This window comes from Cavia porcellus, unplaced genomic scaffold (genome assembly GCF_034190915.1).
Source record: "Cavia porcellus strain 051 isolate PalLab524CR breed Dunkin Hartley unplaced genomic scaffold, mCavPor4.1 scaffold_16, whole genome shotgun sequence".
Lineage (NCBI taxonomy): Eukaryota > Metazoa > Chordata > Mammalia > Rodentia > Caviidae > Cavia > Cavia porcellus.
The window spans coordinates 40,953,082-41,521,472 of record NW_026947499.1 but is presented as its reverse complement, the minus strand read 5'-3'; the positions used below and the strand labels follow the sequence as shown (position 1 = coordinate 41,521,472).

The 568,391-nt window shown below is 46.9% G+C and overlaps 11 protein-coding genes and 3 long non-coding RNA genes across 52 annotated transcripts; 8 read left to right on the top strand and 6 right to left on the bottom strand.

Moving 5' to 3' along the window:
- Positions 1-21,781: 21,781 nt before the first annotated feature.
- Positions 21,782-27,398, bottom strand: Rmi2 (RecQ mediated genome instability 2). The gene is made up of 2 exons (XM_003477756.4): positions 27,057-27,398; positions 21,782-23,072 (listed from the first exon to the last, which is right to left on the bottom strand). Exons 1-2 carry the CDS (start codon positions 27,349-27,351, stop codon positions 22,924-22,926), a joined length of 444 nt encoding a protein of 147 aa, XP_003477804.1. The 5' UTR covers positions 27,352-27,398; the 3' UTR covers positions 21,782-22,923.
- A 35,241-nt stretch (positions 27,399-62,639) lies between these two features.
- On the top strand, positions 62,640-63,039 carry Prm1 (protamine 1). The gene is made up of 2 exons (NM_001173006.1): positions 62,640-62,802; positions 62,880-63,039. The coding sequence occupies exons 1-2, from the start codon at positions 62,700-62,702 to the stop codon at positions 62,921-62,923; spliced, it is 147 nt and encodes a 48-aa protein (NP_001166477.1). The 5' UTR covers positions 62,640-62,699; the 3' UTR covers positions 62,924-63,039.
- Positions 63,040-66,691: 3,652 nt separating this feature from the next.
- Positions 66,692-67,136, top strand: Prm3 (protamine 3). The gene has a single exon (XM_003477755.2). It carries the CDS (start codon positions 66,754-66,756, stop codon positions 67,054-67,056), a length of 303 nt encoding a protein of 100 aa, XP_003477803.1. The 5' UTR covers positions 66,692-66,753; the 3' UTR covers positions 67,057-67,136.
- A 3,178-nt stretch (positions 67,137-70,314) lies between these two features.
- Tnp2 (transition protein 2) lies at positions 70,315-71,764 on the top strand. Its single transcript, XM_063226541.1, has 2 exons — positions 70,315-70,825; positions 71,587-71,764. Exons 1-2 carry the CDS (start codon positions 70,330-70,332, stop codon positions 71,601-71,603), a joined length of 513 nt encoding a protein of 170 aa, XP_063082611.1. The 5' UTR covers positions 70,315-70,329; the 3' UTR covers positions 71,604-71,764.
- A 6,661-nt stretch (positions 71,765-78,425) lies between these two features.
- Socs1 (suppressor of cytokine signaling 1) lies at positions 78,426-80,148 on the top strand. Of its 2 annotated transcripts, none has more exons than XM_063226540.1 (2): positions 78,426-78,565; positions 79,390-80,148. In XM_063226540.1, the coding sequence occupies exon 2, from the start codon at positions 79,440-79,442 to the stop codon at positions 80,091-80,093; it is 654 nt and encodes a 217-aa protein (XP_063082610.1). In that variant the 5' UTR covers positions 78,426-78,565; positions 79,390-79,439; the 3' UTR covers positions 80,094-80,148. The 2 variants fall into 2 exon arrangements, with proteins under 2 accessions (XP_063082610.1, XP_003477802.1); XM_003477754.5 differs by lacking the exon at positions 78,426-78,565 and adding an exon at positions 78,733-78,861.
- Positions 80,149-126,301: 46,153 nt separating this feature from the next.
- On the bottom strand, positions 126,302-342,971 carry Clec16a (C-type lectin domain containing 16A). 3 transcript variants are annotated; one of them, XM_063226539.1, is made up of 24 exons: positions 342,708-342,971; positions 331,319-331,447; positions 327,454-327,587; positions 321,774-321,922; positions 318,696-318,801; positions 316,897-317,020; positions 313,668-313,842; positions 311,929-311,982; positions 307,632-307,745; positions 286,494-286,725; positions 270,444-270,576; positions 266,382-266,482; positions 251,210-251,332; positions 249,092-249,201; positions 248,351-248,395; positions 244,751-244,801; positions 242,568-242,696; positions 231,211-231,331; positions 181,726-181,877; positions 177,487-177,691; positions 174,723-174,890; positions 138,313-138,471; positions 132,089-132,212; positions 129,065-129,250 (listed from the first exon to the last, which is right to left on the bottom strand). In XM_063226539.1, the coding sequence occupies exons 1-23, from the start codon at positions 342,785-342,787 to the stop codon at positions 132,136-132,138; spliced, it is 2,871 nt and encodes a 956-aa protein (XP_063082609.1). In that variant the 5' UTR covers positions 342,788-342,971; the 3' UTR covers positions 129,065-129,250; positions 132,089-132,135. The 3 variants fall into 3 exon arrangements, with proteins under 3 accessions (XP_005007553.1, XP_005007551.1, XP_063082609.1); XM_005007496.4 differs by lacking the exon at positions 132,089-132,212 and having other exon boundaries at positions 126,302-129,250; positions 286,542-286,725; XM_005007494.4 differs by lacking the exon at positions 132,089-132,212 and having other exon boundaries at positions 126,302-129,250; positions 342,708-342,970.
- On the top strand, positions 148,152-152,712 carry LOC134470718 (uncharacterized). The gene is made up of 3 exons (XR_010039840.1): positions 148,152-148,383; positions 150,888-151,013; positions 152,073-152,712. It is a non-coding gene; the product is annotated as an uncharacterized LOC134470718 (long non-coding RNA).
- Positions 342,972-344,896: 1,925 nt separating the features above from the next.
- Positions 344,897-358,112, top strand: Dexi (Dexi homolog). Its single transcript, XM_005007493.3, has 2 exons — positions 344,897-345,806; positions 357,466-358,112. The coding sequence occupies exon 1, from the start codon at positions 345,370-345,372 to the stop codon at positions 345,655-345,657; it is 288 nt and encodes a 95-aa protein (XP_005007550.1). The 5' UTR covers positions 344,897-345,369; the 3' UTR covers positions 345,658-345,806; positions 357,466-358,112.
- Positions 350,824-405,443, bottom strand: Ciita (class II major histocompatibility complex transactivator). Of its 23 annotated transcripts, XR_010039839.1 has the most exons (21): positions 405,083-405,439; positions 383,085-383,231; positions 382,756-382,899; positions 380,365-380,427; positions 380,134-380,214; positions 378,637-378,681; positions 377,583-377,735; positions 377,006-377,149; positions 375,760-375,978; positions 375,168-375,236; positions 372,326-373,970; positions 371,375-371,533; positions 370,633-370,704; positions 367,435-367,515; positions 366,772-366,864; positions 365,430-365,516; positions 362,962-363,045; positions 362,739-362,822; positions 361,729-361,825; positions 361,057-361,238; positions 350,824-353,772 (listed from the first exon to the last, which is right to left on the bottom strand). XR_010039839.1 is itself a non-coding variant. In XM_063226517.1 (20 exons), exons 1-19 carry the CDS (start codon positions 405,363-405,365, stop codon positions 361,750-361,752), a joined length of 3,729 nt encoding a protein of 1,242 aa, XP_063082587.1. In that variant the 5' UTR covers positions 405,366-405,440; the 3' UTR covers positions 357,250-361,238; positions 361,721-361,749. The 23 variants fall into 23 exon arrangements, 22 of the variants coding, with proteins under 22 accessions (XP_063082587.1, XP_063082593.1, XP_063082588.1 ...); XM_063226517.1 differs by lacking the exon at positions 350,824-353,772 and having other exon boundaries at positions 357,250-361,238; positions 361,721-361,825; positions 405,083-405,440; XM_063226523.1 differs by lacking the exon at positions 350,824-353,772 and having other exon boundaries at positions 357,250-361,238; positions 375,814-375,978; positions 405,083-405,440.
- Positions 405,444-434,557: 29,114 nt separating this feature from the next.
- On the bottom strand, positions 434,558-439,358 carry LOC106025312 (uncharacterized). 3 transcript variants are annotated; one of them, XR_010039838.1, is made up of 5 exons: positions 439,210-439,358; positions 438,286-438,447; positions 438,042-438,182; positions 437,602-437,679; positions 434,558-437,113 (listed from the first exon to the last, which is right to left on the bottom strand). It is a non-coding gene; the product is annotated as an uncharacterized LOC106025312 (long non-coding RNA). The 3 variants fall into 3 exon arrangements; XR_010039836.1 differs by having other exon boundaries at positions 439,198-439,349; XR_010039837.1 differs by lacking the exon at positions 437,602-437,679 and having other exon boundaries at positions 439,198-439,349.
- Positions 439,359-439,482: 124 nt separating this feature from the next.
- Positions 439,483-466,127, top strand: Tvp23a (trans-golgi network vesicle protein 23 homolog A). 4 transcript variants are annotated; one of them, XM_063226513.1, is made up of 6 exons: positions 439,483-439,512; positions 442,947-443,026; positions 463,423-463,567; positions 464,048-464,137; positions 464,356-464,484; positions 465,849-466,127. In XM_063226513.1, exons 1-6 carry the CDS (start codon positions 439,498-439,500, stop codon positions 465,987-465,989), a joined length of 600 nt encoding a protein of 199 aa, XP_063082583.1. In that variant the 5' UTR covers positions 439,483-439,497; the 3' UTR covers positions 465,990-466,127. The 4 variants fall into 4 exon arrangements, with proteins under 4 accessions (XP_063082583.1, XP_063082584.1, XP_063082585.1 ...); XM_023560892.2 differs by lacking the exon at positions 439,483-439,512 and adding an exon at positions 442,343-442,678; XM_063226514.1 differs by lacking the exon at positions 463,423-463,567 and having other exon boundaries at positions 463,993-464,137.
- On the bottom strand, positions 448,267-482,103 carry Nubp1 (NUBP iron-sulfur cluster assembly factor 1, cytosolic). 7 transcript variants are annotated; one of them, XR_010039834.1, is made up of 13 exons: positions 481,960-482,103; positions 481,777-481,881; positions 480,305-480,438; positions 477,018-477,086; positions 474,929-474,961; positions 474,266-474,356; positions 473,389-473,543; positions 471,615-471,725; positions 471,049-471,151; positions 468,718-468,801; positions 467,487-467,623; positions 453,235-453,398; positions 448,267-453,119 (listed from the first exon to the last, which is right to left on the bottom strand). XR_010039834.1 is itself a non-coding variant. In XM_003478160.5 (11 exons), the coding sequence occupies exons 1-11, from the start codon at positions 481,976-481,978 to the stop codon at positions 467,556-467,558; spliced, it is 972 nt and encodes a 323-aa protein (XP_003478208.1). In that variant the 5' UTR covers positions 481,979-482,103; the 3' UTR covers positions 467,332-467,555. The 7 variants fall into 7 exon arrangements, 3 of the variants coding, with proteins under 3 accessions (XP_003478208.1, XP_063082582.1, XP_063082581.1); XR_010039832.1 differs by having other exon boundaries at positions 448,267-453,398; XR_010039835.1 differs by lacking the exons at positions 448,267-453,119; positions 453,235-453,398 and adding an exon at positions 454,504-459,734.
- Positions 482,104-492,745: 10,642 nt separating this feature from the next.
- On the top strand, positions 492,746-530,587 carry Tekt5 (tektin 5). 2 transcript variants are annotated; one of them, XM_063226509.1, is made up of 8 exons: positions 492,746-493,332; positions 493,441-494,198; positions 497,440-497,523; positions 498,082-498,152; positions 504,080-504,223; positions 507,983-508,205; positions 527,378-527,532; positions 530,254-530,587. In XM_063226509.1, the coding sequence occupies exons 2-8, from the start codon at positions 493,632-493,634 to the stop codon at positions 530,519-530,521; spliced, it is 1,512 nt and encodes a 503-aa protein (XP_063082579.1). In that variant the 5' UTR covers positions 492,746-493,332; positions 493,441-493,631; the 3' UTR covers positions 530,522-530,587. The 2 variants fall into 2 exon arrangements, with proteins under 2 accessions (XP_063082579.1, XP_003478207.3); XM_003478159.5 differs by having other exon boundaries at positions 492,746-494,198.
- A 1,239-nt stretch (positions 530,588-531,826) lies between these two features.
- Positions 531,827-544,009, bottom strand: LOC106025242 (uncharacterized). Of its 2 annotated transcripts, XR_001198840.3 has the most exons (5): positions 543,780-544,009; positions 539,572-539,854; positions 539,332-539,462; positions 538,330-539,090; positions 531,827-533,258 (listed from the first exon to the last, which is right to left on the bottom strand). It is a non-coding gene; the product is annotated as an uncharacterized LOC106025242 (long non-coding RNA). The 2 variants fall into 2 exon arrangements; XR_010039831.1 differs by lacking the exon at positions 539,332-539,462 and having other exon boundaries at positions 543,780-544,006.
- Between the last annotated feature and the right edge of the window lie 24,382 nt (positions 544,010-568,391).

Genomic DNA, 568,391 nt, shown 5'->3' with positions numbered 1-568,391 from the left:
CCACAGCACAGATGAACCGCAAAAACATGCTAAGTGAAAGAAGCCAGATCAAAGACCACATGTTGTATGATTCTGTGAGCAAGCAGGTTCATGGTGGCCGGGGCGGGGGCAGGAACAGGGCAGACTACACACAGACAGGAGAAGCACCTTGGAGCCGAGGACTGTACCTCCCCATGAATTCATGAAAAACCATTAAAATATAATGTTTCACTTACAATCTGTGTGCTTGTGGTATGCAAATAAAGCCATTAAAATACTAACTTCTCCCTAAAGTTAGTCTAAAAGCAGCATGATCTGAATTAAAATACTCCATAGTGGAAAATATGCAATTTTTAAGTAGTTTATTACACTAAAAGAAAGAATACACAAAAATCAGGAAATTTTAGAAAATAATGAAGCCTTAGCCCCATACCTATATCAGGTTTGAAATCCCAGTAATTAAAACATTTTGGTGCCAAACAATGTATGTTTGTCTGTGTACATTACAGCAGATCCAAAATTGAGAAGCACCCATAGTAAGTACATTTAAGAGTTTAGCAGACAGCCGGATACTCTGTTTCAAACAACCTGCAGGAAGAAGTACCCACCAGTGACTGATACTGAATAATTGGGTGGCATCTGGGGGAAGAAAAGGTCAGAGTTTTCTACTTTATTTTTTTCTAACAAAACGAATTCTGATTCAAAGATTTAAACATCCACAATGAAACCGTGAAACACTCCAAGAAAACCCAAGAAACTTTGAACTGAGAAAGTCATCTCAAAAGTGACTCAAAACTCAGAAAGCCAGTTTTAGAAATATATAAATTTTAAATATGAAACATTTATGTATAAGTAAAATATATGACCCCTTCCTCTAAAAAAAGAAAAAAGTAAGAATCTGGGTCTTCTTGCATCAGACAATTCTAAAACTAGGTAGGGGCTGGGGATTTAGCTCAGCGGTATAAGTGCCTGCTTGGCAAACTTGAGGTCGTGAGTTCAATCCCTGGTACCAAAAAAAAAAAAAATCTAAAACTAGGTGAGAAGTACCGAGCAGTTGTTGGTAGGCACTGCAGAGCTCAGCACCTGAGTGGTCCCCCTTGGAACACAGCAAGCCCCGGGACACGCTTGGCCCACGCTTGCCCCGCTGAGTTCTGCTTAGCAGGAACCTCAGCCTGGAGGGTGAAGGGTGCCAAGCAGAGAAGGGCGTGTCCCCAGGCTCAGATGGGAGCCAAAGGATGCGGGGGTGCCGGGGTTCGCAGGAAAGCGTAGGGTGAAGCTGCATGAGAATAGCTGCTAGGGCAGGAGTGGTTGGAAACTGAACAGAGCTGATAAAGGTCACACAGTTCCAGCCCACCGTGGGAGGTGAGAGAGACCCTGGTGAGGAGCTTTGCCAGTCAGCTGATGATACAGAAGGGCTCAGCCCAGAAGCTGAGAGGAGTAGCTATTGCACAGAACTACAGGGGACGTCTGAAAGACTCATCTTAACACGGCTGAAAAACAGGCCCGTGCATGTTCAAGGGTGCTCAGTCAGTGGTTGGGTTGTGTTTTTGTTTTGGTACCAAGGATCAAACTCATGACCTTGCACTTGCCAGGCAGGCACTTATGCCACTGACCTAAATCCCCAGCCCCTAAAATTAGTTATTCTTTCTTTCTTTTTTTTAAATCGGTACCGGGGATCGAACCAGGAACGCCTGCTTGCAAGGCAGGTGCTTATGCCGCTGAGCTAAATCCCCAGCTCCCTTTCTTTCTTTTTTAATGTATTCCAATTGTTTTGTTGTTGCTGCTGTTTTGGTACTGGGGATTACTTGCACCACTGAGCTTAATCCCTGGTCCTAGTCAGTAGTTGATCTACAAAAAGAAACCTCAGAATGCCTTAGAGAAAGTAATATAATCCAGAATCTCAGCAATGTCCAGCATACAAACCAAATAGTATAAATAATTTAGAGGCAAAAAAGAACAAGTGGACAAAGAGATGGAAAATGCAAAATGAACAGACTTCCGGGAAGATGGCGGAGCAGTGAGCCGCAGAGAAAACAGCCTGAGAGTCGCCTGCACACGCTGGACCATGGATAGCATCATGAGGAAGAGCAGAAGGAAGGAAGCGGGCCACGGGGATGGTGGTGGCTGGGCACCCCAGAGGCCTCCACAGAGAGACGCCACAGTGGAGGGGAGCGGCAGACGTGGAGGGCAGCACCGGCTGCTGGTGAGTGCTGAGGACTCGGTCCTCCCGCGGAAGAGAGTGATTGGCCGCGAGCAAGTTTGGATAGCCCAGAACCAGAACTGCTGCCGGCTGCATCCAGCAGCTCCCGGTGGGCGCAGCCGGTGGAAGGGGTCTGGACTGCAGCGAGCCCAGTGAGCCTGGTCTGGGGCGGGCCTGCTGGGATACAGTAGCACAATTTAGGACTCTGGCTCTGCAGGCTGGTTTTTTTTAAAAATTCAGTTTGCTTTTTATTTCTCTTTCTCTTTCATTGTTTTTTTATGCGTGTGAGAGTGGTGCCTAACCTCTTTGAGGGTGTGGTTCTGTTCTGTTCTGCCTTTTATCTCTTGCACCTGGCTTTTTTTTCAGTCCTCTCCACCAGTTTCCCCCGAGGTGGTGGGATCCATCTTTGCCTTCCAACCTTACTTGTTATCTCTTTCTCTTTTTCCATGTCTCTATTTCCTCATTAATCCATTTAAAAATTTAACCCCGGCAAAATTGACACATTAGAGATTTACATACTGCATATAGTTATCTGCTTTATTTTACATTTTGTTATATAATCACAAATCTAGTTCATATGGTTAAAAGTTGCAATGTAAGGGTTAACTCAGTTTGTTGTTTTATAGGCTGTGTTGATGCTATTGGTACCACTACAGCCAAGATTGACATAATTGTTACAAACAGCTGTTGGCTCTGATAATCTGTGACTGAGACTAAGGGTCACAGAAAATACTGTGGCACAGTGCCAAAGAACCAGGGACCAGGCCAAATGAGCAACAGCTTCCCATCTCCAACAAATTGAAGAGTTCAGACCTTCCAACATACTCAAAACCCAAAAACCAGCCACACCCGAAAGATGCTTCAGAGAAGTAGTCATCACCTAACTGTCCTAAATATCACCAATAAAGTAACACAACATAGGCAATTTACAAGCATCACCTCAGGAATTAACCTAAAAAAAGAGAAGAAATGAAAAGACACTTAAATAGGATGCAACACCAGACATCCATTTCAACAAAGGCAAATCCAGGGGGGCAATGAGGTGGGACCGTTTGAAAGCCCCCCACCAGGTCTCTCTGAAGTGGTAACAACAAAGCAATTGAATGAGGCTCTGGAAAAAATGAAATCAGAAATAACCTCTCAAATAACTACAGAGATCACCAGAATACACACCATGCTTAGTGATGTGAGAGCAGACACAGACGAAAACATAGATGCGCTTAAGCAAATTATGAAAGTGCAGCATGGGAAACAAATGGAACCCATAAAGCAGATTCAAGCAGATATCCAGGAGAATAAAAACCCCACTGAGAGTGTGCAAAGCAGATTAGGTCAAGCTGAGGACAGGATCTCAGATATTGAAGACAGGCTTGCAGTTAATGACCAGGAAAACAAGGATTTCTCAAACTAGCAAGGGACCATGAGAAACTAATCCAGCAGCTGCTAGATGAGACAAAGAAGAATACATTTAAGATTAATTGGAGTCAATGAATAAGCAGGAGATACCACAAACGACATTAAAAAACATTCACAGACATTGTGATAGAAAACTCTTCTGGTAGAGAAAAAGAATTTGACATACAAATAAGTAAAGGATAGAGAAAGAACTCCAAGTAGCAAGGTCAAAAAAAAAAAAAAAAAAAATCTACAGCCAGGCATATCATAGTCAAGATTCCAGAAATTCAATACAAGGATAGAATCTTAAAAGCTAGGGGTTTAGCTCAGTGGCTTACGTGCCTGCTTGGCAAGCACGAGGTCGTGAGTTCAATCCTGAATATGTACAAAAAAAAAGCTGTTAGGGAAAGGAAACAAATCACCTATAAAGGAAAGCCCATCAGAATCACAGCAAACTTCTCAGCACACACTCTCAAGTCAAGGAGAACTTGCAGTGAAGTACTCCAAGTTCTAAAGGAAAACTACTGTCAATCCTGACTGTTGTATTCTGCAAAACCACCTTTCAAAACTGAGGGAGAAATAAGATATTTTCATGGCAAAGAACACCTGAGGAAATTTATAGCCACAAAACCAGCACTCCAAAATGTTCTGAAGGACATTCTAGAAAGAGAAAATAAGAACTATAGATCCGTGAACCCCAACAGAAGGCAGGCACCAGGAAAGGCAAACAATTAGAGGGAACGAAAAAAGAAAAGGAACAGGAAATAACATGACATGGAAAAGCAGTACATATCAGTTTTAACCATCAATGTAAATGGTCTCAATTTATAGCCAAAAGGCACAGACTGGCAGAATGGATCAAGAAGCAAGATGCAACAATATGCTGCATACAAGAAACACATTTAACTCAAGAAGAAATTCATAGACTGAAAGTCAAAGGATGGAAAACAGTCCAGGCAACAGGAATAAAAAAAAAAGTAGGGGTAGCTATTCTATTTGCAGATAAAGTGAATTTTAAGCCAAGACTGATTAAGAGAGATAAAAAAGATTACTACATCCTGGTAAAGAGAACAATCCAAGAGGAAGAGATAACAATCATAAATATATATGTAACAAATACTAGTGTAGCCAGCTATATAAAACGATTACTAATAGACATGAAAAATCAAATAAACCCTAATATAATTGTATTGGCAGACCTCAATGTCCCATTGTCACAAAAATACAGATCAACTAGACAAAAAAACAATAATGAAACATTAGAACTAGATCAAACTTTTGAGCAAATGGACTTAGTAGATGTCTATAGACTGATCCACTGCACAACATCAGAATACACATTCTTCTCAGATGCACACAGGATGTTCCCCAAAATAGACAGTTATTGGACCATATACTAAGCTAAAATCAGAATGGATCAAGGATCTTAGTATTAAAACAGAAACATTAAATTTGATGGAAGATAGAGTAGGTAAAGCTCTTGAAGACTCTTGTGTAGGCAAAGACATTATGAACAAAACCCAGATTGTAAACTGGGCATGATAGTGCACTCCTGTTATCCCCACACTTAGGAATTTGAGGTAGGCAGATTGTTGCAAATTCGAGACCGACCTGCGGTATAAAGTCCAGCCAGAACTGCATAGTGTGACCCTGTCTCAAACAAACAAACAAACAAACAAACACCCAGATTTGCACAGAAACTATCACGAAGAATCAACAAATGGGATCTCACCATACTGAAAAGCTTTTGCATAGCAAGAGAAACCACCAACAGAGAGGAGACAACAAAATGTTTGCTAGCTGTTATGGTTGATACATTGTGTCAACCTGAGAAGCTTAGAAGTTTAACTAAGAGACTCAGCAGGGAGCCAGGGTTCTCACTTTGTAAACACCCTCATACTATGCAAAGGAGGGCAAGGAGATTTTGTGAGTGCTACCTCCCACCCTGCAGGGGGGTGGTGGTAGTGATGGCCTGTGTACAATATAAGGGGAAGAAGAGGCTTGCTCTTGCTCTTTTTGCTGTGGCTGCTGCCTTGATGTGTTGCACCAGTGCCACACCACCCTGCCTTGGAACTGCTGATTAGGGACTGAAACTTCCACAAACTGTAAGACAAATAAACTTCTCCTGGGCAACCTGCTTGGGACACTTTCTGTCTCTCTCTCAGACAGAAGCTTTCTTTCTCTCAATAAATATAGTCTGAGCTGGAGGTTTAGCTCAGTAGAATAAGTGCCTGCCTGGTAAGCACAAGGTCTGTTTGATCCCTGGTACCAAATAAATAAATAAATTCTGCCAGGGCTGAGGATTTAGTTGGGGCTGAGGATTTAGCTCAGCGGCATAAGCGCCTTGCCTTGAAAGTGGGTGGTCGTGAGTTCGATCCTCGGTACCGATAAAGAAGAAAAAGAAAAAAATAAAAATAAATAAAAATAAATAAATAAATAAATTCTGCTCTTTAAAAATAAATAAATAAGTGAACTTTTCCTTCCTTTATTTGGGGTGTAAAGTATGTTGTCCCAGCAACGAGAGAAAAATAAAAGTAACCAAGACACCAGCTGTTCCTCAAAGGATTCTACAAAGAGAATATATAAAAAACTCAAAAAAATTAGTCCTCCCAGATTTAAAGACTCAATCCAAAAATGGGCATCTGAGGTGAATACCCATTTCTCACATGAAGAAATACAAACAGCAAATAAATATATGAAAACATGTTCAACATCACTGCTCATTTGAGAGATGGAAATTAAAACAACCCTGAGATGCTATCTCACCCCAGAAAGAATGGTTATTATCAAGAAATCAAGCAATAACAAATGCTGGAGGGACTGTGGGAAAAAAGGAACCCTTCTCCGCTGTTGGTGGGAGTGTAGACTGGTGCAGCCACTGTGGAAATCAGTGTGGAGATTCCTCCAAAAGTTAGGATTGGAGGTCCCATTCAACCCAGCTATTCCCTTTCTGGGTATCTTCCCAAAAGAATTACAAGTATCATACCACAGTGATATATGTGCACCCATGTTTATAGCTGCACAATTTGTAATAGCCAGATCTTGGAAACAACCTAAATGCCCATCAACTGAGGAATGGATAAAAAAGATGTGGTATTTTTATACAACGGAGTACTACTCAGCCATAAAGAATGATAAACTGGACATTTTTATAGGTAAATAGATGCAACATGAAAACATAGTGAAATTAATAAGACACACATGTAGACATCATATTGTTTCATTAGTATGAGAAGTTGAAATAAAAAAATTTATGTGTATGTATATAAAAATAGTTAAGATAGTTATACTAGTGATTTCTCTGAGTTTGCTGAAGAGTAAGATCTGGGGGCTGGGGATTTAGCTCAGCGGCATAAGCGCCTGCGTTGCATGCAGGCAGTTGTGAGTTCAATCCCTGGTACCGATAAAAAGGAAAAAGACAAAAAAAAAAAAAAAAAAAAAAAAAAAAAAAGAGTAAGATCTGTGCTGGTATTGTTTGGACAATTGAATGCAGGTGTCTTGTGCTATGAGTGAATGATTTGGGGATGACAATGTGCAATGTATGTAACATTATTACCCCCTGATTTACAGGCCTTGATATTTTGTTATAGTTTTTTTCTTCTTCTTTTTCTACTTATTTTTGAATAAAATAGATTTTTAAAAATGGAAAATAAGACAAGACCAAAAAATGTTTAGAATTAAAAACTACAGATACCTAAAATGAAAAACTTGATCAGGTGTGGTGATGCATGCCTGTAACCCCAGCACGCAGGAGGCTGAGGCAGGAGGATTGCTGTGAGTGCGAGGCCAGCCTGGGCTAGAAAATCAGTTCAAGGCCAGCCTTGAGTGAGACCCTGTCTCTAAAAAAAAAGGAAATAAGGACCAAAATGTACAGTACATATTGTGAAACAGGAAGTAAGTGTTCAAACAGAAAGGGAACGAGGGGGGGGGGTAAGGGAAGAAGAAGAGAAAAGAAAAGAAATGAGAAAAGAAGGGAAAAATGGAAACGAAACTTTTTGTAAATAAGGAGGGGAAGACGGATGAAGGGAGCGGAGGGGAATAGAAAAAAAAAAGAATTAAGGTACGTCACGCACAGGTACAATTTCCTTATAATGAATGTAATCTTCATGTGTGTCTAAAATGTCCCAATAAACTTAATTTTAAACAAACAGCCAGAGGATAGAAGAGGCGTCCCACCCATGGGTACAGTGATAACAATGGCTGTTACATTTTCATCAGGAACAGTGGAAGTCAGCAGACAAGGAGCCAACAAAACACCTATCAAGGGGCTGGGGATTTAGCTCAGCTGCATAAGCGCCTGCCTTGCAAATGTGTGGTTGTGAGTTTGATCCCTGGTACCGGTAAAAATACAAAAAAAAAAAAAAAAAAAAAAAAAACTATCAAAAAGGTGGACAAAAAAAGGAAAAAAAAGTGCAGGCAAAGATGAAAAAAAATGTATTTTAGCACCAGGAACCCAATAAAAAAAGGGCTAAAGGCGTCAGGCATGGTAGTGCACACCTGCAATCCCAGCACCCAGGAAAGAGGCCGAGGCAGGAGGACTGCTGTGAGTTCAAGGCCAGCCTGGGCTACATAGTAAATTCAAGGCCAACCTGAACTACATAGTGAGACCCTGTCTCACCATATCAAAACAACAACAAAAACAAACAAACAAACAAGCAACCAAAAAGAGAGACACTGAAGAAGGTTTTCAGGCTGAAGACCAGTAACCCTAAGTAGAAGCCCAAAGCTGCAAGAAGAAATGAGGAATTTCCAAACCAGAAATATGTGGGTAAATAGAAAAGATTTTTAGATATTTTAGACTATTGACTATTTAAAGCAAAAGGAGCAATTCCTGGTTTGTAATGCACAGAAACAGACAATATGGTAACAGCAGTCAGTAAGTACAAGCTAAATGGATTCTACTCACTGTATCTTACTCAGTACAGTATTTGTTAACAGCTTATGGTCCCTGTACCACGCAATCCACCTACTGAAAGGTGTAAAAACCGTGGCTCTTAGTACAGCGTACTCACAGAACCCCGCATCATCCAGCACCATGACGGCAGGACCCGTCCATCACCTTAGAGCCCCTCACCAGCACCACGCCCATCCTAGCTTCCCCCTCGGCTGCACGACTGTCCCGTAACCTCCTCTGGCTTCCATCTGCCTGTTCCGGATGCTGCTCAGCAACGGCCTTGTGCAGGGGTGGCTTGCGGGGACTTCTCTGGCTGCCCACCACGTGTCTGAGGCCCACCTGAGCCCGGAGTCATTCCCCTCCTTCCCTTATCACCAAAGTAGGACCCGAGGAACCCTAAGGGTCCTGTCATGAGTCACAGGCACGCTTTGACACCTAGGATAACCACTTAGAGTACACACTGCCCGCATATCCAAATAGCTGAAAGACAGAGCCCAAAACCCAGCAAGGAGATGGGAGAAAGTGTTCAGAATCACCCCACCGAAAGTGGAAATGAAGAGCCAGGAACAGAGATCTGACAGCCGCCAACGATGTCAGGAATCCTGCAGAATTCAGACGAACTGAGTCTTCCCACAGAGACAGAGAGAGAATATGACTTTGGGAACAAATTGGAAAAAACACAAACACGACCCACCTAGATGCTGTGTGGAGAAACATATTCCCAATATAAAAAGAATAAAAAGAAATCAGCAGGAAGGAGAAAGCTCTCTATGCAAATAGGAATTTTTTTAAAGGGAGTTCCATTAATGTTAGGGCAGAGAGGTAACATGTGGGCTTCATACTTTTGGTATCATGATCAAAAACCAAGAAATGTCTTTTTTCATGGGAAATGCCAGGTATCATGCTTTTTCTTCACTTCTGTCTAAGTCTTTTCTAAAATCCAGACCCAGCTCTTGGTTTCCTCCAGTCTCATTAGAAATAAAAAAAATTCCTTTTGCCAAAAATGGAAACAACAGAGCACCCATCAATTGAAGAACAAATACATAAAATGTAGCGTATCTACAGAGTGGAATATTCAGCCATAAAAAGGAACAAAACACTGATTAATACATGCTATAGCTGGGGTGGACCTTGACAATTTTACATCAAGCTGAAAGAAGGAAGCTAGACAGAAACCACCACATATTCTGTCATTAGGTACTGCAAATGTGTAGTAGTAATAAACATTTTATTTCTTTTTATTATTTATTTATTTTTAGTGGTGCTGGGGATTGAATTTATAACCTTGTGCTTGCCAGGCAGGTGCTTATGCCACTGAGCTAAATCCCCAGCCCTATTAATAACCACATTTTAAAACTAAACCAAACAGAACAAAACAAAAACAGTTACTGACAAATCAGGCAGGAAGCAGCAGCAATCAAGGGAGGAGGGTTACACATACACCCCCTCCAGGCCACACCCACAGCAACCCAGCTCTGCCCACCAGGCTTCACTTCCCCGATTCACCCCCAGCTAGACAATCAGCAGACTGACCCACTGCCACACACCCAGGACCCAGTGCCACACACCCAAGATCCTTCACTTCTCAAAAGCCCCAGCTGTGAGCACATGAGGATTTGGGGGTATTTTAGATATAAACCATAATACCAGTCATCTAGAGAATCAGTTATCTGCCCCCACCCAATCAGATTAGAACATCTGTCTGCTGTTCAATTTGGTGCCCAGCGGGTAAATTAGATAGGAGTCTGTGGTAAAGAAAGGGGGTGGCTTTGAGCCGTCTTCACCCCCTGCCCTCCATGACTCACTGTACCCAGGTAGAGATGCCCCTCCTGCTTACCTTGCCATCGGGGAGAAAGAATAAAATGGCACTCGGACTTCCTTTTCACCAGTAATTGGTGTAAGCTGAGCTTTGCAAGCAGTGGTTTCCTTAGCAACCCCTAACCCATTCTCTTCAGTTACAAATTACTCTCTAGGAACCGGGAGTGTCCTTCCCAGACAACATGAATTCATCGGGAAATCTCAGTGAAGTCTTGGAAACAACCCAAAAGCCCATAAACTGCAGAATGGATAAAAAAAAAGATGTGATATTTTTATACAATGGAGTATTATTCAGCTATAATGAAGGATAAACTCGAAGCTTTTATAAGAAAATGGATGCAACTTGAGACCATACTCATTAGTGAAATGAAACAGACTCACATGTGTGAACATCATATTGCCTCCCTAGTGTCAAAAACAAAGAGTAAGGAGACCCAAAAAATCTACAATTGATATTGTGAGAGCGAGGGGGGAGGAAACTGCTCAGAAAAAAGGGATAAGTGATAGGGGAAAGAAGGGAAAAGATTTTATATATATATATATGTATATATATACACACATATATATATACACACACACGATAGATAATTATATCACTAATCTGTGTTGGTTCATCAAAAAGAACAGTTTGTGTTTTCATTGATCATTTTTTCATCCTATATTTTATAATCTGAGCAGGTACTTTGAAAATAACAATACGGAATATATTAACTATTGTTAATCTCTTTTTATTTTGTTTTTGAAATTCTGTATGATTGTTTTTTATTCTTTTTTCATTTTAAAATGAAAAAAGAAAAAAAATCTAAAACTTGGGGTCCCCCAAAGGTTTGTGTGGGAAGTTTGCAGAATCCTTGCAGGAATCTAGGGGGCCCAAGGTGAAAAGCAAGGAAAGCAAAAAGAACACCCAGAATCCTAGCACGCAGGAGGCTGAGGCAGGAGGATTGGTTATGAGTTCAAGGACAGCCTGAGCTACACAGTGAGACCTTGTCTCAAAGAAAGAACAGAACAATTATTTTATCCTGTTTATACCATGGTAAGCAATCTGCTTTGAAGTTCACCAGGTTGGTCAATTTTCTCTGACTGAAGTACTAAGGATAAGTAATCCAAAGTCACAGATATAATAAAAATATTTAAATGATGTTAGAAGCTGTTGACTTGAATGGGGACAATATTAATGCATAAGCACTTTGTCTTCTGGGTTTTACTTTCAGCCTGTGACAGCCATCAAGTCAGGTGTCCAAGATCACAACTGCAAGTCCTACAGATGTGGCTCTACAGAGCCTCCTCCAGTCTGGTCACGTTACGTTACACCCAGTCTGTGTCTCACGCCCTGCTCTGAGCCTCGCCCAGTCAGAGCGCAGTAACCAAATCCACTGCACCTGCAGGCCAGCTGTCTTCCTTGTCTGCTCTCCCACGCAGGGCCAGCTCCGAAAAGGGCCACAGCTGAAAACTGCACAGCCCTGGCCTGTGCTCAGGAGGGCCCACGCGTGCATCGCTGTCCAGCTGTCGCCACTGTGAACCTTCATATTTGGACAGCAACTTTCTTCTGTGCTGGGCCCTGTAAATGAAGCAGCCACCCCTATAAACATCAAGGCTCATCCTAGGTCCAGAAGAGCAGCCTGGCCACTTGCCCCTCACCCATTTTACCTCACCCATGGGGCACCTTGTATGGATGGGGCTGTCCCACATGACTGCAGAATTCACAGTGACAGAGGCCAGCACCAAAAGACAGGGACTATGTCACACACACTCTGTGCTAAAGATCCCTTCTAGATGCGTCCTTACATGTGCCAAAAGGCCAGTGATGGTGAACCCTTTAGTGCTTTCAGTGATAACAGCCGGCCGTGGCACGCGGGCTGCGGGTTCTCCACCTCTGGTGTAGAGCACTAGAAAGTAGCCTGTGATGAGCAGCACAAGACCCGACAGAGCTTTCAGTCGTCACCGAAGCACCTCCCAGGGACAAAAGTGGCCTCTGCAAAATGGCGGGCAGTACCCACTGCAGGACAATTGTGCCTCAGTGATTCCAATGGTTCAAACTCATAAAGCTGGCAGTTGCCCTGGGTGCCACCCAGCCTGGCCAATAAGGCCAGCTATGCTGGGGGATCTGAAAGGCCCTTCCTTTCCTGTAAAGCCTCTTCTGGGTTTCAGGAAGGAAGTGGAGAGATGAGAGGAAACCACAAACCAATAGAACTGTAATAGCAGGTCACCCCTTGGTTCATGCAGAGGGAGAAGGAGGGTCTGTGAGCTGCATTTCATCCTAAAATGGGAAGGAGGTCATTCTCCACACTTCCAACAGGCCAGAGCTGAAGCCCGAGGACTGAGACCAGCCCGCAAGGCCGGGAGGTGGGCTCAGGTCATTCAGTCTGCTTCTGGCTGGAGGAGGAGGATGCTGGTGGCCCAGCCAGGGCTGAGTTTCCCTCTGCTGCCCACACTGGTGGGCCAGGGCCCAGCCAGATCATCTGGTCCTGGAAACAGTCTCTTGCGGCGAACTCCAAAGAGGAAGACAGAATAGGACTATCAACTTCCACACCTCTGCAAGTCCCTATAAAAAGGTGGAAGTTTCCTGGCACTGTGCTTACCACGTAACCAAAGGGCCAGAGAGTCCTCAGCTTGGGCATTTCAACACTGGTGCTTCCTTTTCCTGTCTGTGCCCTAAACTGTCTCTAGAAACTTTAGTTTCAAAGGCTAAATTTCAAGCCAAGATGAGTCTCCACTCTGCTGGTCTTGCCACCTTCCCCAGCACCCTCACCAGGAAGGTGGTGATGCTGTCTCCTCAAAGCTGGCCACACCTGAAAGACCTGTAGGCCGTGGGTGAACTCTTTGGCCCTTTTGTCCCTGTAGCGGCCACCCTAGGAGATGATTATGCCCTTCAGCCTTCTGGGAACACTTAAGGCTCCAGGCGCTTCGAAAAGGATTAAGTCAACTGAGCAGAGACATGTTTTTCCAATTAGTTAGAAACCTCCCATGTTGGAACTTTTGCAAAACTGGCTGGTTACTTTCCTATTCCCCAAGATCCCTCATTCCTTCTTTCTTCATAAATAATTTCACAAGGTTTTCAGATATATTTGGTACGAAGGCCCATAACCATGGAATAAACAGGATGCTCGTGGTGAAATGCAGGCTAAAGCCAAAAGTCTCATCTCTTGTGAGCTGCACAGGAGGGGAAAACTAACTTCCACCAGCCTCATTAAGGCCCACGTAGATACGTGCAATTATGTGTGTGTTTGACTTGGATATACATTTTACCTCATGCATATGTTTATAAAAAGGCCTTTCCCACTGATATTTCTGTCCCGTGCCAAGTCTGAGCCAGCCTGCCAAAGTTGGGGAGACCAAGATCTCGAGCCAGCAAACTCACTCTCCTTAAAGGGCCATGCCAAAGCGGGGAATGAGAACACAGGGAAAGTGCCTTCCTCATACTTTCAAAAACAAAGCAGATCTGGAAACAACAGGGCAGATTTGGAAATGGAGGGCAGCTGTGCAAGCAGGTAACCAGTAACAGTAGGAGTAAATGTCCCAGCCAGTGCACTGATATGCAGATGAATCTGACAAGCCTGTATTCATTCCCACTGTCTGGATGAGAAAGCAGAGGCTGAGACATGTGCCCAGAATCATATGCTGAGTGGCAGTGGAGCCTGCACGATGCTCACATATGCATAGGCCTCCTCCCAGGTATTCAGTCAAACACTTGGTGCTATTAGCTGGGCGTGGTGGCACACACCTGTGATTCCAGCACTTGGAAGACAGGAAGATGACTATAATTCAAAGCCAGCCTCAACTGGCCAGACCTGGTAGCATGACCACACTGAGTAAATAGAAATACAGGCTAGCCTTGAATTTTACTATGTCACCTAGCTGGCCTCAAATTCACAGCAATACACCTGCTTCAGCCTCCTGAGTGCTAGGATCAGCAGCCAGACTTTGTCTCAAAAAACCTAAACCAAACCAAAACAACAACAAAAACCCCTCTGAATGGATTTTTGCAAATGTAATTTAAGTCTCAAATCACTTGACTTTGAGAGGAGGGCCTTGATTTAATCACCTAAATGCTTTAAATTTTGGCCTAGAGTAGATAGGAAGATTGGAAGCTTAGAAAACATTCAACTCAAATTCCTGGCAGAAAGACTGAAGGGGTTTCTAGGAGGCAAGGGGAGCCCTCTGCTCACCACCAGCAGGAAATGAGACCTCAGTCCTCTAATCATGAGAACTGGAAATCCACTGATGAGCCAGATGGGCAGGAAGCTGGCTCTGCAGGAGCCTCCTGTGAGCTGGCCAGCTGTCACTGAACTCAGCAGAGAATCGCTCAGGCCATCAGACCCCAAAGCCCGGAAGCAAAGATAAGAAACCTGTATTATTTTTATACATCTGTGGCAGTTCCTCACACACCATTCACATCTCTGACCACGAGTCAGAGTGCTAATCCCAGCTGTCACACCTACTGACAGCTCTCCAGGCCTCCAGGAGGCCTAGCACAGCCACTTGGGCCTCCTGAGGGCCCCATAGACCTCACAGGAACTGGCCTTCGAAGTCCTTAGATACTGTTACTGTGGCTCAGCACATTGACGTTAACTTTGGTCATCTGGTATGAACTATCTCTATGACTGATGTAGTACATTTGGGGGTTGTTTCCCTCACCCTGCTTTTTTTGAGACAGGGTCTCACTATATAGTTCAGGCTACTTACTACATAGCTCAGTCTGGCCTCAAATTCACAGCAATACTCCTGTTTCAGCCTCCCAAGTGCTGGGATCAGAAGTGTGCGCCACCACACTGACAACTGATGTTCATCTTGGTCACCTGGCTGAGGCAGTGTGTCAGGTTACCCTCTCTTATCCTTCCCTTCCATCTGGAAAGAAGCCACTCTGCAGTCCACCCTGAAGGAGTAGAAGGGATCTGTATTTCTGTTTACTCAATGTCAGGTCTATCATCTACGGTTCAAGTACTCCATATGTGGCCAGCAGCTACAGTGTTAGACAGCACAGCTCCATCCCATGTGAGGCCAAGCAAATGTTCTACTCGGCCTTGTGTTCTTACCTTAGTATCTCTTTGAATGAACTCACTTTGAACACTTTGAACAAGAGAACGTGGTATGGCCTAGTGACACCCTTGACATAAGCCCAGCACAGAAGGTTTCGGCTACCTGGGTCACAGATGAGCCCAGTTTCTCTGTATCAGCCTCTCCATCCTCTGCTTCTCCTCCTGCAAGGCCTTGGGGGTGAGTGGCCCCATACTCCTAGTCTTCTAAGCCTCCGGGGTCCCCACACAGGAGGCCTCTACCAGCGCTGAAGGCAGCAGTTCTGAACTGTCCTTCCAGGAGTCTGCAGCCTAGGGAGCTGCAGATATTAGCTGCAAACCTGTTCGATTAGAAGAATCATCCGGGAGTTTTTTGTTTGATTTTGTTTTTTGAGAGCTGGGGGTATTGCTGAGTGGCACAGTACCTGCCTCCCAAGCATAAGGTCATGAATTTGATCCCTTGTATCAAAAAAAGAAAAGAAAAAAATTTTCTTTGCAAGGTCTCACTATGTAATTCAGGCTGCCCTTGAATTCACTGTGTAGCCAAGGATAACCTGGAATCTGTGGTAGTCCTCCTGCCCCAGCCTCCCAAGTGCTGGGATTATGGCGCACACCTCTGTGCCTGGCTAAACTTTCTAAATGCTTAGATCTCTCTGAACTCAGCTCACGTGGAGTCTAAAATGTGGCCTGGAGGGGCGGGCTGATAATCACCACTCCCAACAACTGTATTGAGTCCTGCCTGTGGGAAGGCCAGGCTCAGCCACCACTGGAGGGCATCTTCATGTGTGCTGGGAAATCCTAGGGCAGGGCCTCATTCCGACACAGCTCCAAATAGGTGTTAGCAACTGCTGGATGGAAGCTCTGGTTCTGCCTTTTCTTCATTTCACAGGATGGGATTAGGTGCAGACAGAACATTAAAGAAACTTCTCCATCCTCTTTGGCCACCAGGGTGGAAAGCTTAGAAGTTTAGTATTTTCAAAAATACTAAACTGTTGCTACTTCTTTACTTCTTTTCCATGCTGGGTGGGGATTAAATCCAGGCCCTTATGCATGCTTGGCAAGTTCAGGCTGGCCTTGAGCTCACTTTGTAGCCCAGGCTGGTCTTGAACTCACAAGGATCCTCCCACCTCATCCTCCCCAAGTGCTGGGATTACAGGCATAAGCCACCACGCCCGGCAACCAGATGAGTTCTTTTGGGCCTGATTTTGAATCTCACTTCCATAGTGAGACCCGTCTCATAAGACAAAAAAAAAAAAAAAAAAAAAAAAAAAAACAAGAACTCATCTGGTTACCAAATCCAGCACCTCCCCACCCCCTACACTGGTCTGGCCACAACTGACTATCATTGAGCTCCACCTTCAACCCTTTCAAAAGTTTTGAGGTGAGGGGCCAGGGACTTAGCTCAGCAGTGTAAGTGCCTGCCTGGCAAGAGTGAGGCTGTTTGATCCCTGGTACCAAAAAAAGAAAGAAACTTTTGAGGCAGTCTTGCTAAATTGCCCAGGGTGGCCTTGAACTCACACTCTCCTGGGTCAGCTTCACGACTAACGGAGATTACAGGCACGCTTGTGTTTTCTTAGCTTTCTTGCCCATGTCTTGCCTTGCCCCCTCAGATCTAAAGAGAACTAGACTCACTGCCCATTGTTTTGGGAGAAGTAACTTGCTTCATGAGTTCTCCAGGTCCACGGATGAATGGGAACTGTGCTTAGGATGGATGCACCTGGAGCTCCCGATGCTGGACAGAGGTGATGAAAGCTAGCTTTGAGCTGAAGCTGTGTTGCAGTGAAGCACTTGGGTGAGATGAATGTGCTCTGCACAGAGGACAGTTTGGGGCTGACAGGGAGGGCAGAAATCCTTGTCCTGGAATGATGTTCACACTCTAGTCCTTGGAATCTGTGAATGTTATTTTGGTAGTAAAAGTGACTTTGCAGATGTGATTAAAGGGCTTCCAGATGAGGAAATTAGCCAGGGTATACACAGGGAGATAAGGCTTAATGAGGGGTCAGGGAAGATAAGGCGCAGTACAGGAAGCAATCACATCTTGCTCACTGTGGCCCCTAGAGCACACAGGTACTCAGCACGTGCTTGGTGACAGAAAGGCCAATGAAACAAACATATTTAAACACCTGCCCAGACTTCCTGGATCCCAGTTATCAGCCTCGTGAACAAATTATTGAACCTCTCTGACCACAATCATCCTTCTCTCCAAATTAAGAAAGAAGGCTCAGTGAAATGAAGTAACTCATCTAAGATCGGCCAAGTAATAAGGGTTGGAATTCAAAATCAGGCCCAAAAGAACTCATCTGGTTGCCGGGCGTGGTGGTTCACACCTGTAATCCCAGCACTCAGGAGGATAAGGTGGGAGGATTGTTGCGAGCTCAAGACCAGCCTGGGCTACAAAGTGAGCTCAAGGCCAGCCTGAACCGCATAGCGAGACCCTGTCTCAAAAAAGACAAAAAAAAAAAGAACTCATCTGGTTACCAAATCCAGCACCTCCCCACCCCCTACACTGGTCTGGCCACAACTGGCAAATCTCCCAGGGTGGAAGGCTGTAAAATTTCCCATGGCCTCATTTAGTTTCTTTACTTCACTGGTGGCTTTTCATTCTGGTCACTGGCTGCCATCCCATTTCCGAGGGCTCAGGCCAGTCAAATTGCCCAGCGATTGACCAGCAGGGGGTGCTAGCACCTATGTGTAAAGACATCTGCCCCCAGTAAGGCCCTGAAGAAATGCTACTCCTCAAAAAAGAAGGTCCTGCCACCAACAGAGGGTCCCCAACAGCAGGAGGGGGAAGACACAACCTTCTTGCTTCTCAGCCTGTCCCTGTGACCTGCTGGCTAGATCCTCCGGGCCAAAGGACTTCATCTCCATGGCTGAGGTTTTCATGGCTATCTCCCAGATAAAGGAAATAAATGTAGCAATGTGGTAGAAGTTTCCAGCACAGCCCCTGGCAAAAACAAAAACAGAAACCCTCTCATTTGCATCCTTTATCAACATGACATGCAGTAATTCTCATGGGACTATCATTTCAGATTCTTCCTCTTGCAGACTCAAAGTTGTTTCACTCCTTTCCTCCATCCTTGTAGGTCTTTCCAAGTATTCTTTTGGTACGTCAGGGCATTCGCAGGCCCCATATAAACTACGCTTGATTCCAAAGGCCTATGAAGGGCTCCTTTCATTTGAAAATTGCTGTGAGCCAAGTGTAAATCCGAGAGCATCGTGCCTTCCTAATTCCTCTGTCTCCCAGCCCAAGAGCCAGTCCTAACACATACGGCCTGCCTCTGCTCCAGGCAAAACCCCAGGCTGGACAGAGATACAGAGAGCAGACAGTCATGTCACAGGGAGAAATGGGCAATTTCAGAATAACTTATGTACCAGTCTACAGAGATTCCCATTCAGAAAGGACCACTAATCCAGGTCCCAAGAACCAATCAGTAAAGGGAAATTCTTCCCACTCCCCGACTGACCGCCACACCCAAGGTCAGACAGGAAAGGGTGGACTGGAACCGCCCTGCCTGTGTGACACCACTGCTGTCTCCCCTACCCTGAGCAAGCTGGGACAGCTCGATGATGTTCTTTTGCACAGGCTCCAAAATATCTGCTAGAGATAAGTCACCATGGTTAAAGATGCACCTCCTGCCTTGTCCTTATAATGGGCTGCTTCTCAATGTTTCTAAATGTCTTACATTATTAGTACACGTGTGCCGTGTAATGATTGCATTCATCATGGGGAGTTGGGACATGTACAGAGCTTAGTTTTGTTTTCATTCCTTTTCCCTCCACGTCCTCCTCCCTTCCATCCATATCTTGGCCCCTTTCATTTGCAAAATGCTTCTCAGTAACTTTAAACCATAACAATAACAACAATGACTGGGGTACAGTAATACCAGCCTTTACCTCTTCCAATGGCCCACACATCAGGGCTGTGGCCCTTGAAATCTAAAGATAATACTACAACAGAACATCTCTTCCGAGTTCTTTTTTTTTTCCTTACTCCTCAAATCATATACAAATGTCATGAGATCAAACAATTATTTCACATAGTCATCGCCTCCCCTGCTCCACCTCATGCTGAAGAATTTTGCAGTAAATCTTTTGCTTTACAAGAACATGCAACAGGAACAGTTAGGGAACTCAGACAATCAAAACCAGCTAAATGAGGGTTTTGGGTTTTTTTTTTGTAATGTAAAGCAGTTCCAAGAAAAGTGAAGTCATGGCCTAGGTTGCTTATTTTCAGTTCTTAGAAAAGAGCTAATTTCAAAAGGGAAGCTATGTTGCCCCAGCCTCTGAGCTGGTCACTCAGTCATTCGCTGTCTAGCAGCAGCTTGATGACTTTGATTTGGCACCAGCAACCTTGAGTGTTCGGATGTGTTTTCATTTGATGTCAAGGAGGAAACATGAGATGAAAGAGTGAGAGTTCTTAATGTTCAGAGAAACAAACCACAGGCTGAGGTGATGTACTTCCAGCGCACAGGCAGGGGCCGTTTTGGGGGCGCTCAGACAAGACACACAGCACCCTCTTTTGCCCACCCCTCATACTCCTGATGTACTTACTGCCTGCCAACAGTGGTGACCCAGCCAGCCTTTTTCGATTAGGTGTTATTTTCCAGAAGCTGGAGGATAGTATGTGAGGCAGGATACGGCCAGCATGTCTTGGTAGCCGGGTTCACCTGGCCAGCACAAAGAATAGTGAGCTGCAGATGAGCAGGAGCCCAGTAGGGGTCAGGTCCTCAGGAGTATAACACACCCAGCTCCAGGGCTGGGTGAACAAAGTATCACAATAAACTTTTGTCCTAAGAATTCTTTAACAGAGATCCAGTGATTTGCATCAGATTTCCTTTTGAGGCTTTAGGTACGACTCAGTGTCTGAGACTTGTCTAGTTTGTGTGAGGCCCTGGTGTCCATCCTCAGCACCACAGAAGCAATACATTTCAATGCAATCAAAAGCAGCTCAGCCGCTGCCCCCATCAGGGACAGCTGGAGGAGACAGGACAACAAAGCAGAACAGTGTCCTGCATGGGACCCTGGAATGGAAAAGGACATTAGGAAAAAACTGAAGACTGAATAAACTATCAATTTGAGGTAATAAGGTCTCCATGTTCACTCATTAAATGTAACAAATGCTCCACGCTAATGTAGGATGTGAATGGCCAGGCGAGGTAGGTGCAAGAGTATGGGAACTCTGCACTATCTCTGCAATGCTTCTGTGAACCTAAATATTACACGCACACCCACGCACACACACCCACACACACATTCCCTCGCTCTTAAAGGCAATGGGGGATGTAAGCAAGAACTTACTGCTTTCCAGCAGCAATAATTTTGTGCCTACCATCTACCAAGCACTGTGTAAAACTAATTTATACAGATCCTTTTTCCTCACACCAGTGCTATGAAGTGGGCATGACATTTTATAGATAGGGAAGTGAAGAACAGAGAGGTTGGATAACTTACCCATGGCTATACAGCGAATTTAGCAACAGGTGAAGGGTTCAAATTCAGATCTATAGGGCTCTAACTCTCCATTAAAGTGCAGCAATATTGCTTGAAAAACTTCACACTGTGACATAAACCAGCTCAAAACAAGCTTCCAGCAGTCAATAAGCCCAGATCAGTAATAAAAACAATGCAATTTCCACTTTTCCCTATCTTTAAAAGAAAACATTGGTAGTTTTAAAAACATAGAAAATTTAAAATATCAGCAAATGCAGCCGACAACTCACACACTGCAATGCACAATACACTCACTTTGGAAGACTGGTGCTTTCTTAGAACACTAACTGCAGACTTGCCCCATGAACCAGCAGGGGTGCTCCCAGGCACGTATCTTGATGAGAAAACTTCTGTCCACCCAAAACTGTACAACAACTCCTTTCATGATGCTCAAATACTGGGATCAATCGAGATGCCCCCATCATGTGGTCTGGATGAACAAATGGTGTACATGCATACAATGGAGCATCATCTTTGGTGACAAAAAGAAATGAGCTACCAAGCTGCAAAAAGACATGGAGGAACTTTAAATGCATAAGTGAAAAACAGCCAGGGCTGTAAAAGCCATATACAATATGAACGTCTGCAAAAGGCAAAACAGGAAATAGATCAGTGGTTGGGGGGTGATAACAGAGGGAACATGGACGATTTTATGAGATTGATTATTATACATTTGTAAAACCCACCCAACTGGGGCTGGGGATTTAGCTCAGGGGCATAAGCACCTGTCTTACAAGCAGGCAGTCGTGAGTTCGATCCCTGGTACTGATAAAAAGAAAAAAGAAAAAAAAAGTGTATAAAAAAACCCACCCTACTGGCAAAAAACCCTGTGTGAACTCTAGCTGATAAGAATGTATCAATGTAACAGTGTAATCAAATGACCATCAGTGGTAACAAATGTATCACAATAACAGATGTTAGTAATAGAAACCAGGAGTACCAGGCATGTGGGAGGTATATATACTTTCGCTCAGTGTTCCCACAAACCCAAAACTATTTTTAAAAGTAAAATTTATTTTTTAAAAGAAGCATATAAAAATTTATTAGTGATAAAAAATTTACTAGTGGTACCATATCAATCATTCAGACAAAACTCTACTGTATTGGAATATGACATGACTTCCTTGGTATTCATAATCTAAAGACAAATCCAGCATGTGTAAATCCTTGGTTTTCTAAAGACAAATCCAGCATGTGTAACAAAGAAGGAGCAGAAATCCAACATTCAAAACAATCATTATACAATTCATTCCACATACAAAGCTGTAAGAATTCTAAACCAGGAGACCTAACCCTTGCTGTGTTTTAATGAAGGTATCAAACAGAAGTCTAGGTAAAATAATAATTGTTCTCAGTTTCGGTTTTTCAATTTCAAAGAGAAATTCTGAAAACATCTCAAACTGCCTCTCCCTTCCCATAAAGGAGGATATCGAAATAAAATGGTTGCTAAATATTTGGTGGTGTCTGAAGCAGAAAGAGAGCTGGATGTGCCAGGCATGGTGGTGCCAGGCGCTCTGGGAGGCTGATGCAGGAGGATAAGTGCAAGCCCAGCTTGGGTAACATGGTGACTTAGAGAGACCGTGTCTCAAAATAAAACATAAAAAAGGCTGGGGATAGAGCTTAGTGTAAAGACCCTAGGGCTGGAAGTTGTCATTGGACAGACAAGAGCCATGACATCATTCCTTTTCCACTCAGGCCATTGCCCTGGCCCTAACGACACTTTAATCACCATGGACACTGACTGAGATTCAAGTTTTACATTGTAAGACAGAGATGAAGCCATAATGGAAAAAGAATCATCACTCGTAAAATTTGGAAAATGCAACATGACACTTCTGTGTACTTTAGACAGAAATTAACACACATAAATGGAAGGAAAAAGCCACACAGCATCTGCTTTTCATCAGCTAACACAGTCAAAGCAAGGGGCAGTGGAGGCTGAGTTAACTGAAGCCTCCTAACACTTAAAAATCCCTGCATCCAGATGCCTGCGTCAAACAAGCAATTCCCTCCGAGAAGTTTTTGAGAAATATACAATACCAATAAAATACACGAGTGATGTCTGTGAAATCCACACCATCAGAATGAGATCATTTCAGAGTGAAGGTTGTTTTTAATGAGAGTCCCAGTGTCATCTAAGGAATGTTCCTGTGTAAATCTTCCACTTCCAGTTCCCACATGCTTTCGTGGATGGGATTATCAGAAAGATCTGTGATCTTCACAGCCTGAAGGCATGGCTCCGGGCTACAGGCCTGCACCACTCCCATCACCATCACGTACTTTCCTAGGAAAAGGAGAAAAGCCCATGGTAATGTTGAACGGAACCTGGGGTCCCAGGGACAGCCCTCAGCCATCGTTTATCAGAGCTGAACTTGATCAAGAAGGAGATCAGAGACAGAAAAAAACCTTCCAGAGCTGGAAGTATAGCTCAGTGGTGTACACAGCACTTGTCTGATATAGGAGGGGCCCTGGTTTCCACCCCTAATGCCACACAAAATAAATTAACTAATTCAATTAAAACTTGGATAGTAGATACCAAAACAAAGGCAGATAGTGATAGAATATTCATATGTATGAATGAGTTCATTATTTAACCTCGGAAATGACATCTTCCATATCTTCTTTGATTTCTGGTTTTAATATGTTAAACAGAACTATCATGCACAATGTTATTATTATCATGCCCAAGGAATGGAGACAAATCTACAACAGAGTGGGTTATAATTAGACAGACTGCCCCAAGCAGGGGTCCAAACTCTAAGCAGTTCTCTAGGTCCTTTCTTTGCTCAACACCACAGAGTGTCTGACTGGTTGCTGTGCACAGGACGGGTTCTTTTTCTGCCAAGCCACTCCTAGTCAGCTGTAAAGCAAATCCAATTTTCCCTCAATGTAGCCAAAAAAAGTTGGGCAGTCATCAGCACACACAGCCACACAGGGCTACACTGTTCCAATCCGCCAGGACCAATCCCTGCCACCTCCATCTATATCCGACCACCTCTGAGCACACACAAGCAAATCAATAAAGACCAAGCTTCCACAAGGGTGACCTAATGCCATATTAACCACCATCCTCTTCCCACTCCATTGGGGAAGTGACTCTCCTTGAAAGCAAAACTTGGCCAGTCTCAAACCACACAAAATGTAATTGTATATAAAAAAAAAATTCCCCAAACACTGCAAGAGGGACAGGCAGGCTGCCAGCTTCTGCATGCCCCACTTCCAACGTCAGGGCTGAGAGAGCCCAGGCTTTGGCTGAGAGATGCTAGGCAAGCTGTCCCTGACACCCTCTGGTGTTCTACCCCGGGCAGGAGGCATTTAGGGCTTTGTGAGACCATCTCCAGATTTCTCTCCAGTGCCTCAGTGACAGAGACACAGTAGTTCTAAAAACACACTTGCCATATTCTGTCAATGGCCCTAAAGTTTGTCTAATAGAGACAGAACCCTCAGGAAGTGAAGGACTGGGAGGCTGAGGCAGGAGGACTGCAGGTTAGAGCCCAGCCTGACCAATTTAGTAACTGAGCAAGGCCCTGTTTTAAAGTAAAAAATAAAAAATGGACCTCAGTGTGAAGGCCCAGGGTACCACACACATACACACAAAGACCCCGGAAAGGGCAGCTTCTGCCTCTGAGCTTTGCCACCTAGTGCAGTCTAAGTGGACTGTCCCTTTGCTCCTTCCATAGACAAGGGTAGCTGGAGGGTGGGGGAACTTCTGACTAGACTGCATCTTCAGCACTCCACCGCTCTAAAGAGAAACTGCTAGGTGCTCCAGAGACAGAGCAGCACCAATAGGGTGAGCATCAAGGTCACCATCCAGCAGGCAGGGCCTTCCACTAACAGCTACAAGGGCTCACCGTGGTGGGACCTCCCATGCACCTTTCACCGCTGCCCCACCAGTGGCGTGCCAGATGCCATGGGACCTTGCTGTTCCGCGGAACTGGCTGGTCTTCTGTCACTGGACACAGACACAGGGTGACCAACTGTCCCAGTTCTAACAGTGAAATTTCTGCATCCCAGGGCACTCTCAGTCCTGTGCAATCCACAAGAGGTGGTCCCTACAGACAATGCCAGTATGTACTTCAAGGGAAGGAAGCCGTCCCCAGGAAGCCATTCCTAACTGCTGAGCTGGGCCAGTTGTCCCCTTGTTGTGCCACTTTCTGCCAAATAAACACCAGAAGAGGAGAAGAGGTAGATGAGAACATAAGCAACCCTGAGAGGTTAGCAGTGGCCAAGTCACCATGCACTTCTGTGGTGTGGGACTTTCCTAAGCACTGCACAAACACTGAAACTGCCACTCTCCTGACTCTATGAGGAGACAACGTGAGTACTCCCTGAAAATGAGAAGAGTTGTCCTTCCACGGTGCCCTGGGCTCATGCCTACAACAGTCTTCGCGTCACTGTGACCTGTTCACTCCCCTGGCTCCATGCCTGAAGAAATGACTCAGATTGATAAAACCAGATTTGGCATTAATTAGCAGGAGATATGACATGGCCTCTATCGGTGAGCATGAGGGCCCATTTGGCCAAACACTAAGGTATCTGTTAGTCACCAGGTTTATGCGAGCAGGGAGATGACTTGGGGAATGGCCCAAGCTCACCTTCAAGGGTCTCTGCCTGGGTGCCAAGACATCAAGCAGTACGGATTATGTTTGAGGGCAAAGCTAAATCCAACTTTTTCTTTAAAGTCAGTATTCTAAGCTTTGTAGGGGGTAGGGTCTCTGCTGAACTACTGACTGTTGTTATAATGGGACACAACCCTGTATGTTATGAATGGTCCCAGTAAAACTTCACTTATGGGCATTAACATTTGAATTCTATTGAGTTTTCATAAGCCATGATTTTTCCCCCCAGCTATTTAAAGATGTGAAAACCATTTCAGTTTGCAGGCCACGTGAAAAGAGGCATCAGCCTGTCATTTGTCAATTCTGGGCTGGAGCCAAGGGCAAAGGTGGCAATGTGGAGGGAGCCATAAACAGCCACATGTCTGAACCCTGGTGTGAGCAATGTCAGGACCATTGTTTACCTATGGAATCCACGCAACAGGCAGGAATTACTCCTTCGTGGGAGTGCACACCCACAAAGGTTAAAAGCGTTCCAGCCAGCATCAGCAGGGAAGATGTGGGGCCAGGAACTCCACCTAAGCCATCCCGCCCAGATCATTGGCCTATCCTGACTCTACAACATTCTAAATAGAAAGGGCCCGGGGGAGATAAAGTGACCTGGCCTGAGTTCACAGGAAAGGGAGTCACAAAGAAGAAAAACCTATGGATTCTTTAGACTTCCTAACCTTAGCCCTCATTTCCTGGAGCAGCCTCCCAGACTGCGTTGTGCTTCCACAAGCGTCAGTCATCCTCCCAGGATGTCTTCCTGACAGGCCTTATCTCTCCGGGTGTTGGCTGCAGCCCAGATGTCTCATACTGGACAGGGAATGAGGGAGATGAGATCCTGGTGCTCGATCCCTGGGTTCTTGAAAGCCTGAGTCAGGTTCTGGTCCAGATGCCAAATCAGTGCTGTTAGAATCATAGCCAAGAGCCCTGCAGCTCAAAGGGTGAACCCAAGGGCAGCACCACATCCCCAGGAGCGGACTGGAAACACACCCTCTCATCCTCTCCTAGACCCTGGACACAGAAACCCTGAGGAGGGCCCAGCAGCCTGGGCTTTTTTATGTACCCTGAGTGAGCCTGATGTGCTCAGGTCTCAACACCAGCTGTTTAGCAGGAGAGGCACAAGTGAACTAAGTTTGTGGAAGGAGAGGAGCAAGAGGGTTCCCTTTTCTCAGGGCTCCCAGTATCCTTTCCCGAGGAAGATGCGCTTAAATTGGGATATTAAAGATACACAGGCGTCTCCTCTGACAGTATGTCCCAAAATGTAATGGGGAAAAATGAAAACCGTAGGGAGGGAGCTTGTGACAAATACAGAAAACAAGGAATAAGAACTAGGGGACCGGGGCAGGGGATTTAGCTCAGCGGCATAAGCGCCTGCCTTGCAAGAGGGCAGTCGTGAGTTCAATCCCTGGTACCGATAAAAAGGTAAAAGACACACACACACACACACACACACACACACACACACAAAAGAACTAGGGGACCCTCGGAGTCCCAGGAACCCATGTTTCTTTTTGCAGGTTGCAGGTGACGCCCACGCCCATCATCGGAGAGCTTGGGGTCACGGGTCTTGAAAAGACCAAAGGTGACAGGCAGGCCCCGCCCCCCGGGTGTGACAGCCCCCAGGCAGGGTCCGGACCCTCCTCCGAGGGCCGGCGGTAAGTTACCTGGGACCAGGCAGGGCCGTCCACGCGGCACCCGCTCCAGACCGCACACCGAGAAGGAACCGCTCGGGTCCCGCAGCCGTGCCTCGCCGCTGCCCGCCGCCACCAAGGTACCCTGCATCCATACGGCAGCCAGCTCCAGCGGCCTGAGGCCAGCCGCTGCCCGCGACAGCCGCCACGCGCCTGGGGCGCCCTCCACGTCGCATCGCAGCTGCTTCGCCAGTACCTTGAGCGGCGGAGACCGCGGCAGTCTCACAGCAGCCGCGCCTCTGCGGGTTGAGTCAGTAGTTGCTGCCATTCTACTCCACTGCCGTTTTCCCGCCAACTTTGATAGGCTGCGGGGTTTGGCGGACAGTCACCAATCAAGAACTCGCTGATGTATCTGACCAATGCCTTGCGTTGGAAGGCGGGACTGCTAGGCCGCCATGTTTTTTAACCTCTAGAACTGCGCATGCGTATATAAAAGTAAATAAACGCCCCCAAACTATGAGTAACTGGAATTAAAATAAGTGAAAACAAAAAGATGAAGAATTTCCTCTTTCAACAGATCTTTTAATTTGCCATGCGCGCACGTCACCTGGAGAATGTGATTAGTCTTGCAGTTCACTACTCTGAAATTAGTAAATACTGAGATGAATGAAGAATCTATGCATATTGTGAGTGAAGAATTTGAATGAGGAAAAGATAATTGTATGAGCTGCTGGATATGGTGATTGCCGTGATTTGATCATAACACAAAGTACCCACGTATCAAAACGTCATATCGTTTCCCAAAAATATATACAATTGTTATGTGCTAATTTAAAAATCTAGAATAAAATATTAGTATTAAAAAGTACTCAAAGATAGCTATAACAGGCATGGTTGCAAGAGGCTGTGGCAGGAGGGGCACCACCAGTTCAAGGCCAACCTGGGCTAGTTAGTGAGTTCAAGGCCAGCCTGAACTGCATAATGAGTCTGTCTCCAAAAAAGTTACATACACGTACAGACACACGCGCGCGCGCGCGCGCACACACACACACACACACACACACACACACAAACACACACTCATTTATTGTGATTTGAACTCAAGGCTTTCACACTGAGCTACATTTCTAGCCCTGTTTTGTTTTTTGAGAGACGATCTGGCTAAATTGCTACACCTCAATTCTGCCTTGCAATCCTCCTGTCTTAGCCTTCCAAAATCCTGGGATTCCAGGCATGCACAGCCATCTCTGGTTATCTATATATTTTGTTTTCTTCCTTTGTTTTGTTTCCTTTTTATTTTTTCAAACTGGCCCTGAACTCACTATGTAGTCCAGACTGGTCTCAAATTTACACCAGTGCTCCTACTTCAGCCTCCCAAATGCTGGGATTATAGGGATGCACCACCACACCCGGTGTATATTTGTTTTGTTTTGTGGCCTCAGCCTCCCAAGTGTTGGTATTCCAAGCATATACCACCATGCCCAGCTATATGCTTTTTTGTTTTGCTTTTTGGACAGGACCTCAATATGCAATTCGGGCTGACCTTGAATTCACAGCAACCCTCCTGCCTTTGCCATCTTTATTGTTTTTTTATTTTTGTACTGAGAATTGAAGTCAGGACCTTGTGCTTGCTAGGTGGACACTTATGCCACTGAACTATATCCCCAGGTCTATATTCTTTTGATATACATTGTCTTATATATGTTTCCAATTAATTATGAACATCTTTACACACCAATAATATTCACCTGCTTCTTCTTGAATGACTGATAATATTCTATTTGTCTTATCACATGTTTAACCAATATCCAATGATGGACATTATAGCTATTTCCAATTTTTCATTTTACAAATAATGACTGGGCTGGGGATGTAGCTCAGCGCCATAAGCACCTGCCTCGCAAATAATGACTACAGCTAAATGTTGGTGCACATCTTTTTTTTTTTTTTTTTTTTTTTACCGGTACCAGGGATTGAACTCACGACCGCCTGCTCACAAGGCAGGTGCTTATGCTGCTGAGCTAAATTCCCAGCCCCTTGGTGCACATCTTTATTTTATTTTTGTACTGGGGATTGAACTCACAACCTTGTGCTTGCCAGGCAGGCACTTATGCCGCTGAGCTAAATCCCCGGGCCTTGTACACATCTTTAAATTAAATTCTTGGAAATTTCTCCCCCAAAATTGGATGTCTTTAATCAGCCAAACCCATAAATCCCAAACCAGCAATCCTTAAAGCCAAGAACAGTTCTGAAGGGAGACTGTCCTCACAGGGGCTCTATAGTATCAGGCATCAGTGGAGAATGCAGCAAGAGTAACTAAAACCTATGGAGCCAGGTGTTGTCTAAGAACTTATTGGGCATATCCTCTACACCACAGACACTATGAGAACTGTTTTACCAAGCCAGGCATGGCAGCACAAATCTGTAATCCCAGCCCTTAGGAGGCTGAGGCAGGAGGATAGCCATGAGTTGGAGGCCAACCTAGGCTATGAATTCAAGGCCAGCCTGAACTACATAATGAGACCCTATCTCAAACAAACAAACAAACAGATAAATAAATAGACTGTTCCACACAGTTGAGGAAATTGAGTCTCATGGCCTGTGGCCTCTCTGGCTATAGCCTCTCTGGGGTCTTGGCCTTTACACTTTGACCCTGTGCTATAGAGTAACGAGGGTCCTGGGCTGAGAAGGGAGCAGGACATTGCCAAGAAGAAGCCGTCCCTGTCATGCTTGGGGGTCACTGTCAGCACCTAAGGCCAGCAGAGTGGAAGGAAAGGAGATGGAATGCAGCAGAGGCTCCCAGGGAGTCCCCACTCTTCTCTGGTCCTCCAAACATGCTTCTCCTAATTGCATGGTACCACACGCACCATGCCACACCACCATGCGGCAGAGTGGGCTCTCCAAATCTCAAGTGGGAGCCTATGGCACTGGGTTTAGAACCTTTTATGTGATCCATACCACAGAGTGAATATTCCAGGTTGAAGGAACTTTTTGCAGAGGGCTCCCAGAGAGAGCTGGCAGCGTTTAATAAATGGCTCGTATTTCAGAATGGCTAGGACACAGACTAGAAAGGGGGGAGTGGGGATTGATCAGGTGGTGCCTATATAATCTCATTTTTATCCCCATTTTACAGACAGTGAAACTGAGGGTTAGACCCATGGGAAGTGTGCCACCACATGGCTGGTAAGTGGTAGAACCAGAATTCAAACCCTCCTCCACCTGGCCCCAAGCTTCACTTCACCTTCTAGGCTCCATCTTCCTGCCCATCCTATTGCCCCTTTCCCTGACCATCAGGTGCCTTTGGGTCTTCACTCATGCTTTTCCCCTAAGCCCGGCACTTTGCAGATCTCTCAAGTTGAAAGCTGACTCAGCCATCAAGTATCTGCCCACCAACCTGACGCCTTCTCTCCAGGGAGCTGGTCTTGAGCTCCATAGCTGGAATTAATTCCTGCCTTGCCTTCTAGACCAGTCTGGTGATGATCTAACCCACGATTTCTCATCCCTAGTCCTATTCAGTTGGGGCTGGATGATGTCTGTGGGAGGGGAATGCTTCCTGTGCATTGTAGGATGTTGAGCAGTATCCCTGACCTCCACCCACTAGAGGCCAGTAGCATGCTCTTCAAGGTATGACAACTAAAAAGTGTCTTCCACCGAGGCCAGAGTCCCCTGTGGCGATCACACGCTGCTGTTGATAACCACTGTCCACAGCTATTCACTGCACTCCATCATAGCTCCTGGGGTGTGTGTCCATGTTACCAACCAGGCCAGGGAGGTCAGGCTCAGATGCCAATAGTGGCCAGGCAGGAAACCCTGGAATAACGGTGACAAATTGGCCTTCAGGTAGCTGCTTGGCTCAATCACTGTCAGCCAATGCTTTGTCACACGGGACGTGAGCCCAGTGTTGCCAGATCTGATCTTTCAAGATAATTTAAAGTATGTTCTCTACATTTTAAAAAATATTGGCAATGAATTCAATTCTAAAACAAGTAAACAAAAGAGACCTAAAAGTCCTCTGTGGGCCAGTGATGGCTGTGCTGCAGCATTTCATCTCTAGCTAGGGCCTCCCCACAGGCCCACAGCCTCTTCTGTGCTAACCAGTGTGCAGCTCTGGGAAGCCACCTGCAAAGCATTCAGCGGCCACAGTGGTCCAGCAGCTCCAGGAGTTGCAAACTTGGCATTTTAAGTCACAGATCCAAGCAGACAGCGGGGGTCATGCTGGGCAGGCTTCCCTCCTGGAAGGTCACCCCCCTTTATATGGTGCTCACCCGCCTCTGGGCTGGAGCAAACCTTTGTTCAGGCTTTGGGTCCCAGCTTCTGAGCTGGGTTGAAGCCCTTGGAGGGGACTTTCCTGCTACCTGCTCCAAAGAAGACCTGGCCCACAACAGGAGTTATGGGCCTGGCTTCATCCTCAATCTGCCTGTTCCCCACTCCGCCAGGCGGAAGTATGTTCCTGGCTCCAGAGAGGAACCATGCCACACAGTCAAGGGGTTCTGTGAAAGAACTACACACTGCCACACACGTAACAGCATAGCCATCACTGCTGAGCCCTTACGGTGCACCAGGCTGTTCCCACCACAGCACTAAGGAGCCATGCTTTTCTTAAGCCCATTTTAGAGATGACGAAATTGAGGCTGGGATATGACAGCCCAACATCACACAGCCATCAACCTACCCTCATTTGGAACATAAGGATCCTCCCAGGGGTCTTTCAATTATCAGGCATTCCCTTGAGAGATGAGGGTCTTAACCTAAAATTATCAACAGATTCTGGCTCTTACCTACTATCCTGGATTGTTATTAGCAAAGAATCCCCTGTTTAGTTTTTTGAGCTAGGGTTGCTACAGAGCCCAGGCTGGCCTCAAACTCTCAATCCTGCTTCAGTCTCCTGAGTTCTGGGATTACAGGCGTGCCCTTGGCAGAATTTTATTTTATTTTTTATTTCTTCTTTTTTTTCTTTTCATCCTTGGAATAAAATTGGTTTGCAGAAAAAAGGGGGAAAAAAAGAATTTTATTTTAACTTTACCATTTAATTTTATATCTTGTTTTATGAGTACTGGGAATCAAACCCATGACCTTCACACTGTGCAACATCTTTAACTCTTTTTTATTTTTTATTTTGAGACAGGGTCTCACTAAATTGCTAAATTGCCCAGGTTGAATTTGAACTTTTTATCCTCCTACCTCAGCCTTCTAGGGTGCTGGGATTATAGGCATGTGCCACCTAGCAAATAGGAAAAAAAATGTTTTTAATACATTTTTTATGAATAAAGCAAATCTTGACCTTGAGTTAATAAAATGCCCACAAAGTATGTGTGGGAAGATATTTGCAGCTTGCTCTAAAATGTAGCACCGACTCATGTGGAGTGGTGGGTGGCCAGACGTGGAATGTGCAAGGTGGATTCTTGTCCCTCACTGCATAATTCTTTCACTAATGCAATGTCCAGGGGTAGCTCTTAGCTCTAGGGTGCACTGCAGCCTTCCTGCCTGTGACCTCCAGGGATGGGACCCTGGGGTTGATTCTGAGGCCGGGCCCACCTGTTCCTCTGCCCCGCGGACTAGCAGGCAGGCTTCCGTTCCCTCATTCACAGAATCTCCTTAGAAGGTCCTTGTGTTAATTGCGGTTCTTGACCTTTGGTGTCTCTCTTTCTCCAGAAGATGGGGTCTTCCTCTCCATAGGGCTGGGTTCAGGGGCTCCTGGCTGCACAAGGTGAGCTGTAAGCCCTCAAGCAGTGACCAGCCCTCCCGTACACTAGTGTGAGCAGGCACCAAGGTCAAATCTGCTTAGTGCCACATATAGTCCGGGTGTTGGTGTCCCCTTCAGCAGTTCATATGTTGAAATCTAATTCCCATTTTACGGAAGGGAGAGACTGAGGCCCAGAGGTTTAACTCCCCAGAGCGAAGCAGAGTACAATCAAATTACCTCCCATACAACTCAGCATCGAAGCACCTAGATGTCCACTCTGGAAAAAAGAAAATCCAGATTCACATGGAGACCTGAGCACGGTCTCTTCATGATTGCCCCAAACTGGAAGCCTCCCAAAAGTCCTTTGAGAGGTGACTGGAAAGCCAAGCACGATGGTGCACGCCTGTAATCCTAGCACTCAGGAGGCTGAGGCACATGGATTGCCACAAATTTGAGGCCAACTGGGCTATATAGTGAGACCTTGTCCGAAAAAGAAAAAAAAAAAAAAAAAAAAAAAAAAACAGGTGATCAGAGAAACAAACGAACGATAGCACAGCTGCACTGTGAACTACTCCTCAGCAATCAGAACGGTCACACACAGCAACTCAGATGAATCTCAGACACATGATGCTGGGCCAAAGAAGCCGGATGAAAAGTTCACATCATACAGGGCTCTGGGCAAGAAGGAATCTGGGGTGAGATGGAGTTATTTTAGGAACTGGTTTGTGTGGTGGTAACACGAACCCCTTCTGTGTTAAACACCAGAGAACTGTACCCACACTCAGCAGCAGAATCCCAGCCCATGTCGGGGACTCCACGCAAATGGAAGCAGGCTATGTGATGTCACAAGCCATGGTCAGCTGGAAAACATCATTTCTTCTTGGTGTCCCAGATCCAAGAAAGTCCAACAGCGAGTCCTCATGAGCTCTGCGGGGAGTGTGGATGGGTAATAGCCTCTGAACCGATCCAGGGTTCCTTGGGGCTGATGAGAGTGTCTTGGAACTAGACAGATGGTGGCACAGCATTGCAAATGTGTTACCTGCCACGGAGTTGCTCACTTCAGATGGGTTAACCTTATTTATATGAACTTCAGTTTACTATGTCTTCACACTGGACTGTCCTCCAAAGGCTAATATATCCCAGGAATGGTCCCCAGCTTGGCACTACTGGGAGGGGGCAGAAACTCTAAGAGGTGGGGGCTAGTGTGAGGTGGAGGGCATAGGGGTGCTTCCCTGAAAGAGGATGATGGGACCCAGATCTCCTCTTCTCCCTTTCACTTCCGGGCCATGAGGTGAAACCGTTTTCTCACCATGCACTGCCATCATGCTGTGCCTCTACAGGCCCAGAACATGGGCCAGCTGACCGAAACCTCCAGACTCTGACCCCAAATAAGTCTTTTCTCTTTGTGAATTTATTATCTTAAGTATTTGTTATAGTAATAGAAAGCTAGCAACTTGAAATTTTTTAAAAAAGAAAGCTTCAAACCGGAAAAAAAGAAATATCCAAGACTGTTATCTCCTAAATCAAACTCAAGGCATCCAGGCCTCAGGTTAAGTAACTAGCCCAAAGCCACACAGCCAGAAATCAACCTGTTTCCACCACTTGTGTTCCTTCCACCAGAACATAGGAGGGGATGGGTTAAATAATCCCACTCAAAGTGACCAGTTGTGACGCGGAAGCACTGGCCAGCTGCATCTCTGCCAGGATCACCCAGATCAGTGTAGTCAGGGCTTCCAAGAATACATTTTCCAAACAAAAACGGAGTCCAGTGTAAGACCCCTCACACTTCCCCCACCCCACCCCGAGTGATGTGACCAGGTTACACTAAAATTCTCTCGGGGCCCAAACCAGAAACTTGAGCCAATATGTGGAATCTGCCGCAGACCCTTTTCTTGTAATGACCCCAATTCTGTGAAAGTGAAACTTCCAGAAAATCGAGACTGAGCATGGCTTGGCCTGTTTGCACAGAAAGAGAAACACTTCTGAGAAAGGTATTGAATAAGAAAGCCTGTTTGCATGGGGAAGGAAGAAAATTGGGGGACAGATGTTGAATCGACCCCATCCTGTAGCATGGGCAATTTTTTAAGTGGCTTTAAAAAGGTCTGGTACCAAATACCCAGAACCAGAGCATCTCACCCTCTGCTGAAGGGCAGTTTTCCAACTGCTCTGCCCTGAGGGTTTTGGAATTAGAGACACAAACCTCATTTCTGAGGGCTCAGCAAGGGATGCAGCACCTTTGGCTGGGCTGTGAAGGGACTCAGAGCTCAGTTTTGCAGAAGAGCGGAAGACACTCTTGAGTGGACCCAGCTGGGGTAAAGCAAGGGTGAGTTGGCCAAGAATTTCTCTTGCAAAGGCTGTATTGAGGGGCTGTGGCTGCACAGCAGGAGACAGAATTTGCATGGGCTGGGGCTGGCTCCAGCTGGAGCCACAAGACTGGGGTGAGGGGAGTAGAGTTCCTAGGGTTCAGGTATGGGGATCCAGGGGATTCATGGGGAGGAAGCCCAACTCTGTGTAAGCCTTAGCTTTGAGCCACAACACCCTCCTGCTAGGACACTTGGTGTGGCCCCATTTTACAGAGAGGAAGACTGAATCTGATGTCTTTATTTATTTCTCCTTTCAACAAACAGGTGTGAATGCCTGCTCTGTGCCAGACAACAGGGTACCAAAGTTGGGTACTAAACCCCAACAGGGTACTAAACCCACAAGGCCCTTGAAGTTTCCAGGGTGACGAAGGGCGAGGGGATGGGTAGCTAGGGATTGTGTGAGTCAGAAGCAAATCAGCCAGGCAGAGTGAGGAGAGGATCTTCATCAGGAAAGGCTTCCTCGGGGGAGATCTGCAAGAGAAGGGCTGGCAGTCTAAGGAAGCGCACAAGGGTGCTCTGGATGTAGGAAAGTGTGTGCAAAGGCCCTGAGGTGGGAGGCCAGCCTCATCTGAATGAGGAGGCAGGTACGGGTGTGGCAACGTCAAATGGCCTTGGTTCTGAAAGTGACAGGAGCAGGTATTCCCTGGAGGTTTGGGGGTGTGATCCGACTGATGGTCCTTCTCAGATGATGACAGGGTCACTTCAAGGGGAGTGGAAACAGCACCAGGGAAGCAGCCACCCCCAGCAGTTCACACAGCTTGGGAAGCGGGCAGGGCAGGGAGAGGAGGCCAAGTGTCATCCATCGGCAGTGCTGTCCCCGTCACGTCCCACCGTGCCAACTAAAAGGCAGAGGAGTTGCCATGTGCCCACGGTCACCCTTGCTGTCTGCCAGGCCTTCCTACTCTGCACCCCAAGAAGGGACCTGAACCCCAGGACCACATAGCTGGATGCACTGCGGCTCTGACCGCTGGGAAACCAATATGAAGCTCGATTTTATTTTGGATGCAACAAGAACTCTTGGAATCCTCTAGGTTCTTGTTTTTACTGGAGTAAACGCGTGTGTCCCCATTTCCCAGCGTGGCCCTGCCCTCCCCAGCCCTGGCAGGTGTGGCTGCCCTTGGCTCACATGACTGACTTTGCATCACAGAGGTGGAAGGCGGCAGCGGCCCTGTCTCACATGCAGCCTCTCCACACCTGGGGCCCAGCCCAACAAGGGAAGCCACAGAACAAAATGGCTCGGTCATGGTGTCCCACACCACTGTACCACAGTCCCTGCCAGGGGCAGACATGAGACTTACAGGAATCAGGGCCTGTGAGCAACACTGAATGTGAAAGCAAAACTCATGCTTGGGCACACATGCACTTGTGGCCATGCACTGCAGATACAGGTGTGCACGCACACGTCTTCAGATGCACACACGGTCTTCAAGGCTGTTTGCACATGTGGCTCAGGCCTGCAGCCATGATCTGGTTCTCCCTGGACTTTGGACCCACATCGCCTGCCAGCTCCAGCCTTGCAAGCTGCACACACACACTTACTTGCAACCATGGGACACACGCATTCACAAACATACTGAGGATTCCAGACCCATGGCCTCCAGACAGCCTGTGCATGTATGAGCGCTGGGTGTAAGGAGACACCGCATCACAACGCTCCTAGCCCTCACATGGTACACACCCATGATACGCCACAGACACACAGTCAGCCTCAGACATATGGAGGACGCTTGCTTACCGATCTTGACTCACACCAGGGAGACTGTCCTGGCCACTTGCTGACCCTGCCTGAACTGGCACCAGAGGTCACCACCTGAACTCCAGTCACATGTGCCCCCCAGCCTATCCCAAACCATCTGCATCCCAAACAGCTACTCTAACTCCGCCCTGTGTGCCAGAAAATTCTCTACCAATGCTGCTGCTGTGACCTTAGGCAACCTTGGTGCCCATTCACAAAGCTCTTTAGCCCCTGGACCTCAGCCTCTATTGAAGCCCTTTTCCCATCCTCGTCAAGGTTCAGGGAGTTTATATTTGTAGTCCCATAGAACTGTTACTGGAATCCCAATGAGTTAGTCCCAATCAATCACCTCCAGTGCAACCCATAGCGAGTATAAAGACACCAAGACGTATTTACAGCTATGAGCAGCCAAGGGGTCCTGAGTCTGGTTCAGATGAGGGTTCACAGAACCAGGGCCTCGACCCACAGCCTAACCCAGGTTTTATTAATTTGTGAAGAAGGGAGTGATGGTGAGAATGGCGGGAATCATGTGAGTATTCAGAGCTGAGCTAGCTGATGGCCAGAAAGCACTTCTGAAATATGTAGAGAGAAGGATATGCAGAAAGGCCAATCTGCATAACTCAGTTGGGGTAGCATTTAACGTTTAGGGCACTGATACTTCAATTTCGATGCACAAACTTTTTCTGCCCTGGGAAGTCATAGCCTCTTTTATTATACTTTTTTTTTTCTGGTACCAGGGATCAAACTCATGACCTCACAGTTGCAAGGCAAGTGCTTATGCCACTGAGCTAAATCCCCAGCTCAGTTATAGCCTCTTGAGGCTCGAACCCAACTGACATTCTGGAGCATTCGTTCTGCCATCTTTCTGTGCTCAGCCTTTTAGAGGGAGACGCAGACAAGGAAACAGGGCTGTTGGCTGGCTTCAAAGATTACACATCGGTACCTCAGCTACGTCTATTTACATTGCTTAGAGCCAAGTGAAGGGAAAAAGAAATAGCTTAGCCTGTTCCGGATATACTAGTACATGGAGATAAGACCAGGTTTAGCTAAGGTGGAGGTAATTGCTCTTTATTCAAGGCGAGCCGTTCTGGTGACTCTCTACAAGCCTTCATTACTAAAATCAGGGTCATCATATCATCATCATAACCCTGCTTCCTGGACAGGCCAGCATGTCAGCATGGCCAGCTCTGCAGGTTGGCAGGTGCTCCATAAAAAACTCATTAAAGGAAAGGAAGGTGACATTCAGGACAGATCAAGGCTCTGCCATATCCACAGGCAAACCCTGTGACTCCTCAGGGGAGCCGCAGGAGTCCAGAGCCCCTCATATTACAGGTCACTGAGGCCCGAGGTCCCTGCCCTCTTAAGTTAGTGATATCTGCAGTGACCTTTTTCAAACAGGTCCCGATCCCATGTTCCGGGTTAGAACTGTGCACACCTTTGGGAACAACTTGTGGCCTGCTACAACTGGGGAACCAGGTAGTACCCGGGGAGCACAGCCCTCACCCAGCCCTGATATCACTTGGGCTGCCACTGGCAACACAGGGCAAGAGGGACAGAAGCACTGGAGGCTCCAGCATGGCTGGGACCTGGCATGGAGATGGAGTGAGCAGGTACAGAGCAGCCAGCAGTGCCTGGCTGGAACCCGGAATGCTAGCTTGGTACACAGTGGGTGTGTATGTGAAACCAGAAGTGGCACGCCTTGAACTCAAAATGCTAACACACTCTGAGGGGACCAGTAACTTCCCCAGGGAGTCTCACCATCATCCCTGGACTCTCCTTCCCAGCCTAAGAGGTCAGGCAGCCCGGGGGAATGCTGAGCCCCAGGGTGGGGTAACCCCAAGCCTGCAGCCCTGGTCCTCACTGAATGTCTCACGCGCTAGCTCCCACACACCCAACAACATCTTCAAAGCAAACAGGAAAGACCAGGACAAGCCATTAACTTCCCCACAGTGAAAGCCAGCAATACGAGCACAAAGAGCCTCACCTGGTCATTGGAGGTACGTGCATTCCCAGCCCCTCCCCTGTCCCAGAACTCCAGGTGGATCTTTCCAGGTGAGGCTAATGCAGGCTGCAGTTTGAGGACCACTTTAGACTTGGGGTGCAAGGTACAGGTGGAGGCACAGTTCCTAGGCTTCAATCCTGGTTCTGCCACCTTCAGCTTTGTGATCTTGGGTATGTCTCTTCATGTCCCAGGTGCCCACTTCCCCATGGGATAGTACATGATACGGTGCAAATTCGAACCATTTTAGAGACTGGTTTTCATCTGTTATGGCCATGTACCTGTACATAAGTAAGCAAGCATGCACATGCACGTGTGCACGCACATACACACACACACACACACACACACACATGCATGCAAAAGACCCATCATTTTAGGGATGGATGTCTACTACCTCTTTTTACTTCTCCAGGCCTGTCCCTCCCATTCCCATCAATCCCACAGCTCCAGCACAGAGGCCTTTCTGTTCTTCCGGGATGCCAGACTCTGTCCCACCTCAGGACCTTTGTACATGCTGCCACCATGCCTAGGACACTCTTTCTTCTCCTGGCTCCTCCTTCTCCCTGTTCCCATTTTAATTCCAACATATAGTTTTCCCTAAGAAACCCTTGTAGGAAAACAGAAGAGAAAGAAACAGAGGTCCGAGCTCAACTGGACAGGTTTATTTCAGAACAAATCTGACAGACTACTCTGACAGTAGAGACCAGACCAGGAGCCCTTAGACAGGGCAGGAGGTCTTTCAAAGGGTCATGGGGAGGAGGAGTTCAGTGAGAGGGATTGTGGTTATCTGCCAAGAATGAGGCTGAGGGACGAGGCTTGGGAAAGGCAGGAAGCAGGGGGTGCTATCAGCATCAGGACTGGTAGCCGTGAGTCCCCAGGTACAGCTGTGCTGGGAAGGGCGGGCTGGCGGGGGGCTCCATCAGGATGGTGGGGAGTCAGAGTCCTTCATTCCAGACTCCATGGTTAGATAAGGAAAGGGGGCAGCTCTGCTAACCCTAACTCATTCCTGCTGTTTGGGGGCAGTGATTGTGGGGGTTGGATTGAAGGAGAGCCTTAAATTCTGTCACTATAAAACAAACAAACAAACGCTAATCATACAAAATCCTCTTACATCAAAATATATCTTTATTCTTTTTTTTTTTTTTTATCAGTACCAGGGATTGAGCTCATGACTCCCTGCTTGCAAGCCAGGCGCTTATGCTGCTGAGCTAAATCTCCAGCCCTATATCTTTATTCTTAAAGCTTTCTCCATTTTCTACTATTTCCTACTTGCTATAACTTTTTTCCTAATAAATTTAGCTCTTCCTGATCGGATTTCTTTAAAGGTGAAATTTGACTGGTTACCAACTATCTTTCAGGTAGTAAAATAGTAAAAACTATCTTAGCACAGGCAGAAACAGAAAGAAAAGCAGGTTCCCCTGTAACTGTAGTATGATAATTTACAATGCACAAGAACTGTTTTAAGCACATGGATTAAACAAATATACTCACTCAGACTGGAAGCCAAAAGTACAGTTACCAATTTTTGTTGTCCGAGGCCTAAAATTTTTATTTCCCTTTTTAAGGCTCTCTCTTCTTCCTGAGTTTCCGCTTGTTAGAAATGAATTTATCTGTTTAGACTCAAGGGATTCCAGATGAATCTTATTAAAGTGAAACTTTAAAAAGTTCGGCTATCCTTGTGGACCTATGTAAACAGCTTCCCATGGAAATCTCAAGAAGAGTCAACAAATGAAAACAAATTGTTGAGCTCAAACAAACCAGCTCTAGGTGTAATTTTCTATTAGCACAGATTTAGCAGACAGACAGACAAACATGCATGCAGAAGGCACTGCATTAAATCAGAGTACACTTTCAGAGAGATCAGTAATCAGTGCTCTTGAACCCTTGTGAAAATACTGATAGAGGTTTTTTTCCCTTTCTTTCTTGTTTTCCTCATTAGTTTTTCCCAGTTTGGCATAATTTACTGGCTTGATTTTGCTGCCTTTAGCCCTTCCTTCCTTTTTACAAAATAGGCCCAATTGTCACAGTATCATAATTTAGAGCCCTTTTGTAGGGCCCTTTCTATGGCTGGACCGGGTAACTTTTGAGAGAGAAAGGGGGAGAGAATGAAGAAAGCTTGGGCATTAGGGACCCTCTGCCACCTGCTGTTTCCCCACAGGTAGTTATAAAGAATTTGGGAATCTAACTTGCCGGTGCATCCATTGGCTAAATAAAATATGAGATGCAGGGAGGTCTGCTGGAGGTTTTGTTTTGTTTGTTTCTGGTACCGGGGATTGAACTCCTAACCAGACAGGCACTTATGCCACTGAGCCAAATCCCCAGCACATGTCAGAGAAAGTTCTTCCAAGAGATTGGGCAGGCATCCTCAAGCTCCAGTTTCTGTAGAAGTCCTGGGGAGCCCTCACCCCACCCCACCACCCCAGGCTCTGGGACAGTGGACCTACACTTCCCAGGTATGTGGGGAAGGCAGGGGCGGATCTTACCAGTCCTGGCCTGGATAATGTGTTCAGTGCTCAGCTGGAGAGTTAGCAGGAACCAGCAAATGACCTCCTGGAAGTTATAAGGAAGAGAGAGAGAGAGAGAGAGAGAGAGAGAGAGAGAGAGAAAGGTCACAAAAGGAAGAGGTGAGATACACTGGAATAGTTCCTTGACCTTTACTTTTTCCAATACAGGCTGCCATAATGCTAGGAAAAGAGAGAGGAAAAAAAAAAGCGCTTCGAGCTCAACAGTGCATGTTTATTTCAGAACAAACCTGGGAGGGACTGCTCTGGCATTAGTGACCAGATCAGCAACTCTTTGTTCAGGATAAGGGGTCTTTTACAGGGTCATGAGGAGAGGGAGTTCAGTGAGAGGGGCTGTGGCTACCTGCCAGAAAGAGGCTTAAGAGAGCACAAGGGCTTGAGAGAGGTACTGTGTAAGGTAAGGTTCCGCTTGACCTGACCCCCAGCCCCCAGCCTGCTTGCCAGCTGAAGCAGTACTGTTTGCAGAGAACTCAGCTCAGTACTGAAATTGTCATAGAGAAGCACAGGAAAGGAGATAAGACACAACAAGGAATTTTGCAGGTCCTGGTGACATCTGGAAACACCTGAAAATTTACATCTGACACTTCAAGGGCTCTGTCCACTGAGATGCTAGACTGCCGCAGAATTTGAGCACAGATGTTCACTGGGATCCTCCCGCCTCATGTCCCCTGCCTTCTCCCTATCCCTGTAAAAAAGAGACACACTTCTGCAGATGGTCTTATAGTGCTCTCTGCCTGCACCCAGGCACAATGAATTCCAGGCCATGCTGCCTTTACACAAACCCGGTGGTCTCTGCTGATTTTTCCTCTCTGTCCTTATGTTACGTAACAGTTGCCTGGAGCTGGGGATTTAGCTTATGGCATAAACGCCTGGCTGGCAAACGCAAGGTCATGAGTTTGGTCATGAGTTGGTCACTGACACCAAACAAACAAAAAACCCAGTTGCTCAAGGCTGAGACTTGGGAAAGTGCAGGAGTGTGGCTGCTCTCAACAGCAGGGCTGATGGTGTTGAGTCCCCCTAGGGGGCAGCTGTGCTGGGAGGGGCGGCTTCATCCAGGAGGGCGGTAGTCAGATTCCTTCAGCCTCCTGGACCATCCATTTTACCTGATTCTGGCTGGGGATTTAGCTACTGGACCCCACCCCTTGCTGTTATCCGGTTACAGCAGCCTCTTTCTGCCTCACTCCGCATTTAGCTACTGCTCACAGCCTGTCTCCCCCACTGCCTGCCTCTGCATCCTGGTGCCCCTCAAGCGGTGTCACATGGAAACCCTTCTGCACTGGGAGCCCATGAGGCTGCAGAGCACACAGTAGGTGCTTGATCACACTTGCTGGCTCTAGCCACTTATGCACACGTTTCAATTTCTTGATCTTTCTGTGTCTCACCTCCTTGCTCGGTCCTGCACCATTTGCCAAAGTTTCATTTCTTTTTTGTTCCGGGAATCAAACTCACGACCTTGCGCTTGTCAGGCAGGTGCTTTGCCACTGAGCCCCTTAAAGGTTTCATTTCTGATAGAGGAAATGGGACGGGGTGCAAAGCCACAGCAGGCTCCCCTGGATTCTCATCTGAGGCAGGCTGGGGGCACAGCAGTGCTGGACACAGTGCCAGCTGCCAAGCTGTTACACAGCCCCGTGGGCCTCATCTTCCTCATCCCTGCAGGGGTTTCACATTGCAGACTGAGGAGTTCTAGGAAGCCAAAGAAGCAGCACTCCTCACAACTGCCTCTGTGCCAGCTCTGCCCAGCTCTCTGGGGCACCAGCGGTGGGTGAGGAGGCTTCTCAGCAACCAGACATCTCCTGGGACAGGAACCCTATCCTGTCTACTGCAGCAGAGACCCAGAGAAAGGGTGCTGTGTGCGAGTCACCAGTATTGACAGATGGTGGAACAAAGACAAGAGGCTCACTAAGCACTTGCTGTGGATGGAGAGTCTAAGGCTGCCCTGGAATTCTGCATAGCACACGGCAAGTCAGGGGCGGGAAGCCAGCTCAACACTAATTCTGGAGCCGTGCACTGGCACTGATTTGATCTGCTCTGTGGACTTTGGGGGCCAGGAACTAAGTGATAAAAGTAATGAAGAGAGAGAAGCATCCCTGTGGGTGACTTAGGAGGGAAAGAGTCACGCTGTCTGAGCACCCCACAGAGGACACAGTGAGGAGGGAAGCACAGTGGAGGAGAGAAGGGCAGAGGCCACCCAGGAGGGTGTGAGGGACAGCCATCAAGTGGGCCCTGCTGCAAGGAGAGGCTCCCAGCCCTGCGGGTGGCACACAGCTCTCAGACAAGCACCACACCCTCACTTTGAAGTTATAATCCCCTTCTGAGAACTGAGAACCTTTCCTGAGAAAATCGCCCCTGCCTCCTGGGGGGCCAGGCAACAAAGCCAGCGGCTTTGTCTCCTGGAGGCTGGGACCACACACATTTCCTGAGCAAGGCAGGGCTGCTCCCCACACCTGGAGGGGAGAGGGTGGGGTAGGGGCGGCAGGGGGAGGGATGGGCCCCCTGGGCGGCCAGGCCCTGAGACATGTCTTAACCATTTTTAGTTCACCTCCAAACCGTGGTCGGGCAGGGTTTTTTTCTTCTCAGTGTTACTTCACATTCAGTTCCCTGTCCCCACAGCACCTGAAACCATCTGTGTGCAGGTGTGTGTGTACGCATTGGTGTATGCATGTGCACATGCATGCATGTCTGCATGGGAGGAGCCTTTTCCATCAACACACCACCTCCACACAGAATGGGTACTGATGGGGGTTACTGCTTGGTACCTGCTACTCATTGGGTATACCTGGTCCCCAGCCCAGAAACCAGCCCAAGACAGTACTCCCTCACCTGTCACCCACATCCATCCCTTCCTCCATATACTGACCCAAAGTCACATAACAGATGACTGGCAGGTCTAAGGCATACCACATCCTAACTTGGCCATTTATCTTGAACTTTGCTGCTTTGTGCCTCAACTTACCCATTTGCAAAGAGCCATAAAGACCTCTGCCTGAGTGCCCACTCCATGCAGCAATGAGAGCACACTGTAGAGGACTGAGTACTATACCCTTGTAGCATAAGGGGGGTCTCTGGATATGCATGTTCCCCTTTACTCAGGCATGTCCCTGCACTGCTACATTGAAGCCACATAACAAGACTACAAAGCAGGAACTATTACTATCATGTTAATATCAGTATATTAATATTGTTGCCGATCTTTCTGTGTCTCACCTCCTTGGTCTGTCCTGCTCCATCTGCCAAGGTTTCATTTCTGACAGACCACTAATAATATCAATTGCATATCAAGAATACTGTGCCATTTTACAGATGAGAAGAACAAGGGTAAGCAACTTGCCTGAGAAAACTATAAAGTGAGGAGCAGCTCAGCTGGGATTTGAACCTAGATGCTCTGACTCCAAAGCCATAATTAATGCTAACCCGAATCTCTCAGAAATGAGCACAGAGACTGTCTGTCCAGCAAACAAGTTGAAGAGAGAAAGCTGCTTTCTTTCCTCCCTTTCTGGGGACAAAACATGCAATAATAATTCATGAAATTCCAGGCTGGGTCCTCCCACTCCATTCCAGGCCCAGCCTCCTCCCTAGGGACAATGCTATGCTCATTCTCTTCTGTCCCCTTGTGAAAGACATCTGCTGGCTCAGGGACACATACTGTCCCGTCCACTAATGAATGGCAGGAACATGTTCTGTGTCCAGACTGCCCATCAAAATCGGCACAGATTAAAGGTCCTGTGGGTGACGGCGTGGGTGCACTGTAGCTTACCTCACCCCTGCCTCACAGACAGGTACCAGGTTGTCTCCAGCTGCTTACAACTACAGGCTTGTGTCCATTAAATGACCAAGTTGCTGGGCACTCTGATGCCTCCCAGAAGTGAGGTCCCCTAGCCCAGTTCTGTGACTTTGATTTTGGCTGACACAAGAGGCATTTCTAATTTGCCAACATAGGATATGGAAAAAAACATCTGCGGCCACACTGGCCAGATCCTGTTTGGAGGAAGAAAAGAAAGGCTTGGTGTAGGGAAAGCCAGGCCTTTCCAAGAAACCGAAAGTGAAACCTGAGATGGCTTGATAGGGTTTTGGAGAGGGGCCTGGCTCTCAGGCCACTCTTCCAGGAGCAGGGCCCATGAGCCTCCTGTCCTGAGAGCCTGGGGTATCAGGTCTACACCCCCATCCTGCCAGGCACCGGCCCAAGGTCTGAAAGGCAAGGAGAGAGACGGGAGAAGTAGGGAGGGACAGGTGGGGCAGGGCCAGCTGGTGTGCTCTCCAGCCCGGCGCTCACCGGTGTGTCCACGTGTAAAACCCCGTGGAAAGCTTGTGCACTCTTTACGTTATACCACAAGCATGTTAGTGAACCAGTTTTAATTTAATTTTTAATTGTAGTGAAAAACACATAAACATGAATGTTACAATCTTTTTTTTCACTACTAGAGATTGAACCCACAGCCTTTGCACTGAGCTACAAGCCCCATCCTTTTTTTCTATGTTATTTCGAGACAGGCTCTTACTAAGGCTCTAGGTTGGCGTACACCATCAGACCTGCCTGAAATTTACCATCCTAACCATGTTTAAGTCTCTGGTGCGGTGGTGCAAGTACACTCAGTGTTGTGCAAACAGCCCTCAGGACTCTTATCTTATGAAAGTGAAACTCTGCATCCACTGGACACCGCCCCCACTTCCCCTGCCTGCAGTCCTTGATGAGCGCGTGTGTTATGGAACCATAGAGCACTTCCCCCTTTGTGACTGACTTATTTCATGGCTCCAAGGTCCATCTGTACCATAGCTTTCCTCAGGGTCCTCTCCTGAGGTTGGAACACATTTCTCTCTATGTTGTTTTAGACTGTTTGGGCTGCTATCACAAAATGCCATGAACTGGGTTGTGTATAAACAACAGAAATTCATCTCTCACAGTTCTGAGAACTGAGGATGCCAAGCTCAAGTGGCTGCCGGCTGGGGTCTGGCGGGGTCTCACTTTCTTGTTCACAGACAGCATCTGCAGGCTGCATCCTCACATCCTCACGTGGAGGAAGAGGGCAATGAGCTCCCTCGGGCCTCCTTTCTAAGGGCACTGGTCAGGTCTCAGAGGCCTCACTCCTGATGGTACCACCCGGTGCACATCACAGCTGAGGTTTAGCAGCTCCCCCGCTGATGGGCGTTTGGCCTGCTCCCAGCTTCTGGCCAGCTTCTGGCTATGGTCACTGGTGCTGCAGTGGGCTCTACCACTCCTTTTCACTATTTCACCCACAAAAATGAGAAGGCGGGGGGGGGGCAGGCATGCTAGATATTCTGAGGCTGAGTGCTGAGCAGCTGCAGGACCTTGGGCTCAGTATTCCTCTCTGAGTGTTACCGGCTTGTGTCTAGGTACACCCTCAAAGCTTCGTGCGGTCATAGGGCTTTGTTAGAGATGCTGAATCTAGAATGTGTGATGCTGGGATTAATGGTGTGTGATTAGTAAATCACTCCACTGACTGGTTTGGAGTAGTTCTGGATCGGGTTAAGGGTGAGAGTGCTACACCCACCATAGAGGGCAGAGGTAGCCTGCATACAATATAAGACACAAAGAGTCTTATTTCTGTCCCTAGTTTTTTTTCTGATACAGGACATATGTAGTCCAGGATGGCCTAGAACTCATTATGTAGCTGAGGATGGCTTCAAACTAGTGGCAATCCTCCTGCCTCAGCCTCCTGAGTGCTAGGATTATAGGCATGTTACCATACCCAGCCTTTGGTGGTTTTTGCTGTCTTTCAGCGCCATGTATTGTTGCCCCTCTGCCACGTGCCACCCCGCCTTGCAGCCAGTTGATTGTGAACTGAAACCTCCACAAACTGTGAGCTACATAAATTTTTCTTTTTTAACTTTTGGTATTTTGTCTCAGCAATGAGAGGAAAAAGTAAGACACGGAGCTTCCATGTTCTTATGTATAAGGTATGAATGATCTCAGTGTCCTCTTAGGGGGCTGATGACAGGAGCAGAGATGATGGTACTCAGCAGGGGTCTCGCCCCCAGGAGGCGTTTGGTCAGTGTTCGCTCTTGCTATTACTAATGTCTCCTTCACTGCCCCTTACCATGCAGTCAGTGTTCCCAGCCCAGAGCAGTGTCACCTTCCCAGGGCAGTCATGGTCAGGGAGTCAGGCAGCAGCCGCCTGGCTCCTAAGGAGCTAAGATGCAAAGACAGGCACCACCATCAGGACCTTGCTGTTCCATGCAGGGCCTCTTACCAGGAGCCCCATGAGTTTCTGAGGGTCATTTCATATGGGGTATTTTAACTTTAGTTTACTCCTTTCCAATTCTTTGCTTACGCCAAGCTAGTTTCTCATGGGTTACATCTGGTTACAAGCTGCTAGCTTGCTGTATGCATCTGGTGTTCCCTGGGCCGGGCAGCAGCAGCTCCCTGAGCTCTCAGCAGAATGCAGTGCACAGCTGCTGACTGCACTGAGGGTTTGGGCTGCTCAGCAGCTTAGCTCATCCCACCCCACGGCACCGGCGCCTCCCTGTAGCTGCTTTAGTCCAGGCGTGGTCCTGCAGTTTGGAAGTTTGCTGGGGATCTGCAATCCCTGAGGCCACTATTTCCACATCAGGCTGGGGGCGGCCCTGGCATCTGCCTCTTACCAAGTCCACAGCCCACTGTGGAGCACCCTGGCACTGGCTACCCACTTTTCCAGCTCTGCCGCCTGAGCCGTTGGATGGGTCTTCTGCACATGTCACACAGCTCTGTGGTTCTCAGCAAGGCTAAGAATTCCTTCTCATGTAGGAATTCTTTTATATAACAGATTCCTTAAGATATAGTCTACATATCATGTAATTTCCCCATTCAGACGGGAGTATTTTTATTTTTTGTTTATTTTTGGTGGTACTAGGGATTGAACCAAGGGACACTGTACTGCTGAGGTACACTCCCAGCCCTCAGTAAGATGGCTTTGAACTCAGCCTTCTGAGTAGTTGAATTTCATAACAGGTGTGTGCCCCATGCCCAGTTTGGAGTGCGTTTTAGCACACGCACAGAGTGAGGCAACCATTCCCCACTGGCACCTTTAGAACATTTCCATCACCCCAAAAACTCTCTGTACCCATTCACACTCAATCCTCACTTCCCTAGTCTAGGTACCAACTCAACCCTTTTCGGTTCCCTGGGTTTGCTTGGTGTCTTAGTTACTTTTCTCTAGTTGCCACGTCAAAATATCCAACACCCAAAGTTAAAGGGGAAAAGATTTATTTAGATCGGTTTGTAGAGGTTTCAGTCCATAATCAGCTGGCTCCAAGGCAGAGCGACACATGGCAGAAAGGCATCGCAGAGGAGAAACAGTTCATGGCAGTGACAAAACAAGCAAAGGGAGGACCGCAGCTCTTCCTCTCTCTTCTGTTTTATCAAGCATACTCAGGGTGGGTCACACGCACACCCTTAATCCTAGTGTGTTTGAGCCTCACGTTGCACCATGAACCAATTCCAGCTACCTCTGAAAAAAGCCCCATCGTTGACCACATGAAGCTTAGGGGGAACATCGAGACACAGCCGTAACACTTCATTTGGATAGTTCCTATAAATGGAAGCATACACTAGGAAGTTCATTGTGTCTGCTTGTTCCTCTTGGCATGATGTTTCACAGTTCATCCACATTACCATATGCATCAGAACTTTACTCTTTGCTACAGAGGCTGAGGCAGAAAGATTGTGGGATCAGGGTTAGCCTGAGCAACACAGCAAGGCCTTACTGAGAGAAGGAGAGGGAGAGAGAGGGGTTGAGAGGACGAGGGGAAAAGAAGGTAGGGAGAGAACTTCATTGCTCTTTACTGTTGACTAGGAATCTACTGTACACTTGGGGAGCTCTTCAGACACACCGGTGCTAACATCCAGCCAGGCACACACATCCAATCTGCCTCGAGGCTGGCTGGGAATCACTGCTCTCACTCCCTCGCTCCTTCAAGGTTCCTGGCAGGTGTCACAAGCACCTGGAAGTTGGGGCCCAGAGAGAGGACTTCACCAGCTGAAGTGGGATCTGACTTCCCCATACCATTAAGAGGTGCTGACCAAATACCTAGCAGGGTGAGAATAAAACAATCTGTACTAGGCCTTCCCTGAGTATTTTAGTCCAGTGGCCTTAATCAGCACAGAGGCTTAGGCGCTTTGATAACAAGAAGGACATAAGAATGCAGAGGCAGAGAGGAGGCAGAGGTAGGGGGATGTTGTTACTTGAAATAAGAGAGTGAGTTCTATCTTTAGACAACACTGACCTCCCTAGGAATGTGCTAGGCACCAGGGGACCCTGGTTCCCAGGAAAGCACTCTCCTAGAAACCACAGTTTGACTTCAACTTTGAGGAATCTCTGCCTTTGAAATATGCATCAGCCCACCTTCTCTTCCTTGCCTGAGAGAGACAGAAATATGATCCTTAGGACCAACACATGGTTTCTTGAGCCCTGTGATGTGCACAGCGCTGGGGCTGAGCTGTGGGCAAGGCAGCGTCCTTGCTTTAAGGACACAGCAGTCGGAACAGAGGTGGTACGGAGAAGGAAGACCAGCCCACCGGTGCAGCAGACACTAAGCAGTTGCCAGGGAGTGGGGTTGGGAGGGGAGGGCAAGCTGTCACCCTTTGCAGAGACCTGAGCAGATAGATAAGGAGTCCGCCACTGCCTGATGTACAGAAAGAACATTCCAGGCAGAAGAGCAGCCCCACCAAAGGCCTGGAGGCAAGGGAAGGATAAAGATTTCAACTCCAGGAATTGAAAGGGGTCAGGACTACCAGAAGGAATGAAGGGGAGGGACAGATGGAATTAGGAGATGGAGGGGCGAGGTGAGAGGACACAGCCCTTGGAGCTGTGTGTGTGGCAGAGAGGTGACTCCTTTTCCGGGCAGAAGACACACACAGAGCATGCTTGGCCCCTGTCCCTTAGGGGTGAGTGGAGACCAAGCATGATGGCAGGATACATCTCACCAGAGAGGCCCCGAGCTAAGGGAAGCAGGAAGAAGGCTGGACACTGGGCAAACAAAAGGCCCTGCGTGCAGATGGACAGAAGGAGTGGGGCTTGCCTGGGCCTGAAGGTGCCTGTGGCCTGTCTGGTTCTGGTGTTTGCCAAACACAGAGCCAGGCTAAGGGAGTTTCAGGCAAACCAGAGGTAGGATCCTGCTATGTCAGACCTGCAGCTGAGCCAAACAGGAACACCAAACATTTTCCCGGAGCCTGAAGGCTGACCACACGTAAATGGCGCGAATATTCTCTGAGGGTCCACTGTATGTGGGGGCCAGCTGCGTCCCATGGCAGTGCTACCACTCATACCCCTGTGGCCACTTCTCTGACACCTCCCTCTGGTTCTTTTCGCCATTTATCTGCATCCAACGCATAGGGGCCATGTCCATGTCCTGACCTCCTAAACCCATGATGGTGACCTTTGTGGATGTGATACAGAATCTCAGCATGAGATTGTTCTGGGTTAGTGAGAGCCCAACCCTAAACATACTGTCCTGCTGAGAGAGGGCAGGACACAGAGGGGTGCAGTCCACAGGGGCCTGAGCAGAGATGGAGGTGACACATCTACAAACCAAGGGATCCCAGCTTGCCATCAGCTCCCAGAAGCTGAGAGAGGCAGGGGACAGATTCTGCCTTTGAACTCTGGGAAGAACCAGTTCTGCCTGCTGAGCCCCTGAGCCCTGATTTTGGACTCCTGAACTGCAGAACTCCTGAACTGTGAGAATAAACTGCTTCTCCTTCGTTTTGTTTTTTGGGGTATTAAGGGACATTGCTACTAGCTATGTCTCCAACTATTTTAAAGTTTGAGACAGGATCTTACTAAATTGCTGAGGCTGAGCTCAAATGTGCATTCCTCCTGCCTCAGCTTCCTAAGCACCAGGAATTATAGATATGTAGAACCAGCCCAACCAATTTCTATCCTTTTTTTTGGTACAAGGGATCGAACTCACAACCGCATGCTTGCAAGGCAGGCTCTTATGCCACTGAGCTAAATCCCTGGCTCCATTTCTATTTTCTTATTTTTTATTTTTAAAGCCAGTCAAATTTAGCTCTGTGTGTGTGTGGGGGGGTGGTATACCAACTTTAGTGACACTAATGTTAGTAAGTTCTGATAACCCACTGCCATCGGACCAGCCTCCATTCTATTTTTCAAAAAACCTAGTTTGGCATAATTTGTTTCCACAGACCCAGGAAGCAAATACAATAGTTAGAGATTATCAAGGATAGGCTCACATACACTGGGGTTCTTGGTGATGCCCTATATTGATTGGGGGATGATCAAAAACTGCTGGGGACTGTAGGTGAGCTTGCTTGACTCTGAACCCATATTTTTCCCCCCCTTTTTTTTTTTTTTGGTCTTTTTCGTTTTTATCGGTACCAGGGATCGAACTCACGACTGCCTGCTTGCAAAGCAGGCGCTTATGCTGCTGAGCTAAATCCCCAGCCCCTTCTGAACCCACATTTTACAGTGTGACCTGGACAACTGTCTGTTTCCATCATGTATGGAGGAAATGGTAAGGAAGGTTTTTTTATTTGTATTTTTTATTTTTGTATTGGGGATCGAATTTATGACCTTGCACTTGCCAGGCAGGCACTTGTGCCACTGAGCTAAATCATTGGCAAGTATGGAGGAAATGCATGGTTTATTTATTTATTTATTTATTTATATTTTTGTCTTTTTGAGACAGGGTTTCACTATGCAATTCAGGCTGGGCTTGAGTTCACGTTGTAACCCAGGCTGATCTCAAAACTCTCAACAATCTTCCTATCTCAGCCTCCCAGATGCTGGGATTACAGATGTGTACCACCGAACCTGGGGAAATGGATGGTTGAAAGCATTCCCAGCTGCCCCTGTGGGGCTGCTGTCACAGCCTGTTGGGGGACGGCAGCAGACCCTGCCAGGCCCTCTGGTCCTCAGGTTATGGGAACTGGGCAGAAGGAGCAGATTCAGTAGCAGTAGGAAAGGGGCATCCACAGAAGGGACACAGTTCCCGGGGAAGTGCCGAGCTTTCAGGACAGCAGTGGGGACCTTCCAAGAATAGGGAGTGGCAGTTTACAGCTTGGATTGTCTGGCCACTGCTGACCTTTCTCCTGGACTCTGGCACCATGCCTGCATCAGGCCCTGCTAGGGGATAGGGATGTTTGTATCATAAAATGAGCAGGCAAGAATGAATGTGTGATAGTGAAACCAACCTGGGTTGTATTCATCTTTATACCCATGCAGTTATAAATGTAATCTTACCCTTCTGGGTTTTTTTTTTTTTTTTTTTTTTTGTATAGGAAATCAAAACTCATGACCTCATGCTTGCCAGGCAGGCACTGTGACACCAAGCTGTATCTCTAGCCTGTTCACCTGTTTCTTATAGAAGAAAGTGTCCACGGAAGTCCCAGTGTGCACCTGGACACTCTGCCAGCTGAGGGACAGAAGCAGAGGCCCAGGTGGGCTTCACTGGTCTGAGTAAGTAGTTTCAAAGCCTGGACCAGGGAAAGTACAGACCAGCCAGTTCCTGGCCATACCCATGCTCCCTGCCTCACTTGTCACCAAGCCACCATCGGGAGGGCCAGGGCTCCTGAGACAGCAAGACCAAGTGCTTGCTGTGGCCAGCACCACTACATTTTTTTATTAGTAGTGACCATTATAGTTCTCAATTAGACAGTGGAGGAAGCTGAGAGAGCCCCCACACAGAGCTGGCACACCACAGGTGTGACACGGTAAGTATCTGCTGAGTGTGAACTGGATGACCAGAGGGAGGCGAAGGCCTGTGCACCGGCCAGTGCAACTGGAACAGCCAAACTGGCCTGCTGGCCTAAGTGGCCAAACTGGCCTAAGTGACCTGCTCAGACCCTGGGGCTCTGCCACCACCACCCTCTTTCATGCAGCACATGAGCCAGGTCCTAATCCTTACCTGCAACCTGGAAGGTCAATCTTGCCAGCCCTGCTTCTGGATGGGGAAACTGAGGCTCAGACAGCACACCTGTCCATTCCACCCCTCTGCAGAGTTCCTTTGGGTCAAAATCAGGATTCATGGTAGGGGAGCCCAGAGTGTAGGAAGCCTGTTTGTGTTTACTTGGATGCAGCCCAAGAAGAGTAGGTCACCCCAGGGTGAGCACTGGGACTGCCATCCCAGACAGAAAACAAGGGATGAACTCACTTTGGGCCCTGGGTGGCGTGGCCTCCCTGGGCTGTGGTCTCAGAGAAACAAGCTGCTCCAGGGACATCAGAAGACGCTCGGGCCTGCTTTCCCTGCTGTCCCTGCTTTCCCTCATCTCTGCTGGTCACGTCTCACGAGGGCTTTGGGATAAGAATGGCAGCTCCCGTGCTCCCCGGCAGGCCCCATCTGGGCTTGGAGCCACGCTGACCTCAGTCTCCTCCTATCTGTTCTGGGGATGGTTACCCAATCCTGAGCTTTCTCCACGACACAGACATGTGAGAAGTGTTCCTGTCATCACTTTTGTCACACAGCACACTGGACATTCCTTAAGCCCACAGATTCCACGGCTGGGTCTGGAAAAGGCCTTTTAACAGGCGCCCCTAACAGTCTTACCATGAGGGGGACAGGCCAGCTATCACCAGCTCTCAGAGCACTTTGTCTCCTGGCAGTTTTGGTAACTACAAAGCTGCACACCCTAGACGGGCACTGTGACGCAGGGAGGGACCCCACGCTCATCTTCCCTTCCTCTCTCCCGAGCTGCAGAGGGAGATTTAACCTCATGGAGTGTGCTTTTCCACCTCATCCCTTCCCAGACCAATGCATTGTGTGGCTTTGGGTTTCTGTATTCCTTTTTAACAAGCTCCTGGGTTTGTCCAATCAATGCACAAACACAAACTTCTCTCCTGCTATAATGAAGGAAGGAAGTGGCTTTTAATCCCCTTTTACAGATGGAGAAACTGAAGCCCCGCCCCCGAGCAAGCAAGTCTGGGCTGTGAGGCTGCAGCTGAGAAAAGAGGTCTTGGCACCTGGGCCAGGGTCTGTTTGTGGTCAGGGCTGCGCAGTGCATGGCAGTCCCAGCTCCACTGCGTCTCCCGGGAGGCCACACGCCAAAGGCTGGCCACAAGCCTGTCCCAGCCTCACACGCCCCTGTCCTGTCCAGACGGCAGCGCTTTGGCTGCAGGCCCGCCCCCTTTGAGCAGCGTGGCAGTGCAGGTTTGCAAACCTCAGCCCCAGACAGGGAAAGTGCAAATGAGCCCCAGCTGGGGTTGAGTTTCTCTTTCCTGCACTGAGCACTGAGTGCCTTTACCGTCTCTGGTGTGTATGCCACTAGAGGACTGAACAAACATAATAAAGTGTATAAGCCAGTTGACATCACTTACATAATAAACGTCATCAACTCCCAAGTGTCCATTTGGATCCTTTTTGTCAGTACTGAGGATTGAACCCAAGGTCTTCACACTGAGCGCTGCACTGCCAACCCTTTTTATTTTGAGACAGAAACTCAATTGCTCAGCCTGGACTTGAGCTTGTGATTCTTCTGCATTGGACTCCCACAGTGCTGGGACTACAGCTATAAGCCACCAGCCTGGTTTCTATTGCTATCTTTTTTTTTTTTTTTTTTTTTTTTTTTGAGGCAGCGTCTGGCTATGCAGTTCAGGTTGGCCTTCAGCTCAGTTTGCTGCACTCAAAGCAATCATCCTGCCTCAGCCTCCTGAGTGCTGGAATCACGGGCATAAACTAACATGCCCAGTTTATGCCTGTTTTTTAAATACAAGCACAAAATCTGCTACTCAAATCAACATCCTGGCACACAGCCTCTAGAAGTTTTCCTGGCAGTTATTCCCAGTTCCCAGCATCCTGCCACTCTGCTCCACCATCTGCAGAGGTAAACACACTCTCCCATCTCAAATACCAGTCAGATTTCCTGTCCTTAAGCTACACACACTCATCACTTAGAAGAAAGGCTTTGGGATGTTTTCAGCATATAGAAATGATGAGTGCTGGAGGAAACACGTTTAAACATTGTACAATCGCACGTTTCAAAACATTACATGTACCTTATTAATATGCACAATTTTTAAGTTTAATGTGTCAGCTAAAAATAAATTTCATACATCATTTAAAATATGTTCTCAGAGAGCTGCACACAAAGCGCTGGGTTGCATGCCTGTGTCCTTGCCTGACACGGGCGGCAGGAATCTCAGTTGGTTCGATGGTCACCCACTCACCATTCAGCAGCGGGTGCCTCTCTTCTTTTCTCCTCCTGAGGATCGGTGTTAGGGCATTGGACAGAGCTGCTATGAACATGGCTGTGAAGGCCGAGGGGCACCTGCTGCCCTTCTCATGGGTAAAGCCCAGGAGAAGGATTGTCAGGTCAGAGGGGAGGAGCGTTTTTCCCCTTTGGTACTGGGGATCAAACCCAGGGGATCTCTGCTACTGAGTGCTCCATTCTAGGCCCTATTATTGTAGTAGTTGTTATTATTATTATTTTATTCTAAAATAGGGTATCTCCAAATTGCCCAGGCTGGCTTCCAACTTGTAATCCTCCTGCCTCAGCCTCCCCAGTAGCTGGGGTTACAGGAGTGTGGCACCTCACCTGGCCATCCTCAGGACCTGCCGTTCCACTGCCACAGTGCTCTTTCCTATGCTGTTCTTGTTAGGCCCCTGACCTCCCTTGGAGTCTCAATTGAAATGACACGGATTACAGAGGTCCCTCAGAACCTCCCCCATGGACTTTCTCCTTGGTGGCATTTTATGTGACTAGATTCCTCCTCTCTCTTTCCCTGGTGGGTCTTTGTTTCCTGGGGGCATCCTGTTAGGTTAAAGCCCCTGGCAGGAAGCCACACAAGGATCCCCCTGTGCCCCTGGGCCTGTAGTGTATACTCATCCCCTGTTTCTTCAGGGCTCAGGAAGAAGTTACTTTGGGGTGGGGGCATCTCACAAGGCTAAGACCCTCATCCGAGCACATCAGTGCTGCTTGCTTGTCATGTACAAAGGATCCATTTCATGCAGTGTGAGATCCTGGATATGGTCTATGTACTTTCAAAAGTCTCCAGAAGGAGTTTGAGGACTTCTGGTCTGCCAAGTCCTGCTGGAGAGATCCTTGCATAAGGGGATAAAGATGCTCACTACAAAAAAAAATTTACTATATGTTGCTGGAGATTTAGCTCAGTGGCATAAGCACCAGCAAGGGCATGAGTTTGATCTCTGGCACGCACACACACACACACACACACACACACACACACACACACACACACACAAAATCTCCCTGTAGTCCTAGTCACAGTCCTAGGGGTCAAAGTTTCCACCAAGAGCAAAATAATATTTTCTCTTATGAGATGTTTACATGATGAATACTACATAGCAGGGCAAAGGGAAGCTCAGCCCCTATTTCCTGTGGGTGCCTAGGGTGAGCCCTTCCTAGCAGACAAAGTAACAACACGACACACAGGGTGTGATGTCAGAGATCTCTGCATCTCAACACTGTCTTCATTGTTTGGGGACAAGATGCATTCAACATGTCAAAATGTCTGTGTCTGGGGGCACAGATGTGTGTCTAGGAAGATGCAAATGTTAACACCAACATTCAGGGAGGGAAAGGGAAGAGTAAGACAAGCCAGAACACACAGGGCTTCTGGGACACCCGCAGTGTTCTTGATTGCCAGCCAGGAACTGGAAAAAGACACTTGGCATCCTGAGGAGTGTCATTTAAATATTCTTAAAGACACTTGCACTTTAAGAAATGATTGACAGAAACACAACAAATGTGACCAGTGAGAGCCCTCATCCCAGCCCCATATCACCTCTGAAAATGTGAAAATTTACTTTCAAACGTTGGCCCATACATTCTTTAAAAAATACTGAATGTAGGCCAGGTATGGTGGTTCACACCTGTAAACCCAGCACTCAGGAGGCTGAGGCAGGAGGATTGCTGTGAGTTCAAGGCCACCCTGGGCTACGGAATGAGATTAAGGCTGGCCTGAACTGCAAAGTGAAATCCTGTCTCAAATAGACCAAAAGAAATAAAAAGAACGTGACATCTGGAAAGGCAACGTATCAGAGACAGTAAGTAGAAAAGCGTTTGCAAGAGGTTGGGAGAGGAAGGCAGGGACCGGGGATACGTAGGACACTGTAACTAGTCTGTGAGACCCCGTAACAGTGGACACACAGCATAAGACTTGTCAAAACCCTGAGTGTCCAACGCGAGGCAGAAACTGTGAGAGGAACCACAGAGTTCAGTTATTAAAAGTGTGTCGAGAGTCTGTCAGTTGTAGCCAAAGAACCACACTCACGCAAGGTCCTATCCCCTCACTCAGCAGAGACGTCCCCTCCTCACAGGTCCCCAAAGTCCCCTGCAACACATCTGCGACCTCACTGCCTTTCTCTGCTCCGGCCTCACTGGCCTCCTGTTCCTTCATGCCTGCCCAGCCCAGGGCCTTAGCACTCCCTGACAGCCGTGTAGCCAACTCCCTCGTGGCCTCAGGCTGTGAGAAAATGCCGCTTTCTCAACAAAGCCTGCCCTGAGCTCCTGCTGCCACTCACCCCAGGCAGCTCCCCCTTGTCTGTGTATCCTCACCGGACTCCACTTTTTCTCTCAACATTCTGTGTCATGCGCACCAGTGTTTTTGCCCATCACCTGCACAGGAAGGTAACCCAGTGAGGGCAGGTGGCTTTGATAACTGGCTTGGAGCGCGACCTAGCCCCCCCATTCCTGCTAATCCAGGAATTAGCAGTGAAACACTGAATGAAATGGAGCAGGGCAAAGGGTAACGGCCTGGAAGCCACTGGCTGCGCCCACTGGAAGGGATAGTGAAGTAAATGGGGGACAGGCGGCGGAAACCTGTGCTCTGCTGCTGCAGGTAGAGATCCTGTCGGTGCCAGAGTGGAGTTGGGGTGCTGGCGTGAACAGTCGGGGAACGGCCTGCCAGGTGGCTGCATACAGAAACACAGACATGTGCATTGCAGTCAGGGATTTGTAATGGTGCAGCGCACACCTAGGTGTCTTCCCTCGGTCAGCTAAGAGGACTTGGGAGCAGTCACAGCCCAGACTGTGGTTTCTAATCCGTTCTTCAATAAGAGGAACCGCAGCTCCCTGGGGAAGTGGGGATTCCGGGACCAGGACAGGAAACACGCAGGTGAGCCCGTGACCACCAGTGAGTATGGCACACTGCAATGGTGGGGTGTGCCCGAGGGACACAGCAGGAGCGGGAAGAGCCCCATGGCCAGAGCTAGGGCAATGTGAGCACGAAAACAGGGTCATCCTGGGTGAGAGTCCGAAATGTACAACACCGTGAGTCCATAAGATATAAATGAATGAACAGAGGGAAGGAGGGAACTTCCCAGGGGAGGAGATTCTAACAACCACTGCAGATGCTGTGCCCTTGAGGAGAGGAGGCCTAATGCCCACCCTGCAAGCAGGGGTTGTGTCCAGCAACACCTGCCAGAGCAGGCTGGCTAGGGAGACAGCCGCCTCGCACGGCAACCCAGCTCAGGCCTCCGGAGAGCCTGCACCTTGGAGAGGAAGTGGGAGGACTCACTTCCCCTCTGTGATCCTCCTCAAAACACAGCCTGCTGTTCTTGAGAAATATGTCAACCAAATCCTGAGGGGCGGACAAGCAGCGGCCAATACTCCTAAAGCCTCCCGACTGCCGGAGACGGGAGGAACGTGTTCCCATTTCTACCATTATGCACCGTGCCACCTCACACTTGGATTACAGCCCACAGTACTTTGTTTTGTGCTGAAGTTGGGGGCTGGGAGAAGCCTGGGAATCATGGGATCTGAGGACAGAGAGAGGGCATTGGGAAAACAGAGGTGAAGCATGGGCACTGGAGCACACTGGACATAGTGTGCGCTGGAATGACACATCAGTGTTGCTTTGTTATTCATGACAAATGTTAACACAGCAGTAGGAAAACTGGGTATGGTGCCCTGACCTGGGTCCTGGAACAAAAAATGGCATCATGGAAAAATTGGTAAAAGCCAAATAAAGTCTAGCGGTTGGCAAACAGTAATATCCTGATGTTGATCTCTTAAGTTATGACAGATGTGCCATGGAAAGTAAGATGTTAGCTATGGTGAAACCCATGAGAAGCCCAGAGGAATTTCTGGATGAACTGCATCTTTTCCCAGAAGAAAAAGTTTATGAGAGAAAAAATAAGCCAGGCATGGTGGCAAAGGCTGATGATCTCAGCACCCAGGAGGCTGAGGCAGGAGGACTGCTGTGAATTCAAGGCCAGCCTAAACTACACAGTGAGACCCTATCTCTAAATAAAGTGGAGAAAGAAAAATAACTCCACAAATGGAACCACGGCACATAGAAAGTGGCAAATCTTAGGCTAACTACATCTTTTCCATAAAGAAAAGTTTACTGAAGGAAAAATATATATACCTGTAATATATATACCTGTCTTAGAACTCTGGAAGCTGAGCCAGGCTGGGCAACTTAACAACTCAGTGAGACCCTGCCCATTGTTAGACAATGTTTTACATTCTAGACTTTCCCCTGGTCTGGACGTGTGACCCACGGGGAGAGCTCCCTACACATCAGCAACCCTCGGTGCCAGCACACTGGGGCACTTCCCTTGCAGTCCTGTCACCCTGCAGGTCCCCTGAAGACCCCAAACTGACTGAAAATGGCTGGTACACCATTTCCATAAGGTGAGGGTCTGATTATGGAGGAGGGGGCACCTGTGGGACAAATACAGGCTGTGAGTGCAAGGGCACAGTGAAAACATTGTCACCTTGCTGGAAAATGTCCTCTTGTCATCTGAGCCCTCACTAGCACCTTCAAGCTCCCTCAGGCCCTAGGAGCACATATTCCTACCCCTGTCTTTGCCTGTTTGGTAATGTCACTCTGGACCACAGTGGCCAGTCGGTGCCTCCTGTGACATCACAGGGGTGGGTTGGGGTGCATCGTGTGATGGCCTAGCCAGACCTCAGGGGACAGTGTGGACACCTGCATGGCACTCAGCGTGTGGGAGGTGGCAGGAGCCCTGTGCTGGGCATGGTGTTTTTCAGTGGGGACAGCTACAGGGAGAGGCTATGTGTCGCTTTAAAAATCATGCTACTGGGGTTTTAGATGGAAAATGACAGAAAGAGCACTCTGTCACCCAAAGCATCCCGTTTACTTATCTATGCACCATACACTGGGTTCCTCTATGCACTGGTCGGTGTTCTGGTGCAGAACACACAGGGAGCAATGCGATCCCCGAACCATGGGCTTTTCTATGGCAGAGGAGGGAGGTGGTGGTAAATAAAAATACCAGTTAGAGGCCAGCACAGTGTTAATCAGGGCAAGAGCCAGCTGCCGTAGCAAACCCTACCATTCGTTCCAGAGATGGCCAAGGCGAGCTGAGCAGCCCTCCATGCACCCCGCATGGCCTGAGGGCTTCCTCTGTGGTCATCTGATCAACGCCTGCTTCCTCTGCCAGGACTCAGTCCTCCTCTGTGGCCATGCAGCCCTTCCTTCTGTCCTAAGCTTGCCTGCACCTGCTCTTCTCGCTGAAGGAGCTCGGGACCTCATGGTTGCTGAGGATGGCTGTGGAACTTTTCGGGAGAGCCCTGGTCCTTATTTTGAGTATCTCTTCTTGGCTCCACTGCAGAACCCTCAACCTGCTGGCACAGATCCTTCATCCCGCTGGCACAGAATTTCTAGCTTTCACCGCCAACGTTTGGGCATTCCCAGTGTAGCTCTGTGACTTGCATGGGTCATTGTTGTGGGCTGTAGATTTTCAGCTGACCTCATGCAGGTTGTTGCCATGGGATCCAGGCCTTCGGCTGGATTTTCTGGGTCTTTAATGTTGTGGACAGATTTCCTGCACTTTGTATTTGACTCCTTGGGTGACCATTATAAATCATACTCTAAATGATGCATTCTGTATGTAACTGTTCTCCTTGCAACTCCTGAGTATAACACATGTCATGCTGCAAGAGTTATGTCCCCAGCACTTTTTATTTTTGGAGACATGGTCTCACTAAGTTCCCCAGGCTGGCCTCAAAAGTGTGATCATCCTTCCTCAGCTTCTGGAGTAGCTGAAATTACAGATGTGCACCATTTTGCCTAGCACATGACTCGGTTCTATGTGTATTTTTTTTTTTTTTTTTTAGATCTTGTGCTTATTTCTAAATATCCTTATGAGTTGCCCACCCCACTATAATGTGAACTCTTTGTGGGCAGGGGCTAATTCTAGGTTGATCTAGACAGGAGGTGAGGCTTCCCCCACTGTATAGGCTGACAGCTGGCCTGCTGCCTCTTCAGGGTGTCCTGACCAGGGTCCACCCTTCTCCTTCCTCAGGACCCTGCTCAACCTCAGGGGCCAGTGAACTCTGGTATGAGGCAGAGGATCCTCAGGGAAGCTGCAGGGACGCATTTTACCAGGCAGTGCCTCCTGCACTTCACTCTTCCCCTTTCTCCTGCTGTGTGGCTGAGCTTCCAGCAGGCCTGGGCCAGCCCTGGTGGGGCTCTGATCCTCTGCTGTGAACAGCTGAATCAGAAAAAAACAGCTCTGGAAGGTAGAAGCACCCGTAAGGGTGTGGGACCCAGCTTCCCAAGCTGATCATGGGCTGAATTTCAGTCTCTAATCTCCTGGCTGGAAATGCTGAGCAGAGCACAGCTGCACAACTGTTCAAAGCAGCCCTGACCTTGGTCTACAAAGCGACTTTGAGGATGAAAAGCACTTGCAGGCAGAGCTGAAAGACCCAACCTGGGTCACTGATAAAGACTCCCCCACATAATTCCTGGCTGGCCTTTCTCCTCTTTTTTTGCTTTTAAAAAATATATTTTGAAAGGACTTCAAAGTTTCAGAAGTTTCAAAAGCCACACAAACAACCCATTTCACCCAGAATGGCTGTTGGGTGCCATCCCCTGCCACCCGCTCTGCTGTCCTCCCCTCCCCCCCCATTGCCTCTTTACGGGTATCTTCAGAATCACTGCAAGGCAGCTGGCAAATATCATCTGCCACCTTCTGTCGTCCAGTTCCTATAACCATCTCTGTCTTCTGAAAGAAAATGTGAAACCATTCTTCGCATTATTTTGCTATTCGGTTATACTGTAAATTGCTAATTTAATTTGAACTCCACCAAATTTTAACACCCTCCAAAATGCTCTAGCTGGTGACGTTCAGACCACCACCTGAGCTTGGAAGGACACCTGACATGGTGACCATGGCCTCCTTAGGGACCCTCTACCTGTGTCACACTGTGGCTGTGACACGGACGCTCCCATGCACCAAGGCCACACTCACCCCTGATATGCCCATATATGGACATGAAGTGGCTCCTGCCATCACCTGTGAGGTCCGGGTCACCTCACAATGTCCTGGGACATTGGTCCTGGTCACCTCACAATGTCCTGGGTTCTATAAGAGGCCAAGAGCTCGGCCCTGGCTCACAGCCAACAAAGTTCCACCTCCTCACAGGTTGGCTGGCTCAGCTGAAGTGGTGCTCTCTGTTCTGAGCCAAGTCTAGGCCAAGTTCATCTAGTGCCATGGCCAGATACAGATGCTGCCGCAGCCCAAGCCGGAGCAGGTGCCGCCGCCGCAGACGGAGATTCTATAGACGAAGGAGGCGGTGCCATCGGAGACGGAGACGTGAGAGGATGCTGCCTGGGCTGGGGTTGGGGCCCTGTGGGGCTGGGATGTCCTCTCAACACTTCTTCTGTACCTAGGGTGCTGCCGCCGCAGGTACACCCGGAGGTGCAAAAGATACTAACTGCAGAAGAGCAAGTCCACTGAACTCCTGCTGAAGACTTTACCAGACCTCAAGATCGTCCTACCACCTCTTGACAATGCCACCTTGCACTGAAACAGGAGCCTGCTAAGGAACAATGCCGCCTGTCAATAAATGTTAAAATCATCCCACTCACGCCTCTTTGTCCTTGTTGGTTCAGGGGAGAGGGCTGACCTGGTGGCAGAAGGGCTGGGGAAGGCACGGAAAAGACGCTGGGAAGGGGGCCGTGACTGTTGCCATAAGGGGTTCTGTCCAAAATAGTGATGTGACGTGAGGGAAATCTGCTACCCAGCCTGCCTACCCTTCCACCTCCTGGTGCTGAGTCTTGCGCGTTTTAAGGTCACTATTGTCCTTCCCCTCTGTTCTGTGATTGGTGTCTAGCAATGAGCCACGCGGGATTTATAGGAGGGCCATCAGGGCCTGTTACTGCCACTGGGACTCCTTGGGACTCCCTACCATCTGTCCCAAGAGCCACACAGGCTTAAATAAGCTAAAATTTCAATGTTTTGGTTACACAGAACAAGTCATCAGAATCAGGAAGCTCAGATTTTCCTTCATAAAGCAGCCTTCAGTTTTAAGTCTGTGTCCCCATTTGAGAACAGTAGCAACTTGGCCAGGTCTTCAAGTACCTAAAGTCAAGCATTGTGTTCATGAAATGAACTCGCCCATCAGAACTGTCCGACCCCCAGGACACTGTCTGCAGCCATGCTCTTGGGGTGAGTGTCAGAGGACCCTGGTGACACTGGGTATACAGCACAAGATGGCTGGGACCAGATGCAAGAAATCCTACTAGGACTCCAGGTGAATGAGCCCAGTCAAGGGCTAGGAAAGACCACAGACCTGGCACAGACTATGTCACAATCACAATTTTATCAGTGATCACCCAGGACTCCAGGACAAGCTAAAAGGGATCAGGTGTCCTGGCACCCGGAAGTCTCCACTCCTGCTCATGGAGTCCCACTGTGCACTGGGCTTTTGGTCCTCAGCAGCCCTTGAGGCAGGGGTCAGCAGGCTGCTTCCTGAGCACACTGGCCCCCTTGGAGGCTAGAGCTCAGCCTAGCCCCACCAGGACTCTTGGGGCCACTCCAGCAAGGCCTTCCTGAGCCAAGGAGGACGACAGCAACAGACCTTCAGGTGGGCAGTGTTTTGGGAGACTTTTTTTGTACAAGCAAATTAAACTTACAACCTCATGTTTGCCAGGTCGATGCTGCGCCACTGTGCTATATACATATATATTTATATGTTTTTCTTCTATTTTGATCACATCTCTAGCCATGGAAAGGTGAACCTAGCTGAACATTCATATCTTTTACTCATTGTCTGAGGGAGACCAGGCACCCTTATAAAGTTCCTTGACCCTGAAAGGGTAAAACATGTAAACTCGAATAGCTTAAACCAATACAAGTTTATTATCTCACAGTTCTGCAGAAGTCAAAATGAGTATTAAGGGGCTAAAATCAAGCTATCGTGGGGTGAACCTGTTTTCTGGCCTCTCTAGCATCTACAGTGCGGTTCTCCAGGCCAACAGCACAGCCTCCATCAGTCTCTTCCCAGGTTCCTCTGTGATTGCACAGGACCAACCCAAGTGATAAGGGTCAACTCCCTATGGAGAGAGCCTTGGTGACACCTACAAAGCCCTTTTCGCATGTGGAAGGTAACAAGCCCACAGGTTCATGGATTATGATGGAAGCACCTTGAGAGGAGGCACCGGCATCCTTTGCCCTCCACAAGAGAGAAGCCAGGGCCACACCCATTCTGCCCTCCATGAGGAACTGGGGTTTCAGTTGCCATGACCCTACTTCCGGTTCTCAGCAGATCATCAGAGCACAAAGGCACGAATGCTACCTAGTGCGCACGCTTTGAAGGCATTCCTCACACACTGGGATCATGGAAAACGTGTTGACTGTGGCACAACACCAAGGGGAATCTTCTAGAATGATTACCTAAGAATCCCCACCACTGGGCAGGACGAGGACTACATGGGGACGGTAAGAAGCTTCTTTCTCATGACTGAGGGTCCCACCTGCTCCCAGGGCTGGGGACACACTGTCTGGGCAAGGCCAGGGCCTCTGGCCAGGACTGCAGCCTCTGCCCTGTGCCGCCATCACAGAGGCTCTCGGCAGAGCAAGGACAATCATGGGATGGGCTGCCAAGCCAGGTCATAGTGGGGGCCCCCTTTATATATAAGTCTCAAGCACCCCACTAACCAGACCAACCAACAGCAAGAGCAGGTGGGCAGCCTCAGCCCTCCTCCCCCCGGTCAGCTGCAGCCTCAGCCCGGAGCCACCCATCTCCCCATCTCCGGGCACAATGGTCCGCTGCCGAGTGCAAAGCTCCAGTCAGCACCAGAACCAGGAGTCTGGTGAGGGCCAGGAGCAGGAGCAGCGGCTGAGCCCAGAGCGCGTTGAGGCCTGCGCAAGGACACACAGAGGCCACCACAGGCGCAGGTGCTGTTCTCGGAGGAGGCTGTGCCGGGTCCACAGGCGGCGGCGCCGGTCCTGCCGAAGGCGCAGGAGACGCATCTACAGGAGGCGGCATCGACGAGGTCTGCCCAAACATCCCCCACTAACCCCAGGCCCTTTTACCTCTGTCTTGAATCTAAACCCCATCCCCACCTAGATGCCCCAAATGACCCCAAATCAACTTTTTTTTCCAAAAGGCTGCAGAAGCAGGAGGAGGAGAAGATGCAGGAGGTACCACTAAACACTCCTAGGCCCTGCTGAAAGCTACAAGTCACCTGCCCCAGGATCAGCAGGCGAGACCATAACATCCCGCTGTTGACGCCTAAACCCTGAGTTTCCAAAAGACCCCACAAGATCTGAGTAATGAGCACAGTCACCTGCTAAATAAAGCTTGACAAAGAACTCACTGACTACTGGGTCTCTTTTGTGCAGGCAGCCTTTCAGGTCTGGGAGGACGGGTTTCTGGGCAGTGCATTGTGGTGCTGTCCTCTGACTGGGCTTGTGTCCCTTCACCGTACCAAAGGCCACATTGTTCAACCTGAAGCTGTAGGTTTACCTCCCCAGGTGAGAAGTAGGTCTGAAGTGCTCAAGCAAGAATGAACACAAAGCCAGGGTAGGAGGGGCCCGGTTGGGTAAGCCTGTGTCAGGTGCAGGAGGATCCACTCTAGCTTGTGGGGCTGAACTCCCACTGTGTGACACCTGCCAGGGACACAATCTCCTATCCCAGTTGCTATTCCTAAAGGATTTCTAGCGCTCAGAAATGACCAACTGTTTTTAAGACAGGGATTCTCAACTCTTCCCATGCCATTCTGTGCAAAATCATGTGGTACTTTAAAAGCATCACCCAGAGCTTAGGAGCCACTGCCTTTCAACATGTTGGACCATGGACTTTCAGGAGCTTCGGGGATAGGCCAGGGTATGCATGCTAAGCACACACACTACCCCTGAGCTGCACCCCAGCCCTGCCAGGGTTTTGTTATACACAGCTCAAGAGAAAGTGTGGGTAGGTCAAGAAACCCATCACTCCTGCCCCGCCAGAAGGCTCCCTGTGTCCCTGCCTTAAGGCAATCCATACTCTAAACCCATTTTTACAAAGTATCAATGGCTCTTTGCTGGCTATTTCTGGAACACGCCCCCTGCTTCCAGGTACTCTACCCTCCAGTCTCATTCCAGCTAAAGGAGGACTCTCTCTGGACCCCCCCTCAGGCTGATGGGGGAGGGGGTTGGGGTGACTGAAGGGAGTGGGTTTCAGGAGCCCTTTGTGATGTCAGCGCCCCATGCCCCGCCCTCACAGCCTTGTGTTCCACCCAGCTACCTCCCCGCCTAGTCTGGAGAGAGCCAAGGAGGGCAATGGGTTCCCGCTGCACCAAGCTCAGCACGGGCCACCATACTGGCCACAGCACGGGCCACGGCAGGAGCCATGAATCCACCATGAAGAAGCTCCTGGCCTGCGTGAGTCAGGATAACTTCTCCTTGTCATCAGAGGAGGAGGAGGAGGAAGAGGAAGAGGAGGAAGAAGAAGAAGAGGAAGAGGACGAGGAGCAGCTCCCAGTGAAGGGCAAGCTGTTGCTGATGGCACCTGGGCAGGAGGAGAACGCTGAGGACAAGCCTATGGCCCAGCAGAACCCTGAACCCAAGCAGACGCACTCCTGACCAACGACAGCTTCCCAGTGGGGGGTGCTGCTGCTGTTCCAGCGAGAACTTTCAGAGAAGAGTCAATAAAAAGTCTCCAAGGAACCCTCTTTTCTGTGTCCCTTTCTGTACCAGGTGTGCATGCATGTGGCTGGGAGGCTGAGGACGTGGAGACAGTGGCCTTGTTTCTGAGCCTGTCTGCTGCAGAGGTGGAAGGGAGGGCAGCCAGCACTCAGGCTGGGAAGGGACAGGCAAAAGAAGGGATGGAAGATAAACCACGGAAAGGAGGATTCAGAGCTGGCTTTCCATAGCACAGCAGGGTAACTGCTTGCTAAAAGAGCTTATGTTCGCCTGCCTTGCAAGCAGGCAGTCGTGAGTTCGATCCCTGGTACCGATAAAAAGGAAAAAGACCAAAAAAAAAAAAAAAAAAAAAAGAGCTTATGTTATGCTCCAAGGTGACTAGAAAATGAGAATACAAAACTCCCAACACATAAAAATGATTTAATCTGAAGAAAGGGAAATGTTTATTTGGACTTATACATCATATCCATGTATCAAATTACCATGCTGTACCCCATAAAGATGTATGAATGTTATCTCAATGAAAAGTAATTACTAAATTATACACAGAGTCATCCCAGCTATCCTTTCTCTGGAGGGGACCTCTCTGCATATTCAGATGAGAGCATCCGAGCACAGACACACAGATGCTGGTTTCTTGAACAGCACTGGCTTGGGGAGTGCAGCACACCTGGGCTCCAATTTCTTTTCTGCTGGCCCAGGACCTCCATCTGTCCCTCCTGCACTAACCAAGATGCCAGTAGGACCATGCCTGGCATGGGCAGTGTCTTAACTACGGCAGGCACTGTCACGGGGCTCCTGCAGTCTGGCTCCTCCCCAGCTGCTCTTTCCACCACTTCGCACACTGGGGGCCTCTGTGCCCACACAAAGGCTCGCTCCTGCCTGCCTTCATGTCCCTGGCATTGGATAGCCGGGCCCTGGTCCTCTCGCTACGGTTCATCAAGAAGCTGCCAACGTCTGCTGCATACTTTCCCTGGCTCCTGTATTCCTCCTGCCCAAAGGAAATGACCAGTGGGGTCCACCTGTTTCCTTACCTTCGCCAAGCACCAGCCATGCGGCCCCAGAAGGACCTGGCTCAGCAGTGGGGTGGGGAGTAGAGGCACGCTGAGAGCTGGGGTACATGGTGGTGGCAGGTAGGGTGGAGGGACTGTTGTCCTACCTCCCCCATCTCACCACTGCGCCAAGGGACCCTGGCTGGATAGCTTCCTTCTCTGGTCCAAATCCCTTAAACCCACCTGCCCACTCATTTGTCCAGCCATGCCAGTCCCCAGGGGCCCTGATAATAAGACTCAGGTCCCATTCTGCTGGGTAGCCCACAGTGGGGCGCAGGGGTTGCAGAGGTGCTGTGGAGGAGGAGCTGGCCCTGACAGCTAGCAGCAACCTCCTTGAGGGTATACAAGTGGGGAGTCTGCGGAGAGGGGTGAGGGCCCTGGAGAGGGCCAGAGGCCCAGAAAGCCTTCAGTGTGGCCCAGCACACTTCTTATGAGAGCCCTGCGGAGCTCCACACCAGGCAGGGCCAGCAGAGCAGAAATCTACATGCCCTCTGCATGTGACTGCAAGAAACAGCCAGACCCAGATCTGAATGCTGCTCTGCTACTGATGTTTCCTGAGCCTCTGGGCTGGTTACTCAACCTCTATGACTCTGTTCCTTTGGTAAGACAATCACTGTACCTGCCTCACAGGGCTGCTCTGTCACGCCTGAAACCACCAGAAACATCTTTCCAGTTTGAGAGGTTAAAAGTCTGGAATTGGCCAAGTATAATGGCACATGCCTATAATGCCAGCACTCAGGAGGCTGAGGCAGGAGAATGCCATGAGTTCAAGGCCAGCTTTAACTATACAGTAAGACCTTGTCTCAAAAAACTAAAAAAAATAATAATTTTCCACATCCCAAGGAGGAATGTTCTTGTCCCTGTCAGTTCCCAGGGCTGTAGGAGGGACTTGGCTAATGGCTACAGAACACCCTCTGCCCCTCTGTGTGTGGCCTTCTTGTATCAGCTCTTCCATCCTCTATAAGGACGTTGTTGGTGGATGCAGGCTACACTCAATGATCCAGCATTGGCTCATCTCAAGACCCTTCAGCTAAACTACATCTGCAAAAACCCTTAGTCCATACAAGGTCACGCTGGCTGATTCCAGGTGTTATACAGGCACAGATTTGGGGCCATCATTCCTCTCACATCACAGTCACTGAGGCTCCTGGACAAGGTTGCCTACAAAGTGTGACCAGCCCAGTGAGCAGGAAAGGCTCAGTAAACCAGGTGATTTCCACTGTAAACTAAAAGCCGACATGGTAAATGCACAAGGTGAGAGGCCAAAGTTATACTCGGGCAGCAGAACGATAAGTGGGCTCCGACTTTCAGGGCGGGGAGCGGGGGCCATGGAGACAGGGATCCCAGGAGCAAAAAAGGGGTCAAGGATGTGGGCGGTTCTGGCGGGACTGCCTGAAAGACCAAGTTGGGCAAATTGGCCTCAGTTTCCAGCAAACAACCAGGCTTTCTCAAAGTGTGGGGATGTCTGAGCAGGGTCAGCAGGAACTGAACTACACAGGGAGGCTCCTGAGAAACAACAAGGCAGTGAGGAGGCAGAGGGGACTTGGGGCCTCCTGAGAACTGGCTGGCATCATAGGTTCACCCCAATGCCAGGGGAGGAGGAAAGATGTCCGTCATACCATGACCCCCACCCCATCAGATATGAGTGCAAATGGGGACTTGAGCCTGCCTCTGAGCCTCTAGGCTTGAAATCTCCCAGGACCGCTCATCAGCCACGCGCTTACACTTGTCATCCATGTGATAAGCCTTCTGGCCAGTTCCCTGCCTGCTCATCACCTATCTGAGCGAGCACTAAGGGTCCAACTCTCACCCACCACCCCCCTAGATCCTTGATGGAAAAAGGACAAATAATGCTGTAGCTGGCATCTACCAGGCTCTCACTCTGAGATGGGGCTGAGTGAACTGCTTGACTAGATTCTTTTCTTTAATTCTACCAATGTCCCATGAGGTGGGTGCAACTTTTGTTGACATTCTGCAAAGAAGAGGGGACTGGACTTAACTCCATAAGACCTAGGGACTTCAGTGCTTAACTGGCAGATGAGGAAACCCCAGAGTGCTGCTGCCCCGCCCTGAAGCCCTGAAGCTTTGTCCCTACCAGTCACATCTGTTACCCTCTGTGGCTTGTGCCATCACAATCAGCCTGACTATATAACTAGGGGGTATGGGGGCCCTAGTGAAGCTGGGCCAGCTGGCAAAGGAGGCCTCTCCAGGTGTGGCCTCCAGAGATACCAAGATGCCAAGCCTTCCCACCACCCACCCCCAGCCACACAGCACCTCTCAGCCTCAGAGTCACACCTGCAACCAGTGCAACTGCAGCCACCAGTGCCGGGGCTGCAACCTGAGCCTGGCCAGCCATCAGAGCCCACCTGGTGCCTTGAGCCGGAGCCCCACTCCCAAGCCCAGTCCCACTACCAAACCCAGCTCCAGTCCTAGCCCCAGGCCCAGCCCCAGCCCCAGGCCCAGCCCCAGGCCCAGCCCCAGATCCAGCTCCAGTCCCAGCCCACCACCTCGGCGCATGCACTCCCGCAATGCTCCTGCTGGGTCCAGCCGCCACCGCAAGGGCACCAGCAACAGAAAGACCTTGAGAAGGAAGATACACAAGAGAAAGGTGGCCAGGAGGAGCAAGGCGAGATACAGATACAAGAGGCGGAGCTCAGGTACTGTTTTAGCAGGTGGGGAGGTTCTGGGCCCAGAGAAAGGGGGAACAGCCCAGCTGGAGCTTGAAGGCAACGAGGTGGACGCTGGGTAACAGGAAACATGGAGGGTGGAGAGAAAACCAGGGTACATGGCAGGTTGAATGTCCAACACACTGATGCCCTGGGTCTTTGCATACATGGGATGGGCCGATTGAGAGACAGAGGCTGAGTGGATGGTAATAAAAAGCCTGGCTATGCACTGGTGGAATGAGGAAAGTGTGTGGTTCACTGGGTGACACGCTTGGGTAAGTGGATTAAACTGATAGCCAGTTGGTTCAAGTTGGGAGGATACTGGTGGATGGATGAACTGGTTGTGTACGGCTAGTTGGTTGGAGCAACTGAACTAAATGGAAGGCCTACTAGAAGATGGGAGAGAACAGAATGTTGGATGATAGAATGGGTGGATCCAAGTATCAAAAAGACCTTGATGGAGCCGGGCGTGGTGGCTCACGCCTGTAATCCCAGCACTCCGTAGGCTGAGGCAGAAGGATTGTTGCAAGCTCGAGACCAGCCTGAGCTACAAAGTGAGCTCATGGCTAGCCTGAACTGCACAGCGAGACCGTCTCAAAAAGACAAAACAAAAAACAAAAACCTTGATAGTCTAAGCCCTACCTCTTTATGTCCATGTTCAATTACAAAGGAGCAGTTTTAAAGGATGGAGTTGAGTAATATCAGCAGTGCTTAGCTATTAAAGGCCCCTTTCCTATTCCTTTGTCCTCTAGGGCGAAAATACAACTGATGAGACAGCACTCTCTTGACGTGTTCCTGTGTCAGTTTTACTCTTAAGGAGAAATGCCATCACATGTGGTATGCCAAGATAACGTCCATCTTTTTGCAGGAACATTATTACCATGGTGATTTCTATGCAACAAGAATTAAAGCTTGTACCCTGGAAGACTATTACTGAGTTAGCATTTCAATTTCCCTAATAAAGGTATCACATTTTTTTTTTTCTTTTTTATTGTTTGGTTTGGCTTTGTTTTTTCAGACAGGTCTCTCTCTGTAATCCAGGTTGACCTTGAACTCACTATGTAAGCCCAGGTGGGCCTGACACTCCACAATCATCCTACCTCAGCCTCCTGGGTGTTGGGATTACAAGAGTGTACTCTTTACATGGCAGGTGTCACACAGAACAGGGAAGAACTGATGAGCAGAGACAATCCCTGTTGTGGAACTTCATGGAAGTGTTAACTCATGAAAATGCCCCCTCTGGGTTCCATCCTGTTGCGATAAATTCACTGAAGGTAGACCTCTTAGAGAGACATGGCCTCAGAAGAAGCAGATGGTTATGTGTAGTTTATGGGTTCATCTTTAGCTCATTCCCCAGAAGCCAATACTCAGACAAAAGTGGTGTAAACACACTCAGTCACATATAGTCATTCAAGTCCCTTCAGACACCTACATTCATGTGGACTGATGCTCACACAGGCATGCACATGTACATACACAGACCAGCACTCACAGCATTGGCCCTCTCGAACATGACAGGGAAAAAGTCAAACCTGTGATTCATGTGCTCAGTTAAGGATGAGGTGACCATGCGGCAGGGGCGGGCCTACTGGGAACCAAATTTATAAAATGTAAAAATGTAAAAGTTCAGCCACGAGAGGATTATGAAAAGGGACCTATCTTTTCAATTGGTCTATGTTTGTAATATGATTACACACATCACGGGAGTTGGTACATGTGTGTAACACCTTTTTAAAAATCTCCTTCCCTCTGCATCTCTTAATCCCTCCACAGATATTTTTAAACATGTTTGTAGTACATAATCACATTCCTTGCAGGCACCTGGGCATGAACAGTACTTCACAGTTCTGAAGGGTACCTGTCTTAAAGTTGAAGGCTCTAACTTGAAGTTAGGCGGGGTGGTAGTATGGTCTGGAAAATAATGAAACTCAGCTTGGTCCATGGTCACAAAGGGTCATGAGAGGGATGTCATAGTCTGGGATGGGTGGGGCTGGGAAGCAGGGAAGAAGGCACAGACCCTGGTTGAGGTATTCAAAGAAAAAGCACTTCAACTCTCCAGTCACACAGATCCAAACCCCAGCTCGCCCCCCGTTTTCCCTCGCTGCGTGAGCCCTGGTGGCGCTCTCAACCTCTGGTCCTCATTTTGTGAAGAACACCAGAGCCCCCTGTGTTTATTACCTCTCTACTACTGATTGCGGTATCTGGTTCCCCTGAGGATCTCAGTAAGTGGAGTTGAGACTTTAAAGCCAGATACTATTTGTATAATCATCAAAGAGGCAAAAATGCAAAATGATCAAAAAGTACTAGCAAGGCACTGGGACACACTGCCGAGTGTCACCTCCAGGGTGGAGAGGTGCCCAGGTGACTATCAGGTGTCGGAGCAGTGCTAACATTTAAGTCGGGCCAACTTTTTCCCACATGTGCCCCATGAGCTTGTAAGGGAGGTTCAGGACCACATTTGTTTCTAAGAGCACAAAACTAACGTGTCCATCTGCAGGGGATGGTTATGTAAAGCCAGGAACCCCACAGACCACTGACCAATCTCACACAGCTGTCAGGTAAGTGCAGGATCTCTACAGGATGTCCCTGGATGGCCAGCATATGTGGGATAAAAAGGTAGGAGGAAGCACCGTGGGGGAGAAATCCTATACAAGCTATTCAGGGATAAAAATACTTGTGTGTATGAACAGAAGAAAAGTTGTCGAAGGCCACACAACAAGCCCATGCCTGGGGTTACTTCTGGCCAGGGAAAATGTCTTAATTATTTTACATGAGGAAGTGAAAAATTAGAGGTAAAAAGATAATGAGACTATCAAGGGAAGCTTCTAACTTATCTCAGCAAAGCTCTGGAATCTGAAGAGGGAGCACAGGAATGTGGAACCCAAGGTAGTCCCTGGAGGGGGAGGTTGGGCAAGGTGGTCAGTAGGCTGTCCCCAGAGGGCTACACTGGCCCCAGAGGGCTGCTCTGCCACAGGGCAGGGAGAGGCCAAGCCCAGCCTCTTGCCACGCGCCCAACCTTCAGGCCTCTCCTGTACCCCAGCCCCAGGGCTGCTGCTTTTGTCCTTACTTTCCTGCCTCTGACAGGCTGAGGCAGGAGGATCACAAGTTTAAACCCAGCCTAGATGACTTTGCGACTTAGTGAGACTCCTATCTCAACCATTAAACACATTTAAAGATTAATAAAATAAAAACTTGTAAAAAGAGCTGGAGATGATGTAGTTCAGCCATGAATTAAACCCTCAGCACCAAAAACAAAACAAAAAGGGCATTCTGCCCTTTTGAGAGCACTTGACCACCCCTGCCAGCTGCCAGGTCCCACCTACTACTTAGGACCGAACCCTGGCTCGTCACCTCCAGCTGAGCCAGGCGCCACTTCCAGCATGTGTAGAGGATGCTGCTGGCCCGTGCACCCCAAATGAGGTGTTCCCAGGCAGGGGATCTGGGCTCAGTTTCTGATTCCCGAGATGCCAGCCTTCTGACAGCCTCAATACCAGGCTGCTGCCCTGGGAGCTGTCCCCACCTGGCCTGCTCACATGGGTGGGGGACAGGAATGAGGGTCGAGCTCTCTGAAGACTCCTCCTGCCTCCCCGCTGTTTTGGAGTCATGAACAGCAGTAGTGCTTTCTGGAGGTTGTAACACCAGCAACTGTCATTTGTGACTCAGTTTCTCCCTCCTTCCCTGGTCACGTGGGCTAAGACTGTCCGCACATGCCCCAGGAATATGCCACTTTGGAGCCAGCCACAGGCTAGTATCAGTATTCACTGGCCCTTCAGACTTCCTCTGTGGATGTGGGTGCCAATAGTCTATACCACACTCCTACTCTCCTTCCCACTGTGGGGATAGGAGGGACAAAAGTCCACCTGACTCAACAAGGCACCTGACAGAGACCCTGTGGATCCCAGGGCCCCCCTAAACCCCCTCCACCCACCAGCTCCCTGCCTGGTAAGTAGAAACATATAATTTCTACCGGACACCACCAGGAAAAGATTAATAAGATCGTAGAGTAAAACAATGTTATTTGGCCTACAGCAGGGGCTGGATAAACAAGTGTTCTTGCTCTGAGTCCTAGGGGGTGAAGTCCAGCCCCAGGACTCAGGCCAGGTCTCCCATGCAGCTTCTCCCAAACCCAGCACCCCAGCGTTCCACTTCAGGACCTGGTGTGGGAACACCCCAGGGGACAGGCACAGTTGTAAGGTATGCTCACCATCAATGGCTGTCCCACACACTCAGCATCAAATCTGACCCTTTTCCACCACTTCACGAGGTTCTCCTTCATGGGCCAGACCCTGCCACCCCTATACCTCATGCACCCCAAACTTACCCTTGCTCTCTATACCCACCGCATCCATCTCCTCTCTGACCCCCCAAGCCCACCAATTATCCCCAACACAGCACCTTTCCACTTGGGTCTTTTCTCTTTTAGAAAGGCAACACCACCAGCTCACTGTCTCCAACACCCTTTCTCCTTGCCTGCTTTATTTTACCACATAAACATCTAGCCGCCCCCATTCTGCCTGTTAATTCCCGGAGGCCTGAATAATCCTGCACATTCATTATCTCCTCCAGGTCTACTGGAATTCTGGGTCTCCAGTGCCTGAAGACAGCAGGCACTCAATGAGTAAGCCCGGTCTTGCAGATGAGGACATTGAGGCAGAGGAGCTAAGAAACTTGCCTCAGGCCATACATTTTTGGCCCGAGGCAAAAAAACCAGAACTCCCATCCTGGGCTGGAGGCTCAGGCTTCCAGGGGCAAGGGCAAGGTTGCACAGCAACCTGGCAAGCCTAGGGGTTACCGGAAAAGAAGGGCCCAAGAGTCCCTGGGCACAGAGGACTTTCAGAATGATGTTCCTGAGCAGGGGCTGCTTTCCCAGCAGGAGGTCACTAGGCTGGAAAGAGAAACTGAAAACCTGAGCTCCCAAAACAGGGGAGGATCTCTGCTCCTTCAGTTGCTACCCTGGCCCCTCACTTGCTGGTGACCAGGGCTAGACCATCTCACATGGGAGGCTATGTTGAGTACACTGTACACATGTAGTTCATCTCCTTGTGACCCTCACTTGTGTCAATCACTTTACACCTGGCATTCTGCTCTGGCCTCTGTACACAATGCTGCTCTGTAAGATCCAAAACTTCCAGAGTCCAATGTCCAAGATCAGTGGGATCCCAGGAGGGCAAGTCACTTGAGCAACCTCCCACAGCTGGGCTGCAACAGGCCTGGAGCCAGAACCCAGGTCAGTCTTGCCATGGAGTCTGAGTACCTATGGGCTTCCCATTGCCAGTTGGTCAGGGTTGACAGGCCGTGGATGCACATTTCTTTTTCCATTCTGGCACCTGGACTCAGTTTCATTTTGAACTCAGGACACCAGAAAATGAAACTGAAGCCACATAACTGTCAGCGGGGCTTATGAGGAGAACTAGGGCCTAGAAACTTGAGCCTGACTCCAAATGGATTTTGCAACCTAGCTGGGGAGAAGAATGGTCCAGGCCCACTGAACAGCCAGGAAACTGAGACTAAGAGAGCCCAGGGTCATGAAGATGGTTTGAGACCCTGATGCAAAATCTAGAGCCTCCGTAAGTTTATTAACAAGAGGGAAGCAGAGGCCTGTCTCCCAGGCCAGCCCACGACATAGCTTTTTTGACCTAGGTCAGACCAGGTTGGAGACCACCAGCAGTAGAGTCTATAGCAGCATGCAGGAAGATATGAACCCCAGTTTTGCCCCTTCTAAACGGTGTGTCCTTGAGCAAGTAACTCTGCCTCTGGGTTTTAGTTTCCACATATTTAAAATGAGTAGCTTGGATTGTTTGGCCAAATCAGTGGTGTGGACTGTGAAGCACTTGGCATGCTGTCAGCCTGGGATAACGGTAAATGAAATGAAGGTGGGGGTCCTTGGGAAATGACGGTAAGGGGGGTGGTGGTGAAAGAAGGAGGCCCCAGCCTGCTGGACAGATGGCAGCTCTCCTGAGAGGCCACCGAGGCTCTCACCATGGGGGTGGAAGGAATATCAGAACCATCAGGTATGTATATGGCAGCGCTGGGTGGGAGAAAACCCTACTGGAGCCAGCCCAATCTGATCACCCTCTCCAGGCTGGGACCACTCAGTACCAGCAGGCTCCCCCACCCCCTCACTGTGCCCTCTCTGGCCCCTGCTTCTTGGGCTGAACCAAAGAGACAAAGCCATGTGTCTGGATCCAACATGCTGTCACACCAACAGGCACCTTGGATGCTTACATATTACACATCAAGGCAGCTGTATGAACCATCCTGTCCTCACTGAGTCCCCACACAAACCGTGCAGGAGACTCTATCACCCTGGCTCACAAATGCAGAAATCAAGGCAGACAGGCTAATTCCACGCTCAAGGTCACAGGCTGGAAAGTGGCAAGGCTGGAAGGGGATCTGGGTTCAGAGTCTACCTACTTTATGTTTTACTGCCCGCCCCCCCAAGTCCCACCACACCTGCCCCAGCGAGGGCTCAGTCCTCTCAGAATGACCACAGACTCTGACACCCGGTGCATGCAAGACTCTGCACCTTTTCGCTCACCCTTTGTCAGAGGTTAGACCAAGATGGCCACATCAATTTAAGGAGCTGGTGCAGTCCCAAGCCAGGCTCGTTCTAGGTCCCTGCCTGTGCTCAGGAGGAAACTGAGGCAATCGAGGGATAGGGAGACCTAGAGCAGAGCAGCTTTGAGGAGCCGTTGGGCTTCAGCCTGAGAGCTGTCTGTAGAGGGCAGTGTGTGCCAGTGTGAGGCCAGTTACCAAGCCTTCGGCCCACAGAGTATCTTTCACTTGGCCCCTCTTGACTGGGGCTCCCTTTCAGACTTCATTCAAAAACATTGGTACCAGCCAGGCACCTACTCTGTGGCTTTTGACCACGGAAGAATCACTAAGTCACACCTTCGTAAATGGTAGTCCTGACCATCACAAACCCAAATTATGTGGGGGTGGGGAGCAAGAGAGGACTTAGGAAGGGCAGATGCTAGATACAGCAGCTGAAGGGGTCATCTGTAAGGTGGAGGGTGAGGGTAGGGTTTCAGGATCACCACATCTGAGAATGGCTCATATTTCACTGGTCTCATTGAAAGGTATTCAGCTCTGCCCATCCCAAAATAAAAACAGGGAGGGCGGCAGCCAGGTCCCAAACTACCGGCCACTATAAACTGCAGCCTGTTTCTCCAAGCTGTCTCCAAGTAGGAGCACCGAGAAGGGTGAGTCCAGTCACTGGGGCCCCTGTGTGGCCGCGCCCGGTTTCCGAGGAACTGGGCTAGGTAGGAGTCGGGCGCCCCTCCCGCGCTGCCGAAGGGTTCCTTTGAAGCCTGTGGTCTGGCCGCCGCTTCCTAGGAAATCCAAGCCAAGACCAGGCGCAGCAGCCAGCCGGGAGGGACGCGGGGACCACGGGGGCGTCCGGGGCTCAGACCTGCGGGGCTCGGCGTAGGGGCCTGCAGGCCTTCGGATCTGCTGCGGGGAATGGCCGGCGGGGCTTACGGGAAGACCTTCGGAAGCTTCCTAGCAGGATCGGCTCGAGGGAAGTGGAGGACCCGAGGCAGGCGGGCAGACACCTGGAGGGAAGGAGGCGTGTCAGCGCCGGTGCATTTCACAAGGGCCCGGCTGCAGGAACCGGGGACCGAAGGAACCAGGGGCAAAAGTGACGGTACCGGGTCCCAAGGAGGAGTCGGAAAAGAGGACAGGAAACCCTGGGACGGAACAGAACCCCTGGGCGGAGGGACGCTACGACAGGTACGCGGCGAGGCGGGGACAGAGGGCTTCCCCCGGGAGGGTCCCAGGCCGGGCGCGCCGAGGTGGGAGTTCAGAGCTCCAGGCGCCACCGCAGAAAAAGAAAACGAAAGCGAGCAGGGGCGGGGCTGCGCAGGGCCACGCCCCCAGGCCTGTTTAAAAGGCTGGCGCAGGGGCGGGCACCAGCAGACAGAGCTGCGGCCGTGGCAGCGGCACGGCTCTCGGTCCCGGAGCATGCGCGAGAGCCGCCAGGGAGTCCCTTGCTGCCCCTCCCGCGGCGCCCCGCGCCCCGCCGCCAGGTGAGCAGGTAGCGGGCACGGAGCGGGAGGGAGGGAGAAGGGAAGGATCGCAGAGTCCGGCCAGGCCTGGGAGCTGGTGGTAGGGTCGCAGCCGTCGAGCCCCTGGCCACCGCCAGCCGCACCCGGGGCGCGCTCCCCGCGCGCGGGGCCCCCGCAGCGCGGCCTTTTGCTGCCTTTGCCCAAACCGTCCGGATCAGGCGCCAAACCCCGGCGTGGCCAGCAGGCGGCGGCCACGGGGCGGCGAGCTGGCGGACGGCTGAGTCCGGCCGGCTCCTGGAGTCGGACACCTCTCCACGCCCCCCTCTCCGAGCCACTGAGAGGCTGGACTCCGCCCCCGCCCGCCTGGAAGGGCTCTGCGGGTCTAGAAGCCCGTTTTCCCGAGGAGCCCACTGAGGCTCTGGGTCCGGGTGGACTTGGTGCTCCGCCTGCGTCCCGCAAGGCTGGGTCGCCCCCCTCCTGCCGCGGCGTGACCCCTCACCTGCAGCCCCACCCAGACGCGCCGGCTCACTGCCTCTGTCTCCTCATCAGCGCACCCCCGGACGCTATGGCCCACCCTTCTGGCTGGCCCCTCGTGTAGGATGGTAGCACACAACCAGGTGGCAGCCGACAATGCAATCTCCACGGCAGCAGAACCCCGACGGCGGCCAGAGCCTTCCTCCTCTCCCTCCTCTTCGCCCGTGGTCCCTGCACGCCCGCGGCCCTGCCTGGCCGCCCCGGCCCCGGCCCCGACCCCGGCTCCGACCCCCGGCGACACACACTTCCGCACGTTCCGCTCTCACGCGGATTACCGGCGCATCACGCGCACCAGCGCGCTCCTCGACGCCTGTGGCTTCTACTGGGGACCCTTGAGCGTGCACGGGGCGCACGAGCGACTGCGCGCCGAGCCCGTGGGTACCTTCCTAGTGCGCGACAGTCGCCAGCGGAACTGTTTCTTCGCCCTTAGCGTGAAGATGGCCTCGGGCCCCACAAGCATCCGTGTGCACTTCCAGGCCGGCCGCTTCCACCTGGACGGTAGCCGCGAGAGCTTCGACTGCCTCTTTGAGCTGCTGGAGCACTACGTGGCGGCGCCGCGCCGCATGCTGGGCGCCCCTCTGCGCCAGCGCCGCGTGCGGCCGCTGCAGGAGCTGTGCCGCCAGCGCATCGTTGCCACCGTGGGCCGCGAGAACCTGGCGCGCATCCCGCTCAACCCCGTCCTCCGAGATTACCTGAGCTCCTTCCCCTTCCAGATTTGACTGGCCGCGCCCGTGTGCACGCAGCATTAACTGGGCGCCTTATTATGTTCTATTATTAATTATTATTATTTGTGTGAAATAAGATGGGTGCCCTTCCCACCTGAGTTGGAGGGAGTGAGTGTGGAGGACGAGGGGCCTTCCGCTCTCAGCTGGAGACCAAGCCACAGACCCCTCCCCACCTCTTGGGGGGCACTCCCCTCCTGGTGCTCCCTCTGGGTCCCCCTGGTTGTAGCAGCTTACCTGTCTGGGGCCAGGACCTAACTTGCACCTCCTACCTCTTCATGTTTACATACACCCAGTATCTTTGCACAAACCAGGGGTTGGGGGAGGGTCTCTGGCTTTATTTTTCTGCTGTGCAGAATCCTATTTTATATTTTTTACAACCATTTTAGGTAATAAACTTTATTATGAAAGTTTTTTTTTTAAAAGAAAAAAAGGTTTCTAGAGCGTTTACTTTGACCAAAAGTTGTCCTGGGTTCTGATCTAGACCAGGAAAGTGAGGTCCTCAGACTGACCTCTGGGCTGATGGTGATATGAGGACTGTGCTCTGTGGCTGGGCATCGGCAGATGAGCCAGTGCTCTTATTTTGCTTGAGTTACTGTGTGTACTGTATGTGTGTCCCGCAACATGGAGCTCACGGTGGAGCTCTTCTCTGTGCTAGGCCTTCGTCTGTGCTTCCTCTGCTCAAGTTTCTTTAATCTTGGCGATACAGCCCTGTGAATTCCACACAGGCTCCTGCCCTACTTTACAGAAAGGAAACCTGAAGTAGGAGTAGATTTCTGGTGACCATTTCTTTTTTTTTTTTTTTTTTTTTCTGGTGACCATTTCTGTGTCAGAGATAACGGTCAGGCCCTTTTGACTGTCCGGGCAGAATCAGCTTGAAGTGAATGGCAGAAAGGAAACTTCTTTCCTTCGATGACCACAGCTTCTTCCAGGAAGAGAGAGGGGGTGGGGAGAGGTGCAGTGCGTTTTGGAAGGAGTGGTGGTGGCCTGCTCTGAAACGTAGCCATCAAGGGAGACCTGCTTCAGTGGGATGAAGAGGATGCAGGGCTGGTTCTGACTTATTTCCTGCCCAGTTCTGTCTTGTGTACTTTTTGGTGAGCACACAAATTGGAGCCAGAAAGAGGCTTTGTGGTCTGAGGTGGCAGGAGGGCCCCGCCAGTGGCTTTGGGCAATTCCCATTGCCTCCCTGAGACGCTGCTTCTGCCTCTAAAATGGGCAGCTTTCTGTGCAGCAGGGAGGAAGGGTACTCCAGGACGTTTGTGGGGCTGGCCCACATCACCAGAAAGTACCCAGAATCCAGGGTTTATGGCTGCCGAATCTGCTGCTGCGAGCCTGACAGTGTTGTGGGAACTCGGGCTACATTCAGGGAACTGAGTTACTGCCAGGTTTATTTAGGCTTTAACTGCCTCCGGGGCACAGCACACCTCATCTTTAAAAGCTGGATGGGCCGCTTTAGTCTGGGACATGTTTATAATGGAACGTCCCAGTGTTTAATAATACTTTTCAGGTTTGAAAGGAAACTGGAGTAGCCAGCACCAGTCTTGGGGTTCAAGGGGCTGCAGCCTTCATGGATGAGCATGGCTAGAAGAGATGCAGGACCTCGATGGGTTGGAGGGAAGGAGGTGGTATTTTATCTCCACATCCAAACATCTGTGCCTGTCCTTTTTCACTATGCTTTCCTTCTCTGCTGTGTGAGTTAGTGATGGCCTGTCCGTGTCCTCCCCGACCCTGGGCAGGCCTGGAGAGAGGGAGAGTTCTAAGAAGGCAGTGCTTGGGTACCAGGCAGGAATAGTCACAACTGCAGGCCCCCATCCTGTTTCATCTTCACCACCAGCCCGTGAGCCCCACATTTTCCCCTTTTTTACAGATGGAGACCCAGGCACAGATCAGCAAAGAAGGCTCCCAGCGAGTGGCAGAGCCAGGCTGTGCGGCTTGCTGCTTCAGAATCTGGGTACCACCAGGCACCGTTCACACCTAACGGTCACTGTAATAATAATAATAATAATCATACCAGCAGCTGCTGCTGGTTTTATATATAGCGCCTACCGTTCTGAGCCCCCTTATCCTCTATTTAAAGCATTCAGTCTTCACCTCAGCCTGACTTCAGTGCTAGTCACATCCCCACTTTAGAGAGGAGGAAATGGGTCCTCAGCTAAACAGGGAGGGACTGGCAGGTGGTTTACAAACTGCTAAGGGTTTTCCCCACTGTGAAAAAGTTCAGAACTCCTATTTTCATCACCCAAGTACTTGCTATACAGACTCAGTCGCCTCACAAGGCCCGAGACAGAACAGCTAAGGGAAAAGATCCCTCTGCTCACATTTTCCAGCGCTGGCCCCTTCCCTTTATGAGTCATTTTTAAAACTCCATACTAGCGTATGTAAAGTGACCTAAAAGCCCCGAGGAGCTGTACTCTAGGCCCTGTAGGACTGAAATGCAGTAGACACCACTGCAGGGGAGAAAGCTCTGTGTGTGTGTGTGTGTGTGTGTGTGTGTGTGTGTGTCGCGCACGCCACGCCGTGTGGCTTCCCGGTGGTGCAGTCTCTATCTTGCTCTCAAACCTCAACTTCATGATTCAGCAGCGCTTACGTCAATGAACGAAAATGAAAAGTGAGAGGAGAGTTGGGGTGTCTGAGGGACCGATCAGGGGCGAGGAGGAGGAGGAGGAGGAGTGGCTCCTGGAATGAGGAGTACAGGAAGCATCCATCTCTGGCCAGCCTCAGCCCCCAGTTGGTGACTCTGACCCCATTTCACTGAGGAGCAAGCGGGACCTGCTTGGTGTGTCATATAGCTCCAAAGCAATGGCTGACTTGGATCAGGTCTGTCGACTGGGTTTCTGAAAGAGTTGGACAGGGCAGAAGGCATTCTGGGAAAAGGAATATTCCTGGCCTGCCTCTGCCTGTTTGATTTCCCCGACCTTAAGAGCAGGTCCCGCTTCTATCCCAGGAAGTGACCCATCAAGCCTCTTCCATGAGGTACTAGACATAAAGTGCTCAGCATAGAGTCTGGCATGCGGCAGGCACTAAATGCCTCTCTGCATGATAAGATGCTCAGCATATGAGGGTGGAGTTTCCTACAACGAACGTGTTCCAGGCATTTTCCTAAGCTCAAAGGACACAGGAATTAATAAACCAGCAGGAATCTGGTCTGTGCCCTCATGGAGTCACATGCGGGGCTGGGAAAGAAGGGAACAAGGACAATCAAAGTAGAGAGTGCTCAGATGAGAAGAGGGTGATTGGACCTGGCTGGGGCTGTTGTAGAGAAAAGTCAGGAAGGTCGGGGATGACACAGAAATCATGACGGGAATGACAGAATGGAGCCAGCCCGTAAAGATGGAAGAAGGTCAAGCGGCAGAGGATGGCAAGTGCTGAGGGAGGCCTTGTGTGGGAAAGGGTTCTAGACATGAAGACAGGGTTGGGGCAGATGCTGTAGCAAAGCTGGGTAGGGGCCAGGGTACCTGGGCCCCGGTCAGCATTGGTCAGGAGTGTGCTAGAAGCCTGGGTGGGACCCCATCTAACTTGTGACCAGATCCCCTGGCTTCAGGGTGTGTCTGTCTGTGGGGGGAAGATGATTTCTCCTTGAGAGACCCCTCTGTCTGCTGCAGCCTATCAGACCCCGCCTTGTGGGATGCTGGGACCAAGCATGGGCCAGGCTCAGAGTGCCCAGGACTGGCCAGGCTTCAGCCAGGAGCCTCAGGTGTGAGTCCCCCCACTGGGTCTGAGAGTCATAGGATATGTTCTCAGACTCCAAAGAGGGACTTCTAAGGCAGCTGGCCTCAACTCTGGGGAAGGGCACAGGGCACCTGAAGGGAAGCTGATGGGGCACACAGGCAGTGCCACCTGGATGCCTGCTTGCATCCATTTTGCTCAGTTGGCCCCGCATCAGGCCCCCCATAACATCACCTGAAGTTGCCCCAGTAGGAGCCTCAATGTCCGGTTCTCACCAAAACAGATCACACAGGGACAAAGGTGTGTGCTCAGGTACTCAAACGGTGCCTCTCAGCCCCAGCCCTGGACTGGACTCACAACCCTGATGCAAAGCATGGCTTCCAGACTCCATGGTGAATGGGTAACTCCCAAAACAACCACCTCTTGCACCCAGGGTGGTGTCAGGTACCACCCTCCTCCCCTCTAGAGGCTCACAAGTCTACCACCCAGGAAGACCCAGAGGTCTACAGGTGACCACTGAACTTGCCACCTCTGTCCTGTCTCTAGGTCTTTTCACATGCTGTTCCTGAGCCTGGTGCAGTGTAGTGGCATTTGACAGCACAGTAATAGCTGTGAGCGTAGCTATTCTTGGCTACTGTGTGCATGTGCTAACGACATCACCGCACTACCCTCTCCACGGGAAGCTGCCGAGCCCACTGGACCGGAGTTTGGCTGTTCGGTGCCACTCAGTACTGCTCAGTTCCACTTGGCAGTACTCTGCTCTCCCAGCTTCCATGTGGTCTCCAAGCTGTCCACCACCTGCTGCCTATCGTGTCCTACCCATGGGATTCTCAGACCTTTCCAAAGATCTCAAGACCCCGAGAGGACATGTCCCAAGTCATGCAAGGCTGAAGCCGTGGTGACAGGACTTTTTTGGCCTCAAGGCCACACTGACCCTTCCCTGACTCAAGTTAACATTCGGATTCTGTCTTTTCCTTCCCTGGAAGATATTAACTATCTTATCCTGAGTGACGTTAAATAACAAAATCTTAATGTGAGGTGGCTGTCTTCTAGGTGAAGTGGACCCTCTCTCTGCTTCATGGTTCTTGATCTGCCCTTGTTTCAAAAGAATGTTTTTTTTTTTTTTTTTTCTTTTATTTTTGAGACAGTTTTGCTAAGTTGCCCAGACTGGGCTCAAATTCTCCTGGGTTTCCAATCTTCCTACCTCAGCCTCTGGAGTGCTGGTATTACAGGTGTGCACCATCACACTCAGCAAAAATGCCATTTACTGAGCACCTAATGGGTGCTGGCAGTTGGCCCATGTGGGTGGTGAGAGGACTGAAGCTCAGGAAGGCAAAGGGACATCCCCACTGCAGTGTCCAGTGCCAGGGTTAGAGTATGGATCCATTGGAACTGAGCTCTTGATCTTACTATACACAAGTGTGACCAAGGATTCACAGATTGATGCTTTGTTCCCTTTGTTTCCTAAATTGCTCTGGAGGACATTCAGAACCAGACTGTGCCCGGGCTCAGCTCCTCTACCTCAGCTTGCCTTCCCGACAGGCAGTGGGCTGGTAACTTACTTGCAAGGCTGCATTAAAGCCCAGTCTGGGAGAGTGACCAGGGCTTCTTGTTCAGAAAGGATCCTGGCAAGGAGCCTTAGGCAGCCAGAGGGGCCATGGATGCAAAAGAGGATGAACCAGAATGGGATGCATGAGCCAGACAGCTGATCCTAAGCAAGCACAGCGACTTTCAAGGTCTGGCCCTGCCTGGGAACCTGCAGGGACCTGTACTGTGAGGCAGAGATTCCTTCCCACACCTGTGTGCACCAGGAAGGGAAGACAGAGGCATAGCAAGCAGAGGCCCCTTCCCTCTGACTGTTCACTCCAGTATGAAGGAACAGAAGGAGCCTGGACCCAGCATCTGTCCTTGAGCTCTGGCTCCGTCAGCTGTGTGACAGGAGTGGCCTCATTTATGAAACAGAATTAGACCCACTTAGTACCTGTGGTGGCCTGCGGCAGCAAGGTCACAGGGATTGAACAAGTGCAAATAAATAATAAAAAATCACCATAAAATAAAAAATTCCAAATAAAAAATTTAGGAACAATAGTAATAATTATTATTTTGCAACATGGTGAATGCCCAGCTCTATTCAAATCAGTATGGCCATGGAGTCAGACAGACACGGTCACATTCTGAGCTTGCCACTTGTCAATAATAGCAGTGGCTACCAGCCTTTGTCATGACAGATGCATTACTCTAAGTCATTCATGCATAGTATCCCATTTGATCTCCTCACATAATTGTTATATCCTCATTTAACAGAGTGAGGTAAGTCTCTCATGTCACGCTGTAGGCAGGTAGCAGACCTGGGGGAGGACGTTTCCTGATACTGGCAGCCTCGTTCTTAGGTGATTCTTCAGGCTAAACCTAAGCTGAGCTACTTACACACTGGAATTCCACTTTTATCATTTCTTATCAGATCTTCCAAGTTGCAGCTGTTCTGTTATTAAATTAGTGTTTTCCTTCTAATCAGGGGAAAGGGATCACGATCACAGGTTGCATGCCGGAGTCACTTGCCACACTTGTAGCCCTAATGCCACTGAAGCCAGACAGCAGCAGTGAGTTGTGGCTGGGTCTTAGAGAATCCAGTGCTCTGAGCAGAAGACACTGTTCATGTTTGCTGGGGAAAGAGAGGGAGAGAGGGAGGGAGAGAGGGAGATTAGGAAGTGTCAGAAAGGACACCATGGCATCCATGTGACACCACACAGTGATGAGAATGAGAAGTCAAGGTTTCGTGGAGGAGAGAAAGGGTCTTGATGCTTATAAAAATATCGCCTCCCTCCACCTTGAGCTGTAAGCGAGACCTTCCAGGATAGCCATCCCATGCCGGAGAAAAACAGCCCTGCACGGCATCCCCTCCCTGTCTCAGCCTCAGTTTCCCTGCCTGTGAGCCACACCCGGTGCTCTCAGGGCAGAGGATTAAGGGAAGTGGCTGTAAACTGCTTGGCAAAGAGTCAATGCTCAGCAAAAGCAATGTTCTCAGCGCAAGCTTGCCCTCTGTCCCCATCCCCAGCTTGGGGCACTAAAAGTGAAACTCAGCCCCTGTGCCATTTGTCTCACTTTGCCAAGTCCTCTCCACCAAGCCTGGTGACAGGGAGGGCCACAGTTCCCAGAAAGTGGGTCAAAACAAAACTGGCTCTGCCTCCGGCGCAGGCGGAAGGGGCTGGCAGGGGGCTGGGACAAGGCAGGGCAGCCTTCTTCGCTGCATTTGAGGTGGGGAACCCAAGGACCCTTTGCAGACGTTAGGAGGGACTCTAGAGTGATTGCCAGGTTGTGGATCTGGCTGCCTCATTCCCTGTGGTCACACAGGCCCCTCTGCTGCTACTGCAGATGAGGGTGGCCCCGCACTGTGCAGCATGTGGGCATCACAATTGTCTGCCTACAGCCAAGGAGGCAAAGACAGGCTAAGGTGGCAAAGACAGCCAAGCCAGGTGACTTCAGAGCACTCCAGCCATGCTCAGCTATAGATCCCCAAAAGGATCATTTACCCAACGGATTCAAGGACCTTTACCATCTGGCCTTTCCGGGCCCGTGTCGTTCCTGTCACAGTCCCCATTGCTCTCAGTATCTGCAACTTCTAATGATTTTTCTCCCGGGAGAAAAGTCTTTGATGTTTCCCTTGCTTCCTCCTTACTTGGCAAACTCCTATTCAACCTTCAAACTTCAGCTCACCCATTGTGGTTTCTCTAGGAAGTTCTCCCGATTTTCTGTCTCTGCTAGACCCTGTTGCCTCTGTTCAGATCACTGTCAAAGTTCACATGAAATTGCCAAGGTTTGCTCTGTCTTCTAGACTGGAAGCACCAAGAGGACAGGGGAACTTCTCAGTAGCCTGACTTGTGCAATACAGGCACATTTACTTAACCACTCTGTGCCTCAGTTTCCCCATTTAAGTATGGGACATTAAAGGAAATAAATACATTACTATTTGTAAAGTGCTTAGAAGTAAGCCAGTTATCAAGAAAGCCTCTAGAGACCAGATAACAATCCCACACCGAGGGCAGCTGATGAGCCACGTGGAGGAACAGCGGAGAGCATGCCAGGACACATGGATGAGAGAATCACCCTTCCCGAGGCCAGGTGTGCCACACACCACACCCATCCATTTATGCATTAGGTATGAGACTCACACCCATTAGCTAAACCGTTACGTGTTTGTTAATATGCGTGTCAGGAGGCCTCCCCTCATTGACAGCGGTAATGCTAACAGAGTGATTTAGCATTCTTAAAAGTTGCAAGGGGGCATTTGATTAAAAAAATGCTAAAAAAATTGTCTTAGGAGATGATGAAATTTGAGGGGTTCTGGATGAGGGGGGTGAGGGAGGATGGGGCTGGGAGGAGGAAGAGAGCTAGATGGGGAGGGCAGGAGAAAGGAAGAGGCAGAACAGGGAGGGCAGGAGAGAGATGGAGGGACCGAGAGACGAGAGCAGGGAAGGGAGAGGAAAGGTGAGGAGGAGAGAAGGGAGAGAGAGAACAGAACCCGAGTGTGGGCACACTGAGGGGCAGGTGACGGCCTGAGGGGGTGGGAGTGAGCGGGTGAGTGGGGACGTGAATCACCCAAGGCACAGCTAAAATAAAGGGCACGGGAGTGAGGGAAGGTCGGTGGCCGAGCCAGGCGACGGCCCTGAGGTCCAGCTTCCTGCAGCCCGGGATTCTGCAGCCCCCTGTCCTCTCTTGTCACTGTGTGGCCTCTCAGCTCCAGCCTGGCCTGCCTCCCACACCTCTGACCCTGGGAAGCCATGCCTGCCGTCCTACCCGATCGAGGAGCTGGCATCTGCTCGCTCCAGCCCTATGAAACCGAAAGCAAAAGCCACCCAAGCACCCTTGCCCCAGCCTTCCTGCCCCTCTGCTGGTTTCTTAGAAATCAGGTGCTGTGCTTCCAGCAGCAGCCTGGACTTCCTTCCCCGCTCCGGGCCCCTCGTCCTGGGTGCTAGTGACACTGGGCCAGAGACCAGGGCTGCGCCTGGGTGGCCCCCCGAGAGCCTGGAAGTTGTCCTGATAGCGTCTGTTTCTTTAGTGCCTCCTGCGTGCCAGATGCTGGGAATCTGACCTGTGTGCAGAGCTGGAAGAAAGACCTCGGCATGAGTTCAGGATCACCCATCCAGGCCTCAGTGGGGTGCGCTAATACGGCCTGGGCACTACCAACACCCCAAGACGGTGTGCATTATTAACATCATTAAATTATTATCTACAATACTGGGGACTGAACCCAGGGAGCTCTGAGTTACACTCCTAGTCCTTTGATTTTTCTTTTGAGACAGCACCTTGCTGAGTTCCCGAGGCTGATCTTGAGTCTGTGATCCTCCTGCCTCAGTCTCCTGAGTACCTGGAATTATAGGAGTGTGGTACCATGCCTAGCTTACATTATTTTTTATATTGCACACCTGTTTCAAAAACTCTTTAACGACTACCAACAGTGTCAGTATTAAATATATAATATGTGTTTCTAACCTGTCTTCTATGGATACATACATGTATTTCTTTGGAGCAAGGGGGCTCATTCCTTATGAGCCACACTGTAACTCAGTTGTTTCTAAGTGTCTTTTGGGTCATGGATTGGCCAGGAAGGAATTCACACACCCATTTTGTCAGGAAGGAAGAAAAACCTAGGGGGACCAGGGAAGCAGCCCTATATTGTGACGACTTTGTGACGACTTTCATTTCATCAAATGCTCTCACTAGGGTCATATTCTTCTTCCCTGGATGGGAAAACTGAGACTCAGAGAGAGGAAGTCACAGTGACTAGGAACTCCAAGTCCTTGGGCTGGGGGGTAAGGGAAGGTTGGCCATATCTGGGGCACTGGGGGCTTTGCTGTAGCTTGCAAGGAACCTGTGTGGTGACAGATCCAGTGTCTGCAGAACAGGTTTGCCTCACTACTTCCTTAGCTAAACTGCTGCTGCTGGGGACACATGGCTGCTGAATTTCCCAGGATACACTGGTGAAGAATCACTTTGTACCTCATCTTGAGCCGTCCCTGTGGGCCAAGTGCTGCCAGGAGCTCCACACACTCAGTCTTAGTTAAAGCTTTCAGCCACCCCAGAGGGGTAGGATTGTTCATAACCCCCTTTCTCAGATGAGGAAGCAGAGGCCCAGACAGGTGAAGCAACTGGCTCACCAAGCAAGTCACAGCAAAACCAAAATCAGCCTTCAGTAAAGTCTGAAAGCCAGTCAGAAGCATCGATGACCAAGTTTGGCTTCTGAATTTATAAATTGTCAAATATACATAGACACAAGCCTTTTGGTTGAGCAGTCTTAGGTGATATGCTTCAATACCCTGGCTTTAAACAAGTTCTCTCTTCCTCCTGGATACCTTCAAAAGAAGCCACAAAACCTGCTTGTTGCAAGAATAGGGAGCCCAAGTGAGGATCCCAGATGAGCCGTGGTCAGGACATTGAGCATGTGCAAAGGTGAAACTTGGTGTTCATGTGGAATCCTGTCTTGGCATGAAGAAAATTCATCTCCCAGTTCAGCACGACTCCTGACCCTAATACTACATCAGGAAGAAGCTCAGGGTTAACTGTGGCTCGTACGGGTAACCCCTTCACGGTGCCTCCCCAGCGAGGATGCTTGCGGGGACCCAGAGGAGCACAGCACTGGCTGATGTCTCTGTGTATGCAAAGGATAAATCCTGGCAGCAGACAGCGCATGACTCATACCCAGGGGTCTTGGGGGACATCGAGGCTTACAACTGCTGTCCTGGAAACTCAATTTCTGCTTCATGATGGGGCTGTTGCGGGTTTGTCCTGGGAGAATGAGTGAAAGAACTGGTTATGTTCAGCGTCATAGTTAGCACCAGCATCATAGTATTATGATAGGAGTGAAAAATACGTACCAAGAGGGCTACCCCTATTAAACACTTTTCTATGTATGTAGGCGTCATCTCAAGCGCATCACAGTAACTTATTTAATTTCTTCTATGAATATGAATATGATATGAATTTTGAGACAGGGTCTTGTTTGGTGATTCAGGCTGGACTTGAACTCGCTGTGTAAACCTGGTTGGCCTCAAATTCACAGCAATTCTCCTGCTTCAGCCTCCCAAGTGCTGGGATTACAGAGGTGCTCCCACCATACCTGGCAATTATCTTATTCAACTCTTAAAACAATTTTACAGTTAGATGGTTATAGACTAATCTATAAGAAATTGCTGGTTTCATAAGTCAAGAATCTAAGAGTAACTGCATATGATTTTACCAAATATCATTTTCATTTCATAGAGGAAAAAATTGAGGCCCAGAGATGGCTGAAGGTCTTTTCTTCCTGAGAGCAGGTTAAGGGCACCCGCAGCAGAACCTGGTGCCTTCTGTTTTCTCAGGGATCCGCTTTTGCCCCTAGCTCCTCCTCCTTACTCCCCCTTTCACATTAGCTCCCCACACCCAGGGCCCTGCCCCCGGGGTCTGCACTGACAGTCCAGAGTTCTGTGAGCTGGAGAAGGGAGGAAGAGACTTATCCCAGAGTCATCGTGGCCATTCAGAGATGATGGCATGCAAGATCCTGGGCTTCTGGGCTGCCCCTCTCTGGGTTTTTGGGTTCGACCAGGCAGAAACAACTGTCTGGGTCCTGTCTGCAAGGTGGCCCAGACACGATAGGGTAGAAGGTCGGGGTCCACTTATCTCTGAGAATAACAATGGGACAACACCAGCCCGTGCTGCCTGGGGATCACTGTGGGCAGCCTGTTGAGGGACACAGGCATGAGGGGTGGGCTTCTGGGCACCCAGGGGGCCTGTCCTGGTCCAGCCACACCTGAGCACCTGAGCATCCCAGAGGTGGCACAAGATGCTCTTCCCTCTGGGAGATGTCACTGATGTTCTCGCAGGGGCCGAGGCTGGGGGACAGAGCGTTTCCAGGCAATCAGACTGAGACAGCTGGTGGCAGCTGCGGGGGCAGTAGAGGAGGAAGGGGGCAGCCTGGGCTCCGCAGAGAGCAGCTTACTCGCCAGGCACAGCCGGTCTTCGGGGAAGTCGCCGAGTCGGAGTTCCAGGAAGCGATAACGCTGTTGAAACCTCTTTCTTGTGGCCTGGTCTTGTCACATGGCTTGGTGGGGACCAACGTCAGGCAGGGCCGCAGGTCTGGGCCAACTCACCCCTACACCCCCTTGCTGCTACCTCTCCCTGCTTCCCAGGGAGACTTCACCAGGGAGAATGGCCTGTCAGGAAGATGCACGATGTCCCCTGCCCTGGCCCAGAGCAGTGCCTGTGTAGCTGGCCTGGCCACAAGTCTCCATCAGCAGAGGAGTCAGGGATCCCTCGGCCAGAGGGCAGCTGTGAGTGCAAAGCATTTCCTGCTGCCTGGTGCATAGCAGGTGTGAAGGACCAGAAATTCTTTGCACTTTCTGTGCAGGCAGGGAATATGGCTTTCAGCATTTCTAGAGCAGGTTGTTTCTCTCTCTCTCTCTCTCTCTCTCTCTCTCTCTCTCTCTAGCACTGGGATTGAAGTTAGAGTCTTTCCACTGAGTACATCCTTGGTCAAACAAAAAATTTTGTTTTTTTCTGAGACAAGGTCTCATGTAGTTGTTAAGTTGCCCAGGCTGGGCTTGAATTTGCAATCCTCCTGCCTCAGCCTTCTGAGCACTGCAATTACAGGCATGTATGACTGTGCCCAGAGAGAGGTTCTTCAACCTTGATGACAAAACAATTCTGGATCATTTTTGTGTTCCTGGCACCATGAAAGCACAAAGAGTTAAGTCAGGAGGCCACCAGCTCTCCAATCTCTTATCAGCACCCTTAATAAATATGCCATATAAATGAAAACCATGCTGGTTCTTGGAACTTGAGGACAGTTGGCTGAATAGAGGGATGATCATTTCTGAAATGAGGAAGGAAGGAAGAGAAAGGCCACACATTCATCAGGAAGATGTACCTGTCCCCATCTCTTGCTTGGACCCAGAAGTGGGCAAACTGCTGTCCACCCAGACAGGTGACTGGAGAGACCCTTAGGAGAAGACACTGCAGATATTGATTGTCCCACAACAACAGACAGATCCTGCTCAGTCACTTGGATGGGCTTCACCTGTCCACATGTCCTGTCTGCAGTCCTGGAATGCTTGAGGAAAACTTGTAAAATGAAAGTCAGAGACCAAAATTAACAGAGGGGAAGGATGTCAAGAAACCAGGAGCAGCACAGGAGGCAGGGGAAACCCGCACCTACAAAATCCTCAGAGAAATAGGAGATGCTGCATCCATAAAACAAGAATAGGATGCTAGGCAAAGGAACATTCAGAGAAGGGGGAAGAACTAACTAGCAAAATGATAGCAGAAATAAATACTGCCATAGGAGCACAGCAAGATAAGGCTGAAGAGCACTCCCAGAGGGACACACAGAGGGAAAATAGGAAAGAAGGGATAAGCAAATGAGGCGCAAGCCGACAACATGTAACTTTATTATATTTTATTTGTACCAGGGATCGAACTCACGACCACCTGCTTGCAAGGAAGGTGCTTATGCCGCTGAGCTAAATCCCCAGCCCCTTACAACATGTAACTTTAGCTCAAAGGAAGTAAAGAGAGCATGGAGAAAATGGAGGGGCAATGACGGAGTCATTTCTTACAGCGGGTGGGCAGAGGTTTCACTCTGGAAAAGTGCAAACTGGTGCATTAGTTGGTTAGTTCTGCATAACAAATGACCCCAATACTGACAGGCTGTGGGAGGCTGGATTTTAAAAGTGTACTTATCAAACCAGGTGTGGTGCATACACTGTAATCCCGGTACATGGAAGGCGGAGGCAAGAGGATCTCGACAAGTTTGGGGCCACTCTGGGTTACAGAGAGACTCTGTCTCAAAAACAAGTTTTTAAAAAAGTGCTCTTTTTATTTCTCTCACACTGTAGCATTCCCAGGATATAGATGGGATCCACTTGGTTCCTGTGAGTAGCTTACATTTTATGGCCTTTAGTTCTCGGAGAGCCCACAGAAGAGGAAGCTGGGGATCCGAGGCACAGGAAGGTTCACTGCACCTTTGCCGTGTGGAGTGTGGGAGGCACGTGGCAGGAGATGCCTTGTCCTCTAGACGGGAGAGCAGCCCTCAGCTGACATCTGACATGGGAAGGTGAATCTTGGGCCTACAGCCACAGGAATGTCTTGCCAAATCAAGAATGAACTGGAAAGAGCCCCCTCAAGGGACCCAGCATGCAGCTATCCACACACTAGGGTGTCTGCAGGTCGCAGTGCACTTTGCTCCTGACCTTGCACTCCCTGGAGCAGGGCCTCCCCTCAGGCTCTTGGTAAACACCTGCTTCCTCCTCAGCACCTCCTCCTCCTGTCACAGTCCTCCTCCAAGCCTCCAGGGAGCTCCCTGTCACGCTTTGCCAGTTGAGGATACAAGAGCCTCTGCAGAGGAGCCAGCAGAAGCATCCTCTGGAGTGTGGCAGAGGCCGGAAAGAAGACAGGGCCTCTCTCTGGCAGGCGCTGGGAGAGTCCTGGCCACAGCTCCAGGCCCACCCAGTGTCCGCCAACTTTGAGCCAGAGTCCTGTTCTGGCATCTTCCAGCCTAGCGGGTGGGAGGGGGTGTGGAGTTCCCCTCCCTGAGCCCATGCATCCCTGCTGCAAGACGGGATCCACACTGCTGGGCACCACAGGAGCCCAGGCTTCGCCATTCACTCAGCAGACGTAGACTGAACATGATTGTGTGCCAGGCATTCTTCCTGGTCCTGTGACTTTGGCAGTGAACAAAACAGAGCAAATCTCCTGCCCTCAAGAGCCCTGCAATCTGTTGTGTGTGTGTGGGGGGGGGGCAAGAAATGATCGATAGAAACATCAAATATTGCGTCTGGTAGAAACAAAAGCTGTGTAGTAAAATCAAACAGACAGGGGTGAAGGAAGTACCAATGTGGGTTATTGTCTTGTGAGAAGCACAAAGCTACAGAAGGTGAGTGAATCATCCATTTGGACACTGAAAGAGCACTCAGGTGGAGAAAGGACAGGTGCAAAGGTCCTGAGGCAGCACTGCACTCAGCAGGTTGGTAGAAAGAGCTCAGATGGTTGATGCAGCATAAGTGAGGGGGTGAGGAGCAGGAGATGAGGTCAGCAAGTTGGGCAGCAGCATCAGATGGTCTAGCCTGTGTGTCCCTGAAGGGTCTTTCCTCAGGGTGAGGTCGGGGGCACAGGAGAGTCCAGAGCAGAGAGCTGCTGGGAGGCTTGAATGAGCCCTGCCTGGCACACAGTAGGCGCTCTGTAACTGTTGGCTCTTATTATTCCCATTGCTATTATTATTATTCAGTTGCTACAGAAGCATAGTAAGAGTTATAAAAAAATAAATGGAGGGATACAAATTTTCATGACTTGATAGAATTTTAAAATTAGTTTCAAGTTTATCTCTTCATTTTACAGAAGAGCCTCCTGCGATTCAGAGAGGCTAGGAGACTTACGCGACATCGCCTTACAGTGAAAGAGGGCACATTCTGCCTTGCTAGGGCCCCGGTGCCTTGGGTCCAGGAGGTGATGGCTGCTGGGCTGGGGTGGGGCTGAGTCCCTGGATGAGGTGGAGGGCAGAAGTGTGGGCTGTGCTCGAGGACTCCAGCATCACAGAAGACAAAGGCCTGCAGTCCGCGGCCATTGCTGCAAAGGCCTTTGGGGTCAACAGAGCAGGCCTGGGGCAAACCGGCCTCCAGGCCCAGGAAGTGTGGTATCCTGCTGGGCAGAAGTCGGCCCCAGTGTGAAAATCTCCAGATCACCGATCCAGCAGCTCCCCAAGGCCGCTCTCCTTCTGTCTCTGTGCCTGATATCTCTGTGTTGGCTTCGCCTAAGCTGTCTGTAGGGTTCCCAACACCACCCCAAGGCGTCCCATCAGGGCAAAAGCCTCTCTCCCTTAGGATGGATGAGGTCTTCCTCACACGTGTGAGCCTAACGCTTTCCTCATGTCTCATCGGCCTGCACGTGGGATACCCTGCACGTTGCTGAAATAGTGACTGATGGGGGGGGGGGGCGGCGGGGAGGTGTTGGATCTTAACAGATGCGAAATAGTGTGTTTGGGAGGGTAGATATCTGATTGATTGGAAAAAGCAGCCCCAACTGCCATTGTCCCTGGATCTGCTCCCTAGGCAAGGTGACTTTGCTATTTTCCTCATTAAGAAGTTGAATCTAGGGGTTAGGGTGTGGCTCAGTGGTAGAACCTGGCCTAACATGCACAATGCCCTGGATTCCATACTCAGCACCGGAAAAAAAAAAAAAAATCAAAATTTTAAAAAAGAAGAAGAGGAGAAAAGAACCTAAAATTGGGTGTGGTGGCACATGACAGTAATCTCAACTTCTGGGTAACTGAGACCAGAGGATCACAAATTCCAAGCTAGTCTGGGCAACTTAGCGAGACCTTGTCACCAAGAGTAACCCAGTGCTTGCCTAGCACGCATGAGGCCCTGACTTCACTGTCTGACACTGCAAAGAAAGAAGAAGTAGAATCTCTGTCTTATGCCAAGAATCTGCCTGCTGTAGCAGGGGATAGGAAGGTGGGCAGGGCAGTGAGGAACCCTCCCGTGCCAGGTCCTGGCATGGTCTTAGGGTGTCTTGTGGCTCCCAAGTGCTCCCCTGCAAGCACAGGCTGTGCTAGCTTGCTGGTGACACGAAGCCACGAAGACCCTTTTCAAGGGCACCCAAGGCCAGCAGGTTCCCGAGGGTGCAGGAGCAGGCCTTACCCTGGCAGAAGAACCACCAGACAGCCTCGGGCTCAGCTGTGACACCAAGTCACTCACCGTTACCTACTGCTAGCCCATCCCGGGGGGCCACAATCACCACTCCTCGTGCAGTCAGCCACCCCACCCACCCTCTCCGTAGCCCTTCACGGTAGGCTGACAGCATCTCCACTTCCGCCAGGATGCAAGACTCAAGGGACAGAGGCAGGCCGAGGTCACAGGCCAGCAAGGGATTGAGAATTAGAACCCAGACCCAAGCTTACCCTGCATCCAGCCCCACTGCAGCTCTTGGGAGGAGCCGGAGCAGGCTATAGGGACTGAGAGACAGGGAAGGAGGCCAGGGCAGTCAGGTAGAGGTCTCATTCTGGGGGAGCAAGGGACAGCGGGGAAGCACCATGGCAGGAAGAGGCAGAGCAGAAAGTGAAAGGAGCTGGAGGCCCAGAATAGCTGCGGGTGACAGGGTGGGAGACTACTAGACGCTGCCAGAAAGAGAAACCTGGTCGCTCAGGAGAGGCAGGTGCCCGCTCCCAGGAAGTGACTCTGGGCGGGGGACAGTGGGGTCTGTGGCCAGGTCCTGTGAGGGAGAAGTTGGTTCTAGGGCTGTGTGGAGGCAGAGGGGTCCTCACTCCACCCTCAGCCACACGTAGTCCATGACAAGGGCCCCGCCCGGCCACGCCTGTGAGGATGCAGCCTCCCCCCGCCCACATCCCTGTCCCCACCGTCACTGGCCCCTGACAGTGGCTGTGCACGCTGGCTCTGGAGCCTCTCAGCTGGGCTTCCATCCAAGCTCAGTCACATCCCCTCTCCGGGCCACCATCTGTGAACATCACCGAATTGTGGGGGTGTCCTGAGGGTTAGCAGAGCGAGGGCGGGTGAAATGCATGGAACAACTCAGAGAAAGTGTTCAAAGTACATCTCAGCTTTCATCACCCTGCGTCTGCACATGCGCGCGCACGCACGGAAAGTCCCTCCGGGAGGGACGGACATACAGCAGCTACTCAATAAATGTATGTGGAATGGAAGGAGGGGAAGGAGGGGAGGCCCGATCCACACAGCTATTCCCAGATGTGGCACCCCTTCTGCCTCTGGGTTTTTATCACACCATGCATAAATCTGATTAATTGAAAAAAACTGTTTCCAGGGACAGGGAGGCAGGGGTCTAGCTCAGATGGCCCCGAGACACCTCCACCCTGACCTCAGGAAGCCCCAGAGCCAGCCTCTGCTGGCCTGGGCTAAGGTTGGCAGCTCTATGGACTGGAGACGGAGGGGGGCGGCGGTGACAGGAAACTCAGCGGGACAGGCTGTTCTCTACCAAGAACAGAGAACTTGATGTTCAGCGTGCAGACCTGTGTGTCCCGTCTTCCCCCAGGGGAAGTGTCACCAGTGTCCAGGCCGGGGGATCTTGCGGTGGCCCTTCTGATCTCTACGAGGAACTTCACCGCCTGCTTTCCAGGAACGCTTCCTGCCCTGGGTGGCAGATGGCTCACAGCTCAGGCCAGGCAGGGCAAGGGGCCTGGTGCGCTTTACCCCGTGTACAGGCTGTGCAGCTTCTGAGGCGTCCCTTGCCTCTCTGGCCTTGGCTTTCACACCCACAAAGTACAGAAAATAGGGCACCACACACCAATGTATTGTGCAGATTCATAGGAAAGTGTGACTCTGCGTTTACCATCAATCTTTTTTTTTTTTTTTTTTTGTAGTGCTGGGGATGGAATTAGGGCCTCATACATGCTAGGTAAATACTGTTCCACTGAGCTGCACTTTTAGCCCCTCAATTACTTAATTACTTAATTAATTAATTGAGACAGGGTCTCGCTATGCAGGCTGGCCTTGAGATCACTTTGTAACCCAGGTTGGTCTTGAACTCAGTGATCCCTCTTGCCTCAGCCTCCCAAGTGCTGGGATTACAGGCCTGCACCACCACCAGCTCCTTCAATTAATTTTTTTTTTTTTGTCTTTTTCCTTTTTATCGGTACCAGGGATCGAACTCACGACTGTCTGCTTGCAAGGCAGGCGCTTATGCCGCTGAGCTAAATCCCCAGCCCCCTCTCAATTAATTTTTAAAAAATGTAGTAAAATGCACTTAAAATTTGCTTTAAAGTGCTTAATTCATTGGCACTTAATATGTTGACAATATTATACAGCCATCACCATCACTTGGTCCCAAAACATTTTCATCACCCCAAGAGGCCCATCAGCAGTCACTGCCACACTCCTCCCCAGGCCCAGGAAATCCTCACCTCCTTTCTGTTGATATGGAGCCCCCTACTCTGGACGCTTCCCATACTCGGACACGCCCAGTGTGCGGCCTCCTGTGTCGGACCCCTCTCACCAGCACGCTGGCTGGAAGCCACATGCATGTGCTTCATTCCACCAGTCCCACAATCCTGGTTCTGCCAACGCATCTGCCTTCTCACCCCACTGTGTCTCCTGGCCAGAGGCGGCCACTGTTCAGATTTGGTCCCGGCTGTGGAGCTGGACCTACACCTCAGGAGGGGAGTCAGACAGTGGAGATGTTTCCGTCTGACCTTTTCTGCTCCAGACCACATCCGGGAACCTTGCCCACGGTAGGCACAACCAGAGCTTATTCTTGTCGTTGCCATGTCCCAGCGTCATTCCGTCACGTGGCACTTTGCTCATCCATTGTCCCGGTAGTAAAGATCCAGGCTGAGCCCCTCCAGGTCCCTCTGGACCATGGATAACTCTGCGAGCTTCCGGGGCAGAGCGCGCAACAGTGGGCCCGCTGGGTCCTAGGTAGTTGTTGAGCCAGCTGCGGTAAGTTCAGTCCATTTTCCAAGGGGCCTCACTGACTTCAGCCTGCCAGTGCAGCCTGCATGGCCCTGGGGTTCCACATCTTGGGCCACATTCGGGTTGCTCAGCCTGGCAGATTCAAGTCCCTGGGTTGAAAGTTACCATCACTTATTTTTCCCCCAGTGCTGAAGCTGAACCCAGGGCCTTTACACTGCCAGCTGTTCTTTTATTTTGAAACAGTTGTCTCTTAAATCCCTAAATTGCCCAGGTGGGGCTCAAATTTGCAGTTCTCCAACCTCAACCTCTAAGTGCTGGGATTACGGGTGTGCACCACCACGCCCAGCTGTCACCATTTCTCTGTTTGAAGGAAATATAAGGATGAGAGAAAATTGTGGGATAAGTTTCTGCCCACACACTGAAGCAAACAGACAGCATTTTCAAAGTAAATTTATAGAGCTGATAGTGATGGCAGCCAATACGCTCCTGCAGTTTCCGCAGCCCAGGCTCGGACTCCCTGAGTCCGTACAGCCATTACGCACTATCTCAGGGGCCGTGCGGGCACACAGCCAGCCAAACATTTCAGTTCCAGGCTGGCCCCCTCTGACCTCTGGCCCCGAATGCCCTGAGAGTAGGATTGCTACATCTCTGAGGATTCTCTGGAGTGCCTGTCTCTCAACCCAAGGCAAGCAGCTGTGCTGGGTTGTTTCTCTTGACCTTCACCAAGATCCCACAAAACAGATATTACCCCCATTTTTCAGAGCAAGAAACTGAGGTCCAGAGCAGAAAATCACTTGGCTTAAGTCTCTTGTTCAAGGTTGCATTTAGTGAGAGGCCATACCCAGTTGTGCAACTCTCATTTGTGAGGAATGGCACGTCTCAGGTGGCCCTGCCAGCCCGGCCGTGGCTGGGTTAGCCAATGGATGCTCCCGTGGGAGGCTGCAAGGCTGAGGAGGAAGGAGCAGGGTATTTTCCTCTCTCTTTTTCATCTTCACTCGAGCAGGGACTTCTATGTGGCTCTAGCTCCTGTGGCAGAGCCATCTGCTACCTTTCCTGTTCCTGCCCTGAGACCCTACTCCCGGGCCCCGGTAACACTGGCCCTCCTGTTTTCCTAAGGGGAACCCCCTGCTTGACACACGGTGGGGTTCAAACTCAGCTCCTCTGAGGTTGGAGTCTGTATGGCTAACCATTAGGCAACAGTGCCCCTTAGCTGAGCATCTTTCAGCGTGTGTCTCCTGCTCCAACAATCACAGTTGGGTGTGTGTATACCTTTGCATGCGAGACGGCTTACCTTTGGTTGTCCTCTAGAGCTGAGGGGCAATACTGCCCATAACAAACAAGGGAGAAGCCACCCCTAGGAAGTGCTCTGTCCAAATGCCAGGTTGAAAAAGCTTTCCTCAGTTGAGAATGGTGGGGTATATCTGTGATCCCAGTACTGCGGGGAGGCCGAGACAGGAGGATTATAAATTCCTGTGCTTGGGGGCTGGAGGTTTAGCTCAGCGGCATAAGCACCTGCCTTGGAAGCAGGCAGTCGTGAGTTCGATCCCCGGTACCGATAAAAACGAAAAAGCCAAAAAAAAAAAAAAAAAAAAAAAAATTCCTGTGCTCAAGGTTTGAGCAATTTAGCCAGAAATAGACACGCAGACATTTCCCTCCCTTTTGCACTTAGGATCATCTTTTTAAAAAGAAAGAGACATACAAATAAATAAAAACTAGGTGGCTGACACAATCTAAGCAGACCTCAGTAAGCCATGGCTGGGATTATTCATTCTGTAAATATTTCTCCAGCTGCCAGAAGATCATGTGTGGTAGGATCTACAGTGCGTTATAAAGCACAGGAGAGGTGGGGTGGGGGTTGAGGGTCACACGCAAGCCCAGCATGTACCAGCTGCAAGCTGGGCGTAGGTCAGTGTCCTGAGAGAACCATGGCGGTCATCTGTACAGTGACGTGGGCCATGTGCGGGGTGCAGGCCAGGTGTGAGCACACATTCCATAGAGGCGGCTGTGGTTATTACCAAGGACGAAAGATCCTGTCCTGGGCGAGGAGAAAGGAGAGACCCTGGGCCCTTTGGAAGGGCCCAGCCAGGGAGGTGGCCCTCAGGGGAGCAAGGAAGAGCTTTCCAGGTTAGAAATGGATGAGGCATGGTGAAGACTGGAGAAAGTGACCAAAAAAGAGAATCGATCCCCAGACCTCCTGCCGCTCGGCCCCACTTGACCTTCCTGGCCACTCGTCCAGCAAGTGCCTTGAGGGAAGGGGCTCCCTCCCTGGGGAAGGGCCCTGCGGTCCTATTCCAGTGCTCCCAGCTGGGAAGGGCAGGCAGGAAGCCCCCTGGCACCAAGACATCGCCTGGAGGCGGATGGGAGGGTGGAGGGCCACGCTGTTTGGGTCCCTCCCTTCACCAAGCTAGAAAGGCATTTGGATGACAGGCACCCACATACCAACGTGATGCTGCTGTGCTCTGAGGGTGAGATTCGGGGAACTGCTCCCTGGTGAGCCTGGATATCTGCCTGCTAGGGCAGAAATTGTATCTGGATGCCACGTGTCCTCCTGGGCCTGGTCCATCTGTCCAGTGAGCTGTGTCCTTGAGGCCTGACAGGACAGGGGTTGTCAGTGAGGCAGTGGCATGGAAGAGGGGTTGCTGTACCATCAGGATGAACCCCTGGGGAGGCAGCTCTGGCCCCTGCCAGGAGGGGGTGCTTTACTCATGACTCACACTATGTGGGACCAGCCTTGTCCCCTGGGAGGCCCTTGCGAGGAAAGCCCTGGTCTGGGCCCAGCTGTACCCCACCCAGGTCAGAAGAGGGCTGGTGAGCCCCAGCCCGAGCTTGGGAGGGGACTCATTGAAATGGGAACCTTATTTCCTGGACCTCAAACTAAATTCATGCTCAACACAGTCACTACCTGGGGCATTTTGGTCACATGAAACCAATACAGCTATTTGTCCCCAAGAAAATTGTACCCCAAGTCCCCATTCCAGGCTCCCTGCCCAGGGTGCCCCAACATGGGACCAGCAGAGCTCCACAGGGGTTGGCTTGTGTAGTTGGCTTCTTCCCTCTCAGCTCCAGGCCTGACCACAGTCACCATCTAGATGGTTTTCCCCAGAAGCTGGCCTTAGACAAAAGCTGGTTGGCCATGACCTGGGTGGAGCACTCCATTGGCAAGTGAGTTGGAGATTTCATGTCCCCAGGCCCTGTGGATTGGTTAAAAGGTGCCCTGCCCACCAGCAGGAAAATAAATTCCTAGGAACTTCTGGCCCTTTGGGCCTTCAGGCACAGCTTGTTCCAGCTGCAGATGGATGCTATTCTGACAAAGAAGTGCAGGTGACAGCTGCTGGCTCAGAAAGTTCCCAGGGAGGGGTCTGGGTAGGACATAGCACCTGCTGCGGCTCCCAGGGCTCTGCACTTGACCTCTAAGTATTTCTGGAAAACATCTATCTTTCTCCACTCCCAAGGCCACATTGTCTCTTACCAGAACACTGGCCACCTCGTCCCTGGGTTCTCCCAGCCCTACAAACCACTCTCCACCCTACCACAGGGAGCTTCTGTCACAGCACACTGAAGTCAGCCTCACCCTCAGCGGGGGTGCCCAGAGCCTGGGGAGTTGGTCTCCAGGGCAAGGAGCGGACATAGATGAGTTCACCAGAGAACCCTGACCCTGACACTGACCCTTAAGTTATAGGGCTGAGAAACATGCCACGTGTCTAAGTGAGTGACACAGAAATGTGACGGGCTGGAAGAGGTGGCAGAGCTTTGAAGGGGTTGAGAGCAGAGCCCCAAGAGAAGCAGCAGGAGGCTTCCTTCAGCTGAGAGTTCCTGAGGGACAGTGTATGGGCAAAAGTCCTGGGGTAGGAGAGGAGCATGACAACTGGGAGCTACAGAAAGGGAAGATGGATGGCTTAGAACACTGCAGAGGGGTGGGGGAGCAGGAGGGACCAAGGGCCTGGTGATGGCAAGAAGAGTGGGATGGGGAGTGGGACGAGGCCATCCCATGGCTGCTTTGGGGGAGAACCAGGGGCTGCTGGGGAGAAGAGCAGGAGGCCAGGTTTGAGGCAGCTGCACTGGGTGCAGGCACCCACATTCCAAGTCCTGGTGAGAGATGCAGCAGTGTGAGCCTTGGTGATGGCCACTGGGCAGGAGGTTCACAAGTTGGGATGTGGCAGGAAGCCTCTAAGAACCAACTGGGGACAGGGAACAGACAGTGTCGAGCCTCCCGGGGACACACAGGCTGCAGGCTCAGCAATGGGACCGCCATCCAGGGAACCTCTTACTGATGCTCCCCGGAGGCCCTGGGCACCTGGCAAAGACTCCTGGGTGGGGGGCGAGAAGGCCTGATTCAAGGGCAGAGTCCTGGGGTGAGCAGGGGTCCGGAGGTCGAGGTAAGACCTGGAGCCCTGCAACCTCTCCAGACTCTAAGCCAGGTGCTGGATTTGCTCTCTGGCCTGGGAGAGGTGTGGGGGAGTGGAGTCCCCCAGGGTGGGATGAGGATGTGAGGTTCAGGAGAGGAGGCAGAGGGTGAGATGCCCTCCCCCAGCTGCCCTCAGCTAAGCCTGCTCAGGGTGAGCCCCACCAGGGTCTCCCTGACCCTGCGCTGCCGGGCTTGGTTCCCATGGTCAAAGTGAATTGCTTCCCTGAGGCTGAAGAGCAGCCCAGGATTGGGTTCCAGGCAGCCACGGGACGGCACAGGGGGCGTCCCAAGGATGTCCTTCCGGGTTTCCAGGCACTTGACCGGATCTGCTCGCAGTTGTGCAGGAAAGGAAATGAAGGAAACAGAGCACAGGGAGGCTGATAGTGATACATGGTCCCACTGGACCTCTGAGGCCTCCACTTGGCTTTTAAACCTTGTGATCTGAGGGAAGCAAAAACAAAACAAAAATCAGCTCCATTATGCAACTCCATGCTTCGAGGTTTCATTCCTAAGTGGCCTCTAGGACAGCCCTGATGAAGGAGGCTCTGGGGGCTCTCAGGGACCAGCTAGCGCTGTGTGACTGTGAAGCTTGGACTTAGCGTCCACTGCCGCCTCTGCCCTGTGGCCAGGGGCACCCCGCCTCACTCAGCTCCCCGTTCCGGTTCTGGTGCCTGACTGGTGGACCCTGTGGTTGGCAGGGCAGCCAGGTGCCCCGTGTCCCTTCCATTTCCTGGCTCTTTTTTCTTCTGCTTACATGCTCTGACCCCGCCTGGCACATCTGAATTCTCTCTGGACAGAAGGGGTCCCTGCCTATTGCTGTCAGGTGGTTGCTGTGGCCAAGGGCCACACCTTGGCAGGGCTATGGAGTCTCCAAGTTTGCCATTTCTGAGCCATAGCTGAAAGCTGGCACCCAGCGCAAGGAGAGGCAGGAGCAGAGCCCTGGGCTAGGCTTCCCAGGACAAAGATGTCATCATTCCGAGAAGCCTGACCTCCCCAAAGGCCCAATTTTCCCCTATTTGCATAGGGACAGCAACAGGAAGCAGGACACACATTGCCTCATCGGCACAGGCTAGGCTGGTCAGGCCAGCACAGGGCTCAGCTCTGGTGACCCAGCCTGGGCTGCCCCCCAGAGGTGAGCAGAACCCCAGCTGCACATCCCACCTGGCAGCAGCAGGTCAGGTTGCAGGACAGATGACCAGATAGCCCCGAGGCTGTCACCAGGTATACCTAGATGTCAGACACCCACAGAGACTCCAAGCAGCCCAGCTGTCCACAGGGAAGGAAGGGGACCATCACCAGTGACGGCTGTGTGCTCCACTAGGGTCAAAGTGCACTACACTGCTGCTGAGCTCTCCTGCTTCCCAGAAGTGACGGGGTGACTTTGCTTGTGCAGGAAGTGTGCCTATCTGCTACCTGGCCCCTCTCTGTCCCCTCCCAGTTTCCTCCTGGTCCTTTCCAGTAAGCTGGGGTTCAAGCAGGAAGCCTGTTTCTCGGATGCCCCTCACCAGGTGTTAGGAAGGGACTGAGCAGGGCACAGAAGCCCGACTGGGGGGCTGGGCCTCTCAGTCAGGTGCCTTTGGGGCCTTGGACCTCCTCATTCCCCAGCTCTGAAATGGGGGAACATGGGCTCCCTCCCAGCAGAAGAGAAAGGAGGGAAGGCATCAGAGAGAGGCCTGGGAGTGTCCTCTAGTGCTCACATGTGCCTTGGGTGGAAAAGTTCACCCTCTTCATGGTGGCCGTTGAAAGAGAAGCCAGTTAGCTGGGTGTAAAAGTCCACACCTGTAATCCCAGCACTCTGGGTGGCTGAGGCAGTCAGGTTGCAACTTAGGAACTTAGAAAGAACTTGTCTCAAAATAAAACAAAATAAAAACCTGGGCTGTGGATGTAGTTCAGTACAAAGGCCCTGGGTTCAATCTCTGCTACTTTGGGTGTGGGGTGGGGTCTGGCTTCATATTCTGTGAAGATACAGCACTGTGGTGGTTAGGGCTCAAGCCTCCCAGGGACCCCTGAATACACAGCCAGAGCAGGCTCTGGATCCTGGCTTGCTGGCCTTGTACCCTAAAGAGGCCCCTTTGCCTCCCTGAGCTAGGGTAGGACTCAGCCATTGTACCTGCTCCTTGTGGTCATGGAAGGGGCCATGCACAGGCCTGGTAAGAGGACAGGTGCACCGAGGTGGCACTGAGCCCCCAAGGGACGTCAAGTTAGTCTTTCAGTGACTTCTGTGGAAGGGACTGGAGTGCTGATCAGCCTCCCGTGCTATGTTCAAGGAAGCCCTCCTAGGGGTCAGGCAGAGCGAGGCCGGAAGCAACTCATCCTCTAGAGGATCCAGAGGCTTCCTGGAGGAAGGGCTCTGGCAGCGGGAGTGGAAGGGAACCGTCTCTGGCAGTGCGGCTCAAGGGATGGTGAGGTACACAGGCCTCACCCCACCTCTCAGACCCCAACCAAGAAGGGCTGCCCTCTGTCCAGGACAGGGGAGACAGCAATGCAGAACAGGCGGGACAGCATGGTGGCCTGGACTTTGTCCTTCCCCACTGGGCTGCTCTCCCTCCTCAGGGTCCCTTTCCAGCTCTGTAACATGCAAGGGTTTGCTCTCATTTTTCTATGCAAATAATGCTTAAATGAACAAAAATGGGGTTGTGGTTATCTGATTCTGTGACTATTTCCTCAGAGGAACTAACAGCCAAATCACCATTTTCATGGCCCAAAGATGGGATGGGCCATGGTATGGACAGTGGTAACGAATTTAACCAAGTCTGTGATTTTAGAAAATTTTTCTTTTTTGGAATCGAGAATCAAACTCAGGGCTTTGCACATGCCGGGCAGGTGCTGTGCCACTGAGCTACATCCCTGGCCCCTCAGCAAACTTTTCTTGAAGCAGCTTCTGGGTGTACAGGTGATAGAGCAAGGGCCCAGAGTCTTTGGTTCTGAGTTCTAATCCTGACTCCATTTTCTAGATGAGAATGTAACTATGTGACCGGACAAGTTAGTTGACATCTCTGTTTTTTCTTAGTTTTCTGAACAGTCTTTACCCATATCTTTTGCTGGGCACAGTGGTGCCAAGCAGACGGCTGCATGGAGCTGAGCTGTGCCTGTGCCAGAGGCCTTCCCTTAATCACACGTGAAACCCTGATTAAACACAGTGCCCTGCAGACACACAGGAGCTGCCACACTATGAGGTCTGTCGTGGTGTAGTTTTTAATAGCTCCTTGAGCCAGGCCCTGAATTTTCAGTCTGGGGAGTGACCAGTTCATGGAAGGCGGCCACGAGTGACCTCATGGAGGAGGTAGTAGAGGAACCAGGGAGAAGGAGCGCTCATGGATGACTGAGTGAGTAGAGGGAGAGGCAGGTTGGGACTCCTCCTCAGCCCTTTCTGCAGAAAGCATCCCTTCCAGTGGGTTGATCTCTGAATTCCCAGAATTTTCCATTACCTGGATGCCTCAGCCTAGGGAGTCACAATGTTCTGGGGAGACACCCTGAGGGTGAAATCATACTCAAGTCTGTTGAAACACCGCAGTCACCCCTCCACATCACCCTGGACTCCCCTTTCCATGGGCTCTGCAGATTGCTCCTGGGAGGGTCACACTGGGCACAGACTTCCAGAAAGGGTGGACAGATAGCTGGAGGCTCAATGCCCCCATCCCCAAAAGAACCCCAGTGAGAGGGCAAGAAAGCCCCTGCCTTGCCTCCAACTGCCCAAAATCCCCAACACCAATTTCCCCAGGACGGGGGATGGCCAGGAGTGGCAACATTCCTGCGGCGTGGCCCTGTGCTTGGGGCTGCCACACAGCCTCTGGGACAGGCTCAGCTCAGCTCTATGCAGCCGTCTGCTTGACACCACTGTGCCCATGCCAGGTGCCTCAACCCTCTGTGGGAACCCCGGGGTCTCCTCTCCAAGACGCTTGGCCACTCTGAGCCTCTTTCTCTGAGATTGGGGATAATGCCCTTGCATGGACTGTCACATGAGATTGTCACTTTGGTAAGTCAAAGATCAAATATGGGCAGTCTCACTTGGACAACCAGAGAAGCTCTCTGTCCCTACACAGAAGGCACCAGATGACGGAATGAAGGTATGGCCGTGCACTGGGCCAGATCTAGAAAGACCACCTCAGAGGCGCTCTGCCTCACCCCACCTGGGGCTCCTCCATCGATCGGCCTTGCTGCTCTATGGCTGAAGTTTCCTCTGGGACCTTCGCCTCCCACCTGCAGGGCCTCACAATGCTAAGTCCTTGGCTCTTCTCTGAAAAGCCCTGAGTCACTGTGGGCCAGCCAGCAGGAAAGGTGACTCAGGGGATCTTCTCAGGCTCTTTGGCATAAGTGATTAAGTGGGGCGTCACAAGAGTGATGTCGCCTGATCTCCGACCTCCTTTTACACTGGGGCTGCTGACTCGGGGCTTCCAGGCCTAGCCCCAACCCCCACCCAGTGCTGCAGGTGGCAGGCACTGACATTTCCTACATTGATTCACTTCTCTCTTTGTCCATTCATGGCAGCCCTGGATCGATCATTGGTGGCTCATCCTGGGTCCAGTCCTTCATTCATTAGTAATAAGTTTGGAGGCCATTTGCTGCCCTGCCAAGTGCCTTCTCTCATTCAGTCCTCTCAGTACCCGGTCAACCCATTATGCAGAGGGGAAAACTGAGATAAAACTCAGCATTCCTGAATCCTAGGATTTGAATCCCAAGCTGACTTTTCTTCCAGAAAAAAAAAAAAATGTCATTGTCCCCAAGAGCTGTGCTTACCCTGCTAGGGTGGTGACCCATCCTCTGCCGTTCCCCAGCAGCTCTCACCACATGCAAGGTCAGCCACTGACCCATGAGGACAGAGACCTGAGCTAACCATCTATGTCCCTCTGCCCAATGCAGGTTTCCTCACGAGAGGCAGTGGACCCTGAGGTTGTGTAGGATCCTAACCACGAATCTCAGAGAATGTTCAGCAATTTATGGACGTGGTTAAATTGGCCTCTGTATTTGGGATCTATCTGCTCCTTCTCCAGGAACTGGCAGAAGACTTAACCTTCCAACTCATGCCTGAAAACAAAACCCACACTCAGAGAGGCACCAGGAGAGGCAGGGCACCAGGATTTAGGAGGCAGAGGGCAAAGCCTGCTGCTTCAGAAGTCCTGAGGGCTGTGAGTGCAGACGCCCTGCGGTGGATTTTCTCCCTTGCTTTTGAAGCTGGGCTGTGAGCACAGCTTCAGATCTGTGACGTGTGCCTGTTTGGTGCGTGGGCTCCTGCAGGCCTCGGTGCTTGAGGTTCTCTACGCAGGTTGAGGCTGCTTTGGGGGACGCTTCTGGGCTGTTACCCACTGGGGATGGCTCCACACTGAATTGTTGGCTTGAGATTCTAGCAGTTTGCGGTAGAATCAATCCAGAGCTCAAGCTCTTCCACACCTCAGACCCAGGTCCCTGGTTTAGACGTTCAGTTTCTCCCCAGAGACTTCCCCTTCCCTGTCTGTGGTGTCCCTTGGGCCTGGAGCAGCTAAGTGCCCTTTCACAGACTAGAGGTCCTTTACAGCCCTGTGGTCCTAGGCATGCCTCCAAGCCAGGTGAGCAGAAGTCATGAGGTCACCACCTGTCTGAGTCTCCCCTTCTATCCTTCTGCCTCTGGTTGCAGTTTTGTTATGATTACTTTCTACTAATCGAACTCAGGACCTTGCATTTGTCAGGCAGGTGCTTATGCCACTGAGTTATATCTCCAGCCCTCAGTTTTATTATGGACCCTTGGGAGTTTTCTTTTTTTTCGTTGGTACCGGGAATGGAACCCAGGGCCTCACATGTGCTTGGCAAGTGCAGTACCACTGAGCCATATCCCCAGTCCTGTTAATTTTTTATTTTGAGATAGGTCTCACTAAGTTGTCCAGACTGACCTCATACTTGAAATCCTGCCTTAGCCTCCCCGCAGTAGCTGGGATGACAGGTATGTGCCCCCACACCTGGCTCTGTCAGTAAGTCATTTATCAGTGGAGAGCTGTCTCTTGTTATATGTGAAGGATAGCTTCCAGGACCCTCCTCCAGGAAACCCAAATCCCAGGATGCTATGCACGTTGAGTGCAGCTCAAAGGTAGAGGGCTCGGCTGGCAAGTGTGGGGCGCTGTGTTTTGTCCCCCGCATGGCAACGAACAAACAAAATGCTCAAGTCTCTTACATAAACTGGAATGCTATTTGCATATGAGCCTGCATACATCTGTATGCTTGAAATCATCACTGGATTACTTATACTACCCAACACAATGTAAATGTCATGTAAATAGTCGTTACACAGTATTTTGGGGGGTGAATAACAGGAACAAGTCTGGACACATTCAGTACAGATGCAAATTTTTTTCTATTTTTCATCTACAGTTATTTGAATCTCTGATGTAGACTGGGAGTACCCAAATGTACCTATTTTAATTAGTTTTGTTTATTCTGTGGCATCCCTAATGCCTCACCTGGCACAGCCAGGCCCTCCTTCCCCCGTTTGTGATTTCTCTTAATTTGCATATTGCCCGGAAAGGTATTTCACTGACATGTGATATGGATGAGGAAACTAAGGAGCAGAGACGGCAGTGCTGCCCAAGAGGGACAGGGGACGCCTGCTTGGGTGGGGGACCTCAGAGTCCAGGTCTCCTGCTGGGTCCCGGAGGTTGGAGCTCAGCCAAGGGGCCCAGCACTCACAGGAGCGGCTGCCAGCACTTCACCCTCCCTTTCCTCGAAGTGGATACCTGGTCCTGGGGACCCACCTTGCTGGGCAGCTGACACTGGGTGTGGCCCTTCCTTCTAGGAACAAACTGCCTGCGATTTCCTTCACGGAAGTGAGCAAGACCCTGTTGAATTGCCCCACCTCCCTGGGCAGGGCCAAGGACTCTGTGCTCTGGGCACTGCCTGGGCCCAATGCAATCCCCAGATGGTGTATGTAGGTGGCCATGCTGAGTGTGCAGGTTTGTTGGAGCACACGTGCAGTCAGGGCCAAGAGCCCAGCCCCTGAGTAGCTCTGGGACTTTAAGCTCCCCTCTGGGCCTCACTTCCCCCAGGTGTACAGCAGTGCCAATAACAGTGCCTCTGGGCACGGTGGGGGAGGCGCCCTGTAGGAAAGCACTCGGTGTATATATGGCAACTTCTCCTCAGCTTTCTCTCCTGTGAAATGGGAGATGCCCAAGCTCGAAATGTGCTGGGCTCCTTCCCTCTACCTGCCCCCTTGACCTTGCATTGGCATTAGATGGCCCTATTCTTTCTGGGGCTTCTGTGGCTCCTGGATTTGCCTCATGACTCTAATATCATTAGGCCTCAGTCCTGTACATCACATCCCCGGGAGCATAGGGGCAGGGGAAAGCTTTTTCTCCTCCGGGGTCTCTATTTTATCAGCAAAGGAAACCTTTCCAGAAGTTGTCTCTTCTCTCCTGAAAATTCTCCTTCCCTTATGTCTCAATGGCCCAAACAGGGTCATAGCTCACTCCCTGGACCACTGTCTGGCAAGAAAGCAGGATGACTGACTTCTCCCTGGGTGTTGGGCTCAGTGGCTGGCATTTAAAAGGTGGGTGGTGGTCTGTGGACAGAGAAGAGCATGTGACTCCCAAAATGGGCACCCAAAGGTCCCACCCAACAAGGAGAAACGGATACAGAGGGCTACATGGGCACAGCTGAGGAGCTGGATCTATTTTCCCAAGCTGCTGATGTCTAAGCAAGGCTTCAAGGATACACAGGAGCTCACCAGGCATAAGCAACAACATGTGCAAAGGCCCTGGAGAGTGCAGCAGCCAATGCTCAGGTGGAGATGAAAGTCTGGAGGCCAGGACAGGCTGATATGGCTGGAAAAGGAAACGAGTGGGAGGTGATCAGCTGCCAGGCTTGGAGGTTTGGGTCCCACTGTGACTCCTCAAACCCAAGTCTTTCCCACTAGTGCCACCTGCGCTCAACCATGCCCAAGCACTATTACTACTTAACTAATATATTTAAAACCCATCACTGTAAAAAAACTAATTTCAATTTAAAGGGCTATCTCATAATCCTGCCACCAGGAGGGCCCTGGTCCGCCTTGACTTGTCCTAAACAGCAGAAAACTAAAGGAATATAGTGGAAAATAAACAAAAGAGTTCATTTTCTTTCTCATTTCAGAGGCTGGCCTGAAAAAGATTTGAGACTCTTTTTTTTTTTTTTTTGAGACATCAGAGAGTGGCAGCGTTTGAATGGCCATGAACGGAGCTGTGGGCTTTCCCTTTCACTCCTGGGATTGGAGGCATTTCATGTTGAGTGCACTTTTCTCACTGGGGAACCCAGCTAGGGTGGAGGTCCCGGAGGGCGCTTTGCAGGCAGTGGAGTATGGCTTGGGAAGGTCTGAGGATGGCAGCACCCTCGCAGTTTCCATGGCTGTGTGTGGGATGAAGGCCTCGGTTCGAATCCTAACCCCTGCTACTGGAGCAAGTCTCTGCCTCATTAGGGAAACAGGCAGCCTACTCGGGGTCAGGGAAGGGAGCACTCTAGAACCACAGAACAGTCAGAGGACAGGAGAGAGGAGCCTGACACTTCTTAAAGCTGGGTACTTGTATTCTACAGCTGCCCCACACACCTGGCAGCCAGCCTGCGTACACTGCCCTTCCAGGAAGCGGGCATTTACCTTGGCTGTCCCAGAGTTTAGTCGCTCATCTATCCCAGATGACACTGTCTGCAGCCTCTCTGAAAGGTGCGCCCTCTGCAGCCTGCTGAGTTTGGTCTGTGAGGGCCCCACCCTCCCAGGACCATACAGGTCTGACACTGCACGCGCGCAAGCCCACCTTGTCCCTTAATGGATTCTGCACATGCGCTGTCTCCCCTTGGCTGCAGCCTAGGTCCTGAAAGCCTCTTCCGATGGCTGTTCCTCCTATTCGTGATTTCTAGCTGATGTAGAACATGCTGAGCTGGTGCACTAGGAGCTGGTAACACAAAAGGCCTCCGGCACCAAAAGCCACCAGCATCCGGGACTGGTCACGCTGAAGGGGGCAGCCGCAGAGAAAATGGAGAGCAACGAGGAATTGCCAGGAGCCGCCATCTGTGCAGTGGGAAGAGTCCCCGAGGCCTGCTGGTCACTGCTGGCTCCACATGGCAAGGAGGGCGGCTTTCACCAAAAGTGCTGGAAGCTGCTGGCATTCAAAGCCCAGGGCTGTTTCTGTACTTTTTCCCCTTTGGTTACTTGTTTTTGGTGTGTGGGGTGGGGACAGGGCTGTCTTGCTATGTAGTGCAGGCTGACCTTGAACTCATGGTGATATTCCTCCCTCTGCCTCCCAAGTGCTAAGTTACAGTAGGCACCAGCACACCGGCCCAGCTGCTAAGACTAAAAGAGCTACACTTGGCCAACTCATGATTTGTATATGAACTGAGTAAGAGCTCTCAACTTACTGGTAACATTTGGCAGGGTGGTACAGGTACCTCTCCTTCAGAGGGCCCTGAAGAAGAGGGTGGACAACGGTGATGGTGGTCAGCAGGCTCGAGAAGCATGTCCGATTTCCATCTTATGTGGCAGGACTCCCCAGAGGCATGAGGGACGGGGCGTGTGCACAGAGTCATCTCTGGGGGGGGGCACCCAGTCACAGGCTGCCTGTATGGCTCCTGCGCAGCCCTGCCTGCCCACCACCCAGGTCCGTGACCAGGGCAGTCTTGTCCTTGTGTGCCTTGGCTTCCTCTCACGGTGGGTGGGGAAGAAGGTCAGGGAGGGTGCGGTGGTGGTGCTCAACAAAGGCCCCTGATAAAGTCAGTGGGAGCATTGAGGGGGAGACGACATGATGTGATCAGGGTAATGGTGAAGATGAGGACAAAGATGACAGGGGTGACTGAGTGGTGAAGAAGACGAAGGAGAAAAGGACAAGGAGGAGGATGACACTGAAGACAGGGAGGAGGAGGATGGTCCAGAAGGTGATGAGGAGGAGGACGCCGACGATGGCGCTGAGGAAAGTTAAGTGGTGATGAGGGTGATGCGGGTGAAGACGCAGGACAGCGGCGACAGTGGTGATGGTGAAGTGGGCAGTGCTGGCCTTACGATCCCTGTGCTGGATCCGGGCCCAGGGAGTACATCAGAGACCAGGGCACCAGCTCGGCCAGCAATCCCACAGTGCCTCAAGGAGACAAGGTTCACTGGGGACTTGTACCTCCCTTGCTCCGGGAGAACCTAGGTGCCAACTTCACACACAGGTGCCTTGAGAAGAGAGTTTGAACTTCTGATTTCTAGGAGAGGAAACTGAGGCTCAGATGCGTGGAGTCACTTGCTCTTGGTCATGTGGAAAGTTGGCTGCAGAGCCAGGTGGTGAACTGTCTGTCCCAAGTTATCTGTGTCATATGGGTTGTTAAGGTTTGTGTCTAGATGTCCCCCCAAAACCTCATGTAGTCATAGTGAGGTTTATTCAGAGGTGGCTGTGATCTATTCATGGTGCCGTGCCAGGTTCAAGGGCACCAGAAGTAAGGGTGTGAGTGCTACGTGCCCCAAGTAGCCTGAACAAGATATGTGGAACAGAAAGAGCTGTGCTTTTCCCTTGTTGCTTGGCTACATTTCTGCCACCATGAACTGCTTCTCCTCTACAGTGCCTGTCTGCCATGTGCCATCCTGCCTTGGAGCCAGCTGAATATGACCTAAAGCTGTGAGCCAAATAAACTTTTCTTCTTTAGCTTTGGGTCCTGGATATCTTGTCTCAGCAACTAGAAAAGTAACTGAGACATGGGTATACACGTGTGTGTGCACATATCTGTACGTATTTCCATGCCTGATCGCAGCTCATCTTCCCAACAATCCTACCAAACTCTCCCCATTTTACAGACAAGACATCCATGACCTCAGGTCACCCTGCTCCGAAGTGACAGAGCTGGGCCTGGACTCTGAATCTGGGGCCTGTAGAGCCACAGGAGCAGAGTCTGAGAGGTCAGTCTGTGCCCAGGGTCTGTATGCTTTGTCTCTTAGGGCCAGATGGATGCCACGCCTACCTCACAGCTCCCCCCCCCCGCCCCCACTGAGTGCCCAGCAGATTCCCAGGAACTGCTTGGAGCTCATCCAGCCCCTGTGTCTTCCCGAGAAGCGTTTATCTCCCATACTTACTTGGCTCCAGCCTCTTCCTGTCAATCTGCCCAGGCAACTGCCAGCTATCTGGGGGCATCACAATGCTGCCCTGATCTTTGTGGCTTCTGTCACCAAGAGGACATGACTTCCACCACCACTCCCTCGAGACCTCCACAGGCCAGGGAGCAAAGGTTTGGCTGCCCTGATGGAGCACATCCTGGGTCCCAGGCACTCTACCAAGGCAGCAGCACGATCGACTAGACAACATCCACGCCCCACAGCAGACCTCCCTGGCCATGGAGAAAAGAGAAGCACATCAGTGCCACAGTGAGCCATAAAGTGCCAAGTGTCCCACAGGATAAAAATAAAGCAAGGAGGGAAAACTGGGCTGGCCAGCAAAGGGGAGAAAACGGGTGCAATTGTAGCCGAGGAGGTGAGGAAACGTCACACTGAGAAAAGATATTTGAGCAAAGATTGAGGCGGGGGTAGAAGGGGAGAGCTGAGAATATGTGGCTTAACTGTACCCTGGGCAGAGGAAAAGACTAGTGCAAAGGCCCTGAGGTACTCTGGAGAGGTGCAAGAAAGGGGAGAAGGTTGTGTCAGCAAGGTGATGGGTCAGACTGGGGGAGGAAGTTTGGGTTTTTCTTTGTGGGGGACAGGGAATCCTGGGGATGTGAGGAATGGAGGGCTGTGCCAGACAGGGCCATTTTACTGCTTCCTAGATGCCTGCGCAGGAAAAGGGGGCTCACTTCGAGGCACTGCCCAGAGTCTACTCGCCAGTCTTGCAGGGCCTACTGCTTGGGCTCCATCTCCACTTAGTAGCTATGTGGCCTTCAATAAATTATTCAACATCTCCAGTCCGGAACATAGTTGTTTTGCTGGTGTGGTGATACAAATCTGTAATCTCAGCACTCAGGAGGCTGAGGCAGGAGCATCACCATGGGTTTGAGGCTAGTCTGGGTTACATAGTGTTATGGTTGATACACTGTGTCAATTTGAGAAGTTTAGAAGTTAACAGACTCAGGAGGGAGCGAGGATTCTTAATTTATAAACATCCCCATCCTGTGCAAGAGGAGGGCAAGGAGATTTTGTGAGTGCTACACTGGGCCTGGAGAAGAGGTGGCCTGAATACAATATAAAGGAGGAACAGAGGCTTATTTTTCCCCCTTTTGTTCTGGTAGCTTTTGCCAGCTGCTGCCTTGAAGTGTGGCCCTGTGCCGTGCCACCCTGCCTTGGAGCTAACTGATTATGGACTGAAACTTCCACAAACATTGAGCTAAATAAACCTTCCCTTCCTTCATTTTGGGTGTCAAGTATTTTGTCCCAGCAATGAGAGAAAAGTAATCAAGACACAGAGTGAGTTCAGGGTCAGCCTGCACTCCATAGTGGGACCCCCTCTCAAAAAAAAAAAAAAAAGGATCAGGGGCTGGGGATTTAGCTCAGCAGCATAAGTGCCTGCCTTGTAAGTGCACAGTCATGAGTTTGATCCCCGGTACCCATAAAAAAAAAAAAAAAGGATCAACAACAACAACAAAAGAGCATAATATTTTCCTCATAGGTTGTTGAATAAACTTCCCAGCATCTAGGAGAGACTTAAAATGTGCTGGGTGATGGAGGCCAGGAAGCAGGCTAGGTGGGCTGCCTCTGGCTCAGACATCAGACCTGCAGCTGGGGTGGACAGGGCAGGTGGAGGGAAGAGGGGCGACTGGCTATTCCAATGTGGAGCACGGAGGGGGAAATGGCAAGGAGGCTTCACAGAGGAGGTGCGCTTTGGGCTGGAAACTAGGAAAAGTTTGCTAGGGAGGCTGGGGCAAGATGGAACTTGCCACATTGCTGCCTAGAGTGTCAGGAGTCCAGCAATTTTGGAAGGCAATTTGCCAATTGGTAGCTAGAGTCTTAAAATGGTTTGTGCTTCTGCAACTTGGAAATTCTCATGCTAAGAACCTCTTCTAGAGAGCAAATACAAGATGTGGACAGAGGTTTATGTAATGATTGTCATGGTCTCGTCTCCGAGGCTGTGTGATAGTCTCAGCCCCCAGCATGGTGCCCCTGGGAAGTGGTGAGACCTTTAGGTGGGGGGTTGTGGGAGGTCTTCAGACCCTGGAGGGTGGTGTACTCATGTTGGGGGCCTCTTCTTGGTGGGGACTGTTGGCCCAAGCATTTTCTCTCTTTTGCTTCCCAGTCACTAGGACTGGGGCTAGTGCTGTGCTGTGGGCTCCCACCAGGATATGTGGGCTTGCTGCAGACTCAAAGCAATAGGACCAACCAATTATGGATTGTAATCTCCAAAACCATGAGTCAAAATAAACCTTTCCTCTGTGTAAGTTGATTACCTCACGTATTTGTTACAGCGGCCGGAAGCTGACAAACACAGTGAGTGAGGTTCACTGCTGATTGATTTAAAACAAAAGTGGAAGCAATTTTAACAGCCATCCTCGGGCTACAGACAACCTAAGGACGCATCCCTGACTCAGAACCTGTCAGCCTCTTCAGAAATGGAGCTTCCAGTAATTCAGGGCAGCCGAGACCAGGAGGCTATGCATCAAAGCAGAACCTGCTGTGACAGCCACTATATCATTTCAGTTGCCAACGGGCCCAGAGAAAAAACTGCAAGGGATCTGCCAGCAGTCAACAAGGGTTGTCCCTTAATGACAAGATTATGGGAAATGCTATTCTTTTATACTCTGTCACGCTGCCACCAGAGTTATACAATCCTTTGGCAGTCAGTGGGAACGAGAGAGCAAAAGAAGCCAGGGGGTGGCACACCTGAAAACCTGGCACTTGGGAGGCTGAGGCAGGAGGATCACAATTTGAGTCCAGCCTGGGGTATATGGTGAGACTCTGTCTTTGAAAACAAAATAAAATAAAACATCCAAACAGACAAAAACTCGAGACAGCAAAGGTAAAAAAACAAAGGAAAAATTAAAAACTGCCAGACTGCTCAGGTAGACATGGGGACACAGGGCCAGGTCACCCGAACCTTAGACAAACCTCAAGGCTGTCAGAGACCAAGAACTGTGCCCAACCCCACCCCCAGGCCAGTCCAAGCAAAGCTGCGGTTTACCTTCTCGACGTGTCACAGGCCTCCCACTGGACTGTGAGCTGCCCTCATGCGTGGCGGCGGCCGTCCGGCATCCTTTTCACCTCAGCTCCAGCATCTTCTTGTCAGCAAGCCCACCACATCACTCCTTGGCTTAGAACCTTTCAGTGGCTCCTGTGCTCTCAGCCCGGAGGCAGAGCTTGCGGCAGCTTGCTGGCCTGGAGCAGCTGCCCAGGCAGGTTCTGGCACCAAGTCACATTTCACAAGCGCTTGCCTCTTTGTTCACCATCCTTCCGTGCGGAGCCCACCCAGACGGGAGCTGGTATTGCAGGTGGGAGCCTTGCTGCAGGTTTGCGCAGTGACTAAACTTCTCTTCCCTGCACAGTGCGAGCGAGGAGTGGGGATGAGGGGGAGCCTGTGACCCTGGTCAGACTCTTTTCCAGATGGGGACCGGGAGAAGAGTTACTGTGTTTTTGTACAGTGGCCAGTCTTGGAAGTAGTTGTTAATCTGTTTGTCTGTCTGTTTGTGGGTGGACCATGTCCTTCATGAGGGCAGCGATGGCACCTGGGTCACATCCATGACCCCCAGGATGCAACCAAGCTTGGCACAAGGTGGCTGTCTGTCAGGGGCTTGCTCAATGGAGCTGGATTTGGAAGCTGCAGGATGGTGGACACACATCACCATTGTTCGCAGAGCCAGAAGGTGGACATGACCTAGCTTTTATTTTGAGCAGGTTCAAGCCTACTGTGGGGAGTTGTTATGGATTAAAAACTAGTGGTCAATTTAACACCAGCTGAATTAAGTCAGCATGGTATGGAGTGTAGATGGCCCACCTGAAGAAAGTTGTCAGCATAAATAGAGACATGGAGAAGATGTAGGTGTTGTGGGTTCTCCTACGTGTTGTTTGGAGCCGTTGATTCTCCTGGAGGAGCGAGTCATGCTGGATTCCTTGATACGAATTTGGCCATTATCATCAGAGGAGCTCGGGGCTTTGCCCGTAAGAGTGGCTGCGGTTCACTTTGGGGGAGCTCTGCTCCTTACACCGAGCACCACTTCCTGGCTCCAGAGGGGAAGATATGTGGTCTTTAATCTCTAGGAGAAGCTTGTCACACTGGCTTCCTGGCACATATTCAACTATTCTCATCATGGGAGGAGCTTGGGATCTCCGTGTCGCTCAGAATGGCTGTGGTGCTTTTCAGAGCAGCCCTGGTCCTTATTATGAGCGTGACTTCTCAGCTCCAGTGTAGAACCCTCAACCTACCAGCACAGCTCCTTCACATGCTGGCATAGACTTTCTGGCTTCCACCGCTGTCCTTTGGGCCTTCCCAGCAGATCCGTAAAACAGACTGGTTATGGGTGCTAGACCTCTAGTTGGACTTGTGGGAGGCACTGTCATGGGCTCTAGGCCTTCAGCTGGACTCATGTAGGGCATTGCTGTAGGATCCAGGCCCTGGTCGAATATTCTGCATCTTTAGTGTCATGAACAGATTTCCTGCACTTTTTGTGTTTAACTCTGGGTGACCACCTTAAAATAATATTATAAACTGTGTGTCCTGATTGTAACTGTTGTCCTCACAACCTCTGACTACAATAGGAGTGGACCAACAAAATGTGGCCTATCAACAGGATGGAATATGATTCAGCCATGAAAAAGAACCAAGTAGCAATGCATACTACAGCTAGGATGGACCTCAAACACCTGATGCTGGCAAAGAAGCAGACACCAGAGGCCAAGCAGTGTAGGAGTCCACTGACAGCCATGGGAACAGAGAAGACGTGATTGCTCTTGACCCCCAGGCCTGGGTGTGGGAGGTGTTGGGAGGCTGACAAGCTCACATCTGCCCATTCACTGGTCAGTGTTTACTTCCCAGGCCTAGTTGCCAGGAGGGGATGGGGGCTCCACCATCTCCAGATTTGAGTGTGTGGTGCTGGGTAATTGAATCCAGGGCCTCATGCATGCTAGGCAAGCACTCTACTACTAAGCTACATCAGTCTTTTTAAATTTTTATTATAAGACACCACTTACTTATTCTGATTTTTGTGAGACAAAAATCAGCCTGAAAGTGTTTTGTGGGTCTCAGTGTGTAGTTCACCCTGGCCTTGAACTTACTATGTAGCCCATTCTGGCTTTAAACTCCAGGTGATCCTCCTATCTGAGCCTCTTGAGTGCTGGGATTACAGGCCTGCGCCACCACATCCAGCTGAAACATCAGTTACTGATCATTCACTTAAAAAAAAATACTTGCAAGAACAGAACACTTCTGAGGCTCACTGTCCCTCACAGGACAGGCAGATGGCCTGGCTTCCTCCCTGTTCTATGGCTGCATGGTTTGTCACCTCTGACAAGAGAAAGAAAACTGGCCAGAAGATTCGTGTCCAAGAAGGTCACAACAACTTTACGGCTATCTGATGCTGGTAAGGCTCGTACATTCCAGGTTGTGAGGCTTAGTATCAAGAAACCCTGTCAAACACCTACAGCCAGCTGACTGAGCTGTTCTTACTCTTTGACGTTACCTTCAGGATTGATTGTGTTCTTTCATCAGAGCTCTGCTTACCCGCAGCACAAACCCATGTGCAGTCTCTGTGCTCCTCTATGAGTGTGATTCCTGAATTCCTGTCCTCCTGAGGACACCAGTCGCTGTCATGTTTATACCACTGCACGCCACACCCTTGGACAGCTGGTCAGCTAGTGGCACAAAGTAAGGGCACATGAACAACTTTCTCACTGCCAGATGTGGTCCCTGTTCAATCTGGACACAGCAATATGGTCACATCAGCGGTGGCCCTGCCCCCCTGGAGAGGTACTCTTAAGAAACAGGAACCCATTTCTTCACCATTAATGAAGTGGAGCTTTCAAAAGGTGTTGGCCCATTTTTAGTAAGTGTCCGGGGACAGAGCTGGAGGGTCCTGGCTTTCAGGCTGTGGAGAGAGTGCTGCACTGCTACTTTTCTCCTGGGCTGCCAGGAACTCATGCATTGCTAGTCCTGTGTGTGGCCTGAAGATGTGCTTTAGTCTGGGATCCACCACCTGAGATATAGTGCTGCCAACTCCTGCTTCCAGCATCCCTGACTGAACCACACTCTGTCTCAGACCATTTCACGTTGGTTTTGTTCTCTGAAGGATTCTATTCCTGCTCATCCTGCTGGTTGACACTTTCTGCCTCTGGTTTTGGTAATTGGCTTGATGTCCATGCTGGCCAGGCAGTCCTGGTAGTTTTTATTCTGAGCAGGTTCTAAGTTGCTCAGGCTGGTCTGAACTTGTGATCTTCCTACCTCAGTCTCCCCAGTAGCCAGATTATAGGCGTACAACACTCTGCCTGGCTCCCAGACTGATTTTTTAAAGAGAAGCCAGACATCCAGACATTTGCACGAGATCCCCCACTTTTCAAATCTTGGCTGTGTGAATGGGCTGCATTCGGCCCAAGGGGTATCAGTTTGCAAGCCATGGTCTGGCAGTTGTGGCCAACAAGTTTGGAGCCTGGAGCATCTCTCTGCATCCATTCTTGTTCCAGGCCTTGCAGCCCCTACCTGCTGAGACTCCAGGTTTCTATCTGCTGGTGCCATCTAGGTCCCAGGCAGTGCAGCTGAACCGAACCAGGATACCCATCCCCTGTACAACCATTAGCAGCAGGGCCCGGATGCCTGAGCCAGTCTTCTAGGGTCCAGAACTGAAGCTCAACCCCAGTGATCCCAAGGAGGGTTCCCAGTAGTGCTGCAGTGCAAGTGCCCACAGAAGTGCCTGGCAGTGACACAGCCTGAGCTGTCTCAGGGCCCCATTCTTCTCTCCTGGCTCCCACTCCTGTTTTCTGGGGCCACCTCCCCGATAAACCCCTTGTATGCTGTCCTCTCCTTCCCTGGTGTCAGAACTCCCCCAAAGAAAATAGTGGGACTTAGAATGTGGCAAACAATCAAAGAAACAAGAGCCCTTTGAGGCATGACAAATGTCAGGAAGGAAATGGGTGACTTCTGTGACACAGCAAAGCAGGGAGCCCTACTTCAGAGCACCCTCTGGAATGTGGCGCCAACGCTGTGGCCAGAGGAGGAAGTGGGAAGAGGCTTGAGGGGAAGAAAGGCAGGTGCTGAGGTGTTGGGGGGTCTGGCTAGGGGTCTTCCAGGCCAGGGCCAAGGGCTCGTGGAGTGGGCTGCAGAGGTGAGCCTCTCTCTGCTGTTGCATCAGTGAGAATTCTCCTGAGAAACAGAACCAATAGCTGCACAACCAGACAGTTTAATGGGAATTGGTTTATAGGATTATGGAGGCCAAGCAGCCCCAAGATTTGCTGTCTGCAAGCCCAAGGCCCAGGAGAGATGGTAGTGTTATTCTAGTCCAAGTTCAGAGGTCTGAGAACCAAAGTGCCCCTGACCCAGCTCAAGCAGACAGCAAATCTGCCCTCCCTCAGCACTGTTTGGGTCTGCCGGCCTCAATGAACTGGACAGGGCCCACTACAGTTATTTAGTCTGCTGACTCTGATCTCTTCCAGAGGTGCCCTCACAGGCACACCAGGAAGTAGTATTTTACCAGTTCTCTGGGCATCCCTGGCCTTGCCAAGATGACATCTAAAATGAACCACCATAGCTTCCCTGTGGAATAAGCTGGGGACCTTATAAAATTCCAGCCCCTGCCCCATGCAGGTGCCATGAATCTGAGGTACCAGCAGTAGCTGTGTCAGCCAAGGCATCTGGAGGTTTCTGGGGGACACAGAAGTTTTGATGGTGGCAAAGGAAAACTCTCCAACCCTTGTGCCCTTGTCAGTCAGGTCCTAGTCTGCTCTTTCAGAGGTTGGTGGCTGGTCTTGGTAAGACCTGGAAGATACCAGCAGGAACAGAGATGGGCAGGCCAAAGGCCAGGGTCAGAGGAGGAGGCACGGATGGAATTCGTTCACTCAGCCACATGTCAGACCCTGTGCCAGGAGACCCAGTCAAATAAGATACAGTCGCTGCCTGGGGTAAATCTGCTGAGAAGGAAGTTCAAAGAGAAACAGCCTGGTTCCAAACACACCATGACCTGTAATCTACCTGCCATTGCAACACCACCCACCTTAGGGCCTCAGGATGATTTCTAGGGGCATAAGAGTGCAGACTTAGTCCAGTCCTGACAGTGGTCTGTTTTATTCCTGCCAGCCCTTCTGATCCCATCAAACAGAAAGTCTCAAGGTCTAGCAGGATACTGAACTGCTAATTTCCCCTTTTGACAGGGAAGGCAAGCCCAGGCCAGCCTGTGGCAAGGCAGGAGTGGAGCTTGGTACAACTTAATTATATGGGTTTGCCTGGCTGTGTTTGTTTTTATGGTATCTTTGATTTCTGGCAAGTGTCATGAGTTGAATGGGGACCCTCCTGAAAAGACACAGTCATGTGCTGGGTTCAGGCACCTGTGAATGTGGCTTTATTTGGAAATAGAGTCTTTGTGGTTATCATGAAGGATTTGAAATGAGATTCTCCAAGATCAAGGGAGACCCCGAGCCCAAGAGCTGGTGTCTTAGGAGAGAGGAGAGGTAGACTGGACATAAGAGATAGAGGCAAGAGGCCATGTGAGATGGAGATAGACATGAGTGACTCACCCGAGGGATGCAAAGAAGGAAATGGGTAGCTGCTGTGACACAGTGAAGCCGGGAGCCCCATCCCAGAGCACCCTCTGGAATGCCAGGGATCACCGCAGCAGCAGAAGCTGGAGAGAGGCATGCGGGAATTCTCTCCCAGCCGCTAGCAGTCTGTGCCTCTGACTGCACTGCTGGCCTCTGGAGCAGCGTCAGAAGTTACTGGCTTGTGAAGTCCCTGTTGGTAAAGATTATTGCTTGGGAAATAATGCAGCCTTGGAAAGGAATGCAGCGAGTGCTCCTGGCTTTGTTCCCCGAAGCCTCCCTCTTAGATAACTTAAATGTAAAATGTGAGTCAAAAGTGACTGTCATCAGGGGGTGGTGGTACACATCTGTAATCCCAGTCCCTAGGAGACTAAGGCAGGAGGATCACCATGAGTTTGAGGCCAGCCTGGGCTATGTAGTAAATTTAAGACTAGACTGAACTACATATTGAGATCCTGTCTTGAAACAAAAACAACAAACAAAAAAGTGACCGCTCAGGTGTTGGGCAGATGTGCATATGGGTGAGCACAGGTGCTCTTGCAAAGGCAATCAGGTGATCTGGCAACAGGTGGCATGGGGTGGGGCTAAGGGGCAGCACCTTGTGCCAGGGGGCCCTACTTACCCAGCTGGAGCTGGCCAAGGGTAGAGGAACACCCTTAAGTGAATTCTTGGGAAGCCCCACACGTGTCCAGGGATTCAGAACCATCTGCCTTTGGAGAAAAACACTTTAGACTGTGAGGGTTTTTTCCCACCATCCTGAAATGCCAGGAAGAAGGAGGGTAGGAGGGGAAGGGGGTTTCCAGCAGTTGCTGGCAGGGAGTCAGTCTTCCCTTCTTGTGCGGAACTTGAGGTTACTGGCACTGGGGATGCCACCATCTGCCCTCACCTTCCCCTCATGCTTGGTGCTCTCAGGATACAGCAGGGCAGAGCTTGCCTCCTGGTTTCCAGATGGGATCCTGCCAGCCCCTGGGAAACAGCACCATCCACTGACCCATAGTCAGTTGCTTGTAGAGCGAGTGCAGTGGGCATAAAACATGCTCCAAAGAACCAGAGACTTAGGTAAAGTGACTCTCAGTCACTAAATGCTCCATGGGCAAGTTCTGGGTTTGAACCAGGGCTGGTGTGTTCATCAGTTTTCTGTTATTGCAGCAAACACTCCAATCAGATTAAAAAGAAAAAAGGTTTCTTTTGGCTCAGTCTCGGTGGCTGTGGTCCATGGCCTATCAGCTTCACTGCTTTGGGCCTGTGGTGACACATCATGGCAGGAGGACGTGGTAAACAAAGCCATTCACTTCATGTCCAAGAAAGGGAGAGAGAGAGGAACAGGAAGGGGGTGGGTCCACTTTAATGGCACAGCCTAGTGACCTAAGGCTTCCTGCTTGGTCCAGCTTCCTAAGATTCTGCCACCTCCCGACAGCACCAGGCTGACCAACCGGCCTTGAATACATGGTCTGTTGAGGACACTCAGACCCCAAACCATAGTGGTTGGAGGAAACTGTCCCTGAGCAGGTCTTATGTCAAACCCCAGGCCACCCGTTCTGAGTTAAGGACTCTCCTATACACATCCCCGAGTTCCAACAACCTCCAGGCTGGCACCGGCTGCTCCTGTCCTCTCCTCACAGTCAGCAAACCCAGGCACACGGGGGAAGCTGGCCTAGACTGTGTAACAGCAAGGGGCCCCACAGGAATTTAAACCAGGCACCCCTGCCTCCCAAAGACAGCTTTTCTCTAAGACCTGGAAGGGCAGAGGAGGGGAAAAAAAAAGCCATCATTACTAAGCATCTACTGTGTGTCCAAGGCTGTGCCAAGGTACAGAGGGTCTTCTCTGTGGCTCTGGATTTTGAGTGAGAGTTTCAGGTGATTTCAACGAAAGCCACTCATGCTGGCTGCTTTATTTTCTTGTCACAGCCCAGCGGCAGATGTAACAGCAGTCCAGGGGTCAGGTCAGTGTGGGGCAGCATAGGGAGTGTGGGGGTCTAAGCTTGCACACGCGGTCCTGTGCAAGGCTGGGCTGTTCCTGCCTGTGTTAGGGGAGGCTGACTGAGGGTGCCCTTGCAGACACCTGCTGCCCTCCACCCCTTCCTTGGTCTCCCCAGGCCCAGGGCTGGCCCTTGTCTGGAGACCTGGAGTAGGTAGGGAGGTGAATGAGCTCCCAATAACTCTGCCCACTGGTTTTGTCCACCCCAAGACCTTCTTTCACTTTCTCCCCAGAATCTTAGCTAGCTTTTTTCTACATTGAGTGAATGTCCGCATGCCCAAGGCAGGGTTGCTATGAGGGTGGAGGAGGCTATAGGTGGGCTTCTGGCCCCAATGTCAGGCACCCTGCAGATACAGCCTGTGGCAGTCATGTCCCAGGGCAGAGTGAGCTCCAACCCCAAGCCAAGGGTCCCCGGGCCTGCTGGCACTCACGGCGAGACTGCCAGGAAACTGACTGGAAACGGTCCTGGGCCAGGTGGGGAAGGATCCCTGTTGGCTGCCAGTGTGAAGCTGGGAAGTCTGGTCATCGCCTGTACCATCGGCCTGAGGGGGGTACCCTGCATGCTCTTTTAAATTCTCTTGCAAGGTATACAAGTTCCCAGCCATTTCTGGTCCAGCTTTAAGCTACAGTATCAGAGGTTTTAGAGAACCTGTGACACTGTTTCCTGGGGTTGCCAGCATTCATGCTGGTACGTGTGGGCATGTCCTAGATTTGTGCCTACTGCAACACATCACCTGATGCTGTGACAGAGGGAAGCCATCTGCACTCTCCTTACCTGAGCAGCAGGCTGCACCAACAATCACTCACTATGCCTGTTTCTGAGGTTGCACTGGTGTCCCATTCCACAGATGCAGACCTGGAAGCTCGGAGTGGGTGCTACCTGTTCAGTAGGGGAGAGATGCAGAACAGGAGGACAGGACCATGCTGCTCCCTGCACCCGGCAGAGGTGGGGCTCTCCCTGAATGACTGGGCTGGACCTGACCTGTCCCACCAACCTCCTGGGAACCTGGGTGGTGTGGGGAGGAGCTCCAGCTACATCCTGCCCCAGGCAACTGCACCAGGACATGGATTAATGGCTGAGCACCTTCACTTTGCCAAGTCACAGCCTCCTGCTATAGCACTGAGGAGCAATGTGTCACATTCTTGGTAAGGTTTTTCCTCTTTTATTGTCAAATTAAATTTACAAGGAAGTTTCCAGTTTTATTTCCGCCCTCGTGCTCAGCACCCACGAAGCATGAGTCACGAGGACAAAAGCAGGTACTTCCCTAGAATGGCCAGAAGCGCCGAGATTTCCCAACCCCCGCTCCTCGCTGGGACAAGAACTATTTACATATTTTCAGCTCACAGGAACAGAAGACAACCTTACAGGTTATGCCCGAAAGTAACATCACTACATTATATGTTTCATATTTATTGCATCTAGAAAAGATCAGAATTGGTTCACCAGTGCCTTTTTAAAAACAGTGCATCTTGGAAGCCACACAGAAACTCAATGCCTGTCTTTAGGAGGTGTTTCTGTCACCCATGCCTGGAATGCAGTCATCTGGATGGTGGTGGTGACACAGAGAGCAGACAGACAGGACAGCATGGCACAGGGGCCTGCTCCTAGTCCTTCTCTGGCACTGTGGCTGCCCTCACTTGTCTGAAGGAGCTCACTTTTTCCTGTTTACCTTCCTGGGGTGCTCTTGGTGCCCAAACCTCCAACCAGAAAGGGATGTGCAACTTTCAAAGCAGAGGGTTTTGAGGATTTGGTGGCCAATGCTGCTAAGCAAGCCCAAAGGGCCTAAGGGTGGACTTGGGGAAAGTGACCTGGAAGGCTGCAGTGTTCTCTGTAGGACTTGAAGATGGTGGATGGGTAGGTGTTTGAGGGCTGACCCCAGATACCTGTCCAGTACCTGGGTAGGAGCTGTGGCTCCAGCAATAGGCTTTCCCAGAGTGCTGGTCCTGCCTAGGTCTGTCTGGATTGGCAGGTGTGGGAGGGCCCCAGTTGTTAGGTTTGGGGGGATGGCTCCTGAACACATGCCTGTGTGCGTTATCGCCAAGATGGTCAAGACCTGGGTAAGAGGGGTCCTTTATCAGAGCCCAAAGGGCCAGCTCCCACCTCTACCACACGGGCTAGCTGGAGCCACTGATTCCAGGCAGCAGTTGGTAGACCCGAGAAGGCTGGCTCACCTGCACAGGTCTTGATTCTCCCAGTCACACAGCTGGGCAGGACAGTCACTGCCTTGTCTCATCTCTGCTGTGCCAAAGGTCATTCCAAAACCAGGGCAGGGCTCTGGGGCTTCTGCTCCATGTGCACCTGCTTCCCTCTAACAGGCGGGTCAGAACACATGGTCTCCGCCTGGCTGACACAGGTTTCTCCCCAGGGAGCATGTCTCTCTTCCCGCCTGACTGGACAGACCTGTTCCCACAGTACCACGCAGCTCCTGGTGGGAAGCTGGCTGAGCAGGGCTGGTGAGGAGCAAGTTCCTCTAACAGGTGGATGGCCAGATCACGGCATGTCTCCTGAGGCCAAATAGCCAGGTTTGCTGGCCACTGGCACTGTGTGGGTATTTGTGGTAGGCACATCTGCAAGGATGCTGTACAGGGTCTCCTGTATCTCAGAGGGGAGGGGTCACTCAGTGGGTTTGGCCAGAGGTAAAACGAACATCTTGGAGCTGGGTGGGATCTGTCTGAGTCACCTGCAGAGTATGGCAAAGAGTGAAGACCAAGGGAAGAGAGGAAAGAGGGCCATGCTCTGTGCTCTGGTGCCTTCCTTAAAGCCAGGATGCTCTTGGGGTGTACAGGCCTGCAGGGGAGATACCGAGGATGCCTTCTGGCACCTTCTCTCCTTGTCTCTGGGTCTGGAGTCCGCATGGTCCCCAGTGGCTTCTCAGATAAACAGAGATGGTATTGTGCAGGTAAGCCGGATGCATCTGTGTGGTGTGAGCACTGAGCAGGGCACGGCACACTGTAACATTCAGACCTCGTTAAGTAAAGCAAGAGTGGAGCAGCTTCCGGTGCTTGCACTCCACGTGACCTGAGAGCATGTGTATCTCCTCCGCTGTTTCAAAGGAATCTAAACTTGTCAGGAAGGTGAGTTATCATTCCACAGGTTTGCAGAGTTAGTAACAGAGAAATAAGAGTCATTTAAGAAAACAGAGAAAGCGACACCAAGAACTCTAAGACAAACATTGACAAATTCAAGGGAAAACGAAAATGAAACCAACAGTATCATTACACATGACGTCAAACCTTGGGGTTGAGGGTTTTTTTTTCCTCCAAATAGATGCTTTTTAAATAAATGCTTTTTATCAGCTGCCCAAATCAGAAATAAATAGCCAAAAGAGATACTGATCTAAGTTTGCTTTTCTACAATTTGCTACCCAAAGTGACCTTGTCCAATTCTGTGCACACAGTGACAGGAACTGCCTGAAGGAAAGGAGGCGGGTGCTGGTGGGTCCTGCCACCTGGGCTGCTGGACTCCTTCAGCTCCTCCCTGAGGCAGCCATGGATGTCATCTGCATGCACTGGGCTGTTCCTATGGGCCCCAGACTGTTCTTAAAGAGGTAAAAGTGAAAGAGGATTCAAATGGAACACAGTCGTCTTTCTGATGCTCAGGAGCATGGGGACAGGTATCCACGATGGTTTCTGGGGCCACAGAGAAGTGTAGGTGCTCCTGGTTTGTCTTGCCATCAACTGCACTGGGTCCCTACCAGCGGGCCGCATGCACAAGGGGAGGCCCGGTGCCCACTCAGTGCTCGGTGGGGCCTGCAGGCTCCGCACAGGCAGCCTCCTCGTCCAGGGTCTCTGGGCATGCTGTGGCTGGTGTGGGAGGCTGGGGGTGGCCAGTGAGGGTGCGGAGGCTGTGGGGATCGACCGGAGGGACCAGGGTCAGTGACTCGACGCTCAGCGTATCAGCAGTGTCCTCATAGAGCAAGGAGATGGTGGGCTGCTGCGCGGGGAGGAGGCTGGGGGACAAGTGTGCTGTCTCCACCTCTGCGCCTCTGGCTGAGTTCTTGCTGGGCCTGGCTTCTGCTTCCATTTCATTGACAATCTCTAACTGGTCAGGAATGTGAGGCCGAGGCTGTTCTGCAGTTGTGGGGGCATCTAGGTGGTAGAGAAAAAGGCAGGGACAGACTCAGTCCTTGCAATCCCATGCTCAGGCTGCCAAACTCTGCTCCCATCCTGAACCAGGGCCAGGGAAACGTGGGTGGGAGATGGCTGGCTCCACTCACTCCTGGGGTCACAGAAGCGCTACCTCCAGTCCTACCGGTCTGGGGAAGATGTGTCAGGGCCCAGGGTTCTGGGACTTGTGGAACCATGGAAAATCCGGGGGCTCATGCCAAGTCACTGTGTGCATTAAGAGAGCTCAGCTCCTGGGAGCAGAGACTGGCCCAGGCAGGCTGTGTGCACGGGTGAGTCTGGCACCACCTGCATTATGACAAAGACATGAATAGGGAGTAAATGAGCTCAGGTGTGCCTATAACTCCAGACTCTACAGTGGTGACTTTCCCCCAAAAGGGAGTCCACTGCCACAAAACCACACTCTCAAAAAGAATGTCACTAGAACTTTCCAAGTTTTTACAAATCTTGGACTGTGGTTTGTCTCCTCTGGTCCAAGTGCTGAGTTAACAGTCATCAAGGGGCTGGGTCTGCCCAGGCCACTACCACCACCCTGAGCTGCCCCACAGGGGCCATGGAAGCCACCAGGCTCTACCCAAGGTAGGTATTTTCAAAGTGGCCATTTCTTTTCTGGGAGGAGCTCTTCAAAATCCACGATTAGATTGCAGACAGATAATGAGTTGCCCAGCCAGACACCAGAGCAAGCAGAGGTCATGGTGGAGACCCTCCTGCAGGACTGCAGAGGCTCTAAGAGCAAGGCATTGGGAGGCAAATTCTTATTTGTATAGATCTTGGGATAAAGAGGCCCTAGGGCCTCTTGAGGGATGTGCTTTGCTCAATGTGATTCCAGTTGAGTTAGTTTTTCTTCTCTTTTAAGCCAAAATAAAACATAAAGGCAAACTGAATGCGCAGCAAAAGAATGGTAAAAGCAAATAATGAAAATAAAACCATGCAGCATAGAGTATGATGAGAGGAAGAGAGTCCCCAAGAGAAAGCATAAGCACACACCCGGTCTCCCAACACACACATTACATTTCTTCCCACAAGACTCAGCCAGATGAGGTCTGGAAGATCCCCTTAATTTCTTCCTAAGGCTCGCCTGCTGGTCTGTCTGCCTGTCTGTGCCCCCGTCCCCCACAGTGGTAGGATTGAACCGGGCCTTGAGCATGCTAGGCAAGTGCTCCAGATCCAGCTGGGCCTCTCTTAGACAGGGAGGGAGGAGCGAGAGAAGGTCCCGAGCAAAGCACCGCTTGAGCTTTGGGTCTGCCCTCACTTGGAGGTGGCCGTAGGCACCAGTGAGCATGGATGGAAAAAGTGACCGAGGTGCGGTCTGAACCCACAAAGGGAAGTTCATGCTCCTTGAGAATTCTGGTTCCTCTGAATTTCAGTGGCTTTGCTCCGTGTGTAAGGATGCCTGTGGCACAGGGCTGCTTCAGCTCTGGCTTGTGTTTGACCTTCAGCAGGGCTTGCCTGCTCCCACGCACGGCCTTCATACTCGCTATAAAATGGGCTTGGGCTTCCTCACTACAAAGGCACTTTGGGACCTACAGGTGAGCAGCGCTGATGAGGTGGTTTGGAAATGACTAATTCTCCAAGTGGCACTGTCCTGCCATCTGGAGATGGAGGGGCAAAACCATTTCCTTCATGGTTTCTAAAGCTTCCATGGGAGAGTTCCCTCTTTACTCAAGCCTACACCTGCAGGCAACATCTGGGAGCTGGCAAACCTTTCCCTGACCCCTGCTAGGGTTTCTGATGAAAAGAATAATTGAGGGTACAGGAAGGCTGCAGTCAAACCTCTTTTAAAAAGCAAACCCACTAATAAATACTACCACACACACAAAACTGGTTTCTTCCTTGGGAAAGAACCAGTAGTGGGAAACCTGGCACGTCCGCATGCCCACCAGGGTGGTCTTGCCTCCCGGGACTCCAGCCTATGAGGCTCCGAGGCAGGGGACCCCCTCCTCCCTGGCTGGTACCCTCAGAAACAGACCTGCAGCTTTGGGGCAGGGCCTCAACTGGTCTGTGTCAAGTGGGGAGGGGGAGGTTTCCAAGGACAGCCCGACATGCTGTGCTTGGCCTGGGAGAGGCAGGGTGGGAGACAGGAGGGGAAGGAGAGCCACGCACACCACGCTGTGGTGAAGCTCAAAAGCAGGGAAACAAAACAGCAGGAGAGAGGCCGTCTACTGACAAGCAGGACTGCCCACGAGGGACACTCAGACACCACAAAAGAAAGGTCACAGGAGAAGGTGGCAGTGGTAGGCCCTGGCAGAGTGAGCCAGGCCACTGGGCAGCCTCACCAGTGACATGCAGTGGGAGCACTCAACATGAAAGGGAGCGATGGGGCTGCTTGTTGGTATGTGATGGGGCATGACTTTGGCCTCTGGCTGGAATGTAAATGAATCTGCCACTTATCTTTGGGCTAGGCAAGAGGCTGAAGAAAGGAATACCTTCTTGGCTGTGTTTTGTAAGTTCTCAATTCTCCAGCCAACAACTGCCCACTCCTATGGTCTAAACCATAGAAACCGATGGGGACACATTGGGAAACACCATCTCCAGCGCAGGGCTGGGTATGGCAAAGCTGGGATGCACAGGGCGGTGATGTGGCTGAGGGTAGAGGGCTGAGGGATGCAGGGTGCAGGTGGATGGGGGTCAGGAAACGAGGAGGGCCGGCTTTGGGGAAAGCAGAGGGAATCACCAACTTCAGGGCTTCGCTCTCCCGCAGCCTGGAGTCCTCACAGGCCCAGCCTGCCCCCGATTCTCCTGCAGACCCTGCCGAGGTGACAGGAGTGTGGTGGGCCCGCGGGGCTCTGTGAGGAGACCTGCCTGAATTGATTGTACGTGAGTTGCCGTGGCAGCTGCCGTTCGAAGCACTAAACCCAGTGGCCACCATGACTGTCGGCCTCCGACAGGCTGAATACTCGCCGGCGTCCTTTCCTGCCACTCCTGACTAGAGGGAAAACACAATGACAGATCATAGAAAGCCTTTAACAATGGAACAGCAAAGGTGATGTAGAGACAGGGACACAGCAGAGACGGACGCTAAGCATCAGCATCGACGAGAGCAAAGGGCAGGGCTGTGCCCCGGGGCGGGCTCTGGGCTGCGGTACAGGGAGCACCCCCCTGCAGACAGGACACTCCCACGCCACCCTCCTCATGAGGAGGTAGGGTTGGAGGGCCTGAGAACCAGATCAGTCACTCATACGATTTCACTGGGTTAAAGACGAGAAAATTGTAGTGAGGAAGGAAAGGTTTGGAGTCATTGGCAGCACACGGCCTTGGTGGACAGAAGAACGGACTTGCCGATAGGTATCAGCTAGGACCTACAGGTGAGAAACAAAATCCCTGCCTCCCCAAGGCAGTGTGAGGAGGGACAGTTGTGTGATTGGAGGCTCAGAGCCAAACCAGCTAAGCAAACCCAGCAGATTTCTGACCTCAGCTGAGGTCAGATGGTGATGCTGGTGATGCCTTGCTTGGTGATTTCTGGGAAAGCACAGGATTCTTGAGGTGCCCTGGACCCCTTGGCGTGACCCGGTGATCTGCACCTTGGAAACTCAAGAAGGAACCACAGCAGGAAGGGCTGTGGACGGGGAGCTGAGGGCGGGTGCTGATCAGGTGTTGGTGTCAGTAGCATCTCACTGCAAAGGAGCAGCTGTCATCTCAGAGATGAACTTGAGATACAAGCAAAGCTTAAGTAGTGTCCCAAGAACAGCAATATGCATGTGTTCCAACTTCACAGGACCACACGCTGGAAACTGGCTACAGTGGCAACTTCCTGTGGTGTCTATATTACCCCCATAAAGAAAGGAATGCTGCAGAACAAATGAGAAAAGACAAACACCTTTCTCTGGGTTTCTATCCTTAGAAGGACCGAGGTGATGGAGTTCAGTGACATGGAGGCCACTCTCAGGCGGTCTGGCCCTCACAATGGAGGGGTGTGCGGTGAAAGTGATCCATGTAGACAGAGAGCACAGGGGGGAGGGGGGAGGTGTCACCAGCAGGAACCAACTCCTTGTTTCTTTCTGGAAGACTCTGGAGGCTCTGAGGCTGGTGAGCTGTGAAATGCATCTTTAAAAGGGTAAGCTGACCTTTACTCTGATGTCATTTTCTAACAAATGACTTCTCTTTAGAGAGACTCTCCCAGTGTGAAATCTAGCTTATCTGGAGATTAGAGCTCTTATCTGAGGGGACAGTATGCTTATCAGATTCCCACACACAGACTGTATGTGAATGTGTATGTTTGTGTGTGCATTTGCACCGTGTTTGAGTGTATGTAATGTGGCACTTTGAGAGTGTGCAGACCTGCCCAGAAGACAATGGGGCCCATTTTCCCTTTCCAGTCATGTGCTCTCTGCAATTTCAGCTTCTCAAAACCAGAAAATGTAAGAGGGAAATGCTGATTCCAACCCTGCAGTCTTCTCACTAGGGATCAGGCTGAGGCCACCAGGGTAGTTATGCAGATGCGTGGATGACAAGACAACTGGCTCCCAGACACTTAGTGGTGGCCATTTCTCCCCACAAGACACAGAGCACCACAAAGTACCTCCTTTAGAGGTCAGTGGAACTGGACATGGTGGCGTATGCCATGGTGGTGGTGGGGACTCAGGCAGGAGGTTCACTTGAACCAAGGGGTTTAAAGCCAGCTTGAACCACATGTCAAGACTGTCTGAAAAAGGAAAAAATAAAGGCATACATGGGAGGTGGGGAGCCAACCAGTAGTGATGACAGACAAAAAACTGGTTCTTGGCATTGTTAAGGAATTTAGCTTGGGCTTTCTCTGCAGTTTGGGGTATGTCTTGGTTCCCAACTGGATCACCTACTCAAGAGCCACTTGTGGGAGTATCTGAAGCACAGTGTGCAGAGAGTACTCAGAGGCAGGTGCTGCCCACACAATCAGGGTGGCAAAAGGTGTCCCTGTAGAGCAGCCCATTCCCTTCTGGCTAAGGAGCCAGTGCCTGTTCTGGGCCAGAGACTATGGCCTCTACAGGCTGGGAGCTTTTACAAGACAGACGCCCCAATCTTTACTCAGAAGAGCAAGATTTACATACAGGGAGCCCGTAGAGAAAGGGAAAAGGATGTCCCCAGCAAGATCTCTGGCCTGGTGGACTTAAGAGAGACCCAAAGTTGCTTTCCTCATGGACCCCTGGCCTATTTAGCCCTTACTCGTTGGCTCTTCTCTCTAGTGAGGCCTCATCTGGGAGAACCAGAGCCTCCCGGAGGTGTTCTTTGCTGGTTGCTGACCCCTCCTGCATCGTCCTTTCCTCATAATTTGAAACTATACACATCCGTGTAGCTATTTAATGGGCCATGGCCAGCCTGACGAAATGTGAGATCCAGCCTCTGCCACATGGTACTCCTAATGCCTGTGCACAACAGGAACTCCATGCAAGCCTCTTTGCTTAGAAAAAAGATAACTTAATTAGAATGAGTGTAGGGCACCTAAAGCTAAGGTAGAGAAGATGCAGAGAGACGGTCACTAAGAGGACTGGGAGACCAGCAAGGACCAGGCAGATGGAGGGACCTTGTGAATCAGATCTCCGGTTTTTAAACATAAGAGGAACAGCCTGAGCCTCTAAGTCCAGGAAGCCTAGGGCGAATGTCCTACAGGAAGATGAGACATCGTATCTGGGATAAACACAGACCTCTGTCAAACCCAGCAGGAGGTATGAGGTCCGTGACCTGGCCAGAGCAGAGGCAGGTAATGTACCTGAACATCATCAGTTTCATCCTCTGGTGCAGGGCTGACCCCACATAGGCCAGCAAGGGAGACGTGGCCTTTTGGGGTGTACTTTGCTGCTAATTTGGGGTGGGGCCCACACAGCCCAGCTTTCTACTGCCTGGGGCTGTGTCAGTCCCCCAGGGCTTTATGAACGTGGCTTTTCAGCTGGGCTCCTGAACCATGGTGCAAAACTGCAGAGCTGTGCTCCACGGACTGTCTCCCACCAGGATCCTAGCCAAGGCCCAGACAGGTCTCTTGGGACAGCTCTTGGAGCTACCTGAGAAAGACCTGGGACTTGCATCAGAAATTCTACTAGGTTGGTTTAGATAGTGAATTATGGGCTTTGATGTTGCCAATGAGATGCTTTAAATTCAGACTCTTGTTTTTGCTGGTTGCATTGTCTTGGACAAGTGGGACGACCTTTGTGAGTTCCTGTGCTTTCAGCTGTACAGATGGAGGAGGGAGATAAGGCATGACAGGACCCAGTGAGAGGGTCTTCAAGGTGCTCATAGGCACAGCACCAGGCACTAGGTGGGCCTGGATTTGGGAGTGCATCTCCTGGGAGGCTGCGCAGTGTGCATACAGTAGGAAGGTGGTGCAGTGGCGGTGGCAGGAGCCCCTGCAGACTGCAGAGTGCCTGGGTGATGTGAACTGCTGGAGTTGAGGGTAACCTGCAGCTCTTGAGGAACATTTTACACTTTAAAATGGACACAGACAATTATGCATGTTTCAGTAGCATGTGATATCCTAATATATATGCTGGAAATGATCAAATGAAGGTAATGTACATTTCTAGCCTCTGGTACATTCCTTGTTTCTTTGCGTAAGGAATAGTCAAAATCCGATGTTCTGCATTTGAAATACACTGTAAGTGATTGTGAAATGTGCCATAGTTGCCATACTGTGCTATAGACTTTCACCCTCCCATTTAACAGTACTTTTGTAACATCTCTAATTTTTCAAGCTATCCTTGTACAATTCATGTTTTCAAAACCATGGTGCAGACCCTGGAACACTGGGCCTGTCTCGTTCCTAGGTGGCTGGCATCTTTGGGGTCCTCTCTCAACCAAGCACCTGACCATGAAAAGTGTGGCCTCAATGGCAGAGTGGCCCCTGGCGTGTGTTAGTTCCTGGCAGCTGAAGAGCTTCCTGGACTCTGGAGGCTCTGTGAACACACAGTCATGGATGCTTCTGATTTTGGGCTATACCCTCAGAAACTGGCCTGAGGACAACTGTCCCAATGGTGGGGCTGCAGCTGTCCAGACTAAGCAGCACAGTTAGGGAGAATGGACTACGATGGTGAGAGGCCTCCTTGTTCCCTCCAAGAATGTCACCTCTGTCAGGTTGTAGCAGGCCTCTGAAGGGTGCAAAATCTTACCAATAGGGTGTGCGTGGGCAGCTAAGCACTAGGCCACTGTTCAGAGCCAATGACAAAGCACTGGGAGAAGGCAGCCCATCTCAACAAAGGCTCCTGCCCTTCCTTCCTTTCTTGGCTGCCCTCTAGCAGTCTAGTAGGATACCAAGCAGTTGCTGGAACCATCTGGTCAGAACCACTCCTCTACGGAACATGGACACAGAATAAAGGCTTTGTTCTGGACGGACTGGGTGGCTGACAGCTGGTCTGGAAATATAGCTCGAGACTGAAGGAGCACCCAGGCTCTGACTCTCTCTCCTTGCAGGATCCATAGAGTGTCCAAAGGCATCCATTTCCCTGTGTGAGGCTAAAGCATGCACTGCCTGCTAGGCTGTGTTTCATCAGGAGGAGAGTAGTTTTAGTTTGGTGTCTGCAGAATTAGACAGGCAGCTGTACTTCAGACTCCTTCTGTCATGGGGCATAAAGAGTAAGGAGCTGCATGCTCACCTGCTGGGATTGCACTAAACACCAGCAGACATCTTGGAAGTCCTGACTCTGCTTGTGAACTGGACTATCTGGCTACCTGACAGCGGGGCTGCCAGCCCCTGGATCTGTGAGATGAGAGGACACGTGTTGGCACAGTGCAGGAATAGTGGAGGCAGGGATGAAGGCGCTAAGGAAGGCCAAGAAAAATCACTGCGCACACCACAGACATGAGGCCCTGGAGGCGGTGCAGCTGTGAAGTCTAGCTATCAGGTTCTGGTGCTTCGAGGTCAGATTTGGTAATTGCAGTTCGTGGCAAAGAAGTGTATGGCTCATTTGTTCACTGGCTGTTGGCTGTGCCTCTTTAAAAATGGAAAAGTATCCAGAATAACATAGGAGAGAGCTTTTATCCCAGAGCATTTGTAAATGTGTTTGGGTGCACACACAGAGAAATGTGCACATGCAAGCAGAAGGTGTGTGCACACGAGCACATGGGCCCAGGAAAGCTGTGCCTGGAGTGAACTTCCCAGTTACAAGCCTGGGAACAGTGCTGACAACTGCTCGGATGTACAGCCCCCCTAAATTGGGTTCAGAAGTCCCTCAAGAGAGTGTAATCCCATTGTCATTTACCCCAACCCTGCACAGAGAAAGGGTCCCAGTGAGGGGCTTGAGGGTGCCCTTCCTGCCTGGGCCTCATGATGGCAACAGTAGATGGCAGTCATGTGTGTCTCCTGGGGGACAAACAGGAGGTCTCTGAACCCCACTGTGGACACCAGGCTGGCTTAACTCTTTGCTGGGAGCCTAAAGGCTGCAATCATTGGAGAGAAAAGTACAGGTGTCCAGGGAGACTTGGCTTGCCACACCATCATTCACTGTGTCTCTTGTCATTATCCCTCAGTCCACATCTTAACGACAATCAGGTCAGATGCTCTTGAAGTATAGTGGGTGAGGGCTCTAGATAGGACATTGCAGGGACAGTGAACACCACCCAGGGTCCTCAGCTGGGGGTACAGCCTAGAATGACAAGGACTCTCAGACCTACGCTGGGGTTTGGGGCTGGGATGCACCTGAGTATGATGACTGTACCATACTGAACATTTAAAGATGACACTGGCTAGGTGTGTTGTTGTGCTCACCTGAAATCCCAGCACTCAGGAGGCTGAGTGAGGAGGATCACTACAACTTTGAGGCCAGCCTGGCCTACACAGGGAGAACACATCTATGGCTCTGGTGGTAACGACAGGTGGACTTAGACCAGGCCCCCTGTCACCTGTCCTTTCAGTACTGCAGGCAGGGGAGGTCTTGCAGTGGAACAGCCTGTGCAAGGAGCTAAACCAGACTGTGGGCAATACCTTTGTGAAGGGCACATGGAACAGTCCATGGGGTGGCAGTGTCCATCACACACCATGACAAGGAGCTGGGAGTCAGTGGTCACAGCAGAGGAAAAGGGGTGAAGGGCAGGGGCCCCCTGCCTCTGAGTCACTTGGCCAATACCTGCTGGGCTCTGGGCTGCAGAGGGCGTGGAAGATGAGCCCCCTGAGTCGCAGTGGCTAGTGGTCCCGCTGCCGCTGGGGCTCCCGCTGGCAGAAGGTGGTGATGGTGACGGCAGGCAGGGTGAACTATGCTGGTTTATACACTGGGCCACGGCAAAGCCTGCAACACAACAAAATGTGATTAAGCAGAGAGAACTGGCAGGCTGAGACACTGCTGAGGCTGGATGGGGGTTTCAGTGTCACGGTGACACGGAGCAACCCGCTCTAGCTTCTGGAGAGCCTTGGCCCATTCCCTGCAGTGAGCCTAGCTGGCACAGGACTGACCTGGACACAGATGAAACTGGCAGCACGCTGAGGGCAGGGCCATAGACCATGACTCTGGAGTGCCTGGTGCTGCCTCAGCAGGGCCGACTACTTTGGAGGGGACACACAGCCTTGGGACTTCTGGGATGCTGCCAGTTCATACAGAGGGGTTGGGAACCCTACAGACACAATCTTGGGGCCTCTGTTGATGTGCCTACATCCTGCCACAGGACAATCCCTGGACTGTCCTTGCCAGACACCTGCCCTGCCTTTGTTGTTTGAAGGAGGTAAGGTGCAGGAGCAACAAAAGCTCTGCACAAGAGCTGCGCATGACAAAGCCAGGTGTGGTAGTCCAGGCCTGCAATCCCGGCACTTGGGAGGCTGAGGTGGGAGGATTTCTACGAGCTCAAGAGGTTAACCTGAGCTACATGGTGAGTTCGAGGCTGAATTGCATAGTGGGACCTTGTCTCAAAAATCAAAACCAACCAAACAAAAAAGAACTGTTCTTGAAGTGTTGAATGATATTCAGAGCCACTCTGTGATTTGAGGATCTGTGGTCTGTGGCCATATGGGGAGAGGACAAGTTCCATGTTCTTGGGGACATTCTTTGGGAAGAATGGATGGTGGAAGTAACTGGCATGTGGATGTGTTTCTTAGTCTGCTTCCCAGCTGTAAGCTGAGCGCACTGTCACCTGCTCTCACGATGACCCTCTGTACACAGCACACCTGGCACAGGCATGGCATATGCTAAGTGCTCAGCAAATGTGTTCTTTGTATCGAATCTCAGTCTTTTTTCCAGGACCCAGGGTTTCCCACAGAGCATTCACGACCTCTGCCCTTTACATTCTGCTTTTCCAGAGGACAGACTTCTGATTTTATTCACCAAGTCCCTAAAAATGTTCATAGAGCAAACACTTCATCAATAATTTCAAGAGCCCAGGCAAACCATGGGCTTCCTGCTGCGGCCCCAGGAGCTGGACAGGTCCCATGGTGATGGTACTCTGTGGACCACTACCTCTGACCCCTGATTCATAAGAGATAGGGACATAAGAGAGGGGGAGCAAAGTGCCCTTGTAACAGAGAGGGGAACTGACCTCTCGGTATTCTGTCAAGTCTTGCTACTTCCTGAGTGACTCCCTGAGCCACAGCCAGTCCCAGACCTTAGCCTGTGTCCCTGTGCCACCTGGACCTTGTGCAGTCACCTTCTAGGAGACCTCCCAGGTTCCACACTCCTCTTTCTCAGAACTCAGGAAGCGGGGCAGAATGTTAAGTAGAGATGAATAGTTGCCTCAGAGACTGCATGCTCTCTACTCCTAAAATGGTCTGCAAAGTCTAAAATATTTGCCTTGTTGGCCCCAGGTAGAGGCAGTACTGAGTCCAGTACAAGCGATTTCTTTTTATTTCATTTCATTTTATTTTTTTGGTACTGGGAGTGAATCTTCACGCTGGGCTACATACCTAGCCCTTTTTATTTTCAGACAGGCTCTTCTAAGTCACTAAGTTGTCCAGGCTGGGCTCAAACTTGCAATCCTTCTGCCTCAGCTTTCAAGAGTATTGCAACCACAGATGTGTGGCACCATGCCCAGCTGGAGGCTAGGGTTTTAGCTCTCATCTGTTAACCTACCAGCCAAGAGGCCCAGAGAAATCCTTGCATTTCTCTTAGCTTCCTGTGCCTTCTTAGAAGATGGGACTTACTGCCTCTCACTTCACCTTTTAGAACTCAGTGGGTCATCAAGGAGGGGCTATTTGTGCTACTGATCAGCTCCTTAAATGTCAGGGGCCCTACTGATACCCCTAGCCAGGCTCCAGAGGCTACATAGCCTGTGTTGACACAGATGAGGCCTGTGTCTCCTAGCACGGTGTGTAATTTCAAACCTGGGCTCTTGTATAGCAGAAGATGCTTCCTACCCTTGTCTACCATTGAGGTCTCCTTACGGAGGGAGTGGCAGGGTCACTGTCCCAAGAGTCCTCAGGAAGCAGCATTATGTGATAGGCTGTGTGTGGTGGGAGAGAGAGCTCATCTGAGGAACTGTGGCAAGCATCTGGCAAATCCAAACACTGCTCAGGAAAATTCCTTGGGGGCAATCAGCCACAGCCTTACAGAACAAGTTTTATAGCTGCTTACTTCTTAATCACTTAAAGCGGTAAACCCCCGAGTTTACAAGCTGTTTACTTGCCTTGAAAATGAATTACCCCTTAACAAATCAACATGTCAGGAGGCTTTTCCCAAGCTGCTCATTTATCAGAGGCTCAAACACAGGGCCTACAAGTGCCATAAGAGTCGGGATTGTTCCCTGCGTGCCTCAGTGCAAAAATGACACAGCTGTGACCCAGATGGTCACATACCTCTTCTCTCAGGACACAGGTCTGTAAAGCAGTAGTTCATGACCACAGTGTCACACACCTGTTTGTGACTGTAACACATCAGGAATGAGGTATGTGGGGAGCAGCTGAAATGGTAAAATTACAGTCAAGAGACTAATGTTAGATTCCAAGGGTGAAGGGGGAGGGGCAGGGGGAAGTGGAGAGAGAGTGGGGGCGGAGGAGAAAGAAAAGAAAAAGAAAAATCGAGAAAGAAAAGTCTTGCACCTAGGGATTGGGCTGGGGTCAAGCTCGCAGACTACAATAACGTCTATATGTAATGGGAGCTGAGTAGAAAAAAATATGCTGACCTCTGGTCTCACGCCTTTACAGGGTCTAACTGAGCAGAGGCAATGAATGCAGCTGTCCTTCCCTGCTGCTGCTAAAGCCCCCAACTTCCTCCTTTCCATTCTCCTTGTTAGGTGGTGCTGGGACCCTGAAAGGAGCGGCACGTTTTCCTTTTAGCTGAGTGCCCAGACACCACCCTATAGTTTCAAGGGGCTCTTTCCCAAATCGAGACAGCAACCACTCTGGGAGTCTGTTTGCCATAGCAGAGGGACACCAGAGATCTTCCCCAGTGGAGTGCTCTGGCCTCTAGTTCTTGATCTATCCCAGTGAAGCAGTTCTGGACAAATCAGCTGCAGCAGAGGTGCCAGAGGCTTTCTGGGCTTGTGTCAAACCCACACTGATTGCCAACCCCTTGCAAACACACAGACAAGTCAGAGATCACGGTATGGCGACAGGCCTCCCTGAGATCTTCTCATGAGATAATATTCTTGGCTTTCCCTGGGTCTGTCTCAAGAGCAGCCTGTGAAATGTGTACCAAAGGCCGTGTGGACTTGCACACCTTCTTCTTGTTCCACATCTGGGAGTCTGTGGTGGAACCATGGTAGGCAGACCCACATGTGGAGGTAGAGGTGTGTCTAAGACAGCAGATATGTGCTGTAACGGGGTAAGACAGATGCACCCTGATACTGCCAGACTAAAAGACTCTTTGCTGCTGACGAGAATGCTAGCACAGCCTAGCATGGTGGTGCATGCCTGTACTCCCCGTACTTGTGAGGCTGAGGCAGGAGGACCATCAGTAGTTCAAGGCCAGCCTGAACTGCATGGCAAGACCTTGTCTTGAAAAAAAACAAACAGCAAAAAACAAACAAACCAAAGAATGCCAGCACAGAGGAAGAGTAATTGTGGAAGGAAATGCTCACAAAGAAATAAGTGAGAAGAGGTTGGAAAAGCATGTCCCATGTGTTCCTGTTGAGAAAAACTCAGGCTATTCCTTGGCCCTTGCGCATGGCAGTACTGTCCTACTGGAGAAGTGGAGGCTGTAGCAATGACAGAACAAGGTCGCTTTACTGAAATGGGCTTTATTTTTCTGTTTGAATTTTCTAAGATTTCTACTATGAATGTTATTATTTTTTTTTTTTTGAGGTGCTGAATATTGAACCCAGAATCTGTGCATGCTGAACAAGAGCTGTGCCCCTGAGCCCAGCCCCAGCCCTGGGAAACAAGGTAGGGTGCAGAAGGAAATGCAAATTGGCCAGGGGCTGGACAGACTCAAGCCTGGACCTACCTGCCCCAGCATCTTTCTTGGCTGCTAAGGTTTCTTTCCCTGGGTTCCTGAGGACCTCCCTCCAGCCCACCTCCCCAGAGGTGGGCCAGGCATGATGCTGCAGGGGCAGGCAGGCCCAAACTGGCGGTAAAACTCATGGCTGATTTTCCGGGGGCCCAGAGGTGTGCACAGGCAGGTGGGGGGTCTTCCTGTTACACTCTGGCCTAGTTCTGCCAGTTTTTCTGGGAAGATGAACTCATGAACAACTCCCTAGGATTTGTCAAACACAAAAAATACCCTAGAAAGGTTAGTCCTGTATTTTAGGCTCACTGATAGAGGGTGTGGAGTTGCAACCCAGATTCAGGCCCAAATTCTACCTGGACTGGGCTTTGAGACCTTGGATAAGCCTCCTTCTCCTCCATCCATTTCCTAGTCTTCTGCTTTCACTGCTAAGAACCAACCAGGTGATCACATGACTCAGGATTCAGAGCTGGCATGGGGGTCGGGGAACTGCATATATGTTTGCTCTGGGCACATGGAATCTTTACAGTAGGTAGTAGCATTTGTACAGGGAGATTTTTTTGCTTTTTTTTTTAGACAGGGTTCTCACTCTGTAGTTCAGGCTGGTCTTGGACTTACTATGTAGCACAAGCTGGCCTTAAACTCACGGCCCCTTCTGCCTTAGTCTTCTAACTGCTGGGATTACAGGCGTGCACCACCATACCCGGCTATACATGGAGATTTTACATACAAATCTGCAGTTCTGGTTCTTTAAAAAGTGAAAAGATCAAGATCTAAACTGGGGGTGGTGGTACATACCTGTTATTCCAGTGCTCTGGCAGGCTGAGGCAGGAGGATGAAAAGTTTGAGTCCAGCCCAGGCAATGTAGTGACTTATGGAGATTCCATCTCAAAATAAAATGTAAAACAGGGCTGAGGCTGTAGCTCAATGCAAAAGCCCTGGGCTTAATCTCTAGTATTGGAAAAAAGCAGAGCAAAGCCAAGACCTAACGGGGTGGGGGCTCCCCATAAGCTGGACTTGGAGGGGGCTGGGCAGAGCCAGTCTATTCCCCTCCTGCCCTGCCCTGATCACGCCACAGACATTCCTATTTCATCACTGTCTTAAGCCTTACATTCTTGGTCAAATCCAGGGCCTCGGGAAGGTTCTAACCCCCAGAGACTTCCCCAGCAAGGTCACCCCGAAGGCTGGAACTATCTGGTGGAAAGGAAGCCACCTGCCTCTTGCAGCCTAAGCTGGTCTTCAGACCTTGTGACAAGAATCACTGGCTTCCTGCCTCTGCTGGCCTGTTGCTCGGTCTGGAATTCCCTTTTGCCTCCTTTCTATCTTCACAAACCCTTCTCCATCCCTCGGGCTCCTCCCATGCTCACGGCCAGCTAGGGCAGGTGTTCCCACAGGAGGCAGCTGAGAGGTTTTTCTTCCTTCTTGCCCTAGCAGCTTGCCTTGTTCAGTCAGGAAGCCTTGTCAGCTGCTTGGGAGCCACCTTGCCCAAATAGGGCATAGAAGCCAAACCGTAAAGATACCGAGGTAGTTGGGGCAACAAATATAGTACTTTTAGCAGCTGGAACCTGGGATCCTCTGGGGTCAGAGGGTTTTGGATATGCTTTGGATAGTGTCAACTGCCTCCTGGTACTCATTCTCCCATTCATCTGTAGTTACAGAACCTGACTAGGTTATAGCAAACTGGACAGATACAGACTGGCATTTTGGATTTTCCAAGAAAGTTCTTTAACAGGAAAGAGGCTGTATCCTTCTCCATTTTGCTTCCTGGAATATGATGGCTGGGACTTCAACAGCCATCCTGCACTAGAAATATAAATCACACATCACAGATGACAGAGCAGAGGAGGAAGGAGCTTGGTCCCTGAAGTCTTTGTGCAGCCCTTGACTATCTACATCTAGGCTTCTTTTACCTAAGAGGGGAATGAAGTTCTGTTTTGGGTTTCCATGTAGTTGAATCTAATCTTAACTGATAAAATTTGTGGAACAGTTTTGCTAATGCAAGGAAGTGAGCTGAGTCCCCCAGGTGCCAGGGAGAGACTGATGGGGAGAAAGTTGCCCTGCACCTGCTGGGAGAGTCTTGGCATGGTGGGACGAAGAGAAGGAGGGAAGGCCAGGCATGGGGAGGTACCCTCCTCCTGAGCCTCGAAATCTTGAGGAAATGCTCTCTTAGCTCTTTCTTGTGTGGTAAATGGGCACTTTTGGTGAAATCCAGGAAGGGACCAAGTTTCTGCTTGGATTTGCACAGATTACCGAGCTTATATACAAGCCCAAGACCTGTAGCAGAGGGGACCACACGACACTCAGGAGGAAAGGGCTTGGATGTGTGCAGGATGGAGAACGGGGTGTGAGTGTGCTAGCCAAAGTTCCGGATATCTTCATGAGAGTGGGCAGGCCCTCCTGGCCTCTACAGCACGACCTGTTCTACCCAGGTTTGCACCCTCTGGCCCACTGTCATCACTGTGAGGCTACTGGGCCCATGACCAAAGTACAACTATTTCAGGTTAAGAAGCCCCTTGCCCTTTGGAAGAGGTAAAAGCAACTTGAGCCTGTGGGATTTCCAGAGCTCTGAGAATGCTGATGTGGCAAGGCCTGGTGGCCCAAGAGTCACCAAGGACTCCCTGATGAACATAGCCCTATTCCACCCTGCAGGCACCCCCACACTCACCTAGGGAGGAGTTAGGCTGCCTACATCTTAAAACCACAGCCACCCCCACAGAGACCAAACATCAAGCCCCTAAAACAATATTCAACAATGAAAGATGGGTGCCAAGTGAAGTGACAGCCAGAGGATTTCCAGCTGGGGGATATTTGTGTATCTATGCAGTCCTGAGCTGAGCTCACAGAACCTCCCCATTCACTGGAAGGTTTGTGTCCCTTAACCCTTGTGAAGTGCGTCCCTGAGAGCAGAAGGCAAGTCTGCCTGGTGGGAGGAGACTCCTCCTGGGAATATCACACCCATGGCAGCCTTTCCCTCTAAATGGTGAAGCTTCGATTATTGATTATTGGGAATACAAAAGAAGTGCTCTGGTTGACAGGCAGCCTGGTCAGCAAAGGGCTTCCCTTCTTCCCAGGCATTCTGTGGATCCCACTTCTGAGAGTCACAGACCTGCTCGGGAGTGCAAGTGAACTGAGGAATGGCAAAGGGTGACAAGCTGACTGGCCTGCCACTATACTGCTTTTCCTCATTTGACAGAGACCTCAACACTGAGAAACAGTTCTCTTCTGCTAGCAAAACAGCCAGTGTGTAGGACCCGGGATCTTCTTTCTCTGGGATGTGGAGACAGCAGGGGCTAATGGAGACTCTCTCTTGACTGTGGGTATGAGAACAAAGCCTCAGGGCCGCCAAGATTTCTTAAGAGAAGCGAGGTATCTGGATTTCTATGGAAAACCTCCTAAATGCTTAATATGTGTATCTTCTAACTCAAAGTTTCTTTTTTTCTGCCCCCTTCTTATAACATTGGGGATAGAATCCGTTCTTTTGCATGTGAGGTATGTGTGCCACCACTGAGTTACAGCCCCAGTCCATACATTTTTTTGTTTTTTAAAAGAAGAAGCAGGCAACCCCAGGCCAGCCTGTGTGACATGTCAGCATCATCCTCTGTCCTAGATCCAGATGGGGTCTCCAGTCTCTGTGAGCCCTGGGGTCTCCTTACTAGACTGGTACCCAAGCCTGAGGTGCAAGTCTAAGACCTTTCAGGTGGATATACCTCAGAGAAGCCCACTTTCTCACTGACTTAGGGAAAAGCTCGAAGCTCTGGAAGGAGATCTGCCTGTCCTGACAAAAGCCGACACTGCTCCATGTTTGCTCCAGGCCGGAAAGCACACAGAGCCGACTCGGAAGCAGCCCAGACATGTAGACATGAGTGAGGACCACGGGGCATGGGCTCCCTCAGCTTGCTGGTCATTAGCAAATTCATTCTGCGGCTGCAGCTCAGGTTTCTGGCGACGCATTGTTCATATTTTCTCAACACCCCTCGAGATGCTGGGAAACAGTAAAAAAAATCAATTGGCCCTGTGACCCTGCACACAAACCGAAGACAGTGAGTGTGGTCATGGCCTCGTTCCTCCCTTGCTGGCTCCTTCCTCAGCTCTGTCCTTTCACCTCCTACTGCCATCTGCTGGGTCCCCTGGGCAAGAGAGGACTGGGATTGTGACAGAGTCACAAGGGCTTTGGCCTGCTGGTGGCTCTGCACAGATACCCCTTGTAAGATGTAGGGTGATGCAGCTTCTCACCTGCATCTGACTCAAGAAGTGGTCTTGGAGTCCAACCCCTGGCAGGATGAGAGTGATGGCCAGGCGGGGGTTAGGCTGATGGGAGTCATTGTGTAGGGGTCACCCAGGAAAAGTCACCTTAGGAAGACACTACCAATTCTTGTTTAGAGATCATCAGGGTCTAGAGTTTAGATTTAAGTCCAATAGTGGCACTTCTATTCCTCTTAGAAATTAACACTAAAATGAAGGAATCTACTAACATGTGGGCTGGGTCCCCAAAACAGCAATCCTGTGGGGTGGTGGGACTTTTGGGGTCTCCTTGTAGTCTCTTTACTCTCTGCCATGATGCTGAGGTTTGAGTGGAAGGCAAAGGTTCGGTATTTGCAGAGAACCTCTGTACAGTCCCACTTTAGTGAGTTCAAAATGTTTACTGTTGTGTACAAAACTGGGCTCAGGAGTCATCTAAGGTCTTCCCCCAAGTGATGAGTTCTGATTTTCTTTCCGTGTCCTAGAACTAAAGAAGCTACTTCCTGTCTAAGGAGCAAATCTGTAAATCAAGCCCCTAGGGAAGAGGCTAAGTCTTGGATCTGATGGCTAATCCAAGCCGCCATCACTATGGGCTGCTGCCTGAGCCTCACCACAGGTGATCCCTGGACCACTCACTGGCTGTGCCTCAAAATGCATACAGACTTTTGTTTTGTTTATTTATGATTGGTTTTAAAGGAATAACATGTCAAAATAGCCGGGAACTTGCGGAATCTTTTAGCCTATAACTCCTTTTCCATGGAAAAGTCCTCTTGGGTTCTAAAGACTATACTTGAAAACCTGCAGAAAAGAAGAAATGGTCTTTCAGTATCCTGCTTTTTCTCTGTACCATCTCATCCTAACTGTGCCCTTAGAAAGGTTTCTGTTCTTGGGTGAGGGTTTGCCAGTGTGGGCTGCTGCCCATGGGAAAGACCCATGGTCTAAGTATTCCTTTTGCTGCTAGAGGTTGGGGTGTTGCCTGTGCTTGTAGGTATGGGTGCTGCCTTGGACATGAGCACCTTCCCAAGCCTCAGAGTTCTGGCTAGCATGTAGGGGGACAATGTTACAACCTGGCTTTGACTTTTAAAATGTAAGGTGGCCAGGTCTTGAGCTTTACTTCCGAGGTCCTCAGGCCCTGGCTCGCCCAGCCCTGCCCTCTTCCAGTGGCATACCGCCTGTACATTAGTGAGCAAAGAGCTCCACAGCAGTTTCTCAACTTCAGCACTGTAAACCTCAGCAGTGGCCGCCGTGGCTGCCCATGTGCTGCAGTGGCAAATGGGGCTGAAAGAGTAGTGAGAAGGAGGTGGTTAGACAGTGCTCCAGGAGCTCCTGGCATAGGGGATCAATGATCTGGACCCAAGGAATGGGGCAGGACAGTGTTCAGCTATGACCCTGCAAGGTCAGCCCTGGATCTTCTGCTGGGCCAGGTATTGCCAGCTCTCTGAGAGAATTTCTCATTTTGGTGGCCCTGTTCTCTGCCCTCAGGCCAGAGGCCATACAGGATGTACGTGATACTGACACATGTGCTCACCCTGTGCATTCTACAAGATGGCAGTGTACCAGGGTGCCAGGGAATTTAGCTCTGGTTATCTACAAAAGGTAAGTATAACTGACACATACTTCATACCCTCCCAAGGAAGACAGTTATGTACCCAGTTCCTGATCCATTTGTTTGAGTTTTTCAGGACTTGGGTTTATACAGTGGGTGCTTAACCTCTGCATGTGAGCCATGTCCCTAAAGCCTGGGTTAGGCCAAAGTGGCAGATGATGACGTTCTATTACATATTAGCTACAAAAAGTATCAAAGATACGATCTGCAACTACGTGGGTCAGATAGAATTAGGGAGTAGGTGCTGAGCCACACAAAGGTCGAGATGGATATCAGCCCGAACAAGCTTCAAGGCTCATAGCTGAGGCTGTTAAAGTGGACAGGATTCAGTCAGTTTTTGTCTCCCAGCCCTGTGGGATTCAGTCAATCAGACTATTGCACCTTTACCTTCTCATCTTTAAGGGAGAAAATCAGAGAAGTGCAAATACTTGGCTTTGAGCCTTAGCTTCTTCTCTGGGTACAGGTTTTTAGTAGGAGAGTACCCAGAGGTCAGCTCACTCCTGTGGGCATGTCACCATGAGGGACCTGCTTCCCCTGAGCCTGTGTCTCTTGGGTGTGAAGTGGTATGACTATACCTCTTGGGCTAGTGAGAAGTAAAAGGTAATACCGTCTGTGTGTTCTAGTGACATTCACCATTTTGATATTTGGAATTTAGGGGAACTGGAACTTGGGCCCAATGAGTAAAAACAGGGGTTTTTCATTTTTATAAATCATTTTGGACATGGGGATACATGACAGAGGAAATGGATCAGCTCTTGAGAAAATGATGTCACACAAAACAAAAATCTGCCCTGTATCACCTGCTATGACAGAACGTTTTAGTGAAGTGAGACATGACAGCACTTTCCTAAATAACTTTAATAACTGAGTTTAAATGAACTATATAAAAAACAGGTTATGAGAAAAATGAGTTATTATTTTTCACTTAGATTCTTAAAATTTTAGATTATGGTGCATTCAAGATACCCATGACTATCCTATTTGTTAATATTTCCTTCATAGAGGCCTGGATATATTATGTTGAACTATGAAACTGCTTGCATTCAATCAACTTGACCTATGAAAAGAGCCACTTCACTTGGCTCAGCCTGCCAAAAGTAGAGAACAATCATAGCCCAAGGGGAGGGAAGAACAGTCATCTATGTATTCCAACAACTGGCTTTCCCAGAGTCTCCACTTCCCTTTGTCCCCACTGTCAGAGTGTGTGTGTGTGTGTGTGTGTGTGTGTGTGTGTGTGTACATACTTGTGCAGGTTCCTCTCTTGCACTTAGATTCATCTTTTAATTCCAAAAATCCACAGCTTCAGCAAATGCTTGGATGTAGCTGTGGCCCTTAAAAAGAGGTACGGACTTTTGGACAGAAAAACCACAAAAGAAAGCAGCATGCACGGGGCTTCACAGTCTGGCTATGCTTTGAGCTGTGTTCTCTTTGTGCTTTCTTGCAAATGTAAGCTAATGCCTGCAACATTAAAATCACCCTGGCTATTGTGTGCATTTGTAGTTTTGACTTATTTTTTTAGTATGATTAATATTTCATCATAAAAGTATTGATTTCCTTTAACTAAGAGACTTAAAGTTTGCTGCATCCTTAAGCATGATTTTATTATGTCTTGGGCCAAATGTTCTTTCCTCCCCCCTCAAAAAACAATGCCTTTTCCTTTTATATAATATGTGTCAAGAAGAAAAAAGGAATTGATTCTCAGAATTCTGCATTATAGGCAACTTTCAAGGAACATCTCTACTATGTACATTTCAATAGACATTTCTTAAATGTGTCTGTATATTTAATTGTTAAACCTTTATAGTCTGTTAGAGATAAGCACCAAAGTACAGTATTTATATTAAGATATGAGCGAGACAGCTTCAAGAAAAACAAGCTTTAAGAAAATCTGGGGGAAATTAAGACAATTCTGAACATGAACTCAGAGGTTATAAAGTTCTGGGATTCATAAAAATCTTATTTTCTATGTTGTCATCTTTCTCTTATGAAAAACAACAGAAAAGAAGAAGGAATCCGGTTGAGATGGGACTGCCCAAAACGCTATGGTTCTTTCTCTACCTAAAGTAGTGGCATCTGATGCCAGTGGCAGACTTAGAGACAGTGCTATTGTACAGAATACATCTAGGAAGCAGGTGGAGGGAGTAACTGGCAAAACAAACCGAGTGCTCTGAAATGTTTAAATATTGAACATCCGTTCTTCTTCCTCCCCATTTATTATTAACTTGGTCCCATATCACTGTGTATGTGGACTTTATTTCTTCCTAAGAATTCAAGACTCAGTGGCGAATGCTCATAGGCTGATGAGCATTGGAGGTGAAGTGGGGATTTGGGTTTCTTTCATACCCTCACTGGAAATCCTTTACGGTCAGACTCATGTTTTTAGAGTCATGAATTCCTGGAAACGTCTCAGCCTTTCAATGACCTCTGGCGCCCGAATGCAGATGATTAGTGCCCCAAATATTGACAGACTGGACTTTCTTCCCCTTCCCAACAGGGGAGCAGTGTCAGAGGAAGGCTATGTGAAAGATGCTGTCATCAACGGGACCAGCAAGGTGGTGGAAACGTCACAGGACAGGCGCTTTGTTGTTTGGGAGTGTGGTGGTTCTCCAGCGTGGCCCAGGTAAGACAATGCTCAGGATGCCATGTAAGGGCAGAGGTGCTCTGCTTTTTTTTTTTAATCCTCAGCCACCAGATGTCCTCTTCTCAGTTACTAGACGGTAGAGGGGGCTGGCAGTGGCCCTGTTCTGACATGTGAAACCCATCAGCTGTCAGTGATCCAGGCCAGCAGCCAAGGAAACTCAGAGCTTTGCCTGCATTATTTCTCTGGAAGAGGAATATGTGGGATCAGAAACACATACCTAAGATCTTTCCAGAGGTCAAAACAGCACCTCTTTTGGGGGACAGTGAGAGTGGAGGTGACTATGCCTCAGAATGTGGAAACCTGCTGCCTTCCTGCCAACAGGGTGAACTGGTAACCAGCGCTCATTTTTTCCTGGGCTTTTATCTATTCAAGTGAAATTGTCCCAAATGACCAGCCGAAGGTTTCCACTTTCCTTTAAAAGGCAGCACTACATTTGAGATCGATGTTTTCCCCTGAAATGCGGGCTAAATTTATCTTTCCTTGCATCCTGCTCTCTGGTATCTGTGCGCTGAGCTCTCGCCTGCTGAGTTAGGCTTCTGCTGACCAGTGCTGTTCCCAGCTGGAGGATTCAGCACCCAGCCCTGTCCTTTGTTCTCAAGCACGCCAAACAAGCCCTCTGGCTTTCAGAGGGATCCTTCTGTCCCTCATTCTCTGGTATCTAACCTGGCAATTAAGCTCTGGCTTCTTAAGTTCTTTTCTCTGAGATCCTAAAAAATCAGAAACCCTTCCCTGGTTAACCCTTCCCCCAAAGTGGCTGAGTGCACATTATCTGACTGCCTTTCACAGCAGTAGGATGATGCAAGCTGCAGTGGGCTTCAGACTGAACTAAATCAGAGAACTTCTCTCCAATAGTCTTGCTTGGCAAGGTGCCCCGGGAGTGAAATTTTACCCATTGATTTAATGCCTGATGCCTAGAGGAACCAGTATTTCTGAAATCTCTATTTGTCCATGTGGTTGCAAGAGAACATGCCCTAAACAGACACTTTGAGCTATGGTTTCTATTTTGCTATTAACCTGTGGACTCTTTCTTTTTGGCAGGAATGAGAAATGGAACAAAAACGTGGCTTGATGGAAAGAACGCCTGTGCCCAGGGTGGTGGGAGTGTGCGCTCATATGCAGGGCCCTTCACCTTGGAGCTGCGAGCGAGGCAGCACTGCCACAGAGCCAGGCGAGTGGAGTCACAGTGCCCAGGTGGGCCAGGTGGGCATTCCCTCACTGGTTTCTGGAAAGTGGCCTGGTAAGGTGCTATTTTAGCCTTAAATATGGGCATTCTCTTTGACCCTAAGAAATGGTTTCTAGAAATGATTCATGAAAACATGATCTAGGATTTCGGTACAGGAACGATCATTTCAAGACGATGCATAATGTAGTAAAAACAACTTATGCAGCCAACATAAATAGACTAAGAAAATTTTGACTAACCCAGATTGTTACGGGTTGTGTCCTCTCCCCAAATTCTTGCCCCTAGTATCTCAGAATGTGGGCTGAGCTGCAAACAGCGTTGTTGTAATGATGTAATCTGTTAAGATGAGGCCATCAGGGTGGGCCCAAATCCAGTACAACTCAATTGGGCTGCAGCAACTACCGGGAGCAGGAGGCCTGTAGCAGACCTTGCCTCACAGCCCCCAGAAGAAAGCAATCCTGCGCACACCTCAACCCCATACTTGTGGTCTTCAGAAACGTGAGACTGTAAATGTCTATTGTTGTGGTACGTTCTCATGGCTGCCTTGGGACATGCAAGGCATATGCATGACATATTCTGACAAAGGACTATGGTGCAGCCAGTAAAAATGAAGTTTAAGAAGAGGCAGTTTATAGCACAGGAAAATGCTTCTGATTTAATAGTGATACTGCTAGAAATGAGAGCCCATGTCCCAGTTTTCCATCTTGGGTTGCACATGTGTGCACAACAGCATGCCTGAGAATGGCCAGTGCGGTACTGTCTGGGGCACTGAGAGTCTGGGACCACCAAAATACTGTGCCAAAGAGACACACGTGGTTGTATTTTAAAATACGACACAGCCATGGAAAAGAATGCACACAATCTGTAGGCAGTAACAGATTTCTAATTCACAGTGGTGTCTGGAAAAAGCAAACTCTGGGGTGGGTACAGAGTTACAAATTCTGTTATGGTTTTTAAACAAGGAAGTTGAAACCATACGACAATTACAGATTCCTAACTCCTTATCTTAAACCCCTATGGTCAGATGTATTCAGGCCACAAAAAAAAAAAAAAAAAAAAAAAGGAGAAAAAAATTTGGTTTTTAGAGCTGTTTGAAATTTTAGAGCTGCAGAGCTGGGGCTGGGCCTTGTCTTGCCCACTGGTTACAGGTACATGGATGCAGGGGTGCAGGGGAGGGTATGAAAAGGTGTCTGGAGGGTGACTGCTGAGGGGAACAGTCGAAAAGTACCTACGTTTTATCATGTCTTAACTTTCTTTTGTTCTCAAAGCATAAGTTTTTTAAAGTTAGTGCACAGTAATTATGCAGACCAGGAGGTTGCATATTCAAATATGCATGTAACATGCTTTGATCATCAGTGACTCATGTGTTTTTTGGATAACTGAAAATAATTTTTAAAAATGAGTAAAAGGAAAAACAAGACATAGGTGGAAAGTAAGCTGAAATGCTAATGATGTGATCTCCTGTGTTTGGGGCTTGTGGGGAATTTCTTCTGTCTGTAGCCATGCCTTTTTCATTTATAATATCATTTATAATTTCCTACATTCATACATTAATACACAAAAATTACTAAGTCTTACTGCGGTCATAGAAAAACAGCTGACTGGTCTATTCCTGTCATCGTCAGCTTGCCCCAGGCTCTGGGACCTTGAGGGGCTGTGCCCTGTGCCCCGCCACCACCATGTGCTCACATCTGATGGCTCAGCAGCACCAGCCGTGCAGCCCCTCGCCGTGAAATACGGTCCCTTCAGCGGCCTCTGCTAACGCCCTTGCCGCTGTGATTCATCGTTACTCCTGCTCTCTCTGTTCTTTATTTTTCTGCCCTCTTTGGCCTTTGATTGCTTTTCGGGAGTTTATCATATTGAACTTTTATCCCTTTCCTGGAAACCCTATTATATTTTTCTTCCCTTTCACAATTAATAAATAATCGTGAGAGTACAACTTTGGGCAGAAATGCATCCTGCCTTCTCACAGAGCTGCTGGAGCACCCCCTCGGTGGCCCCAGGCCTGGGAGCAGGCATGGCACTTGTCACACTGCTGTGCCTCCTCATGGGGCTGCTCCTGACTCTGTGAGATGGCTACTTTCACAACCACCTTCCAGGAAGGAAGGAGCACTCGTTTGGAAGCTAATGCTGGGGTACAAATGAAACTGAGGTATAACAGAAGAGAGCAGGCTGTGGTGACAAAGAGAAATGGGTTCAAATCTTGGCTCTGATGCCAACAGTCTGTGTGACAAAACTACAGTCTGCTCTGGGGGCTGTGAGGCTTGAGCCTCAGTTTTCCTGGGTATATATGGGGAGAATAATCCCTACCTTATGCACTGTTATGAGGATAAAGCGAAAGGAGTATGTATAACTGTGCTTAGCACTGCAGTTAACAGTGGGTGACTGCTCAGTACACGGCAGCTGGCATTAAGTTGTAGTGTTGGCTCTGGCTGTGAGCATCAACCCACAGACATCCTTTACCTTTACCAGCTTGTACCACACGAAAAGCATGTTGCCACCAAAATATAATGGAGTCGTCTTTTCTAGCGTCACTGGTGTGAGGTGGACAAAATTGCTGGTTTACTGGCAGCACCAGAATGTCACCTTGTGAGTTACCTTTCACCTGCTCTGCCTTAGTTCTACAGCACGAGCAGCTCAGCATGCTTCAGGATTTCAACAAAAGCTCACAGCAGTAGTTCTAATATCTACTTTCTTTCCCAGAAGCCATGATTCTGAGGTCAGACCACAATCAACAGAGATTTCTGGAAAGGTATAAAATGCAAACTTATCTCATGATTTACAGGAAAGAAAAGAGAACATGAGGCTCTTTTACCAGTAAGAACAGAGGTTTTTTTCTTCAAAGTCAAAAAGAAATGAAAAAAAAAAAAAAAGGCAAATTTTAGGGAAGAGGAAGGGTGCCAGGTGAGTCTGGATTGCATCAAGGTTTCCAAATTATTCTGGAATGCATTGTGTGTTCCAATTTTTTTTTTTTTTTCGTATTTGGACTTCTTTAAGGAAAATGTGGCACAAATCAGATTATTTCATGATCAAAAGGGGACACAAATAAGATGATCTGCTCTTTATATCCTGCTGGATGACAGCTTTGTGATGGTATGACTAGTTGAGAATGGTATTTTTTTAATATAAGTCTTACTGAGACATCATTCATACACTGTCCAATCTACTCATTGAAGTGGACCACTCACTGGTTAATTTTAGTGTATTCATGGAGTTGTGCAATTGTTACCACAGACAATTTTAGAACATTTTCATCATCTCCATAAGTTTTAATTATAACTCATAATAGAGGACTGCGAATACATTACCCTCCCCAGCTCTGCTGAGTAAGCCTTCTATACTACCTTCCACCCCAGATTCTGCTGTCCATTCTGCATGTGGCACAAAACATTTCTTCCTTCTAATCAGGGCCAAGTCCAAGAACTTTCCCTTCTGACAGAATTTATGTCCTAAGTCTAATTCCTCCTTGTGCTGTTTGCTAATGGGTGGAGGAAGCTCTGGGCTGATCATCTGTCTGGGAAACAGGACCAGGGTTTCTGGGCCCCACTTCTCTGGCTAGCGTGGAAATTGATGACAAAGGGAATTCTGTACCCAGCCAAACTGGAAGCAGGTATCCAATGGACAGCAATATTTTCAGTTGTTGGGGATCTGGGAAGTCTGCAGGTCAAAGTATCACCAGCTGCCTGGTCCATGAGGTCCCTGTCTGGGACACAATGCTGCCCAGTGCTTCCTCCTTTCCCTTTTCCCAGGCCAACATCCCTTACTCAGAGTCCTTTACTGCACACAGTCCCAGGTCTCTGGATAGTGTCTTCAGGGCACCAATCATGTTAGGTGGTTATGGTCTCTCTGTGGCATCCACATTGAGCTCCAGAAAAACTGACCTGTTTGACTCACCCATGTCCCCAGGGAACAGTGGCTGGCATATAGAAAGGAATATTAAAGCTCTGTTGGCTCCCTCTGTCCCTCTCTCTCTCCCTCCCCAATTTACCATCCACCAATACTGACCAATCACCACCTACAGGCCTGGTACAGTTCAGGAGCAAGGGATCCAACAGTAAACAGGACACAGTGCTTGCCTTTCTGAGTTTGCAATTCACTCACAGCACAGGGTCGGACAGGGTCGGACAGGGTAGGACAGGGTGAGCGAGCAGGCAAGGAAGAAACTGGAACTCTCCAGAGGGGATGAGTGTTTGGAAGAAATTAAGCAGCTAGGGCACCTGGAGTGTTGGGAGTGAGGGCAAGGTTGCAGTTGCATAGGATGATCGGGGAGACCTCTAGAGGGAAACTGAGGACAGGGTGGGGGGAAATGTCCCAAGCAGAGGTCACCTGGTGCAGGCCCACAGGGCAGGGGCACACAGGGCACGGTGAGACAGAGCTGGAGGTCCCTGGGACTGCCCTGGAGTGAACCACAGGCACAGTGGGAAAAGTGAGGTCAGTCTTAGGAGGACAGGGACCTGACTGCAGGAACTGGGCCACTGTGAGTGAGGGGAGCCAGTGATGAATTTAAGTACACGGCTTTATACCTTACAGGCTCTGGTGCTGAGAACAGACTGCAGGGTGTCAGGGAAGAAGCAGCAGCTTGATCTGTGAAGCCTCTGAAAGAGCCTAGGCTTGGCCAGTGTCAGGATGCATTTGTCACCAATTTATTAGGCCCAGACACTCATTTATGTATTGTCCATAGCCACTTTTGGTTGCAGTGGCAGAATCTGACTGTGACAGAGATCATTTGACCTGAAACGTCTAAAATACTACACGGTCCCTCAAGAAAAAGCTAGCTGGTCTGCGGCTGGGGGGGGGGGTGTGGGAGTGAGTGGCCTGGGTTCAGGCTGCTTGTCCAGGTGGGCTGACAGGGATGGGCAGGCCAGGCGTGGGAGTGAGGGAGGTCAAGGATGACACGTAGTTTTGGCTTTGGCCCCAGTGAGTGAATCTGGGCTCCAGCTGTTCCACACAAGGAAACGGTCTCACCTGCCTCATCTTTCTAGCTAAGTGCAGGTCATTAGGTCACTAGTTTCCCTGCTCAAGGCCTGAGTATGGCTGTTTAGAGCACAGCCTTCAGTGTTTTCTTGGAGCCCATATGGCTCTGATGAATCTAGCATGCATCACTGGTGCAGAAGTCATTCCTGAGTGACTTCCTTTCTTGCTGTTTCCCCTTCTCTTTGGGCTCCCTGGAGGGCCCACATACACATGTGGTGTCCCACTGCAGTTCTGGCACCTATAAAACATACCACATTCAACCTGGTCTGTCCTTCAAAACCTTGTTTCAGAGTCTTTTTGCCCATGGCTTCTAATCACTGTGCAGCTTCTGTAATAGTGGGGTAGATACCACCTTCTCAGGGTGAACTACTTGAGGGCAGGGTTTTCTAGTACCTTCCAGCCTCCAAATCTTAGAATAGAGCATGGCTTGGAACTGTACCCAGAATGGGTTTGTTGACAGCATGACCAGCTTTGAGGCAATGGCCTCTTTATAAGCTAGGCCAGGGCACCCAACACATCACACTCTTATCCCCACACTCCCTCTTTCCCACCTACACTTGGGAGCAGCTGCTTCTAAGATGAGGGAGCCTGGCTAAGTGCTGCCAGCTGTTGAGTCATCTCTGGGCACCACACAATGAAGCTGGCCATGGGGATGTGTCACTCTAAAGGAAGAAAGTCATCAGTCATGCAGTGCCCCATACCAGGCAAGCCCACAGCAGAGGCTCAGAAAGGACTGATAACCAGGCCACAGCATTAATCCTGTTATGGGAAACCCTCTGTAAAGCCATCTGTGAGAGATTCCAGATCATCTAGCTCTTGAGACTGGATAGACTTGTGAAGGGCCTTGTAGCTCAAAAGGCTGTGGAGCCCTTTTCCTCATTCTGATTTAACTGGATGTGGCCTGAGCAGCTTTTTAAAAAGCTCTCAAGGTAACTCTGGACATGAACAGCCAGGGCTGTCCTTAAGGCTCCATGCAGGCCTCAAGTTGGGGAGAATGCTGCAGGTATCTCTATGTTTCTCAGGGAGTCATGTCTCTGGGCATTTGGGCCCCTACAGGGCAGCCTGTGGCCTTGGGCTAAGATTAAGTTGGCTTTCTTTGCTGCTTTCGGGTACTAGCTGGCTTTGTGACCACCTGGTATGTATCCTATAGAAACTCAGGAGGGTTAGGGTGGAGAAAGGGCAAATCTGGCTACCAGGAGGAGTGAAGGGCTGATCTGAAGGCCATGCGAGGCTGAGCAGGCCTCGTCACCTGCAAGGTGGCTCTCTTTCCAGCCCCAGGAATAGGGACTTGGCACTAGACAGAGTACTCGGCCCCTCTGCTGCTGTGGATAGTCTGGCTGGGCTCATATGGTTACAGTTTCTGAACAAGAGGCAGAGGTGCTGAGGAAGTGCTGAGGGCTGGGACAAGAGATGCTCTCTGTCTCCAGCTGTTTGCCAGTTTGATTTCAATAATTGAGAGGAAATTACCCTCCTGTGGCAGTGGTGGGCTCTGTCCTTTGGCCAGGCCTCTGAGCTATATCAGTAGCAAGAATAAGAGTAAAAATAAGAACAGGGAAGCTGGGCTTGTGGGAGGAGCTCACACCAGGGTCAGGGTCAGGATAGGATGCTGCACTGGCTTTGCAACACTCCAGAAGCCTCAACAGCAAAATGAGCATAAATCCATCTGTCCCAGGAAAGCTCTGAAGATGATACACAGAGTGTGTAGAATATGTCCTGGAAGGAGCTGGAAGCATAAGATGCCTCATCTGCAGGGAGCCTCGGTGCCCAGGCCCTCCTGATGCCGGACCTGCATGTGCTGCCCCTCCCATCCCATCTGTTCAATGAATCCTTCTGCACTCCACCCCCACCTACTCAGAGAAACCTTCCTCACTCTCCACTAGAGAGAGGAGGTCCCCTTCATAAGGTAATTAGTTACTGGTATGATTATTTGAATGATACTTTTTGCAAGCTCCATGTAGTGATGTCACTAATCCAAGCACAGTGTCAGGTACCCAGTGGGTGGCTCAGTAATTACCGCAGAAGACAGGAAAGCATGAAAAGACAAACATCACTGCTGTCCACAGAAGCCCACCTTGGTGGATTCACAAAGTCAATGATTTAAAGTAGTTCCTAGAGGCTGAGTGTGGTGGCATATGCCTGTTATAATCTCAGCACTCCAGAGGCCTAGGCAGGAGGATCACCATGAGTTCGAGACCACCCTGAGCGGCATAGTGAGTTCAAGGCCAGCCTGCACTACACAGTAAGACTGCGTTCTCTACAAAAAAAAAAAAAAAAAAAAAAAAAAAAAGTTTCCAGACTCCTCACATCACTGAAGGTCTCAATGGTATGCTGGGCTAAGCCTAGAGCTTACAAAGTTTCTGAATTTGCTCATGACAGGCAGGCCTTAACTGTCCTGTGCATGGCTGATGCTCTAGTGCTTACCACTCTAGGTTAGTACCTTATTATTATTATTTTTTATTTTAAAGAGGGTAAAATTAAACACAACAAAATAGAACATAAGAAAGCAATGTAAGAGACATAAATTTCAAAGCAAGACAGTCAAAGAGATCTTCACTGTCTATTGTATTGTCTCTTATTTTCTTCCAAATAGTTGTTCATATGTTCACATACAGAAAATTCACATGAAACAACACAGTATAGAACTGATCTGAACAGGGTGAAGAAGGTGTTTAGGTCTTCAAGATCAGACGATAGGGAAGTCAACAACGGCTGTCATAGTGTCTCTCATTCTCTTCAAAATAGCTGTCCATACCTTCACGTATGTTGAAATTAAACAAAACAAAACAGGCTAAAATTGCTCTGAACAAAGAATAACAGTATTGCTGGATTTCACATCATGACACTACATAATCAGCACTGGGTACTGTAGTGTCTCTTTTTCTTTAAAGTAGTTGTTCATTTCATCATGTGTTATATGATGAGTCCTCATAAATTATTTATAGGTTCTACATATGCATGAGTCTCTACATGTATTTCTATCCTTTCTGTATTAGAGGGAAAAACAAAACAAAGCAAGACAAAACAAAAGAAATTCCTATAAAAACATGAAATGAAAAAGTCATATAAAACCACAGTACAAGGTGATCTAAAATGGTTACTGTGTTGTCTCTTGTTATCTTCAACTGAACTGTCTATATCATCAGGCATCATATAATTGAATATAGCAGTACATAACAATATTAATAAAAGCAAAACATTGTAGACAGTGTAAAACTTAAAAAGCAGGTAATAATCAAACCAGAGCAGGTATTCTAGTAAATTTTGTCATCTTCAGTGTATTTGCCTATACTCAGATTTGACACTTTCAGTCATAACAGATTTGAAAAAAATCTGTCAATACAAAACAGCAATCTAACAAACCAGACTCAACTAAGATCAGCCATGATAAAACAGTGTAAATTATGTAGGGCTTCAGATTGTTAACAGGAAATTAAGGATGATTACTGTACTATATCCTGCTATTTTCGGGATAGCTGTCTGTGCCCTCAAATAGGACAAGTAGTAAAATGGACCAGAATATAATCCATCTAAACAGAGCAGTGTGAGTAATGTGGGTTTTAAGTCCCGATACACATTAACAATACCCTCTGCCTCCTTTTTTAGATTATTCCTCCCCTTTCACTCCCACAGGGTGCACTGAGCATTTTGGGTCCCACTAACTCTCTCAGTTTTTAGATTGGGAGGGGGGCAACCTGCTATTTACCTTAAGTGGTTCTGAACCTTCTCACCTGTGGACTTGATCTCAAGTTGTATTCCTTTACTTACAAAAGCCTCAAAGTTTTCCTTCGTTATAGCTAAGTAGTTCTCTATTGCACATAAGTATCTTGTCTTTCCAACTTATAGCAGGTGTTGGTTGAGTTGCCCCTATTTCTCTCTGGTTCCCTGTCACATAGAGCATTGTTTTTCTCATATTTGACTTTCATCCATAAACCTTTTTTCAGGTTAATTATATTTCCTATATAGAGCATCTTGGTGGACCCTACCTCCTGATTTACTCTGCTTGTGTTTCTTTCTTTTTTTAAAAGTGTATCAAGGCCATCTATGTTAGACATTATAGCCCACCTTCTCTGCCTCATTTCTGCTGTGCTATTTTTCTGCCATTGGTTGTCTACTTTTCTCCTTCATTCCACTGTCTGCTCCATTCATTGAGGCCTCTCTGCCATTGTTCCTGATGTTCTGGGTTCTCTCTCTCTCTCTCTCCCTCTCTCTCTCTCTCTCTCTCTCTCTCTCTCTCACACACACACACACACACACACACACACACACACACGTCCTTCACGTATTCTCTGTAGGGTTGGATTGGTGGTTGCGAATTCCTCTAGTTCCTCTTTGTCATGGAAGCATCTTGTTTCTCCATTAATTTCTAGAGACAGTTTTAGTTTTGCAGGGTACATAAATCTGGACTGGAGGTTCTTTTCTTTTCTTATCTTTTTTTTTTTTTTTTTTTTTTGTGGCTTTTTCCTTTTTATCGGTACCAGGAATCGAACTCATGACTGCCTGCTTGCAAGGCAGGCGCTTATGCCACTGAGCTAAATCCCCAGCCCCCTGGAGGTTACTTTCTTTCATGGCTTGGAATACTTTGCTCCAAGCTCTTCTTGATTTGAAGGTCTGTGTCTACTCTTTCCAGCGGTACCCAGCCCCTCAGACATTTCTATCTCAGAATGGCTCAGGGTGCAGAGTGCAAAGGATGCTGCTTGATGGCAATGTAACCAGCCAGTCACCTTGCTTCCTGAGCACCAGCTTCCCTTGGGGCTCCCCTTATGAGATCCCTGAGATCACAGATGGGAAATATTCTGCCAGCCTCAAGGTGCTGCATGGGGGCTCAGGGAGTAGGACAGTACCATTCATGGGCTACAACCAGGCAAGCTGTAACCAAAGCCACCTGTGCCATGGCTGGCAGAATGGAGGGCACCACCTATGGACTTGTGAGTACCCTGAGGAGCTGAGTGGTGCAGCCAGGGACATAAGGCTGGGCATGCTGGAGTCACTGATAAGCTCAGGACCCTGGGCACTGCCCTACCTCCTCTGAGCCCTGCTCCCCCATCTATCATGATCCTGAGATGGTGTGAAGCACGTGTGCTGCCCCTGTGAGACTCCCTGCCACTGCACGCCACCTGAGAGTGGGTGGGGATTTGAACCTTGGGGTGGGGATCTGTTTCCAGAGTGTAGTCCTGAATGTTCTTACTGCAATAGCTCCTTATTAGGGACATGGTACTATGTGAAGAGCACAGTAACATGTACTGGCACATAGTATGTACTCAAGTCCAGCAGCTTCCTATGGGTGTTTTGTGCTGGCACAAAGGCCCCCGCTCTGCTGGGTATGGTAGGGACAGGAAATTAAGGAGGATTCTGTATCTGTTCAGTTTTGGGGTAGGATAGAGGTCACAGAGAGGGGCCAAGCAGCAGCCCACGGTCTGCACCAGACCGGGCACGACTTCAGGATACTGAGATGTACTTCTAAACTGATAGAGACTTTCTCTGGGCTTTAGGCTGGAAATCTTGGCAAAAAACTGTGTTTTTTCCAAAACATTCAGGATTTTGTAAATGTCAGCTATTTCAGAACATTTTCCAGGCCACCAAGGGTGGTGGGGACGTTTGTGGAATGCTTGTTCCATACACACCCACTCTTCCTACCACCTAGCTATACCTAAGGTTTATGTAGGCAGCTGCCATCTAAGAGGCTGGAGTGTGTATGGAACCCAATAGCTGAGGCCTAACTGCTGCCCTGGACCATGCTCAGGAAGCTGCACAAAAAGTGTGCTGTACCTCCGAAGCTCCGCAGAGCCTTCAAGTCAATTTGACGAGAAGGGAACAGAGTCCTCAGGAAGCTGGTAGAAGCCCGGCAGCAGGTCCCCAGCTGTGAGATTCCGGTAAGGGACACTGCTTTCAGAGCCCTGCTTGCTTGCTGCACAGTGGGATTAATGGAACTACAGGTTTTACATACTTTTCTCTTTATTTTATGTAACATGCAACTGTCATGCATAAAGGGGATTTTCATCGTATGATTTGAAAGGTATACCTTGCACGCCATGCACCTGAATTTCTGCCTACTAGTAAATATTTTGGAAAGAATCCCAGAAAATCACAGTCCAAACCTAGTACTTCAGACAGCTGAAGAATCTATTTTCCAAATCAGACTCTGACTACCTCATATTCAACATGGCACACGGGGAGGTGGCTTTTGTGAACTCACAGCAGAGGACTATAAAGACAGTAAGGTACTTTATAAGACCTGGTTGATGCCATTGGGATGTTTTCTTGAAACTCTGAAGCCGAGGAAAGAGGCTGATTAAGTGTGAAGCGATGCTAACAAAGCAGCCATTCCCATCCTGCTGGAGTAATGCTGAATTCCCTTTGGGAATTTGAGATTTAAAAAAAAACCACCACTGTATTTGTGATGAAAAGCACATTGCTACAAAATGATATGGCTGGAAACTGCAAAGGAAGGCCTGTGCATTTCAGCCATGGATGCTGGCTCTAGAGGAGGGAAGAATGGCAGAGGGCTATCACCTCAGGAGAGCAGCTAGGAACAGGACAGAACCCATTGGGGGCTCCACCATACCAAGCTCCAAGGCCCTCTCCAGATGACAAAGCCAAGCCTTGTGTGGCCAGTCTCCAGAGAGTCCCACAAGTTCTGGGGAACCTCTCCAATCACTATAGCCCGTGAAGGCCTAGACAGAACAGTAACAGCAAGTAACAAGCATTGCTGGGTCATATGTTGGGAGTATCACATCATCCTTGCTATCTATATGCACACAGAACATACAGAGGCTCTCTGGTATTCTGTGTTACCTAGCCTTTGTGATGTCCCACTCCCTGCACTCACAGATGTCACTGGACACTAGATCCTGTTAATTCCACAGCCTTACTACTTCTGGATTCACTTCATGGTCACTTACCTAGGGAAACCTTTGTGCAAAAGCATTTAGGGGAACTTACTATATATTTGTTAAAGAAGAAAAGATTTGCTACGGTCTAAATATCCATCAGTAGGGGACTGGCTAAATAAACGGTGATTTTCCTGGATGATTGATGGCAGCAATCAGAAATGAATGAAAGTAATCTTATGACTAACAGAAAGAAAATTTCTAAGACATACTGTTGAATGAGAACATAGATCAGTTAGGCTTTTAAAAAATAGCAATATAATCCTCGAATACAAGTAAAGTGTATAAACACCTACAACAGGGTACAGAAGAGACACTCCCAACTGAGGAAGGGGACTCTCAATAGAGAGATGGTTTCTCATCCACAGAGTGGGCGCAGTGCCACCCACTGCACAGGGAGTGAGCACAGAAGGCTAAGGGCCCATCTCCTTCCTGCCCATCCTCCTTCACCGCCTTTCCCAGTTCTAGTCATCAAAACAAAGTCAGCTGCTGCAGTATCCTGGCTTGTCACTCCTTATTGCTCCCTCAGGACTCTCAGTGACTTCCAGCTGAGTCTGGGATAAAACCGACCCTGCACTAGCCCAAAGCCTTTTGCCATCTGGCCCTGCTGGGGTTTCAGCAGCCATGCCAGTCCCCTGTGCCAGGCAGCCCCACCATTCTTGTCCTGCAGCCTTCTCTCTATGTCCAGCAGAGGAAGTAGAGGGTTTACAAAAGTCCTCAGAAAACACCTGCTCAATAAATCTTCCTTTTCTTGACATCAATAGGAAAAGGGTAAAAAAATTTCTTCAAATAATTTGATGTAATTTTTCTTTCAATCCACTGACTTGTGTCCATGCAAGTCTTATTCTCTGCTGGTTTCTGTGCTCACCTCCTAACCCAGAGATAGTTCTGGGTATCCCAAAGCACTCCTGATTCTCAGGTGTTCTGCTGCTGAAACTCTTTAGAACTAAATATACAGTGGATCAAGGAGTGGAAAGTAGATAGCCTTGGCTCCAGTCTCAGGACACAGTGTTCTTCCTCCCTGGCACAGACTTTCTGATCTGCAGACTGAAGAATGATGCTGGTTTCCCAGAGCAGCTGTGAGCGATACAGGGGATCTAGAACCTGGCTAGTGATGGCAGATGGTATCAAGAGGGACAGGATGTGCAATGGGTCGGTGGCCTCAGGAGATGAGTCTCTGCTCATCTCTGGTCTTAGCTCTTACTTTCCGAGCTATGGAACTGCTGGAAGGCCTGTTCTGGGTCAGGATCTCTTCGCTGAAAGGGAGAAATTTCTACCTGATCTGTCACACACCACCTTCTTTTTTGATGCTGGGTACGGAACCCAATATCCACTGTTTTATTGCCATCTAATGAAAATGTTTTAGAAAAGGGCACATCGGTACTACCATACGCAGGGTGTCTTTGTTATTTCCTGGAGAAGAGACTCAGTTCATAGATGTTAAGGGAACCTGCTATCTGGAGTCTCAGGGGTCAATCCTTAACTAACAATGATAAATGCTGAGAACAGCCAACCCTTACTGTACATTTTACGTGTGCTAGGCACTATTTTGGGGATGCAGGGCCGCTGCCACATTTGTTGTTGTTACTGTTATTTTTGAGACAGGGTCTCCCTATGCAGTTCAGCTTGAACTTACTTTGTAGCCTGGGCTGGTCTCAAACTCACAGTGATCCTCCTGCCTTAGCCTCCTGAGCATTAGGCCTCATTATGATAGATGACATTTTAATTTCTGTGTTTTGTTTTTCAGTTGTTTATGTTTTAAATTTTGCTTTTCACACATAAAACTCACCATCTTAACCATTTTTAAGCGCACAGTTTGGTAGTGTTAAACATACTCACACTGTTGTACCTTATCTTTTTTTTTTACTGGAGGTCCAACGAGGTAAACTAATAGGGCTATGACATACAACAAATGTTGGATGGCAGCAGGAAGCTGGGCCTTGGATTTAGTCTGTCTGGTTTGGGCTCTAGACAGCACACAGGGATGCAGCTGAGCCACCTGCTCTAATACTGCACTGTCCCAAGGCTATCCACTCTGTGCTGCTTGCTGGTAGTGCTGCCCCAAAGCAGGCCCAGAAAACACCACAGAATATTCTAAGGCACATCCAAGGTCAAACACAGACTGTATACGGGGTTCTGGTTGCTTCTCTCACCACCTGCACGTCTCCCCACACATCTCTACCAGTAGCCAGGGAGTACTCGTTGCTATGGGACACACTGTCCTCACCAGAAGGTACACAGTCACTCCAGGTAGGCAATGACTTTGAGGTGTGTAGCAACATTCACTTCTTGGGAACTCTTCTCCTACCTTCTACCTCCTCTGAAAACTGCCAGGGGCATGGTGACTGTGTGATCACAAGTCCAGGGGAGTGCTCTGCAGACAGTAGGTGCTATTGTGTCTACTGGGAAAGTGTCTTCGGAGGCAACCTAAGACACCAAGTGCAGAAACTCTGCAGGCCCTGATTGGAGAATGGTCCTTTCCAGGCTGTGTGCCCCCTGCTCTGAAGTTATTGAGGTTTTCTCTTCATGGCTGCCCTGGGAGCCCTGAAAAGAGGCCTGGCAAGCAGGGGATCCCTTGGCTTAGCTCAAGCCTAACTCCTGAGTAGGATTTGGTCTTCACGTCTCTGACCTGACCTGGAAGGCTGATTGCTTAAGAGACAGTTCCAGTAAGCTCTGAAAGGAGCTGAGTACTGGCTGCGTTTGCTGAGGCAGGGTTCTAATGTCTCGTTTCTGCTTTCTGTTCATGACAGGCTGAGGGTGGACTTGTGCAAGGTGAGGCCTTCACAGTGCCCATGGTCTACCAGCCTTGTCTGGAAGCAGGGATGTTGGGAGCGGGTATCTTCCTGAATTGCTGCTTTGCTACTGCTGCCTTGACCCAGGCGAGGGAGGTCTGGAAACGTGAGAATGTGTGCTAGTGTGGGTACAGAAGATGGGGGTGGGCAGCACTCTGTCTAGGCCAGGGTCACGTCATGAGGCTATTCCCTAACATGAGTCTATCTTCCACTTGGGACCCCTCTTGGAAATCCAGGAGCTATTCTTATTTTCAATAAAACTTTCCTAACCTCCAAGATGGCCGGGGGAAAGAATCTGTTGTCTGTGACAAGTGGCAGAGCTACCACATGAAGGAGGTCAGTCACTATCGATGGCAGCTTTGAAGCAAATGGGATTTAGAAGCAAGAATTGGAGGTACAGAATTTGGTCTGCCTTGTATGACCTCTTAAATCTTGGACCAAGCTTTTATTTCTTACCTGTTGGGCAGGCAAGAGGTCCCAGATTTCAGAGTTGTCAGGAAGATACGATTAAAAATGTCCAGAATAGTTAATTCTTTCAAATTATACTCTGTACTTCTAGAAATCTATACTTCTAGAAATACACATGACTTTTTCTTGCCCCAAACATGCTTTCCAGGTACAGTTGACAATGTGGTTCTCCTGACATTGGTGAGGTCTCAGGGAGCTGTGGTTAGGCCTTTATTTCTAAAATCAGAACATACCAATTCACAGGGAGTAAGAGAGGTCGGTTCAGCAAGTATGGTCGGGTCAGGTCTGACCTGGGAAGACTTGAGCTCCAGCCTTATTTGGGCAGGGAGGGGGCTATCTGAAGTGACTATGGACAAGTCACTTCCTCACATGCAGAAAGGATAAAATGTGAGGGTTGTTGGGAAGATCAAATGAGAACTATGCATAAAGTGCTTAGCAGCTCAATAAATTTTGCTTAAAAAAAAGGCCTCAGGGTGGGAATGGAATTTCTGTCTCTGAATAGGGAGCTGAAGGCTGGGAAGGGTTAGCTGGGGGTGGGGAAGCAGGAGAGCAGCAGACTGCCTTCCTGTGTGACTCCAGAAAGGGTATTTTTGCCTTGGGGAGCTGGAAGGAGAGAATTGGCTCCAGTTTTATAATCGGAAACAAGAAAAATAACAGGCCTAAAAAATTCATTTCTGGGAAACACCACCACGAGATGACATTAGCACCTAGTACATTATTCCCGAGGGAGGGGAAGTCAGAGCTGATGTCCATGAATTAAACATTCAATTGTTTTTCTTTCTTTTCTTTTTTTTTCCTGGATACTAGTATGAGGCCTGAGGTCAGCTCAGCTAGCTGGCTCTCTGTATCCAAGGTCCTCCTCAGTTACTGGTTGCCAAATGGCCTATGTTGCAGTCAGGCAACTAATACGGCTGGTTTGCTAGCCTTTGATAAAGATAACACCTGTGACAAACAGCATTCCCAAACATCCATGTAAGAGATCTAAATCTTTGCATCACACAGACAGATCCTCAACCCAACAGGAAGCCGGGAAGGAGCCAGTAGAGCAAAATGTGGCCCCATGGCATGAGGTCCAATCTCCAGCTGGAGCTCTGCACCACTACCAACCGTGCTAGGAACCAGACCTAAGCAAGACAGAAACAGCCGGGACACAGGTATTTCTAGTCCCCTAAGAATTCTGGGAAACTAGACACATCAATTCAGCCAGTCCCATCCTGCTTCCCCAACCTTCCATCCACTTGGCACATGCTACTCCATGTCAGTGCTTTTGGGGATGAATCAGATGAGGATACTTCCCAAGTGCCTTCCATTAGAGTGCAGGACAGTGGTGGCAAACAGGAAAACTAATGAGTATCTTTGGCTAAAAGTAAGGACTATGCAGGTCCTGGCAGTCCCTCAAAACGTTAAACTATCATTTGGTCTAGCTTTCACTCCTAAGTATATACCAAAAAGAATTGCAAACAGGTGCTCAAACAAGTTCATGTACATGAATATTCATAGCAGCACTCTTTGCAACAGCCCAAAAGTGGAAAAACCCAGATGTCCATCAAAGCAGGAATAAATGAACAAAATATGCTCTATCCATAAAATAAATATTATTCAGCTATAAAAAGAGAGGAAATTCTAACACATGCTGTAGCATGGATGGACCTTGAAAACATTCTGCAGAGTAAAGGAAGTCAGGCACAAAAGGCCACATAACTGTATGATTTGTATGTAATATCCAGGGGAGAAAGCAGATTGATGATTGCCAGGGGCAGGGGACGGGAGTGAGTGAGGAATGACTGCTTAATGGCAATGGGATTTTATGTTGGTTGGAATTAGCAGAGGTGATGGTGCTATACCATGACTGTACAAAATGCCACTAACTGGGGGTCGGGGGTTTAGCTCAGCAGCACAAGCACCTGCCTGGCAAGCTCGAGGTTGTGAGTTTGATATCTGGTACAAAAACAAGCAAACACAAACAAAACAAAATGCCACTAATAGTTCAAATGGCTAACTTTATGTTCTGTAAACTTTACTTCAATTTAAAAAGCTAAAACAAAACAAAACAAACAAACAAAAAAACATAGCTTCCTCACAGAGAGGGGATGGGGTAGGTTGGGCATTTGGGGAAGGCCCCAGGAGGGATCAGAGCAGATTCAGGCTGAGGGAAATGGGCCCTCAAACGAGATGTGCTTTGCTCTGGTGAGGACTGAACAGAAAGCCAGAGCAGATGGCATTCTGGGCTGTGTTACATGTGGAGTACTGCGTGAGCAGAGGAGCTAGAAATTCATCCTCCTGGAAAAGTGGCAGGTAGATGACATGAAATATGGGCATAAGAGGCGCTGGGAAGGAAGCACTAGAGGGGTGTTTGTTTTTGTGATGGTAAAGATGTAACCGAATGCCTCATACTTTACCACTGAATTACAGCCCCAGAATGGAAGGGGTTTAAGCAGGTCAGAGAGCAGTGAGAAAGTCCAAGTGAGTAGGCTAGGAGGGTGGGTCAGTAAGACCCATCAATGAGGGCTAGCAGATGTTATCTGCCTGGTCATTTTATTCTGGGAGCCTTAGGCTATGATCTGTCAGCTCTCCCCACACCATGGAGCCATCAGGTGCGAGCACCTGCAAGCAGTTACTGCTCTGGAAAGTCAGAGCCCTGTGGGAGAGCTACCTAGAATTGTGGGGAAAACAGCTTGAGGGTTGGTTTTGGACAGCCTGCCCACTATGGCAGATTCTGGAAAGTAGCTTTGGCCGCGGGGACCTACGGGCACTAACCACAGCAGTGCAGGCCAGAGTCTAGACTGGCAAGTGCCTTACTCATCTGCACGTTATAATCAGCCACCACTGAGCCCTCCCTGCTAGACAGCGTACACACATCAGCTTCTCCCCAAACGCATGGGGACAAGAGCCATAAACATAAAACTGGCTAATAAATAGAATTTGTGATTTCTTGTTTTGTTTTCTTTTTTTGGTCTTTTTCGTTTTTATCGGTACCAGGGATCGAACTCACGACTGCCTGCTTGTAAGGCAGGCGCTTATGCCGCTGAGCTAAATCCCCAGCCCGAATTTGTGATTTCTTACTAAGCCAAATGGAAGAAGAAAAATATACCATAGTGGATAGTCTTCTGTTAGCTCTGATTTATAATCTCTCCTCCAAGGAAATGAAAAGTATATTTTCATCAAATATAGTCATATATATCTTCTAAGGGAGAGACAAACTACCATATGACAATTACCTGGGCAGGCAGATAAAACTGGAAGATGTGTCCTAATAAAGCAAAAACTCTGCTAGCAGCCACCCTGAGGCATGTCCTCAGATGTTTTCTTCCTTATGAATTATTCTTCAGGCAGAAGCAAGAATTCCATATAGCCTGGGTTTTTATAATGGTGTGGTCTGTGGCCAAGGACATCATTCCAGAAGATAGGAAGGGGCCGCGCCAGTGCCCACAGGCCCCTGACAGCAGCCGTGAAGGCTGCAGCATCAAGGCCCACGTGGGCAGGTTTCTGATGACCACCAACTACTACCTTGCCTCCCCGCTGGCTCCGCTTGACTGAGTTTCACTTTACTCAAGATGAGGGCGGCAAAATTCATTAGATACGTGGCCAGCTCATACTGCCTGGTGCACCTGCCCCAGACAAACAGCTTAGTCACTCTGGCGACAGAAAGTAAATGAGAGAATATACTTAAGATTTTCTGGGGTCTCAGAGCTCTTGTCTCATCCTGTCAAAGAGTCACCGAGTAAACCACCACATATATATGGTCCCAGATGAAACTTTCTTGTCTTTCTGGTATTTGGACAAAGGAGAAGGGCTTTGCTGGGATCAACTACAGGCTTATTCTTCATTCAACAAACATTGAAGGAAGCCACAGTGCTAGGTGCTAGGTGACAGCAGTGAGCAGGACAGACTATGGTCCCATACAGGTGACTTTCTGCATGGGGGAAAATGGTTATGGGCAGCAGGTACATGAATATGTCAGCTGGGCAATGCAGTGCCGTGGAAAAATAAAACAGGCAAATATGGTGGAGGGGAAGCATGACATTAGCCAGTGGGGTCATAAGAAAAGATATCTTGGGGCTGAGGATTTAGCTCAGCGGCATAAGCGCCTGCCTTGAAAGCAGGCAGTCGTGAGTTCGATCCCCGGTACCGATAAAAATGAAAAAAAAAAAAAAAAAGAAAAGATCTCTTGGGGAGGAAGCACACGGGCTGGGCTTGAGCAATGAGTGGGATCTGACAAGAGTATCTAATGCCAAGGCCCTGGGGGCAGGAGAGAGCTCAGTGACCCAGGGCAGTGGTTCTCAAATGGAGCTTTGGGAATCCTGGTTTTCCTAAAAATAGTAAGACATAATTCTTTTATATTCATTTTCCCAGGAGTGCACTACAGAGTTTTCCAGAGGCCACATAATGTATGCTATCACAACAGACAGAAAGCAGAGGTGGAAGAGAATCCAGCTGCTTTCTATTAAGGCAGACATTAAAGAGATCTTCAAAAATGTAAAATCATTATTTTTGTTTTGGAAAAGTTATTATAGAAAACCATGCTATTTATGTTTATTTACAATAGATTTATTAGATAGTTATTGAAAATATTTCTTGGCTTTAATTTCTAGTACTATGAATACTGGTGGCTATAATCCACACAATGAAGTATTATGCTTCAGAGCGGGAAGGGGCTGTGAACTCACAATCACGATCAGGGCCGATGTGGAGCAGCAGGGCTGCCGGCCAGGGCGGGGATGCATAAATGTGGGAGAACCATGTTGGGGGAACTGTGGAGGCTGGCTGGGGCCACATCTCACAGTGATCATATAAGACAGAGGGGGAGATGTGAATTTTGTACTAAGTGCAATGGGAAGTCACTGCAAGGCTGGAGGGAGGGTTATGACACAATCTAATTTATGGCTTAGAAAGGGTCAGTTGGCTGAATGGAAGGGGGAGGACAAGACTGGGATCCAGGAACACTGAAGATGCTGCTGTCATCATCTTGGGGAGATCTGGACTGCAGAAAGAGGGGGTAAGTTCTGGAGGAGGGCAGGCAGGGAAGTGGGGGTGAGGAGAATTCAGGGTGGTTCCAGATGCCGAATGGCAGCTGCCATGGGGCTCTGACTACCATGTGAAGAGGGTCACTGCCCTCCTCCTGAACCTACACTGTACCCACCCTGACCTACACTGGCACTTCCATATGTTCTTCAAGCCATGCAGTAATGCCAACCCATGCCAGGAGGGCAGAGAGACCTCACAAATGAGAATGTCCCCACCCAATTTCCCACACCTCAATGGTACTTCTACTGAGAGTCCAGGAGAAACCCAGTCAAGGGTTTGGACAGCTACCTTAGCAACTATAAGTAACTTGCTGGAGTCCCAACTGGCCCAGCCTCATATTCCCTAGTCCTGGAGCCAGCTACAGGGTGCTGGGTGTCCCTGTTGTGCCAACCCCTTGGCCTGAAGATCTCACATTTCCAGGCAGGTGGAAGAGGTAAGTAATAGATCATCATCACTGTAATGCATTCTGCCAACACAAAAATGCCCATGTAAACACTGAAAAATGTGACACTTAGTTGTCTGTTTATATGCATTCCAACTTGTTCCAAAAAGGATTAGAGTGGAAATAAGGTCTGGGCTTTTCTCCTTCATCATTAAGTTCTGCAACTGAAAGAGGCTCCATGACCCAAAAAGAATTTCTTACCAGGTCTTTCTGTGTTTAGTTTAACTGAACTTATAGTCATAATTTATATTTATTGAGTAGGTATCACTAGAGAACACAAAACAACCTGCAGAACTTTTAAGCAAAAAGCTCTCTAGCCCTGGACATCATCTGGAGACAGAGATGGGGCTGCCATCAATCGTGTGGCCTGGGGTTCATTTTCAGAATGACAGCACCGAGAGGCAGTGGATGGCACAGTAAATGGGAACCCTTAATTTTTTTTTCAGAGTTCATGCTGGGACTACATCTCTCAGGATTAAAAATCTTCCCTTTGACTTGGTAGATCTACTGCTGGGAATTTATCTTACAAAATATGTAAGATTGATACAATTACACAAAAACACCTAAATAAAGGATGCTGATTTTGACACCATAAGAATAAAACCCTAGAAATGACCCAAATGTTTACCACTATAAAACATGTTTTAGTTTGTCTATAGAGTCAAACACTGTGCAACAGTTCATGAGAATGAAGTGGGTTGTATGTGCCAGCATGTAACGCTAACTTGGAAATGCAGAGCCATGGTACAAAACCACATACATGGTATTGTATACCTCCATGTGTGAAACAGGTGTGCAAAAACACATATATGACATACAAATGCTTCTGGAAGGCTATGCAAGGAACAGTTAGTTGATAGTGGTTACTTTTGGAGCCAAGTAAATATTTTCTTTTTTTTTTCTACAAAAGACCAATCTTCAAAATATTTTCATTTTAGCATGTCTTATTTGGATTTTTAAAAAAACCACATGCTTACAGTATATACAAGATAAATTAATCAAATCAAAGGATGAGAGTAAAATAAATCATGGAAGAAAATAGATCTGGATTCAGGGTAGGTTCTTACAGCTGCACCTTGTTTTTAAATCAACAATGGCTTTTGAGAGTGTTTTACAACATCTGCAGTTCAAGTCTGAACCCTGAACGTGAGGGATTAAGTGGTGGGAAAGAGCTTGGCCGGTTTTCGACATTTTGCAATGGAAGGAAGGACTCTCTTTTGAGGGGCCAAGGGATCAGCAGTATATGGATGTCCTTAAGGTCCACAAGGTGGAATAGGAAGGAGGGATGCTCTTATGGAGATGCAGTGTTTTTTGCTTTGCCAAAGTGACATTACACTTTCCATTCGAGTTTCCCCTTTGTGAGGAGTGCAGGACAGCTCTAGAGAAAGTGGTATGGAAGGAAGGGAGAGAAACTGGGATGGAAGACAAGGACAGCTGGTGGGCACAGCTCATTTCTCTAGTGATTGTAGGAGGAATCACACACAGTATGTCATTTTTTATTTATTTATTTTTTGGTACCAGGGATTGAACTCATGACCTTACACTTGCCAGGCAGGCGCTTATGCCACTGAGCTAAATCCCCGACCCCTCCTTCTAGTCATTTTGCATAGAGGAGGAAATTAGTCTCCTACAACCTCATTACAAATAATACAATTATTTCCAAGAAACTTCTTGGTCTTAATTTTGAGAGGTTTCTCATATACCACGCCCCACCCCCAATTCTCTGGAAAAATCAAACTGAAGGGGGTAAAACACTAAAGGGAAAGCCAAGATTTATTTTTAGAGCTTATGTTTGTGTTATGCTTTCATTCTAAGAAGCAGATGCTTCGAGCTGCTAGCATTTCTCAGAGAGAAAGGGCAATGTACACAGGCCCCACAGAGAGAAGGTCCCCAAATCCCCATCGTGAGGGGGCTTACCTGGCACCTTGTCCACAGATGCGAACACAGAGCGCTGCACTGTGGGGTCACTGCTGCCTCGGCGGCCCTGATCATAGAAGCGGAAAGGCAGGTGCTGGGTGGAAGCGGAAGTGCCGAGTCCAAATCCCAGGACTTCAGTTGTTGGCTGGATTGGGAGGTCCAGAAGTGCTGTAATCAAACAATAGTCCAGCTCATCAGCTCATGGATTGCGGATGGCAGGGAATAACACTTAGGGGTGGGCTGCCGTGGCTATAGTTCAACCATTTGTGGTACCTGGGAGATGCCAAGCAGATAGCCTTGATCTGGGGCAGTAGGACGCTGAAGATCCCACTGAGGCTCAGAACATGAAACAGACCGCTGTCTAATGAGGGATTCAGGCCAAGGTTGAGACCAAGGGGAGAGGTTTCTAGGCCTGGCACTTCAAGCAGAATGGATGATAGGCCAATTTATATCTTGAAATCTTGGGTTCCATGTATAGAGGACTCTTGCCAATGGCTTAGCTTTTAGTGGGGTTTAGTGCTTTGGGGTGTCAGACTCCAAAGCATGTAGAGGTAATTCTGCCCTGAAAAATTATATACATATATATAAATGACCCTCATATCTGCAGGGGATTGATTGCAGAACCTCTGAAGGACACCAAAATCTGTAAGTGCCCAAATTCTGTATGTAAGATGGTCTGGTATTTGCATGTAACCTATAAACATCCTCCCACACACTTCACATCATCTCTAGATGACTTATACTCAATATGATGTAAATGCTATGTAAGTAATTGTTATATTGGCTTATTTAGGGAATAATGACACACAAAATCTGTGCATGTGCAGTACAGACACATTTCCCCCCAATATTTCACCCCTGGTTGGCTGAATCCAAAGAGATTAGAACCCACAGAAATGGACAGCCAACTATATATGTACATGGGAAACGTGTGAGAAAAAAAATATACACAATGTATATTTGTGAATGTGTATCTATCACAGCTGCTATCCTCCTTTCCATAAACAAATCTCATGATATATTAGTTCAGAGGGGCTTTTTAAAATCAATTTAAGAAATACCCAAGGCGTTAGTTCTAACAGCCACTTTACAGCATAATTCTCAATTTCCAAGTGAAATATTTTGCCTTCACGCCAGCTATGAGAAACTGCTTTACATTAAAAAAAAAACCTGAAAATAAATCTTAAAAGAAAGGACTGAATGATTTAAGTCACTTTGCACATTACAAAATGCTTCTGTAATGATTTTGCAGGCCAAGTTTCAGCTAAATGAGAAATAAGATGGGGGAACTACATGGGATATAGCCTGGTGCAAATCAGCGTGGCATGCACACTAAATCACCGAATCAGAACTGTCCACACTGCCCTGCAGGTGGTTATTTTTAGGTTATCCATGAGAGAGCGCCCCTCCTTGCCTTGCGGGGAAATCCTCTGAGCAGCCACAGCAGAATAACCATTGCTGCCTGAACTAAAGGTGCAGGGAATCTTGAAAAAGGCCATTTAGCTGGGTGTGGTGGCTCATGCCTGTAATCCCAGCACTCGGGAGGCTGAGGCAGAAGCATCCTTGCACGTTCGAAACCAGCCTAGGCTACAAAGTGAGCTCAAGGCCAGCCTGAACTGCATAGAAAGACTCTGTGTCAAAAAGACAAAAAAAAAGAAAAGGTCATTTATAATTTTCTGATTGACAAAATGTACACATATACACACTGCCTCAGCTTTAACTCTGTCCTGGTAAGATAAGCTGAGGGCCCTTATTTCTGAGCCTTTACTATGAAAGCTTCTTCAAAAATCCATCTCAGCTGTGGGTACAGGCATATGCCTATAATGGAGGAGGCTGAGGCAGGAAGACTGCTGCAAGTTCAAGACCAGTCTGGGCTGCAAAGTGAGTTCAAGGCCAGCCAGAATTGCAGATTGAGACCCTGTCTCAAAAACAAAACAAAACAAAATAAAACAAAACAAAACACCATGACAACTCTATGAAATACTAAATGAAGGGATGGGAAGGGGTTACATATAGATTTAAGATGTGTTATATACATGTACTGACTCTTCATGAGGAATGTAATCAGTATGTACTGCAATTATGTACCAATGAAAGTAAAAATTCAATAAAAACAAACAAGAAGATTAAAAACAAGAAAATGACTTTTGGATTCACTATTGAGTCATTGCCCCTTACCCAGCAGAGCTGCCTTTCCAAATAGCTGGGAAAGGGAGAAGGGAGGGTTGAGCTTCAGGGCAACAAGTTGTATACCTGGGTTCTGCTCTCTGTGTGATTCTAGCAAGTCACATAGCCTCAGTTTTCGCCTCCAAAAAATGGGCAGAAGAGGCCCTAAAAGCCTTAATGTTGTTTCAGAATCAAAGGTAGTACAGAATTGTCAAGGCATTCTATAGCCATAACTGTTACCCGCACTCTGTAAGGTGTATGTAAATGCATGTGACATTCTCAGGCTGGCTTGGAGTTTGAGAATTTCAGTGTGGAGGGAGAACAGCTGTCTCACTTTGCCAGGTGCTTCCTATCCTCTTGCCTGCTATGGAGGGCTTTCCTCCTCTTCCACACAGCCCTAAAAACTCTCCAGAAACACAACACTTAGAAAGCAGGAAGTTCCCAGTCAATTCTCCATTCCTGCACAAATCACAGTGAATCCTAAGGCACCCACGTAGAGGAGCCCAGGGCTCTCTGGTTAGTGAGACGCATGCTGCCAGCCCTGTGGCTGGTCCTGCGCTGAGCGCCTAGGGGACACCTGCCCGCGCCAGCCACTCACCAGCTATCCTCTGCATCTTCATGCGCCTGGCCTGGATGCGGCCCTTGGCCAGGCGCTGCTTGGCGATGATGCAGCGGATGTGGTCTGAGAAGACGAAGGTGGCCTGGAGAATGGGGAAGGGCTTGGAATGGGGGCTGGACGCAGGTTTGTGGATGGTGATGTTCAGGGCACGGCTGTCGTCCTCCACACCAGTCACCTGCATGTCCTGCACAGAGATGAGGCAAAGGCAAGGTACTTGTTAGGCTTGGCAGGGGGCAGATGCTCAGGAGCTGTAACATCTGTGTCTCATCTAGAACAACTGGCAGAAAAGCCCAGGTTCAGTGGGAGAAGATTGGGTGGGAAGCAGAAACACTCAAAAGGTGTCAGTGTGAGTTATGGCAGCTGGGTCCTTTCCATGAGGACTTGGTAAATAAAAGGCAACATCAGCTTCTTCAAGTGGCTGCTGATAACTCAATAGGCAAACTCCAATTCTCACTACTGAGAAGCCAGATATGATGAACCAAAAATTCCTATCACCATCTGGGATGATCTTAGATACAATCACTTGTTTCTCTTAAGAATATGGTATTGCTGGCAGCTTTTTGGATGTCTCTAAGGAACTTCTAGGAAAACACTAAAGGAAAGGGACAAGGAGAGAAGAGATTTTAAGAAAGCTGCTGGGAAGATACTAAGTACAAGAATAGCTGGGTCAAATCAGTCCTCTAGCCCTAGACTTTGAGGAATCTCCATATTAATTTCCACAGTGGTTGCACTAGTATACATTCTCACCAACAGTGGAGAAAGATTCCTTCATCTCCACAGCCCTGTCAGCATTTGTGATTGGTTGATTTCTTGACAATAGACATTCTTTCTGAAGCAAGATGGAATCTTAGCACTGTTTTAATTTGCATTCCTCAAATGATCAGCGATGAGGTCCCATTTGACCCAGCTATTCCCCTGCTTGGTATCTTCCCAAGAGAATTAAAAGCATTATACCACAGTGATATATCCACACCCATGTTTATAGCAGCACAGTTATTTAATAGCTGAATCTTGGAAACAGCCCAAATTCCCGTCAACGAATAAATGGATTAAAAAAGATGTAGTTTTTATAAAATGGAATACTACTCAGTTAAAAAATAAGTGACACATTCATATGTAAGTGGACAGACCTTACCATACTATTAAGTGAAATAAATCGGACAGACACACACACACATATGTGTGTGTGTGTGCGTGTATATATATATATATATATATATATATATATAGTACTGTCTCTCTGGTATGAGAAACTGAAAGTGTAGCTAAGAACAAATATGTGTAATAGATATTATGAAATAGGAAGAAACTGTCCAAAAGGAAAGGGGACTTGAGGGGATGGAGGAAGAAAGGAAAAAGAAAATGAGAAAAGAAGAATAAAACCGAAACAAAGCTTTGTAAATAAAGAGGGGAGGAGGGCTTGAAGGAAGGGGAGGGGAATGGGAAAAAAAGAGTCAAGATAGACATGTATAGGTGCAAATGAATGGAATGATGAATACGATCATTATATATATCTAAACTGTACCAAAAAACTTAATAAAAAAAAACTTCATGTGAAAAATACAGATGACACTGACATGAGCAAGTCTAATAAAAAAAAATCTCAGAATGGATTCTGTAGAGAGAATCCAGCTCCCACAAAGGTTCAAGGTGATGTGAGATAAAAGCAATAGACAAGAGATAGACAGAAAGTTCAAAAAGACTACAAGAAGTGGGGAAAATGTTGAAGAAGGCTTAGAAAGCAAGATGGTTGTGGTCCTTAGACATGGCAAATGGCACTGGTTCTCTGGAAACAACGCCTACATCGGAACATGGCTGTGAGAGCTAAACGAGGTTATTAGGCATTTACAGCAGGAATGTGGTGCACAGTAACAACTGAAAAAAGTAGCTATTGGAATATGACCAAACAAGAGAGAAAGGTTTATGTGGCTTTTATTGTCTGACAGACGACATCTATTAATCCTCTGAGGGACACTAAACACTTTCCTGACACTAAATTCTAAAGAAAATTAATCATAAGCCTAGACAAATAAGAAATGTAGGTCTCCTAATGGACAATGTCATGCATGGGAGTCTTTCTTTAAATGAAAGATCCTAAAGTTGCTTCTCTTTGCCCTCTGAAAAGATACCATTAAACAGGAAGATCCTGACAAAGAAGAGAGCAGGGAAGAGGCTGCTTTAGAATCTTCAAATCATGTGGGTGGTTTTCACAGATAGCAAGACCTGGACAGCCGGGCATGCTGCAGAAAGGCAGAGGAGGATCAGAATCCAGAACTACACAGCGAGGAAACAGATGACTTCAAAGTATGCCAAGCCCCAGGCTAGGACAAGCTTGAAAAGAATTCAGGGACCACGGGTATGGCAGAGATACGGAGTGGACGGGACTTCTCTACCCTTCTGGTTCTTTGTTTCATTCACCACCTGGTTGGAATTTGTCAAGCATCATTTAATAAACATTAAAAAGTCCCAAGCTCCAATCTGGTGTTTAGCAATTCAAAGCTTTTCTTTATTGGTGAGGGGGTAAGAAGAAGGGAATTCTTATAAATCATTATAGAGAGTAAATTGGCAGTATTTGTTAACACTTAAAATAGGCACATCCCAGTTGCTTGATTAACTGCCTAGGGAAATCCTGCCCAAGCACATAAGGAAGTAAGAACAATTTCATTTGCTGCAGGACTGTATGGAAAAATAAAAGGTTGGGAACAGTCAATGGGGCTCTGGTCAAACAGGCTTTGGTACAGTCATTCCAGCAGTGGGCATGTACTGATGTGGTTAGCTTTCCAAGGCATTCTAGTGAGTGAAGGAAAGCAAGGCTTAGAAAGTGTGATACCATAAAAGGTGCACACACATTCTCAACTATATGTATAGTCATCCTTGGTATCCAAAGAAGAGTATTTCACCACCCCCCAAGATACCAGAATCTGCATATGTCCAAGTCTTTTATATAAAATGGCACAGTATTTGCATATAACCTATGCACTTACTATCTTAAACTTTAAATCACCTCTAGATTATTTATAATACCTTTTATTTTATTTTATTGAAGTACTGGGGACTGAACCCAGGGAGCGCTGAGCTACATCTCCAGTCACTTTTTATTTTCAAATATGGTACGTATCACTATGCTACCCAGGCAGGCCTTGGACTCATGATCCTCCTGCATCAGTGCCTTCAGTAACTGGGATTATAGGTATGCACCACCTTGTGCAGCACTTAAAATGTCTAATACACCAAAAATGCGATATAAATATTATTTAGAAAATAATAATGTTAAGGAAAAAAAGTCTGCATATTCAGTACAGGTTCAATTTTATTTCAAAGATTTTGATCTATAGTTAGCTGACTCTGCAGATGTGGAATCTGTAGATATAGGGGGATGACTGTATACAACTTAAAACTACAGTATATGTAATTATAATTCTATACATATTTGGCAGAGAAGCAGATCTAAAAGATCAGCCTGGTAATGGAGTCTCTCTCTGTCTTTCTCTCTCCTTCCCTTTTGCTCTCCCCTCCTCTCCTCTCTCTTTCGTTTTCTCTACTTTTCAGTACTGGGGATCAAACTCACAACCTTATGCTTGACAGGCAGGCACTCATGCCGCTGAGCTATATCCCAGCCAGTTTCCCTTTTGAGACAGGGCCCTGCTATGTAGTTCAGACTGGCCTTAAACTTGCAGGGGTCCTCCTGCCTCAGCACTGGAAGTTACGTTTTATAGAGGAAAGGAGGTGTAAGGATTGAGGATTTTGGTGAAAGCTGACCTTTTTTTCAGGGTTGGGGGCTGAATCCAGGGCCTTGTATATCCTAGACAAACTCTCAAATACTGAGGTTTATATCCAGTCTACATTCCTTTTTTGAGACAGGGTCTAAATTGTCCACACTGGCCTCACACTTGCAATCCTCCTGCTTCAACTTTCTGAATAGCTGAGATTACAGCATGTGTCAGCATGCCTAGCTATGGTTTAGGCTTTTTTTCAGTGGCAATTTATTCATATATTTCTTATTATTAGAAATGGAGGGGGATGGAAAAGAGGGAAAGAAAAAAGAATTAAGATGTGTTATATATATGCACCAACTCCTCATGATGAATGTAATGCATTTCAAACATGTACTAATAAAAATAAAATTAAAAAATAGAACTAGATTTAAATGATAATAAGTAGGTATATATGTTTGCATAACTGACTGAAAAGAGATTTAAGAGATCTTGGCTATCTTACCTGGAGAAGGCCTGCAAACTTGACTACTCCCCAGCCAAGCCGGGACACATCAGGTTCTACCAGACTCATCTGGTAAATATCAACAGCCAGGAATCGCTGGACCATGCCACCATCCTTGGTGATCACTGTGCATGCAATCAGGTCACTGTTATCTGGGAAAAGGGAACAAAAGTCAGATGAAGCCCAGTCTGGCCAGCCAGCTTCATGAGGACTCTACAGCTGCCCCTTGTTCTGCTGGGAAACAGAGCTCAGAGGTTGGTGCCTGGACTTAGAGTTACATGGAAATCATCTGTGTCCCTTTTCAGCCAGTTTTGCTGGACAGTATCTTTAGTTCTCTGGCCCTCAGAATCCTATGCTGAAGAATGGAAGTAATGCACATTCCCTCAGAGCACTATTTGTTATGACGGATCTAAAGAATAGAGCTTATTAGGCAAATGTTTACTAGATACAAGGTCCTAAATTGTACCTTAAAGATGACTATTAGTTGGGGCTGGCAGTATAGTTTAGTGTGATAGAGTATTTGCCTTGCACGCACCAAGTTCTGGGTTTGATCTCCAGCAGATAAATGACAACAACGACAACAAACCAATAGCCAGGAATCCCAGGAATATTCCAGGGCTCACATTGACCAATGGCAGTTTACAGGTATGGTGTTCAAGTCAATTAAGGAATTAAGTGATGTCAGGAAAGTCTCTGTAACAGCATCACCAATTCCCCACTTCAGTGTCTGACAACTCAGAGCCAATGTCTGTACTACATGGTATATGATCCTGGGCCAGGCATTTGGCCTCTCTCAATCCTGGTTTTCCTTCTGTGAAATGTCTCTTGTCTTGCAACATTTGGTACAATAAATGAAAACATACAGGACAAACATTTACCATTGAATCTTGGGTGTAGAAGGTCCTTGGGTATATGCTAGGTGCCTCCCTTACTTGAAAGTTACCCCCAAATTTGATGTCTTGTTCCGTACCTGCTCTTGATGATTTTGAAGTAACAAAGGATCATCACAACTACAGTCTACTTTGAGCTGTCTCTAATGGAAGTGTACTTTAAACATGCAAAAATGTTTAAACACTCAAAATGTCCCCAAATAGGGGACAAATTACATATGATATTTCTCATCAGATGAAAAAGTATATATCTATGTAAAATTTCTGTTTAATGAACTGTTAATAGGGTTATCTGGGGGGAGGAAAGTGAGAAGTGAGGGTGTGAGCATGTGTGTGAGAAATTTTAATGGGAAAATTTTCATTTTTGTTTCATGTACCATTTTGTTGATTTCAACTGTTTTATGTTTTATTTTTTTTAATCGGTACCAGGGATCGAACTCACGACTGCCTGCTTGCAAGGCAGGCGCTTATGCCACTGAGCTAAATCCCCAGCCCCGATTTCAAATATTTTACAGTAAGAAAATATTCAAGATATAGTTTTGAAATACACATTAAAAAGCCTCAACTTAAAAACCAGACTTACATGGGGGCTGGAGGTATAGCTCCATGAGTACTAGCTTAGTATTCATAAGGCCCTAGGTTTGAGCCCCAATACCGCAAAACAAAAGAAAGCATATTTACAGAAAAGTATGATAATAGAAGACATTATAAGTTCAACTGGAAAAACATGAAAAATTTAATACTGAGTTTGACACGTTTTTAAAAAAGTATTTGCTTACTATCTGTGAGGCTCTGGGTTCAAAGCCCAGAAATACCTCTCACCTCAGCACAAAAAGCCCTGTAAAAAAATATAGGTACAGAGCAATATGCCAAAATATTAACAAAAGTCTTTGTTGAGAAGAATGGGAAGGTGGTGTCTTTTTCTCCCTAATAGCTCTATCAAAATTTATAGACCACAAAATTCACTCACTTTAAGTGTATTGTGTGAGTTTTAGTAAATTTACACTCATGCATTAGGGTATTAGGTTGTGGAACACATCCATCACCCGAGTGTAAGACCTGTGCTGTGAGAGCACTTCAAACAAACATGTGGCTCAGATTTACTGAACGGAGGAGGATGGTAACACAGACGGCAACGCACATGGTGAGCTGAGGCTAGGTGTTTTTGAAGCCCCAGCCTCTTCACACTTCACTTGACTCAAAGGTGAGAGGAGAATATCTCCCTTTGCACTGTCCTGTAACTCAGTTCAGTTCACTGAGCGGTCATCTGCCTGGGATTCTGGCTTTGTGTGGGTGCTTCCAGTTCACCCTTCTGGATTCCACAGGCCTCATGTTTCCATTTCCTCTCCCAGCATGTGACACCTGGCCAGTTACCCAGCAGTAAATGCCAGTGGCAAACAGGCCTGTGTGGAATCTTCTTTCCATTCCCAACAGTCCAGTTTAGGATGCTAAAAACTTTAAAAGTATTTTATCTTGAAATTTTAGTCCTCGCTGGATGGCTTTCGCTGGATATCTAATCATCTGTATTACAAAAAATGAAAGCCTTCTTATTCATTCTAAGAAACATTTTCTTTGTGGTAGGTATGATTTATTGTCTTTATTTACTAAAAATTTTCTCAATAAGAATCTTGTCTTTTTTAAAAAATAGAACAAAAACAGTAGCCGCTTTTCCTTCCTTATTCTCCCTTTCTTCTTCCTTTTCCTCTCCTCTTTCCCTTCTCTAGCAATAGGGCAGCCTGGCTATCCCCTGGACTGGTACCTGCAGAACTCATCTGAGGGTCAGACTGGGAAAGCATAACACACGTGTTGGCAACAGTGGGGTTTACTGGATGCAGTGAGGTTTGCTGGGGACAGGCGGTTAGCTGGTAAAAATGGGTTTTTGTCAGATAACCTGACTCCCTCACAAAGCCGAGTTGGCTTAAGGGGCTTTAGGGGAAAAAAGCCCTACCACTTCCACCACAAAGAACAAAAAAGGAAGGACAAAACCCCAAAGCGGAACAGCTCTCAGAAATGTCACTGGGACATCAAAGCCCTGTGAGAACTCGGTGAGATTTCATAAGAAAACTAAGACACAGCATACCCATGAGCAGAAAGGTGCCCAGGAAGGGACCTCTGTTCTCTGTGAGCTGTGGGGGCAGTTCAGGAGAAATACAGCGACATTAACTGACTACACAAGAAAGCTGTCCTTCAGGGAAACTGAGGAAATGATGGTTTTGGATGACTGGCTTGTGGATGTCTCAGATGTCACTTTAGGGAACTTCTGAACCCTTTTGACCCTCAGTTGCCCCACATATGGGCTGGGGCATTCCTGCCTGGAGCCATGGGGACAGGCTGATCATGTTTGGGTGGCCACGGTATCCTGGGTATGTGGGGGCACACCCAGAACAGAGTTGCTGAGTGGAACCCAATAGGCACATACTTTAAAACCTCCATCTGCAGCCATTACATATGCTTGTGTGGATTTTGCTTAGAGTCAGACAGAGCCATGCAGTACACTGAGGTCCCAGAGGGACGTGGGTACGTATGGGAGGGACTTAGTGGCAGACAGTTCTGCCAGGTGCATGGCAGCCTAAGGAGCCTCCCTACTTGATTTAGAGGAGTGTTTCACTGCCAGGAGTAGGCGGTGTGAGTGACAGGTGGCACAAGGCTTCTTGGTCATCTATCTGTGCTATTTTCTAGATCTCAGTACCCTGAATCTTCTAATTCTCTTCTCCTCTTCTTAGAGGAGTGGGGCCTAGGACTCTACTAAAAATATTGCAGAAAATTATCAGAAGACAATCAGGAGAATAACTTTATGATCCAAGTAGCAAAAGATGAATAAAGAAGTGAATGTAAGGGCTGGGGATTTAGCTCAGCGGCATAAGTGCCTGCCTTGCAAGCAGGCAGTCGTGAGTTCAATCCCCAGTACCAGTAAAAACGAAAAAGACAAAAAAAAAAAAAAAAAAAAAAAAGAAGTGAATGTAAAGGATTCGTGGAGGAGGGGATGAGAACAGCCAATAAGCACACAAAGAAAGGTGTCCAGACTCATGAGAAATCAGGAACCAAATCAAAACAAGATACCATCTTCCACCCACGGGGCTGGTAGAAGTAAAAATGTTTGATAACATCAGGTGTTGCTGAGGATGCAGAGAAACTGGCATTCTCAAAAGCTGCTGGTAAAGAATACATTAACACAGCCATTCTGAAGGGCAAATTAGCATTATTTATTAAAACTGAAAGTTTCACATCCTATGACCTGGCAATTGTTATGTTCCCAAGAAAAATGTCCAGAGGTGTGGGCTAAGAGATGTGCACAGGGGTGTTGGGAGCAGCAGCATTTGCACATGTAAGGCTCAAATGTTCAGCAAACAGAGAGATCCTGAAAAAAATGTGTTCATCCTTAGATGCCAAAGTGCATAGGCATGACGAGGAATGAACTGGCTCTCCAGGTAGTTTAACAGGGCTGTCTCAAGAATACACTGCTGAGAGGAAAAGCAACGTACAAGGGAAATTTTAATTTATATGCAGTGCTCTGAATTTCCAAAGGGAAAGCAGGTATGTTATTTGCATACTTAAAAAAAATAAAGAAAAAAGTGAGTCTTTTTACATCTGGCATTCTAGGTCTTTCTGGGGCTCAGCTGAGAAGGGGACAGGCTAGGGCCAAGCTGCCAGCCATGTGGGCCCTGCCTGATCATGAAGGCAGTGAATGATCACAGAACCAGGTCAACAACAACAATAGCCTGAAAGCCTCCGACAGGATTCTAGGCGTGCAGCTGTGTATGTTTCTAACACAGCAGAGAGCTGTGCTGTCCATTTCAATCCCCACCCCACCTTCTGCTCCTGGCCCGGTGCTCACCAGGCATGAGGTACCCACACTAAGAATAAGGCTGAGAGGCTCAGGGTCCAGAAGGGAGGCTCAGGCTCCCTTTGACAGGGCTGGACTGGTCTCTGCTTTGGGGAGGAACCAACTTGGATGGAGCAAGCAGGATGACCCTTCCCCTCACATCTCCCAACACAACTCTGATCCAGGGAAGCCTTGCACGGCCCTCTCCTCCTAGGTGCTGTCTTTTGTTTTATTCTTTGGCAATCAGAGAGGATTTGCCATTTTAGTTCATTTGAAAATAATAAGGGCATCAATCTTTTTGACTAGAAATGCACATGTCCCCATTTTAAAAAGTATGATTTTTTTTTACAGTAGACAATAAATCTCTTCCATGGCACTCTCCCCAGAGACAACCACCTTGCAGAGTTCTTGTTACCCATTTCCAAGTGCTCACATAGCTACCCTCTACTCTCTCTTTTCTTTCACAAATGTCACGCATGTTCTGTACAGGGTTTATCTACTAAACCATGTATCCTAGTGCCAAAGCACAAGGACCTTCTTGGAACTTTTCATAGCCCATCATCTCCCACCTCTACATGATTTCACAGCTCTCCAGCTGATGGATAATCAGGTTGTTTATAACCTTGTGCTCTATTGGCTGAAAGAATGCTCTTGTTGACATCCATACATGAGAATAAATCTCAAGGAGCAAAGAGGAACTTATGTTGAATTTTTCTCTTTAAGCCTTTGTGTTTCACCAAAATAAACTCATTTAAGAAGGAAACGTCCATCTGAATTACAGGCAAACACTTATAATACTAGCGCTCCGGGAAGCTGAGGCAGGAGGACAGCAAGTTAAACACAACCTGGGGAACTTAATGATTCAGTGAGATCCTGTCTCAAAACAAAACAAGCAAGACAAACCAACAAAAAAACAAACAAGCCAGGAAGAGAGTGGAGCTTAGTGCAAAAGGAAACTTTCTATCATTATGAATGGAAAACCAGATTTACATACAATCAATAAGGTGACTATGTGTTATAGTTTAAATATGAAGTATCCCACAAAGACTAATGTTTTGAAGGCTTGGGTTCCAAGCCAGCAATGTTCAGAGGTGGGCTTTTGAAAGATGAATGGATCACAGGGGCTCTAACGCCATCAGTGGAGTGATCCACAGATAGATTCAAAGTTTGATGACACTACTGGGAGGTGATAAAAACAAGGTAAGACCTAGAAACTTAAGAGGTCAGTTATAGTGTGTGTTCTTGGGGACTATATCTTTTGTCTCTAGTTCTCTCTCCTTCTGCTTTCTGGCTGCCTGATGCGAATGGCTTTTCTCTGCCATGACTTCCACCATGACGTTTCTGCTTCACTACAGACCAAAAAGTAATGGAGATGGTCAACCATGGACTGAAACCTCTGAAACTGTGAATGGAAATATACCTCTCCGCATTTAAGTTGTTTTGCTCAGGTATTTTCACAGCAATGGAAAACTAACTAATATATTGTGAAGACATATAAAAGAGAAAATAGTAAGTTATAACCTAAAGCTTACTCTTGATCAAAAGGGAAAGCCTAAAGCTAAAGACAAACTGAGACAAACTATTGCCTATCTTAAACTTTCTCCGTGGTGACCAGAATGTAGTAGTGGGCAGTGAAGTGGGTTTTCTCATGGATTATATTTTTTAAAGATGACACTGGCAGTATTTCCCACTCTACAGGCTATTCTTACATGACTTTTGACACTCTTCACACCACTGATGAACCTGGGAGGCCTCTGTTATTGCCTAGACCAACAGCACCAGAGGCAATTTCCTAGGCAAGGACGTAATGCTCTTAGAATGTATCCACCATGCCGTGGGGAAGCCCAATAACCAAAGACATCTGAGGAGACAAACCAAGGCCTCAAGCCCTTAATCAGCCCCCAGGTGACTCTATGCAGGTCACAGAGTCTCATTGAGTCCTGGGCAAATTATACATTCTTTTTTTTTAGTACTGGGATCAAACTCACGACCTTGCACTGACCAGGCAGGCACTTGTGCCCCTGAACTAAATCCCCAGCCCCTAAATTATATATTTGTGAATAAACATTTGAAGGAAGTTTATTATTCAGCAAGAGGACACTGCAAAGGTGATTTATTTTAGTTTAGTACTGCCTCCAGTCCCACTTAAAATCCTTTCAGCACCACAGAGGCTACATAGCACCTCTCAGAAGGCTGGACAGGGCTGGGTATTCTTGATGCTCAAAAGACTGCAGGATTAAGTGGGAGGAAGGGAAACCACTACAGCTATTTCCCAGTAGAAGTTTAAGATGGTGAGAGTGAGAAGGAGCAAATAAAAAGCATGAGAGAACTACTGTATCACCAAGTGCAGAAGCAGGGCAACTTAGCCTGCTGAAACCATCTTAGACTTTAGAGATGTGTAAGTAGATTTAATCCCAAGTTTGCCATTAATAACACAGGGTACTTCACTGTCTTTGCTGAGCCTCAGATTCCTCACTGATAGTAAATGAAGCCAGTGAAGGCTTGCCCAGAGAGCTCAGAAGAGTGCCCAGGGGTTTCAAGAGGAGTGTGGAGTCAGTAGTGCCCAGCACATGTCGCAGACACAGGCTGTGGTGGCCCTGTCAGAAGCAACCACAGTGTTTTCTCAGCACAAGTCAAATGTTTGGTGCAACTCTGACCTCCTGGAGTCATGGCTCCAGTCCCAACCCTGAACTCAAGGGACAGTCATGCTTTCTGAATGCAGGCTCCTGACCAAGCGAGTCTGCAAAGGGAGATAGTGAATCATGGCTTTTCACTGTTTCTCAGAACTCCTCTGAGGTCATGCAGAACGCAAGGTACATAGTTTCTTGGTTTATCCAGAGACGTAGCCCCTGAGCCTTCATCTGTCACTGACTCTCAGTCCGAGTCTTCTCTCCCACCCTCAAGCCCGGTGCCCACCATTCTAGAATTCTTCACTCACTCTTTACTGGTTAAGCCGGCCTCCCATTCAGACAGTAAGCCCCTAGGAGGCAGGACCCTGCCTTTCTCTTTTACTGCAGAAGGGAGCCAGAGCATGGCTGGAGCTGAAGTATTCAGGGATGGGATGGAGAGAAGCGCATGTCATAGGATGCTTCATTCTGAGGCCACAGACTTCTCAATTGGCTGCTCTTTCCAGCCCCTGGGCTGCAGCAACCTTCTTCACAGCTCCCTCCCTCTGCCAGGCTGCACTCATTACTGAGCAATAAACAAGGCTGATTGACTTTCCCTGTATTTAAACGATCCCTTCATAATAAAATATGAATGCCAATATCATAATTTAATTCTCCAGGTTGGTGGCTCCAACTACATTTAGAATCAAGGAAGTCTTTATACTTAACAGCAGGATCTCGAGGCCAGCAGAGTGCCAGGGCTTTGAAATCTGATACTCTGAATTTTAGGCCACAGTGGTAGTCTAGATCAGCAACATAGTACACATGCACCAGCCTTTCAGGCAGGTATTGCTCATCAGAAGTCAGGAGGGGCTGAGAGCAAGGTAAGTAAGTGAGGGTTCCCAGATAGCAGGGGCAGCATTTAAACTTCCCAGCTGACAGCAGAGCAGCAAGGCCTGTAACTGTTTTCTAGGCAAGTGAGTGAGAGTCCTGGCCTCTGTGTATCCATCCAGCAGACTCAGTTTATATCCCTGCCTCCACACACAGCCAGCGAAAACTGGAGGGACCCACAGACTGTAAGGATCACTGATTTTTGATGGAGTGGGAGATGCAGTGCCCTTCAAGGCTTTGGTTCTTTAAAGTTACACACTGAAAGCTGGTCAGGGCTGAGTTTCTAAAGTGGACCTCTGTTCCCAGTGGTTCCATCAATGTTACAACCACCCTTTATTAGCTGCTTATGTATAGCAGACTCCAGAGATCTATGGTTCACAAAACACAATGTGCAGAGGTCAACACACACAAAGGATGTGGCTGGGGTGCGGAGCCTGAGGCACAGCTGACCTTCACAATATCCTGAGGAAGCTGATGGAAACCTGAGCTCTAGTCCCCTGGAGGAGGTCAGAGAGAAAGCCTACTGTTATTTCCTTCAGACAAGGGGCACCCAGGCTGGGCTGTTGCATGGGGTGGGATGCTGGATGGACCTGGTGGAGGACAACAAAATGACACCAATTTTCAACAGGTAGGCCTGGGGGCTGAGGACCTGTAGCTACCTGTGTTCTTTTGGGGTGCTTGTTACAAATTCTCCCCTTCTGTGGGGACTTGGTCTTTTCCTGTGGAGTCCATGGTCCTTCTGCAATTGGAAAATGCTGCCTCTTTCACTTATGGGTTTCTCTACCCGCATGCAGAACAGCTGCACTAGGTGTTGGCTGCCCCTTGGGCTCCCCCAGCCTAGACAAGCTGAAGCTCTGCCTTTGGGGAGCCTTCAGACTGCAGACTAACAGCAGCCTTCTGGAACTCTCTAACACTCTGGGGACAAGCCTCAGTGGGACACAGACAGTACTTTGTAGCACAGAAGAATACACTGACACTAATTAGAAATCCAGCATCACACAGCCCCCTGGTGACAGAATGCAGTGGAAGGGAAGCTCAGTGATGGAAGGGTTGGGCGCAATCAGTGATGGAAGGGATGAGGGGAGAGGCAGGCACAGGCGGTATGAGATCAGTCAGAAAGCCAGAGTGAGGGTACATGCCCAAATTCACTGCAGAATAAAAAGGACAGTCACGCTGGGGTGTAAGAAAGTTGCTCACATCATGTTTCCTTGGAAGTTAACATGAGTGCTCTTTATAGGAAACCTGTGTTGATTCAAAAGCTGCCCAACAGAGCTGGGATGATTAGGAATAGGCCCTGGTCAGTTCTACGTTACCAAAGGCCAATAGTCTTCTGGGAATAATAAGCAGACATTTCTGATCCTCAGTGAATTCCAAATGTGGTCCCCAACCCTCTGACTGTTCTGAGGGTGTGACCTGGCACACTCAATTAGGTAGCCGCTTCTCCTGACAGTTAAATCAATCCTTCAAAGAAAATTAAGTAACCATTTCTCCATCAACTCAGCAACAGCTTATGGGTTATTTGCTGCAAGCAGCAATCAATTACTTTGTCTTCTTTGACACTCCCTTAAGCATTCCTTCCCAGCATGGCAAGGGGCAGGTGCGGAGTGCAATCTTTCCTGGATGGAGAGTGGGTCTGTCACATTTCTGCCACCAGGCCTATAAGCCAGGCCCCTCTAAGAATAAACAACATGATGGTATTTGTTCTTGGCCTTGCAAAGGAGGGCAGTAATTAGATATGCAGAGAGTAGGTTGTCTGCTGAAATTCTGTCACGCAGACAAACTGATCTAAAGCTTGGTGTTAAGATCTCAGCTGAGATGACTGAGGCGACAGCACTCTCACTGCTGTGCTGGGCCTGACACTCCTCTCCCACCTACCTCTGCCCTCAGCTCTAAGAATAACTGGCTGAAACACCATTGAGAGAACTGTGTACTACCCAAACACATCTGATCCTACTTCCCACCCACAAGCGCAGCCCTGGGTGAGGGGGCTGTGCAGAGAACAGTTAGGAGCTAGGCCTATAGGCTGATTTTTAGCTGATTTGACTCTGGATACATGACTTCATTTCAGATGCTTCATCGGTAGGCGCCAGGGATAATAAAATGAGTTTATAGTTCTACTTCATTATACGCACGTTGGAGTATTTAGAAAGATGGGAAATGAGGTCTCCAATTTACTTTGAAATGGATTTAAAAAAACCAGGATGGCCTGATGTATGGACACAAGAATAGATGTGGACAAACAAGCATGGTACAAAATTAGTGGCAGAATGTGGGTGGGCATGAGTGTTCACTGCTATATAATTCTTTCAGCCTGGTTGTATGCTTTGAAGAGTTCAAATAACACATTGGAGGAAAATGGACTTCCTAGGACTGTTATGAAGTTCAGACAGGTCACAACAGCATGTTTAATTCAAGGTGGCTGGTCAATGATACCACAGTACCTGTGCATAATTATTATTCATTTTATGACTTCTTTATATCACGTTGACTGATGACTACAAGATTCCCTCACTATGAAAATCCATTTAGTTCCCAAGTTTGAAGAGCAAGAATTTGCATGGGAAGTTTGGACCTGAGGGATACTACTTATTATCCACCAAGACTCTGAATGTCTCTGGGGATTCCATGGCCAGCAAGGACAGTAAATCAATGCTCACTATGCAGAAAATGTCAGGTAAATCTCCAACTGTTCATTCAGTATTTGCTATGAGATGAGTGACTATTAAATTGCTTGGGATCAATAACTCAGTGGAGGAGGGACACTGATGGGTACCATACTCATACCAGGATTTGGAGGCTGGGAAACCAGGTAGCTTGTTCCAGATTCCTACAGCTGACGTGTGCAGAGCCTGGCTCAGCTCTAGCTGCACCCATAAGTAGGGGTTTCTATAGCTTTCTTTCTCTTAAACTGAATGTACATGTGACGGCTAGTAAAGAAGTGACTGGTTTTTCACAAAACCATTACAAAACTGGTCATGTCTTTATTCTCCCTTCCTTGGAAAATTCCCAGAGGCTCTTCTCTGGAGAACAGAGTGAAAAATTTCCCTGTCTATTCCCATGTGCCTAGAATAGGTGGGGGGCAGATCCCTCTGACTGCTCCAGTCTATACAGAGCTGGGTAGTTGCAAAAGGCTCTGAAGGCCAAGATGACTTTCTTTATCCCTAGCAGATTATTGAGGAGCAGAAAGGAAGGAGCTGTATTAAAGCTGATTCCGTGTTAGCTTGTCTAGCGTGACAGAAGAGCTTAGCTATTCAAATCTTTTCTTGGAAATCTCAAGTATTCCATTCACTGTCTCACAGAGTTAGGTAACTTTATTTACTCATGCTAAACAGGGCCATTTTCAGAGAGGAAATTATGCAATGTACTATGCAAATGTGGCATTCTGGGGAGAGCAAGCATAGAGATAAGTGTGGTCACCACTGCATTACAAGATGAGATCTGTGCCCGCGGTGGCAGGCTGTATGTCCCCTGATAAGGGGATATGCCATGCTCTACTTGGAATTGCTGTTCATTCAGATCCTGTTTCTGGTAATAACATTTTCACGGAGTTGTCTATCTGTGAACTTGTGCAGTGTGAATAAGGGGAACAAAGAGTAGAGCTTTTGCAAGCAAACCAGCTCTGGATAGACTAGTCAGGGAGATCTGCCCTACACTTGTTCTGGGTATGCGGGAAAAGACAGAAAATTCTCACTCTGTTCTGCTGAGAAGAGCCTCTGGGAATTTTCCAAGGAAGGGAGAATGAAGACATGACCAGTTTTATAAGGTCATCTTAGTCCTGGATTTCTCTGCTTAGGGATCCTCTGCAGGATGTGGCCACAGTCTCTCTACCCTCTATTTGCTTGGTGTCTATGTGTCAGACCTGTGCTACAGGGATAAAGGCAGCATGTACATCCCTGTTTTGGGTGAACTTTCTGAGCCTCAGTTTCTTCACCTGAGAAACAGAGCCACCACTGAATCCGCAGAATATGGTCAGGGACAAAGAAGTGAGATGCAGAGAGGACCTGTGAGTTTTCTCTATGTGTGTTGCGTGGGCACATTTCTCTCTTCTTCCTCTGGATTCTTGGAGATAGGAACACATCTTCTCTTTCTATTGAATTTCCTCTTTATGGTACTTCACAAGAAAAGTGCCCAAGAGAATAGGGTAATAATCATAGTACTTCCCCAGAGAGTTGCTATGGAGACCTAAAGATATTAGTAAAGCACCAGAACAGTTCCCCACATGGAGTTGCCCTCAGAACTTAGCAGGAGCAAGCAGGGGTTGCTGAGGACCACTGTGAGCTGAGAGTAAGTGAGAGGGGCCTGAGTTGGGAGCCCAGCTGGGTCACTTGTAGGCCATGGGTCTCTGCCAAGACACTGACCTTTTGTGTGGGCCTCAGTTTCCTTGTCTCTCAAATTAAGAGGTTTAGACTAAACCACATGCCTCTTTTCTGATGGGAAGGAACATCTAAATTTCATACCAGGGGACACATTTATGGCTGTTTGGCAGAAATTAGTTCATAGAGTGAATGCTTACCGGCATAGAAGTCTGATTTTTAATTAGCTTGTGGGAATTCAGCGTACTTCAAACATTAACAGTAAAATATGGGAGACCTCTGGTGGAGACAAACCATACCTTTAGACTGAAACAAAAGCTACAGAATTTACAAGCCAAATTTCCTGCTTTATGTTAACTTTTAGTGTTCAAACCGATTACCAATAAACTTAGCAGTGGAGCAGGATATATTGAAAAGCATGTGATTTACAATGATATTGTTGATATTTATATCTAAATCTAAATCTTATCAGCAGGTCTCTTTACAATAACTACACTTCAATGACTTTCTTTAAGTTATTAAACTATTTCAAACATAATAAATATTGAGAGGTACAATTACTTTTTTCTCTTTTAAAAATGAACTTGTATCAGTGGTAGAACACTCTACCTAGCATGTGCTAGGTCTGGGAATCATTTCTATCCTGAGCGCTGGAAAAAAAAAAAGAGAGAAAGAGAGAGAAGGAGAAGGAGGAGGAAGAGAACGAAAAGGAAGAGGAGGAAGAAGAGGACAAGGAGGAGAAAAAGTAAAAGAAAACTATAAAAGAAAAAAAGATTGTGTACATGAACTATTCTATTAAATTCACAAAGATCAAAATAAGGGAACATTCATTCATTTTACTTTAGTCATTCAAGAACCCTTTATCTTCTAGAATGTTAGTTCTATGAGGGCAAGGGTTTCTGTCCTTTTGTTCACTGCTCCTGTCAGGCAGTGAGTAGGTAAGTACTCACTAAACATTTGTGGAGAGAGGGAACTGCCTACACTGGGGAAGGCGCTGTGAGCTAGAACTAAAAGGCTCAGTTGCTGATCTCTAGGTGCTCACAGATCTGTGGAGCATCTGTGGAAACGAGAACCTGCAGGAGCTGAGGATGGTGTATATGTGGGTACTTCACAGACTAATAGGATGTGTAGAGGCCAGAGACTTGAGAAAAGGCATGTTTGCGAGACTTCTGTCCTTCAGTGGGGCTGGAGTGCGTGAAATGGGACAGCAAGGGTTGGGGGTTAGGTTACAGAGCCTGGGGGCCATTTATAAGGGTGGCTTAATACAGTTACATCACGGAGTGTAAACACGTACCAGGAACTGGGGGCAATCGGAGATTTTCATGGCAACTAAAAAGTCATTTGCCTAATGGTTATTCCCTGAAATTTCATTCAGGCCTTCAATTAGAAGTTTATAGTCAAGATGCAGCCTGGAACTAATATATGAACAAATGGTTTACTAAGGATATGAAAAAAATTAACAAAATTTCCCATTCATTCTTTTGTTACTCCATGAAGTATTTATTGTGCATCTGCTATGGGGCAACCACAGTCCCATGTCGTTGGGTTGCACAGGATAAAATGACTGTCCCACCCTCATGCAGCCACAGTCTGTTGGGGGTAGGCCACAAACCAACTGGAATACATCTATAGAATTAACTGTGCCAGCACAATGAGAAGGCGGTACTTAAGCTGCTCAAAGACTTTTTAAAAGTTCACTTGCAAATCCTGCAAACAGACTGTTTGCAAAAGTTCCATACATCTGCAAATGTACTCCTCTCCTAATTTCAAGTAAGTTACAATGCATTGGGCATGTAACAAGCCTTTGGCACTGTGCTGAATACTCAAAACCATTCAGTACATGAAGTGCTATTAACTGCACCTTGCAGATGAGAAAACTAAGACTGGGACAGGATCTGGAATTAGCCAAGTACTAATAGTATGTCTTGCTAATTAATACTGTGTTGTTCAGAAGGGTCAATTCCCAGGAGCCCAGCAGGAAATCCCCACAGTGAGTCAGTTCTAAGATCTTCTGCATACTCTTTCTTTGCTTTTATTTTGTTTTCTTTTCTCTCTCCCTTCTTCCCCTCCCCCTTTTTGTTTTTTTGGTAACAGGAATCAAACTCATGACTTTGCACTTGCCAGGCAGGCACTGTGCTACTGAGCTATATCCCCAGCCTGGTCCTCTATATACTTTAAATCAGACCCCACTCTTCTAAAAGACAAGGAAATGATGTTTGGCTCCTGTGTTAAGAGATCAGCTTCTTCCACAGCAAGGATCAGGTGACTTCATTTTTTTTTTTTTTTCTTTTTATCAGTACGGGGGATCGTATTCAAAGGCAGGTACTTATGCCGCTGAGCTAAATCCCCAGCCCCTAGGTGACTTCATTTTTAATGAGGCTGCATAAGCACTTCTGTGTTCAGTTGTAATTGCTAATTTTTTTTTTTTTTTTTTTTTTGGTCTTTTTGAGACAGGGTCTCACTATGCAGTTCAGGCTGGCCTAGAACTTACTATGTAGCCCAGGCTGGCCTCAAACTCACAGCAATCATCCTGCTTCAGCCTCCTGAGTGCTGGGATTACAAGAGTGTACACCACACCTGGCACGTTCTTGCTAAATTCTTTGCAAGAGAAATCCACCAAGAGCTGGGAATGGGGGCACATGTCTGTGACTTACATTCACTTATTGTGGAAAACCTTACTATCTCAGCACTCAGGAATGAGACAAAAGACTGTTCTGAATTAGAGGCCAGCCTGGATTCCACAGTGATTTCAAGGCCAGCCTAAACTATATAGTGAGACTCTGTCACAAACAAATAAACAAACAAAGTCAGTGGAAGCCATGCTGAGGCTGGGAGGAGTAAAAAGAAGCCAATTCATCCTTCCTATGAGCCAGTGCAAGCCATGTGAGGTCTGGGAGGACAAACAGGCCAATTTGCTCTTCCCATGAGTTGGCAGAAGCCATGCAGGTCCTGGAAGGAGGAATAAGCCAATCTATCTTTTCTGTGGGCCAGTGCAAGCCATGTGGGGCCTAGGAGGCCAAAGAAGCTAATTCATCCTTCCTGTGAGTTAACAGGCATGTGGGCTGGGAGACAAGACCTACCCCTCTGCAACTGAGGTACTAAAACAATTTAATGCATCTATTGTTTGACTGACTTTGCAGGCATAAGGCCGGTAGTCTGAACATCAATTAAAAGGATGACAATATGCAATATAGCAAATATGGGGGATTTTCTTCTGTCTTGTTTTTGAAATCCAATATTGTTCCCACTGTTTTGTTTTGTTCTGTTTTATTGTTTTGTTTTATTCAATATTCTGTTTTGTTTGGTTTTATTATGTCTTTTTAAAAATTTTATTTAAAGAAAGACTAAACAAAACAGAAAATACGTAGAAATAATACATACGTTCAGAGAAAAAAATAAACAGTAAGAAACACTAGTTGATGTTTACATATTGTCGCTTCACAAATAGTTGTTCAAGATACAAAAATGAAACATGTAAAGTGGGAATTGAAACAGTGAGACTGCAAACAGTTCTGTTCAACTGTCCAACAAAAACTTAGTAACATGGTTGTCAATCCTATACACTTAAACATATACTGTTTGGTTTTATTATGTCTTATGGTATGGGCAGCTATTTTGAAGAAAACAAGAGACATTATGGTAGTCATTGTTGATTTCCTATTATCTTGTTTTGAAGTCCTGTATCGCTGTCATTGTTGCATTCTGATTGATTCAGTTTTGTTTTGTTTGCTTTTATTCTCTTAAAAAATAAAACAAACACACAAATTCATCAACAGAGAGAAAAAACTAAAAGTTAAAGACAGACAGAGGGGCTGGGGATTTAGCTCAGTGGCACAAGCACCTGCTTGGCAGGCACAAAGTTGTGAGTTTGATCCCCAGTACCAAAAAAAGAAAAAAAAGACAGGAGACTTGGGCAATAAACACAGAGGGATTATAATAGGTACCAAGAAAACTCTGCCTCCAGATTGCAGGGAGTCCTAAAGATCTGTATCCTTGCTTGTGTGGCTGACCCAGAAATCCCATTCTCCCTGAGCTTGATGTAAAAGGGTAGGTGCAGAGCTGGGATGACACAGATTCAGATTTGTTAGGTAAGAAAGACATAGTAAAGCCGGGCATGGTGGCTCATGCCTGTAATCCCAGCACTCAGGAGGCTGAGGCAGGAGGATCGTTGTGAGTTCAAGACCAGCCTGGGCTACAAAGTGAGCTCCAGCCTAGCCTGAGAGCCTGTCTCAAAAAACAAAAACAAAAACAAAAAAACCCCCAAAAACCAGACATAGTAAAGCTTTCTAAGGTAAGTAAGTGTAAGTCACACGCAGAGCTACAGCAGTGGGAGGACACCACCCCATTGATTCTGCTTCTTACAGTGTAGGAAGAGCACTTAAACATAGTGTGGCCCTGAGCCTCTATTTTCCACCACAGTTGACACCTGGACAATGAGGAAGGAGTAAGCAGAGGGTCAGTGCTCAGTAAGCATCACTGCTGTTGTCTTCATCCTTGCTCCACCCATCCCTCCCTATGACTGAGCGAGGAGGTTGCTGTTATGCCTCTAATTCATCGGTGAGGACTCTGGGGCTCAGCAGAATTGACAATGTGACTGGTGCATGCCTGTAATTCTAGCACTCTGAGAGGTTGAGGCAGGAGGCAATTTAGTAGTTTAGGAAAACCATGTCTCAAAATAAAAACAAAAGGTTGAGGATGTAGCTGGGTGTGAAGGTCCTGGGTTCAATCTATAGTACTGAAAAACAAACCAAACCATGAAACCCAACAAATAAAAGTGAAAATGAAAACCAGGTGGTCATATTCCAGTAATTGAGACACTAGGATTATGAAAGACACCCAAATCTGTGCTATTCTTCTTTGAATTTATCTGCTGACCGTATTGGTCAACAAGATTTTTGCATTGATAGAAATGCTGTTTAGTTTAGGGGCTACTGACATGTGTGGCTACTTAAATTTTAATTAATTAAAATTAAGTTAAAAATTCTTTCCCACTGTTGTGCTAGCTACACATGGCTTTGAGCGTTTGAAATGTGTATAATAAAATTGAGGATCCGAAGTTTAAATTTTACCTTCAGTTTCATTAATTTAAATTTAGGTAGCCATAAGTATGGATAATTCTTCAAGAAGGATGACTTAGAGTGACCCTGCACAGAGGAGACACAGAAGGAAGAAGAGACCCTTAATTGCTGCATAGGACCCTAGAGAATGGCCTGATTCACTTTTGGCTACAAACTCTAGGTGAGAAGGACCTGTCCTAGAACATCTGGGAGCCATCAGCCTGCCCCAACGCTTAGGAGCTCCTAGACCAGGAAGGTATGGGGAGTTTGGCCACGTGCAATCTTGACTCTCTTGGCATGATGGCTTCATTTCCTGTGTGTCACCTTTGTCAATAAGTTCCCTGCAGAGCCCATAGAATGCATATTTCCATACAATTCTTTCCCATGTTATAGAGCAAGCAGGGGCAATAAACAGGCCTGAGGAAGATGGAGGAGCTGAGAATAGTAAGGGTGATGTATACAGTGCCACTGCTCTTACTGGGAGGAGTTTCCTCAAAGGGCCTAAGTCTTGCCCTCTATCACAGGCCTACAGATGGACAGGGGCTGGTGTGTTCACTGTCCAGGGATCTCTCCTACACAGGATGGGGACAGTGCAGGGGTGGAAAGGACTGGTGAATGAATGGGTTGGAAAGTGACTCTGGCACCCCATTGCTAGGGTGGTAAGGTACAGAAAAGGCTGAAGCCTGAGACTGTTCCCTAGGGTGGGTGGTAAAAATGGATATCAGGATTCCAGTCTCATGGGGCTATTTAAGAGTTAGGCCTGGGAGCGTCTATGGATGTGCTTTGGAGACCTGTTAGATCCTAAATACCACTACCACCCAGAAGGCCCGCTCAGACCTTGCTGAACTTGACAGATTTTTAAGAAGGAAGGGACTCAACAGTGACACCTAAACAGATAACAACTTATAAGAGGTTGATCACCACCTGGTGCTGTCCTTTCCTGTGTCCCAGCAGGCACAAATGCAGCTTGCCAGCGTACAGGATCATGGTCCTTCTGCAGACAAGGCTGAGCAGGCTCTGATCTCTGTCTCTCCATCTTCTCCCCCAAATCAGTTCTTTCTGGTAAGGTGGGCACTGAACATTCATTCTGTTTGCTGCTGTGCTACAGAGGCCTCAGTCCAGACCTAAATCACATGACTCCCAAGCTTTGCTGTAAAGTGAAATCAGCTGAATTCTTTAAAAACACTGAAGCTGGTTCCACCCTCAGGCAATCTGATCTAATGCGGGTGTGACTTGGTACAGGGAATCCTAACATTTCTCTGAGGACCCAACACACAGTACTGCCTTCTAGCATCACCAGCATACCTCCCACTCCTGTCCCCAGAGGCCAAGAGAGAGGACAGAGCTGTCCAAGGTCATACTCTGAGTCAGTATTAAATTTAGCTAGGTTTGACCAGGAGTGGGGACTCCTGCTATCCTAATGCAAGTCATGGACAACTGACAACAAATACAAAATCCTTTCTTCCTTCTGTGTCAGTACACTGGGGTGAGACTACTCAAGCCATTCATATAATAGATGTCCAGTGAGGCCAAAAAAACTGTGGAGGTCTTCAGGCTCGGGGAGAGCTTATTGGAAACAAAACAACCGTGGTAAACAGGGAGGCTGTAATGTGATCCAGGTCTGATAGACTGCTTAAGCATTCTTAGGAGTTAATTAGAATAGCCCTGAACTCAGTCTCATATGTCAGGGCCTTTTTTTTGGTGGTGGTGGTAGGGTACCAGGAACCAAACACAAGACCTTGCACTTGCCAGGAAGGTGCTTTGAGCAGGTGCTGTGAGGTGCTAGGCTAGTGTGCTCTATCCCCTGTCAGCGCCCTTTGCCATTAATGATTCATGTAAAGAAAGATGTAAGATAATAGGTCAGGGAAAGAAATTAATTGAGCTAAGCCTTTTAAAAATATTTTTGATACATCAGATGCTAATGAAAGATTAACACACACAATGGAAATATTAAAAGGCACTTACAGAAGCCCCCAGAACACATGGAGAGCAAGAAATCTGTCAAGGTTGAGAGCGCTAATTAAATCTTGCACATAAGGTAAGTGATACGAAGCATTTACTCAGAGCTGTGAATTTAAGTCAGGAAAACAGCCCCTAGTTACTCACCCAGCTGCTTACAACACAGCCTTCCCAGAGGAAAACCTTTCATGAAGGAGGCCTACCAGCTGGGCTTGCCCTTGACAGACTTGCGAAGTCCACTCTAGAACTGTGTGTGATAACCATCCTTTTACATCGGGGTAGAGATTCAGCTCCAGGGAAGTTTGAATGCAGAAAGAGGCTTCAACAGGGAAAGACTCACAGATAAAGGAAAAAAATCATGGCAGAACCAGCATGGAACGTCATATAGCTTATGTGTGTTTTTTTGTGGTGCTGGGGATTAAATCCAGGGCTTCCTGTATGCTAGGCAAGTGCTCCACCAACTGAGTTACACTCAAGCCCTACAGAGTCATTTTTAATAAGCTAATTAAAATAGTGTTTTCTAAAACTTATTCATTTCTTAGTGCAAGAATTTTTGATCCCTTGTACTATATGTATCATTTGATATTTTCTTTCAATTATGTCTTTGTACTTACACTTATTGTAAAGGGATACTTGGTATTATTTTTATAAATGTAAAATTAGTGTTGGTCAGTACTTCTACTGTTTAATTGAAGTACTTGTACTGCATAATTGTTTACATGGACAGTATGTTCACAGATGTACTAGCGAAAAAAGTGTCTCGGGTATTACAAGGTGCAGTAGGTAGGTAGCACATGCCTATAACCCCAGCATTTTGGGAGGCTGAGGCAGGAAGACTGTAAGTTTGAGACTGCCTGGGAAGCTTAGTGAGACATTGTCTTAAAATTTAAAAAGAGTGAAAAAAAAAAAAAAAGGCTGGGGATGTAGTTCAATGCAGAATAACTGGATTCACTCCCCAGTACTGTAAATAAAATACAGCATAGCACAGCAGCTGGGTTGGTGACACAGCAGGGCATGTACAGGGCCTTATGTGAACAATAAAGGTCACAGAATAATCAGAGTGACCTCATTTTTGTAAAACAAACTTATTTGGTATCTTTGGGATGGTATAGTTAGTTGTGTGTATGTGCGATTTAAGTGTGTGTCTATTTTCTTAATGCTCCACCGTGAACTGATAATACTTTCTAATAAGAAAAATTAGTAAATCACAGTGGTCCTGTTTCTCTCAGAGGTCACTTCATGCTTTTTGGCAGAAAAGTCTGGAAGAATACAGACCCAAATGGAACCATAGCCATCTGAGAAAGTGGGAAGGGTATGAGTTGGGGTGAGAAGCAGGCATTTATTTCCTGGTTTGGTTTTCTTACAACAAGATATTTGGACAGTATATGTACAATTAAAAGCTAATAAAAACCATTACCTTCTAAAGCAAAGGTCCAGTTTCACGCCAATTTTATGTCACTGCTATGCTTCAACTATATGCTTGTTTATAGTTCAACTATATGTTTGTTTAACTATCTAGAGAGCCATTGTAAACTGAACTGTGCTGACTACCTGGTGGCTGCTCCCTGGAATGCTCTGCCAAGCACAAAGATCAGTCGTTCCTTCAGAACGCAGCTGGCCACTGACAGGATGCCAGGATGCATCAGGGTGAAGATGGAGAGGTGGGGAAGCCCAGAAACATGGAGTGAGAGCATGCTGTGGCCAGGCTGGGATTAGGGCCTTAACAGCTTGGATCCCTGCATGAGCTTATTTCTTATTTCACTCTCTCCTCTCTTTTTCTTGCAGCCCTTCTTCTCTTTCTCCTCTTTGGTTCTTTTTCTTAAAGCATGACCTAGAAAAGGCAGGCTTTCCACCTTCCACAACATTACCACCCACATTTTCCTGCTATTTACATCAAAGATCCCAAGCTCACACATTTGAAACAGAATGTCATTTAAGAGACTACCCACTTAAAAAAAAAAATTAGCAACTGTTCAAAGAAGTAAGTCATGGAAAAAGTGACTTTCATTCTGGTTCTGCTTGATCACACCTCCCAAGAAGAAAGGAGGCACTTCAAAGGCATCCCGGGTACTGAGGAGCCCAGAAATGCAAAAGGTTAAGCGCTTTATCATGGCTGATCCACTGGTGGACAACTTTTTCCATTATGTGCTTCAAGACCCATGGCCCCTTTAAATCAGCCCCTACTTCTTCACAGTAACCATAACTTGATTCAATCTACAGACTTTATTGATTTAAATATGATTCATGTAAAATTCATGGCAGCCATGCAAAGCTAATTTTTCACATCTGAGTTATATTACAAATTATATGGCACAGGTAGTAGGTAAATGAGAGAATGCATGTTTGGGCAGAGGGGGCCCAGGCTGTCATGCAGGGCCCCAAAGAAAAAAGGGGAGGGATTTTTTTCTACAGAACTCAGATGCAAAAGGGACACACAAGATCAATTCTTCAGAAAGGAACTGCCTGGTGTGGACTGGAAAAAGTGCAGGGTTGGGGGAGGTGGTGCCTGCAAAGGCCTCCCACTTCAGAGGGTGAGGCCTCCTGGGGTGCACAGCTGCCCTCGTCTGAGCAGCTGGTGCCAAGCAGCCCGTTAAGCCACAGAGCACTCTGCCTCCTCCCACAAGCCCTGCACCTGTGCATGGAGCTCGGTGGCCTCCAGACTGTTTACTGTAAGCACACTTCAGGGCTGGAAACTTCTTGGGCAGGCCTGCCTGGGAGTGGCAAGGGCTGCTGAGTCCAGCCTCTGGAACCCTTGACTCATGTCACCTTTCAGTTTCCCTCTAAGCCCTGGAGCCTGTGTCTTCTGGCACCCAAAGGTGACACAGCAAGGTGGTTCACCAGGACAAACACGGGCTAAGAAGTGGGGCCTGCAGAGCTAGCCAGTTCCCAGAAAAAGGCTGAGACTGGGGCATCATTCAGAAGAATGAGACCAGTTGTGCTTATTAGTGCTACTTTACTAAGGAAGATGGAAATAAATTGTCCTGGCCCTTGCATGGGCATGATGTGACCTGCCACTCAAGGCCTACATCACCCGTAAGTCAGGAGGCTGGTGGAGTCCTGCCACCTGTTACTGCATCATCACTCTTCCTTCCTGCAGTCCACTGGTGTTGGGGCACTGTCCTGCTCCAGGCCCAACAAGGAGATGTGTCTCAAAGCTGCTGTTTTGTCATCTCCTACTGTGGCTGTGGAAGTGGAGACCCTTCTGTAACTGCTCAGGACACTTTTCCTTTGGAGAGTTCTCTTCTACACTGCCATGCCCTCTATGCCCTCTGGTTTCCCTCCCTGCTACCCTCTAGGGCACCTGGCATGTGTCTTCCTCCCCCTCCCCAGTGCCCTGCTGTGTTTCTTTCCTAAAGGTCATATTACTTTAGCTACTCAGTGCCAGGCCACCTGAATATAAAAAGGAAGAGGTGACCCCTTCCTGCCCACCTTCAACTGAGATGAGCAAGGAAGACAAAACTCTAGCAAAACCACTATGTGTTCAGCAAGGCATGTGCTATAGCTCCCAGAACTTGCTTATGGCTGATGGCCCTGGGTTGCTGTGAGGGACGGCAGAGGGTTCTCTACCTAGCTCTCATGCTTTCCTGTGCTGAGCAGGTCTGATTGAACTTACAGGATATAGATGCATTTTATGCAGTGCCCTAAACCCACCATGAGAGGGGGGTACAGAGGCTGTGAAGCAGCCACAGGAGTTGGAGAAGCCAAGAAGGAGACTCTGGGGATGTGTCTGGAAGGATTGCCTAGGAACAGATGGTCCTTCTCTTGGCTCCTCTCTGCTCAACAGGGACCACAGCACTTGGTCAGGAGGGGAAGAGGAGCTTCCTTTCTCTGATGATCATGCCAGCTGTCATGAACTGAGGTTTATATTACAAGTAAAACACTTTTTTGGACATAAAGCAATTTAATTCTCTTGCTGATGAAGAAACTGAGGTCCTGAGAGATTTAGGAACCTGCCCAAAGTCATATAGCTAATGGATGACAAACCTAGTACTCAAATCCCTACAGATTGTGATTCTGATGTACTACTATTATCACTGGGCCAAAAACAAAGGGAAAGACGGAAGGAACCAAGTGAAATTTTTAGGGGCAAGAACTGAGATCAGTTATGTTCTTCTGTATTTGTAAAATAACTTTCCAGAAGACACTGAGAATGTTTGCAAACTGTTAATGATTTAAGCATGTTTTCCAAGACCTTATATTCAATCATGGGGTCTCTGACAGAATGAGCCAGTGCAGATCCTACAGAGAGGGAAGCCAGCTTATGGGGAAGCCTTTGGACCACACAAGCCCCTGGTGGCTGGAGTGATACCATACAGAACAGCTCTTGGGCACCAGAGCCCCCTTGCTTGGGGACTTCATGAGCACACCTGTCTACAAAGAAAAAAGGGTGATAAAGAAGTGGGATTCAGCTCTTCTTTTGGCTGCAAAGATTTTGCAATTCATTTGCAAAGAGCATAGCAGGTCATTCTGCACCTCTATTAAAGGTCTGTTGTGCTTCGAGCACTGCTCAAAGCATTCCTGACATTTTCCTTTGTTTTTCAGTTGAGGGAAACCACAGGCTCAGGTTCATGATGTGCAGAAGTTGCAGGGTTGGATTTGGGTGTGGTGGCATACACCTGTAATCCCAGCACTCGGGAGGCTGAGGAAGGAGGACTGTTGAGAGTTTTGAGGCCAGCCTGGGCTACATAATGAGTTCAAGGCCAGCCTGAACTGCTGAGACCCTACCAAAAAAAAAAAAAAAAAAAAAAAAAAAAAAAGGTCACAAAGTTGGCAAATGGCAGCATTTATTTGCTATCCAGACCCTGGATATCATCCACATTCTGTGACCCTGACCTGTCTCCATGCCAGCACCTGGCACTATGCAGTGCCTGTGCCTCATGCTAATCCTCCTCAAGTGGCTGAGACTGTGCAACTCAGTAAGAGGGGGAAGCTCCTGGGACACACACAGCTCACAGTCCACTCACAGTGGTCAGGCAAGTGCACTTTTGCCTCTCAGGCCATGCGGACCAGACCCGAGCAGCTGTCACAAAGTGGGGATTCTTCATCAAGTGGCTGACACTGAGCAGGCCTGTGAGCTTTTACTGCAAGCCACACATGACTTCCCTCACCCTGTGAAATAATGATATCTTTCTCAACACTTGTTATCAATCTCCCATTTCTTTTAATAGAAGCAATTCATGGTGTGAGTTGGGGCAGATATAAACATGGAGGGAAAACTGCTTGCCTCAGGTCTTTACTGAGAAAAGAGGTGGGGCATTTATAAGCAAACTCCACCAGTGCCTACTAAACATACTGGACTGCTGATTCTCTGGAGGCAGTGGGTGGGGAGTTACTGGAAGAAAAGCAGTAATAAAATGGTCCACTTTGGAGCTGTAGAGGCTCCCTGGTATATCAAAGATGCCCACCAACATCACATTCAGCTGCCTGAGGACATCTGTCATGTAACAACTTTATTTGGGTTGCCCTTGATCTCTTCTAACTCACCCTTAAGAATCATTCAATGCATTCACAAACCCAGCCAGAAAAAAAATCATTTTAAAGCTCTTACTAAAGCCAAGAATTTCAGAGTGATTTTGAAGCTTTGGTCATATGAAGTAGGTCTCCCTTCTGTGGTTCTTCCAAGGAATTGGGATTCTCACAAACAGTGTAATGTTTTATCCAATGGAGTATTTGGCAAACAACTAAATAACTAAGAAAGCATATTTCTGGGACTACTTTAAAATAAATAATAACCACGCAAAGGATTGAGAACATTTAAGCAGATATTCTGAGAGTGAAGGATGGTGGAGTTTGAGAGAACCCAGCTGCACAGCCTCGAAACACATGTGATGGAGGCAGGAGCTCCAAATGTGGGAAGTCTTTCCTGGCTCCTCTCTGGTCAGCAAAGATGGGGAGAATAAATGGAGCAGAGGGCACGATGTTCTAACAGATCCATTCCTTGAGCTAGGACCTTTTCTCAGATACCTGGGGCGTAGGAGGTGAAATTCCTTAGCCACTTTTGACCAGTTAAATAGGTGATAACATTTATACATGGGATATGTGTCTGCTTGTTATGCTAGCCCAACTGGCAAGGGTGAATGGTGGTCAGTGCCTTTTGTGAAGGGCAGTTTGGTAATAGCTGTCATTAATATCGTAACACCTACAAGTTAGTACCATAATTTTACAGCAAGAAGTCCTTTCTACCAAAGCACTCTTCCAGGGAAAACAGCTGCTCAGAGGGTTGATGATCCTGGTCTTTTGTGATAGTGGGTGAATGCATACGGTTCGATGCCCATCTATGGGATGGCCATATCAGGATAGCACTCCAAGCATTTCTACTGAATTCAACCATGTACAATAAACTCCACCTGGGCAGGGAAACCCCACTTGAAAGTGCCAAACCCAATAGCAAGATAAATATAGTCCCCACTGTGTAAAAACTATAACTGCAATCATTCACCCACTAAATATTTACTGAGCACCTACCAAGAACCAGGCCTGTGTTAGGGTGGGGTGACCATGGGGAACAAGCTAAGCCAAGTGTTTGGGTCTGAAGGACACTCTCCCTGACTAAGCTGAGAATGACTTTCATTTTTATTGGACAGACTGTACTATTCGAGCCTTCTGCAGTGAGAATGTGCTTCTCTATTACTTGGTGTCCTAACAAATACACCAGTAAATAGCACAAGGGAAGCATGGAGTACAGGCTTGATGCTGGTGCCCTCACCCCACTGTGCTCAGCTCAGGATGGGTGCCCACTCTAAGAGTGGGTGAGGGGTGGAGACAGCATCAGAGGTGTGCCAATTTTCCATTTGCTGCCAAAGGTTTGATGTGGCATCAGTTGTTCTACTATTGCTTCAACATGTGGCTTAACCCAGCCATTAAATGGATGTTCCATAGGCAAAATCTATCTGCATTTCATATATATAAAAAACAAGTAGTTTAGACTCATTTCAGAAATTAAAATGACAAAACTGACTATTAAGTACAGTTTTAAAAACTGCATCCCATGGAAATCACAGCTGGACTGTGGGGAGGGTGAGTTTACCCTGGTTACCATACTAAATGGGGCCCTCAGGACCCCTTGAAGTGCGGTGGGTGGGCAGGCAGATGCCCCACGAAGGACTAACGAGTACACCTGTATGCACGCCATGGGGCATTGGCGATGTTTTAGACGGCTCATGTGTGAACGAGTTTTAATTTTATTTCAGTTGTTCTATATGTAGCTTCACAGGGAGTGAGAAAATAATATACTTGGCTTATTGATCCCAGGATTTCATGGACATAGGTTAGGACTGCTTAATGGGTCCTGCCCTATGGGGCAGAAACCACAAATAAAGCTGAAAAAGTATTAAATAGATGAAATATAGTTGATCTTCTGATCTGCATTCCTCTTTCTCAAAGGAAGGTCCCCATCCCCAGGACTCAGGCAGCAGAATGCATCTGCTGAGGGAAGATGAGAACCAGATGGAAGGAGGAGGGGCAACACTGGTTTCAGATGACACCCGGAAAGGCAAGACCTGGGTATCTCTTCTGGGCACTGGTATAAGATGACCCGGCTTCCACCACCACTACCTGAACTCCATACATCTTGGCTAAGTCTTCAGCAGGGCCGTTATTTGGCTGTGAGTTAAAATTCCAGGTACTATTAAAACACTGTTAAAACAATGAGCATTATCTCACTGAATGTTCATAATAACCCCATAGAAAAGTGAAGCAATTACTATTTTTCATTTTACAGACAAGCTTAAGTCACTTATTCAGGGCAGAGAGAGAGCAATCAGGGGACTTGGGTCAGCTGGACTGGCCTCGGATCTGGGCTCCAACTGCCTATGACCACCTATTGGGCCAGGCCATGAGCCTGAGAACCACTCACTCCTGGAGCTTTCTCCTTGGCTTTAGTGCTTGTGTACACACCCCATGCTTCCACAGAAGAATCATCATCAAATGTAAGCACCACAATGGCAATAATAGTAACAAACACTTTCAACAAGTGGTGGCTCTGTGTGGTACACACACTATCTCACTTCATCTGCATCGCCTCCCTGTTAAGCAGCTATTATTTATGCCTTCCCACTACTTCAGCAAGGAGAAAATGAGGGTCTGAGATGTAAGTCACTTCCCATAGGCACAGAGACACCAAGTGGCAGAGCTGGGCCCAGGGCCCAGGCCAGAGCTGTGTTCACACCTGCACACCCTACAGGCTCTGCCACGAAAGCTTAGTCTTACTACTCAGGTTGGCTCCCTGCATGGGGTGTGCAACCCTGGGCTCCAGCTTCCCTCTTTTCTGGGCTGGGTGAGATGGGGACACTGGAGTATCAACTTCTGGAACCCAAGGATCATTCCAGAGTTTTCTCTGCTTCCTGATGGTCAGTTGCAAATGAACTATGGGCCTGTCATGTCCCAGTCCAGTCTAGTATTTACCTAATGTCTCAAAACTGATCAAGGGCAAATTCACTGAATTCTTCCCCTTCGATTTTAGAATCTTTGCTCCTCAGATTTCATGTTAGTTCCTCACATTTCTTCCTGCCTGCGCTGGAGGCTGGTACTCTAATCCTCCAAACACCCAATGCTAGCTGCTGAACTAAGAGGCTGCTACGGGATAGGCAGATGATGTTTGTTCACCAGTGTGGTTGATATAATCACCATCCCTGCCCCAGCCTACTTTGACACTATGGTGAGGCTATGAGTATAGAGAACAAAATGTTCCCTTCAGACCCTCTACCTCTATGACTTCTCCCAGTGTGAACACTGAAGTGGGTATGTGCCAGACAGTATGGCTATGGAGTTGGGGAGACTGTCAACCTTGTCTCTGGGTGACAAAGTAAGCAGGGACTTTAGAGGGAACAAGAAATAAATCTCCAGTGGGGTAAGCTTTGCAGAATTCAAGTCCAATTTATTACCACAGCACAGCTTGGCCTGGGCTGAGGAATACAGCACGTGACTGTGACTTGGGACCAGGATCCCACACACAGGGCAATAAAGCCACTGGCAACCAAAGCATGAGAGTGTTCTTAGTTCTGGGAACCCCAGATCCCCACCAAGTCTCATCATACATGGACACTGTTCTAAATACTTTCAAAGGTATTTTTTCACCAAGTTCTCCTTCTGGCCTTGTTACATTGCTGGATCTCATTAACTCCATCTCAGCTGCAGAGACTGAGACCCAGAAAGAGGAAGAGCACCCAAGACTTCGTGACCAATGGCCAGGCCAGACCCTGGCTGATTCTGTCTATGGTCTCAGTGTGCAGCCTCCAGCAGCTCCTGGCACTCAACCTGAGGTGGCCTTGCTTGCTTTCCTGAAAACCATCTTGGCCTATTTTTATAAGCTGCAGCTGTGTTCTCTGACAATCCAATTAAGGCCTATGCAGTGGAAATGGGGCTGTCATGTTATGTGCTGACAGCTTAGCTAAAAGCCCCTTCCTGTGATCCTTCCGGAACTCAGAACCTGGGCTTCAGGGTCTCATCTTTGGATGATGTGTGAAGCATAGGTCTGGGCTGAGAAGACTGTCAGAGGATGACAGGCCCTATGGAAGAGGGGTTTGGAGCTGGCGCCCTTCCCCCAGCTCATACAAAGGCTCCCACTCTCTCTACAAAGGCTGCTGATTTATGTACAGGGCCAAGGAGAGGCCTCCCCAAACCCAGCCCGACTTGGCCGTGAGTTATTCTGGCTAATGCGTAGCCATCTGGCCGTGGGCCTTTTTCTGCCTCCAGGATTGATGGCACGGCATTAATTTTCTTTAAGGTAATCACCACCCCAGTCCAGGCCACTTTTTCCTCGGAAGCATCTTCAGGGGCACAGACCGAGGGCAGGCTTTTCAAGGGAATGGAAGGGGCACCAGGTGGAACGCAAAAGATTTACTACGTACTCTGACGTATTGATCGACCTTTAGAGTTTGAAATTGCATGCCTCCACCATGGAGATGACTCATGGAGCTGGGTGAGTTCAGAAGACTAATGCTGGACCCTGGAATCAAGTTGTGATCTCATTCTCACTTCCTCTTGAATAGAGAGGCTAACCCAAATTGGAGAGATATAGTGATGCCTCTCAGAATGGTGTCCTTTCTTTTTAATGGTGCTGGCGTTGCAATCCAGGGCCATACACCTGGTCTAAGAATGGCCAGGCCCTCTGGCCAGGAAGAATGGTCTGTTTTCTGAAAATAAGGTCAATGTCCTTCTTCATGGGCTCATTTTCTAAACTCACATTCTCCATTCATTTGTATCTAACAAATCTTCAGAGTACATACAATAGTGATGGTGAGCCTTTTAGAGCTTTCAACAATAACAAACAGCCCACTACAGCACATGTGCCATAGTTTTGCCACCACTGATTCAACTGTGAATAAGAGTCAGGGCTTCAGCCTTTAAGGAACTTGGTACCTGTGTGAATCAACCACACTTAGCAGAACATTATACATCATGGGAAATGCTGAAAATCAGAGAGATCAGGTGATCAGAAAAGGTTTTGCTGGGAAGTGATCTGTCTGCAGAAAGCCTGAGGATGTCAGGGAGTTGTTCAAATAAAGGGGACCATTACTGGGGAAACAGTGTCCTGCAGAGGGACCAGCTATACTGGGGCTCAGGAATAGAAAGCAGCATGTGGGCATTCAGGGAGCCAGAAGCAGTGGTGTGGTGAGTCCCAGGGTGGTCTGTGGGGCTGGAAAACGGGGTGAGGGTCAGGTCCTACTAGGTCCTTGGGCCTGGGACCCTGCTGACAGAACTAGTAAGGAGGGGCTGAGGTTGGATGTGGCTGCCAACAGAGGAAGGGCTGTGTCCCCTAGACCCCACCTCTTTGAGAAGGTGAAAGGCCTATGCTGGTCTCTTCTGGACATAGTGAACACAGACCCCAGAGGTCAGACCTGTCCTCCTCCCTTCCAAGCAGACAGGTAAGGCATACACAGAGGGTTCCTCTGAGGGCCTCGGCTGCCTTCCTCTGACAGGGGAGTTGGAGGAGAAGCAGGCAAGAAGGAGAGGCTGGCCCTGCTCAGGACTGAGGACTGGGACTAAGAGCTAGGGCAGCATGTTGATTCTGGCACCCTGGTTCACCTTTATTCCAAACTACTGCTGGTGGTTGGGGACCACATTTATCCCAGGATAGAAAATGGCTGGGGAATCTTGGATGGAATGAGAGGCAGCAGGGCTTGGAAGATGAGACCTGGGGTCAGTTCAGAGACTGGCTAGGGCCCTCCTTCCTGAGGACCTTCTACACACGAATCCTCAAGATAGCACGTGGCAAGATCATGCTGGCTTAGCCAGCTAAGTGTGTAGGACTTTTCATAGCCTTTGGCTGGGCTTTGAGGAGGGCCTGATATCACGGGGGTTGAGGATAAATGTAAAGATCTGCTACAGGAAGAACTGCAAACTCGAAGGCAACTCCCAGTTTCTCCATAACTGGGGAGGGAACTGATAGGGCACCCCTGCTTTTCTCCTTGTGGAGAGACAGCCAGCCCGCTACCTCCCACAACTTCCAATGCTAAATATAACCTCATACCCCACACAACAAAAACCAAAACCAGAATATAGATTCTCCAAATATGGAAGTCTCAAGACTTCACACCCAGGGTGGGAGGGGCCTGCTGCCCTGGACCTGGCTGTGAGTCCGGCCTTCAGGAGAAAGTATTCCTTCCATTTCCAAAAGGAACAGACTAAAGAGAGGCAGCAAAGAGGAAGGTCTGCTGTCCCCGTGCTCCCTGGGCCACCTTTACACGCCATTTGCACTCAGTCCACCAGTAAATCCTCTAGGGCTTAAGCCTCCTTGGGTCTCACTCTTAATCCCTACATTTCTGAAACCCCTTAAATTTTATTTGTTTTTTGGGTCAACCCAGAGCCTTGTGCCTTATGTACACTAAACACATTCTCTGCCACTGAGCTACAATCCAGCCCCATTAACCCTAAAGTTTTACCTGAATAAATTCCTGTCTTTGATGTCATCCTGTATTGCTTAAGAAATGGAGGTGAGGCTGGCGCTGGTTTTCAAGAGAAACACTTTCTTCACAGCAGGAGAAGTGAAAGCCTGGCCCTGGATCTCTTGTCAGGGGCAGCTTCATAGGGAAGCGGCAGCCACCCCGACCTGGCCTACAGCCCGGCCTGCACAGCTGAGTAACTGTTACCAGGAAGATTTGGGTTTCTATGAATCTAGCTACTGTGATTTTTCCCAATGTGTTCCACATTGTGTTAGTTACTTTTCTCACTGCTCAAAATACCAGACACCCGGAGTTAAGGAAGGAAAGGTTTATCTGGTTCACATTCATAAAGGTTTTAGTCCAGACTCAGCGGCTTCAAGGCAGGGTGGCACATAGACAGGCACTGAAGAGGTGAAACAGTTCATGGTTGTCAGAAGGTAGCAAAGCGAGCAAAGAACAATCACGGCTCTTTTTATCCCTTCTGGCTTATCCAGGCTACTCAGGTGGGTGGTGTTCACACCCTTAATCCTAGCGAGTTTGGGCCTAGCATCGCACCATGTCAGTCCCAGAGTCACACACTCTAGATTCAGCCACCTCTGAAAAAGCCCCCACCTACGACCACATGAAGCTTTGGGGGGACGTCTAGACACAAATTATAACACATGTACCTGCCTGTACACACATATGTGCACACACGTTCACACACGTATGCACACAGAGCACAATTTCTAAGGTGACCTATTTTTAACAAAAGTCATCAGATTCAAGGAGGGGGCATTTCGAGAACTGCAGTTTGTGAGCATACACTTGTGGCCTGAATTGGAATTTTTTTCCCATCATGGACAAAAATGTTCTTTTTTTTTTTTTTTTTTTGGTACCAGGGATCGAACTCACAACCTTACACTTGCCAGGCAGATGCTTGTGCCCCTAAGCTAAAGCCCCTACCCCTCAAAAATGTTATTTCTTTATTTAAAAAAAAGCCAAAACATAACATTGCATTTTATTTCATTTTAAAATCTGACTACTTTAGTGAAGGACCAACATTCTGCAGCACAGCATTTAATGATGGATATTTTTTAATCCTTTCCTGGAGAAAGGCCCCTTTCAAAACCAAACTTAGAGTTGGGTTAGAATTCTTCCTGGCCCCAAATAGCTGGCGAGGACCCCCCACCTCCTCTGGCTCAGACTGTTGTCCTTGGTCAAAGTGGGTAGGAAGAAATACAAAGGGCTCTGTGGGTTCAGGACTTGAGGGAGTGCCTTGTCAGCATGTGTAGGGCGTCTAAGACTGGGGGATAGGGTGGGCAGATGGCCATGGAGGATGATGTGTGAGCCTGTTAGAAAAGAAAGGAAAAGGGAGTTTGGGGAGGAGGAAGCTGAGCTTCCTGGGACTCCCAGCCACTGGAAACACCTTAGCACCAGCTAAGGTGCTGCAAACACTGCAAGCTCCAAAAGACTGGCAAAAAGGTAGGATGGGCTGAGGCCCAGGACTGGCGGAGGCACTTTGGGGAATGTCAACAGGGAGTGATCAGGGATATTGCAAGGATGGTGGGTAGGCAATGTAGGGGAACTGAGAGAAGTTTAAACCTGAAGCACTGAAGTGGGTGGAGTCCTTAGTCCAGATGGAGGGCTGTTGCTGTTTCTGAGACCCAGGGGCCCTGGGCACAACTTAGTACTGCAGAGATGCTAAAAGGTCAGTGAGCTCTGTCATTGTCCTGGTCATGGTGGGAGGTGGGGCCCAAGAGCACACTAGCGGTTAACTGTCCCTTGCCTACTTGTCACTGGTTCAAAGGGGCTCCTCAACTGCAGTGTATTACACAGAGCCTCTGCCTACTGCTCCAGCCCATCTGCTGCTAGTTTCCCCACCACCAGTGGATAGGATACGGCCCCCAAAGATGTCAACACTCTAATTCCTGGAACCTGTGAATGTGCAACCTTCCAAAGGGCTATCACACATGTGATTAAAGTCTGAGGGGTTATCTGAGTGGATCCAATCTAATTGGAATGGGTTCTTAAAAGTAGAAAAGTGAGGGTGAAGAGGGGTCAGACTGATGCAGTGTAAAAGGCCTCACAGTGCTTCACTGCTGACTTGAAGGCAGAGAAAGAGCCCATGAGCCAAAGAATGCATGGCTTCTAGAATATGCCCAAGACAGCAGACCAGATTCTTGCCTAGAGCTTTCAGAAAGGATCAACACTTTGATTTTAGCCCAGAAAGACCCAAATCACTTTTCTGAGCCCCAGGACTGCTGAAGCTGCTAAATTTGCATACTTTTGTTAGAGCAGTTATAGAAAAATAACATACAGTGTTCTAGACAGACATGAGCTAATGACTATGGTGACTGAACCCATCTTTCAGTCATCTATTTGCAATGTCCTTGCCCACCCTGTCTACCTGGTGAACAACCACCCAGAACGCATATGAGTCAATAGCTCAGATTCTCAAAAGTAATTCTTGTCCCTCTCCCAGCATAAGCTTAACTGCTCTGTTCTGCCTGCTGTGTCCTTCAGTTTCCATTAAGTACCTATACCTATCTGTTGAAGGGCCACACTCCTGCTGCCTGAAGGGAGGAGGGCTGAGGCTTATCTTTTTATGTATGGCTGGTACCTGGCAGTGCCCATCATGCAGCTAGTGATTCCTAGTGCATTAGTGAGTGAATGGATAAGGAGCTAGTGATTCATCATGCAGCTAGTAATTCTTAGTGCATTAGTGAGTGAATGGATAAGGAGGCCGAGCCTAGAGCCTAAAGTGCAAGTTCTATGATCTGAGTCCTATAGTTGTGTCCTGGCTCCTACCTCATTTCTGGTAGAGCATAGCACTGAATAGTTATCAAATCTCTCTTTGCTTCAGTGTCTTCAAAGGGTAATAGAATTTACTTTGTCAGGTTAAATGAGTTAAACTGCTCACAGTGCTAGCCCTAGGGAATGGGTCACTAGATGGTAACTAGGATCATTTGTGCGTCACACAGCAGCAAGGAGAGTTGAGTTGCCGGACGTTTCCTCATTTTGCCTGTTGATAGGAAGGGAAGCAGCTGAAGCCAGGGGGCCTGGGAGATGTCAGGAAGTAGCATAAGCATTACATGAATCTAACCTGGAACTTTGTTACACAGTTCTTGGGATTCACATTTTCACCAACAAGGCAAATAAGCGGGCAGGCAGCAAAACAGGGGAAGAGGGCCTGACAAGGAAGAGAAAAAAATAATGTCTGTCTGTCTGTCTTTCTTTCTCATCAAATTTGCTACACTGAAGAATGAAAACCAAGCTAAGAGAAAAGCAAGTTTTATGAGAAACCAGTTAAAGGCTAAAGGTTAACAGGAGTCATTTAAATGATATGCATATTTCCTGGCTTTTGTACATCTCTGGAAAACCCCGATTACATTTAGAAAAATGCAAAGCATATTATAAAATTCAAAGGGCTTGGTATGGGTAATGAAATAAGATGAATGCAAGAAACAACCTGGATGTGCCAAGCTGAAAACCCAGGAAGTTGGATGGGTGTTTCTGCATGAGAACTTGGCAGGGAGAGGAAAGGTCTATCTCACCTTGAACCTGGCATAAAACAACAGTGGGTCAAGCAGCAGAGCAGCAGGGATGAGAACTTTTAGCTGCCCTCCCAGGTGCGGTACTGGGGATTAAACCCAGGGCATTACCCGTGGTCAGCAAACGCTCTACCACTGAGCTACATCACTAGCTCTTTTTATTTTTAAATTTTGAAACAAGGTCTTGCTATACCGCCCAAGCTGATCCTAAACTTGTGATCCTCTTGCCTCAGCCTTCCAAGCAGCTGGGTTAATGGGCTTGCACCACCTGCCCAGCAGAACTTTCAGCTCTTACTTACAAGCAAATGACTTTGAAAATTTGTGAAGCCTGGTTCAGCCCTGTCAACTCCTGAGCCTCTCCAGTAAGAAAGTCTAACTCTAGCCAGACAGTTTGCTCCCAAGGCATTTTATGGCCCTGCCTGAAATGGAATAGACCATCTCCAGAACTGGTGGTGGTTCAGGACAACTAGGAGAGTCAGGGGTGGGGTGGGGTTTCCATGCTGCAGTGAGTTGTGAGTTCTGCAAAGAAAGGAATTTCCCACCCAGCCCTGGTCAGGTCAAGTGATTATCACAAGACCAGGCACAGAGTGGCTCAGTGACCGCCTGAGCACTCCTGTGGTGGGCTGCATGGCAGGGCACATTCGGTACTGTCTGAGCACATGTGTGCACAGCTGGGAAACGGGTGTCTAGGAAGTCCAACCTATCACCCAGACAAAGTGTCCCAGATTGACAGGTGAAGTGGTTTATCCTTGCCTCAGTTAGAAGCACATTGTATGTACTGCTAACTTACACAAATTCAACTAATTTACCCAGGAAGAGATAGGGAATGAAGTTTGACTGCCATAATTGACTACCACAGGCCTCTTTTGCTGCCATGCCACAGGCCTCTTTTGCTGCCTTTCCCGAGCACCCGTGGCACCCAGCAAAATTCTCCCAGGCAAAGAACTCTTCACTGCAGTGTGGTCGCCTCTTCCTCTGCTTGAAGACAGGATCACTGCAGTCCCACACAAAAGATGGGCCCTGTGACCTCACTGAGGAAAGTCACTCCCATGGATGTGATGGACCTTCCATTTTAGGGCCTTAGAGGCCAAGTTCAGAACCTAGAGATGTGACTGCTGCATTCTGCCCAGGGGTGGCCTCCTGATGATGGCTGGCTGGGTAGGATGTGGGTAAGGAGAGCTTCCAGAGGAAACTGGAATTTACAGACAGCAGCGAAGACTGAGTGTTGAGTTTCAGAGCCTTCCTCATTCTGCCTAACCCATGGTTCTTGACACTGGCTGCACAGGGGAATCCTGTTGGAAGTACATAGATGCCAGAGCCCCACCCCAGCAGGAGTGACTCAAAACCTTTTGGACCTAAAGCGCTCCTAAAATGATGTTAAGGGTTATCATAGGTTGAGGATCACTGCAGCCCCTTCTGATTCAAAAACCACTGGCTCCTTCCACTTCCACTTGGCCTGCATGAGGGGTCAGGGGCACATTAGCTATCTTGGGCAGCTATTCTCAGGCAAGTCAGAGTAGAAATGACAGTTTAAGCTTCTAAGTATACCAACTTCAATATTCTGCACATTTCTTAAATGCTTAGCAGAGTAAAGAACAGTTGACATCCATTTGAAATATCAGTCCAGTCTGCCCATTGTACCATGCCTTAGGTGGGTCACCAGGATCTGGAGAGCCTCATATGGGAGTTCTTTTGTCTTAAAGTAGGGCATTTGTTCTGTGGTTTTGTTTCGTTTTAAACAGAGATTCTAATGGTCATTTCTGTGCTATCTCAGAGGTTTCCTACACCTTGACTTGGCCTGTATTTAGGATCCTAGGTACACTTTCAAGCACTCTGCTTTATCTGAACCGAGCTACTGTCTCTGTGAGGGTGGGAGGAGGTTGCTGGTCTGTTTCCTTCAGTTCTGGGCTTCCCGGGGTCCAGGTGGCCTGAGAATCAGGGCTGGCTAAAAGCACAGTGGGTTTGCTAGTAGGCTATGTGCTTGGGAAAGTAGTAGATGGCTTTCTGGGTTAGGAGAGGTGAGGCACAGGGATGTGGCCCTGTCTTGACTTAGACTTTCATAAAGGCCATGCTATCTGTCAGGGCCAGAAGCTAACCTGCCCTTTTGGAGGCCTGAGGAGTCATCAGATGGGTGGTGGAGGTGGGTGTGTGATGGGAGGGAAAGTGGAGGCTTCAGGGTAAGGAGTCCTGTGTGGGCAGAGCCCCAGACAGCCTCGCCAAGTGGGCAGCAGCGAGAGATGTCTTGAGATTCGATCTGACTCCCCTGTGAACTACTTCCCATGGTGGTGCTCAGTGAGCTCCCCTCCTGTTAGGAGGGGATGGGAATGAGATGTTAAGGAGTCTGGGAATCTCCAGAACTCTGCATGACTGGGGCAGTACAGTGAGGAACAGATGGGGAAGACAGGCATCATGCAGAACCTGTAGGTGACAGTGGACTCAGGAGCTGATTTGAGACAGGAAGCCAGTGGAAGTTTCTGTGATGCCTGCTCTGGTGGAGAAAGAGCAGTGGAGGAAGCTGCTGCTAGCCCAACAGCTCTGTTTTGCACCAGGGTAAAGAAGCTGAAGGCAGCAAGGAGGGGAAATCTTAGTTGTAGGGATAAGAATGAGTTAAAAACAGAATTGCCACTCAGTGATGGGGCAGAGATGGAGTAGAAAGTATGCCTGAAGCCAGCTTTCCAGCCTGAAAAGTGGTTTTAGTCACTCTTCACACACTGGGTTCTGTAAAGTCACGCCTGGACTGGACCAGCCACCCACAGGCAACATCACACCCTCCAGACAGCCTGGGGAAGTACAGCCTGGAGTCTGAGGCTGGGGTGACCAAGAAACACATGAACGTGGCAGTGCCTGAGGGTGCCAGGGCTGAGATTCACTGCCAAAGAGACCCCATCCCCGCTCCTGGAAGCCCTGTGTGGTAGCTACATCCAGAACCTGTCTACTTCCTGAAGGCTGTGATGGACCTCAGCTGATGCTACTTTTGGGGAATACCTAAGCTACTAGGTCTCTTCCTATTTGAAAAATGGAACCATAACTCCATTTTCAAATGTGTGGGAAGGACTGGGCTTTGGAAAAAACATTCAAATTATAGAGCATCCCTAGCAAAAACAATAATTTTAATAGGCAAAGCAAGGAAAAGCTGAAGTCCCTTATACTCCAAAGCCTCATTTCCCCTATGAATAGAATGATATCTAGAAATTCTGCCTTGTAGAGAGGAAAAAAAATAATTTTTGTCTTGTTCCTAACTGTCTCAGGCCCACTTGAGTATGAAGCCTGCAGCAGAGGGCACAGTCATTAGGTGACCTTGTGATCTCAGTAGGGCATGTCTCTCTAATGTAGCTCAATTATGATTGTAAGTTTATAAAACAGGGAAAGATTACAGGAATATACATTAAACCACATCAATGAGTGCTACTGAGAGAAAAAAAAATAGGCCCAGCAGACAGGTACCAATCAAATAATCAATACGCAGGAAACAGCTACATCACCCTGCTTTAAAAGAACCAAATAATGCTGCAATTGAATTTACTTAAAAATTTTCCACTTGAACAAAACTGACAGCTGTATTATAATCACATTTCCAGTCAGTTTATAAGATACAAATTTCATTTCTCCATATTTCTACTTCATTTCTGAAAAGTGGCCAGCAACATTATTCATCAAGCACACGGAGAAGTCTAATTCATAGAGAGAGGGGGAAACGTCGTTAATTCCCTGTTTTCCATTTCCTTAGAGACCAGTGGTTTAATTCAAATATGACTTTTTCTGATTCATCCAGTTCAGAGCTCTGGTTTCAAAATGGAATAATGGAGGGAGAGAGAGGGGTGGGGGGTAGGGAAATGATTTGGGGTAGCTCAGCTGTTGAAACTGAGACAATCCACATTTTCAGAAAATGCTAAGGTGGATATTTCACTGTGGTGTTGGTGGAGCATGTCTGTACTGGAAACCTGACTATTCAAATGTACGTAATGAGGAACAAACATTGTGCTTACTCCCAATGCAAATTTTAGCTTAAACTACTGAAGACAATGTTTAGAAGTGCAAGTCTTTAAGTGTTTATAAATATAGCAGCTGATAATGCTTCAATTAGTTCAATCCAATGCATTCTTTTTTTGAGTGCCTACTACATACCAGGCACTGTGCCAGGCAGAGGAAGAGGATCAGGAATAGGGCTGGGAGAGTAACCTAGGTAGAGACAATAGTGGCAGGCAGGCTGTCTCCAGGGCGAGTGCACAGAATGCTGGCCAAGTGGGTGCAAATGCACCAGATACAGGCAGAAGATGAGCACCAAAGCTGCTTGGCTGGTAATGGGGACGTCATCCAGGAGACACTGGGTGTGGGACGGGGCAGAAGGCTCGGATGGAGGAGGGACGGGACTGCAGAGGCTGGATGGCTGGTAAGTCCTAGATGACAGCACTGGAGAGGGTCAGGAATGAATCCAATCTCACAGGTTGGATGGTGAGCAGATGACAGCACCCAGCAGGGTGCTCCACCAACTGTCTCCATCTATGAGCCCCTGGGTGGGCTGTGCTCCTTCAAAAGACAAAGCACAGGCGGGAAATACAGACCAAAGAGTCACCAAAGCACACTCGCCTGGAGATTCAGCTCCTGGAACTCCAAGTACTTGCTTCTCGGGTTTCACACTGACAACACTGCACTTCACTGAAGTAATTCACTTCAGCATCAGCACTGACAAACCACTTGTCCAGCATCCCTGCCTGGATGTTTGAACCCAAGTGCCCTTGAAGCTCAGTCATGGTCTGAACCAAGCCCCCTGCCTACTGTGGTTTCGGTTCTTCTCTCATAAGCCAGCACTTGCCTTCCTGAAACATTTCTTTCCAAGAAACTTATCTTCCTGTTAACAAGTCTGTGCGAACTCTGCCACGTTCCAGCATATGCCCTGGACAGGAATGGTCAAGAGGCTTTACTGCCTGGTGAAAAAGTAGGTATTTCAATAGCCAGCATGCAGTCAGGATGCGAATACCACATTTGTTCTAATAGTCTCTGTCTGTCGAGTACAATGCTGAGTATTTCTGATGAATTCTTTCTACTCATCTACAAAATACCCACCCCACTTTACAGAGGAGGAAGACAGGTTGAGGGAGGCGAACTAATATGCCTAACATCACACAACTAGGATTTAAACTCAGGCTTTTCTGAATCCACGGGCCCAGTTCCTGAACATTGTGTTCTCTGTTTATCAAGTGCTGGATTTTCTCTTTCTCTTTCTCTTTCTCCTTCTCCTCTCTCTCTCTCTTTCTGTTAAGTGCTAGATTCTCATAGAACCTGATTCTTTCTCTCTTTCTTCTTCCTGAAGCTTTAATTCTGAAAAACTTCAAACTTCCTAAAAAGTTTAAAAAGAAACACACATATGCCCTTCATCTGGATTCATCAACTGTTTAATTTAGCATCATTTGCTTCCTCTTTTGTCAAACCTATGCACTCACACACTTTTATTTTCCAAGTCATTTCACAGCAGTAGGAACCAGACACTTTATTCCTCAATACTTGTGCACACTGGTTAAGTACAAGGACATATTCCTATAGAAACACAAAGACATTATCATACCCAAGAAATTGAATACTGACCTCAATTATATTATCTAGTCACTAGTTCATATGCAAATTTCCAGGAAAAAATGTTTTAAAGCTACCTTTTAATTTTCTTGATCCAAGATCTAGTTCAGGTTGAAATTGACTATGCCTCATTAGTTTAAATAGTCTAAGAGTCTAAGTTAAATAGTCTACCCCCAGCCCCCTTTCTGGGGGTGCATCTTCTATAACATTTTCATTTTTAAATAGTTACTTCTACATTCTATATATTCTTTTTTTGTTTTCAATGATTAGACTCAGTGAGCATGTTAGGCCAGCACTCTACCACTGAGCTATAATTCAGCCTGAAAGCCAAATTTTTGTAAGACCAGGTCAGCTATTGTCTAGAATATTACACATATATTTTTTCCATTATTTGTGCTATTTTATCATTTTCACCAAGATGAGGCATATGACAAAGACAATGACTGGGTTATCAGCAAAATAAGCAAACACAGAGAATTTTCCAGAACTGATAGATAGGACCGGGAAACTGACATTGGTTTTGAAAGACAAATTGATGAATGCATGTTTTTACAGACTTACAATCAAACCACATAACCCGTTTGGAGAGCTTTACAATACTTTTGCTGGAAATGAATCTCAGGCTATCGGGTGAACATAGCCAAGGACTTCTATTTGCCAAAAACTCTTGTCTGCAAGGGTGCTGGGGTGAAGCAGGCAGAACTAGTGTGACACGGAGGAATGGCACAGGGTCTTTAATGATTTAATGTTCATAAGCACAGGAAGTGGGGGGCTGTATCTGGATTTTAAACATGAGTAAAGGATTTGGAGCACAATGTCTCCATTGTGAGACTTCATGGGCCTTTAGTGCCCTATGGGGAACTTTTTCTGGGGGAACAAATGGACACTGGAGGAAAGGAGGGTAGAACACAGTCAAAGCAAGCCTCTGAGTGAGAACATGACTAGTGTGTCCAAAGAAGAGTGAGGAGGCTGAGAAGACGGTGGTACCAGAGGATGCTTGGCCTTGAGGGCCACTGTCAAGCAAAGGTCTCTGTTTTTTATTGAGTGGGATGGGAGGCCACTTAAAGGACTTCTGTTTTAAAAGAATGACACTGCATACTTGGTTGTGAATAAACGATAGGACACAAGGCAGAAACACACGAATGGTCACTGCAATAATCCAGGTGAAATGGGATGGTAGCTCATCAGGGTGGGGCAGGCATTTGGAAGAAGAGCTCAGGGGGAGTGCGAAGTCAGAGATCCAGATAACAGAGAAGCAAGTCAAGAAGGACAATAGTGCCGTGACTAGCTGAGGTGGGAAGGTGGGGAGTCCAGTTCTGACATGTTCATGGCAAGCATGATATATCATGAGATGCAGCTGGGTATACAAGTCTGGAGTTCTGTGGAGGCTCATGGTTACAGTCAAGAGAGGGTGGCTAACTGCCTGCCTGTGGGATGTAGGATGCATGCTGACAAATTTCATGCTCTACTGTTTCTACAATAAACTACCTTGATTTTAAAATACTGACAACTAATGTAACACTTATTTGCTAACGATCTACAGGCCGCCTGTTTCTGTTCACAGAATCAGCAGTTTGAAAGCTCCATCGTACTGTTCTGGTATAATCATGCAGAGGTGGGCATTACTTTTCTCAGGTTATCTGTGAGGAAATGAGGACCCAAGTGGAGGATCGGTTTTTACCAGAGGAGGGAGCACAGCCAGGAGGAAACAGAGCTGAAATCCCACTGGCATTTTTCTAGGACCCAAGACTCTCCATTAAACCCAGATATTTCACTCTTTCTTTCTCTCTCTCTCTCTCTCCCTCTCCCCCACTTCTCTTAAACAAGTAGATCATAGGTTGGAAACATCCAGAAGAAGGGCAGAGAGAAGGTCCATAACAGCTTGCCTTGCCAAGAGATAACCTGAACGGAAATAGTATTACTGTTGTTAATAATTAGGTTCAAAGGCACAATGGGTTGGGTTCTAGAGAAGAAGGTGTATGCAACAGAATGGGGCCCTCACAATAAAGAGCCTTGTGTCCAGGCCACAGAGCAGGATGGAGCAGCACACAACTCTGCACTGGGGGAAACTAGATTGTGTGAGCCATATGTGGACAGGCCTCTGAGAAAAGGCTTCTGCAGGACAGAATCGTGGGCTTGGCCTCCTAGCTGTGTTCCCTACCATGGTGCTGACCCTAAAAGGTGAGCTCTCATACTGAGGCCAGATGGTCTTTGGAGATACAAGTCTGGGCATATCAGCCTGCTAAAAACTCTTTCTATTATGCTCAGATATGACCACAGGGCCTGCAGGGTCTCCTCCCAGCTTTAGTTCTCTATTTGCTTCCTTCATCCTCTCCCGCCTACCTTTGGGCCATACTGCTATAGCTCAACCTCCCCAACCCACACTGGCCTCAGAGCTCCTACTAAGCCCCTTCCTAGGATCTACCCTGATGTCTAGCCCTCAGATATTTCACTACTCCCTCAGAATCTTCCCCAGTCTCCGCTGGATCAACCCTGTAACCTGCTCTCAAGATGCCTGGAACAGTGTCACCTGATTTTGATGTCTGTGATGCTATGATCGGCATTTGCCTCCCTTTAAGACTGTAAGATGAAAAGAAACAGGATTTCACTCTTATAGTTGGATTGCATGCACAGGGGTACAGTTACCACTATTAATTTTTAAAAAGCCTGCCCCTCCTGAGATGTCCTACTTACTCACCTGGCATTACCAATGCTCTTAGTTCACAAATGCTTTCAAAATTATTATTTTTAAATAAAAAATTCATTGAGACAAGGTCTCACTGTCTTACCCAAGCTGGCCTCAAACTCCTCGGCTCAAATGATCCTCCTCCTCCCTCTGCCTCCCAAGTAGCTGGAACTACTAGCACATGCTACTATACTTGGTCATAACATTGATTCACGTCTCAGAATGAGTCCCTTCTCATAAATGGCTTACTACTTAGTTAAAAAAAAAAAAACTTAACTACTTAAAATAAAAAAACTTAATTACTTAGTTAAAGTAAAAAAAACTTAACTACTTAGTTAAAAAAAAAAGTTGGCAATCCTATCCCAAGGAGTGTTGCTTTGTTTCTGTCTTAACATTGTAGAGTCCTAAGGTCTGAGGGCCACGGCTCTACACTATGATGGGTATTCTTAGGCTCCAGCCCTGGGAATGTGTCTACACCTGAGTGAGCCATGTGCCTTGGAGTGCAAGGACTGTGTTATTCCTAGACATTTCTCTGGAGGCTCTAATCTTTTCATGTAGAGCACAGAGGTGCTAATGATCCGTTGAGAGGTTTTCTGAGGAATAGCTACCCAAGTCATAGCCAGCGAAAGTGGAAATGTCCAATAACTGTGGCTCCTTTTACAAGATGTACCAATCAAATGAAAGAATGCAGCTACTAAAACCCACAGTTGAGAGATCTACGATCTGATATGGACGGCCACTTCTGAGGCACAGACACAAGGAGGATTCCTATCTGTCCCACCAGCCTCCTGAGCCCCTCACACCACCTCTCACACAGATGTCCATCTAACCATGTCATCTTAGCTGGGACCCAGGTCCTCTTCCAGGCATGGGCCTCTTATAAGCAAGTCACCTTCCTCACTGCCCCCTCCACATGACTACCCCCAAGCTCAGAGCTGTAGAGTCAACCTACATCTTTAGCTTCCCTATGGCAAATCAGTCCCCACATTGTCCTTGCCCTCTGTGTTCACTGGCTTTGACCCTCAGGTACTGCTACAATCTCCTAAATGGCCTCTCTGCAGCGGTGTTAGGCACAGCTCTGCACACTGGACATCTATTGCTCATTATCTCCTCCCCACAACTGCCACTGCACAGGCATCGAAACACCAGGAGAGGGGGTACTCACCTCAACAGCACCGCAGGTGGCAGCCAGGCAGGGCTGGGAAACCAGTGCAGACACTCGGGACCCATACTTATAACCACTAAGCCCCATGGCTTTCCCAACCCCTCAGCACGGTGGAGAGGCCTGATTTTGCTCTCTGACCTGGCAGTGCTACTTCTAGAAGTAATGAAGTATGACTGAAAAATAGGGTAAACAGCTAAAGTTAAAAACAGATTTATTATGGTAAAAGACACAGTGTCTTTAATCTCCCTCAAAATACTCCCTCTTGCTTTGAAGAAACTTATGCCACTGTTCTTGTCACTTTCAGAACCATTTCTGGAAGTCCTTTTTCTAAGTGTCATTAGTTGTACTGTCACAGCTGACTCACTGTTCTGAAATGATTCAAAATGTTTACCTTCATAGTCATTTTGACGTTTGGGAAGAAACAGAAGTTGCATGATCTGGTGAATAAGGTGGATGGGGACACGCTGTTTTCACAAGGTGGCCTTCCTTTTGGATGGTACTTAGCTGCAGCGGTCACTATATTTTTGACACTCCCAAAAAAGCACTGCTTCAATAGTGAGTGGCAAGAACTACAGGGTGAGTTTAAAGTGAGAGGGAATATTATGAAGGGGATTAATGGCAATGTGCATTTACTGTAGTAAATTCTAAAAAAACTTTAAACATTCACTGTATGTTTTGATCACCTCTTGTACATTCAGGACAGGTATCTCTGTGGGAAAGTCTGCAGGTGAGATTTAAGGTCCTGAAGCATACCAAGTTCTTTCCCATCTTGCCTGTCCTTATTTCTACATTTTCTCATAGAAACTTCTGATCCTCCCAGCATAGCACATCTTCAGAGAGGCCTTTCTTCAGCAGCCCTTGAGCTCTTCCAGTAGTTCTCCATCAGGAACCCTGTCCGTTCCCTTCATAGACACACCTTGCTCAGTCTGAAATTGTGCATTTACTTAGTAACCTATAAGCACCCGTCACCATCCTCTCATCCCCCATGGAAGTACTTCAAGACCAGAGGCCAAGTCTGGCTTTTGCTTATGATCACATCCCAGCTCCTGGTGCTATTCTTAGCATATAATGGGTGCTTAATTAATAGCTGAACAAATGAATGGATTTTCATTAAACAGATTTTTCATTAAATGGGTTTCAGGAATGGATTTTTAAAGTCAGAATATAAGATTCAATGCATACAATATAAGCTATGGCTACAAAATGCTGCTGGAAGGAAACTGAAAATTCAATAGGCCCAGTTGCTTGGTATCTCTAGAGTCTTAAATGATGAATGAATTTCTCTAGGACTATGACAGCCCATGTTATTTGGGGACAAACAGAGATGTTTCAGAAGGCCCAATGCCAAGCCCAGGCAGGAACCTGTGGTTTCTCCTCAAAGCCCATGTGTCTTTGCAGCACTCTTGGTCAGCTCTGGGCACAGGCTACAGAGAAGGAGTCCCATGACCTAGGTGGGGTCCAGCCTCCAGCCAAAGCATTCTTTCCTACTTCCATACCAGAGCTAGCATATGAGTGATGAACTGGTCAGAATAGTTCAAAATAGTCACTCCTGAGAACACTGTTAAGAAAAAATGCTGCCCTTTGGAGCCCAAGGGAGACACCTTTCCCACTCAGCAGGTACAGCAGGGACCATGCCCAGTTTTTACTGAGCATCTGCTATATGCTGTGCATGGTGCTGTGTGCATGACACACATGATCTTATTATGTCTTCCCCATAGCTCTCCTTGGGAGGTCTTCTGGAGCTATACAAAGGAAAGCCACTAAGGCCCATAAACATGAAAAACCCTGGAAAGGTCACAAAATTTATTCCTTCCATTCACACCAGAGGCAGCTGAATCACATATCAACAGAGCTGGGTTGGCAGCATAAAGGACAGCACAGCTCCCTCTACCACAGTGGCTGTCCCTGTCCCCCAACTCCAGATTTACAAATGGTGGCAAACAATTCAATTAAGAAGGGTAGTACAAAGTCCTTATCTGTTAGAACAGTATTTATAGATGTAATAATATGATGTCTCATTTACTTTAATATACTTAGCCAGTAGGTGATGTTTTAAAAAGAAAGATGGTGGACAGATGAAATACAACTTAGCAAAACAATAATGACATTTATAAAGCAATATTAGGTGTAAAGAAATTCATGATGCTATTCTCTCTAAAACCCTCATCCCTCTTATCTAATCTCCTTCTTTTTGCCCTTCTTTCCTTCTTTTCTCCTTCCTCCCCTCTCTGCCTCTTTCCTTCAGCAGGCACACAGCCCACTTGGTAACAGCTTGTGACCTCTGCCTTGTGTAACTGCCCTTTACAGTGACAACCAAGACAGCTGTAAGCACAGCCAGGGTGCTTCTTTCCTGAGTGGTGACCACATCTCTGATGCTCCTGGGTAGAAGAACATTTTGTGCCAGTGTTCACCTGCCACAGGGAGCCCAGAGATCTGCTGCTGGCCAGCGGAACACTTGAGATGCTTAAGAGGGTTCTTCATGTGTGGTTTCTTATCGAAGTGTGAGGTCAATCAAACACTTTGTGTCACCGCTTCCTGCTGTGTACAGCCTGCTCTTCTTTAAGCTTATCAGGGAGATAACAGTTGACCAATCCCAAGTATTGCTCCCTGAGTCAGCTTCCTCTAATTTGTCAGGTAGACAGAAACACGCCCAGCTTCCAGTCATTCAGCCTTCACCTATGATTTGTATACATGGAAGGCATTTTGTACAATGCAAAGTACAGTGATTTTTATCCTTCTAATGGTAAGTGAGAAAGTCTATTTATTTACAGTCACTGAAAATTAAAACAAACAACAGAAAAAGAAGCCAACCAACACCACAGTCATCTTATTTTAGTACCATGTGCTTTTCAAATCCATAATCCCAACTAATTTCAGAACGCCACTCTCTTTAGCAAAAGACATAATTCACAATCATACTGGGTAAAGACAGCCATTACTTTCTTAATGGCCAACTCCCCAAAAAGGCTCGGTTAAGTGATCTCAACTAGCAATGTAATCAATTAAAATTGATAAGTGAAACACTTTTAACCTTTATTTCAGCAGGCCATCCTTGGGGGTGGGATGTGAATTCCCAGCATAAAATTTAACTTCATTTCATGAATGCAAACATTCTCATTGCCCTGCTGGGGAGGTGCCTTTTAAAGCAAGCTATTTCCCTTTCTCTGCTTGGATCAAATCAGAGAAAGACTGGTTTATGATTCTCTCCAGCCAACTCAATCAATTATTCCTGAGGCCATTTCTCAAGTGTGAGAGGGCCACAGGAGATGGACACAGAGCATAGTGGGGTCGTAGCTTCTTTGTTCTTCCAAGAAAGGGAAACATAAACGAGCACAAGCACCATGAAGACCGAAAGAAACTGGACACGCAAGTCTACGCAGCATTCTCACAGACGGAGAGCTATTTGTGTTAGGCAGCAGGCTATGTTCCTTATAAGCGTTCTCCCACTGAATACACAGGCCACATAGACTACAGATTGCTGAGTGGTTACCTAGTAGGTACTGTGTTTGGTCACATTATATTTCATTTACTCCTCAAAACAATCTGGTAACAGAAGAAAGACCATTTCCATTTTACAGATGAGGAAATGGTGCTGGGAAGTTTTAATCATCTGCTCAAGAAAGTACAGAGCAGGGCAGGGAAGGCTGGAAAACCCATACTCAATGGTCCATGTCAAGATTGCTGCTAGTTATACAGCTAAACAGTTTTGCCAAGATGAGCTGAAATATACACGAAAGCTTGGAGAATTTTACTGTGTATAAATTATATCTCAAAAGAATGAAACAATGACAACAGACAGTGGCCATCTGCTGTTTCTGCCTGGCTGGCCTCCACCTCTTCTCTGAGATTACCTTTCAAAGGCCCCTCCTTTCTTACTCTCAGCTGATAAAGAGTTCAGAAAGAACTGACCTTATAGCTCAACCCCAGGGCTGGCTATGTGACCCCAGCTGAGCCAGCCAGTGCCTCCTATTCCTCTGACCACTGCTAGGTTCAGGATTGTCCTATAATCTAAGTCAAGCTAAGGAGGGCTCTAATCCAGACCTCTACATAACTTATATAGAAAGAATAGTCCTCTTCCATCATGGCTGCTTAGCTGGTCTGGTAAATTCTGGGGCTGTCTGTGCCATCTTCCCACTGCTTGGTGCCAGCCCTCCTGAAGATGAAACTGGACTAGAGGGAAAAGCAGCTCAGAAATGGAGAAGGGTAACTTCCTGATGATACTGTTTGGGTACCCAGATCCAGTCACGTCTGAAGACAGAATCACTCCTAGACTTTCCAGTGACATCAGCTGGTTCCCCTTTTTTCCATATGCCAGACTGGATTTGGGTTTCTGTCTCTTAGAACCGAAGACTCCTAATTTACCACAGTGCTTTTTAGAATTAGAAAACCATGCTGTCCTTCAGAGTGCACATACCCAGGGCAAATGCAGGAAAGAGGAAGCTGTAAAAATATGAGAAAAGTTCTGGGAACATGAGGCTTTGTAAGTATTATCTCCTTTTTTGTTGCAGTGCTAAGGATTGGAACTCTGGGCTTCATGTATGCTAGGCAAGTGCTCCACTAGTGACCTAAACCCCATCTCACTCACTGTCTCCTTTAATACTCGCCTCATATTGCCAATGAGCACACTGAGGAACTGCCCAGTGAATAAACAGACCAAGGTTATAGAAGAAGCACGTGACTCCCTGGCTGCCAAAGACTTCACCTTACCTATACATTAGTGATTTGCTTTTTGCAAGCTTCCTTTCATTACAGAAAAATCCCTTTATAGCTGGAATCATATAGAAAACTCTTAACAAACAATACTATCAAAGCAACACTGCTGTGGCCACATGGAAGGCAGGGCCCTGAAGTTGTGCTCATTCCTGCACAGCTTCTGATCATTCTGCACACATGTTCCCGCAAAGCTTCTGGTCCCAGAAGGCAGATTCCACAGGCCAGTTTCAAGGTGCCCACACCTGAGGCTCTTTCCTTCAGAACTTTCATAGGATGTGAACACTGTGCATAGTCACACGGCAATGGCAGTACAAAATGCAGGTCATGCACATGCCCTCCCATTGGTGTGTCCTGTGTCCCCTGGCCCCTTGGTATGACTCAGTTTGGCCAACTCACTCAGGTCTAGGACGTCATCGGTTTTGATCAGGTCTTCCTCCCGAGTCAATGGCAGCTGGGTCTCGGGCTCCCCTTGCAGCTGCAGTGACAGGGAACGTAGCATGAAGAACACACGGATGGCCTGGACAACAGTGCAGAGAGTAGAGAGATGTGAAATGGCAGCAATGTTTCAGTGAGGCAGCCACATCAAAACACTGCACAGTGATTTGATTAAAAAGAATGAAAAGAAGGAAATAAAACAAAGCCCACTTTTCTAGCACTGTGGTTCTGTATACTCACAGCAAGGCCCAGGTTCACAGGGCAGCAAACTGCTTTCATTATTCATGGATCAGCTTGGAGTATCTTTACCTCACCTGTCCCCATAGGATCTGTTTCCCAGCTCTCCTGATCCTCCCCACACATTCCTGCACAGCAATCAGACCAAGGGAAGGGAAGTCACTTGCCCAAGGCCTGCTTCCAGGGAGGGTTAGAACCAGGCCTCTTCCAACTGAACCAGAGGGGCTACTGAAAACCAAACCAAGTGCTTCAGTAGGGAGACAAGGGATAAGACATGTGTTGGCTTCAGGGCTGGTGACAGAGCCAAATGAACCTTGTCCCGCCCCTGCCTGGCAAGTCCCTCCACATCTCAGTCGTCAGCCTTATGACTGGGAGTGCATAGTGATAGCAAGAGGCCAGGTACCTGGCAAGTATGTGTGATACCCTTGAAAGTCCCTCAAGCTTTTCCAGCCCGTTCTCTGTGGCAGAGGCAGCTCCACCAGCATAAGGATTCTTGGGCCATAGAAGAGGTGTGTGTCAGAGTCCAGTGTGGCCATCAGACATTTCCAGAAAGCAGGAAAAAGGCAGAGTTCCCAGAAGCCAGTCGGTCAAGTTTGCACAGGAAGTGAACTTTAGCCATGGAAAAACTTGCCATCAACCAGAGCCAGATAGCAGAGGGGCAGTCCACATCTGAGAACATTCTCGTCTGCTCTCTGATGCAGAATGGAGGGGCCTCACTGAGCGACACAGTCAGAAAGATAGGTCTACACTGAATTCCAGCTCTGCTGGCTTCTGTGAACTTCATTTTCCTCATCTGTGAAATGCACATAACACTAATTCAGCTAATTCAGGGCCACCAGGAGGTTCTGAGATAATGCTGGAGGAGAAGCAGTCGGCACAGGCTCCATAAAAGGGCCTCAACCCAGGCACTTAACAGGTACCATGGTGGGTAGAGGAGGTGATGGGGACAAACTACTGGTGAGCAACATAAAGATGAATTCCTATGGACCTCTGGGCCTTCTTGTTTATTGCTCCAGTGGTAATTAACAGTTATTCTAGACTATGTGAAGCGAAGCTTCCCTTCCTACAGCAAGATGTCTCCCCACCTAGGAGGGACAAATTCCTGCCTGCAAAGAGATAGGTTCACACTGCTTCCTGTTGAACCAGTCAAGGACACTGATGAACTACCTGTCTTGACCTCAAACTGCTGAGAGACTTGGACTGGTCCCCTGATGAGAAAACAAAGAGCGCTCCTACTGACAGGGCCTGTTCTGAAGTAAGCAGTTGTTTCTGTAAACTATAAGGCACTAGAGAAAGATAAGCTTTCAGATTGTGATGGTGGTGGCATTAGTATGTTCTGAGTGGTTTAACACTTTTTAGAAGTATAATCTTCATAAAGACATCTGCAACCATTAGAAGACAGTTTCATTAAAAAAATTAAAAGAGTACCTAGTAAGCACCTACTGTGAGTGCCTTACTATAAGTTTAAGACTTCAAGCAGGATGGCAGGGAGTTGAGAGGACAGAATGACATTGGTTCAAGCAGTTGCAAAGGGACCGGGACTCAGCAATGTCAGAAGCTTGTGTCACTTAGCCCAGGATATCAAGAAATGACAACCCCTGTACCAGCCAAGTACAGAGGGCCCGAGATATGGGTGGTCACTGGAAATATCTGGCAGTTTGAGTTCTGAAATTAGGAGTCATGGTGTTAGGAGTTGAGGAGTATAAAAATAAAAAGGCCCATCTTCAGTAGGTGAGAGTCAAGATGATGCTTCATTTCTATGTCAAATCCCACTCCTCTCAGGGCTCGGAAGGCAGAACCCAAGCAGGATCCCAGCCAGGAAATGAGAAACTAGAACTATATGTCTGTCTGTCTGATCTGTCTGTCTATCTATCTACAAATATACATATAAGCATACAAAAGAGTATAACACACATAAAATAAAAATCACAATATTTTTCCTCATTCCTGCCTCAACTCCCAAGAGAAGGCAGAATACACAAGAAGCCCATGGCCATGAACAGAAGAAGCAGAGTCCTACAGAGCAAGGTGCTCCTCGTGGGTGACCTTGAACTCTACAAGGATCCCCACTGAACTCTATAAGGGTCTGGTGGGCATGGTGACCAGTCTCAGAACTTCTGAAGTTCAAAAAAGGATACTGAAAGCAGAGGATGAGGGGCCTCGGAATGCCTGTGGATTGTCAGGGACTGTGTGGGTTTATATGGTATTACCTTACTCTGGACTTTTAATGACCCTGTGTGGTTGCCTTCTACAGAGAGAAACCAAAATTTGGGGATGTCAGGCTGCCTGCCCCATGTCACTCAATAATTTCTTTCTGGTTCTGTGTTCTTTCAACCACACTCACTGGGTGGAACAGGGACTTCTAATCTTTAAGGTTTGGGATCCACATTTTATCTATTAGTTTGCTTTGCTAAATAAAGAGGCAAATTTAAAAATATTACTAAAAAGAAATAAAAACTTACTATTCTTTCATAGACTACCAGGAAGACTGGCTGGAAGATGAGATTAACTTTTGGAAGGATTGGGGGACAGCTGGACAAGTTCAGATGTAAAAGAAGAGATGTCTCCAGTTTCCTTGAAAGCAAACTCCGGCCAGGCAAGTGTCTCAGGGGATCAGTCCAATGAGCAGGGCAGGAGGGCGCTCTGCAGTCAGGCAGACCTGGGCTCAAGCTGGAGTTCAGGTGAGTACATGAATTGCCCCAGCCCAGGCTGGTGCTCTGGAAGTGGGGGCACCATGGGGAACCACCACAAATGTGCATAAAATACCCTGGAAGTGCTCTGACCCCTGGGGCGGGTGCTGGGACAAAAGTTCAGTCCTCATCTTCCCGCTTCCCTGTTGTATTTGCAAGCTGCTCAGTTTAGGCAATAGTCACCCAGATTAGAAGCGCATCAAGATGTGGAAATGGCTGTGCAAGTATAAGTCATTTTAAAAAGAGCTGAAGCAGTGTAACATGGCACAACCTATTGGAAAGTAATGTGGCAATGTGTAGACAGGCACAAAAAAAGCATTCATACCCTTTGAACCAGAAATTCCACGTCTGGGAACTTATCCTAAAGAAATAATTCAAAAGAAAGAAAACACTGTATTCATGAAGTGATTCTTTACAGTTTAGTAGAAAATAATGTAACAGTGGAAGCAACTAAAATATTTACTAAAAGGAAAGAGCCTAAGTAAATGGTGGCAGAAGTCACCTCTATGCAGTCATAAGACTTGTTAAAACTGTATCATGCAGCCCAGGGGTAGAGCACTTACCTAGCATGCATGAAACCCTGGGGTTCATTCCAGCATCAAAAGACAAAATAAAGCATACCTATATCACAATACCAAAAACTTCTTGGATCACAGAAAGAGTGACAGAGAGAGATAGTACGGGGGGCGGGGGATGAAAGCAAGACCATGGGACACTCTCTTTGCCAATATGACGAGATGTATGTGCAAATAAAAGTGGGAGGAGACACAAAAATGTCTAACAGTCATTTAACATGATGAAATGAGAAGTTTCTTCCTTACTTTTGAAATGCTCAGATGTTATTATATTTTCTTTAATGTGGAACAGCCAAAAAGTAAAGTAAAACATTCTGTTTTTTTAAAGTTTAAACTGCTTGTGAACTACGAGGGAACAAGGAAATAGAATGTGGGGACAAATAAAATGAAGTACATGTACATTTGTTTCATAATGGCTTCCAAGGTAACTATAGTGCTTTAATTCAGATTTTGATATTCACCAAAAGCCTTCCTCCTAACTCTCTTTTCCCCAGCACTAGGCCTTGGTAGATTTAGATGATTAAAGAGCTATGTCTATGTCTTGTCCACTTAAGATGCTAGAGTGCTCCGCCGCCATCTAGCCAACACCTTCTGAGCGTGCTCTGTGAGGCCCTGGACTTGCTGTACCACAGCTGTACTCTTGTCTACTGAGAGGCAGGACAAGGAGAACTTCAGGCTCAAAGAGATTAAGTCAGACAGCTAGAGCTGGGCCTTGACCTGCGGTGGTTTGACTCATGAATTTGAACTGTTTCTTACCCATCTGTCTCATCTGCTCTCACATATGGGTTGGGTCCAGGGCAAACTCAGAGTTCGGCTTGAGTGTGGATCTCTTTATCTCAACATGAACTTCCTCAAGGCTCAAGTAACACAACGGGACTTTGCTATTTAGTCTTATTGAGTATTAGTTGTTCACTGTTCCATCTTTACATTTTATACAGTGCTTGGCACCTAGAAAAGTCTTAACAAATACGTCTGAGGAAAACTAAGTGGTGTACTTTATAATGTACAAGTGGGAAAGCAAGTTTATTGCCAGATGCTTCCTCAGGCCTGCCAAGCCTGTTGCCTCCTTTGTCATTCTTTCTCGCTTCCTCTCCCTTCACTGGCTCCCCTTTTGGTTTCCTGCCCACACCACCGTCATTTTGTATCTTGGGACTGCATGGCCTGACCCATCTGGAAAGTATTCCCTTCACTCTGCCTGGCTCCTTCTCACCTTTCACGTTTCTGCTCAGAGGTAACTACAGATCAGCTTTCTCTGATCACTCCACCTAAAACTGAACCCCTCACCCCTGTCACATCATGCCATAGCCTTCCTCCAGAGTCTTGATTGGAGCCTGCTATGACACCTACCATGTTTAGGAGCCTGGTGCTCTGGAAAAAAGAGAGGAAGAGAGGTCTAGACAGCAGGGATCTCTTCCCTGAACCCTTCTGTACCCCCAGGCACAGCACTGTATTTGGCACACAGGAATCCAGTAGCTCTTCGACAAATGTATGAATTAAAAGTTTGTTAAGTCAGGAATGATTACCAGTAAGGATTGTTTAACTTTTTAAATAAGTCCTTAAGGAAAAAAATAATGGGTTTCTAAAAATGACCAACCTCCTAAAAATTTTTAAAAGTCTACTTGACAAAAGAAGGAAAACTTTTGAATTCAAATGAATAAAATAGCATATTCTCTGGATACAAGCAAAAACCTTGAAACAAACCACTTAATGCCTCAATTGTTTCCTAAACCATATACTTCCTTTAGCTCAAACTCACCGCACACCACTGTTTTCTGATTTATGAAATGGGCTTGAGGAGCTAAGCTTCTGGAGTCCAGACAGCTGCCTTATGGCAGGAATGGATGGAGTTGAGAGGCTAAAACTCCTTTTCAGAACCCAGCCTCCCCGTCTCTGTCTCTTTCTCTTCTCTGGTATATTTAACAAATGGTCAGCTTGTAACAGCCAGCTAAACTGAATCAGCATGGTGCAAGGTATGGAAGGCCCACCTGAGGATATCTGTCAACATTAAAGAGAATTGGAGGGGAAGATGGTGTGCTGCTGATTCTCCTGGAGAAGCTTGTCACACTGGTTTTCCTGATATGAACTCAGGTGTTACTATCGGAGAAGCTTGAGATCTCACTGTTCCTGAGGATGGCTGTGGTTCTTTTCAGTGGAGCGCTGGTCCTTATCTCGAGTGTCGCTTCCAGGCTCCAGTGCAGATCTCTCAGCTTGCTGGCACAGATTCTTCATTCCACTGGCAGAGACTTTTTAGATGCTACCACTGACCTTTGGGCCTTCCCAGTGCAGATCCTTGATACAGACTTGCATGTGACATTGTCTTGGGCTCTAGGCCTCCAGCTGGACTCATGGAGGACACTGCTACGGGCTCTAGGTCTTTGGCTGAACTCACGAAGGACTTTTTTGTTTTTTGGCTTTTTGAGATAGGGTTTCATTTTATAATTCAGGCTGTCCTTGAACTCATAGGGATCCTCTTACCTCGGCCTCCTGAGTACTGAGAATACAGGTGTGTGCCACCATGTCTGGCTTTATGCAGGACATTGTTTGGAATGCAGGCCCTCAGGTAGAGTTTTTGGATCTCTAGTTTCTAGCAAGACCTTTTATATACTTTTGTATTCTACTTTTTGGGTGAATATTATAAAATAATTCTATAAATTATGTGTCCTGTATTAAATCTATTCCCTTGTAAATCCTACAACCTGATTTGGTACCTGAAAAACGGGGTTGTTGCTATGACTATACCTGACCATATGGTTCAGGAGTCTTTGGGACTGGCTTGTGGGAAGAGCTTGAAAAGCTTTGGAGATGCCACCTGAAAAATGCAGAGTTGCAATGCCTTAGGCTATACTGTGTGGGATATTCTGGTCAGAACTCAGAAGACCAGAAAACTGGTAAACATGAGGTTCAGGAGGTTTCTATGGAGAAGAAAGACTGCATTAGCTGTTGGGACTTCAGATGGTGTGTGTTATAGCTTGGCACAAAGTTGGTCTGCATTTTGCTTGTGTCCAGAGACTTTGCCTGAGACTGAGATTAAGGGTGATTGGACTAATTTACCTGACAGAAGAAGTTTCAAGGCAGTCTAATGTTGAGGTGGTGGCATGGCTACTGTTGGAGGCTTTTAGCCAGAGCTAGGTTGAGAATCAAAGGCAAAGAGTCTAGTAGAATGATTTAAAATATTGTGAGTGTAGGGGCTGGGGATTTAGCTCAGTGGCATAAGCGAATGCCTTGCAAGCAGGCAGTCGTGAGTTCGATCCCCAGTACCGATAAAAAGGAAAAAGACAAAAAAAAAAAAAAAAAAAAAATTGTGAGTGTAGCCAAAAAGGAAGCTCTAGTAAAGTGGTGGACTGAAAAGATAGAGCAGAGGAGAGCCTGTCTGCTGAGAAAGAACTGGAGGGTAGAAAAGATGGATTGAGGACACCACAAGCAGCAGCAGGACTTCACCCCTTGCAGCCTCAAAATTACAAAAGTAAAAGAAGAAGAAAGCTGCACAATACCATCTTCCAGAACAGTGGTAGCCTAGGAATTTTTTCCTTGGGATTGGATTCCAAGTGTTCAGCAATCCAGGCACTTGACCCCCACAGCCAAGTGAGAAGGAAGCTTGGCTACTGCTCCTACTTGCAGCAGAACTTGGCATCAGTGACATGGTGCTAGTTTTAGTCGTATGCAGAATGGAAGAGCAAAGGGGTCAGGAAGGCTTCCACCCAGATTTCAGAAGATTACCTGGGAAGCCAAGCAGTGAGCCCCTGAGTGAGCAGTGTGTGAAGCTACGAATGGAAAGCCAAAGATGCAGTGGAGACCCCAGAAATTTGGAGAAGCCAGGAATATGGGTCATTTGAGGAAAACTGCAAGGAGAGAGCAGAGCCAGTCCAAGAGAGAAGCCTTTGGAGTTCACATCTTGCCATAGATTGTCTCAGATGCTATACATGGAACTACAGGGCTTAATGCGTTCCCTACTGAATTTTGAACTTGCTTTGTTCCTGTTCCTCTGTATCCTCCTATCTGCAGCTTTTGGAATAGAAATGTCTATCTTGTGTCTTTAAATGTTGGAAATGCTGAACTTTCTTTTCATTTGTACAGCTAAGAGTTTGCCTTAAATCTCACAAAACACTTTTGACTTGGATTTTTCAGAAATGCTGAATCTGTCAGGATTTTGGCAACTCTCAGAGTTGGACTAAATGCCTTTTACATAAAGGTAAATGCTAGAGTCTTTGGGGGACAAGGATGGAATGTTATAGTTTGTGTCTAGATGTCCATCCACCTCATGCAGCCTTGGGGTTTCTTGGATGTGGCTGAATCTATAGAGTATATGACTGATTCATATGGCAATGCTGGAATTAATGGCAGGTGACTGCTGGATCAGTCTACTGATTGGATTGGCACCACCCTAATTCTGGTACACCAGGTAAAATATAAGGGACAGAAAGAGGCTTATCTTGCTCTCCCTTGCCACTTTTGCTGTCTTCTGCCACCATGTACTGTTGCTTTTCTGCCACATGCCACCCAGCATTGGAGCCAGCTGATTATGGGCTGAAACCTCTACAAACTGAACTAAATAAACCTTTCCCCCTTTAACTTTGGGTGTTGAGTATTTTGTCTTAGGAATGACAGAAAAGTAACAAGACTCTTTCTCTTTCGCTCTGTCTCCATTTCTCTCTCCCTCAGTTCTGAGGATTAAACCCAGGGTACTCTACCGCTGAGCAATATGATCAGTGCTTTTAATTTTAATTTTTTATTTTTTATTAGTATATGGTTGCATCCATAATTTCATTTCTTGTGTAGACATGGTACATGTACATAACACATCTTGATTCTATTTTCATTTTCTTCCCCTCCCCATCATTGGATCTCCTCATCTGAGAAAGATCTATCTCCTTACATCCTATCATATATGTTTTATATTGCTTTTTATTTATATTTTGGGCCTCTCATGTAAGAGAAAATATGGGATATTTAAGCTTGCATGTCTGGTTTAATTTCAGTTAACCATAAAGTCTCAAGGTGCATCCATTTTCATACACATGACTCAAATGTGTCCCTGTTTATGGCACAGTGCACTACATTTCTTTATCCATTCATCTGCTGAGGGACATATATCCTGCTTCCAAGATTGAGCTATTATGAATTGTGCTGCTATAAACATGAATATACATGTATTGCTGTAATAGGACAACTTTAACTCTTTTGGGAAGACATCTAGAAGGAGAATAGCTGGGTAGAATGGAATTTTTAGTTTCAGTGTTTTGAGCAATCTCCATACTGATTTCCATAGTGGTTGTACTAGTTTACATTACACTGACAATGTTTGATGCACGGTCTCATTAAGTTGCTCAGGTGGGACTTGAACTTGTGATCCTCGTGTCTCAGCCTCCTGCAGTGCTAGGATTACAGTGTGTACCAACTTGCTTGCTTGATTCTTGAAATCACAAAAGGGAAGCTTCTCTAAAGCAGATGACTTTGCTTTGAGGGGCCTGCCGTATTTTTATTTCATTCTACTACTCGGGGTCTCTGGGACTGCCAATTTTTAAAACTGGTTAGATACACAAAGGCTTAATTAGGAGGCACCAGAGAAGTCCAGGTACTCCTTAGGGGCTCTGTGCTTCAGTCAGCCATCTGGGCTACGCATTGCATCTGGGGTAAGAAAGGTGAGCAGCATAGCCCTGAGCTTGCAACTATGTGAAATGTGAGGGCAAAGAAGAGAACTATTATCATAATGGACCTGATAGTGGCCTTCAATATGCATGATTTACCTATAGTCCTCACAATAACTTTGGAAAGGCAGGCATATTCAATGCTGTAAATGAAGATGATCGTTTAAACAGAGCCTCCTCCCTGCAACATGCCTGACACCTTACCCCTAATTTCTCCCATTTTTCTCGTATGCAAAGGCATCTGCCCCAACCCAGCAAGGCATGATGTCATGAAACAGTGTTAAGAGGTAATGGCCAAGGTCCTCATCAGCTCCAAGGCTCCCCATTTTGGTTCCTGTCAGTTTCTCCCCGGCTGGCCTTATGACTTTCTACTCTGCCGCAGCTGTTTAATGACACCACAACATGGCTTTGCTTCTCCCAGTGCCTCGTCCACTCCTGTACATTACTGGCTTAATGGCCACCCTCTCTGGTGCCTGTTCTCTTAGGGATTCAAAATCTGCCCTCATGACACTTTAGTGACAGTGGGATAGATGGACTGTGCTGCCTTTCCCACTCTGGCCCTTTTGACCAATTCCTTGAAGGTGTTGTGTTTTCAATATTCCTGTGCTGAGCCCCAGGAGGGGCTAGGAGATACAACGACAGATGCAGTAAGAACAAGGAGTTAGAATGCTTAGGGCCTGGGCTCTGGAGGCCACACGGCTTGGGCCATTGGGTGGGTAAGCTCCTGACAGCCTGGGTGACTTCGAGAAAATTGCTTGACCTCTCCTGCCTCTCAGATGCTTCCTCTGTGAAATGTGGCAATGGTGCTAGGCTGTGAAAGTAAATAAGGAAACCCCTTGTAAAGAACAGCTATGAAGGAGCCACTTTATATATATAGAGTGGCTGGAAAAGGCTGATAACCAAGAACCAAAAGCAGGCAATGTTTGGGCCCTACACCTGTATCTCAGAGCTTCTGCAGCAGGGCTCTTTGGCCCCAGGACACTGCTGCCCCAGCAATGGGTGGTCTGCTGGTACCACGCTGGGAAGTACCTCCTAGGCCAAGCAGTGAAGGGTAAACATGCCAGCATAGAGGAGTCACCAGCATGCTTCCCCCTTTTCAGAACTAGTCTTCCAGTGAAAGCTGAGGATGCCAAGAACAGACATTACTGTCCAAACAAACTGTGTGCCTGGCCAGTGGGGGTGACAGTGCTTGAAGAAGCATGTAAAGGAAGGTGGAAGCCGCTGGGCAGGGTGGGCCTGTGGTAAGTCTGTGGGTTTGCTCAGACAGCTGAGAATGTGGACAAACTCAAGATATATGGGTCCCACTTCCTCTGCACCCCACCCTCTGCTGTCGAGGCAAAAGTACCAGCTGGGTGGAGGCAGGTTGCAGATTCCTCTTGATCTGAGGTCACACTGCAGGTCACTCCTGCTTTCCAAAATCCCAAAGTGAAGCACCTCTTTCACTCTAGCACGCAGATTAATTCATAAGATGTGGGCTGATAACCAGAACTGTGTGCAATGAATTCCTCTAAATTATCCACTGATATTCACATCTCTAGGGAATGATTTTCTAGGAAAAGGCTGTGGTGCTTTCTAAGAAAGAAACTGTGATCTTACAAAGGAGATAAAATACCATGAATAGCCCAGCTGAGACCGCTTCCTAGAGTACTTGCTTCAACAAAAAGTGCTGATAAGGGAAGTGCCTGCTTTTGGCTGCTTCTAAGAACTCTCTGCTCTTCACACTCGCTTCTTCCACAGGCCTGTAAGATTCACAATTTCACTTGCGTGTGCCTTGCCCCAAAATGAGCTAGATACTTAACATCACGCCATCTTTGGGGGTTGTGAGATCTCTGGGCTTAGATTTCACACCAATTTCACCTACACTGGCTGCTCTGCGCTCTGCTCTCGGTTCACAGAAGCCCTGCCTCCTGGCTTCCGCTCCCTGAGCTCAGGACTCAAGCTTTTCTCTGTGCTGTGAAGGCAGCCTGTCTGCAGCTACAACGGTGCCTGTGCAATGTGATTTCACCTTCTGCTTGCCAAAGGGTAGCAGGTGCATGGGAGAGGAGCTCTCCACTTTGTATCTCAGCTGTGCTGGAGGCAGGCTCCAGATGACCCATAACCCCTTCCTCCCTGGTTTAGAAGAGATTTAACAAAATGGCTGCCCAGGAGAGACAGGTCCAGCACTCACTCACCCGCCGGGTCTTCTCCACATCGCCACATGGCAGCCGCTTCACAAAGTCAATGCCTGTCAGGGGTGTGCCTGTTGGAGGCAGCAGGATGGAGGCGTCCATCATGAGATATTCCACATTCATGGGCTTCATCTAGGAGACACACCACAGGAAACCTCACTGAAGGTCCTTCCCTTGAGATGGAGGAGGGCATGGGGGCAGGTCACACAGGCTGCTACCCACACCTACACAGTCAGGGAGTGCTGTCAACTTGGGTCTAGAGTGGGACCAAGTCTCAGGCCTGTCATAACCAGGATTAACAATCCTTTTTGGCTTTCCTAATTGCAGGTTTTTCCTTATGAATCCAGAGGGCCACAAAGCCAATTAGTGAAGGCTGCCTGCCTTTTCCTTATGGACACTTAAGTACTTGCTGCCAAAGGCTTGATGTCTGCTGCCCCAATCCTGTGTTCCTCAGCAGGAGTGGCAGAGTCCCTTTTCTGCCCCACCGCCACCCTAGGCACTGATCTTTCTGCAGTGCCCTATCAGCTTTTCTCACTGGCTCACAGCACCCTCTGCTTTACTCTTTGTAGCCTTCCTAGGAAGCACTTTATAGCCCTACATGGGGGACATGAATGCTGGATCCATATACCTTCAGCACTGTACTGGGGCACTCAGGGAAGTGAGGGAAGCATAATAAGCCATGGTTTGGCTTTAGTGATGCCCCTCCAGTAGCACATTAGGGCCTGTCTCCACCTCAGTTTGCTCAGAGGCTGATTTCCGAGGGACTGAGCTGAAGACTAACTTCAGCTCCCAGGGCTGGGGCGTGTCATCTTTGTATCTTTCTAGAAGATCAGGCAATGGGCAGGACATCACAAACAGTGGATTAATGAACCAGGAAAGATTTGTAGGGTTGCAGGGAGAAGCAAGTATTTTTTTTGCACATGGACTTTACATAAATTATCTTGCCGGGTATTTCACATCCACCCTGGCAGCAATGTGGAGTAAGGCTCAATGTATTGGTGAAAAAAATCAAGGCTTAGAATTTAAGCAACCTGCCAAAGGTCACACAATTAGTAAGCAAACAAAAGCAAGGGCAGGGGTTTAGGAGCCTGAGATTTTCCATATCACAAGTGGCACATGAATGCTACAATTTCAAACAGAAAACCAAGAAGAGAGATGGAGGATTAAGATGGCAAATAACACCTAATCCACTGTATTCTGGTTAATCTTCTGAAGAGAAGAAGTCTGAGTTGCCTGCTTAAGGGCTGGAGAATGCCAGGGGCTCAGTGCATCAACGGCAGCAGGGTACAGTTAACTGCAGTGCATGTCACAAGGATGCCTGGCCACTGCAGTCTGTTGGGCTCTTCTGGAGCCTGAAAAAGACTCCACACAGGCCTCAGATGCACAGTAACAGGAATGTGGTAAGGGGTCTGGACACCAGTGACCAGGCTAGGAAGCCAGGGAGGCATGTAGCTGAGTTGCCTGCCCTCCCCTATTGACACTTTAAACATTTAAGTTCATTATAAATGTCCTAATTACTTCATACTTTGGTGAGTAATGTCCATGCAAGGATAATTTATCATCTATTTATCAAGTGCCCACTTGGGGTTAGGTGCTGGAAATGCAGATTGATTAGGAACAAGACAGAAAGCTCTGATCTCCCGAACCTATCACCTGCTGGGAGAGGAGGGTGATGCTGGTGCAGTGTGCTGGCATCTTCTGCTACAGCAGCAAGAAAGGAGGCAGCACCATCCAGAGAGTGGGGCAGTGGGCTGGGAGGTGAGATGCTTTGCTCTGGAAGCCTGGCTCTGCCACTGAAAGCTGGGACAGATTTGGGAACATTACCTGACCTCTGACTTTCAGTTTCCTCATCAGCAAAGGAGGAGGCAATAACATTAACCTTTAGTTGATATGAAGGGTAAGCAATTTAATATATACAATGTACTTTATAGTCCCAGCATGGAGCAAGGCCTCCCCAGCATTATTCAAATCATAGCAAACCTTTCTGACCCATTTTACAGATACAGTGCAGAGGGAGTGAAGTAATCTGGACTTTCAGTGATGATGGGATCCAAAGGCTCCACTATACATTTACTTCCCCACCAACTCTGCCACTCATCAGAAGGCCCCAGAAAGACAGAGGCTTTGTGGATCTGGCAGGCACACAGATGCATGTCAACTCAGGTGTGTCCCGGACCCTTACTTACTGTCATGCTCCTGTACTCATCTTCAAACATATCTAAAAAAATTTCTTCCCCCTAAAAAGAAAGAAAGAAAGAAAGAGATTATTCACATTTTGTCCCCATAAACACAGAATTGCAAACTCTAGCTCTCAGCTTTACAGGCCATCTGTTTCTTGTTAGTAGGTTCTCGTAAATCACCAGGAAGTAAAATACACACGTGAACACAAATACACATTCAAATGAAACACCAAATTTCAAATTGTACTGTTTGACATTTTTTTTCTTTTTAAAAAAGCATGTTGAGTTAGAATTGCTTTGTCAAAGCAGTTAGTTAGAAAGCACCCCTGTAATCCAAGCACTCTGGGAGGCTGATGCAGGAAGATCAAAAATTCAAGGCTAGCCAGAGAAATTTCGTGACTTAACAAGTCTCTGTCTCAAAATAAAAAATTTTAAAAGTCTTGGTTTCAACCCCTAGTACAAAAAACAAAAACAAAACCAGTACTTAATATCATCTACTTGTGAGAATGATAAGAGTAACAGGAAACCCTGGCTGAGTCGCCATGTTAAAAATGTGAAGTTCTACATCTCTGGGAGGAAGAGTATAATTAAGAATACTTAAAACTAAAATTACATGGGTCTCTCTTTTGTAGGTCTTCAGGCTGAGGCTCTACCTTGGAGGTTCCCTTCACAACAGGGTAGGGGGTAGGAACTTGGGTATGAGACACATAGAGCTGGGACCAATGCCCAGCCTACTTCAGAGTCTCTGTTTCACTGCAAGGGTGGGAAAACAAACGGGAAAACAAACAAACAAACACAAAATAGGCCCATGTTCTTGGGTCATCTGTTGTAAAGGTGAAGTGAGTTAATGTACATAAAATGCAGAGTGCAGAGTCTGCTGCTCAGTCAGAGCTGGAGAAATGTTAGTGCTCACTGGCACTGTCATCTCTGCTAGACAATGACAGTGAGAACTGTCCTGTCTCTTAAGTCCTAGGACACACACACACACACACACACACAGAGTCAGGGTGGAAAAAGGCACACATCAGGGATCTCTTTTATACTTTTCTACTCATTAGAACACAGATGAATGTGAAGATTCTTGTATGGTATAAGGAGCACCAACAGAACTGGCAACTCCTGAACACATCCAAAAGCTCCAGAGACATTACACTTAGGGTATAGGTGTTATAGAGATATAGGAGAAATGCAACTCCCAGACTGCTACATGTCAGATATGCTGAGTTTGTGTTTTCTGGAACTGAAGAATGAATTCCAAGGAAAAAGAGAAGTTAAGAGTAGCAAACACTGAAACATAGCTCCTAAGACAGAAGGGCTCCCAAAAATGGGCTGCCACAGAGGCCCTCTGTCAGGGGTAATTTATACAGCAAAGTCAAAATACGGGCACAATGTGTGTCCAAGTATTATCAACCTATACAGTCACAGATATAGCTGCTTAGCTAATACTGACCCAACTGGGAAGTGAGTCAAGTAGCAGAACTATATGGAAAGAACAAAGTCACTTTGGGGGAGAGATGGATCTGGATGCTCTGGCCACCCACCTGGGTGACTTATGTCTATCCGGACTTTATTGGACTAGGTGATATCAATCACAGCACAATCTCAAGCTACTGTTTATTCCTCAGAAAAGCTTATAATCCCGGCCAATGCATCTTTATCTTGAGGCTTGGCCTTCAATGGATGTGCCACCAGCCACAATTTTGGTGTGGTCTTTTGCACTGATTCTCTTGCGGGTCTGTCCCTGCCTGTCTATTAACGTCTACCTAACTTAGCAGCCTATAATAATAAGATAAAAGCAAGAGAAAAATCTGGATGGAAAAGAGAACCAACATTCAAATACATCTCTCCTTTTGTTGTTGTTGTTTTTTGTCTTTTTCCTTTTTATCAGTACCGGGGATCGAACTCACGACTGCCTGCTTGCAAGGCAGACGCTTATGCTGCTGAGCTAAATCCCCAGCCCCTTCTCCTTTTGTTAATAGAAGAGAAGAGAATTGCCTTCAGGGAAAATGCCTGCCTCTATATCTGTTTGTTCAACTCAAAAGCTCTGATGGAAGGGGGAATAAAGCTTAGAGCAGCAACCCTGGAAAGAGTCAAACATGACTAACTCAACAATGGGGTTTTTCTTTGCTCTGGGCTTGCTAGCAGGGGCATGTCCCGACTTAAAGGCCAAAGTGGGATTTCTTCCCCAGTGCATAGGGGGCTCACAGGGTGCCACCCTTGCCTGGGCATGTCCACTACTGTAGCTGGATGGGATCCATGCAACCCATTGAGGTGGGTTTCTAGATTATAGAACCTGATTTACTTCAACAAACACAGACAATAATGGGTTGTGGCTTAAAAGATTCCTATAAAGTAGCTTAAAAAGAATACAAATAATGAAATCACAGGTAAACAACAGAAAACGGCAGCAATGACACCTTTTCCCATCTAGGAGGAGCTGCATTAGCCTTTTAAGGGGAAATCACACTATAAGATCTGAGATGGAGACCAAAATTCAGAAAATTACTAGGAATATCTGATAAACAGATTAATCCAGCATGGTTGACAATGATAAGCTTGCCTAAAGGCAAAACCTGGATGTTTATGTCTCCCCAAAATTTGTATGTCAAAATCCCAATCCCAGGGTGAAGGTGTTAGGATGCGGGGTCTTTTAGAGCTGATTCGATCATGAAGGTGGCCTTATAAAAGAATCCTCAGAGACTGTCTGCCCCTTCCACAATGTGAGAACACAGTACAAAGGCACCATCTATAAGAAAGCAGGCCTCCTCCCAATACTGAATCTACCTTGGTCTGGGATCTCTCCATCTCTAGAACTCTGAGAAATACATCTCCATTGCTTGTCAGCCACCCAGTACTAACAGCTGTATGCCCTAAGATAAGAGCTAAACAAAACTGGGCTGAGAGCATGCCTCAGTTGTAGAATGCTTGCCTAGCACGTGCCAGGTCGTGGGTTTGACTCTCAGAACTACACCAAACCAACTCTCCCTCAAAACTACCCCCTCCACAGTTATTTTTAAAATCATGGTAGTACCTTATAAAATCTCCCTAAACCTAATATAAAAGTTTAGAGGCCCTCCTGAGGTTTCTTAGTACATATGTATATAATTAATATACATGTATTTAAAATAACAAATCACTGATAAGTAATTTTATATGTATTAGCACATATAACTCATGAACATTAGTTCATCAGGTATTATTCGGTTATATGTGTATGATTTGTGACTTACATATAAATTCATAAATACTCATAAGTAATTTATAAACATTGTCATAAAAGGAGTCCTTATAAGAGAACATGAAAAGTTCACACTAGGCATGGTGGCACACACCTGTGACCCTAGCACGCTGGGAGGCTGAGGCAGGAGGACCGCAAGTTCAAGCCCAGCTTGAGCAACTTAGTGTGATCCTGTCTCAAAATAAAAAATAAAATAAACAAGGGTTGTAAATGCCCTGGGTTCAACTCTCAGTACCAGGGGTAGGGGTCACGGCTCTGAGAATATGAATCAAGCATTTTCATTTAGTGATCACAGATATAAAGAATAACTGAAGGCATATAACCTTCTAGTATCCCCTTTCTACAAGACATCACAGACTGCCAGTCACCTTATAGAAATGCCGCACAAGGTGGACACTCTCTTCTCTTGCGCCCTGTTAAAAGAAAGAGCGTATTGAAGCAAACAAGTCGGGTTCATTACCAATTCTGCAAACAGAGTACATGTAAAACAGATGTTGGCTAATACTTTTAATACATACAATGATTTTTAGGGAAGGGCAGAGGCAGAACTCAAAATGCAAACTGACTAAGGGCAGGCAATTCAAAGCAGTAACACAGAAAGCCTGTTAATGTACAATTATGTGTGTGTGTGGGTGAATAAGCCATTAACTACAAAATACAGAATTGTTCTGTAAGTATGTGTATGCGTATATGTGAGTGTGTACCTCCATAAACACACTTAAGCTCCACTATAGTTACTTTTTACCTCCCTATACTTCCTAAATTTTCTTTAAAAACATGGAAATAAGGTCAGAGAAACAATATAAACTATCAAAACTTCATAAGTATATATTTTAGTGCAGAAATTACAAATAATGTATATGTTAATATATGTATGAAAGTTTTATAATACAAAAGGAAGAATTTTAAAATCCTATGAGCAAATACAGAATCAAATGATTGTACTGAGCTACTAAATTTAGAGTAAGTGGATTAACCCTTCAAGTATGTCCCAGCTGAAAGGAGCTTCCTTCCGGACAAGTGAAATGGAGTGGGGCTCCTCTCTGGCCTTACTTCTGACCTCTTCCACTCTCCTGGGCCCATGGGAAAGGGGAGAGGGGAGGCCTCACCTCCAGACAGGCCAGGTGCACGTCCTTTATGATACAGCCAGAGCTGGTCAGGACTTGCTGCTTCAGGAGCAGGCAGCTCAGCTCCAGCGTGGCCAGTCGGATCTTCCCATCTGCAGAACACAGCAGGTCAGCCTTGCATCCCCAGGAGCAGTGCCCTGGAACACAGGCTCTGGGCTGCCTGCTGTGAGGCTAACAGGTTTGACAGTAGACCAGTCAAGGTCTTATCCAGTGGAAACACAGAGAGAGCCCCATATGCCAACCCCTTTCCTAGTCAATTACAATTCAACGTTCCCAACAAAGCTGCGTATACACCATGTAATCATTTAGATCAAGAATGTACCCCCAAATGCCTCATGTGCCCACAGATGGAACTTTTGGAAGCTAATTAAATCATGGGGGTGATATATATAGATGACTTGATGTTAGGAAGTGGGGGCTGGTCACAAGACGCAGTCACTGGGTACGTGACCTGGAAGTGTCTATCTCCCTTCTCGGTTCTTTCACTCTGCTTCCTGGGTCATGACTTACGCAGTTTTCCTCTCCAGACCCTCCCACCATGACGTTTCTGCCTTGGAGCCAGCCAACCATGGACTGAAACCTCTAAAACCCATGAGCCCAAATAAACCTCTCCTCCAAGTTGTTAGTGTCAGGTATTATTTCACTAAGGAATACCAACTAGGTCTCTGAAGTCCCTTTATCAGGGAGAGGGGAGGTGGAAAAGAGGCTAAGCGCTGCAGAAGCCTAGGAAGTAACTCTCTGCAGGCTACTGTTGTTTCTGTCTAGCATTCTTCTCCCATCTCCAGGAACGATGTCACTCTTTCCTCTGAAGAACCCCCATACCACCTTAGGTCCAAACACAGTCTTGAAAACATTTGAGCCTCTAGATTTAGCTGAGCTTCTAGATTTAGCTGTGCCTCAGGCCAGACCCTGAGCTTTTACTAGCCAGCATGGCTTTGTTTCTGCTAGAACTATTTACAGTAGTCTGAGGTGGGTCTCTATTAACTGTAACCAAGTTCTGCCTACCCCAGCTTGCTACACTAACCTGCTGTGAGCCAGGCAGGGTGCCAGGAGCTTTATGTATTCTCAAGAAACACATATATAAATGCATTGCAATAGGTGCCTCTAAAAACTGATGGTTAGAAAAGTGCAATGACTTGCCTAGGGCCTTACAACAGGGCAAATGGCAGACTTCAAGTACTCTGCAAGTCAAACCTACATCTGCCACCTCTCACAGAAGCATCTGCAACTGTTCAAAGAACAACTGTTCTTATGCAAACCTTCCCGTGATTCTTTAGACTTATTTCTAGGCAAAGTCTTGGCAAGAAAAAGCCAAGGAGGAAGGAGTCCAGATCATTCTTCTGAGCATGAATACATTAGGGAGCAGGATGAGCCACTGGGGAAAACCCCACGCAACTCCCTGCTCACTCTTTGTCAATGTCCTAAAAGTCAGAAGGAAACAGATGAGAAGACAGAATCCATGCTCAAAAATGAAAAACTACCTGAACATAAAATAGGTCTTCTTAAGCATCATACAAACCCCAGGAACCACCCCAGAAAAACGCTGCCCAGCCTCCACTCAATGACCTCTTCTGGCCCCATGACTAACAGTTTCTGGTCACTGTCGGGTCTTGTTGGGTCAGTGTGCCTCTGGAGCAGTCTTATTCCTCCCTGTCCCTGTGCCAATCCCTTTTTCTGGCTCAATTAGCCAAGTCTGCCACGTATTACACTGTTCCCCTCAGGGACTCCTGCTGCTGCCTGAAGGGAAAGGAATGTGATCTTCTACCCCAAACCCTGCTGCCTCTGCAAGTTCCTGGCAAGGAGCTGACCCCTATCTCCACTGGTCACCCAGAAAGAAGGCCTATAAACACTGGAAAAACTGGCAAGAGATGGGCTGGGTGTGGAGTGGAAGAGATGGTTTCAGGGCTAGGGGATAGAGGTGATTTAGATAAAGACATGGTTATAGTACTGGTGGACCAGGACACGCCAAGGGGAGTAAATGAGATTTGCCTGGATTCTTAAAAGGGCCAGATCCAGAGCCCTGCGGTGTGGTACCCAGTCTGGGGACCCAGTCCCTCTGACTCCACAGCCCTGTGATCGACAACGCCCCCAGGCCTGCACCTGGCTGGGCAGCATTGTTCATGATCCTGATGAGTCTTTCAGCCAGTAGATGGTTGTAGGTGGTCTTCTCGGCCACATTTGGCACTGGCAGTTGGATTCGCTCTAGTTTTTCAGGATCCATGCCTGGAACGAAAATGGGAAAGATGTGAGAACAAGTGCCTCTCTAGGATACCTGGCCCCTCCCTGAAAAGCCTGCAGAACACGACTTCCTCAGCAACCCTTCTTTCAGCAATCACCTTCGCGATTTCCTCAGCCCTGGCTGCTGCCTGTACTGTAATGTGTGTCCAAATTTTCTGTATATTGAACTCCTATAAATAAATGCATTAAAACATACATTTTCTATTACTACTTATAAGTGAGAAATCACTCCTTATGCAATTATTGACAGTAATTATAAAAAAAAAATTGAAGAATGATTTTACACTCTAGCCGGTGGAGGCTGTACACTTTGAGACCCAAGGGATGCTCTCTCTTAGTTAAAAAGAGACTGGGTGGCACTTATCATGTTGAGGACAGCCTAACACCAAATGGTGACATCCTCCTGAACCAGTGGTGGAGAACTGATAACATATATGCTATTGTGTTTTTTTAAGGCCAAAGATTTTAATGTACGAATTATTTTTTTTCTAAACTATAACCTCAGTATTTAGGTTTAATTGTAGAGTTGGCACTTTGTGATAAATAAGACAATGAGTTTTGGGTTGCAATTTGGCTCTTGGTCTTTAAAAGATTCAGCATCATGGTCTCAGACATAAGAGGAAATGGAAAAAGGAGTGCATTTCAGTGCCAGGTCTGTGTGCCAACTGAGGCCCTATCTCTTTTAGGTACATACACGACTCCACTCAGATTCTCAAACTTGTAACACCGAAGTCAAAGAGCTGGGTTGCAACCTCAAAACAAACTCAAGGGAGTCAGGCATGGTGGCACATGTCTGTAACCAGGGAGGCTAATGCAGGAGGGTTGGAGCCCAGCCTGGCCTGCAGAGTGAGTTCAAGGTGAGCCTGGAGTGAGACCTTGTCCCAAAACAAACAAATGAACAAACAAAAAATATGCTCAAGGGCACTAGGTTCCCAGTTGGGTGGCACAGATACTACCCTGCCCCTGCCCAGAGTGGCATGAGCAAAAAGGGACTAAGCTACACCTCCAGTACAGACAGGTGCATACACAATGCACCGGCCTGGAAAGCAGGTCTATCACAGAGGAATCATTTTCCCTCCAATGAAAATTCAACAGTGTCTCCTGTGAAAACTCAAAAGCATTTAAAGACAAAACATGAGATGGGGCTGTGAAAGGTGAATGGGGAAGTAAAGACGGAATGGGTGAGTCTATACCTGTGAACTATGTCACTGTTTTTCACAGGGCAAGACGGAGTGGAACAACAGGAAGACTGGTCAGGGCTACCAGAACAGTGTAAGCTGGGGACAAGAGCATTCAAACTCCTATGCTCTCACATATTATGGCTCTTGAGAAATTCACCAGTAGAAATAAACATTTCACTTGATCCAAGCTCAGAAAACCCAGTGGACTGTTTGTGTCTAAAGCACGTCTTTTCCTGTTATTTCACAAAAGAGGGGTGGGGGACAGTGGTGCTTCTCGGAACTCTTGAAATACGGCCCCTTGAATACCAGATAACACTTCATTTAGAACCTTGACAAAATGAGGGGGAGAGCAGTGGAGAGCTGACCGTCCGGGTCCTAAGTACCTCCTACGCACACGCTGACATAAGAAACCATAACAATATATCTTGCTTATTGAAGCCCTTCCAGCTCTGAGCAAGAGGCTCAGGCACACTGAGGCGATGGCACAGGTGAGGGAGGGCTGAGTTGGTAGGGCTTTCTCACATTCCCCACAAGTGTGGCTTTGTCAAACAATTTGAATGCAGTGAAGGAAGGGTCACAGGCCAACAAAACCCTTCAGTTCTGGCCTGGAGTCTGAGCCTAGCCCCTTCCTTTGTGAGGAAATTAAGACACAGAGTGGTTATATACTTCCCTAGGGTCACAGAGCAAGTCAGAGGTACAGCTCAGGCCACTGTTAGATGCGTCCAGATGTGAAGGGTGGGGAGGAGGGCACTATTCCAGCAGTGAACTTGCTGTGAAAGCTGTGCCCACAGCCTTCTCTGTGCCCGCAGGCTCACTGTCTCAGGGAAAGGGCCCCACACAGGGTATCAGATACTTAACCCCTTTGAACGTCAGTCTTCTTAGCTGTGAAATGACAATAATTTGCGTTAAACACTCAACCCAGGACAGTTGTCAGTATCAAGTGAGGAAAAGCACACAGCCATGTTTCAATAAATGCTGCCACTCACTGTCATGCACGGTGGGAGCTTTGAGTGTATCTTAATGTGTTTCTATATTCTATGTATCACAAAAGCAAAGGGAGTGGAAAAAAGAAAAACCCTAACCAAAGCTAACCTCCAGCCATCAAAGGAGGTTCAAAGGTCTGCCCAGCTGTCAGGGGCACTCTCAGGGCACAGTTTGCTCAGGTGAGTCTGAAGGATGAACAGGAGTTTACCTTGGGCTGGAGGAGGTGGGTTAGGACTTGCCAGGCCCAGGGAGGACTTCAAGGAGTGAAGCAGAGTTTGAGTACAGCTCAACAAGAGGCTGGGCCAAAATGAAGAGCTAAGATGGTGGCAAAAAGGGACAGGCAAAGCTTGGGTATCCAGACTCCTGGAGGAAGGCGTCTGGTACTGAGGATCTGGGTTGTGCTCTGGCTGACTCTGTTTCCCCTACTGCTCCAGCGGATTCCATGCTTTCAGACCTTCCCCCAGAGCTCCTCCCCTTACAATCATGGTATTACCAGGATACTGCATTACCAGAGGTAATCTTAGCACCAGCCCCAGGGACACCAAGGCAATGTGTATCCCATACAACAATGTAAAACTGTAAAAATCCCAAATGTTTCTGTTCTTTCTCTGAAGTTTCTTCCAGGCCAGATGCCTCCTTTGTTCTCTTGTTTCTTTCTTTCTCCCATCACAGCCTCTAAAACCTCCTTTGTTACTCTGAATTATTTTACTCTCGCCCTTAGTATTTAAGGTCCCTATAGCTATGCAAAAGCTCCAGAAAATCCTCTGGTTCAGCCACCTTCAAAAGCAGCTGGTGGCCCTTGACCACCACGTGTGTGTTTCAAGTGGACTTCTTCATTTACCAAAGTACTCATAAAACAACAAAACCCCCTAGATCTCCCTGGGTAAAGATGGGGCACATTAGGGAGGAAGGGAGGATCCTCTTACCAAAACAAGCTTGTGGGATAAGGTTGGGGTTGGGATGTAGTTCACGGGCAGAGCACTTGCCTGGCATGTACAAGCCCTTGTGTTCCATCCCTAGCACCAAATCTCTCTCTTTCTCTCTCTCTCTCTCCACAGCCAGATATAACAGTGTTCGGCTGTAATCACAGCATTCAGACAGTCTGAGGCAAGAGGATTCCAAGTTCAAGCCCAGCCTGAGAGACTTTGTGAGACTCTCACTCCAAATTAAAACAAAAAACAAAAAAAGGATCTGGGAATACAGTGAAGCCCTTGAGTTCAATCCCCAGTACTAAAAAAAGAGAAGGAAGGAGGAAGGAGAGAGGAAAGGAGGGAGGGATAGATAAAGAAACGGGGTCGGGGGGTTTCCTGCATTAAACAAGCACTGAGGAACTGGTATACATTATGCATAATATTGAGTTTAATCCTTGAGATCTCTTGTAAAGTAGGTAATATGATCTCTACTTTACGGATAAAAAAACAGAGGTTCAAAGAAGAGACGTTTGCCTGAGGTCACACACACAGCAGAGCAGTTTCCACCCGCCGTGCTTTCCACCCTCCCTGCTGCGCTGCACGATTCTTGCTTGTTAGTTTTCCTCTCTATTTGCCCAAACTATGTGTATAATAGTATCTAGCAGTGGTCTTGGCATGAAGTCCACAAATGTTTGCTAAATTAGTTTTTAAAGGAATTAACCAACTTTGATCCAATTTAGCCTACAACAAAACAGGGGGGACAGAAGATCAGACAGATAGTAAAAGGAGGGGAAAATATAATCAAGTAGGAGCTTGGTACAGAAGAGCACCTCTAATACCTACATGGCAGAGGCTGAAAGGAAATATAACGAAATCATCAGCAGTTGGGCCTTATTGAGTAATAAGTATAACCACAGGCAAGTGAACAAAATTCTTATTCTCACTTTTGTTTCTTATTACAGCATCATCACCATTCTTAGAAAGGCATTTAATTTATGGGAAAATACTTGATTTGGGTTTTTAAACTATTTTCCTGAAACAAAATCATGCCAAAAGTCCTGCATAAGGCCTACTTTACAGCATGACAGGGACACGCATGTGACAGGTAAGATGGCACATGTATGAGGCCACACGCACACAGACACACGTGCTGTGGTTTCCAGTCACAGAAAGACAGATTTTGCGGCAAATCTCATAGTTTCATTGCTGGTCATTTCCCTCGAACTGAAACTAACACTGGATAATATATTATCTTTTTGGCTCAGCCCTCAAGTGTCTGATGACAGACAAATTCCAAAGAAACCTAATGTACCTCACATGGCCCTACAAAATGTTCTAACCTATGCTGACTTCCACGGGCCACATGTTCCTTTGGTCCTTTCTTGTCTGCCAGTGGCCTCAGGGGACCTCAGATCCGAGTCAGCACAGGTAACCCCTCTCTAAGGGGCTGGGGGAGCACTCCTAACTAATTTTAAAAAGCCACAATAGAAGTGAAAGGTGTGGTCCTGCACTATTAGTAACTAGTCACTAAGTCTCTTTTCTATCTCTTCTCCAAATTCCAAATTTCTGGATTCCTCCCCATTAGCAGCAGGTCCCGCTCAGACAGACGTGGAAAAGACTCACACCAAAGCTACATAAAAGGACCAGTGAGAAAACCTGAATAAAGAGAGCATGAGAACACCAGGTAAATAACGTTCAAATATTTTTTATTCCTTTTGAACATGCAAGGTCTACTTGGCTATAATCACGCAAGCCTTGCCAGCTCTGGAAGATGACAAACCCCAGCCATTCCAAAAGCCAAACAGATGTTGGGCCAATTTCCAATGTACTTCCAGTTCTGATTATCTGCCAGCCAAGATCCAACATGATGTTTTGCCAGCTCTCAGTATGGCAAAAGCCTCCCTTTATCCTATTACTTTTCAACCTTTCCCATACCTCTCATCCATGTTCCAGTAACTCGAAAGCAAAACAAAATGAGAAGCCCAATATTCCTCTTGAGTAAACAATGGGAAATGGAAAATAAAATGCCAGAAAGGTGGTGAGTGGACTGGAGAACCTTCAAGAATACAAAAGCTGAACGATAAGCACCCTCCACTCCATGCTCACTCTTGCACTATGGTTCTGTGGAATTGAAAAAAAGCTGCATTTTCTATTACGGACATGAACCAGAATTCATTATGTGGCTTGACTGAATCACGGCAACTGCCTTCCCCCAACCAGTCAACCCTTCCACTGTGGGATATTCATTTTTGTGCAGCATCTAATCTGTTATGATTTACTGGAAGGCCTGCACTCACATTTGGTTTTTATTAACATTGCTTTTATGTTAAAATTGTCTTATGAGGAAAATCTATTGGAAAGAGACTATCTCATTCAGGGGCCTGTTTAGGATCTGGAAAAGAGAGGCTGGAAGTTCAATACAGCTAACTGCTTGCTGTTTATTCAGAAAACCAGCCTACCACCGCCACCATCACCAAATCCCGCACCAAATGCAGCCCGTGCCCACAGGCAGGACTAGGGCACAGACCAGTGGCAGCTACTCCACCAGGCAGCTTCCCTGAGCGTACCAACCTGAAACTATGAGGTTCTTTTCCAAACCATTCTGTGGACGATGCCTGTTGGTCCTAGACTCCAGCTGTCATGCAACATTAGGATTGGGATATTGGGCATCTCCTAGATCCCTCTATTGGTGCTTCCTCCCATTGAGATCAGGTAGAACTCACTGTCGCCCAGCCCTGCACCTCTCCTCGTCTCTCCAACGACACCACTCCGCTGCTCAAACCAAATGGCAGTAATTGTCACTGACGCATCCCTTTACTCAACCCCTGCATCTGATCCATCAACACACGCTGGCTGTGGGTCCAAAATACAGGACACACTCTTCCAGTTTCCTGCATCTAGGTAACCAACTTCCAATCCAGTCTACACTATCTCTTGCCTAGACTGCTGAAACAGTTTTGTAAGTCTCCCAGTTTTCCTCCTGCAAGTCACTCCCCACTCCCAATAATGTACTTTTCCATTCAGTAGCCAGAAGCTCATTTAAACACTACCATCTGATCACGTCACTATCCTACTTAAAAATCCTGAAGAGGTTTCCCACTGGACTTGGGGAAAAAAAGTTAAATTCCCTTTCATGGCTTCATGGCCTTTCAAGATCTGTTGCCTGCCCACTTGTCACGCTTTCTGCTCCTCAAACATGGAAGTAGTTTTGTGCCCCAGGGACGTTTACATGCTGTTCCTTTTGCCTGAAGCACGGTTGTCTCCAGTCTTTGCAGAGACTGAGGCTCCTTTTGCTTTTTACTTTTCAGGTCTTGGTTCTGATCTTCTTCCTCAGAGAAGCCTTCCCCAATCATTCTGGCCAGTAACTCTGCACCCCTATAACCAGTCATTTCTCCTCACTCTACCCTATTCGCTTCCTTCTCCCATTTCTCACCATGACAATTCCTTTTCTTCTTTATTTGAAAGAGATTAATTAGACTTGTTTCGGTGACTACAACAGTGCTATGCACAGAGCAAATACTGCTGACTGACAAAAAGACTTGTCGGTTCCACCTCTGGCTCCCCTACCAGGAGCCCGTTCTAAGGGACACTTCCTGATCCATCTGTCCTCAGCAGCCTGACACAGCTTGCAGAAACATAGTTCACAGTTGCTGCCTGTGTCATCCTCCACACTCTAACCCTCTTGCCTCTCAGAAGATAGCACTGCGCACTCACCCTCTAGAATAGACAATCATCTGTCAGATGTGTCTTGGGTGCTCTCACTCCACCCTCTGCCAGTTTTCCTTTAGTCTCTGGGTGCGTCTTCCCCTGCTCCATACCAGTGGCCTTGGTGGCTTCAGGAAGTCAGCCCTGATTCCTCATGGGAGGTTTCAGGCCTGGGGGTAGGGTTGTCCTACCAGATGATGCTTGTTGGGCCAAGGCCTTGATCGGCCTGGTGTCTGCAGCTCTCACACTATGCAAACTGCCCCACATACAACAGGGCTCTGTGCTCCACATGTGTTTGTCCAATGACTACATGAGTAAAATCTTCATGAACTAATTGACATGGTCTTTTGGCACCAAAAAAGATGGTCATATTTAAAAGAAGGCAAGCATAGATTATATGACAAAAACTGCATAGATTATATGACCTCTTGGATGCCAAGAAAGCTTCTCACTGTGATACAGTTTAAGTCCCTCTGGGCTCTGCCTGTCCTCATCAGGATGAACTTTTGCCTCTGGTGCTGCTGTCCCTGTTACCACTCTCACCTCTCTGTTACTTGGGCCACACTGACCTTGTTTTCCACAAAGCACATCACATTTGTCTCTGTGTTGCCTCTGATAATCACTCAGGAGCACGCAGAACCTTCTGCCTTCAGCTGGCCCCATTGCTTCCTCTGGGTCCATTTTCACAGCTCTACTTCCTCTCACATGGAATTATCTTCCTTGCTAGCTAGTAGCTTACTGCTGGTAACAGAACGCAGACTCTACTGCATGCCAAATGCAGCCACAGTGCCCAGTGTCTAATATGGGCCTCAAAAATATTTGTGGGTGGGGTGAAGGGATTCATAAATGAATGGCATTACAAGAAGCAGAAGAAGAATTGGATTTCCTCAAATACAAATTCAATCTTCTAAGAAGAAAGGCCCAAGAAAGAACAGTGGGCTTCCCATGCAGTAACCTGGGAGGGACGTCTCCAGCTATATCACTGTGGCACTGCAGCACCCACATGCAGTTCAGACTTTAATACTCCAGGAGGAAGCCCATGGGGAATTCAGCCACCCAAAAGACAAAGTATGTATCAGTGTCCTGTGGAGCTAAGGCCCTGAGCAGAGGCTGCCAGGAAAAAGTAGCATTGAGGACCTACCACATGGCTGAGAGGCAACCAACCCATAAACTCTGGCCAAGCACTGACTAAGTGCCAGATACTAAGGCTGGGCACTAAGGGGGCCATCAGGAAAGTCATGGTCTCTATTGTACAAGGCCTGTCATTCAAAAGGGCAGAGAAAAAAAGGTTTTAAAAATGGCATGGAAATTTCATGAAAATGAAAAAAAAATGTCAGCTACATGGAAATGAAAAAATACTGTTAAGAAAAGGAAAAGAGGGGCTGGGGATTTAGCTCAGCGGCATAAGCAACCTGCCTTGCAAGCAGGTGGTCGTGAATTCGATTCCTGGTACCGATTAAAAAAAAAAAAAAAGAAAAGGAAAAGACATGTCACAGAAGAAAATCTTTGTAAACCACATCTGATAAAGAACTTGTATCTATTTGGGTGTGGAGGTGCATGCTGTAATGCTACTCGGGAGGCTGAGGCAGGCAGACGACCCCAAGTTCAAGGCCAATCCTGAGCAACATAGCTAGTTTAAGGCCCTAGCTAGGAGAAAGACCTTGTTTCAAAAAAACCCCAAAACTAAAAGAATAAAGAACTTGTGCTGGGATTATATAAGGAATTCTCAAAGTCCAACAGTAAGAAAACAGCTAGCCCCATAAAAAATGGCCAAAGGATTTGAAAAGACTCTTTACCAAATAAGTGTATGGCAAATGAAATACATGAAAAGATATTTAACATCATTAGTTATTAGGAAAATGCAAATGCAAATCACAAGATACCCCAGATATCTGTTTTGAGTGGCAAAAATGTAAAAGGTCATCATACTTAGAAGTGGTGAAGATATAAAAAAACTAGAACACTTGTACATTGGTAGCAGCATATAAATTATACAGACACTTTGGAAAACAGTTTGACAGTTTTGCTAGGCATGGTAGTGTATGCCGGTAATCTCAGTACTCAAGAAGCTGAGGCAGGAGGATTGCTGTGAGTTTGAGGCTAGTCTGGGTTATGAAGCAAGTTCAAGGCCAGGCTGAACTGTACAATGTAGCCCTGTCTCAAAAAGCAAAAAAAAAAAAAAAAAAAAAAAAAAAGAAAAGAAAAGGCAAATATATACCTCTTTTATGACTCAGCCATTCTATTCTTAGGTGTTTACCCAACAGAAAAGGAAACATGTCTATGTAGATTTGTACACAAACGTTCACAGTGGTTTTAGTTGTAATGGTTAAAAAATTTACAAACAACCAATTTTAACTGTTAATGCCCATTAACAGTTAAAATTTGCAAATAACCAAGAGCTGGGGATTTAGCTCAGTGGCCTGCCTGGTAAGTGCACGGTCGTGAGTTCAATCCCCGGTACACACATACACACACACACACACACACACACAAATGATAATAATAATAATAATAATAATTTGCAAATAACCAAAAGCCCATTAACAGCTCCAAACAAACTTGGGCACATTCACATGATGGAACGTTACCCAATAATAAGAAATGAACCACAAATGACAACATGGATGAATCCTAACACAATCAAGAAGATTGAAAGAAACCACACAAAAAAGAATATATACTGCATGATTCTGTTTATACAAAGTTCTAGAAAGTGACAGAGAGGAGCACACCAGTGTAGCCTGGGAGAAGATGTGAGAAGGAGGGACATGAAGAAACTTTCAGGGTGATGAATATGATGGACATTGTCTTAACTGTGCTGATGGTTTCACAAGTGCTTCCATTTATCAAAATGTGTTAAATTCTTCACTTTAATATATGCAGATTATTGGGTAATGATTATATCTCAATTTTTTAATTAAAAAATGATGCCATGATTTCCAGACAAGATGGGCTATATTTACTCTCCAGATTCAAATGATCTAACAAATGCGCAAATACATAAATCAATGGTTAGCCAAGTCTGGAGACAAAAAGAAGTCACATAATAAAGTAACCCTGAAAAAGGGCAATCAAAGGAGGTGGTCCAGTGATTGCTCCAGCTCATTGTCTAAGAGTTTCCAGGCCTCATTACAGTGAAAAAAACCCGAACAAAGCCCTCATCTCTCTGAGATGAGAAGGCAGTACTTGGGAATCAGGGAAGCCAAGCAGCTGCAATTTGTGGGAGTCCTGAAGAGAAAGACTCCTCAGAAAAAGCATCCAAGATGTGCAGATGGTTCCTTCTGGGCTAAGTTCTGGTATCTGCACACATGTAAGGAGAGGAAAACAGCTACTGTTATGGAGCAGGTGGAGTGCACAAGGGGGGGGGGGAGCTGTGTGCAAAGGTGTCTTATCCACAGGGGAGTGTGTAAACTCTCAGAAAAGCATTGCCTCATCAGTGGGGGCCATGTTAGTCTCAGACTAGAGGCTGTCTGGACCAGTCCTACTAAGACTAAGCAAGCCTCAGCAAGAAGCAGACCAATTCCAAGTAACAACCATAAGATCAAAAATATTTAAAGGAAAAAAGAACACAGCATCCCACAACGCAAAATTCACACTAACTGTCAACCAATCAAAAGTTACCAGACACACCCCCACCCCCACCCCCAATATAAATGGAGTAGGAGACTAGAATCCAAAAGCAAAAGAAAAAATTAATAGAAACACAGCATGACATTGCACAGATGATAGACAAGAAGAAATCAAAAAGTTAATTGTAAAATACCTTAAAATGAATGAAAATAAACTACATACATAAAAATTTACTGCATGCAGCTAAATCAGTACTCAGACACTGACAGTATTAAATTCTTATAAAAGAACAAAGCTAAAAAGTTGTACAGGTTTAAAGTCGACGTAACTGAAAAAGGAATAGAATGAAGGTATACTTTTGGTCAAGAAACTGTATTACATCCTGATTGTGGTGATGTTCACATAAATACACATGTGCTAAAATTCACAAAATTATATGCAAGAAGTTAATCTTACTCTGTATTAATTTAAAAATAAAATAAATGAACTAACTTAGTCAATATTCCAAGCTTCTAGCTTAAGAAACTATACAAAGGAGAGCAAATTAAATCTGAAATAAGGGTTGTGGATTTGGCTCAGTGGCATAAGCGCCTGCCTTGCAAGCAGGCAGTCATGAGTTCAATCCCCAGTATTGATAAAAAGGAAAAAGACAATAAATAAATAAATAAATAAATCTGAAATAAGCAGTAGACTGTAATGAATAAAGAAACTGAAAACCTTAAGATGATAAAGAATGCCAATAAAGGGCTGGGGATTTAGCTCAGCGGCATAAGCACCTGCCTTGAAAGCAGGCAGTCGTGAGTTCGATCCCTGGTACCGATAAAAACGATAAAAAGCCAAAAAAAAAAAGAATGCCAATAAAATTGATAATCCTCTAGCCAAATTGGTCAGGAAAAAAACAGAAACAAAAAACTATGATCCAAATTATCAATATCATGAACTGGAGGACATCACTACAGATTCTACAGGCAATAAAATAATAAAGGAGTATTATGAACAAATTTATGATGAGAAATTCAACAATTTAGATGAAATGACAAATTCTCTGACACACACAAATTAACCAGACCTCACTCAAGAAGAAACAGAAAACCTTAAACAGCTTTCTATCTATTGAAAAACTGATTAAAAACCTGCTCAGCTGGACATGAGAGTGTACACCTATAATCCTAACTGCTGAGGAGGTTAAGGCAGGAGGATGGCAAGTTATAGGCCGACTGAGCAACTTAGTAAGACCCAATCCCAAAGCAAAATTTAAAAAGGGGCTAGAGATGTAGCTTAGTGGTAGAACACTCACTTAGTAAGGCCCTGTGTTTAAATCTCTAATACTGCAAAAACAAACAGACTCCAAGCCCAGGTGGCTTCATTGATTTAAAGAACATTTTAAAAAGACATAATGCTAGTTCTATAAAATCTATTTTCAGAAAATTGAGGAGAGAATACTTTCCAGTTCATTCTGTAAGTAAGCAAATGCTGAGAGCAAAACTAGACAGAAGACTCCATACCAGTATCATTCATTAATATACATGCAAAACTTTTTAACAAAATGTTAGCAAATCAAATCCATCAAAGTGCCAGAGTAGGTGGCATTAACCCTGAGATACTGGAAAGGGTTTTCCGAAGAAGGTGACTTCTGGGAAGAACTCTGACAGACAAGCAGCATTTCAATAGGTGATAATGTTGCAGGAAAACAAACAAACAAACAAACAAACAAAACAAAAAAAGCAGGAAAACCTACCAAAGATAAAGAAACTAGGCTCCAGAAACAGGTAAGTGTACTGACACTGACCAGGTTGGTTGCCAGGCTTCCAAAGGACTTCCATTCTAGAGAACAGACCCCCCACATAGGACTGAGCCCTTGAGACCAAGTACTTTTCCACAGTTAGATACCATCAAGCTAGAATCCTGTCTAAGAATTTGAACCTGGGGGCTGGGGATTTAGCTCAATGGCACAAGCGCCTGCCTTGCAAGCTTGTGGTCGTGAATTCAATCCCTAGTGCTGACAAACAAACAAAAAAAAAGAGTTTGAACCTGGAATAGACAGACTCTCAGCCTTGCTGGGACAAAATCAGCCACTGAGGGAAGGCTGTGGTACCCAGAGTTGTTTGGTCCCTGGATCTGGTAGGCTAAAGGTCCTGATCTAGGCTTTTCAGCAACCTCTTGCATCCTGTGAGCTGCCCCAGAAGCCTTCCTATGATAGGCTTTCTTTTTAGCTTCAGGTAATAAACAGCAGCACTTTCTGTTGCATGTCCACAAAAAATCATGACTTCAGTGGGTACCATGACAGGTGCAATGGGTTTAGCGTTTTGTCACTGCAAAAAAATTTGAAGGCCTCTGGGAGAGAGCAAAGGATCTAAGAAGGGAAGTCCTAGGAATCAGATCAAGTTGGAGAAAGGTAGGTGCAATCTAGATACTCCAAATGACAGGTACAAGAGGGCAGAGGTTGGAGCAACGGTGAAGGAGATACTAGTGGTTTTTGAACAGGAAAGGTGGGGTCAAAGCAGTCTTACTGCAGAGGGTTTCTGGTAGCGGGACACAGGACAGATCATAAAATAGCAGTGTGCTTGACCCTTCCAAGACGCCAGGGCCAGACCCCACACACTCCTGTGCCTCTGCTCTCATTCCAGCCCTGGCTCAAAGCCAGGTACTGGGTAGGTGTTGAGTTAAAGTCTGCTGATTAGATAGGCTGAAAAGGGAGAATCAACACCTGGTGAGTAAATGCTGGGAGCACAGGAGTGAAAGAGCTGGAGGTCACAGCAGTTTCAAGCTTGGCTGGCAATTCCAAATGAAGAGAATGGCAGGAGTGTGTGTACCTACAGGATAGGAGCTCAGTGTTTCAAGGTGTTGCCAAAACAGAGAGGAGTTAAAGCTGAGGTGCTGGAATGTTGAGGGCACAGAGGTGAGGCCTGGAGTGTGGTAGGTAAAGCATAGGTAGATGTTGGTAGGTCTCATGGAGTTCATTGTGCTCTCAGTCAGTAATGGAAGGCCCCTGTGTGTCAGGCATCAAGTCAGGCATTACAGGCAATTACAGAAGCCATGGGAGACACTAAGACTGCAGAGGGAAATGTCGGCAGGCTGTTCCCAGGATCTGGAGCTATCTGTGTTTCTTTCAAAAGGCTCAGGCTGTGAGGCTGGGGTGCAGTTCAGTGCTAGAGCACTTGCCAAGCATGTGTGGGCTACATTTGATCCCCGATTCTAGGTGGGGGAAGAAAAAGAAAAAGAAATATGTCTCACTCTAGGTCTTCAGACATGCTAATGAGCACAATGGTTTATACCTGAACAAAGCAGTTATGGCTGGTCCCTCTACAAGAGGACAAAGCCTGGAAGCAGTCTGAGTGCCATCTGCTAAGAAGATATTAGAACAAATGGTGGCACCGACATATGATCAAAGAAAATCAGGCACTTCTACATGGATGCGAAGCAACGTGCTGGTATGTGAGGATATGAGATGATATGAGAGGGACGTAAGAGACACATTTATGGTTCAGGGAATAGTTGCAGCAGTAAATTCGCCTGCACTCCTACTTGGGTTTGCACAGTTATCTTTGAAAAGACACACAAAAAACTGGTAGAATGAGCTGCCTTTGAGGAAGTGAGCTAAAGGATGAAGGTGGGGACAGACTTTTGTCACTATATTCATTTACCACAAGACTTAGTTTCACAGTTAACGATTAAGAATAAATGCTTAGTTATGTTGAGTTTAGGTTAGTTGTGTTTGTTTTGGAGTTTTTTGCTACCATACTGGGGACTGAACCTAGGGTTCCCAGCTCTCTTTGTTTTATTTTGAGAGATGGTCTCATCAAGCTGCCCAAGCTGGCCTCCAGCTCCTGCCTCAGTCTCCCAAGTAGCTGGGATTACTGGTGTCTGCCACCATGCTCAGCATTGATATGTTTCAATATCTCTAGCACAGGCTGACTTAGTAAAAACCAACTCCATCAACTTCTCAGTAAACTTATAAGAAGCCTCCTAAAACTGTTATTTGATACAGTGTAACACGTCATCTATGCCATCCTCAATTCTTGGCAAGGCTAGAAGAAATATTTCCTAATTCTTCTTTGATGAGAGCCTGATGTGAAGGTTCCCAAACATGCCATGTCAAGCCAGAGGGGGAAACACCAGCGGCTGTTCCCAGCAGTCAGCAGTGAGGGGAGGAATGATGAATCCTAATCAACTGTCAACTCCACATGAGCTGGATCCTGAACACGCAGCCTCAATAGGGGAAGCCAGAGAACCACACCTTTCTTTAGAAAGGAAATATACACTTTAACAAAATCTACTCAGGTCTATTTTAGTTCTAAAGCCAGGAACACCAAGTATTATAAATAGCAAAACCAAGGTTATGGTTTGACTGATTTCAGTTCTGATGTTGGGAAAGTGGTTGTTGGCTAAGTCAATTGTAAAGCAAGGGGTTGACAGAAAGCCACAGTGTGGAGACAGTCACAGTGGGTTAGACAGTCAACACTAACCTTTCCCCCTTATTGCCTGAGTCAACAATTCCTGTGGCTTCGGTCTGTAAGAAAGCACCTGAAAAATCGGAAGGAGACTGAAGAAGAGCACTGGGGGAGCTGGTTTTGGCAGCCAGAAAATCCCCCAAGAAGAGCTGTCTTCTCTCCTCCAAATGGCAGCAGGGGCAATCTAGCCACCATCAGGTCATAGGAAAAAGGCAGGTGAGAGCATGCCTACCTTTGTTATGAGACATGGCATACAGGAGGCAGAGCACAAAGAGGGCATGGTAATCATCGTCCGGGCTGTTCAGAGCATGGTACACCATATCCAGAAAGGGTCTGGAAGAGAAGGGGCATGGTTGAACCTCTTGGCACAAAGTGAACATTCCCTCCCACTCCCACCCTGGGGTGCCAGCTGCCCTTGCCTCTCAGCTCTGTACTCCAAGGCCCTCTAGTGTGTAGAGTCCAGCACCTGGCCTTAGGGACACTAACACAAATAAGAGGTAGATTCTCCCCATAGAAAGCTGCTATCTACAGGAGAAACTGAACAAGGAACAGGTTACTTAGTCTCTTAACAATCATTTACCAAGTGTCCCAGACACTGGGGATCAATGATACAAAGTTCCCATTTCTTTGGCATTCCCACACCAGTTGGCACAGATAGGGAATAGAGACAAACATACATCATGATGACACAAAGTGATGTGTGTCACAAGAGAATGAAGAAAACTGGGCATCATGAAAGACCAGTAATATTACATAAAGCACAACAACAACATGAACAAATTTAAAGATATGGACCCCAGAGCCAGAATGCCTGGGTTCACACCCTGCTTCTGTCTCTTCTTTGCTGCAAACCCTCAGGAAAGTTACTTCTAACCGCTTCTCCCATGGTCCCCTTTGTACTACAGGTTAGAAGCTGACAGGACTACTGCGAAGACTCAGGGGCGAAGGTGGCTGAAAGGAACTTAGCCCAGGGCCAGGCACTATAGAGAGTCAACACCTGGTGGCTGCTATCTGCTTTCTATTTTTAATATTCCAAGGGCACTTTTCCATAATTTCATTTTGGCAGAGTCCTGGGCCAGCAATTTTTTTGGATTGACATTCTCTGACTATACAAATGGATAGCAATGTTTCTCACCTTTGATGCTGTGTGTGTGAGATCTAAAGAGCAGTGGCAAATATTGGAAATGGCATATCCCAAACGCTGCGCTCCAGCAGCAGGGCCTGGCCTAGAGCACTCTTCAACACAAGGATAACACAATATGCTCAGGTCAGACCTGCAGGCAGATGGTTCTGATCCTGTAACTATTTGTGGCTGCTGCTTTGGATGCCGGGTAGAAGCCCAGAGAGCATACTGGTGAGGGATCAAAGGCACATTTAACACCTGGAAGGGCATGCAAACTACTAACAGCACTGGCAAAGCAAAACTGGGGATCTGTTCTCTGCAAAATCTTTTATACTTGTCTGAATTTTGAGTTCTATAAATAAATCATCAATATAAAATATTAAATTAAAAATGCAAAGAAAAAGCAATGACAATGTACTTGTCATAACATTCCAAATATATGTAGAACACACAAAAATTAAAGGGGACATCAATATTTAGTCTGTTTCTCTGGAGCCACAGCAGAGCACCTGCCACCTTTCAGATGTGTGAAGAGTTTTGTCATGTGTGGATCTGGGTTTTATTCCAGTGCTAATTCTTCCAAACTTGAGAGTAAGATAAAGTATAAAACATTTTTTGTACAAAACAGTTGTTTGCAGTTTGGATTACATTTCCATTTGGGAATAATATGAATAACCAAGTGCAATAACAGAAGCAACCGTGGGTGGGTATTACCATCTTTTATGTATGAGATGAATTATTATGGACTCACTAAGTGTTTTGTTTACTAAGAGTATAACAAAAGGAAAAAGATGGTTGGATTTGGTATTAGATAGAAAAAAGAAGGAATTTTTAAAAATGATAGAAATGAGCTAATGGGAAGAAAGATGGCAGAATTCTCAGGAGGCTGCATTGAGAAAAAGGTAAAGAATGAAAATGGTAGGCAGCAAAGCTTGCCTTGGAATAGTGGAATCATCAAGACTTGTTTCTTCTGTATTTTTCAAGGTTTTCACATTTTCTGAATTTGTCTCTTCACTATACTTTTAAAAACAAGCAATGTTTTAAACATTTTTAGTTGCTCAACTTAATACTTAACTCTAAATGCAAACAGAGCCCACAATGTACTGGGAATATAAGAATAGTTCCTCATTTTATTATGCTATTTCTTTGGACAAGTGGATCATCCAAAGCCACGATGCAGTTTCCATCATAGAGAACAAGTGGCTACCCTTCTGTGTGCTCCTTTCAGCACTTGGAAGTGGAGGGGACAGATGGCTGTCACAATCTCTGGCAATCAGTGACCAAGTATCTCTGCAACAGAGATATAGCTTTCCACCTGGGACAGCCTCTTCCCAGGCATGCAGTTTCAGAGAAGAGCAGTGTCTGGCCCAAAGCTTGGCAGGCCTAACGATGGCCTAACTCAGGACATCCAAGTTAACTTCTATGACTAAGTCACATGGTGAAAGATGCAGCTGGAGTCAGTCAAAATTAGAAAAAATCTCAACTCAAAGGAAACCTTTCTCTTCATTAAACTTAATGAAAAAAATACATTTTGGTTTCCTTCTTAAAGAATAGGAAAAATAGGGACTGGGGAGTTAGCTCAGCGGCATAAGTACCTGCCTTGCAAGCAGGCAGTTGTGAGTTCGATCCCCGGTACCAAAAAAAAATGAAAAATAGACAAAAAAAATTTTTAAAAAAGAATAGGAAAAATAGAGATATTTTTCTTTTTAGCAAAGCTACAGTACTACTGTATCGTGCAAAACATGTTTCATTGATTGTTTCCATCCATATATTAGATACAAAGAAACTGAAGATATCATCATAGTATTCACTTAAAAGCAGCAGCTAATAATCTAGTAAGCAGATACACCTGCATTTGCAAAGCATCTTGCACTGCTAATTGTGGTTTTTACCGATTATTTGTATTCCAGTGCTGTGACAGGTACCTAAAGGTTATCCCTACTTTCTGCGCTTAGAAAAACTTCCTGAATTTTCAGAGCTTCAGGAGTTATATGTTTTGTTGTTGTTACACAAAAATCAAAAAGGTCTTTATAGGTTATAAAACTAACAGCCCACATCATTCACAGTCCAACGTTTTTATTCGATACAAACTGTAAATGGCTCTTTTGCACATCTGATGAAAATTAATCCCCGCTATTAGATACTTGAAACATCTGCCAAGAAAAAAGACAAACAAGATGTGGAGACAAAACAGTAGTGGGCTTCAGCTGGGTGTGGTAGTGTGTGCCTGTAATCCCAGCACTCTGAGAGGCTAAGGCAGCAAAATCATGGGTTTGAGCCCAGCATGGATAAGTTAGCAATTTGGCGAGACCCTCAAAATTTAAAAAAGGGCTGGGGACAGCACAAAAGTGATAGCTTCAATTCCCAGTATGACAAAAATGAATGAATGAATGAATGAATGGAATTAATGGGCTTCAACTCTTCACTTTCAGTTGGATTAGTAAGTAAAATGGCAGGGGGTCAACCCTAGTTCAGAAAATGAATGAGTCATTAGGTGCAAAAGGAATCAGCTGGGGCCTGTGCAGTGCAATCACCCTGTAATGCAGAAGCCTTAACAGTTCACCGGACAGTTTGGGAACTATCCCCTTTTGGAAGGGTGGCACCAGAGTACAGTTCAGGAGATGTGTGTGCCCCAGTGGAAAAGATGCAGCTTCACAGGCCATCACTGAAATGACTCATCAGCCCAACGCCAAAGGCAGACAGCTGCAATAGAACATGCTAACTGAGCCCTAAGTGCAGACTTACAGATAGTAGCGCAGTCCTATAGATAGAAGGCAGTGAATGAACAAGACAGGGAAATCTAAGCCAGACTCCAGTGGGGATCTCCCCAGAGCAGTTAGGGCAAGGTATGGCCCACAGCATTTAGGTGGGGCCCAGCTGCAACGTGTTCCAGCTGGGTGATATCCTGTGCCAACTATTCTCTTTCCAAGGGGCAAGCACTCATGAAGCTATGTCCCCATTCCTCTTGAGAGGAGCTGCTGTGCCTCTGGGTGGCCAGAAGCTAGAGAAGTCTGGGGGGCGAAGGGAAAGAGCATGGTCTGGTTGAGACAGAAGAGGCCATCTGGAAGGGACAAACAAGCACTCAACCTTGCTGAGCCCTATTCCTCCTCTGTGAGGCCGAGGGCCACCCAGCAGCACCAGCAAGCTCAGCAGGGCCATGGGACTGACTACCTGCTCCACTGCAGGTTCTCAGAGCATGTGGCAGCGGCACTCTTCTCCTCATCCGTAGTGTTCTGTTCCTGCACAGAGGTGTTGGCGGCCAACTCTGAGAGCTTGCTGCGCTCCATGATCACCATCTCAATCTCTGAAATCAAACACAGACACTGGATGAGCTCAGACAGCTTTATGAACCTTGACCTATCAACATACTCACACTTCAAAATAAGTATATGTACATTGTTAAGAAATCAAGCAAACGGTCAACACTGGGGACCTTAACACCAGAAATATGTTGGCGAGCAAATGAGACAGGGCCAGACAGCTTATCGTTGAAAACAGAGCCACACACCTTCACTGGAAGAAATGTAGCCTCTTTAATATGTGGTGCTGGAAAAACTGGCCTTCCACATGCCAGATTAAAACTAGACCTGTATCTTTTGCCTTACATGAAATCAAAATTGAATTGGTCAAAGATCTAAATATTAAAATAGAAACATTAAATCTGCTGGTAGAACTCTTGAAGATATTGGTACAGATAAAGATTTTATGAACAAAACCCTGATTACACATGAACTATCACAAAGTATCAACAATTGGGATCACAACATATTAAAAAGCCTTTGCACAGCAAGAGAAACCACCAACAGAGTGAAGAGATAGCCCACAATGTGGGAAAACATTTTTGCCAGCTATCCTTCAGACAAAGGACTACTATGTAGAATATATAAAGAACTCAAAAAAATCAGACACTCAAATTTAAAGATCCAATCCAAAAATGGGCATCTGAAATGAACAGACACCTATCAGATGAGGAAATAGAAATGGCAAATAAAATACAAAAAATGTTCAACACCACTGATCATTTGAAAGATACAAATTAAAACAATGATAAGATTCCCTCTCACCTCAGAAAGAATGGCTATTATCAAGAAACTAACCAGTACCAAATGCTAGAGGCTGTGGGGGAAAAGGAACCCTTCTCCACTGTTAATGGGAGTGCAGACTGGTGCAATCACTGGGGAAATCAGTATGGAGATTGTTCAAGAAAACTAAAATCCAGCTATTCCCCTTCTTGGTATTTTCCCAAAAGAACTCAAAGCATTATACCACAGCAATATACGTACACCCACGTTTACAATGACACAGTTTGTAATAGCTAAAACTTGGAAACACCCAAATGCCCAGGAATGGATGGATGAATAAAGATGTGGGTTGTTTTTTTTTTTTTTTTATAAATACAATGTACTACTACTCTGCGATTGAGAAGGATAAGCTTTCTAGCTAAGTGGATGCAACTAGAGACACACTCTTGTCAAATAAATCAGATATGCATGTGTAAATATTGCAGTTTCTTTGGTATGAGAAACCAAAAGTGTAAATAAGGATCAAAAAGTCTAATATATATTGAGAACTGGTATAAAAAATGCTTAAATGAGAAGGGGGACAAGGAAGGAGAGAAAAGAAGAGTTAAGAAAAAAACAGAAAAATGGAAACAAAGGGTTTTTAAATAAAGAGCAGCAGAGGGGCTGGAGGAAGGGAAGGGGAATGGGAAAAAAAGAAGCAAGATACACCACGCACAGGTACAAATTTCCTATGATGAATGTTATCACTATGAATATCTAAAACATACCAATAAAAAAAGACTGGATCAGAATCCCTCTACTCAGCCTGGCAATGCCAAAAAACATGGCCCTGATTTTGATGACATGACACAAATTGTAATCATTTATTTTATTTTGTGATTTTAAAGAATTATTTTGCTTTATTGATACCATATTTTCTTCTCAAAGGACTTCAGATAGCTTGGAAAGCAGAATATATAGTTAAAAAGACATAACCAAATTCACTGAAAGTATTTTTGAAGTTGTTTACACTTTAGAAAGAACACCAACTCAGGGGCTGGGGATTTAGCATAAGCGCCTGCTTTGCAAGCAGGCAGTTGTGAGTTCGATGCTTGGTACTGATAAAAACGAAAAAAGACAAAAAACAAAACACAACAAAAACAAAAACAAAAAAATCAACTCACATCTTTTGGAAGGGGCAAGACCAAGGGAGTTCTGTAACCTTACCCGCTACTCTGAGTAAGTAAGAACAACTCACAGCAACCAACTTTATGTACATTCTTATTTTCAGAAAAAGTTAGGAAACACCAAAGGAAAACAGCTAGAATTAAAAATGGAGAGCTGTGTTTCTAAGTGCCCTTGTTATGAGGTCCCTGCCATGTGGATGAGAACTTGCTCAATCAGCCCGTGGAATTCAGGCTTCTGGTTACGACTCTCATCTTTGAGAGACATACTGGAGGAGAAACAGAGAAGATGGTCTCATCCTTCCTTAGGGTCCACCATGGCCTCCCTTGCAGTTTGCCCAGCACCTGCACAAGGGCCTCCTGACTGGCCTCTTGTTTCTTTCTTGCTCCTTTCTTTATTTTCCACACAAACCCAAGTGATTTTAAGTGGAAATTAGCTCATGTCACCCTTCTGTTCAAAACTCTCAACGCCTTCCCATCATAGCCAGGATGAAATGCCAACACTGTCCCATTGCTCAAGGCCGCACACAACCTGGCCCCTATCCATCTCTGACCTCACCTCTTGGTTCTCTGATCCTTGCTATCTCCTCACATTCTGGCTGTGCTGGGCTTTTCAATGATACTCAATACCCCAAGATCTTTACACAGACATTCCCACTGTCTGGAAGGCTCTCTGCCCTGGTCTTCCCTACCCAAGTGTGACACAATCCGTCCTCCAAGGCTGAGCTCAAGTGTCACCTCCCTGAAGACATCTTGAATGACCTACCTAATTTTTCTTTATCTCTTTTTATTCATTTAGTTTTTTTTTTGTTGTTGTTGTTGGATATACACATTGCTATGTAGCCCAGGCTGACCTTGAACCTCCTCCTACCTTAACTTCCAGAATGCTAGGCTTACGGGCATGGTCTTTACTTCTTTTTAAGTGATTATTACTAAATTGCATGCTTTGTTCAGATTTCATTCTTTCTCAATGTTCTTTTTCTGTTCCAGGATCCCATGTTACACTGTCATCATGCTTAGGACCCTCCAGGCTGTGGCAGGTTCTCACACTTTCCTTGATTTTGATCATCTTCACAGTCTGAGTTTTAGTCAGAGATTTTGTAGAGTCCCTTACCCTGGGTTGATCTGATTTTTTCTGACACCAGCACTGAGGTTGTGAGCCTATCCTTTCAGGGATCATTTCTATAGTTGATTACTGCTTGTGTAGAATGTAAGACTGGGGTTCTGGGTGCTAGGAAAAGACCACAGAGTGGAAATAACCTTCATATCACATCATATACAGGGTACATACTATCAATATAACTGATAACTGTCACTGTTCATCTTTAGTGCTTGGCCAAGCCACTGTCCACTGGGCTTCCTACTGCAAAGTCACTTTTCCTCTTCCTTCGGGCCTGCTCTGTGGGAGGAAGTCACTAAGCACACATCACATCCAAAGAAAGGAGAGTTGTGCTCTAAACTACACAAATGACTTGAAATTATTCTATACAGGAGATTCATCCTCTCTCCTCTTCCTTGATTTTACTTTACAATATTTATAACTACCTGGATTTTACATTCTCAATGGTTTTGCTTGTTTAATGTTAGCCTCCCCTCACTAGACTATGGGATTCCAAAGAGTAGCTAGCTGTCTTCTTCTTCCTGCATCTCTACTGCTTACTATAGCACCTGGCAGAGAGCAGATGAACAACAAGTATCTCTTGAATGGGCACGTGGTAATGTATCCCAGCGCAGGAGGTTCTGGCAGTAGGCAGGGCTGGCACTGAATCCAGGTAGCTGGACACAGCAGGTAGCTTGCAGCCCAACACAGTCTGCAATCAATGTGTACAAAGTCTCTTATCAGGGAACATACTCTCTCCTGCCACTCTCTCCAGGCTCTGTTAGTACAACTGTGCTTGCAGCCAACCTGACATGAACAGTGCACCCCACACAGGTCCATATGGGAATAGGACATCTGGGAGGTTTACTCTTAGGAGCCCCCTGATCTCGCAATCTCAAATCAATGCTATGGATCAGTGGCTCTTGTCACACAGATGAGAGCCCACAGGTGACTCTGAAGTGGTCTCTGGACAAAGTTCTGTTTTTATAGCTTTGTATTTAATGGGCCCTAGAAGAAAACTCTAACTGTATGGAGAGACTTTTGTGTATATTAGTACTTAGAATGAAGCTAAATTTAAGAAAACTCAAACTAAAACTACAACTAAAACTAAAACAAACAAAAACCCAAGTGAGTCAATTAAAGGAGTCCGGAGCAAACAGTGCAGGGGATACAAGGGCACTGCAGAGCACGGAGGTAGTGCGACTGTGTTTAGGAGCAGTGCTCTTTTTCCATGTGTGTTCATTCACACCGGCCTCATCCAGGTACCCAGCCTCCTCCCTGCAGCCCCACGTTCTCCAGAGTGGGGTACAGACACTTCAGTGGGAGTGCAAGATGGCTTTTTAAAAAAACTATTCTCATCTTTAAAATACCTATTTTTCTTGTTTTATAGTACACATAACATTAACACATTATTATAAATGTGCATAATTTATAATAAATAAGTGTACACACATTCTTGGGACACAGAGACTTAAATTTTGTATATACTTGTTTGTATTCGTTGATAAAACATGTCATAAAAAGATATGTGAAGCCTACCTAGCAACATTATGACACTAGTCCTCTTGATCTCTAGTGTCTGGCCTTGGCCTCTGCCCAGTGACCACGGCCCACTTCCATCCCTGCCTGGCTGACATGGTAGGGATTCAGCTCTAGGACTCCCCCAGATCACGGAGCCAAGTCCCTGATCTGGAATCCAAGCCTGCCATGATGTGGCTGTCCTCTTTCCAGCTTTTTAATTTCCCTGGACACCACCAGATTCTGGAGCCAAAGAGAAGTTATAGGTAGTCCAGTTCAGTGCTCAGCAAACATTTTTTAACCAGCTCCATCTATTTTTATTATTGTTATTGGTAATGTTAGTACAGTGCTGGGGATGAAACTTAGGACCTTGCACATGCTAGGCAAGTATTCTACAACTTAGCCACATTCTTAGCCATCATTATTACCCTGAATGGTAGTTAGGCAAGTGAGAGCAGGGTTACTCTGGTACAGGCTGGTGGACAGCAAATGTCCCTTCCTACAGAGTCCCTCAAGTATGCCACAGAGGCTTCTTTCTGAAATTCTGGTACTTCACAAAATGATGCCAAGAAACCACTGTTTTTGTCCAGTCTTAGGCATTGTATCTAAGTAAACAACAACCCAGAGATACAGTGGCTGTTAACATGGCTAGAAACATAGCAGCAAAAGCCAGGATGGCTCCTGGCCCCCTACCCATAGAAACATAGCAGTGAAAGTCATGCTAGTCTTTATCAGCTCATTCCATATCCTGATATAGGGTCAGGCCAGCAAGAGCTTCTGCACAGAGAGAGGTTTCTAAACCTTGGCTGTGTCATCCCAGTGTCCCAGCTGCATGGCCCTCTACCCCCAACCCACCTCACTTACTTCTCATCTAGCAGGCATGGTAATGGAATGAGCTGTCTTACTTGGATTAATTTTCCAGATGAATGGAGATCAGTTCTTCAAATATCAACACAGATTTCCCCCTGCCTTCTTTTGAATAATTTTATTCAGGCAACTCTTTCAGGACTGGTTCTTACCTAGGGTCTGCCAACTCGTTAAAACTGTATGTAAATGCTGCCTGGGTATAGAACTGTGGTGGATAATAGGTTTTTGGGAAAAGGAACTCTAGATTCTTACTACTCAGAAATTGACTCTATAGCCATTATTAAAGAGGATGCTAGCCAAGTGTGGTGGCATGTGGTCACAGCATGCTGGGAGCTGAGGCAGGAGGAGTGTAACTTAGCAAGACCATATCTCAAAATAAAAAATAAAAAAAAGAGCTGAAGCAGTTCCATCTCCAGTACCACATAAAAACAAACAAACAAAAAAAGGAAGCTGTGATTTTTCATGATTTGGCTGACAGTGAATCCCTTTTCTACATCACACCAGAACATGTGTCATTGTTCTGTGCTTGGCTCCTAATTCCAATAACACTTCTATCCATCTCAGTGCAGCTTTCCTCCCAGGGTGCAGGGTGCACACACCACACTGCTGTCACCAAGGAAAACACCTCAGAGGACTCATGTGGACTCATGTGGACACCGATTTCCACTGCTGGTCAATGAGCCCAAGTGTCAGGCTCTGTAGATAGAACCTCAGGGGGGCTCTGTCTGAACCTCAATATATGGTAAGTCTCTGTCTTCCCACCAAGCAGGTTTCTATCTTGGAGAATGCGGGACTGCAGCAGTAATTTGGTCTTGTTTTTCTTAAGCTTCAGGCATCTGCTCGCCTCTATGATTTTGGTCAAGTGTGTTACCTGTGCTACTACTATGTAGTCATTTTATTTGAACAATCTTACCATTCTTCCACTCAAATCAGTTTAAAAGGAAAGTTGAATCACTATTATAACCTTTGACCTAGCAATCTCACTTAGAGGAATTTGCCTGGAAGATACACCACCAACAATATGAAAACACACATGAACAGGTTTTCATTGCACTATTGTTTGTAATTCCAAAACACTGGAAACTCCCTAAATGTCCAAGCATGAGAGAATGGTTGAATAAACTGGTATAAACATAAAATGCAGCTATAAAAGTGAATAAAGAAGAGCTCCACAAACATGTACGGAGCAACTTCCGGAGTTACTGCTAAACTAAAAGAGCAAAGTGCTCCAAAGTATATATAGTATGCTACCTGTGTACAAGGAAAAGGGGCAAAGAAAACACACATAAGCCTATTTAGTCGTACAAAAGGAAGTATAGGAAAGATATTCCAGAAAAGGAGGAGATGAAGTAAGATGGAAGGCGTATAGGAGAAAGGATGTGTCTTTCAACATGACTTTTTCAAGTTCAGAGTGTTAATACCTCATATATTTAAAAAAGGAAATTGAAGGCTGGAAGGCTTAGTATTGGAGCACTTACCTACCATACATAAGGACCTGGGTTCAATCCTAGTGTCATATAAAAGGAAACTGCATCAGTAAGAGCGGGAGGTTAAAAAAGACATATATTTATTTAAAATGAGTACCATGCCTACCCTGAAGAGGGAAAGGAAGGAATCACGGGCCAATCCAAGCAGCTTATGGATATTAATACTTGAAAACATACCCTCCGTTTTGGGACGGGTGAACTGCTGGAGTGGGAAAAGGAAAATGATAGTAAACAAGTCCTCAACTTTTTATTCACTAAGCAATAAATATGAGTGAAGCAATTCTGAAGCTTTTTTGGCTGTATTACAGGACCAAGCAAATAAGGGTGTTGATGGGTGGGTGTGGTGTTGGACGCCTGTAATTTCAGAGGGAGGAGGATCATCATGTGCTCAAGGCAAGTCTAGGCTACAGAATGAGTTCAAGGCCAGCCCGAACTACATAACAAGAAAGTGTCACAAAAAGTGAAAAAAATACAAGAAAAGAAAAGAAAAAGAAAAGAGAAGTGATGCAATGCAGTGCAATGTGATGGTTTACAGAGAGCCAAGGGTCTTAATGTGGAAGAAAACATGTATATATAAATTTGGAATGGGAAAAGGTAAGAGAGAACCCTGTGAAAATTGGTTGGAATGGAAAGCACTGGTAGGAGTTCAAAGTTTTTAAAAATATGTATATGTGCAAGCATGTTTTTATGAATTTGTATACATGTAAAAACATGTATGCTTTTACACACACACACACACACACGTATTTGCTTTCAAACTCTCTCAACTGAAAGGAACTAAAAGACATTCCAAGAGCAATGAGAACATTTACTGCTTACACCTTGTCTGTAAAACTATTTTTCACTGAAAAGAACCAAAGCTTTGCAAAGCAAAAGTTAATTCCAGGTATAGGCAGAAGAGGTACAAGGCGAACAAAGAATGCCAGTAAATGTAAGGACCTGGTCAAACAAGTGATGGGGGCTTATCACAAGGACACAGTAGCTACCCTGAAAGGACTACTATGGGATAACTGGAGTACCAAAATAATTAAATACAATAGTGAAAAAAAGAAAGCATTAAAAATTTTTGATCTATGCTAATAAGAAATAAATGTGGAAAAGAAAGGATCTTGCATAATAGTTGAGTTCTAAAAAGAGTAGATTATCCACTAGAAAGTCATCACTGTGTGACCACCATGATAAAGAGTAGATGGGACAAGAATTACCAACAAGTGCCAAATTCAAGCAGAAATTTTAAAGAGGTTCATCATCTCAAAATGTCTCCCTGGGAACTACTTATTAGTTGTAAAGAAAAGAAAAAAAAGAAATTATATAGTAGAGAAACTGAACAAAACTTTAACCAGGTGACCAAAATGAGTATCATCCAAAGGGGACAGAAGGGCATCAAATGCCTCCAAACAAAAATCACGTGTGCCATATTCCAGCCAAAATATAGAACTTGAGTCTAATATGAGGACACATTGGGAAAAAATAAAGACTATTTCATTACAATATTCTTGCTTGGGTCAGCAAAGTCAGTGGCTCATTGGTAAAGCATGTGCTTGGCAAATCTGAGATCCTGGGTTCGGTTCCATTCTCAGCACCAAAAGCAAACAAAAAAGTTACTACAGAAAGAAAGGCTATGATGATATTCCAGAATAATGGAGACTAAAGACACGACAACTGAAGATACTACCCAAACCTGGATCTGATCTTGTACCTGATGGGAAAATACGGAATAAAAGGCATTATGAGGCCAGCCATACAACTGGAACAAGGACAGTAGGGAAGTACTATGGAGTTGATGACTACTATGGTTAAGATGGAGAACACCTTGCTCTTTGCAAATGTACACTGAAGCTTTAAAAGGAGGAAAGGGACACGATGGATGCAACTTATTCTTCAAAGACACACAGAGTGTGAAGGTGGAATGGTAAGAACACAAATAAAGCAAACAGCATAAAGCAGTAAAAGGTTAAACTGGAGAAAGTGTAAATGGCATTTTTTATATTTGCTTTCACAATTTCCTGTAAATTTAAAATTATTTCCAAACTAAAAGTCTGAAAAATTATGTTAAGCATAAACCCCATATAAACAGAGAGCCACTGTAAAAATATATATGATAAATAAAGGCTGTTATACGAATTTAAAAAGGGAAGTTTGCAAACATCCAAGAGGCCAGGCCCACTTCTGGCCCAATGTGGTAAGAGCTGAAGAGGCACTGCTCCTGCCACCATCTCTCAGCACCTGCCCCCTTCCAGGCCTAAGGTGCCAGGCTCCTGGGAAAGCAAGGGAGAGGTGTGGTTGAGTCCCAGCTGAGCCAAGAAGGGCTCATGCTCTACTCGTCTCTTGGCTGCTTTACCTGAAGAAAAGGGTCGTGGTTTGCCTCCAAAAAGAGAGCACAATGTGTGTACTCAACTTGCCTTTCTCCCAGACACACAATGACACAAGCTGGCAGTTTCCAAGTACGGCAAAGCTGAAAAGATTGCCATAAGAAACTATAAAGACAGCAGAAGACAGAAGGGGTTGCACTGTTTGATTCTGGGGAAAAGATGTTGCACAAAAGTGCATCAGAGCAGTCATTTGAACAATGAACGGTCATTTGGTGGCATGATAAAGGCAAGCACTACCCTGGACAGCAGGAGAACAACACAACACATTTGAAGGGGAAATTGTTTTGAATGTGCTATGAATGTAGGTAGAGTGGACACTGTTCCTAGAAATATACTAAGAGAACATGAACCTTCAAAGAAGAAAAGAGAAGAATCCCCAAGCCAGAAGAAGGTGATGAGGAGGAAGAGAAGATGAAGCAGGAGTGTGCTCTTGACAGCCTATCAGCACAGCAAAGTAGCACAAGCCAAATCTGAAGAGCAACACAAGGAGAAGCCCAGGCCTTGGCGCCCTTCTGCAGTGGATGACTCAAGACATCCAAGGGCAGGGAAAAGCATATAACTCAGTGATGAAGAAGGACTCAGTTATCTAAATTATTTTATTATACAAATATCGTTAAAAAGCTTTAAGTTCAAAGTCTAGTTGGAGACTAAAGATTAGTTTTGGAATTTGACTTAAGAATACATACAACATTATTTTTTCTACAATAAAATTAATGGAAAGTTCAAAATAATGTTAAAGTATCATGTTTCTGTTGTGTTTTAGCACAGTCTAGACTGGGCATCCCTAATTCAAAAATCCAAAACCCAAAATGTTCCTATAGCCATGACAATTTAAGTGAAAAATTATATACTATGAAACTTACTTTCATGTGAACATTATTTAAAATATGGTATAAAATTATCTTCAGGCTATGTGTATAAGCTGTACATGAAACATAAGCAAATTTCATGTTTAAACTTGGGTACTCTCCCCACAATAACTCATTATTCTAAATATTTAAGGTATTTGTATTCAAAATCAGGAAAAATCTGAACTGAAACAATTTTGGCCCCATGCATTTAGGCTAAGGGATCCTGAGCCTGTACTAAATCAGTAACAAATCCTAAACCTGTAACAAATCAAGATTTGTTAGTAACAATCTTGAAAACAACTAATTTTAGTAAAAATAAAAATTAGTACTATCAGTAATATTGGAGTCATCTTATAAAATACAGATATTAAAGTCACTTATTTCAAAAGTTCACTACAAATGCTTTATTCATGTCTAATTGGTTTACATGAAGACTTCTGAAATAAATTTAATCATTAAATTGGAAACTTCATAAAGATTAAGAAATAGCTGAGGATTCAGCGGCATAAGCACCTGCCTGGAAAGTGTGAGGTTGTGAGTTCAATCCCCAGTGCCCCCCAAAAAAAAATTTTAAGAAACAGAATGACATAATGTTAATAGCTGTTAATGAGATTTTCAAGAGAATTTTAATTTTAAATATGAATGTTGTCATCTTACTACTTTTAGCTTTATTCCAATATAGATAAGCAGTAAATATGCATAAAGTTAAGTAGCTCTCAAGGCTTACAGCAAACATAGCAGTTATTTGTCTGTCCTGCTTACAACAGCAAATTCTATATTCCAGAAGCAGTGACTTAAAACTTCCCAGATGCTTGTTTTCATACATATAGACATAGCGTTAAATAAAACATTTATGTTTCTGTCAATTTATTATGGGATAAAGAAGGAGTTTTCAATCTCTTATGCTCTTTTCTACCTTTTCCCAACTTCTCAATGGGGCAATGTTAAATTCAAGTTCTCTGTTTATTTTATGATCAAGTAATGATTCTTATTTCATGTATCATTATATTCCTTTATATTTATGAATAAATCTTCCTACATCTTCAGCAGATGGTGGTATGGGAATGAGATTATAGAATCTTTGATTTTCTATTTTGTATATTTTTGAATTTTTTGAGTGGTTTGTAAGAACAAGCATATAATCGTTTACTAAAATCAATAAAAAATTTCCACTTTAAAAATAAACAAAAACAAGACAGTACAAGATAGATTGTTTAGTTTCACCTAGATAAGACCCTAGAGTAGTCAAATTCATACAAACAGAAAGCAGAATGGTGGCTGCAATGGGGTGGAGGCAAGAGGAATTGGTGTTTCATAGACATAAAGTCTCAGTTTTGCAAACAGCTCTGTTAGAGGGTGGTGATAAGGGATGCATGCCAATGGGAATACACTTAACACCATCGAACTGTATACTTAAAATGGTTAATATGGTAGGTTTTATGTTACGTGCACATATTTGATCATGATTAAGAAACAAAGACTAGTGAAGTCCCATCTCTCATTATCCAAGTAGTGGCTAGGTTGAGGGGAGGCACTGCAAGCCCAGAGAGGCCTGAAGACCTTCAGGGCCCTCAGAAATTAACTTCTGTCTCTCGGTATGATTACTCTGGCCACATCCTTGAGCTTCTCCAGTCCTCTGACACTGATTTTTCAAATAACAGCCGCAATTCATCAACTTGCTGGGACGATATACATTCTAATTTGATTAATATCTGGTAAATGAAGTGCTTTTCAGGGAAATGACAGGTATGACCTCCCAATAATCTTTGACTTCACAAATTCAAGGATTTTTTCAGTTGTCCTCTGTGTTCTATATTCCAGAAATCACAGCAAGACAGACAATGAAAGAAGGGAAGGGAAGAATAAGGCCTTCAAAAGCAGGTTAAGGGAAAGGAAGAAAGTGCTGCCCCTTACCTAGGAAATAAGAGCAGAACCGCACATAACTGGCTCCCTTCAGAACACAGTTTCAAGGAAGAAATAGCCCTGACAATGAGAAATTGGGAGCTGCCCTTCCCTCACTCTCTTAATATCTTCTACTAAACAGCAGGAGATTGAATTGTGCATGGCTTTCTGGGAAGTTGCTCAGCGCATTTGTTCTCACTCACCTTCTGCCCTCCTCCGTATTCTGGTTAAACCTACTTAAAAAGGTAGCAGCCTATGTGTCCACACGGTGGGGAAGGCCTGCCAAGCCTTCTCCTCGTTCTCTTTCTACTACATTTACCCCACTTTTAGTTAAAGAAACAAACAATGAAGTGGACCTTGCAGAACTCACTGGGGCCCAAGCACAGAGTCCACCCACCCAGGCTCAAGTCCCCTTTCGGTTCCTCACCCTGCCCTTCACTTTGGCCAGAGCTCAAGTGTCATGTGTTACGTTCCATGAGCTAAATGCTGCAGCACAGATGTTCTCACTATGACAACCTGAGCGCTGGACATGAGGAAGTCCCTCTACAAGTGGAGAAGTGCAGAGAGGTGATCCTTTGCCTAGAGTCACACAGCTCCTCAGGGACAGGGCAGGGATTCAGACCCAACTTTCTAACATTCAGTCCTTGGCCCACTCATTCAGAACACTGCTAGGCTTTGCAGGCCAGGGTCTATGTCACTCTACTAGAGACTTGAAAACAAAAATAAAAACAAAAGAAAAGGCAAAACTGGGGGTCCAAATTCCACAGGATCCCTCAATCCTGGCTGACCTGGGAGGTTAAGTCAATCCTGTTACCTGCATCTCACCTCCTTGCTGTAACTCCAAGAAAGAGCAGGCTCTGAAGGTCAGGCTGTGCAGTGAATGCCTACTTTTTCTATAGGCAAGAAATAAAAGTCAAGCCCCATTGTGCAAACGAGGAACTTGAGTGATTCAATCTCTTGTCTCAAGTCTGCTTATTAAGTTACTGCTCTAAGTAAATCCAAAAAGAGACAGATGTCCTTTCAGACTAAAGAGTGAGCTAAGAAATGAGCATACACCCTGGGATGTTTGGCTTCGTGGACAGAGAGAACACTTCTTTGGCTAGAGAGACTAAGACATTCCTCTTTCTTTTAATATTCAATTTCTGCTAATTTAGAGCCCTGTGATTTCTGGTTTGAAAATGAGTCACCCATTACTTGGGGCCTGAGGTAAAGCAAATTCTCTGCCAACTGGGGACAGAAGTGGATGGATGGGGGGTGCACACTCATTTCACACAACTTCCTTGTCTGGCCTTAAATGTGGAGGAGGTGTGAGTTTTGGGTATGATGTTTGAGAATTAATGCCACATGCAAATATGGTCATGGCAAGTTGTGCCTTGTGACCACATGCCCTTTTTACTCCTGTATTTACTACTAGAACAGGGGTGGCAGAGATGAGGGATTAGCACCAGCACTTCGTTACTGAGTCACCTGTGCCTGTCTGCCGTAACTCAACTACCTCCTAGATCCAGAGATGATGCAAAAATCTTGCTAGGGTTAAAACCAATGTGGAAGTGAAAATAGGCCATGTGTCCACCTTGACTCAGGAAGAGAGAAGAGAGTCAAGACAAGTGGGGAGCATCCAGAATACAGGGGAGCTTTTTGGTGGTGGGAGACCCTGCTGCTTCTGCTGGCCCAGCATCTATGCCCCTTGCCTCTGATATTTGCCCCTCACAGTTCACTAAAGGAGCTACTGTAGGGTAGACACATGACCCAGGCCTGGCCAACTGGGCCACAGCAACCCTCTGCACTGTTGCCCTTTGGTTTGCTATGTGAGTGAGGTAATGTGCCTGACACCGTTTTGAGCTACAGCAATTAACAGCTGTAGGGCTTTGTTCAACACCAGACTCAAATGAAGCACATTATACCTACCATCTGCAACCTCAAACGTGAGAATAACTGAGATCACATATACAATTCAGAAAGTTCCAGAATACCAGTGCTATTGCCCAGCATAGCAGGTCTGCGGAAGCTGAGTTTATTTATCATGAGCTGAGTGGGAAGACAAAAAGCCCATCAAATTTTGAAATGATGAATGTGCTCAAGAAATTAGGGAGGCACCAAAATGTCTGAAGGTCACTGACAGCTACACTTGCCCAAGCTCTGAAGTCAGCACCAGCTGCTCAAACAAAGCCTCTGGAGAAATTTCCGGGCCCTGTTTGGCATAATCTGGCCTGAAAAACCAGGCTAGTGAAAGGTCCTTGCCTTCCCCCTGCACAAGGCAGGGGGGCTCGGCATCATCCAACCCCACTGGTCTGAGTGGCAATGGCGGCCTTGATGAGCTGGCTTGTGGTCCCCAGGGTCTAGGACTGGACCGCCAGGCTAACTGATTATACTTTGGGGACTGAGCCTGTCTTGTTCATACCACTGTTAGTCACAGTTGAGGTTTGACTAGAGTCCTTAAAAGGACTGGAACAAAAGCAGCAGTATCTTTCCAAGACGAAACTGATAAGAACACAGTGTACAAAACGAGATGAAGCTGTCCACTTTTCCTCAGCGTGGCTATATAATGGCTAAACCTAAGGTTTCAACAGATGACTTTCTTCCAAGGTAACACAGAAAACAAAAATAACTTAAATAACCAAATACACATGACTTACTTACCTTGTGTTTATCCCTTAACCTCCCCACCAAAGTGATACTTGTGGGTGAAGGCTTCCCAGGCCAAAAAGAATTCCTAAACCAAAATGCTTATTGTGCATTTTGAACAGAAATAAAAGCAGACTAGAGATCTCAGCCTTAGACACAGGCTCGAATGACACCATGGCAATATTCTGGTTACATTTACTGACACGCAGTTGTGGCATTCATGGACAACTGCAAAAAAAAATGGGATGTACAAAAGCAAGCTCCATATCACTGCTCCAGGGAGTGGCTCTGTACTACAGCCCCAGATACCTTGGACTAGGAAATCATATAGTCCCAGGTGATGGGACTGGGGAGCGCTGGCTCCAGAGTGGCCACTGCTGGGTAAGGGCCCAAGGGCTGGATGGGGTAGTGCCCCCCCCCCCAACCACCACAGCTGGGCTAGTGAGTAGACGCTACATCCATCTCAGGAGATGTGACTAGATCTTCCCTCCAGGAAACAGAGCCCCACTTCCACTAAGCTGGGTCCAGATTATCACTCCCCCTCATCAACCCAGTGTCTGGGGCTGTAGCCAGAGGTCCCATCTGCAGTGGCTGTGAGCCTGGTCCATGACATGAACAACTGGCTGATTCAAATGAGGCTAACCCCGGAGCAAAATGCTCCCCCATTCAGGGAGGTTTTGCATCTATAAGAGAGGAGGGTGAAGAAAGCCAGATACATCATTCCTGACCCAGGTAAAGGAGGAAGGAAGGGCTCTGCTTACCAAGCGTATTATGTTCCACACACAAGTGTACCTCACTCCAAACAAAGGGACTCCTGAAAGCACCCCATGGAAGAGTATGAGGTATTACATTTGATTATGTGACTTCTAATACCTATAATCTATTAAAAGCACATAATTTCTTTAACCATGGGCTCCTCTTTCTTTCCACAGTGCAATGGACTCAAATCATAATCCCAAGTTATTGGGAATTAGAATGACAGCGATAATGATGAAGATGATGGTAGTAATAGTATTAGAGGCAACAAATATTTTATGCCATTTACCACGGGCCTGGTACTGTTCTGAGCAGGCTAGATTCATTATTTCACTTGGTTCCCTTAACAACAGTACCAAGTAGGTACTACCCTGAAGCCTTGCTCCAGGTCACGCATCCATCAAGGGTGGGACCAATTCTGAATCCGCTGAGACCTCTGAACAGTTGGACTGTCCAGAATGAGGTACACTGATGGGCATTAGGAATGAACAGAAGTAGGACAGAGGACAGGACAGCAGCCTTGCTGGCTGGTTAGGGTGTGGTTCCAGGGGACACTCACCTTCACTCTCCCCACTCGTCTTCACGCCTTTTGAACCACCCTCTGTACCTTTAGCCTTCTCGGCGTCTTCCTGGGCATCCTCGGCAGGCCCTTTCTCCTCATCTTCTTCCTCCCCAACGTTTTTGTAGTTGGGTCTCTTTTGCACTCTCCTCTTGCCCTTGTGCTTGTTCATCTCAAGAGACCGCTCAAGCGTCTCGGTGGGTTTAATGAAGCACCGAATGCTAGGTTTGGCCTAAGGATTCCAAGAAAAGCAACAGATGAATTGCAATGCTAGAATCTCACTACATGCTAGCAAGCTGCCCAACAGTTTCTACCAAGGAAATTCATCTTCAAAGCAACAAACGCTGGTTCAGAGTTAAGACCATTACTAATATTATCATAAAATAACCAAAACAGTAATACCAGTCACCACTTATTGCTAAGTGAGAAATACTGTATTTCATTGGACCAGCTCTTTGTTCCCCAAACATTAGTTGGTTACATAGGAAAACTGCTTCTAGATGACGTTTCTATATACTTTGTATGTGGTACCTGCTTTTCTATGGGCTTTAACCATATTATCTCATTTAAACTCCACAGCAACCCCACAAGATAATACTCTTCTTAGAACAAGGAAGTCAAAATTCAGAGGCACTGAATGAGCTGTCTGATATTCCACAGCCAGGAGATGACAGAGCCTAGACTCCAACCCACACATCATCTGTATAATCTGTATCTCAACTAAAATACATTGATATTATTACTAACTCTTAAATTCATTTTAAAAGAAACCACATATCACTCCAGGAAAAGGAACACCAGAGTGCCTTGCTATTATAAAAATAAATAACAGAAAAGGCAAGATGTTCTGGACACAGGCAAATGCTGGATGTTATGGCTTAGATCTAAAATGTCCCCGAAATTCTCACATGTTCAGAAGTGGGGCTTTTGAAAGGAGGGCGGGTCATGGGGATGCACTGTTCTCATTGATGGATTAAGACACTGATGGGTTCATGCTGAATGTGCATGACCTAAAGGCTGTATTCTTGTCCCTGGCTCCTCTCTTCCCTCTGTTTCCCAGCTACCACGTAGTGAGCAGCTGTCCTTCACCAGGGCCTTCCACAATGCTGCTTCTGCCTTGGAACCAGATCACCAGGTACTAAACCCAGTGGAACCTGAGCCAAAATAAAACTTCCTGCTTTTAAGTTACAAGTGTTAGCAATTTTATTCAAGTGATGGGAAAGTGACAAATACACTGAGTCTCCTCCCCTGAGTCTGGTAAGCATCAGGGATGGGACAGAGATCAGCTTGTTCCACGTAAGAAAGTTTCTCCCTGGAAAGGGCAGAGGCCTCAGTGAGAAATGAAAATGGCCCCTGTCACATGTGGCTCATATCCCACATTTCTGGATCTCAATCTTTCCAACAATCGGGATAAATGGAAATTATCAATCCATTTCAGGTTCAAGGAAATTAAGGACCAGAAGAATTAAGGGACTTGCTGAATGTCACTCAGCTACTGAGCTGCAGAGCAAGGATGTGAACTCCAAAAAGCAAGCCCTTCCTAAAATAACTGTTTCACCAAGCATGGAACTTAGACTAAGTTCCATGTTTAGCAGTTTTTAAAAAGTATACACATGCTCCCAGGTGTGCTGACATGTGCCTATAATCCCATGCCAAGGCACAAAATCATTTTGAGTTCACAAATTTGAGGCCAGCCTGGGCAATATAGTGAGACCTATCTAAAACAAAATTTATATACATGTATATATATATACACACACACGCATTGCAAACAAATCATGTCTAGAAAGGAACAAAGACAAAAGGAAATTGATTTGTTTGGGGCAGATTTTTGATTAAAATATTTGTCTCTTCCCAGACTCTACATAATGTTCAGACATCATTTTGTCATTAAAGAAAGTTTTAGAATAAACTTTTCCATTATCTTGATATGGATTGTCTATCTCATGAATCTACCCTAAAAAGCCACCATCTGTATTCTAGGGGTCACTGTACCTTGCCAATAAGTGGTATGTGCTCAAGGAACCCATTAATTTCAATTATGCTCAGAAGAAAATGCAATTGAGACTTAAATTAGCATCCAAATCCAAACATTCATTTTTATTTACCCGGTTTAGATTATTCAACCACAACAATGACAGATAAATTGAGACATGATGCCACTGTGCAGGAAACCCAGATAGTGTATTAGAAATGCCAACAGCCCAGAGCTTGGGGATGAGAGTATTCCAGCATATGCTACTTGACAGACAGCATCCATCAGAACCCACTCAAGGCACTGTACAGCTGTACACAGCCAGCAAGTCAGGGCCCCGAGACCAAGTGACTCACTTTCTCCCATCACTGCCCATCCCAGTGAATTAGAGCATGCCATACAGTGATCAAAGCTCTCAGACACAGAAAACCAAGACCAAATGCAGCAAAACATTGCCTTGCTAGAAGCTGTGAGCAGAAATCCACATATGCTGGGAGTGGTGGTGCACATGTGTAATCCCAGCACTTGGGAGGCTGAGGCAGGAGGATCACCATGAGTTCAGGACCAGCCTGGGCTACACAGTCAGTTCAAGGCCATCCTGAGCTATATAGCAAGACCTTGTCTCACAAAAACCAAGAAACAACAGAGAGAGAAAGAAAGACAGAGAGAGAGAGACAGAGAGAGAGAGAGAGAGAGAGGTGAAATCCACACAGGTACGTGCAGCTGCAGAAATCCTTCCCTAAATTCTTCACAGACTCAGATGATCAGAGCACCAGGCAGAGTGGAAACAAGCAAAACAAAAGCCTCAGAGCTTGGGTCAGCAAAGAGCAGCTGTCTCATCAGACTGCTTGTCTCAAAGATGGTCCTCTACCAGACCAAATGGAATCATGGAATCTGGGCATGGTGGCACATATCTATCTATAGTCTCTGCATAGCAAGGCTGAGGCTGGTGGAGGATCACTTGAGCTCAGGAGTTCTCAATCAGCCTAGGTAATAAAGTCATCCCCACCCCATGGAAGAATGAAGGAGACAGGGAGGGAGAGAGAGAAAGGAACAAAGAAGGGAAGGAAGGAAAAAAGGGAGGGAGGGAGGCATAATATTCCTTCAGGGCTGGAGTGTAATTCAGTGGTATAGCACTTTCCTAGGATGAACAAGAGCCTGGGTTTGATCCCCAGCACAAGAAAAGGAAAGAGGAGAGGAGAAGGTAAGAGAGACTAGGAGAGGGGAGGATTAGGGAGGGGAGGGGAGGGGAAAAGGGCAAAGAAGGGAAAGGAGAGGTGAGGGAGAGATCAAGAGAGAGATATCCTTCAGGGCATGATGAAAGAGTATCCAACATATGACACTTATTTTCCCATCATGCCTGCAACCAAAAAGAAAAACACAAAGGAAAAAAAATCCACTATAAGAATGAATTTAAGTCAGGCGGTGCATGCCTGTAATCCTACCATTCAGGAGGATCACTGTTTGAGGCTAGCCTGAGTTGTATAGTGAGTTCAAGGCCAGCCTGGTTTGCACAGCAAGATGCAAACAAACAAACAGGCCAGGTGTGGTGGTGCACATCTGTAATTCCAACATCGAGGAGGCTGAAGCAGGAGGAACGCCACAAGTTTGAGGCCAACCGGACTACACAGTAAATTTAGCGCCAGCCTGAACTACACAGTAACACCCTATCGCAAACAAACAATCAAAAAACCCCAACTAAACCCAAATGAACAAAAGAATGAAAAACAAACAAATGAATAAATTTAAGAAGTTGGGATCTGATTTTCTTGATCACTGAGTACCAGGGTAGAAGAGAGGAAACAAAGAAGGCATGTGGCATGGTGTACATGGACAGCATGCTTGATTTATTTTCACTTGATTGCTAATCATGTAAACGTATTAACTTTAAAAAAAACTCAAAGGTAAGTTGGACATTGGGCTTTTGGACAGTGTTGTTTCCTTTTTATTCTTTTATATTTCAAAAATGAATTTTCCCTTAATACTGACATCATCAAAATATTGGTCATCATAGAGAAGCTGGTAGAACTCAGCTGGGAAATGAGGGCAGAGACTCGCCACGACTCCTGCTCCTCCTGCCAGCAATCTTCCATTATGCTGACCATCGAGGATGTTCCAGAGATGCAGGGTCCTCACCTATCTCCTCCCCACTGTGTCCCCAGCACTCAGCCACAGGCCCAGGGAGAGCATGGCCCACCAGGCTGCTGCAGAGGTAAGTGCCCGGGCCATTCTGTATCCAAAGGGAAAGAGAGAACAATGGATAAAGGGAAAGAAAACGGAGAGGAGACAAAAGAGAACCAAACACTCCCAGGAGTTGAATCAAGGGAAGAGCAAGCTCAACGCAACTAGCCAGAAGTAGAGAAGCCCACAAGCCTACTCTACGGTCCAAACTCAGAAGACTTAGGTTTATCTTCTTGAAAAAAAAGTGGACAATGAATGCCCCTGAGGACTGGAGTCTGTAAACAAAGTCACCCTCTCTCAAACAGCAGAGGTTTGAGTTTCACCAAGGGCTCATCTCCCAGGGCCCCAAGTGAGGCTGCAGGAGGGCATGGAGGTATGGAGCCTCCTTGCTGATGGCGATGGTTCGTCAGGCACCTGCCTAGGAAACCCTGGGGCCCAGAACTCTGCAGCTGGAGTTTGGGCTAGTTTCTAGCATCAGAGCCAGCTCAAAGCTGCAACAGGATTTCAAAGGTGGCCCAAAGGCCTAATTCCTCCCTGAAGCACGTGCACTTCCTTCTTGTTAATGCTGCCTCCCCAGCCTGGCACTCCTCAACCTAAGGCTTTGGTTCTTGCTTTGGGGAAGGAGAATCAGCAGGAGTCAGTGATGACTGAGGCCTCTCAGAGAATGGAGGATCGACAGCAGGCTCTGCAAGGGTTGACGACAGGGATCAGGAGGGAGGATAATAACAAGCAAGGTATGGGTGCCTGGATGGAGGAGGTGAAGTAACACCAAGGACAAGACAAGGTCACACAGAATGTCCCCCGAGGTCTGGGTGTGTCAGCTCACAAAGTCCTGGGCACTGGCTGCATGTGAAAAGCAAGCTACAATCAATCAAGCAGTTAATCAGTGCTTCAGTTTATGGGTCAAAACATAGACACAGACGTACATCAAATGTTCTAGAGCTGACAGACATGTGCATACAAATACATACAGAAAGGTCCGAAAGGAGACGCAAACTGAAAACAAAGGTTCCCTATGAGGACAACACTGAGGTTTGGAGAACATTCACTTTCTCCACTGTGCATCAATATTAGGCAGCTGTTCTGCCGCAATGAGGTACCACCAGTACCATTTAAATGTAAACACACCTTTAAAGAATGTATTTAACCCCCTTGAACTGCACAGTGGTTAAGATGGCAACTTTGATATCATGCTTATCTTAATTAATTTTTTAAAAACCAAAACTTTAAAAATCACCTGTAGAAGTCAGAATGGTGGTTTCCCGGGGCTATAGACTGAGGAACAGCTATATGGGATACTAGAGAAGTTGTCCTCCTTGACCTAAATTATACACAAGTATAATTATATGTGCACAATCATCCAGTGGTGTACCTAAGGTTACTATAATTTTACTAGTTTACTACATGTATGTTAGGCCTCAACTTTAAAAAAGGGGGATAGAGGGTACTTAGCGCAGTAGTCCCATCTTTTTGGCACCAGAAACTGGTTTTGTGGAAGACAGTTTTTTCACGAATGGGGTGTATGGGGATAATTCAAGTATGTTACATTTATTTATATTATTTCATTGCAATATATTTGAATGTGAAATACAATTCACTATAAGAGAGTCATGAGTCACTATCAGTGAGAGTCATGAGCTTGTCTTCTTGCAACTAGAGAGTTTTCACTGAAACCAGGTTGTTAGGATACCGTAAGTATAAGCTGGCAGAGGTAAAGCAACAGGAGAGTTGAATTCTCTGGAGGCAAGTGGAGGGATGACTGACTCCTTCCTTGAGCAGCAGGTGCTAAGGTAAACACAGGAAGCCAGGGCCACCTCAGGGGGTCTCACAGTGGCTTCAAGATGAGTGAGACAAGGCTCACGCAGTAGTAACAGGGTTCGGGGAAGGAGTGGGACTAGGTTGGAGCTAGGACCAGGGGTGGGAGAAGTGTTGGATGGTTCACGAAGGAGGCGGTAACTGAGCTGAGTCTTAAATGTCAATAGGAGTGCACTAGGACAGTGAGGAAGAAGAGGTGCAGATGAAAGGTCAGCTCAGAGTCCCTGTGGGAGCCTGCCTGTTAGGTGAGTCCAGAAGTCTTCATGTTTTAGGCATGCTAAGATCCTGGTCACCCAGAGCCGGTATGCTTGGTGACAGCAGCGGTGAACTTGGACACCTGATGTCAGGCCAGCTTCCTGAGAAGTAGCAGTTGCACTTCTGGATGACTATCTGGATTTCCTAGGAAGTCTGGTGGTGGCATGGGTCAGCTATAGCCTTTCCAGCCAGCTACTGAAACATGTTGCTCACGGAGGTGTCCATGATGGTCACACTTCAGAAGACAGCTGGGGTGACCCTGCCTCAGCACCAGGTAGGTACAGTCCTTTCAGTGGGTTTTGTGGCATCTGCTCAGTGGTGCAGCTGGGAAGAAGGAAAGCAATGACCAGAAAGGGGATGGCATGTGAAAGAAACAGGCAGGTTTCCCTAGGAAGAATCTTGGTTAAGAACAGAAGGCAGGAGAAAGACACTGGTGCTGGAAAGGGCACAAAGGGTAAAGGAAGTGGCACGGTCCTGGGATTCTGTCTGGAAGTGAAGGAGCATGGCAGCACACAGCTAGAAAGCTCATTCAGGCTCTTCCAGGCCAAGCCCATCTGCTTTCCAAGGAAGCAACTGGAATACTCTTGTTGAAACAGCTCTGCCACAGGATTGGAGAAGGAAAAGGAAAAGATTTTCCTCTAAGAAGGCAGGCAGGTCATGGGACTAACAGAAACATGCACATGTCAGGGAGGACCTGGGCCCAACTCTCAGACCCACTTATGAGCCAAGGGCTCCTGACCAGATGAGATTCAGTTTCCTGTAAAACAGAGACAACAGTGGCTCCATCGCAGGTCCACACAAATTAAAAACAAAATCTTGCCTACAAAACTCCTCTTGGCACAGCAATACAAATACTCCATCAATCTCTTAGAAGAAAATGGAATAGTGGTCACTGGATACAGGAAGGGATGGGAAGAGGGGGACAAAGAGAAGTCAGAAAATGGGTCTCAAGATATGGACAGACAGGAGGAATCAGTTCTGATTTCCTGTAGCACAGTACTGTAACTGTAGTCAATAATAATTTATAATGTATTTCAAATATAACTAGATGAATCTAAATAAAGATGCTAACACATAAAAACAAGTGACCAAACTGGACGAGAACTAAATCAAATTCAGTGTTTAGGTTTAATGTTAACCTGACGGGGAAATCTGATTTGGTTCTTTTCCAATTTTATTTGCGACCAGAATCATGGAAAGAATTCACTTCGTGAACTGAGGTCACCACTGTATCTGGCGCCTGGCCTCCTCCTTTCTGGCTCTTTCCCTCTCGTTTTGCTTCCTGGCTGCCATAAAGTGATAGCTTACCTCTGCTACGCTTTCTGCCATCATGTTTCTGACTTGGAACCAGCCAGCTACAGACTAAAACCTCTACAACTGTAAGCAAAAATAAACATTTCCTCTTTTAGGTTGTATAAATGAGGCATTTGGTTACAGTCACAAAAAGATGATAATACAAGAGGATAAATGTTTGGGAAGACAGAAATGCTAATTAACCTGGTGTGGTTATCCATGTGCTTATGTATTAAAATGCCATATTATACCCAAAATATTTTTTAAATGCCAACTTAAGGCCTGGCACAAAAGGACACTCAATAAGTATGCATTTACTTCCAATCTCCTGGCAAATAGATCACCAGGCTGGAAAGATGGTAGGGGAGGAGCTAACTTTTAAAATACAATCACATTCTGTTTTAAAGTTGACTCTGCAGCTCATAACAAGTTCCTATTCACGGCCCTTTTAATTGTTGGTGGTTTTCCCCGAGATGCCTCTGGGCCACTGCCCAATCCCTAATCCCTTGTCTTTGGGGCTAGCATTGGTAAGGCATAGCGTACAAGGATAGCAAGAAATACATGAATTTGGGCCCCACCTACCCCAGCAGGTACCAGGTTTGAATCCTGGTTCTACTGCTCACCACCTTTTCCTCTGTGGCCTCAGTTTGCACATTCCTCAATGGGGACCACATTAGCCTCTCCTTCAAGGGCTACTGACAGGTACCAAGAGTTTGCTACACTGTCCAGGTAGTAACCACCATCACAAATACTCAATGAGCAGTTGAAGTGCCCAGGAGTACCCTGAGGACCTTACATAACTTGTCTGACTTTTTCTTCCAGCAATTGAACTGGGAAGAGAGCTCTCAGAATGAGAAATATGGCCAAAGTCAACCCCAACCCCAGTGGATTCAGGTGAGCCAGGATCTGAATCCAGGAAGTCTGACTCCAATATCACATGTGTGACCATTTTGCTATACTGTTCAATATTTATTCCCTTCCCCAGAACTTGCTGCACTGCCCAATCCTGGGTGAGGTCCCTAAAAGTCTGATGTAAACACTAAGCCTTGGCAAGGTTTGGGTGGCACACACCTGAAATCCCAGCTACCAGAGGGGCTATGGCAGAGGATTCCAAGCTCAAGGCCAGCCTGGACAACATTGTGAGATTCTGTCTCAAAAAAATAATTAAATTAAATTAAATTATAAAGTTGACAGCTAACACTTTAAAAAATAATAAACAAACAAAAAAGACTGAGTCATGCCCCTGTCACACTTATTGGAGAAGCAGGTAGCTCTGCAGAACAAAAATCTCTGTGACAGGATTTTTTTGTTGTTATTTTCTAGTTTTTTGACTTGTTCATCTGTTTGGTTTTTGGTGATGCTAGGGCAAATGCTCTACCACTGAGCTATGTCTCCAGAGCTCATTTCACACATTTACGTCATATTCTCAAAGACCAAAAGACTTCCTGGTTTCAATTCTTGACTCTGCCTATCACCAGTGGGGGATGACCGTGGACAAGATTTTTGGCCTGAGTAGTTCTTCCCTGTTCAGTTGTTTAAAGCTGAAGACAGACAAGGTATGTACGGTATTTAGAGAACCGCTAGGCTCTTTCAAATGCTCGCTGAGTACTCAGGATGGTGGTTACTATCTGGAAAGTGTTAACAAGTGAAAGTTAACCTCTTAGCGCCCCAAAAGGTCACAGTGGCCAATGTTTATAGCATCTGTAACCAGTGGCACTGTAACAGGTAGCTTTGCAACTGGCTGTGAAGTGTGGTGGGCTGACAACTATAGAAGAGTGAGCCTGTTCTCACTGCAGAAGAAGGAGACCGGCAAATAAACACCAGATGTAATAAGTGCCAGGCTGATGGATGGACACATCTGTTATGTGTCAAACCATAAGTAACATAGGAATGCTGAACTAAAGTCAAACACACATTCAGAATGCACACCTGCATCCAAATTTCATGAGAAAAATCAAACCCATCAAGTCGGGAACAAGGAGAGGTAACAAGCCACATCTATTAAAAGGAGCGCAAAGTTCTCCATCAATTGGCCATGTCACAAGAACATTCCATTGACTGGATATACTGCCGGCTTATAGAATTCCACAGTCTCCACTCAGCCCTCAAACTCCAAGATCACAAGTGACAGCAACACCGGGCTGAGATTTCTATTCAAGATGTGACTCTGGGTATATAGGAGGCCAATCTTGTCTTCCTCACCTTCTCCACCTAAGGTCATCTTCTCCAGCCCCCAAGGCCTTGTATCATACCTGGCACTATCTCTGGCATTCAATAAAGAGTCAGTAACTGTCTGTGGCATATATTAATTTCAAGATCCTCATGAGCACTAAACGATGCCCTTCAATCATACAAAAGAAAATGCTACATACTCCTTCATTTAGAAATGACACACCAACCACTTATTTGATATTTTTTCAGGAAGATACACACACACACACACACACACACACACACACACACACACATGAGGAATGAATCCCAGGGTCTGGTGTGAATTAGACAAGTTGCCACTGAGTTATATACTCAGTCCTTTTTATTTATTTTATTCTGAGACATGGTCTCACTAAGTTGCCCAGGCTGGGTTCAAACTTACAATCCTCTTGCCTCAACCCCCAACATAGCTGGGTCCACAGGTATGCAAATACCCAACATATTTTGCTATATGTCACATCCAGCATATTGTACTATATTTTGTTCTCCAAGAAAAGATAATGAGGCACCAATGCAAGTAAGGAGGAAAGAAATCAATGAAATTGAGATCAAAAAACAATGCAAAGAATCAATGAATTGAAAAGTTTGTTCTTCAAAAGAATAAACAAAATAGACAAATTCTTAGGCAATTTAACCAAAAAAGGAGAAAAATGGCCCAAGTCAATGCAAAGAAACTAAAAAGGATAACATCACACAGACACTGCCAAGATCAGAAAGATTAACAACTCTTTCACAAATATACCAACAAACTGGAGACTTTAGGAGAAATAGATTCCTCGATACACATGAACTACCACAACTGAACCAAGAAAATTTAAAGATATTGATTAATTCAATAACAGGCAATGAAACTGAACCAGTCATAAAAAAAAAAAAAAAAAAAAAAAAAAAAACTTACCAGTTAAGAAAAGCCCAGGTGCAGATGGCTTCACTATTGAATTCTACAAAGACTTTAGAGAGGATCTAACACCAATATTCTTCAAGTTCTTTAATGAAATTCAAAGGAAGAAGTACTTCCAAAGTTAGTCCTAGAAGTGGGCATCACTCTGATTTCAAAATCAGACAATGACCTAACCAAAAAGAGAACTATAAATCAAACTTTTTAATGAATAGAGATGCAAATATCCTCTACACAATACTGGCAAACAGAATGTAACAAATTATCAAAAAAGATCATACACCATGAGCAAATAAGCCTCATCCCAGGGAGGCAAGAATGGTTCAACATATGCAAATCAATCAATGTGATACATCATATAAACAGAAGCAAGGACACAAATCTCATGACCATCTCAACAGATTCAGAAAAGCCTGTAACAAAATCTAGTATCCTTCATGATAGGAAAAAAAGCCTCAAAGAAATAGACACAGAAGACCCTTATCTGAATCTGACAAAAATCATTTATGACAAACCTATTGTCAATATATTAAGTGGGAAAAACTAAAAGCTTCCCCTCTAAATTAAAATTAAAAAGGGATATCTACTATCACTACTACTGTAATTGAAATATTAGTGAGAGCAGTTAAACAAGAAAAAGAAATAAAAGGGATATGTACAGAAAAGGAAGAAGTCAAATTATCATTATTTGCAGATGACATGATCCACTAGGTTCTCAAAAACGAAGACCCCAAAAGTCCATCCAAATATTCCTAGAATTAATAACCAAATTCAGCAATGTAGCAGATACAAAATCAGCAAACAAAAATTAAGTGTTCCCATACACCAATAATAAACCCAGGAAAAAATTACAAAAAAGTATCATTCACAATAGCACCAAGAAAAATTGAATACATAGGAACTAACATAATGAAATCAGAGATCTCTATAATAAAAATTACAGTACTCTGAAAAATAAAGTCAGAAAATGGAAAAATATCCCCCCTCCCCGTTCTTGGATAGCCAAAACCAATATGGTCAAAATGGCCACACTTCTAAAACTGATTTACAGATTTAATGCAATCTCAATTAAAATACCAACATTCTTTACAGAACTGAACAAAACAACTCTAAAATTCATACAGAACCCGAATATAACCAGAATAACAAAAGCAATACTGCGCAACAAGAGCAAAGTGGGAGGTATCACAACGCCAGATTAGAAGTTATATTACAAGCCATAGTGATAAAAAAAAAAAACAAAAACCCAGCAGGGTACAAGCATAAACATGAACATGATGATCAATGAATAGAACAGAGGATGCAGAAACAACCCCAAGAACATTCAACTATTTGATCTTTGATAAAGAGGTGAAAAACACACTGGAGGAAAGATAGCCTCTTGTAATAACTGGCATTGTGAAAACTGGCTATCCACATGCAGAATCCTGGATCTAAACTCGTATCTCTCACCATGTGTAACTAAAATCAAAATGGATCGAGAACTAAATGTTAAAACAGAAACAATCTCATGAAAGATAAAATAGCAATAGGCAACGACTTTCGGAACAGAAGTCTGGTCACATGGGAAATAGTACCAACAATCAACACTGGATCATACATATCAAATTAAAAAGGTTCTGCACAGCAAAGGAAACATCAGAGAGAAAAGACAACTTACAGAATAAGAAAAAATTTTGCCTGCTATTCCTCAGACAGAGGACTAATACCTAGAACATACGAAGAACTAAAAAAAAATTAGATCCCCTAAAATAAAAGATCCAGACAAAAAGTGAACAAGTGAAATGTACAGACACTTCACATTAGAAGAAATGCAAATGGGCAATAAATATATGAAGAAATGTTCAATGCTGCTGGCCATTAGAAAAATGCAAATTTAAAAAAATACTGAGATTCCATCATCAAGAAATCAAATAACAAATCCTGGTGAGGCTTGAGGGAAAAAGGAACCCTTTTACACTGTTAGTGGGAATGTAAACTAGTACAACTACTATGGAAATCAATATGGAGATTCCTCAAAAAATTAAAACTAGAAATTCCTTTTGCCTCAGCTATTCCCCTTCTAGGTATCTTTCTAAAAGTTAAAGGCATTATATTACAGAGATACACACTTACTCATGTTTACAGCAGCACAATTCATAATAAGTAAATCTTGGAAGCAGCCTGTATATCCATCACCAGATGAATGGATAAAGAAACGGCGGTATTTACATGCAATGGAATACTACTCTGTAACCAATAAGGATAAACTTGAGTCATCTGTAGGAAAATGGCTTAAATATCACAAGCTTAAATATCACATGGTCCCTCTTATATGAGAAAAGAGCAAATTAAAGTTACAAGTAAAGAGTAAAATGTAGATAGATAGTAGGAACTAAGTAAAGAGATCTTTCTCAAATGGTAAGGGGTCAAGAGATGGAGGGAAGGGGAGGAACAGGAAGGAAAGGGGGTGAAGAAAAGAATTAAGATCGTTATGCACATGCACCAACTCCACACAATGAATGTAAACATTATACACTGCAAACACGTACTAATAAAAATAAAATTTAAAAAAAGAAAAGGTCATGAACTCCGAGATACTGGTGACTCTCAGTTAACTGAAACGTTCAATCTCAAACGCTAACTCTAATATCTCATACTAAACTGGACATGACTATCATTGCAGAGGGGACAAAAGAACATGGAGGGTGGAATGAAATACTAAATGATTCTTAATTTTTTATATTTTTTGGTACTGGGGATCAAAGTCATGACGTACGCTTAGCAGGCAGGCACTTGTGCCACTGAGCTAAATCCTGGGCCTGAGATACTAAATAAGACAAACAGGGATACTCACTTTCTACTTAACACAGCACTGTCTTGCACATGATGTCTACTCTGTTTCTACCCAAGTCTTTACTAATATCTCCCACCTCTGAGCAGGGTGGTCTTGAACCTATATGGACATGCTCATATACGGTCTGTTCCCCTCACAGTTGTCAGGACAGGGATGTGAATCCTGGTCGTCTGGATTCCTTGTGGCTAACATGCCAGCCAGCATGTGTGGGTGCACAGAAAACAATCAGGGTCAGGCGTCAAGGTGAAGCAGCCAGCCTGGCTACACTCACAGATGGGCACCACTCTATCGGGGAATGGCCCAGCCATTGCTAAAGTCCCACCCAGAATAAAATCGTTTGACTGAATAAAGCCCCTTAATGTTTTCTTCTTTTCCCCCCTCTTCCTCCTCCTTCTCCTCTTCTTCCTCTTCCACCTTTCTCCACCTCATCCTCCTCTTCCCCTTCCTCTTCTCTTTGCCACTAGACTGTAGAATCTGCCCCTGTGTTTGTCTGCAGGCCACTCAGAGTTTCAAGGTATGAGGTTCCATGCAGCCCAGCAATCAATCTCAGGATAGCTGGGATCCACCGCCCAAATGCCCTCAGAACTCAAGGCAAACCCATTCAAGGGAAAGCCCACTTGAATTAACTTCTGGATGAAAGCTGCACTGCTCCTGCATGTGAAGCAGTGACTTGCCGCTGCTACTCCCACTCCAATCTTGTTCAATCTGCTGGGATGCGCTGAAAGGACAAGTTGGAGACAGGGAGAGGCACCTGCTTTGCTAGGACAAAAACGTCTCCCCTTATATGTAGAACACACTACACTCTGGGTTTTCTCTGATCTTATCAAATTCTCTTATATGGGAATAAGAGGTGCCTTACTCAATACTTCTGCAGGTGAAAAAGGTGCCCTAAAGCTGTAATTCCACTGGGACAGGGGACAGACCATAAGGCCATACAAAAAAAGAACACACAGAGATCAAAGCCTTTCTGTGGAAATGCCTGCAACTAAAGGTCCTGTTTATAGAGGTCTACTTGTCCTTCAGTGTTCACAACCCTCTCCCAGAAGCTAACTAGCACTTTCACGAAGAAAAAAAATGTGTGTGCCTCCAAATAAGCACAATCAGCTAAGTCAGGAGCATGATCAGGGCACTAAGACTAGGGGAGATTCTACTCCCAGCTGGAAAGGGGACTTTCCTCCCTAGTCCTCTGTACCTGGGAGACTCAAGTTACCTTCAGACCCAAGCTCAGGACTGAGATCTACATCCCTAACAAGACAAGAACCCAAGACAATTATAAAGGTTCTGAATCAACAGCACACCACTCAGACAAGCAAGGTTACTACTTTAGCTGCTGGTTCCACACACCATATCCTGCTGGAATAAAGTGCTAATTCGATGGTCGGGCTACTAAAAATGTTAAGTGTCATGCAAAGAACTGGTGCTAACTTTAGATGTGCACTCACTCTTGGATCTCCAGGGTCATCCAGGATGATCCAAACTGGCACCTAGAGAGAGATGGCCAATGTTTGTATTTTGGGATGCGTGAATATATGCTGCCTAAAATCATTAGATCTCATTCTGAATTCATAGCTAACTAACATGGGGACATGAAGGGCCAATGAAGAATTTGCAGTGTCCAGAGATTAAACCTGTGGCTAAGTGGGAGGGCACAGAATGCACACAGAGAAGGTATAGCTCACTGTCACTCAATGCGTAACACTAGCTGTCTCATTACACCAGCACTTTTAACACATGCCCTTCTGAGCTTCTGCATCTGCTCATGTAGTGTCTTCCATATTCCTCAAACCAGACACCAGTGTGTCAAGGGAGGTTCCAAACAGGGATATGAGGTTCTGTGCAGCGTCAGAAACTGGGATCACTGTAATGATGACATCTAATATTTCTACACTTATGTGTGCCAGGCATTGGAATAAGCATTATACACAGTATTTAATTCACATCATAAACCCATGTTTATTATTCCTATTGTGCAGGTGAGAAAAAACTGAGGCCCAGAAAGGTAGAATAAATCACCCTGGGACATATCGGAAGATAAGCAACCCAGATTTGAGGCTACCCAGCAATCTAGCTTGAGTGCTCAGCTGTCTCTTAAGGTAGCATGTGGAATGGCACCTGAAGCAACCTAGTCCACAGTCCTCCCCCAAACCTGGCCCTGGAAAAGGATAGGCTCAGAGGTGATTTCTGCTCTGAGAGTCATTCAGGACAAGGTCAGGAGAGCTCTTGTGATCCTGCTGCCACTGTACCTTCTGCAACATTTCTTTCTGCACTGAGCTTCTCCTGAGTATCTCTGGCAAGCCCTGCAATAGCAGGTGATTCAGGCATCTTCAAGTCACTGTCTTCTCTTCCTACTGGAAAGCCAGTGCAGACAGGGGTGCATCGCTGCTGTGCACCAACACACCCCTCACCTCTTAGCACAAGTATGTAGCAGATATGCGCTGAAGGAAAGGATAAAGGTAAAGGGATATAAAATGTACAGATACGTAATAACACACATATTCTTGTTTGTTTGTTTCTTGAGATAGAATCTTGCTGCATAGTCTAGGCTGGTCTCAAATTCACAATTCTCCTGCTTCTGTCTCCCAAATGTGGGAACTACAGGCCTGTACCACTATGCTCAGCCAAATTTTAATCTATATTCATTTTGCAAAACTACTGAAATGTTAGCTTTACAATTAGTATCTCTACTCGGTTTCCCCAAACCAGAAACACTGTTTGTTCTGCATTAGAATTATAGCAAGAATTATCCTGTAGCAGGAACCATATGATTTCAATGCACAGATGAATTTCAATTAGACATTTATCTAACCATGCTGATGTGTTTTAAATTTAACCCTAAATTATAGTCCTTTTGAATAACTCTGTTCTCCCCCCTGCTTCTTTCTCTTCAATTTTGGTTTGGTTTTGTGAGAGGTCTGCTGGTAAAAATGAAGCAATACCAGTAACTTATCTACAAATTACGGGAAGGAGAAAGTAGGTTAAAAAAGACCAAGAAACTTAAAACAAGTTTGATTAACCACATCCGAGCCAGGCAGGAAACAATAGGAGACTCTTCTTGCACATAGGGAAGGAAGGTAAACAACACAGGACTACCATCAAGCAAGTCACAGCTAAGATTCATCTCACTTTGGGTCCTCTTCCCAAATTTCAACTGCAGGCTACAAAACAGGGCAGCTTTGATCTTACACCTGGGAAAGGCAGTATGAGGAAGGAGAAAGCTGACACTTTCACTTTGCTCCTTCCACACTAGAGAGAGTTTTACTTTTAGTTCAGGTATCCAGCATGACAGCATGACCAGTGACTGTGAACTTGTGTGTCTCTCACCCCAAGAAGAAGGCCCCAGGAGAAAGAGCTCTCCTAAATGCTCCCTTGGAGAAGGGGGTTCAATCAAAGTGGATGTTCTAAGCTAAAAAGTCACCAGAAAACTGCATTGTGCTCTAGCTCCAACTGAGAACCAGCACATCCATGTCAATGTCTTGCTTGTGACACCATGCCAGCCAGATGTTACTCTTGGAGGAAGTGGGGAAGATCTCTCTGACACTCCTTATAATTACATGCAAATGTACAATTATCTCAGTTAAAAGTTTTCATTAAAAAAACTGCATATCTAGACCCATGTCTATCACCATGCACTAAACTAAACTAAAGTCAAACTGAATCAAAGATCTAAATATTAAAAATAGAAACACCAAATCTACTGGAAGACAAAGAAGGTAGAAATCCTGAAGACACAGGAGTAGGCAAAGAGTTCATTAACAAAATGCAGACTGCATGGAATCAACAACTGGGATCTCATTTTATTAAAAAGTTTTTGCATTTCGAAAGAAATCCCCAAGAAAGTGAATAAAAACCCTACAGAATGGAAATTAACTTTAGCTGGCTGGCCCTTAGACAAAGAGCTTACATCCAGAATATAAAGAACTGAAAAACATCAGACCCTCCCAAATTCAAAGACCCAATCCAAAAATGGGCATCTGAGATGAATATGTACTTCTCAGATATAGAAATACAAATGGCAAATATGTGAAGAAATGTTCAACATCTGGTCATTCAAGAAATGCAAATTAAAACACTGAGATTCCATCTTACTCCAGAAAGAATGGCTGCCATCAAGAAATCAACTAACAACAAATGTTGGCAGGTTGTGGGGAAAAAGGAACACTGCTCCATTGTTGGTAGGAGTGTAGACTGGTGCAGCCACCATGGAAATCAGTGTGGAGATTCTTCAAAAAACTAGAATTGGAATTCTCATTCAATTCAGCTATCCCCCTTCTGGGTATTTTCCCAGAAAAACTGAAAATGATATGCTACAGTGATATATGTGCACTCATGTTTACAGCAGCACACAATTTGTAATAACTAAATCTTGGAAAAAACCTAAATCAATCACAGAATGGATAAAAAAGATGTGGTGTTTTTATATAATGGAATATTACTCAGCTATAAATAAGGATAATCTTGAGGGTTTATCAGTAAATGGAGGCAACTTGAGACTATACTCATAATTGAAATAAATTAAACTCACATTTGTAAATTTCTATTGTCTCCCTAGCATAAAATTTTTTTAAAAACTTGAAGAGTAGTAAGATCCAAAACGTACCATACATATTTTGATAATGAAATTTTGATAATGAAAAGGAAAGAGCAACTAGGATAGGGGAAAAGAGAAGGAGGAAAGGAAAATATTATATGTATATAGGTATACACATATACATGCATATATATATATATATATATATATATATTATACACACACACACACACACACAAGATACACAGCTATAATACTAATCTCTGTTAGTTCACCCAAAAAAGTTTGTGCAATCATTGTTTGATTGTTTGGTCATTTTTTTCATGCCTAAATCTTGAAATCTGAACAACTACTTCTAAGATAACAATATGTAATATATTAATTAGTATTAGTTTCCTACTATTTTTTGAAATTCTGTATCATTTCTATCCTTTTTTCTGTTTTTCTTTTTTAAAACAAAAGAACTGCAGATCAACGGATGGATAAAGAAAATGGGTATATACATATAATGCAATATTATTCAGCCTTTTAAAAAAAGGAAATTCTGACATATGTAACAACATGAACGCTGAAGATATTCTACAAAATGAAATAAGCTAGTGATAGAAGAATAAATACTACATGATTCCATTTATATGAGGCATCTAAAGTCATCTAACAAGCTGAGAGGACAATGGTGATTGCAGGGAATAAGGAGAGGTATGGGGAGTTGCTCAATGGGTATAAAGTTTCGGCTACAAAGATAGCTCTGTGGCACATGGACAGTATCCTGAACTTCAAGATGAATGAGTTCCAGAGATTGGCTGGACAATACGGGTCTACAGGGAATGATAATATATTATGCACTTAAAATTTTGCTGAGGGTAGGTCTCAGATTAGGTATTAACACCATTTAAACAACGTTGAGAGCCCCAGATGCCCAAAGTCCTCTGAGCTCATCTCTTATGACACTAAGTCTAGCTGCAGCACTGCCACGGGAAGACATTCTGTGAAGAGGCCTTAGAAGCTATACTGAGGATGTGCAGTAACATAGGGACCCAATACACCTTAAATGTGTTACTAATGTAAATGGAGTATCAATTAGCAGTCGGCTGGGTGGGGACAAGGCAATTTTATACAAACATATGTCTCATTAGATGAGGCAGGCTTTGCAAAGATTCCTGCAGAAATTTGTGCATAATGGAGACCAGATTCTCTGGCTATTCAATAGATTCTAGAAATCAAAAGTATTATGTGAAACTTTATGAATTTTAACATTAGTAACTTACAAATTTTTTTTTTTTCTAAACATAGAGAACACCAAACCATGCAGGTCTACGAGCCAGGTTGCATCTGTTGGGCACTTGGAATATATGTTCTCCACCTTCACCCACAGCTTTCAGGGCTTGCTTTCCTGGTTTCCTAAGTAAGGTAAAACAACTTGCCCAAGGTCACTTTGCTGGTGGGGTACTTGGCAGCTCTGACTGAAGGCCCTCTGATTCTGCTGACTTGGCATCTGTCACTTGCACTTAACAAAAGCTAGCTTAAGAAGTTTCACAGAAATACCTCTGGCTTCATAGATACCAAGGTACCTGTACATTTTTCAGACCAGATGATATCATGAGCTAGACCATAGCGAGGCATCTTTTCTATTTCGCACACGTCATTTAATCTCCATGTTAAACTCTCTTACAAACACTTTTTCCCTTCAGAGCGCTTAAACAACTTGACATAGGATATTTATCTGGATACTTACCCACATCTGTCTCTTCTATGGGAATATAAACTCCAATGCAACAAGAGCCATTTAGGATTTGATCTATCCACAGAATGACCATCATGGCAAAAGGGCTTAATAAACTTGTGTTGAAAGAATTAAGAATGGGAAAGGCCATGGAAAAGTCCCAATCTGGCTAAACTGATGCTGCCATCACAACAGAGAGAAAGTTTCTGGGGACCTTTCCAGAGGCCCTAGTGTTCCCTTGAGTTAACAAAACAAAGCAAAACAAGACAAAACCAAACGAAACCAAAATGGCCTGGCCAGACCACTGTACACCAGAAAAACCAGAAAGGCAGGGGCTTCCTGTAATTGTACTCTCTGAAGTGATGGCTTTTCATCTGTAGGACTGCACTCTACCCACATGTCCAGGTATGGCAACACAGGTACTGCCCTGGGGTCAGCCTGGCTCTTTAACCCTCAGCTTCTGCCTGCTGAGCACCTGGCTGCAGAGACAGCCAGTTCTTAGGAAACAGCTCATTGTACAAGACATTCTGTGCTCATCTCAGACATGAATACCAAGCCCATGTTGCAGCACCATGTTGGTGACAGACATAATGCTTGCCATAAGGAGCTTAGAAAGGGTGTTTGCTGAGGGAAGTAGGTGCGAGGGCCTTCCAGGCTGAGGGTATAAGGGCATAGGTACAGAGGCAAAAATACAAGGCAGGTGAGAGAAAAGTGACATGGACCAGTACAGCAGGAGGGGTGACAGCAAAGAAACACAGGGGACATACTGGAAGGTCTTGGAAAAAATTACAGTGCTAGTCATCAGGTATTGATGACTAGCATCCCTGCAAATCTGAGATCGCAAAGATCGCAAACACATTCAGTTTAGCTTATACATACAGTTTGTTGATAATTTGAAGCTTGAAAGATTTTACATAAAAATGGAGATCTCTAGCTTCTCTGGAAACATGAGAAAACCTGGCAACATCACATCCATATTTCTGCAGAACAGCTGAACAACAGATGCACACAAAGGAGGTCCCGCTCTCGCCACAGTCTCCAGAACTTCCTACTGCTCTGTCCCAGGGCTGGTATCACTCATAGATGGTCACTGCCCAATCTGTGCTTTAGGACATTCTCTCACTTCTCATCCCTCCTATGACAATGGCTCACAAAAACCGAATCTGAAGCCCAGATTTGTATCATTCATCCTCAATAACCATAATCAATCAAATCCACCATTCATACCTGACCCAAGGCTTTCCTGGGTATGCATTTCCAGGCTCTGACTAAGTCTCCTGAACGCCAGACTGCCTTATGCCTCATCATCTCTGCTGTATAAACAGAATGTTGGTTTCTGATTTTACAGACTTACAGAATAACACAACAAGGAAAGGCTTCTTACTGAGGCTGAAAAACAGTCCCAAAGCTAGCGACTTACAGAACTCCTTTGAACATCCTGTTCAGTCTTAGCGTACATCTCAGACAGATCGCCGTTCAGAATGACTTCAGCTAATGAGTTCACCAGTGGGGCATGATGGATAATGAGGAAGACCTGGTGGAAAAGCAGAAATGAAACATGTAGTAAAGAGTGCAGTTTTTCAATGTCTCCTTTCCTTGATCAGAAACAACCAGGCTGGGCCACAAAAACTCCAAAGAATGGGTGATGTCCAGGAAAAATCTCTTCCAAGACTGGCCTCTCCTCCAGACTATTGCCTGTTGGGTTGGCTGCTCTCCTTCAGTAGGAAACACTTTAAAGTGAGACTGTCCCTCATGGCTGGCAATGCCAAATCTAGCCAAAGTGGAACAACATAGAAAGATATAGCCAAACAAACACACTCCTTTTTTCTCACAGGCACGTTAGTGTCAAATTTGATTATGCTAAGTTAGAACACGCTGTCCTAATACCATAGTTCTATCAGAAGAAGGAGCTGGCAGGTATTGTTCCAGTCAAGCACTTGGCAAGGGGACAGCCTCACAGAGATTCCATCACTAGAATGTGCTCTACATCCCAAGGTGAGTTTTAGCACACTGTGACCACATGGCAGTATCTGTAAGTGTACAAACTGGGGAAAAGCCACATGATCCTGAGGCAGATCTGGTCATGCCAGAATGCAAAACAGCAGGCTTTGGGCTGTGTAAGAGGTCCCTGCTACCCCACCCTGTTGCCTAATGTTCAGAGTAACAGCTTTGGGTATCAGAGTATTCAAAACCACCTGCTGATCCAGACACACCTGCTATCTTGGTTTAAAAGGTAAAGGCAACAAGGAGTACCACAGTGTATCCTGTATCTATTATTCCGATCAAAGAATATATGTATGCATAGTTGTATTTGTTCATTTATATGTGCACAGAGCAGAGCTTCTCAAACTTGGCATTATGGACACTTTGAGCCTAATCCTTGTTGTGGGAGCAATCCTGTGCACCAAAGGACATTTAGCAGTAGCCCTGACTTCTACCCACTAGATGCCAGCAGTACCCTTCCAATGTCATGGCAATTAAAAACATCCCCAGAACACACCAGATACTGCCTGGGGTGCAAAATCACTCTCAGTGAAGAACCCTGGCAGTGAACATCTCTGGAAGAACATACAAAGACTGATTTTAAAAAAAAAATATGGTGTTTATATTAAAATTTTTTATTACAATAAAAGACACACTGTCATTAATTCTCCTCAAAGTACTCCCTCTTGCTCTGAATACGTTTGTCGTCATCATTCTTGCCACTTTCTAAGCAGTTCTGGAAGTCCCCTTTCGTGTCTTTATGAGATATGATCAAGAAATACGGTGAATATTATTATCAAGCACCTTCCAACAGAAAGGCAGCCTCTTATGAGGCTTATGCCTTTTTATAAAGCATGATGGCAGGTCTTCATCCATCGTCATCATCAGATCTGGCACTGTGTGACTTTTAGTTCTTCCCTAAACTCAAAATGACCATGAAAGGTCAAAGTGCTGAATCAACTCAGGACATCAAAACAGCCATAATAATGCTATCAGACTCTCATGAAAAAACAACTTCCAGAACCGCTTCAGAAAGTGGCAAGCACAATGAGATAAGTGAGTTCAAAATGAGGTGCAATGTTTTGAGAATTAACGTCAATACATCTTTTACTAATAAATTTTTAAAAACAATGTTTAAATGTCCACTGTATTTTTTGATTAGCTTATTTAAAACAAAACAAAACAAAACAAAACAAAAATCCCTGCAACTGTTGTGGTGTTTGGGGTAGAAATCAGTAGACTGAACTTTAAAAAATAACAAAGCATGATGTTTGCATTGCTGAACTTTTTAACCTAAAAAACTTTATTTAAAAAAATTGTAAAAAAAAAAAAAAAAAAAAAAAGTAAAGGCAGAAACAAACACTGGTTATTCCTGGGAAGTAAGACTGGACGCCCATGGGGCAAGGAGAAGAGGACGATTTTTCTCTTTACATGTTATATTTTATACTGTTTGAATACGATATATTATTCAAATAAATACAATTCAAATAAAGTTAAAGGTATCGGTAGAATACCTAAACACATTACTTATCTTTAAAAACAAACAAACAAACAAGCACACCTGTTTTTGAAATATCAGAGAGTTCCTTACTCAAACAGACATAATTCAGTATGATCAAATGAGTTGACCCCATACACAGAGTTTGGCAGGTACAAAAGTTAGCAATGATGATGTCAATGATGACCATTTCCTCACCTTCAACATGGCCAAATTACTGCTACCATTGGATCACAAAACAAATCTTAATCACTGAGTTCACTTACTCCACAATTACTTATTATGTGTCTGGTGTAAATGTGATTTTTTTTTCAGTCTACGCTCAGGGAACACGGACAAGGAGATCTGGACACAGGCCAACAAGGCATGCGTGTGTGCTCACGGTGCTCATTTCCCTGGCTGATCACAGGAACGGGGAGGGCAGGGGGACATGGAAGCAGCACGGCCAGACTTAAGAGATGGGCACGGCTGTCCACACCACACGCTCATTGAGTGTGAGAACAGTTTAGTTTCAGGGGACAGCATTATCTGTCACACTAATTAATACCATCAATGTAAGTTTTCATGGTTTTGTAGCCATGCTCATAGAATAACTCCTAAGAACACATTTATTTTATAGTGATGAAGGTGCTTATTTAAGGACATGGGATTTACATCTGAGTTTGAGCTTTCACACATTTAGGCTTCATTATGATTAAGCTAAATGAAAATACAAGGGCTTGAGATTTTTTATTAAAAGAGATCCTTTCAAGTGATCTAAATTTGAGGAACATCAATTACAAGTTATGCTTTTTTTTGAGATATCAAAACAAATAAAGTGGTACCTTGATTCATGAACTTGATTCTTTCTATGATTTTGACTGCAAACTGAGTTGGACAAGAACTGAATCAAATTCAATGGTTGGGTTTAATGTTGACCTTATAAGGAAATTTGATTCAGTTCTCATCCAATTTGGTTTGTGATCAGAATAGTACAAAGAAGCAAGTTTGTGAACCAAGGTACCAATGAATTATGTAGTTGCACTACTGGTTCTACACTAAGGAAACAGGGAGTACTCTCAGAAAAAGGGCGAAAGCCTCCCCACTAAATGATCAGCTCTCAGGTATGACAACCTGCTTCAGTAGCTGAGAGGTCCCAGCAAGGGTTTCCATAGGACTCCTGTAGCCGTGCAACTGGCCTGCTTGGGTCCCACTAGGCTCCCAGAATCCCTAGCAGGAGATGCTGGTGGATCTGTAGTGAAGTGCAGGAAAAGCTTCCAGGGGAGGCTGAGGTTGTGGCAACTTCTGTCACACAGAAGGGCATTCAGACAGACTGGGCACTATGCAAAGGTCTGAGCAAACACAGCCTCAAGAACAAGGCTATGGGATGTAAGCAGTGATCAAGCCACTGCCAGGTCCCCATCAGTCTACCCATTGCAGGAGCCAGTGGCTGAGTCTCTCTTCTCAGGCCAATGGGAGCCAGCCTCACCCCAAACTTGAAGTGACAAGAGACCCAGTTAGGACAGACTTTCGTCAAAGCAAACAAATACTGGTGTCTCACAAAAGTGAGAACAGAGCTCTGGTTAAAAGTTTGACTACTTGACAGGCTAATGAGATGGCCTGTGAGTCTGGACTGCTAGTAATAAAAATATTTTTAAAGTTATGTAACTGAATCACCATGGAGTTTTTCCCTTCTTGTAAATATTACATAATTACAAGAAGGAAACACAGTTGTTTAAGGAGGTGAGGCAGACAAACTGGCTTGAGACACAAATTTGAGATCAGAGGCTGCTATAAGACATCTTTCAGAAGGTAGTCTGGGAATTAGGACCACAACAAAATCCTTTAAAAATAGCTTCATTACAGGAAGTTTGTCAAACCAAGGTTGCTTTGTGTATGCGCCCCTGAGCCAGCAGCTTGGTGCTTATTTAAAAAACTATCAATGAAAACCATGCCGCCCACATTTCCAAGGTATTTAAGAGCACTCCTTGGTTGTTTAGGAAACCTCAGGCCCCACATAAAAATCAATTACACAAGGCCAGCTTTGATTTATTTTTTCATTTCTTTTAAAATTTCTGTCCCTTACTATGAACCACCTCTGTGCGGTGACTAGAAAAGAATGGCCCTTTCTTTAGATCCTGATTTTATTTCAAGATGGAGGACACAGAAAATATGCAGCCCAGGAGTTCTGTGAAAGGCAGCAGCACCCCACAGGACATCATATGTGCCAACGATGCTGGAGAAAGAGCAAACATACCTGGGACAGAAGATAGAGTGACACTGGCAGGCTGATTTTCGGTCGTTCTCCTCCCTGGTGAAGGATGAGGAAAGAGAGGCAGAAGGGGATTCAGTTCACAGAAGGGAGCCACAGAAAATACACAACACCAAAAGTCAACTGTTTGAAAACGAAGCACCGTGGTCCCTGACTTCCTGCTGATCCAAAGGCCCCTTCACGGTGCCAGGCAGTTTACTCTGTAGAAGACAGGTGCAGCCTAATCCCACTGAGGACTGTTTGCCAGGCCATGGCTTCCACCTGCAACATCCTTTACCACTAGTCCTGGACTTGTGGCTGACCCGCAAAAGGTGTTTCCTCCTGAAGGTACCAGGAATGCCCGTTCCTCTAGCTGGGAGCCTCAGTGGAGAGGCTTCAGAGGCCTGTTCTAGGGAAGGGTTTCAAAACATGAAAGACAGGGAGGTTTGGGGCAGTCTGGTCTGAAAAAGCTCCCTATTTCTGTTGAGCTTCAAGTGCCCTGTCACAACCAGCCCTCAAAGGGAGGGATCTCTTTTTAAATTATTATTCTTTTTAAAATTAAGTTTATTGGTACATTTTAGGTATACATAACGATTACATTCATTATACGGAATTTTTATCAGTATATGATATAACTTGATTATTTTTTTCCCTTTCCTGACTGTCCCTTCATACCCTCTTCCTCTCCTTAATTGTAACAGCTTAGTTTCCATTTTTTCCTTTTTTTTTTTTTTGTTTTATTTTTCTTTTCAAGAAAGGGATCTTCAGGAGCCTCATTTTGCACCCAAAGAGATAAGCTCAGAGAAGTTAATTGCCTTGCCTGAGGTCGTGGGATTACGAAATTAGGGAGGTAGAAATTTGACTCCAAGCTTGAAGATCCCAATTCCCAGGCGTTGTTGGTGGCTCCCAACAAAGGAGGCAACAAAGTGTGTTATGAGCCCGGTGCTGAACTGCTGCTGGTAGGACTCGTTACAGCTGAAACTTTCTTGTGCTGTGTTTAGTTATTTGTGGCAAGGATCCCCATGATCCATCTCCAAAGAGGAGACAAAATCCTCCTGGGACACATCTGAGGAGGTCCCCCGCAGGGGAATCAGCTGGCTGTCCCGCCTCCTTCTAATGCTCTGCGTTGCCAGCCCCCTTAACTCTGGAAGGAAGGACAGCGGCCTCCCGGCTTGGAAACAGTTTCTCATGAGGGGAACCCAGAATCAGTGTCCAGAGTCACCTGGCGATAAACTACTGGTCCCACCCCAGATCTGGTGACTCAGAATCCCTAGGAAAGGGTACCTAAGGACCCATCCCTATCCCCACTGGAGACTGAGGCCAGTGACCTGAGGACAGTCACAGTCTCAGTGTGCTCCCTGGTCATTCTCTAAGTGTGCTCCATTCCTTCCTGTTTAGTGCATACAAGTTCTGCTGCCATCTGGATCTCCTCCAAATCAATAAGCTCTAGTAACTCATAAAAAGTTATGGGATGAGAACACCTCAGGGAAGATGCACGGAAACAAACTGCCTGAATTTGCAGGGGTTTCCTGTTTTTTCCTGGTGTCAGTAATCTGACTTTTTCTCATTTGCTCTGACAGTTAATTCCTTTTCTATAGAAGGAAAGGAAGAGAAAACTGGTGTGCTCTGAAAAGCCTCTGCCTCAAACAAAGCGGTGGTCCCTGCAAAGCTCAGGCCTAGTTGCAGCCACTGCATTCCCCACTGGAAGACAGCCTATAGGGACAGTGGGCCAGGGGCAGACCCACCTTGTCTGGGTTCTCCAGGGAGTACACATAGAGCGGCAGGAAGAGCCTGTTGAGTAAATGGTCTGTGAGCACATCATTGAGGAACTCACAGTTGATGATCAGGATGTCATTAAGATAGTGTAGGTGGTCTAGGTGCTCAGCTACTAGGTCACTCAGTTTCCCCCGATTCCGATGCCTGCCAAGAGAAACAGCCACCTCAGGCTGGAAGCCAAAACGCATGGGTTTTGAGACTAAAACCAGAGGCCTGAGACTCAGATCGCTGGGGGCACTTTAGTCACACAGCAGTATCTGAATGAGTCTCAAGACACCATCCTGCCTGTCCTGGGAGATACACAAGGGCAAAGTGAACAGCCTTACTGCAACCCATTCTCGGGGTTCCTAGGACCCTTCTCCCCCTGAGGACCTTGACGTAAGTAATCCTACAACCACAGTGCTAAACTAAGGGGGTAGACAAAGAAAAACACAGCTAAACTCTTAAAGTAAGCCACTGTACAAAAGAAGTTGCTGGGCAGTGTGGCAAAATCCCCTGGCTCTCCAGGCTTCTAGATAAGCAGTATTAATGGAGCCATAAATCCTCACCAATTAAAATGCTCTGGCCGAGCTCAGAAGACAAAAGCAGGCTTCACTCAGCAGCCATGTCCACCCACCCCATGAGCCTGACCATATGTGGGACACAGCAAGGACACATACTCTTGTTCCTGGGTAGAGTCAGTCTCATAACCCACAGGGCAGAATCAGAAGGACTGGTACACACTTTTACTATCCCCAAGCAGCCGCTGTGGCAAACCACAATCCAGTTAGGGTAAGACACCATGTCTGCACTATTATTATTTGAGGAATAGATGGTCATTTCGGAAGACACAAGATTTTAAAAGATAATGAAAATAAACAGAAATCCAAAATTCCTATCATGTGTACAAGTAACAGAAATCTGTTATTAACATTTTGGAACATAGGAACCTACCATCTGTTTCTGCATATTTCTATCTCTCCCTAGAGCCAACCTCTGACGGAGGCATTATAAATCCATCTAAACATGCGTACTTCAAAACATAAGTAAAATGCAGAATTGATTGTTTCTTTTACATAACTTAAGTATTCTTTATTATACTTTAATAACATACTAGGTAAATATCCACTTGACGTGTATGTTGTGAAGCTTAAGAGTATAATAACATCTATGAATCCCCCACCACCTGAGACCCCAGAATACTCACAATGGTTCACATTTTTTCTTTACTTCCTAAATACTACAGATTCATATTCTCTCTCTCTCTCTCTCTCTCTCTCTCTCTCTCTCTCTCTCTCTGGTCCTGAGGACTGAAGCCAGGGACTCGCCACCACTGAGCTACATCCCCAGCCCTTCACATTTTTTATTTGAGACAGGGTCTCACTCAGCTGCTCAAGGCTGGACTTGAAGTTTTGACACTCTTGCCTCACCCTCCAAGTAGCCTGAATTAAAATGCACACCACTATGCATAGCTGGAAAGTTTTCTTTAGTAAGCTATTTAACAAGCTTCATTTTTTAATAGTTTAAAAAATATTTTATCAAAATAATGTATACAGATAGACCAGTCGACAATAAAAAATAGAAGCTCTCATCCTGTCTTCCTCCTTCCAGAGAAGGCAGTTTTTAACTTTGGTTGTTTCTCCAGAAAGTTCCTCTCATATTTCTATAAAAGTTGTGCAGACTTCTATTTTTGATGGAATCTTTTAGATAGTATCTACTGGTCTCCTGCTATGACAGGACTCTTCATGTTACCTCCGCCCCTTCCCCTGAAAGGAGTCACCAGTAACCAGTGTTGACATTATTATGACTGTTCACTGCAGATCCCAGTAGAGGACTGAGTTCATTTCCTTCCCTGGATAACTTTGTTCTTTCTAGAAGAAAGTGCTTCATTATGTCTCACCTCTGTGACTGTCACGTCCACACAGATCCTTTATTTTTCCAAAATTTCAGTCAGATCTGCCATTTACCTGTCCTCGTTTCTTTCCCAGGATCAGAGCTCATATTCTACCTGTCTAGCTCCCTTCCAGGAGAACTCCTTCAGCATCCTGACCTATCCAGCTGTCCCTCATCAGGCCTGGGCGGAGCTGTGACTGCTGGGCAGTGATTTGGCCTTAAAGGGCTAAATCTGGAGACATTTTTGGTGAACATGACTGAGGAAGGGAAGCTCCTGGCATCTAGTGGTGGAGGCCACCTAGTGGGTGCTACTGAATATCTTACAAGGCGCAGGGCATCCTCCCAGCAATGGGGTAGCTAGCTGTTCAAAAGGCTTGCGGTGCCAAGTGAAAAAAATCCTGCTGTGAAGTCCTATTCACCATACTGAGAACAAAATCACCACCTTAAACTATTTTTAAAACTCATTTGTTGAAATATGACTCATATAGCATAAAACTCATCCACTTAAAAATATACAACTTAGGCCAGGGACTTAGCTCAGCAGTGTTAAGTACCTGCCCAGCAAGCACAAGGTCATGAGTTCAATCCCTGGTACCAAAAAAAAAAAAAAGTTTTTTAAATTAATTTACTCATTTGTTAATTGTTTTTCAGTGCTGGGGATTGAGCCAAACACCTCATGTACATCTCCAGCCTCAATGGTTTTTAGCATTTTGGAGTTCTCCAATCATCACCACAATCAATTTGAAAACATTTTTTATCCCCTCTGCAAAAAGTCCTATATTCATTAGCAATGGCTTCCCATCTCTCCCTAACAATACTCTCTTCCTGCCATACCGCAGGCCTGGGAAACCAGTAATCTGTTCTTTGGCTCTAGATTTTCCTATTCTGGGCATTTCATGCAAATGAAATCCCATGAAAAATGCTGCTTTGTGTCTGCTTCCTTCACTGAGCACAATGTCGCTGAGGTTCCTCCCTGCTCTAACTTGCTTAGAACTTTATTCTCTTTTATGGCTGAATGCTATTGTTTTGTATGGACAGACCACATTTTGATGATTCACTCATCAGTTAACAAATCATCTTAATCTTCTCACCAGCTTCCTGGCAACCCCAATCATGAGTTTATTTTCCGTCTCCCCCTCTGGAAGGTATGGGAGTAATTTCCACCTTTGCAAACACATAGGGAGAACCTGGAACAATGCAGAAGTCCACACTCGCCTACACCATGGTAGCCAAGTGTTGTTCTTGTCTTTATCTTTCCACAAGGTGCCCTGAATTCTCCTCTAACCGCCAAGAGTACCCACTACACACCCTGGGGGCTTCACTTACTCCTCATCAGTCTGCACACAGGTGTCAAGTTCAATCACATGGCTCCCAATGAACCAGACCAAATTGGAGAAGTAAGGGACGGCAGTTTTATCTCTGATATAATGCAGCATGGCCTGGTTGTCCACTGAGAAAATTCACAAAAGAAAAAAGAAGTCAAGCTACCAAAATAACTTGGTGGGAGGGGATTAAAAAAAAAAAAAAGCAAAGAAACCCAAAAGCTACAATGCAAAAGCTCTCTACAATAATCTGAAATTATCTGTCTTTCCTGGAAAAACTTGAAAATGTTTATCTTATTTATAAACTACGCTTGTCACGGCAGTTTTTATGCTATTCTTAAATTAATGAAACAAATAAGTGGGGCTAAGCAGTTTTCATGCATTAAAGAGCTTACTTATCAGCATGAATTTAGTTACACTGCTAAGAGAAGTACACCATTCTTAAGTAAGCTTCCTATTTTTACATATCAGGATAAGTTAAGAAAGTGGAAAATCAGAGGTTAATAACTTACATGACACTGGAATAAGGAACAGGAATCGTCATTGAAGGAAAGGCAAAAAACAGACAACAGTTAACAGGGTTAGGAACTGGGAAAGTGAGACAGCTGCCTACAGGGATAGATAGCTGGGTAGGAGGCATTTAAACCAAAAGATGCGGGTTAGCCAAGAAAAGAGAAAACAGAACAGAGGGCAACAGCCACAGCTTGGACCGGGTCGCAAACTCGGGAGCTGCCAGGTTGGGTGACAGACCAAGAGTGAGGCAAGAAAGCCCAGTGTATATGTGGAGAAGCTCAGGCCCCAAGCCCAAAAGGGGCAGCTGCTTCTCAGCAGCAGCTGATCCCTCCCCTGCAGGACTGTGGCCAAACCTACATCTTCAAGTCAGAAAACAGTGTCACACAACATCTCCCCATTTAAAAATACTGGCAACTATATATTTTTTCAAAAAACATCTAAGCCAATTAAAACATGTCTGAGGGCTGGATTTTGTCTGCAGGCCCTCAGTTTGCAGTCTCTGGGTGGGCCCAACGGGGATTCTTAAAAGACTCTTAAACTTAATGCAGACCCAGAACTAGGTTTGCATGACTCCCTGCGGAGCCTCCTATGCCCCTAATTAAGGGGCATCTCAAATAATAACATTTTGACTCCTGAATGTTAAAATCCTCTATAATCACTGAGAAAAGGGACGGACACTCAGCTGCCTACGGTGTCTGCGAGGGGACTAACAGGGCATTAGGCAGCAAACTTCCAAGGCAGTTCCCTGAACGGGCAATCTCAGCTCCAGAAAGGGACGGCCAGCTTTTGGAAGGGCTTTCTCCCAGAGGCAATGTTAGGAGCATTAAATACATCTCCAAAAAGAAAGGAATTTGTCCCTGCTGGGCTTTGCAGCCAGAGGGAAACACAACATTGCCCCCTGCTGTTCACGATGTGAAATGCTTTTATTTATCTATCTGGCTGCACTGAAGAATGTTTTATAAGCCCAAACACAAAAACATTTAAATCTAACATTTAATAGACAACTTTGCTTCATCTGACTTATTTCTCTGAATTCCACCTGTGTCTCTCTTAGGATGCCCTACTTCTGAGCACACTGTCACATGCAGGGAGACGGTAGAGTGGTACAGAGACCTACATGAGGGATGAGTTAAGTGCTCAATGGCTGCCAAGCTTCCATGAGATCCACAGCCCCAGCTTACACTAAACGGGCCCCCATCATCCTCACAGAACTGGAGGCAGAAACACGAGAGCAAGCTCTTGCTGCTGAATTAAAAACCAGCCCAGGAATAAGCTAATAAGGAAACTTACCTTTGTAGACATTCAGAGTTATGGTTCTTACAGCAATTCTAACCATGCTTTCAGGGTGATTGAAAAATTTAATGGCTTCTGTGTACAGGGCAAAGTCATTGGTGTGCTAAAGCAAAAGAAGTACCACAAAGTTACAAACCTATAAGACAACCTGTCTCTACCCTAGTATTCTGAAACCCATCAGAATGAAAGATTACATAAATAAATGACAACAAAAAAAATTACAATAAAATACAAAAAAAAAAAAAGTTGCCACCATGATCCTCAATCCAGTGGTTCACTCCCAATGGGGAATATGGGATGGGACAGGAAGGCCACAAAAGAAACAGAAAAGCTTCAAATACTATCAGACGTGGGTTCATTACCTGTTCTACCACTTCTTAGCTATGTGAAGAAATGCTTCTAAGCCTGTTTCTTCATCTATAAGATGTGGATAGCAATACCCACTTCATATGTGCTGAAACTAACTGAGATCATTTCTAGTCTAGTGTTTAACTCGGCACCTGACACCTAATCAGCACCCAATAGTAATGCTAGTTTTTGTTAGACACTGCTACAAGTAACCAAAGGATAAAGTTTTACTAAGTTTGCAGTGTCTACTGGCCACATATCTTCCTTTATTTGGAAATTCTAAAAATGTAAACATTATCATGGAAAAGAGGCTCCCAGGAGTCTTCTACTCTTGAGAAGAATCAATGAAGGGCTAGGGTACAGCTCAGTGATAGGATGCTTGCTTAGCATGCCCAAGGCCCTAGGGTCCTTTTCCTATGCCAAGGGGAAAAAATGCATGTGCGCATGGATGTGTGTGTGTGTGTGTGTGTGTGTGTGTGTGTGTGTAGAAGCCAAACAGTTCAAAACTACAGAAACCCACTGTTCCCCTTTAAGAAGAGAGCACAACGATATAACTGCATGTATATTTAAATGTATAAGATAGACAATGATATTACTGAGTTTTGTTGGATCATTGAACAGAACTGTTAGCAGTCTCACTGTTTGAATGTCCACTTTCTATGCTTTAATTTTGTAACTTGAACAAATATTTCTAAGATGACAATATGTAATCCATTAACTAGTGATTTCCTACTGTTTATTTTTTTCTGAAATTCTGTATAACTTGTACCTTTTTTCTGCTTTTTTTTTCTTTTTCTCCTTAAATAAAATTAAAAAAAAATAAATTATTAAAAAAAAAAAAAAAAAAAAAAAAAGAAGCAGCGAGCACAGTGGTGTGCTCTGCTGCCCTCTGGTGGACAGTGTTTTCCTATTGCTTTTTGACCCAGCTGTAAAGGCACCCACAACAGCCCAAGGGGGAACCCCAGTAGCCTGGGTTGGCTATGAGGAGGTAGACCCTCAAAGTGACAAATATCCTAGAAGAATTTCTTCTAGAAGCAGCACTCTGGCCCCTGGAGCAGCACTCCAGGCCTGTGCACAGAAGCCCAGGTGCACCGGAGTGGAGGGTGGATCTGCCTGCCCATCACTCTGGCCTAAACCTCAGGCATGGGAGAGCCTTTGGGAAAGACTATCATTATGCATCTGCTCTCTGGATGTGTTCACTGACCGCCTCTTACTACGTTCCAGGCATAGGGTCTCAATATTACTTTTCACATGGTCACGTTTTGTTGAGACAGCTAGTATTTTCTCCCTTGGAGACCAGCTCTTCCTACCACCAAACAGTCAAAGTTCAGGCTGCTGATGCCCATGATGCACAGACAGCTGAATGAATTTGGCCCAAACTTAGAAAATATATTTGGGCCCATGGTTAACTTCAGATACAGGCTCTAAGTGCGCATGACCACCAATCAGAAGACACCTGACACACTGATAGCACCTGACTCTGGGAGCCACACTCCAAGCTGGTCCCTAAGGATCCCGCCTTCTACGTTCATGTTCTCATGTCGTGTCTCCACACTAAGTCAGGAAGGCCTATGTGGCCCTGAGAACAGGAATGTGGTGGAAGTGAGTGTGTGACTTCTGAAGCTAGGCCATAAAAGGCATTAGTTTGCCTTCTGTCTTTGAACACTCACCCAGGGAAGCCAACTGCTAAACCCTGGGGACACTAGCAGCACCCAGAAGAGGTCCACACAAAAGGGAACCAAGGCCTCCCACCAACAGCCAGTGCCAACCAGCCACCGTGTGAGTGAGGCACCTCAGAAGCAAACTTTCCCTCCCTAATCCAGCCGTCCAAGACTACAGCCTCCTGGGAGACTGACAGGGTAGTCCTTCCAGGCTGATCCCAAATTCCAGACACACTGAGGGAGAAATTTTGACCTGTGAAATAGGAGAGGAAGTCTTATGGGAGAGTTCTGAGAAAGGTTTTTAGAAGTCAAACAGGGATACAAGAAGGGAAGTGAACTCATCAGAAATTTCAGCAATAGCATGTGAGTATGGGATGGCTGGAGCTGCTGCAGCCATCCTGTGACCCTAAGGGGTTGAACCTGAGAACAGATGCCAACTGCACAGTCAAAAAAGCAGAAAGATGCAAAAATCAGGGTACTTGGAAGATGTGGGTCAGCTAGTTTAAGCATAGCTGGCATTTGTATGGACATGTGATAAAGGACCTTCTTGTTCAAGCTCTTTGTAATTGTGACAGCAGCAGCGGTTTATTTCAGTTATTAATAATGCTCCCAAGGAATACCAGGAACATTAGCTTATAGAACAGCAATGTCTACAGTCTTAGAGAGCTATATACATACTATGTGCTTTGACCTCAAAACAGTATATATTTTCATTCTGATTTCTCAGATGAGGAAATTGAGGCTCAAAAGTGGGACTGGAAGTTCCCTGAGATCACACTGCCGGGAAATGGCGAAGCAGACCTGAAGGCAGTTCCTGGTTTTCCTACAGGGCATCACCAGCCCAAGACAACCAGACACTTCTCTCTGCTAAGTGCAATACTCTTAGCACAAACTGAATTTTATTTTAGAAATAAAACACTAATTTTTTGAGTCCACTTTTTAAAATCATGCCCAAGTCAAACACTGTTGCTGGGAAAGCACCTGCGGGTACTGCACACAGCTCCACGGCGCTGCGACAGGGTTAGCTCTACGCCCAAATGCACTCCTCTGGCGGTCACTGACTTACCTCATTGTAAAAGAAATGGACAGTGTGGTTGTTGAGCTTTAACGAAAGAGTTTTCAGGAACGATATATAATATGCCATAATCTCCTCATCAGAAAAGTCAAATTTATGCACAATGATGGAATTTACATAGTTGTTAGACAGCAAATAATCTAGAAGGAAGAAGGAAAAAAAAGTTAACTCACAATAGAGAAAGGATAAGCAAAAGATGTTGGGAAACAAGCAGATGAACATGAAAATGTATCTAGACTAGCTGAGCTTCTGGGTTGCTGGGGTTGAACAATTTAACCTAACTTTTAACCTAGGAGAAATCATCTACTGTACACAGTCACTGGGACATTTAAAGGCAATGCCAAGGGAAAGCCTTCCCGTCCACTTGTGCCCATCAAAAGGAACCAACACTCGGACTGTTTTTTTCATTGCTGGCAGAGATCAACACAGAGCAGGGTGGGGAAGACTAGGTGGTGTGTGAGCAGAGGGAAAAGGCCCTGTGTTCTATAACAAGTTGTCCTTTCCTGCCATCCAAAGTCACACCATTGTCCCTGAATGCCACAGAGTGTTAAACATGTCTTTTTTTTTTTTTTTGGTACCAGGGATTGAACTCACAACCTTGTGCTTGCCAGGCAGACACTTATAGCACTGAGCTAAATCCCCAGCCCTTCTTTTTTTGCTTCTTACACAGCAACGTGATTTCATAATGGTCATGTTATACTGAATCCCCACTAAATGCCAAACACCAGGCTAAATGATTCCCAGAGCTCATTCTTTTCATGTTGCAAATGAGAAAAAAGGCTTAGAGAGGTTGATTACTGGCCTGAGGACACAGTCAGCAAGTCACAGAGGAGGAATCTGAATTCCAGTCTGAAGGCAGAGCCAGGGTCTGCCTTGCACTAATAGGGGTTGACAGTGAAGACTGGTACTGTGAGCTAAACGGAGATCCGCCCACCCCCCTACCTATCTCTGGGCTCCGGATCCCCGTGGAAGTGCAAGTCTGCCATGCTTGGAGCCTCCAACTGAGGACGTGAAGCTGGAAAGAACAGATTGTAAGGCCACAGTTCTTGATCTGGAAGAGCTGGCTATAACATCAACTAGTTTTAAAAGCTGGGCTAAACAGCAGAAACAGCTGCAGCTTGTGGCCTGAGGTCCGAAGTCTTAGTGCTGGGCCCTTGTTGGACACACTGCTGTGTCCTCACTAGCCACCGCAAAGCAGGTGCTGCTGACCCAAGGTCTGTCCTTGGGCTGCTACAGGTGAGCGCTGCCTCCCCTGTCACAGGTGGTTGAGGGCAGAACACCCACAGGTGAGCAGGACAGTGGTGCGGTTCAGAGCCTGGCTCCTCACAGCATTCCCTGGAGCTGATCAGACACAGAGGCTGTGGCCGGCCTGACCAGCAGGCCAGAGTCCCTGGAGTGGAACCAACATGATGGGTGGAAGAAGACCATGAGGCTTCCCGTGTGAACTCATGACTGTGCAACACTGAGTCAAAAGGAGAACTCAGATCTATAGCACCTCTGTCCAGATCCCACCTCTGCCCTGTCCTAGCCCTGTCCTGATCAGAAGCCAGTACTCTGGGAAGGTCACTGCACATTTCCGAGCAGGCTCTGCAGGCAAGTCATGCAAAGACTGTGGTCTCAAACGAAGTTTGAGTTCCAAAGTTTCCTGATCATAACCATTCCTGAGGCAGCTCTCAGGGCATGCTTCAAAGAAGCTGGGGTCTGGGATGGAGGCCTAGGAAACTTAATGTTTCTAAAAATGAGGAACATATGTCACAAATGCTAAAGATACAGCTTGATACACAGATGTACATACCTTAAATCTGTGGATGTATTTACACATCACAAGATGTAAGTGTCCAGCTGACGAATTTTACATACCTGCACACTGGGTAAGCACCACCAAGGTAAGACCTATGACCTCCCCACCATTCCAGAGGCTCCCTCGCAAACCTCTTCACCAGTATGTCCTCCCCAAAGGTAGGCCCCATTCTGACTCCTACCTCCACACACAGGTTGGGCCTGTTCTTGAACCTCCTGTTATAACTGGAGTCAGCCAGCATGCACACTGCCTGGGCCTGGCCCCGTTTTGTTCACTGCCACACCTGACAGTCATACACATCACTGTGTACGATGGTCATAGTTTAGTTCATTCCCTGCCTCCCTTTGCTATATAGTCTCCCATTCTTTGACCAGTCCACAGATTTATCCACTAGACTCTAAAGTGTCTCATGCAACCCAAGGTGATTCTGATATACCTAGAGTGATTTGTTTTTCATTGTGTCATCCTGGCTGTGGTTAGAAACAACAGGGAAAAGAATGAGCTGACAGGAGAAGGGAATATTTGGACATTTTATGAGCCTTGTTGTGACTGGTTAGTGGCTTCTGGGCCGCTAGCAGGACAGATGCCTAAGCTGGCAGCTGCAGATATATAACTGAGGGTCTCCAGGCTGCATTCTAGATGTGGAACAGACAGGCTTTGTCCCCTTCCCACAGGGACTTTTTCAGGGCCTCCAAGAGATGATCTCATGGTGTTAGATGACCATGTTGGGGCAGGGGAAGGGTATTATCTGGCTGTAATTTTTTTACTACCCTCACACTCTACAGCTGACTTTCTGTGATATTCTTTTATAACAAGCCCAGGAGTCTATAAGTAATCACAGTCTCTCAGGCCTCTGTCACATAGGTCACCAAATCCAGTGGACAACAGATGCATGTATGAAATGGCTGCTGGTAATAGCAAAAACTGGAAACCACCTAAATGCCCACTGTAGGTTAAACAGATTATAGCACAGCAAGATGCTGCTCTTAAACCAAGATGAGGGAGCAGTTTAAAATGAGACGATCCGAGACATACTGGTAAGATGGGAGGGTGTAAAGCAAAAAGGCTTGTGGAAACTGAACTGTTACAGTCAGATGCTATAGAAACTTAACTTTCTCTATTTTTAAAACGTTCACTGTTTCATTTTGTCACAATGAAGACAATTTCTATGATTAGAAAATAAAACTAACGGTCACCTCTCTTCATTCCTTGCAAATGAAAGTTTTACAAACAGGCAGGGATTTTTGCTGTTTTTGCAGGGCTTTTAAAGGCACTGGTGAGTTATCCATACAGTAAGAGGCAAAGCACCCTTTTTGGTCCCTCTATAAGAGAACCCATGCCTACTGTATGACTTCACTTATGTGTAGAATCTAAAACAGTCAAACTCGTAGAAGTAGAGAGAGAAAGGTGATTACCAGGGTTGAGGCACAGGGGAAACAGGGAGGTGTTGGTTAAAGCATATAAAGTCTTGCAAGATGGCTAAATTCTCGAGATGTAAGGGAAAGCCAGCATGGTAACTATAGTTAATGATACTGTATTACAAACTTGAAATTTGCTAAAAGGGTATTTTTACCACACAACAAAAGGCAACCATATGAAGTAATATGTTAATTAGCTTGATTGTGGTTATTATTTCAATATATACATAAATCAAAAATTATAACATAAAAAGTCAGTATTTATAAAGGCCCCCCATCTTTAATCCCATACGCCTGTGCCTCACTGGGCTTGGCAAGCGTTACTAGAGACAAGACTAGAGGAACTGCTTCACTAAATAACACAACCAGTATTACAGCCACTTCTGGCCCCTGGTGCCTAGGCTAAGCTCACACTGGCTCCTTAACCCACCATCTCCACCACTGCTCTTATCTCCCTGGCCAGGGTGTGCAGCTGGAGAGTTAACTCAAACACAAGCGGGGAGCAAGGAGCTGATTGGTTCAGGCCAGGTTCAGTCCTAGGCCTCTGTCACTGTGCTGGATCTTCCCCTGTCGGAGTGCAGAAACTGCATTTGTTTCATATGCAGAAAAACAGAGAGAGACATCACGCAGAGAGACATCAATCAACTAACTTGTCACCTTGCAGTTGCCCCAGACAGCAACTGCAACTCTAGGGCAGCAGTACCACCTAGTGGTTGATGCTGAGAACCGCCATGCTGAGAACCCCTCTCTTGATCCCCAGAGAAAGGCTACCAGGCTCACCTCCTTTGGCCCACAGCACTTTCCTCAAAAATGTCTCAGAGACTGAGCAACATCTGTGGTACAGACTCTCAGTCACTTGTTTTCTCCTTGCAGGCAGGACCTGGGCTGTGCTGTCACCTTGGAATAATAAAGCTAGCAATCAAGCATGGAGGATTAGGAACTCAGCCTCAGCACTGTCTGGGCTGGGTAATTCTCCATTGTGGGGTTGTGCTGTGCACTACAGGATGCCTGCAAAACCTTGGCTCTACCCACTAGGTGCCAGTAGCAGTCCCTCTACAACCGGACTGTGACTGCCAAAATATCTCAGACACTGTCAGTGCCGCCTGATAGACACCAACACCCCGCCTAAGGACCCCTGAGCTCATTCACCTAGGATGAAACTCCTTCTCTACACTGGCTCATTTGGGCCCATAATTCAAACTCTCTTGGTGTTAAAATGAAGACACCAACAACCCCTGCCTCACAGGGACGCTTGTTACAGATGAAGAAACGGTTTGGTGAGGGCAGATGATGTACGCAGAGTCCCATGATAACTAGCTGGGCAGCAGAGGGGAAGCAGGAGGGTTAGCCCACACCCTGCAGGCTCTTTGGCTGGTTCTCTCCCCCCCACCCCCGTCTCCTCCAATACTTAATCCATGGGCTGGCTACTCAGCAACCAACTTCTTACTAGCAAGTTGTAAAGAAAGAATGCAAATACTCCCAGGATTGTTCAGAAGAGGGGAATCCTCTCAGCCCTTCACAGTATCCCATCACACAGCAATAACAGTGTTATAGACTGAAATGCACCCCCAACAAATTCATATATTGAGACCCCAATCCTCAATGTGATTACATTTGGAAATAGGACTTTTAGATGTCAATTAAGGCTAAATGAGGTCATTAAAGGTCAGGACCTACAAAGGTCTGATGGAACTAGTGACTCTAAAGAGGAAGGGACACCAGGACAGTCCCCCTCCTTTGCTCCTTCTCTTTGTCAGTCTCACTCTCACACTTGCTTTGTCACACATATACACACACATACGGAGAGGAAAGGTCATACATAAGGAGGTGATTGGTGTGGTCTGAGTGCGTACCCCAAAGAGTCATGTTAGAGTCACGGTGTTGGAAGGCGGGACCTGGAGGGACAGGAGGTGTTTCTATCATAGGGGTGGAACCCTCACGAACAGAGTAACTAATGCCTTCCCTGCAAAAGTTTTCACTCTCATGGAACCACATTAATTACCCCAAGAACCGATTATTTTAAAGTTAGTGTTCTGCCTCTCTCACACAAGCCCTCTTGCCCTTGTGCTTTCTGCCATGAATTGAAACAGTTCAAGGTCTCATCTGCCAGTCTTGGATTTTTCAGCCTCCAGAATCATGTACCAAAATACACCTTTTTCATTTACAAAATATTCAGTCTTGGGTATTTTGTTACAGCAACAGAAAACAGACTTAAGCTGTTGGCAAGCCAGGAAGAGTCCAACCAAAGCTGATGACAGCTTCAACTTGTACTTTTATCCTCCAGAACTGTGAGAAAATGAGTATCTACTGTTTAAGCCACTCAGTCTACGGTGCTAGGAGGGCAGCCCAAGCAGACTAACACATGAGGTAAGCAGAGATACACAAAAACCCACCAAACTACAACCCACTGATGCCCCAGTGTCCACAGGCAAGTATCAAAGAATGTCCTTACAAAGTGAGGTCTCGTGGCTGATATTCTCAAAGAGGATATTCAAGGTCTGCAGCAGCTGAACACACACATAGCGGCCTGATTTCTGCCGCAGGATGTTCAAGAAGAAGACAAACATGTTCTTCTCCAGGAAGAAGCTGGGGAGAGAAAGGGACAGAGTCAGTGATTTACTCTGACACAGGAACTGAAATCATTCTCTGGTTACATTCATAGCTGTTAGCCCTGTCCCTGCAAGAGCATCAGTAAGAACACCAGAACACGCCACCCACATGGCCTCGGTTCCCATATATGTGGTTCCCATGATGACATCTTCCATCAAGGTCAACATGTAATCTTGCAACTCGCTTCCCAGAGTGTAGGAAAGTGTTGATTCCAGGAAACAGTGAACGAGATTGCTGGCAGAACGGGAATGATCTTTACCTACTAAGTGATCATACTGTAATCTATGCTTGTAAGCCTAACAAGCCGCGTTGCCCATTATACTCCATACCCTTTGTTTTCCTTACTAAGCCTCTTTCCTGTATTCTCCTTATGTTTAAGTGTTAAGAAAACACAATGGGAATTCCCTGAAGAAAATAATGCTGAATAATAAAAGAGCTTTGGTTTCCAAGTCGTCAAGGTTCCACATCTGGGAAAAGAACTAAAAAGAACATCAAACCTATTAACATATTGGAGGGACTCTCACCTGTCCCTATGTCTGTTTCTGACTGTCTCAGTCTGGCCAGGACACTTTTCTGAATTCTGCCTGGTACACTGGCTTTTGGGGGGATTAGAACCCCATGACGCCTTTCTTTAAAGTAAGAAAATGCTTTCAGTTGTATCCTGTGACTTCAAGCTAAGTCTTTTGGAACAGTCACCAGAAATCCCTGCAGTCTCCAGAAATCCCCACATGTCTCCTGGTTGACTTAGTTTTTGGTATTTCTCTCTGCCCTTGACCATAGCTCCAGAGTGGTGGCACCAGGGGTCTGGCATTTGATCAGTGCTGTGTAATTCCTATTTGTATCCATGAAAGGGCAAATGAATGGATAAATAGGACCACAAAAAACAAAAACCTAAAATACTTTCCACACTGATTCTGGAAGCTTGTTTGCTATAAATGCCATTCACGTTGACCTCCAAAGTATTTCTATCACTTGGCATTTTTGTCTACCCTCACTTTATGTGGTGTATTTCAGTGAATCGGGTATCACCAGCACTCTCCCTGCTGCAGTGACCAACTTGAGGATTTGTCAAAATGTGTGTACCTAGATCTTGCCCTGTTGATTCAGAAGGTCTAAAACCTTCAGTTTGAATTTCTGGAAATTTCCCAAGACTTTCCTTAGAAAAATAGCTGGTTCTGAGAGTAGGGTGGGAAAAATATAAAATGGGCCTGAAATATCTTATAGTACTAGGAGTAGGAATATGCTCAAAGAAATGAAAGTTTGAGAATGTTTCAAAGGGACACAGGAACTAATCTGAAAGAGGCTCCAACAGCAGGAGTTAGGATAATGTGAGTAACGAAGTATTGGATTATAACCCAAAGTATAATAAAAACTATAAAAATAAACAAGCATTGGATTATAACTCAATATGTAATGAAAATATTTATGAGTCATATATTGATATAAATAATTAAACGAAACAGTAAAAAAAATCTCCCATGTGGAAGCATTTTAATGATATATAATACCTCTAGAAGGTAGAGCTTTCCACTCTCTCATCCTGAAAGGTGGACTAGATTTAGTGGTTCTTCTAAAGAAAGCTCAGGATAAAGAGAAATAGTAACTTCTCGGGAACATGGCAGATACCATCTGAGCCAGGCAGTGGCGGTCATGTGACTGGGGTGTTCTGTACTTATCACAGGCATCCTGGGCTGATGGGTGAGAAGGGCACTTCACCTCTCCTTCCCACAAACCTCAGTCGAATCATGAGAAAAGCATCAGACAAACTCAGATGGGAAAACATCTGAGGGAGACTTAGGCAGAACTCTTCAAGGCTATCAAGATCACAAAAAACAAGGGAAGACTAAGAAACCTCACAGATCAGAGGAAGCTATATCAACTAAGTGCCACTTAGAAGCCTGGATGGCATCCTGGAGCATCAAGAAAATATTAATGCAAAACTAGGGGCTGGGGATTTAGCTCAGCGGCGTAAGCGCCTGCCTTGCAAGCAGGCAGTTGTGGGTTCGATCCCCGGTACTGATAAAAAGGAAAAAGACAAAAAAAAACTGACAAAAGTCAAACCAAGTCTGAAATTTTCTTAATACTAGTATGTTAATGTCACTTTCTTAGTTGTGAGAAATACTCCCTAATGATATATTAATAATGGGGGAAACCAGATCGGGGGTGGTATACAGGAACTCTCTATAGTATCTTTAAAACTTTTTTATAAATAAAAAATTATCCTAAAATTTAAAAATGAATTAAAAGCTACAAAAAATTTTGTTTTGTTTCTTTTTTTGAGACAAGATTTTGCTGTATAGTTCACACTGGTCCTGAACGCACTATCTAGGTCAGGCTGGCCTCAAACTCATGGTGATTCTACTGCCTGAGTGAGACTTTGTCTCAAAAAAAAAATTTTTTTTTTTTTCTTGAGGACTCTGCTGGGCAGTAATTTGGAGCATCAATGAGACTCTTAAGAGCTCAGTAGCTTTTCTAAGATGAAAGATGGACTAAAAAGGCTCATTCTAGGAAAGAGAACACTTTCTAATTTTTAACATGGCAAATCTTTTAACAGGTTTGCATTGTAAAGAGTTTGTGTTTTCTATAGGAAGCTTAATACATAACCTTATTGATGAAAGTACAGAGCTGTGCTGAAAATCAACTCACAATAACTAGTAAGAAGCCAGGATAAAATTGGAACACCTTATTTTTTTAACAGATTTTATAAATGGCCTCAATATTTATAATAAAGACACACACACACACACACACACAGAATCTGTGTTTAGTGGTTTTTATAAATAATGATGGCAAAACTTTTAGAGACCAAGTGCCAAACTGTGACCCAAAACCCACTCACCTTTCACAAAGTGCCAACATTGCGATCACACCTCAGTACCCACAGTACTGAGGATTTAGTGTAGAAAAAACAACTCATATATTAAGATCCCTTGTCTTAGAAAAACACAACAACACGTGTTCCACAGGTTTGCCACCACTGTTATAATCCAACCCCATTTCCCCCTGGAAGCAGGTCTGCTGGGGAGGTAATTCACAGTTTATACAGTGTAACTGTTTTTATCATGTGCTATCATTTAAGAGTGCCTGCTCTGGATCTAACATTGAACACAGAACTTTTCCTCTCCTGTAAAGAAGAGGAAGCTGAGGCTCAGGGAGACAATGGGCCTAGCCTAGGATTGCTCATCTAGGAAATACAAGGATGGGGTGGAAAGGAGAAACCTCATTACGGGCTCTGGATATGAGCTACTAATTCTTTTACCACCTACCAGCTGTGAGCAAAAATGGGGGTATGACAGGGCCTCCACCGGGGTGGGTGGAAGACTCCCTGTACTGCCTCTTCAAACTCAGCCCTGGGCCTGGCCCTCAGTGACTTCCGCAGGGCAAGGTCCTTCCAGTTCACTTAGAACCTAAACCCCTCAGGATACTTTCTCCTTCCTTTGAGGCCATTGCTTAGAAAATTATCCATGACATTTTCAGGGTGTCTGGAGACACTCATTTCCAAAACCCCCTCATTTTTGGATTTCATTTCTAGTGTTTCAAGGACATTTGATTTCTAGTGTTTCAAGGACATTTGATATAGACAGATATTTGGGAAAGACCAAATTTGTGCTAGGTTCTGACATCAGCAGGAATGAGTCATGGTATACACTTGGAAAAACATCCAAAGGAAAAAGAATCAAAAAACGAAAAGCAATGGAAACCCTTACTCGAATACAGAACTATCATTTTGATCTCCCCAAATCAGGATCTCAGTGATGGAACGAATGGTCTCTACCAGCAGGTTCCGATTCTGTTCTGTGACTGTGGTGTTTTTGGTCAAGACGTGATACAAATACCTGAGAAAAAGAAAAGAAAAGAAAAGGTTACCAACTGACATGAAATCCATGTCCAGGTATAATGACCATTAACAACATTTGGGGGGAAACAAAGCAGCACTTCTTCAGATTCAGTTAGCACAATTTCCCACTCATATTAGACTTGACTCACCACCCAAGAAAAATACTAAAAATAAATTAACCCAACCTGAGGCAAAAGCATCAACAAACCCTTGAAGACAGCCATTCTCAAACTTCAGTGTGCAAGACAATCGCCTGGACAGCTTAATAAAGGGGACCTCCTGGAGCACATTCAGAGAGCAGAACTCAGTAAACCTAAGGGGAAGGAGGCTTCATACATTTTACATGCTCCCCTCCAGTGCTTCTGATGCCAGTGGAGGCACACGAGTCAGACCAAATGTCCAACACAGGACCGGTAGGCATACTGATGCTGAGATTCAGAGAGATGGAAACAAGCTTAGAGAAGATAGATCCCAAAGCCAATGGGTAAGACAAAAATAGCATGTAATACAGATTACTTTAGGAAAGCCATACTCCCGAAAGTACAGTACACTAACCAGGGCATAAGCCTTAAGTGGAAAGTTAGCAGTCCACGGACAGTGATCTTATTTACTGAGCACAGATTTCAACTCGCAGTTAATGGGCTTGAGAGGGTATGACTCTGTACCTCAACCATCCAAACAGGCCTGGAAGCCAGCTTCTGGGGTAGACAGGACGATACTGTCCAGTCCTTGAAGCCTTTCTACTGATAGGGAAACCAAAAGAGCCACCAAGGCTCAAATGGCACAGAGATCAGCAGCCTGGCCCAATAACTGGGTAGTGCTGCCCAGCACGCCTTTTAAAGACACCATCTCTGGTGCCCACAGATCCAGGTAAATGCACCTGTCAAAGGAGCCTCAGGCTCAGGAAGGAAAGCAGACAGATGGGAAAATGATGACTCAGGTAAAGCTATTCCTAATTTTACGCTGGGGCTGAGGGCTGAGGGCTGATGAGAGCAAGAGAAGGAAAAACTCAATAGGATCGTCTCTTCCACAATCTCTAAAACTAGTAAGATATGAAGTAAAACCTTGCAGATGGAATAACTAAGCTCCAACCTGCTGCCTTCAGGGACCTGGAATTTATTAATATTGTGTTGCTTATTATATATTAAAGACATAGTATAATAAGCATTTAATTTGATTTAGAAATTGCATGCAATTTCTAACATACAACAAGTAGCATAGCTCTTCAAAAACGTATACGGTTAATTATTTATGCCCAAACCTACCAGCAGTACCATGTGTGCAGGCACAAGGCCAGTTTTCCTCTGGGATAATATAACCGCACAGCACTTGAAACACTCTAGGAAGAACTGTGGGGGACCTACTCATAAATCTGTATGTCTCCATCTTGCCTCAGTACCCTCTACTGCAAGAAGTTCAAACAGCAGATTTGCAAAATGTGATTCATAGGCCTCCTGCACCCAACACATCTGTTTAAATTGTTCCCTCCCCAGTCCCACTGAATCAGGCTCTGAGGTGCAGGGTTTAGTTCATTGAAGTTGTTTTGTTTGTTTTCACAGTTCAGGGAATCAAACCCAGGGCCTCATGCACATTAAGCATGTACTTTACCACTCAGCTACATTGCCAGCCCCTACTAATGTCTGACAGCCACTCCATGGTAGCTCTCAATGATACTCTCCATGCAGTTTACAGGATGCCTGACACCTTGCTTGTAACAAGACATTGCTGAAAGTGGAGGAGAGGGGTGGCAGATTCTCCCCATTTGGGAATTTTCTTCTGTGTGGAGGATGGTATATTTCCATCAACATTATGTGTCACACTCCCGGCTTAAAGGGAGGCAGTGACCTGGTGACCGCATCTGCTCTGGAGTACCAACAAGTTTAAAATCTTTAGGATTAGGTCTGACTTCAACTGACTGGGCTTTCTACCTCAAACGCCCTGGCTGCCCTCAACAACCAGCAAAGCATTTGCTCCCAAAGAGATCACTTTGATTCACAATGATCTGTCTCCTTTACTCAATAGAAGTTGCTCAAGGTTATTACTCTTCTTGGTGACTCCAAAATATGTGGTAGACATTAGGTACTCCATAAATGATGAATGGGAAAGGGCACAGTTTTCATGAATATATATAAGATCATAGCATATAAAACTAAACACAGCCAGGGATTCACATGCAGATACAGCAAAAAAAAAAAAAACCTTAAAAATAAATTAAAATAAAATTTTAAAGCCAGCACAGAGCTGTGGTGAGGTTTAGCATTTGGAATCCAACAGACTTGGCCTGGATCCCTGACCCTGCCAGTTCCTAATGGTGGCCCTAGACAAGAGCCTTCACCTCACATCCCTGCAGCTTAGACTACATAAAACAGGGTAACAGTCAAAGCCTCTTCACTGGGTTGTTCTAGTGATTCCATATGATAATGCATAGAAAGACCCATTGGGACTTGGCATGCAGTGAACACTCCACAGAAGCAGGGTTAACTATTATTATTATTATTATTAAAATGTGGTTATTATGATGGGGGCCATTATTAACATCTGTAGTAATTATGCAAATAATATTCCAAATAATTTCCTTAGAGAAAGGAAAACCGGCTGGGACAAAGAGTCAGGAAAAGAGACCCTCAAGGGTAACACTGTAATGGGAAGGTTGAAAGAAACCAAAGCAGGAAGTGAAAAGACCAGATCATTTCTGAAGTAATGAGAGTGCCCAGGTTAATTACAGACACTGTCATGCTCCAAGTTGAGTACATTTCCATCACTTATTAAGTGGGTGATCTTGAGCAAGCTACTTTACCTCTGTGCACCTCAGTTACCACAACCATAAAATGGGAGCAATAACATCTAAATACTTTAGCACCTACCTGTTATGGTATTGTTATAAACAATAAATAAATAAGGGGACAGACAATAAAATTGGAAGTTACTTTGTATAATACAAGTGCTAGTCACTGCTGTTGCTGCTTTCATTAAATAATCTCTGGAGAAAATCCTAATCATTACTAGGAAGTCTTTTTTTTTTTTTTTTTTTTTGCCTTTTTCCTTTTTATTGGTACCAGGGATCGAACTCATGACTGCCTGCTTGCAAGGCAGGCGCTTATGCTGCTGAGCTAAATCCCCAGCCCCTTACTAGGCAGTCTTTACACAGAGAGAAAGGAAAAGGCAGTAAGTTCTAAAGGTTCTAACAGCTCCGGGAGCCTGGCAAAGATCAAGAAGATCACATGACCTTCAGACTGTAGCACCCGGTTGACACTGTGCAGGCCAAGACTGTACCTGCAGCTTGAGGACCATCAGTGGCTCACCCAATCCCACAGCTGAACGGCATGGTCTGAGAGTTCTGCTTCCCAGTTTCTCCAGCACTTGGTGTTGCTTGACTTTTTTCAGTGCAGCTATTCTACTAGGTATATAGTGGTATCGCAATGTGATTTTACTACAGGAAGACAAATGCAACTCCGTGCCTTTTCTTATATGTTTAAGGACTATTTGAATGACTTCTTTTGGAAAGTGCCAGTACAAGTCTTTTGCTTTTTATTAGCCTAAGTGGCTTTTCTTATTTGTGTGATGGAACTCCTCAGATACTCTTTCTTTTCCTTTTTCTTTTTTGCAGTGCTAAGGATGAAACCTTGTCGATACTAGGTACATGTTCTAACATTCAGCCAAAGCTCCCAGTTCATATATTCTGAACATAAGTTCTTTACTTGATAAACACATGAAAAGCCAGGGATTTAGTTCAGCAGCATAAGCGCCTGCCTGACAAACACAAGCTCATAAGTTTGATCCCTGGTACCAATAAATAAATAAATAGATAGATAGATAGATAGATAGATAAGTAAATAAGTATTTCCTGACTATGGCTTACCTTTTCTCTCTTTATAATAATCTTTTGATGAACAGAGATTCTTCATCTTAATGTACTTCAATTTATCAATATTTCCCTTGGGTGAAGCTTTTTATATCATGCTTAATAAGAAATCCTTATCATCCCCAACTCCTGAAGAAATGCTATTTTCTTCTAACAAAGTTATTGTTTTACCTTCCGCATTTTGCCTTAAAGTACATATGGAACTGATTTTTGTATATGCTACCATATAAGGTATCAACCACACTTAATTTTTTCTATATGAAGATCTAAATGATCTCATACCATTTACTGAAAGGCTCTAAGTTTTCTACTGTAACTGTGTTACCTTCATCACTAACCAGGTGACTATATGTGGGAGTCTCTTTGTGGATGCTCTAATTTCATAGATATTCCCATTGTGCCAGTACCATGCTGTCTGATTACTGCACTTTATAATAAATCTTAACATGTGATAATGCAGGGGCTCCAATTTCTCTCTTGATACTTTTTTGACGTTATATTGGTTAACTAGACGCTTTATATTTCCATATATATTTAAAAATCACCTAAATTTCCACAAAAATATCTGCTAAGATGTACATGAGACTGCCCCAAATTGATAGCTAAATTTAGAGAACTGACATCTTTACAACAGTGTGACAATATGATATTTATAGGCTTTCTTTCGATGTTTGCTGGATAGAGGTCTTGCTCACTTTCTGTTAAGAGTCCTAGGCAGTTGATATTTCTTGATGGAAGTGTAAATGGCATTGGATAACATGACCACTTTGTATGTGTCTATTGCTGGTACATAGAAATACCTAAATTTCAAGCTCTAAAGTTGGTAGTTATACCTGGACTCTGCTCATCTTTTTGCTCCTATAATAGCCTATTATACTGTTTTAAGTAATGTGCTATAAAGACACCTTCAATACATTTACTTGAATATAATGGAGCACGGGGAAACCAAATGAATTAAGAGTTAATATTTTAATGCAGCATCTGATTCCAGCACTTTGAGAGTTTAAGTAAAATATCTCACACTGTAAACAGCTTAATAACTTTCTGATCAGAAATGTAACATTCATTTTAAATATGCTGGAAATTTTGTGTACAACAACAATGTGGTGGCAGGGAGAGGAATAGAAAGGCAGATGCCACTGCCCAGAGATGACCACTGCTATAGTTATAATCTACTTCCTACGTTCTTTTTCTTTACTAAGATTTATGTAGTTGAGGTTCATGTACATTCATTTCCATGCTCATTTTTTCCTCATTTGAAAATAAAAAGTTGTCTCTTTTTGCTACTGACAACTGTAATGACTACATAGTATGCCACTGAGAGAAAAAGCAGGCCAACAACTCTTTTGACTACTCTTGTTGGGAGGGGATGTGTGAAGATTGCTAATTGTTTGGATGCTCAACTATGCTGCAGTGACTGCACAAAGCTGAGTCCCTACCCAGATACATTGCAGAAGACAGAATGATGTGTCTTGGACATTTAACTACAGCAAATGAAGATTTTCCTCTTATAATGACAATGACTTAACCATATTAACATTTCCTCTTAGCTTCTGTGTATTCATTTTAACCTTCATCAATAGAACAGCTGAAGCACACTATTACCAGGGTCTGTTCTGAATGCTTCAGTTGCATTGTCTCCCTTAAAACCCACAACAACCCTATGGCATTGATCTCTGGGGAGCTGAGGCTTGGCCCAGGGTTCTAATATAGCAGAAGTAAAGCCAAGATTAAAAAAGTAACTACAACCAGGCAGTAGGATACCAGACCTCAAGTTTTAAATCATTCTAGTATAGAAAATATAAACAGTGGAGTAAACAACAGCTCTACTGGCCAAGTATTTACATAAAGTTATGAGTGCTTAATATACAAGAAAACCAAAAAGATAAACAACGAACCAAAAACGCATGAAAACACATCTCATGTTGTAAGGGAAGTCCTTACAACTGACCCATACTCCATGTCTTTGGAAAAGAGCCAACAGAAGCTCTGCAGATGTGGAATTCTTGGCAAAATATCAGACCCCTGCAAATGATCAAACTCTATACTGATGAACAAGCTTGGGTTTACAATGCCTGAAGACCAAAAACTGCAGGGTACTGCCAACGTGCAACTTGCACACTAGAGGTTCATCACCAAGGACTGCAGGCATAAACAAATCCTGCCCCAATAGATCCTGCCTCCCTCAAGAGAGTCACTTATTTCACAAGTTAAACCATGACAATTAATGAAGCCCCACACCCCAAGGAAATCAAATCATCATGTCCATCTCAGAGACAGAGATACAGGTCCAAGTTCACTGACAGCAGTTTTTGAGGATAGCTACAAATTTTCTAACATACACCTTAGCATGCCTCTTAAGGTGCTCCTACTGGAAGATCTTGAAACTGTTCTGCAGACTGGAGCATGAGAAAGGACAAGCAGAGTGACAAGAGGCCGGAAGGACTAGAAATTCACCCTCCAGTTCACACATATCTCTAGATAATAGTGCCTTGAACACAGTAAAATGTGGGGGACACAAATCCTGTATTGACTTGGCCTGCTCAGAACCAAGGGAGAGACCCTGCAGACATCCCCCTGAGCAGTCCCTCTGTGCCTTGAGAGCATCATTTGTTCAATATCCAGTCTCCTGGCCAGCAGAATCAGGAGATGCTCCATCAGGGTGAAATCACACTAGAAGATTAGGGAAAGGTGGTGCTTCTGGTGAGTCACCCCCTAAAGATGTCAAACCAGGTCAGTGAGTGGGGCTGGGCCTGGGATACATGGGGAGGGTGTAGGCAGGGCACTGAGCCTGAAGAAAGGCATAACTCCCGTGACCAAACTGGCAAGACTAGGCAGTTGTTAAGAAAAGGTTGGCCAGAACTTGGCTCTGTGTTCATCCTGTAGCAAGCACTTGCTGATTATTTGTATGTCAGTCTCTGGAATAGCACGTAAGCCATGCAGGTCCCTGCCCTTATGCAGCACATGTTCACACTGGGAGAGACAAACAGGTGTTTGTTTAAATAGACACACATATACATACATAAACTAAGACAATTTAGGATGGCAAAACAACAAGCCTGAGCTTCCGAGGGCTCTAACTCAAGGTAAAAAAAAAACTATAGCACTGAAGCTGGTCTGTTCTTAGAGATGAGAGACACATATAACAACATGTTCATTGAGTGAGACTGTGAGAACAAACACAAGAGAAGTTAGAAAAGATGGTAAAACTCTTGTTGGCTAAAGTCACCAGAGCAGTTTTTATGGAAGACTGATATTTTAATACTAGAGCTAGGGTTGTGGATGGGCAGGAAGAAAAGAGAGAAACTTGTAGAAAGAACAAAGGAGCAATCAAGTGGGTGTGTGAGGTATATGTCAGTGAGAGAGAGAGAAGAAAGACCATCAGTGTGACACATACTAGGATCCTTAACACATTTTACAAGTCCCAAGAGGATCTGGCTTCTGTATATTACAGTGTTATATCTCCCCTTTCCCTATGTACTTCTTTAGTAAATGACCAGAATCCTGCCAGTGTGCAAGACTCCCCTTACCCCAAGTGTCCTCAAATTTTGTTTCTTCTACCTGAAAGTCTCCCCCACCCCACCCTCCCCTGCCTGATAACAATCACTTATCCTCTCGATCTTTTAGGTCTCTATTTTAAATAAGTATGTTACTACTACTAATGCTCCTAATGCCCTATGCTCCCAAATTAGAAGGGATAAGGATATAGTCTGAGTGTTCTGAGGCCCGCAAGAATTTAGATTTGACACAGTGGTACCTAGGGCCCATTAGGTGTGATACAGTGAATGTAATATTTCAAGAAAATCAATCTGTACCCTAAGCTCTTGGTACCATCTTGGGTAAAAGTTGAGTACATTAGGGTTGGGTGTCTACCTGCCGAGTGTACATTTCCCACCTTCTCCCATGGGAAATCACCGTCTTTCATTCTCTGTCCACTGGCATGGCTACAGCTGGTTCCACTCCTGGTCCTAGGCAAGTGCATATGAGAAAGGCTTGGCCACTTAGCGCACCATACACATTAGGCCCCAGGAGCTAGCTCAGGGATAGAATGAATCCCCAGAGAGTCTGGCAAAACTTAATTCTGGACTTCAGCAATGTTAAGAAAAAGGATTCTCTTCTTCCCAGGGATTGCTAAGCTCATACAATGTATGAGCTCCTGAAAATGGTACCTATGAGGAGGGAGAGCCAGGAGATAGCAAGAGGCAGGTTCCTGACAGCTTCATCTATACACCTGAACTCAGCTGAGGTTCAACCAGGTCACACAATTTCGACAAAAGCCAATCAATTTCATTTGGAGCATAAGGCAATTCAGATGGATTTGTCACTTGCAACCAAGACTTTTGGTTCCTGTCCCCTCAAAATGTGACCAGAATTAAGGCAACAACAGAACAACCAAATTCTACCACTTTGTGGACTCAATCCCTCATAAAGATGATATTACAATAGCAAAAATGACTTCATCGATTGAGGTTCTGTTTGGTGGTAGGCATTTGTCAGTTCCCCACTAATTTGGGCAATAAATCACCAACGATGGACAACAAATAACCTCTTGACTATTTCAATATGCTGCAACTAAATCATTAATTTGTTAGACAAAGACCACAGGTACACAGTTTTTCATTATTCAGCAAAAGTAAAACAAGAAAATTTTCTTGTTTTAGATGAAAACTTAATTTTCATCTAAAACAAGAAAATTTCATTTAATTTTCATCTAAAACAAGAAAATTTTCTAAGTGGGAGTGCTGTGAAAATGTATTTTTTAAAAAAAGTTTTCAGATTGCTGTGTGTGACAAAATACACACACACACACACACACACACACACACACCTTTTAAAAAAACTATTCTAAATGCTTTTAAGTATCTTAACCTTCCTTCTCCACCTATACTGTCCTAGGTCAGGGCAAGAGTGTATTAGGTACTGTCAATGGTAAAGTGATCAAGTTGCTCAAGACTTTCTATTTTTAGCAATGAAAGTCTCATATTCAAGGGACCCCTCAGTTATAGCCAAATCATGAGAGTTGATCACTCTATGTTAGATAAAACTCACAGCCCTTGCTACCTCCAGCCTTGTTTCCTACAATTACCACCATCCATCTTGACATGTCACAAACCCCACAGCCACCATACACACACACACACACACACCTGGGCTGAGCCTATATGGTAACTCCTACTCACCCCTGGGGACTCCAATCTAATCTTGCCTCCTCTGGAAAGTGTCCAAGAAGGCATCTCACAGAATGCTGGGCCTCCTGCAATCCCATCACTTGCTACACTGTACTGTCACTGTTTCTTTGGCTTCTCCCCATCAGTCTGCAGACTCCCTCAGGAAATGAGCTGTTCTATACCCAAGACCCAGGATGTTTACTATCAAAGCCAAATGAAGTGCAGTGTGAGCATGGCAGCAGCATTTGCTGATTATGTCACCTTCTTCCAAGTCACCTCGCAATATTCTGAGCCTCACACCAATACACAAATAACCAGGTTCTCAAAGTATAATATGGATTAAGCAGACTGGCCTAATCCAGGGCAAGCAGCTCCAGATTCCAGCAATGTACACTATGAACAGTGGCATTCCCAGGATACTTTAAAGAAACCTGAGACCCTTTACATTTGTGTGTGCTGGCTAGACAGCCAGCAGAGATACCCTACCAGTTATAAAGCACAGACAAGTTCCAAGTTTCCTAAGACTGACTTGGTGGGAAGTTTCATTAAGTGTAACAAGTGCAAAGCTCTAGGGTCAAGTGCTGGTTCTGATTTTCTGACTACTATCATCCTTGGGGCAAGTGACTTAAGCTACCTGAATCTTATTTTTCCCTTCTATAAAACAGAACTATAAAAGTTCCTGTAATTTATAGCCTTATGAAGACTAAGGAAATAATACAGAGGAAGTTTTCACCAAATATCTGGCACAGAATAAAACACTCAATAAATACTAAATTAATTAAAAGAGGCTACAATCAGCCAGAGTTAGGTGAGAGCCTGGTACCTGGTGCGGGTCAAAGGCCCAACCCTTCTGGCTAACCATCCTCCCCTCTCAGTCACACCCACCCACTTGATAAATTCCTGAAATCCTTAAACCACTCCCTTTCCAGGCCAGCTGCCCTCTCAAGTAAGAATCCCGCTTCCCTACCAACCCCACCCTGGGCCTGGGCCTCTTTCCTCTCCTTGTCTTCTCTCCCACCACCTACAAAACCATCCTGACTCACCCAAACACATGTGCCTCCCTGAACTACTCCCTTCTCAAAAGTCGCTATTTTCTATCACTCATTCTGTCTGTCCCCTAAATCCTCCGTCTTGACCAGCATGCTCTACACTTTTCCCCAAATTAGTCACTCAGGTTTTTCATTCTGTTAGTATCCATTGAGTTTCTGCTGTGTGCTGGGTGCAGTGCTTGATACTGAGAATACAACTGTGAACAAACCAAGTAGTCGTCCTCCTAGAAGATCCAGTTAAATAAGAGATAGAAAACCAAGTAAAAATAAACAGGGTATTCAACAAAAAGATCTGACAGAAAGGAACTGGTGTTTGGGAGCACTTTAGATAGGGTGGCCTGGGAAGGCTTGCTGGGCTAATAAACACAGCTACCACAACTGACCACACACTGTGGACTAATACTGGGTCAGACACTTTCCAAGCAAGACATTACTGAATCTTTGTACAAAGTTCACCATCTTCATTTGCTGATAGGGACTGGAAACTCAGAGACATGAAGTAATTTGCCCAAGGTCACACAGCCATTAAATTTCAGAGTCAGGATTCGGTCCCAGGTCTTTTAATCTCTGTGTACGATTGCTCCCCCAAGACTGTTTGCCACCTATCTCCACTTTATTTCCCCAAAGAAATACTTTGTTCTTTTAATTACTGTCCTTAATTCAGCACTTGTACATGGTTTGAGCTTTTTGTTCATTCCTTATACTAGCTGTCAGAATAATCCCAGGAAGCAGACGCTGTCACCATTCATTCATTTTGCAACTGAGGAAACTGAGGCCTAAATGCGTACACGTATATTTGAATCCACATTTATGCCAGATCCCAAGATCCAAGCCTTTGACCCCTAAGCTGCACAGGCTAAGTGGTATTACCGTGGGAAGCCTGGTGACCACCGACGGCCCTAGTGGGAATGAAGCTATCGTCCACAAACCTAAACCATGTTCCCTTATTGTACAGGTGGAAATATTAAGACTCTGAGAAGCTAAGCGACTCATCCAAGGTCACACAGACAGCCAAGAGCTATGGGCCAGGGTTCGAACCCAGTGCTGACTCCAGAACCCTCGCTCGTAACCACCACAGTCTTTCCCAGCCGCCCTCTCAGCTCTCAACAACTAGCGCCCCCCAACCTGAGCTCTGCGCCCCTAGCCCCGCAGCTTCCCCCTTTACCCCTAATCACTCACTTGAGGTGGTCCAAGGAGTGGATGTTACGGGAGGACTTGCCATGGCCCCCGCCCACCCAGCTCCGCGAGCGGCCAAACATGTCGGCGGCCCCGGCCCGTCGCTCGCCTCACGGTTTCATGCTTCACCGGCCGAGCGGCCCAGCGATCACAGCGGCAGCACAAGCAGAGGCAACCGTGGAGGTGATACTGAGATCGCCAACCACCTTCCTCCCCGACCCACAGCCCAGCACTGACATTCAGCCGGAACCGGCCGTTCGACCGCCGCGCTTTACGGCCGTTGTCAAGAAGAACTCTGGGAAATGTAGTTCCCCTAGGAGGCTCTTGGCGACAAGACTCCGTGAATGGACTACAAGGCCTGGCATGCATCACGCGGCATTCCCGAAGAGGCGGGGCGAGAGGAGGAGAGGCTGCCGCACAACCCCCTGGTGGGCGGGGTCCTGAAGCACTTGCTGAAGATGAGTAAATAAAAGTAGCTACGATATTTTTCTTTCCAATCAGATTTTATTGGTATATTGTAGATATATAATATTAATAATTACTAGCATCATGATAAGAAATATTAGCGCTTTCATGGCACATACCGTTTGCCACGGTATGTGGCATTATGTATATTAAAACAATTCACACAACACCACTATGAAGTGGATACTGTTATTATTCTCATTTTATCATTAAGGAAAGTGAGTCACAAAAAGGTTGATTTGCCCGAAGTCAGGCAATTGATAAGGAGCAGAACTAGAGTTCAAGTCTAGGTGGCCTTATCTTTGTTCCGTAAAAAGTCAAAACTGCACAAAATCAGTAATAACCTTGTTTGTCCTCCGAACCTCTTCTTTTCCCACTTCACTTTTAAAAAATATATATTGGAAAGGTCTTCAAGCAACAATGTATCAAAAGTGAACATCTGGTACTTTCAGAGGCTATCTCTGGTCTTGCCCAAACCGGGTGCCATCTCTCACACTCCCACCTTAAGAAGAAAAAAGGAAACAATCAGCGTTCTACATATTATCTAAATCTCCCCCTAGATTGGAAGTGGGAGGCAAGACTTTCCTGCTCACTATCCATTTATTCATTCATTTCTACTCATAGTTACGTAATGCTTATGGTGTCCCATTACCTGTGCTCAGAAAATAACTGGGCCTGGGACACATAGGATGTGTTCAGTAAATACTGACAGAGTAAGTGGTTTGTCTTCCCTTCAGGAACAGGAAAAGGGGAGACCAGTGCAGGGTTAATGGTTCACTACTCAGTAATTTATATATAGAGACTAAGTCAAAGAAGAAAGAGAACAAGTTCTGGCCTCCAAAGAAACACACCCAGACCCAATAGCTTTCAAAACCACTGCATTTCTCCAGGGCTGTTTCCACACCTTTAAAAAAGGACAACATACTACTCTCCCTTGTCTGGCTGCAATTAACTAATGTATGGAAAGACCCAGTTTACCATGGCCTTAGATTTAAAGATTTGTCGAAGTGCTTTGAAAGACACTCAAGATCAGTCTTAAAGGATATATAAATGTTGCCTGCAAGCAGGTAAATTCTTGGATGAGAGGCTGCCGTGTACTTGACTGCTAGCCATTCGTATTACTACTGCTTTAAAATATTATTTACAAAGCGAAAAGAAACGAGCAACCTCACTAGCAAAAAATTTTGACCTTTCTTCATCCAAGTGTTCCTAAATCCTATAATGTCTATTCCGCTTTTCCCATCCTCCATGAATGAATCTCCCAGCAGCAGAATCTGGGGACATGAAGGGGGCACTGACTGATACTTCTCACTCTACCATGGAAAAACAAAACACTGGTGCTTTGGGAATGATCAAGATTTTCTGTGCAACTACCTACCAACTCTCCCCACCCTACCACCCAAACTGGGGAAATAGTCCCAAAGAGACATAGCGCGATACCCAAATGGCCCAGAAAAGTACAGAGAAAGGCTGTGGTTTCCTCCAGTTTTGGTGGCCTTGTGTTCCTTCTAAAATAGAATTGTGTTCAGTTTCTTTTCGCTCTCCTACTCTCTGAACGCGCGGAGAAAAGCCAACTTGAAACCAAAGCTCAGACAGCAAACAGTAACGCAACTCTAAAGCGAGCGCGCAGAAGGGCGGTGCGAAAGAGTACCCGCCCTCCTGACTACTGGACCAATAGGAGTGGGAGTTGAGTAGGCCAATAAACGTGGGCGAAAGGCTGCGGGCCAATGAGCGCTGGGCCCCTCAGGAGGTGGTGCTCGAAACAAGACCGGGGGATCGTTGCGGTGGCCGCAGCTATGGATGCTGGGCCTGCGGGGACGCCAAGGGACCTCCGGGGACAGCCAAGGAGGGTGCGAGAGACAGCAGCCTGGACTGACCCTCGACGCTGAGCTTCGGTGGGGGAACCTCTGGCGCCGCGGGGGTCCGTGAGCGGAAGCGCAGCGCACTTAAGGAGTTGGGCAGCGGCTGGCGACTCCTAGGGTCCCGCCTCGCTGCCCGAGGGTCAGGAGGGCCACAAGCACACGTCCGGAGTGCTGAGGCCGCCATACTTCATTGGAGGCCACCTGGTGACCAGCGCCGCCTCGGTCGAGCCCCGGGGTGGCCCTGGATGGCTGAGCTGCCCTGTCACCGGCCGCCCGGGCGCCGCAGCGGCTGAGGTCGCTGGGATCGCCGGGCCGCCGCCGCCCTCACCGCCCCCTGCATGCCTGGCGCCCGTGTCGCAGCCCACTTGGACTCTCTGGGCCCCCTGGTCTCCTACGTGCAGCCTCCGCTGCTGCCCTCTATGTTCTACGTGGGCCTGTTCTTCGTCAATGTGCTGATTCTGTACTACGCCTTCCTCATGGAGTACATCGTCCTCAATGTGGGCCTAGTCTTTCTGCCCGAGGACTTGGACCAGGCGCTTGTGGACCTTGGCGTTCTCTCCGACCCCGGCTCTGGCCTCTATGATGCCGATTCAGAGCTTGACGTCTTCGATGGGTACTTGGAGTAGGGTTTTAACTGCTCTGTCCCCTTCCCTTCCACGATCCGTAACCCTTGGCCTGGACCAGCTGCCCAGATCATGCCCCCCCTCCTGGTTGGAGGTGCCGTCCGGACGGAGATGGGAACCCAGGACAAGACCCTCCCCGGCCTCCAAGGCCTGTAAGTGCCCTGGGGATGAGGGTTGGTTGGGTCAGGGTAGAGGAATGTGTCCCCAGACCAGACGTGCATTCCTCCCTCAGGCTTCTCCGGATCTAACTGGATGCCAGGAATGAGTAGACCCCTATTAGGCCTCAGCTGGGGTTGGAAAATCTCTCTAGTGAAGGGGACAGCTGTTGAAAAAGGAGGTCCCAGGGCCTATGCTGCATTTGGAGTAACTATGAAATCTATCCCCGTGGTCTGTTGAAGAAGCCTTTGCACCCAAATCCATATTAGGCATAGCTGCCAGCTCCTCCCACCAATCTCAGCCTATCTTGATGATGACCTTGGTGATTTGGGGATTCTCACTAGTCCTGGAAGTAGGAAGGCTGGGAGGTGTCAGAAGGGGTAGGGAGCCAGGCACTGATTACCTTTGCACTGTGGACCCTAGGGGACTGCATGCAGGACCCCAGCCCAGGGCCTTAAGAGGAGAAACCTTCAGCAAAGAGTCTTGTACTTCCTTTTGGCCTTGGGTTTGCTGCTGTTTTGGAGTCAGGTTTCAGAGTATCCAGGGCTGCCAGCTTTGCAGGCTGCCTTCATGGAACAGGCAAGTGAAGGTTGGTGCTATGGCTGCTTTTGTCTGCAGGATTGTTGCAGTGAGGTGGTGAAGTCCTGTCTGTGGGCTTCACCTAGGGACCTGCATGTTTAGCCTGTGTTGCAGGGTAAGACAAGAAGATGAAAGTCCCAGCAGGACTAAGAGTGGCCAAAGTCACCCAGCAAGGATAAAGAGAGGTAACTGTACTAAACAAAAGAGAGAACATGTGTGTCTGGCAGACTTCTCATTAGCTATCAGCTCCAGTGAGGGGGTCATGGGGCAGGCAGGGACTCCTTGGGTGAGCCTGTGGCTGGATGGTTCTGGAGTTCTGCTGGGCATGGAGCCTGAGTAACAGCAAAAAGAGTTATTGAGGTGGTGGGCAGGGCCTCCTTTTGGTAAACAGATACTATTTACCCCTCTGCTGTGTTACAGTCTTTGCCAATATGACCATAGTCAGCGGGTTGTCTTAGTCAGTTCTAGATACTGTGACAGTGTCCATAGACTGAATGGCTTAAATAACAAACATTCCTCACAGTGCTTATAGGATGAACACTAATGCCATTCACAAGGGTTCCACCTTCATGAATTAATCACTTTCCAAGGCCCCACTTCCTTATACCATCATATTGGAATCAGGGTTGTGGCATAGGATTCAGAGATTGGGGGACCCAAACATTTAGTCTGCTGCAGAGACTGATGCAGGGTGGGGCACGACTTGCTGCAGCAGTGCTTGGGGAAAAAGGCTTTCTCTCCTAAGGGGCCAACAGCAAGACTTCTTTGAAGAAAGCTTCAAATGAGGACAGTGAAATCCCACCGGTCAAGAGCTAGGTGGGACATGACCCAACTGCTCTGCATTCCTGCCTGCCTGTCTTCTGTCCATTTTTATTTGTTCAGGACTGCACCTGGGAAGTGAACCCAGTAAACTAGAGGGCCCTGGTCCTCCTGACACCTGATGAGGAAGATTAGCAAGTCTTCAACAAGCCCCTGAGGACTGGCAAAAACTCTGAAGGTGTGCAAGAAGGACTGGGCTTCCCCTATGGTTCACTGCTGTGTCCTTAGCACCCTGATGCTCTCTGTAGAGTAGGGATAGGCTGTTTTACTAGGGGTACCAGAGAAGACCCCTGTGAAGAGCTGACATATTTGAGCTGAACCCTAAATTGATTGGTGCCAGAGAAAAGCACACCAGGCAGAGGCAACTGCAATGCTGAGAAATTGAGATGGAAGAGAGTCGGCTCATCCAGCAACCCAAGGAGGCCAGTGTGTGGAGAGCGTCCCCAGAAGAGTTAGGGTCAGCCGGCAGGACCCACACTATGTGAGACCTGGAATGCCATGCCAAGAACAATAGACAACTGCTGGAAGGTTTTAGGCAGGGGATGACATAATCCAGCTTGCCTTTTACAAAGATATCTGTGGTAGCTGTGGCGGAATGGGCTGAAGGGAGTGTAGAAGCAGGGAAAGTAACTAAGAGGCTATTCGTCGTCCTTTGGACAGAGACTTGGAACAGGTCATTGAACGCAAGGAAACAGGAGCAGACTGAGAACATAGGTCAGAAGTAGGATCTCTGGTATCCTTTCAAATTCTATTGACCATATGCCACTTGTGGTTCTAGGCTCCTCACATAATCTCTCACTTAGTCATCAGCAACCCTTGACCCTGCTTGTTTCTATGCCATTCTATTTGCTGGGTTTCGGTGATCTCAAAATGAATCCTTGTCCCCGAGCCAAGTGCTTGACTTTGAGACAGTGTAACTTAATGAAGAATGTCTTGATTTATCTTCTTACCACATCAACAGAAACACTTCCGCTTCCAAGTGAAAACATTGGCATATTCTCAGCTGAAAACTAAAGCCAAAATGCTTTGATGTATTTTACAGCGAATGCTGTTGAGCAGAAATACAAGAAGGTATCTCTTGGGGACACCCTTGTAAAACTCTTGTAGTTATAGGGCCTGACCCCAGGAAATGGGAAACACTGAGCCTGCAGATATGGTGGAAGCCAAGCATAACATTCTCTCCTCCCTGACCCCAAATTCAGACTTGGAGGTCTTGGCCTCTACTGGAGAAGCCCAGACCTTAGGGTACAGGATGAGTGACCAGCAATGGGAAAACTCTGAGAAGTATCTTAGGATGATCTCTCTGGACCCTTTACCGTAAGCAGAGGAACAGCAGAGGTCAGATCTTTGTTCTTTCTCATTTATTCTAATATGGATGCACAAGCTGATCCAGGAAACTGTTGTGGGCCCTAGAGGGGCTGAGGTGGGTCAAAGTTAAGGGCCAAGACTAGATTCATGTTAGCTATTCAAATCTAGGCCTACCTATGACCTTGAGCATGCTGCTTAACCTTCCCCTGCATCAGTTTCCTCTTCTATAATACAGATATAGTGAAAATCTGCCTTGCTGTGAGGGTTAAACAGACTTTCCTATACCAGTAAATAATGATATTAACTGCTCTTAATGTTAACAGTCAGATATAGCAGGAAGCGTGCACACACAGGCCACTGCCGGCACATAAACCTGCACCTGCATTCCTGCATGAATATTTATATTGCACAATGAGCAAAAAAGGTCTGGCTGCCTGAGGCGCAGGGAAGATCCAGGTGTGGTCTACTCAGACTGCCAACTCTGCCTTCCTGCCTGGGACCCTCCAGGGCACTAGATCTGGAGCTCTAGAGAGCTGGCTTTGCAGTTTTCCTAGAGTATTAATTATTGCCCAGGAGTAGGCACTGGGGAGTCAGGAGGCTTCTCCTTCCCAGGCTCACATCCCAGCCATTTGAGTGCTTGGGCAGCTGAGCTGTATTGAGTTGTCCCAGTTCCTAATGAAGGTGGCAGGTGCTCACAGACCCTTTCTTGGCACAAAGAAGTGCTGTTTTAGAAGAGCTGTCTCTGAGTTGAAAGTCTCTGGAAGACTGGGAGACCCTGGGGCAAGGGGATTTGGAGCTCAGGGTAATTGACCCCTTGGTTTATCTTACTACAGGGTTTCACAGGCTTCTGTTTTCTCCCAGCTCCCCAGGCCACAGATGCTCCTTCTCAGTCCTCCTGCCCTTTGCCTTCCTTGCTGGTCTGCAGCAGAACATCCGGGTATATGATATCAGGACCCTTAGGGTCAGCCTGTCACCTCCTGGCTTAGAAGCCTGCACCCTCCATGGGGACATGGACACAGTCAAATTTGGATCAGGGGAGATCTCACATGCAGCCTGAGGAGCTTGGGGCAGGGTTCAGGGCAAGTGTTGAGTCTCATGCAGGAGGCCAAGGCTGTCACTCAGGTGAGAGGTGGATGATGGGATGGTGATGTGGAGAAGCTGGTGCATCCCCAGGTCCAGCCAACCCTCCATCCTCATTCTTAATATTAGGCTCACTGAGATGGGTACGTCGGGGCTGGCCATCTCCTTGGACAGAAGAGGACTCCAGCGTGTCTCAATAACTGTGATCCAAGGGCCCCTCTGCCTTGGTTGTGAGTTCACACTAACTGGAGATTTCAGCTGAGGCAGGAAGGTCCTACCAGTCACCCCCACAACCCTCTGTCTGTTTGCTGAACTCAGCCATTTGTATTTCTGGTTTATATTCTCTCTTCTCCCTGCAACTTCTAAAAGCATAGTCTGCTTTTGGGAAACTAGCATAACAATGAAAGGGATAGACACCATTATTCCAGTCTCATTAAGTAAAGAAACGAGCCCAGAAAAGGGGATGTAAAGGATCAAGGACTGAGTCCAAGACAGCCAAGCAGGCCTCCTGCCTCAGTACTGTTGCCGCCAGGGGAACGGGGGCCCGGTAATGAGAGTCTCCAGATTCTCTCCTCAAAGAGCAACTCAATTTCTTTGCTTGCTTGCTTGCTTGAGAGTCTCATTCAAGGGCTGACCTTGAACTCACTATGTAGTCTAAGCTGGCAATTCTCCTGCCACAGCCTCCTGAATGCCAGGATTTTAGGCATGGACCACCACACCCAGAAATCTTTTTTTTTTTTTTGAGATAAGGTCTCTTTATGTAGTTCAGGCTGGCCCTGAACTCATAGCAGCCCTCCTGCCACAGCTTCCCAAGTGCTGGGATTATAGGCATGCACCAATACATCCAACTCCAACTGTTTCTGCCAGCCTGCCTCAGATGCACTATTGGCTCCTTTTTTTCTGAAATTTTCTTTAAAAAAAAAATTTTTTTTTGGAACAATGTTGTACTCACAGAAGAGTTGTAAGAGTATAAAGAATTCCCATATTCCATTTGTCCAAAGCCACCTATTACAGCTGTTTACATTTTCTCATGTACACAAAAGTGAGGTGGTTCTAGTCTCTGTACATGTATAAATTCGAAACTGTCTGAAAATGGCCTCCATTCTAAAATTTTAGAGTATACTTACATAGGAGAAGGATATTTTTATATAACCACAGCACGATTGCCAAAATCAAATTTAATTTGATGCAGTCCTTTGACCAATCTAATCTATAAGTTTATTCAGATTTTATTTTATTTATTTATTTTTGGTGCTGGGGATCAAGCTCAAGACCACACTTGCCAGGCAGATGCTTGTGCCATGGAGCTATATCCCCAGGGATACTCAGATTGTATTGTTTGTCCCAATAGTGGCTTTTACAACGAAAGGGATGATGGGGTGGGTCTAGGACCCAATTCCAGGTCACCCTGTGCGTTCTTCAGTCTGAAATAGTCTTTATCTTCATGCTGCTCACATTTTTGAAGAGTCCAAGTCTAGAATTTGGTGGGCTGTCTCCCTGTGTGGTTTGCCTGGAGTTTGTTTATTCCCAGGATAAATTCCAGATGGCACACTTGTGGCAGGAGTAGCACAGATGCTATCAGCAGGTCCAGGCTGCCCCATGACTGGCCCTGTTAACTTTGGTCACTTGACGGAAGTAGTGTCTACCAGGTCTCTACAGTCAAGTTACTATATTTCTCTTTACAATCTAAGGTATATGACATCATAATCATATTTAGTGCTTCATTTGTTTTTTATTTGCCTTTTTTTTTTTTTATCGGTACCAGGGATTGAACTCACGACTGTGCTTGCAAGGCAGGTGCTTATGCTGCTGAGCTAAATCCCCAGCCCTTTTATTTGCTTTTTTATATGGCTTTTTTTTTTTTTTTTAATTTTGGTGGTGCTGGAGATCCAATTCAGGGCCTCACACATTCTAAGCACTTGCTATACCACTGAGCAACACACTCAGCCTACATGGATTTATTTTTAAAAGAATATTGTGTCAAGGCAAAGAGGAAGTCGTTGTCATTTGGCTTAGATAAAAATGAGTGCCAGAGTCATTAACATCTGGCCAAATACTAAAGCCAGCTAATGGCTCAGGATCTGTAGTCTTCCCTACCTTTGTTGAAAGGGAGATTGGCAACTGTCAGGTGAAAAAGGGGTGCCAGGCCAAACTGGAACTTTCTCCTCAACGTCATTGAAGTTCTTCAAAGCACTGCAAAGTGAGTTGCCTGCTTATCATGTATATGGGATACTTACAGTGGCCTGCATGTACCCCCTAAAATTGCTGCTTAGAGGGTTTGCGGTCAGAAATACTTGGGCTTTAATCCTAGCTCCACCAACGCTTCAGACAAGTGACTTCATCTCTCCATGCCTCAGTTTCCTTCCTTGTAAAATGGGAATAAAGTACCTGCCTAAATGTTTGTGCCAGTTTGGTGGGCTGGTGTACATAGTTGGCACTTAGTAAATGTGGTCAGTGTCAATGGTGTATGACAGGCCCAGAGTGAGCACTAGCCCCGGAATCCTTTCCTAGGACACCTTCATTCTTCTAGAGGCCCAGGATGGTGATCATTGCTATCTGGTGAGTCCCAAGTGGTTGCTGGTGTCCTCACAGCTGTCATCCTGGGCCCCAAGGGTAAGGTCTCATTCCCAGGATTCCTTCATGGTAGGCGCTTGGCTGGGTGGTTAAAAATAGCTGCCTCTCCCACAACTCCACAGCTTCCTTTGAGCGTCACCTTCTCAAGCTGGCTGGGCAGGGCTCATTAGACAGGGAAGGAAACTGAGGTTTGAGGAGGCCAAGTGCCTCACCCTGGATGCCTAGATCTGGAGTGGCACCATTGAGACTCCAGCTTTGTCTTGTAAAGTCTTTCTAGTGAGATGCTTTGAGGAAGGGCATCCTTGGGAGCTGAAAGAGGGAGCCAGCCTGCAGCACCCTGGCCTGTCTGGCCGCTTGCTGCATTTTCCTCTTGACCACTGGCAGACTCAGAGGTGTTAAACTCGACTGGGTAGTTTAAATCTTCATTGCATCTTTAGCATTGCTTTCTGTTTATGACAACTGATGCTGTATTTTATTCATGGTAGTGGCATAAATGTTTCCTTTAAAACTTGAATTTTTGGGGGCTGGGGATTTAGCTCAGCGGCATAAGCGCCTGCCTTGCAAGCATGCAGTCGTGAGTTCGATCCCCGGTACCGATAAAAAGGAAAAAGACAAAAAAAAAAAAAAAAAAAAAAAACTTGAATTTTTTTTTAAAAAAAAGATGCATTGATTTTAAAGTGTAGATTGAGCATTCCAAATCTGAAAATCCACAATGCTCCAAAATCCAAAAGTTTTGAGTGCTGACCTGATGGCCTCAATAGAAAATCCCACTCCTGGCCTCGTGGATCAACTCACAGTCAAACTACAGGTGCACTAAAAATACTGTGTTCTGTGCACAAGGTATATATGAAACATGAATTCTGGGTTTAGCCTTGGAGTCCATCCCCATTACGCAGATCAAATATTCCCAGGTCCAGAATCTGAAACACTTGTAGTTCAAACACTTCAGATAGGGGATATGTAATCTGTACTGCCAATTTAATAATAGTTCAGGTGTTTCTCAGATATGACAAGACTTGAGTATGATACAAGTGTGGCCTTTCTGAAAGGTTCCCAGAGTGTGGGGTAGTGTCCAGCTGGGAGCATACTGTACACCACAGATCTTCACGTGATCTATGACTGATGAGCTTCAACAGTCAATCAGAGTCCCCAGACAGTAGCTCTGGTTCTTCCATGATACTGGCTCCTCTCAGGGACTCTGGCCTCTCTTGCTGTGGCCTTGGGGCAGCCAGGGCAACAGCCAGACTCTAGCCATGCCCCCAGCAGTGAGCCTGCTGAGTCCACCCTGCTGCACAGCCTGCCTGTGGAGAAAGAGGGATGAGCAACTGGATTTTGCAAGGCAAAGTCTGAACCATGGAAGCTCTCTCTGCTGCTGTTAGGTTCTAGTTGGGAACAAAGATGGGGAAAATGAGGGAACAGGCCACCACGTGCAGATGCCTTGTGCGTGTTAGGTACTGCCACACATCCCCATGGGGTGGACATTGTCCCCTTAGCAGATGAGGCAATGGGCCCAGGGAGGTTGAGTGACTTACCTGAGGTCACACAGGCTGATTCCAGCTCTTATACTGACCAGCCCAGAGGAGTAGGACATGGGGCAGCAAACTGCAGAAAAGAAGCACCATTGAAGCTGTCCAGGGCACCTCCCCACCAGTACTCTCAACAAGAACCCTTCTCCCACTTAATCCCAATCCCTTATGAGGCAGCTTCTCCTTAGAAGCCTTGAGGAAGTACACTGCTTCTTAGAATAGATGCAGTACCCAACTGTCTTTCTCACAACAAAAATGAGCCTCCCCACCTCTGCCTCTGTCCAGCCCTGGGTGGTGACCTGGAATGGCTTGTAATGAAAGGTTATGGCTTCAGAAAGAAGAAAACCAAACAACTAGTGGCTAACAAATTGTCATGTTCTACTGATGTTGGAAAACCTGCTGCCCTGGATTCCATAAGTTGCAACTGCGGAATGTTTTCAGTCTGAGGCTCTTGATGCCTGGAGGAAAGGGTTTGGGCTCAGATGATGAGATTCCAGTTCTGGCTCCATCACTTACAAACTGTGTAGCCCTGTACCACCGGAGTGCAGGGGTACGGGGTCTGTTCAGCCCTGCCTACCGGGGTAGTTCTGAGGAATAGATGAGATGACACGCGCTAAAGCAGCAGGTATGAGGTGAACGTAAAGAAGGAAGTGCTTGGGAAATGTCAGCTGTTGTGACGTTTGTCACTGGAGGCCCGCCACAACCATACTTGCAAGTCAGAGGAACAAGGGTTTGGTGTATAACAGCCAAAGTGGGTGACACGGATGAAAGTGGAACTGTATCCAGGACATCCTCCAGCTGCACATACCGAAACCTGGGATCACATCTCTGCTCTCACCTTGTGGGGGCTTCAGACAGCTCACTGCCCTTGCCAGGCCATTCTCAGCTGAGTAAAACCAATTCAAGATAGGTCTCCCACGCCTACGTGACTCATGTGTACTGCTGCATCTGCCAACTTCCTTAACTATTCTTTACATAGTTGTTTTCTTTAAACCAGCTCTTTTTAAAGTGAAATAAATGTTTTGATCATTTGCTAAAAATAGAAGGTGATCCCAAAGATACATGCAAGGAAGAGAGGAGAGCACTAGTCATTTGCAGCAGAGCTCGAGCAAGACCCACCACGCACGCAGAGGTGGGCTCATGCCTGGGTGCTCCAGCCAGCCCTGTACCTGTGAGAACCGTATGGGATGCCGCCCATAGTCATGAGGTGACAAGTGAGGACTCCCTGGTGGTCAGTGCCTCCAGCACCGTCTACACAAGCCTGAGATGGGCCCATCTATCATCCCAGGTCCTTGGGGATTGCCATTGACCACCAGTGAGAACAAACCTGAATAAAGAATTCTGCAGGTTTCTGGTCACTATGGGTCTCAGCACCATCCCTGTCGCCCACACTCCCCCACCAGAGGTTCCTTGAAGGGAGGTCAGCAGTAGGTGAACTCTGGGGGCAATGAGAGAGGAACCCCAGAATTCTCTGGCTGTAGCCCCCGTTTCCTGTCCATCAGCATTTTCCTTGGGGTCAGTGGGAGCCAAGGAAGGTTTTGCAGCAGCAGCAGGATGTGTTCCCAGTTGGCATTTGGCACATGAGTCTGGCATAAGACCTAAAAACTTGGCTGATTGGTCCTCTGCCTCCTACCTACCCCACTCCCACCGTGTACCAAACCACTAGAGGCTGGTGGCCCTGCCTGCCCTCTCCTCCCCTCTCCCTGGATGCCCTTCAGGTACAACTGATACCTGAGACCAACTCCTTCCCATTGGTGGGTATATTGTCTCAGTTTGAAATTCCTTGCTGGGTAGATTGTGTCTCAAAGGCACGGGCCACCTGCCCAGTGTTTCTTCATCAGATGCCCACAGCCAGGTCTAACATGTACTGTTTAAAATCTCCAATGGGGCCAGGGGATGTAACTCAGTGGCACTTGTCTAGCATGTGTACAGCCCTGCATTTGGATCCCTGGCAACACCCACACACACAATTAAAAATTAAATCTGAAATGATATATAGCTATGAGAGAAAGCCAGACTCTGGGACAGTGGTGGCAAACCTTTTACAGATAAGTGCCCAAACTACATCCCAAATCCACTCATTTACCACAAAATGCCACCACTGCAGTTAAAACTGAACACTGAGGTTTTAGTTTAGAAAAAACAACCCTTACATTGATATCTTTTATCTTAAACGGAAAAACAACACCTGTGTCATAGGTTTGCCACCACTGAGTCTAGCACATCCGAGGTGAGCATCTTTTGATGGAGCCTTAGTTTCTTCACCTATCAAATGGAGTCTCGCTCCCAGGTTGTTAGGGTCACATGAGACCAGCTGTAGAGCCCTCCCTCTCAGGCTTGCTGACCTCCCAGCTGACCACGTGGTGAGGATTCGGGTGCAACTTATTTATTTGGGAGTTGAGGCAGGGAAAGAAAGGATCCCAGTAAGTTGTGTCATCAAGCAGGTTGCCTCTGTGGCCTTGAGCTCAGAGTGAATGCAAAATATGCTCTAGAGTTAGCCAGCCACCGCAGAGGGGAATGGGGTACTGGTACACTGCCCTGCTGGCTGGCCGTAGTGGAGGGCAGTTGCAGGGTGCAGGGACACATTAACTCGGTAGAAGCCCATGGAACATACAGATTCTGGCGGCCAAAAGAGATCTTGGCTCCACAGGCAACAGTAGTTGGAAGCTGCCCACCCAGTGCCCTGGGAAGGGGTAAGAGAGCTGCACACACTGTTGTAGTCAGTGGAACACAGCAAGTGCTCAGGGAGTGGGCACTGTCTTGATTGTGATCATTTCTATTTGTGTTACTAGCCCAGCACCAGCTGTGTGTCACAGGCAGCTGTCACTAGACTTCCCAGCCTGTTTTTTAACCCTATAAAACAGGGAGACATGCATTTCTCAGTGGAAACAGTTCCGCCCTCTTAGGCGGCCCTCAGAAATGTGACCAGAGACATTTTTAGCCATCACAGTGACTGGAGGTGCTGCTGGTACCTAGCAGTCAGGGGCCAGGGATGCTGCTAAGCATGCCATGCCTAGAACAGCTTCTACATACATGCACTGTCCTGCCCTGATATCAGTAGTAGTTCCTGTTGAACAAGAGTGAACACTGCGTGTTGGACATGATATTTTAATAGTTGCCTGATACTCAATGAAGCTTGTAGAAGGAAGAGTCTGAGCTGGCAAAAAGATGAGGCTCAGAACTGGGAAGGGCTTGGGTGGGGGCTGTCAGAAGGGTGGCCCTGGGGATACAAGGCGCTGCTATGATGCTGGAACCCACTGGACAGTGGAGGGAATAGGAAGAGAGAATCTGCCATGGAGTTTGGGCATGGGGAGTATGCTGTATGGGCTCTGGGAGGGACAGTCAGGTGCAGCTGCTGAGTGGCCCTGGCGCAGGAGCATTTCCTGCAGGCTGCAAAGCACTTCCCCATTAAGGTGGGAGGAGCTGGCAGTCCCATGCACTCCTCAGAGCTTGCTGAGCGGAGCCTGCCTGGATACTGTCCCTTTCCCCACTAGCCAGGACAGTGCTTTTTTTTTTTGTATGAAATTGCACTCTTTCTCCAACCCACAGTCTCTAACATTAAATTAATTTATTAAAAAGCATTGGTAATAAAAATAGAAAAACATCCCATCCCGACCAAGTCCAGGATTTCTGGGGGGTCTTGGGATTGAAGAGAGGAAGAAGACTGCCCTGTTCACCCTGAGTCTCCGGAGGCCTGGGCTGCTGTCTGAGTTTGCGAGGCTGGTAGCAGGGTGGGTCTCCTTACTGATAACATCCTTCTTCTTGTTAGGCTTGCTCCCCTCCAAAGCTTCGTGCCAACAGAGAGGTCCCCGTCTGAACCCGGGAGAGCGGAAAGAGAGATTGGGACTGAGTGCCCAGGCTGAGAAAGCCCCGGTCCCCACACAGGAGGGAAGACTTCTCCAGTCGCTCAGAAGGCCTGACCCTGGTCTGGGTGTGTGACCTCACGCTATCAGGATGGATGTTTATAGGAGCCTGGCCCAAAGCTGCCACCCTGCACTTCACTCCCCATGGCACCTGCTTCCCCGACTTCACCTCTGGAGAAAACACTGCAAAATGAAGCTGTGGCTGCACCTGAAGGCGACACCTAGGTCCTTCCTCTGCCAGTTGAGCCTTAAGCCCAGCTGGGTTCATAGCCCAAGTCTGGTCTCGGTGATTGCTTTGGGGGTGACTCAGAAAAAAAAAAGCAGCTGAAGAAATGTGGAGGCTGAGGGTAGGACTTTGACATAGGCATTTCAAGTTGCTTGCTCTTCATCAGGTTGGCAGGACTGAGACCTCATGCTGGGGGAGTGCTTTGCCACTCCTCTGGCTAGAAATATATTTTTGAAAATGTGAGCAGTGTGAATACTTGATTTCGATAAACCTGTAAAAGCAATACTTAGGCTGACTTATTTCAATTAAAAAATGTATGCAACTCCAGTTTCTCAGGTTTTTTTTTTTCTCCTTTGAGAGTTGGAAAAACTTATGCACTTTGAGGATGATAACATGCAAAAAAAGTCAGAGCCCCCGAGTTTAGAGAGTCAGTGGGTTTGGAGAATGGATACATCTGAGAGTCCCAAGCTGACCCCTCCCAGCTTCCACAAGCCTAGCAAGCCAGAGGCAGCTTGTGGGGTGTGGTAGGAAAGCCTGTTGGCCACTTGAGAAATTGGGCCTGAATCTCAAAGCAGTGTACAGGCTGCCCTGTTAGAGAGCTTGCATTTATTTATTTATTTTAAGATGAGGTCTGTGTAGACTGGTCTTGAACTCACTATGTAGCCCAGGCTGGCCTCAAACTCATGGTGATCCTCCTGCCTCAGCCTTCTAAGTGCTAGGATTACAGGCATGTGCCATGATACTGAGCTGTCAGAGAGCTTTTAAAATTTGCTAAAATGCAAGTCTTCAGAGCCAAAAACCTGAACATGTTACTCATTTGGTATGTTGTGGAATGAATAAAGCAAAGTTGGCTGGGGATGACCCATCTGTTCTACATTTATTAAGCACCTACTGTACCAAGGCACCTTGTTGGGTGCAGAGGCCAGCAGTGAACAAAGTAGTCAGGTTCCCCGCCCTCTTGGAATTCACAGCCTAGGAAAAGAGCAGACAACAAATTGCAATGTGGTTAGAGAGTGGGCAGCCAGGGAGAGCAGCGTTGGTGGTCAGTGTCCTCAAACAGTCTTGAAGCATGAAAAAGCAGCCATATGAAGAGGTGGGAAGAACATTCTGGGCTCAGGTAAGAAAATAATCAGAGATATATAATGGTGACCGTTAATACACACTAAGCTGTGTGCCAGGCGCTCTCAAAGCATTCACTCACAGGATCATTGCACAACCCAGCCCACACAAGGATGCTGAGCACAAAGGAACCTCCCTCACATACATGAGTGATGAGCTGCACTGAAGTCCAATAGTACGAAGGGCTCAGCATGGTGCCTGGTGCATAGTAACCATAATTGGCAACATTTACTGAACATGTACTATGCCCCTTGTACTATCATGAGTGCAACATGAACTGACTTGTAAAATGGTAGCTGCCACTCAAAAATCATTATGAATAAGTAGAGCCTCTGACCTCATTTTAATATCTCCAAATAGGTCAAAAGCAGAGGGTTCGGGGTGCCCACCTGGCTAACAGGTGTAGTAGGTGACTGCATCACAGAATCACTTGTTGTTCACACCTGTGTCCAGACAAATGGGGGTACCATGGTCTCTGCATTACCTGAAAATGCAGGAACCCCTCAGCAGTGATGCCTGAGCTATTTACCACCCAAACCTGGGTGACAGCTTGTGAAGCCCTTTGCCATGGCCAATGGCGAAGGCTCTACCTTTGCAGGGAATGCCTACCAGGCCCCAGGCCGATCCCTTGACTCTCCTGAACACACTTTTCCCACTTCTGGGGAAAGGAACAGAGTTTGGATCCTGTGGGCATTAGGGCTATGAGCTGGAGCTGAATAGCTAACTCCTTGCCACCATCAGCAGGCAGCAAGTTGTGCCCATCAATCCATGGATTGGGCTTCTGACCAGCAGGACAGGCCAAAGTGAAAAACAGCAGCTGTGCTGGTGGCTCTCTGGGTGGAAAGCAGGGTCGTCAAGGCTTTTTCCAGCTCCTGCAGCCATGGCAGGGTTCCAACTTGTCTAATAAGTGGCTCCCAGGACAGAATGGTGTACAGAAGGCTGGAAAGAACATTCCCTTTTATATAGCGTCAGCCTTACCGACTGCCAAAGAATGAGTTTCCACCAAATCTCAGGAAGCCACAAACAAAATCCTTTCAGAAAAGACAGGAGTTAGCCCAGTGTGGATTCTCTATCTTGTGTGTGTGTGTGTGTGTGTGTGTTTGCTGTCTGTTTGCCCAGTGGAAGGAGTAGGAGGAAGTAGCCCCTGTCACACTGGCCAATAGAACATAGCAAAAACAATTTTGTGTGATGTATAAGGCTAGGCTATAAAGAGGTCACCAGCTGTCACTTATGGTCTCTTTCCTCTTCTTCTCTGTCTCTGCCTGATTGTCTGTCTCTGAGTGATCATCCTTCAATCCTACACCATGATATGAGGAAGCTCAAATTCATCTCCATGGAGAAGTCTCCAGCCAGCTGTTCCTAAGAGCCCCTAAGACCTCAGCCAGCAGCCAGTGTCAGGTGCCAGACACATGGGAGGAGGAGCTTTCCAATCAGCTGGCTCAGCCTAGCCTTCAAGTGGCTCCAGAAAATGCTGAGGGGACAGGGGAGCTGTCTCTTCTGAGCCCTGCCCAAATGACAGGAGTGTGAGCTGATGGGGGTTTGTGTTATTTTAAGCCACTGTACTTTGGTGTGGCTCGTTATATATTGAATAACCACAACAGTGGGTCCTCTAAGCAGGAATCATAGTATAAACCCAAACCCCAGCCCTTTTCATGAGACTGAGACATTTAAAATGTAGTGAAGAAAGACAGGGAAGGTGAAGGCCCAGGGTGGGTATGGGGTGGGGTCCCAAGCCGTTTTCCCATCCCTCAGCCTTTAGTGTAACCATTCACTGGTCCTGGCTAAAATCCAGAGTTTGGGCCAGGACCAACTCTAACCTTGACCAAAAGTTAGTGCAAATAGTAAGTAGTATAGACAGATAGCAGCTGCCATAGAATCCCTGTCAGTTGGTGTATCAGCAGACTCGGGATTGTCGATGGGCATCTTCAGAGCACCAATCAGGTTCTGCTAAGCAGTCTGGTTGAGACTCGCATGGAAAAGGGCCTTCTCACTAGGGTGACAGGGCCCAAGCAGGTGGTCACGTGGCAGCCTCAGTCCCTCATGCTGGCTTGGTCGTGGCTGTCCAAGAGTGTTTTCAGGCAACACCTTGGGCCTCCAGGGTGGACCACACTTGTCTTGGCTCTTACCACAGCCAGACAAGGCTGATGTCTACCTGGGTCTGAAGGAGCCTTGGAGCTGGGCAGAACAAGATGTAAGTCCATGCACAGATGGGCAGTGCCATCCCTGAGCCCACAGGGGCCAGGCGCCAGACACTAAGGCTCAGGGAGTACAACTGAGATGAACTCAAGGTACCCAGTTGAAGGTCCAGCATGGTCAGTATCCTCAGAGTGCATTCTGTGGAGATCAAGAGAGGGCGGTAAGCTAGGAGATTTTAGGTGGGGAAGCCTTTACACATCTATGGGAATGGAGCAGGACTAGAAGGGACTACATCACAGCTCAGGGAGGGTCAGATATAAAGGGAACACAGGGATGAGGGGACAGTCCCTTCACTGTGTGAAGCTAGTTGCCAGGAAGATGCATCCAGTGCATGGGGGCAGCACACAGCATGAAATGCTTGGAAGTCCCAAAGGTAGGACTCTCCATCACTCAGGCTCTAACCTGAGTACAGCCAGCCCCACTGCCCTTCCTGAGTCTCTATCCTGTCCACAGAGGATATCCTCAACCCAGGAATCCTCCAGGGGTCCAGCACAGAGACACATGCAAATTCAGAGATGACCACCCATGTCCACCTGATGGTCCTGGCTTATTCACCTGGGTCCCACCTTCCCAAAGACACTGGCTCCAGATGTCCACATGGCCCCAACTCCTGACCTCACCCAGTCACCTTATCCAGGACACAGCAGGGTCATCGCAGGCTGATCCGGGAGTCCAGCTGATGTAGGTGTTCCTGGACACCAAACGGGATGGTGGGTGTCCACATCCTGGGAGGAGGGTATAGGACTCAGAAGCCAGGACTTTGAGATCCCCCAGTGCAAGATGACCCCCCAAATCCCTCCTCCCACTCTGCCTAGAGCACCTGTGACTCCCCAGGTAACCAGTATGGACTGGTATGTGTGGTGGCTGGGGGGCTGCAGGGAAAGTGAGGCCCAAAGAGTTCTGACTCTTCTGATTCTGCTATTGACTTGCTGTTTGAGCTAAAAAAAAGTTAGTTACTAGCTGGGCATGGTGGTGCACACCTATAATCTAAGTGTACCTGTAATCTCCTCTGGAAGACTGAGGCAGGAGGATCACAAATTTGACCCCAGCTTAGGCAACTTAGTAAGATCCTGTCTCAAATTTTTAAAAATTATAAATAGGTAAGAGATATAGCTCAGTATGAAGGCCCTGGGTTCAACTCATAGTGCAGAAAAAAAAAGATTGGTTACTGTCTGTGTCTTGTTCTCCTCATCTGTGAGCTAAAATGGGTCTCATGAGACCTACTCTATCCATCTTGGAAGACATGAGCAATTATATAGATGAAAATACTTTGAAAGAGTATAAAGTATCAATATGGGGCATTAGATATCATGGTGCTGTAATATAAAAATAAGCTCAAGCTATATGAAGTTCCAATTTTATGAGTCAAGAATAGTGAATGTAGACAATTTATGTGGTTCACCCGAAGACTCACTGAGTATTTTGGTGTTCTTGGAGCTTTCTGCAATGTAACTAATTTAAACCTCCCAAACCCTTCTGCTGAGATCTTATGATCATCTCCACTTTACAGATGAAGAAATGGAGGCCAGAAGGATGATATGCCTGCCTGCCCAAAGCCACACACTGGTGTGCAGAGAGCAGGTCTGAGCTCTGCAGACACTAGCTCAGCCCAACACCATCTGCGGAGAGGAGACTTACGCCAGGGTCTCCACACGAGGGCACTTCCGCAGGCTAGCAGCCAGCTGTTGGGCACCCACAGCTGTGAACTTGTTGAACTGGACGCTGGGGAGAGAAACTCATTCTGAGGCCTGGCCCTAGAGACCGTCTATCTCCAAACCAAGGCCTTCCCATGATGCAGTGGGAGACGCACCCCCCCCAACCCCCCCCCCCCCCCCGCTGCCCAGACTCTGCCCACACTCACTCCATCACCCGCAGGGACCCCATCTCAGGAAGCACACGTGCCAGGCTCTCAGCACCCATGTCACAGATGCAGTTGTTGTATAAGCTGCCAGAGACAGAGGTCAAGGAAGAGCTTTGTGGTGCTGGGAAAATGGTCAGAGCCCCCCAGAATCCATATCTAAGTGAGAGTGCTGCCTCACTTTAGAGAGGGGCAAACTGAGGCCCTGAGAGTTGAGACTGCTTCTCTGTGGTCATACAGTGGGTTCAGAGGAGCAGCAAGACTTCTTGCTGAGAGTGTAGAAACTCTCAGGAGAAATGACTTCCTGGCTTCAAATCCCAGCTAGGCCTCCTGCCACCTGTGGAACGCTGGGCAAGCTACTTACACTAACCCTAACCCTGATCATCTGTACAATGGTCACAACTGAGTAACTGTGGGGAAGATCAAGAGTTCATGCCCGTAGGTGGAGTGAACTGTTAACTATGGTTATGACTCTCACAGGACTAACTGTCGCCCACCCTGTGGAGGGTGTGACCAGCATTGGTGGCAGGAAGAGAAAAAGCAGAGTCACTGGCCTGCTCAGTTTGGGGCCATCACACATAGCAGTAGCACAGCAGGTACTGCCGGTGCCAGCTTCCACTATGCTCAGCACCCGGCATGCTTTCCTCAGCAGGCCGGGTGCTGCTGTGGTTCCTGTTTCAACACTTTGCTGTGACTGAGCCACTGAGCTGCACAGCACGGCTGCGAAGGCAACAGGTCTACACCGCTGCAGAGGATTCAGGCCCAACCCCAGCATGCCGGCTACTGTGGGTGGCCAGGTGGCAGGCGGAGCTATGTGGCTTCCCCTGTGGTGGGTTGTGGAACCCAGAAACCCCTTTCTCCTGTCTTCAGGTGGCCAGAGTCCTTGCATTTCTTTGAGGCTGAGATGCCCATGTCTATATTTGAAGATCACTGAGATCAGAGTGTGATTTTTGATCAACAGTGTTGCAGTTTAATCAGCAGTATTTTGTCCTTTTAATGGTGTTTGCATGTGGATGGCACTTTAACCTATGGAATATGATGGGCCTTTTTTTTTCTTTCTTTCCTTTTTTGTGGTAATAGGATAGAACCTAGGACCTTGCACATGCTGGCCAAGTGCTCCATCACTCAGCTATACCCCAGTCTGGTAATTCTTAAGTGCACATCAGATTCGATACTATCTTCACATGCCCCTCCTATTTCTCATTCACCCAGCAAAAACCAGGAATGCCTCTACCTGACCCATGAGCACCGCTTGCCTGATCTGGACTGCAATGGCCTCTCCCACCTCATCTGTCCTTCATGCGCTGTGGCCAAACCACCTTTCTCACTTTAGGGCTTTTGCAGCTGCTGCTCCCTCTTGCTGCAGTGCTTTCCTATAGAAAAGCTCAGTTGCCCTGACCATCCCCAGTGAATTGGCCAGTCATCTCTATTGCACTCTCCTGGGCTGCACTAATTTCTTTCCAGCATAAGTCAATATTTTAAAATACTTTATTTATGTCTGTGCTTACTTGCTAACTGGGTAAGAAATTTGAAGGCAAAAACATCCATCTTGTTCACAGTTTTATCTCCACTTCCTCAGAATCTTTTTTTGTTTGTTTGTTTGTTTGTTTTATCAGTACCGTGGATCTCATGACTGCCTGCTTGCAAGGCAGGTTCTTATGCCGCTGAGCTAAATCCCCAGCCCTATCTCCACTTCCTTATGCTGGTTCTGGCCCATGGTTCATGTTAGAGAATAGCAGAGGCCTGGGACAGCTCTAGGGGTGATCACTGGTCACATAGACTGAGTTGCACAGTGCATAACCTGTGCAGCTGCATCCTGTTGTCCTGGCTAGAAAGACACATGAATGGACACACATCAACAGAGATGGGCCAGATGCCACTTTTCCTGGAATATGACTCGAGCTGTCTTCAGCAAGGGGCAAGAGTTGGGGACGGGGAGGGAAGTTTCTCCCAGGGTGATGAGTTAGGAGAGCTACAGGTGCTGAGCTGAACCTACTACTCTTCTGCTAGTGTCTGGTACACCAGACACTAGGAGAAATTGTCACACCAGACTGGAAGAAATTGTCTGCTATCCTGAGGCCTACCAGGAGGTGGCAGTGTACGCACCGACTGCTACACAAGTGGCGAGTGACATATTTCCAGAAAGAAAGCTTAGCCTTGCCAGGCCAAAGGGCTCAGATGAGGGTGGGATAGGCTGGTGGTGTGGCTATCTACTGCTAGCCAGAGTCAGGTGTTGCACCCAGCGCTTTGCAGAGGCCATCAAAATAGTTTCTATTTGCCAGATGAGAATCCAGCGGCTCAGAACTGTAAGCAATCTGCCCAGATTTCTTTGCCTGGGTCCTGCCCCTCCCATCCTGTTTCCAAGGCCTGAAGTGATTGTTTCCAGAGTCATGGTGTCTGTTGGGCCCTGATGCTGCCTAAAGCTCCCTGGCCTCCCCAGCCCACCTGCTCAGTGCAGAAACCCCACTCACCTGAGTCTGAGAAGGGATGCAGAGAGCAAGGGAAGGGCCTCAGCAAGGGTGCAGGCACCCGTGTCCGTAATGCTATTCTGGGACAGGCTGTGGGGACACCGTGAGAGAGGCTGAGGACCATGGTTTCAGGCCCCTCCCCCACCAGCACCCATCCATCTGCCCCTTGGGAGACCCACAGAGCAGTCTGTGCTGCAAACAGGGACAGTCCACGCCTGCAGTCATGGGTAATGGTGTCATAGGTTAAACATACACCAACTTCTGACAGGTAAGGGAGTCCTGTGATGCTCAGAGTAGGATGATGGAGTGAGCTGTTGGTGAGGTAGGGAGGGAAGGAGGGAAGGAGGAAGAGAGGAGAGAAAGAGCTCCCTTTCCCCACCTATTTATGGTTTCATAACATCCTCTGTTTTCCCTCGGGGCTACTCATCAGCACTGCAGTTAAATGAGTGTCTATGGTATTTGTTTAAACGGGCAGTGGGCTCTGTAGACAGTAGGGCTGTTTCTGTTTTGATCATGATTATATCCTTGTGTCTGTAACACTGAGCACATACTCAACATATACTTAAGGGCAAAAAGGAGAGGGGGAGAGGGAGAGAGAGGGGACTCAGGAAATTTAGCTTATGGTTTTACTTATCGGAGAAATCTCAGTACCTTACAATCAAGGAAATAACTAAGTGAATTCTGCTGAAATATTTGGCCATCTCGCTCTTAATTATGAGGAGGAATGCAGTCAGATTTGATAACCTCTATTCAGAAAAAAGAGAAAGGAAGGAAGGAAGGGTCAACCCATCAGCATTTATCCATCTTCAACTTCCCATAATCCAAAACAATTTTAAAAGCTACCACTTGGACAACGTGGGTTTCCTGATAAATCCTAACCTGTCTTTCTCCTAGTTGGACCCCCCCATATAATTTTTTTATCAGAAAACTTTACTTTTATTACTATATTCTTTGTAACTGCAGGTTTATGCATTTGCTTTTGGTTTATTGTGTCTTCTTGCTAGAATTTAAAATCCCTGGAGTCAGGGGATTTGTTAGTCATTTAAAGCTGCACCTCCATTTAAAGCTACTATCTCCACAGTGGTGTTCCTGAAATATTTGTTGATTAAATTAGTAAGTGATGGGGTGGGTGGACAATTAGATAAAAAATGACCACCTGCGCAGTGGGATGAGCAGTGACTGAACAGATAAAGAACAGATGGCCCAGGAAAATGAGGGCATGAGTGCACAGATAGGTGGGGAGTGGATAAAGGACTCAAAGGATGGGTGAACCTAAGAATCAGAATCAGGAGCCACTAGGCTCTGGGCAGCACAAGCAGCGGGGAAGGCAGGCCCTGCCACTTACTTGAGCGTCTCCAGTGCCTTCAGCTGAGGGAAGGTGGCTGAGAGCTGCGAGACACCCGTGTCCCCAATCTTGTTGTCGCTCAGAGAGTCCAGGCTGCAAGTGGAATCAGATGGGGGCCATCAGCAGGTGTCTCCTTCCCCCTTCTGTCCCCCCAGCCCTGAATGTGGCATAGAGGCACAATGAGCAGACATCCATCCTGAGCTGTGAGAGGCAGCCTTTAGCATCCAGGCCGGCCAGGTGACAAAGTGGGACCTCCCATGGATCAGAATCTGTTTTGCTTCTGAAGACCCTCTGAATTTGAATGACCCCTTTCAGCTCTTGGAAGCTTAGTTACAAGGTGGGATTTGCCCTCGTGGCCTTTCCAGCAGGGTTGCTAAGATCAGCAAGTCAGGTGAGGCAAGACCGAGACCGTGCAGAGAAATTGTTTCAAAGGTCAGGAAGGATCCTACACCACCCTTACTCCTGGGGATTCCCATCTACTGTCCCTTCCCTGCAGCAGGCTCATCTCATCACTCACATGAGTTATGCTGAGAAAGTCAGTGACTCGTGAGACACAGGCACAAGGAGAAGGTCTCCCCTTTGCAGGTCCCCTGGGCATGGGACAGGACAGGCTCTGAGACTGTCAGGGCCACAGTGGAGGGGAGGTCACAGGGACATACTTACTCCAAGTGCTGGAGAGAAGAAAAGGCTGGAAGGATCTTTGCTAGTTTGGGGAAAGCTTGGGGGCCCAATGTGGGGCCCAACCTAGAGAAAAAAGGAAGGATCAGATGTCAGAACAGCCTCCTCTCAGTCCCAGGAAGACACAGCATGCAGAAGCCAGGCCTCCTCCTCCCTCAAGCCCCCCTAGCTGGCTCTCTAAGCCTTCTGCCTGGGCTAGATCTCACAAAGCCCCCAGGAGGCCAGGTGAGTTCCTGGCTTTTATCTCTGAGCAGGGAGCCCATTCCCACTCCTGCTGTGGTCATCTGAATACACTCACCCTCCTCCCACCATGGCCTGGAGATGGGGACCCCAAACACTAGCCAAGGATCACCACCAGCAGGACACCACGTGGCTTACTTGTCTTTGCATCTCAATACCAAAAAGAACCTTTTTTAAAAAAAAAAAACAAAACTGTGATTATATACCAGGCCCATATTGGGTCCTTCAGTCAGCTTAGATCATATTTAATCTTTATCACTCTGAGCTAAGGACTCCTCTGCCACATTTTACAGATGGGAAAGCTGAGACACAGAGAAGTTAGGTAACTCACTCAAGTTCACACAGCCTGCATTGACATTTATACTACAGAGACTTCATGAGAATGAAAAGAATAAGGATAATGAAGACTGCGTTGTTTTGTTTTTAAGAAGTCATTACATGTATTTGATGTAAAGAATTGTCTTTTAGACTGAAACTACATCTTTTGAACTTTGTTGATATTTAAAATGATCACCTCTGATAAAATTATGCCACCAATAATGATTATTTGGTGGATATTGTTTACATGAACATACGTGATGAAAATTAAAGGCTGGTACCTATATGTGGTTGCTGATAACCATTCTGAAAGGATCTCCTCTTGGAAATTCCAAGCTCTGAGATCCATGATCCTCAGGACAGGGCCCCAGGGCGAGGACTGGGTGTTGGGATCTGCACTCACTCAGCCCCATGCCGGGGTCTTGGCAAATCTCTTTATCACTGAGTCTCCCACAGTACTCAGCCCTGATCTTAGGGGGTGGCTGGGAGGATTGAGGGGTCCATCATCCAATATTTACTGCTTGTCTACTTTTTCTCAGGACCAAGGAAAAGCCATGAGCAAACCAGATGAAATCCTCTGCCTCAGGCAAGCTGACATTCCAGGAGGTCAGCATGAGATCTAGAATGAGCGATAATAATTGATAAAGACAGACACAGTGGTGAGGGCTGGAATGTTATTTTTAAATATGAGGGTGTGAAAGGGCCTCCTCCTCCCCTGCAATAGAACAATCAGAAGAGATCAGACTGAAACCAGGCTGTGGGCTGCGCGGGACTCTGAGGAGCAGCGTTCCAGGAAGGGGCACCGGTGGGGCAGAGCCCGAGGCTGGGTCTTGCCCACTGAGGCTGAAAACCCACAGGAAGGTGCACGTGGCAGAGAGGAGGGAGCCAGAGAGGCCCAGGCGGTAATGGGGCTGGGCGGCAGCTGGTGGCACCAGGAAACGCGCCTGGTACTTGCACAGTGTCAGGGTTTTGAGCAGCCTGACATGACGGAAAAGGAGGCAGCCAGGTACCCAGCACAGTGGCAGCAAAGTGGATACCCAAAATAGACCGTCCTTCCTTCCTTCCTTCCTTCCTTCCTCTGAACCTTCTTGGGTCTTCCGGCCTCCAGGTGGCCGTGCCCCGAGACTAAGCTGTTCCACCCCATGGCTGCTGTTCCCCAGAGCGCAGTTCCCACCCCGAACTAGGGGCTTTTTAAACTGAAAAAAAGTCATGCCAGAGAAGGCTTGTGATGATTGTCTTTAGACATTTCCTCTTTTGAACAATATTTTTACCTCTGTACAAATTTGGCACCTCGTCTTTTGTTCAAAACAAGAGGTGTCTGGCTTTTTCTAGGGCCAGGGGCAATGCTCAGGGGAGCTGACAGCTCCCAGGGTGTCACAAACCTTGTTGGTTAAGTCACTTAACCTCACTAGGCCTCAGTTTACTCATCTGTCAGATGGGAAGAGTGGTCATGGTCTCTTAGAGCAGCCCTTGCAATGAATGAGATTGTGTATCTGTAGAATGCACCAAATCCTCTGTCAGTGCTAAACAATTCCTTGCTAATTCTTAGATAATCTTAGATCCTCACCAAGGACCAAATACTGGTTTAGTTAGTTCTTTGGTTGATGCTCAGACTCAAACTGACCTGACTCTTATAACTTTAGAGAAACAACTCAAATTCCCTGGGCCTCAATGTTCCCATCTATACAATGAGGAGATGATAACAAGACTCCCAGGGGACGACCACCTGGCATAACGGGGTGAAAGTGCTTTGCCAACTGAAAGCTAGATTCTGGCAGACAGAATTAAACACAAGAATTACTTTGGCTCTGTTTCTGTCCCCGTGAAAGAATGCCCAAGATGGTGGCTCCCAAGCCTAGCTGCTACACCTAGCACGACTGACTGTCCCAGTTTGCCTGCATCCAAAGATTTTAGGACCTGGAACTTGCAGAATTAAATACAGGCTAGCCCTGCGCAAACTGGCATGTGGTTTGTTCACTCTACCTGTGTCTGCATGTTTGAGACCACCAGTGATTTTAGCAAGCAATCAGGACTAGGCACCACTACCAGGAGATGGGGCAGAAACCTGGCGTGCCATGGGTGGTGGCTAGGGCTCTGCATCCCCCAGGGAGTCCAGCTTGTGGCCATGGGAGTGAGAACACTCAGGTACACAGGGCACATGGTGGCATGTCCCATGGGAAGTTATGAGCTGGAGCACACTGAGTCCTCTTCCTGCCCCTGGCCAAGTTAGGATTCTTGCAAGTCACATGTCTCCCTTGCATGATCTACCTACTTGGCTCAATCCTAGCCTTTGGTCAAACATCAGTGCAGACATTGCCTCCCCCCAGAAGCGCTCCAGCCTCCTGAAGTGGGAAGCTTACTATGACAGCCTACCATGCACTAACAGAAGCCTCACCATTCAGGTTTAGTGAATGGCAACAAGCAAGTGGCAGATGGGTTACCTTTGAATCCCAGAAGGCAACTCCAGCACTTGCTCACCCTAGCTGGAAGCTGGTTTCCAAAGTGGTGGATGCCAGGGAAAGAGCTGTTCTAGGGACTGTTCTAGGGATTTGGGGCTGCTGGCCCAAGATCAGTGGATGCTGGAAAGGAAACTGGGACTCCCAAAGAGTCTGCCCCATCACTTACGCAAACTCCAGCTTTTTCAGATCTCGGACAGCAGGGAGCTCACGAACTGTGTCTTCAGAGGAACTTCTTAACCTAGAGAGAGCAGGCCATGGTAAGGGAATAGGCCCTATAGTCCCTGGGACCCTGCTCATGTGCCCATTGATGCCTATCCCAATGCCCTGTATTCCCTGGGGCTGGGGATGTCACTTTATGATAGAGCACTTGTGTAGCACATGCAAGACCTTGGATTCTATTGCCAGAACTGGAAAAAAAGAAGGAAAACACCAGGAGTGCATGTTTCATGGAAAACAGGCTCAGAGTTAGGCCCCCAGCCCACACGGCACACTGCAGGTGCTCAAGGGAGAGTGAGACAGCTAACTTGCTGTGTGGCCAGGCTGCCTCTGCTCTCTGTACCCCTTTCTGCCATCTCTGAGATGGGGATGGCACTGGTCCTGGGTGCCTCAGAGGGTGGCTGGAGGGCCAGATTTGTCCCTAGATGGTGAAGGCATCCTTGTTAACTGCTCACAGAAAAGTTTCTCCTTGGCTTTGCGTGAGAAAGAGTTGGGTATGTGATAGCCCATTTTGAATGGAGCAGTGTCACATTGTGGGGACCAGCCAGGGGCAACTGTGGTGAGAGCTCTGGGCAGCCATGGCATCAAAAAGGAGTGGAGGCACTGAAAAGTCCTTGACAAACTTGATAACAGATCCTCCAGGCCCTCAGCCTGCAAAGCCTACATGACCTTCCATCCCGTCTCCCTCTCACCTCTGGGTCTGCACAAGGTGGCCCAGGTCTTCCACATCCTTTAGGGACTTGGCCTTAAATGGCTCAATGGTGAACTTGTCCTCTGCTGCCTGGAGTAGCTGGGTCTCCCCACGCTGCTGCAGGGACTCCCAGAGCCCCACGGTGTCACTCAAGGCCGCCCTGTGGAGGAAGGGTCTCAGACCCAGGTACAGTGACTGGGCAGGACCAGGAGGGAGGGGCAGCTCCATGAAGCAATCTCTTTCCTGCTCAGCTGCTTTCCATCTTTAGCTTGGTCTCCACCTCCTGCAGAAAGCTGTCTGTGGCCACTGCAGCCTTTCCCAATTCCTCTCTTTTTGAAACTCTCACTCTGGTTTTGTTTCTCTTTTTGGTTTTGGCTACCAGGAAGCTCAGTGCTGAGTTCTGGGCACAACTGTGTCAGACCTTACAGCTTAGGTAAAATGTTTAGGGGAAATATGAGAGATTAAAGGACTAAAGCCAATGTAGAAGGACTTAAATGAGCCAAATGAAGGAGGTTAGGCTTCTTTCTGAGGTCAGTTGTGTGCTCTGGAGTGTGAGTAGAGTGAGTTAGTAGAGGTGTGATGCAAAAGAATTTGAGTTCCAGGAAGACTGTTCTGGGGGCTGAATACAAAGTCGGGTAGAAAAGGAGAGAAGGGAGGTAGAGAGGTCAGTGGGAGGCTGTGACTCTTAAGCATAAGAAAACAGATCCTGGATCCAGGGATGGAAGAGAGAAAACAAACGTGAGATGTGGACCCAGGGTGGATCTTCAAATATTCATTGGAAGGAAAAAAACTGCCGTTTGCTGACTGCACGGCTTTGGGTAAGCAGTTGCCCTTCTTGAGCCTCAGCGTGGGAGGAATCCATTCACCTGCTTGCTGCTGTTTCTGTTAAGTGAGATGCACAGAGCAACCCTCCATGCCAGCGGAAGGAGCCCTTCCCATACCCGGGGCCCACCTGAAACGGGTGACGCAGCTGAGTCCCACAAGGTTCCCCAGGCCAGAGGGGTCGATGCCCGTGCCACGGAGGTCCAGGGAGAAGTCTCGGCCAGCTGCCTGCAAGGCCTGGCCCAGCACATGGGCGTCAGGTGGCGTGAGCCGTGTGCCCAGGAAGGAGAGGCACGCAGGCAGCTCTCGCACCACGTGCATCCAGATCCCAGCCTCACTGGCCTCGTGGGCACAGTGCAGCAGCTCCAGCAGCCGCCCAGCCTGCAGCGTTCTGGGTTGCAGGCGCTTCAGGTATCTGGTGAGCACCTTTTGCTTCTTGTCTGCCGAGGCAGCTGCTGCAGACCCAACCAGCGCTCCCAAGCAGCGGGCCCGAGGCTGGAAAATCAGTCCAGCCAGAAAGCGTGGCACACCTTCCATCCAGTTGTCATAGGGCCTCTTTTTCCTCGGGGTCAGTGCTAAAAACTGCGGCAGCTCCTTGTCCTTGATTTCGCTGCTCAGAGCCAGCCATAGGGCCCCCAGGAAGCACTGCAGGAGGAAGCTGGAGAAGGCCAGCTCAGCCTCAGCAGCCCCTGGGACCTGTTGCACTACAGGTTGCACAAGGCTTTTAGTCACAGCCCAGGTCCTTATCTGTTCTGTGGGGAACTGATCCTCCCGAAGGGTACTTTGGTGTCTGCGGCCCAGCTCCCAGGCCAACTTGGCCAGCCCTACCAGGGCCCCTGGAGGGCTGTCCCGGGCTGCCCGGTCTAGCAGGCCAACATAGAGTCCTGTGAGTGTGGAGGGAAGCTTGGCCTCCTCCCCTCGCTGCAGCAAGGTCTCCAAGAGCTGGCACACTGCCCGGCACAGAGTGGGGCTGTGGCTATGACTGAGGAGAAATGGCTGGTCCTGAAGGAGCATTAGAGCTTGCTCTCTGTGCTCTGAGCCCTTGAAGTAGCACGTTACATATGTCTGTGCCTGTTCAGTAGAGAAACCAGTCACCTCAAACAGAGCATCAGCTTTGCCCAGGACCTGGGCCAGGCGGCCACGGGGCTGGGCCATGAGGAGCAGGGTACAGCCTTGCATCAGCCTGCGCTGCAGGAGCCCTGCCAGCAGCGCCCGGAAGGAGCAGGGCTCTGTGCACGTGGGCCCGCCAGCACCATGCAGGAAGCTGTCCTGAGCTTCCAGTTCCTCAAAGGCATCCAGGATGAGCAGGATGCGCTCAGGCCTCCTGGAGATGTGGCTGAAGACTTCCTCATCCATGGCCAGTGGCTGAGGGCCTGGGGAGCAGAGCAGATCCTTTAGGCAGTAGGTATCCCCTGGGTAGTCCAAGCGGTAGCAGGGCACATAGAAGACAAAGTCATACTGAGGAAGCTGGCCACGGGCCCAGGCCCGGCCCACTGCCTGTGCCCAGTGGCTCTTCCCGTGCCCCGCCTTGCCCAGCATGGCAATCACTTGGGTCTCTCGCAGTCGTCGCCGGTTGCTTGCAGCCAGCAGCACTTCGGCCAGACCGCCACTGACTGGTTGTCGCTCAGCCCAGTCCACGATGACCAGCTCCCTCTCCTGGCTCTTGTGGCTGCCCTTCTCTAGCCGGGCTCTCAGCAGGTCCACCTCCACCTCTGGCTCTGTGGGCTCTGCCTGGTGCCAGTCCTGCAGTGAGTGGTGGAACTGCCTCACTGCCTCTGCAAAGACAAGGCTTAGTTAGGCTGCCTCCAGGGGGGATGCAGGTGGCAGGACAGCCACCCTCGCAGGCCTGTTCCCCGTTTCCCACCACCTTCATTGACTGCCTCGTCCCTCCCCAGACACTCACGCCTCCATTCTGTCCCACACCTGTTTATTTATTCATCATTTCAATCCTTTGCCTATTGATCCCCTATGCCCACACTGTTTTTCTTGTAGCACTACAAGATTGAACTCAGGGTCCTCCCATTGAGTTTCAGTCCCAGGCCTTTTTAATTTTTATTTTGAGAGATTTTTATTTTAATTTTTATTTTAATATTTATTTTCTCACTAGTCACTAAATTGTCCGGGCTGGGCTCAAACTTATCTTCCTGCCTCCGCCTCCCAGAGTGTTGGGATTACAGGCATACATCACCAGGCTTAGCTTCATTTTATGCCTTTTCTTAATTCCTTTTTACTCACTAATCTTTGCTCACTCAGTCATACATGCAGGATGGAGGAAAAGCTGTTTAAGACTTAAAACAGTGGAACCTGGACGCTAGATTCAAATCCTGGCTGCAACATGTGGTGGAATCTTCAACATATTGCACACTCCAGTATGCCTTAATATCCTTTTCTATAAAATGAGGTTGATATTAGGGCTGTATGAGTCTTCAGTGATCTATCATAACCTCATGGTCTTCGTAAGTTAAGCACTCAGTAATTAACCAAGGCCCTTATTCATTCCTTTTTTTAAAATCTGTTTTTATTTTTTTTGAGACAGGGTCTCCCTATGTAGTTCAGGCTGGCCTTGAACGTACCTTGTACCGAGGGTGGCCTTGAACTTGCAGCAATCCTCCTGCCTCAGTCTCCTGAGTGCTGGGATGACAGGTGTGCACCACTGTAGCTGGCCTTCTTGGCTTTTATTCCCACCTTCCGCTGTTCACACCCATTGGCTTCTTCCTTCCTCCACGCTCTCTATCACCCCCTTCCCCTCCTGCATCCTCTGAGCTGTCTACACCCATGCTAGGGGTTTTGGGGGGCCAGGGCTTATTGAGGAGTGAGTCCTCAGTAGATGTCATGTGTGTGAGTGGCAGCATACATGCTGAGATGATATGAATGAATGAATGAATGAATGAGAAGATTACACACAGGGATTGAAAGCCAGACAAGGGATTTAGGTTTAATGCCCAGGACAGAGGAACCAGGCCGTCACTCACCAGGCCATTTGGAAAGCTGGATGGCATCCTCTGCAGTTGCCTGGCATGGCGGAGGGGATGTTTCATCCTCTGCAGATGGAGAAGCCAGCCAAGAGTTAGTCTGGGGACATCCCTCCTCTGGCCACCCAGTTCTTATATCCTGAGGGCAAAGCTTACACAGGATAAGTCACAAAACCGGTCTATGTAGTCTCCCAAGCCAAGGTCATAAGGAGGTGACCTGAGGCTGTATTGGTGGTGGTTTTTTGTTTTCGTTTTCTTAGCCTAGGTTTTTGCTATTCCAGGCTAGCCCTGAACTCATTAGTAGCCCAGGCTGGCCTCAAACTCAGTAATCTCCTGCTTCAGCCTCCTGAGGGCTAGGATTACAGACATGTGCCACCATGCCTGACTTGTCCTTTTCAGGTGTTTTGTTTTGCCAGGTATACTTTAAATTTTTTTCATTAGTGTTTTAAAAATCATGGTATCTATGTAAATATCAGAATTTCTAGATTTAGGAGGCCTGGCTACCAGCTCTGCTTTCTTGTCAGGAACAAGCAGCTGGATTCTGCAGCTGCCGCCTGCCCTATCTCCAGAACCTCTCTCCTGACTTGTTTACCTAATACACATGACCGTCCTGTCCTGCAGGTGGCTTTGTTCTTCCAGTCTTCACCTGTGGCATCCGTTCGGGAGGTCAGGGCTGGCTCGGGCATGCTGGGTAAGTCAGCTGCAGAGGGAGCGAAGGGGCTGGTGGAGCCAGGCCGGGTTGGGGACTTTGGGAGGCTGTGGACAGCAGGGCCACTGGCAGGCAGAGTGTGTTTGGCCTGGGGCATTTCACCTACATTGCAAGTAGAGAAGGGTGTGAGAACAGTTAGGTTTGCACCCAGAGACCCACCCAGTCCCTTGACTCCAAATCAAACTGTGGAGCTTGGCAAGTCTGTAGAGAGGAGAGAGAATGCCCAGACGTTTCAGGATGAAGCAGAGCACAGCACTCTGGAGCTCGGAGAGGTTTTCCCTCAGAGCAATGGATGCAATCAGCTCACAGGGAACTTGTCGCAGGTGCCTTCTTATCACCATGCGGTCAGTGCTCATTTTCCTGGATGTCAGCAACTTGTTGCTTCTAGGGCAGCAGTGCCTTATACAGAAATGGCACCCAGCAAAGGATGCTTGAGTGGAAGCATCCTCCTACCTCATCCCTGAGAGCCCAGATGAGCCATCTCGGGGCCTGTCTACAACATCTCAGTATGGTGGGTCAGCAGAGTCATTTTACTAACCAGAAAATAAAACAAATCAGAGAAAGCTAGGCAAGGACACACACCAAAGTATTCATATCTAAGAAATTCATATCCCAAAAATTCACACTAAGAAAGAGACACTCAGTTAACTCTTGTAAGCATCTGATATTTGGCTCATTGGTGAACATGTATTGATGTCACAATTTAAAAATAAAGTTTAAAAAAGAGGGAAAACTAAGAGTCATGTGAAAGTGACATATGAGGGGCTGCATAGCCACTGTTGGTCACATATCCAGACCATGGAGTAGTACTCTATTGCTTTGATATTTGAGAAGTGGAAGTAGAGGAAGGTGTGCTGGGGCTAGGGTTGTAGCTTAGTGACACAACACTTGTCTATCATGCCCAAAGCCCTGAGTTCCATCCCAGCACCATAAAAAGAAAAGAAGAGAAGAGAAAACCAAAAAGAAAGGGGGAAGGAAGGGAGGGAAGAAGGAAGGAGTTGTGGGGAGGGAGCATCATAAAAGGGTGCTATGCCACACTTTCCAAATGTCTTAGGTTTGGGGGGATCAGGTCAGAGTGTGTCAGGTAGGAAAGATGGGCTGTGGGGGTGGGGCAGGGTCACACACTCACCATGATAGACAAATATACTGGAGACTGCTGTGCCCAGCCCTGAGACCTGCCAGAGCCCCTGGGGCAGAGTCGGGAGTGTGGAGATGAACTGAATGGGCCCAGCAGGCAGAGTCACACAGCTCACCAAGGGTGAGGAGAGGTCCGCTGCAAGAGGCAAAGCAGAGGGGTGGGCTCTTCATAACCCCCATCTCTGTGATTCTGTTTTGTGACGATGGAGTTAACATCTGGGGCCTACACAGGACTCTTAATTTCCCAAGGGCAGCAGCCCATGGTGGTGTCCCCAACACCTAGCACTGGTAGCTGGGAGAGATGGGGGGGGCAGTATTCCAGGAAGAGGTGATGACAGACAGCCAGTGTGTGAGCTCTCCCGCTGGCAGTGATTTTCTCCTGGCCTTCCAGGGTGGGGATTCCCTCCCAGATATGTTCTCCTCCAGGGACTGGGTGGGTTGGGACCCTGAGGATAAAACTAACTTAGGACTGAGGAGACACTGAGGATTTGTGTGTGTTCCTGGGAGTCTCTGCCTAGCAGCAGCTCCCAGGAGGGAAGAAGCCCGCCCTCTCAGGCCTCTGCACCTACCAGGCACCTGCACAGTTTCCTCTAGCTGGATCTGGCCTGAGTCTGGCACCTGGTTGAGTAGAGCATGTGGTGGCTGGCAGGACAGCGGGGAAGAGTCACTGGCTGGTCCCACCAAGAAGCTGCCGGTAACTATGGGCCCAGAAAAGGGCTCTGCTGTTGAGGAGAGGGTTGTGTGAGAGACTGAGAGGGCCTTCTAGGATGGGGAGGGCTCCTGGCACTTACAGGAAACACCTGTCCCCTGCTCAGTGCCATCTGCAGTGGTGCTGATGGGCAACAGTTTGTGCAGGCCACACCAGCTGCTCTTGGTAACCAGACCCAGAGCATCCCAGAGTACAACTCTTGAGGTCCTGCCAGACAGCAGTGGGCTCTGCCCAAAGAAGGGCAGGGGCTGCAGTGGATGCCCATCCTGTCAGATGAGGAGGTTGCCAATGTCCTCCGGGATCGGAAGGACGTGCCTCTGTCATCAGATTGGAAGCTTCCTGAGGACCAGGCCAGGTCTTCACAGGTGGAGCTCCTGCCTCTGCCATAATACTGAATTCACAGGTGCCTACTGGTCTCAGAGGGGAGCCCTTTCCCAAGATAGGTGGATCCCCGAGGACAGAGACCACTTCTCTACCATCTCGGGTCCTCATGGGCAGTATTCCTGTCTCTGCCATCAAAGGAGCACTTTCTGAGGCTAACGATGAAGCTCCCTTCCCCAGACTAGAAGCCCTTTTGTTCTTTGGTCTGTTCTCCACTCCATTCTGGCCCCTCCTTTTCCATAACAACTGGGCTAGGGAGAAGGAACCCCTGGTGGAAGATGGTGAGCTTGGGTGAGGTGGGGTGGATTTCAGCTCTGTATTGAAGGAGTTAAGAAGCAGCCTGGTAAGGGAGAGTTAGTGGGAGAAACCAAGTCTCCTAGTATCCCTCACATATGCCCCTCACGCTAGCTGTGTAACCTCAGACAGGTGACTTTACCTCTCTGAGCTTCAACTTTCAAGGCTGGTTTACATGGGCACCTGTGGAGGCCCAGCTCCCCACCTTGTCGTCTCCCAGTCCCACCTGCCCTGCTCACCTAGTTTCCTGTGCTTCAGGTCTGTGGGATGCTCCTCTGGGAAGGCTGCAGAGAAAACACTGTGGTCAGTGGCCCCAGGCGAGGATGCCCCAGCACAGAGTGGAAGCGGTGGAGGATGTCACCAGCCACATGCCTCACCTTAGGAGCCGGGAAGGGCCTTGGAGGACCCAATCCCTTGCCTTCTTCTAACTGTGCTGGCCATAGCTCCTCCTCAGATTGAGCTCAAAAGACAACAACCGCAAACTGGCTCTGGAATCCATCCCCAGCGTGGGCCTGTGTGACACAGCCCTCCACCCTCCTCTGTGGATCAATCAGGGTAGAAGCTCCCCTGACTTGTACTCCCCAAATTTGTGTTTCCAAAGCAGTGGGAGTACACTGGGAATCAGTGAGCACTTTGTACATCGAGGATGAGAACCCTGAGTCCCTCAGCAAGGGATCAACTGGGATCAGCTGTCCAGTGGCACAGCAGGCAGCCCTGAAAGAGGACAGGATGCTGAGGTGCATCAGGGAAGTGTGCGGGCTCTGCAGTGTACTTCGCCATGTACCAGAAGTCACATGGTGGATGTGGATGGATAGTGGAGGGGGCGGACAGGTGATGAGGCAGCATGGCCAGGGGTTCTGAAGAACCCAACAGTGGGAATCTAGGCCTCTATGGTGTGATCTTACTACCTTATTGCATGTTGAAATTTTCATAATAAAATGTTGGGGAGAATATTTATTGGATGAAAATGGAAAGGAAGAAAGAGGAAAGAAGGGAAGGAAAAGACAGAAGAGAAAGGAAATCAAGCAAGAAGAAAAGGAAGGGAGAGGAGGGGGAAGAGGAAGAGAAAGTAAGGAAGGGAAAGGAGAGGAAGGGAAAAGATAGGACAGGAAGGGAAGGGAAGGGAAGGGAAGGGGAGGGGAGGGGAGGGGAGGGGAGGGAAGGGAAGGGAAGGGGAGGGGAGGGGAGGGGAGGGAAGGGAAGGTGGCAAACGGGGAAGAACCAGATCTACAGGCCTCGTAGGAAGCACTGCGTAGCAAGGCCTGGTCTGCCTTTAAAGGCTCTTGTCAGCTGCCATGTGAGGACAGACCAAAGAGGCAAAGAGACACAGTAGAAGGCTCAGAGAGGTGCAGGTACCTGGCCAAGGTCACACAGACCATACACAACAGATCCAAGATTCTAACCCAGTTCTTGCTGAGGCTAAGACCTGTGCTTGAAGAGGCCTCCCTGGAAAACCTCAGTGACCATGCAGGGCAGAAGAGAACAAAGGATCATTTCAGAAATAATTATCAGCGGGCGCAGAACCTCACTGGGAGAATGGCCATGTGCTCCTGGGCCGCCTGTTTCTTTCCTGGGTCAGCAGTGAGCAGTGGTGATGGTGGTGAAGCAGGGCCCCAAGGTCAGGTGAGGCAGGCAGGACTTAACAAGGGAAGCAGCTGGGAGCCACAGCAGACTCTGGAGCCAAGAAAGGGCCAGGCCTCCGGCCAGGCCAGATGGGTCGGGGCGGGGTTACTCACATCTTTTCTGACTTCTCTGCCCTGCTTCCTCCAGCACCTCCACACTCTCACTGTTCACTTCTTCCAGGCCTATGTGCTCTACTTTGGAGAAAGATCAGAGACAACTCACAATCAGTGGTGAGCCCAGGCAAGCCCAAGTTGTTCCTAGAGGGAGGGGTGGTCACCAGAGACGATGATGCTCCCCAATGACAAGAAAGGGATGCAGGCTGAGCCCTGCCAACCCCGACTTACTGAAAATGTCCTTGCTAGGGTCCTCCAACTGGGCGTCTTGGAACACATACTGGTCCAGTTCCGCTGAGCAATCAAGGAAAATCACAATCAGCAAGAGCTTGTTGAAGACCCACTGTGTGTTCAGTCTTAGGCTGGGCCTGGTACACAGTAGGAGTTCAACAGCATTGCTGACTGTTATAAATGAGCAAATGAATACATGAACACTGATCCTTAATGAGCTTTTAGTATGAAATTAATGGAAGGGGTGAGGGATGTGTCCATGAATATCTCCTGAACCCTCAAGTAGTACAGGGAGAGTAGTACAGTGGGCAAGGGTTTGAGTTCAGGTTCTACTTCTAGTCTCTAATCCTAACCGGACAGCCTTGGATCAGTTACCCAATCCCTCTGTTTGCATTAGGCAAGCAAATAAAGCCTGCTACTCAGGGAAGCACGACAGTGATTTAAAGCGTTCAGTGCAGTGGTCAATTCTATGAAAGGACATGTGACTCAGAGCCAGTGGGAAAAGAGCCCTCATGGTGGCAAGTCAGAGGAAAGAGTGTAGAACGGGTGGTGCCATAAAGGGCCTCCCAGAGGAAGGGACCTGGAGCCAGGCCTTTTTAGAAGGGGCACCATATGCAGGGAAGAGTGGATGGCTTTCTGGGTGGGGGGGACAGTGAGGAAAGTTGTTCAGGACATGAGGGATCAGTGCAGCACAGAAGTTTCACGACAGGGAAAGCTAGGACTTGGTTTTATGAAAAGCAGCGGGGAGCCATGGAAGACACGTGAGCTGAGTGATGGTGGTGGCATTGACGGTGGTGGTGGCAGTGATGGGCTGCAGGATGGTTCCCAACACCTACGGAGGGTTTGCTCTGTGTGAATTCCTTTGCTAAGTGCTCCACCCATAATCCTCACAACACCTAGAGATGACTAAAGCTTCAACCTGCACTGTGCAAATAGAAGCTGACAAGTAATGTATCAGGGTGCCACAATGACAGGTCACCAGATGAGGGCCTAGCCTTCTAGAAGCGTGGGGGAAACCCAGGGACTTGAGGAACAGTTTGGGGAAGGTTTTCACACAGTAGCTCAGCACCTTCCACTTCCTCTAGAGATGCTCTGGAAGAGAAAAAAAGAAGAAGAAAAGGGCCTACAGATCCTAAGCAATGCTTTGGATCCTTAGTTACTGCCTCCGGTTGTGAGGAAATGAGGGTGCTCTAAATATTTTAGATTCCCAGCAAGGGAAGGAACCAGACAGCCTCTCGGTTCTGTAATATCTGAGGCACACAGTTACTGCTCCTCTCCATTTCTGCCATTGAGGATTGTTGGATTAACTCTACTGGGGGAAAAACTGACCACATTCAAGCCAAGCACAGATCTTCTAAGTGTATCCTAAGTTGTCAGGAAAAGGGCCATTATGAACAATTGTGCAAGCTGTTCAGCCCACAAAGGGTACGCTGTCCCTGGGTAAGTAGGGACAGAAATAAAAACTGTGCTTTGGTGGCCAAGCTGTTACTTCCTGTTAGAGACTGCATCATCTAAAAGCAGGTGCACCTTTTTTCTAATTCAGCAAAGTCCCTTAAGAGATAGTGGTAACCCCGGTGGAGAGGGATCCCCGTCCCCCTCTCCTCTAAAGTAGACAGCAGCAGCTTCAGCAACACCAACCACACCTCTCCTCAAAGAATTCCGCCATTCTCTGAAATCCATACCTCTTTTTAAAACTGCACACAAAACCTTAACAAATCTCTCAACCTTAGCCACTTTTTATGTGGACCTTGGGCCTGGTGACATAGCTTGGTAATAGAGCACTTGCCTAGCATACACAAGGCTCTGGGTTCAATACCTAGAACTAAAAAAAAGGGGGGGGGACTTTAAAATGAGGAAGAGCTGGGTTAGACTTTCAGACCTGCCCCTTACCATCTCTAATGATTCACCTCTCTAAACCTCAGTTTCCTCATCTGTAAGCAGCAGATTTGAATGATATGGATGTCCTTTGTTGTTTAAAGCAGTCAGTACAATAACGCATTGCAGCAATTAATGTCCTAGGAGCACTTAGTAAATGGTAGGTATTTTGAATACCAGACCAGTTTGTTTTAGTAGCTGAGGAAGAAGAGAAGAGGAATGTGTGATGTGGGCTTTGTAGGAAGGAAAGAAAGAAGAGCTAAGGGCAGAAAAATGTGTAGAGATGGAGGCAGAGGGACTAAAGGGAGATTGCCAGCGATCATTAGTGAAGGATCTGTCTTCCTGATCAGTTTTGTCTGGAAGCTCCATTCTTCTGGCTGTCCTCACATCCCCCTTGTGGTGATTTCTGCAGGACGGGCCTGCTCTGGATCATGGCAAATGGGTGAGACTTTAAAAGGAGAGGAAAGAGCCCTTCCCCTGGGTTGTTCTAGTCCCAGGCCCAGAATGTGCCCTCACCAATGTTGGGGTACGTATCTCCAGTCTCTTCTTCCCTTTCCATGTCGTATAGCAGCCTGCTGAACTGGTCACAGTTGATGGTGTCCATGTCAGGCTCTGGAGGAAACGTTCCTTGTATGAAGCTGGGGAGATCTGGGAAGAGGGCTGGTGGGAAGGAGGGAGAGGCAAGCCGGGGCTGGGAGACACCCTGGCTCGGAGGGCATCTCCACGCAGACACGAGAGCTGTTCGTGGTGCTGACCAGTTTGGAGGCCGGCGTTTGCCCTTGGTGCTGTCTGCAGCCCTCTGCAGGTGGGGAGGGGTGGGAGAGGCCAGAGGGAGGAGTGCTCACCTGAGTAGAGCTCAATCTCTTGCTCTCCTGCCAAGTCCATCTGGTCATATAAGTGGTAGTGGTGCAAGGGATCGACGTCACTGTTAAGAAGCTCCAAGTACCCACCTTCCAGAGGCCCCAGCTCCATAGTGGCACACTGTCCACTGCCTGAAAGGGGAGTCATACTTAGGTGTCTTCCCTTGGGATGCTGGGAAGTGCAGGGAAATAACACTGGTAGCAGCTCCTGGCCTTGAGTACTGGGGTTGGGGTTGGGTTTGGGGCCAAAGGAAGAGAGCAAAGGTGCTTCTTCAGCACTTCTGATGTGCTCAGGGCGGTAGGAAGAGGAGCCTGACCTTGAATCTTGGCTGTGAGGCCTTAAGCAAGTCACTCTCCCTCTATGAATATCAGTATTTTCACCATTAGTTCTGGAGAATGAAGTCTGGGCCTTACCTAAAGGGCAAGGGCGGCTGTGTGTGGTGTGCCAGCCTCACGGAGGTACACAATCAAAGGAAGTTTGTTATGTCATAGGGCATCAGAGCTGAGACCTTGGGTTCCCAAGCCAGATATCTCCACAATTTATAGTTTCCTTCCACCCATGACAAGATTTACTCACATCTTGTCCTGGAACTTACCCATGTCTCCCAGAGCCAAACATCCTGCTTCTATTCATGCTTGGGAAATGTTTCAAGGGGACCTCAACTGGACTCTTTCAACATCCATAGCTCCAGACAGAGCTGGTGCAGAGATGACCCTGATCACTCCACTCCAGCTGCCCTATCGCAGGCTGACAGCACAAGCCAAGGCCCTTCAAGGGTAGAGACCAGTCCATTTGGCTCACTGGTCCCTAGTCTCTGGTGCATTCCTGTATACCACAGAATCTTTCCACCCATAGAAATGACAGATAACAACAACAACAACAAAAAACCCCTCCCCTCCCTCCTCCCTCTAAAAAAAAAAAAAGAAATGACACATAACCAGAATTCACAGATACTCATTGAGTTTAGGTACCAATGACATGATGGTTTGGTCTAACTCACACAAAGCTCTCTGCATTCCTATTTCTCAGGTGAAGAAACAGGCTCAGAGAGACAGGAGTTGGGTTGGGACTGGAACCAGCTATCTAGTTCCAGAGCTCCAACTTCTTCTGCCTTTTTGACTAATTCAAACCAGCCTCGAGGTGCCCTTGCCCAACGAGAGAGGGTGTGGGTAGCACGACAATTTCCTCTTTTGTGGAGCTGTCTGGCATACTGCAGGGGAGTGGTCCCTGACTTTCTGCGAACTGTGCAGTATTTTTAGAAGGTCCTCTTTGAAACCACCCTTCTCCTTGGGTCACCACCTTCCACATCCAACTTGAGAAAACATTCCTAACCAAAAATCTTTGGGGGAGTTCACTTCTATTTCCACTACACATTACACCACAGGTTTTGAAAGACTATTACTAACTTGGTTTCTCCAACACAAATTCATCTCCATCTCCTTGAGGAAAATCAGATGTTGTAACTTAGACCCAAGCAACTCGATCCATTCACACAGTTCTTCTGTGTACCAACGCAACATCCTGTCTTCTCGGACAGGGTTTGGGACTGAGCTGGGGATGGTGGTGTCTCTATTTACTACTTTGTTTCAATTGTCCCAACAATGCTGAGAGACTTGTATTATTTTACCCATTTCGCAGAGGATGGTCTGGAGTTAGGCCTGGTTGACCAGATAGCTTCTTCATGGAATATGGGAGTTATATGTCTTTGGTCCAAGACGGAAATGTGAAAGTAAAGGGGATCTTTGCTACCCCCCAAATCTTCCAGCCCTGCTCTCACTGAGAAGTGCTTCTTCACTTGTCAACTACAAACTTCTGACAAATTAATGGAAAAGCTCTGAACTTCATGTCCAGAGACATGTCTGGGTCCCAGCTCTGCCTGTAACTCCAGGCACATTTCTTTGCCCCTCTGAGCCTCACTTTCACCAACTGGGTGAAAAGCCCAGTCAGTTAAGTAATTTGGGGGTTCTGACCCCTCACTGCTTTCAGTCTCCCCCTTTTTCTTCCCCTCGAACCTCCCTCCCAATACCACTCTGCTCCTCAACTCAATGACAAGATGCTTCTAGATGCCAAATGGGAATGGGGACCCAGAGGCCCAGGGATGCCTATCTACCATGACAACCTCTAAACTACACAGATTACATAAGTTCTCTTTTTCGTCTTGTACCCTGTGGTCTTCCAGGTAAACTCTAAGCAATGCCTTTGAGTGTCTCCTGCAAGCCTGCGCTTTTCTGATTATTTCCTGAGTATTTCCCATAGGGAAGTCAGTCCCCCAGGTTCCAAAGAGGCTCAAAGCACAGGCCCTGTCAAGAACACACAATGTAGGCTCAAGTGGTATTTTCAGGAGAGAGATGAAACATGCTAGTAATAGGTTGATGGTTAACAGTGTGGACTCTGAGTTCAAATGTCCATCCCACACTATGTGAACTCATGGAAGTCATTCAGCTACAGAACTGTACATAGGACCTGCTGTGTTTGGTTGGCATCCTAGCTGCCCCACTGGGTTGCCATGATGTCCTCAAGTGGTATATCCAGTGATTGGCACTAACACATAGCCCCCCAAATCAAGACAACAAGGGCAACACTTGACACTGTTCAACTGGCAAAACCCAGAAAGCTAGAAAGTGAAAAGCACTGGTCAAGGATGGCAAAAATACAATTTGGCAAAACCAGTCTGAGAAATAATCTGGCATCACCAAAAATACCTTACAAAGCCAGGCATGGTGGTGTATGCCTGTATTCCCAGCATCTGTGAAGCTGAGGCAGGAAGATTATTATGAATTTAAGTCTAAGACAAGTCGAAAAGCATAGCAAGATCTTGTTTCAAAAAGCCACAAAACAGAAGAAAACTGAGAAAGAGCTGTGTGCAGTGGCACATGCTCGTAATTCCAGCTACTCATGAAGATGAAAGAGGAGGATCCCAAGTTTGAGCCCTGCCTGTGCAACTTAGTGAGACCTTGTTTCAAAATAAAAAAGGGCTGGGTATGTAGTTTGGTGTGAATGACCTGGGTTTTAATTCTCAGTATCACCAAACAAAACCAAATAACACAAAACACATGTGTAAGGCTGCACAGACCCTCTGAGCCGGCAATTCAGCTCTTGGCTATGCACATCCCGAAGAGATGGCCTCACAGCTCCACCCAGGACCCTTCTGAAGAAGCTTACTGCTGTGCTGATTGTGGTGACAGCGAGCTGGAGGTCGCATTCGTATCCTTCACTGAGGAGCAGGGGGATGAAAAGCAGCTGCTGCATTCTGTGTAGAACAGGGCAATGACCGGAAGCAGAGACCAAGCCCAATCTTAACATCACGCAGATTGGAAAGGAAATAAACAGGATAAGCTCTGGTAGCCCTGTTCCAGATGCGCCCAGTCACAGCTGCACACAGAAAGGTGACACACATATTACAGGAGCACACACAAACAAAGTTATGCCTTACGTGCATCAGGATAAGTGTCCAGAGAGGGAGGCAAGCGGAGAAGGGAAGGGAAAATCAATGAAAACAAGCCCATTCTGTGAATCCAAGATTGCAGTGTACTATGAACTGAGATATGCAATGAACTTAAGATTTAAAGTCTCCTGAAAGTTGAAAGAAAAAGCAAAGAGGGCCTCATGGAGTGAAGTAGATACCACTGTGGGTCACTAGCAGGGCCTGGCTCCTGCAGATATTAAAGAAGGATACATCTCCAGTTGTAGTGACACTCTTCTGTGGTCCCAGCTATTTAGGAGGCTGAGGTAGGAGAGTCACTTTAGCCCAGAAGTTCAAGACCGGTCTGGACAATACAGCAAGACCTGCTCTCAAGATAAAATTTATAAAGGGCTAAGGATATTGCTTGGTGATAGAGCACTTGCCTAGCATGTGCGAAGCCCCAGGTTTAATTCCCATGACTGCAAAAACAAATCAACAACAACAACAACAAAAAAAGAGGCAATTAGGTACCTGAAAATAAATTTAAAAAAAAAAGGGAACAAGAGTGGGAGAGGGCCAGAAAGGAGGTACCATCTGCAGAGGAGGAGGCCCAGCTCTCCGGTCACCATGTGCCTGCCCAGTGTGGGTATCTAAGGGAAGGAGAAAGAGAGCCAGTGGAAATTGCTGTCCTCACTCACAGCTGTCACTTCCTGTGGGAGTTTGAGATGGTGATGAGACACGGAGGGAACAGGAATGGGCTTGGCAGCCAGCGGGAGGCTCTGGTCATTTCTCAAGGCAGGGAAACTGGAAGATGTGTGTATGTACTGGGGGGAAAGAGGAAGAGGGTAGGGAAAGGGAGAGAGAGAGAGACAGAGAGAGACAGAGAGACAGAGACAGAGACAGATAGAGACAGAGAGAGAGAGAGACAGAGAGACAGAGACAGAGAGACAAGCAGAGATGGGCGCGGAGGCCAGGCAAGCTTCACATGAGAAGAGGTCTGGAAACAGTCTGTTGTTTGGCTCTGGAACACCACTGTGACCTACAACTTCTCATCTGTAGCACAGGGGCTTGGCTTTAAGCATAGCCTCAAAACTGAGGGTTGAATTAAGTCCATAATTCTAGTGGTTTTGTCCTCCAAATCCTCCTCCGCCTGTGTGTGTGTGTGTGTGTGTGTGTGTGAGAGAGAGAGAGAGAGAGAGAGAGAGAGAGAGAGAGAGAGACTATCACAGTGCCTCCATATAACACTGCTGCTAGCAGCCCTGCAGTTCCCTACTGCCCTCTGCCTGGCATATTTCGCACAGCCGTGGCCGGTTGGCACCTGGGTTTGCAGTCCTTGTATGAAGGCCCCTAGGGTCTCTCTAGCTCTTATTCACTGAAAAGTGATGGTTTGGGATGGAAGAGTGACTGGGATGGAAGGCAGGGTTACCTTCCCTCTTGACTTGCCATTGGAATGAGATGCACAGGACGATGTTCTTCTATAAAGGGGCTCAAACAAGCTGCCCTGGAACCCCCAAACTCCTGGGTGTCAGAACAAGGAACCCGGAGTTGCAACTTGCAAGGTGCTTGGTGTGCTCCCAGCTCTGCTCCCAGCTCAGCCTGAAGATGTAAAAGGACACAGCTGGCTGGGAACCACGGTTGCAAAGAGCTGCTCCCAGGACACAGCGTGCCCTGCAGCTTCTGCAACCCCCACCCCACCCCGAGCTCCAGCACACCCAAGTCTTGGCACTTCCCTTGCCTCAGCCCTTAGCATAACCAGCATACAGCAGGACAAGATGACATGAGATCAGGAAAGCTGGAAATAGAAGCTTGGCTGCAGTCCCTGGCTGTCATCACAGAGCTTCTCCAAAGTTGGAGGCAGGGCAACGGGGGCAGGAGTGGCCTAGTCATGGGGACAGCTGGGTTCACAACTGGCTGATGGGACAGGATCAACTTCACTAGCCCTGCTAAGTCCTGAGGTCCGGGTTTGCTCTGCTTCTGACAGGCTGGGTGACCCTGGGCAAGTGTCTTCCCCTCTCTGGTCTCCATGGGTCTCAAGAGGGTTATATGAGAATAGTGGCTTTCAAGTGAAATTTTACAAGGATTCCAGATCCCTTAACAGGGGAAGATACAGCTGTTCAGTTAAAGGGCATCAGAGGGCTCAGAACCTCTTTTCTCCAAACGGGGCTTCACGGAGTGCAGTTTAAAATATAACTAGGTGGGCTGGGGATTTAGCTCAGTGGCATAGTGCCTGCCTGGCTAGCTCAAGGTCATGAGTTCAATCCCTGGTACCAAAAAAAAAAGGACATCAAAATATAACTAGGTGAGAGAAGCACTTCCGACAGACTGCATACTGTATTGTTCCAACCACGTTACCCTAGCAAAGGCAAATGCAGGGGGAGAGAGGGAGGGGTGAGCAGGAGATTAGGGGATTTATAAGGCCCCGATGCTGCTCCACATGATATTGCAATTCTGAGTACAGGTAACTGTGCACTTGTCCCACCCATGAAAACTCAGCACCCAAAGTGACCCTAATGGAGCTATGGGCTGTGGGTGACAGTGCTGGGGGAGGGAGCATGTTGATAATGGGGGAGACTGTGAATGCAAATGTGTACAGGAAATCTTTGTGTCTTCTTCTCAATATTAGTGTAAACCTAAAACTGTTCTTAAAAAATTATGCTCACGAATGTGGAGGCCCATGGCCTGTATTCTCAGTTACTTGGAAGGCTGAGGCAGGAAAATCACAAGTTCAAGGCCAGCCTGGGCAACTTAATGAGAGCCTGTCTCAAATTAAAAAAATTTTTTAAAGGATTTGGATATAGTTCAAGAGTAGAACAACCCTGGGTTCAATCTTTAGAACCTCAAAAATAAGTTAAGTAAATAACCCCCAACTCCACGTGACTGTTTCACCCCACCCCAAGAATCTGCTCTGACTCAAACACTTTGATTTGTGTGATTTGCCCAGATCAGCCCCTTGGTGATGGCCCACTCATCCTGCAACTGCTGGAGGGCAAGTGGCTCATAACTTACGGGCCATCTCCCTGGGAATAGTCCCCAAAAGTCACACGCTTCTCCAAGTGCTTTGATTGGTTGCATCTCTAAGAATTCACGTGTTGGAAACTTAACCCTCAAAATCACATGTCAAAGACATAGAGTGTTAGAGGGGTAATTAGGACTAGATGTGTCATCAGGATGAGGTCTTTATGGTGGCATCAGTGGCTTTATGTGCAGAGGGAAAGAGAGACCAGAGCCAACACACTTGTGCTGTCTTGCCACGTGATGCTCTCTGCATGTTAGGGTGTAGCAAGATGGCCCTTAACAAAAGCAGACACCATGCTCTTGGACTTCCTGCCTCCAGGACCCAAAGCTAAACAAATCTCTTTTTTTCTATAAGTTATCCAGCCTGTGATTGTTGTTATAGGAACAGAAAATGGACTAAGACCCCAGGGATAGCCCATACACAAGGACTGGATCATCTGCAGTACCAAACTCTTACTTCCTTCCCTCAGTTTAGACAACTTTGAAAGATGATCCAGCTTGACGGCTCCCTGTGTGCCAGGTTCTGATATCTTTCAGGTATGACCAGGGAATCATACAAAATCTCACAGAAGACACCATCAAGTTCAGCTGCAAGATCTTAGAAAAGTCCCATCTCTTCTCTAGACCATGATGGAAGAACTATCTCCTCACAATGTGGAAAATCTTGGAACTCAGAGGAGACCCCTCCTTTATGACTCATGCGTGGTGCGGGTAAAGGAAAGCTACTGGGCCTCAGGACCCAGGGATCCCAGGCTGAGACTGAGGACACAGGCTATGGGAGCTGCAGCCAAGAGATGGAGGGTGCCTTCAGCCTGGGTCCACATGCAAGATCAGGACAATTCCCCCTCCCAGACCTGGCAGCCTTCCCTCTGCAGGCCCCAACACTCCTGCTGCAGTCAGAGGCCCGGAAAGGAGTCTAACAAGTATTTTCTGGAAGGGAGCACAGCCCAGGTGCTGAGGTAGGGAGAGGAGGGAGGAGCATATGGCTGTAGATAGCAAAGCCAAGCCTCAAGCTCCAGCCCTGGTTCCTTCCTCACTCAACCTATCACAGAACTGGGCTCTCGAGACCAGTGAACATGTGCCAGCCCTGTCTGCCAGGATCTGACAACAGAGCCCCATGGTTGGCAGGGTGGGCTGGGCTGTGCATGAGCATTATCCAGTCAGGGTGTCACAGGCACAGCGTCCTGGGCTCACCACTGTGGTTCTGTTCAGTATCTGGGCTGGGCCAGAAATCTGCATTTCTAACTGAGCGTCCCAAGTGGTACCCTCAGCACCATCTCATGATTGCCTTTCAGTGATGACGATTATACTGAAGGATCAAACCCAGGGCCTTACCCTGCTAGGCAAGCCCTCTACCACTGAGTTACTTTCCCAGCTCTGCCCTCTAGTGACTGTGAGAAATAAGGTAGGCATTACAGTATTTCCAAGGTGGTGAGGGTTCCCACCTGCCAGCCAGGTCTGTCAGTTACCTGGCGGGCTGCTTTTTAATGCCAGGAAGCCTACAATTCTGCTTCGCTGCTCAACCTCCCGGGCCTCCCTTCCTCCCATTTCTCTCCGGCTGGGAACTCCAAGACCAGAATGGACCCTTCCACAATTCCTATATTTTCCCTCCCAACTCTCAGCTGTCATGACCTTGATCAAGTGATGCTCAGCCCTCAGTTTACATTGCAGTGGCCTCCAGGACGTTCTCTAACTCAGAATCTCCCAGGTCTCAGGCATGCATCTGCCATCTTTATGACATTTTGGGACCATATTAATATATTACCCTGGCTGAAATTTACCTTACTTTTTCCTTAAGTTAATGTCAATGGTATTTATTTGAAAAGAAGACTTTCTAGCATTGAATGCAGGTGTCAAACATCACATCATCATTGAACATCAGTGTCCACAGCAGCATCACCCACAGTAGCCCAAAGGCAGAATCAGCCCAGGGGTCCATCAATAAATGGCAGGTAAATAACACATAACTTCTCCCTACATTAGAATGGCACTCTGCCATAAAGAGGAATTACATTCTGACCCATGGTAGGAGCCTTGAAGCCATTATGCTAAGCGGAAGGAGCCAGGCATAAAGGACAAGTATCGTATGAATAAGGAATTATTGCTTAATACAGACAGTTTCAATGTCCACTTGGGGTGTGCAAAAAGTCCTGCAGAAAGATGGTAGTGATGACTGCACACCAATGTACTATACTAAATCGTGCACTGCGAAATGGTTAAAACGATAAATTTTATGATATACCTTTTACTGCACTTTCACAAAAAAATCCTTTCTTCTCTACTTTGAATAGAAACAAAATAAAAATGTCACATTTAAAACAAAACAATATTTTGAAAATAGTGTCAGCTTTCTCTCCCGCATTGCTAAGAAAAGTCATTAGCAGTCACACATGGTGGTGCACACCTGTAATCCCAGCACTCACGGAGGCCGAGGCAGGAACGCTGCAAGTTCAAGCCCAGCTTGGGCAGTTTAGGAAAACTATCTAAAAATGTTTAACAAGTTAATGAAAGACTAGGAATATAGGTAAGTGGGAAGGCCTCGAGTTCAATTCCCAATATGAGAGCAAGAGAGAGAAAGAGAGAGACAGAGAGACAATACAAAGAAAGAGAAATATAAGAGAAATATTAACACTAACGTCCCGACAAGAGCAGCAGACACAAAATCAGGATCTGAAAAATATCCGTTTCCTCCTGGAGGACCAGTGTTAATTAATGCCCTCTGTGGACCCAGCGATCACATGTATGCCCCAGATTCTGGAAAACTCCCTTCTGCCCACAATTTCCTCTCAGTACTTTCTAAACAACTCATTAGAATCATAATAATTATTTTCAACGCATAGATATCCTCTGGTCCTTTTCCAAACTGATTCTGAGCAGGTCTAGAAAGCTCTCATGTTCTACACATCTTGCAGATGAGAGAGATGGAAGGCAAGTTAGAAAACCAAGTTTAGCAACAACAACAACAAAAAAAAAAAAACCTGCCTTGCAAGCAGGCAGTAGTGAGTTGGATCCCTGGTACCGATAAAAACGAAAAAGATGAAAAAAAAAAAAAAAAAAAAAAAAAAGAAAACCAAGTTTAGAAGCTCCCTGCCTGCTCAGTTCTCTTCCTCAATTGTCTGAGATCACCCACGACCTTAGCATGGCTCCTTGCATTAATTTCTAGACTCTACGTCTCGCAAGGTATTTTCTGGAGTTTATGCCTCACAAGGTGCTGCTCTCTGATGGTCTGGGCCCCCGCCCCACCAGACAGATTTTGCTGTATGAACAAGTCACTCTGTGCCTATCCAGTAGCTCTGCATTTATGGAGGCTCACACCCACGGACAGAGGCACTGGATTTGGGCTTCCAGGAAACCTGGGTTCAAATCCTGACTCTATCTACGGCTCACTATATAGCCTTTGACAAAGAGAAACAACACAGGACTTAGTTTCCACTGGATCAGAGGAGAGTAAAAGGGTTGGAGGGGATCAGTGACTCCCAGCGGAAGTCGCCGGAAAAGGCGCTATACCTGTAGGTGTGAGCCCCACCTCAGGCCCAGCCAATGGATCCTGGGGGCCAAGCCAGGGCCCCACACTTGAAAAGGCCCCCCGGGTGATTCACATGTGTGGGATGATGGCTCAGCCAGCTCTGAAGACCCTGTACACTGAGCTTCTTGGAGACCAGGCCCTCACCTAAAGCTGCCTGGCATTTGGAAGGTGATTTGTTTTGGTTACCCTTCCCGGTTTGACTCTATTAGGCCCAAGAGCAGGAAGTGCCAATTTCCTTCATCTGATTGGGGAGAAGTGTTTGTTTACTGAAGGGCAGGGCACAGATGGAAGGCTTCCTGTCAAAGTTAGGATTTTCTGGTTCCGATTCTGGGGAGAGGTGGGCCACAGACTTCTTTATCTTTTTTTTTTTTTTTTTTTTTTTTTTTGGTCTTTTTCGTTTTTATTAGTACTAGAGATCGAACTCACGACTGCCTGCTTGTAAGGCAGGCGCTTACGCCGCTGCTGAACTAAACCCCCAGCCCCTGGGCCACAGACTTCTAGGCTTGTGCCTCCTTCTGAAGTCATTGGGGATGGAGCGAGGCTGTGGGACTTGGGAGGACTCGGGGTTTTAAGGATCCCAGACAAAGCTGGGCCCAGCGGCTCTAATGCTGACTTTCTGGGACCTCCAGGAGAACCATAACTGCCCCTTTGTGACCCCTTCACGTCTCTCCTTAAAAGATATAGCTCTGGCCCCATGCAAAGTTGATGTAAGTGCTCCTGAGAAGCCCCTGACCCACAAGGGTCAAATAAGTGGATCGCTCCAGTCCTGAGTTCAAGACCCGCCTCCATCCTTGTTCAGGTAGTCACAGATCAGAGGGGCAGTATGATCCATAAAATAAACAGGCTCAGCGAAGTGGCCCTGATCCAAGGTCCCATGTCCCTTCCTGCGCCCTGTGTAGGCTTCTCCAGGCTCCGGGACTCGCTGAGACTGCTGCGCGCGCTCCAGGACGCGCATTTGCTCCCGCGAGCCAAAGGCTCTCCCAACCTTTCCGCAGAATTTCTGACAGTCTGTTCCGCCTGCTCAGCTCAACTAGGGCTCTCTCTGGGCAGAGTCGCTGAGCTCCGGTTCCTCACGATTGCTGAGTGGAATCAGCTCTGCATCCCCGGAGTCTGAGCCTACCTTCTGTATCTTCCCTCCTCTCAGTCTTGCTATATAACCTCCCGCAAGCAGCTGCCAGCCTCAGAGCCACGATTCCCACCCAGTTTTAGGGGCTGCAGAGGGGCCTTTGTCACCTACCACGGTTTCCCGGGCTTCTACGCACTGCTGGTGGCGTCTCCCTCCTGCCAGGTCTGGGATTGTGGTGAGCTTGGGGCGGACCTGTTGCCGGGCCACCACGCCTCCCCCACATTTGCTTTTTCCCTTTCACTTTCTCTCTGCACCACAGGACTTCAGCCAAACCGGGGAGCAAGCAGCCACCTACCCTCCCCTGGTTCACCCACCACGTGCTTTCTTGGAAGCATGCTCACAGTGGCAAAAGCACTCCACCTTGCCCAGGCACTCCCAGGGTCAGGCCTCCAGCCAGCTAACCCTTTCCCAAAGGCCACCGCTCTAGGGCAGGAAATTCATCTCCACCCCTGGGTGGCTCTCTGTTTCTCTCCAGCTCTGCCTGACCTTGAAAGTGCCAAACCGCCCCTTTATGCAGATGGACCCACAAGCTGAGCAATGCTCTCTGCATCCCATGCCCTTGGGAGGAAGACAGTCCTGGGGGAGGGATCCAGTTCTGGTGACCCCTGTGTTCCCATCCCATGGCCCCTGGTGACAAGATGCCTGTTTCTCCTCCTCCAGAAATTTTAGGTCCTGTTCCACCAGGTCATAAGAGACGGTCACTTCCCCTTCCCAGGCCTGGACTTCCTCATCTGAAATTGGAAGAGTGGGTCCAGGTGGTCTCTGACCTCTCTTTCCTCCTAAAAAAAATCTCCCCAAGAATCTCCAGCTGCATTCAACAGAGCTGAAGAATTGTTCACCCACCTCTGGCCTCAGAGCAAGCCATGTTTCTAAGGAGTCTGAGAAAAGGGGCATTATTCCTTTCCACCAAATTATAACAACTCCAATAATATCGGCCTTCTTTGATGACACTCAGGTCCTACAAGGACCTGGGCCCTGAGCTAGATCCTGGCATCTCTCATGTTACCCTATCATCTAGGCTTTCCCCTTCGCCCATTCTACAGACAAGGAAAACTGAGACTCAGGTTAGCAACTTGTGCAAAAGCTCACCACGCACACCTAGCCACAGAGCAGCTGCATGTCAAGGCTGCCGTGCCTGCTTCAGAGCTGGTACCAGATGTCTTTGCTCTCCTCTCACCATCTGTCCTTTAACCCTAGCTTCTCAAACAACACCATGTGGAAACTGGGGAGAGGGCTGCATCTGTCAGGTGCTGCACTGTAGGGCTGAAAACCCTAACCAGTTTTGGTTTTCTTGCTTCCCTGGGGATGGGGTGAAGTCTGGCAGAGTCTAACCTCCCCCTCGACAGCCACCCTTCAGCGCTGACTCAAAGATAGACCAGGCAGGAGAAAACGGTTGGTCTTTGCCTCTGCACTCCAGTCAGTGCCCAGAGCTGAGGACACACCCCTTCGAGGCTGTGAGCTGGTAAACTCTCCATCCCGGGTGCCTGGCTGATCCCAAACTGCTCAGCTGGAAGAAAACAGACCCTCGCTTCCCGTGGTCTGGGCTGGCAGAACATGGTCCCCCTTTCCACCTTCACCCCAGTTCAGAGCAGTGTCTCTGTTTATCTAGCATGGTGGAACCAACCGAAAGCTCAATCCAAATGAAGACACACTCTCGGCACCAACTTTTACCTTGGGGATCTGGCAGGTAGGATCCTGACGGGTGCGGAGGAGCCAGGCAGCGCATGGTGGGGGAAGCAGGGTGAGGCAGCGGGGCAGGAGTCTGGCTGCCCCTTCCAGTGCCTTCAGCCTCCTCACAGATGTCTTCAGATGCCCGGAGCAGAAGCAGGCAGCCTCATCACAGCCCCTACCTACATGGGTAGGGTACTGCCAAGCCAGTGCACTTGCAAAAGAAGCAAGCAAGGGACCAGCGGAAAACTCTCCCCTGCAAGGTGACCTCAAGCTGTCAGGTTTCCTGTATCTAAATAACCCTAATTCTCCCACACTCCCTTACGGCCTCCCCTTGCTTCTGATGTTAATTTCAGTTCCTTATCTGTACACCAACTTGGGTGACCACAAAGGGTTGCTGTTGTCTGCTGCTCAGAAATGAAAACGGAGCTGCACTGGTGCCAGCTGTCATAGCTGCTGTCCTCTGCAGGATGGGACTATATCTGAGCCCCACACATGTCTCAAGACAAACTGAAAGCTCCTGTTGGGGCTCAACAGACTTCTGGGCTCCAGTTGCTCCTACAATCACTGCCACACCAGATTGCCCTGGATTTCCCTGGAGCTCGGGAGTGGTCCACCTACCATTTTTATTCCAAGTCATTGGAAACAAATTATATATCGAAGAACCAGATGTGTGGTGCACACCTGTAATTCCAGCACGTAGGAAGCTGAGGAAGGAGAATCTTGGGTTTAAGGCCAGCTTAAGCTACCTAGTCAGTTCAAGGCCAGCCTGGACTACATAAGGAGACCCTGTTTCAAACGAAACAAAACAAAACAAAAAATTTATACACAAGCTGGATGTGGTGGCACATGCCTGTCACTCTAGTGTTCTGGGAGGCTGAGACAAGAGGACTGCAAGTTTGAGACCAGAGTGAGCACCTTTGAGACTTAGGTGGGACCTTGTCTTGGAAAAACTTTAAGAAGGGCGGTACTGGGAATCTAATTCAGTGCAAAGGCCCTGAGTTCAATCCTTAATGTGTGTGTGTGTGTGTGTGTGTGTGTGTGTGTGTGTGTGTGTGTTAAATGTGCATACACAAGAGATTAACCCAAACATGAGATCCCCAACAGCCAGCTAGTTTGAAGTAACACACAGATGTGGTGTTATAGAACACTGACTCCTATGAGAAGAAAGTATCTTTCAAGTCTCTGCTTATTCTCCTGTTATCAAAGATCTGGTCTTTGGATTTGGGGTTAATCGGTGTTAACAGCTCTTTTAAGATGTTAACTCCTCTCCTTTTCATGGAGAGCAGCCCTCGGGTCTCAGCATCTGGGTCTGCGGTGGTGCATAGGATCCGCCTAGAATCTGATAACATTGTTCTACCTTTTTTGCTATTTGGGGCACTTTCTCCCTTTTAAGAGGAGACACAAAGCTCTTGTTTTGGTACTGGGGGTCAAACTCATGACCTTGCACATGCCAGGCAGGCACTTGTGCCGCTGTGCTAAATCCCCAGCCCTGACATAAAGCTCTTTTTAAAATGTGGGTCAAGTATGAATGGTTTGAAAAAAGATAGTCAAATAAATAAGTGTGTAGGGGGACTCAGAAAGAGTACAAGTTACGAAAGTGGTGGTACTGAGATGAATGAGCTTTGGGGAACTGTGTCTGTTGGCCGGTCACTGTTACTGAAAGAGCGTAAGACTGGGAGACTGACAGCCTGCTGCTACTAGCAGGTGGTGACGGGGGACCCCTCATTCCCATACTGTGAGCCTTGGGCTCCCTATGTATAAGATGGGGGGATGCCTGTCTTTGTATGGCAATCATTTTGAAGCAGCTGCTGTTTTTAGAAGTCCTATGGGGAAGGCAAATGAGAAATGCTAAGAGTCAGTTTGAAATAGAGCCTGCGGTTGGAAAAAAAAACAAAGTAAACTAAAAACAGGCACAGGAAATGTTCGAAATCCCAAGTCTCATTCTCCCATGAGGCTGCACCAAGGGAGAGGTATCACCATATGATCGACCATCTCGAGGTCTTATAGGAGAGTCCCTTCCTCTGAGTCAGATAGCTGGGCAAATCTAAGAGTCCCAAACTCCTGGGTGTGTTAGGGTTGAGACTCAGCCAGGCTGGAGACACACCTGCTGGACACTATATCAGCACTCGAACAGTGGCAGCCACCTGCTACCTGGGCTGTCTGATCGTACCTGACCCCTCTAGGCCCACAAATCACAAAATCCAAATGCTACCTGTGCTTGTGCAGAAGGTTTCTAAGCAAGGCAGAGATGGGTGGCAGCCTGCATGTTGAACTAATGACAGAGACTGCACATTGGCACATGGAACAACCAGACGGAGAGGCTGGAGATGCCTGGCTCTCCAGGACGTGCCTGACAGGTGACTGTCAGCAGCAGTGAGTGGGGATGGAGAGATGGGCATGGAATGGCTCAGAAGCCAAATGATAATCTTCTGAGACAGAGTGAATGGGGGAAAGGAGCAGGAGGAGAAGCTAAGCCAACTCTAGGCTTCTCTCTGGTAGAGCGTCTGTCTGAGCCAGGCATGGTGGTACACTCTAGAAATCCCAGGACTATGGGAGGCTGAGGCAGAAGGATGACAAGTTGAAGCCCAGTGTGGGTAACTTAGTGACTTGGCAAGACACTGTCTCAAAAATAAGACCTAGAGATCTGCACCAAATTGGAACTTAGAGCCTTAGAAACGAAGCAACCAGCTCGCCTCCCTGGTAAGTGGTAGTGAGCCTACTGGTGCACGGGCTGAGAATCAAACCTCCCACCTCCTCCTCCTGTTAGCAAATGGGAGCCAGAGATCTGAGCATCTCTTGGGAGGTTGACAATATGCAATAGAGCAAATAAGGGGGATTTCCTTCTACCGTCTCTTTGAAGGAAAATATTTTTATCACTATTTTGCTTTATTCTGATTAATGGTATCACTCTATTCAATATTCTGTTTTGTTAAGTTCTATAATGTTCTGTATATCATTTGGTTTTGCTATACTCGATTGAAAGAACAACTATTGTGAAGATAACGAGCTATATACCATGGTACCTGTTACTGTTATCTCAGTAACCTGCTGTGAAGTTCTGTACCAGTTCCACTACAGTGTCTCAATTGGCTTTGTTCTGTCTTGTTCTGTTGTATTTTACTACCTTCAAAATAATAAAAAATTAATAAACAAAACACATTAAAGTTTCCTTAAAAAAAAAAAAAAGACCTGAATCTTTCAAGCAGGAAGTGGTGCTCACACAATTTGGCACTCCTAGCTGCGGTCTCCTGAAACAGACCCTGGGCCATCCTGTCTCCAGGCTCCCTCTGGCCACCCTCCCCACTTCTTTTTCTGGCGTGCGTTTTAGGCATTGTCAAGGCCCAACGCACTGCCTTCATCTTCCTTTCAGCTAACGATAATCATCTACTTCATTTATTTTCATAAAACACATTGCCAGGTTATTTGCTAATAAATTGTCAATTTCTATCTCTTAAGTAACAGGTAGCCAGTTGGGTGTGGTAGTGCTGGCCTATGGGAGGCGAGGCAGGAAGATTATTGCAAGTGCAAGACCAGCCTGGACTACAAAATGAGCTCAAGGGGGCTGGGGATTTAGCTCAGCGGCGTAAGTACCTGCCTTGCAAGCAGGCGGTCGTGAGTTCGATCCCCAATACCGATAAAAATGAAAAAGACCAAAAAAAAAAAAAAAGCAAAATGAGCTCAAGCCCAGCCGAGCTGCATAGCAAGACCCTGTCTCAGAAAAAGAAAAAAAAAAAAAAAAAAAGTACGAGGTATCCCCTGCTATTTCTCCTCCTGATCATAAAGCCATTAATGTCTGGGGTAAGGTCTTTTATTTTCTTATGCTCGTCCAGTGCCTAACAGAACTGAGCAGTTAAAAACTACACTGCTCCAAGAGTGTCTGAGTGGAAGGATGGAGTGTGCCATTTGAATGAAGGCAGCTTACATTCTAAATGGATGAAGATTCTCTCCCTGCCTGCCTTACGTGACTTATTATATTCATTTTGGTGATCGCCGTAGCAGGACCTAAATAAATGACTACGGAGATGGGAAGGGAAGAGGAAAGGAGAAAAGGAAAAGAGATGGGTAGATAGAGGTAAGCAAATAGTTTTAAAAAACTGGTACATGTACAACTTAGGTACGAAATAGGAAAATTTATGCTAGGAAGATATGCAGGTAGATTAGTTGAGGGGAAGGCAGGTGTGTATATAGTACTTCTATATACTGAACAGCATGTCCATAAGCCCAGCACTGAGGATCCCGAGGCAGGAGGATTGGCATGAGTTTGCGGTCAGCCAGGGCTATATAGAGACCTTGTCTCAAAAACAACAACCTCAGTTATTATTTGTACAGTAAAAGACACATTGCCATGAGTCCTTTTCGAAATAGACTCTCTTGCTTCAGACATCTTGTCCTGAACTGATTTAAAATGTTTACCCAACTTCTATCAAATAAACATGTTCAGTGTGTCATTACCCATCTTAGGCTCTGGACCTAGCATTGTGTAACTTCCGGCTCTTCTCCACAGTCAAAATGACCAGAAAGATAAATGTTTTGAATAGATTCAGGACACTGTGCACTAAAGACACTCACAAAAGAGGACTTCCAGAACTGCCTCGGAAAGCGGCAAGCGTTGCAGCATCGGCGTGTTTGAATCAGGGAGGAGAATTAGGAAGGAAATCAATAGCAATGTGTGTTTCACTGAAATAAAGTTTTTAAAACTGTGAATGTTCATCTTAGCTTGTAATCACCCCATGCACCTATCCCAGTGACTAAGGAAAAGAAGACCGACACATGGGTTAAGTGGAGACGAGTGGCTGTGGATATAGGTGCAGTTGTAAGGAGATCTGAGGTTGTAGCCAGGGGATCCTGGAGAGCAGGAGGTAAGTCCCAGGCTCCTGGCTGGAGGGTGGATTAAGCAAGGACACAGGTGAGCTTGTGGGAACAGGGTACAGAACCGGCTCCGGCTGGGTCAGCACCAAGACGAGGCTCTGGGCCAGCCGAGGGTGGGCAGGCTGCCTGGCCTGGGAAATCCCAGGGGAGGCTCCCTCTGTGACTCACAGGATGCAACAGGCTGACTACAGGGAAGCATTGCCTGGGGGAAGGACAAGGGTGCTTCTCAGAGCCCACCTCAGCCAGGAGGCAAAGCGATCGTCCACCGCAGGCGGGGCGGGCTCAGGAAGGCAGCTGGGAGGGCGCGGCCTCTACTCTGCGGCCCTCCCGGCTCTGGTCTCCTACATCCCAAGGCCTAAATGAGGAAGGAAGAGGGGGCTGAGCAGGCTGCACTGTGTCCCTCCCTTTCCAGTAAATCAGGCGACATCCTAGAGGGAGCTTTTATTCTTTGGCTCCTCGAACTGAATCCACCTAATGAAACAGAGCAAGGAAACGGCACAGTGGAGCTAAAGACAACCACAAAGTGTAGACCTCGGGTCGCGGTGTTCTGTGGCCCTGCGGAAGCTCTACCCACGGCCAGCTGGGCGGCCTCACTCCTGCTCACTCGGCTTGTGGTCGCCTCAGCCTCAGACGCGTCCCCAGCTGCTGAGTCAGACGAGCTCCTGTTGCTGGGAATGTACCTGCCTCAGGCAGGTAGTTCTCCCAACCCTCAGGGCCACAACACTGAAGGTGACTGTCACCTCCACTTTACAGACCTGAAAACTGAGGCCCATGGGCGTCCGTTTGAAAGGATGCGCTTAAAGTCATACCTCCTGGTCTGCTAGAGCCAGAACTGGCCCTGGGGCTGCCTGAGGAAAACTTGGCTCCTTGTTCAAGTGCCAAGCGAGGGAGGGTGTTGACTTGTTCTTAGTTGGTCGGGGGCCCAGCTCTCAGCCCCACCTTTGGGGGGGGTCGGTCTTTGAGGTGACAGAAATGGTTGTTCAATCCTGAGCCCTGGCAGATGTTTCCCACCTAATCCTCTTCAATGTTCTCCCCATCAGGTCCCCTTTCATCCTCACTATAGCTCTGAGAGATTTCTGTCACTCTCTCTCACTCTAGAGACAGAGAAACTCAGAATCCGGGTGGTCCGGTCACGTGGCCAAGGTCACATGGTTTGGGGAGCAGCAGAGCTGCTCAGACCCAGAGCTGCCAGCTTTCAGCCTGGTTCTTTCCCATCCTCCCCACTCTAGCTGGCCCTTCACGGGCAGCTCATTGCCCTGAGAGAAAGGCACCCCGGGCTGCCGAGTCTGCCTGAAGGTCTGCTGCGACCTCCCATCAACCCTCGAGCTCTCAGGAGAAGGACCTGCAGTCCCAGTCCTCACTGCACTGCCCTGCTGCTGCGTAGGGGGATCCAGAGTGCCAGGGTCCGACCCAGAGTCGGGCTCTCTGCACCACTGCAGCTAAGACACCTTTCAGCTCAGAGCTTGATAACCTGGTTGTGGTGGTTTTACAGCATCCTCGTGGGTTGTTTAGCAGAAATGCTGTGATAGACCTGACCTCATGAGACCCAGTCAGCCTCTCCCCCAGGCCATGTCCTGAGGTAAGCTACTTAACTCCTCCCGGCCTCAGTTTACTGGTGTGTGAAGTGGGAATAATGGTACCTTGTGACCTACACGTTCACTTGCCCAGCCATTCAACCACAACAAACACACTGTGTGATGCAACTATTATGTGCTCAGGCACTGTGCTAGGCACTAGAGATGCCCTGTGATTAAATTATAGATCAATGGCCATGTGGACCTTAGTCTTCAGTGGGAGAATCAGACAACGAACAACACACATAATACAAAAGTAGAGAGATATGAAAGGTGAGAAGGGAATCAAGCCCTGAGAGAAGGCTCAGAAAGTGGGGGTATGAGCGGGGCGGGGGGGGCTCACTGATAAAATGACATTTGAAGCAAGAGTTGATATTAGGAGACTGGCCAAGAGGATACCCGAAGAAGAGTGCTCTGGGGGAGGGAAGAGGGCACGCAAAGGTCCTGAGGTACAGAGTCTGCCAGGTATGTTTGAGGAATACTGTGGATAACTGAAAAGGAGTGGGATTAGGGCAGAGAGCTGATGAGGGCAGATTATGAAGGACCTTTTGGGATACTGTCAGGTTTAGCTTTCCCTCTGAGCGACATGGGGAGCCAGGGCAGAGTCTAGAGCAGTAGAGTGCCCCATCATTGTGGGGCCGTTGATAGGGAGGGTTACAGAAACCCTACATGGCGGATTTCCTTTTCTGAACACCCCATCCATTGAATCTGAAGTCAGTGCCCTTTATTTGCAAGTTACCATTTCTCTTTCCTTGTTCTGCTTCTCTCTAAAAGCTGCTCCATGCCCCCCCCCCCGCCCGCCACCTTGTGCCACCTTGGAGTCCAGGGCTGGAGGGGAGCCATCTGCATGCAGGAGGGAGGAGAGGGCTGCCATGTCACAGCCCCTGAGGACCACACACCTCAAGCCCAGTTCTACTTTCTAGAGTCACATGAGACCCGAAATAAAAAGATTACATCCCCAGGGAGGAAACACAGTTAAATAACAGGAACCAGCCCTCTCAGAAAGGGAGGGAGGGAGGGCCAAGGGCCCTGCAAGGAGCTTGTGCCTGCAGCCCCATGGGGTGAGGGATGACCCATGGGGAGGGTCTGCTTTGCGTCCCCCCGAGGTCTGTTAGGAAGGACAGAAGGAAAGGTGTGTATCACAGATGGGTGGAAACCACCGGGGTGAGAGTGTAGGCACGAGCACCAGTTTCACAAATACAAACCCCACGGCAAAAACTTAGGTTGTGACAGAGGATTTGGAAGAAGGGGCCTTGCCCTGGTGCTTCAGGGAAGGCCAGCTAAAGACATTTTACCCTCCGGGTGACCAAAGCTTGTCGGTTCTCCAGTCCACCCTCATCATTTCCCACCCAAACACTGTGGGCAGTCTCTCCTTCCCTCCCCTCCCCTCCCCTCCCCCCCCCTCCCCTCTCCTCCCCTCCCCTTCCCTTCCCTTTCTTTCCAGTTCCTATCCTCTCACTTCCTTCCTTCTTTCTTTCTTTCCTTCCTTCCTTTCTGTTCTTCTACTGGGAATTGCACCCGGGGCATCACACTGAGCTACATTCCCAGCCCTTTTTTATTTTGAGACAGGTTCTTACTGAGTTGCTAAATTGCCCAGGCCTTCCTGCTTCAGCCCCCAAGAGTCCTGGGATTACAGGTGTGCACCACCATATCCAGCTTCTGCCTTCTAATTTCCACCTTGAGTGAGAATGCAGATTCCCAAAGGGCTCAGTGTGGAAAGGGGAACTAGGCGCTGGGCGCGGACCGAGCTGGACTAGGCCTGCACACGGCACGCTCTCAGTGACTGTCAGTCGCGGTTGGGCTCTCAGGTTTTTAAGTTACTCTAAAGTCATAGTAGGACCACAAGGGTTGGAATTCATGCCCCCCAGTCTTAGGATCAGAAAAGCCGGACTGCCTGAGAAGACAAGACAAGCACATGACATTACAAAGTACACTGCAACCAAGTTGGCATCATCTAGGAAAACCTAGATGGAACCTCAGAGTGGGTGCAGGCTTGTTTTTATGGTTTAACACACATCTCTCCCTTCCTTCTTCTTTTCCTTCTATTCCTGGCCTCTGTCTGTCTCCCCTTTCCTCCTCTTTCTCTGTCTGAATGCCTATCATCTAGACACACGTGGATGCACATGCAAATGCATTTACTCACTCACGCACACATGTGCAAAAGAATGTAGATGCACACATACACACACAAATGAAGATGCACACATCAACATACACACCCTCAAATGTGTGTATACACATCAATACACATACACCCAAATGCATGTACATGCACACAACCATATACACATATGTGCAGGCGCATGTACAGATGCCATACACACACCCCCAAATGCATGAACACACACTCACGTGTACACATGCACAAAATGCATGCACACACACTTACACATACAAGCAAACACAGTGTCCTCTGTTCTTCAGCTGTTTGGCTGCCCTCTCTTCGGCACTCCATTTCTCTACTTTTGACCTACAGTGATTGTGCTGCCTCTGTCTTTCCCTCCAGACCAGAAGCCAGCTGATCTGTCCACCCTCTGACCCTGTGCTGCCAGTTGGTGGGGCTTAGGGTGGGCATTCAGACACCTGCCCCGGGACAGGTTTCATATGCACAGTGTGGGAGGCAATCACATCTCCAGCACACCCAGTCATACAGATGGAAATTTCCAAGTGCTCCTTGCTCCTATCAGCTCATTAGATGCCCCGATTCCTGCCCACTGACTTCCTTTTCAGAGAGACGGGAAAATCCTTGAGCTATCTCTGCTACTTAGGGCTCTGGAGTTAGAGGGATGCCAACTCACCACCATAGTTCCTGCAGCCAGGGCCCCTCTCCAATGATGGGGCCTGCAGCTGTCTCCAAGCCCAGCCCAAGAGAGCCAAGTCCAGGTCCGCCTTTGCCAGCAAGGTCAGGGATATCTTCCTGGCCAGAGTCTCGATGTCAGGCTCATGGAGCAGGGCACAATGGTACTCCCTGGACAGGAGTTCCTCTTCCAGCAGGCTGTCCAGGAGAGCCTGCACCTGCCTCGGCTGGTGGCTGGAGAGCAGTGCCCGAACCTGGACCAGGATGGTCTGGAAGTGGTTCATGGCAGTGCTCAGAAACAAAGCAACTGGCTGGCCTGAGCTTGGGATCTCTGCTCACCCGGCTTGCATCTTCCAAAAGATGAAGTGAAAACCAGGACAAGGGAACCTCTGCAGTTTGTTGCTGCTTATTCCTTCCTAGGAAGATTTCCTCATTTGCCTTATAGGCTGGGGTGCCCGATGAGCAGACAGAAATGGCCGATTCACACCCCGCAGGTATTTGCTTGATACCACCCGTGTGCCTGTGCCTGAGAAGCCTGAGGTCTTCTGGGTTCTATTTGAGCCAATCTAGTCTTTACCAAGAGGAAAGGCCTTGCTTGTGCAGAAGACCTATAAGGTGACAGGTCTTCTCAGATGTTTGATCACAGCAAGAAGGTTTTGTGGCACAGAGGGTAAGCAGATGGGTTAGGTGCTAATCCGCTTGGGTTCAAGTCTAGGTCTATTACTTGCTAATTATATGACCTTGAGCAAGTTACCTGCCTTTTTAAGCTTCCCTTGTCTGTCTGAAAATGTGGAGTGATAGTAATCGTGCTTACCTCATGGAGCTTAGGAGGATTAAATAAGATAGCACTGAGTGTGCTCCAGCATGATAATAGTTCAATAAATATGAGCCCTCGTTAGTACTGATTAATCATGCAGAGGGTTTTGTCACCTTGAGTTTAACCTTACTAAAATCCTCAATTTTCTCCTCTCCAAATCTCCCAGTGAAAGACTACAATTTCATCAAGTTGTCTTGAGCAATGATTTTAAGGGTCCAGTATGGGACTTAGTAAATGCTTAAGGAACATTTATTATTTGCTGATATTATCTCCGATTTACTAATGCACAAAACAAAGGATTTACATCAGAGCCAGTCTGTTTTAGGATTCTAAAAAATCCCCAATGTAGTTTTAAAAATCACAGTTGAGTGCTCTCTGCACCCATTCTGAAACACACGGTAGCCTTGTTCCCTCTCCTGGCCTCAGTTTCACTATCTCTCAGATGGGACCATTTGCAACACAAAGGATTCCCAACTGCAGTATGGCTGAGTAGGTCCTCTTAGATCAACCACTCTACAATGACTGTAAACTCTGGGAAAAATATAGCAAACCACTATGGAAAGGCAGAGGAGAGTGACAGAGCAGGAGATACTGCAAAGGTTTTGAGACACAAAAAACAGGAAATCACTGGTGAATTTCCTAGTTCCTAAAATTGACCTGAAGGCAGGTCCTAATTCGTGCTGCACAGGCTGGTTAAAATTGAAAATTTTTTAAAGGAATGTTTAACTATCTTAAATAATTAGAGGACAGAATCAGGGGCAAAAATAATTGCTGGAAAGTAGGGGTTGAAGAGAGGGGGACAGGGATACAAGCGGTCTTGAATTTTGTGTATAAACCGCCCAAATGTCCAGCTGATACTGAGAGCACACACACCCGCAAGATAGATTCCAAGCAGCTTGTCTGAAGCCACGGAGCCAAGTGGGGATTGGAGCTGTGGTCCGTTAGGGGATATGGGGGAAGCTGGGCAGGGCAGGAGACTTTGCACTGGATTCTAGGCAAATCACGTTACCACTAAAATAAGCACCCAAAGGTGTCAGCGCTGTTTGCATTATGCCAGAATCCAGAGTCTGGCATATTCACAATGCCTAGCATACAATTCAAAATTACTTGACAGGTGAAGAAATACGAAAAGTCAATCAATTCTTAAGAGAAAAAAGAAAACCAGTGGAAATGGACCCCAAAATGACTCAGATGTTGAAATTAGCAGTTGAGGATTTTGTTTTGTTTTGTTTTTCCCCACCCCAGCAGTGGTTATAGCCATAGATGGAAAAGACATAAATGGTGTAAAGGAAAATATCCTTTCAAAAATATAAAAAAGGTTTAGAATAATCAAATGGAAATCACCAACATGTAAAGGACAATATGTATAATTCTAAAAGTCACTGGGTGGAATTAACACTGAAATGGAAAAGATAGGAGAAAGATAACTTTTAAGATGAAGCAATGGACATTATTCAATTGTAAAACAGAGAGAAAATGATTTTAAAGCAAACTTCAATGATTTAGTGGACAAAATTGAAAAATTCAGTTTACACATATATGGAATCAATGAAGGAGGAGAGAGAGATAATGGAATAAATACAGATTTGAGAAGCTGGGCCAGTCTAAGCAGGGTAAATTCAAGAAAATCACACCAATGTACATAACAGACAAATTTGAGAAGGAAAATAAGGCAAATTTCATAACAGCAGTCAAAATCAAAGTGATGGGTCATAAACAGGAGAACACTCCCAGGGGAACAGCATTGGGGAAAAAGTCCTCGGGGATCTGGGTACAGCCTTACTGATTTGTAGCTACTCCTGTTCTTCTGCTTGATAACTTCATCTTCATCTACAACATCCCATTAGCTCAAGTCATGAGATTGCCGCTGTTTGTCTGTCTACAAAAATGGCCTTTTCATATGGTGGGCGTCATGATGGTGGTGGTGATGGCCATGATAATGGAAAGGGGGTCTCTCTTTCTACTATATGACTGTTTACTATTTAAGGCCTAGTGGTTTTTTAATGCCCCAAGCCATTTGGTTACCAGCAGGGTGACACAGGAACCACAGTTTGTGAGATACTGATTCAGTACTAATTGCCATGACTCTGTCACAAATCAAGATCTGAGTCTAGATTCACAGCAGCTTCGGGACAGGTGTGGGGTCTGAGACTGGACCGGGGAGGAGGAGGCACTGAGGAGTCTCTCGGAGGAGCGCAGCTGTCACACGCAGTGAGCTCACACTTGGGCCCCAGTACAAGGCTCACAGGGCTCAGGGGCTCCCGGAGGTCAACTACCTGTTGAGACAAGAACAATGGTGCCTTCTGCAGCTCCAGGTCTCTGGCTGATGGACGATATGATGATACAGCAGTCCTGAGTGAGCACAGTGGGTCCTGGGTGTTTTCTGCTCTGCCAAACTAGGTGGGCACCATCATCCCACCACACAGAAGCAGCCCTGACTTGTAGAGTAACAGGACCTGGGCAGGACCCGATAAGAACACTGGTCATGGATTGCAAAAGGACGTGAGGGCCTAGAATGCAGCACCTGGCAAAGTGGCTGCTTTCTCCAGAGAGGGCCAGCAACCCACTGCTGGGAACACAGGCATGGCTGGGCTAGTCCTGTGGCTGCTGTGCGTCTGTCCACTGGCCAGCACAGTGTCTCATCCTGAGTCATCTTGGCCACTGCTCAGAGATGTGAATGGCTGCCTCTGCTTTTTGGATTTTCCCCTGTGGCATGGGGAGCTCACTCCTGGCTTATGACTGGCAGCAGCATGGAGGGTGGATAGTGAGCGGTAGGGAGTCTGGGATGATGCCATGACCTGCTGTGGCTCACAGAAGCAGACTCAGGACACCTGTGCCAGGTAGGGCGCAAGAGTCATGCTCTCACCACCATCTTGCCCTCTACCATTTTAATTGTCACCAACTCACTCTCTGTCTATCACCATCATCGCCACTACCACCATCTTCTCCCCCTCCATCACCACCATTGTCATCATCACCATCATCTTCTCCACTGCCACCATTGTTGTCACCATCTCCCCCTCCACTTTCCTATCATCACCACTATTATCTCCTGGGCCACTTGCATTATAACTACCGCATCATCTCTTTCCATCACTTCCACCACCTGTCACCTCGGTCCTCACCACCACCACCACCACCACCTCTGGGATTCACACCTCTCCCCACTGTTCCATCCTCTACACCCCAACCTTCATGGTGGCCATCGCCTCCACCAGCTTGATCACCATGAGCACTGGCCCCCACAGCGAGCACCAAGCCCATCAACCTCAATCAGCAGTCTCTACAAAGGCCACCTGCGGGGATCCTTATTATCATTATGATATATGGAGCATAAAGAAGATCTGAAACCAAAATCATGAAGTGTCTGTGATTCCTGTTCACAGGGGCTCGTGGGGGCTACTGGTTGAAGTAGCACTTGACCAATTATGAAAATACCACTTTTTCTCCTTGGGTGCAGAGTGGATCAACCAGTTCTCTACAAAAGGGCTTAACACTTAGAAAAGGAGTTTGGGGATTACAGGAAGCTGAGGTTCAGAGATGGCCACATAGTCAGTAACTGTCAGGATTTAAGGAGAGAGTATCTGTTGTCAAGCCACTGGGCTCTCACACTGTCTCTGCCGTGGGCACTGAGCTGGTGACACAAGTGCTTTGCAAGCTATCAAGGCTGTGGCAGCTGGCAAGGTGTGTCACTTAGTCCCCTGAGAACGTGTGCCACAGCTCCAGCCATGGGTGCCCAAAGGTTCTTCCTCAGGTTGTAAATTGATGCCAGGTGTTTCCCAGGCAGTCCCAGGCAACGAGAGGGCAGTGGCACCGGACTCATGGTATCTGCGTGGTGCAGGACTCCCTGTGAGTCACCCGTGTCCCTCACCTCCCACTGTGTGTGGCTGAGCCTTCCTGCAGCTGGACAGAACCGAGGTTCTCCCAGTAGATTCTCTGGCCTCCCCTTTTCACAGGGGCCAGGTCTACCTGTGCTCCCCCATTCTTGTCCCTCCTCTGCCTTGCAGACCCAAGGACACCCCCCCCCCCAGTCTGTCTTGTCTGTTTCCTAGGGGAAATCCAAGGACAATAATGCTTATGCTGATGCGATGGTAGCCAAAGCAAGTGTTAGCCCGCCTGGTCTCGAGCTGCACTTTGTATAACTGAAAGGTAAAATGGCTCTTTCAGAATTAGTAGTATTTTTGCTTTTAGAGAGAAACTGCTTCTGCAACTTCCTCCTTCTGGGAGCATAGTAAACAGCCACCTTCTCCTCTCTCAACTCAGATGAACGCACAGAAAAGTAACACCTCTTCCACGAGCACCAGCTCATCTGAAAGGAACATGGTCAAGGTCCGGTTTCCTCTCCCTGAATAAAAGAAGTATGGAAATTTCCCTGTCTGTCTCATTGTGTTTCTCCTTCTCTGCCTTGTATTAAAAGCACTTGAACACCTAACATGGGGAGATGAACACTTGAGGCAGAAAGAGGCCTCTTTATTTCCTTCAGAGCTAGCTATGAATAAAGCCGTCCTTTCCTCCAACCCTCCTGGATTTTTTTGGGAGCAGTAACCTAAGCACCTGGTGATGTTTGAACAGATACTTTAGCCTGGTGGAATGTATGCACCAATAAAAGTGTGTCTTATAATAGCTATAATACATTATACATCAACTGTAAACTATGGGTGGTGGTGCAGGTCTCTAATCTCAGCACTTGGGAGGCTGAGACAGGAGAATTACTGCGAGTTCAAGTCTAGCCCGGGCTACCGAGTGAGTTCAAGGCCTGTCTGAACTACATAGCAGGACCCTGTCTCAAAAAAAAAAAAAAGTCAACTGGTACACCTACGCGTGGCACTGATAGTTATCAGCTCCACACTGACAGAGAAGCCTCTGTGGGAGCTGCACATGGTGGGATGTGTCTGTGACCACAGCATTCTGGGAGGTGAGGCAGGAGGATCACAAGTTCAAGCAATTTTGAGACCCAGTCTCAAGAGAGAGAGGCAGTAAGCAAGAAGGCAGAAAATGTGGGTTTGAATTCCCATCTACTGTGTACAAGTATAACTACCTGCATGTCCTCATCAGAGACGCGTTGTCAATGTTTGTCAACAGAGGAGACACACGCAGCTTAGCACCGAGTAGTCACCCAACAAACTCACTCAATTACTGAATGCCTGACCCAAGGAGCCTTCATCTTTGGAGGCTGGAGACAGGAGAATGGCGAACATAAAAGATGGAGATTCCTGCTCTCAAAGAATTTACAGACTTCCTAGTTAAATTTGCAGTTTCTCAAATGTTTCTTAAAGGAAGTAAAAGTCAAACAAGACAAGACTTATCTGAGAATGGGAAATATGAGACTAGTACCCTGTTCCTTTAAGAAGGAAATTAACTTCAGTTAAAGGAAAACTAGAAGCAGTCAATCTGACTGTTACCCAGTACTGGGCAATTACTGTCGCTGCTATGGAATACAACGAGTAAGAGATAAAATAAATCAAAGCAGATTAGTTTCTTTGAGTAAGCGAAGTTCAAAATTTCCGGGTCAGAGTACATATTATTCTTTCCTTTGAAGTCCCATTATTTCAAGGTCCAAAGAGATACATGTTCTTTTGAATGTATACGAATGCTACCACCTTTCCAGTTTTCCTATTGGCCTATTATTTACTTCTGCAGTTCAAATGTGTCTAATGTTATGTCTGTTACTCTGCTTCAGTACTGTGGACCAGGATCTTCATAATGAGATACAACTCCTGAATTTCATTATTATTGTTGTTGTTGTTATTATTTTGAGACAGGATTTGACTTATTTTTCCAGGCTGGTTTTAAATCTATGATCCTCCGGCCTCAGCGCTGCAAATTGCTGCAATCACAGATATGCATCACCGCTATGCTTGGGTTTACTCTATGTCTTTTAGTGTATCTCTCCTCTTTAGAATTAGTGAATCAGGAAAGCTACTAATGTCTCATTCAATCTCTCTATGAGATCTCCACTACTAGAAATAGTTCTGCTCTTTGTGAAATGTACTGGGTTGTCCTTTAGAGCCTTTTGTTCTCTGACCACTTTTTGGAGCATCTCTATTCATCTTTACATGTACAGTATTCAGTGGTCTTCCAGTAGATGCTGAGCCACTGGCCTGCCCTCACTTTAAAATGAAAGCTCTGCTTTATGGTGTTCGCCACGCACCATGGTCAATTTCCAGTGACCCGTGTGGTGTTGCTGAACAAGGACTCGCAAGAGATGCTCACACCCAGCACAGCTGGGCTCCCAGGTCGGCAGGGGTGGCACACGGGACTGCACACACAGCCACGTTGCTCCTTTGGCAGCTGGAATGTGGGTCTGCTTCAGCTTCTCTGCTTTCTGTCATTTCCACACGTTGGGCTCTGTTTGTGTGAGGTGCGTCCTTACTCTGATACTCATTTCCACTGGCCCTTATTGTAGGCGATCTCTGAGTCCTGGTGTAAAGTTAAGTCCCCCGAGAGACACTGCTGCTGCCTGTCCCTGGCGACCCTGTTTCCCCATCTTTAAATGATACCCCCTCCCTCTTGTGTGTGTGCGTGTGCTGCTGTAGAATGCACCCAGGACTTTGGCACTGTGCTACATTCCTAGATGTCATTCTGTATTTCCCCACAGGATCTTGCTGTCTCTAAATTTACCAGAGTGGAGTTGAATTTTCAGTCCGCCCGCCTCACCCTCCCAGAATGCTGGGATTACAAGTGTGGGTCACCATGCCCAGCTTTTTTATTTTTTGAAAAGTTTTTTATTATATAGGTAGCATAAATTCAGGCCAGAAACCTGAGTGCTGACCTCTTTGTAATGACAAATTCTCTATTTTCTTCCTTCCCGTATGTTCAGCTCTAAAGTTCAGACCATCAGGTTTCCCAGCTGCCTCAGAGTTTAGTTCTCACTCACCTGCACAGATCAGGTGGCTGCTTTGGGACCCAGCTCTGAGCTTGAATTGACTACACACTTATTAAATGAGGGTGTTTTGGGTAACGATGACCCATAGGTACAACAGTGGTCCCGTAAGAATATAAAGGAGCTGAAAATGTCCTATCACCTAGTGACATCATAGCTTTATAAACAAACCTACTGTGCTGCCAGTCATGTAAAAGCATAGGATAGAAAATTAATATATAATATATAATATCTGATGATGAAGTAAATGACTATGATACTGGCTTTTGTATCCTTTACACTACATTTGTCTTTTGAGACAGGGTCTCACGGTGTAGTTCGAGATGGTCATGAACTCAGTTCGGAGCCCAGGCTGATGTTGAACTTACAATGAACCTCCTGTTTCAGCCTCCCTATTGTTGGGATTACAGGTCTGTGCCACCACACCCAGCTATACTACACTTTTTATCATTATTTTTGAGCACACTCCTACTTATTAAGAATTTTAAAACAAAGTTTACTGTAAAGTAGTCTGCAGGGTAGCTCCTCCGTCTCAGGTTTACTACATTCCTGGATTGCACCAAGAGACCCTGTCCTGGGCTTGTGCTGGACCTGTTCTATTTGGGTTCAGGTTTGAGTGATTACACTCAGTGATGTCTGTTCAGCAACCAACCTGCAGGACCAAGTGTTTCTCAGCACGTTTCTCATCACTAAGGGGTTCTTACTGGAGGGAGGGGCTCTAGGCTAAGTCTCTGGCCTCCAACTCTGCAGCTTCTAGAGGGGGGCTTCTGTTGCCCAAAGTTTAGTCAAACCCCTCTGGAAAAGGGGTTTTGTGGGTGCTTATCACCCAGTACCGGAACTTCTTGTTGAGGGCTCTGATGATCTTACCTTTGTGCTGTAGCAGCAATGTGTTTAAAAAGGCGCTGCCCGGGGCCTTGTCTGGTGTTTTGGCTGTTTAGTCACTGAGGCATGAAATCCTCCATGATATCAGGAGGCTATTACTGTGTGAGTGTGTGTGTGTGTGTGTGTGTGTGTGTGTGTGTGTGTGTGTGAGTGTGTGTGTGTGAATAGGGATTGAACCCAGAAACCTAGAGCCTTTGCATTGAACTACATCCCCAGCCAGCCCTTTTCATTGTAGTTTTTATTTTGAGTCAGGGTCTTGCTAAGTTGCCAAGTTGCCCAGACTAGACTCAGACTTGTAGTCCTTCTGCCTCAGCCTCCTAAAGTACTGGGACAGCATGCATGCACCACCATACCTAGCTTTCAAGGCTATCACTTTAATGTACAAATAGCATGCAAGTGCATGGGATGGACTAGAATTTGTTCTTCCTCCTTTCCCTCCTTGAACAAAGTCCATTGTTGACCTAACTTCTTGAAGTTGATATGATAAGCTGCTATGATTACCTCCAGATCTGTTTATGACAAACTTCATGTGCTAAATAAAAGCACCTCTCACATCAAAATAAGGCAGACACAGACGTAGGTCTCATTTTTCACCCACACTCAGAACCAAACCCGTGAACTCTGAAATCAGTATCTGCTGCTCTCTCTGCTCGAGCGGGACTCAGTGAGAAGGGCTCTCTCCGTGGAAGACCTGGGAGTCCATCCTGTTCCCTGCCCGAAATTTGAGCCAGGCCATCTGATTATAGGGGTTTTGCATTTCTGGAGTCTCTCATTCCCCTTCATCCTCCCTCTTGCCTGGCCTAAGCTATCATCCTGAGATCAAGGCCTCCGTTGTGGTTGCTGGAATCTGCTCGGGCTCTCCATCTGTAGTGTGGTCCTGGACAGTGAAACCTCCCCACAATCCTCAGAGGGAGGCGCTGTCTCCATTTCCACTCTACAGCCGCAGATGCTATGGCTTAGAAAGGCTCCAGGAGGGCCCTAGTCTGGCCAGGGGTGGGGCCAACGCCCTGCAGCCATGCCATCCCATCCCACGTGGAGGCCGTATCTATGCCACACTCTTGATCCGTCAGACTGGAATGCAGCTCAGTAATACAGCACTTGCCTTCATCCACGAGGTCCCAGGTTCCATCCCCAGCACTACAAAATGAACAGTAGATAGAGGAAAGTTGGTTTTCATGCCTTCAGCTTTCTCTTCTCTAACTGATCCCTCTGCCCAGCAGCTAGGATCTTACTGAACTAATCTTGCCTCAAAACCCTTTGCTTTTTCTCGTTGCCTTGGGATGAAGTGCCAGCTCCTCAGTGAGACACTCTGCCAGCTCCACAGCCCTGTCTTCTGTCACATGGAAATGTCCCGTCCCGTTCTACTCTACTACCACCACTCTGCAGAGCACACAGTATCAGAAAGGAAGCCTGGCTCTTCTGTCCTTTGCATTAGACCTCACTATTATTCTCTGACTGCTTACATTCTCCCTGCTTTTTCAATGGTGAACTCCTACATATCCTTCAATATCCAGCCCAAAAGTTACCTAGCAGAGGTCTTCTCGGTACTCTCCCAGGCAGAAATATTGATTGTGTTCTTTGTCTGGAAATACTTGGTGTCTCTGCCTGGTAATATTTGAGAAGAGGGTGTTGACAGTAGATGCTGGTGCCCAGCAAGGATGGGTCGGCCAGTCAGTAGTCAAATTCTGTTGGACCAATATCCATTTCCCGTTCCTGGTAATGCTCATGAAAGGGCTAGGCTATGGGTACACAGTAGCATTCAGCATACTTTACAGCATCATCAGAGTCAATGATCATTTCACAATAAAAAGTTGCGAATAGAAATAATTCACAGCCAAGAGGAATCAAGTAAACACAGAGTGAATGCATGAAAACTTGCTTATAAATTCAATTTGCAAATTATCTTCTTGTACTTTTTTTTAAGACAGGGTTTTGCTGTGCAGTTCAGGCTGGCCTTGAACTCACTTTGTAGCCCAGGCTGGCCTCACACTCCTAGCAAATCTCCTGTCTCAGGGGAGCAGGGATTCCCAACTTCTGGGATTATAGGCATGCCCCACCACACCCAGTCACTTATGATTTTCTTATTCTGATGACTTTTGCATTCTTAGGCAATCTCACGAGGGAATAAGAGGCAGGAGCCAGAATACTTGAGTTACCACTAAATCCTTCTAAGGATTTATGATTATTTGACTACCGTTCTCCCTTCCTCAGTGAACTGTGAGCTCCTTAATGGTTGGGAATAGGTCTTATTTATCTGTATGTCCCCAAAATTTATATTTAAATTCCCAGGAAAAATTTAATGAGTGAATAAATGAATAAAGACCTCAGTCCTCTGCTTTTGGGCTTGGTCTCCCTCAGCCTCAGAGATCAGTGCCCAGGATGCTGCTGGTAAAGGCGGGTATGATTGGAGTTTCTGATGTAACAATAGCTGCTATGGGAAATGAATGGGGATACCCAGGGTGACTGCTTGCCTTAACAAGTGCAAGCAGCTAGTACAAGCAGAATGCAGGGAAATTTCAGAAGCAGAGGTTTCAGGAAAGCCCTTGGAAGGTGAGCTTTCCAATGCTACTCAGCCAGATTCAAGGAGGGACCTTCAGAAGTGGCTTTGTTCCCATGGAAACTGACAACTCTATTTACAAAGTGGGGTCATAAATCCTTATATTGTCCTTGTCTCTTGTCTCTTCTCTAAAACTGATAAAATATATCTCTCCATCCATACGTCAGCCATCTGCCTAGAAGTAACCTTGGGGTGTTTGTTTGAACCTAAAGCCTTCACTAGGAGCCACATCCCTAGTCTTTTTAATTTACCTTTCTTTTTTTTTGAGACAGGGTCTTGCTAAGTCACTGAGCTGCCCAAATAAAACTTAAACTTGTCCTCTTCCTGCCACACCCAGATCTCTACAGGTATTTTCAGGCACATCCTGTTATGAAACTTGACTTTTTAATTTTTTACTTCATGTATTTTGGATATCAGTATATACGAAACTTGCATTTTTTAACAGCCTGCAGTATTACACAGAACAAATGTGTCTCCTTTCACTGAACTGAGTCCCCTCTTTAGGCACTGATGATCATCTGGTTTGGTGCAATGCATTCAATCTAATTTTCTAGATGTAGTTCAAGCATTCTGGGAGGCAGAAGCAAGACTTACGCAAGTTCAAGCACTGCTTAACAGTTCCATGCTCTCCACATGCTCTCCACATCGCCTGACCACATAGAATCTTGGCATCTTATGAGCATTTCTGCAGATCATATGGCACATGTTGCAGAGCCTGGAAAACTTCTTGCAAGCTGTGTGACCTTGGGCAAGGAAGTTGACCTTTCTCAGCGGGAAGCAGTGCTGCACATGTGCAATACCAGCACCTGGGAGATGGGCGCAGGAAGATAGCCATGAGTTCAAGGCCAACCCAGGATACATAGTGAGTTTAAGGGCAACCTGAACTACATAATAAGATACGCCCCCAAAAGAAAGTTGACTTTTCTGACCCTCATCGTGAAATGAAAATACAAATAAATCCCTACTGCTCAGGACTGTAGTGGGGTATAAGTGAGATGCGGCATAGGAAACACCTGAACTCAATGCACAGTAAGTATCCACTACATACTAATACTTATTATTATGATCTAAAATCATCCCAGCAAGGTGACCTCTATTTCAACAATGAGGAGCCAGCCCTTTCCTGTGAGTCAGCGCCATTCATGGCCTGCAAGGAAGGCAAACAAGAAGTCAACAAGAAACCAAGCCTTTCCTGCCAGTTGGCCCCATGTTCGGGCTAATAAGGGGGAAAACCAGATGCCAGCCCCTTCCAGTGCACGGGCTGGGAGACAAGGAAAACCAAGCTCCCTCTACCCTCCTTAAGCAACCAGCCGATCTGGAGAAACACAGGCTGCAATGATAGCTATTGAGGTAAAATACAACTTTATGCTTGTAGTGTTTAGTGTTTCACTGACTTTGCAGGTCTAAAGCTGGTAGTCTGCTCATCTATTCAGATAACAATATGCAATGTAGCATCTATGGGGGATTTCCTTCTGAAGGGAATTGCTAATTCCCTATTTTCTTGTTTTGAAGTCCTGTATCATTTTCATTGTTTTGTTGGGTTTATTCTGTTTTGTCTTGTTTGAGTTTATTATACCTGATGGCATGGGCAGCTATTTCAAAGATAACAAGATATGTTATGGTAGCCATTTTGGATTTACTATTATCTTGTTTTGAACCTTTATTGCCTTCATTGTTTCATTTTTATTGGTCCTTTTCTGTTCTGTTTTGTCTGACTTTTACTATGTCTGAAGCTGTGGGCAGCTGTTTTGAAGAAAACAAGAGGGATTATGGTAACCATTGTTGATTTCCTGTTATATTGTTTTGAAGTCTTGTGTCATTCTGCTTTGTTTTGACTGGCTTTATTCTGTTTTATTTTGCTTGTTTTGTTCTCTTTGAAATAAAAACTACAAAAAAAAAAAAAAAAAAAAACAACAGTGAGGAACCCAAGGCATGGGTTCCCTCTTTAGGGAGCACTTTGCACAATTCACAGTAGCAAGCAGAAACTCCAACCAAACTGCCCGCTTCCCATGTTCCTCTGCTCTACTTCCTCACATCTCTCGGCTATGTTGTTTCTGACATTTTGTCTTCTGGTCATTGGCATTCATCTCATGTGCAGGTTTTGAATCATACCCAGATTTCAGGTTTCACCCCCCAACAATGACAGTATCCTACGATTCCCAGGCCTCTGTGGCTTTTGGAAGCACACTCTTATGGGTCATCCCAATTCAAATCTCTCAAGTGGCTCAGCAACCTCACAGTGTGGGTAAACAATTTTCCTTGTTCTGCACACAGGAAAACCAACTCCCGATGGCAAAGTCACTTACTCATGAGATTATAGCAAAAATACAAAATGGCACAAATCATCATCAGAATTCAAATGCTAGCCCACATTCATAACCTCCAACTCACTGCCTTCTCTTTTCCCTCTCTCCCGAGAGGTTCTGCATCCAGCAGTTATTTAGTTAGTGCTTACTGGCAGCTGCCACTCTCAAAGGATTAGCACATGTAATGGCCATCACAGACACCAGGAAAGGCTGGGAAGAGTGGGGTGGGGACAGCTGCAGCCTTAGCTGATCCAGCTTTGGCAATTCTGTCTGCATCCCAGGCTGCCTTTGAGCATCATCGAGGAGGTGATTTTAAGTATCCAAAACATTTGGGAGCAAGTTTTTCAAAAACAAGTTTTTTTTGTTTTTTGTTTTTACATGAAACTTCCTCCCAAGATGGAGAAACCACAGACTAAGTTCTTCTTTCCAAATAAATACATTAATCCGCTTCTCCAAATTTGAGCTGTGTGGGAGACAAAGATTTACCCAAACTCCTGCTGAGCTCAACTCTGTCCATCCAGGAACCAGTTTCATGTATGGTCTTATGGGGTTGAGGATGTGTGGTTGGGAGGGAAAATGAATCATTACTTAATGGGAAAGGGACTTGCTCTCATAGAGGTGCCATGGACTGAATCGTTTCTCCCCTTCCCAATCCATGTGATGAAGACTAATCCCCAGGACTTAGGATGTGACTGTATGTGAGGATGGACTGTTTAAGGGATATGATTAAGTTAAATAACTTGGCAGGGCAGGTGTCCTTATCAACAGAGATCAGAACACATGTGTGTACCGAGGAAAGACCTCAGGACGACTCTGGGAGAGAGTGACTGTCTCTAAGGTAAGGACAGGGGTCTCGGAGAAAGCCAGCCCTGCCAACTGCTTGATGTTGGGTTCAGGGCCACCAGACTATGAGAAAATGGTTTTGTTAAGCCTCCTAGTCTTGTCCTTAGTTAAGGCAGCCCGAGGAAAATGATGCAGAGGGTGCGCCTTTCCCTGGGACACAGACCCCACCCCACCCCATAGCCTTGTACAGGCCTGCTCTCCTCAGCTGCCTCTGCTGCTGGAGTTCTAGATTATTTCCACGTAGGGAGAGACTAAGAATTGCTTTGACTTTTTATTCTTGACTTCCACAAATCCCTCATCTTTGGCATACATTCCCACCCCATTCATTGGCACAAGATATTTTAAGATCCACCATTCACTCTCTGTTCCAAGTTCCAAGAAATTTTCTGGTTTTGTCTCTTTGACGTTTTTCTCAGTTTTCTCATTTCTCTTTTTCTGGAACTTCCTCTAGTCAGATGCCTGGATATCTGTTCTCTGGGAACCCATGTATGTTAGGGACCTGGCCAACCTCTCTCTTGCCACCTTGGAAAGCAAAATGAATGGGAAATGGAGGCATGTAGAGGGCAGGCCTTGACTTGTGTTCATCCTTGCTACCTGAGAATGAATTCTTTTTTTTTTTTTTTGTCTTTTTCTTTTTTATCAGTACCGGGGATCAAACTCACAACTGCCTGCTTGCAAGGCAGACGCTTATGCCGCTGAGCTAAATCCCCAGCCCCTTGAGAATGAATTCTTGTTTGGAAAGAAGATCTTTGTAGATTTGGTTAAGGATCTTCAGATGAGGTTATGCTGGACTAGGCTAGGAGAGCAGCTCCCTGTAGGACAGAGGGGTCAATTTGAAACAGCAGGGGGAGAGAAGAGGAGGCAGCTTGTGAAAATGCAGGAAAAACAGCACTCATGTGTCTGCAAACTGAGGGTGCCAGCAGCCACCAAGATCTGGGAGAGGCAAGGAAAGTCCTCCTGGTGCCTCTGGAGGAAGCGTGGCAGCTTGATTTTAGTTTTCTGGCCTCCAGGATTGTGAGAGAAACCCTTTCTGTGATTATCTACCGCACATTTTGTGGTAGCTTATCATGACATCCCTGAGAAGTAGACCTTCAACATCAGAAAGTCACAAGTCATTTTCTCTTCAGCTCTGCAGCGCCTGCTTCTGTGAACTGGAAATGGAGTTAAGAATGTCTGTCTCCGCTGAGCATGGTGGTGCACACCTATAATCCCAGCACTCTGGGAGGCCAAGGCAGGAGGGTCACAAGTTTGAACCCAGCCAGAGCAACTTAGTGATTTGTTGAGACCCTGTCTCAAAAGAAAAAATTAAAGAAGGGCTGGGGATGTCACTCAGTACCAAGGCCCTGGATTCATCCTCCCCACCAAAATTGTGTGTGTGTGTGTGTGTGTGTGTGTGTGTGTGTGTGTGTGACAAAGGCACTTCATTTGTACCCACCACATAATCCCTAAGGGGTTTAGGAGGCTTATATTGGGCCCCAACCTCAGATGTTCTGAGTCAGTAAGTCTAGATGGGACCTGAAAATCTGCATTGTAAACAAATTTCTGTTCCTAGGAACACACTTTAGAACTACTACAGTATAGGATCTGAGAATTGGGCCAATTAGAGGAAGGTAAAGCCTGTGAAGATAAAATTAGCTAAGAAAGAAGGGAGGGAGGAAACAGGCAGGAAAGGGACTTAGTAGAGAATTTAGAACAGTTGTTCTCAATTAGGGATGCCTTTGTACCCCAGGGGACATGGGCAATGTCTGGAGCAATTTTTAGTTAATACAGTTGAGAACGAGAGTGCTTCTGCACGGATGGGTAGAGGCCAGCGACTCTGTTCAACACCCTGTGTTGCACACAGCCCTATATGGAGGATTGCTTAGTCCTGGATGTCAGCCATGACCAGGCTTGGAAACTGGCTTAAATCAAGGATGGGCAGGTCTGGTTGCAGAATGGAGTCACCTGCTAAGCTTAGCAAAGGTGTGATGCCAACCTGTACCTCCACCCACTGCATCAGGCCCCTTGGACCCCTGTCTTTGGGGAATTTCAGTGAGCAGCCAGGACCCACATCTATAGGAGGTCACCTAGAGACTTTCTTGAGATGCAGATTCTAATTCAACAGGCTTGGGGTGGGGACTGAGGCTCTGCAGTTCTAATAAGCTCCCTGGGTGAGTCAGATGGGGGCACCCACCAGTTACTGCTGAAGTTGGGCTGTGGGTCAGTTGAGAGATGTGAGGAGGCTGGTATCATCTTTTCTTCTAATTGCTCAGTGGGCTCCTGCAGTGACTCGAGCACTTGGCAGACTGGACCCCGTGGAGCTCCCCTTCTGATGAACAGACAGAAATCAAGTCCATGGGACCTTTCTGATGCAGGTTGGGTCCTCATCAAGGCTGGGCAGGCTTTGCCTACATCATATCTCCTTCCCAGACTGCACATTGAACCCACCTAACACTAAGTAGGATTAACTGCAGGACACCAGATAAACCTGCATTTCAGATCTACAAGTAAATTATCAGCATAAGTGTGTCCCATGAAGCCTAAGTGGGTCCCATGCAACCCACAGCTGTATTTCTATTTGCTAAATCTGGAAAGCCATCCCCCCACAAACAAATACTATCTAGGCAGGGATGGAGAATCTTTTAGAACCTTCCATGATAACAAAGAACTGGCTATGGCATGTGTTCCAGAGTTTCACCACCCCCGAGTTCTAGGGCACTGTTTGCAGCACTGCATGTATATATTTCTTAAGATCTCTAAGGGGGCCGTGTGCTAAAACCACATGGGTGCCAGTGTAGTGCAGTGCAGGGTGGCTGTGGTGGAGCCACAGCAGCTCTGAGTGTAGGAGGTGGTGGAGTCCAAGGTGAAGAGTATGGAGACAGCCAGAAGACACAGGGCCTCATGTTCTGGTGCATCGCCTCAACTGCTGTGAGGAACAAGGCATCAATACAGCAGGTACGCCAGTTCACTGGAGAGTGCCAAGCATCTTTAGCTCAAGCCCAGATGTTGCTGGCCAGTGAGTTGGAAAATTCCAGGACTTCCTGGCCCAGGGCACCGTGCAATGGCACCAAAGACATGACGGATGCAGAGGGTATGGAACTTCAGGTGAAACAGCAGCTGGACGGTTGTGTGGTCAAGGGTGTGGGTGACCATGTGAAACTCATTCCAACTATGACCAAGAAGATAAAGGAGTCTCTCTTGTCTATTTGGGAATAAAAGGCGTTGTCAGTGGCCATCGAGGCTGAGGGCAGGAATCTATTAAAAAAAAAAAAGAACAGGAACTTTAGTTTTTTAAGCAAAATTTATGAACGAAGAAACTAAGGAGAACAGCAAGCTTAAGATACATTTCGTTTGCCCCGACTCTGGTTTCTCTATGTTTGAATGCTAGAGAGTAAAATAGGGGGAAAATGGTGCTAAATTTTGAGTCAAAGATAGCACAAGAGTGGGTTTAGAGCCTAAATTTCTCTGTGGTAAGACTTTATTCTGGCTATGGAGATCTCTCTCATACCACTCAAGAGTCCTCCAAGGTACCAGATTCTCCTTAATACACATAAGGCAGGCTGGCAAATCCCTCCAGCTCGCGCATGACCTGACAGATTTGCAAGACAGATTTCTCTGTAACCAATCTCCTATTTACCAGAAGTATCACCACATCACATCATCTTCTGTAAACTGTTAAAAAAAAAATCAGATTACTAATTTAAAAGAAAAGCCAGGCGTGGTGGCTCATGCCTGAATTTGGGAGGTTAAGGTAGAATTTGCTGTGAGTTCTAGGCCGGCCCAAACTACTTGGCAAGACTCTCTCAAAAACAAAACAAAAAACCAACCAACCAAACAAACAAACAAAAAAACAATGTGTGTGGGGGAGGGGTTGATGTCTTCATTTTGCTTGGCTTTTATATGAATGAGCACAGAATGGATTTGAGACGTGGAGTTGCAAGGGAGGGTAGCTAAGAGTACTGGCATTACAGATATGTGTCCCACATCTGGTCACCCTTGTCTTTTTCTTTCAAAGAGACACAGTTCATTTTGTGTCATAGATCCTCCTCTTTCTAGAAATATTTTTTCTGAGTCATATCATTCCTCAGTGCTTATGTAGCACCAGGCCTTAGATCAATAGTTCACAGGTCTTTGATGCAGGAGAAGGAGTTAGAGGTGTGAAGACTGTGGGTTTATGCTCTACTTTCGTCCACAAATTGGCTGGTGGAGGGGGCACTGGGCATGCTGAAGCTATGGTCCCCATGGTGGGGAGCGTGAGAAGGGAAAAGAGCCCCCTTTGGAGGGCAGGGAAGCCAACAGCACAGCCTGTGTTTTGAGCATGCCTGAAAATTCAGACTCCCTCTGGAGAATGTGCTCTGAAGCTGGGAGCCCACTCCTGCCCTGTTCTTTCTTGGACTACACCTGAGAGACTGGCCTCAGCAGTTCTCACATCCAGTCAGCAAAGATGAAGATGCAGCCCCACACATCCAGCTCCACCGGGCTGCAGAGGCTGCCTGTGGGCTGGGGATCCTGACGTGAGTGTTGTGGCCCAAATCCCAGACCAGGAGAGCAATGACCCAGGCCCAAGGTCTGATTTCAGGCTGAGAGAGGGAGCCCATAGCCAGAGGTAAAGTGAAGGACTCTGGAAACTGTCTCCTTGCAGCCTCTGGAAATCCCCTGAGACTCCCATTGTAGGGGAAGACGCCAGGGCCGCGAGGAGGAAGCCGTGAGTCTGCGCTGCAGTGGCGTCACCCTTCCTCCGGGTCTTACAGTGTGGGTTTAGCGTGGGCCATGCCCTTCCCTTCCCAGAAGGACACAGGAAAAGGTGCTGGAGATTCCTTCTCCAAGCTTCTCTGGCTGCCCCCACCGTGCAAAAATGAGAAGAAATTGTGAAGCTGTGGGACAGCTTTGAGCAGACCAGCTGCAGGACAGTTGTCCTGTGAGCAGGTGGTGGCCTTGGATGCTGCAAGAGGTATGGAGTGAGCCAGGGCAGTGGGCAGCCAGATCTCACCGGGAGGAAGTTTAAATTCAGAAAGGAGCTGGGTGCAGGGAGCACACCTGGGATCCCAGCACTCTGGAAGGCTGAGACAGCAAAAAGTAAGTTCAAGCCTGGGCAATTTTAGTGATTTAATGAGACCCTGCCTCAAAGTAGGACTAAAAGGACTGGGGATGTGGCTCAGTGCAGACCCTGGATTCAGTACTCAGCCAGACACACATGCACACACACACACACACACACACACACCCCAGAAAGGAAAATAAAACTATGCTATCGAAAAAAAATCCAGAAGGGAAACCTAAACTACACTGTCAGAAGGCAAGACAAGCCAGGCCTGGTGGTAAAAGCCTCAATCCCAGCACTCTTGGGAGACTGAGGTAAGAGAATTGTGAGTTCAAGCCCGTCTGCGTAACTTAGCAATTTAGTGACACCTTGTCTCAAAACAAATAAAGCAATGGAGATGTAGCTCAGTGTGGAGGCCTTAGGATTAATCCCCACTATTGCAAAAAAAAAAAAAAAAAAGTCAAAAAAAACAGAACGATGTTCCCCTTGAGTAGTGGTTGGGAAGGGACTGACCACAACAGGGCCTTCCAGGTGGCCTGGGTGTTGATTTCATAGGCTCACTCAGTTTGTACAAATAACTTATGATTTCATGCTGTGTGTGTGTGTGTGTGTGTGTGTGTGTGTGTGTGTGATACTCCATAAAGATATTTTTGAAGATTATAAGAAGACTGGAAAACAGCCCGGCAGTTCCCAGCCATTTCACCCCGAGGTACAGACACATGATAATTGAAACAAAGATCTGTCAGTACAAAACCTACACAGGCATGTTCCTAACAATTTGATTCCCAATAGCCACAAAGTGCAAACAACCCAAATGTCATCGGTGGGTAGATGGGTCATTGAAAGATGGCCTGAGTGGGGAAGCAGAGTATTGGTTCCTGCTATAGGACGGATGGGGTTGGAAACAGGGTGAAGGAAGCCGGTCACAAAGGACCACATAGCTCACGGCTCCTTTGTGTAAAACATGTAGGATGGCAGGCAGATCTACAGAGACTGACGATAGGTTAGCAGTAGCCTGTGGCTGGGTGGGGATGAGGGCTTGGGTTCAACAGCTAAGGGATGGGGAGTGTCTTAGACCAATGGACATGTTCTGAAGTGGTTCGCGGTGGAAGTCAGACAAGACAGTTTGTATGCCAAAAGCCAGTGGACTGCACACTTTGAGTGGGTGTGTTCCATGCTGCAGGAGTTATATCTCAATAAAGCTGTTATAAAAATTCAGCTGGTCATGGTGGTACAAGCCAACAATCTTTGCATTCTGGGAGACTAAGGCAAGAGGATCACCAATTCAAGTCCAGCCTGGACAATTTAGCAACTTAGTGAGACCCTGTTTCAAATTTTCTTTAAAAAAATATAAGGGCCGTGGATGTAGTGAAAAAGTCCTGGACTCAATCCCTAGTATTTACCCCCCACAAAAAAATTCAGTGGGTTCCCCAAGGGCAGGAGAAGAACATCCTGCTACAGGAGGCGGGCTCACTCTCCTTCCACGTTCTTGCTAAATCTGGGTGCCCAGCCTGCCCACACTGAGGGCAGATCTTTACCCTTGGTCCATGTCACACAGGCCATCCTCTGGAAACACCCCATAGACATTTCTACAAACCAAGCTTTAGTAGCCCTCTAGGTGTCCCCCAATCCAGTCAATGTGACACCTAGAATTACCCGCCCAGAGCACAAATGCTGGGTCACCTGGTGGGAGGTTGCCCCTTATGAGAGATTGCTGTGCTGTCTTCTGGAGAAGCTGGGCTGTTTTGTTCCTTGCCCACAAAGAACAAGGGTCTGGCTGGTGCAATCCATGCCTTACCTGTGGTTATTCTGATAGGGGCATGGAGGCATCTTCTTTCACCCCCAGATTTAAAGGTTGTGTGATTCAGAGGAAAGTGAAAGCCTTTGGGGTCACACATCTGGCTAAGGGCGCAGCTCTGCCACTTGCCGGTGTCCCTTGGGCAGGATGCTTAACCTCTCCAGCCCCCAGAATAGCAGCTCGGCTCACCTGGCACCTGTGTTTTGATGCGACTGCCCTGATGGCTTTAAAAAGGAGGACTCTTGTGGGCTCTAGGGTTAGCATCTAGAGGCCAAGCCCCCACTCCATACCTGCGGTCCCTAGAGTTTCTGACCAGTTTCTTTAAAGTGCTTCTTCAAACATGGCCACAGAGATAAGCTCTTAAGTCAAACCACCCCAAACATAAGCCGTCAGGGAGTGGATATCCATTGTGATGTTTTTTGCATGCTACCGTGGGTGAGATAAGTTCCACTGCAGTAATGCAGTTCAAGGTAGGCAGAGGTGTGCTGCTCTTTCACGTCACTGTGTAAGTTCAAGCCAGCCAGGACCAATTAGGTGGCTCTGTGGTGCAGGGGCCAGGTTCCCTGTTTCATAACTTCTCCATCCTTATTCCATCTCAATGGCACAAAATAGTTGCCTCACTTCCTGCCATCCAATCTGCATTCCACCAGAAAGAAAGGCATAATCCCAGAGTGGCCTAATTTATTTCTACTAGCTTGGTCACATGATCACACCTACAGGTGAGGCCAAAAAACATAGTTTTAAGTGGATTGAACCATAAGCCAGTTAAAAATTCTCTTTCAAGGTGTTAAAATTATTTATTGGTACTTGTTTGAGAATGGGAAGGCTTTATTCAGCAGCACAGGAGCAGAGTCTTGCAGTGGGAGAGAGAGATTGGGCTAAATTTTACAGCAAGATGAAATTATAGCCAAGGAGCAAGGTGGGAGCAGAGGATAGGGAATTACTAAAGGAACATTTCAGGGGCTAGGGATTCTGGCCACCCACCCAACAGGGTTCTTGCTGATTGGATATCACGGAGGGTAAGGCATGGGGCCCCTGGTTGGCTGTGGAGGTGATCAGACATCACAGGTGGGGTTTCTTACTAAACTGGCTCAGCAGGGAAAATCAGCTTTTACCAAAGAAGCAGGCAGATGGGTGTAGGAGTGGGCTCCGGAGCCTGAATAAAACCTGACCAAAGAATCTCAGTGAAAAGTGAAAAGCTATTAGAATCAGTTGGCAGTTTTTGCCCTGTGTGAACCAAAGATCATGAAAGTTTTAATTTTGTGGGTGGCTGGATGCTCAGACTGTTGGTGTGAGGAGAGGCTCCAAACCCCAGGAGGATCATGGGCAGAGGCTGGCAGTGTTTTCCTGCTGTTCGGTCCTTACCCATGTGTCAAGCAGTGGCACTCTGTTTGGTACTGCACAGCAGGTACTGGGGGTGTGGGGCTGGAGGAAGTGGGGAGAAGCTTGTTTGTTCCCGGTTTACACGGTCATCAGTATCTTGTTTACCTGTACTCATTCCACACCCCTTTGCTGAGCACCTACTATATATATCGGGCCTGGTAGTGGACGCTGAGGTGGAAACAATCCCAGCGTGCTCTGCCTTGCTGTCTATCTCCCCAAAGCCCCATGGGATCATAGGGTTTTTCAGAGGTGGCTGAATCTAGAGTGTATGATGCTGGGATTAAGGCTGTGTGATTAGTAAATCACTCCACTGATTGGTTTGGCAAGGTGGTGGCTAGGATTAAGGGTGTCAGTGCTACATGCACCTTAGGGTGGTGACATGCACACAACATACGCGACAGACACAACGTAAGTGTCTTTCCCCACCTTGCTGCTTTTACTGTCTTTCTGCCATGTACCACCCTGCTTTGGAACTGGCTGATTAAGAATTGAAACCTCTACAAACGGTGAACTAAGTAAACCTTCTCCCCTTTAACTTGGGATATTTTATCTTAGCAACGAGAAAAGTATCTAAGAGCGAGCCTGACCACAAACGATTCTCACAATGAGCAGGCTGTGTCCACAAGCCTCATGGGAAAATCCAGCTCCTTCACCAGAACTCTGCTGGTGTGGTGGGGGTCCTGTCTCTTCCTCAGCTCTGCCCCACCCATGCTGTGCATCTATGACCCTTCCCTTTTCTGTGAGCTCCACGTGACCACCATGGGCTTCTCACAAAGGCGGCAGGGATCTCAAGGATCTTGGGTCTCTCAAAGTGACTGAGGTGCAGGTAGATTATCATCTGGGTGACTTTGGGAACACATAAAAGACCAGCTTGACCTGGTTGGTGTTAACATTTCAAGCCCTCTCATTCCCGAAGAATAGACTGTTATGTACCCTAGAACTTGGGTCCTATCTTGGTCTCCCCCAGGAGGATGGTGGGGATGCAGCCAGGACAGGACTTAGTGGGGGTGAATTTTATCTTCTCGTTCAAGTGGACACTGAGAAGTTAGAAGGAGCCCCAGCCTAGGGTTCCCTCACTCACTATTCCCTTGTCAGTGCCGAATAGGGGCCTGCTGTGGGTCAGATCTGTCTTGGGGCTGGGGACAAGGATTGGGGGGGGAGGAGAGGAAATTCAAGGCCTGTTTGCACTGAGTAGGGAAAATGGAGGAAAACAAGCAAGTCCCCAGGATACTTTTAGGTAGAAGAACTCACTTGTGTGACAGGTGGGATGCATGGGGTGTATGGGTGCTGAGCTACTCAGACATAGTATTTGTGCTAGATCACTGTCACAAATGGCCATAAACAGGAGACTATAAACATTCTCCCCAATTCTGAGGGCTAGATGTACAAAGGCAAGGGGTTCCCAGGGTGGCTCCTGTAGGAGGCTCTGCAGGAGAGTCTTTCCACGTCTCTCCCTGCTTCTGGTGATTGTGAGAAACTCTCAGCATCCTTTGGCTTGTGGCAGCACCATGCCTGTCCCTGCCTCCATCATCCAAAGCCGCCTTCTGTGTCACTGTGTCTCAACATGGCTTTCTTCAATCTCCCTGTTACTTCTCTTTTGTAAGGACTCCAGGCATTGTAAGTCAGGACAATCTCATGATCTTTAATGACATCTGGAAAGATGCATTTTTCATTCTGCACTGTTGGTGGGAATGTAGATTAGTACAGTAATGTAGAAAGCTGTATGGAGGTTCCTCAAAACATGAAAATAGAAACATCATAAGGCCCAGCTATACTATTCCTGGGAAAGAACTAAAGTCAGTGTACTACAGGGACACCCGAACACCTGTGTTTAGCGGCATAATTCCCAAGAGTCAAGATATAGCGCAGATGACTGGATAAAAAAATGTGTCACATATGCACAGAAAGAAGAACAAAATCATGTTATTTGCAGGAAACTGGATAGAACTAGAGAGCATTGTGTTAAGCAAAATAAGTCAGACTCAGACAAGTGTTGTACGTTTTCCTTAATATGCGGAATCCAAAAAATATATGACACGAAAGTAAAAGGAGATAATTATTAGACAAGAGGAGGGGTTGAGGGGAGGGCGAGGGTGTAAAAGTGGGTAATGGGGAAAGGATATGATCAAAATGAGCTATAGGTGCGTATGAAACTCAACATTCTATAAAATTAATAATCAGTACTAAAACATAATTTAAAAAGGGAGAAGGGTGCTTTTTCCAAATAAGGTAATATTTTCAGATTCTGCAGTAAAGTGTGGACACACAGGATTTGGGGTCAGTGCAGATGAGGTGAGCAGGGGAGTCTTCTGAGGGTGTGTTTTGGGGTACACTGTCCCAGAGGCCGACTCTAAGGCAAGAGTGTGTGGGGCTTGCAGGCAGCATGGGCAGGGATGGGGCCGAGAGGCAGAGAAGAGAAGCATCTGGGGGACCGGGACATGAGCTGCAGAGGTCCCCATATGCTGAGGACCAGGGGGTTGGGTATGAAGGTCAGTGATGGAGAAGCTTCTGGGGACTTTACTACCCTGGCCCTTTCAGCACTATTGCCAGGCCTGGTGGCCTTCAGGTGACAGAAAAAAATCCCCATGCAGAGCTGAAAGTGTTTGCAGAGGAGGATGGTGACTGCCCTGAGGCCTTGGCAGGCCTTTGACTATGGCTGCTCCAGGAAGGGACTTCTGAGATGCCACCTGAAGTCTATGAAAGGGCTGGCCGGCCGTGTGATGAGCCAAGTCCCTAGAGCAGGAACGACAGCCATCAAGGCAGCAGGGCTGGGGCTGATAGTGGAGGAAGTCTGTGGATCTCATCTGAAAAGCTGGGATTCCATTCTGTAGGCGATGCCATCCTTGAGAGAGGTGGTGGATGGCTGTACCTACTTTTTTGTTTTTGCTTTCTGAGACAAGGCCTTATTTCATAGTCTAGACTGGACTTAGACTCACTGCATAGCCCCAGTGGCTTGTGATCCTCCTGCCTCAGCTTTCCAAGTGCTAGGATGACAGTGTATACTACTACACATGGCAGCAGTCACTGACCGTGCGCAGCCTGGAAGATGTTTGCAGAGCAGAGAGAGGAAGGTCTGCCTCATCCAGTTGGAAATTCTTAGTCCCTTTCCTTCTCCGGGCCACAGCTTCCTGCCTGGAAATTGAGGCTAATGAACCCTGGTATGCTTGTTGGAAGTCCCCAGAACACTGCTGGGAGGGGTCTCCTGGCTGTGGGGGAGGCAAAGGGAGGGGTCTCACCAGCCTCTCAGGCAGAAACTGCCAGGCAGGAGCCAGTCAAGTCCAGGGCCGGGCCTCTCTCCACATCTCTGCTGTGTGGCTGGGTTTTTCCAAAAGTTAACCAGGCCATCATAATGAATTATGAGCTCCATGTCTTGGAGGTGGATCTGAGCAATACAAATTGAGTCTTAAGGTCCTTGACACCCTGAGGGTAACCGTCTATCTGTTCAGGGCTCAGGAGTTGTGGCCGGTGATTTTCCGTAACTGGCAACGTGGCACCGCCCCAGCCTTCATGTTGAAAGTGAGGAAAGTTGGATTCTTCTGTGTGGGGGTGTGTGGGGGGTGTACAGAGGCTTGAACCACGGCGTTCAAGTTGAACTACATCTCTAGCCCTCTCTTTATTTTATTTTGAGACGGGGCCTTGCTAAGTCACTACATGATCCAGACTGGACTCAAACTTGTGATCTTCCTGCCTTAGCTCTTAGGGTGCTGGGATTACAGGTGTCCACCAGCACATTCAGAGAAAGCTGGATTCTGTGAGAGAGAGAGAGAGAGAGAGAGAGAGAGAGAGAGAGAGAGAGAAACCATGAGTTGTGGAGGCTTGGATTCCCCAGATGGAACCCAAGCCAAGTATGGTCACATTTTGGTTAATGTCTCAACTCTCCACAGACCACAAGCTTCTCCACTTGGGTGCCAGGAAGTCTGGCCCTGCTCCTGAATCTCCTCCCCAAGGATGCCCCAAAATCCCAAGGGTCACTCCAGGGACCCAGTGACACTGGACACTTGTTTATCAAGGGGCTCCCATCTGTCAGACTCTGTACTAGGTGTTCTGTGAGAAGGACTATTATCATTCTTATTTCAGGGGTAAGGAGGTGGAACCCTGGAAACGTGAATTCACCTTGTGGAAGACCCTGATAAAGAGACCCTGGGATCCTATTTTAATTCATTCTCTATTAGAATAGGATTGTATAGCCAAAATACGGAATCAACCAAGGTGTCCATTGATGAATGAATGGGTGAAGAAAATGTAGTGTAAAAATCTCTGCCAGCTACTTATCGGATAAAGCATTAATATCTGAAATATATAAAGTACTAAAAAAAGTTGGCAAGCGTGAGGTCCTGAGTTTGATTCCCAGTGGAAAAAAAGAAAAAAGGAAGAGAGAAAGAAAACTAATCACCTCAAACAAATAGCTCAATCAAAAAAGGGCCAAAGAACTAAGAGTGCCTCTCCAATGAAGTACAAATGGCCAGTAAATATATGAAAACAATAGCCAACATTTTTAGCCTAATATTAGGGACATTTACATCAAGAGCACTTTGAGATTCCATTTTTACCCTAGTCAGAATGGCTGCCATCAAGAATTAAAAAATCAAAAACAAAAAAACCCAAACATCAACAACAACAAAACAAACTACAAATGCTAGTAAGGGTAATAAGGAGCCCTCTTACATTGTTGGTGGGAGTTTAATTAGTACACCACTCTGGAAATCAGTGTGAAAATTCCTTAAAAAACTAAACAGTGCTATTTGATCCAACTATACCACTCATGGGTGTGTTCCTGAAAGAGTTAAGGACAGTGTGCTCAATTCTAACTGCATGCTCATGTTTATAGTGATGCAATCACAGCTGCTGAGCTATGCAAACAGCCTAGCTGCCCATTAGCAGGTGAATGGATAAGAAAATGACCAGATATGCAACGACATAGTATTCAGCCATAGAGAATGCAGTTATGTCATTTGCAAGGAACATGGGTTGACCTGGAAACCACCATGTTAAACAAAATAAGCCAGATTCAGAAAGTTAAATATTGCATGTTGTCTCTCCTGTGAGAAACCTAAAATATAAACAAGCAAACAAATAAGTAACATTAACAATGACAGGAAACCAGAAGGTATCCCCCTTGGAAATAAATGGTACAGGAGGTTGAGGGAGGTAAAAGCACTAAAAATGAACAAAATATGTTATATGCATGTACCAACCCCACCAAATAAGCATTTTTATCACTATTCTGTATTACTAATGTGCAATAATAAAATATCACATTCTACACATATAACATATATGTGTAATAGTGGTGTATATACACAATGGAGTTTTACTCAGCTGTAGAAAGAATTTGCAGCAGCATGGATAGAACCACAGGACACTCATTAAGTAAAATAAGCCAGGCACAGAAAGACAGTCCCTCATGATCTCATTCATACGTGGAGGCTAAACAAGCTGATCGCATAGAGGCAGGGAGAACAATAGTGGTCACAAGAGGCTGGGAAGGGTCACAGAGAAGAGGGACAGAAGGAGACTGATGTGGCTACCAAAATATAGTTAGGCAAGAAGAATACGTTCTGGTGTGACTTAATAAACTGCTCACCACAATTTATTCTATATTTCATAATAGCTAGAAAAGAAAAGGTTGAAGGTCCCTAACATACAAAGAAGATGAATGTTTAAGGAAATATAAATGGCAGTCATTTCTGACTTGATCAATGCATATTAAATACCTGCACTGAATTATCACATTGTACTTCATAAATGTGTATAATTATTGTGTCAATTAAAAATTAACTTTAAAATAATATTGTAGTTCAATACCTGGTTAGACTATATTTCCCAGTATCCCCTGCCTTTAGAAGTGATCATGTGGCTAGGTCCTCTCCAGTGGCACTTGGGCCTCTCCGGGGTCCTCTAAGAAAGCAGAGCTACCTCCTCAGTACTCTCTTTTTCCACTTTCTGGACATAGAAAAGAGCAGGCCCCAGATACAGTGGAGCCACAAGATAGAAAGAGCTGGAATTCTTCCAAGTGAAGCGTAATTGTCCTAGAAAACTGAATGCATACCCAGAGATACATTTCTTTTGTTAGGAAATGCAATCTGGTGGTGGCACACATCTGTAATCCCAGCATGCTGGGGGGCTAAGGCAGAAAGATCTAAAGTTCCAGTTCTGGAGAATTTAGCAAGACCCTATCTTTAAAAAAAATTAGGGGATGTGTCTTGGTGCAAAGGCCTTGAGTTCAATCTCCTGTACAGAAGAAGGGGGTGGGGATGGGGAATGTAAAGTCTACTTGTTCCAGCATCTTAGACAAGCTAATTCACAATGCTCGAAGCTGGCTGACCCCGGTCTGTCAGACTGGAAGTCTCAGCTCTTGATTACTGGGGTGCAACATAGTGATGACCTCAGCACATCCAGCTTTGGCCCACACATCTGCTGGCCTCAGCCACTGTACACTGCTGGTATGTTTAGAGTCAAAGGTTCAGAACAGCTGCTGTGGCTGGAGTGGCATGGCCAAGACACCCCACCACTGCCCCATCTATGGAGCTGGGCAGGGCACAGATGTCCCAGACCTTGTTGCTAGCCAGGAGTCAGGCTGGGACCTCTTGCTTTTATGCACACTGCATGCGGCATTTAAATGCCAAGGTGGTTAGAGCAGGAATGAATGTGGGCTCCCAGCACACAGTGCCTGAGCCTTCTTTTGTCCCTGGCCTCAAAGTATGCACTGAGTCTCACTTACTACCCTAAACCCTATTCCCCCCATTAGCCTCACTGCACACAAATGCCCCTTCATAGATTGTGCTTGAATGTCTCTGAGCGCCAAAAAGGAGGGACAAGTATCTGAGTTAGGGGTCTTATTTCTTCCCAGAGCCCCCCAAACTGTAATGAGTTGAGGCTAACAGGTATGAGGGCTTTGCCCACCTCTACCTATCAACAGTTCTTGATTGGATTATGAGGGTGTCTTCGTGGGTTTCTTGTTACTATAACAAAATACCAGAGGCTAAGTAGTTTATAAACAACAGAAGTTTATTTGGCTCCTAACCTTCTAAATAAACAACAGAAATTTATTTGAAATCCTAAGCTCCAGTTCCTTAAGATTTGGCTCCTGTTTCTAGAGGCTAGGAAGTTCAAAAGCAAGGCTTTAGCATCTTGTGAGAAAAACTGTCTGCAGATTTCCTGCTGTGTCATAATAGGGCAGACAGCATCACACAGTGAGACAGTGCAAGCCTGCTCTTGTGGGTCTCTCTTCCACTTCTTAGGATCACATCTAGTCCTACTTATCTTCCAAAGACCTTGCCTGCAATTACCATGAAAGATGATTAAATGTCCAATGCATGGACTTTTGAGGGTACACATTCAAACCACAGCAGAGGGTATCACTGATCTTCTTTCCAGGAGCTCCATTCCCAATCTGGGTAGCTGGAATAGGGAGGGAAAAAAGCACTGAGAGGCCAGTGACTCAATTAGGGTCATCGCGGTCAATGCAAGCCAAGCAGGTTGGTGGTGAAGGGCAGAGCCCATCTTCAGTGGTCTATGGTGGCTCTGCAGCAGTGCCCACGGCCTTGGGTGCCTTTACCTTCTCCATACACAACAGATCCCGGTGAGCTTTCATCCGCTAGCCACTTTACAGAAGACCAACATTGGAAGCGACTCCAACCGCCTGGGAATTCTTGTTCCTGCTGGGCATGGCCCTTAACCAGTGACCAATGGTGCAGAGTATAAACACTCCAACTTCCTCCTCCAGCAGAGACTCCGAGGTGTGTCTTGAGCCCCATGTGGAGAGAGCCACAGTCCCCTGATTTGGGCTAAATTGTGCCCTCCCAGCCCCCAAGTTTATGTTGAAACCTTAAGCCCTAGTCCCTTAAGATGGGACCCTGGTGGAGAGTCACTGGGTCATCATAGATGTGGATCAGTTAAAGTGAAGCCATACTGGAGTAGGGCAAGTATCCTGGTACAAAGGTGACAGACAGCACCCCGAGGGTGACGCCAAGCAAATGCGGATGTTATGCTGCCACAAGCCTGGGGACTATAGCAGCTAAGAGAGTGGCCGAGGGCAAGTGCAGAGGGAGCCAGGGCCTGCCAACCCCCTGCTTCCAGCCTTTGGCACCGAGAGATGGTAAATTTCTGTTTTGTAAGCCACTCAGTTTGTGGAACGTCCTTATAGTAGTTCCGTGACACAAATGTGGTGGGACTTTGCTTGATATCATGTCCCTGGGCAGACGTGCTCCTGGGGGCCCCGTCCTCCCTCCCCATGGGAGCTGCTTAATACCCAACCTTGTCTCAGGCACCAGTTTGCCCCTGGTGTATTCCACCTAATACAGTGGGCTTTCAGGACCAGTGGCAAGCTCTCCAGGACTGGAGAATCTAATGAGCAACCCGGGAGCTCATGTGTGTGAGTCTCATCTGCAGCCTTGCCAACAGGGGAGAGTCACTGCCCAGCTCTGGCCACCAGGGAGGCAGGTTCACCGTCTAGTCCTCCGGAGAAAATACAGATGTGGAGTTCAAAACCCGTGACACCTGACCTATAAACGCTGGAAATGAACTCCGTTTTTCTGCTGCTGTTTGTTTAAATTTTGAAGCACGTCTGGAGACCAGATATGACCTTTGGGCTGGCTCTTGGGCCCAGTCACTTTTGGCATCCTGACTTATGTGACAGAAGAGCTATGAGCAGGTGGCAGGACACTTGGATCTGCTGGACTCTCCTTAGTGCCGCCTGCCTGCTTAGAAACCTCTCTAAGCCCCAGTGTCTTTGTCTGTCAAATAAGTAGTGTGGCATGTCTCTCGCCTACCTCCCAGGCTGGCAACAAAGACTGATGCAATGTAGTTAGCAAACATATAATCTGAGCAATCTCATTCTGTGCCTGTGAGGCAAGCTGAGGTGAGGGATTGCAAGTTTGAGGCCAGCATGGGCAACTTAGTGATTTAGCAATTCTGTCTCAAAAGAAAGGGAGAGAGAGACAGAGACAGATGAAAGTCACCACCAACAACAACGTTGTTTCATCCAATAGCCCCAGAAGTTCCTCGTCTCACAGGCAAGCACTGAGGAGCAGAGATACTTTTACAACTTGTTCAAGATCTCCCAACTGGCAAAAGGCAGACTTAACTTCACACCCAAGAAGGTTAAGTAAGTGGGGCTTGTTTTGTTTTTGTTTTTGCTAAACAGGGAAGGGCATGGGTACATAGCCAGGACTGGGCTGGATCCCTGCCCAGCTTTACACGGGGAGGGGCTGAGCTGAATTTACTGAGTGACGCCAGCAGCTGCCTTGCCGTTTCTGGACATCTGGACGGGAGCCAGGCTGGGCCATTTCTCCTCAATGGTGCATTTCCCGTAAATGATGACTCCTAACTGCTGGCTCGTAGATCTGTGCCAAATACCGCCAGGCTACTCCTCCCAAGGTTAGCACTGCCCTGTGCCCGTTGGCCTGGGCAGATCCTGGCACATATCCTGGGGTGGTTCATCTCCTCAGCCGCCCACTCCTCACACACTTGTCCAGCATGCACAGTGTGCCTGTAGCATGCTTGGGGAGCAGAAAAAGTACTTGCTTTTTGAGTGATCATTCTCTAAGGGAGGCATGGGGAGGAGAAAGATCACCCAATCGATTAGAAAGAAAGATAATCAGAGGTCATAGAGTGTACTAGAAAGGAAACAGCCATATCAGGGCTTAGTCTAGAACCCAGAACCTACAGCGAGACTGAGTGTTTAGGTGGGACATGAGGTGAGGGCTAAGGAAAATCCCTGAGAGAGGACCTTATATTTTTAGCCCTGAGAGAATTAAGAGAAGAAGGGCATGCTGGCAGGGAGGTAGCACATGCAAAGGCCCTGAGGTTGGAAGAGCATTGGAGGTTTCTGCAAATCTCAGCCTGGCCAGTGTTGCCAGAACATGATGAGAGTCATGAGGCAGAAAAAATTATGGGGTTCCCACTAGGCAGGGCTTGTGGGGCATGGTGATATCACCTTTCCAGTGGGGAAAACCCAACCTGGACTTCCAGGTGCTGAGGACAGGTCAGTCTTAGATTGTTTCCAGCATAGGATCAGTGGAGGCACCTACCAAATCCTTTAGGAGGAGGCCAGAGGTCCCAGAAGCATCCTGCCATTGTGTGCTGCCACTGCCCACTCCCCCAGCCACCTGCAGAGAAGGTGCTGTTGACCTGACTTTTCTGCTCCTTGTCCCAGCCCTTGAGCACAAGAGGCCATTAAGGGCCTGTTTACCAACTCCTCCACAGCCCTGGTGAGAGAGAGGGTGGCTGCTCAGGAGGTCAGGCGGCTGCATCAAAGCTTAGCTGTCCTCTAGGTCCCCAGTCTGGAATTTCCCCTCGGGTGAGTGTCCTGCCAACCTACAGAACCCAACTTAGAGGGACTGGAGCAGGGAGCAGGCTTCCTGCACACATGGGGCCTCAAAGGCTGACCACAGTGCACCTGGCAGCAAGGAAAGGCCACAGGGAGAGGACAGCTCATGACAGCCACAGTGACAGCACTGTCAGTACTCACTTAGCACCTGCAGGGATCCAGCCTTAACCCTCAGTCCACCTGCAAGGGAGAGGCGTTGGACCTTTCAGGTGGTGGAACAGCCTAGGCAGACAAGTGGCTTGCAGATCACACTGGGTTCAAGTCACAAGGCAGTGCTTCATCCTGGAGGGCAGAAGACAAGTGGCCTGAAGGGTTAAGTAGCAAGCTGGGGGCGGGGCAGGCCTTGATCAGACCTGGGACTGGAAAAGGGCGGAGCTGCACCCACCATCCTCCAGGCAGACTGAGGTGGTGGTTGTGGGCCGGTCTTCTCAGGTAGCGGTTGACCTCATATCTTGAGCTCCACATTTTATGGACAGCACTCCCTAAGATCTTCCTGCCCACTGGGCACCGGCCATGCCTCTGCCATTCCTCCCCAGCTGGTGGCCATCTTAGGAAAAAAAACCAAGAGAGTCCAACTGCACCTTGTTGCACAGGGTCCTAACCTCACTGAGCTGACATTTCAACTAAGTGGGAGGAAGAATGGCCAGCTGCGAAGGAAAAATAAAAGCACTAAGAGATGTAAAAGGTCTCTCAGGAGTTCAAAGCAGAAAAAGGTAAGTTGTAGAGACAGCAGTCAGGTGCATGGTAGGGAAAGGGTCATAAAGGGCTCCTCTGAGCCTCCAAATTTTCAGCCCTGTGGAAAATCAATGTGTGGTGGTGGAGGGGCACCCATGTGGAGGAAGTAGCATATGCAAAGGTCCTGAGAAAAGCAAGGACTGGGTACATTCTGAGAATGGGCGCATTTGTCTATTGTGTTCTGAGGAACATCAAGAGCCAGCTGCAGAGGGAGGCCAGTCCCACCACACAGTCGTACGGGTGCTGGACAGGACCTGGAGCCCATTCACAGGAAGGGCGAGGGTGGCAACCAGCTGACTACAGACAGATCCAGTTTCTCCCTCTCACCTGCACTCAGGCCCAGCACAGCTCTGGCTGCAGAGCTGAGACAGCCCTGCTTGATTGTGCTTAGTGGGAAGTGAAGACAGCCAGTGGGAAAGGTCTTGTTCACTGGGGACGGCCTGGTCCCTGCACCAACTTCACCACACAGTCAGTAAACAGTGCAGGTAAGACCCAGCCTTCCTGTTTACCTGCTGTCCCTGTCAAGGCCCTGAAGTTGCAGCAATGGCCTATGCCAAGTCACCTGTCATCTCACCAGCTGCTGCAGGGGTGGGGCGAGGTGCCATCTTCAGAATGCCAGGCAGTGACATCTGCTTCACACAGGTTTCCACCTCAAGGATGTCACTGGAGAACACAGATCAAGGGGAGGGTGCAAAGGACAAGGGCCCTGGGTCGTTCCATGAACAAGGCGTGAGGAAAGCCAGAGGACAGGAAACACCTGGTTTAGGAATGTAGCAGTGCAACAGTCCCATGTAACGTGTGGCTCCGACCGGGATGCGAGCTAAGCAAGCACTGGGAATGAATCTGCTGACGCGGAGTCAGGATGAAGTCTGATGAGGTACTGGGTAAACTCTCACATGCTAAGACCTACTGGTTGGGTTTTTTTAGGTGTGATGGTAAGGAGGCTTTTAGGAATTAACATATGAAGCCTGTAATGGCAGCACTATGGGAGACAGGGGCAGGAAAATCATAAATTCAAGCTCAGCCTGGGCAACTTAGGGATTTTGTGAGATCCTGTCTCAAAACAAAAAATAAAAATGAGCTGGAGGTGTAGTTCAGTGAGAAGGCCTTGAGTTTAACCCCTAATACTGAAGAAAAACTTCTAGTTGGGCTGGGGATTTAGCGCAGCGGCATAAGCGCCTGCCTTGTAAGTGTGCAGTCATAAGTTTGATCCCTGGTACCAAAAAAAACCCCAAAAAACTTTTAATTCATATCTCAAAATATACAGTTCTGCGGTAAAGACAGATATCCCGCAGTGGAATGGTAGGTTGGACATGAAGCTGATGTTCCGTGTGCAGGCCTACAGGGTTTCCCTGGCCCCTCTGCTGATGGCCGTAAGTCGTGGTCACCAGCACCACTGTTTCCAAAGGCCCTCCTCTGAGGAAGTTGTTACAGATGTGTTTTCTCTAGTTCTTGCCTCCTCCCTATCAGGGAGTATGGTCCCACTTTATGGATATGTAGACTGAGGGCAGAGAGAGGATGTCCATTGTCCAAAGCTTCTTGTCACCTTTTCAGTCAGGCCTGCTGATGCTAGATATTACTCCCCATCCATAGCCCAGTGGCTACCTAACTCTGGAGCCCCCTCCTCAGGGCTGTTGTGGGTCTGAGATTAGAAGCACAGCAACAGGAATCAGACATGACACAGTGCCTTGAAGTTTGGCTCCCCAGACCTCAGGGGCCAAGAGCAGCCAGATGGGTGGGAGAAGTCTCTGCCCCCACATTCCTCAGGGCCCTCCTGAAAAGCAGATTCCCCATCTCACCATCTGCCTTGTAAGAGGTGACACTATCGCAGCCAGCTCCAGATCAGGGGTGAGTTCCCAGCACAACCCGGGGAACTCCTATCCCACCCTCACATTCTCTGTATCCTCAGCTCTCTGTGACCCCATATTTCTAGGGACCTCCAGATGGTGGGTGCTGTGGTTGTTCCTGAGGATCCCCACACTGAGGGCTGAGAGTGTCAGCTGGCCCCATATGGGGCTTCCAAGGGGAGTTTCCCACCTTCTCACCCCAACCCAACGACGCCAGCAGCTGGTGACTTTCAGGGCCAGACGAAAAGCCCCTAAATATTTTCTAACAGCTTCTCACCTCCACCTGCCTTGCTCTGTGACACCCCCACTTCCCACCCCCACCCCACTCCCACCCCTCTTGGCCCCAGCAGGTGAGTCAAGAAACCTGCCTTTCCGTCTGTCCAGCACTTTTGCACCTAGAGTTACTTTTGGGCCAAAAGCCAAGGCTCCTTTTAGAAAACAGGCCTTGGTGGGCCTGGATCCTAACAACTCAAGGGGCCATTCCCCAGACTGGCAGCCTCAGCCCCTGCTGGGAGCTGTTCAAAACAGACTCAGCTGGAAATAGGGGCACAAGCCTGTAACTCCAGCGTTCCGTTCCGGGCGGATGAGTAGAGGGAAGACAGGCTGGACAGTTTAGTCAATTTAGTGACTTAGACCCTGTCTCCAACTCAAAACAATAAAAAAGACTGGAGATGTAGTTCAGTGTGAAGAAACAAAAGGGGCTGGGGATTTAGCTCAGCGGCATAAGCACCTGCCTTGCAAGCAGGCGATCATGAGTTCGATCCCCGGTACCGATAAAAATGAAAAAGACAAACAAACAAACAAACAAAAGGAACAGCAGACTCTCAGCTCCACACAGAGGCCTAGAATCTGCGTTCTCGTCTAAGCCCAGGCCACTAATTTCAGATGAAGAGTATGTGGGGGGTACACAGTTTAAAGCCCGAGTTCTTCTGGCTGCCCGACACCTGCCCCCTAGAACTGCCATGCTATATTCCCACAGAACCCACGGTGCCACTGGAACTTGGAAGCTATGGGGGCTGCCGTACAATTTGGGAAATACTTTTACCAGGACATGGCTCCTGAGGACGGCCATCTGTCCCCAGGAGGGAACTCTCTTCCTTCACAAACACTAATGAAAGGGAAAGACAATGTTCAAATGGAAAGAACTGGGATTGCGGAAGGAGAAGGGAAAAGATGAAATGTATACAGGTACACATATGTAGGTCTGTACGTGTACACACACAAGATAGCTATACTATTAATCTCTGTTAGTTCATACAAAAGAACAGTTTGTGCTTTCATTATCTGACTGTCAGATCATTTTTTTCGTGCCTAAATCTTGTAACAACTACTAAATCCTGAACAACTACTTCTAAGATAACAATATGCAATATATTAATTGGTGTTAATTTCCTATTTTTTTTTAAATTCTGTATCGTTTCTATCCTTTTTATTGTTTTGCTTAAAAAATAAAAATACACCTGGCAGGCTCTTCCAGGGTCAGTTCAGGAATGGGGTGGCCTTTGGGGGCCACCAAGAGTGGGGAACAGATACTGTCTGGGAGACAGAAGGACAAAGAGAGGACTAGTGGCCTTGGCATCTTACTACCTACTGCCCTGTGCCTCTCTGGCAAGGGTTAGGAGAGGAGTGCGGGCAGAGGAGAGGGAGTGCCTGTGTGCTGGGCCGGAAAGATCCTGGAAGGATACATACTTTCTGGACGTTCCAGAGAAGGCCTTCATGGATTAATAGCTATTTTCTTGCCTGGTACCTGATGCACACTGATCTTACTGCAGTTCCCAGCCAATCCCAGTCCCTTAGGATGCCCACGCAGGCCTGGGCATCTGCTTTTCATTAGGGTCCCGGCAGACCTGCTCTTCCTCTGCCCTGACTGGGGAGGCCAGACAGGAACAGCGATTCACTCCCTATTCTCGTGATCATCCCACATTTCTGGAACACCCACAGCGTCGCCGGACCCACTTTTCCTCCCAAGATCACTGTCCTCGGCTCCTGGCCGCCACAGCAGCAGGCCTGCGCCGTGCCAGGCGCGCTCCCCGAGACCCTCCCGCCCCGCCCGCCCGCCCGCGGCGCGCCCCCTCCCCAGCCGCGACTGCGCCCTAGGCGCGCGCCCGCCCCGCCCGCATCTGCGTGAGGCCAACCGCGGGGCGCAGGCTCCAACCCCGCAGCAAGCGCGAGTCCTTAGCCCGGAAGATGAAGCAGGTAGGATTGTGCGGATGCTCTGGCTCTGGCGGGGAAGGAGACTGGAGCTGGAGAAGACGAGAGGGGCGCTGGAGAGGAGGCGAGGAGGAGGGATTCGCCAAGGCCAGGAACAGGATGCGGATGCGGGGGGCGCTGGCAAGAGGGTGGAGAAGGCCTTGATCCCGGAGAGGCCGCTGGGGAACCCAAGGAGGCCTGCAGGGACAGGTGCAGGCAGGGTCGGGTGTGCAGGGTGGCAGCGGGCCTACCATCCGCCCCTGTGTCCCTCCAGGCCCTGGTGGATGACACGGAGGATGTGTCCCTGGACTTTGGCAATGAAGAGGAGCTGGCCTTCAGGAAAGCCAAGATCAGGTATGTCGGGACCCTGGTTTGGGCAAGCAGGCACTAAGATTGCAAGTTCATTCATTTATTCGCTCATTTTTCAAGATGTACAGAGCACCTATTGTATGTCTATAGATCAGGCAGCCCCGCCCTGCTCGAGCCTGCATCTGAAGGCGCAGGGTGGGGCAAACACTACCCTGGCAAAGATCTTAACAAGCTAATCGTGGGGTATGAGTTAGGAACAAAATCTACAGGGTGGTGGAAGAGAAAGGCCTCTGAGGAGGTGACCTTTGAACTGAAACCTCAATGGTGAGCCATGAAAGAGACTCCAGAAGAGGGTTCCAAGCAGTGGAACAGCATGTGCAAAGGCTTTGAGGCTCTTTTGGAAGGTCAGAGAAAGGCCACTGCACCACAGGGCAGTGTGGGAGGAGGTGGGGATTGACAGAAGGCTGGACAATTTTTGTTCTAGACTCTGTTCAGCCATATTGTTCTAGGTCAGGTCACATGCCTGCCTGTGACCTTCTGCAACCCAGGAGGCAGTAAGACCAAGAAAACTGAGCTTTGGTGTAGCTTAGTGGTAGCCCAGAATCCACAAGGCCCTGGGTTCAGTCCCCAGAGTGGTAAACAATAACCAAAAAGGAATGACCTATCAGAGACTCTTTTGATGGTGGCAGTTATCAGGGAGCCCTGCAGTCAGGCTCTAGTCTACTGCCAAGTGTTACAGTGCACGTGAGAATAAAGAGCAAGATAAAAAATAGCAGTGGATGTTGCTAACGACTCCGCGTCCTGTCTCTCCCTGGGTCAGAGGGCGCTTGTGGCCGACTCTCCTAGGTTTTGGACTGCCTAACGTGAGTGTAAGCTGGACTGCACAATTCTGCTTTCTCTATGAAGTGTGATGTCTCTTTTTTGTTGTCTGAGAAAAATAGGCCATTTAGGGAGAAAATGACTTTTCTAAGTCTGTGTGTTAGCTAAGGACAAGTCTGTGTGTTAGTTAAGATACTACAAAAACTAAGCAAATGAGTTTATGTGCACATTGCCACGTAACGGAAGAACCTGAATACCAGCAGGTGAGGTGGAGCTGGGATGGACTTTTCCTCAAGCATCAGACATAAAAATGCACATTTTTCTCCTGCAGAAGTGTTAGCAAATAATAGCACTCTTTCTCTTCTCCACTGCCTCCAGCTATGGGCGAAGCACCTAGGAACTCCGTGCATTAAATGAAATGCAGACATTGGGAAAAAAAAAATAGCAGTGGAGCAGGGATCTGGGATGACCAGTGTTTCATGGGGGAACAAAAGGCCACAAAGCAGCAGAACCTTGATGTTTATTAGTTACATCTTTGTCAAGGACAGTGGGTGAAGGGCGGAGAGTGTTCACAGGAATGGTAATGGTGGTTGCTGTGGGTATTCTTGGAAGGGTGAGACAGGGGGGGCGGTGAGGAAACTGTAGCTTCCCCAGGTGCCGTATCATCCTCAGCAGGTCACGGCAGCAACCAGTAGTGCTAGGATTTCCAGCTATGATCAGAGGAGCGCAGGGAGCTTCCATGGTTCCATCTGGCTCGAGGACAGGAAAAGGACGATTGTGGACATCTTTGAGACTCAATTTATAATTTTTAGTCCCCATCAATGACTCTGTGACCTGTGAACATGGCTGCCCATGGCCCAAGCACTCACACAACCTAGAAACTTCCACGACCCAGCTGCCCTCGATCACCTGGTTTTGCCCTTCTCTCCTTCCAATGGTCAGGATGGCAGGATGGAGAGAGACTGCAGGGTCAGATGGAAGCAGAGAGCATGGGCTGGGAGGCCAGGCAGGGTTCTGGGAGGGCGACAGGGACAGGGGCCCACAGGTACCTTGGAGGTCTTAGTGGTGTCAAGATGTGGGCTGGGGACAGAGGTAGTCAGAAGTGATGCTCTGGCTCTGGTTGGTGACTGAGGAGATGGAGGGACACTTATGAGTCTAAGATATAAAATGTGGTTAAAATAGACAGTGAATGTTTAAAGTTTTAAAAATGTATTACAATAAAAGACACTCTGCCAGCCTGGCCTTGCCATGGGATGACTCCACGATTTATTTTGTAAATGTTTATATACCATCTTCTGGGAGCCAGGTGCGGGGCTGAACTCTTGAGGATGGAGATGTGGTCCCTTCCCTCTGAATTCCTGGTTCCAGGGCAGGGAGATAGTGTGATGATGAGAGCTCCTTGGGGACCAGCAGAGGTGCTGGGCAGGTCGAGAAAATACAAGCTTTGCTGTGAGTGTGTTTGTGGGGGGGACTTTTCTTTTTGTTTTGACCTTTTCATTGTGGTAAAAGGAAACATAACATAAAGAGTACCATCTTTATTTTTAGTAATACTCTTCAGTTATTTGAGGTATATTTTCGTATGAAACAAGTGAAATAGAATTTTTTCATTTTGCAAAACCGAAACTCTGTACCCATCAAACAACTCTCTTTTCCCTGGTAACCACCATTCTGCTTTCTGTCTCTATGAAGCTGACTACTCACTTCACCAAAGTGGATTCATACAGTGTTCGTCCCTTTGTGATCATCCCACTTGGTCTATGTCCTCGGGGTCCATCTATATTGTGGTGTATGCCTGCATTTTCTTCCCTTGTAAGGTGAAGTAAATTACACTAGATCAATGTATACTATGTCTTGTTAGTCCATTCACACACACACACTTGAGTTGCTTTCCCTTCTTGACTATTGTGAATAATACTACAGTGCAAACCTCTTTTGATACCTCGCCTTCACTTCTTTTGGATATATACCCAGAAGTGGGATTGCTGGGTTATGGGTTAGTTCTATTTTTAATTTTTTGAGGAACCTCTAACCTGTTTCCTAAAGCAGTCGCATTATTTTGCATTGCCAGCAATCATGGCAAGGGTTCGAATCCTCACATCCTTGCTAACACTTGTTATTTCTGGTTTCTTTTCCTCCTCCTGCTTTCCTGATCTCTTTTCGGTAGCCATCCTAGTGGGTGTGAGGCAGTGTTTCCTTGTGGTGTAGATTGGCATTTCTCTAATGGTCAGAGATGTCAAGCATCTTTTTATATGCTCATTTGTGTCTCATCTTTGCAGAAATGTCTATTTGAGTCTGTTACCCATTTTTAAATCAGGTTATTTGATTTCGGGGGATTTCCGAGTTTTTTATATATTCTAGATATTTGTCCCTTTGCAGATACATGCTCTTTAAATCTTTTCTCAAATTGTAGAGGTGGACTTTTCACTCTTTAATGGACACACATTTGTAAGTTTGATGTCATTCCTTTTATTTATGATTTTAGTGTCATATTGCATGTGTCTTATTGAAATATAATTCATATTCCATAAATTCAACTGTTCGTCTATAATTCAGTAGGTTTGTTAGTATGTTCCCAAAGTTGTGCAGTCATCATCCAGTTCTAGACTTTTTTCATCACCTCAAGTGGAAGCCCTGCACCCACTAAGTGATCACTTCCTATTTCCCCCTTCTCCAAGCTCCTGGCAACCACCAAATGTTTTCTGTCCTTATAAATGTGCTCATTCTGAATATTTCATAAAGCCTAAATCTGTACTAGCCAGAGTTTCCTAGAGAAACAGAGCCACTGGAAGATACATGTATATCCTGGTCTGTAGCAAACAACCCCAAAGCCAGAGGCACTAATGTCTGGGGGCAGAAGGTACAAAGTGTGATAAAAAAAATTACAGTGAACATTTAATTTTTAAAAATTATCATGGTAAAATACACATTGCTGTTACTCCTCAGAAGACTCCCCCTCTCTTTGAACACACTCACCCCATCATTCTCTCCACTTCTGAAGCCGTTCTGGAAACCCTCTTTCCCGACTGTCTTCCGTTGTGCTTTCACAGCTACCACCATGTCTTAGATTGATTCAAAATGTTGACCTTTTATGGTGGCCATTTTGACCTTGAGGAAGGGCCTAATGTTGCATGTGCCAGTGAACAGGTGGATGAGGACATGCTGTAATGTTTTTATGAGCCTGCCTTTCTGCTGGCTAACATTTGGCAGCCACATTCACCATATTCACCTTTAAAAATGAGGACATCCTAGCTCAGATTGGAAGTAAATTCTCTCTTCTTCCTTTTTGTTCTACCATCAGGCCTTTAATAGGGAGGTTGGGCCCCACCTGCACTGGGGAGGTTGCATTCTCATTCTCAGTCCACCAGTTCAAATACCACTCTCTTCTGGAAGCATGCTCAGAAACACACCCCACAAAATGTTTAGCAGCATCTGTTCATCCCTTAGTCCAGTCATGTTGACAGATGAAATTATGCAAATATGGCCTCCTCTCTGGCTTTTACTGAGTGCACTGCATTCCATGTTTGCCTGTATTTTGGTGTTTGTCAGTATTTCATTCCTTTTTATGTATAAGATCCCATTGTATGGGTTGGCAATGTTTTGTTTATGCATTCAGAGTGTATTGACAGGCATTTGAGTTTGCCTTTTGTGTGGTTCTTATAAGTACCTTTGCTGGGAACAACTGTGTACAGGTTTGTGCGGGTAGCTGACTTGTTATCTAGGGCACATACCTAGGAGTGAAATTCTGGGGCCTTGTGGTCACTCTTATTAGTGAAGCTCTGCTGCAGACTCACTTTTAGTGAGTGAGGGCCTCCAGCTGCTATGGGGAGCTGGAAATAGATGAGGCTTTTGGTTAGACATACCCAAATTTGGGCCTCGATTCTGCTATTCCCAGGCAACTGATTACACCCTTCTCCCCCCAGGACAGTTATGGTTTTGAGTTAGCAGAGGCCTCACAAACTATAAGTAGGTTTTTAAGGATTCAGTGCAGGGATTTAGCACCTTCATCTCATCGATACCCAGCACTACTCCTCATGTGGCTTCCTTTGCTTTCTTATCCATAGAGTCTGTGTTTGGTTGCCAGGGGCCAGAACCCAAGTAAGTGGGTCACCTTACAGTAGAGAATGCAGCCTCTGTTTCCCACTAAACTTTCCTGTGATTCTGTTCGCCGAGCTCAAGCTTGCCTGCCAGCTCATAATTCTCTAACCCAAAGGCAACCAACAGGCAGATATAGTGATCCCTGGGAATCTTCTGGTATGATGAGGAACGTGGGTCATTCCAAGACAGGCTTGCATCAGCCCAGCCTGGTGTTAACCTTTTGCTCAGTGACCTTGAACTTAGAGACCATAGCATCTTCCAGATTTTGTTTTCTTATCTGTAAAATGTGAATGATGTTGATTCCATCATAGGGTTGTGTAAAGATTCTATCTTGGTTACTTTTCTCACCCTGCTGAGACAAAACACCCAAATTAAAGAAGGAAAGGTTTATTTAGCTCACAGTTTGTGGAGGTTTCAGTCTGTAATCAGCTGGTTCCAAGGCAGGTTGACATGGCATAGGGGAAACACTTCCACACAGCTGAAGACAGCAAAACAACAAAAGCAAAAGGGGGATACAAATGATTAGAACCCAAACTAGTCCAAAATCCAGCCAGGCAAACATTAAGTCTTGTATGTCCAACATCTGAAGCAATCTGTAGCAAATTGTAAGCTCCCAAGGACTTAAGTGATCTCACCCCAATGGTACTTCTTGTGGTTGTAGCTTCCATGGCTTCTCTCAGGCTGGCTTTGCTCCCTCCTTGCAGCTTTCCTTAGATGATCTGGGCTCCTGGCTTTTCCAAACTTTTGGGAACGTCACTGTACCTTTGTCTTCACACTCACAGCTTCACACATTGCTCTCTCAGGGTCACACTGCCTGGCCTCACAGGCCTTCTGAAATCAGGGTGGAAACCTTTTAAATCTCAGAACTCTTAAATTCTGTATGCACCCAAAACCAGCACCACATGGATGATGCTGAGGTCTGCTGCCAGCTAGAGCAGTAGCCAGGCTTTCTTCTCTCTTGGCTATAGGCGTTGAGTACCTGGATCACTGGGCACTATGAATCCAGCTCCGAGGAACAAATTTTCTATATTGCTACCATTCTGAAACATGGTGCTCTATGGCTTTCTCCTGTAAACAAAGTCTTTCAGCTTTATAGTTTTGAGGCTGCAAAAGTTTGAGACTTGCTGCTTTTGGTGATGCCTTCAGGCCATCTTTTCTATTTTCTTGTTCCTTCTCAACAATCAATATTTCCTTAGCTCTATCTTTTCAGTTTACATCTTTATTGGAGCTTATTTTCTGGCCAAATTCACTATGTTTTAAATCACCCACTGGGCTCTTTGCTCTTGATTGGTAACACAAATCTGGCCAAAAGTCCCCAACAACAGGTGTGCCACAGCCTGAACACTGGACTGCCTTGAAATTTCTTCTGCCAGATTAATTAGTCCACCACCCTTAATCTTAGTCTAAAGCAAAGCCTCTGTACACAGCAAAATACAGATTTTTTTGTTCTTGCTGTTTTGCTTCTGCCACTTTGATGTGTTGCCCCTGTGCCATGTCACCCTGCCTTGAAGCCAGCTGATTATGGCCTGAAACCTCCACAAAGTGTGAGCTAAATAAACCTTTCCTTCCTTAATTTTGGTTTTTGTGTATTTTGTCCCAGTAATGAGAGAAAAGTAACCAAGACAGAATCTAGATGAATGATGAATATGTATAGTGAGGATTGCTTTATCCATGCTACTTAGTTATTTTTCCCACAAGCATGACTTCTGTGCTAAATCTCTGTGCAGGGCGGGGATGGAGTCCTTGGTTGGAACAAGATGTCATATTGGGCTTCTCCCTAGAGTTGGAGATTGTCCCTCCAACAAAAGTTAGGCTTATGTTTTCAAGACTCTGCACAAAATCCCTCTGTACCTAACAGGCTTGGGTTCTAAAAGATTGTCACTCACAATAAGACAGTCTCTTCCTGCCTCAGACAGATTTACTTTTCAGAAACGATTTTGGTCTCAGTGGTCGTAGCGGGTTTGTTTGCAAGGTTGTGTCTGTGTGTGATGGTTGGTTCTCATTATATTTGCTGAATGTGAAATTGAGAGGAATCTGGTCCTGGTTTCAGACACCAGAGAAAGTCATGTGTTAGTGGGATTCGGGTCCAATGACAAACATCACATGGAATAACAACAGCATATCAGCGTACCACAAATCCCTAACCAGCTCATCCTGTAATTTTTTTGTCTTTTAAAAAGTCCTCCACAGTTGATTTATTTGTCCACATGGACTACAAAAACAAAAATTCTCAAAATTGAACTTCTGATGGAACTGTTGGCTACTTTTGAGGGAAGGTTATAAAGAATGAACATTTATTGTACATTGGCACTATTCTATCCTAAGCGTTTTACTTGGGATACTTCTTTTTTATCTGTAGGACCAACCTATGAGATAGATATTACTATTTTTATCAATGTCAAGGGTAAAGCAACTGAGGCAAAGAGAGAGATGAGTTACTCACCCAGTGTCACTCAGCTGTGAAGTTCAAGGAAACAGTTTGAATGATAAGGATCTAGCTCATGAGCTGACATTCTCTATAACATTGTACTTACAGGGTTGGAGAGTCACAGAGGGCAAGATACTCAGGGACATACTCTGCTGGAAAATAGCAGATTTGGGGTTTCTTTCTCTGGGGAGGGTTTTTATTTTCCTTGTATAAATGAGGATGCAGAATTGCCTCATCTATTTTGAGCAATTTCTCAACCTGAATACTATGGACATTTGGGGTCAAATAATTCTTCATTGTGTATCTGACTTATGCACTACAGGATTTTTAACAACCTCCCGGGCTCCCATCCCTTAGATGCCTGGAACATCTGGCCCCCCATTAATGATAGCCAAAATTACCTCCAGTCATGGTTCATGTCCCCTAGATGTAAAATTACCCCTGGCTGAGAACCTTGGTTTGGATTTTTCTGTGGGACTTGAGTTTTGATTTGGATAAATTAGATTTATATTTGAGGGAACTTTCAAGTGTTCCCAATATCTTTGTGTGACATGTGCCCGGGGAGATTAGTGTGTGAAGAGATGGGGAAAGAAAAGAGGGGGCAGATGACAGCTTGGTGGTTGACCACTCTTGAAAAATCAACTGTATGCCCCAACATGCTAAGGGAAATAATAATTTTGGTTTTTCTTTGTCTGCCCAGAAGCAGTCACTTAGTAAGAACCCATTACCAAGACCCTGTCCCCTGGGCCTTTGGGGAATAAATTCCTTTGTTCCCTGCCTCCCCAAAATCTATTTTAAAAATACAGAAACATGATCACAATCAGGTCCCACCAAGAAGCTGATTATTTAATTTTAAGGAAGGTCCATGATTACCAAGGAAAATCACCACAGAATCAGGGAACTAGATGATTTTCAGTTCTCTTTGATCGAGGCACATTACATATTTTGAAATTAACTCATTACATCTATAACAGCTTAACTTCCTCTTATCTATATTTCTTGTTCCCATGAATTTGATTGCATAAACTATTGTACAACAGAATCACTGAAGGACCATTTCTACTGAACTGTGACCTACATAGCCAGGAAAGCATTTGGGGACAAGAAGGGGACAATGATCACATTTCTTGATGCTTCATTTCAGATGGCATCTTAATTGTGTGGACTCCTTCATTTACTCCATCCTTTGGTAAGGGGCACTGTCCTGTGCATTACAGGCTATTCCACAGCATCCTTAGGCTTGCCCAAGTAGATGTCAATGAATGCTCACAGTTGTGACACCAAAAATGTCTCCAGATATTGCTAAGCCATTGCCAGCTCCTATTTACTTGTACTGGTTGAGGCTGTCTGTGCATGCATGCTTGTGTGTGTGTGTGTGTACACCTTCCTTGGAGAGGAGGTAAGTGCTGACACATTTATAAATTTAGCCATATGTCCCAGCAAAGAGTGCTGGTGACTGTTCCCTAGCAAAGAGCCAGGTGTAAGTGACTCATGCCTATAATCCCAGCACTCTGGGAGGTTGATTTGGGATGAGTGTTGTGAGTTGAAGGCCAGATGGGGCTACCTAGTGACTTCCAGGCCAGCCTAGAATATATAATAAGTCCCTATTTCAAAACACACACACACACACACCCCCCCCAAGACCAACTCAGTAAACTTGGGTTGGAGTCCAAGTTTCTCATGGTCCTATGTCTACCTCAACTCACCCAGTGTTATATCCACCTTCTGGGTCTCTGCATTTATTAAAATGTCAGCAGATAGCCAAGAGCCTAAGGGATACCTGCCTGGAATAAACCCTATTTACAGCTAGAGGGCTGGGCAGCAGGCCCAGCTGGTGAGACTTTGCCTCATGCCCATCTAATAGTGGTCATAACATATCACTTGTCGAGCATTTTGTGTGTGATTCTATTTACCCCGTTCACACTGTGCTGAGATTATTCTTTGATTTCTTTGCCTGCCTGCTAGAGAACAGTCAAATGCAGGTGGGCAGGACATGGTCCACTTTGTTCATTATATTCTGATCTATCCCAGTGTACCTGGTGAACAATTAGTGTTCAATAAATCTGTTGTTGCCTAAGGCTCAATTTATTAAACTTAGTATTTCTTAAAAATGTTGAAGATCAATTGAGAACATTTGTGTGTTGATTATAAGCTTAATTTTGATCCTTGGGCAATTTAAATGACAATATCAAATTAGCATCAGTGACTATTTTGAATGACAAATTAACCTGCAAACAAAAATACACCTGGACAAAAAAGTACGAAATGTACTATTTTCATCAAAATGGAGAGTTTTAGTGGTTATTAAAACCCCAAACAAAAGAACTGTGAAATCCAGTGTCAAGATAGGTGCAGTCAGAAAAGAATATTTTAAATTAATGTCCTTGAAAGATTTTAAAAAAAATTTTACTTTGCAATCACATCAAACTTTTGTGAAGGTAGTAAGAATAGAACAAAGAATTGATATATATTCATACCATGACATATATCCATGTGCTGTTAATTTTGTTCTGTGTGTGTTTTAATAAATCCCATTCTCGAAGCCCTAAGTTCTTAAATGAGATGTGTTTCTTTTATTGTTTGTTTTTCAGCACTGAGGATTGAATACAGGGCCTTTGCACTAAGCGACCTCCCTTGCCACGCCCCTTTTAATATGAGACAGGGTCTCACTGAGCCATTATATTGCCTAGGCTGGGCTTGAATTTGTGATCCTCCTGCTTCAGACTCCCACAGTGCTGAATTATAGATGTGCATCACCACGCCCGACTCAAATGTGTGCATTGGGAACAGGAAATTCTGTAAGCAGAGCACAAGGATTGAAATGAAGATAGTATTTAATGTATGTTTTGTATCTCAATGCCCTTTATTGTACTTTTTTCCTCCCAGGCTCAGATTCCATCCAGGCTCTTACCTGTTGCATTTAGTTATTCCGGAGGGGTTTGTGGCCTTTCTTTTATCTTTTGTGACATGGACATTTTGAACAGTAAATACTAGCTGTTTTGAAGAACATGCCTTGACTTGGGTCTTCCTGATGTTTCTCGTGGTTAGATCCAGGTGATATTCTTAGCAGAGATCCTGAAGAAATGACATTATATCCTGAAAGTGTATTTATTCTTTTCAGGTGTTGTCACTACCAAAGGTGGGCCATAAAGGGCATCTTTTACCTCCATCACCTCTTACTGGCAATCTCAGGCCCCAGGTTTTAGTCTTTAATTCTCTCTGCTACTCAGAGAATCTAGGAGGGCAGTCATATGGTGGCTCTGTCCTGGGAACCGAAATTGGGGTTGGTGGGCTTCTGTCATCTAATGGACCCACAAGGAGCAAGAGAGCTTTTCCATGAGGTCCCTCATGCAGCCATTGACTGGCGGTTCAGTTCCTTGCTAGGTAGGCCTCTCCATACGGCTGCTTCCAATGCAGCAGCTCGCCTGCTCCAGTGCACGCAAGGGAGAGCACAACAGAGCATGACCAAGATGAAAACAACCATGTCTTTGATGCAGTCACTTCTGATAGTCTGTTTGCCACATCAGTGACAAGCCCTGGCTCCCTGTGGGACATGACTATACGGTATGAAGATAGGAGGCCAGGGTCAAAAGGGGCCATGTCAAAGCTGATCATCACAACCCATGGAAGGAAAAAGTGCCTGGGTGTTTACAGGGTGCCCCTTGTGCACCAGGCTTTGAGGCGGATGTGACTACCCCCATTTTGCAGGTTAGGAAACTGGCTCTGAAAGGTTGAATCACTTGTCTGAGGTCACACAGCAACTGGCAGAATGGGGCTTTGAAAGGCAAGAATCTGCCTACTTGGCTGCCTAACAATCAAAACAAAAGTTAGTGACAGAGAGGTCCAAATATATACCAAATAGAAGAATATGATAATCTTAAAACCCTCAACAATGGTCAACTCTGACCAGTCTTCCATTTCTGCCCCACCTCCTCCCCCTGCCCCTGGTTGTTTTGAAACAAACCTCACATATGTCACATAACTGTGGGCATAAATACTCAGATGTGTTATCTCTAAAGGACAGGAACTATTTAAAAAATAGAACTACATACAATTTTTTAAAAATTTAAAGTAATCCCTCAAATCATGAAATACTCAGTGTCCAATGTCTTTTTTTTTACTTATTAAAAATCATCTTGTTTGAACTATAATTGAAAGAGCATTCACACATTGCAGTCACTCGCTGCGTAAGATTTCTTTTATTCTGTGGCCACCCCCTCGGCCCTGCTTGCTCACTCTAGCTGAATCTGTAGCGCATTTCTCTGTTTAGCAATGGATTTGCCTTGTTGTAGACCTTGTCATGGTCTGGAACTGATGAGTGCATCCTCTTTGTGTCCTTTAATTTGTTCCTTTATCCCTGCTGTGGTTGGGATGTGGCATGTCCCCAAGGGTTCCTCTGTTGGAATCGTGGTCATCAGCATACAGTGTTAAGCAGCAGTAGAATCTCTAAGAGATAGACCTCATGAAGGTGGCGAGGCACCTACCTTGGAAGGAATAATGTAGTTCTCATTGGATCCCAGTCACTTCCCACAAGAGTAAGTTTGTATACAAGAGCAAGACCAGCCCCTCCCTCTCTCTGCCTTCCTGTCTTGACATGTAACCTTTCCCTCTGATACGTGTTCCTGGCTTGATGCCACTTGTCATGTTGTGATGCAGCTAAAGGGGCCTCACTAGAGACGTGCTAGCACCCAAACTGTAACCTAAATAAACCTGTTCTTTATGAATTACCTAGCCTCAGGTATTTTGTTACAGCAACAGAAAGTGAACTAATACATCTCCCGTATTCATTGTAATGAGTGGCTAGAACTAGAGGCTTGATGTGATCTGGATGTGATGTTTTGACTCAATGACTTCAAAAGAGGGGTGTTCCAAAATGTGTAACAGTCATTGTACAAAAGAGAGGAAAAGTGCTTTAAATGATATAACTGCATGTATATTTAAGTGTATAAGATAGACAATGATATTACTGAGCTTTGTTGGATCATTGAACAGAACTGTTTGGTCTCACTGTTTGAATGTCCACTATATAAGCTTTAATTTTGTAACTTGAACAAATATTTCTAAGATGACAATATGTAATCCATTAACTAGTGATTTCCTACTGTTTATTTTTTTTCTGAAATTCTGTATAACTTGTACCCTTTCTCTTTTTTTTCTTTTCCTCCTTAAATAAAATTAAAAAAAAAAGAGGGGTGTTCATTCACCTGGAAGCCCCTAACACCTGGGTGCCTGGCCATTGGTGCTCCACACCCCCATGTTTGAATTCATTAGAGACTATGACATCATATTTTAATTAAAAAAAAAAAACTGTTTTAGTATTGAAGATTAAACCCAGGACTTTGCATGCTAGGTGCTAGGTAAGCACTACTACAGAACTATATCCCCAGCCCTTAAAAACATTTTTTTTGAAACACAGTTTCACTAACTTGCCCAGGCTGAACTTGTGTTCTTTCTGCCTCAGCCTCTTAAGTGGCATGGAATACAGAAATGCACCATCACACCTAGCAGTGTGACATTCCAGCTGTATCATTCCATCTTCATTTGTGAGCTGAGGTAATCTAAAAAGAGAAACTGCCCTCATCGTTCAGTCTTTATTAGATATGTTTTATAGAGAAAAGGCATCTACATGCTGGCTTCTCATACTTTGCTTATAAGCTTTCAAGTTAATGGATCACTTCCTTTTATCTTCATTAGGTATCAATGATAGTTTTTAAATATCATACAAACTGACAGAAGAGTTCTGCTGTGCAGATTGTCCCAGTTTTGGCCAGTGGGAGCGTCTTCCTGTTGGCCTCTGTTGGCTTACAGTCTGTGACAGATTTTATGCTTTCAAGATACTCCAAGGTGAGAGTCTGTACTCTTACATTTCTCTAAGAAACCCTGGCTGTTTTGAACAGAGAGGAGTTGAGAACTGCAGTGTGCATTCCCGTGGGGTGTTAGCTCTCCGGCCCATGGTTACCCTGATGATCTTGTGGTACCATGGGCAGCAGTGATGCTTGGTGCTGACCCTTGGACCTTGAGATGCTTCCCTACACAGAACAGCTGCTAGCCCATAGCAAATCATTGTTCAAGCTCATGCAGCCACAGTGGATGGTCCTCAGGGGACATACAGGCCGAAGAGTGGAGCATGGTAGGGTTCAGAAGCTAGGAGATAGGCAGGGGTGAATTCTTCTTCACACTCTAGGAGGAACCAGTCTTGTTGATACCTTGATTTTGGACTTGGCCTCCAGAACTGTGAGAGTGAGTTCCATTGTGCTAGCTCACATAGTCTGTAACACTTTGTTACAGCAGCTGCAGGTGAGCATCTGCATTCAGCTGAACATTGGGTCTGCTAACTTGTTCTCGTGGCTCCCACCTCCATCCTGATGCTGTGCATACCTACCTTCAAAGTTGGGATGTCTCTTTAAAAAGAAATAAAGAACAGAAACAACAGGGGAAAACTGTGGTGGTCAGAGGGAAGTGTGTTTTTTTTATTCACTTCCACACACAAACCTCTGCTGTGCTGAGCTTTGCGTGGAAACTAAGAGCTCTAAGCAATCAGCATCTTAAACATCTGGCAGCCCCAGAAGCCACTTTCCGTGCTTCGCAGTAGGGCAGGACTTGCCGTCATTGGAGGCAAGAAACTGCACTCAAGAGGACAATGGAGCCCCCCAAATCACACCTGAACCCTTCCAGAAGGAGAATCAAATTCAGCCAGGTGGCTCATCCTCTGCAGCGTGGCAGACCCTGACTTCAGGAGGTTTCGCAGAGACCTCTGCTGTTTGAGGGTTGCCTTCCTGCAGTCTTCACCCACTTTGTTACTCGCGCTGGCTGACCTTGCAAATGGGTTGGAAGCTGGATTGACATATGCATATAAACTCGAGCTTGTTAACAAGCAGACCGAGGCCCAGAGCTCCTGAGTGGAGCTGCAGACCCTGTGTTTCTAGCGAGTTTCCAGGGTTGAGAGTCAGCTAGCATATGAAGTGATAAGTTTTTCTCTGAGAACTGTCCTGTTAGCTGTTCTCCCCAACACTGAGGGTTCCCCCTCCTCCAGAATCTTCATGGTTGCACACCACTGTTAGCAAACACTGGAGTGTAAGTGGGCGTCTGAGCTGAAGAAATAAATAGCAACATCCGCTTCATTTTTAACAGAGGGGGAAAAACATCAATCTAACAAAGGATGCCAAAAACAGCATCGTATTATCCCCCACCCCAGTTCTGTTCTCAAGAATCTTTACTATGAATGAATGAGTCACAAAATAAGTAGAGTGACATTAGCCACAGTCACTTGAAGACTCCCTCTGGCATTGGGGGTGTCTTACCCCCCAGGAGACCTAGACTTCTGGGGGAAATGTTACTCTTCCACTTTGCAGGTGGCTAACCCGAGGCGTAAAGCAGCTTCTACCCTGTCTGGGGCTGTAAACCCAGCAAGGATGGAGCATAAATGTGGGTCTGAACTCTCTGGCTTCAACTGTACTGCACTACATAGATGGGGAGGTTGGGCATTGTACCTCCAACAGGGCCTTTTTCTTTTCTTTTTGTAGAGGAATCAGTACGCCCAGAAGAAAAGACCTGTGTTCTGAAAGTTTCTCCAGCATCCAGCTATGATGACCAATTACTCAACTGGGGATTTTTAGATCTAAATTTTTTAACCACAGGTGGTCCACAGAGACACCAGAATACCAACCGTGGGCTTGATTCACCTCAGTGCAAAATGGAGGCTGTGTGTTTCTTACCTTTTAATTCAAGTGTACATAAAACTACAGAGAGCAGTGAACCTGATGTTCCTGTTACCAGCTTCTGTCATTATCAGTGCATGGCCCACCTGGTCCGTTCTCACCCCACCTGCTCCCCACTCCCTCCTTCCTTCCTTTTCTTTTCTCTCTTTTTTTAGTACCAGGGGTTAAACCTAGGACCTTCACACCGAGGTACAATCCAAGCCTTTTAAAGTTTTGAGACAGGTTCTCACTGAGTCACTAATTGCCCAAACTAAGCTTAAACTTTGATCCTTTGGCCTCAGCCTCCCAGAGTGCTGTCTTTACAGAAATGCACCATTGCACCTGGCTTCCCCAATTATTCTGAAACAGATTCTAGCATCTTCTTAAGTAAAGCCACGAGGATGCCTTCCTCAGACTTGTGGAACACTGAGCACAGAACACATGCCCAGGTGTCGCAGCGGTGACAGGTGATTTAGTATCTGTGCTGCTGAAGTGAGCATGATGACAATTTGGTGAGAAACTCATGCTGGAGATAGTCTTTGAAACTCCAGAGTGGCTATTTCAAGGTAATTAATCAAAGGGCAATTTTAAAAGAAACTATTAGATTTCTGCTGAACATAAGATGAATCAATCTGGGGCTGGGGATTTAGCTCAGTGGCATAAGCGCCTTCCTTGCAAGTGTGTGGTCGTGAGTTCGATCCCTGGTACCGATAAAAAAACAAAAAAGACAAAAAAAAAAAAAAAAAAAAAAAAAAAGATGAACCAATCTTCCCCCAAATCAAACTTGCTGGCACAGCTGGGAGATGGGGCTGTACATGCCTTGCTGTGAACATTCTCACGTTGCTTTTGCTGTTCAGACATACATTTTCAGTACATTTGAGTAATGCTGTCATTTTCCATACCCAGTATACTCGTCGCCCTCTGTCTAGACAGACCCTCCTCTGTCCATCCACCTTTGCCTCTATTTTGTAACAGTTTTAGGTTTATAGAAAAACTGAGCAGAAATACAGTTCTTGCAAGCTTTCCCTACCCATTTCCTCTATTAGTAAAGTCTTTGTACATTGGTTACAGTTGATGAGCCAGTGTGTTATTAGTAACTGAAGTCCAGGTTCCTTTACAGGCCCCTTTTGACAGTGCAGTGTCACTGCCCTACACATCTGTTTGCCCATTTCCCCCTAACCGCACCCTTAGAACTCCTGGGGCTGCTGTCTTTCACTAGCACCACAGCTTCAGCTTTTCCAAACCGTTGTAGAGCTGGGATTACTCCACATGCATTCTTTGCTGCCTGCCTTCTTCCACTTTGCAGTGCATGTTTAAGGTTCCACCGGGTCTTTTTGTGGTGCCATAGCTCATTTCTCATTGGATGTACCACAGTCTGTCCATTGTCCTCATAAACATCTTAGTTGCTTCTCAGTTTTAACAGTTACGAATCAAGCTGCTATAGACACGTACATGTTCACTTCTGAGCAGCCATACATTTCATTTGAGTAAATGCTGAGGATTATGGTGGCTGGCTTGTACCACATCTAGCAATATTTGAATGACTTGCCAAGATCTATCTTTGGTCAGTGTATTCAAACAGGAACTTAGAGCTGAGGTGTAGCATACAGGAAGTGCACTGAATGTACGGGAACGCTCACGCCCAGATGTAACCTTGTCCTGGGTTCTAACACAGTCCGTTGGTTCTGCCAGTCAGGCAACTCCCACCGTACAGCTGTTGAAAGTAGATTCTTGGTTAGTGGGGACTGGAGGGTCAGGTAGTGGTAAATTGTACTGGTACTTTGTGGGAAAATATTTTAGACTTCGCAGACCAGACTGGGCTGGATTTTGTTTTGCATTTTTCAGTACTGGGGATTGAACCAAGACTTTTGCACCAACCTACGTTCCCAAGTCTTTTAAAAAATATTCTCTTTCAAGACAGAGGCTCACCAAGATGCCCAAGCTGGGCTTGAACTTTCGATCCTCCTGCTTCAGTGTCCTACAGTGCTGGGATTCCAGATGTGTTCCACCATATCCAGCTGTGTTCTAATACAGTTTTATTTACAAAAACAGGCAGTGGGGCAGAGTTGGCCTTTGGGCTATAGTTTACAGTACTGTAAAATTTATGTTGAGGTCTCACCCTACATCTGAGTCCCCTTGTGTTTTACATGTAGTTTAGGCCTCAGGGGACTCTGATGCACATTCCAGGTTGAGATCCAGCTGTACTTCCCTCCAGGGTGGAAGCCAGTATGTGAATGGGGTCCAGGGCTGTGAAAACGGATTTACAAATTCAGGACACTTGGACATAAACCCAGCAAGATCCTCCGTACTTAGACAACACTGTGAGTGATTTTATTTCCCCCATTCCACATCAGTCTCACTTTCTCTGCTCTTCTCGAGGTAACAGGCTTCCACCTGACCTGTGGAGGGATGTCAGATACTGAGTAGAAAATGTCACTTGTTTTAAATGGGCATGAAGGATCATCTGAGGGAAACATAGAGGGATCAGGAGTCCAGGGGAATCCCGTCAAAGAGAAAGTTGTGGTCAGAGGAAATTCTGTAGTGTGGCCCCTTAGGAGTGGAACTGTTCAGAGGGATGCTGTGGACAGAGATGGTAACAGCAGCTCCTGGTTGCTGTGGACAGAGATGGTAACAGCAGCTCCTGGTTGCTGTGTTCTAGAGCACTCTGAGTGTGCACCCTCATTTTAAGTTTTCTGTTCCCAAGTTCCCCAAGGAGTTGTTTCCCTCAGTGTTCCCATTTTACAGAAAGAGAAGGCGCTCTGAGAGCTCACATGGTATAGGGAAGGCCACGGAGCTCCTCAGGGCCCTGAAGCCCTAGTGGTCTGGTGCCTATGTAGCTGGGAACCAGTGAACTGTTTGTCACGGCTGACCTCCTAAGTGGTGCCTGGAAGGTGGAGCAGATTGACATGCTTGTGCCCTGTGTCTGTGCCTGTGTGTGCGTGCCACAGCTGTGGAGGTGGCAGCAGGACAGAGGATCCCACTGTAGGGAAGACTGAACAGGACTTAAACCGTAGCCTTCAAAGCTCTTAAAACTAGAAAACTAGTGTGAGGTCACCTTGATATTAGATGGGGCTTAGGCTGGCCGAACTCCAAGGTGAACTAAATAAGGATTTGGGATCTCAAGAGCAACCTAAATGAAACAGGATCCAAACTATAATTTAAGTCCTACTCTCTTGTTTTGGGCATTGTTTGAATAGTAAGAAGACCTTCCAGTATGAGTTACAGTTATAAGAAGGTTGGTAAACAGGACTCGACTTAGTAGAACCTTCTAACCGTTGGAATTTTTTCTGCATTTTATTTTAGGAAAACCACAGCTAATGAAAGAAAACAGTGGGTGGACAGGGGATTTATTCAAATGCAGGAACTTCCAGGTTTTACCCTGGAAAATGTCACTTGTTGCTTTTATCTTTTGCATCTATATTGTTTTCCAAAGACAGATGCTTCCAGGGATCTTAACTGATTCAATCACAGTATTCAACACAGCAGTTATACTTGTGGAGAATCATACTTACCAGGTACTAATTACAATATTTAAAAGTATCTTAAAACATGGTTTCTTCCCTGGAAAACTTTGAGTCTTTGGAAGAGCATTTATCTTCAGGGTCAAAGGGCAAAACTATATTGACAGCTGAAAAATTTTTAGTAAGGATTAAGGCAAAAAGGGTATGAAACTCTCAACAATCTTCTGGAATAATCCCAGGAAGTTTTGAAGTTCTACATAATCATATCTAATCCTGAAACGTCAGTACACTTTCTGGGGTGGTTCTCCTTTGAGCTACCATGATTGCCCAGGTTTCTGAAAGGCACAAGGAGAATGTTCTGATAAACCACTAGTATTATACTACAGCTCCTTTGCCTGAGCAGTGTTTCAAAAACATCAGGAGTAAATGATGCAAGAAGCCACCCTGAACTCAGCTTCTGAGTCTTATTAAAGGTCTCTTGGTGGCCAGACACCCCACAATAATTTGTGTGTGTGCGCGCGCGGTGGAGGGGGATCCTGGAGACTAAACCAGGGGTGCTCTATTTCCAAACTACATTCTATCCTTTATTAAGTTTTTTTTTTTTTTTTCAGTACTGGGGATTGAACTCTTGACCTTGTGCTTGCCAGGCAGGCACTCACACCACTGAGCTAAATCCCAGCCCTCCCTCCTTTATTTTGAGTTGAGGTTTCATTAAGTTGTCAGGTCTAACCTTGAGCTTTTGATCCTCCTGTCTCAGAATCCCAAATTGCTGGGAATTACAGGCATGTGCTACCATATCCAGAGATACCTCATAATTTTATGACAGCCTAAATTTGCTTCTTTCACATTTCAACTTAGGGAGGCAAACAGGTTCTATCCCCCTGCAGTTCCACCATGGCTTCTGGCACACCATGAGGAAAAAAACCTGTCATATTTCATTAAGTAATTAGCTGCTATCATTTCAAATTTAATTTGCCACTGCAAGTTTGTATTTTTGGCTTCTTGTGAACACATCAGAGCTAGCACCACTAGGCCCCAGGTTGAGAAGTCACCTCCCCTCATGCGAGCCATCCTTCTCATCCTGTCTTTCTCTGGCACCGAGGTGATGTTCTAGCTGCCATGCATCACTGGGCTTATACTATGGCTTCCTCCATTCTAGCTGAGCACTCTTCTCTACCTGTGAGGTCTATTTAAATTGAGATACCAAAGAAAGAAACAGAAAGCGATGTGTGAGAAGAAACAGAAAGCCACATGTGTCCTATGGCTTGCATTAGCCACTGATACTGTTGGCCTGACCCCTGTGCCGTCCGTTTCCTGCTCTAGACAAACTCTCCATTCTTTTTAAGAACTCACCCTTTGTTATTCTCCAAGACTCATTAAATGGATGCAGGATGACTGCTTTTCGCTGTGCCACTGTTTTTGGTAGGTCATAGGCATGGTGAACAAGAGTCATCTTCCTCTTGATTAATGTCAGTGGCATTCAGGTGACACTGTTGAGCAGCTGGCACCAGTTGGACCTGCCACTTCCTCTCCCAGGAACACACTCCCTGGTGACACCAGGCCTTTGCCCACAGACTGCACACATGCTGTTACGAGTGGAATAACCTGACATTTACCTTTAGGGAACTGGCCACCATCGTATGTCACTGGAAACAAATGATTGTAGTCCTGTTTCACTTTAAAGTTTCAAACCAAGAAAGTGCTATTTGGAGTCAAATTAGGGGAAAGTACTGGATTCTTCGAAGGAAAGAAAACACTATTGCTAGTATCGTGACAGTTTCGTGACAGGGAAGATAGCGATGTGTCCTCAGCGCTGCTGCCTGTGTTCTGGCTTGGACGGCTTTCTGTGCAGATACCAGTGGCCTGGAGCTCTGACTGGGGGAGTACGTCTGTGACTGCATCTGGGCTTGGGAGTGAGGGCATCTTTGGGTTGTTTTCTAGGCATCCCTTGGCCACCTTTTTTCACCTTTTCTTCCGAGTGAGTGCCATTGTCACCTACGTATGCTGTGATTGGTTCAGCAAGAGCTTTGTGGGCTGCTTTGTCACTGTGCTGCTCCTTCTGTCCTTTGACTTCTGGTCTGTGAAGGTAAGGCTCCCTCTCCTGTGATGCTGTCTCGGGGCACATGTGCTTTGTTCCTAGACAGTCACATTCCCTATGTGTGCTGGTCTTTGGTTTAAACGGCTGGCACATACTTAACTAAGCCAGTGTCACTTAAAATTAAAGGAACAGAGTGTACTGCTTAGTGTTCAATAAACAGGTTTTGAGTATCAATTGTCACCCTATTCACGTTTCCATGGGGGAGGGGTGACAACCCCAAATGACCTTGGAATTTTACAAAATTTACATATAAAAATATCACAAACATATGTAACACAAGTATATATTTTGGGGGAGGGGCTCACTTTTTAAAGTAAGCTTAACTATTAGAAGCATCAAAAGATGAAGAAATCACCACTTTTCATCCTTTTCTCAGTACAAGTTTAACTGGTGACTTTCATTTCATTCATCAGGATGATGACATTTTGCCCATGGCAGGCCTTTGGTCATTTTGTCCGTTCTCTTCAGAATGTAACCGGAAGACTCATGGTGGGCCTCCGATGGTGGAACCAGATCGATGAAGATGGCAAAAGCCACTGGATTTTTGAAGCCCGAAAAGTAAGCTCCTCGACAAGGAATGTGAGAGAGATGTCTGTATGAAGTTTACATGGGCTTCCTCCAAGTTCCATGCACAGAATCCGAATCCCGCCCTGCACGAGACCCACTGCCCCTGGCGCTCTGTGCAGTGAAAGCGTGTGTAACATAAAGAAAAGTGCTTGAGTGCTATTTGCAGCCATCTTCGTTAAGTCTGAAAAGTGAATTCTTTCCTCCAACAGGTATCTCCAAATCATATCGCCGCTACGGAAGCCGAGGCGCGCATCTTCTGGCTTGGCCTCATCATCTGTCCCATGATCTGGATAGTGTTTTTTTTCAGCACCTTGTTTTCCTTGAAGCTAAAGTGGCTGGTAAGCCAACACTGTGACCTTGACGTTGCTCTGATATCTCTATAAACCGGTGGCTGGAGTAGGCTTTTGTTGTTACTAACAGGGTATAATAGCTGTGTTGAGATGTTCTTATCCCAATACAGTTTGCCCATTTGAATTGCATAATCAGTGGCTTCTAGCAGTCATAACCATGAGACCATGGTCATGATCAATTTTAGGGTATTTTCCTTTTTTTTAATGGTGCCAAAAGTTTACTTCAGAGGTGAGGAGTGAAGGGCTAAGGGAAGAACAAAAGAAAGATGAAAAGTGAAAATAAAAGTACACTCTGTGTCTAGCAGTAAAGAGGGGACAGAGGTACTAACAAGCCAAAGCTGCCCTAGGTCAGACAGCAGAAGAGGCAGAAATAGGGTGCAGACTCCAGGACCTGCACGTGTAATTACAATGATGCTTAAATTATATTTAGATATTTTATTCCTCAGAGGACTAAACCACTGCAGTGAAATACTATGCCTCCAAGATAACTCTGACTTATCCCCACCTAGGAGACATGGGCGGGCCCCTGTGAAGAATCACAATGGCCCATTAGGATATTTTCATCATGCCAGACAGGACTCTGTTCCCTTCAGCTGTTACCACTCCATGTCCCTCTTCTCCCAACCCCTGGCACACACTAATCTATCTTCATAGATGTGTCTACTGTAGGGTATTTTATAGAAATGTAATCATACAATGCAGTCTTTTGTAACTGGCTGCTTTTATGTCTTTCACAGTCCAGCCGAGTTGTGGTGTGTCAGAACACCATTCCTTTTATGGCCAAGTAACACTGCATTGTATGGACATACCACATTTATCAGCTGATGGTTATTTGGTTGTTAGTGATCTTTTGGTTCTTATAAGTAATGCTGAGCCAAATTTTGTTTTTTATATTGCTGAGATGGAAGCCAGGGCCTTGCACCAGGGTCAACTGCTTTACCACTGAGCTGTATCCAGAGCCCCAAGAAAGGACTTTATTAAAAAACGGCATGTTACGTTCTCCCTTGGATGGGAGCCCTGGCTAGGTGGGAATAAGCCTCAGAGGTGTGCAGTTTTACTTTGGAAGTATAGTATTTCATTGCTATGATTTAGTTCTTTGAACGAAGAGCAGAGTAACTACAAGTGTAGGCTCTGGCGGTGGATTGTGGTGCTCAGCCACTCTCCCAGGTTCTGACCTAGGGCAGCTTTAGCTTGTTTGTGTTTCCGTTCCTCTCCTCCTTGTGAAGTACGATGCTGATGGCATGGGCTGCTGGATTGCTAACTGCAGGGCACCCATGAGTCTTGTTCAGTAGAGGCTGGTGGGTCTTGGAGGCTTCCTCTCTGCACATTTCTTTTGCTTTGCCCGCGCACAGGCTCTCGTGATTGCCGGGATTTCACTCCAAACTGCGAACCTCTACGGCTACATCCTTTGTAAGATGGGAGGTGAAAGCGACATCAGCAAGGTCACTGCCAATTTTCTGTCCCAGACCGTGTTCCAGACGGTGAGTTGCTGAGGTCTCATCTGGACAGTTACCCTGCAGCTGTGCAGAGTGAAGGAGGCTGTTGGCATCACAATTTGTGTAACCCTGCTGATGCCAGCCTGCCACTGTTCTTTTTATTGCAATAAAATTTACACAAAATTGACATTGAAACCATTATCAAATGTGCAGTTTTTGGCATTACATACATTCACGATGTCATGCAGCCGTCACCCATCTCCGGGAATTTTACACCTTTCCAAGCTGAAACTGTATCTATTAAACACTGACTTCCCACCACTCTCCCCCAGCCACACCGTCTGTATCTATGCCACTAACTACCAGGGTTGCCTTTAAGTGCAGTCAGACAGCATTTGTCCTCTCATTACATTTTGGTTGCATGTTTTTCTTTAAAATCCTGTAGAATTAAGGAAAGAATCACTTTTTTTTCTTAAGTTAGCAGACACGCCTGGAAGTGAGAAACAGATGAGTTTTTAAAATTTTACCAGGCTCACCCTGACAGTTTGAATAATCTTATATTTGAACAAGGCTAGTGTGCAAAGACAACAAGCTGGCAGTCCTGCAAGCGTCCCAAGTGGCCTGCTCACAGGGCAAGGCAGAAAGCCGTGGCTCCTCCCTCCCCAGGTGACTTTCAAAAGCCTGGCCTCGACATGGAACCTTACCAGCATTAGGTGGGAAATGCATCAAGGCTGGTGGCTGTAGAGCTTTTAGGAAGTGCAGGGCCTGTCTCACTGTGCCCAAGTTTCCTTGAGTGGTCAAGGACATAGACCAAAGCCAGACTGTACCCAGGCTCTGTGGCCTTGTCACCCTTTAGAGAGGTGCCACCTTATTCACGGAGAACATATGAAAATCCAACCACATGTGCGGGCAGCAGGGGAGGAAAGGGAAAGAACAAGGGGATTTGCCTGCCTTCCATTTTAGCCTCCAGAGTGGTACGGAAAACAGGAATTTATTCTTCCCTCTGCTGGTCTCAGTTCCTGTTGCTGGCATGTGACCCTGGAAATTACTGGATATTTGTACATATATTACTAACCATGGTGTATATGCAGATCACAGATCCTCTTGAATGGCTGACTATGGGCTTTTCAAGGAAGTTTTAATGGCTCCCAGAGTGAACCCCATTGTAAGGCTCTGCTGCTATCTAGACTTTCCTTCCAACAAACGACAATGTGGATGCTACTGCTTGAAAGCAGGACCGTGTTCCATACAGATGCCCCATACCCAGCCTGCTGGTTCCTTCCTGGCCTTATTTCTTCCAAGGCAGGGTGGTTTGTCCTGTGATCAGGTTGACTTCCAGCAGCGCAGGATGCCTGGTCCCCAGGCCCTTGATGTCTGGGAAGAGATCTTGTGGGCCACATTTGAGGAGCTGTTTTATTTTAAAATGGTATGTGTGTTAAGGAGACCCTGCAGCCATGTTCAATAGAAAGCTGACAGAGTAGATGGTTAAAATGTCTCTGAGAAAATCACTTCCAAGCACGTCAGCATCTGGTCCCTTTTGGCCTGTGATCTCACCTGTCCCCAAGCGACAGCATGCTTGGACGTGCTGCTGGCAGGTTCCATGACTCGGGAACTGCCTGGTCTTCAACATGCTTTAGGAACTGATGAGGTCTCTTCTTTTGACTGATGGAGCCTACAAAACTCTTGGATTTCTGGAAAATAAGACCAGGAGTTCAGAGTGCTCATGAGTATCAACCTCGACAGCCTCACCCTTGCTGGGGAAAGCCATAGCCTTACAGGGGTGGAATCTACTGGTAGCCTAATTCCATAAAGAGCTTGGCTCTGTGATACCTTGAATCCTGGAAAGTGAGCCAAATGACTCTTGCTGCTCACTGTGAGTATAACTACAGCTGGAGCCTTACCTGGGTCTGTTCTACAGTTGGATCCTTGGAATGCTGAGACTGACCCTTCATATCACTTTACTGGTGAATGAAGTCCAGCCTCCAACTAAGAGGCAGGAATTCTAATCAGTTATTGTTACTTCTGCCTTAAATCTGAGGGCTTGATCGCTGCTGGTGGCTCCGTGTGGCCTGTACAAGGGTTCACTTTGGGTCATCATACATTTTGCTTTTTTTTGTTGTTCTGAGACAATTTCACTATGCAGTTCAAATTGGCCTACACTCACTTTGTAGCCCATGGTGGCCTCTAAAACTCATGGCAATCCTCTTGACTCAGTTTCTTGAGTGCTGGGATTAGAGGTATATGCCACCATGCCTGGCTTAGATTTTGTTTTTTTTTAAGTCTATTTTTAAATAGCCTTACTGAAATGGATCCTTATATTTCACTGTTTTTCTGTTTTATTTTGAGAGGGGTGGATACGTGGGATTGAATGCAGGGCCTTCTTGCTGAGCTACAGACCTATCCTTTTTTAAATTTATTTTTTATTTTGAGCAGTGTCTTACTAAGTTGCTACACTGTCCAGACTGGGCTCAAACTTACGATCTTGCTGTCTCAGCCTCCCAAAATACTAGGATTACAGGATGCACCATCCGACCTGGCTCATTATGCTTTGTAAGCCATGAATTAGTTTACAACATTGACATGTTAGGAGATTTCTCATTGGCTTTCTGGCTGAAGGAACCACTCTGTGCTCATTCTAGTCCCCATCACCTACACTGTCCCTGCCAAGGCTGGTGGTGGTGACAACTCTGATTTTCAGCGGGAGGCTGCCCTTAGACCCAGCCTGCCTCACTACCTTCCCTGTACATAAGTGTCTGAATTTATGACACTCACTTAAAACACTTACTTTGAATTATACTTCTGTAGCCTAATGTGGCCGGTGAATCTGGGGCTTCAACGAAGAAGGACTGGCCTTTGTCACAGCTCTTACCTTAAAGAGAAAAATAAGATGAGGCCCTTAAAGGAAACATGGTACAATGAGTCATTGGGGCCCTTTCTGTGCCAGTGATGTGATCTAGAGTTCATGGAGAACAAAGCTGGAACCCTCACTAAAGAAAATGTATAGGAAAAAAAAAAAAAGCTAGAACCCTAGGACCTCATTTATATACCCTCCACCCAGCAGGGGACCTGGCTAACCACTTCAGTGCGGCTGCAAATCAGCTAATGTGTGGCAAGTGCATGTTCCAGGGCATCACAGAGAATTGGTGATTTAGCAGTCCCTGGTGGGCCCAGCAGTGTGCACTGTAAAAGACTGAGTATAAAGATAATGTACACAGTAAAAACAAACAAATCACTAACCAAGGACTACAAAAGGAAAATATCATGAAAGGAAATCCAAGCCTACTAGTTTTTGAGGATCTTTCCAGAAACATACACATACATGGATTTCAAATGAACACACACACATAGACTCTTATACTTGAAACATGATAGGAACATACAATGCCCATGTTCTGCTTGTTGCTTTTGACACATTTAAATACATCCTCAGGGTCACCCACAGGGTACAGATCAGTCTGTTAGTCCTTCCTGGCTGTGCAGTTCTTGACTCTGGTCCCCTCCTGGCCATACATAGGTCATCTCTGAAGCCACATGGTAGAGAAGACAGCCCCGCTAAGGGGTGACTAGCCTTGAGGATGCTGTGGTGGCTGTGCCCAATTTCCCTTAAAGCCACGAAATACATGGAATGCTCCCTCAGGTTGAGATGCTCCAGTAGGCTGAGACCTTCTCTCTCCCCGACGCTGGGCTCAGGGTTTCTCCCAACATCTCTTAGCAACCAATCCTGTATTAGGGGACCTCCTTGAGGCAGCAGTGCTGGCAGCAATGTACATGCACATGCTACTTATGCTCACTTACCTGGCACCGGCCTCAGGAGCCTGTGGGGCCTTTGCAGGGAGTGCCTTGGCTCACAAAAGAAGGGAAGCGCTCAGCACCACTGTGGCCAGGGGCAGCCACCCAGTGGAAGTCTCTAGTGCCTAGTAGGGGCTGGAAGGCAGATGTGGTTCTCTGCATTTTGCAGGGGAACCACACACCAGAGGAGCATCCTGGACACAGGGACCAAGGGAAGGGGGATGGGGACACACTCCTACATGCAGGGTCTGCAGGTTCTCCAGGGCTGTTCTAGCCTCAGGCCATCCTTATCCCATTTTCCCATTTTTTAAAGGCACGACCCAGCCCCTGCCTCTGGCCTATCAGCCCCTCCTCAATCCCCTGCCCCAGGTCCTACTGCCCATTCTTCTGCTTTGCCACCAGCCTGATGGACCTGACACTTCCCCCATTCCCCACCTTCCCTGTAGCCTCAGTCCAAGCCTGATGATAGCCTGGGCACCTGCCACTCAAAACCAGGTCCCTGAGGGAGCAGCATCCCTGCAGTTGCCTCCTTGTCATATGTCCCTGGCTGCTTCTCCCTTTCTAGACAATGCCTTCTTGTTCAGACGGCTTGTGCTAGGCAGCAAAGACAGCCGTGATACTCCTTTCTCCTCAACCACCAAGTCTTGTCACTTGGTGGGAACTCTTCTCATACCAGGGCCCAGCTCCTGGTGCCAACTGGCCCTGTGCTGCTAGCCTAGCACTCGTGAGCCCACACCCACTCAGATACCTTGGCTTCTCCCTGACAGCTCAAGCTCTGGGGCCTGGCTCAAAGCCATTTGTAGTGGGGCGCCAGCCTCCTCTCTCCCCAGACCCAGCTGTTCTGCTGCATACTTCCTATAGTTGGGTCCCTGCACAGGTGCATGCAACTTAAGCAAGCTCCAGTCTTATTGTGGGGCAACAGGAATCTGGAGGGGTAGCTTAGAGAAGGGAGAGGCTTCCTGGGAGAAGGGCTCCAGGGTACCTCACTGGGGAGCTTCTCCTTAGATCCACATTCTTCTGTAAGCTGGGGCCACTCTTATTCCCTGTAGCCACTCTTCTTCCTGTCATCCTGCTTGATATCTTTCTTTCCTCGTACCCTCTCTCTTCCTCCATTACTATCTTCCTGAACAAGTTCTGCTCACAACAAGGGCTCACCTGCCCACGAGTGTCACCATTTCTCCTGCAGCATCAGTGGAGTAGGCCTCTGGAGGATCAGCAGGAACAAGAGCCCTATATATCAACCTCCAACTCCCCATCATCCTTTTTCCAGCCCAGCCTCTTGCCCATGAGGGCCGAGCGAGCAGTGAAGGCCCACTCAGCGACTCACCTATGTGTGGGTCCAGAGGTACTTTGCCAAGTAGAGGGATCTTCAGGTCTTGGCACATGGCCTCTGCACCCCCACTTGTTGGGGGGAAGATCTGAGATTCTTTCTGTGAAGAAAAGAAAACAGAAGGAAGCCTGACTTTGTTTCAGGATCATAAAGACAGATCATAGTTTTTTAAACCTTTTTAAAAAATAGCCTGGTTGGGTATGATGGTACACAACTATAACTTCCAGAATTCTGGAAGACCGAGGCAGGAGGACTGCAAGTGCAAGCCCAGCCTAGGTAATCTAGTGAGTTAGCAAGATGCTGTCACAAAATTAAAAAATGAAAAACACAGTGTGGGGAGGGGCTGGGATGTGACTCAGTACAAAGCTCCTGGGTTGAACCCCAAGTACAAAAAACTCCATTCTGTTAGTGCAGAACACTAACCTACTGACCACCAGAAGCATTTCCCTTCAGTCAGCAATAAAGATCCACTTCCCAAAACGATGGAAAGCAGTAACACTTTCACAAAGAGACTTTCCTCTGAAGGGGTATTTATGCAGACCTGATGCCAAGCCCTCTCTCACCTTACACTTGGGGCACACAAAGCCACTCATGTTCTCCACTACCCCGATGATAGGCAGCTTCACCTTATGACAGAAGTTGATTTCTTTCCGGACATCCTGCAATGATATCTCCTGCCATGGTGGAAACAGAACAGTTACGCCAAAATCAGGCTGCTGATTGGCAGACTTTCTCCATACAGTTTTGGAGATGCCTGCCATTTATGCCTTATTTGGTGACTACTGTGTGATAAGGCCTGTTCTAACTGCTATTACTTTCTACAAACCTTAACAGCCAAGTAGCAAACATAAGAATCTTCCACTGAGTATCTCTCTACACTTAACCTTCTTACATACTGTTTGCCAGATGGGCCTGGCAAACTCTGATGGGTATGCCCTGTCTGGCTGGCCACTTCTTCTGTGAAGGCAGCACTTCTAGAACCTGCCACATCCATCCCTCTGTATACACAGTGGCATGGCTGAGTCACTTTGGTAGAGACTTTACGCTTTACCAGGCTAAAGGTATTTACTAGACAGGCTTAAAGTTTAACTAGCCAGCTTCCTTTAACTAGCCAAACTTCCTTTACAGGAAGTTTGCTAACCCATTTGACATTATAAACACAAACAACTTTATGGACAATGAGAAAAATAAAGGCCACTACCTGCTTCAGGTCCCTTTCAATGCACTTCTGAAGTCTGAACACTTATCTCAGTGTCATTTTACTGTGTCCAGCCCCTTGCTACTGTCTCATTCAACATTACTGCAGTTTCATCCACCAAGCATTGGTCTGGCTCATAACTGTCAAGTATGGTTACAGCTTCTTAATGGGTTCAAAGCTTTCAGAATTCTCCTTTCTTCCTGAAACACACATGTAGGTTTCAGCCCACTGAGGCCAAGTATGGAGAGAAAATCCTTAGGCAGGAAGGGAGTGGCCATTAGTCCCTTATTAATTACACCTTTGTAATTCTCCACTTGGTGTCTTATGAATAAAATCCTGCCGCTTTGTCAAAAGCGACCAATAAGAAACCCTCACTACCCATCTCAATGCTTGATATTAGGAGCTCTAAAAAGTATGACCCTGGCCCGAAGCTACATTTTCCAGAGAAATTATACAAGTATGGAGAGCCTGCCAGCAACCAGAGAAGGGCTGGCACCTGCTCAGTCTGTTTTCTCTTTTTGGACTATCCAAAGGGTGAATTTTATGGTGTCTAGATGTCCCCCGCAAAGCCTCATGTGGTCGTAGGGTTTTTTTGGAGGTGGCTGAATCTATAGTGTGTGATTAATTCATACTGCAATGCTAGGATTAAGGGTAGGTGACTGCCGGATCAGTCCACTGATTGACTGGCACCACCCTAACTTGGGTAGACTGGAAACAATGTAAGGGATAGAAAGAGACTTCTCTCCCACCCATTACTTTGGCTATCTTCTGCTGCCATGAACTACTGCCCCTCTGTCATATGCCACTCTGCCTTGGAGCTGGTCAATTATGGACTGAAACCTTTACAAACTGTGAGCTAGATAAACCTTTCCCTCTTTAACTTTAGGTGTCAGGTATCTTGTTCTAGTATTGAGAGAAAAATAACTAAGACAGTAGGCTTAACTGCCTCCTGTTTATTTTGGGGGTTGGTGGATCAAATCCAGGGCCTTGTACATGCCAAACATACCCTCCACCACTCAGTCTAATAAGGGATTTCTACAGATCCACGCCGGGTGTAGTTATAAATGCATATTCTGAAATGTTGCCTTGAAGCCAAAGTCTATCTCAGAGTAAGAAAAAGGAACCCAATGCTCACTCACCTGAGGAGTGGTGATGATCACTGCCCCATCGATGTGTGCTGCAGCTAGATACTGGACAACTGAGAGGTGCTCATCAGAGGTGCCAGGTGGTGTATCTACAAGGAGGTAGTCCACATCGCCCCAGTCCACGTCACGGAGGAACTGCTTGATCATGCCTGAAAAGGAATCGAGGCTCTGCCTGCCTCCCTTCCTTTTTGGTACCATGGAAGGATACATGGAAGCAGTGTGCAGTGTGTCTGTATGCCTGGTCTCTGCTCCATAACACTAGTTCTCAGCTATGGGTGACACTGTCCTCAGAGGTATGTGGTGATATATGAAGTCATGTCTGGCTGCCTTAAGTAGCCAAGGAGTGTTACTGGCATCTAGTGGGTAAAGGCTGGGGACACTATCAAATCTCTTCCACCCCTGGCACAGTCTACGTGCCTCCCCTAGTACAGACATAAGTGGCCCAGTGTCAGTGATGTAAGGCAAGTGACTCAGAACCTGTTCAACCTGGTAGGAAGCTCACCTTACAAACCTCTCTCTGACCCAAATAAACCAATACAAAACCGTAACAAAGACAACTTCGAATTCTACAGACATGAAGAAGAGAAAAAACTCACAGAAGACATTAAAAATTATAAAACGGAAACAGGTATTTCTTATAGCTTTCTTCACCTAGTGAAGACAGAAGGAACCAGATGCTTGGGAGGAACACATTACGGGGGCTGGGTTATAACTGTGTGGCTTCCCTAACACACATCAGGCACAGGGACCCATCCTCAGCACTACAAAACAGTAACAATGGTAATACATTACAAAGCTTAACAGGGTGGCTGCTGCTTCCTGACAGGATGTAACCACACAAGAATGTGAGCAGAAAAGTAGAGTAGCAAACCGTTTTTCTTTGGTCCCCTCCAGATAACAGCGTCATCAGGGCTGCTGAGCAGGAAACCCACAGACATCACCCCCAGGTTATCTTCCACATACTAGGGAGGAAAAAGGTGAGGGTGATACACACTTTATGCAATGTCACAAAGAGGGGTCTTTTCCTGTGGCTCCTGTCTGGGTCTTAGCTAAAAACATTGTTTTCGGGATGAAGTTTTCATGTGATTTATGAGTATATTCTCTCTTTGCACCCCAACCCATATTGAGGGGGTCTGAAAGCCCTGTGCTACAATGACAATCAACAGAGCTGAAATAAATACATGTCATCTCCTTAACTGTCTTATTCAGCAGTCAGCAAACTGGGGATAAATCTGGCCCACTATCTGCTTTTATAAGCAAACTTTTTTGGAACACAGTCATGGTCATTTAGTCACATATTACTGCTTTCCAATCATACTAAGAGAGTATATACGTTCACAAGCTGAAAATATTTAGTGACAAAGTTTGCCAAACTCCAATTCTATTTTATCTTCCCTGCCTGGGAAAGTACCCTAGTAAATATCTGCAGACTGACAGGCAGGAAGGTTGGGGAAAATGCTTCCATCCTCCCACAAAGCTGTTATGTACACCTGACTGCACACCTGCCCCATACAGCAAAGAGGTGAATACTTACCACTGGAGACCAGCCTGAGCCACTCTGGTGAACCTGTGTGAACACGAGTGTTGTCAATTTGTAAGAAATTATGCACCCTGGTCACACTTTGTATACAGAAAAAGCGGTATAAAATATACTCCATCACTGCACAAAACAGCCCCAAATTTTTGAGGGGATATGAACAGCTGGGGGGGGGGTAGGGTGAGGAACAAAGATGCAATTCGATCAGCACTCTTTGCTCCCCAGATCTGGCTATTTTGAAAATCAGCTTGGGTTTGTATTCAGGGAACCAAAATTACTCCAGTTCAAATACGACTTTGACTCTGAGGCATCTTAAAAGAATGAGCGACAGAAATGGCTGGAAGGTCTTGAGAAAATACAGTTCACTGTGGAGCAATAGACTGCTTCTGCAAAAGTCTAGGAATTCTTTTTTAGTGACACAGAGGGTTCAAAACTGGGGTAAGTAGCCTGAGTTCTTTAATCCAGGGCAAGAGCTGGGGCACAGGAGCCCCTTGGGTCAACAGTGAACCTCAGACCCCTCCTTCTGGCTTGGTGTCCATGATTTAACTCTTTGTGGCCCCTTGTTATGGAGGTAGGGCTCAGCAGCTTGCAGGTACACACCAGTCTTAGCAGTCACGCTTCTTTAGAGCAATGCACAACAGCCAAAAATCAAAGGGCCATTTTTCTTGATGAAGTCTTACTTCTCTTCAAGTTTCACCGAAATATAGTTCAGAGATAGTTCGATTCACTCACTGAAAGTGTGCACATTTTAGTGGCCTTGTTTATACCACAGAGTTGTGCACCACACAACAAACTTTAGGACACTTTCATGACTGCAAAAAAACTTGCACTCCTTAGCTGTCTTCTCCCAACTCCCCAAGCTTTAGGTGATACCTAACTTACTTCTTGTCTGTCTACAATTGCCTATTTTATAATCTCATGTAAACAAAAACATAATATATGGTCCTCTGTGACAGACGTTTTTCTTTTTAAAAAAACTATTCATTCCTGGGCCGGGGATTTAGCTCAGTGGCATAAGTGCCTGCCTGGCAAGTGCGAGGTCGTCAGTTCAATCCCTGGTTTCGGAAAAAAACAAACAAAACAAAAAAACCTATTCATTCCTATCTAGTTATTCACTAAGTCGTTAGTCTTAAGAGTGACAAACATGATGGTCCAATAGCATAGAAGAAAATATTTCTGTGCTATTACAGTAAGTTCCTTATACCCACATCGGGTAGTGTGTTACTGAGACTTGTGATCTAGAATGTCTAGATCCTGCCCAACTATGGGCTGTGTCACCCCCACAAAGTACTGTCAGATGCAAACCCAAGGCCTTAGCAGAGCCACTAGGACGCCCCACCTGCCTCAATGACCCTCCAGTCCATCCAGGACACAAGGACTTCTGGGTTCAAGCTACTACCCTTCCCTCAGCCCACAAGGCTCCTCTCCAGCTCTCCTCTCTGTATGCTATCTGCCTACTACAGACCACCGTTGCCCAAGTGCAGCTCCCCTTGCCCTGCTGCAGCCTGCTGTCACTTGCCCTCTCCCATGAGCTTTTACCTACCTCTCTTACTTTGCTTCCTTAGAATAGGACCTAGCACTGAGGAAAGAGTCAGTGTTGAAAGTCCTGGGACACAGGGCCTATTTCCACCTCCAAGGGGCCCCTCCTTGGGACAGCTTGTCACTAATGAGAGGGAAGCCTGGCATCTGTTCTACCGGCTCTGTCTCTCTGCCTGCATCACTCACGGCCTCACCTAAAAGTCTGTTCCCTGGGGGACCACAGGGCAGGAAGATTTCCTGGTTTCCAGGGCATAGACCCTGAGCAAGTCCCAGCCCCAAGGCCCCAGCCAAAGCTGTTTCCGTGTCTCACTTCTGCATTTCGGTTTCCCTCTACCTCTGAGAAGGCATCCATACCATGCTTCTCAAACGGTGCAGATGGATTTTATATATAACCCCACCCCTTGAATATATAATTCCACCCACTCAAGCAAACGGTCCATGGAATACATATCTGAGCTTACCATGCCACATGGACAGGCTGGCCTCTGCTCACCTCCATGCCTGTCTGAAAAGCACAGCGCCCCAAGTTCTGAAATGCAGCTCTTACCTGTTCTCCTTCCAATCCCATGATCTTGGGGATAGAAGGCCCACATATATCAATGTCCAGAAGGGCAACCTGTGGGGTGAGCCAAGACCTGGTGGTTATGTGCCGAACGTACAGAGGAAAGGATGGGGTATGGAGTAGGAGATGGCAGAAAGAAACTAGGTCAGATTTAAAGCAGGCAGGTTCTCATGGGGAGAGTGGTAACACTGATCTTCCAGATCGCCAAGGCACTGCTAAAAACTCCTAGGAAAAACCTCATCCACACTCTGCTTCCCTAAATCTGATTCAGCTCCAAGGTTGCTTTATGGACTGGTGTCAGGGCACCTGCAGACTCAGGCCTGGCTGCAGTTTATGCAGCCCTATTCTTTCTTCTCTGTTTCACAGAAGAAAAAAATTGAGGTGCAGGGAGACGAGTGACATGTTCAATGAGCAAGGAACAGAGCCGAGACATAAAGCAGTCTCCAAAGTTCAAAGGTAGAGTTCTAGAAATGAACCCAGAGCAGACCTTTGGCTGAGCTCCGGCCAAGCCTGTTTTCCTATGATCCTAAAGGTTAACAACGAGCTTTCAAAAAAGACACTTAAAATAGGAAAGATATCTAGAAAGCTCTTTGCTGGTGATCTGGTGCAGTCTCTGACGACTCCTCCTCGACCCCAACCCCAGCCTTCCAGTCTGAAAAATGTGAAGATCTAGGCCAGTCTTCAGAAACCTGTGGAAGGGCAGGTCTTGTACTCATCTTGAGAGCTGGGAGGTCTCGGGTAACTTTTAAACTCACCCCGAGCTGTTTTCTTCCTTGTTCAATCTTAACAGACCCAACCTCCTGGTACCTCAGACCTATAACAAACTTCACCGCAAGGTGCCACTCGCCTCCTGTGCCCTCTGCTGGACCAGCCCAGTAGTGCAGCAGAACAGTCTGACTGTTTTCCCTTCTTCCTCCCCCGACACTCACTATCTGTACCTCATGACATGGGGGTGAGGCCACCATCCCTGCAACCCCAGCAGGCTCTCTTCAGGCAACTTGGGCTTCTAGTCACCCTGTCTCCATGCCATTCCTTCTGCGAAGGACTCCATCAGCTGCCTTTTGAGAAGCCATGGTCTCATGACCAAGGGAAGAAACTGAGTAAAACTTCATGCAGTAGACAGGAGGGGGCACTGACCCCCGAGGGTACCCACAAGGGTGTCAGCCAGTTCCGGTTTCGGAGGGCCAGGCTGGTCCCTTTAGATGTGCTACTGAAAGACTCACTACTCCAATAATGGCTATCACTAAGCCTCCTCTCCTTTCTCTGCCTCAGCCGTCCGGGTTTCTGGTATATGAAACAAATGTTCCAAGTCTTTCAAGCTCTGGGGTTTATCAGTGCCAGAGAGGGGCCTCAAACTCTAGTTCCCAAACACCCAGCACCGATTATTCAGTGGTACAGTTCACCTTCCAGATCATAATGCAAGATCGTAAATTATGTAGCCTGTGACATTCACAATAGAAAGCTGGTGCATGACTCTTCGATGTTCCCTGGCTCCAGCTTATACTGCAAAGGCTCCTGTGGCTTTCACACGTTATGCATTCTCTTGCCTGCTGGTAGTGGGTCACAGTTATTCTCCAATTCTATCCTCTTTTGATCCAAAGTTCTTCCCAAATGGAATGACAGAGGACCTGCTTTGTGCAGCAAGTGCAGAGCTCCCACCAAACTGCCCTCAGATAAAGGACAGGGCATTCCCCAACCTCCTGCTGGATTTAGGGGCTGACTAAAGAAGTCAGGTTACTCTACTCCAATCAACATAACCTGATCAGTGCCCAACACATGCAGACGCTGTGCACACTGGAGACGGTGATGTCTTCATTGTCCTGAGAAGGTATGCCTGGGAAAGACACACTTTCCTGCATACCTCTTTAAGCTACCACTGCAAAGAGAAACTCAGCATACTTAGCCATATCTCTACGCTAGATGGTAAGTTTCCTTCAGTATATTGTTGCATGTATGCAGTGAGGACTTCAGAATGGAATGCTATAGAAGGGAGTGATGTAAACAGTGGACTACTCACAACTAGTCAGAGCAGAAGCTATCTTTAGACAGCTGTAAAGGGTATTAGTGACAATTTCTAAAAACAAACATTGTTCCACACAATCTGAAATAATTAAAAAAAAATAACTGTGGTATTGGGGATTGAAGCCAGTTCCCTACCACTGAGCTACACTCCCAGCCCTTTTTTACTCTGAGACAAAGTTTCACTAAGTTGTCCTGGCTGGCCTTGAACTTGAGATCTCCCTACTTCAGGTTCCCAAGTAGCTTAGAGTACAAGCATGTACCACCAGATTTCTTGACCAGCCCACCAGGCAGTGGAAATCTGACCCTCAGATGACAAGACTGCTGCCTCATAAAACAGTAAACTGACAAGTATATTTTCACCTGCTCAACTCCATGCTGATTAGATCTGACCCTCAGATGACAAGACTGTTGCCTCATAAAACAATAAACTGACAAGTATATTTTCACCTGCTCAACTCCATGCTGATTAGGCTACAAACACATCTCTAAAGCTGAAATCATTATCTTCCAGGTAGTACAGTAAAGCAGTAATGATGATTGCCATCATGGACAGTTACTGAACATGTACTACATTCAGGCACCTCGTTAGCAATTTATATGCCTCATTTCACTCAGTCCAGAGCCCTACTTTACAGATGAGGAAAACAAGGCAGAGAGAGTCTGCTTCCTGCCCTAGGCCACAGCAGTGGTGTGAATGGAACTGGGATGGAAACCTGGGCTGTCCAACTCTTGATCTTTTAGTCTTGGCTACCTACCACACTTTTATTAAAGTTGACACCCAGAGAATCGCTCTGGGTGATCTGAGGTTTCAAGCTCATCCATACCCTTGGGTAAAAATGAACAATCTAGTACCAAAGTCAACAAGCATTTCCTTCAATGGCCAAACAGGAAATCTCTTATGCCTTAAAATATAAACACCACTCTGAGATGATTGAAGATGGGTTGGATTTAGCCCACGGACTATAGTTTGCAGGCACTTGGTGTAGAGAAAAGCTGAGATTAATGAAGAAGAAAAAGAAGTATCAACATAATGCAATAAATTATCAGCATACAAGAGGAAACTGGTACCCACCAATTTCTTGGGTAGGGAACCCAGTGAAACACCTAAGCTAACTGCCAGGCAGTTTCCTATTCTCTATGCAGCAATCAAGATGCCCAAGAGATCAACTTAGTCTAAAAGGTCAGCTGTCTAGGAGCCATCACGAGTCCTCAGACAGCAAGACCATTGCCCAGGTTTCCCAGGGTCCCACCTGTGTGTTTTCATCCTCTGCTAGGCCGTAGGCGAGGTGGGCACTGAAAGTGCTTTTCCCAACGCCGCCTTTCCCAGACAACACCAAGATTTTGTGTTTCACCGTCTTCATTTTCTCTTTGATTTCCTCTATGGCTGTAAAGGAAGCAGTTCAGGTAATGAACTCCCTGTACAAATCCTAAGGGTCACGTTTCCAGTGGGCTAGGTAAGGCTAAGTGCTTGGGACTGTTTAAAAGGAATTTGTGTGAGACACTTCATCAACAGTAGGAATAAATACCACAAAGATGATAAGGCTATGACCACACATTAAAGTAGCTTATTTATTGGTTTATGTATTTGTCATTTCCTCTAGAATATAACCTCCATGAGGAGAGTGTTTGAGGCCTTCACTGCTGTATTTGCAGCTTGTGAATACAACTTTGCAGGTTCAAAACTGGGGCAAAATCCTCCATAGGATATTTGGCAATGTCTGGAGACATTCTGCAGGCCACAATGAAAGATTGTTACTAGGATCTAGTAGGTAGACGCCAGAGACGCTGCTCAATGTCTGACAATACACAGGACAGACATAAAACAAAGAAGGATTCGACCCCAAATGTCAGTAACTCATGACGAGGAATTCTGATTAAGTAGCAGGCTTGTAATAAGTATCTATCACTGATAGCTATCATTTACTGTGCTTTAGATGTTTCATCCAACTTCAAATACTTAAAATGATATAGGAGTTAACTATTTTTCTCTTTTGATAAGGAAGAGAAGGCTCAGAGATTTAAAATTCTTGCTCAAGGTCACAGTTCGAAGTGAGTTCAAGAATCAAACCAGTCTCTGAACTCCAGCAAGATTCTTCTCTCAAACTCCTGCTTTTCAAGGTCCTTCTAAGTAGGTGTTAAGAGTATTCCCCACCTTGGAATTTGTCGTTCACAGTACTTACCTGCGACAGTATTTACTTATTTGCTTGTTCATCTGTCTGTCTCTCCTATTAAACAACTCTACTAGGGCTGGGACCAGACCTGCCTCATTCACAGCTGTCAGCACAGAGCACTGTGCCTAGGAGGTGATTAACATGCATTTCTAATGAGTGGACGGTGGACTCACTTCTCGAAAGAAATAACATTCTGCTCAGCAGGCAGAGCTAGAATTTAAGCCTCAGGCCTCTCAATTTTCAATGCCGAGTCCTTCCGCGGTCGGCTACAGTCGCTCAAATCAGTCCCCGATTTTTCCAAGCCTGCCACCTTTGGGCTCCGCCCCACTTTAATGTCCTTTTTGAGTCCACGCACGTTATGGATACCTCAGGATCCATTCCCACTTCCGCCCCTCTCCTCTGCTATTGCCTTTCAAAGGTCCCACCGCCGCTCTCCAGGCCACGCCCCTCTCCTCCGCCTCTCTAGCACGCCCCGCCCTCTGTCCTCCCAAGTCTCGCCTCTTCCGTGCCCGAGCTTTTCACTTCCCGTTGAGGCCTTGCCCCTTTCTCACCCGGGTCCGGCGCGGCGCCGGCGCCCGAAGCACACAGCCGTTGGTTGGGGCATCCCTGACACGAGGCTCCTAGGCCCGCCTGGGCGCTATCGGCCCCGGGACAGTCTGCGCGGAGACAAGAGCACAGTTAGAAGAGTTCGCGTTCCTTCAGTCCTGCCACTCACGCCCCCTTCGCGAGCTCACCGCGAGGCACCTCCTCCATCCCGTCGCTCTTGTAGTCGACGCGCTCAGCGGAACCAGCGGTGGTGCATTTCCGCTGCGCGGGCCCAACCTGACTCTCCAGCGCGCCAAATAAGTCTCGGGAAAGAAATGTACTGCGCGCATGCGTGAATCTGATGCCCGAAGGCGGAGCTATTATAGTTAAACTCCCTATGCAACTGAGCTGTGACTGTTCTTTATAAATACTTCGGCATGTATCTCATAAGCACTTTCTCTGTAGCCTAAATGCCATTTTTATACCCAAGAAATTTCATACCGATGCGGCAGTGCTGGATAATACACAACCTATATTCAGATTTTATATTGTTTAAATTAACCTCTGTGCTGCTTCTATCCTGGACTCAACTGAAAATCACACAGAACCCTCCAAGTCCCTTCACTCTGCTTTTTAATTCAGAAGAGTCCCCTTTGCTTCTGTTTTCGGTCTTTCATCTGACAAATTTTGAAGACTGTCTTATGGAGTACCCCCAAAATCTTGATCTGTCTGCTCTTTCTGCCCCAAGATTAGATTCAAGTAAAGTTTTTCTTTTCTCTTTTTCTCAGATCACACGAGTGTGTACTTGCCATTGAATACATGATGCATAATGTCAGTTTGTCTTGTTATTGAAAATGTGCGGCTTGATTGTTTGGTTAAGGTGTCTGCCTACTTCTCCAAGGCATGGGACCTATCTTCATATGTAAGTAACAAAGACTTTTTGGGTTTTTGTTGTTTTTGTTTATTTGTTTGTTTGTTTTGAGACTGATGACTTGTGGATTTTTTAAAATCCCATGTTTTACAGTAAATTATTATTTCTGGTCATTTCCCCTTCTCTCCCCCCTAATTTGTTTAATAATGCCTTTTAAGCCTAATGTCATTTCCTTTGGGCCCTAACTCAACCTCTGGGAGCCTTTTCTTGCTTTCTTAAACAGGTCTTCCAGGCTTTCCCATTGGCTCTGAGCTGAATCTCCTAGGAGCCTGGCTGCTTTTAGTATCAGTATTTAGGAACAGAGGTTGTGTGCTGCATGTGGTCATTGTTATTAGAGTATCATTGCTTGTAGGCTTGGCATAAATTTTAACGAGTACACAGAACTACCTGTTCCAGGCACTAAGGTGATAGAAACTATTTATTATATACTTATTTATTTTAAGCTGTTTGTTGAACAGTAACATATTGATTTCCTATCATTGCCACTATTTCCCTCTGTGGGGCCAGGCAGTGGGGGATGGGCTCATGCTTCCACGCTGACATGGCCCCTGCCATCCTGGACCCCAGTGTCATTGGGACAACAGATAATTAATCATGTACTTAAAGTGTGATAAATGCTATGACAGATGAAGGCCAGGTGGAGAGTGCAGGGAACTTCTTAGAGAGGCAGCATCTGAGTCAGAGCCTGCAGGCTGAGTGGAAGACACTGGCTAGGGTGGTGGCAGATGGTGTTTCATGCTGAACAAGCAGCAGCAGCAGCAAAGGCTGGAGGGAAGTGAGAGAGTCTCCTGTCCTGTAGGGACTGTGGTGAGCTCTGTTTTGCAGGCAAGCAGTCAGGGTTATAGAGGAGTACTTTCCCATAAAGCCCTTAATTTGGCAGGGCCGGAATGTCAGCAAAGTCTGATATACAGCCTGAACTCCAAACACTATCCCCTGCATGCAAGAATGGATGTAAATGATTCATCTTTACTGAGAGAAGTGGAGCTCAGAGAGCTTAGGTGGCTTGCCCAGGATCACACAGCCAGCGAGCTCCGCTTGAGCTCTTGTGAGCATAGCGTCTTTTTCTCTGTCACCCTGCAGAAGCCTGAGACAGGACAAGTTGGTTTCTTTCTTACTGATGACCCTCAAGGGACATTTCATAGTACTGTTTTCATCAGTGACACCACTTTTCCAGGGAGAAATATCTGTTTTTCAGCCTTCTCTTGCCTCACCCCACCTTGGCAGGACAGCGAAAAGATCAAGTGTTCCACACTAAAAAGCTCAAGAAAATGAAATGGACCTCTCCATCTTGCTCCAGTTCCCCCTTCTCCCCAGACAGACCCATCTCTCCTGGGTGGAATTCTCTGTCCTCTGGAGGAAGCAGAAAGGTGGATGCTAGGTTTCCAAGCAGATTCCCAGGTCTAAATCAGACAGGCTGCACCAGGGAGCCTGTGTCTTATTCTTACCAAAGTAATTATGTCCACTAGTTCCAGCTCCACCCCTTTCTTCTTTTGTTTCTTTATTTTGAGATAGTAGAGACTAACTGAGCACCTTAGCACTGAGCTGCATCTCCAGCCCTTTTTAAATTTTTGAATCAGGGTCTTCCAAAGTGGCCCAGGCTGGACTTGAACTTTTGATGTTCCTGCCTCAGCCTCCCAGAGTGATGGGATTACAGGTATGAACCACCATGCCCGACAATGGTCATGCTCTAGGGAAGTGCCCCTCGAGGTTCTATTCGTGGGCTTCTTCTAGCACAATTGCCGCATCCTCCCTGGGTAAGCAGCTGTACATCCATGGCGTCATTGCTTAATCTCCATCTCTCGCCGATATATCTCCTCAGCTCCGATCTCTTATGTCATAGTCCATACCGTGGATGATCCAAAATGTATCAGAAAAATGTCCAAACTTCTTCTCAGACCAGTTCAAGTTGTGGACTTTTTATTCTCTGTGAAAGATGCCCACCTTGCTAAGAACTCAAGCTGTAAATCTGAGCTTCCATAGTGCTCCCCATCTTTCCCATGTCAGTCACCAAGTGCCGGGTAACACATCGTCCCCACATGCAGTGTTTAAATCAACATGACTTAGTATTTTTCATGGTTCTTCTTTTTCACCTGAGCTTACTCATGGGGCTTCACATAGGCAGTTAGCATGGCATTACATGGCACCCAGATGCTCACTTTTTATCACTCAGAATTGCTCCATGATCATACCAAAAAGGGTGTAGGAAGTACAGTTTTCTCAGCCCAGCTACATGTTCCTCTGCTGCAAGTAAAGGAAACCCATGCTGGTGGTTGCGATGATGCCTGTCTCCCAGGCCATTTGTTTCCCATCCTTTCCTCTCACAACCTGGATTGTCACTCTGTCCCTCATTACCTTCAGTAGCTCCCAGTAACACACTTTTTGTCTTCAGTGACTCATTTTCACCTCTTCAGCCTCCATTCTCACTTAGTGCCACCCTGAAGGATGAGCTGTATCCACAGAACAGCTGGCCTGTCTGAGCCCCCAGTCAATTCACCTCTCGCCCCATCGCCAGGAATGTTTGTCCCAAGCTCTCTGCCTGTCCAGCCTCGCCCACAATGGTCAGATCATCCCCACAGCGTCTCTTTCCCAGAGCCATCCCTGACTTGTGAAATTAGCTCTTTTCTCTCTCTGAATGCAGTACACTCCACTCTAAAAGTGTAAGCGCTGAAGCCCCACAAGCCACGTGGGGCCCAGGAAGAGAGAAGCCAGTTCACCCCTCCTGTGAGTCAATGGAAGCCATGCTGGGCCTGGGAGGAGTACAAGAAGAAGCCCATTTGCCCTGCCTGTAAGCTACTCAAACCATGCAGGGCCCAGGAAGAGGGAAGCCAGTTCACCCCTCCTGTAAGCTAACCAGTGTGTGGGCTGGTAATCAAGGAAGCCACGCACCCACCCCAAGCAACCAACTGGTTGGAGGTTGAGCTGTGTTAATAGCAACCGAGTTACAAAAACAACTAAATGCTTGTATGGTTTGACTGACCTTGCAGGCCTAAGGCCAGTGGTCTGAGCATCTATTAGGAGGTAACAGTGTGCAATATAGCGACTACAGGGGATTTCCTTCTGTCTTGTGTTTGAAATCTAATACTGTTCACACTGTTTAGTTCTGTTCTGATTTATTGTTTGTTTTATTTAATGTTCTTTTTTATTAGTTTTATTCTGTTTTGTTTTATTTGATTTTACTATGGTATGAAAAACTATTGTGGGGATGACAGGAGACACTATGGTAATCATTGCAGATTTCCTGTTATCCTGTTTTGAAGTTTTGTACCATTTTCACTGTTTTATCTTGATTGGCTTTATTCTGTTTTATTTTGTTAGGCTTTATTCTCTTTAAAATAAAAATTTTAAAAAGCCCGACTGCCATTTCTGTTCTAAAAACATCCAAAGTATGAATGCTACTGTTTCAGAAAAACCAGTATCAAACCAGATGGAAGACTCTTGCACCGAAGAATCTAGAAAGCAATGTTTATTGATTATAATGCTGGTGGGCGAAGGGACAATTAATAGTGTCCAAATCACCAGCAATGAGCCAGTGTTGAGTCCAGTCTGAATACAGTTTACAAGCAGGAAGTACAAGGCGTTATGTGATAGGTTACATGGATTGAATGAAGTCATAAGCTGTCAGGCAAACTAACTGTAAATACAATTGCTTAAAGGAAATTATCATATTAGAAATATCTTGAGGACACAGGAAGGCGGTTCAAGCAGACTTAAAAAGTATCCTTGACTGGAATACTTCACCCAACCAAAGTCCTTGAAGCCAGTTAGAAGAATATATTTTCTTCATCAAGGGAAACATAAGCCAGAAATAGTCAGATTGGCCCAGTGTGTTATCAGAAGAAAAGCAGCTGGACCCAGACAGTCAAGGCTGGCTGAATTCAGCAGGTTATGTGACAGCCAGCAGGCGCCTAGGCAGAGGCTACTATTTGATTTTAACTTGCTATAATATGTCTATCAGTTTGCTATTCTATAACTGCCTTTACTAATCATATAATTATTCCCTTATACTACAAACATTCAAATTCGGCATTTGAGATTTCTGAGTTTCTTTTCTTTTCTTTTTTTTCTTTTTTTTTTTTTTTGGTCTTTTTCCTTTTTATCGGTACCAGGGATCGAACTCACGACTGCCTGCTTGCAAGGCAGGCGTTTACGCCGCTGAGCCAAATCCCCAGCCCCGATTTCTGAGTTTCTTGCACATTTATTTAGTTCTGTGTGTTTGAAAGACTAGATTTAAATTTTAATTAACTTCAGTCCCTTTGATTAAGACAACAAAATTAGAGTTAAATGTTATAGTGTTTTAAATCTATAAAACTAGGTGCCAAAACCTTCCTTTTTAAAATGATTTAAAAAATAAGGTTGCAAAACTATGGAGACAGTGGAGCAGGAGATGGGTGGGGGAGGAAGCTGGGAGTTTTGGGGGTGAGGGGAGCAGTGAGGGTTTTAGGGCAGTAGCACCATTCCACATGACACTGCCATGGTAGACACATGTCATACATTTGCTAATCCCATAGTGTGTGAACCAGAGTGAACCATGATGTGACCTGTGGACTTCAATTAATGGCAGTGTTACATGCAGGCCACACTAATGCAACATGTTTACTAATCAGGGCGCTAGAGGGCAAAGGGGAATTCACTGATCTCTTTGCTCAGTTTTCTTTTACATCTAAAACTACTCTCAAAATAAAGCCTACTAAGTTTTTGAGCTTGTGTTTATATTGCTGCAGTCATAAAAGCAGGACACCTCTGTGCACCTGCCCTTGGAGAGCTTCTCAGCCCAGCTAGGAACTTTTCAAAAATCTTGTGCTGGGGCCCCTTCCCCCACTGCTTGGTCTGAATCAGGGGCTGGGGCCTGGGCATGTCTGAAAAGCTCTTGAGGGCTTTTAGCAATGGAATCACAGACTTCCAGGAGGAAGTGGGGAGGCAGGTGATTATACAGGTTTACAGTGCGTGTCTGGGGCAGACATGTGCAAATCCTGACCCCACCTCTCCTGAGCTGAATAACAGTGTACAAACCACTTCTCTAAGCCTCAGTTTGCTGACATTTGCTTCACAAGGTTGCTGGGGACAAAGTAATGCATACAAGGCAAAAAGAACGGGCCTTCTAGAAAGCAAAGACCCCTCATATATATTTCAGGAATGATTGAGCCTGAGGCATAGTATATGAGACAATGAAACAAGACCGTAGCTGGGTTGGACTAGCTAAAAACTTAGCTGCTGATTCATCAGGACTGCAGTGTTTTAAGCAGGGTAGGTGTTCGGCAAGCACCCTTTGATATCACTATGATTCCAGATATACAGGAGGTGCTTGCAGTTCCTCAAGTACACCAGTAGGTGGAGATATTCCCCTACCTAGCATCCAGGTAACCCAAAAGTGTGGAAAACAAAAAAAATTCAAAAGACAATTTTCTACTCCTTGCTTTGGATCCAACAAAAATATTTTCTATGTGTTCTCTTAATATGTTACTCTTTCTTTTAGCTTCTTGAACATATAGAATACAGGTATAATTGTTTTTAAAATGTCTTCATCTACTGTTGTTTGTTTTACTGGTTTGGTTTAGGTTTAATTTCCTCTTCATTATGAGTTGTATCTTCCTGCTTCTTTGCACTTGGTGAATTGGAATTGGATGACAGACTTCATGGATTTTAATTTATTGACTGTTAAAAAATTTTTGTACTCCGACAAATATAGTATTCTTGATCTTTTTTTCTAAGAATTAATTTTCTTGGAAATACTGTTGTTTTGGTACTTGCTTTTAAACTTTATTAAATGAGACCAAAGTAGTACAAGTCTAAAGATATTTTTGCTCTAAAACTAAGGCAAAATCTTATATGGGTATTTGACTTGCTACTACATGAATTATAAAATTTTCCACTGCGGTCAGTGGGATCAAGAACTATTCCCAGCTGTGATAGTATAAACTGCTATTCTAAGGAAAAGAAGACATTAGAATAGCCAGAGCTGATTTAGTAGCATCTTACTCTGAAGTCCTACTATGCTTTTTTCTGTTTTCTTTGATTCTATTCTGTTATATCTTATTGGATATTATTATGTGTGATAATATAAACAAATTTTCTACGGAAAATGAGATAATATAGTCGCCATTGTTTGTTCTCTGCTATTTGGTTCTTGAAGCCCTGTAATGCTTTCATTCTCTTGAATGGTTTTATACTGTTTTGTTATGCTTGATACTATCGTATATGAAGTTATGCTCAACTATTTCAAAGAAAGAGACATTATGGTAGTTACTGTTAATTATGGGTTGTCTTGTGGTAAAATGCTGTTACTTGCAATGTTCTGATCTGTTTTGTTAGGTCCTCTTTTGTCTTAATCTCTTTAAAATAAAAAAAATAAATTTTAAAAAAAGAACTATTCCCAGCCTTGTGTGAGCTCCTAGGATTGCTCTCTTTAATCCTTGTGTGTAGACCAGCCTGGTCAGCACTGAGCTCATATATATACGCTCATATATACGCTCTGGTCAGCACTGAGCTAAAGACTAGGAGCCCTGTGCAGACCCTCTTGGGCTCTTCCCACACTGCTCCCTGCTGTTGCCTGCTGTCCTTTATTTCCCACCTTCCCATCTCCATCTCCTTAAGAAGGTTATGGACTCGTACCTTGGACTGGAACCCCCTCCAGTCTTCTGGAGAGATCATAAGATTCACTTTGTCTGTTTCCCATTTCATTGAATCATTGCCCTTCTGTCTAATGTCCATGGTCTCAAAAATTATTGTTTATATATTTGGGATGTTTCTTGAGTTGTATAATATAGATCCAGGTCTGACATCTTCTTTTATGCTACAGCATATTCCAAAGGATGGGTGTCCTATATTTTATTTAACCACTGTCTACCGAGGAACACTTTGGTGAGTTTACTGAACAGAGATCTGCAGGAATTTTAGCATGCATAGATGCATGCATCTGCAGGCAGAGTTCCCGAAAGGTTGCTGGGTCATTGGATACCAGCCTACGCTGGTGCTCTAAGCACCAAAAAGATGCTTTCTGAAATTCAAAATGAAAAAAAAAAGCATCACTGTAGAATATAATTTTAGTTTCTAAATGATACATTGGATGTGGATGCCTGATAGGAAAGCCAAGCAGCTCCTTTTTGGATTTTCTGTCGTCTTTGTGCATGAGAGCAAGTATGTTCCTGTTTCACTGGTCTGCTCTGCACTGCTGGGAGCCACCTCTACTCCCAGATTTTGACTCTGGGGAGAGCAAAGGTAGTGAACAGATTCCCACTCTACCCTGGGGGTGCCCAGAGAGTGCTGCTGACTGAGTCATAATGGAGCCCACCTTGTCTGCAACACTCTGCCCTTCCTTCCCTTCTCCATCCTGTTCTCCTTGGCTTAGCACAGTGATCTGGTTGCTCACAGATTGTGCAGGCCGGGAACATCATGAGGCTGACTGGTGGTGTGTTGTCTGTGGAGAGGTGCTGGGTTCACTGCAGCAGGTGTGTGTGCAATGCTCGTGCACCTGTGCATGGAGGGAAGTGGGTGCCCCCTGGGAGTTCTCCCCCCCAGGATGCTCTGCTGTGACCTAGGAAGGACTCAAATTCATCTGAAGCCACAGTTGGGGCTATTTGGCTGCTCCGATGGATCCCCAGAGCCCCAGACATGCTTCTCCAACCCAGGAAGTGCCCTGAGCCCCATGCAGCCTGAGTTTGAGCTCACCAAGGTCAATGTTCTGATCTGATCTGTTTTATTAGGTCCTCTTTTGTCTTAATCTCTTAAAAACAAAAAGAAAGAAAAAAAAGAACTATTCCCAGCCTTGTGTGAGCTCCTGGGATTGTTTTCTTTAACCCTTTTGGGTGGACTAGCCTGGGTTGTTTGCTCATATATATGCTCTGATCAGCACTGAGCTAAAGATTAGGAGGCCCTGTGCAGACCCTCTGCACACTGCTCTCACGAGTCCCTTTTGTCTTTGTATGCCCAGTGTCCTTTCATACCTGACCTTACACATCGTGCACAAACACACACACACACACACGCACAGGCTCTCTCACACATTCTCACTCCATTCTCACACACAGTTCGTATACTCTCACAATTCACACTCATGTTCGCTCAACCACATGCACAAACACATTCACATATTCGTATTTGCCCACTCTCACACACACAGGCTCTTACACATTATTTTATAACACATATTCACATACATGTCTCACACCAACCAGGATATGAGCACACATGGATGTGCATATGCTCACACTCCTGCATTCCTTTACACACTCACAGCCACACCTCATTCTCTTGCACTCGCACACATGGCGCACTGCTGGCTGTCCCTGACCCCCCGTGACCTCGGTGACACTGCTTGTGTTGAGAAGACAAGAACACATTACCACCCGGTGATCTGCTACTTCTCCTGCAGCTGGACAGCAACGCTTGTAAGCTGGGCAGTGTGTGGAGGTAGTGATGCACTGCCAGAGTTTCAGACAGAGATTGTACAAAAGAGCACACCCAGAAGGTCCCCCCATCCCATCTCCTTTGCCTAGACGCCACCAGAACTACCCTGACCTGAGTCCCTCTAGCTTATTCAGGCCTCTGCAAACCTGTGCCCCCCCCTCACCCTGATCTCCCCTGTGTGGTCCATATGAGGCTCCTGCCACTCCATTGGTGACTCTGGTCTCTTCACCAGCCATCAAGCTGCAATAGCATTCCATATCAGCACCTGCAGCATTCCCAGAACTGCAGGTCCAGTATAATACAATTGGCCCCGTGCACGTGAGGCTATTTAAATATTAAAATTAAATGAACTTACAACTGTTATTCCACTGATGAAGCACACTTCAAATGCTTCGTAGCCATGTGCGGTTCACAGCTACTCAACTGGGTGTGCAAAACAGCACAATTCCACCATCACCGCAGAAATCTACCTGCAGCAGTGGCGCTACTCCGACCATCACCTGGTGCCAACCTCGAGGCCTTGCTCCTGCAGACACGTGGCTTTCACCTGGGTGGTTCTTTTTAGCCCAGAGAGCTCAAGACAGACTCATTAAGGTCCTAGGCAGAGACTGAAGGGAAACAGGGTTCCAAAAACGTTGGCCTGCAGCCTCTAAAGGATAGGTGAGGGAGGGTCAGGACCTACACTCCGGGGGACCCAGGGCTCCCTCTCCAGTGTCACCAGCCCTGTTTCACCTCCCATTGAGATGGGGATTCTGCCACCATGTGGCATTTCTCAAAGAGGAGTTTTTCATCCTCATAAGTTTAAGAGAGATGGCAAACCGTCTTCTGGTCATGAGTCAGGGGGACCAAGCAGCAGGATGCCTGGAGCACTTTTTAACCCCTTACTAGCCAGGCACAGTGGCACATGCCTGTGACCCTAGCACTTGAGAGGCTGAGGCAGGATATGGCTAAAAATATGAGGCCAGATTGGACTGCATTGTGAGCTGGAGGCAGCTTGAACTACAAACAGAAACCCTGTTTCAAAAAACCAAAAGTAAATCAATAAAACACCCTTCTCTTGGTGGGGCCTCCTTGCTAAGTGTTCGGTAGGACTGAATGGCATCAAGTGAGTCACCAAACAGAGTTTTCGAATCAGATGTTTCTGGTTTTAGGAAGAATTAAGAATAAAGATAAGTGGTAGCTACTGATTCTTGGGCTAAAATACACAAAAATTAATCATAAGTCTCAAATGAAGCTACTGATTCTTATTTCAAGCCAAAATAGGTTAGTTTTCTAGCTTTGAAAATTAACAAGAAAAATGCATTTCAATTTTGAGGATGTTGTTTGCATTCAGTTAAAGATGTCATATAAGAACTAAAATAATCACTTTCTAAGTAAAAATACTACTTCTTACAGCTTGCCCTGTATTTTGCTATTTGACCATGGCTTAGATTATTTTTCTTTGTAGCAGGAAAATATTGCAAACAAATATTCATATACATGTATAATAGCTTGTCAAAAATATGCAATATGTGCAAAGTCAAATATCAAAACTTTTGAAATTCTTTCTTTCCTCTAAGGAACTCCACCTTGCTAAGGAAAGTGAAACCAAATTCTCGAAAGACCAACAGGCAGAGAGTTAGTTTCTCTGGTGACTCACTCTCCCTTTGTGGGGACGGCTTTCCAGTGTGGTCTGTTACCACATAGCTCTTTAGGTACTTAAGCAAGTGACCTGCAGCCCAGGTGAGTCCTGGAGACTTCAACCTGTGGACTCACCCTGGGGCGCTCTGTGGCCTGTCTTTGGGCTATTCTAAGATTCCTGGTGGGGTAGGTCTTGGGGAGCCCCTCCTCAGCCCTGTTGTTCATGCTTGAACTTCCTCACATCTACAGGCACTGGGCTCTGGCCCAGTCAAACCACCGGGGGCTGCCACACCACAGTGGGACTCCTGGTCTGAGTCAGGGGTCAGTGCCAGGCTCCTTCTCCCTCTGCCCCCTCCACAACCACAGGTCAGTCTTTCGTCCACGCGGACCTGTCAAGTAAGTGGAATCAATGGAGATGTAGCCTCGGTGCCTTGTTGTTTCTAGATAGTTCCGGATGTTGGAGATTCATTCATGTTGCTGTGACTACCACCATTAGGTAGTATTTTCTGGGAAGAGTGGACCATTCTGATGCCATCTTGGGAGCAAAGAAAGCAGATGACAAGCTCACCAAACTGACCCTGCTGCTTGAGATTACTGGAATGAACCTCACTGAATTTTCTCCCACTAGGTTCGGAATAACAGTTTGTCGTTTCAGAGGGACAGATATGGTGTCATTTCTGGGATCCTTAAATCTGTAGACTGTACCACTCACGTCCACTTTTTGCTTTTGTTTCAGTTTGGACACTGTGACCCCAGCCAGCCAGAAACTGAGTGAGGGCCTTGATCAAAGCCCTTTTCCCTAGCCTTTGTGACACCATGGCGAGTCACAGAGGTTCTGCCTGTCCCTAAGAGAAGCCTTCTCCCCTTTCCCAGTGATTCCCTTACCCCCTGAGAAGCATTTTGCTTCAGTGGGGCTGATGAGGAAGGATGGAGTTTCTTGGAACCACTCAGACTGCCAGTTACTGTGGCCCCAAGAAAAGCTGTGACTTAACCCAGCAGCCTTCTCCTGGGCAGCCTCCTGTGATCCAGGAGTGCTACCAGCCCTATTACCTGCCTGGGTACCGCTACCTCAACTCATGGCGACCCAGCCTCTTCTACAAGATTTCCTCTACCCAGACCTGTCCCGATGAGTGTCGCAGCACCTTGCGTCCACCCACTGTCCTGCCTGCACTCCGCTCTGCGCTCTTCTGTCGCTACAGCCCCCATGACTGGGATCAGTTCAACCAGCTGCAGATCCGTGGCGCCGAGGCCTCACATCTGTGGGCCAGCCGTCTGACAGGTGATACCATGCGGCTGGCGCAGGACAAGGAGCAGCTGACACGCCAGATGCAGGAGGGAACCTCCTGGAACCTGGGCCAGAGGCTGTCGGACATCGGCTTCTGGAAGTCCGAGTTATGCTATGAGCTGGATCGGCTGCTGGCCGAAAAGCGCAGCATGGAGACCATCAAGAGGCGGCTGGAGTGTGCAGCTGAGGAGCTGAATTGTCCCTTGCAAGTGAGTGCTGTGGCCCTGAGGCCTGTGTTCCTGCTCTGACTTGACTGAAAGATCAAGCTGACAAGCACCTTGCAGGTCTCTAAGCTGCATTAGCCTGTGTGGTCAGATGTTTAAGGTAAAAACGTAATCGTGGTCAACTCGGATGTCAGATGAGAGCTTCGAAGGCTGAATCCAGTCTTCCTGTCCTTCAGTGAGTGGCTACATCAAGACACTGCCCGTGCTTGTTCATATCTGTGTATGTCTGCACATATGTGTCCATGCCTGTCCGCATGTGTCATAGTCCTTAGAAGACATATTTAAAATAACAGCTTTTTCTCTGTCACACTTCCCATGCATACTCTTCTAATATACTCTAATTTATTGATTGATTGATTGTCTATGTCTGCTAGAATGTGGGCTTCACCGGGGCAGAGACTTTTGTCTGTTTCATCACTGACATATTCAGGACTTATCCCACACACTGCACCTGTTTGTTATGTGGTTCCTCAGTGACCATGTTTGTGCTGTTTTGAATGTTGCTCCTGAGTCTGGGGAGCAGTGTGACACATAATAGGCATACAGCAAATATTTGTTGAACAAATGTGTACATATCTTCATGTAGACGATCCTTTTATTTTGGTCCCTCTGTACTGGCATTGAACCCAGATCCTTTGCACTGAGCTACTTCTGCAGCTCTTCTGAGACTTTTATTTCAAGACACGGTTTCACTAAGGCTTCTCAGTTGCCCAGGTGGCACTTGAACTTGCCATCTTCTGGCCTTGATTTCCCAGAGCACTGAGATTACGGATGTGCACCACCACGCCTGGCGCATGTGGACATTCCTGATAGTTCCTTGGTGTCCTAGGTTCTTCTCCTGCCCCGATGAGCTGGGATCACTTTTAACCAAGAGTGATGTGACAGATACTTGATGACTGTGGCTTAGTCAAACAGGAATTTATTTTTCCATTGCAATTCAGAGACAGGCAGATCTGGCTACTGCAGCCTCAACTCCATGCCCAGAGGCACCAGGCTTCTATCTGTCCATCTGCCACCCATAGCCTGTGGCTTTTGTCCCACTGCTTGAAAAGAGGTTTCATATTTCATACTGCAAGCGCCTGCTTGCAAGGAGCATTTCCCTATTCTCCTTCGAGGCAGGAAGTGGGGTAGGGCCATTGCAAACAATGTCAACTGTGTCTGTCTCTGGATATCAGGGAATATGTTTCCATTTTTAGCTTTTTTGCAAAAAACTCACAGGGACTTGCTGGCTGCAGAGGGGTTTGGGTAAGCAAATGTTTTTCTCTGCATCCTGGAAAAAGTCCTGGAAAGAACTGAATGGACTTGGGGTAGGAAACTAGCGACATCTACCTGAGCCTGTGGGAACTAATCTTGGTCACATGGGAGAAGGTTCTGCTGTCCCCGGGGTGTGTGGAGGACCTCCTGCTCCATGCTATGTGGAGATTTTGGTGGGGAGAGTCCTGTCCCCAGATCCCGGGATGGACGTGGCCTCAGTTCCCATCGCTGTGGGATTCCCAGACCCATGGGGGAGGCGCGGTTTTCCTCCCTCCCTCCGTGTCTTGGTGGGGAAAGGCAGGGCTTGCTTCTTAGATCCTTGCAGCAGATGCCCCTGGGACCCTGGGGCCCTAAAAAGACTGCTGTCCCCTCCCACTCTCTTCTCACTCCCCCTGCCTGTCTGGAAAGCCCAGCTCTGCCGGGCCACATGTGGCCTGCTTTAATCAGCCACACAGTAACACGGAGACCAGAGACATCTCTGTCTACCCACCTCCCTCCTTTCCCTGTCTTCCTCCTCTGTCCAAGTGCCTCTCACTGGACAGCGGTGACCACCACTTCCCCAGCCTGCCAACTTCTATTCCTTCCAACCTACCCCCAGCAGCAGCGGTGATTTTAAACCTCACACCTGCTCTTGACATTCCCACAGTGGCTCGATGGCTTCTCTGAATTTAGCAACTTTATGAATTCCTCTATGACTCCCCTGTAATTCTCCCTGTGCTGTTACTCCAGGCTCACTTTCCCCTCTCCAATTCCAGCCTTTTCTGCTGTTCCTCCACTGACCTTTGGGCCTTTGCACCTGTGCTTCCCCCTTATCCCCACACCTCTTGCAACTTTACTACTTAAGATGCAAGTCTCAGTCTGTCTGTTCTCTAGAGACATCCTCTGACTGCGCTACCAGTTAGTCCCTGCCCACATCCAGAATTGTGATTATTTTCATTGCAGCCCTTTTCAGAGAAATGGCCGCATTTCTTTACATGTGTTCTTTCCTCTCTGTTGAAGGCAGGCTGCATGAGAGCAGGGATCTTGTCTGTCTGCTTCATTGTGTACCCCCAGCACTGCCCTCAAACGCGACTCAGAGGAAGGGCTCCTAGGCTCTTGGGAGATAGTGAATCCCTTCAGCTTTCCAGGGTCCCAGGGACATCGCTTCCTGCCACCCCCGGCTTCCCTCCTTGCCCCACTGCTCTTTGTGATGTCACAGGCTGGTGGCCAATCACGGTTCTTCCCGAGCCGCCTATTGCCAGGAATCTCTCGACTCCTCAGCTGCCCTGCTCAGAGCCCTAGTAGATGGAAGCCCAGCTTGCCTGGGTCTCACTGTGCCCTGACCATTTTCCAAAGCTCCCTTGCCATCCAGAGATCTCCAGAGAGGAACTTCCACATACATCCACTGGGAAGACTTTCAGATGGGGGCTGGAGGGGGAGGGGAAGTGGCACTTATCAAATTGACACAAACTGCAGGCCAAACCCCAGAGACACACACCCACCTTACAGCCATCCCCAGATGAGGAAACGGAGGGTCAGAGAAGTTAAGTGAGCTGCCCACATGCACACAGTAGGAGGTGGCTAAACCTGGATGTGAATCCAGGAGACAGCCAGCATGGGGACAGTGCTGATCCTCTCTAATCTGAACGTACAGTGGAGTTTTGCTCTGTTGTTTATAATTTAGGAAAGGCTTGGGCAGTTTATGGAGATTATAGGAAGGAGTGCTAGTCTTCACTACCAATCCTAACTGGGTCCCAGGACAGTGCCTTACTTTGTTCCTCTACGTGGCCCACGTCTCCCAGTGCATTAGCCAGGGCATTCTGCAGCCCTGTCAAGGGTGTAAGAGAGGCAGACAACCACAGCACTGTGATGAGGCCACATGAAGCAGCCAGAGAAAAGGGCAGATTATGGCAAAGGTAGACCCGTGCCCCCTGCCCTCAGGGCCCGCGTGCAGCTACAGGGAGAACAGACACGTTTGCACTGCTTCCTACAGGTGGCCCTGGAGTGCCTGTATCATCGGGAGAAAAGGATCGGGATTGACCTGGTCCATGACAGTGTGGAAAAGAATCTTATCCGGGTAAAATGTCTCCTGAGCTTGCTCTATTGCCTGAGAGGAGGGGAGAGAGGGCCGGATGGTCAGAAAGGTTCTAAACTACACGTGTCAGCCTATGGAAAGTTAGAGCTCAGAAAACATGGGTGGGGGCCTGGGGAAGGTAGTTAGGAACAGGGAGAAATGGAACTTATTCCACCTTCAATTTTGTCATTTCCAAAATGGGCAAAATAGTGATATCAACACCATCTACCATACCATTTTGTATGCACGGTTTAATTTTATGTATATTCCTTCCACGTGCCGAATACATATAACATATATATTCAGCACATAGTAGGTGCTGAATTTTTTAAATCTGAAAGTATATAAAGAGAAATGAAAGTAGAACAAAGGATGTGGAGATTCCACAACTGATGCTGAGCTGTGTTGCCCTGCGATTTAGGGACTGAGGAGAGAAGCCAACCCCACCCAGCCTTTCTCCTGGAGGGGGGTTGAGGGCGGGCAGGGGGAGGCCAGGGTGGAAGGCTCTCACCTGTGAGTTTCTGACCCATGTCTTCTCTTTCTGCTGTTTTTTCATTTCAGGAAGTAGATTTGCTAAAATGTTGCCAGGAGCAGATGAGACAGTTAGCTCAAAGAGTTGATATCCAGATGCGGTAATGGATTCTTTCTGTCCTAGTCCCTTGGGGTTTGTTTTGTAACTTCTGGGTTTCCAGGAGTAAGCCAGACAGGCCCACTTGTCTCCAGTGGTGGTTCCTTGGCCAGTGGTATGCCGCCAAGTGGTTCACAGCCAACTCTTGGTGAAAACAACAGCCCTAATTTAGGATTTGTCACTTTTCTGTAGTGTAAAGGCTGCCATGGTGGCTGAGTTCAGGATACCAAGAGGAAGCTCCTGAAATGGATCCATGCAACCCCCATGAGGGGCATGTCACTGGTTTCTCTTGATTGCCACAAGGACTTGGCCAAAGGCAACTGGGCCTTAGTGGCTTCCTCTGGCAAATTTTGAGCCTGGATCAATGGCCAAGGGTGGGTGGCATTTGGCAACAAAGTGAGAGCCAGGAGACCCCAGAAGGGAGCTGGCGGATGCTTTGAGCTAGCCGTCTTCAAAAGGAATCAGCCTTTTGTTCTTGGAAGATGATGTAAGTGGTATCATGGCAAGCCAGGGGGCCCCTCTTGTAATTAAAGGGAGGACTGAGGTTTACAGGGCTTGGGGCCCCCAGCTCCCCAGAGGTGGCCTCCCCGCCTGACCCTGCAGCCAGGCACATCTTTAACTCTCTCAGGGCACGCTGCTCTGCTGGTTTTCTCTCTCCACTGCCTCTGTGTGTGGGCAGTGTGGGGTGGGGCTGCTGGAGACCTTGCCAGGGTGGCCTTTCCCGCTGCGTGGTGGGCAGGGCCTGCCTGGTGGGCTGCAGGGGGCTTGGGCAGCATGCATACAGGCTCTGGGAGCTGGAGTTCTTGTTGGCTTGGCCCAGAAACAGCAGTCCCCTCCTCCTCCAGGACCCTTCCTCTCTCCTGGGTGGTCAGAACTGGAAGTCAGGGATAACATGAGTCTCCTCTAGGATAAGAGGGAAAGACATTGCAGAAAAGCCACATGAAGGCCAAAGAGCTTGGTTAAGGGCGGGCAAGTTGGGGTGACCCAGAGGGACATCAGAGGTGGAGGGGGCAGGAAAGATTCGCGTACAAAGTGACTGTGGGGAGAAGTAGGGGTGGGGGTATGGCTCAGCGCTGGCCTCCTGCCTGGTATCCGAGGCCCTGGGTTCTACCTCCACACTGTGGGGAGAAAAGGACAAAGGCAGGGCTGAGTTCAGTTATTTAAATGTGTGTCATGATTTGGGGCCATTCTGCCCATTACAACTGATTTATTTAAAAAATGACTGGGGTTATGGCTCAGTGGTGGAGCACTTGCCTAGCATGCACGAAGCCCTGAATTCAAACCCTGGCATCATGAAACAAACAAGCAACTCCAAAACCAAAAACAAAAAAAAAACAAAAAACCCAAGCAAAATCAAATAACTTCAATACTTCTATTTAAACAGGGATATTTAGTAAAGGGAAAGCTTTCAGTAGGCCAAGGTTTTTGTTTTACTGGTTTTTTTCTTGCACTTAATTTTAAAAAGTCTACTCATTCACTTTTTAATTGATAAAAAGTATATTTATTATGCATACCAGAGTGTTTTTGAAATAGCTATGAATTGTAGAAAGACTAAATTAAGATAATTAGCATTGCCTTGCTTCACATACTTATTTTTTCTCTCTGAAAATCTACCACATATGGTTTTTAAGAATACATTGTTATTAACTACATCACCAGTGTTACAAGAGTTCTCTTTTGAATTTGTTTCTTCTAACTGAATTTTGTGTCCTCTGACCAACATCAGCCCTGTCCCTAGGCCCTGGTAGCCGCCATTTTCCCCTCGGCTTGTGTGGATTACACTTTTTTTTTTTTTTTTTGTCTTTTTTGAGACGGGGTCTTGCTATGCCGTTCACACTGGCCTTGAGCTCACTTTATAGTCCAGGCTGGTCTTGAACTCACAACGATCCTCCTGCCTCAGCCTCCCGAGTGCTGGGATTACAGGCGTGAGCCACCATGCCCAGCTGGATTACATTTTTAAAGATTCCACATATCATTGAGTACCTGTGTCATCTGCCTGTGCCTGGATAATTTCACTTAACACAGTGTCCTCTGGTTCCACTGACATGGTCTCGAAGGACAGGATTTCATTCTCTCTTCAAGGCCAAAAAGTACCCCATCGTGCATACATTGCACATTTAGTCATCCATCATTCAGAGGGCTCCTAGGTCGCCTCCACAAATTATCTGTTATGAGTAAGGCTGTAATGAGCATGGGATGCAGGCATCCCTTCCACATCTGGATTCCTCTTCCTTTGGATATGTACCCAGTAGTGGCACTGCCGGCTCTTGAAGATCTATTTTTAAATTTTGGAGGAACCTCCATACTGTTTTCCATAATGGTTGTACTAATTTACATCCCTGCCAACAGGGTGCAAAGGTTCCCCGTTCTCCACATTCTCACTAACACTCATCCTCTTTCATCTGTTTGATAATAACCATTCTAACAGTTATGAGGTTTAATTCACATTTCTGTCTAAGTAGTGATGCTGAGTATTGTTCCCCAAGCCTTTGGCCATTTGTTATATCTTCTATTGAGAAGTGTCTTCAAGACACTTTGCCATTTATATAAGGTTGTTTTCTATTGAGGTGAGTTCTGTATGTGTTTTGTATATTAACCCTTTATCAGGTGTGTGGTTTGCAAATATTTTCTCCCGTTCTTTAGGTTTTCTCTTTGCTCTGTTTCTTTGGTGTCCAGAAATTTTTTGTTTGATGCCATCCAATTTGTCTATTTTTGCTTTTAATGCTTGTGCAGTCACACACGCACACACATACACACAACTCAGACCAATACCATGGAGATTCTTCCTATGTTTTCTTCTAGTAGCTTTATTAGAAGCTCAGATCTTGTGTTTAAGTCTTCATTGTATTTTGTAGTGATTCTTTGTATATGTGAGATACAGACCTAATTTCACTCTTTGCATGTGGCTAACTGGCTGTGGAACTTAAAGAGACTATCCTTTCCCCATTGTGTGTTCTTGGTACCTTTGTTTAAAATCGACTGACCATAATTCATCAGTTTATTTCTGGACTTTCTATTCTGTTCTTTCTTGCACTTAACCTTGTGATCTCCTATTTATGGCAAGAGGCACTGAATTCCATTCATGGCTGACATAGGGATGCGAACCCAGGGGTGCTAGGGTGCCAGACAGGCTGTGGTTTGGGAAAGGAGACAGTTTGAGCTGGCAATGGCAAAATGAACAAAAGCCCAGACTTGAACCCGAGGAGCTGGACCCTGACAGAGTAATGGAAAAGACTGTGGTGGGGAGCCCCATGTGTGAGCCCAGACCATGGAGCAGGAGCTGGAAAGACTGAGGCTGATGGAGACTGGGACACACAGAATGAGCACTGGCATCCAGAGGGACACAGAGACACAGAGGTAGGGACAGAGATAGGGAACAGAGAGGGCACAGGGACAGACAGACATGCCAGACAGGAAGAAATCAGGGTGAAATAGAAAACCAAAGAGCTAGAGAGAGGGAGACACAGAGATGGAGGAAGAGAGAGAAGGTGATGCTGGGGCTGAGACAGAGATCAGAGCCATGGAAGTAGGAGGGGTAAAGGGAGAGGGCGAGAGAGGTAGGGCCAACAGGGGAGAGGGGCAGGTGGTGCTCTTCGTCTTTGCAGAGACAGAAGCTGATCCCCCCAGAACAGAGGCGGTTTGTTTTGGGACACTGGCCCGTTGCTGAGAAGACGACACCTGGCACCTTCAAGGAGGCAGCTCAAGCTGCTGGAAGGATTGAAATCATCCTAATTAACCTGCAACTTTAGCAGCTCATTAGCCGGCAGGCTCAGTGTGTCCCCTTCCTGAGGCAGCTCTGCTGCTGACCTGCGCAGGCGGCTGCCCTGCCCTTAGACTAGCAGGTGCTGGGCTGCTGGCTGCAAGCACTGCCTAAGGCCCACACATTGGGAGGACTGTGTCCTCACCATGCTAGGCACCCCAGTGAAGCAGAAAGGCTCTTCCTAACCCCGGAGGAGCCCAGCTGGGGCCCTTCCTGGTGGGCCGACCCGGGGTGAGCTTGGCACTGGCTGAGCCATCCAGATTTTGCCAAGTAGGGGAGACGGGGCTGCTTTTCCTTCCCAGGCCTCATTAGCAAGGGCTGGCCAGCTGGAGTAGCTGGATCAGAGGCCCCGGGTTATCAGCTAATGCACTGACATGTTTGCTCTCCACATTCTGGTCTTCCTCACTTTCCAGTTCATTAGACAGGATGGGGCCCATTTTCTCCACAGTTCTGCCAATTTGGAAAGCCCGAAGGCCAGGACAGACGGTTCCTCCTGCCCTGACATGACCTCCTGCAGATCCTGATCGGCGGGAATCACTGTCAAGATTTTATTTCCTTGTTCCTAATCGCCCGAAACCCCTCACAGGCAGCCAGATATTCATAGCAAAGAAAAAAAGAGACCAAGAAAGAAGCAAATAGAGAAGAAAGCAGAGACAGAGGCCCTGAGATGGAGAAACCAAGAAAGAAGAGCCCGAGACAGAGATTTAGCAAGCCAGAGAGAGACAGACACAAGGGGGGGACGGGACAGACAGACACTGAGGAAAGGCAGTGTATAAATAGATATACTTATTTTCTTTTAAAGACAAAATTATAAATTTTCCTTTAAAAATACATTTATCTATATTTGTAAAGCGATTTGAAAAAAGAAAAGTAGGCCTAGCCTGGTTGGCACACACCTGTAATCCCAGCATTTCGGAGGCTGAAGCAGGAGAATCTCAGCGAGTTCAAGGCTGCTACATCGTGAGTTTAAGACTAGCCTGTACTACGAAGTGCAAAGTGAGATCCTGTCTCAAAAAAAAAGAAAGAAAGAAAGAAAAAGAAAAGAAAAAAATGAGAAAAATAGTAAATAATGGTACAGCAACTTTGCTATTTGGCAAGAGCTGTGAATGTGATTTTCAAGTCTGGAGTTTGGCGAACCATGGCTCAAATTTTGTACCTAAGTATCTGTGAGCTGGGACCGCCCCCACCCTTCCTGTCTTCACCTGGCTTCCACTTAGCCCCAGCCCCTGCCCAGCCCCGCCCGCTTCAGTCCTGGCCCCGCCCAACCCCTGACGACCTGCCTTAACGATCTGCTTTTACTGGTCCCTGAAAATCCGGGTATTTCTAGCTTCCCAGCTTTTGTACCGAGTTGTCCTCAGCGTGGAGTTCTTATTCCCCCACGCAGATTTGTTCGTACTGCCTACTCCAGTGTGTTAGGAAAAAGCGACCTCGGACACTTCCTCAAGAAGCGCTCCCTGACTTCCCTTTCACCTTGATTCATAGTTTCTTTCTGTCTGATACTTTACATTCTTTAAACACTGTTAGAGCTTCCATTTTGTACTATATTTACTTTTGCTGCATTTTTAAAAATACAAATCTGAGTAAATTGAAGGTAGTGACTGGGTCTTAGTTTTGAATTATCCCTTTCTGTTAGTACAGAATCATTCACACTTGATTTGTGAAGTGATTTGACTCGATGTAAGGTTTGCTCACAGTGCAAATTCCTCTACTCTAAATTGGGTCAACAAACAGTTGAGCGACAATTCCGGCCCACAGAAAGATTTTGTAAATAAAGTTTTATTGAAACAAAGCTGTACCCATTCATGGTCATCCATGGCTGTTTCTGTGCATGCTGAGCCGTTGTAGCTGAAACTTGTAACACAGAAAACCTGCAGTATTGACTGCATTGGCACCTGCAGTGGATGCTTCCCTGTCCCACACTTCATGCTAAAAAAAATCGCAGATCTGTCTGGACTTAGAGGGGTTTGTGACTGGGGGTGCTTCTAGGTGCATGGTGGGGAGGGGGAACTGGGAATCAGTCGAGAGGCCCCGGGGTGGACAGAGAACCTTTCTGGGAGCTGAAGGACTGACCAGGCTTGCAGCCCTGGCTCTGCAGCCACCTGCTATGCAGGCACCTTAGATAGGTGCCTGGTTAACTGCACACACGAGGGACAAATCCTTCCTCCCTGCAGGGATAATCGAGATGCTCAGCATGCTCTGGAGAGAGATCTGGAGGACAAAAACTCAGCCCAGTTCATCGATGAGAAGTGCTTTAACCTGAGAAACACGTCGGACTGCATCAGCTACTTCCACGGCATTGAGAAAGTTGATGGCACGTAAGCACCAGGCGCTCGGTCCAAAGAGAGTAAGGGCTCCTGCTTCTGCCAAGGAGTGGCAAAGGGTGTCACAGGCCAGCCAAGGGAGAGGCAGTGTGGCTGAACACGTGCCCTCGGTTGCAGGCAACAAAATTCATCTCTGGCCAACTTAGGACAAAATGGAATGAACTCACCCGAAAGTGGGGGGTGCCACAGACTCAAGGGAAGGCTGCAAGGTCCTGACTGGCAATTTAGACAAGCCAGGGAGCTTGTCAACCATGGTCAACCATGTTGCCACATGTTGTCTTTCCCTCTTTGGTCTACTTTGCTCAGGATCCAAATTCCAGAAAAGAAAGAAGATGTGATTGGCTTAGTGAGGGTCACGTGGCCACAGCCTCTAGCCAGGGCTTGCTGGTGCACCTCCATTGAAAGTTCCACCAAGCTGATTCCAAAACAAGATGCCTGTGACCAGAAGGAACAGGAATTCCAGCTGGGCAGGGACAGCTGACCGAGGCCCATGGTGCTGGGAGGGGTGAGAGAGTCCATAGCCAGGGCGCCTGGCGTCAAATCCCAGCCTTCATGCTGATGCATGTCATTTAGTGTCTTTGGACCCTCTGCAGCTGTACCGCGGGAAGGAGAGTAGTACCCATTTCTAGTACTTAGGGTGTGGAAAAGTGGACATGTGAAGAAGGAAGCACAGAGCCTGCCGTAGACTAGTAACAGTGAACGTTTATTGAGTGCTTGCTCTGTGGCCTCATTTTCTTGTCCTGGCAGCTGTGAGCTGGGTCTTTTGTATGCCTGGCACTATCAGGGGCATGCCACTTAATCATGCAGGGGCATGCAGAATTAAGATGTACTTTTCCAAGCCACAGTCCAAGGTCTAGGGTAATTGAGGCCAGAGAGAGAGAGAGAGAGAGAGAGAGAGAGAGAGGAGAAAGAGAGAAACACTCTAGGGATAGGTTCTCTCACACATAGCATTACATTTAGCCCATGTGTATATACACTAAATATTTGTTGAATGAAAGAAATAAGGGAGGGAAGGGGAAGGGCCAGAGGAAGGGCAGGAGGAGAGAAGGAAGAAAAGAATGAAGTTCTTAGACAGCAGGGTTTTTGGCCCAAGCCTGGAGCCACTCACTTTCTGGATCTGAGCAAATGTGGAAGTGTCAGAGATGGCACTTGGGGTTTCCAGCAGTGACAACTTCCGGCAACCCCCCTCCTCTTCTAGATATGGTCGCATCTCCCCAGGGCAGTAGCAAGGGGAGCTCCACTCTCTGCAGCTGCCTATCTACACAGGGAGCCCAAGGGTTATCTCTTCCCAAACAGATGCCTACCCCAAAACCTGGTGGCTGGTTGGGGGGGTGGCTGGCAGAGCCCCATGTTCCCCATCCAGCTGCAAGGTGAGAGCTGTTGTTTGTAGTGACTAATTGCTCTCTGGAGATGCTGCTCAGAACTTTGTATGCAAGGTTTTCTTTTGTATTTATTCATTATTATTTTGCATGTGAGTGATCATTCAGCAGTGGCACATAGTTCTGGAGTGCACACTCCCCTCAGCCCATCCTCCTTGTTTGGTGTTCTGGGGATAATGAGTAGCCGTGCAACCTTGACCGAGACCCTTCTCTGTGAGCCTCCGCTTCTAGCTGGGGAAAGCTCCTGTCCAGGTGCAGTGCCCTCCCCTGCTCAGAAGCCCGAGAGGCCTGTCTCCTGTTTGACTTCAACGCCTGCAAAAGCAAGGCAAAGCAGTCACACACACCCGGTAACTTAAAATTCTCACCATACAACTAAAGTGAGCGTTAAAGTGTCTGAAGATGCACATAGTTCAGACTTCAGAGAACTCAGTTCCTTTTTCCTTGCATCCTGAGAATAAAAATCTGCTTCATTTAAGAACTGCAGTTTTTTTCCACCCAACAAAAGACCTTGAGAAGTTATCCTGCCTGGCTCCAGCTATCTAGGACTGGAGCCAACTCAGGGCAATGGTGTCCCTTCTGGAAGGCTTCCTAGAGGAGGAACCCCAAAAGGATCCCTTGCTTGCTCACTGCAAGGATTTCTAGGGTCTGCCAAGAAGAGCCTGGCGTTGTCTAAAGGCGTGAGTCCTCACAGGTCACCCTTGTGGTGCAGCCTATGTTGTTTTTGCTAGTCCCCATCTCCATTCTCCAGCAGTCCTGCTGTGTGTCCTGTGAGGACGCCGCCCTCTCTCTGCAGCCTGCCTCTCCTGGCTCTCCGCCTCTGACCTTCCAGCTGGGCCCAGCCAGAAGACGGGGACCTCCCAGGGGCTGGGCCCACACTGACTGCTTCTCTCCTTACGCTCTTGTACGGCTTACTGCAGCGTCTCTGCTTGCCCTTCTCAGCTGGGTTGGTGACAGCATCACACATTTTCAAATGCATGAGCAGCTTAACACCCATCTAAGGGTGCCGGGCCCTGTGCACAGGGGCAGATTTAAGACCCCTGTGGAAGCCTGACGCCATGAATGGCCCCCAACACTATACAATATATACATCATTTCCCCAATATGTAAGTTGTAACATCATTTACATGGTAATGTTTAGTCTATAAATGGTATGGGAAGAGATTAATTACAATAATTACTAAAATACTAGAGTAATTAAATAAGATACTATAATACATTTTATTTCAAACTTATAAATTGTTCGTGTCTGGAATTTTCCATGTAATAGTTTCGATCCTCAATTGAATTCAGGTCATTGAAACAGTAGAAAACAAAAACATGGGTGAGGGGCATTACTGTTCTTCATTCCCTTTACCACGCCAAGGGCACAGAGAGACCCCACCCCAATCACCTCCACTTTAAGGTTCTTGCAGTGCACCTGCTCGGTGTGTGAACACCTCCCCTGTGGACTGTAACTCTTCCTCCTCTGGATGTTAATCACCCTGAGGTGATTAACAGGGTGTCCTGCTCATGGCTCTATCCCGAGCACCTAGGACAATGCTTGGCCTGAAGTAGGTGTGCAAAACACACCGGCAGGGAGTATAACTCAGTGGTGAGCATTTACCTATCATCCCCAAAAACCTAGGTTCCACAAAACGACAAAACCCCACTGTTATCCCAAGAACAAAACCCACATTGGTTGGGTGAACAAGGCAATGAGAGTAGCATGGCCATGTGCTCATTGGTGGGTTCTTGGCCTGGTGTTTTGCTGGTCGAATGGGGGAGGAAGAGCTCCCTGAGGTAACCCCCCTCTCCTGCCAACTCACTGAGTGCTTTTATTTATTTATGTTTTGGTCTTTTTGAAACAGGGTCTCACTGTGCAGTTCAGGCTGGCTTTGAGCTCACTTTGTAGCCCAGGCTGGTCTTGAACTCACAAGGATCCTCCTGCCTCAGCCTCCAAAGTACTGGGATTATAGGCACTTGCTTCTACACCCTTCTGAGTGCTCTTTTGAAAATTGCTTGGCCCTTCTAGGCAGCAGTTGCTGTCCTGTAAAAGGAGGATTAGAACAGGACAATTGTCCTTAACAGGGGGTGAGTTCTGCCCTCTCCCAGGGGATATTTAACAATGTCTGGAGACACTGAGGTTGGTAAAGATGGGTGGGGAAGCTACTGGCATCAAGTGGGCAGACCAGGGGTACTCCTGAGGCTCCTACAATACACAGAAGTTCTCCACAATGGAGGACTTCATGACCCAAAGGTTAAGAAGGTAAAGGTAAAGTTTTTTTGACCTTATCAAAGGTAAGGTCAAGAAACCCCAGACATGGAGGTATCCAAGGCCTGTCATAAACTTCTTGGTTCCTCACCAGTGTTACACCTGCTCTTGTGCCTTTCACAGGGTCTCTGTGCCTGAGACCTGGGCCAAGTTCAGCAACAACAACATCAAGCATTCTCAGAACATGCGGGCCAACTCCATCCGGCTGCGAGAGGAGGCCGAACACCTCTTTGAGAGCTTGTCCGATCAACTGTGGAAGCAGTTTACAGACACCAATCTGGCTTTCAACACGCGTATCTCTGAGGAGACAGATGTCAAAAATAAGCTGCAGACGCAGCTGGCTAAGGTGAGCAGGTGCCTTTGAGTACCGGGGTCGCCTGACTAAGGCCTCACCTTGCTCCCTTGGGTCTTAGTAACACTTGATTACTTCTCCCTTCCTGAGCAGAAATGGTCCCATTTATCTCAAGGTCTGTGATCATGTCCACCCCAAAAGGGTACACAGGGACTGTGAGTTTCTTGGGGGATTCATGCATGATGGAACTTGAAGCTTGGCCTGCTGTCATGATGGCATCCAAGAGGCTTCCAACATCCTTTATTCTCCATCTGAGGGCCATGTGGCTCCCCCTGACCAGGAGAGCACGCCCTCACTGGCCATGGCAGTCTCTGCCTGCAACCAGCCTCCCCAAAGCTTCTGCAATTCTCTCTGCAAGGGCTTTGTCCTCCTTACTGAACACAAATGCGGAGCTCCCTCCTGGCAGCCGTACGCTCTGCTGGGCTCCAGGAATCAAAGGAGCCACATGAATGGTCTCCCTGTGCTGTATGACTTAGCTTCTGGCTGGGGGCAGTGGTGGCTATGGAATTTGCACAGAAGGGACTTAGGACCACAGTCTTGCTAGAAGATGATGAGAATCCAGGGAACCAGCCTTGTGTATGTATTTGTAAACAGCCCCCTTTCAATTGTGTGTGGGGCTTAATGGGCTACAAACAGGGTTGGATGGAAATTAGAGGGGCGGTCTATGTCCATCAACATCTGCCAGTGTTTGACCTGTGTGTGCCAGAGGCAGACAAAACTGAAGTTTGTATCAAATACCTGCAAAGTGTAACTGGTGTGATGAGGGAGGCAGCAAGGGGCTGGGGCAGTTGCCCCTGAGGCTTGCGCCAGTGAGGTAGATGGTGGGGATGGTTCCACCAGGAACAGATTGATAGGAGTGAGGCAGCCGCAGGAGGAGGCAATGGACTCCAGAGTCTGGGACAGAGTCCGGGCTGCAGCTGGAGGAAGTGACAGTCTCAGCTCATCCGGCCCTGGTAGGTCTGCTGAAGGGTTTAGGAGTTTCACTGGAGACAGTGGGGGAACTTTCAAAGGCTTTAAGGGGGAAAGGTGTTGGGACCCAGTTTCATCCTTGAGTTGATCTCTTTTCCTCGTGGCTGGAGGAAGGTTGCAGGGGTCAGTTGCGCTGAGGGGATGGCCTCAGATGGGACAGGGAAGGGGGAGATGTGAGACTTCCTAAGAAGGCAGAGTAGGCATGTGCTCCTTCCCTCCTGTCTTTAGGCTCACCTTCCGGAGCAGACTTAGTACATGTTTTTGCAAAGGATCAGGTAATGGAAATTTTCAGCTTTGCGGGTGGTATGGTTGCCATTTGTGGTGACTCAGTTTCACAGATGTATCACATAAGCTACCATAGACATTGCTTACACAAAGGCGCGTGGCTGTATTCTGCTAAAACTTCATTTACAGAATCAGGCAATGGGTCGTATTTTGTCCATCCTTGCTCTGGAACTTAGTTCACAAGTCCTTTTCTCCAGGAATCCTTCTTACCCCTGCAGTTTATTCACACTCACCACCTCTGGGGAGCTGCTGCCGTCCCCAGACTATGTTTATCACGTGTACCTGGGACTGTGGTCAGGAGTACAGACTCTGAGCTGGACTTCTTGGAACCCTGGACAACGTTCTTAACTCTCTGTGATTCAGTCTTTTATTTGTAGAGCAGGGATGAGGACAAATCCCACCTTAGGGCTGCCATGAGGATGACTGGACTTGGTCCACAAGAAACACCATGTCCCTGCCATGGCTATGACTTCACTGTGTTTGTTGACTCGTTCATCTGAGCTCTTCAGAGCATCCTGATTCAGCCCTGCACCTGGACACTTACTTACCAGACTGCCTGGCACCCCCAAAACCTTTATGCAGTGAATGAAGGGAATCTACAATGCTGAGTTCTGGGCTGAAGTTTTAAAAAAAACATGAATTGATGAATGCTTTTTTTTTTTAACTTTTAACTTTTTATCGGTACTGGGGACCGAACTCACAACTGCCTGCTTGCAAGGCAGGTGCTTATGCCGCTAAGCTGAATCCCCAGCCCCTTGATGAATGCTTTTAATGTCACATTTCTCTTATGTGTGCAAAGTAAATTTTTTTTGCTAAAATATATATTGCATAAAATTTAGCATTTAACCACTTTATAAAAGTGTACAGTCCAGTGATGTTAACTATATATTCAAATAGTTGTGCAACCATTGTCACTATCTCCAAAGCTTTTTTGATTTTCCCAAATTGAATCTCTGTACCCACTAACAGTAATTCCCCTCTACTCCACCTTCAGCCTTCCATCCCACTTCCTGTTTCTGCGAATTTGATTGTTCTAGGTACCTCCTGAAGTGGAATCGTAGGTTACTGGTCTTTTTAGGACTGGCTCGTTTCCCTTCAAGACCCACACACTATGTCAGAATTCCCTTCAGAAAGGCAGAATTATATCCCACCATCTGAGCATGCCACGCTTTGCTGATCCACTATCCCTCTGTGGACCCTTAGGAAGCTTCCATCTTTTGGCTTTCTTTCACGGGGCGTTTCACATGGTGGAGCAAATGCAATTCGTTGTCAAGCTCATTGCCAGGAGTGGAGTTTACAGTGTGAGGGCGACTGGAAATCTCCTCAGGTAGTGCTGTACTTTCTGATCTGTGGAACAGGGCATAAGAATTCCCACCTGTACATTCTGTTCTTGTGAGCATTGATGAGTTGTTATCTTGGTATTTTTAGAATGATGCTTTTCTGAAGGTAACTGTAAATATTAATATTATCAGTGGGAAAAAAAGACCTTTTGGGTGGAAGTAGTTGAGTCAAACCTCTTCCCTTTCAAAAGTTTTCCAGAGAAGTTTTGAGTTTTACTAACAGCCACATCACTGCTGATCAGAGGGTTTCTGCCACCTCATAGATGTTTATTAATAGTCATTGCTTAACACCAGCTGCTTTGCAACAAGCAACACCATATGGAAGACATCAAACCCCCATATGACACCATTGACATTTGCCTGAGCAAGAATTTGTCCTCTGGTTGGTGACTGTCTTGCAAAATGTTTTTCTAGGACATCATAAAAGGTGATGCAGTGAACGTAATTGTACCATTTCACCTTTTCATGCTTTGGCTAGAGGATTTGAATTGCTTCCTTTCAAATTTTAACTGTTCCACCTGATGCTTTTCCTTAAGAGGTATTTCTGGAAAGCTCTGGGTACTCATCCTCACTTTAGCAGCAAAGCAGCAATTTCCCAAGTGGTCATAGGAACCGATTTAGTGAGGCCAGGTCTACACGGCTTTCCATGTAGGTGGTAGTTTGGGCTGTGGAGTTTCATCCCTACGGCCAGTTCTAGAAAATGCGCTGGTGCCTCATCCCCTCAGGAGCAGTTTTGAGACCTTTGAGTCTTGGCAAGAATGGGGGCTGCAGGCTTCTGGACTGCAGCAGGTGAAGACCACAGATGGGAGTGAGCTGAGAGCAGGACCCTGAGAGCTCCAGATAAACCAATCCCACTACATCCAACGGCCCAAGTGCGTGTGGGGTGGAGGGCTCTTTCTGTGGAGGGAAAGATGCACAAAAGTGCCTTTCTGGGAAAGAGGTTTGGGAGAGAAACACTCTCCTGCTTAGAAAGGACTTTCTCTAAGGATATAGGAACCAGGTCCTGCCAGGCAAAATGACATTAGACACATTATGTAGATGGAGCATTAATATCACTGAATCACACACAGAGGAGGTTCTTCCTCCTTCAATCCTGAGCCTTTGTGGGTGGGCACGAGTTGCTGGGATGCCCCCTCACCTGCAGAACACCCACCCATCCACCTTTGCACAGAGAGGCCGCCTTGAGCTGCCAACTTGAGGCATGTGACCATATCCTGCCAGGTTTAAAATAGCATGGTTTTACTTTTTGTCTTGTTTCATGCATTATTATTATTATTTGCTTTATGGCAAATAAGGCTTGACTTCCCACTGATTTTGTTTCTTTTTAAGTGAATTGATCTGAAGAAAAGGTGACACTTGTAATGCAACTAGGGGACAGGTTATGACAAAGTGGTGAGAGTAGTTGTGGGAAATAGCAGGGTAGAGCTGTGTGTTTCAAATGCTGTTTTACCATTTGTGCAATAATCATCACGTCACCCCGGGAGATTTTGCTAAAATCTGAATCTGATTGAGCAGGTCTGGATTAGGCCTGAGAATCTGCATTTTGAACATGCTCCCCTAGGGTACTGATGCTCTGGAAGGGAGTAGCTAGAATTCGGATTATAAAAATGAGCTGGCTTTAGGGGCTGGGGATTTAGCTCAGCGGCATAAGCGCCTGCCCTATAAGCAGGCAGTTGTGAGTTCGATTCCTGGTATTGATAAAAACAAAAAAGACAAAAAAAAAAAAAAAAAAAAAAAAAGCTGGCTTTGAGAAACATCTGGAGAAGCAGCTGCCTTCTTCCCTCTCTCCTTCTCTCTTTCACCTTTTTTCCCAGATTCAGGTTATTGGAGGAACCAATAATCTTCCCAAAAGACAAACCCCAGTCATTTTAATTCTAATCAGATTTTCTTTAATTGCATTTTGCTTCCCTGATCACAAGTCAAACATAATCATTTTTTCCTCCAGGGATCACCAGGGCATTCCATCACATAAATCATGCCCAATTTGTGCAGATACAGGAGGTTGTCTGGGGTGTCTGCCACCCCTGGGCAGACAGCATAGACCTTTTCAGTCAAACCTCATTTTCCCTTTGCGATGTCCAGAGCCATGACATCGGGACTTCATGACAAGGCAGACATACCAGAAACACAACGTGATCAGGTTGTTAAAGAGATTGGTCAAGGTGTGGGCCTAGTGACTAATGTCTGTAAGCCCAGCATTCTGGGAGGCTGAGGCAGGGAAGACTACAAGTTTACACCCAGCATGGGCGACTTAGTGACTTAGCAAGACCCTGCTCCAAAAAGGAAAAGTTTTAAAAAGGACTGGGGATATAGCTCAGTGTGTGGGTCATGGGTTCAGTTCCCAGGACTGCAAAAAGGAGAAGAGAGAGAGAAGAAAAGATCAATTTCTCCACTTTTTGGGGGGTGGGGGTGGATCAAACTGAGGACCACACGCTTGCCAAGCAGGCACTTAGGCCGCTGAGCTAAATCCCCAGCCCTTCTCCACTTTTTCTTAATGGCTCCTTCTCTGCACAGGCTGTAAGATTTCAAATAGAGACTGCAAACAGGAGGACATAAGACAAACAGGGTGGGAGGCTGCCAGCAGAAGCAACCATTGAGTGGCCAGGGAAGGGACTGGGTGGTCATTTTCTATGGTGCACTCTCCATTAGCCATGGCCAGTCACCCCTGTAGCCGCTAGCAGTAGTAATTAGCATTCAGAGTCTCCAGCCCTTCCCTGCAGCTGTCCTTGTCACCTATGTCAAGTGCTCACTCTTGTGTCCACAGGACTTCTAAGCTGCATCTTAACAGATCCGGAGCCTGATTCCAGAGCTCTCACCTTCTGGCTGCTCCACATGGAGCCGTCCCACCCCACCTGATGGCTCCAGTTTCCAGGAACTTTCCGTGAGACAGGCTTCCAGTGGGTCCAACTTCCTGGTGCGCCTGGACAGCTCTTACCTCCCTCACTCACATCTAGGGGGAGATGGCCCTGTAGAGCTGCAGCACATCTATCCCCTGCTCTGGACCTTCCTCCTCTCTTTCCTGGAGTATTACAGGGGTCTCATTTACTTCTGAGCTGGCCCCTCTCTGAGCTTTTCCAATTTTAAGGTCAACTGATTACTGATTGCTAGTTTGGAGGACATTTAACCCTTGAGTAGGTCAGTTAGATTGGCAGGAAGTCCAGGTGCTTTAAATTCTTTGGAAGACCTGGGAAGGTTAACGGGAGAATGTGTGATGGGCTGTCATTGGTCACTCCCGCCAGAGCCTGCAGCATCGTCCACCTTGGCCACCGCTCATCTTGGCCAGCTCAGATGTTTGTTGCTGCCTTTGGGAGAATTGCTTGCCCCTTTGTGACCCAAGTACCCGCAGGACACATGGGCATGGCACATAGTAAACACCGACTGAGTGACTAAAATCAAAGGATGTTGAACTTGGTCCACATATTATTTGACTTTCAAATTTTTCTTTTAATAGGTTTATTTATGTTAGACATATAGCTGCACATATTTCAAGTACATGATTTAAGAGGCTTTGGCAAAAATGTCACAAAACTGTCACCTTAATCAAGGTGGTAGCTATGTGTATCACCAGGAAGTCCCCAGGGCCCCTTTGTAATCTTTGCCTCCTGCATTCCCATACAGCACCCATCTGCTTTCTGTCCCTAGAGATTAGTTTGCATTTTTCTAGAGCTCTGTATAAATGGAGACATATTCTGTTTTGTATACTCCTTATTTAACATTCGGCTTTTATCCTTCAGCATGATTTTGAGATTCGTGGTTTTCTAATGGCTGAGCATTAGGTTTTGCACAGATATTGTGCAGTATGGCTATACCACGCTGTAGGTGTTGGACACGTAGACTATAATTTATTTTTTCAATATGCATTGGCGAACATTTAGGTTGTTTCTAATTTGGTGGTTACAAATAAAACTGCTGTGACAGTTATTTATACACATATGTATGTACTCTGCTAGAGTTTTAAGAAACATTTTGGTAAAAAAAAAAAAATACGGAGATTTCATACCAAAATTTTACAAAATTGGTAGCCATTCAGAACCCGTGTCTCTAGGAAAATAGTAGATCAGCGTTGAGCGTCTGCCACTTGTGTGCTGACTGGGCGTAGGTGCCGCAGACGCCCCAGGCTCTGTGACCCCCAGCTGTACTCCCCACTACACGTTTCCCGAGTTTCCCCTGCTCTGGTAGCCTGTGTGCACATTCTGCTTTGTGTCTCAGAGGAAACTGAAGGAACCAGATGTAGAAAGCCAGGCATGGAAAGAGTTTAAACAGACCACAGAGGAGCTGTGAATTAAACCTTAAAGATTTCCTTTTATGTCGAAGTTTCTTGGGATTTTGACTTTTTAACAGCCATTGGCATCAGCAAAACTACCCACTTCCTTGGAAGGGCTGGGCGGGAAGGTGTGGCGTCTGAGGGGTGAGAGCTGGGCTGTGATCTGAGGCCTCAAGTGCCAGCTTCCAGCCCCTCTGTTTGTCCAAGGAGGTCTGGAACCCATTGTGGAGTGGGAAAGGCTTTTATGCTCTGCATGCAGTGGACCCCTTCCAGCGCCGGGGCCTCAGCCAAGCTACCGATTCTAAAACTGGCCCAGCCCTGGGAAGTGGAGCCAATGGCCTGCCCCTGGCTCACCAGGCTATCACAAAACACCACTGAGCCCAGGTGAGAGTTCCCCTCTCTACAAGTCCCTTTGACTCACTGTGAGGCCAATCCAACTTTAATACCTCCCTACCTTCCCAACACAAAGGCATCTGGCCTCAGGCTTAAATTTTTCAGAGACAGCCGGTCATAGTAAAAACTTTTTTATTTTTTTCTTCCATTTCTCTACTGTTGTGGAACCCTGAACCCAAGGAAAGGGGTACCACTTTTCCTCTTGTGGTGATGATATACATATTTTATTTGTAATACAGAATGGGAGAGGTGCTCAGCAGTGGTATACTTGCCTAGCAGACACTAGGCCCAGATTTCAGCTCTAGCACCTCCCTCCCTCAAAGTCATTAGCTAAAGGACGGATGGAGTGAGGGCTGATTTGGAGAAAAAGAGGAAATAATTGCACAGATAGTGTGTAGTCTGAGAAATGTGGTGCCTATGATGCCGCATGACTAAAGTTTGGGAATCACCAGTGTAATGGTTACCCTGCCTCGATGCGTGAGATATGATTGAAAAAATACAGTGCATGTTTAAACTTTTACAAAATCATTGCAATAAAACACACATGGCCATTAATCCCCCTCAAAATCCTCCCCAACTTTTCAGACACATTCATTTCATCCTTCGGGCCACTTCTGCAGCAGGTCTGGAAGTCTGCTTTTGTGAGTGTCTTTGTCCTGTCGTGGATGCCTTGATGTCCTGAATCCATTCAGAAGATTTACCTTTTAAGGTCATTTTGACTTTGGGGAAGAGTCAGCCATTGGTTGCATGGTGCCAGATCGGTGAACATGGTGGCTGAGGACCACCGCGATGTTTTATAAGCCTGCCTTCGGTACTGGGTGGCGCTTCCAGTAACATTCACCGGCTTGTGACCACACCTCGCAAGGCACTCACTTGCAGTGTGAAGAAACTCGTAGCTGGCTTGCTATGATCATCCTGACTGCCACATCTCAAGAAAACACACCACACCATCATAGGATTTGGCCAAGGGAATCATCCCATACCCCGAGGCAGTGGCGACCAGGTTTCAGGCGGGCACGGTTTTCACCTGTGAACTGGTTTTAGAATGACAGTGTATTTCTGGCTTCCTGAGATTATCTTCCCTGTGACCTCTTCCATGTGGGCTCTGTCAGCCGTGGTGGTTGCTCACCTCAGTTCTGGCTGTCTCTCGTGGTCTGAATTTCCATAGAAATTGAAATTTGAGTAATTTCTTTTTCTGCATTGTTTCTAACTGGCAGGGACTCTGTCCTCCAGAGCAGTGTGACAATGTTGGGAAACATCTTTGATTGCTACAGCCAAGTGAAGGGTGTACCTGACCTCTAGTGAACAATGGCTGAGGCTGCTGCTGGACATTCTAAATGGCACAGGATACCCCCACACAGGAGAATGATTTGTCTCCAAATGTCAATAGGCAACAAAGTGAGAAACTTTGCTATAAAAGGAATTCAGGCCTGAAGTGGTGGCACTCACCTATATTCTTGGCACTTGGGGAGGCTGAGGCAGGAGATGGCCTGCCTGAAAAAAATGAATTTTAGGTACTAACAAGAAACAGGAATATTTTAGGGGGTGAGGATTTCTAGAATTTTGGGTCTAGACTGGGTCCTCCCCTAAAGCAGGAAGAATGTAAGGCACAGCCAGGCTCAGAATATCTAGTAAGGTATGTCCTAGCAAGATTCTGGCTTGTTCCAAGTTAGAACTTGCTCCCCAGTGAGTCCTTATCACTCACCTCCCTGGGACTTGTCTCTCAGCCTCTCTTGGGCTCCCAAGCATTAACGTGGGCTTATCTCCTCCTGGTCCAGCTTCCCTTCCATTTCCATGTTCTGTGCAGATGGCCGGCTTCAGTTCTGGCTCTGGGCCCTCTGTACCTCTCTGTGCCTCAGTTTCCCCCTTTGTCAAACAGGAGAAGTCACAGTTGGCAAATAAGTAAAAATAAGAATACCACATTGATCACTCAGTAAGTGATAGGTGAATCTTAGCTATAAAAATGTTACTGAGCCATGGTCCCATTTCCGACCTGGGAGACAAGCAGGATGACTGAGAGCACATGGCACTTGGGCTGAGTTTTGGTGTCAGTGAGGCAGTAGTGGCAAATCTATGCACCTGTGTTTCCTTCAAGATAATGTATGAGTTGTTTTTTTCTAAACCAAAACCTCAATTATCAGGTTATTTGCAGTGTTGACACTTTGCAATAAATAAGTAGTTTGGGTTGCAGTTTGGGTACCTGGTCTCTAATAGGTTCACCGTCACTGCAGTAGGGGATCTTGGGAAAGCAACCCTTCTGAATCTCAGTTTCCTAACCCATAAGAGAAATGATCCTGCCAGCAACTTTCCTTTAGAGCAAAGTTTCCTGGAAGCTGTTGACACTGGGGGTCAAATCATTCTCTGGTGCAGGAGTGTCCTCTGCCATATGAATGTCTAGCAGCACCCTGAACCACTGTCCACTAGTGCCAGGGGTCACCCCTTATTGGCTGTAGCAGTCAAAGACGACTGCCCGTGAAGAGCGGGTGAGAAGGTATAGGCGAGCAGGTCTCCCCCAGGTGCACACTGATATCATGAAGATGCCTGCATCTCTCTCTAGGGTGTTTCATTTGATTGCTCAGTGTGGCCTGAAACACACACAGCTTGTGAAAGTTTCCCTGGGTGACGAGTGTTCTGGAACATGCCTGAAATCTTAGCATTTGGGAATATTGCAAGTTTGAGCCCAACTTGAAGGACGTAGTGAGACCTTGTGCAAAACAAAACAAGCCAAAACAACAACAAAAAGGACTGAGGATATAATAGCTCAGTGTAAACACTTTGGATTCAATTTGCTAACGCCCTCCTCTTTCTTCTCTCCCTGCAGCAGATACACGCTTATAGATCCTGTGTGGTAGACTCAGTTAGGGGCTGGAGATACAATAGGGAACCAGAGAGCCAAGATTCCGGTGTTTAGGGACCTTGTAATCTAGTAAAGAGACAAGTTTAAAAAATGGATCCATATAATTAAAAATTGTATTGAGAAGAATTTTGAAACCAGAAATGGCGGGTCCCCATGAATCTTCCCAGGTACAAAACGGTCCCCTCTCTAGCAGGGAATCCTCCAGTCCCATTGTCAAATCCCTCCTCCGCTTTCAGAATCTGTGACCCGGATTGCCTCTCAACACTACTGTGTCTAGCAGTCTGGCAGTTTCTAATGGCTCCCATAAGCTCCCTCTCAACAGAGGTTTAGGCCAATTTCCTGCCCAGTGCCATTAGCCAGCATCTGGAGACATTTTGGGTTATCACATTGTTTGCTGGGTGGGGGGCGGCTGTTCGCATAGTGGGTAGAGGTCAGGGGTCTTGTTGACACCTAATGTCAAGGTGTGAGGCAGAGAATAAGGTCTGGAACACCCTGAATTCGCTGCCAGGTCCCTCTGGAGCCCTTCTCTCTTTTCTCTCCTTGCTCCTGGGCTTGGCTGAACTTGAGACTCTTCCACCATTTGACCAGAAAGACGATTTCAAGCTGGGGAGTCTGCCTGGGCCAGGCATCTCCTTGGAAACCCCTTGGCTTCGTGCAGTTTGGAAAACAATAAATTTGCAAGGTTGCACAAAGTATTCAGAAGCCTGAAACTGGCTGGAACTGCTAAATCCATTTTTCCCTTCCACATCAAAAAAATTTCCTGGCTTTAGAGGCTCTCTCTGCTGTCACAAGACAAGATGCAGGCAGATAGTTTTACATGGCAAACAACCCTGCCAAATGTAGCCCCCCTTGCAGAGCTGTCGGGTAGATTTCTGTTCCTGCCAGAAATATCCAGCACGCTTTTCCACTGAGCTGAGGTTCATTTTGTCTGAGGCAGACCTGATTGCTGCCTTTCACACTCCATACATGGTCAGGGAGCATCTCTGGTACCAGCCTCACCCTCTCCGCACGCTGGGCACTTCCAGCTGGTCTCCTACAAGGGGCCAGGGTGGAGAAGCATGGTTGAATTTGCCTTTTTGCTGCAAGTATGGAGAAGAGGGAAAGACTTCTGAGTTAGCCTCACCTGGTGCAACACGAATTCTGGGACCTCTCTTTCAGTTAACTCACCTCTCCCTCCCAAAACGCTATGGAGAAAGGTTCATTCCAAGCACCGCTTTACAGGTGAGGAAACTGAGGCCAAGTGACTTGCCGAATGCCCTTCATCTTATCCAGAGAGCTGAGATCTTAAGTCTCTGTGAGAGTCTGACACTTTCGGCCAGGAGCTGTGATGTCCAAGGGTAGAAGATGAATATCACAGTTCAAGCAATGGGAGTGAATTTCCTTCCTTCCTCTCTCTCTCTCTCTCTCTCTCTCTCTCTCTCTCTCTCTCTTCTACCATCTTTCTATTTTTGCAGTACTGGGGATTGAACTCAGGGCTGTATCCCCATCCCTATTTTATTGTTTTATTTTTTAGAGACAGGGCTTCACTAGTCACTAAATTTTCCAGGCGGGGTTTGAACTTGTGATTCTCCTGCCTTAGCCTCCCAAAGTGCTGGCATTACAGGTGTGGGTCGCCACCCTCAGACCCTCCACGTTTTGTTTGAACAGGGCCCTCTGTAGATTGGATGATGAGCGGCCATGCTGGCCATGCCCATGCAGTTCATCAACTCAAGTGTCAGTCTTTTCCAGAAACAGCCTCACAGACATACCCAGAAATAAGGCTTTATTAGCTGTCTGAGTCTCTCTTAGTCCAGCAGTGGACATGTACTGTAGAATTAAACATCTCACGTGAGTAATCTCATTTAGTTTTCTCAACAACCGTGGGGGGAGGTTACTCGTACAGCGGTTTCACACTAAAAAGGGATCAGTAGATTTTGAGCACGGTTTGCTGACACACTGAGAGCTTGTGATCCAGGCATGGTCACATAGCAAATGAGAGCAAGGCCTGGAGTGGGAACCCACATAGGCATGACTGTGAGAGGCCTGAGGTGAAATGGACCTGTGCCTGGATGCGTGGCGGCGTACGGTGGTGGCATGCAGGAGGCTAGCAGCCCCCCTTCCCTGGCTCATTGCATTTGACTGGCAGGCAGCCTGCCGGGTGGGAGCACAGAGTGGGGGACAGGGATAGGAAGTGAGGTGGGTCCCCCTCACGTCACCCTTTTCTCAGCTGAGTTCCTGCTCCCAGTCAGGGTGGCAGGGCAGGCTGCCACAAGCTGGGTGCCAGGACTCCTCCCATGGGGTGACCTGGGCCGGTCCCCAGCATCCCCGCCCAGCCTCTGGGATGAGCCAGGCTGCACCCCAGGAGCCTCTTCCCTTCCCCTCCATACTTTTCCAGCTTTGTAGGAGACAAAGAGATTAAATAAAGTCCTTGAAATGGAGAATGGGGGCATCAGGAAGCCCCTCAGAGCCTGAGGACCAGACAGAGAAAAGCCAGCTATTTGTGTGTGTGTGCTCCTGTTGATGAGAGATCCCTGTGTGGTTGGGACACTTTACAGGATATGTTTTTAGGAAGAACAAATACATTTTGAGAAGAGTTGGTTGTGGCACCATTGTTCTGTGACTGTAAACATGCTTGTGCCTCCTCAGTTCTGTGCCAGGGCAGTGAAGGGGTTCCCACGCTTGCTTGCTAAGGTTTCTGGAAGCTTCTCTGCCAAGGCCCTATGTGATAGGATGATTAGGGAAGGCCTTCTAGGATTTTAGCCATGATCTGAAAGAGGTGGGGAAGTGAGCCCTTTGGGCAATTGTGGAGGGCATTCTAGGCAGAAGGGACAGTCTGTGCAGAGGTCCTGTGGTGAGAAGATGCTTGATTGGGGGGCGGGTAGAGTGACTACAAAGGGACACAGGAGTGTGTGAGACGTGCCCTGTGCATGTGTGCACACACCTGTATGCAGCAGGCACCTTGAGTCTGAGGCTCCTGAGCGCTAGAGCATGTGCCAGCTTGCCCAGATCCTCCCATCTGAAAGCAGCCTGTGCTCCCAGCACCCTCCCTTCCTGGACTGAGGTCTGCATTGCTAGGCTTCGGTGAGCAACAGGCAGAACTCTGAGCCCGGGGGCTAGAGCTCCAGGTCTTGGAAGCTCCAGGTGGACATAAATTGCCCCTAACTCCTAAGAAGCCTGCGCTGACAGGAGTCCCCTCCCCAGTGCCCTTGCTGCCGTGCCTTCCATAGCCAAAAGGTCACCTACGCGCACAGCTCCCAAACTGCCCCCACCTCTTCAGTCAGTACTGGAGGTAAAATGATTCACTTTCCCCGAACAGGGTTTCTGTTAGCCCAGACCGCACTGACTTACAACATTTATGCACACCTGCAGCCATGAGCCCATCTCCTTCCACTGTGGCACCTTATTTTTTTTTTTAATATGCCCTGTACCCCTGGTTTTGATCTCTCACTGACTTACTTTTTTTTTTTTTTTCCGGTTACTTACGACCTTGTGCTTGCCAGGCCAGCATTTGTGCCACTGAGCTAAACTCCCAGCCTCACTGACTTTCAAACCACGTAGAGAGGTTCTGAAAAGTCCTAATGCCCACATTACAGCCCAAACCCACAAACCAGAACCTCCGAGGTGTGAGGTCAAGACGCAGACGTCTTAAAATTCTCCAGGGAATTCCAAGGTGCCACCAAGTTTGGAAGTCTTTGACCTTTACTAGTAGATCATATTTTTTAAAATCACCCCTCCCCAAGAAAACAGGCTGCATTATTTTAAATGGAAATGTCAGAGCTGTAGGGAATTTCTCCTTTCTGATCTCTGAGGGAGGTGGGTTCCACCTGGGCCTGCAGTCGTGGCATACACTGCCCGTGCAAAGTCCCTCACACTCTACTCTGCCTGCCCTCCTTTCTCTCCTTGCTGCGTTCCCCCTCTTCTCACATCATGCTCATTTCTGTCGCTGATAGGGATCTCTTGATTTAAATGTGCTCTTGCAAATGCATATGGTGTTTTATGTGCCTGGATTTTTAATGCCCTCTACAGGGCATTAAAAATGATTGTGTCATTTTGTGCCTTCTGCATTCTGCCTCTTCACTTGGCACCACTGACATACCTGCCCTTGTGCCCGTGCATGTCTGGGCCTTCAAATTGAACCCCGCAAGGTCCTTTAGCACCTTGTCTGGCTCCTTGGTGATGGGCACTTGGTGGCTGCCAGCTGACCACCTACTACAAGTGGTACTGCATTGATCATCCTTGAATTCGTGCATCCCTGGAAATTCAGTGGGATCATTTCCTATAATATACACCCAGAAGGGGACTCTCTGGGACATACATGTCCCTGGATTGATGTTGGCACCCTGACTTGCTCTGCAAAGGCCTCATCTATGCCCACTCTCTCCCATTCGGGACAGGGGTCTTCCAGCTTCCTCCTCAGTAGAAAGGTCCAGGCTGCTCTGCCTTCTGATGCTTCCTCTGGCCAGCCCAGGCCCACTCTGCCTCCCAGCCTTTGGGGTCACACACTCCTCAACTTCAGGAGGCTGAGCCACCCCAGGTAAATAGATCTGCAGCAGTTGGGTGGGCAGTGGGTGCTATCCTTAGTATGTAGGGCTTTTTCTCCTTTAATAGAGATGATCCTAGTTGTGATCAACAGGGTCTTGTCAAGAAGCTTTAGGGGACACTTTTTGGTGTATGTGCACCCACCTGTGCCTGAGCAGATTGGTCTCATGTGTGAGTCTGTAGTTGGTTCTAGAGCAGCCAGTTGTGGAAAACCTCAGTGTTTTGGAAATCTCTCAGGCAGGCTATTCAGAGTAGTGGGCAGGGCACAAGATGTGGAGATGCGGCCTTGGGCATGCACAAAGAGCAGGGAGGAAACGAGTTCCATGTGGCCCTTGGCTCTCAGCATTCCCATCCCTGTGCATCACTGCCTCCGTGGTTCTCTGGCTCCACCTCGATCCCTTCATTTGTGTTGTTTGTTCGTTAGGGATGCAGAGTAGGATATGAGGTTTCCTAAACCCAATCATTCTAGGCCATGTTGACATATCTACATGCTTTTGTACTGTTATTTACGTGTACTGTTATTTACGTGTCTGTTGAAGTGAAATTGCCTAAATATTTTCTAAAATACAGTTATTTAGGAGAGACATTTATGTCACTTTGTTAAATGGAAAACCAAAAGAACTGCCATAGGTAGAGAGTGGCTAGAAGATGAATATAATGGCAGCAGGGTGAAATATTAACATATACTTGGGTATGGTGGTGCATGCTTGGAATCCCAGCGACTCAGGAAGGTGAGGCAGAAGGATCATGAGTTTGAGGCCAGCCTGGGAAAATTAGTGAGATCCTGTCTCAAAACAATGTCACCGGTGCCTGTTGCTTGCAGAAGCCTCTCAATTCCACAGCTGCTCTTTCCCCTCCAGGGAGATGACTGGGTGCCGGAGAGGAACAGAGTCAGGTGGTCAGCAGGTTGAAGAGGGATTGACGAGGAGGTAATGGTCTCAGCCTGTTGTCTGAGATCAGGGAGTGTGGCCTTTCATAGGACTGGCTTGCCCTTGGGACAGTCTGGACCAGGAGAGAATCTGTGTTCCTCTGTAGCCTTGCACGGAAATTCCAGAACTAAAGTGGGGCCCCCTTGATGGCTGTGTCCCCAACTTATGTGTTGTACTCCAAGGCACTTAATAAATGTTTAGATCAGGCTTGGAAGGACTGGAGCCCCTGTGATGCTGTGAGAAAGCATCTGTACCCTTCTATCCAGAGCTGGTGGGTGTCAGTGCTGGTATTGCATAGAGGAGCACATGAAAGGGTGCAAATCCGAGTGTGAATGCCACCAGGACAGGGCTTTGCACATCCTGTGCCCTGCTGCAGCCTCTAGCTGGAATAGTGCTGAGCAGGTGCTCCCTGAACATGTGCTCTCAGTGTGTAAAGCAATGGAGCAGTGATTGAGCTTGTGAATGAGTCTCACTCTCCCTCAGATCGGGGCCCTTTGTGAAGCCTCAGGCCAAGCCCTGGGCAGGGGGAAGGAACAGAGCAAGGAAAGAGATGAGGAGTCCTCAGGTCATTGGCTTCAGGGACATCTTCAGGGTCTCTTGAAACAGCCCCAGGGCCCCTCCACAGATGGGCTGGGTGAAACAGAGGCTGGCAGGTGCCACTCGAGGCTTCTCTGTAACAGCCACACCCTTGATGATGTCCCTCCCGTTCCACCCCCACCATAGGCTTCCAGATAACAGGAGGAGGGGCTGATTCCATGTCAGGCCAAATACTGGAAAGCATTTGTCATCTGGAAGACAGTTTTGTTTTCTTTTATGCCAGGCTGAAGTGCAGCCTAAGGAGGCTCCCCATCTCCCACTGGTCCCCCACCCAAAGGGCAGGATTCTGAGGACAGTTCCCAGTGCTCCTAAGAGAAGTGAGGTGTCCCCCACTTCTGTGTTTACATGCCGCCAGCTGCCTTTAGTGGGTAATGTTTAACCAGGGTGTGGTGAGAGTCATCTGGTTCTGGTGGTTCCCAGGGACCAGGGGAGGGATCTGTCTTCCTCCTTGGTGGCCTGGGAAAGCCTCTGAGGTCCCCATCTACTCACTAGTTCATTGTCATGAAGCAGCAATGCACTGTCTTTTCAGGCTCTTATCTCAAGCTGGTAGGGAATCCAGGGCTGAAGTATTTTTTAAAAATTGTCTTTTAAGCAATTTTTTGGTATGAGCCCAACCTCACTAAAGCAGTCATCCCCACATCTGTTGCGATTTGTGAATATTTTATAGTGTATGAAAATGGGAAAACAACATCATTGTAAAATCCTTAAAAGCAGAAGTTGGGTGTCACCTGTGGTCCTCACCCCATTGACAAGTACTGACATAATCATGTGTGTCAGTTTTGCCCTGTATTGAAACCCCAGATAGATGAGATCATGTAATTTTAAGGACAGATTGTTGCTAAACTCTAATGTGTGTAAGTATCGTTGGGAAGCCGGTTAAAAATCTAGACTTCCAGAGCTCACCGTGATTCATACATTCAGTTAATATTCATTGAGCTACTACTATTTGTAAGGCTGCCAGGTTTAGCAAATAAAAAAATTACAAAATACCCAGTTAAACCTGAAAGTCGGATCAACAAGAAATAATTTTGGAGTGTCAGTATGTCTCATACAACAGCTGGGACATGTCTTAGTTGTCTGGGCTGTTACACCATAGCAGAGTACCATAGACCAGGTAGCATAGAAACAGTGAAAGGTTATTTCTCACAGTTTTGGGTGCTGGGAATGTATTGGGGCTGGGCTTAGGTGGGAGCCCTCTTCTAGGTGGCTGAATACTGACTTCTTGCTATTTCTTCACATGGAGGAAAAAGGAGCTCTGCGGCCTCTTCTCATAAAAGCCTTAGACCTCCTGAATGCCTCCACCATGCCAGTTCATTGAGATTAGGGTTCCAATGTGTGTGGCCTTTGGGGCACCCATACATTTAGTCAGTCCACTGCAGCCAGTACACTAACATACACCTTGTTGTTTATCCGAAATTCACTCATCAATGTTACCTCATTTGCTTTTATAGCTTGTCTGCCCTGGCTCCGTGGTTTTGGTGGTGGAATTTTCCAAATGGGGTTTTACTAAGTAGTTTCTTTAAATGACACTGCCCACTCATCCTACTGACGGAGGAGACTCAGTAAGATGTACACTGGCTGCCATCTTGTTTCAAGGTGGTGAGCCAGCACAGCTAACACTGTCTCACAGAGCAGCAGGCTGAGCCTGAGTGACCCCATTGAGGCAGTATTGGTGGTGCCAGTGAGCAGCCTCATTAACTGGTACTGAAGCTTGGGGCAAGTGACACTGAGCTCTTTGTGGTAGTGGACAGTGCCAGCACATCCTTCTGGAAATTGGGGCCATTGTGACAGGTGTCAGTTCTATGCTTGGATCCCACAGGTGAGTTTCAATAAAACCTCTGCCCCTAAGAAAGAGCCATCTTGCAGCGGAGGAACAGTATCAGAGGCAGAGTTACTCACAGACAATACTGGACAATAGTAGGGTGGACAACAGATGTGCCTGTCATCTGAAGCACCTCTGGCTTAGCAGCATGGGCTCAGTCCTGGGCAGGATATGGCAGGCCAGTGAGAGATCTGCACCTTCTGGTAGTGATCCAGTGATCCAGACAGTGTGCTCTTTTTTTCCTCCTCCTCGCATTCTTTTGTTTTTTTATTATGAAAATTTTCAAACACACAGAAATACAGAGAATCACATAAAAGATTCCTAGGGGCCTGGCACAAATGGCAGTGCTTTGCTGATCTTTTTTTGTGACTGACCGTTTTCTTATTTTAATTTTATTTCTCCTGAGGCATAGCAGTTTCACAGTAGAGTGCACAACCTGATGAATTTTAGTGGCGGGTGTTCCCTGTGTTCACACCTCTGAAACCTGCATTCAGAGAACAGGTCCCTCCCCAGCAGGCTCCTTCCTACCCATGCCTCTGATCTGCACTTCTATCACTTGTAGGGCACCATGGTGGCATTGCAGTGGGGAAAAAATATTGCTGCAGATAAATAGAAAAAAGTTAAAAATTCTCTCTCTTCATTTACTGACCTACTGACTAGGAAAGTAAATTGTAGATTGTAAAAAGGTGGAGGACAACTCATGGTCATTCAGGTGAGAGTGGTGTTAAGGGACTGCCTATTGTTTTTGATTTGGATTGTGTATATTGACCTTTTTTCTTGGGAGGGGAGAGAGTGATATTAGGAATTATATCCTGGGTCTTCCTATGCTAGACAAGTACTCTACTACTGAGCTATGCCCCCAACCCTGCAGGCTATGTATTTTCACCTTAAAGGCTCCTCTCTCCTCCTTCCCACTGAACACTGGCTGACTCCAGTGGCCACTGGAGATTCAAAACAAAACCAGCCCTAGCACGCACCCATCCCCAGTGTGCACAGTGCCCTGGTGACCAGAGGTACCTGAAACACTGTCCCAGGGTTGTCCTAGTTTGGTGCAGAACCAACGCTCAAGGCTGGAAAAGAGTCATTTATGCGCTTGACTTGGAGTTTCTTGGGTTGCTCTCGGCTTCCTCCATACCCGAGTGGCAGGAGGTCAGAGAGTCCTGGGGTGGTGACAGCCTCATCATCTCCACAGACGCTGCAAGAGATCTTCCAGACCGAGAACACCATCATGCTGTTGGAGAGGGCCATCCTGGCCAAGGAGTGCCCACTGAAGGTGGCCCACACGCGGCTGGAGTGCCGGAGCCGGCGCCCCAATGTGGAGCTGTGCAGGGACACCCCGCAGTTCAAGTGAGTGAGTGTGTGTGTGTGTGTGTGTGTGTGTGTGTGTGCGCGTGCAAATGCACGTACCTCATGTGGCCCATGAAGGGCAGAGGTGGGCCTTGGAACCTAGGAACCTTGGGCCTGAACTACAGTTCCTCTGTTAATCAGGACATCCCCTCTTACCACTCAGCAGAGAGCTGCGTGGGACTAGAGTTGTGAGCCCAGCTACAGCTGCCTCTCTCCACAGCTCCTCTGCCCCTGCCAGTTGGCCCTTGGCAACCCATTTCACAAAGGGGTGCTTGGATCTCTGTGCTCAGGACACCTTCCTGCTGTCCCCTGAAAGCCAAAGAGATGCCAGGTGTAGTGATGCATACCTATAATCCCAGCTACTTCAGAGGCTGAAACAGGATGGTTGCAAGTTCAAGGTCAATCTGGGCAATTTAGTGAGACCCTGTTTCAAAACAACAATGAAAGGTGGGCTGGAGATATGGCTCACTGATAAAAGAGTGCTTGTCTAGCATGTACAAGGCACTGGATTTAATCCCCAGCATTCAAAAAAGAAAGCCAAGGGAATATTGGCCTCCCAGGCAGGGATATGGCTTGGACCCGTGGTTGCCTCACCTTCTTTCTCCAAGCTCTGAGGAAAAAGTGCTGGCTCTTGTCTCATTTCCCCACCTCCTTCCTTGTAAAGATCTCACCATGAGGCCCTTGCTAGCTGGACTTCTCCATCACACTTAGCTAAGGGGCTGCGTCTGTTGACATCAGGACAGCTGGGAAGGTTGAGCTGGTCCAGGAAGGGGTCTTTGAGCAGGGGTAGGGGCTCTAGGCCTGTCCCTGTCCCTGGCCTCCTTGGCTTTAGGGTTTCTCTCCACGCTCAGCCTTCACCTTCACCTGGCCTTCTTCCCTGTGTGTCGTCTCTGTGTCTTGAGCCTCCCTAGCCTTTCTCTTATAAGGAGATGTGCCACCAGATTTAAGGCCCACAGTAAATCCAGTATGACCTCATCTTCAGATCCTTAATGACATCTGCAAACACAAGATTTCCAAGTAACACCACAACCCAGGATCTGGGAGTTAGGACTTGGATATTTCTTTCCAAGAGAGACTGTGCAGCCCCTGAACCTGGCCACCACAGTAAGCCCGGAGCACTCTCCTGCTCCTGCACTTGCCCATTGCAGTTGAATCTTTACCCAGCGGCCTCCAGATCTCCCCTTTTAATCTTTCCCTTCCATGACTCCTTGGGGAAATGGAAATAAGACCCAAGTCCCTTACTTTTGTTTGTGCTCTTCTCTTTAGAACCACTTCCCTTCCCAGCACTTGGAAGGCCTGAGCAAGAGGATCACATGTTCAAGTCCCACCTGGCACTCCCATCTTTACCCTCTGTTCCAAAATCCCCTCCTCAGAGAGGCCTTTCCAGTGCCTTTGGAAAGTTCCCCAGCCGCGAGGAAGAGGTCTAAGGCAGCCTGGCCTCAAGTCTGAGTCGTTCCAACCATGAGGCAAGGGGAGACTTCAGTATCTGAGTCAGTCGGCCCTTGGTGGTAGCACTCTGACTGGTCAAGAGTCATCATTCCCTGAGCTGTGGACCAGTGATCCATAGCACCCAACACACACAGCTGCTGGTAATGGAGTCCAGTCAGGGAGACTGAGCAAGACTTCAAGAGTCACTAGTGGGCCAAACCTTCATATCAAACATGAGGCTGGCCCTTTTTGTCATCTGCAAAAACCCTGTTTCCAAATAGTCAAAACCCTATTGCAAACACACGTAACAAAATATTCCCTTGTATTGCAGCTGAATATTTCACAGTGTGTATATGCCATCACGTTTTGTTCATCCACTCATCACAGTGGGAATTGGAGTTTCTTTCACCTGTGGGACCTGTGAAATGTGCTGCTGTGAACATTTGTACACCTGTTAGTATGAACGCCTGTTTTAAGTTCTGCTGGGTATAGATTCAGAAGCAGAATCCCCCACCAGGGTCAGTAACCCTATGGCACGCGTGCTGCAGCAGGCTGCTTGCTAACACTGAAAGCTCTAAAAGGTTCACCATCAGTGGTCACCCTAACTCCAACCCTTACTGAGGAACCACCCAAGTGTGTCCCTATCCTGTGTCATAGTCAGGACCCAGTATGTCTCCTGAAAGATTCATTGTGTTGAAAGCTTAGTTCCTGTTGGGCTTTGGGGGAGTGACTGGGTCATGAGGGCTCTACCTCATGAGAGTTGTGAGATCATAATTGGAAGCATTATAGGGAGGTGGTAGAAATAGGAAATAGGACTCATTAAAGAAAATGGGTCATTGGAGGGTAACTTTGGGGACCACATCTGTCCCCAGGCCATCATCTCTGGTTCCTTACCCTTCTTTCTGCCTCCTGGCCTACATGAAGTGAGCAGTTTTCCTCCACCACTCCAATCCCCCTTGACATTTCTGCCTAACACGGGCCCTACACCATGGAACCTGGGCCACTCATAGACTGAAATCTTTGATACCATGAATCAAAATAGACCTTTACTCCTTTAAATCGGTTTTCTCAGGTGTTTTGTTAGAGTCATAGAAAGCTTATGAGCACGGCGTGTCTACTGTCCTGTTCCTTCTTTATACCTATCACCCTGGTGACTCCCGAAGAGTTGAGCCTGGCATTCCCTGCAGGCCTGGGTCTTGTTGGTCACACCGCCAGGAACTGTTCTACTGCACAGTGAATGCATCTTTGTTGAGTGGCTGAATAAACAGTGCCTTGCCCTCTGCCCCCTCCCAGGCTCGTGAATGAGGTGTTCACCATCAACGACACTCTGCAGACCCTGAGGCTGAGGCTGCGGGAGGCACAGGACACAATGCAGCTGCTGGTGATGACCAAGTCACGGCTGGAGCATGAGTTGGCCATCAAGGCCAACACCCTGTGCATTGACAAGGAGAAGTGCATGGCCATGCGCAAGACCTTCCCCAGCACCCCTCGCCTGGTCGGCCACACCTGGGCCGCCCCCTGTGTGGGCCCTTGCACCCCCTGCCCTGCCTCAGTTTGCTAAACTGCACAAAGTTTGAAAAGGCCAGAAAACAAAAGAGTCATTTTCTCCCTACCATGAAAATATATATAAAAGGCAAAATATGTGCCCAAATCAAAGCTCCTGGAGCTCATCTTTGCTACAGACACTTTTGTGGGAGGCAGATTTTGATCTCTGGAGGGTGGATCCTGGATCTTGTGAGACTCAGAGCTTTTCTAAGAATAGAAGAGGCAGCCCTTCTTTCCTTCCTTCCTCCCTTCCTTCCTCCTTTCCTTCCTCCCTTCCTTCTTCTTTTCCTTCCCTTCCCTTTCCTCCCTCCCTCATTACCACCCTCTCTTCTTTTCTCCCCTCCTTCCTTCCTCTCCTGCCCATTTAGGAGTACAACGATGGTTGGAACTCAGAATCCAGAGCCCAGCTCTGTCTCTTAGCTGCTGAGTGGCCTTGAACAAAGTCTTAACCTGGGTGTTCCATCCATGAAATGCAGTCAGTCTGAGGAGGAGGTGATTGTTATCCACTGTAGGACAGTGCCCAAAAAAGCATTTGGAGTCAGAAGTCCTGAGTCTGAATTCCTGTGTTGGCAGAAAGGGTGTTTTATAAATTGTTATGGGGACAAAAGGGGTAAAAGCAATTCTTTTGGGCAGTGAGAGTTGGGGAAACTCTACGAGGAAGTAGAATTGTCTTAGACAGACATAAAATTACCCTAGAATCCAAAAGCTCGTCTCTTAGGAACACAGCCATGGGAAATGAAATGAGGGGTGCAGACTCCTGCACGTGGAGGTAATTACTGTCACAAGATGGAAACACCCAAACGTTCATCAGTGGATGAATGGGAAAACCAAATGCAGTTGACACATGCCATGGAATATTAGTGGACCGTAAGAAGAGAGAAGCTGGAGGCTGTGTCTGGGGATAGAGGAGGGCCTGGTGCTGAGCAGGCAGAGCACCATGGGAGGGACTGTGAAGGCATGGAGGAGCAGACAGGACCCGGAAGGAGCAATGTCGAGGCCATAGGGAAAGTTACAAGAGAAGCTGTTCAAAACAGCCAGAGCCTGGGAAGGTAAGCTGAATAAAAAGAAAGAAAGCCCTCAGGAGAAAGGCATCCTAAATAAGCCTTTTGCTGGATACCATGGAGTCTACTTTTGGAAAGTGAGTGGATGATATGTATATAAATGTCTTTTTTGGGTGTGTGGTACTGGGGATGAGATTTTTTATTTTGAGATAGGGTATCACAAGTTGCCCATGCTGGGCTCAACCTTGTAATCTCCTGCTTCAGCCTTATAAATGTCTTAAGGCTTTATCTTTAGAAAACAACCAGAATGTAGACTCAGATGTATTTGTTAGTTTTATCAAGAAGCCATTGTAAGTTACGTCCAACAGCAACACAATTAAGCCATGGACTATCTGGTACTTTAAAAATGATGTTTACTAAATGTTTGAATGCTGAAGAAGCGTGTTTAGAAGGCTAGAAACAGAGGGTAGGAAATGGTGTTAAAATCTGTTTCCAGTTGTGTCAAAAGTGCCCAGGAAGCAAGGTTGCATTGAAATCTACCAGAATGTTAACAGAGCAAATGGTAAGCATTTGCTAGATTTTCATGTGTGAATTTTACAAACTTTGTGCAATGAACGTGTATTCCTTTTTCAATTAAGACGAAATGCTTTTCTTAAGCTTCTTACTTTACAATAGTTTTAGGTTTGTAGAACCTTTCAAAGACAATGCAGAGTTCCCTTAGACCTTTACCCAGTTTCCCTGGATGTTACTGTCTCACGTGGCCATTAGTTATGGAGGATTTGTCAAAACTAAGAAATTAGTGTGATACATTGCTGTCAACTGCACGCCAGAGCTTATTTGGATTTCACTAGCTTCCCTATCCACGTCCTTTTCTATTCTGGGATCCAGTCCAGGCCAACATACTGCACGGGGACCTTGGATGTCCCCAGTCTTCTTGCTCTGATGATTCCTAGTTTTTCTTTGTTTTTGGTGACCTTGACTATTTTCAAGAGTATTTGTCTGTTATGTGAAGAATGCTCCTGAATTTTGGCTGACATTTTGTCATGCTTTGATGGTGTGAGAGTTAATTGTGTTGTCACCTTGAATAAGAAAGTCCTAGCTGACTGCTTCGGCACAGTCCTGGGTATGTCTGGATGATGGATTTACTGAAGAAGGAAGAGTCACCATGGGTGTGGGTAGCACCAACCAATAGGCTTGTGTCTTGGATGGAGTAAAAAGGAAAGAAGAAAGTCTGGCTTCTGCTGCAGAGGAGGAGCTTCAGTCGTCACCGTCACCTTTGAAGGTCAGTTTCTAGACTTCTGGCACAGGCCCTTGAACTTTCAGATATGGACTCTTGGGACTCTGCAGTGAACTCCTGGTTTTTTGACCTTAGACTGGATCCTCTGGCTCTCCAGCACTCAGACAGTCCTTTTTCTGCACCTAACTCTGCAGGGGGTCATGTAAGCTTACCTTGTAAATACTTTATATGTCATATATTTCATATTACATCTGTTCCTCTAAACAACCTTGATACCGATTTTGGTACTAGAGAAGTGAGGTCATTGCAGTGACTACCTCACTATGGTTCAGAAGTCTAGAAAGACTTGGAGATGTCAACTGAAGAAGCAATCCTAAAAATACTGTGAGTCAATCTTGGTGGGAGATTCTGGTCAGAGCTCAGAATGCTGATAAAATGCAGCCAGTAAAGATCAAGTTCAGGAGATTTCAGTTGGAGACAAGGATTGTGATAGAACTGTGGGGGACCGGTGGCGGCTGAAAAGATAAGAAGTATGAAATAAAAATGACCTTTATTTTGAGAATGTGGGGAGAGACACCCCCAATCCCCTGGGGCATCTCCTCCACCCCAGGGTCGGTGATCTCTCCATGGAACACTGGAGTGAGGCATATAAGTAGCCTCGGTTTGGGGTGGGACCTAAGGGGGCATTAGGGATGCACAGGTAGCCTATTGATCTTTGTTTGGCGCCATAGGTAAATTCCTAAGCATGGGGGAGATAGGAGCTCCTTGGCTTTACCGGCTACAGTGTCCTGTCTGGGCCAAAACTCTTTCAGATTGCACTGGCAGTGAGACAGACCCCTTCATTCTTGGTATAAAGAAACGGCTACTGCTTCAGCTGGTGGCAGAACATAGTGTTGGGTGCAGGTGCATGCATGATGCAAGAGTTGCGGGTCAGGAAGACTTACACCCAGATTTTAGAAGAAGGCCTAGGAAGCCATGCAGTCTGTTCCTAAGAGGGCAATGTGTGAAGCTGGTTGTTTTCTATAGTAGATGGTATTTAGAAACCAGTCTGAGCTATGTGGCAGCACACACCTGTCACTTCAACACTCTGGGAGAGCAATCAGGAGGACTGAAAGTTGAAGCCCAGCCTGGACAATTTATCAAGACCTTGTCTCATAACTTAAAAATAAAAAGAGCTGGAGATGTAGCTCAGTATGAAGCCCTCAGTACTGAAAAATAACAAAACAAACAAACAAAAACATGGTCTGGGTGCTGGATATGCTTTTTCACAAGAATTTTTCAGACAGGTGCATAAGAAGCCTAGAGTGAGCTTGGGGGGAGACCAAGTAGAGGAAACCTTGTGCCCTGACATTGCAGTCAACTCTGTACTCTCAATTCTGGCACAGAGTGGTGTCCCATGACTACTTTATTAGAGATTAGCAAATGGCCAAACCTGTGCATACTAAGGTCTGGCATTCCCTCTTGGATTCGTGGCTACTTTCTGAGTTGTAGGATACAGAATGTGATTGCACTTGGGTATGGGAATAGTGAGCCCTTCACCCCTTATCCTCTTCCCAGTAGAGGGATCCAGTGACGTGCAACCCCACCGTTGCTCTCAGGAGATGAGGGTACTGGCTACAGCAGTGTGGGATGTCTCCACAGCTGTAGAAAAGTCAAAGGCAGGAGATCTTTGCACAACCTCACTGAGTGGAGACAGAAGAGCATTTCCCAGCTAAGCACTTGCCTTCCCCATTGACTCAGAGGTATGTGACCCAGCTGGCTCCAGAGGATGAATTACTCCCTTCGTTAGGAGAAAGTGTGTGTGTGTGTGTGTGTGTGTGTGTGTGTGTGTGTGTGTGTTTGAGTGATCATGTATGTTTACAGCCTTCTGTTCCCATGGCCTGACTGAATATTTAACATTTTTCTGAACACCATGGCTGATACTAGAAATTCAGAGGCTTTGGAGAGAAAAATGACAAAGAGAGGCAGTCTAGAATGTGGGAACTGATAAAGCTGATGAGCTTAGACCCAAGCCTCAATCAAAGATATAGAATCATTTTCATCTAAAGTTGGAAACAAGACAAAGATGACCACTGTCCCCACTCCTGTTCAACATGGTACTTGAAACATTAGCAAGAGAAACTAAGCAAGAAAAAGAAATAAAAAGGATATATATATATTTGAAAGAAAGAAATCAAATATCATTGTTGGCAGATGACATGATCTTCTGTTTAGAAGATCTTAAAACTCCATCAGAAGACTTAGACTAATAACCAAAGTAAAGTAGCAAGATACAAAATACACTAATAATAAACGAATAATAAAAGAAATTATGAAAAAATATGATTCACAATAACACTAAGAAAAATTAAATACTTAATGATTAGTTTAAGGAAAGACTTCTACAATGAAAATTAAAGCACTCTGATAGAGAAAATCAAAAAGAATATTAGAAAATGGAAGGATATGCCCTTTTCCCGGATAAGCAGAACAATATAGGCATAATGGTGATACTTCCAAAGTTGACACATAGATTTAACACAAACTTAATAAAAATACCAGCAGCATTCTTCACAGAAGAAATAATCTAAAATTCATATGAAACCAGAAGACCCCCACAATAGCAAAAGCAATCCTAGATAACAAGAGCAAAGCAGGAATTATCACAATCCTGAATTTAAAGTCATATTATAAAGCTACTGTGATTAAAATGGCATGATGCTGGCACTGAAACAGCCATGAGGACCAATGGAACAGAATAAAACAGAAACAACCCCTGCACATTCCAAAGAGTCAACAACACACTGGAGGAAAGAAACTAACTTTCTAAATAGGTGGTCTTGGGAAAACTGGCTATCCACATGGAGAAGATTTTATCTAGACTCATATTTCTCACTGTGTTAATCTAAAATCAAAATGGACTAACTAAATGTTAAAACAGAAACAATCTGCTGAGAGATAAAATAGATAACATGTTTGAAGTCATAGGCATAGGCAAGAACTTTCTTAAAGAAGTCTGCTTGCATAGGAAATAATATTGAGAATCAAGAAATGGGATTGTATCAAGTTAAAAAGCTGCTAAACATCAAAAGAAACAACCAGTAGAGGGAAAAGAAACTTACAGAATGGGTAAAAGTTTTCCAGCTACTCTTCAGACAGAGGACTACCTTCTAGAATTTATAAAGAACTCAACAAAAGCTTACCTCCTCCCAATAAGAGACCAAATTAAAACATTGCCCAATTGAGATGAATAGACATTTCACAGAAGAAGGTGAGCAAATAACCAATGAATAAGTCAACTATTTATTGGCTATTAGATAAGTGCAAATTGACATTAAGACTCCATCTTATCCCAGAAAGAGTGATCATCATCAAGAAATCTAGTAATAAATGCAGATGAGGCTGTGGGGGAAAAGGAACACTTCTATGGTGTTAAGAAGAATGTAAATCAATACAACTTCAATGGAAGTCATTATGGAGATTTCTCAAAAAACTAAAACTAGAAATTCCATTTGACCCAGTCATTCTTTTCCATCTTCCTGAAAGACCTAAAGACAACATATTACAATGATACATGCAAAGCCATGTTTATAGCATAATAACTAAATCTTGGAAGCAGCCTATATGCCCATCAACAGATGAATCAAAGAAAACGTGATATTTGCACACAGTGGAAAGATGAAGAAAGATAAACTTGGGTCATTTGTAGAAAAATGGATTTACCTTGAAATCATAATGGTAAGTGAAATAAATCAGGCACACAATTTAAATATTACATGACTTCTCTTATATAGGAAACTCAAAAATAAAACGCAAAATAATAGATGGATAAGGAAGTAGAGAGATGGACCTTTCTCAAATGGGAAGGACATCAAGATATGGAGGGGAAGGGAGAGAAAGGGAATCAAAAAGGAATTAAGATGTGTTACGTAGTAGTATCAAATCCACACAAATAATGTAAGCCGTATTTGCTACAAATATGTACTAATAAAAAATTTTAATGGGACTGACACAGGAGAAATATAACTCCCAATGTTCTAGATTTCAAATGTGCCAAGTTTTTGTCCCCTGAATATCAAATAGTGAATTTCAAGGGACAACAAAGGTTAAGAGTAGGAAATTTGAAAGATAATTCTTGAGAGATAGAAGGTCCCGAATGAGTTGGCACTGAGCCCCTTTGTCAAGGGCAATTCATACAGCCAAGTCACAATGTGGGTACAACACAGGTCAGACTACAATCTACCTATAGGATTACACTTAGCTAATGTTGATTCAATAAGGAAACAAGTCATGTAGCAAGGGTATATGGCAAGAACAAAGGCATTTTTGAGAAGGGCTGGATCCAGACACTCTGGTCACCCACCTGAGTGACTGATGCCTAACTGGACTTATTGGACCAAGTGGGACTAACTATAGTATGTTTCCAGGTACTGCTTGTCTCTTAGGGAGGCAGACATCGCATCTTTATCTTGAGGACTGGCCCTTTTCAGATGCACCTCCAGCCACAATTTTGATGTCTTTATTTTTGTGCTGACTTTCCTAAGAGTCTAGTCCTTCCCTGACTGTGTATTAATTTCTATCTAACTTAGCTGTCTATAATATTCCCCCATCTAGAAGAGCTAACTCTAACTGCAATCAGGGAAATGGGCAAAGTTTCAGTCTAGCTGCTTCAAGTGCAGTGTAGGGAAGACTGAAGTCAGGGGCCCTCTCCTGAGAGCTAATCTAGGGGGCCCTGGATAAAAGCCAACTTGGAGGTTAGCAGTTATGAAATCCCTTTGGAAGGTTGATCTAGTGGAGCCCAGGAAGAGGAGTCAGGCACATTTATCAATTGGCTCCATCTGGATGATCACTTGGAGTTTGGCAGTCTCTAGGTGAGAATAAACTTTACTAGGAGATTAAAGCACATGTGACCAAGCATGAGCACTAGAATAGAAAGATAATTTGGGGAAGGATCCACATCCAGACACTGTGCTTAAGGAATTGGAATAGTGATCTTAACCAGTAGGCTTCTAGACCTCTCTATTGATTGAGATTATCTGTAAATCTGGTATAATTTTGTGCTAAGTCCCTCCAGTTTTAGCTGTAAGACAGAGATTTTGGCTGTTTTGAAAGATAATTTTATCTTAGGAATTTAAAGACTTTCACTGAGCTTTTATAGCCTCCAATGTCACTTCATTGACTGTAAGAATGGTCAGTTACAAGTGTAGCTGGAAACTGTCAGCAGGGGTCAGTGATTGAAAATCACTTTCTGTATCTAGTCTATTATTATGGTAATACTTTTATACATCTTTTGGTTGTGTCTTTCTGTTGGGTGTTTAAGACCAAGTTAAAATGCTGTGTTAATCAAAACTAACCTTTTGTTATACATCAAGTTCAGTTAGGGCTTTTCATGGATTATTTTCAGAACCCTAAAAAGAGCCTCTTGACACCTCTATAAGTGTCAGCTACCAGGACAGGTCATGGTCTTGCTTGAACACGTGGCTTCCCTTGGAAGCATGGAACACATTTCTCTCTCTGGTGACCTTCCTGTTCATCACACTGTACATTAGTTGGTTCTTGTCCTCTGTTGCCCAGCAATCTCTCTGCTCATGAGGTTGGATGACTCACCAAGGTTGTGAGATCCTGTAGAAAAGGTCTCTTCATGTCCTGGTCCTTGTTCACCAGGGAGCGCCTGAGCCAAGATGTTGGCTGTCCTCTTAAGTTATCTTCTTAGCTCTGGTCTCCAACCTCAGTTGTTGAACACATGATCAGTTCTATCAGCATTGCAGTGGGAGCAGTAAGTTCATATATTCTGATCTTACTTAGATATCAGGCCCCTGGAAATATATAGTATGAGCAGGGAACTGTGTGTAGCTGATATACTGAGTTTGCAGCATTCATTTTGCGAATGTCCCCTCCACACATGCTTCACTAACAGACGTTGCTTACTAACCCTTCGGGGGCTGCCTGTATTATCCCCCTTTGTTATGGCTCTTTAATGACTTTTTGAAACAGCACGGTTGCTTTAGAAAATTGAGGCTCAGGGGGTTGAGTCAAGAAAGGATTCAAGTGTGTCTTACAACTAGAGTAGAGACAAATTTGGCGTGAGGACCAGGCCCCTTGACTCCTGTTCAGTGGCTTCCTATGACACTCTGCTTCCCTGTGTGAACTGTTCACGGTCAGACTTAACAGTTGTGACAGACAGCAAAAGCGATGGGTTGTCACAGACCTGTGACTCTTAATATCCCAGGGGAAATCGGTTCTGTTTAACCGGGGTCTCCAGTGAGGTACACACCAATTTTTATCTTCTGAACAAGTGGACCAGGAGGGAGTTCTTGGGCCCAACGCAGCTGGTCAGAAAAGCACCAGGTAGCACCTCTAAGGAGATACTAAAACAAACAATGGTCATCAAAACTGGAATGCTGGCGCATGCCAAGAACTTTACTCAGCCCAGGGAATTCCATGCCCATGCTGTGGAGTAGGAACCGGGCCCACCCCTACGACAGAGAGGCTGGGTCACTTGTGCACAGTGACGCAGCTAGGATGAGCTGGCACTGGCCCCAGAATTCATTCCCCATTTTCTGAGGGGTCCTCATGGGCGCTCCGACTACCCCCAACCCCCACTCTCACCACTCAGGCCACAGGCTCTGGAAGGGAGGCGGCATTGTCTCTGCCATGCCCAGAAATGTCAGTGCGTCACCGCACACAAAGTCCTGGCTGTTTTCTCCTGCGGTTCCCAAGGGTGCTCCTGACAAGGGTCCCTTCAAGGGGGGAAGGGCAGGAATGGGAGGCAGGTTCAAAGTGCACAATTAACATTCCTAAAGAACCGCAGGGAGTCCAGATCCTCCTCTGGAAACACACAGAGCATACCTGGACTGATATGAAGCTGGGGCTGGGGCTGGGCCTGAAGCCTTCTGCTGCCATGTGACCCAGACACAGACATGCTGTGCTCAGGCCTGGAATTCTCTGTGTCCCCGAGAGACAGCAGCCCGCCTCTCTCCACACCCAGCAGCGCTGCTTGGGATTCCTGGCGCTCCTCTGGGGACAGACTGGGGGTGGGCACCTCAGTGGGGACAGAGCCTGGGAGGGCAGCGGGTTTGTGGCTGGCAGTGTGTTCTGGAAGAGGTCTCGGCAGATGAGGAAGCCATGTCAACTGAGGATGAGAAGAAGAGAAAATAGGTCTCCTTCCTCAAAAGATTGACCTTTACCATGAACAGAGAGGCAGACCTGGCAGGACCAGGGTGCATTTGGTGAGATTACTGAGGTGTGGCTCTCAGCTCACCTCACCTTAAGGGCCTGGGGAGCAGGTGTGGTGGTGAAGACCTGTGCATCTCAACTTTATCTGAGGTTGAGGAAGGAAGATCACCAGTTCAAGCCCAACTCGGGCAATTTAGAGGTATAGCAGGACCCTATGTCAACATTAAAAAGGAAAGTAAAAAACGGTCCTGGAGATGTACCTCAGTGTGACGGCCCTAGATTTAACCCCCAGTACTACAAAAAATAAAGGTCTGGGGGAGGGGAAGAAAGTAACCACTTAATGGGTGTGGGTCGTTTGTTGGGTCATGAAAATTTGGACTAGACAAATCTTGGTTGCGTGACATGCTGTTCACCACTGAAGTGCTCACTTTAAAATGGTTAATTACGTTAAATAAATCCCCCTCCATTAAAGATAAGACATCCCAAATCCATCTCTCCTTCAGTCTCATTCTCTATCTAAGAAAGGTTCTGGGTGCAATCTGAACTCATCTATTAGACATGACAGAACATATTGATTAAGGTTGGGAAAGTGTCTTGCAAATTTCTATGATGAATCTATACAACCCCTGGTAGGAGGCCTCATGTGCAGGGACCTGTGAATAGTCAGTATCACTGTACCCTCAGGGCCTCCTTACACTTTGCATCTCACTAACCTCACCCTGGTCACATCTCTGCCTGAGGCACCTCTTGGAACTGCTGGGTATTTTGTGCCCTGTCACCCGTGCCCCACTCAGTGCCTTGAGTACAAGTGTCACTTTCACCTCCCCTTGGCCAGCACAAGAGTTTAGAGTGCTTGCTTCTGGAAGTCTGATGCTGCCGCATTAATTTCCATCTGAGCCAGCCATCCTCTCCCACTCCATGACTGTGTGCAGCTCAAAATCTCTAGGCCTCAGTTTCCTCATCTGCAGAATGGGCACACTGATAACAGTTTCCATTCACTGGGGGCTGGCAAGGGTTATCTGGGGTAATACTTATGAAGTCCAGACCACAGAGATCATCACAGCTGGGACTCAGGAGGATTACTGTTTGTGCATGGCTGAGAGACTCCAGAGAGCTCCACGGAGAGGGGAGAACTTTTTGGGCTCATAACTCAGGGATTCATACTCAGACCAACAGCATGGCCAAGCCATGTTGGGGAAGGGGCTCCTCAGCAATGCCTCCAGAATTGTAGGACTCCAGGAGGGTAATAAAGGGGCCAATCACCTTTGGAATGGAAGGATACAGAAGGTGCCTGTGAGATACAATCCCCCTCTCACCCCACTACCCCATCTTGGTTTCTTGAAAATTCCTAGAGACTTATCTTTCCTCAGAAATGATCCTGTTACCATTTTCACTAGTTTTCAGGATGGAAGTTGTCCTCCTCCCCACCCTGTTCCATATCTATTGTCTCTGGATTCCAAGATTTGGTCCTGGAGCTTTAAATCTAATCAAAGAGTAGATAGCCTGTAATTCTAGCACTCGGGGAGCTGAGTCCAGGTCTATGATAAGTTTGAGTCTAACGTGGACTACTTAGTGACTTAGACCCTATCTCAAAATTTTAGAAACATCAGGACTGTGGCACAGTGCAAAGACCCTGGGTTTGTCCGTACATGCACATGTCCACATACACACACCCAGCTCTCCGCTCTGTACAAACGCGGTGTGCCCTGTCCCCTGGGTAGATATCCTGGAACCTACCCAGCTCTGTGCCAAGCAAGCCCAGCCAGCTGGGTGTTGTTCACGGATTCTGTCCCTGCCTTTCCCGTCCCACTAGCCACTGCTGGAACTGAGGCAGGGTAGGGGTCACTCTGCAGTCCAGTTTCACCCCCAGACTACACAGGTATGTGAAGTGGTTTGGGGAGCCAGACTCGGCCCAGGGGAGGCGGTGTCTGCCCAAGGGGATGTATGCCTGCTCCTCTGGGTTCCTGTGTGCTCCCTTTTAGCATCTTGGTGGATAACCCCTCTGAGCCAGAGGTGGGCAGAGGGTAAGTGGGGTCTTGGCACTGCCTTCTGGGTGGCAGCAGAGCTCAGGGGATCTTGGCAGTGAAGCCAGAACATGGGATCCCTCCCTCTGGGCTGCCCACCATCTAGGGCATGTTGCAGGTGGGAGCCAAGCCAGATCTTCACTTGGGCTCCCCTCCCTCTATGCCAGGGGCCTGCCAAGACTCCAGGGAGGAGAGAGTTGGGCGAGAAGCCTGATTCTGCAAACCTGGCATAGATCCTAATGCTCAGTGCGTGTCTCTGCTAAATAAGAAGCCTTTCAAAAGTACCCATTGTGGCAGCTCTCTTGTGCAGAACACTCGAGGGCTCCTCAGTGCTCTCTAGTACCCCTCTCACTTTAACTCTGACCCACTCCTCCAGCTTCCCCTTCCTCCTGAGCTCTACTTTTCCACTGCAGGGCCTTTGCACATGCTGTTCCTGCCACAAAGAACATGTCCACACTCAATCGTCCAGTCCACAGCCATGTGCTAAGCTCCAGCACAGCCTTACCTATTGCCACAATTCCCCCTGTCCTTCCCATTGGGTAGCCCGGTGTAATTCTCAACCCTTAGGTCAGTTTCCCAGAAAGTCTTGACAATGGTCACTCGAAGTACATTTTTAAAAATACGGATTTCTTGACCCTTTGCCATCCTTGGTGTCAGAGACTCCAGGAGACAGGGCTGAGTGTAGTGACCACCACACACTGGACACAACCTTTTCCTTTATCACTGCAACTTTACATCCACACCACACTGCCTTCAGCACATGGCCAGGCTTGAGACGTTTCTGTGAAATGAATGGAGGACTCAGAGTGAGTGGGACTGCAATAAACAACTTTAAATTGGTGCCAAGTGAGCTTATCATTGTGCAGATACAGGATTGGCACAGGAAGAGAGTCTCCAGGTGGATATAAGAGGTCCGGGAAGGGTCCAGCAGAGCAGGGCGTGTTGGGGCCGAGGATGCTGCCAGTGCTGAGGACCCTTGGCAGAGAAGCCCTGGAGGGTCCTCCTACGGGGCCACCGCCTCCTCTGGGAGTCCAGGCACCCCCAATTCAAGAAGAGGCAGAGGAACTGGGACCACTGCAGGTACTGAGTTCCCACAGAAAGAACAGGTCATACCAACAACCGAGACAGCGGAGCAACGCCAGGCGCCCCCTCCTCTCCTGCTCAGATCAGTGCCCTGCACCGCCCTCTCTTCCCTCCAAACATGACGCTGGGAGTAGGACAGCTCCTTTTACTCTGGAATTTCCTGGAGTTCAAACAGCTCCTTCTTCTCCCACCAGCCTGTCCACAAGACCCCTCTCACACGTGCTACCTCATTTTCAGGTTCTGCAAACCTCCGGTGGCCAGTATGCAGAGCTCTTCCGGCGTGAGACTGGCCTAGACACCCCCCCATCCACCCACCCACACAAACACACCAAACTCTCTCTCTCTCTCTCTCTCACACACACACACACACACACACACACACACACACACACACACACACACAAACACGCACACGCACACGCACGCACACCGCACGGATCTCCTCCCTCCAGGTTTCCCACCGCAAGCTGGGGTACCTGGGGCTGCCCCTGGAGTTTCAGAATTGAACTTGAACCCAGCCGCTTGTGACCAGGAGCAGGGCATCTGCGAGCCCCAAGCCAGGCTCACCACACCCGGAGCTGCCACCCCGTGCCCTGTCACCCTTCCCAGGAGGGCATGCAGGGTGGGTTTACCAAAGGGAGTGGGTGGGAGGTGGGGGCTAAGTGCAGTCCCTGGACCCTAGGGGTTACAGTCAGGCTCCACCCCGACAACAGAGGGACTGGGCGGGCTGCTGGAACACTGAGGGGCTTGTTTGCCTGCCGCCCACACACTCACCAGCGTGCTGGGCAGCGGGGAGCTGCCACTTGCCCCAGGGGCAGCTCTGAGGGTGCTGCAGTAGTGGAGGCAGGCCAGGGAGGACCGGGGTGGACTTCGCTAGGCCTGGTAAACAGCCTGAGAGGTAAGACAGGCTCTGAAGTCTCTGCCAGGCCCACGCCCTGGCAGGCAAAAGGCCGGCCAAGTGGGTGACCTGGGGGCGGCAGGGTGAAGGGAGTGGGCAGGCCCAGGCGTGCCTCCTGGAGCAGGTCCGAGCCAGAAACTCTCTCTCAGGCATCCTGAGCCAGATTCCCAGAGGCAGGCAGGCTCTGAGCTCCGGGTGAGCAGCAGAGCGGCCCCTGAAAAATCCTGGCTCCAGGATTTCAAAAGGAAGCGGAGGACAGGTCTGCACAGAGGTTGTGCTGAAGAATTATTTCCTCCCCAGGGTGTGCTATTCCATCGCCCCACTTCCTCCCGCCCTTCCCTTATCATATTGCAGCCATTCATTTCCAGGCCCAAATACTGTCATCGCCCAAGACACCGTAGGTATTAGTTTGTCCTTTTCTCTTTTGTTTCTTGACTCTCTACAACAGTCTTACAAGGCCCAGGCTATCCTCAGCCTCATTTTACAAGGGAGTCTACCAAGGCACAGGGTGTATGTGAGATCCCTGAATACCACACAGCCTCGGAGTGGCAGAGCTGGGCTTTGAACTTGGGCATCTGTCCCTATGTGGCAAGCAGCACACTCCTTTAATTGATAAGTTATGTATCCTACAGAGCAGCTTTCTACAGAACTTTTATGTGGTGTTTTCACTTGCCATAGGAGGGCTTTGTGAGGGCGGGTGGGGAGGAGAACACTAAGATATTGACCTTATCTGCCGCCTCCTTGCTAGATCACACCTGGCTTCTCCAAGGCCCAGAGCGAGAGAGGGCGGGGCTTGCAGTACCCGCCTTGTGGTGTAAAGTACTCAGGATCAGGGCACCCTGTATGAGAAACACAGGTATCTGCTCTCTGAGATCTACATTTAGGACCACAGCCTGGTCGATGTTATAAAACCTCTGAATTCTCTAGTTGTTCCCTGGTGGTATGCATGGTGGTAGGGGGTGGAAAGATGCCCAAAAAGGCATTCTGGGGACCCTCCCTGCAGGAGCCCAGCCAGACAACACTCCCCTCTGGGGTGGGCAGAGAGAAGCCACTTTCTGCTTGTAACCAGTGTTCATACCCTGCTGGCATCCTTCCTTCTTCCCGCCCTCATTGGGTTTTGCCCTTTTTGGCAGGTAAGGGTCCTGAGACGGGAGGGTACAGGATTATACTCTCCAGTCTTGCTGGACCGATTTTTCAGGTAGATACAACCTGAGCTGATCTTTGAAAGGGAAGACAAACTAGAGCAGAGGTTCTTGGGACTCCCAGATGCTTGCAGAGGCAGGTTGAGGAGCACCTAATGTCCAGGTTGCTTTGGAGTAGGCATTTTATTTTCTGACTAGCATTCTTGTATTCATGAGATCCTAATACCCACCTGAATTCATCTTCCTCCTTTCTCAAGGGATCCTTTCCATCTGCTCCAGGGGAAGACAGGTGAATCACACCTGGCCAATTAGTCCCTGGTTGGCCACTTATTGGTTGAAACTATCTAATGAAAACCACTATCAGTGGAACTATCTCTTCCTCTCCCTCCCTCTCTTTTCCTCCCCTCCTGTCTTTCATGCTGGGAACTTGTTATGGTTTGTATCTGAATGTCCTCCCAAAGCCTCATGCAGTCATGGGGGCAGGCTTCTAGAGTTTGTGATTAATTCCTAGTCCAATAGTAGGATTATGAGTGTGGGTGTTATACCCACCCTAGGACAGGGGTGGCCTACATACAATAGGAACATGATGTCTTCTCACTCACCCCTTCTTTTTGTTCTTGTTGCCTTTGTGTCTACCACTGTTACAAACTGCTGCCCCTCTGCCATGCCAACCTGTTTTGGAGCCAGCTGATTACGGACTAAAACCTCCACAAAATGTGAGCCAGATAAACTTTTCTTTCCTTAGTTTTGGGCATCAGGTATTTTGTCTCAGAAACTAGAGAAAATAACCGACGCAGGACGGACCCTAGGACCTTTGCACTAAGCTGTGTCCCTAGTTGCTTTGATTTTTTTTATTTTGAGATAGTCTCTCTAAGTGACTGTGTCACCCAGGTTGTACCTAAATTTGTGATCCTCCTGCTTCAGCCTCCCAGAGTAGCTGGAATTATAGATGCATGCCACAACCCCTGCCAGGCTAGTAATCTCTTTCTGCTGGGTTTGTTGAGTTGGCAAGATGGAAAGATGAAGCTGATGGTGGCCAACTTCCCTGCCAACACAGAGCAAGCAGAGCCTGGTCAGCTTCTCAGATGGCATTTAGCTTTAGGGAGGAAAAAATGAATTTTTCATGAAATAAAACAATTGACTATACACTCAAGAGAAAATTAAGTCAGACTCCATCCTCGTATCATGAATAAAAATATATTCCAGTTAGATGAAAGAAACAAGTAGTAAAAGTAAATCTAGTGGGAGAAAATTCAAGGCAGTACTTTTTAGAATTTGAAACTAGCCCAAACCTTCCTCAGCAGACTTGAAACTCAGAAGCCACAGAAGAAAAATATTTGTTTTCTGCTTTAAAACAAACTCACACTGCCAAAGACACCACAGAAAAACTTAAAAGACCAACAACGACTAGTAGGAAGTATTTTCAACTTTGTAATGGGCAGATATAAATCATCCTGCTTACAAAAGTGGTCTCGTATTAACAGAACAGAAAGAGAAATCACCAAGCCCAAGTTGGGCAAAGGACATGAGCAAGGAAGTCACAAAGAACAGTCAATGGGGTCATTATTCACCCCTATAAAGAAGCACTTGGCCCTAAGAAGCATCTAAGAGAAAGGTTTAGAAATGAGGTCATTTGTATCTCTGGTGAAGAAATATAGAATATTTATCCTAGAATAAAATAGGTGAGACTAACGCTGCCCAAATAAAATTTTAATGCTGGCCACAATGAAATTTAAATTTCAAATTGTCTAATGCCACTTTTTAAAAGTGAAAACAAACAGGTGAAATTATAATTTTAGTAATATATTTTATGTAACATAACATAGTTTCATTTCAACATGTTATTCATAGGAAAAAATGCTTATTTTTCCATACTGTATCTCTGAAATCCAAAGTATATTTTACATTTATGATATTCCTCAATTTCCATTTGGATAGGTACACATGCTGAGTGGCTGCCACGTTGGATAGCATAGTGTTAGAGGCTGAAGAGTATAATCACAGACCTGAGTTATGGGCCAGCTTTCCAAGGGGGGTGACTGTGTGGTCCTTTATATTTTCCTTCTCTTCATTGGGAAAATGACATTCTAGGGCTCTTTCCCCCTCACCTGGTATTGAATCCAGGAAGCACTGAGCGATGAGTTTTATCCTTTTCTTCAAATTTCATTTTGAGACAGAATCTTGCCAAGATGTCTAGGCTGGCCTTAAACTTGTGGTCTTTCTGCCTCAGTCTCCCAAGTAACTGGGATTATAGATATGTGTCACCATGCCTGTTGTGAGTTTTAAATGGAATCCATGTGAAAAAGCATTCAGCTTACCAGTTGGCAGATGTAAGAGCAACATAAATGTTTATTTGTAGTTAGTGGTTATTACCAATTATCCAGTAAGTGGAGACGGAGTTAAACGTATAGTATAACAAGGTTTGATCAACAATGGAGTGCACATACTATGTCATGCTAGTTCCACAGATTATAATGGAGTTAAGTTCTTATTGCCTAGTATTGTTACTTTACCTTTTCTATGTTTAGAGATGTCTAAAGAGACAAATGCTTAGCAGTATGTTACAGTTGACTACAGGATTCAGAGCAGTACCGTCTGTGCAGAAAGTGGTAGGAATTGGATCACACAGCAGGAGGTGAGTGGTAGACTAATGAGCAAAGCTTCATCTGTATTTACAGCCACTCCCCAAATCCCTATTACCACCTGAGCGCCACATCCTTCAGATCAACTACTACATTATGTTCTCCTAGGAGCTCAAACCCTACTGTGATCTGCTCATGTGCAGAATCTAGGTTTCATGCTCCTTATGAAGATCTAATGGTGGATGATCTGCAGTGGAGCTGAGGCAGTAATGCTAGCACTGGAGAGCCGTTACAAGTACGTTAGCAGAGATCTAGCTTGAAGAGTCAGATCAAAACCTTATCAGTGAGTGGAAAATGACAATTAAGATGCAGCTGTGGCAGGCTTTATAGCGACAAGTGAGTTAACATACTTCAGTTGCACAGTTGTATCTGGTGGCATACTTTAAGCCAGAATTTGGTACTTTATTTTAGGGTGTGTAGCCTGCCCATTATTTTATTTACCTGATTCTGGTGAGTTATATAATTATTTAATGTTACAGTGTAAAAATAATAGAAATAAAGGGCACAATAAATGTAATGCTCTTGAATCATCCTGAAACCATCCACACCCACACCCATAGTCCATGCAAAAAGTTTCATTCACGAAACTGGTCCCTCTTACTAAAAACATGGGGAAGTGCTACCATATGTATTTCTGGCCTTAGAGCCATAGGCCACACCATACTGTCTAAGTATGTAGTCAGCTATATTATCGGGGTTGTACAAGTACAGTGTGATGTTTATATAATAATGACATCATCTAAGGATGAATTTCTCAGAATGCTTCCCTCCCATTAGGCAGCATGACTGTATCAATAAACACCATGAACAAAACAAAGACTAATGTATAAAAATAGCAAAGGAGTCTGATTTTCATTCAATATAAGGAAAAAAAAGTCCCTTACTGGACCACCAGCCCCATGTGGCCACTGCTTTCTGATGTAGCTACTCTAATGAAGAATAGCTGAAGTGTAAAATACACACCAGACTTCTGAGGTCTTAGTGGAAAACAGGAACGTAAAACTTCAATTTATTGATTATATTTTTGGGCACATTGATTTAAAAAATGTATTGTTGTAATTTATTTTTCTTGTTTCATTTTACTTTTCAAACATACTCTTTACTTTTTGCAATAAAGTTAATGTGTTAATATGTCTGTTGGGTAGCAATGATTTAAATCTCCACGGTAAGATAGAACGCCCTGAGGAATAGTGAGCTCCTCATCCTGAGTGCTTCAGGGTGAGGTTGGTTAGACAGCAAGGATGACTCAAAATTTGAGAGTTGGGGACTTGTGGGTTTCTTTATTCCTGGGTTACCTAGTTGTATAGGAGTTTTCCAGGGATGCTGCTAAGTACAGGGCAGGGCCAGCTGATCATCTCCCTGAAGATGGCCCAGAGGACAGATGTCATTCTAAGAAGAGGCCACCATCACTTATGGTTGGCTCAGGGAGTTTTGAGGTTTGGATATAATTTGACTGTGCCTCTAAACGTTCATGTGCCCCCAGAATAGTCATGTTGGAAGGTGATGGAACCTTTAAGAGGTAGGGCCTAGAGGAGGTCACTTGGTCACTGGGGCTGTGCGCTTGGATGCAATTAAGGTAGCCCTCCTGGAACCCTTCTTAGTTCTCAAAAGAGGACTATTATAAAAGAACAAGCTCAGCCCCACTCAGTACTCTGGTTTCCTTTCCTGCTGTGTCATCCCTTCCTTCCACATACTGTCCTGCTATTGTGGTGTCAGCAAGCATAAGGCCCTTACTAGAGCTGAGTTGATTCTGGCACCATGCCCTTGAGCCTCCAGAACTAGGAACAAAATAAAGTTCTTGTCTATGTAAAGTTACTCAGCCTCTGGTATTTCATTATAGTAATAGAAAACTGGCTAAGAGAGGGGCATCAACTGCCTGCCTTTTGTATCTTGTGGTTGAGCCAGCTCATGGGTCAGCCCCAGGAGCACCCCATTATCTCCTGCTCCCAGGAGTGTCAAGATGGAGACTACCTGTTGCTCTTTGCCCTGCCCTGGATTATGGCAAAGTTCTGATATGAGAGAAGCCCCTGGCTATGTGGGCACTAGGAGGACTTACAGTAAATGTCTCTGCAGATGCAGGTGTGAAGCCAGAGGCAGCTGCTTCCTTCACCTGTGTCCAGATCACTGGTGTCCCATGGAGGAAAGATCAGCCCAGTACTCCATGAGGGGGTTGGCCAGGCACAGTTGCAAATCTGGAGACTAAGAACTGGTATGCATTTTGAATAATAATTGAAAATCATGAGAAGCACGATGCCTTGATTCTATCCTGACCTCGGTGTTCCCTCATTTACGATCAGACGTTGGGCAAACCTCTTCTTTTCTCTGAGTCTCCCTTTCCTCATTTATGCACAAGGCAGAGGGATTCCAAGTGACCCTCCCAGTTAAGAAATTCAAGAAACTTTGATTGACGAATATTAGTTACTCCTCGCTTACTGCCATAGCCTGCTCATTCTCATTGCTGAGTCTGGTCTGGCCCAGCCAGGTGAAACTGATGAGAGCAGTGATAACAGCACTAAGAGAATTTGCCAGGCCTTGCTGCTTGGGCTTACATGTATTGAAATTATTCAGTCCTCCCCTACTAGAGGTAGGGACCGCTAGTGTCTGTATTTTACCAAGGCAGAAATAGAAAGGTCCTAGTGCTTTGTACTGGTACCCTACCAGAACAAAGTCCCATAGACTGAACATCTTAAACAACGGACATTCATTGCCTCATAGTGCTGAAGGCTGGAAGTCCAAAGTCAAGGTGACAGCAGAGTTGGTTCCTTCTGAGGCCTCCCTCCTGATGCCATCTTCCCCCAGGTCTTTCCATGTGTGTCCCTCTTGGGGTATCTGTGTCCTCTGCTCATGCAAATACCAGTCATATTAGATAGACCTCACCTTGATACTCTTACTTTGTTTATGTCTTTAAAGACCCTATCTTCAAATACAGTCATATTCTGATGTACTGGGGACTATGTCTCCAACATATGAATTCTTTTGTTTTGTTTTGTGCTTTTGAGATAGAGTCTCAGTATGTAGTTCAGGCTGGCCCTGAACTCACTGTGTAGCCAACTTAGCCTTAAACTCCTGGTGATCCCCCTGCCTCAGCCGTGTGGGTGCTGGGATTACAGGAGTGCACCACCATGCCAGACATCCAACATATCAATTCTGAAGGAACATAATTCAGCTCATAACACTGCCTGAAATGTTCAGAGAGCCTTCTCCTTCCTCTGCACCCCTCCAGGGGTTGAGCAGGTCTACAACAGGGGTCCTCAGATGATCTTTGGTAAAAATAAAGATTGGAAAGGGAGAGGGAGTTGGAGGTACTGGAGGGTCAAGGCTCCGTGTTCACCCAACAGTATATACATTGTGGGATTTAGCCTCCTGTTTGTCACCTTGTGGTACTGCCAGTCCAGATGGAAAAGTAAGCCAGGTGAACAGAAGATGTCTCTGCATTCTGAAGAGCGCTAAACTGCTGGGGAGAGTCTGAAGGCTTCTAGTGGAAGGACCATCAGTCAGCCAGGTGAGAATCAGCCAGATGAGAGGGTTTAGGCTAAAGCAAAAGCAGGTGTAAACTACTGGGCTGGAGAGTGTGTGCTGCCCTGCAGCATCAAGTTCAAAGCTGCAAAGTGGAAGAGGCAGTCAGCAGAGCTAACCTGCAAGGTCTTGGGTCCTAAGAGACGCAAACTGTCCTTGCAGAGAACTCTGGGAGCTGGTAGGTGATGTCAAGTAAGGGCGCAGAGTCGTCCCTTGCCCTAGATGAGAGCTCTCTGTTGTAGTATGGAGCTGCACAGGGTGTGGCTTACCAGGGAGCTGAAGCTGAGCCCCTGCTTCCTCTCCATTCCTTGCCGCGCCTCTAACTTGCCCACAGTTCATTTTTTTCTCTTCCTCTGAGAAGCCAGTGCCCCTTTCCTCTATTGTTCAGCTGGGACCCTGAACCTGCCAGCATCGCAGACATTAGTCTTAAACAATTGCTTTGCAAATGTGATTTTTGAGCACAGTTTCGGGAATGTTATATCCTGAACTCACCAAAGGCAGGATATAACCCCAGGCTCTACAAGAACCTTGTGTAGCTGGGAGTGGTGCAAGCACCCTGGGAGGCTGAGGCAGTAGGCTTACAATTGAGCTCAGCCTGGACAATTTAGAGATTCAGTGAAACTTTAGAGATTTGTCTCAAAAACTAAAAATATAAAAGTGACGGGGATATAAATGAATTTAAAGACTCTGAGTTTAAACTCCAGTACTAGAAAAACAAATATAAATGACTGTGTTTTCTTAACTGAGCTCCTGTTTGCTGTAGGGGTGGGTTGGGCAAAAGATCTCCTTTGGCTGAGCTGTCAGGAGTTAGGGGACAAAGGATACTGCAGGGATCCCTCAAGAAACGATTCCTGTGACATGGAACATCCAGTTTCAAACTGTTTTGGACAATGATAAGAATGAGAACAATGACCAAGACAGGGCTGATATTTGTCGAGTACTTATTCTGCATGTACTTCACGAAATTAATTCATTTAATCTTTGCAGTACTTCTATAAAATAGGAATTATTGCATCTGTCTTACAAATAAGGCACAGTGTCTAAGTCACTTACCCAAGCTCGTAGCTGAATAACTCAAATAGAGTGAGGAAATCTGCCTATGGCTTGGAGACCAGGCTTTGGCCAGTTGCTTCATAAAAATTGAAAGATACAAACCAACACCTCCAGTCAAATATTTAAAAACAGAGCTGGGGATATAGCTCAGTGGCACAAGGGCTTACACGGCAAGGGCAAGGTCATGAGTTTGGTTCCCAGTACCAAAAAAAAAAAAAAAAAAAATGATAAAGTATTTTAAAACAAAAATTAGGTGCTAATGAATAAGTTGAATGATTTGGTATAAAAATCTGCCTTCTGGCTTCCCTCTTGGAAATGCAGATGTGCAGATGTACTTATTTGGTCAACTGTCCAGGGCACCAGCAGCTGTCTTTGTCAATGGATAAGCATTCCACAGTGTGCTGGCTACCACTGCCATAGAAAATAGTGTTAGAAAACCCTCTAGAAATGAACTTCGAAACCTTTAGTTTGCATTCATAAAAACTGAGCTCCAGGAAGGGAGTGGCTCACCATCATATAGCAAATTACCTGCAGAGTGTGTATTTTGTAGGGAAATGTCGGCATGTCAAAAGAGAACTTGTTAAAATGCATATTCTTAGGCAACATCTTCTGAGAAAATTCTGCAGGTCTTCCCTGAGGCCAGGGAATGTATGGGATGTCTGAGTTGAGCATGTGTGTGTGAGTGTGTGTGTGTGTTTGTGTGTGTTACGAGGGATTGAATCCAGGATTTCACACAGAGCTACAACCTCACCCCAACCCCTTTTAAATTTTGAGACAGGGTCTTGCTAAGTTGCTAGCTGCTAAATTACTGGGCTGGGCTTAAACTTGGGATCACTGCCTCAGCCTCTCAGACTGCTGGTATGACAGGCATGCACCACCCACCCAAAAGGAATCTGTGTTGTAACAAGCATCTTCCCTCCTTCCCAGGTACTCTCTCCATGGGAGAGTCCTGGGAAACAAGACTTTCATCCTGGATACTTTTAATACCCTTATGTTGTAACAGGCAATACAGGACCATGGTTTTGAGTGATCAAGGCCAAAGCTGTCCTCAAAGTATTCAATTTAAGCATCTTCAGTGCCAAGGCTACACATGAGTCTTCTCTTCCCCAAGTGTTTCTCCAGTGCTCAAACCCCTGGGTTTCTGGAAGCCTCAAGGACTACTCAGACCCTCCTACAGCTAAAAGTGCCAGGTCTGTGTGGAACCTGTTTCCCTTCTTGTTGCACAGGTTTGGATGAAACAGACCTGGGTGGGATGGGCTTTAGAGGAGAGAACTTGGCATTCTCTTCTGCCAGAGCCCGTGAAGCATAGCCCACCCCAGTCCTCCACTGCCCCCGCATGCCACAAAGGGCTGGTTCACAATCACGTAAGCCAGCCGTCAGACTCACCTGCCTGCCCAGCCAGTGGCAGGTGATGGTGCAGTACAGAAAACATGACACGGAATTGCCTCCTTCACTGCAAGACAAAACACACTGCGTTTCCAGCAAGGAACCACGTTGAGGGTGTGTATTGGGCTTGAGGTCCCCATGGCACACTCCTCGAGAGATGAGCAGAACACACACAGTGTCCAAATTGGTCCCTGGCCTCATGATGCCAGCATAACATTGCCTCTTGTCACTAGAGGAAAACTGGAAGTAAGGGGCTGCTCGTATGGGGACAGGAGTTAGGTGACAACTGGGGGGAGAACTAAAGGTTTCAGGCGGCCAATTTTCCTTAAAACATTGCTCTAAAAACAAAACAGAACACCCCTTCCTCTTGTTTGCTCTTCCTGTCCAGCCGTGACTCCACCACGTAGATCTGCTCACCTTATTGTACATGTGGCCAAGTCCTGCTCAGTCCACACGAGCGTCCCGAAGGAAATCTCCCAACGAGCCCATCTCAGGGGTGGTGGAAACTGAGGCTTAGAATGCATAGGAGACCTTTGGAGGGGGATGCGGGGAAGATTCATTTCTACCTCAGTGAGTTTTCTTTTAGAAGGTCCTCCTCACTCACCTGCATTGCTCACATCACTCTGTACACCCTCAGGTTCTGGTGACTCTGACCCTTGGAGAGAAGGACTTGGCTATCCTGAGAGCCATGCTGTCTCATCATGAGTCCACGTGGCCACTGAGCTACAGGGACCTGGCTAGCTGGAACTGAGGTGTGCTCGAAGTATAAAATACATACCAGAAAAAATAAATGGGTGCAAGACATCTCACTGGTATTTTTATATTGATTGCATACTATAATAACCTTAGGGATATATGAGGTTAAATATATTATTAAAATCATCCTCACCTGCTTGTTTGTTTTTTAAATGTGGTTATTAGAAAATATAAAATTACACATGTGACTCATACCTTACTCCTATAGGACAGCATCTCAATTGTTCCCTCTCCAGTTTTTCCTCAAAACTGCTTATGCAAAATTCCCTAATTGTAACACTAGTCACCGTTAATTACAAACGTCCTGGGGAGGGAGTGACCAGATGACATCTCCATTTGCCTATGAGGCCCACGTCAGGGAGTTAGCACCAGCTTCCTCTCCCTTCCCCTCTTTGTGGTTCATAGTTCAATTAATGAGAAAAGTATATTAGTCTCCTAAAGCTGCTGAACAAGTTACCATGATCTAAGTGACAAAATTCCATACAGTGCAGGGACATACTCTAGGGCAAAGAGGTTCTTCCAGGTGACCTGTTCTGATGACAAACAGGCAAATGGGGATGGGCACATGATGGCCGTTGGGCCTGGGCTTGTGCCAGGGTTCACAGTGACCCATAGGTCACCCTCAGAATGCCTGGGAGATCAGCCTACCCTGGGGTGGTTATGGGGGACACTGCCCTATGGGCAGAAAGTCAGGAGACTACAGGAACATGGCACATTGGTTCAGGGACTACAAGACAGTGAATTGGAAGATCTGACCACATCCAACCTTCCAGGCACTCTGGGGCAGAACCAAAAGTATGAGCACTGAATGCAAGACCGGCCGAGCTACTAACTATTGGGGTTCCAGGACTCTCTGTTTTATATCCCATAGCTATTTCTCGGGATAAAAATGTGCCCCTGGGTTAGGGAGCCTCAGTACCCCTCGGTCTCCACCCAACTTTCCACAGCAAGAGACTCCTCCCAGCTGCAGGAGCCCCAGAAATGGTGCTGCGTTCTGTAGCAAACAGGTCTGATACACGAGACAGGGTTAGAATGGGAGGCTTTGGCATGGAGGTCAAAAGTCCTGGTTTTACCTGGGAGGTGAGTGTAAAGACTCACCTTGAGACCTAGTGCACCCCTGTGGCTCTTGGACTTCTAAAGGGAGAGTCTCCAAAGGGGAAAGCAATGTGCCAGAGGGAGGCTGTGGGCCACAGACAGAGAACATTGTCCCCAAACCATGAAGTTGGATATGACAGACACCAAGAGGCTACTTAAGTTGGCTGGTTCTCTCTTGCCTTCCTGTCAAGCCTATAGATATGTTTGATTGTTACAATAACCCTAGCAGAGAGGTATTTTCATTGTCTTCATGAAGTCATTAAGGGTCTTAGTTACAAACTGCTCCAGCCAGTTTAAGCAGAAAGCAACTTTTCTTAAAAAAATTAAATAACAAAATATTAGATAAAAAATATTAGACTTCAGGGTGAGGAGGTAAAACTGAGTTTGGATGGGAGGCCAATGGAGGTAACATCAGCCATTCTAGAGGGGATGCTGTAGCAGACTTGTATCTGTTCTTATGATGCGCAAGTTCTGTTGTCTCCAAAGATTCAGCTGCCTCTACTGCTATGCTTATGAAGAGGCAGGACAGTGCTTGAGTTGGTGACCACCAACTTAAATGGCTTACATCGATTTGTGATCCAATGGGGGGGTGGGAAATTGAGTCCTAACTTCTACATTAACAAGTACAGATTCACGTGATAGACAAACGGAAACACAGAGACAGAGAGGGGATTCCAAGATGGTGAGTGGGTTACGAATATGAGAAATGCTCCTAGCACTTTTTAAGGATAAGAAAACAGAAGCACAGAGAGGTCGAGTAGCTTACCTAAAGGTAATCTAACCAGGGATAGTGAATGTAAGATTGAAGTCCAAGTCCTGTACCTTGACAAAGTGCTGAGGTCTCATATGGGAAGGAGGGTTTGCCCAGCAGATGGGAGGAAGGACTTTTACATTAGGTGGAGAGATATATATACTCAGAAGTACAGGAGGAGCAGATGGGTCATTGGACAGGAGCAATTGCTCCCCACATTCTGACAAAGAAAAGGGTTGGAATGAAGAGGTTGAGAGACCCGAGGAGGTGGTGCCAGCCCCCATGGCACTCCAGCTCTTGCGGATGGACCCCCATCTGGTTATGTAGCTCCAGGGCCCATAGAGCACTGTGCCTCAGTTAGGGTCTCAAGTGCACACACTGGGAGCCAAGAGCTCCATGGGTGGCCTGCTCCTGTCTTTCTGCCTGTGTCCCCGACCAGACCCTAGTAGACCTCTGGGAATAGATGTCCTTGAGCAGAGCCAGCACTGATGATAAACAGACATTCCAATCGTGGAGGAATGGGAACAATGTGTCCATGGGCTTCAGAGTCCCGAAGTGGTACTGGGCAAGGCTGGGGTTGGAGCAGGCAGAGCAGGGTTCATTCTGCGGGCTGTGCTCTGTGCCTGCCATAGCAGATGGTTGGGATGCCTACTGTGTGCAGGATGTGGGCTGTGGCATTCCTGAGTTCCGCAGGCAGGCAGCCCAGGGAGCCAGGCCAGCCCACTCTTGAAGGAGTGGAGAGTTTCGATCTCACATTTATCCCCTCCTCCTGGCCCTTTGAGGTTAGGGAGGGGCAGGGCGGGGCGATCTAAACTGCCATCTCCAAGAAGGCTGGGCCAGGACCTTATCTCCACCCCACCCCTGTCAGTGGCCTGGCGCCTGGTGGACTGAAGCCAGCTGTCCCTAGGCTGGCCTCAGAAACTCAGGGTCCTTAACTCTGCTCCGGGTCCTTAATGCACATTCTTCTTGGGCTGGAATCAGCACTAAAAGGTATGAAATATCTCAAGAGAAGCTGAGTGACTCTTGGCTAAAGTGCATGGTGGTGACAGGTGTGGTGCTGAGCAAATCTATTCCCTCTCCCAGCGAAGGTTCTACTGGACTTGAGAGATCACAGGACACAGGTTCCCCCAACTCTGGCAGCCTCCCTCGTGTCTTGGAGATGGAGAACCTTCTAGTATGTCTTGATCCCTAGCCCCGGCTTTTTACTGTCAGCAGATGCAGCTATGGCCCCATGGCTCCAGAGCCCAGCTCTGAGAAAGGTCTGGACCCTTGTAGCAGCTGATACTCACCCATCCTGGGTGTTGGGCACCCAGAGCAGTTCCACTCAAATTGTGGCCCACCAGCTGTGTGCTCACTTTTCTGTCCACTGAGTGTCCAGCATGATATTGTGAATAAGGATGTAGAAATCTCCTTGTTCATGAGCATTCTATGTGGCACACAGATATAACGGTGGTCATTGCCTATTGGGAAGGTATTGGTTTGTGATGAATTGATCCTTCAAAGCAAATGGTGTGACAAACCAAGCTTGGGGGTTTGGAGAGGGAAACAGTTTCCCTTGGGAGATGTCAGGCCAATGGCTTCACCTCTTTCTTTTTTTCTAAAAGCTTCTGGCGACCTCCTGAGCTTCCCTGAAGGGGGTCCCAGGCATCCCTTTGGGATGGGATGTGGAGGAGCTGTCCTGAAAGGCTCTGTCTGACCCTACAGATTTTCAAGGCAGCATGCCAGGCTCCAGCCTGATGCAGCCCAGGCTTTCATGAGCTTTATCATGGCTTTGGGGAGGTGGTGGTGACAGTCAGTGACCATGAAGCACAGGAAGTGGGTAATTTCAGGAGGTGGTAAGTGCTTGGATGAAATAAAGATGGACAAGGTAACAGTGGGCCTTTGGGGTAGACTTGGGGTAGACTTGTCCCTGGGCGTGGTGCTAGGGAAAGTCTCCCTGGGAGTTTTGAATAAAGAAGAGTGAGTGAGCAAAAGTGACCCACTGGGGACATTGGTGGGTTAAAGTTTGCTCCAGATGTCTGTCCTAGCCAGGCCACAGGAGCAGGAAAGCCAACCCCCTGGGAAAAGGGGGATTTTAAACAGCTGAACAAGTCAAAGGTATCATCTCAGAAGGTCTCAAGGAAGGGAAGGACAAGAAACTGTAAAAAGTGCTGCCCTGCATAAGTTCAAGGTTGACCTGGACTCTGCTGCCCGCATCCTGGAGGGGTCTGATCACCTTCCAGAGCAGCTGCAAGTTCTGCCACCTCTCCTACCTCCCCAATACAGGAGGAATTGAGGCTCTGCCTGCAGGGGCACTCACTCCTTCTGGGGTGAGGTCTACGAAATGGCTCATATCAGGTGTCCCAAGACCCTGTCCTCAACTTCCTCTGGCCTGCAGCTCACAATACTGTGAATTGTCCTTCTCCTTGTCCTGTACTCAAGTGAGTTCCGAGCTGTGCTAAAACTGGGAAGGGAAGGGAAGGGAAGGGAAGGGAAGGGAAGGGAAGGGAAGGGAAGGGAAGGGAAGGGAGGGCACTGTAGCTTCTTGGCTGAGGGTCCTGGCCATGCTCTCTGGCACTTGCCTGCATCTGGGCACCTGGCTGTTTGCTGGCCTGGCCTCTTGGATAACAAGGCTCCGACCTCCTTATTCAGTTTGGAATGTCCCTTCTTTGCAGGAGTTTTGGGAAGAGGTTTGACATCTGATCCAGGACTCTGCTCTCTCTCTCTTTCTCTCTCTCTCTCTCTCTCTCTCTCTCTCTCTCTCTCTCTCTCTCTCTCTCAGATGCAGACTATGCTTGCCTTAAACCCCTGGGCTCAAGTGATCCTCCTGCCTCAGCTTCCCAGGTTGCAGGGACTGTAGGTATGTACCACTACACGGGTCCCTCAGTGCTCTCTCAATTATTTATTTACCTTTTTGGTACCAGGGATCAAACTCACAACTTCGTGCTTACCAGACAGGTACTTGAGCTACTGCGCTAAACCCCCAACCTGCTCTCTCAATTCTGATTGTTCTTTCTGCCACCCTCCAGAGAAGGAGGGTTTTTTTTTCCCAAATATTTTTGTTTATTAAATTAGTATGTAAAATTGTATTTATCACCTACAGCATGTTTTTGAAATATGTATTGGAATGACTGAATCTAGCTAATTAACTACACATAGCTATTGTTTCTCCGGTGAATACTCTTAGCATTAAAACCTACTGGCATTAACTGATCACTTTGGAGCACAACAGAGCTTGTCAGCGTGTTTCTTCATTTTATAAATATTTATTCTGTGACCCAAAGCACCCCAACCATTCTCCCCTCCCACCATCAGCCTGTAATAACCAGCATTCTGTCCCCTACTTCTAAAACCCTTGCTTCTTAGGGGGTCTGGTGATGGGATTAGGATCCTTTTGGTGCATCTCAAAGTCAACTGCCAAATCCCCTTTGCTGAGGAAGGTACCAACCACACCAGGGACAACCTGTTGCTTCCTCAGATGCCACCCACACTCAAAGCAGGTTTAAGACAGGAGGGTCCCGGGAGCAGTGCTCACAGACCTGCCCATTCCAGTGGTGCACACACACCTGTGATACTGTCCCTTAGGACGGAGCCAGCCTGGGGATCTAGGTGGGGTCTTGGTTTTTAATGCCGCTTTGCCTGCTGACTGCATGATTCTGAACAAGTTATCATTTTTTCTGGGCCTGAGCTTCCTTACTTGTACACCTGGGGGATGGAGCTATCATAGCTTCTCCTCTTTAACTGCCCTAGGGATTCACTTGGGGTATCTTTCAAAAAGCACAGTGCCCAGTCCTCATCCTCAGTGGCTCTGGTGTACCAGGTCCAAGGTGTGTCCAGCTTGGGTTTATCGCCAGGTCTTTACAGGTGACTGAGGTGACTGGTGACTTCCCAGATTACTGAGGCAGGTCAGGGTGAGAACTGCAGGAATGGAAACTTCCTATAGCTGGAGCTCACCTCTGCTGCTGGTTAGGATCCCCGGGGAGACTGGTTTCCAAAGATCCAGCCAGCGTCCTCTTTGTTCAGAACAGAGGCTGGGTCCTGGCAGCCACATCTTTAAAAACATCCCAGGTGCTGAAAGGTACAGCCAGGCAATTGTAATTCGGACTTCCTGCCCTCTCCTCCTCACACGTAGTGGAAAGGGAACAACAACAAAAAAATGCCTGTGTTTAGCATACTGCTCCAAAAATGGCTTTAAACGGAACTCGTGGAAGCTCGCTGGGGCCAGGCAAGCAGGGGCTCACTGAATGAGCTCTGCACAGTCCCGGAAGGCTTCCCAACTACTCAGCCCTGCAATCTCATCTGATGGCCGGCAGGGCCCTGGAACCCAGGCCTCAGCCTTTATTTGAAACGTGGCCACTGCTCATTCTGCACCATTTCCTCCCAAACAAATGGCTTCCCCTCTGAGGAGGTTATCGGTGCACAGCCAGCGAGGGCAGGGCCGGATTTCTGCCCTGGCACTCCCCGGAGGTGGGAAGGGGGCCAGAGGATGGGGTCCTGGCAGATCTCCTGCTCCTTGTCCAGCCAGGGCACTGAGGTCACGGCGAGTTCTCCTGGTTCATTCCTGGAGTAATGCAGCCTTTAAGAGCAAGCAGCCACCAACCTGATGGTTGGTGAGCTGTATGCTGTCATCGAGGCTGTCTTGGTCCTTCCCTGTGTGCACTGTGGAGACTCAATGACATTTCTCACTGCATGTACTGTGAGTGCCAGGGCCTGGCAAATGCTCAGTAAGTGCTGATTGAAGAAAAGAAATGGAGAGAACACTTCAAAGCCAGAAGTATATTCAAGGGACCATAAAGGGTGAAAAATTATACCCCACCCTCCTGAATACAACACAGGATACAGGTTATTCCAAGCGCTTTATGTATTGGAACACAGGCTTCCAGCAACCCTGTGAGTTCAGTGGTAGAAGTAGACTCATTTCACAGAGGAGAAAACCTAGGTACAGAGAAGGTGTCTGTGCCCCAGTCACCCTGCGCACAGCCAGCTCCCTTTGCTGTGTCAGTGGGAACTCAGGTCCAATGCAAACTGCTTGGCTGTCGAACCAGGAAGAGAAAATCCACTTCCTCACGCCATGCCCACACCTGCACAGGAATGGGAAGGCTGCAGAGGGCACAGGCAGGGCAACAAGGGATTCCTTCAGTAACCCAAGAAGCCGCAGCAGAGTCCCAGGATGGAGTATCAGAAGATCTAGATTCTAGGCTTTCCAGCCCCCCAGTGCTTCCCAGCAACTCAGACTGTTTTTCTGTCTCCAAGGTGTAAAAAGGAAGGGATGGTTCTGGTCATTTTTCCCTATTTTTTGATCTTCTTAAGTGACAAATAGTGCCACCAACAAATTTCACAGAAACACCTGGGGTGGGAGAGAGGAATAACAGTGAATGGGGCTCAGACAACAGGAAAAGGGGTAGGACTGGGGAGAGCAAGCTGTGTAAAGCGTGTTGCTGTGGCTTCTGCCTGCTTGACAGGGTCTTGCTAGCCTTAAGCTCAGTGTGTAGCCCAGGCTGGCCTCAAACTCAAAATCCTCTCACCTCGGCCTCTTGAATGCTTGGACTGTAGGTGTGCACCCCCACTGGGCCTAGCTGGGTCCCTTTTCTCTCCCAATCTCTTTTTGGAGCTACCCTTTTGCTGTTCCACGCAGATCTAGAGGGAGGGCTGTCCAATAAGAGGTAAGGCCTTCCCATGGTGTGAGGTGATCATGTGAACCAACCTAGACTCATCAGATCACCTCTTCAGGCAGATCTGCAGGCCTAGGAAAACAGTAATGAAGAAAGAAGGTGACACCAGGTCTTCCCCAGACTTCCAAGGCTCCCTAAATCCCGGGGCTGGGGAGCCTTGCTCATTCTCCTCAGGGGCCCCCTTGAGGCTCCTGCCCTGGCCTCCCTCTCTGACTTTTCTCTCCATCGCTCACCACACTGCTTAGCTCTTTCTCAGTCCAGGGTATCTGCACCTGCTTCTTCCTCCACTTGGAGCGTGGCCCTCAATCTTTCTTCCCACGGTTGCTCCTTCTTGCCATTGCAGCTTCCACCAACGCTGTCCTCAAGAGGCCTCTGAGCTTGCCCAGAGGAGGCCACAGCCCCCATGGCACGTTAGTGTCTGCCAGGTCCTCCAGCTGCGTTTTCTCCAAGGCCCATGTCAGTTGCTGAGGTTCATTTCCTGACTTCCGTGTTGACTTACTTGTGTCTGTCTTTCTTGTTTGACATAAGCCCTGTGAGGGCCCTAACCTATTGTCCTGCCTCCTGCTGCCTCCTGGGCTGGGCAGAACCCCTGGCATTTGATTGCTACTAAAAAAGAATCTTGAATAAATGAATGAATGTGACCATGGAGTGTGCCCAAGAAATCCTGCCAAGAAATAACTCAGAGTTACAGTGAGGAAATTTTTGTGTTGTTTCAAATGGGGAAACTGAGACCAGATCGGAACTCACTGAACTTAGTCTTCTGTTCCTGAGGGACAGAGCATCTCCAGCCCCGGAGATGCTGCACCAATTCTTGGGCTTTGAAGTTGCTTTCCCTTGTTGTGAGCCATGCTCACAGGTGCAGGGGATTGCATTGGTCAGCCTCCTTTTGTCCCTTCTTAAGCTCCCAGGAAAGAGGCTGAGTCTCTTTTTTGTGAAACATACAAAACACTCTCACATGTGAACCAAGGCCCTTTGCACACCTGGACCACACACACCAGGAGGAGGGGCGGGAGTGGCAGCCAGGACAGGCAGCAGACAAGCTGGGTCATGCCATGTGCACCCATCCAAACGGATCTAGCTGGCATGTGGGTGGTGTGACCCAACTGGTTGGGTGAGTGTGGGGTATGGGCGAACGAGGCTGCCAGCCTGTGAGCAGCAACACCCCCACCTGGAGTTGGGAGGCCTTCTATGGTGACACCTGGTCTCTTGTCCTATCCACAACCCTTGCCATCTATGATTCCAGGGTTGGGATCATCAGCTCAAGAGCCCCCAGGCAGCCTTCCAGGGCCCAGCTGGGCACAAGGTCACTGAGCAGGGCTTCCCTAGGGCCTCTTTGCTTTGTGGTAGAGAGGAAAGATGGTGACCAGGAATATGGAACTTGGTACAGAGAAGTGGACTGAAAGGCCAGTGGGGAAAGGCACGGGAATCTGCCACTGGAACGCAGGAGAGCTGGGTGTGGTCACTAGGAAAGTGGAGCTTTGCGAGCTGCTTTTTGCTATTTCCCTACTTAATCTGAGCCTCAGTGCCTCATCTGTAACATAGAGTCATGGAATCCACTGCCCAGTGTAGTGAGGATTAAATAAACTAGCAACATTTTGACTTGCTTGGGTGAGGTTGAGTGAAGAATTGTCTTGTGCTGCAAAAAAAATATATAATATCGTTAGTGCACAAGTAAGATCACTTTTTTAAATACTACCATATAACATTTAGTAGATGCTCTATAAAATTAGCCTAAGGAGGAGGTTAGGAGGAGCAATGGAAGGGCAGTCCTATGCCCAGGAACTGCCTTCTCTCTCCGCTAAGTTTCACTTTCTCAGAAAAATGCAAGGATGGGGCCCTTCCTTTTGGGCCCTTCCAGTGCTGTATTCTGTCTGGGGTTGGAAACCAGTTTGGTAATAGTTCTAGCTAATGTATTGAGGCTGCCTTTTGTAGGTAGTGGGATATAGCTCACAATGACTTGACAGTGTCGGCATCTAAGAGCATTGGCCTTTTAGGCAGTGACAACTTGAGAAGCCAAGGCATATCTTTGTAAGGCCTGGGGTGGAGATGGGGATATAGCAGAGGAGGGGATTTGGACTCAAAGGGCTTCCTGGGCCCTCCCATGACTCCTAAAGGCCCTTCCGCTCAGCCCTGAGTGTGTTAGATAGGTGGCCATTAGACAAGGCTGGGTGAGGAAAGATAGAAACAAAGTCCCTGAACACATTTCCATGGGGACAGGATCAGTAGATGCACCTGGCAGTTGTGTGAGGTAAAAGGCCCCAAGACTCATCTCCATTCCTCTGGTCATTGTTCTTGGTCCCCTAGATTCATTCTAGAACAAGACAGGAATTGAATCCTCTCCGCACCATACTATTTTTTTAGTACCTTCTGCACATTATTATCTTAGAGGTCTCTACACGTGGCCTGCAGGTCAAATCTGAGCCCAAGTCTGTTTTTGCTTTTAATAGTTTTACTGGGACATGGCCACAGCCAGTCATTTACAGGTTATCTGTGGTTGAGACTATCTGAACCAGAAAATTAAAAATGTTTGTTCTCTGGCACTTTAAAAAAAAACTAGCTCTTGATTTTGCTTCATTTTAAAAAAATGGACCCATGTTTTAATTTATTTTAATATAAATTTTTCTTTTCTTTTTCTTGGGGGTAATATGGATAGAACTTAGCATCTTGCCCATGTTAAGCGTGTGGTCTACCTTTGAGCTACACTTCCACAAACAACTGTATCAGAGCCAATCATAGGAAATTAGAATCTCTAGTTTGAATGGAAGGAAACTAGAAAAATAAACAAAATGAAACACTGTATTTTACTTCTGTCTAGGTGCTGTTGCCTGACAAAATCCCAAGTTGAAACCAGAGTTCTCTTTCTTAAGAGGGGATAGTCTTTCATTCGTTCAATAGATATTTATTGGGCACCTGCTACATGCCAATCTGATTCATACATTGTGTTCTGCACAATATTTTATTTGACAAACACTGATTTAAAAAAAATTGTAACCAACCATTGGATCAGGAACATAAGTACTTGGTTTTTAACTTCTGTTGACCCCTGACCTAACATGTGACCTTAAACAGGTCAGGTCCCCTCTCTGAGCCTGTGCCTTCCATGTCAGTGTTTTTCCAATCTGCCAGATCACAGAGTCACCCGAGTTTCCATCCCTCACTTCTAAAACTGATAACTGCCAGTGCTCTTCCTTGGACACCAACTCAGTGCATGTGAGACCTGGGCCCAGAAATGTGCTGTACAACTAACATCCCCTGCCACCTCCGCGGGTGATCCCTGTTATCTCCTTGACCCTTTTTCCCACTTCTCCAGATTCCCACGTTTCCTTCAGCTCCAAACATCATCCCCAGCTCTGAGCAGGGGAATTTGGAATGAGTAAGGTGACAAATGACTGGGCTCAGGGGACAACTTCAGATATGCTGTGCATCCCTGCCCGCAAACTGGAGGACTGGAGAGCTCATCCAAATGCAATCGTCTCAGGAAGTATAAGGCAGAATATCTCTTTCCTCTGCTCTCAGCCTAAAGCTCATTAGTCAATTTTCTGGAATAATTATTTCCATGCCATATGACTAACATCTAGAGCAGGCATGATGACACACACTGTAATCCCAGCACTCTGGGAGGCTGAGGCAGAAGGATCAAAAGTTCAAGAGCATGCTGGGCAACTTAGCGAGACCTGTCTCAAAATACAATCAGGGTGGTTCAATTCGCAACACCACGCACACATGCATACACACACACTGTGCTGGCATCTCATAAACTTTGATAATCCTGGGGCAAGGAGAGGCCTGGGGAGACAGACACCTCAGTGTTGTGCCGAATGAGAATAACAGGGGGTGAATCTCATGATACAGAAGGGATAGAAAGGAAGAATGGACTGATGCCTCGCAGAGGCCATTGTCATCTCCTTCCCTAGAAATCTTACAACCAGAGCTTGACATTTCAGGTTCCAGTTCCCTCTGGGATACTCCCCATCCTAGATTCTGATTCCTTCCTCAAGGAGCATCCCTCTTCTAAGCCTAGAAGAGGCATCTCTGGGAGGCCTTTCCTGGCTAGCCCAAGCCTCTTTCCCACTTGGACTTGAGCTATCTGCCTGTCTACAAATCCAAGACTGTTTGTCTTGTAATATTTATGTACCATTACCACTTATTTTTTTTTAGCTTCCTAAATGCCACTTGTCACACTTGTACGTTTCTTTGTTTGTTTACTAGTATCATGGCTCCCTCACCAGATTGTCCTCCCACCGTGCCCCAGCATCAGTATAGCACTAGGTCTTTGCAATGGGGTGCCAAGTTGGGGAAAACATTCAATAAATAGTAACTGGATACAGGAATAAGTACAGTAAGATTTCTCAAACTTTGAAGTGTCTGTGAGTCACCTGGCGATTTTATTAAAATGCAGGTTTTGGTTCAACAAATGTGGGTGAGGCCCGAGAATCTGCATTTTCTCACAACTTGCAGAGAATTGCTGAGTTGTGGATCCCATTTTTAGCAGCATGACCTAGAGAAAGCTTGTCCTCATCAGTCATCCATCCCATCAGCCACTGCCTTCTTTCCCATCATCCAGTGCCTTCAGAGGGGCTTTGGTCTTTCAGAAGTGACAAAGGGACTACTGAAACCAAGAAAAGGTTAATAAAGAAGCAAGACAAACTGCAAAGAGCAAAGAATCAAACAGGCCCCGGGGGCTCTGGTGGGAGCAATGACAGCCTGCTACAGGCATCACATTCCTTCATGACCCACTTTGGTTCTGTGGACTTAACAAAGATAACCTCAACCTGTCTGTCTGGGATCTCCCCCAGCAGGGCCATGGGCTCAGCCAGTGCTGGAAATGTTACCTTTTACCACTCATCATCACTCTCAGTGCCAAACTCACCATGGTCATCTCAACGGTATATTAAGTTGGTCTGGCCATTCCACTGGTTTCACTGATGTGTGCCTCTCCCTCCATCATTGATAACAGCTCTCCCCATCTCCATCTCACAAAATGCTTTCTGGAAGTAGAGAGATGCCACTGAAGATCAAGCTAGCTTAACTGAGCTGACACTGCTGTCCTGTCGCCTCCCTCTGTGGAACATAAGGTGACTGACTATCCATCAGCCAAGAAAGTCTTTATAGGGTGCTAATTCACCATCATGCCTAGGGTGTTAGGAAATTCAATGTTACATTTGATGCCCAATTGCTATAACTATTTTCTTGAAGCAATATTTCTCAAAATGTAGTCTATTTATCACTAACATCAGAATCATTTTGCAGGGGAGGAAGTCTTGTTATATATGCAAAATATGGGGATTCACTGAGACCTACAGTTCTAGCACCTTTGAAAGTGAGCTGCATAAATTTGCATGGCTAATTGGTGTCCCAGGTGACTCATAGTTGCATGGAGCTCATATATTTGCTTCCTCCTCTGTCTACACCATTTTTATTTCCTTTTGTGTCAGCTCTATTGTGCCAGTGTCTTTGATCCTAAGCTGCCTTAAGCTTTCTTTTGGAAGCCAGATAAGTAAATACATGAGGCTTTACACATGGCCAGATATCCTAGGGAACCACCCTGCCCCCCAGCTGCTCTTCTTGACTAATCCACCATCAAAGTCAGACCAGCAAATGCATTCTTCTCATTTGAACAGAGCCATCAGGTCTCAGAGACCAGCCTGTGCCTCACATCAGCTCTTGGGAAGCATCAGCACCATCAAACATTCCAATGGATCAAACCAAACCCTTCACATGTGGCCCCTAGAGAAGGGCTCCTTTCATCTGACACCCTCTAAACAATGTGATTTTCTCAGACATCTCCCCTTAGGGAGCTCTGAGTCTCTGCAGTCTTGAGTTCTTCTTCTTCTAAGTGTGAGCTGAATCATGGATTCCAAGTCACTCTCATTTCACATCCCCTAGTTTCTCTCTCTCTGCGCCTTTTTGTCTCTGCACAGCAATCAGACCACAGAGATGCTCTGAATTAAAATCTTCAACAATGCTTCCTTCACCCTAGAGCAAAGCTACCAACCTTCCACAGCTTGACCATCTTCACCCCTTATTACAGACCCACAGACCACAGGCTCCTCTTCCTCTGTGGCATGCTGTCTTACAAGTCTGTCAACCTTTAGTTGGCAGATTATTTAATTTATTATAGTACAGCACATCCCATTTCCTCGGGACAGTTTTATGTGTGTTTACTGTTTCACTGCAGTTACTCATAGCACCCCTTTTAGTGAAGAGTCCAACTTTAGATGATCAACGATGTGAGCATGCTAATGGTAGTCTATCTGTCTATGAAAGAGAGGGCAGAAGTTGGGTTTGTTTCTGTTCATTGCAAGGCTTCTGGTGTTATGAAGATTGTGTTTAATGAGGAATGGAGACAACAGGTAAGAAAGTATAATATAAAAATGTACTTACAGCCAGATGTGGTGGTTTATGCTTGTAATCTGAGCACTCTGGGAGGCTGAGGCAGAAAGGTTACAAATTTAAGCCCAGCCTGAGCAATTTAATGACTTTGCAAAACTCCTTG

Coding starts and splice junctions, on each gene's coding strand:
- Rmi2 (XM_003477756.4), bottom strand. CDS start 27,351: ATGGCAGCAACTACTGACTCAACCCGCAGAGGCGCGGCTGCTGTGAGA. Junction 23,073..27,056: donor ACGGCCCTGCCTGGTCCCAG/GTAACTTACCGC, acceptor TCCTTTTCCTAG/GAAAGTACGTGATGGTGATG.
- Prm1 (NM_001173006.1), top strand. CDS start 62,700: ATGGCCAGATACAGATGCTGCCGCAGCCCAAGCCGGAGCAGGTGCCGC. Junction 62,803..62,879: donor GTGCCATCGGAGACGGAGAC/GTGAGAGGATGC, acceptor TTCTGTACCTAG/GGTGCTGCCGCCGCAGGTAC.
- Prm3 (XM_003477755.2), top strand. CDS start 66,754: ATGGGTTCCCGCTGCACCAAGCTCAGCACGGGCCACCATACTGGCCAC.
- Tnp2 (XM_063226541.1), top strand. CDS start 70,330: ATGGGGGCCCTAGTGAAGCTGGGCCAGCTGGCAAAGGAGGCCTCTCCA.
- Socs1 (XM_063226540.1), top strand. CDS start 79,440: ATGGTAGCACACAACCAGGTGGCAGCCGACAATGCAATCTCCACGGCA.
- Clec16a (XM_005007494.4), bottom strand. CDS start 342,787: ATGTTTGGCCGCTCGCGGAGCTGGGTGGGCGGGGGCCATGGCAAGTCC. Junction 307,746..311,928: donor CACTCTATCTTCTGTCCCAG/GTATGTTTGCTC, acceptor CTTTTCCACCAG/GTCTTCCTCATTATCCATCA. Junction 248,396..249,091: donor TGCACCTGGCCTGTCTGGAG/GTGAGGCCTCCC, acceptor TTCTTTTAACAG/GGCGCAAGAGAAGAGAGTGT.
- Dexi (XM_005007493.3), top strand. CDS start 345,370: ATGCCTGGCGCCCGTGTCGCAGCCCACTTGGACTCTCTGGGCCCCCTG.
- Ciita (XM_063226517.1), bottom strand. CDS start 405,365: ATGAACCACTTCCAGACCATCCTGGTCCAGGTTCGGGCACTGCTCTCC. Junction 373,971..375,167: donor CCAGCTTTCCAAATGGCCTG/GTGAGTGACGGC, acceptor TTGTCTTTGCAG/AGGCAGTGAGGCAGTTCCAC. Junction 370,705..371,374: donor CACCTTGTGCAGACCCAGAG/GTGAGAGGGAGA, acceptor TGCTCTCTCTAG/GTTAAGAAGTTCCTCTGAAG.
- Tvp23a (XM_063226513.1), top strand. Junction 443,027..463,422: donor TTCAGGAAAGCCAAGATCAG/GTATGTCGGGAC, acceptor GTTGTTTTCTAG/GCATCCCTTGGCCACCTTTT. Junction 464,485..465,848: donor CCTTGAAGCTAAAGTGGCTG/GTAAGCCAACAC, acceptor GCCCGCGCACAG/GCTCTCGTGATTGCCGGGAT.
- Nubp1 (XM_003478160.5), bottom strand. Junction 480,439..481,776: donor CGGCGCCGCGCCGGACCCGG/GTGAGAAAGGGG, acceptor CTTCCTTTACAG/CCATAGAGGAAATCAAAGAG. Junction 468,802..471,048: donor ACCTCTGGACCCACACATAG/GTGAGTCGCTGA, acceptor TTTCTCTTTAAG/GTAAGAGCTGTGACAAAGGC.
- Tekt5 (XM_063226509.1), top strand. CDS start 493,632: ATGGAGTTTCTTGGAACCACTCAGACTGCCAGTTACTGTGGCCCCAAG. Junction 497,524..498,081: donor TGGAAAAGAATCTTATCCGG/GTAAAATGTCTC, acceptor TTTTCATTTCAG/GAAGTAGATTTGCTAAAATG. Junction 527,533..530,253: donor AGGGACACCCCGCAGTTCAA/GTGAGTGAGTGT, acceptor GCCCCCTCCCAG/GCTCGTGAATGAGGTGTTCA.